The sequence below is a fragment of the Lissotriton helveticus genome, chromosome 7, assembly GCF_964261635.1.
Source record: "Lissotriton helveticus chromosome 7, aLisHel1.1, whole genome shotgun sequence".
Lineage (NCBI taxonomy): Eukaryota > Metazoa > Chordata > Amphibia > Caudata > Salamandridae > Lissotriton > Lissotriton helveticus.
Genome location: NC_136068.1, coordinates 634167692 through 634714182, shown reverse-complemented (window position 1 = coordinate 634714182; position 546491 = coordinate 634167692). Strand labels below are relative to the sequence as shown.

At 47.1% G+C, this 546491-nt stretch overlaps 1 protein-coding gene across 2 annotated transcripts; it reads right to left on the bottom strand.

The window, feature by feature from the left end:
• Positions 1–82386: 82386 nt before the first annotated feature.
• Positions 82387–442884, bottom strand: PKMYT1 (protein kinase, membrane associated tyrosine/threonine 1). 2 transcript variants are annotated; one of them, XM_078652880.1, is made up of 8 exons: positions 442659–442884; positions 396963–397453; positions 333368–333858; positions 287993–288099; positions 273294–273466; positions 193878–194143; positions 102017–102115; positions 82387–83316 (listed from the first exon to the last, which is right to left on the bottom strand). In XM_078652880.1, the coding sequence occupies exons 2-8, from the start codon at positions 397317–397319 to the stop codon at positions 83121–83123; spliced, it is 1689 nt and encodes a 562-aa protein (XP_078509006.1). In that variant the 5' UTR covers positions 397320–397453; positions 442659–442884; the 3' UTR covers positions 82387–83120. The 2 variants fall into 2 exon arrangements, with proteins under 2 accessions (XP_078509006.1, XP_078509005.1); XM_078652879.1 differs by having other exon boundaries at positions 442669–442884.
• Positions 442885–546491: the final 103607 nt, after the last annotated feature.

Below are 546491 nucleotides of genomic sequence, written 5' to 3'. Positions count from 1 at the left end.
TGTTTGCATATTGCTGAATAAACGGGCCCCATCGACTGCGGGGACTAAACCTGCGGACAGCCTGTTCCAGAGTCGCAGTTCTCAATGGAAATAGGAATAGGCTCTCCCTACAGTAAGCATTAGAACAGCAATTGGGCTTTGTTTTCATTACACCAAGAAGTTTTTGTTTGTGTCTTATGTCGTACTGGTGATGTTTTTTCTACATTACTGCTTTTTATGCTGGTGTGAACCAAACACTGGGAATATGTGTTCTGTGTGTTTTGTATCACTATTTACAACGGAAGGTGCTATAAGCTAAGCTTTAGATACAACACATTGGGTATGTTTGAAAGTAAGCTTCAAATGAACACATTTTCTTTTTATGGATGTGTTGAAGACACAAAGCTGGGGAGGCGGTCTACAGGGCAAGTTGCTGCCTACAGATCAAGACACCATTACTATGTTCTCATTTATTCCTCTTAGCTTTGTGTGACCATGGGCAACTCATATCATCTGGGGGAGGGGCAGGCAGTACTCTGTACACAAGGCAACGGAGCCATTGAGAGAGATAATTTGGACTAGCTACCTTTCACAATTATGCCTCTGCTGAATCTGCTGGAATGTCTTTCATGAACTTCCCTTTTGAGTATTAGATTTCAGTTGTGGTTTATGCTGCACCCGCGTTTGTGTTCAAATGTACAGCTCTGGATGCCACATAGCAAGGACCATGAGTCTCACACGTCTGGAAGGAAGGTTGCGAATGAATTGGCTTGTGTCTCATTTGCCCTCGATCCATTTCTTGTTACAACCTGTGCTTGCTTAAATTAAGATGTGTGGCAGTGAAATGCAGAGACATGGGGTACAGGGCTACAGGGTTGTTCCGGTTAGCCGTGAGCCCCGAGACCTGCTGCCGTGATTCGCCCCACCACTTTCAAATGTCACTAGCTGCCAGTGAGTGCAAAGCCCCAAATTCCACTCGTAATTCCTCATTTATATGAAGAAAACTCATAACTGGAAGTATTTGTCTCACTAGATAAATAACTCATTCACTCTCAGTATTGGTATTCACACGGTTTAGTAAAATCTCAACACACTTTACTCTATTTGTAGTCGATGCCAAAGTCATGAACTGCATTTCCAGCAAAAAGAACTGAAAACACTGGCCGTGATTAACTACAGCGCTTTCGAAATTACGTTTTCAACAACAAAGTGCAATGACGATGTTTGTATTAACTGACATACATTGTGAAGTTTATTTTTCCCCAAAACTATACTATATTATTGATGAAAAAGAAAATGAATGTGTCCGTCTGTAATGCAACTGGTGCTCATGTAAAGCGCTCTGATACCTTTAGGTCGAGTTTGCGCTATATAAAACTACAATTGAAAAAAAAAGCAAGCCTTGCAGATGTTGTAGAGCTCTTTCAGTGTTCGAGGCGCTTCTAGGTTCAAATGAGTATACCTCAATTGGCTAACATTTCATCTCTGGAACACCTTTCCTGCTAAAAATAATAAACACCTGGCTATTCTCTACATTCTGATTTCAAGTGATTTCTGCTACAAAGTGTACTGGTTTGTTTAAGCAAATTGGGGCCCCTCCTTTCACACTCCTTCACAGTTCACCTTATGCAATAATGTGCTGCCATACCCCTGCCTCATCACTGTTGGAGCATACCTCCAGATCGCACCTAAAAGACCAAAACTATTATTTATAGGCTGCACCGCAACCCACAGATGTAGTAGCTTAAACTAAATAATTTAAAGCAAGACAGAGTGGTCACAAAGTTGTCAGATTGGTTTTATTCACACCCAAAAACATTAGCGCCGCTTAACAGACTTTCCCAGTGAAGCACTACTTTAATTATTTCTTGTCGTTGAGTAGCATTTTTTTCCCTCAGGTGAGGAAGTTCACCTTTCCTGGAGGTACTGCGATATCAGGTTGATGCATGGTGTAGAAAATGTTTCATGTGATCCTATCAGCTGTTTTCCTTTTATTAGTTTATGAAATGTGTAGTTTACTGCAGCTTTATGTTCATGAATGTGGTCTTTTAAAACCATACTCCTTATGTTTTGTAAGGATTTAAGCAATGGACATTGAAAAGGGTCCCTTCCGGGCCCTGTAGTCATGTCCTTAACTTTTCAGGCAAAAACACTCATTGATTTCTGAATAACGAGTGCACAAGCATTAAGGTAAGCATGTTGTTCCTGCTTACATTTCACATACTTTACTTAGTCTTGCATTCCCTGTGAGTGTCTGCTTTTTCCAGAAGGGTGTTACTGTTTTTTCAGACTATTACTCTTGTCTAGTGTATAATTTGAATTGAGTTGGTTCCAGGCGTTTTTATTGCAGGACAATTGGATTGCATCTAAAGGCAGTGCGAGTTTCTTTTAGTGGAAGAGTATGGTGTTCAGAGGGGGGCGTGGCCAAGAGCCGATCATGGCGGACGTGTAGTGCAAGAGCTCCGTCCATAGCCCTTTGAAACTAGCTGTTAATCCTGTCTACCCTCAACGCAACCCACCTCAATCTTTCGCCCGGACCTGCACCAGACGAGCGGCGGGCAGTGGCGGCGAGCTGCCTTCTTCGGACACCGCCTGCCACCCTGGTGTGCTGCGGAGACTGCTGGGGCCTACTGCGCAGAGGGAAGCCGCGGCCTCAATTAACCTGGAGGCCTGATTGCTGATGATCTGCCGGCGAACTGCAGAGGGGGCGCCGGAAGTGCACTAGGGCGCGGAACTAAACGCGCGCCTACAGCCGGCGGCTAGCGCTTGATCCTGCCGGCGCCGGATCACCTCCCCGGTCGCTGGTGAGCCCCGGGGGCCCGTCCTGCCCGACTGCGGCCGGAGGAGCGCCGGACTGCCCTGTGCCCGCTGGGCTGTCGCGGAGGGGCCTGCGCCCGGCGGAAAGGGGCGCCGGGAGAGCTAGGGGGAAGACGCTGGTGCCCTGAGGACTGCTACGGCTACATGAGACACCCTGCGGCCGCCCGACAAGCATTGGCGCCGAGGCGGTGATACGGGCGCCATCTTGCCTCCACCCTGGACACCCGAGAACACGAGAGAGACGGCGCGAACGCTGGCGCCACCCGCAACTCCTGAAGATAGCGGGGGTGCCGCGGCCCTGGGGGCGCGACGCAGCGCCGGCACGACCCCTGCAGCCACACTGCCACTGCTGAACCTGAGCAACATCGTGGGGTCCGGCTGCACAGAGGCCCACGTGGCGGGCCACTGCCTACAAGACCGCCTTCACTGGAGCAGGTGAGAGGCACCGCACTGCTGTCCTGCCTCTGGCGGTCCCCTCCTCCAGCAGCCACTTGCCCATACCCACCACCTCACCGGGGCCAGCACGGCGGCTGCACAGAGGATCCTCCACGGGGCGCCACCACACCGACCAGAAGCGCCGCCACTGCTACAGCGCCATTGACCCTGCCCGGCGTCAGGGATTCACCACTTCCATTGCCTCCCCCGCTGTGACACCGGTGGCTGCGTGGAGATCCTAGACCCACAACGCGGTGCACTGAGGGCTATACCATCTGTGGACAGAAACGCGACTACCCCAACGCCGCTCTGCATACTAGATCGATGGGACGACACAGGGGCAGGACCCAGGATCCCGGTGCATCGACGGACATGCAGTCCACCGGCTCGGAGGACCCTCTAGCCTCCTCTAATATGGACGTTATCCCGCCGACTGGGAAAGGGATGCAGGACGCCAAACTAGACCTTATCCTCAACGAAATACGAGCCACACGGGAGGCGCTGGCAACACGTATCGATAGCATGGCGACGGGTCTCTCGTTGCTCAAAGCAGACCACAATAAACTTGCGGAGAGGGTCTCCGAACAGAAACTTGCGCTAAATGATCTCATACCTCAACAAACGGAACACTCGATGAAACTGGAAGGCATGGAGAAACAACTCAAGCAGCTGTGGGACAAGGTGGACGATGCGGAAGGACGAGCCCGCCGCAACAACGTCCGCATCTTAGGCATTCCGGAACGCAGCTAGGGAAGGAACCCTACCCAATTTGTGGAGGACTGGCTCAGGAAACTGGTGGGCCCAGAAGATCTTACGGCCCTATACAGCGTAGAGAGGGCGCATAGAATACCGTCCAGACCGCCGCAATCAGGGGCACCTCCACGCCCTTTGATTGCACGCCTCCTTCACTACAAGGACCGCGACACTGTGCTGCGCGTGGCCCGAGAGAAAGCGCAGATTCGCTATGAAGACAAGAATATCTCCGTGTATCCTGACTTCACACCCACGGTGCAGCGTGCCAGGTCCACCTTCCTGGGGGTAAAACGCAAGTTACGTGAGAGAGACTTGAAATATGCCCTTCTGTTCCCTGCCCACCTTAAGATACTACACAGTAACAAATCATACTTCTTTGACTCGCCGGAAGAGGCGGCAGAGTGGATGGAGGTAACGCTGACGCCGCCGGCCTCACAGGACCCTTTTACGGCCGCCAGGGGAGACGGACGTCGGGGTCGAACAGATCGGAGAAGCACCACTTCAGACACTGGACGAGCCCCATCGCAGAGGACAGCGCCTACGGATCAAGCCGCTACAGACCGTCTTGCAGACCACACACCGGTGGTACAATTGACGGAGGAGGCACTCGCCGCCCATGACGCGGGCACGGCCAGGGGCCTGCTTAGCAATTCTGACACGCACACCGAAGTGTCTGGATCAGCGGACAGCATACAACTCTTCCCCAAGATCACGGCGCAGATGGCAGAAGAATTTTAACATCAACAGCATGTCCGCACTCCGGGTGGTAATGTATTGACTGTATCATTCTCTGCACACAGGTGGGTTGCATGAGGGCTTGATTTACGAAGGGCCGCCATGCCACCGCAGGCCAGTACAAGTAAGGCACTAGTAGACTGCGCCCCCCACCGCAGGCACATGGAACTGTTTGACTTCTGCCCCTGTTGGGCATCATGGTTCGGACCCCGAGCCCGTTGGCCTGGGGATCTTAGTGTTCAGGGATTAACTGTTTGCTTGACACTCCTCTTCTGCAGTAAGATGTACCAGGCGCGTGCACCCACGTGCTCAGTTTTGCCGCGTTACACGATCAGACATGGGGCCACTTAATGTTTATACCTTGTGCACCTGGAATGTGCGGGGCATGGGTTCGATTCACAAAAGGCACAGGATCCTCGCTCAGCTCAACCGTAGGGGAATTATGATAGCTTGCCTCCAAGAGACACACCTGAACTGTGCTGAAAATCTAAAACTGCACAAGAAGTGGAAGGGTCAACTTTTCGCTACGTCCTACTCCGCATTCTCTAGGGGGGCCGCTATTTGGCTTCATAATTCTGTCCCCTTCAAGCCACCAGAACAGAGAATTGACAAGGAGGGTAGATATGTATTTGTGAGGGGCTTACTAGATGGGGCTACTGTTGTACTTGGATGTGTGTATTCACCAAACTCGGGCCAATCAGATTTTTTGGTAAATGTCAATGGGGTCCTTTCCGATTGGGCGGATCATCAATGGGTGGTTGGGGGGGACTTCAATGCTGTGTTGGATGTTGCACTGGACAGATCACACCCCCCACTACACGCCACAGAAAGCAGAAGACAGGCAGATGCGCTGGCACAATGGGCGGAGGGATGGGGTTTGACAGATGCATGGCGCAGTACACATCTACAGGACAGGGAATATACCTTTTTCTCCCCGCCACACCAACTTCACACCAGGATAGAGCGCATATTTTGCTCCCGTTCCTTACTAGGATCGGTTCTTCAGACCCAGCACATGGGGAAGACCCTCTCTGATCACAATTCTGTCGAGCTGACTTGGCAATGGGGCCGACAGACGACCCCAATCCTGACTTGGAGGTTACCCACGGAGCTGCTGGAAGATGCGGTCTTCAGGTCGACTGTGGCGGATGCCATTGAGAGTTATTTTGACGTGAACACTGACACTGCCAGCTCCCGACAGATAGAATGGGACGCCTTTAAAGTTTTCATCAGAGGGGCAGCGATGGCCACTAGAGTGGGCATGAGGAGGGCAGTGATTGAAGATCTGAAAGAAGTGGAGGGTGGACTGGCAACGCTGGAGTGTGAAGCTGCGGGCACGAACACACATTTCACGCCACTGCAGGATGCGCATGTAAAACACGCTGAACTGCTAGAAGACTTGAGATTGGTTAGACTACAGGGAATACACTACTAGACAGCACACACAGGCAGACAGGTCGGGCACTATGCTGGCCCGTATCATACGTGACTCCCCAGTGCACCATCCCATCTTAGAAATACTGGACCAAGAAGGCATACTAGTTTCGACTCAAGTAGGAATCAACACCGCTTTCGAGGACTATTACACCACGCTTTACAGCCCACACAGCTGCCTCTCACAGACCGCATTTGAGGGATTAATGAGGAATTTAGAGCTACCCCACCTCACTGACAGGCAAAGCGACGATTTGAAGCGTAGCATTTCTATTGCGGAGATTAGACAGGCAATACGCGCGCTTCCGAGAAACAAAACGCCTGGCACGGGCGGCCTGCCGGCCGAGTTCTACGCCACATTCATGGACCTGCTAGCCCCGCGCCTCCATGCCATTTACTTAGAAGCGCTGCGGACTGACCACTTGCCGCAGTCCTCCCTCCAAGCCTTGATAACCTCCCTCTTAAAACCGGGTAAGGATGGACTGCGCCTTGCTAGCTACAGACCCTTATCTCTCCTCAACACCGACTACAAGATACTGAGTAAGGTGCTAGCGACGAGACTGGCACAATACATCCCGCACCTGATCCACCCTGACCAGTGCGGATTTGTACCAAGCAGGAGCACGGCCATGAATCTTAGACGACTAGCCCAACTGATGCTACGAAACCCGACAGGCATGGGCTCTGAGGGATGCATCTCGTTGGACCTGAAGCAGGCCTTCGATTCCCTCAGATGGGATTTCATGTTCGCTGCGTTCACGAAGTTCGGGATACCTCCCGAGTATATCGCGTGGGTCAAGCTGCTATACACACACCCCACGGCTCGGGTACGCACATCCAGATACATCTCAGGTCCCATAGCCATAGCAAGAGGTACCAGGCAGGGTTGCCCACTCTCCCCGCTCCTCTTCATCCTGGCACTTGAACCACTGCTCTGTAAACTCCGGACTGTGGCCCCCCACTGTGGCATTCGGAGGGGCGAGACAACTCATATAGTGTCCGCCTATGCTGACGATATTATACTATACCTACGTGATCTGCGGGGCGACCTAGACCCTATCCCTTCTATATTTGAGGAATTTAGATCATTATCTGGCCTCACCATAAGCGAACCAAAGTCTTACGGGTTTACCTTTGCTACCGCTGACTCGACTACGCCACTGCCCTTCGCGCCACACACGTTTCAAATGGCAGATACTACCTTCCGATACCTCGGGATACAAGTTTACAGGGATGCCGAACTAATGCTTGACGGCAACCTCGGAAGGGCTATGAGGACACTTAAATCTCAGATACAATTCTGGTTGTCGCTCCCTATATCGGTGGCCGGCAGGATAGCCATTTCCAAGATGGTGATGCTTCCCCGTCTCATTTACTATTTCACAAACCTGCCGTTCCTGATCCCTGCCGCGACGTTCAAGACACTAGACACACTCCTCATGGAACTCATATGGGGACAAGGGCGAAGGCGCATAGGCCGTGCTAAGTTGCAGCTCACCTCTGGCGCAGGAGGTATGGGAGTACCAGACTTCAGGGCCTACAACTTTGCATGTCAACTGCAGTGGCTGGCCTATTGGCTTGCTGGTAGAAACCTACATGAGATTGACATGACGGAGGACGATCGCTCCAAAGGGAAGATTCATGCCCTGCTCCTACCCGGCTCGGAACTGCCGAGAGACACCTCACCGCTTCTCCGACTTGCGGTTCGCTACTGGCGGAAAGCGATGAAGTACACGGCCCCATGTCATCATATGCCCCCACAATTCCGCTACTGGGTATACCCCTGGGGTCGGGACCGCTCACAACTCACAAACTTGGGCCATGGCAAGACGCAGGTGTAACACACATAGGAGACCTTTTTGCTGAGGGGCAGATGCTGTCCTTTGCGGACTTCAGGGCCGCGCATGGCGTCCCCGGGGGATCGTTCCTTCTGCATGCTGGCCTCCGACGCTATGTACTGGGAAGGTGGGCGCCCGAGGGAGTAGAACCACCCACGAACCCCTTACTGACGATGCAGTATCTCATGGGAACGGGAAGTCATCTAACTAAATGGCTCACTGCTAGCATTAGAACAGGACGGGCGGTCTCACTGTCGCCTCTCAAGACCAAGTGGGAGGGTGATATAGGGAGGCCACTACGGGACAAGGAATGGGAGCGGATCCTTCAATTCCCCAAAAAAGTAGCTAGGAACCCCAAATTTAAGTTCATCCAGCTAATGGTCCTGCATAGAGCATATTTAACACCACACCGTATACACGCTATGTTCCCCAGCGCAGCTGACACCTGCCCTAGATGCGCTATAGATGATGCAGCCCTGACAGACATGATGTGGAGCTGCCCCAAACTGGGCTACTACTGGACTACTATTAATGACTCGCTCACGGAAGCAGGTGCTTTGATACAGACGCTCACCCTGGAATACACGCTCCTAGGGTTGGGCCAGGCAGCGCGTAAGAGGAGCGTGGCGACACGTTTTGCTGATGTAGCCATGTTGCTTGCGAAACGGGCCATCACGATGAGGTGGAAGTCTCCCAAGCCACCTGACCCCGAATTATGGAAAACGGAAGTGATACGCTGGGGCAGGGCTGAGGGCGAGGCGCTACAGCATGAAGAACGCAGAGGCCTCAGGAAAACACCGATCTCATTGGACTGGTTTACCATTCTGGGGAGGTTCGAGACAGGGGGTGATGATGAGTCTGGTATTTCAATACCGTAAACTGAACTGTGTCCTGCTGTCGGTGGGCTTCCATGTACCATGCACAAAAGTGGTGCACTAGACTATGATACGGGGTACCCCGTGATACTATTGCTTATGTCACTGACTGGTTGTGTAACAAACATATTTGATCAGATCTGTTCGCTGGGTGCAACCTGGTGTTAACTGCTGTATACGTACGTACTAAGGGAGTGTCTAGGGTGGGATTTCTCTTTGAGGGTGGCGGGAGGGAGTTCTTTCACTTCTTAAGGGGTTTGTTTACTTACTCGAAACTGCAACAAAAGTTAACCTGTATACTGTACCTACTGGTATTAGGCCCGGAGGAGCTTCCTTACTTCTGGTTATATCGTACGGTAACACTTCTGTACTGTTGCTCTGAACACTATGCTAATAAACAGATTTTCAACGAGTATGGTGTTCAGAGGGGGAGAAGATGTAGCAATATGACCATGACTCCCGAATTTGGAACTGGGGAACCAGGTTCAGCCTTCTTTCCTGAGGGAGCACATTCCCATGCTAGACCTTAGAAGGCCCCGCTAGACCTTAGAAGCCTTGGTGTCTTAGCACCAGCATGTCCCTAGTTGTGGCAAGAGTGGGTTAAACTTGAAGGCCTGTCCACCATAATCCATACCGAAGTTCACCTTCAGTCTTGCGGGGAGGCCGATGAAGCACCACACGATAGAGCAACAGTGACTCTGTCACTGAGGTCACAGGACCCTGAGGCTAGTCCGCCTCACCCATTGGTACCTCTGTTGGCCTTGTTTCTGCAGAAGTAGTGCAACTCACCAGGGATCGGCAATGCAGGATTTGAAAGCTTTAGGGTCTCTGCTTCATGCACAAGCACTTTTAACATGTGCTGTCTGCTTTGGGGCCACAGAATTATGCAGCAATGGAGGACAAAATTACTGTTGCAGTGTTAACTAAATTATGCAGCAAAAATAGGGCTGCAGCGTAATGAGATACATTTTCTGATGCCAACTGCTAGGAGGTGTGAATGATATCTACCAAAAGCCACAAAATAAAGAGATGGCTGCAGCACAATAACCGTATGGTGTATGAGATATATGCAGCCTGGTCCCTGCCCCCCATGGCTCCTCCTGCGCCCCAGTGTTTCTTGTGCCCCACCTGGCACACAACATGTCAGAGAATGGTTATGATGTTGACAGTTTGCGCCCCCCCCCCCCCACCCCCTGGAAAAATTTCTGCGGACACCCATGTTTTCAGCAAGCAGTCCACACCCACAAATTGATTCTGACTTTGCTAAAGTTAAAATTCTATGCATTTATTGCAATAAACTTTTGTGTTATGGGGAACAGTCTATAGACTTGATGAAACGCAGGATGCAGGATCATTGCTGTCCTCGACATTAGTTGTTCTTTTTTTCATTCTTTTGTTCCGCTTGGAATTTGTTGAGAAAACACAAAAAAAATACAAAAGAAAAAAAACAGTTCTTTTTAGAACTACCTTCACTGGTCAAAGAAAGAACTATATTTCTATGGTAGTGTGTAAAAGTTTGTTAGAATGAATGTGTAGTTCATAAATGAATGAATGAATATGTTACTAGTGTATGGAGAATGTGAAAGTGCAGAACTATAAGGAACTGCTACAGCATAAATCTATAAGGTGTTTATCTATAGTATACTGTAGTATGTCCGAAGCACTTGAATGTATCATATGTACATAAATATGTTACAAGTGTACGCTTCAATTTGCGCTGCTGGTGAAAGTGCCTGGGTGAATTTGTATGTGTTAAGGGCGGATTTACAATCCCCTTGTGCCTCTTTTATACATCCGTTGCGTCACTTTTGTGACACAGCAATGGTGCAAAAGATGTGCCATGGTGTGTGCTATTAACAATGTGATGCATCTGGAGGGTGTATTACATTGTAAAGTGCTGCGCCAGAAGAGGCTTTCTTGTGCAGAAGGGGGTGCAGCAAGGCCTCGTAAAAGTGACTGAGTGAAATGTATAACATTTTATTCAGTGAGTTTTGAGCTTTTGATGCGTCAAAACCTTGCACGTGCTTGAAGCAGGTGTAAGGATTGATACAGCATTGTAAGCATAGGGCCCCAAGAGAATTGCTGGAGCTGTGTTATACTTGCAACCGACGTCAAGCAATAATTCATCCAAAAATTACTTTGCAATTTAGTTTCATTATTTTATAATAAGAATATAAAATATAATCTAAACAAATAAAATAAATATAAATATTTATATTAAAAATATAAGAAATTAGCATAAAAAGAAAGACATAATTAATACATTTATAAATTATCATTTACAAAACCTTTGAAATTCACTGAAAAAAACCATAGGTTTCACACACGTTATAGTTAGGAATTAGCATTTAAAAAACCTTGCCAATTCATTGAAAAAACCATAGGTTTCACACGTTATAGTTAGCTGAACATTTCTCTCATACAAAACCTTTGAAATTCCTCCGTTATAGTTAGCTCAGCTAACTATAACTTGCGCGCCCGCAATGCACTGCTGATGACGTCACATATTACATCACTCATGACATGGTCAGTGACATCACTCATGACATCACTGATGACATCTCAAATGACATCTCTGATGACATCATGCTTGTGGCAGACCTCCTCTCACTGTTCTATAACCTTTGATACACACGATCAAAAATAGAAACTTAAGTTTAACCCCTTCGCTGCTAGGCCTTTTCCCCTCCTGTGCTGAGGCTTTTTTTGGCGTTTTGGAGTAGTGCGCGCTTAGGCCCTTGTAACTTTTTGACCACATAAGGTATCCACGCCAAATTTGCGTCCTTTTCTTCAAACATCATGTGGATTCTAAAGGCGCCCAGGGTTTGTGGATTCCCTTGGAGGGGTCCCAGAAATTAACCAAAATATAGTGATTTTTTTAGTTTTTTTCAGAAAAATGGGAAAAACGGGCTGCAAATGAAAGCCTCTGGGTTTTTCCCCGAAAATGGTATCAAAAAAGGGTTTGTGGGGCTGAAATCTCCATTTTCTCAGCTTTTAGGGAATGACAGTCTTTTGTCAGAGAACCGAAATTTTTCACTCAGTTTTGGCATTTTTCTGGGACATAGCCTATTTTTGCTATTTTTAGAGCTTTCCACCTCCTTCCAGTTAATGGTAGAAATGAGTTTGAAAGCAATAATGGATCCTGGAAAGCTTTACATTTTCGAAACGTAGACAAAATTCTGAATTCAGAAAGGGGTCATTTGTCTAAATCCATGAAGGTTTCGTTATAGAAACTAACAGTTAGATATTGGAATAATTGAAAATTTGTTGAAAAAAACAGCCTTTTGTCTCAACGTTTTCACCTATAACTTTTTCTAATTTTGACAGCTCTTGGAAGGCAATATACCGTTACATCCGTTAGACCTTCCTGGTTGTGGGGATATATAGGACTTGTAGTTTCACCAAGAACCCGACGAACCCAGATCCAAAAACTGAGCAGCAACTTGCAATGGTATTTTTTCATTTACTGGGTATAGTGCACTTTGTCTTGGAAAATGTATACATGGAATAATCTGTATGAAAGACACCTATGTATTTCTGAATTGGGTACAAATTATAGAGTTCAGAAACAGTATATAATTGCACATTTTCAAAATTGGGAATACTCATACTAGCATGAGAATTATTGGTCATTTTTCATAAAGATTTTTTTTTTACACAATGTCTTTCATTGAAAGGGAGAAATGCATGAAAGCTCAATTGGTAATAACAGTTGATTTACAAATCTGCATTACACCAAGTGTCCCGATAAAAACGGTACCTCACTTGTGTGGGTCGGCCTTGTGCCTGCGACAGGAAACGGCGCAAAATGCAACGTGGTCACACCTAAATTTTGCAGTTACAAATTGACCCTTTTTTGGCAAAGTGCCTACCTGTAGTTTTTGCACCCTAGCTCTGCCGGCACCTAGGGAAACCTAGCAAACCTATACATTTTTGAAAAGTAGACACCCAGGGGAATTCAGGATGGGGTGACTCGTCTGCCTACCACCAGGGTTTGTTACCCAGAATTCCTTGCAAAGCTAAGATTTTGACAAAAAAAACACATTTTCCTCACATTTCTGTGGTGGAAAGTTCTGGAATCTGCGTGGATCAACAAATTTCCACCCACCCAGCGTTCCCCCAGGTCTCCCGATAAAAACGGTACCTCACTTGTGTGGGTCGGCCTTGTGCCTACGACAGGAAACGGCACAAAATGCAACGTGGTCGCACCTCAGTTTCCCAGTGAAATCTTGTGCTCTTTGGACAAAGAGACTACCTTTTGTTTTTGCGCCGTAGCTCTGCCAGCACCTAGGGAAACCTAGCAAACCTATACATTTTTGAAAACTAGACACCCAGGGGAATTCAGGATGGGGTGACTCGTCTGCCTACCCCCAGGTTTTGTTACCCAGAATCCCTTGCAAACCTAAAAATGTGTCCCAAAAAAACACATTTTCCTCACATTTCTGCGGTGGAAAGTTCTGGAATCTGCGTGGATCAACAAATTTCCACCCACCCAGCGTGCCCCCAGGTCTCCCGAAAAACATGGTACCTCACTTGCGTGGGTAGGCATAGTGGCTGCGACATGAAACAGCGCAAAACGCAGCATGGTCGCAACACAATTTCCCAGTGAAATTTAGCACGTTTTGGACAAAAAGACTACCTTTTCTTTTTGCGCCGTAGCTCTGCCAGCACCTAGGGAAACCTAGCAAACCTGTACATTTTTGAAAACTAGACACCCAGGGGAATTCAGAATGGGGTGACTCGTCTGCCTACCCCCAGGTTTTGTTACCCAGAATTCCTTTGCAAACATAAAAATTTGACAAAAAAAACACATTTTCCTCACATTTCTGTGGTGGAAAGTTCTGGAATCTGCGTGGATCAACAAATTTCCACCCACCCAGCGTGTCCCCAGGTCTCCCGAAAAAAATGGTACCTCACTTGCGTGGATAGACATAGTGGCTGCAACAGGAAACGGTTCAAATCTTACGGTGGTGAATTTACATTACCTTATTGCAAAACTACCTTGATTTTGGGGGGGGGGGGGCATCTGAGTTTGTGGCCCGGGGCTCGGTGGTATTCTTTGCAAAGTAGCAAACCCAAACAGTTCTGAAAACTAGACACCCGGGGGAGTCCAGGGAGGTATGGCATGCGTGGGTCCCCCAATGTTTTCTTACCCAGAACTCCTTGCAAACCTTAAAATTAGGTAAAAATAGCACTTTTCCAAACTTTTTGGCGTGGGATCGCCGTGCGGGCAAACAAGTCCTACCTCCCTGCATTCCCCTTGTTCTCCCGAGTAAAAGGATACCTCACTTGTGTGGGTGCCCCAAAGCAGAACACGCCAAAAATGAATTTTGAAAAAATTAGTTTTTTGTCATATTTAAGTTTTACAAATTAAGCCCCCCAGCCTGAGTCACATGCCTTTGGCCCACCCACACAAGTGAGGTATCATTTTACTCGGGAGAACAAGGGAAACGCTGGGTGGTAGGACATTTGTGCCGGCAGCGAGATCCCACCCAAAAAAGTACGGAAAAGTGGGTTTTTTGACCAAAATTTAAGGTTTGCAGGGGTTTCTGGGTAGGAAAACATTGGGGGACCCACGCATGCCATACCTCCCTGGACTCCCCCGGGTGTCTAGTTCTCAGAACTGTTTGGGTTTGGTAGTTTCCAAAGATGCCCGCCAAGCCCCGGGCCAAAAGCTCAGGTGACCCCCTCAAAAAATAAGATTATTTGGCTAAAGGTAATTTTTTGGTCTCCACAGTATGAATTGGGCCTTTTCCTAAAGCAGCCACTATGCCTACCCACGCAAGTGAGGTACCATTTTTATCGGGAGACCTTGGGGAACGCTGGGTGGGAGGTAATTTGTGTGAGCCCAGTGATGCCACGCTTTCCCACACTAAAACGTGTGAAAAAACTGTTTTTTTCCAAGCAAAAAATGAGGTTTGCAAGGGATTCTGGGTAAAGGAACGTTGGAGGATCCACGCAAGCCATACCTCCTTGGAAGCCCCCGGGTGTCTACTTTTCAGTAATGTGTGGGTTTGGTAGGTTTCCCTAGATGGCTGTCTCGCACGGGGCCAAAAACCCAGGTAACCCCTCTTGCAAAAGCTGGTGGACTTGACATTGTCACCATTGTTAAATTCACCAGCTTTTGCAAGAGGGGTTACCTGGGTTTCTAGCCCCGTGCGAGACAGCCATCTATGGAAACCTACCAAACCCACACATTTCTGAAAAGTAGACACCCGGGGGCTTCCAAGGAGGTATGGCTTGCGTGGATCCTCCAACGTTCCTTTACCCAGAATCCCTTGCAAACCTCAATTTTAGCAGAAAAATACCTTGAAGCAATATAACTTTGATTTGGGGGGGGGCACCCTAGTTTTTGGCCCGGGGCTGGGTGGTATTCTTTGGAAAGTAGCAAACCCAAACAGTTCTGAAAACTAGACACCCGGGAGAGTCCAGGGGGGTATGGCATGCGTGGGTCCCCCAATGTTTTCCTACCCAGAACTCCTTGCAAACCTTAAAATTAGGTAAAATAGCACTTTTCCAAACTTTTTGGCGTGGGATCGCCGTGCTGGCAAAAATGTCCTACCACCCTGCGTTCCCCTTGTTCTCCCGAGTAACAGGATACCACACCTTAACAGAGTTACTCAAAAGTCAAACATTCAAGCACGGCTATCTACAGAAAGTAACTACTCACACACCGCCTGCCGAGCGCCAGTCCACCCACACCACCATCCAAGCACCAGACCATGCACACCGCCAGCCAAACACCACTCAGCGCACACCGACAGCCAAGTACCACTCCACACACACCACCAGCCAAGCGCCACTCCACAAACACAACACCAGCCAAGCACCACTCCACACACACCGCCAGCCAAGCACCACTCCACACACACCGCCAGCCAAGCACCACTCCACTCACACCGCCAGCCAAGCACCTAACCATGCACTCCGCCAGCCAAGCAAAAATCCACGCACCCCCCCAGCACAACTCCAATCCATGCACTATGCCAGCCAAGCACCAGACCACGCACACCACCAGCCAAGCGCCATCCACTCACACCACCAGCCAAGCACCTAACCATGCACTCTGCCAGCCAAGCAAAAATCCACTCACCCCCCCAGCACAACTCCAATCCATGCACTTTGCCAGCCAAGCACCAGACCACGCCCACCACCAGCCAAGCGCCAGTCCACGCACACCAACAATCCAAGCACAATCCTGCACACACCACCATCGAAATTAGAATTTTTTAAAGAAATACCACAAATCAAATGAAGAAACCTACAAATCTGCTAACACAAATTCAAAAACTAAATGCTTTGCACTAATGCAAACCTTAAAGCAGACTAAAAAATATTACAGAATACAGACCAGACAGTACGCTTACAAGCTCAATGAAACTCCCAAAACTTCTTTTGTGTGTGGTACGATTTAAAACAAGCTGGCACACACAATCCAGGATTTGAAGGACAGTCAGGACAGTACATACGAGACTCCCTCCGCACTTCTCTTCGCCAACAGACTCTACATCTTTTAGTGGGATGGTCTTTTGCAGTTGTGGGAGGAATATATTCTGGAAAGTGGCGATCTTTCAGTCTAGCCACTTCCTCCACCACTCCAAATCTTGGCACACTTGCCTGTTCCACTAGTACAAGGCTGCCTATTATAGTCTCCTGAAACTTAACAAAAGGCATCTTTGACTCAGGACAAGATTTCTGGAAAACAACAAAAGCATTAAAGGATGCCAAGTGGAAAAGATGGATAGCCAACTTCTTGTACCAAACGTAAGCCTTTCGTACAGCAGCATAAGGTTCCAACCTCTGATCTACTCTGTCAACACCACCCATGTACTTATTGTACTGTAAAATGCACACAGGTTTACGCACTTCAGCACTCTCACCCCGAACAGGCAGAGCTTCAGTGCTTTCGTCATGGATAGTAGTCAGCATGTACACATCTCTCCTGTCTGAAACCTTCACAGCTAGAAGCTTCCCACATCGCAATGCAGTAGACTGTCCCCGCACAAGCCTTTTGCAAACAAGTTCTATTGGGAAACCTTTCCGGTTACTGCGCATCGTGCCACAAGCAACAGTGCCCACTTTGGCCAATTCCTTGAACAAACGCACACTAGTGTAGAAGTTATCTACATATAAATGGTGGCCTTTGTTAAATAATCGTCTACCTAGTTCCCACACAATTTTCTCAGTCACTCCAAAAGTGGACGGACAAGCAGAAGTGTTAATGCTGGAATCCTTACCGGTGTACACCCTGAAATTATAAACATATCCAGTATCACTGTCACACAGCATATACAGTTTGATTCCATAGCGTGCCCTCTTACTAGGAATGTATTGCCTAAAAACCAAGCGGCCCTTGAACAATACCAAAGACTCGTCCACAGCTATTTCTTTTCCAGGTGCAAAGATCTCAGGAAAACGATCAACAAAGTGATCAAGGACAGGCCGAATCTTAAAAAGACGGTCACAATCAGGGTGATCGCGTGGCAACGCTAAATCATTATCAACAAAATGCATCATGCGAAGAAGAAGCATATATCGATCACGAGTCATAACTGCTGGAAATATAGATGTTGCCAACAAGGGACTAGTGGACCAATAAGAAGACATTGATGGCTTCCTTAGCAAGCCCATCAAAAAAGTTAATCCCAAAAACTTCTTCATCTCTTCAACATATGTGGGAGACCAATGGGTAGCTCTAGAATGGGGCTTAAGGCTGGCACTGTGGTCCCTCAAATACTGCTCTGCATACAAATTAGTTTGCTCCACAATCTCTTGCAAAAACTCATCGTCAAAAAACAACTGAAAAAATTGAATTGGCAAAAAACTGTCAGTATTCACTCTACACCCTGGAACACCAGTGAAGTCTGGCAATTCCGGCTGCACCATGCCAGGGGCAACCCAGACGTCATCACTAACATCGGGAGAAGAAGCCACCCTAGCCTGCAGCCCAGATGCCTCTTGCTGCACTACATCAACGGGAACACTAGCATCCCCAGATGCCTCTTGCATCACTACACCAACAGGAATACTAGCATCCCCAGATACATTTTGCATCTCTACACCAACAGGAGAACTCACATCCCCAGCTGCCTCTTGCATCTCAACATCAACAGAAGAACTCGCATCCCCAGATGCCACTTGCTGCTCAACAACAACAGAAAGACTAGCAGCACCAGATGCCTCATGCTGCTCTACAACAGGAAGACTAGCAGCACCAGATAACCCTTGGCGCACCACAGCAATGTGAAACCTTTTGGGCGCAGCCTTTACCACACTTGCCTCTTCCTGACGAGAAAAAAAGGGAAACCTTGAGGACCTAGGCTGCCGCTCAGATGGCTCTTGCCTCTCTACCGGCACATCAATGTCCCTCTCTAACACAGGCACTTCATCAGCACTAGAAGAAGAATCATCATCCGATGATACCATGCGAAGAGAAAACTCACTGCCTGAATCTTCTGCACCTACCTCACGCTCCGAATCGGAGTCAGTGTCTGGACCATGGTCAGAGGAAGACTCAAAAAGCAAACTAACAACCTGCTTAGCAGTCATCCTGCGAGCAGCCATTATCCTTACAAAGCAAGAAGACTACACACACAAGTGAACAACAACCTACACTGTGCAAAGTAAGAAGTAAACAAGGTAGAGTCTTCACACAAAAATCAATACACTCAAAAACAATTCAAATCTAACCAAATATAAGAACACTTACCAGCACCTACTCTGCTGAAACACAGCAAAAAGAAAGGAAATCCCACTAGAAAGAAAAAAAAAGTATAGATTAGACAAAGTACACATCAAGCAGCAATACAAAAAAAAGGTAACAATCAAGAAACACAAAGCCACACAAACAGCAATAACTACACTTTTCATAAAAACAAATTCATCTAGGGAAAGTAGTACAAAAAACATTTACTTACCAAGCACATGCAACTACACAAGCTGCAAAACCAGCATTAACTGAACCACAACCTACACCAAAACAAACAGCAAAAGCCTGGATCAAAAACAAAGAAGAAAAAAAAAAATGAATACTACATTTCACAAACAACATAACAAATGAATAAACAACACACAAATTTACCCCCAAAATCACATCCACACAGATGGGCCATCAAAAAGGGCACCGGGGGGGCAGAAAATCTAAATTTAAAATCCGACCCACCTGGAAGCGACCCTTGCCCAAGGGGTCACTTCCTACAATCTAAAATAAAATCCCTGGTGCTAGTGGGGGCATTTCCACCGCCCAATCGCAATGCTGTGCGCGACCGTGAGGTAGAAATGCCCTGCAAAGAGACATCAGGAGAGAGGAAATTCACTTGCTTCTCCCCTGATGCCTCTTTGCAGCCCCAAACCCCCCCAAATATCTCAAAACCAACCTAACACCTCCAGGCGCAGGAAGCAAATGGCTTCCCGACCGCCTGGGAATCCCTGAAGATGTTGGCGCGTGCTGTGCGGGCTGACGTCATCAGGGATTCTCATGGGGAGGGGGGCAGCAGAATTACTGTGGTTAACTGTGATGCTGGACAGAGGCACTTGCATCCTTGATTTTCACAAGCGCAATCCAAAAACAGTTCCTATGACCAGGAGATTCTTTCTCCCCATCTGCTGCTCTCATCAGTCTCTGACCATTTATACACATAAGAGGCATGTGAACTCACACAGAAGACCCCCGTTTGGCCACGCCCACCAACTAGCGGAGTGCACCATCTTTCCTAAATTTACCCACTATGATGGACAGCTCACTCAAGGGACCTGTGCACACATCGGTGCGATGGCATAGTAACACACACAGTCACTGGAGACAAAGCAAGCGCTCGAGTTGCAGCACAAATTCAGGAAAACATTCATCAGCCCAAAAACATTTGTGACCTTTCCACTATGATGGACAGCTCACACAAGGGACCCCTGCGCACATCTGTGCGATTGCATAGTAACGCACACATGGACACTGGAGACAAAGATGGCGCTCGAGTTGCAGCACAAATTCAGGAAAACAATCATCAGCCCAAAAACATTTGTGAGCTTCCCACTATGATGGACAGCTCACTCAAGGGACCCCTTTGCACATCGCTGCGATGGCATAGTAACACACACATGGTCACTGGAGACAAAGCATGTGTTCGAATTGCAGCACGAATACAAAAAAACATTCATCAGCCCAAAAACACTAGTGAGCTTTGCCTAGGCAGGACAGGTGTGTTGTTTAGCCACTTCAGATAAACACAAAGTAAAAGTAATGAAGGACAGAGGCACTTGCATCCTTGATTAAAATGAGCACTATAATTTCATTTTCAAAATGACCCCCATCAGCATTTTTTTTTTTTTTTTAAAACGGCCATTTACAAACCTAAGAGGCACGAAAACACTTCAAAGATACTGTTCCCCCAAAAAGGGGAGCGACCCTTCCCCAAGGGGCCGCTCCCCGAACAACAAAATTGAAAGAAAAAAAAAAAATTAAATCCCTAGCATTCCAGCTGCACGATCGCACGATTGTGCAGCAGGAATGCTCTAAAGTTGAATCGAGGGAAAGGAAAAGCCTTTCCTTTCCCTCGATGAAAGTTTCAAAGCAATCCCCCCCGCCCCAGCCGCAAAACGAACCTCTTTCTGCAACGACGCGCAGGAAGCAAATGGCTTCCCTGCGCGTCGGTAAACAAAGGGAACCTCCAGTGACGTCAGCGCGCGATGACGCGGGCAGGGCGGGGGGAGGCAGGGGAAGGTCTTCCCCTGCCATCCCCGCAGAAAAGAAGAAAATCGGGCAGACTCGGGGGGAGCGCTGGCGCTTCCCCCGAGGGTGGGGCTCATGACGAGCTGGGCCCGTCATCAGCGTGCGAGCGCCCTGCTCCATGACGAGCCCAGCTCGTCATCAGCCCCGAAGGGGTAAAAAAAAAAATGGAGATATCAATTCCAGTTAGAACAACCTATTGAGTAATCCCAAAATCTACATACACATCCACTCATTCATCAACAGTTCTATATAGTCACTCATAGATGTACTCACTCATCATATGTACTCATACACCTATATATCCTGTTATACACCGACACTCATCTATAGTTACTCACACACATACTCACACATGCAAATAAACTATCAAACATCCATTTACTTGCATATACAGGTATACACCAGGATGCAAATAAGGTGTGCTCAGATGGGGGGCCCTGGTTGCGGCGGTCGCCACACCCAGGGCTGTGGTGGAGTTACAGGATGATCCAGAGGCAGAGAGGTACTCAGGAGTACCCTATTCAGGAGCCTAAAGGGTGCTGAGGCCTAATATCCCCGGGAGATCTGTGCGGTGGACCCTGAGGTACGACGGCACCCCGTTATCCAACGGGCGGTTGGAAACCTGTACAACCTTGTTGGCATTGTGTATGCTAATAAACCTGCAACAACATTTTCCCATCAACAATTGTCTGGTCTGGTTATTTATGGGATATGCATGTTGCTGGGGGGCGGGCCGATATGGGCACTATGCGGGCTGACCGACTAGTCCCCGCAGGGGACCCTCATAGAGGGCGGCCCCCTTAGTGCCCCCCAAGATGGCACGCAGGACAGCCCAGGTCCGGGGTCACCCCTCCGGAAGGCGCGTCACGTCCGGGTGGAAGTATATAAGGCTCCCCCCCCCTTACTGGCTGTCTCTTTGGCCGCTTCTCCCTCGATGTTTCCCTCCCTACCGCTTACCCGGCATCCCAGGGTGGCGGGGGGGAGGTTTGTGTGTTAACAAACTGTTATTTGTGTTGCAGGTGAAGTTACAGGATGATCCAGAGGCAGAAATGTACTCAGGAGTACCCTATTCAAGAGCAAAAAGGGTGCTGAGGCCTAATATCCCCGGGAGATCTGTGCGGTGGACCCTGGGGTGCGACGGCGCCCAGCTATCCTATGGGCGGTTGGAAACCTGTACAACCGGGGTTCGCTTGAACGCTCCGCCCCTCGTAGGGGGGGGTGTGTGAGCAAGAGGGTGGACCAATGGTTCACCAGATATGGGAGGGGCTATCCTCTCACCACAACCGCTAAGCACAGTCTGGCCAAGGCTGTGGTGCTACTCGGCCCATCAGGTGGTAAGCTGCGAGGGGCGGCTTGCCTTTGGATCATCTGTAAGATAACCCACCTTGTTGGCATTGTGTATACTAATAAACCTGCAACAACATTTTCCCATCAACAATTGTCTGGTCTGGTTATTTATGGGATATGCATGTTGCTGGGGGGCTGGGGTGCGGGCCGATATGGGCACTATGCCCAACAGCCCGGATGCCCTAACAGCAATTAGGGACTCTAAAAGAGCTCTAACCGGCGAGTTTTTTCAGTGGGGGCGAAGTGAGAAGTGTGCTCACCCTCCTCCATACACATTACTGCGCCTTAAGTCTTTGTGCCCTAATAGCAAATCAAGAACCCTAAAAAAGTTTATAAACTATTAGCATGAAGGCTAGCACAATGATAAGTACTAAGCACCAAAGCCTCCAAAGTATTCAAGAGATCTAAACATCGAACATCATTGACATACTGATAGATAGTATGCCATGCACTTCCTGCTTGGTTGGATGAGGAGGAGAAAAGGTAAAGCACTGGACGAAGGATAGGGAGGAATTGATTGCTGGTTCTGAAGCCCTTTTTTTGCCAGTACCATCGTCTTTGACGGGGGAGAGCAGGACAGGACCGCAGGTCCTAGACTCCCCAGCTGCTGACTCCGCCCCCGACGCCCACGCATCATGCGTCCGTAGGTGCTTTAAATTTCAGCAGGGCTCACGCAGGGTGGGATGTGCATGGGTGTGCCCGGGCCAAGGGCGGGCCCTTCTGAGCCCATCAGATGCAGTAAGAGGCAGGGCTGGGCCATTCCCCCTAAGTTTTTCCTTTTTCCTTTTCTTTCTAATGGGGCCAATGTTGTATTTAGTGTAACTGCATTGCTAACTTCCTTTCCATCATTGTGGCTAGTGACCGCCTAACATGAGTAAACTAAAGTACACTAAAGGTTAAAATGTCACCGGGACACTAGATGCCTTTCTCCAAAGGGCAGAATCATGCCTGAGAAATGAAATTAAATTGACAGAACGTAGACTCCCAACCCTCCCTGCGTATACTTTCCACTACACCGGTACTCGCAGATCTAGCTCTGATAACTAACAAGACATTATCTTCACCGCCAAGCACTTCGGCCCAAGCAACAATAGACATAACATCGGACTCTGCCCCCATTTCGCCTCCTGATTGTGGATCAAACCCTGTCAACTCTAAAGTTACCACCAGAGGGCAAAAGGCCACTCGCAAGCTAAATTACGCCACTGAATCTGTTCGAAATAAAAAGAAGGGCAAAACCACCTTAAAACAGAGCAAACCCACACAGAGGACAAATGGGAATAAGGGGAAACCCGCTGTTGACACAGGCGAAACCAAGAAGGGTCCCTCGACTACCACTAAACAGAGTATGACTGATAAAGCAGTTGCTTATGTACTCGATGGGAACCTTTGGGGTAGACTTGAGACAATGTTGTCAACTTTCCTGGAACCCATTATGCTAAAGGTATCAACTGTAGAAGCCAGAGTAAAAAAAATAGAGGAGTTGGTTGGTAGTACATACCCAATTAGAACGATGGCTAATACTAACTTAAAAGAACACAATCGGTCCAATAGGGGGGTGGGCATGGCTGCTGCCCCAGCTACCAGCTCGAAAGCTACTGATCAAACATCAAATAGGAGTAATAACTCCCATATGACTTCCTCTAAAGTAGGGAATCCACCTGGCAATGCTGGCCACCACCTCAGTATAGAATGATAGACCCACAATTATACCTCCTAGTAGTCCCGTTGGCTCAGAAAGGGGAGCACAGCCTGAGGGGACCACAGGTGGAAACAAAGCAATTAGGAAGGGCAGAGAACTGCAAGAACAGAGTCCACCATTTGATTTACACTTGCCCCCAGAAGCGACTCCATATACGGTAGTTCTGGCAAATGTCCCTCCTTTAACTAACAATGCCTTTGAACACTGGTCGACCTTAAAGAATAAGTTCCTTCACTTCTTAACCAGAAGGATTGGTTTAACTGAACTCCTTTTCTCCGATTTTAAAATGGCACGCAGGATTGGGTGGGTCGGTCCCTCATTCAAATCCTACCTTGGGGACTGTATTGAACTAACCTTTAAATCACCCTTACGGGTGCATACAATCCTAGAAAGGAGTAAGTGGACCTCCCAATCCCAATGACAAACATAGTTCCACTAGGACATTTCTACCGCCCATCCCATTTGCCATCATATCAGAGACCTTATCATGAGAGAGATAATCACTCTAGACTAAGGCAGCTTATACATCCTGTCCCAGTTTGCAATCGCTTTGATCCCCTGAATTTCCTGAAACATAACGATTGACTGGATCCTAGGTCTCACGTATCATATAATCACGTAACCAGCAGGAGTCATCTTCGGTCGAATTTAACGAGTAATGACACTAGATGTGACTATCAAGTTAGTAACGATAGTGTACTGGTTCAAGGGCCCCTGAATTTGAATTTGGAGATACAGGGTGACTCAGATGATATCCCAAAAGTCTCTCTCCCAACTAGTGATCCAAAGGTATGTCTGGTTGTTAATAGTAGTCTGGATGCATATGGATCAATGAGCTTACAGAGTGAGGTTCAAACTAACCCCCAGGGCACTCTATCTCCTCTCCGTCCACACATGTAAATGGTGACTTATCCAGGTCAGTAACTCACCCTTGTAACCGCCCTTCTGAGGTTAAACCTCCCCTCTGTAACATAGCATCATGGAACATTGCTGGGGTTCGTTCCAAATTAAACATTCAATTGTGGTGGCAATTTATTTTACAATTCGAGGTCCTATGCTTTCAGGAGACCTGGTCCAAGGATGCGATCCACCTAAATGGATACAGGACCTACCACACCCCAGCAGTTAATGTTCAGAGCGGAAGGGACAAGAGTGGCTTATGCACGTATCTACCTAGCAGCTTGAATCTAAAAAACATTACGATGCTTGCTAGTGATGAGCATTATCATCTAGTTAGAATGGATTCTAACAAATCATCTTCTGTAGTTCTGGCCAACTTCTACAATATTATTCCTCCTGGGAAAGTGGGCACCGTCATTAGATACATGCTTGAAGAGTTGAGATTAGTAGGTAATACCATGAGTAAAGACACAACACTTATATTACCTGGGGATTTTAATTGTGAACTATGTGAGAATGCTGGAGATAACTTGTGTGGAGGTGTTGAAGGAGTGTGCTTATCTCATTTCAGGCATACTGCCGTGGGGGAGCAGCTAAATGAACTTATTTTTAGCCTTGATTTGGGATTTGCCAATGAAATATGCCCCAAACCAGCCCCAATGCCATGGACTTTCAACGGTAGGGGCCTCTGCTCCACCATAGATTATATTTTAGTATCAAACAACCATGCACAAAGTTTACACTCCTTTCGTGTCTCAGAGAACTCACTTAGTGACCATTTCCCCCTGTGTCTGACCATTATGTTACCATTGAGTAAAACCTCTAGATTCAATGTTAACAATGATCGGCTGTTAGAAAACATGTCCATTGGTTGTACCAATGGGTACTCTCTTCGATAAGCTGTGGTAGACCAAGCTGCCGTAATTAAGGCAGTGGTAGTTAAATGCAAACCACACAGATATGCTTGACTGAAACCGCTCCCCCTGACATAATGTTAAGCTCTTTTATGGCAATAGCCACTGCGATAAGAGAGTCCCTTACAAGGCGCAAAAAGAGGAATAGCTCTCAGAAAGGGTGGTTTGACATTAGATGCACGAAAGCTTACTCCCAACTAAAGAAGGTACTTCATGAAAACCCGAGAAACACATTGGAGATAAGGCTAGCGAGAAGGGAATATAATCAAGCAATAAGGGACAGGAACAACACATTAAAGAAGGAGGTATGGGAGGCTCTTCACATGGCCTCAACATCTAGAGACATGGCAGCCTTCTAGACGGTAATCCGGGCACCATTTCTACCACCGAGATTAGCCCGTCAATTGAGATAGCCATAACGGAAGAGCAGTAGATTGGGCATTTTGACTAAGTGTATAAGGGTGAGGGAAACCCTGAGGGAAAGGGTCCGCCTGACACAGCGGATATCCAAGATTATCGGGTGCAGGGCTCAAATCATCAGTAAAAAGACTACATGGAACTTATGTTTACTTTGAAGGAAGTGGAACGATCTCTAGATGCAAGCCAAGGCGGTAAGGCGCCTAGTCCGGACGGGGTTCCCGTGGATATGTTTAAATCAAACATTTCCTTGTGGGGGCTGCTGCTGGTCCAGGTGCTGAACGCCAGCTGTAGCACTGATTTTCTTCCCACTTTTGTGCCACTATTGTGCCCATCTTTAAGAAGGAGGACAGGAACGATCCTTGTTGTGAGACACCAATCTCCCTGGTGGATGCCAGAACAATGCTAGTGGGCAGAATTGTTCTGGAACGGCTTCAGGACAGGGTTTTTTTTACACACGGATGCAGACGAGAAACGGGACCGGGTGCCAGATGTAGGAGCAGCATACTCATCAAAATTCGTAATATCCAGGGACACATATCATAGTGATCGCCGGCGGTATTTCACTGAATTCTCTTACAAAGTCAGAACAACTATACCTACTGAAGGCTTTTTTTCTCTGAAGCCCCACTTCCGCGAAAGACTCACTTATTTTCTCAGCTTACACTGCTGTTCGTAGTGAGAGTGGGAATCTCTTGGATACCACATTTTGCAGACAGTTTGAAACTCTGAACCAGAGATCAACTTGCGCCTTCCAAAGAGTACCTTTCCTTCGTGCTTTCGGCGTTTATAAATAATCTGCCCTGAGGAAGCCTGATCTGGGCGAAACGCGTTGGCTGTATTGATTTCAAGATACTTTATGAAGATTGCAATAAAAATATCTGAAGAACATCAATGAAGTACTACTACTCTTTTGTGAACGCTTATGAAGATTTCTCTTGGAAAAAAAATCTCTTGATGTACCGTATTTGATTGTTTGTTGCCTCTCTGTTCTTTCTTTTTCTGACGAGATTTCTGTCCTGTCTGACCTTCAGTATGGTTTTCGGACTGGTGTGGGGACTGTTGAACAGGGCATAAACCTCTCCCTTATGGTGGGGAAGTACACCAGAGCAAAAAAAGGAAATCTCTTTCTAGCATTTGTTTATCTCACAGCCCCATTTGACTGTGTGCGCCACATTAAGCTTTGGTCAATATTAGAAGGCTTGGGAGTTGATATAAATATTATTTATTTTCTTAAACGTTTTAATAGCAACACCAAGGCCCGCATCTGCTGCGGATTGAAAGGCGAGCACTCGGCTACATTTCCAATTAGGAGCAGAGTTATACAGGGTTGTGTCCTAGCTCCGGTTCTTTTTAACTTATATATAAATGGATTGGGGGAAGCTCTTATTAAAGACAATCAGGACTTCCCCCAGGACGCCGGATGCCCCATCCCAGCCCTCCTCTGTGCTGATGTCCCGTTCACAAGTAGGCCTTCAGCGCGTTTTGGATCGTTTGTCCCTTTTTATGAAAGACTTAGGCCTACGGGTAAACTCCTCCAAAACGTTTATTATGACCTGCGTCTCTGGAATAAAGAAAGGCAAAGATATGTATGTGGCAGGACAAACGATTGGGGTTACAAAGACCTTTTCTTATCTGGGCATTCTTTTTTCCCCATAGTGATAGCTTGGTGCAGGCAGCTGCAGCAAAAAAACTGGCACTTTCACAAACTACCTCTGCTCTTACTGCCTTCGCGAAAAATTGAGGTAAAAAACCCCCAGGGGAGCTTATTAAAATCTATAAAGCCAAGTGTGTTTTAGCTGCAGTGTATGGGAGCGGGGTTTGGGGGCATGTTGACCCGCTACCAATCCTGAGAGTAGAGAACTCCTTCCTAAGATACATCTTATCGGTCCCGAGTAGTACCTCAGCTTGTTTCTGTCACGCCGAGCTAGGTCTACCTTTCATTTCAGATCTAATCAGGCTTGAGCCTGTTCTGTTATGGCGCAGACTCTGGACAAAAATTGAGGCCAAATTGAACAGGGACATCCTTATTGACATTTTGAAACTGGAAGGTGCAATGAGGATTCCATGGTTAAACTATGTTAAAAATTCCTTTGAAGGATCTTGGCCATCTAGACTCTTTTACTAATCCTACTACAATCGGGGCAATAACAAGGAAGGAATTAAAGCATGAGGGTATTCTCCATCTGGACACCCATCAGAATGTCATCTGAGATATTAAAACCCACAGTCCTGCGCAATCAGATGGTTTTAACTACTTTTAATATTCAACCCTACCTAACTTTTGTACCTAGTGCCTATGATAGATTTCTTTTAACTCGTTTTAGGCTGGGGGGTTTTCACAGACTGGTTACTTCCCCTACAAGGAACGACTGGTCTCAAAACTTCCAACCATGCCCTTGCGATAATACTTCCCCACAATCCACGATACAGGTTACTTTTTTCTGTAGGTTTTACTCTCCACCTAGGAGCTCATTTCTTGTTCCTATTTTGAAACACTGCGGGCTACACGTCAATACCGTCCTGCTTTTTTGGCTCTCCAACATTTGGAGAATGAGCACACTGTTTATAGATTAACAACTTGTTTTGAGTCTAAGGAAACAACAGTGTACCTAATTGCTTTTAATGAGTTATGGACTTCTATAAAAAAACTATTGTATGATGGCTTTGTAAATTTAATATCTTTTTAACTTTTATGATTGTAATTAATAATGAAATTATGTTTGTATGAATTGGAAGATTGTTTTTAACTTTGAGCTTTTATGATTGTTTATTCAATCGAATAAAGCCTTCTTTGACTGATTGATTGAGCCTAAAACTTCAGGATAAAATTCTAAATGTCCCACACCCTGTGACAGTGGAAAGGCCTTGAACACTACCATGTCCAGCATAGCCCTTTTAAAGGTAGACCTCTGTGAAGGCATCAGGTGGGACTTTGATTCACTGCTGGGAAACCACAGAGATGTCAAGAGGGTGACTGGCATCCGTAAGTGGTCAGCGACTGGTTGCAGTGAGCCCACATTGAGCAACCAGTAATCGGGGTAAGGGATAAAAGTGTCCCCAATCTCTTAAGACCGGCTGTGATCACTGCCATCACTTCTGTGAACATCCTAGGGTCTGTGGTAAGGTCGAAATATAGAACAGCAAATTGGAAATGTGCAGAACCCCACAGGTAGCATATGTGGGATTGCAGGACGGGAATATAAAAATATGCAGGCTGCAAGTTGAAATACATCATCCAGGCTTTTGGGACAAGAGCATAAAAAACTTGAGCCAGACTAAGGATTCTGAATTTTTCGTACCGCAAGAAAACATTCAGAATGCAAAGTTCTAGACTTGGCCCAAGGAAATGGCATGAGTGGCACTCCTAGCGTACCTCTGGCTCCAGAACCCTCGCAATGTCACTCTTGACCAGAACAAGGTCGACCTCCTGCATCAAAATCGTGACTTGGTCTTTTGGAATTTTTCCCGATAAGGAGTATAAGTAAGGTAGACAAAACAAGCGGAACAACTGGAACAGTTGCTGCGAGGGCTGCTGCTGTCTGTATGCAGGGTTTCTCTAGTTCTGAATTTCTTGTAATGTTTGGTGAAAATTGCAGGCTGGGGAGAACAACCTTAGAGAAAGGGCAGTGGTACAGCTATCTTTAAAATGTTATACTGCCGAGTCATCCTACGCCTTAAAGTGTTGAGCCATCAAAGGGCATGTACATCAGGGGAACCAGGATATCCCCAGAAAATCCAGCTGTGAGGATCCGAGTGTGTCATCTGAGTACTATGCTGGTTCGAAAGGACGACCCACACAGTTTGAGTTATCATGACCACCACGCAACGGGTATTTCGCTGCATTCCCCCCATCTTGAACGGTTTGAGCGAATGTCCACCTGAGGTTCTTTGGGATAGCTAGCATGATTTTGCTGGCCATGTTCCACAACAGGTGGATATAGCTACTAGTTCAAGCACCAGAGAGACACGATAACAGAGTTCAAGACAAACACTTCCTGTAGTAACAGCATGACTTGACTTCTGTTGTTTTGGAGGGAGACATTTCTTCCCTAGCACATTGTCTGAGAAATATTCTGAAGGTGCCATAAGTCAAATAAGTTGGGAGCAGAGCTACGGATGTGCCCTGAAAAGCACAGAAAGAAAGGAACTGATGTCAGTGCGCGAAGACAGCGCATATATGCAGCTCCACTCCAACGCTTCTGCGGGTGGTGTGAGGTTGCAGTGGAGACATATAATGCCACCTAGTGGCATGCCAGAGCTACCCGATTCTAAAGGTGAGTAATCTGCAGTTAAAAATAGTTATATGATATGATATGAATGTAATTTGTAAATCGCAAACTCATGCCAGAGGGCGTCTTGGCACTATAGGGGGCAGGAATGGATGCAGAGCTGTTGGAGAAAAGATTTCTTGCAGAAGGTCGGGTGCCTCCTAGTCTTGGGAAAAGAGCCAGGTCTTCAAGGCCTTTCTGAAGGAGAGTAAGGAGGAGGCAGCTTTAGTGTCAGTGGTAGACTATTCCAGAGCACTGCCGTGGTCTGAAAAAGATCTTTCCACCCCAGGTGGTCCTCCTAAATGGGGAGGCAGTTAGGTTCTTGGCTTAATCTTAAAAAGGAAGCATACAGCTGCATTCTGCAGAGTCTGAAGCCTCTTCAGGGGCCTACTGCCAGGTTGAGATAGAGACTATTGCAGTAGTCCATCCTTGAGAGTACCAGAGCAATATCACGGTTTTCAAAAGCTTAGGAGGTAGGAATTTTTCCAATCTTTCTTACTAACCTCAGGTAAGAAAATGAGGCGGAAGTAGTTTTGTTCACCTGATCTTTTAGCTTTAACTCATTAGCTAACAGAAAACTGATTTTTATTGCTTTGTGGGTTCAGGGAGTGGGCCCAGCTCGGGTAGCCACCAAGCGGTCGTCCAAAATGAGGGGTTGTTGCCAAAAATGATGACCTCAGTCTTTGTGGCTTTCAGTTTAAGACAATTATTGTACATCCAATTGCTCACATTGCTCATGCAGGTTCTACAGGCAGAGCTTGATTTGATTTCTGATTTTGTTAGTGACACCACAATTTGAGTGTCGTCAGCGTATGCTGTTAGGGAGAAGCCAGAATTGTGTGTCACCAGCGGTGTAACATAGATTGAATAGTGTTGGGCTCCGGGCCAAGCCATGAGGAATTCCGCAGGGCAGGGAGAAAAGCCTAGATGTGAAATTACCCAGCGCCACACTTTGTCTATTGGCCAGGAAGGATTGAAAAAGCTCTAATGCAGTAGCCTCGATCCCCAAGCTCCAGACGATCAACCAGAATATCATGGTTGACCAAATCAAATGCTGTGACGAGATCTAGCATTATAAGAGCCACTGTCTTCCCCCCCCCCCCCCCCCATTATCCAGCGTTTGTCGGAAATCTTCAGTGGCAGATTCTGTACTCCGGTTCTTTCTGAAACCATGCTGTGTGTCGTCCAGAAGAGAGTTTGCATCTAAGTACTTTGAGAGTTGTTCGTTCATCACTCTCAGTGCCAGCTTAGTGGTGAAGGGGAGTCTTGCTATGGGGCAATAGTTGTTCAGATCCAATGTATTCAGGTTATCCTTTTTTAGCACAGGCTGAAAAGAGGCACGTTTCTCAGCAAACATTTTGTTAAAGATTTGCCCCAGGTTTTGTGTCACTTGTGCGGGGGATCAAGTGCATTATTTTTGGGGGGCAATGGTCTTGCGGGGTGCCAGATTTAATTGATGGAATTAACTTTGCAAGTTGTTCTTCTGAAGCAGCCCTAAAGGTGGAGAATCTGGCGTTAACTGATGTAGTAATTGGGACTTGCCCTTCAAATTGGAAGGCAGTCCTGCCTGCAGTGAAATTGTTAAAGATGTTAGCAACCTTTTCTTTAACCCCTTCCATGCTGGTGACGGAACCACTCCGTCACCAGCCACTGGTGGGCTGTGCTAATGACGGAGTGGTTCCGTCACGGCCCGGCCGCCGCGGCATTAATTTTGCGCCTGCGTGGCGCGTTCTATTAGGCGGGCGGGGCCGTGACGGAACCACTCCGTCATTAGCACTGCACACCCGTGGCTGGTGACAGAGTGGTTCCATCACCAGCATGGCGACGCCGCGCGGCCCCCTCTACCCCCAGCGCCGCGGCGGAATTACCGCCACGGCCAAGGGGTTAAAAACGTTGGCCAAAGCATCACAAAAAGCTGGATTCATTACTGCAGTGTTGGGGCCGACTGGAGCCACCAATTTTTGTATAACTAGAAAAAGAGTTTTGTTAGCGTCACAGGCTAATTTGATCTGCTCAGAGTAGGTTTTTGCTGCTATGATACAGTTTTCATGTTCAGTTAGGTTGTTTTTGTAGATCATTTTCTCCTCCACCTCATATTTTTTCTCCATTTCTGTTCTTGACTGCGGTAGTCCTGCCTTGATGCCTAAGGGTTTCAATGGCTGAGAGGCTTTTTTTAGCTATGATTCGTGGTTTGACCGGTGCTACAGGGTCTAGCACCGAGTTTAGCCTGAGCAAAAAGTTTTCAATGCTCTGTTAAAGGTCGTCAGCGGATTGCCTGGGTACCGAGGTGAGGTCGTCTTTCAGTTCGACCGGCTGTATCTTATACCAGGCTCTAATGGTGGCTTGTTGAATTGTATCTTTGTACATGGCGATTCTATGACTCTCTATTCGCCAGTTGACTGCCCAGTGATCTGACCGGGTAAGAGGAAGCGATGGTAGTAAATTAAAATCTGGATGCTTTGAGAAAATCCCCTCTAGCATATGTCCAGCCTTGTGCATTTGACCTCTAGAGATTAAGGATAGTCCAAGCGCATTCATTGCATCAATCAACTTTTAGTCTGGGTTAGTTTTATTTTCCAAATGGAAATTAAAATCACCCAACACTGAGAAATTAGCATTAAGAATATGGGATTAAAGAGGCATTCTAAGCTCATCAGCGAAACCACTTCAGTCCTGGAGGGCAGTAGATTAACATTCCCTTAAATGGCTGCGAGTCCAGCAGCAAAATCGAGAAAGCTAGGGCCTCAAAGCCAAGGCTGGCTAGTGGCTCAAAGGTAGTTTGAAACTTTTGCCGCGAATCGGACCTTTGCTGCCAGTACTTGTTGCTGTCGGGGGACCTGCCAGCTGCACGCCCGGAGTGTTTCTGCCGCCCGCCGATGCACCACTTAGACCTTTGGTGTGGCCGCAGTGAGGCGCGCGGGGACAGCGGGACTTCAATCCCCAGAATTCCAGGCGGCCTGGAGCCGCGCATGCCTACATCGCGCTAGGAGGCGCATAAATCCAGCGACAACCCCTGTTGAGCGGGGAACTTTTGCCGCGAATCGGACCTTTGGTGCCAGTCCTTGTTGCTGTTGGGGGACCTGCCAGCTGCACGCCCGGAGTGTTTCTGCCGCCCGCCGCTGCACCACTTAGACCTTTGGTGTGGCCGCAGTGAGGCGCGCGGGGACAGCGGGACTTCAATCCCCAGAATTCCAGGCGGCCTGGAGCCGCGCATGCCTACATCGCGCTAGGAGGCGCATAAATCCAGCGACAACCCCTGTTGAGCGGGGAACTTTTGCCGTGAATCGGACCTTTATTGCCAGTCCTTGTTGCTGTTGGGGGACCTCCAGCTGCACGCCCGGAGTATTTCTGCTGCCCGCCGCTGCACCACTTATTACTTTGGTGTGGCCGCAGTGAGGCGCGCGGGGACAGCGGGATTTCAATCCCCAGAATTCCAGGCGGCCTGGAGCCGCGCATGCCTACATCGCGCTAGGAGGCGCATAAATCCAGCGACAACCCCTGTTGAGCGGGGAACTTTTGCCGCGAATCGGACCTTTGTTGCCAGTCCTTGTTGCTGTTGGGGGACCTGCCAGCTGCACGCCCGGAGTGTTTCTGCCGCCCGCCGCTGCACCACTTAGACCTTTGGTGTGGCCGCAGTGAGGCGCGCGGGACAGCGGGGCTTCAATCCCCAGAATTCCAGGCGGCCTGGAGCCGCGCATGCCTACATCGCGCTAGGAGTCGCATAAATCCAGCGTCAACCCCGTATCGCGGGACGCCGGGCGAAGCCCGGGCAAAGGGCGGGCCATCTGTGGCCCTCAGAGGCCTGAGGAGACTGGACTGGGCCTATACCCTAACGTGTTGCCTATCAATCAATCAGGAGTTTGTTAAAGCGCGACTACTCACCCGTAAGGGTCTCAAGGCGCTAGGGGTGGGGGGGGGGGGTTGGGGGGGTGCAGGTTCCATTCCATCAAGGAGGGGGTCTGTCGAAGAGCCAGGTTTTGAGGTTTCTTGCGAAGATGGGGAGCGATGTTGTCTGTCTGAGGTGGAGCGGAAGGGCGTTCCATGCTTTGGCCGCGAGGAAGGAGAAGGAGCGGCCTCCCGATCTGGTCTTTCTGGTGCGGGGGACCACAGCGTAGGAAAGCTGGGCTGATCGTAGGGTCCTTTGGGGTGCGTGGAATTTGAGTCGGCTGTTCAGGTATGCTGGTCCGGTGCCGTGGAGGGCCTTGTGTGCGTGGGTGAGCATCTTAAAGGTGATTCTCGCCTCGACGGGGAGCCAGTGGAGTGTGCGCAGGTGCTGGGAGATGTGGCAGTGTTTTGGTAGGTTGAGGACCAGTCTTGCGGCGGCGTTCTGGATGTTCTGTAGCTTGCGGATGAGGTTTTTGTTTATTCCGGCGTAGAGTGCGTTGCCGTAGTCGAGTCTGCTGGTGACCAGGGCGTGAGTGACTGTCTTTCGGTGTTCGAGGGGGATCCATTTGAAGGTCTTACGAAGGAGGCGGAGGGTGTGGCAGCAGGAAGATGAGACAGAGTTGATCTGGCGGTCCATTTTGAGCTCGGAGTCCAGGATGATTCCCAGGTTGCGTGCGTGGTCTGTGGGGGTTGGCGGGTTTCCGAGGGCGGTGGGCCACCAGGTGTCACTCCAGGCGTCGGGGTTTGGGCCCATGATGAGTACTTCTGTTTTGTTGGTGTTTAGTTGTAGGCAGCTGTTTTTCATACATTTGGCGACGGCTTCCATGCCTTCTCGAAAGTTGCGTCTGGCGGTGTTGGGCTCGTTGGATAGGGAGAGGATGAGCTGGGTGTCGTCTGCATATGACACGATGTTGAGTTCGTAGGTTCTGACGATGGGGGCAAGTGGAGCCATGTAGACGTTGAAGAGCGTCGGGCTGAGGGAGGAGCCCTGGGGGACTCCGCAGGTGATAGGTGTGGGGTCCGAGAGGAAAGGGGGGAGTCTGACCCGCTGCGTCCTGCTGGAGAGGAAGGAGCAGATCCAGTCGAGGGCCTTGTCCTGGATTCCTGCATCGTAGAGTCTGCGTATTAGGGTGCGGTGGGAGACTGTGTCGAACGCCGCTGATAGGTCAAGGAGGATGAGGGCTACTGTTTCTCCTTTGTCCAGTAAGGTGCGGATGTCGTCTGTTGCGGCGAGGAGGGCGGTTTCCGTACTGTGGTTTTTTCTGAAGCCGGATTGGGAGGAGTCGAGGATGTTGTGTTCTTCAATGAATGTGGCGAGTTGGCTGTTGATGGCTTTCTCGATGACTTTCGCTGGGAACGGGAGCAGGGAGATGGGTCTGTAGTTTTTGAGGTCGGTGGGGTCCGCTGAGGGTTTCTTTAGGAGGGGGTTGACCTCGGCGTGTTTCCAGTCGTCGGTGAATGAGGCGGTCGCCAGGGAGTGGTTGATGGTTTGGCGGAGCATGGGTGCGATGGTGTTGGCGGCTCTGTTGAAGATGTGGTGGGGGCAGGGGTCCGTGGGGGCCCCTGAGTGGATTGACTTCATTGTCTTCAGTGTGTCTTCGGTGGTGAGTGCTGTCCAGTCATCAATCGCTGGTTTCCGGGTGTCGGGGGTGGTTGGTGAGGGTTCAGTGTGTTGGTTGTCTTCGTCGAAGTTGTCGTAGATGCTCTTGATTTTGTGGTGGAAAAAGATGCTGAGTTTGTCGCAGAGGTCTTGTGAGGGAGGGATGTCGGTAGACTCGCTGGTGGGTTGGGCGAACTTCTTGATGATGCTGAAGAGTTCTTTGCTGTTGTGTGCGTGGGTGGAGATTCTGTCTTCAATCGCTTTTTTCCTCGTTTCTCTGATGAGTTGATGGTGGGCGTTGGTGGCGGCTCTGAAGTTGTTGTGGGCTTCTGTGGATTTGGTGTTTCTCCAGGCCTGTTCGAGGCGGCGGCATGTGCGCCTGGACTCTCGAAGTTCGGTGGTAAACCATCTGGCTTTCTTGGCACGGGTATTGTTGTTTTTCTTGAGGGGGGCTATGGTGTTGGTGCTGTCCGAGATCCATCTATGCAGGGTTCGGGCTGCGGTGTTGGGGTCGTCGTTTTCCGCGATGGTTGGGGTGGAGTTGTTGAGTGAGGAGGTGAGCTTGTCATCGGTGATTTTGGTCCAGTTTCTTTGTGGAAGCAGGTGCTGGTGTCTGTGGATGGTGGGTGTTCTGAAGGTGAAGTGGACGCAACGATGGTCGGTCCATGGGAGTTCGGTGGTGTGGCTGAAGGTGATGGAGTTTCCTGTAGTGAAGAGGGGGTCGAGGGTGTGTCCTGCTGAGTGCGTGGGCTCGGTCACGATCTGGCGGAGTCCAATGTTGTGGAGGTTGTCCAGGAGGGATGTGGTGTTGGGGTCCAGTTGATTGTCGAGGTGGAAGTTGAGGTCTCCCAGCAGGGTGTAGTTGGTGGATGCGATGGCCTGAAGGGAGATAATGTCCGTAATGGAGTTGGCAAAGGGTCCGCGGGGTCCAGGAGGTCGGTAGATGAGGGTTCCTCGGAGGGTGGCGGTGGGGCTGGCCAGTATCTTGAAGTGAAGGTGTTCCATCAGTTCTGTGGACTCGTCAGAGAGTGTGCTCAGGCGGAGGCTGGATTTGTGGATGATGGCGATTCCTCCTCCTGGGTGGATGGGGCGGTCCCTCCTGGAGATCTTGTATCCTTGGGGGATGGCGATGGCGATGTCCGGTCCCGAGGTGGTGTTGGTCCAGGTTTCAGTGAAGAATGCTACGTCTGGGGTTGTGCTGTCGAGGAGGTCCCAGATTTCTGTGGCGTGTTTGTGGAGGGATCGGACGTTGAGGAGGATGCATTGCAGGGTCTTCGGTTCGGTTGTGTTCTTGTGGGCGGGTTGTGCTGGATCCGTGTTCTTGGCGGTGCTGCAGGTGTGCCGGCAGCGGTGACAGCTGAAGGGTCCATGGGTGTCGGCTGGTGATGCTAGCTTGCAGTTGTTGTTGCAGCCTGGGTTGAGTGCGTGGAGTGCTGCTGGGTCGTAGCGTTGGCGGGGCGAAGGTCCAGGGTTCCTGGTGCTGGTCGCGGACGGGTCGCAGACGAGCGCAGACGTGCTTGCCTTTGACGCACCTTCGGTGCACCAGCGGCGCGCCCGTGCCCGCCATTAAGTAGGGGTCGGGGAGGGCTGGACAGCTGGGAGGCGGGAGCAGGGAGGGGAGCTGGATTGGGCCGGTAGTGCTGGGGGGGGGCCGCGGGGGCAGCAGCGGCGGGGAAAGATAAATGGAGGAAAGAAGGGATAAAGAAAAAAGGGAGAATAAGCAGAAATAAGGCACAAAAGAGCAGAGATGCAGAAAAGAGCAGAAAGGAGAAAGATAGAAAGGGTAAAAAAACGAGTGAAAACGGGTGAAGGAGCAGAGGGAGAGAAAGGGAAAATGGGCAAAAATAAGGCACAAAAGAGCAGAGGTGCAGAAAGGTGAAAGATAGAAAGGGAAAAAAAACGAGTGAAGGAGCAGAGGGAGAGAAAGGGAAAATGGGCAAAAATAAGGCACAAAAGAGCAGAGGTGCAGAAAGGTGAAAGATAGAAAGGGGAGAAAAAGGAGTGAAGGAGCAGAAAGAAAGAAAGGAGACAGAGGTCCACTGGACCACCAGGGATGAGGCGCAGGGAAACCTGCGGGTGGAGGAGGGCCTCGATCACCAACACTCAAGAGTGCAGGGGCAGGGGCACCTCACTTAATGGTGGAGCTGGGAGGGTGGGAGAGCAATTTCACTGACAAACTATCAGAGGCCTAGGATAGTTTGTGTACATTCTTCGGTCACCTATCTGTCATGGCTGCGACACTTGATAAACCCACACTTGGAAGTGTAGTTGGGATTACCAAGGGTACATTAGACAACTATTTCACCAAGGTTGTTACAGATCTAGAAAGGGAGAGTGTTTTGGCTGAGCCTAGGGCGGAGCGGCGCCGCTCCATTCAATGTTTGAAAAGTAGACCTCTTTTGGATAGTTTGCATCAAACTACCCTATCTGATGCAACTACCCATATTGAAAATGAGGACACTTTATCCACTGATAATGTCCCTATACTCTTGCGTGACACGCCCCCCTCACCCGATTCTCCCACTACCTCATATACGAACATTCTATCCCTTTCTATTAACTCTATCATAGGTACAGATGCGATAGTTGAGCCACCCGCACTTATAGCTGAGACAGTTAGGAAAAATAAGGCATGGAAACTAGCTATGCCCAAAGTCTATGGTCCCCCACCAAACAAGAGAAGGAAGAGGGGCGGTGAGCCGCAAAGAAGTAAGATTAGCCACTCTGACTTTGGTAAGACCATTAAGGCGAATGTAATAATTTCATCTACCTTAAAGGCCACTGCACCAAATGTCCAAACTCCAATGGCCCCTACGGACACAGTACCAATTTTTAACTCCCCCGTACTGACTGTAATAACCCCATCAGGTTTAGCCACCCCTTTACATTGTCCACCTAAGCAAGCAGTGTCTGCTATCCCTCTTGAAAGTTTCGAACATCTAATCAGGTCATTTGTTTTACCTATATTAGAGAGATTGAAGAGGGTGGAACAAAGGTTGGGGGATCTAGAATTGGCTATTAGTAACAATGCTGGATCACTTAAGGGTCCTGTGAAGCCAGTCCCACCCCCCGTAGTAGCATTGCCATCTCCCACTCCTGTTGTTGAGTTGGGTATAAAAAAAATTAGTAAGCCTTCCAATCCAAAAAAACAGAGGGCAATACCCTCCAAATCGGTTCAACAAGCACTTCCATATGCTGTTAGCGAAGCTCCGAAGGCAGGGAATAATTCTTTTGTGGGAGATAAGGAAAAGGAGAGGGGAACTGCTAGTCCGCCCAGGACAGAGAAGCGCAGGGGGCGACAAGTTGAATTACCCCCTGAAGCGGTTCCTTTTGTGGTTGTCCTCACGGGTGTTCCGGAACTAGAGGATGGTAGGAGGGAAGGGTTCTCCCAGTTAAAAAATAAAACTATGCATTGGCTTTGCCAAAATCGACCACTTCCCTTTTATATTAATGGAGAGATTCTGCATGTCCGGCGACTTCCGTGGCTGGGAAGTAGTGTGAAAAACATAAAGGGAGATCTAATTGTCCTCAACTTTAAGGATCCCGGGGCTGTTAGATACATACTAAATTGGACTCCAGGGAACGTTGGTAACTCCATCGTTCCTCGTGATCTGACTTATTTTTATCCGAGATCTCTAGTGAACCCTACACTCCATCCCAGGGTATTAACACGCCCACAGATTAAACCATCTATACCATTTAACAACCGGTATATGATGCAGGCACCTAATTTCATGACTGCTGAAAATGTATTTGGGTGGGAAACCGTACCTTTCAGGAGCCATAGAAATGGTACTAGGAGGGTGGACCATTTGCTAGGAAATGGGAGGATGGACCATCTGTTACCATTTACCCCGTTGGAAGTCACAAATAGGTTCGATGCCTTTTCAGGCTTTGACGAATGCGATTGACAAACGGGAGTCCCCACTAATATGCGATCCGCAAATGAGAACCTAGATGCAAATGCTAAATCTAGTCCTCTAGTGCAAGTCCTGGCACCAGAACAAACTACTCAACCCATTATTGTTAATTCTCCTGATGACTACCCACCACTGAACTGCGACCCTGAGTTGGGGACAGTTCTTACCACTTCCATTATTAATGACCTTTCTGGTACTTTGGACTGTGAACCACCTAAGCAAGATTTGTCGGCTGCCCATGTTAAAATTCTCTCTTGAAATGTGGCGGGTCTCAAGAATAAACTGCCCGTCCCAGAATGGGGTTCTTTTATGGCCTCACATGACATTTGTATGTTGCAGGAAACCTGGGCGCTAAAAGAGAGTAGGGTTCAGGGCTTTGCAACATAGGACATGGGGTAGACCCTCGGGTGGGCTGTCTATATGGGTCGGCACGCACTTAGGAGCTAAGGCTTCTCAAATTCCAACTAATTCAATGGATGTTCAGTGTGTGCTGCTGAGTATGTTAAATGGGCCGGACATTGCCTTGATCAATGTATACTCAAGGCCAGTTAGGCGGGGCCTTGAGTCAGAGGCTATTGAGACCTTGCCAACCTTCATCCAATCGATTGATTCAACCACCGTGCTAATCCTGGGTGGAGATTTCAATTGTCACTTTGAGCCACTCATGGATCCGAATTTGAGCAATCCGGATGAGGTTGACTTGTTGTGGGCTATTCCCGAGCCATTGACTACTTGGGTAAAGGCATGGACCCCCCTGGTTCTGCAATTGCAGTCATTCTCGTTAGCAACATCATTGCAAGCCTTTAATGGGAGGGTGGGCCCCGATAGACCAGGGAAAAACACGTTTAATCGATTAAAAATTAGCACCTCAGTAATCAATTACATTTTCATCGAGACCAGGCATTGGGATAGGCTGCATGAGTTCAGGGTTATTGAAAGATCTATGAAACAATCAGAGAGAGAGAGGGTGTAAGACACTCTTAATCCCCCAGGTTATGTATGCAAAACAAAAGAAGAGTGTCAAATGCACGGATATCTGTGTGAAGACACAGCGGCAAAGACTGTGAAAAGGACTGTGAAAGAACCCCTCTCATTAACACATTGGAAACCTTAGGAGGTTTTATAAGAAGCCCTCACTCACCAACCTGGTTGGTGACATGCTTCATCATCGGGCCCACCAGGAGAAGCCGAGTGCCTCCCTGGTGTGCTACAACGCCAGATTACTGCGGAGCTGGTTGTTGTGACAGTGGTGTGAAAAGTGATGTTAAAAATGTCTAATGCTGTACCAATCACAATGATTTATTTACTGGTCAGTTTAGACATGGTTAAAAAAGAGTATGTGTGGAAAAACTACCACAAATTATGATGGGAGTTTCCACTTATAGTGGGGTCAACATGTTTCTGCCCTTCCTAAGTGTAAGAATTACGTGGGCATTCATCAGGACCGTGTAGCATGTACCTTGGCGGTGTGGGCGCGCTAAGGCCCACCCTCACCAAAGGACGTGAAAGTTAAAAACTGTTCTATGTGTAAAAAAGTGCAAAACAGAACACAAATCACAAGTTGTGGGAATTACCTCCACTCAGAGGAACCTGTGTAGTTTGTGTGATAAAAGATCCACGCCCCATGGGTCTCGGGAGGGGGGTGGAGGCGAACATGGCACACCGCCCGCAAGGCCTGGCACCCTCGTGGCACCTAGCTGTTCCTGCTCCGGACCCCGTGGATGATCTGACAGTGATCATAATGCTTTGGTCCTGTCACTTAAACCGGGGAGCTTTGGGTTGAAATGCCAAACTTTGGCTGAACATTCCACCATTGTGCCTTTAATAATAACAAACTGTAGGCGCAGGGTCAAATGGCCAAACCTCCAGATGTCCACTAGTAAACTTGTCGAATTTTATGAGCTTGTTACTCCCTTCATTGAAGATATGGGGAAATTCGGCCACTTAGGCAGGGCATCTGAAATACATATTCAATTGGCTGCCGCACTCAAAGACATTCTGTACCCGGTGAGAAAGTTAAATCAGCCTCGAACTGCAACTTCTAGATGGTTCAACGCCTCCTGTCGGAAGGCCAAAAAGGCCCTCCTTACAGCAATAAAATCCAATAATAGGGAGGAAATCTGGGCCCATCGCATCATGTATAAAAAGGCACTTTGTGATGCCAAGAAGGAATGGGAGGCCTCTATGTGGGAGGAATTGGGATCCACGCTTAGTACCAATGACTTCAAATCATTTTGGTCCATAGTAGCAACTAGATTTAGTGGGCATATCCCCGCTTTTGCTCCGAATATTGCCCCTCTAATTTGGGAAAGCCACTTTTACGATCTTTATGGCATTTCTGAGCCTGATGAAAAGCCTGGTACTACCCTTGAACCTCAGCAATCTAAAAGCATTAGTGGGGCTGAGCGGGGACGGCTAACTACAGTTCCCTTATGCCCCGCCCCAGTCGAACTCTTTACTTTGGCTGAGGTAGAGACAGCTATAGGCAAGTTGATTCCTAATAAGGCCCCAGGTTTGGATAAACTGCCAGGGGATTTGTTTAGGATGCAACCGAAAATCTGGGCCCCCTATTTGGTTGTTTTGTTTGATGGCATTTTACAGGGAGATGATTTGCCCCCTACCTGGTTAGGAGCTGAAGTTGTCCCTATCTTAAAAAAGGGTTGCCCTTTAACCCCTTCTAATTATAGACCGATCAACCTAATTGATACATCTCAAAAGCTGATGGGGAGGGTCATCCTCGATAGGATTATAGGGTGGATTGAGGATAATGGGATACTGTCTATACTCCAGGCAGGCTTTAGGTCTGGCACCTCCACTCTAGATCAAATATTTCGCCTGCAGGTCCTGTACTGGAAGACAGCTAAGGTGGAGGGTGGCAGCCTCTACCTTGTGTTCGTGGACCTGCGGGCAGCTTTTGATCTAGTTCCGCGTGGAAAATTGTGGAGAGTACCAGCAGACCTGGGCCTCCCGCCCTACCTGCTAGCTATTCTTTCCAGGCTTCATGAAAATAACTTTGGCCAGGTGAGGTGTGGCACGCATGGCGAACTCACAGACCAATTCCCTGTTCAAAAAGGAGTTCGCCAAGTGTGCGTTTTGGCGCCAACGCTATTCAGTCTCTACATAAATGGCCTTGTGGAACATCTGAATGGTGTGGAAAATAACAATGCCCCTAAACTAGTTACAGGTAGAGTGCCCGCTCTGATGTTCGCAGACGACACTCTGTTGTTGTCTAGAACATCATCGGGCATTCAGAGAATACTTGATGGTTTTGTGGAGTTTTGCGACCTTCGGGGGTTGGAAATCAACCTAGGTAAAACTAAATGTATGATTTTTAACCCCCTAAGCGTGTACGCCCAAACCCCGTTCTACATGGTACTCCCCTCGAAAGGGTTAAAACATTTGTTTATTTGGGTGTCACGTTAACAGAGAATTTTGGTTGGAACACGCAGATTGCTAATTCCACACTCAAGTTATCCCAGCTAGCGGGGGGCATAAGTAAGGTTTTTAGGGCGTCTACTTTCAGGCCGGTGTCCCCAGCCCTAGAGATATATTGCCATCAGGCTAGGTTGGCAGCAATCTATGGGGCTGAACTTTGGGGGCACAAGCAGATACCGAAATTTAAAAAGGTGGAGCAGTCTTTCGTTAGAAATCTAGTTGGGTTACCATCTAGCACGCCATTGATCCCCCTTAGATTTGACCTTGGCATGTTGCCAATAGAGGAGATCACTAGTGCTAGACCAATTATGTACTGGAAGAGGTTGTGGTCAGTCCCTGAATTGGATGCTTATAGAGCGTAATTTTCTGAGATCTTGCCTCTTCTTAAAAACATAAAGATCCCTTGGCTCCAGCATATTAGTGCTGTTAGTACCCGTCTAGGTTTTCCTGAACTGTGGGAAACCCCTGAGATTTTCTGCATCGGGATATCTAAGAACGAACTTCTTTCTCAGATACGTATGTCAAACTATCAATCACTAATGAGCTCTGCATCACTGGGTAAGCTGACATCTGAGTTCCTCCTAGTCAAACCAGAATCTAAAGTTGAGGAATTCATGGACCTAATTGAACCCCGAGTTGCTCGAAAGTTGTATCTACAGCTAAGGCATGGCACTCTTCCAGTTAGGTCTTTTACATCTAAATGGTCAAACCCTAAGAATGAAGTTTGCCCAGCATGATTGATTGATAAAAATTTATAATGCGCAAAACAATAACCCGCAGGTATCAAGGCGCCTAACAATAACATCTAAAAAAGGAAACATGCATCCTTACACATAGGCTTGCAGGAAGAGGCGAGTTTTAAGGGCACTTCGGAATTTCTGTAGGGAGGGTAGGGACCTGAGATCAAGAGGGAGATCATTCCACCATTTAGGGGCCAGGGTGGAGAAGGCCCTGCCACCCCACTTGGCTCTTCGTATGCGGGGAACTGTCAGGAGCAGTTTCCTGGAGGAGCGCAAGTCCCTTCCAGGAGTGTAGTGGGAGATGATGGAACCAATTCCCGTGTCACTGTTCTTTGCAATGGCTCTATAGGTCATACATAGGACTTTAAACCGTACTCGGTGCTCTACCGGTAGCCAATGCAGCGCTTTCCTGGCCAACGTGGCCGAGGAGCGTCTGGGAACGTCCAGAACAAATCTGGCCGCGGCATTCTGGACTACCTGCAAGCGCTGCAGCAGGCTCCTGTTTAGTCCCACATACAGCGCATTACAGTAGTCCAGTCGTGAGCCGATAAGTGCGACAGCTATTTGCTTTCTGGATTGCTGAGAGAGATATTTCCTAATTCTTCGCAGGGTGTGGATTAAGCCCCAACAGGTGGTGATGGTTCTACTAACCTGTCTGCCCATATCCAGGGCAGGGTCTATCATCACCCCCAGATTCTTAGCAGATGTCGTGGGGGAAGGGCACTCTCCTAGCGAGTTAGGCCACCAGCTGGCTGACCAGATGTTCTCTTTCCCTCCAAACACCATCACCTCAGTCTTCTCCCCATTCAGTTTAAGTGAATTCTGGATCATCCACTGACCAACCGCCTCCATGCAAGATCTAAAGTTGGAGGCAGTTGGTACATCTGAATGGGAAAGAGAGACGAGGATTTGGGTGTCATCTGCATAGGAAACTACCTCCATCCCGAAAGTTCTAATTAGTCTGGCTAGTGGGGTCACGTAGATGTTAAATAGGGTCGACTAAGAGCCGACCCTTGCGGGACCCCACACAGCACCGGTCGGGATGGAGATAGGAACTCCCCCAGCTTGACTCTTTGTTCCCTTCCGTCAAGGAAGGAGGTCAGTAGATCTAGAGCTGCGTCCTTCACCCCCACTTCCCTCAGATGAGATGTAAGTACTGAGGGGGAGAGGGTATCAAAGGCCGCAGTTAGATCTAACGGTCTGGCCCCCATCTACTTTCGTGCGGATCTTATCAAGCACAATAGTGAGGGCCGACTCAGTGCTGTATTCCCTCCTGAATCCGTGCTGGGAGAAATCCAGACAGCCCGAGTCTTCCACGAAGGCAGCGAGATGCTTGTTTAGATGTGCCTCAAGCATCTTCGCAGGGGCTGGGAGCAGTGAGATCGGACAGAAGTTTTTTAGGACCTCCGGATCAAGGGAGGCCTTCTTTAGCAGGGGTTTCACTACTGCACTCTTCCACTCCGAGGGGAAGACACCGTCTCTCATAGCTAGATTCATGATTTCTAGCAGAGGCGGTAGGAAGGTTTCCCTACACTGCTTAATGATTTTCAGTGGGCAGGTATCTAGGGGGGAGCCAGATTTAGTCTTATTAAGCAAGGTCTCCAGATCTTGTAAGACCAGCGGGGGAAAGGAGTCCAGGGTGCTCCGAAGGGCGATATCTGTGGTAGTCATGTTCATCTCAACCCGAGCAGGAGGCCCACTGATAGATGCTCTTTGTTCCTCAAGAGCCAGGTAGATATCCTGTATTTTGGTGTGAAAGAAGGAAGCAATTTTATCACATAGATCTTGCGAGGGTACAACAGGGTCAGGAGTTTGTAGGTTGACTAAGGAGTCAACGATTCTGAAAAGCTCCTTCGGCGAGGAGAGCGAGGTTGTCATGGCCACAAAGTAATCTTGTTTGGCCTGCACAATCTCAGCCTTGTATTTCCTGACCAGGAATTTGTGAGCTTCCTTGTTCTTGAGGTCCCAGCCTGAGTGCCAGAGCCTCTCCATCCTCCTCACTTCTTGCCTGAGGAGTCTGAGGGATTCAGAAAACCATGGGGCAGATGGTCTTTTTCTGGCTCGGCGGCGGGTCTGTACTGGGGCCAGTTCATTCAGGGCCTCAGTAATAACCTGTTCAAAATGACCAACCGCGGTCTGAACACTATCCATGCCAGTGGTAGAAAGACTGACAGCCCATGGCGCAAAGGAGTCATTGCTGATATTCCTAAAATTTCTGCCAGTTTCCACTGAGTGTTTCCCTGTTTTACTTCCATCCATCTTATGGCATTCCAAAAGGAAAGGGACCGCAAGGTGATCGGACCAAGACAGATGCACCGGATCCTTGATGGTCAAACGATGGTCATTAGAGAAAATACCAACTAGTGTGTGGCCTGCACGATGGGTAACCCCGCTAACTCGCTGCGTGAGTCCACAGGACGCCAAGGCCTCAATAAGACATGAAGTATCAGATAAATCATGCCGTTCTAAATGGTAATTAAAATCACCTAAAATGGAGAGATTTTCTCGACCAAAGTAGGGTTCCAAGGACTGGAGGAAATTGTGCGTGAAGTCGGTCCTCGGGCCAGGAGGTCGGTACAGCAGAATTCCGTTGAAAAAAGGGCATTGCACTTCCTTTATGGTGAAATAGAAAGCTTGAAAATTATCCGGAAAGTCGGATATAGGTACTGTGTGGCATTGCAAGTGGTCTTTGAAGAGGATCGCTATACCCCCTCCCACTCGTCCCCGTCTGTCCAGTCTGGCCAGGCAGTACCCTTCCGGGACCGCTTCGATCAGATCAGGACCAGATGAGTCTTTAGCCCAAGTTTCAGTGATGAACACTAGGGCAGGCTTTCTGTCTAAGACCATCTCCCTAAACATTATCTTGTTTTTGACAAGGGAGCGGGCATTGATCAAAATGCCTTCTACTCCCACTGTCCTGGGTCTACAGACAGCGGGGTGGTCAGAGGAAAGGTGACGGGGAACAGGACTAACAGGCCCACGCGTGTAGCATGTAGCTACAAAATTGAGAACGTAACCCATGTGCTGTTTTTTTGCCCCGCCTATTCTGCAACTAGAAAACGTTGGCTAACACCGATCTGCAAGAACCTGGGACTTTTGCATTTTACGCAGGCTTGTAGGATATTGACATATGATACACACCCTCCCATTGTGTTCGCGGTCTCTCGTTATTTATTTAATATGTGGGGTAGGAGATATACCTTTTTAACTTGATTGTTGTATATACAGTTTTTAACGTCTTGTGCTGTGATAACTCTTAGTTTAATTCTCTTTTTAACATTTTATGACTATTTATTGTTTTATTGTCTGTGCTGATGTACTTTGTATGCACTTTTTATGGTCGTCCGAACGAAATAGAAGTTAACAAAAAAAAAGTTTGAAATTAGTACGAAAAAAAGACAGCCAACCCCCACCCTTCTTCTAGTTGCTGGTCTGATCGAAAGATGGCATATACTGGGGGGGGGGGTTAGTCGACGTAGCTGCAACAATCCAATCTGCCCATGTTTCAGTTACAAAAGCAACATCCACCTGTTTCCCTTGGACAAGGTCAGAGAACTCCAGAGGGTGTTTCACTTGGGACCTTGTGTTTAGTAGCATACACAAGATGTTTACAGGTGTTGGGTTGTAGCCTTTTCTATTCTGTTGGTCAGATGTCAAAGTATTGACTGAGCTGACGGCTAGATTGGGACCAGGGGACTTGGTTTGCTTAGGCCAGAAGAAATGGGGAAGGGTTGGGGGAGAGGTGTCAGGGTTGATGTCAAGGGGACATTGACCATGGGGTCCTAATGCCAATAGAGCCTCACGAGAGTACCTAATGATCTCTGTAGAATCTAGAGATATCTGGCAAAGGGGATGGGCACTGGGCTCGATCCAAGTGCAGACAAAGGTAGACGGGTTTGCCTTTGGCACGCCTGCAGCGATTTGGCGCAATCCTCCGTATATATGGGCAGAGGCAAAGAGCCCAGGAGGGAGACTAGACCGCCTCACTCCCAAGATGGCGTCAGAGAATGGCGCTGCGCAAGTGGATGCAAGCCTAACCAAACCTCCCTCCACTCAATCACCAAGAATTGCTGCGGTGGACCAGGGAGGAATGGAGGAAGGGTAGCGGTGCTGAGCGAACGATGAGTGTCAAAGAAAGATTAGCAGCAGGTATTTAGGAGCAAATACTTATAAAAACAAGAGCTAGGAAGCGCAATTAAGAGGAATAAAAGCGGGTGTTAAAAAGTAACTGTTACAAAATAAAATGAATCTCATGCAGTTGAAAGTACTTTAAGCAGACTATAAAGGCAATTATCATGCAAATAAAGGATCTTTTGGCAGACTAGCAAGCAAGTACTATCTGCAACCTATCCGCTGGGCGTCAGCGCCATCCTCCGTTTATATGGGCAGAGGCAAAGAGCTCAGGAGGGACACTAGACCGTCTCAATCCCAAGATGGCGTCCGAGAATGGCGCAGCAGTTATGAGAAACTCCTCATCAGATTTGCATTAGCTGTTCCTCCCACACACAAAATTCTCCAAATCGATTGACATGGGAGGCTTATCTTGAGATTTCGATTATTTTTAGGGTATAGTATTCAGACTGTTTAATTAGACATGTCTGAAAATCTTACTATTTATCTCTGCATTTCAGCATCTATTTGCCTAAATTGAGCAACATGAAGAAATAGGTTGCAGGTGTGCTTTGCTGGTATTCAAACTACTGAGTTCAGTTTAGGCTGACATTTTGGGGAGGATTATGCAGCTTTGTGGTTCTTTTAAGTCATTTCGGGTGTTGCAGTGGCCAACAAAGGATTATTCCTAATTAGGAATCCTTCTTGTACTTTCCACAGAATCTGGATTGTACTCTGTTTCAGTTTTACCATAATGTCATAAGAAAGATTAATTTGCCTTCTGGCTGATGAGTTATAAAATGGTTGACTGAAGATTAAATGATATATCTTTGAGTAACTGTAATAGCTTTGGTGAGTGATTGAATGTCTGCCTTTTGTTCAGTCTTGAATTGGGGCTTGAATGCCCATTCAAATTTATAGGTACTATATGTAAGGTGTTTTAGTCACTATTTGCACACTGGTGGATTCATTTTAACTCACTTAGCAGTGTTTTTAGGCACTTCTCTCTTCTTTCTATTTAGATTTACCAGTTCCAAATCCTGGTGAGACCCTGAAGTGGTTATAGGTTGAAACGCATCGACAATCTAACCCTCGGGAAGAAGCATGAAATCCTATTTAGGATGCCAACATTAATAGCCAATAAGAACTTCTTTGTTCTTGTTTTCTTAAAATCATTACTGTTTACTCCCCATTGGCAATTGCTGTGCACTTTATGAATGGTTAATGTGTGTTTGATCCAAGACTATTCCTGTACTGACATATTCCGTTTTGAAACTGCTGGAACTGGTCCCTTTCCTATTATCAATGGGTACTTCTGACACAATATTGTGCTTTTCTGCCTATTTGTTTTGGTCACAAAGTTGCACTAACGTCCGCTATTATCATTAATTTCCTGAATGTTCTCAGTGTATGTACCATGTTCTTCTACATGTATATATGTTGCTTAGTGAATTTTTGAACCTAATTAATTGAGAGAAATTGATGTGATGAACAAACTATTCTCTGGTCATTTTGATGTAAAGATATAATTGCATATGTTTCATGCAAGGTCTTTCTCCTGATAATATGATTGTAGTGGGCTAACCTCCCACGTGATATGGACCCACACCTTCCCGCCTGGGATTAAGCATATAGAATAAATGAGGCATATCTCGCCTGGAAGGGAATTCTAAATGAGCCACTCCAGAGAGAGTTTGTTTACTACATCAGAAGGTCATTCCTCTTGTACATTTGTCAGCCTACTATCCACTAGCACCTCTTCCTACTCGTCTATTGACACCTGTGAAGGGGTGACTTTCTTCTTAGGCATTTATGACTTTGGAAGCACCTGCAAATCTGTTTAAATAGAGGGTTAGAATGGTGCTTTAAGCTTGTGGTAACTAGGTTCTGCTGACAGTGAAAAGATTGATTCTGGTGATCTCTTTCTAAACTGTTTGACCATCCTCTGCAGCGAGGATACAAAGCTGTTGGTATAACTTGAAGTAAAGGGATAGCAGCCTTCTATGAGGCAGTTACAGGAGTCAATAATCTATAAGGAGGGAATCAGGATGTCATATACAGCATTATAATCTGCACCTTTAACCTGATAATCATACATGCTTATCTGAGAATTGCTAGGGAAAGAAATGCTCCTCAAAGAAGTGTTTCTCTCCCATGTTATCCTGATTATCCATCTTTCCGGAGAAGGAGGCTTGGTTTATCATCCATGAGAGAAGTAGGATTTCACATTTGTGGCTGATGTCAACCTGCTAAACCCCAAATGTTATTGTTCTTTTTCTCTTAGGCGTAGTCATCAAGGAGCTTGAACTGAATGGTGCCTTCGACAGTGGCCTCACAGACAAGAGTTTAGTCAAATGTAATTGTATTGCAAAGTATTGTGTCAACAAAATCATTGTTTATGATGAGCATGTTAAGGTTATAATAATTAGTTGTAACAAAGGATGTGATCTTACGGTAGATTGGATCAGGGCATAGTTTGGTCAGTAACTGGGGGTGGGGGGTAGGAAGGGAGCTTTAGAATTCCCAACAATCATGCTGGTTAAAATACATGAGAAGGGCAGTGGGGGGAGAAGAGTGCTGAATATGGAAGCTACTCCTCTGGGTGGGATGCCCGTTAAATGGGCTGTAGTGGACTATTCCATTATAGCCATGTTTTATGATAAACTGTGGACAGAAAAGGTGCAAACAATGGTTTAGGAGGTGGAGAGGACTCAATATCGCCCTCTAGGAAAGCCAAGTCAATTGGATACCTTACACTTATTAGGGTGCAGAGATATGATTTTGTTTGGATGACTAAGGACTAGGTGTCACAGAGTTCTGCATTCTAACACACTCGAAGTAATATTAACTGACACATTTCTGTCCTAAAAAGACGGACACCTCTTCTTTAAGGTAAAATACCAGCCTTAAAGGCTGATACTTGATATTTTGATGAAACTTCTAACCACTTCTGTACCTCAGAATATTCCCCAGGTACAAGACGAGGTGGAGAATTTTCATAACAGTGCTACCCCACGCCAGAAGGTGGCACCGTGCCCCTCTGTATTGGCTCCATACTGCCTCAAAAGTGACAGAACATATAAGTGTCACCCCTGTATGCAAACTTCCAAGCCTTTCCGTCCACACCCTTCAACGAGGATCCAGAGCTCCACTCTGGAATCCGTCTGTTTCTGATAACTTTCAATCTTTAAACAGTATGCTAAGGAACAATGAACCTACTGAAATCAACAGGATTAAAACTGTGCTTGCAGGAAGCAGATGTCCACAGATCCACACAAGGTGCATCTTTGGTGCCTTAGCTTGGGACACTACTAAGTCGTGTGATAAGTGCGCCCTCATGTATCAGGAGATTCGAGAACCAAAAGCAAAGCTGTTTGTCAGGAGTACAAGAAGAAATCACGGCCTTCACGTAGGTCCCACTCCAAGATCCGGGACCAAACCTGGCCCTGATCTCTCTGCCGTTGCCATGACTGTTCCCCTACCTGCTCAAAGTTTTTCAGTAAGTCCAAGAGCAATCGAAAAAAAGCAAAGGGGATCTCAACGCCATCCCGTCACTCCAAGGTGAAGGCGCAAGGACATCAAGATGCAAGTAGCACTCAGTCGAGGTCACCAAACATTGAGCCGATTCCTTTGCTGACCCCCACGTGCACTCATCAATCCCACACCAGATTAGGCCTTCAAATAATCGATGCTGTGGATATTCAGTGCACTTTAGTTTCCATTTGGCTCAACTTTGTACCCCTAGGAACCACAGGGGACTCAAGTCCGGATACTGGTGGTGGTTCCTCCCTCAATGGCACCTGTTCCTTTGGGATCCACTTCTGGGCTAGCACCAATTCCAGTGCAGGCTAACAGACATCCACACTGACCCACGATTCACACCGGTTCCCGCCAACTCCAGCATATGACTAGGTGGTGATGTCTATGTCAGATCCCAAACATCAGTCCAAGCATGAAAGATGTCATGCAACAAAATTACCAAAATATAACCGGTCATCATGCAGCCCAACTGTAATCCTATGCCTCCCCCACTTCACAGCTATCAACAAAGGCTTCATTATCTTTTTGGTTCTGACTTGGATCCTGTACCAGAGCAGGGTGCACTCCACGTCTGACAGATAGTTCTTGCAAAGAAATCAAATTGGATATGACCTACCCTTTGTCCCCTCCACCTAATATATTCCTTCCACCCCAAAACGGGTTTCAGAGGAGGAACTGTCTATCCTCCTACAGGAGGAGAGTCTGCCTCTCTCAAAGGTGCAATTGAGAAGGTAACAAATTTGGAGCAAGGTTTGTGTTCTTAGTCTCGCTACTTTCTCATTCTGAAAAAGGATGGGGTGTTAGTCCTATCTTGAACCCATGTCCTCTCAATGACTAGCTGCAGAAGAACAGATTCAATATGCGCACGTTGCCCAGATGCCCTCTGCTTTGGACCTCGGTGACTGGATAGGGTTGTTGGACTTGCAGGACATGTATTTTCATATACCCGTCCCACAGGCATTACCTGTGGTTCAAGGTGAGCCTGGAGCATTTTCAGTTTACACAATCTCCCCTCTGGTCTTAACAGCCCTCTTCAGGTGTTCACAGGGTTGTACGACATTAGAACGTGTTAAAACACAACACATGCCTTTGCCACAAAATTGATAATCTATTTAAGATATATATATATTTTTTTTGGGGGGGGACCCCCAAACACCCCTATTTTAACTACCCTTACAACCAAATACCGCTACCCACCCCGCTACCCACCCCTAAACCCTAAAAACACCCTTACTACCCAATACCCCTAAATCTTAAAAATACCCTTACCACCCGATGCCCTTACACACTCCCAAACCCTAGAAGCACCCTTACCCACCAGTAAACCCTAAAAACTCCTATACTACCTAATACCACTACCTATCCAAACCCTAAAACCTTAAGAGTGTGTGTGTGTGTGTGTGTACACATAGATATCTAGATCAAAAGAACTGAGAGCGTGCGTGTGCCACATTACTGAAACATCAAACATAACGCCCGTAGCAGGCTGGAAATCAAGTGTCTACCAAGATACCAGCATGATAGAAGGAATTCGTGGAGTGCTGTTCTCATTTTTACCAAAATGAACTCAACATTGAAATACTTACTTGCACGTTTTCAAAAATCCAGATTTTAAAAGGCATTTTTATTGTTGAAACGCGTCTCTCGTTGCAAAACAGAATTTTAATAAAAATAACGTTCTTGGCCCCACCCTCCCTTGAGTGACAAGACTCTTTTGGAGTGTGAAGGAGTTTTTTTGGTGTATATTATATATATATATATATATATATATATATATATATATATATATATATATTCACTGAAAAAACCATAGGTTATAGACCATATATAGTTAGGAATTAGCATTTACAAAACCTTGAAAATTCACTGAAAAAACCATAGGTTATAGACCATATATAGTTAGGAATTAGCATTTAAAAAACCTTATTTTACTCACACAAAACCATTGAAATTCCATATATAGTTAGTTGCACTAACTATATATCGCGCACCCGCAATCCACTGCTGATGATGTCACATATTACATCATTCATGACATGGTCAGTGACGTCACTGATGAAATCACTGATGACAACATCCAGTGATTATGTGTTTCTGTAAAGTTTAAATATGTTTTACATATTGAAGAATGAGTGGATGTATAAGTGTCTGAATGAAGGTTTTAGTAGGTGCGTGATTGACTGTATGAGTGAGTGATTAAATGCGTCTTACTGAATGCACGGGTTAGTGACTAAACTGTCTAAAAGTGTGCATCAGTATGTCTGTTGTTGTGCAAGCTGCTGCATGGGTTGATCAGTAGCTATATAAGTAGCTATATGGGTTATTGATTGGTTGCACAAGTATTTGTATGGGAGACTGAGTGTGTGTATGGCTGGCTGGGAGGTGTGTGACTCTGTGCAGATCAATGTGTACTTGTATCAGTGATTCTATAAGAGAGTAACTATGTGTTAGTATATGTTTAAAAAATGTAAGGTGTTCTGTGTTTAACTGTATAGATGAGAAAATGGAAGTGTGATTGATTCTTTTCAGGACTGACTAGGTGTGTGAGTAACTCCATGGATGAGTGGCAGAGTGTGAGTGTCTGTATAGGTGTATGAGTGCATATGATAGTGTTGTAAAGATGAGTGATTGTATGTATGAATGATTGTATGAGTGAATGTGTGTGTAGACATAGGAATCAGTGAGTGCGTATGTAGTAACTAGTATTGGTGTGTCAATGGTTTCAAAAATGTTACTCTCTATTTAACACTGGGTGTAACGGAGGTTATATTAGAGTGTGAGGAGATGCATTGTATTATCACATGAATGATATCATCAGTGATGTGATCATTGATGTCAAGTGAGATGTCATCAGTGATGTCATTTGAGATGTCATCAGTGATGTCATCAGTGATGTCACTGACCATGTCATGAATGATGTAATATGTGACATCATCAGCAGTGGATTGCGGGTGCGCGATATATAGTTAGTGCAACTAACTATATATGGAATTTCAATGGTTTTGTGTGAGTAAAATAAGGTTTTTTAAATGCTAATTCCTAACTATATATGGTCTATAACCTATGGTTTTTTCAGTGAATTTTCAAGGTTTTGTAAATGCTAATTCCTAACTATATATGGTCTATAACCTATGGTTTTTTCAGTGAATTTCATTGGTTTTTTAACAGCTAATATCTGTAGCTGTAAAATGTATTCTTCTTTAAATCCAAAAATATATTTTATATGTTTATTAATAACTTTTTTTAAAAAAAAAAAATTTTCTTCGTTCCCGCTTCGCGAATCGGGAAGCTTCCCGTTAGCTGACCTTGATGCCGCGAAATAGACCGCGAGCCGGTAAACGTTTCTTTACCGCAACTGCCGCGTTAGAAAACAACATCGTGACGCCTCCCGTCCGCATGACGTTTCGCGTTGTCGCGTGATACGTCATATGACGTGCTACGTTAGCGAACTCGTACGCTTACCAAGTCGCAAAGCACAGGTTTCTGGAAGCAAACCGGGAGGCCCTGCAAAGCGCGTAACGTAAACACAGCAGGTCATGTGACTTGGTAATAACACTTTTCATTGGTTCATTTCACTTTCGGTTTCCTAATGATGTAAGACTAGGTCATATGATCTAAAATGAACACTTTTCATTGGTTGAGAACTATTTTTTTTCCCAAATGGTGAAAATCCCTCCTTCTTTCCTCACTCTGACTTTCATCATTGTGAGAGAAAGACCCTTTGTTACCAGTGAGCAATGGCTTCTTTACTAGCTTAAGCTGGTACTTCCCCACCACCTCCACCACATCCAAGGAAGAGTGGACCACCTGCTAAAGTTATAATTCAGCAAGAAGAGGAAGAAGAGGAACAGGACGACCTAGATAATCTCCCTATTATGGCCAGAAGATCTGTTGTACCGGAAGTAACGGGACCAGAGGGCAGGGAGATGGTGCCAAATATACAAACGAGATTTCGTGAAGTAAAACAAGTCTGCGTACATTGCAGTGGATTCATTTGCTACGGAGAAAGTAGCATCACTCTGATCAACAGAGCTATTGACAATCATGCTCATGTTTGTCCGAAACTCCCCAAACAATAAATTCTTTTTTTTTGTTTTCTTGCTCCTGTTGAGCCCTTTACAATGAATCGTTTTCGTTGCCCCCTCCGAAAAAAAAACAAAAAAAATATAAAACTGTTCAGAAAAATTCAAAAAAAGTAAAAAAATGTTCAGAAAAATAATAAAAAAAATATAAAACAACAAAAACAATTTAAAAAAAAGTTCTTTTCAGAACCACCTCCCCGTTATTAAAAAATTGGTACAATATTTGCAACTGTGCCAACCTCTATTTCTCTTAGTTCGCTTCCCAGTTCGCTCCCCGGTACGCGAACCGGAAGCGAACCAAAAATTTTTTTTTTTTAAAAAGAACAGTAAGTATAAGGGAAGGAAACAGACAGTTATGTTAAAAGAAAGACAGCTATAGGGGAGTAAACTAGAGATACTATTACCAGTAATCCACTGCTGATGATGTCACATATTACATCATTCATGACATGCTCAGTGACATCATCAGCAGAGGATTGCAGGTAACAGTATCCCTAGTTTATTCCCTATAGCTGTGTTTCTTTTAACATAACTGTCTGTTTCCTTCCCTTATACTTACTGTTCTTTTTAAAAAAAAGAATTTTAGATCAGTCAGAAACAGTGAAAGTAATGAAATATAAAAGACTACGTAGAATATGAGCACTGTATGCAACAACTTTGACACTTACAGAAGCCTCACCTTCTCCATGCCTCCTACACAGTTCTACATGTACATCATAAATGCAAACAGAACAGAATTAATTATACATGTTAAATGGTTTATTTTTGCTGTTCTCAGAATGTATCAAATTTCACTAAAACAGTGACTTGAAGGTATTCATCATATAACAGCGGGGAAAAAAAAACACAATCAAAATGATTGTGTTTAAAAAACCCATACAACATTACAAATCAGAATTCAGAACTCCTTAAAGTTAACTTACTTTCCATGACGGCCAAGGATGTCCTATGAACAGCTTACACTCTGTTGTGCTGTTATTACTTTCAACCCGCCACTTTCTGAAAGAAAACCTCCATCGTTTTCAAAAACATGTTACATACAATAAATGACTTCTTGCTCTCTACCACAAGATTCCACAAGGCCAAATCTTGTCAGAGCCATGTATAACTCTTGGATTTCTTGTTAGCCAATCCCGTCTTTTCGCATTTCCGCAACTTTCAGAATTAAAATGTTGAAGATCATTTACACAATCCTGGACTACTAATATCTTCCCCTTCTTGCTCAATCATGTTCTACATTTCCTATAAAGCAATGTAAAACAGTAGACAGCATTGCAGACTTACATTCCCTCTACTCCATGTTTTGATTCGCTGCTTCAATTAGCTTATAAAAAGAAATAGTTTTTCTGAACTCATTCAAAGTGCACATATTTCTCAATAACGTCCAGTGTTATGGTAAAAAGTTATGTCTCTGTACTACACTTATCTTCAAGGCCAAATAGTGTAGGAGCCATGAGAACTTCTTGAAATTCCTCAGAGCACATCCCGAGATTCTTTCCCTAAAATTTTGGTTTTAAAAACACCAGGTAAGAGTTTAAGGTCATATGGCAATTTTTTTTTGAAAATTAAAACAGAATCATTGCAGAATGACCAGCCATTTCTACACTTTAAATAAGCTGTATAATGTCCTGATGTTATTGAAGAACCATCATGATATATAATTGCTACAGTTACAAAAGTCCTTCCTGATATTGACAACTGTGAAGCCACAAAATTTTTAATTAAAGTTGTCAATTTTGTACCATCAGGCCTACATCGTTGGAACATTAAAATGACATACTGGCCATATGTTCGTATAAATAATGTGGACATCATTTCAGATTTACATTGCCTACACTCCATATTGTGATCAGCTGCTTTTACTAGCTTATTAAAAGAGACTGATTTACTGTCTGGCAAAGTTAAATATATAAATCTTTCTGAGTCTACACTAGTACTACTTGATACCCTACAGTTCTCGCAGTCATGCTGCCATTGATAAGAAAGCCCAAACAGATGATCTACATCTACACCTTCAGCATACAATACATCAAGCATATACATTAAAAACTCCTGACAATCTTGCTGACTATTTTGAGAGAATTGTGTTTGGCCTGAACATCTGTCTAACAGATTTCGAATTTCAGACACACTTTCTATGTTTGTTCTATCAGTGCTACATTTCTCTAACACAGAATTTAACAAACTGCAAAATCTTTGATCAGAATTGACCACAATCTCTTCTTTTACATTTTGTAGAGAAAACAAAACATTAACCACTACATTAGCATAGCAGTTGACACCAGAACTGTTTTCAAATTGAAAACCAACAACATCTTCAACAGAATCCTTTTTGTTTCTGCTTATAATTTCAGGTTCATCGACTTTTCATCTTTTTGCTACAACCTCCCCAGTATTGGTCACATTTCTTCGTTTCCGGCCTACCACACGTTTCTCAAACAAAGGATACTGAGGCAAATGTGGCGCATACTCTCTTCTCAACCTATTGTATTCCTTAACACAATCTAGATCCGCACAAATGTTTGTGACATCACACTCAATCAAGTACAATCCCGATAAAGTCCTAACTCGTGACAATGCCACATATGCCATACCCTCCTTACAGAACTGCCAATATTCACCAATGCACAGTCTACACTTAAACCTTGCGATTTATGGATTGTCACCGCATATGCCAAGCAAACAGGAAACTGCTTACGACGAACATATAAGTCTTTTACAAGCAAAAATCTAGCAGAACAACGAGCAATTAGCTGTACTTCCTCAATGCCATCAAATTTAATTTTTAAAAATTCAATTCCATCTCTATTTCTGTATTTCACAAAATCAACAACATTACCCATTGATCCATTTACCAGACCTCTTTCAACATGTAAATTCCTTCTTAAAATTATACGGCAGTTCAAGCACACATTCAGAGTCTTTTCAAAACCCGCAGTTTTAGATATACTCTTCTCTAATGAATCCAATTTTGTTTTCAGATTCTCAGACAAAATAATTGTTGATCCCATATGCTCTACTCTGTCAATAGCTTCCAATTTCACAATCTCTTGCTTTTCTAAATGCAACATTTTGTTGTTGAATTTGGCACATTCTGCAAGAGTTGGCATCAAACATATTCCAGATTTTTTCTCAGTAACTTTCTGAAAAATATTCTCAGGCACAACATCTTCGTCTGGATATAAATTTGTCAGTAATCGTGCATGTAAAGCTTCTTTCCCATGCTCGGTCACTTTTCCAATTCTAACATCTTGTAGAATAGTCTTGTAAACTTCATCCTTTGCCTGACGCATATTTTCATGCAGTTCAGCATAATTGAAGTTTAACCATATATTGACGTTGCCAATACTCCCTAAGCACTTCCTGGTATCTTCATGCGTGAGCATTTTGAACACAGGTTGCCCTTTCACTGGTGTCAGCTGCAGAAGATCTCCGAAAACAATGATGTGTTTGCCACCAAATAACACATCATACTCTGTTTTGAGAACTTCTTGCATTCTCAAATGCACAAAGGCAAGCATGACATTGGAAACCATGCTTACTTCGTCAATGATAAGAAGTTTCATTTTCCTCAAGACTCTTGAAACTTCAAAACAAGCATCTCCAGATAGCTTGTGATATTCTAATTTGTTGTCATGCTCCACTGGCAGCATCAGTAAACGATGTAAAGTAATCCCTTTAATGTTATGTGCTGCCAGTCCAGTTGGAGCGGTGACAACACAAGACAGCGATGACTCTGTCCTTTCCTGCAAATAACATGAAATTGCTTTAATAAGGAAACTTTTTCCAGTTCCCGCTTCTCCACTCACGTACAGTCGGACAGGCTTCAACGACGTACATGAGCACTCTTTCTTGTCATGACTTAATCCATGATCAATTTGCATGGTAAGTTCGTCATATATTTTCCTCTGCTCAACGTTGAGTTGTCTTTCCAACTCTTCTAAGTTAACCGCATCCTCCTGAGCATGTGCCATGGCTCTTTCCACTTCATTCATAGCAGTGGCAGCTTCATTTTCGATAAGAGGTCCTCCTAGTGGATCCTGACTCAATGAAGCAGAACTCTGACTGTCCTGAGAACTGTCTCTGGCAATCTCGGCTGCAATCGTTGCTTCCTGCTCAATTTCCACATTCAACATTTCTACATATTTGGGAAAAGCAGGACATTCTATGGTCTCCTTGGCAGCATTGAATGAGTCTTCGTAACAAAGGAAATCTCCAAGCAGTTCCTCTTCTGCACGCCAAGGCTTAAAAAGTTGCAAAAGTGCTAAATAGAAAAACTCCTTTTTTTCAGGAGATTCGCCACTCAATTTTCGATGGTTTATCAAGTGGCATTTTCTTTGCTTGACCAGACATCCCTCACTTCCTATTACAGCATACACTCCTTTCTCAGTATCTTCTTTGATGTTCCTCTTGAATATGTAATTTTGCAGAACCTCATACAGACAAACATTCTCGAGGTGACTGCTTCGATTTGGATAATATGTATCCAACATGTTGCTCTTCAAAATGTCGGTACTGTTTGGCTCCTTTTCCGCCAAATACTCAATTTCCCGCACAGGTTTCAGAACTCGATTACGCGTTGCAGCAAGACCAACACTCGCCCAAACGATACTCCTGGACTTGGCATAGAGACTTGCTGAAGACAACCGGTCAGAACATTCGTAAGCTCCGATTTCTCGATGCGACAACATCTTCAGACTGAAACTGTACAACTTCTTGCTGAGGCTCTTTTCATGGGAAATGTCCTCCCACATATCCTTCAATTCTGTCTTCTCTTTTTTGGTGATGTAAGATGTCACATACCGAGCCACAGCCATACAGTTATCAGCCACAAACTGTATATCCATGTTAGCATTCCACATGGACAAAATCACCGGGTTGTAGTCGTTGATGTACTTAGACTCTTCGTTCCTCTTCAAATTGTATGTGTTTTTAGGTGATTTCTTCATCACATTATGTCGCAGCGAAGACATCAAACTGTTCACTCTTCCTTTAGAAATCACCGATCGTGGAAAGCCGAAACGACATTTGGTGTAGAACTTGTCTTTGTTCCGGAATTTACGACGACAGTACTTTCCACATCGATGGCTTTGGAAACGTAGAACTTTTTCTCTTAGGCTTTTTTTCTCCTTTGCGTTTGGAACAGCACACGTAGAATACTGTTCTATGAAACTCATCACTGAGTCGTCTGCATCCGTTCCAAATTTAGGTGCATCCTTGATCCACAGCAACATATGTATATGAGGAGCACCTCTTGCTTGGTACTCCTTCCTCCAGAAGAAATCCAACACCTCTCCAAGAGGTGGATTCTTCTTATTCATGATGAAAGACATCATACCTTCAAATCTATGATTGAAGTACCTACATACATTGACTGGATCCAAAGAGCACAGTTCTCCGGGTGTCTTGAATTCGATGTTTTCTACGTTAGCATTTGCCTCTCGTAGAAATTCAAGTAAGTCTTCCCAGCCATACTCAGCACAGCTCAAAGTGAGGAACCATGTGGGAGTTCCTAAGTTCCTCAGCATACATTTTAAATCACCATGACGACGGTACCAGTACTCATTAGTACCACGCTGACACGCCATGAGATTAATCAGGTGAGAATCCAAAATACTGTCTTGGACATTGACTTTATCCATAAAGTCACTTGCCGAGATGTTTTGCATGTGTATACCACTTTTCAAGATGTGGTTCACTGCATATGACAGTCCAGACAGATCGCTTTCAAACAGGAGATGAAACAAATAAGGAATGCATTGTCGAAACCTAGGATCTCCTGCATACAATCGCAAAGTCCGGTATTCAGAAGCAGGAATTTGATGAGGTCGCTCATCATATCTTCCTCCCTGACCTGTTGGAAAAAGCTGTGGGAAACACCGAGCTTCCAAACTTTCCTCCCAAACACTAATGGGACTCCCTTTCGCTTGTTTCATTTGAAACAACTCAATAGCATTCCCCATGACTTCCTTGGAATGCAAAGGATGAACACTATAATGTTCATATATTTCTTCACTAGTACAGGGTTCTACTTTCTCAATTTGACCAGCACACAAATCGCTATCCTCTTCCTCACTTACTTCCTCTTCTGCAACATATACATTTTTATAGTATTTATTATATTTTTTCAAATACAATGTTGCCCTTTTGACTTTCCTAACATCTACTAAATCTTGCCATATTTTCTTATTCTTTGTCGGAACCCCATTAACTAAGATAACAAGAGGTTCCTCTTCCACTTTTTCTACTCCAATTGTGTTAATGTTTTTCTTCAAATCTAGAGGCAAATAAACAACTCTTCCCTTTAATCCTCTCTGTAAATCTGATGGAGGCAATTTCCCTGTCTTTGGCTCCATTCTTACAATAGCCTGAAAGGGATGGATACTTTGAATCAAAATAGATTCATAAGTATTTAAATCCTTCAATTCAGAAGGAATCTCAACCAATTCCAGATTATTATGAACTGCTCTAGCAGGCATCTGGTTTTGATTTAATTTGTTACAACAATAAGTACACACACGTTGATCCAATCCCAAATCAAAATAATTTTCTACCATCAAGTATGTTGTAAAATCCTTCCATTCACTATTATTTTCCCTTTCACTTTTTCCATATAAATCCACTAACTTAGTCTGATTCTTATAATAAGTGCGTCGACAACACACACAAGTGAAATTTGGCCTCTCACTTGATTTCACCTCAAACGTCACAATTTCCCTCTGGAAATTATCTGTACTGGAAACCTGTACACTATCTTCCACATTACTCTCTTCTTCTTGGTCAATTTCAACATTCTCCTCTTTACTTCCAAAGTAACAAAACTCAATTTCTTCACATATATTCTTCACATCTATTTCAGAACCATGCAAAAGAGCAGCGCATAATTGTTTAAGCATAATTGCTGGACTCTTAGCATAATACAACATTCTAACTAATTTCCTCACTTTATTATGATGCACTGCTAGCATCCTGAAATGATGAAAAACACTCTGGCATACTCTCCTGGAAAGACAAGCCAGTGAATGACCATGCAAACCTATCACTTCTCTCACTCTGCAAGGATCTAATTCTTGCAACAACTTCATTTTCTGCTTCAAACTTTTCTTACTAAATGACCGTATAAAATCACAAAGCAAATTGATGGAATCCTGTCGTACACTGCAAATACTACTACACTTCCAGGTGTACACAGGACCCTTAGGACGTCTCCCTAAAACCTCATTACCTAACACCTCTTCTATCTCTGTTCTCACAAGTTTTTCTTTTTCAACTGGACAACCATCTTTCACTTCATAAGCTCGACCACTGGTGTCAACTGCATGCACCAAATCATTATCCTGGAAATAACTCTCCTCATTAAAAAATGCCTCAGAGCTTGAACTATGCATCCATTCTCCAGAAAAAACTTCACAAAAATTACTACGATTAACTATTCTCTTCCATCTACTATTTCTTTTGAAATCATAAATTACCTTGTTTAGCTTCCTAATTCTATTGATTGTCAAAATAAATAACTTACGTTTAATTTCAAATGCCTGATCAATAACTTTCTCAACTATTTTTTTTCTCTTATAAAAAACCACTTTCTGCTGACCTTTCTTAATATTTTTTAACAAATTCCCAATTATCCTGTTGCGGAACATTCGTTTACGAATATCCCTAAACTGTTGTTTCCTTCTACTTTCATGCATAGAGTTATCTCTTACTCTAGCAGTAACATTTCTCATTGGCCTTTCCTTACCATTTGAATTCTTTCTCCTTTTCTGGACTGAAACATTTTCTGTAGTAATATTTTTTTTACTACACATATTTCTTATGACTGTTTTTCGACTCTTACCCGGTGCTTTCTTGGTGACTTGACAAATCTTTTTGTTAGAGGACTGCTGCATTATTCCATGTTCCTGCTGTCTTTGACGGTTTGCAGCCTTTCTTACTCTTTCTTTGCTAGGCATCCTAAAATCTTGAATAAATCTGCAGTTGAATCTGTGGTAAAATATAATAAAAAATGTTATTAACCACTATTACCCAACAGTAAATTAATAACAGTCATCAAAAACTTAACACACTACTTAAGTATATAATATACTGAAGCCTATCTCCAATTTTTCACTGAACAGGACTCATCTCTTCTTAACCTTGGATAAACCTCACCTACTCTGTGTCCCCTGCACATAATTAAATGTAAAGGGGCAGATTTATATTAACTAGCACATCCCCAGGGATGCACCAGTTAACGTGCACCGCTGCTCTGCCACCCACGGTGTGCCGCATTTACAATCAGATAGGACAAAGCTACATCAAAACCCTGCGCCTGCTTGAAGCAGGCATAGATCTTGACGCAGGTAGGCTGAAAGCTAAAGCAACAACTAAGTGTCGTGTGCAGAAGTTACAAAAGAGGAAAAATTGCGTTTAAACCAGTAATGAGACCATGCTAACGTAATACAGAGTAAAAATATCCAGGATCTACATCAGTTTGGGGTTCACGAACCTGGCAGGTACAAGGCACTGAGGCTTTCCACCGTGCATGTCTCATCCCAAAACATATGTTGTTTGTGAATGAAACAATTTCCCAGACCAAATGCTTTGGATTGGCTACTTCTAAAAAATTAAACACCCCTACTATCCCGGAGTTAGAGGAATATGATGGTTGGAGTAATTTTACTCGTTGTCTATTAAAGATTTACAGGCCCTACTCCGTAATTCTTCCTTTAACATTTCCAGTATAAATCCAAAAGGTTGACTGCTTTGGCAACGTGCCTTATCCACGGTTTAATAACGCTGCCTTTTGCTTTATATAAGTTTTCAAATTGTATGAAATATATACCAATAGGTCGTTATTAACCTTTAGGTAGTGGTTTTCTTCATGAAGTCTGGTCGCTTCCATACACATACAGATTTTCAAAGATGATCAAGAACTTTATCTGAATGGAGAGGAATGCACTGAGACGCCAGATCATTCACTAATGTGTAGGCACATACAGTTACACGGTTCATGCAACAAACACCGACCAAATATGGCTTGCGTGTTGCAAGGCACACCAGTTCCTGCTATCATCCCCACGTTCAAGTTCTTGGAAAATGGTAGTTATTTGATGCTCAATAATGAAGATTGTTCTGGGTTAATTAAAAGTATTCATTTTATCGTAACAGTAAATGAACGGGTTATTTGCTGCAGAAATGTTCTATTTCCTCCCACACATGAACATAGGGAGTTTTCAATCTGGCCACAAATACCAACCTTGGCAGCACATTTCAACGGCATGGCAAGAATAAGAGCTATTTTGTCTCAGAGAGAGGTGGCCTTGAGTTCGGCCCGTGAAACTTTCGTGCTTCACACAGCGAACACCCGTACAGAGGTGCAGACCCTTTTAAATAGATTCGCCTTTCCATTTCAGCAAGATGGTTCGGACTATCTCTAACGCGTCCTCCACAAAGGGCCTGGCGCACTTTTTTAAAATTGTTACCAGTGGTCTCGTGACTTCATTTGAGAAAATCTTTGGAGTCATCCCTGCTTTCTTACATTCTATTTTTTCCACTCTGCTTCGTGGATTCCCATTTTTACTTGCATTACCAGCGGACGCTCTTGTGCTTTTTTACATTTTTAAATATGGATGTCCCTCCTGTGCAAGCTCCCGCCCTGCAGCTGCTGACACTGTTCCGCAATCGCATGCTAGAATATTATGGCACAATGCCGTTGGCGATATTAAGCACGGCATATGGATTATCTTTTCTATGCTGATGTGATTCCTTCAAATCTAAGACACTAAAGTATCGGCACGCCCTAAACCAACACAAAGAGACCTTCTTAGCAAATAATATATTATGTGTATTAGGGAGGGTGAGATATAAGCAGCCGCGGGTCGTGGAGGGAGTTACGGTGGGGCAGGGATGCGGGGAGGGGGAGGGGCAGGGTGGAGCCCTCTCCACCCTGCCCCTCCCCCTCCCCGCCTCCCTGCCCACCGTAACTCCCTCCACGGCCCGCGGCTGCTTATAAGTGTTGCTAACTCTTATTCATTTACAGCATGTTAACATACTGTCACCATTCGCTTTTTATGTACTATTGACTATGCTGGTAATTTTGCTACTGATAATATGTGTACTTGTATAATCTAAGATACTACGCCTGAGAAGACGGCATTAGTAAATAAACATTTCAAATACACATGTGTTCTTCTTAACTCCATGTTCTCGTTTCTAAGAAATATATAACGACCGACTGTTCATGAGTTCCACGTATCCTGAGGTACTATAAGTTCATATTCTGGATTGTCTAAACATTGAGAGTTTGTTATATCCAATGTGACACTGTACCTAGCTTGCTAAGGGGTTTTGATTACTAAGGTGAGTTTTGGGACACCCTAATTCGCCGAGGTTCCAATCCTCTGTCCACAGTTCTGTGTCAGAACAGAAACCCTGCGACAGGGGCACCCCTCAACCTTACTGGAGCTTCATCACACTTGCGATACAACTCCAGCAATGCGCCAACTTTACGGCACAAATACGTCACGCATCTGTGCTGTTTTTGCCCCATGATGCGCCGCATTGTAAATGCAGCACACCATAGGTGACGGAACAGCGGCACAGAATGACTAACACATCCCTGGTGATGCGCCAGTCATCATAAATCTATCCCTATGCTTCTTATCTTGTTAGAGATAAACCGCCATATGTACCATCAAAGTTTTTTGCATTTCCTAAATAGCGAACTTTAAGGAATAAATAGCGATTCTTTACCATTCCTAGTTTGCGATGACCTATTTGCTAATTACAAATTACCCATTCATTTCCATGCAGCAGGAGGCCCATAGGAATGAAGGTGCAATTTGCAATTAGCAATTACCTCATCGCAAATTACGAATTTTTCCGACGGTGCAGGGGTGTCTCAAGAACACCCTGCTGCACCCCTGAAAAAGAAATTTGGGGTCATATGGCGCACATAAATTTTGAAAACATTCCTTTACCTCAAAAACGATTTTCAACTCATAATTTGAAAACACTGCACATGGGGAAATGACTTAAAATGTCCTTAAGACACATAAAAGCATTTTTTGATTGCCTTTGCAGCATGTTTCAGTCACCTTTAACATGCCTATGTAACGGAAACATTCAAAATCTAAATTTGCCATGCACAGGTGGGAGCATATTTACAAGCAATTTGCTCCACAGACAAACTTCTTACATTGAAATGGGAAAAATAACATCAGAGACTCTCAATTACCTTATAAAGAAGCAGACACCATTATGTCCTTCTCATCAATATTAAAACCATTGCTTTTTCTCAAAAACGATTTACAAGTCATAATTTGAAAACACTCCACAGCTCCTATGCACATAAAAGCCCTGTCAGTACTAATACTTCACATTTTCTCCAATTACAATTTCTCAAAGAAACAAAATCTATTTGTGAAACACTTGAGACAAAGCAACATTTGAAAAACACAACTTTCTTCATAATTTTCTCCTTAAAGCACACTATTTTCTATCTAAATTAAAGAAATCTTTTCTCGCCTTAGCAAATACTTTGAGTTTCAAAACAGTCTCAGAAACACACCAATTTGTCTTCAGCAGAGCAAAAGGTATGCACTCCAGAGTCTGCAGCTATCAAAAGCACAGAAATGCTGTAATTCCTCACACATATCTCTCATGTCACCCAATCAAAACTCTTCCCTCACTTTTTTTCAAAGCAAAACCCTTCCCCCCTCTGCCCCCTCTCTGCTTTTTCTGCATAGCAACCACCTCTTGCAAGACCTCTCACACAAAAATGTTGCAATTGAACTCTGAACTCTCAGTGCACCTGCATATCCAGAGCATTCTTTCATTTAATGATTTTTTCTTCGCCACTCAAAATACATCTTTCAACGAACTCATCCATGCACACTAACTTTCTGTTTTCAGCAATCAAAATCCACCAATCACTCTTACTGTTTCATTAACACAGAAACTCCTCAGTTTTTTTCATTTTACACTCTCATTTTTTCAACTGCCATTTCATTGCCACACTTCATCTGACTGCAGCAGAACCTTCTCTCACCATGTTTTCTGTCTGGATTGTTGGACATAGTTACATCTATTGGGCTCAAACGTACGCTGAAAACAGGAATTTACCTAACCTCAATTTACATGATGTGGAAATTAAGTGGTTTGGCCACAGAGGATTAAAATGTCACCAATTGATACCATTGGTGAAAACCTTTATGCATTTGCCAAAACCTGACCTGTTAATTGTGCACTGTGGAGGTAATGATTTGGGCACTTTGACTGGGGTAGGTCTGGAAATGCTTTTAAAGGACACCTTTGAGCAATTGATGGCACTTTTTCCTCAGACTGCCTTGGTATATTCAAATATATGCCAAAGACAGAAATGGAGGTGGTCGAACCAATTTTGTCCACAAATTGAGAAATCGAGGAAGCATGTAAACAAATCTGTTTCAGCTTACATGAGAGACCATGGAATGGGCTCCCTGTACAACAATAACTTGCGTTACTACATGCAAGATATCTACAGAGGAGATGGAGTTCACTTCTCAGATGAGGGCAACAGAGTTTTCACTCTGAATTTAAGAATGTGCATTGGTGCCTACTTATAAGTACCTAAATGTACCATAAACCCAAAAGCTCTTCTCAGAGCTACCCTACATCTGATCACTCACAATTATTATTTTACTCTAACTTTTTTCACTAATTTTCAAGAAAGTACGCTCCCCAGAACGCTTCCCGGTTCGCGAACCGGGCGCACTCCACGCAAAAAAACTAAAAAAAACGGTATCTTTTTTTTTGCCCTGCGAGACCCTTTCAAAGCCTCCACATCAAACCTAGGGGGTCAGGGACGATCTACTATGCCCCCTTATGGTCATTTGCCCCTTCGCTTTGGCCTCCTCTTGTCTCTCGATCCTACCGAGAGACAAGATGGCGGCCGCTACGGACTGTTTGGAATGTTTACAGACGCCGAAAAACCAATCAGCTTCGCAAACCTCCGTAACGCGAAAAGTACGCGAAGCGGAGCGCTGTTACAGATATATATCTTTTTTTGAACGTTAATTTCTCAAAATCCACTGGAGCACATATATTGAGACCTAAGGCACATCGGGCTACCAGTCCCTACAATTTTGCCAAGTTTCGTGCAAATCCATTCAGCCGTTCGATTATTATTATTTTTTTTTTTTTTGCCCCGCGGGGCCCTTTTAAAACCTCCACATCAAACCTAGGGGGTCAGCGAGGATCTACTATTCCCCCTTATGGTCATTTGCCCCTTCGCTTTCGTCTCCTCTTGTCTCTCGATCCTACCGAGAGACAAGATGGCGGCCGCTACGGACTGTTTGGAATGTTGACAGACGCCGGAGAACCAATCAGCTTCGCTTCACAAAGCTCCGTTGCGCGAAAAGTACGCGTCCTGGGACGCTGCCCGGTCCGCTGTTACAGATATATATCTTTTTTTAAACGTTAATTTCTCAAAATCCACTGGAGCACATATATTGAGACCTACAAAAGGCACATCGGGCTACCAGTCCCTACAATTTTGCCAAGTTTCGTGCAAATCCATTCAGCCGTTCGGGCTAAAAGTGAGGCCAACCGCTCTATGGAAATTAACATGGGAAAAACGCGTTTTGGGACCCCCCTTTTTTCTCGGCCCCCCCTTGACGAACCCCCCCCCAAATTTTCAGGGGCTGCTCAGAAACAAAATGTGCCATTTTCCTGAAAATTTCAGCCAATTCCGTCCACAAACGCCAAAGTTATTAGACATAGAATTTTCAAAAATCCCATAGGGAAAAAATCCTAACTATATATACCTACTGGCGACCGCCAGTAGGTAATATTATACATATATATATATACACATACACATTTATACTTACCATATATGCGTGGTAAAGGCATATGCGTTGTAAAACATTTTATCGTAAGAAATGCATGGTAAAGGTACTGAGTGGGAAAAGTTATGGCACTGGCCACTGCCCATCTTTGGAGGTTGGGAATTGGTGGATCCCCATATAGCAACTGGCTGCTGAAGACAAACTTGCCGCAGTCTGTCATCGACCACTTCTGGATAACGGCAGCACTCTTGCCATCGTTGGGGTTCAACATCAACAAGCCAAAGTCCCACCTGATTCGATCTCAGAGGCTTCCATTGGGGGCAATCGTGAAAATGGTGGAGTTCAGGGATTTACTTTAGCAGCAATGAGTCTAGGACATTCGGGCTATGATAGGAGACTGATGTTTTAAGCTCGCTCTTGGATCCAGCTGAGGGAGGTTAAAGCTTCTTGACCTTTTAGCCTTGTGCATCCTTCTTGTCAACCACGCTAAGTGGCACATGTTAGCCCTACAGCAGAACTTGAAGTCCCATCACCAAGGCTGCCTTTCAAATATCATCCGGATCTCGTCTGAGGCTCCTTAAAATCTACAGTGCTGGTTGACTGACCGCAGTTTGCCCTGTTGCAGGACACTCTCCAAAGATGCATGACTGCTGGGTTGGGGGAGGTCATTTGAGGGAGGTTGAGATCAGTGGACTTTAGTCTCCATTGTAGACCTTTGGGAGCTGCAGGTCATTTGTCTTGCTCAGGAGGCTTTGCTGCCATTCATCAGTGAAGGCTGGTGCATGTTCTCAAGGACAACACCACTGCCATGATGTACTGGGGTCCTGTGTGGGGTCCTATGTCCTGTGCAAGGAGGCCTGACATCTCTGGAGATGGTAAAGTGCCAGAGTGTCTTACTGATTGCTTAATTGGTCTGCTACTCTGAGATGGGCAGACATCTGGCAGATCACGAGTGGCGGCTACATCCAGAGGGGAACCAGGTTGTCTTCCACCACTGGGGAGAACCCAGGGTTGATCTTTTCTCCACCATCAAGAATGCTCAGTGCCAGCAGTTTAGCACATTAGAGTATCCGTAACTGCACCTGTTAAAAGATGCAGTCTGGCTGTAACGGAACAGGAAACTCCAACACACCTTCCCACCACTTACTCTCCTGCCCAATTCTTCATCTTGAAGAGCTTAACAAAACTCTCAATGACTTTGAAATAACCTTGAAACAAAGCAAATACAAAAAACTAAAGAAAGACGTCACCCGTTTCAGCCATGAGAGGATTTATCCTTACCTCAAGAGAACCGCCATGAAATGACAACTGATGACGATTCATCTGACTTCATCCAGTGGATCAGATTCAGGAAAAGGGAAATACCAACCATATCGGGGCGGGAGGGGGCAACAGACGTCCTTGGTTCCACGGTCAAAGAGGATGAGGACCCTATCAAGGCCCACCCCAATACCCACAACACCCCCTAGGACCTCCAATGCATCCGCACCAACAAGGCACCTACCCACAATGGAACTACCTCCGCAAGACTATCCCTACTATGAGCAGTCCCATTTTTTAGGGCAATGCCAAGGGAGAAACAGAGGGAGGAACCGGAGAGGGAACAATGTCCACTGGGTTGCACAAAACGAAGAACAAATCCGAATGGCGACAAGGAGCATGACAGTGGCTTAAACCAGCAAGAAATGAATCTGGTGGTGAACCTCTCAGATCACACTCTAACACCGGCACAGATCAAAGTCCTGGAAAAGGGGATAGGCTTTGTACCCACAGCTAAATTGGATAAAATCCAATTATGCAAAGAGATGAAGGAATTTATGAGGAGACTCAAGTTACAAATCTTTTTCAAAGGCAAACAAAGAGATGATCAGCAAGATGGAGACACAAGATTAAAACCAAAAATCTACCTTCACCCCACCTGATGCCAACTTACCAGTGGAACTGATCGCCTTCGAAAAGGCTGTGATGAAAGACCTAGAAGAAATGGATTCAGAAACCAAAAAAGTCTTTCACAACATTACTAGAGAAGAAAATGAGGCACTCAGAGAATTAGCAAACAATGCAAAATTGGTAATAAAACCAGCCGATAAAGGAGGGGCAATTGTAATACAATCTGCCAAAAAATATGACCAAGAGTGCAAACGTCTCCTCCACGATGAAAGGAACTATGAAATCCTCAACCAAGACCCCACTGAGAAAATACGAGTAAAAATAGCAAACACGGTGGAAGAGGCACGATCACATGGGTGGATATCTAAAAAGGAAGGATATTTTCTAATCACAAGCTCACCAAAAACACCGTACCAAAAATTCACAAAAAACAGGTCTCACCGCCGGGCTGCCCAATAGTGACTGGGATTGGATCAATCCTGGAACCGGTCTCTAAATTTGCAGACGCATTCTTAAGGCCTTTAGTACAACAAAACATCCATGTACCTAAAAGATACTAAAGACGTCCTGCATCTGCTAGAAGGACAACCAATCAATCCAGAAAAAGAACTATTGATAAGTTGTGATATGGAGAGCTTATACACAAGCCTTCCCCACAACGAGACCCTAAATATCATAGAAGACGTCTTATTCAATACTGATTGGGATTATCAGACACCAAGAAACATGATCATGGAGTGCTGTCAATTGGCACTCAAAGATTTTTTTTTACCAGGATACAATTTATCTACAAAAACATGGGACCAGCATGGGGAGCACTTTTGCTCCCAATATAGCTGGTCTCTATGTACATCAACTGGAGAAACAACAAATTCAGAATCCCACAAACCCATTCCGTGACCATATACATATATGGAAACGATATATAGATGACATATTGATAATCTGGGAAGGAGATGAGACCACCGCAAGACGTTTCCTGACATTGCTGAACTGCCAAGATGAATTTTTGAAGTTCACAAGTACCATCTCAAATGAAAAACGAGTCTTCCTTGATCTAAACACTTATGCTAAAGAAGGAAAACTGACAACTATCACTCATACTGTATAACAGCTTCCGTCCCCGACATCTCCGCGACAACCTTCCTTATGGGCAATTCCAACGGTTGCAAAGGAATTGCACGGAAATTGCAGATTTCAGGAAACAATCAAAAGACTTGAAAAAGAAATTGGAGATATGTCAATACCCTAAAAAGGTGATTAATAATGCATAAAAAAGGGCACGCAACAATAGCAGAGAAGGCCTTTTGGAACCTAAAATCCACAAGGAAGAGGAGAACCGCCCAGTATGCATAACAACTTTCAACACTAACTCCAATGGGATCACAAAAATTGCAAACAAACATTGGTTAATCCTTACCAGTGGAGGCATCAACTTACCAAACCTATCTTCTTTCACAAAAGAGGTAAGGGTATCCAGGATTTGGTCGTGCACACCAGACCTAAAGAAAGTAAAGACAGACAGAGCACGCAAACCACCCTTATGCCACCAGTCTCTAGCCAACATCCCTGTGGCATGTGCATTGTATGTAAACCAAAAAAAGCAAAGAGCTATGGTTCCAAGATGGGACCAAAGGAGTTTCACGACATGTAACTCAAAGAATGTGGTTTATCTTATTTCCTGCCCGTGCCTTTTAGAGTAGGTAGGAATGACCACACGCCCGTCAAAATAAGGATAGGGGAACACAAAAGCAACATAAAATGCCAAAAAAGTACCACCAAAATGGCAGCCCATTTTTGGGAAAAAGGTCACAAGTGGGAAGATCTCTCATGGACGATAATCGAGCAAATCCAAAACGAGAGCTATTTATTTGAAAAGGAACAGGGGTGGGTGTTCCGCCTGAGAACTCATGAAAAAGGGCTAAATGATGAGATTCCTTGGAATCCGCTCTAAAACTGAAGATTCTATAAACAGATCCCTCAATACAACTGAGAAGCTGCCATGTTGTATAATCAGCAACAAATAGAGCACCTAAGAAGCCATCTTATGCTTTTGCAAGGACCCGTTTTTCAGCCTTTTGTTTCAACAAATGCTGTTTTAACGTGTAGCATAAGACGCAAAAACAAATCCACTACAAACATTTTGATAATGAAGGGTTTTTTGTCCGCCAAGAGCAGTTAAAACTCCTTTTTAATCAATAAATTAAAAGTTTTACAGTTCCCCCAATGCCAAAAACACTCCTCGTCAGGGAATAACTATTCTGTATTTCTCAACTTTCTGCACAACTGCCTTTCACCCTGCACTTTACCAGGATAATCAACTTGAGTAAAAGAAGCCTAATAGAACACCTATAGGTTACGTCATTACATTTTTCAAAAACCTATTATATATGTTTCAAAAACCTATTATATATTTTTCACCAACCTACTTTGGCGACCTCATGAACCTTACAGGGGCCTGGGCTTAATCTTAATCTTTTTCAGTCATTTTTTACCCCCAGAAAGAAATGATCACCGAAGTTTTCCACAAAACTTCCAACAGGAAGTGGACCAAAATAAAGCTCTTTTTGTGCAATTTACGGGCGGCCATTTTGGTTTTTCCCGGTCTAGTTGCTTTTGCTGAAGCTGTCTCCCATCGAGTGCACCTCCATGCAGGGCACTCCCTTTATAAACCGGGCTCATAAAAACCTCATTCAGTTCCCGGAGAGCCACAAGAAGGTAATCGAGCAGCTGGCAGCATGTAAGTAAGACAAGGGCATGTCTTTAAAAAGCCCAAGAGGCCGCATCTAGCACGGATAAAATAACCACACCGGTGTAAAAACTTGGCTTTTCTATCTATGTTCCCCATAACTACAGTGTCTGTGTGAAGGCGCCCTTACACCCTTCGTGGCATCTCATGGAGCAGATACGTTAATATACAAATGTATGTATTTATAACAATCTTTAACGGCAAGTCTCTCTGAGAGCATGAATATTAACCCCATTTTTAAACAGCACACCATGGGAGCACTTATTTTAAAGCGAGCGAAAGCACATACATGTTGAATAATTACCATCTTTCAATACGCCCAGCATGAAAAGAGCGAGTGCACATCTGATATTTCAAGAAGTCTGGACAACTTGAAACAATTTTGGTTTCACATGAGTATGAATGTTTAGCAACTAAGTATGTATTTAACCACCAAACTGGATGTGTGAAAGTTCTGGATGTATGAGAAACTGGGTACTAACACCACGAGGAGTGTTTTAAAAGCGGATATACGAGTAAAGGTCATTGTAAAACACCCACATTAGGTGGCTGCGGCTCCAACGCAGCCAAAACAACCTCAGCACGCCTGATCCTCGACATCCCTCGCCGCAGCCATATCACACCCCACCTGAGACCTGCACTGGCTCCCGGTCAACAAGAGGATAACCTTCAAGCTCCTCACCCACCCACACAAGGCACTCCACAACACCGGACCAATGTACCTCAACAGACGACTCTGCTTCTACATCTCCACCCGCCAGCTCCGCTCCGCCGACTTAGCCCTTGCCACAGTCCCACGCTTCCTAAGAGCGACCTCCGCCAGCAGATCGTTCACCCACCTCGCCGCCAAGACCTGGAACACCCTCCCTATCCACCTACGGCAGACCCAAGACCTGCTGACCTTCAGAAACCTCAAGACCTGGCTTTTCGAGCAGTAGCAGCATTCCCCACCCCAGCGCCTTGAGACCCTCACGGGTGAGTAGTGCGCTTTACAAATGATATGATTGATTGACAAGACAAAGATATATCACAGTGACAAATAGAATTTTCCTTTCTACATGATGGTGATGTGAATATATAAGGGGATAAATGATATAAGCCAATGTTTATCCACTATGTTATTCTTTTCAGGTTGATTTACAGGATATACTAGTGGTATACTTTTTCAACTGCCCTATTAGGGTACAGAGAAGAGTACTTGTGACCAGTAGGCATATGTACATTTACAATCTCACCCAGGGAGGTGAAACAGGGATCGTCCCGGTCCTGAGGAAGAAAGCCAAGGGGATGGCTTCTGAAACATGTCGACCTTGTAGAAAGTGACCCATTAAAGTACACCATCTACACCTCCCCATTATTACTATTCTCAGCTAGGGAAGTTAATAAAGTGTATTCTTTCCACTAGCCAGGGATTTTTTTGAAATCACACATATTTCACGATGCCATGCACTACACATATACACCAAATCACTAAATTAAGTGCTCCCGAGTCTACGTTGGTAGTAGCATGCCCCTTCCCGTAGAGGGGCGGGAAGACCTTAATGATGAAGCATGACACAATCAGGTTTCAGTGTGTGAGGTGTATTTTACAATTTTTTTTAACATTTCCCTTCCTACAAATAAGAGGTCTTTTGGTTTTTTTCAGACACCATCATTAAAAACACCCCAAGTAAGATTAAGCACACACTTTTACACATATATATATATATATATATATATATATATATATATATACACATATACATATACATATATATATATATATATATATATATATTCATATATTCAAACAAAGAGTTTAGCCCTCAGTGGAAGAAGCCACAAGAATGGTAAAATTTGGATCCATTTCTTTAAGGAGCAGCTGCAACAGGAGACGCAGAGAGAACAGTCACCATCTGTTCGTGTACAGCCAGACCGGTTTCGGGAGTCTATCCCTTCTTCAATGGCTCCTGCTTGGCAATGATGATGCAGTATGCACTCGTGATATTAAAGCCTGCCTTCAAGGGCGTGGTCAGATGAAATGGCCTTCTGGGTCCTGTAGTGCATACACCATGTACCTCGTGTGAGTTCATCATTGTGGCAGTTAATAAAATTACGATTAAAACCCATGTGGGCTGGTGAGCCTGTGGCTCGGGGTGTGTGTGTGTGTGTGTATATATATATATATATATATATATATATATATATATATATATATATATATATATATATATATATATATATATATATATATATATTGATGTAGATAGTGGTACAATCCCTTTGTTGAATTACGATACCAAGAGGAGGACTATTCTACCTTTTCCCTCTTCACTCCCCCTTTGATATTTTTGATCAATTCTCAAGAAGATCAGGAAAAACTGGGTCCAAGTAATTCTGGTGGTACCAGATTGGGCCAGGAGATTTTGTACCCACAACATCAGAGTATGAGCATCTGATTTCTGCTCAGGTTACTGCTTCAGGAGGACCTCTTGTCTCGCAACAGGGTAGGATCCTACACCCAAAACTAGGCAATCTACATTTCTATTAAGGAGATTGGGCGGCGCCAATAGAGTACATTTGATTTAGCACTTGAATTGGTAGAAGTAATCCTCGTCACCAGATGCCGCTCTATACAATCGATTTATGCCAGACCCTGGGACAAATTTATAGCCTAGTGCTGTGCCTGTACACGCAAAGCTGTTGAATGCCATTTCAATTTTTTTGCCTTTAGCCTACCAAGGACTTGCAGTGTGCCCTATACATTTTTATTGGTCATCTATTTTGGCCTTTACACGTTTCCCAGACTAACCGTCTTTTTTCAAATCAACTGTTGTGTGATGAGGTTCAGTCAAAGTTTGATTCACGTTTCCTCCCAAGCGGTTTGTGATGCCCACATTGAGACCTTAACTTGGTTTTGCAATTCCTTCTGTTTATGCCCTTGGTGCTGATGCATAACTGTCTATTGTGTCGCCAGACCTTAAAGACTGTCTTCCTTATAGCAATCACGTCAGCTGTTCGCATGAGTGAACTGCAAGTGCATTCAGTGCAACCACCCTACATCACATTTTTCCCAGGCAACTTGATTGTGAAGACTTGGGCAACATTAGCTAAGGTCATGACTCCCTTACACACTGGCCAATCCATCACTCTACTATCATTACTTGCTTCCCATCATCCCTTAACAGAGGAGAGTCTCCATTGATTAGACCCCAAAAGAGCTCCATACTATCACATATATCATACTAAGGATCAACTTTTTGTGGTGTTCTAAGGAGCAAAGAAAGGAAAGGCTGTGCAGAAGAGTAGCTTGTCGAAGTGGATAGACCTCTGCATTGAGATCTGCTACGCATTGGCCAAGAAACAGTCCCCCAGATGGTCTGCGAGCCAATACCGCCAGGTCTAAGGCTGCTACCATTGCGGTGATGTGTGTCCTTGATATCTGCCAAGCTGCAGTATTGGTATCCGTTCAGGAAGCACTACTCCTTAGACAGTCAGTTCCAGATTCCAGTGAGAAGAACACTTTGCCACTTGGTTTAGCAAGACCTTTTAGTCCAAGCCCACTCCACAGACTTTCCATCCTGGGGAGTTCTATTCTAAAGTGATGAGTCTGCTTTTAGAAGTATCCACCAGAAGAACAGCTTACTTATCTTCAAAAAGCTCATTCTAGTGAGTACTCTAACCGCAGATTCCACCTTACTGTCTGACAAGTGTCTTCTTTTTAATCTAAAAAGATTCTAAGTTAGAAATTAGCACAGTGTACCAATAGTTCAGACTTTGCAACTATGGGCACCAAAAGGTAAGATATTTACGTCGGTGCGGAGGGATCGCATTTAAACGCAGCGCTGCTCAGTCACTTTCAGGGTGGTACGAAGCCAAAGCAGAGGCATATGGCACCACCTAGCAGTGCTCTGGGAGCACTGCTATGAAACCTTTCAGGATCCAGTCTGGTACCTGGGGAATATTATAAGGTGAGAAATCTGCAGTTAGACAGTACCCACCAGAAATAATATTACAGAAGGTAGGTAACTTGTTGGCTTTGGAGAAATATCATTATATTTGGAGTGATCTGGGGTGAAGACAATACATATGTTTGCCAGATTGGTGAATAATCCCAGGTAGTATAGAAGCAAACCAGCTCCTTCGCCTACCCACATAAAATGGCTGTGCCCTTGTGAAGAGTACCAGAATTACGAAGCATTTCAAGAGCTACATAGTACTGCCTGATCTTGAACATTCAAGCCAACATCATTACTGTGCAAGGTCTGCTTTGCACTATATCTGCCAGGATGCATTGGGAAGGACTGGTGCAGGCTTGCCATTCAGCATACAACCCCACCCCCTAAGAGACATACACTTATATGGATGATTCAAAAAGATTTTCTTAGGCCCACATGCCTTCCACCATGTGAAAAATATTCCTTTGGATTTTCTTGCTCTGTTATCATGGTAAACACTTACAAATGAGGATATATATAATATTTGCATCTCATAGCCTCTCGTTATACCTCTCAGCAGCAGCCCCTTGGAGAAGGTCACTCTGCAGTAACCTGCAGGAGTGGATAACCTTCGGTAAATAGTATTACATGGAGTATACAGTACCTGGAAAATGAGGTAGTATAATGAGAAAGCTAGGAAGGGAGTGCCCTGAACCTATGGTGGAGACAGGGTTTCTCCCAATTCGGGAAGTGAAGCTCTCACACACCCAGGCTGGGTGTCATGCTCCAAAATAGGGCATGCTTCTCGTCAGGCCAGCGCTGCAATGCCTGACAGGCATCCTATGAGGAGCTCTTTATCGGAGATCTTTTGTCCCATGTCGCTTGGTGCAGTGTGGTTAAGGGGCCTAGAGGTGTAGATATGTGAGTGCAGATGTGCAGTGTAGGTGTGGGGGTGTTTAAGATTAAAAAGGGTGGCCAGTGGTACTCCAGAATAACAGTTTTAATCGGATGAGACCACTGGTCCCTGGTAAAACCAGATAGTGAGAGCCACTTCAGGAATAATGTCCAATAGTGGCTATGAGGTCGACATGTTTTTTGCCAGCTATGTCTGAATGATCAAGTGGCAATTCAAAACTGTGGTTAGATCACTGGTAGTATCGCATTGTTGATCCGACATTTTTTTTTAACCTAGCAGTGAGGTACCTTAATTTTTGTCGACCAACCTAGAAGAGAAAGAAATGCGATGTATACATTTATTAGAATGACATCGATAACTCTTATATCTCGTGGTAGCCTCCTCTTTACTACATGGTGATGTGCAGGACACATACCAGTGACTTGTTGTTAAGTGAATAATGCGGCGCAGTGGCACACGTGGAATGGAAACAACAATACTGATGCGGGCGGTGAATAAGAACCACCAAGATTCATATCTTGCTCATAACACTCACCCACTGTGGGCGAATGACTTGCTCCCTCGAGTCAATGGTGGAGGGATAACACTAAATTATTGCGTCCTACAAAAGTAGTATAATGAGAGGAATGATAAAAACAAAGAAGTTAAAATAATGTTAACCGTTATCGCGGTGTTCGTACTTTTGTTTACCATCATCAAACTGTCACATCACACAGCAAGTTAAACCAGGTCGTTGAAAAATCTTTAGTTTCAAGATATGATGCATTAGCTTTAACACCCATGCCACAACCTTTTAATAAGACTCCTGTATCGCAGACCATCAGGACTAGAGAGATTCCTGACTCCCCTAACATGGCGCCGGTATTCTCGTCAACTGTTGCCACGGCTAGTGGTGGAGCATGAGATTGTTTCAGATGTCTAATGACGCACACCGGTCTTCGTGCGCCAGAAGGCTCTGTATATACAGAGCTCCGCTCCAGCTACCCCCACTCCCGACTTGGTGGAGGATGGGGTAGGTGCCGGTCGTCTCAGCAACTGCTGAATTGTAAGTACAATTATCAGAATGGACTGCTCGACTACACGAGCCTGGGGTGCCGCACTCTCTTCCACAGCAAAAGTACGAATTGCGAGATAATCTCTAACATTATTTTTACTTGTTTTTACCATTACTCTCATTATACCACTTTTGTAGCACACAATAATTTAGCGTTATCCCTCCACCAATGACTTGAGGGAGCAAGTCATTCGCCCACAGTGGGTGAGTGTTATGAGCAAGATATTGACCTTGGTGGTTCGTACTCACCACCCGCATCATTATTGTTGTTTCCATTCCACGTGTGCCACTGCGCAGCATTATTCACTAAATAACCAGTCTCTAGTAGGTTTCTTGCACATCACCACAGAGTTAAGAGGAGGCTACCACGAGATATAAGAGTTGTCAATGCCGTTCTAATGAATTTATACATTGCTTTTCTTCTTCTAGGTTGGTCTACAAAAATTAAGATACATCGCTGCTAGGTTAAAATAAATTAGTTGGATCAACAATGTGCTGAGTGTAGATATAACACTCTTTATTGGTCCTGAAGAATTGCCAATTGATCAATCAGACACAACAGGCAATAGATATGTCGACCTCATAGCCACTATTGGACATTATTCCTGAAGTGGCTCTCACTATCTGGTTTTAACAGGTACCAGAGGACTCATCTGATAAAACCTGTTACTCTGGAGTACCACTGGCCACCCTTTTTAATAGTAAACCCCCCCCCCCCACCTACACTACACATCTGCACTCACATATCTACACCTCTAGGCCCCTTAACCACACTGTACCAAATGGCTTGGGACAAAAGATGTCTGATAAAGAGCCCCTCATAGGGTGCCCATCAGGTATTGCAGCGCCGGCCTGACGAGGAGCATGCCCTATGATGTAGCATGACACCCAGCCCTGGTGTGTGAGGGCCCCACTTGACAAACTGGGAGACAACCAGTCTCCACCATAGGATCAGGGTACTACCTTCCTAGCCTTCTCATTTGTTACCTCCTCATTCCAGGAACCGCATACTCCATTTAATACTATTGACTCACTGGGGGCACGTATGCTGGACCTCCAAAAACGCCCTCAGTCCCTTCCCCTTAGTTGATATCACCTTCAGGAAACCCTTTGTCAAGTAAAATAGGTGTAATGTTGCAAGTCGGATTAAACAAAGACATCCTACTCTTAGATTTCTAATTTGAAGCCTCAAAACGGCATGGCACCTTTCCCTTCACTGTCTAACGGCTATCACTTCTGATGAGAAGAATACCCTATGCACACACATGAACATCAATTAGCTCGTATATGAGTGAATATACAAAAGAGAAAGCAACAAAGCAACAGAAATCCTGGGATCTCCTGAACAGTATTAGTCCAATGGGATTCTTTAATTTTCTCTCAAAAAACAGCCAGCCGACACGTGTTTCATCGATATTGCGAATCCTCAGGGCTCTAAAACGGCTGTATCTAGCATTGAGGTCACTCCGCCGGTGATACTTCCAACCCGGCAGGGCCCGTAACCTGTTCAGTGATTGTCAAGGATGTAGATTCAGCACCCTATGTCAAGAAGTTGGCGATTATAGTGTGGTGATAAGAGAAACTGCATATAAAAATAACGAAGGACGGCGTGTGTGTGCCTCGCCGATCCCCAAATTGAAGTGCTATGAGCAGTAAGCCCAGGAGCAGCGTAGAAAGTACAATTGAAGAGCCAATAACCCTCAGTCTTTCTTATGTCAGATGCGAAAAAGTAGTTGCCGATCAGCGTACTCCCGGGTCGCCGTGTTCCTAGTGTGGACCACATTAGGAACACGGCGACCCGGGGATCGGCGAGGGACACACACGCCGTCCTTAGTAATTTTTCTATGCTGTTTCTCTTATCTCCACACTATGATCGCCAACTTCTTGACATAGGGTGCTGAATCTACATCCTTGACAATCACTGAACAGGTTACGGGCCCTGCCGGGTTGGAAGTATCACCGGCAGAGCGTCCTCAATGCTAGATACAGCAGTTTTAGAGCGCTGAGGATTCGCAATAGCGATGAAACACGTGTTGGCTGCCTGTTTTTTGAGAGAAAATTAAAGAATCCCTTTGGACTAATACTGTTCAGGAGATCCCAGGATTTCTGTTGCTTTGTTGCTTTCTCTTTTGTATATTCACTCATATATGAGCTAATTGATCTTCATGTGTGTGCATAGGGTATTCTTCTCATTTATAGTTGGTTAATCAGCTTGGCTGACTAAGTTTTGAGTGGTTACAAGGGTTTTTCCACTCACCCAGTTGCACCACCTACACACCGCGCACTATATCTCCTATGCGTCTACTCACGGCAGAGCACCCTTTGCCTATCTGACACTAAAAACCTTCCAGTGTTAGTTATCACTTCTGATGCACAAGACTGAAAAGGCTTAAGAACGTGAGAGTATTAGAGTGCTAAAGACTGTTGACCATCTCAAGACGCAGAATGATCAAGTGGAAGTCCACAGAAGTCAAAAGTTTAAGAACCGCTGCTTTATAAACATTTCACACCCCTGATGGCCATTTGTTTTTTAACTAAGCGTAGTCTCAGAAGCCAGAATGGCAGGCTCATTATAGATCAGACAGCAACCGCACATAAATATCATACTTTTAATATAACTGAATGATAATTAACATATCAGGAAAAGTGCTCAAAGGAATCTCTCTTGTGCTGTGACGCGAAAGTTTCAGCGAAATACTTTAACATAGGCATGTTAATGCACAAGTGTGAAAATCATAGTGATAAGGAAAACGGGCTATACTGAGCTCTCACACCATTCCTCCTTGAGCGAGCAGGAAGTCCCTCAACCACTTGGAAGGGAATGCTTCAGTGGTGCTTTCTCAACTAGAAATCTCTGAGTTACTGTTCAGTAAGGCATGAGGTTCTCATCACTTCTTTTATCCAGGCACATGAGGGAAGGATAATTCTGAATAGTGGGGCAGATGCAAAGTTTGTGGACTTCCCTGCAGAAATATATCAATGCTAGTTGGCTTCAGGCTAGTTTCGACTGGCAGAAGACTATTTTGTGAGGCCGCAAGATGAGACATTATAATTTCACCACCATCCTTGAAGTGGACAGTCAATGCAGGACTCCTGCTGTCCCTAAAACGTAACAGCTGCTTTGCCATTTCTTCCCCTATAGACTATGAGTTCTTATGGGCACAAGGCTGGCTGCTGTCAGTCCTACACATGCCGATCTCAATCATTAACATATCCATGCCACTCCTTAAGAGCTTCCATGTGGCTTCTCAGTCCTACTCATGTCTGGCTTTCCTCTTGGAGCCGATTCTTTCAGGAAGGCTCAGTCATTGACTCAAGTCTGCCGCTTCTCAATTCTTGTTCCCAGCATTGTCTTCGAACATACTGAGAAGGTTCCGGGGCTCAAAAGAAGAGTGCTGGGCTTGCTCTTGGAAGTCAGTAGCTAGAAGCCTGGAGGAGCTGGGGGTGCCGGAGCCGGTCGAACGATGACTGCAAGGTGACTCCTGACTGATGCGACTCATGTTGGGGCTGGAGCGTATGGTCGACCTATTTGAATGCAAAATTATAGATTCACTTTATTTTGTTCAAACCATTTACTAGTTAAACTCTAAAACAAATATTTTATAGACAACCAAATTACAATTATAGCGCTGACTAATAAAAAAAGCCTTTTTAAACATATCATGTGCCTTATTTTTTCACAAACACTACTAAACCTGGCAACAATCCCACTCTGACCAACTCTACAGTCACAAGAAAAACAATATTTCAAGAGAAAGGGCCTATGAATGCAGCACACAAAAAATTACATTGAATTACAGCTGCCTATACCTAAAGTTACAAGACTTGCCTGACATGGCCTGCCACGTCAATGAAATACTGTTCCCCCATTGTACTGAACTGCACTACAAAGGTAGGTTTTCCCTACATAGTGCCAGCATCCTGCTTATTATAATGATTTAGTCCAACAAATGTTTTCTTGCAGTTGACCTATAAACCATGAAGCATGCCTTGCATTCAGAATAAGAGTTCAACCCATAACCATTAGAGAACCTAGAGCGAGGTAATGGAACACAGATACTTATGTAGACCCACTGTACTAGGGGAGTATCAGGGCGAAGCTCTGTGGAAAAATATACCTGTACCACTTATATACTATGCTCTTAGAAGCTCAAATACTTACGGAAACAGGTTGGAATTTCAACTCCCTCCTCAACAGTGGGAACATAGGCATATGTTCCTGCTAGAGAAATGGTGCTTAAGTGGGTTGACAGACACTGCGAAGAAGAGGAGGGAAGTCGCAGATTTCTACCTCTGTGTCTCTCTCTGGTCTTCACTAGCATGTTCTGAACAGTGTACTGTGGTTTATCTCTCGTCATACCCCAATTATTCATTGCTGTCATCCCTCATCTGCCATCTTCAACCATCTTCTTACTCCTGTTCAATTTCTCCCTAGCTGCTCGCCATATTCAAAATGTGCTAATGCTACATCTGGTGATATGCCAGGTAAAGGGATTAGACCGTTCCCTCAAGAAGACTCCTTCAAGATTCTCCTCACCTTAGTTTCACCTGTTTGCGCTCTCTACCTTTAACTGCCTGATAATGCAACCAGAGCATGTCTTTTGGGGGTTAACAGCACCATTATGCACAGGCCCATTTTGCGGATCCAGAGCCTCTGATAGGCGTCAGAGGGGATCTCGCATATATGGGCTGGGAATGCTGAGCAGTCCATATTTACACAGCATCATACGTATAAACCCAATAACACTGAAAATAACCATTTACTATGTGTCCATGGGCCCCATTACTTGATGCAAACTCTGGCCAGTGAGGTGGCGAGAGACAGCACTCATCATGCCTTGCAATGAAGTTAACTCCACAGGAATTTGGCTCAAGGAGGGATATGCAGGCTAGCTGTATCTTGTGTTGTGTGGAGAAATGAGAATGGAGAATGAAAGCAACATGGATGTCCACGGAGTTTTATAATGCTGTTGGTACTCTTCGCCCTAGTACTTTTGAGAAGAAACAACTTTTAACTTTAGGCGCCGAGGCACAATTGCCCCCGATCATGTAGGGGATCACTGTTGAAAAAAACCTGTAGGCTCCTCTTTATCACCCTCTTCATCATCATACATATTAACATGCTTCTCATGCCGGACAGAGGAGGGTCTTTCAAAAGCAAGTCTGGTGGCTGAACTGTTCCACTCTTAGGAGGTACAAGCAGAGAAACTATATATGGCAGTGATGAATCAGTTAAGGCCGTTAATGCAGTTAGCACAACCATGGATGGAGAAAGAGAGCCAACAACCAATGGCATTGCAGCTGACAAAGCCACTGATGGCAGAAAAGCAGAGACTAAGAGACAACCAACTGTAGAGCAACAAATGTTGTAGAAGCCAACGCATTGGCTGCTCACAGTGAGACAACCAACGCTATAAGTGGTGTCGCTCACTGGTTAGAGGCGGCAGACCTGGAAGCAGAGAACGGCCCAGGACCAGGGTTTAATTCCTGACGCGGCAGGGTCGTGGACCAGGGTCAGCGGACTCGACAATTCTCGCCTCGGTGCCTACTCTAACCAGGGATCACACTCGGCAACTCTGGGCATTAAGCTTGCCTCATCTCTACAACGGCCCCCCCACAGACGCCGGAGATGGCTGATTTCACCTTGGAGATACCCAGAAGGGACCATCTCACAGGGAAAGCCAGGACGGGTTCCCCAGCGGTCTCCAGCGCCGGGATGCTTACGGGCAGATGTGCGCTTTACAAGTCCAACAAGTCCAACACATAAGCAGACAAAGGGTCAACAGATTAAGACTGAAGGCAACAGATCTGAATTGCCATCAACAATACAAACATTGGGGGATAATGGCCAAGCCGGTGACCATAATGGATGCGGAGGTGATGCTCCACCAGCATCCCGCAGATCCGAGCCCCTCCTGGGGCGTGTGGTATGGACAAAGGATCAAAAGCGCCATGTATGGGCCCTGCACCGGTAACTGGTTTATGCGGGATCAGGCCCGGCAGCTGTGGAGCACTGGAAACCCTCAGCGGAACACAGAGGGTGGAGTATAATGGCGGCCTGCGATGGACCTCAAGCCACGCCGTGTTGTGACTCACGCGGGGCGTGTGAGGTTCGGCAGAGAGCGGGGCGGGTGCTGCAGGGGAGGGGGCGGGTGACGACATTTGAGGTGTGCCAGAGGGAGTGGACTGTCGTTGGACTCCTGCGGCAGCCCGTGTAGAGTGAACTGGGCGGCGCTGGCAGGCTGCCTGAGGTTGGCGGGCCTGGGATGCTGTAGCGCTAGTTGCAGCGCACTGCTTTGGGCAGGTGCGGTTCAGCCCCTGTGTGCCGGGCGTGGCCACTAGGAGAGACGTGGCACTGCTGTGACGTGGGGTTTGACCCCCCTGGACTCTTGGGGCCTTGCTAACCGGTGCTGGTCATTTGTTTGGCTTCCCGCTGAGCCCCAGGAGGGGAGACGCGGCGGGGACAACCTGAGAAGTGCTGGGAGCAGTGAGCTGTGTGGGGGTCCCCTAAATAACCTGCCTCAGTGTAAAGGACATATCCTGAACGAGGGTGCTGAGCCCTGTGGGCACCTGGAGGGACCGGTTGGATCCTTTAACCATAACTTGGCAATGGAAGCCAAAGAGCAATTTTCCCTCACTAGAACTAGTACGGCCAAACGTGATCCCAAGCAACGCAAGCTGCAATTTGACACTGCTATAGACAGGGTGACCGCCTCCCACACAGAGGGCACCACAGAACCCAACATGGCGCCTAGGAGAAGACACGGAACGATCAAGCAAGGAAGCACTATTGAAGGAGCTGCGATCAGGTTTCAAGGCACTGGATTGTAGATGTGATGCGCTTGACAAGCGGCTTGATAAAATGCAGGAGAGCCTGTAGAATCATGACCGGAGGCTGGATGTGGCGCAAGGCAGAGTGTCGGATCTGGAAGATGGCGCTGCACAAATGTCCAAACAGGTGGAAAGGCTGGAATGGCAGGTAAAGACACTAGCCATGAAATCAGAGGACTTGGAAGCTAGAGGAAGGAGAAACAACCCGCGCATCCTTGGGATTCCGGAATCAATAAACAGTGGTAGGCTTGACCAATTTGTTGAAAGGCTGCTAACTAAGTAGTTCAGAGCCCAATTCTTTACTGCCACATGGGTGGTAGAACGAGCCCATAGGTCGCTGGGGCCATGCCCGAACATGGGTCTGCCTCCCCGCCCTATAATTGCAAGAATGTTGAACTTTACGGATCTAGACACAGCGCTCACACAGGCGAGGGAGAAAGGGCTGCTGACGTGGCAGGGGTCGGCTCTGTCGTTATTCCCCGATTTTACCATCATGGTACAGGAGGCTCGACGCAAGTACACCGGATCAAGGCCACGCTGCGCAATCTGGGCCGGCAGTATGGGATGCTCTACCCGGCTCAGCTGTGGGTTGACGTGCAAGGAAAAACGTGCATCTTAGACAGCCCCGCTGCCGTGCAGGAGTTCTGCAGGGCCTTCTCAGAGACACAGAAAGACAATCATCGTGGATCACCCAGTGGGTCGCAGCCAGAGATCCACTCAAGTGCCAGCATGGATTTATTCATCACGGGTAACATACTTGGCCGCCTGGCCGGACGCGTAGGTCCACAGATAAGTTGGGCATGCCTTTTTGATGCATATGTGATCCCTTTTTTTTCCGGTCCCATTAAGATGAGACTGTTGGACAGGATGGTATAGTTCCAACTAAAAACACTGCTCAGATCTCCATTTCATGAAGTGGGGCTGACGTAGCGTTGCCACACCCCCAGTGAAGTTCACACTTCTGAGAAATGTTTAGCCTAAGTAGGCTTTGGGAAGTTGAGTCATTGCTACGTTTACAAAGTTGGATTTCTGCTGGGAGGCTGATCACTTGACTTGGGTGGGGGCGAGGGGGTGGGGAAGCTGGGTCGGAACGTTACTTGTAATTAGGGCTCCCGGTTTTCCGTTTTTACACATATAAATACAGACGGATAACAAGTTTTCCTTTATCTGTATATATATATATAAAAACGGGAAAATACTAGTGGGTTAAGAGGTGTCAGCCCGGGCTGAGACAGCTTCCCGGGCATACACAGAGCTGCCAGACGCACCCTATTCACACCATTGTTTCGAGACTGAACAAACGCAGCTCGCTCTGGGGAGTGTCTTGGAAGGAGGGCTTGAGACCACTGCGGTGGGGGATAAAGACTACGTGATGTCAGGGGGGGGGATATACATTGTAATAATGTGTTAAAAATATTTTCTATTTAGTTACCATTTCCTTACACTCTCCCTGTGTCCTATTAGTTTTTTTCTGATCTCTCTCCTCTGGGGCTGCACAACGCAGTCTGTTAAAATGCTCTAGTCTGCACTTCCCTCCCGTGGCTGGCAGCAGAGGTGTGATTAAACGGGAGGGCAGCAGGTGTGATTATTAGCTCCCATCTCCTCCTCAGAGCCTTATCTCAGCACCGCCCGCCCCCCGCTCCCCTTCCATCTCTCAGCATCCTTCTCTGATCTCAGCAAGCCGAGGGACCACATAGAGAGGGGGAGAGTGGGGCGGAGGAGGGGGGGCTCTCTGGAATGAGAGCAGTCTCCTCCTACACGCTGTTAAGAAATGCCAGGCAGAGAAGAGCAACAGTCGCTCTGGACAGTAGACCTCACCATGAGGAGTCAGAGACAACAAGCTCACACCTGGCATGTGACCGGCTTCGCAACCCGTGGCAGTCTGGAAACAAGATCACACCTGGCGTGCCCAATTTAACGCAGCTGCGATTGGCAGAAGGCAGGACGATTGCAACGGGGCAAGCCCCGTTCAAGATGGCCACACATTTTATCCGGGGCACAAGGCAAACACTGGTGATGTAACCTCCAACCAGGCTACACATGGCAGTCAGACAACAAGATCACACATGGCATGTGCCATACTAAGCAGCACCTGATCCACAGGCAATAAGACCAATCTCCAGCAGGGGCAGCAGATAGCATAACATACAGGCATCTGCACTTTAATAGATGCTTTGTTGTTAAACTCAATGGCTCGTATCGACCTCACACGGATGAAAGGCTGAGTGGACCAGCCAGGATAGGAACCCGTAATAGCAGTGTGAACATAGATTTCAGCAGATTTCAGCAGCTGGCGCTTAACCGTATGAGCTATTTCAGCAGCAAGGACGTCAGGGAATCAGAGGGTATATGAAGAATGTATTATCCTTGGCCGCAGATATCTGCATGGCAGCCGAATAATGCAGCCGTTTTTCACCACGACGTTCTCAATCCCCAGAACGGGCTGGGCAGGATAGAAAGTGAACAAGATCACACCTGGCTAGGTCCTACTGACTGCACCTGTCACCCACAGTTCAAAACCACACCAGGCCAGACTACGATTCTGTCACTTCACTTGCAGTCCAGTTATTTACTGCAACATATAACGTCGAAGGAAATCAAGCACTGGCGAAGTCAATAGGTCTGACTCTGGCAAACTGGTGCAACAGATTTATTTTATTTTTTAATACAAATATATGCCACAAAACTAAAAAAAAAAAAAAACTTGCTCATACCTAAGGGTGATCATCATATGCTTGTTACTAGATTGGTGTTACTCAATTCTCTCCCTGTGTAGTTAGAGAAAGAAAATGTAAACATTTTCTCGGTTTTAAAGGAGTAGGCAGCAGTTTGTCAGAGGATTTTGTCTGACATTTGACCATTATAGTTGAGCACGAAGCAAATACTACAAAATAAAAACAGAATCAAAAGACCTTATTTTTTTTACAGCTCATCCTCTTTATAAATGCAGCTCGCTCCGGGAAGTGTCTTGGAGGGAGGGCGTTAACCCCTGGGGCACCATGCACACCCTGATGGTTGCAGCGTGGAAAACCTGAGACCACTGTTGTGGAGGATAAAGACTGCGTGATGTCCGGGCGGCCGTTGGGGGTTGGGGGGGTTGGGGGGGGTGGGGGGGGTGGGGGGGGATGAGGGGAATACAGTAACATGCCTGGACAGTGTCTGAAACTCGCATGACAAGAACATGGCAGGGAGCCCGATAACTCTATTAACCACCATATAACACCTGCAGCCTCTGATTTATATGTGCAGGAGGTACTCTCGGGTACTGAGAACCTACAGTTCTTTTACTTTCAAGGCGGAGTAACTGCACGCCTTTGCTTTGAAGCAATACTTTGTAAATGGGAGAGTAGTTTCTCTGCTCCGGTCAGGTACTCTGGAATGGGAGTATCTGTACTTTATTTCCAGTTCAAGCACTTTCTGTAGCCGAGGCCCCGTTTACAGTGTGAGTGAGTATGCCCTTGGTTTTCTACAGATTAGCTTCTACTACCCTTTTCACTGTTTTTTCTTTGTTGCGTCTTTTTCTGTCCTCCTACTTCAAGCACTCACAATGCAATAGGTCTCGCATTTACTGGAGTTTGAGCTATTGGCATTGTAAATGACAATGCCTTATATTTATGTTTTGGTTTTTAAAACAGATAAATAAAAGGCATTGTCATTTACAATGCCAATAGCTTAAACTAGCGTAAATTCGAGACCTATTGCATTGCAAATGCTTGTTCTCTTCTGCACACACAAAACATCAATCCTCATAGTGGCTTGAGATGTGTCTTTACGGTAAGAAAATGTCCACAAAGTGGCAAGGACAGAACAAAAATCAGGATGCATAGCCATCAAGAAGTTCAGAAAAGACACCAGGAATCCATGCCCAGCAGGTCTGAAGGGCCTGGAGAGGGTGCTATCTCTACAAGACTAAAAACATTGCAAAGCGTATTCTCCATCTCCGCACACTTCATCTGTGGCGAGTCTGTCATCAGATACAGCATCATGATAACGTTTAACAGTACCTGCTTCTCCTGTGCCAGCTGCAGCAGAACCAACATATCAAGTAGCTCCTAAACTGCTCCTTTCTTCACAAGTATCTCAGCCAGTGACTTAACCCTCGACGCATTTACAGACTTCCCCATGCCACCAGTCACTCTAGGGGATTTAGATGTCTTTAAGGAGGGAAGGAAATAAGGAGGGAAGGAAATAAGGAGGGAAGGAAATAAGGAGGGAAGGAAATAAGGAGGGAAGGAAATAAGGAGGGAAGGAAGGGAGGAGTGAAGGAAGGGAGGAGGGGAGGGAGGGAGGGAAGGAGTGAAGGAAGGAGTGAAGGAAGGAGGGAAGGAAATAAGGAGGGAAGGAAATAAGGAGGGAAGGAAGGAGGGAAGGAAGTAAGGAGGGAAGGAAATAAGGAGGGAAGGAAATAAGAAAGGAAGGAAATAAGGAGGGAAGGAAATAAGGAGGAAAGGAAATAAGGAGGGAAGGAAATAAGGAGGGAAGGAAATAAGGAGGGAAGGAAATAAGGAGGGAAGGAAATAAGGAGGGAGGGAGGGAGGGAAGGAGGGAGGGAGGGAAGGAGGGAGGGAGGGAAGGAGGGAGGGAGGGAAGGAGGGAAGGAGGGAGGGAAGGAAGGAGGGAAGGAAGGAGGGAAGGAAGGAAGGAGGGAAGGAAGGAAGGAAGGAGGGAAGGAAGGAAGGAGGGAAGGAGGGAAGGAAGGAGGGAAGGAGAAGGAAGGAAGGAAGGAAGGAAGGAAGGAAGGAAGGAAGGAAGGAAGGAAAGACATCTGAATGGCAGAGTCCGCAGGGGTGTGGAACAAAAGAGCGCCATCGAAAGGAAGGTCCACCAGCCGTTCTCTAACGTTCTCTGGGAACACACTGTCCCGAAGCCAGGCATGTCGACGAAGTACGACCGAAGAAGCCATGGCACGACCAAGCACCTCTGAAACGTCCAGAGAGGAGCGAAGAATAAACGTCACCAGCTCCCGGCCATCCAACACATGGTGCCGCAGATCAACACAGGCACCCTTCCTGAGAAGTAGCAGACATAAGGGACTCCGCCGAGTCCCACAAGCAAGAAGTGGTCCTAGCCAAAACACACAGTGTTAAGAGCCCACAGAGCCGCACTGGTGGAGGCGAACACATTACGCCCCCAGGAGTCAAACCAGCGGGTTTCCCGCGACTGGGGAGACCACAGCGGTGGCAGAGAGGGGAAGGCATTCTGCAAAAGAAGGCCCCTGAAAGAAGGATGGGGGGAAAGACACAGGATCACGCGGCGCTAGATGGTGGAGGCGCAGAAGGTGTTGGGGCACCAGGTCCCCCATGGCGGGGCGGCCCCAAGCCCCCAGAAAAGAAGAATGGAGCGAACTCTCGAAGGGAAACAGCAACTCCCTACCACCAGAACCCTGATGGAGGACCTCCAGAAGATGATCCGCAGGAAAATGGGCAGCTGGATCACCCATGCGCAAGATTACCACAGCTGTGGAAACAGTGTGAGCAAAGGCAGCACCTGCCTCTGTAGTGCCCCGCGGTGGAGAAAGCAGCTCCTCGGTAGGTGATGGCTGCAAGCTAAGGAGGCCGTCCCCCAAGCCAACCGGAGGAAGGAAGGGCCAGGTCCGGAAAGGAGGATGAGGGACCAAGAAGGGGGGACCTGCGGCGCCTCTGGGGAAGACCGCGGACGCAGTGACGGCGAGGAGCTGTCCTTAGACGACGTCGGGGAAAAAGCAATGACGCGGCGAGCAGTCTCCTGCGAGGATGAAACCCGCAAGCGCCGAACCTCTGGAGGAGAGGAGGCGTACGAAGACGAGTCGACGACTCGACGTCGGCCTGGTGCCATGGAGTCCGCAATCTGAGGCAGGACATCGTCATCCGGCTCCAGAGGAGACGCCGGAACGACCTCCGCCACAGCCCATGAAGCAGGAGACCTTGGCCGGAGCCGGGGCAGCGAGGGAACGGCACCGGAAAGGCACCGACCCAACCTCCGACGAGGCAGCCGCCTGCATGGAGGGGCGAGAGGGAACCAGGGCGGGACAAGAGGTCCCCAGCCAGCCGCGGCCCGTGACGAGAAGGGCCCTCCGCCAGCCCCTGTGGTGCCGCCAGGGCCAGCAGCTGCCAGCGCCTAAGAGACGTCGCCTCGGACGAGCCCACCGCCTGTCCGGAGGGCTGAGGGGGGCTCGGGGATGCGACCCGAGCCCCAGCGACACCACAGGGATTCCCGCTGGAGTTTGCGGTCAAGCAGAGGTGCCGTGGTCAGAAGGAGGGACCCCCCCGAAGGGCCGCACACCAACGGCACCACATCCTCCGATCCTGGATCCGAGCCAGTCGGGGCCGGAGCCAGCGGCGACACCGCACAGGGCCCCGCACACGGCAAGGGATCCACAGACGTCCCAGGAGGGGAAGGAGAAGGAGGAGAAGCCAGCAAGGCCTGCAAGGCCGCCGCATGTCTCCATCTGGGCTCTAGACGCCCCCACACCAGGAAATGGCGGATAGGGGGACGACACGCGGGGCCGGAGAGTCCAAAACCCCAACAGGCTGGGAACCATCCCTCGGGGACAAACTGCGACACTTACCGACAGGTGAGCGACTCTCTTGCGGCCTGGGAGAAGGCCGATGTCGAAGACGGAGGTGGCGACTCCTGAAACCCTCTGCAGGGGCCAGGCGTGGTGACGACGGGGACCTGGACATGCGGGCTGAAAGAAGTTTTAACCGGCGCTCCCCCCGGGACTTCGGTTTCATCTGCTGGCAGACCTCACAATCAGTGGAGTTGTGGTGTTCTCCCAAACACCACATGCAGATGGGGTGAGGATCAGTCGCCGACATCTGGCGCGCAGAAGACAAGCCCGTCTTAAAGCCCGAAGGCATTCGCACACTGTTCCCACACACATGCAACAAGCGAAAGGGAAAGTGCCGAAACAGGCCAGGAGCACGATCCGGATCCGCGTTGCTCGCATAAAAGGAAAAAAGTGACGTAGGAGCGCCGGGGTGGGACTTGTGACCTCGCTAACGTCACGTACGCGGACATCCGGCCGGAGGCGCGTGGTGCCATCCCCCCCGGCGTGCAGGGATGCTGTGCAAAAAAAACATTTTTCCGAGTCCAGTCTCATGCCTGGGGATAATTCTATGTTAAGGAATCTGCAGCTAGTAGTCATCTTAAACTCATTTGCAAGATAGGTTTACTCTGCAGGTACTATGAACAATTACTCCGCTAAGAAGCAAGGGTCAAAGGGAACATTTTTATAGACCTAAAACCAGATTTAATCCCCAAATTCTATATATCATAACAACCAAGAAATCTGGTGGTTTGAAGATCATGCACACAAATAGGAAGATAGAGAACATAGGAAACAAGCGTGGTCCTATCACGTGTGAACTATATATAAACAGGCTGAAAGACTAAAAATTCCAATTATAGGGAAGATGAAACAAGGAATTCCATCAACTGCCCTTCGTGGCCAGTGTCATCATTTGGAAATTCCAGCTTCCCTGTCACATCACCGTTCTTGAACCAGGGATGGAACCGGGAGTGTGAACCACATAGCTAGACAGCCATAGAATCAATATACAATGACTACCAGCCTCATGTCAGACGTACACAGACCTAGTCAGAAGTGCAGTGCAAAAACAAATATATTAGTGAAAATCTAAAAAGGAAATGATAGCAGACCCAACAATTGTATTATTGCCTGCTGCCATGCCTATTAAAAGAAACGCAAGCGCGGCTAACAACAAATATGCCGCAGATCTTCAGTCGACTAGTTTCTGCCAAATGGGTCAATGAACCCCGGCTTTCTTCAGGACCTTCTCATCGCTACTGCAAAAACGTGATATAACAAGCACAAAACAAAAAGCAAAGCGTGCAATACAATATGGCACAATTTGTCACCATTTACCAATACCTCTATACAGGACTCCTCCTTTGGATCATACTGCGCATGGGCATCGGCTCCATCCCCAGATTGTTTTTCGCCATTAGGGAAGGGATGGAGTTTTACAAGAAAAGTAAGGATGTACATGTCATTTGTATCTAATTAAGAGAAAACTGGAACAGATAAAGCTAGCCGGGTGGGCGTGTGCAACTCTGCAGCTCTACATGCCAAGAACAGATGCATACTATACTGGTAAGTAGCATTTTCCGATCGAAGCATATAAGCTGCAGATTACACACTGTGCATAGATTGTATAGCAGTACCCACCTTTAGCGGCGACCACCAGTATCTGTTGCAGTGGTTTGAAACAGGGTTTTTAGTACAGCTTGGCCCACAGTAGCTTGTTTAGTTTGCACATCTACACAATAGTGTTTTGTGAATGTGTGCGGTGTAGACCATGTTGTGGCTTTGCATGTGTCGTCTAGGGCATTGTTCCCTAAAAAATGCCATTGAAACCCATATTTTCCTAGTAGAATGGTCTTTAGGAGGAATAGATAACGTACATTTAGCTTTGTGGTAACAAATTTGTATGCATCTGACAATCCATCTAGCTATCCCAGATTTTGATATGGGGTTACCCTTATGTGGTGGTGAAAAAGACAAAAAGTTGTTTTGTTTTACGAAAAGTTTGTGTCCTTTCAATGTAGTAAAGCAATGCTCTTTTCACATCTAAGGTGTGAAGAGCTCTTTCTCCGACTATTTGTGGCTGCGAGTAAAATACGGGCAGCTCAATAGATTGGAAGGGTGAAATGACTTTTGGAAGGAATTTAGGATTAGTACGGAGAACCACTTTATTATGGTGCATTTGCAGAAAGGGTTCTTGAATGGTGAATGCTTGTAGTTCACTAACTCTTCTGAGAGAAGTAATAGCTACTAGGAAAGCTACTTTCCAAGTTAGGAATTGCAATTCACATTTATGTAACGGTTCAAAGGGATGTCCCATTAACCGTGTGAGAACAATGTTTAAGTTCCACACCGGTGAAGGTGGTGATCTGGGAGGGATTATTCTTTTGAGTCCTTCTATAAAAGCCTTTATGGCAGGCACTCTAAAAAGAGATATATGTTGTCTATTTTATAGGTATGCTGCAATGGCAGCAAGGTGCAGTCTGATAGACGTGTACGCTAAATTACATTTTTGAAGGTGTAATAGGTATCCTATGATGTGTTGAATAGACGCATCTAAATGATTGATGTGGTTGTTTTGACAGTATATTACAAACCGTTTCCACTTCGCTGCATAACATGCTCTAGTGGTGGGACGTCTAGCTTCTTTAATAACGTTCATACAGTCTAAAGGGAGGGTAAGGTAACCAAACTCTATGACTTCAGGAGCCAGATCGCTAGGTTGAGCTGAGTCCGGGTGTCTGATCTCTCCATGGTTCTGCGTTAATAAGCGTGGAGATAGGCCTAGTTTTTGGTGTGGTACCACAGAAAGTTGCAGCAGCTTGGTGTACCACAGTTGTTTGGCCCAAGTTGGAGCAACTTGAATGAGTCTTAGGGAATGTTGCTGTAGTTTGCGTACCACTAACGGAAGTAGTGGAAGAGGTGGAAAAGCGTACGCAAAATTTCCGGACCATTTCATCCATATCGCATTGCCTTTGGTCAGCAGGTGTGGATATCTGGCGGCGAAGCTTGGGCATTTTGCGTTTGTGGGTAGCGAAGAGGTCTATCCGAGGTTGTCCCCACAGCTGAAAGAATGGTTGAAGAACTTGTGGATGAAGTTCCCATTTGTGGATCTGCTGTGTCTGTCGACTTAGCAGATCTGCGATGGTGTTTTGTACTCCTGGAACATGTTGGGCTAAGAGAAAGATCTTTAGTGGTATAGGCCATCTCCATATCTGCGGTGCTGAGAGCTTTAGAGAGTGTGTTCCCCCTTGTTTGTTTATGTAGTACATGGCTGTCATATTGTCTGTGCGGACAGACAGCTTTGCCTGATACTTGCTTTTGGGATTCTTTTAGGGCTAGAAATACAGCTAGTAACTCCAGGTGGTTCATGTGGAGTGACTTTTGTTGTGGTGTCCACCTGCCTTGCATGGTGTGATGCAGTAGGTGAGCTCTCCAGCCGGAGAGCGATGCGTCCGCTGTTATGACTATTTGAGGAACTGGCTCTAGAAACGGTCGGCCTTTTGAAAGGTTTTTGGTGCTCCACCATTGCAGAGAGCGATGAGTCCGACTGTCTACCAACACTAGGTCTGTTAATTGACCGCGAGCCTGGTTCCATTGGCGTGTTAAGCACTCTTGAAGTGGACGCATTTGTAGTCTTGCATGAGGTACCATGAATATGCAAGATTCCATCATTCCTATGAGCTGCATGAACACTCGAGCTGGAAGAGATAGTTGCGGTTAGAATTTTGTTAGGAGAGTTTGTACACTTATTATCCTGGCTGGAGAGAGATAGGCTAGTGCTAATTCAGTGTGGCACCGAGATATTGTTGTACATGGGACGGTTGCAGATGGGACTTGGTGCGATTTACTGTGAATCCCAAGACGTGGAGTAGTTGAATTGTGGTGTGAGTGTGTTGAACACACTGGCTGTATGAGCGGGCTTTTATGAGCCAGTCGTCTAGATATGGGAAGATGTGAATATGCTGTCTTCTTAGGTGTGCTGCTACTACCGCTAGGCATTTGGTAAACACCCTTGGTGCTATTGTGACTCCGAATGGGAGTACTTTGAATTGGTAGTGCTGACCGTCTAGTACAAATCTGAGATATTTTCTGTGCTCTGTGTGGATAGGAATGTGGAAGTAGGCGTCCTTGAGATCTACAGTGGCAAGGAAGTCGTTTTGTAAAAGGAGTGGAAGGACCTGCTGGAGTGTGACCATATGAAAGTGGTCCCATTGTATGTACCGGTTTAGGGGTCTGAGGTCTAGAATAGGCCTCAGAGATCTGTCCTTCTTGGAATTAAAAAATACAGGGAGTATACTCCTTTGTTTTGCTGATGCAGTGGAACTATTTCTATTGCATTTTTCTGCAGGAGGGAAATTACCTCCTGTCTGAGCAGTATCAAATGTTCTTGTGACATTGGACGCTGTTTGGGTGGTATGTTTGGGGGGTAGATGTTAGTTTGAGACAGCAACCTGACTGAATTATTTGTTGCGCCCACCTGTCTGATGTGATGTATTTCCAGGCTGGCAGGTATTGTTGTAGCCTTCCCCCGACAGGAATGGAATGCGGCGGGGGAAGGGGAGGGCAGTCATTGGTCAGACGTGGAGGAAGAGCGGGAGTTGTTGTTTTTACCTCTGCCTTTATTGTTGTTACCTCTGCAACTGCCTCTTTAGTAGCCAATACTATAGGTGGATTGTGTGGGGGCTTTATAAGAAGTAGAGGGTGTGCCTGAAGAGTATCCCCTGCTGGCGACTCTGTAAGATGAGCGGCAAATTGAGCGTCTGGGAGCCTGCGACTGCAAGGCTCCCATAGATTTGGCTGTATCTGTATTTTCTTTTCAAGGGATACGTCCACATTCGGTCCGAATAAGTGTCGCTCAAAGGGCTAGTTAAGTATGGCACTTTGGACTTCAGGTTTGAACCCTGAAATGCGTAGCCATGCGCGTCTACGCAACAGAACACTGGTATTAACCCCTTCCATGCTGCCGTCGGACGCTACCTCGCTGGTGCTGCCCCGCCCGTTTTGCGTAAGTGCCGTACTTCCGCAAAATCGGCGGCGCAGCCAAGGTGTTAATTGCTCTGGAGCCAGTGTCTGCTGCATCTAGTGCACAACGAATAGAGGTGTTTGTGATATTTTTCAGGGGCAGCTTTATATTTTTTCTCTATTCGTGGGTTGTTGATCCGAGTTCTAACTGGGTCTTTGAAGACTTCTGGAGCATGCTTAACTCCCTTAGGCATGGGTAAAATTGACATGGACCTTTGTGCATTGTCAAAGGTATCCATTAGGAAGTCTTCTACAGGATCAGTATGTAGGTCAACCCCATGGTATCGTGCACCCCTATGTACTAGTTGAATAAATCCCACAGTGTCTTCTGGTGGGGGAAGTCCTAGAGGGATATATGTCGTCTTGAGGGACGTTAGGGACGTCTGGAGAGTTATAATCATTCCAAGGGTCAGGTGAGCCCGGAGGAATGGACTGATCTGGTGGCTCACTATCTGCACCACCCCCTGTGTCATCAGAGCTATCATCCCTGTTGTCATCATCTGCTGTGGGAGAAGGTGTAGGGCAGTGCTGTGGTAGGGGAGGAGGCGTGATGGTATATGTGGAGGAGGAGAAGGAATCCTTAGAGGAGAGGTAGCAATGTCCTTTGGATGAGGAGCAGGTGTAGGCGTGTCCAGTGGTCGTTTTTTTTTTTAACTAAGAGTTAGTCGACCAGTGTTTGGATCCTTAACCAGAGTCTTTTGTGCAGGGTCTGTATGAAATAAGTCCTCTGCGGGAGGCAGATCCTTTGGTGCGGAGGGCTTTTTTGGCACCGAGCTGTGAGCTTCTTTTGGCTTTGAAGCTTGTTGTTTGGCAGTGTCTTTAGCCGGGGAAGTATGTGCCTTTTTCAGCGCCAATGATTTTTTCGGTTCCGATGATTGTTTCGGCTCCGATGGGTTTTTCGGTTCCAATGATTTTTTGCTTGGGTCCGAGTGTGGTTTCGGTGCCGAGGAGTTAACATTAGGCTTCGGCGCCGATTGTTTCGATGCCGTCGTGGAGGCCGACGATGGTATCTTTTTCGGTGCGGGTAGATGTGCGCCGGCACCTTGGGCAGGCTGACTCTGGCCCGAGTCGCCTGAAGGCTTAGTGGGCTTCTTAGCCGAGCTCGAAGGCGGGGCATTGGAAACAGTGTCTCGGTGTGCACCCGAGCCCGAGGGCAACTGTGTGACCGAAGCCTTTTTTGAATGTGTCGAGGAAGGGTAGGGGTCGACGTTCTTACTTGCGACCCTCTGTGCCGGAGTGATGTCCTCAACTTCGGAATCTTCGGCCTCGGAGGTGCTGTCGATGCCATGTTGTTGTTCTGGGACGTCGACGCCCTCTTGGAAGATGTCGTCTGGAATCGGAGCTGATGAATGAGCCACTGTTCTACGCGCTCTTCGGTCCCGGATCGTCTTCTTGGAGCGGAAAGAGGCACAAGCGGAACAGTCTCTGGCCTCGTGCTCCGGTGAGAGGCAAAGGTTACACACCTCATGTAGATCGGTGTGGGGAAACTTCGACCCACATTGAGGACACTTCTTAAATGACGTCCTTTCCATGAGCTGGAAGTTGAGGCCTAGGTAGGCCCGAAGGCCTTCGTCGACGACCGGAATCAAAGATTTCGGAGTTGAAGAGTAGCGTCGACTGGAAAACACGTTTGAAACAATACCGTCGAAGCTGGTGAGGATTGCGTGCTGAAGGAAATCTGTTCTAACACGGAGCGCTGGAAACACATCCAAACCCGGTGGCGGAAAAAAAACAATCTGGGGATGGAGACGATGCCCATGCGCAGTATGATCAAAAGGAGGAGTCACCTATCCTGTGACTTCCAAAGACTTTTTAGAACAAAAACAATCTGCAAACATCCAGGCCCAACATTAGGTGGCCATCTATGCACAGTGTGTAATCTGCAGCTCATATGCCTCGAACACAATCTTTCTATGGGGCAGCAACATCAGTATTGAACTCGCTACCTCCCAACTTCAGAACACTGACCCCGCTATCAGCCTTTGGCAAGTAGCTCAAGGCTCATTTTCTTAGAAAATTCATGGAAATATAAGTTTTTTAATCTGATTAAATATAGGTGGTGTCAACATTTTGATTAATACCCTCCATCTTAAATTCTCAGTCTAATTCCTTCACGGTTTCTATGTACTGTAAGTTTTACCCTGATGAAATACGAGTTCTTTAATTTTCTGATTAATCCTTTACCCCATCTCGATGTAACACTTACATTGTAAACCTCTGTTGTAATGTAAATGGGCGAATATTCTCTACAACAGGTTAGGTTATTATGGTTATTATAAATCCTCACTAATACTCTATTATGTGTATATACTGATTTGGGAGGGGTATTCAAATGAGGTAAACTTCTCATAATCCCAGCATGTTCTCAGGCAGGTCGGCAGATCTCTAAAAGCCACTCCTACAAATAAGTATAGACCCCAGGGAGGGTGTGAGATACCAGTTTGTTTTTTCTTTTCCCACAAAGGAACAGATATCTAACTCTAGAGGCTATGGAAATCTAACCAGGTGAACCTCGGAAAAAGCAAGGGTACACAACAGATGGAGTTACAAATGCCAGGAAGAAACTCCTCATATCACAGAAGGACGTAGGCTCGAATGCTTTGTGCACTAATCAGGCTAGAACCAGGGTAAGAGCTTAAATCACTGGGAACTGCTCGAACTGAGAAAAGAGATACTAGGAGAATAGCCTTCAGGTTCAAAACATTTATTTGCAAGGACAGTTCTGGTCTGTGTTATCTGCATTTGAGTTTAGACCTTAAATCCATTCCTGTATCACCAAATGATAGGGCAAGAAGTGACCCAAAACGTTAGGCAACTAAAACAATTTTTCAGGGAAAAAAAGCAAAGTCACCTGCTCAAAAATACTACACAGATTAAAACTGTACATAGGTTTGCTCTGCAGGGCCGAGATTAAACATCTAAGGGATGGGAATGGGAGGGAATGGCCAGGATGAGGACTGGGAGTGAATGGAGCCAACCATTCTTATGCTTCCAAGCACAGGTCTGTTGCACAAGGTGCTAGGCACATGCTGCAGTAATGTCAGAGGACTGAACATCCCATGAGATGGCCTGAATGGGTTAGGATTTAAAGATATGGACAAAACCGGATGAAGGGAATTCTTTGAGCAAATAACCTAGGTTTTTTGCAGGTGAGCTCCCTTCCTAAAAATGTCATTTTGATTTTATATGTTATTTTTCAAGGCATATAGAAAGATGGTTACCTGTGTACCAAAATAACGTAAACAAACAAGAGGACAAATGGGCAATCTGAACCGTACACGTGTGTAGATACAATTACAGTCACCGAACAGGAATTCATTTTGAATGCAGCTCCTTTGAAACAAGGTTTTTCAGGTCAAAGGGATCTTAAAATCCAAGCATTCGCCAGATGACTCAAGACTACCGGTCTGTCTGCTGAATTCACTAGCATTCCTTGTAAGAAGAGGTGCTATTTGTAGTAACAGCAATGAATGATAGGGCAACAGAGAAGAGATTTCACTGAATAAAAGACCCATGTATTTTTTTGTATTACAGGAACTCACGCCAAACCCATCACCTTCACTTCATATTCACAGGTCAGACACCCTATATTAAAAGAGATCCAGTACTTGCTGGTGGGAGAGATCACTGCAGGATTGCCAATTTTCCAAGTAAGGGCCATGAACCTGATGTATGAATGGGTTTTAACCATTCGTGTCTATGTGGAAATACAATGATATAGAAATACCAGAGAAATTACAATGGTATATATGGGCAATGGACATTTGGTGGAGCACTGCACAGTATGACAAGTCTCAATTTCCCCCCATTGTTTCATTCTCCCAACTTGATGCATCCACTTACCTCCTCCTGCCTGCACTTGCTAATTCTGGTGAAATGTTCCGAGGGGTAGAGGTACTTCCCATGGAAGGACGTTTGTTGATATCTGGAGAGTGCGGATTGCTGAGGAGGAAAGGAGAAGAGAAGATAATGCAAATGTATATATTGGATAGCATTTGCTTGAAAAAAGCAATTCCTGTGAATACAACTCAAATTGAAAGGCCCACACATTCAAAAGCTGTTAACAGAAAAACTAAACCCAAGCAACAAACTTACCTGAGCAGAATACTCCAACAGTTCGAAAAGCAAGAAACATCACTTTAGTTTTGCATAAATTAAAACACGCAAGTACTTGTCAAGGCCAGGAGGCTGCTGCCTAGAAATCGATATTGGCTAACAAGCTAAGGATAAAAAGTTGAAGTCTGTTAATTTCTTTCCTTGCAGATTTTTCAGTTTCGTAGGTTTCATCCACCCAGGTGGAGGTCATCAACAACCACTCAAACAAGATCAATCTTGGTGTAGCGTCTGATGGAAATAGGATTAAGGCGTTCCGGTGCATGTGTCACTAGGGCGAGTAGTTTTACCTAGCCTGACCCAACTATTCCGGACACGTGGGTATCCACTTTTGAAAGAGGGGTGCCCCAGTGCTTAATTTGTACACAAATAAGTGCCAGGGCTCTCGTCAAGATCCCACTGCAACTTGCACCATGCATTGCCCCTGCCATGCTGTGAATGATAGTTAACAACACAACTACTAACCATCTCACACCTACAAGTGTGACAATTCCGACTATTCCAAGCCCCCAAAGCAATAAGAATGGCTTGATAGGCAGGTAATAGTCAGTTTAATGTATATTGAATTAATAATGGACTTGTAGTGGTCATCTCAGACAGCGCCACCATATGGCAGACTGTCACAGACACTGAGGGTATTTTCTTTTGATAAGTTAAGCAGCATTATATTAATTCTATTAATTCCTTTTACTAATTTCACTCAAGGTGACTCAATTCTTTCCTTCCAGCTGACTTTATTGGTTGAGTTGTAGTGGTGGAGGAGGTATACTTTGAGGAATACATTGTGAAATTTATTGATATTGTGTGTTTACTTTTCTGGGTTGCAGCCCTGATGAAGTCATGGATGCATGTAAATAATGCATGACGAAACACGTGTTGGCTGCTAAGAAAGTCTTTTCGAAGACAACTATTAAACTACTTCTGTATATACTTTCCAAGTTGGCTACCTGAGTTTTGTGTTCTACAATTGGATATTTACTACATGAACATTTAGCTTTGTTAAAGGAAGAGAAGAATATTTGGACTGCTTCTGCACTTATACAACTAGTTCACTGTTACAAGAATATATGTAATGTACATTTTATACTTTTGAAGATCTCAGGGAGAAGAGCAGTTGTAGTCTGAAAATCTGGTCAACGGTTGACGTATTTGTTCTGAAGCCGGCCTGATAGGGACTTAGAATCTCCTTCTCCTCTATCCAACCCTGTACGCGGTCCAGAAGGACCGGTCCCATCAGTTTTTGGGTGGTGTCAATTAAACGGATGGGTCTATAATTCGAGGGTAGGAGAGGGCAACCTTTTTTGTATATGGGAACTATTTCTGCCCCGCGCCAAGTGTCCGGTGGATCAATGCCCTTCAAGATAGCATTAAATAGGGCACATAGATAAGGGACCCAAATTTTGGGTTCCTTCCGGAAAAGATCCCCTGGTAGTTTATCTAAACCTAGCGCTTTATTACACTTAAGTAGGTTAATAGCACTCTCCACTTCAGCCATGGTAATCTCCCACATCCCCTCTTGTTGGGACTGCAAGGATGGGCTCGGAGAGCCAATGGTAGCACTTACACCATCCTTCCCCATCATACAGTGACCCGAAGAGCATCTCCCAGACTTCAGGCACTATATTAGGCTCTAAGGCGGGTGGTCCTTCCCTGTCCCCTGAGCTTACTATTGCCCAGAATGATTTCAGATCTTTGTCGTTCAGGACCGTCCTAAGGGCTTCCCACCTATCCAATTCCCAGTTTTTCTTTTCCTTTTGGATGGTCCCTTTGTACCTGTCCCTGAGCAGTTTAATTAGTGGCCTGTTCTTCGCCTTCACCGCATCCAATAGATCCTGTTTGGCTTTGTGACAGTTTGCGTTGAACCAGGAGCATTTGGGGCGTTTATTTTCCCTCAGTTGTGTCACTGGGTAAAATACATCAATCATTTTTGCCGGTAACTGCTCATGTATTTTGCATGCCCGATCTCAACCCCCGTATGAACCTCCGACTGTCCTACCTCTCACATTTCAGCTAATATAGGTAATGCTAGCTGGTAAACTAGAGCCAACTTTAATGGAGAATGCTGGATGTGACTCCATCTAACTCTCCTTCTGTTATCGGATAACGTTAGTGCGTTGGTCTCAGTAGTAGAAGGGGGTGACGGGTTGGACAAGCCCATGTTCCCTGTTTACAGAATCACTATCAGGGCGTTGTGGTCACTGTCCTGTCTCTGATGGACACAGAAGTCAAGGACCTTTTCCCAGGGTCTGGTTTCCACCAGGATGTAATAAAGCAACGGGGCCTGCACTTCTCTGTTGAACGTAAACTGGCCCGGCTGGTCGGATTTAGTCCTCCCATTACATGCCCTCAATGAAAGTGCCAAAGTAAGTGAGTGGAGTTGCATCGCCAGTGGTGATCAAACTTTAATCGGTGTAATCTGTGGGTCAGGTATCGACCAGTGCTGATCTTATTTTGTGGGCGCGCATAGATTTGGATTGGTAAGTGGCTCGAATTGACAATTAACCCCTTCGAAACCGATGACGAGCTGGGCTCGTCATGAGGTAGCCTCCTGCTACGCTGATGACGAGCCCAGCTCGTCACGTAACATGCGGTTTCGCATATCTCAGCGTACGAGCGGAATTCCGCCCGCACGCATGCGGTTAAAGTCGCCTCCTACAATCAACATAATCGCTGGATCCAAGGTTAGTATAAAGCGCCCCAAATGATCTATGACACCGGATTTCTGTCTGTTCACGGTATAGAGTTCACATTGATTAAGGCTATTTTTGTCTTTGTGGGGAGAGTCAGCAGGAAACATTGGATATCATTAGTGGGAGAGGTCAACTGCTCGGCTTTACAGCCGAGATGTGTTCCCACCCAGATGGTTAAACCACCGGAGGGTCTCCCCCTTCCCCTCGTAGTGGCCATAATGTTAAAAGATGAAAAACCCACCCTCTGGAACTCTTCCCTCACCCATGTCTCTTGGAATATACAGATGATATGGTTATCCACAAAACGTCCCCATTCTGGGCAGGGTAGTTTGTTTTTAAGTCCTGCCAGGTTCCAGGACAGGATCTGCAAGCTGCCACCCTGTTCTCTTGTCCCACACAGTGCCTCAAGGGCGGAGGGACGTGGGGATGAAAGATCACCAGCATGGGCTCCGGGTAGACTACCAGGTACCCCACCCAGTTCTCTTTCTCGGTTTATGCCCATCAGAGCAACTAAAGGTGAGGCATCAGAGACCCTACTTCGCTGTGTCCTGACTCTTGGCGGGCTGATCCACTGGGCGTTGACAGGGCTACTACCCCCTACTGGTCGGGACCCATTACGCTCTGCTTCTGCCCTTTGGACCTGCCGCAGGATTTTAGGGTTATCCCCTTTCTGGGCCCCTCCACCAGTCAGTCCACCTCCTCCAGACTTTCACATCTGTTATTCACTGAGATGTTAAATTGGGGGCGCCTATTGTACGTGTCCCATCTTCTCTCCAGTGAGGACCCAGGGTCCATCATTTGAACTACAGGTGTTACACTATTTCTTAAGGTTGTTTGGTGTTGAGAATAGAAAAAGTCTAAGGGGCGGAGACTGATTCCTGTTAGAACCTTATGGCAATTAGTGGTAGTGTGGAGTAGGTTTATAACAGTGTTGGGATTTTTGAAATTAATAACAGCACACTCTGTTTTCCTGCGATTTCCCAACCACTCTACTCTTCGGACCATTATGATCTCCCCTGCTCTAGCATGCTCAAAATGTTTGCATCTTGCAAGCCAGAACAGGCATTTATTTCTAAGCTCGAGTTAGGTCTCCTTTACATTGGGTGCGATTGGCGGGGTTTCTGTCAATATGTCTACATATGGGGCACATGCCGGGGAAAGATTTATGTAGGGCAAGTGGGTTTCATCAATCACAATCCTCTCTACATTCTGGCCTTGGTCTGGCTGCCTGCTCTTTTTACTACTGTAGTGTAGTTCCTATATTCCCAATAGGCTCTGCGCATTGGAATAACAAACTATAGTTTAGACGTAGGACTGAGGTCGACTAGGTCTCTATTGAATAGGTTAGACTTAATTAGGTATGCCAGCTAGCTCAGAGGTCACTAGAAACTTTTTCAAGTGAACAGGAAGGAGTTAACTTTCCAGCAATAGACAAGAAGGGATTAGTTTCTGACAACCGCATAAACATGACAACTTTGCTCCCCCCAGAATAAGGAGTATATCTCCAGAGTCGTGGAAAACAATAGACAGCTATTTCACTCAGTCAATCGTGCATGCTTAGTTTCACCAGACTGCAGAGAAATAGAGAGACGGGCGTTTTCAATAAAAGTTATTTATTGAGCAGTCCTTTTTCTCGTGCAAGAGAAGTGAATTGCCACAATTGCAATACTTGTAATAAAGTAAAGTGCGTACAGTAAAAGGAGTATTATGAAATACTGTAAAAGCATGGTACAGTTTCTAAGCCATACCGTGTTTAAAATAGATAAAATATATACACACATATAATCATTGACTAAACGTACTCAAATGGTGCTTCTAAGATTCGCCTACCCCGGTGTACCTAACCTAGGCCTAGTACGTGGGAAGGAGTAAGTGAGCTGTAGTTTAAGTTAAGTTAGTTTTTGCCAAGAATCTGAATCGAGAATTCTCTGAGGATCTAATCAGCTCCGTACCTTGGTTATAGAATGAAGGAGGTCTTGTATCTCGTTCTCAGGACTCGATCTCCCAGAAACCCGCAAGGGTGACTGGAAACACTGGGGCTGGATTTCTCGGCAGGAGAAAAGACAGCGTCTCTCTCAGTGCGTCAATGGGAGGGTCGGCTTCCTTCGGCTCTCGTTACAGCTGGGCTTCGGGTAAGTAGATAGCTGATCTGATCCAAACCACCGTGTGTTTGCTTAAGGCAAATGCTGGTATATTTATACCTGGAAGGTGCCGAGTTTGACGTAAGGTTGGACATAAGACGTCACTAAGAACTTACAGTTCTTTCAGGACTCCAGGAGTTCTTGGACAAATCAAAACAAAAGCAGGGGGGATTTCCCGGGCTGCTGGAGGCTTGGTTTCTGTAAAGAACGCGTTGTTCTTTCTAGGAGTCTATGGGAGTAGCCTTGCCGTATTTGGACTTCATTGGCTATGACTAAATATGGATATGATTCTTATGCCTTTATAAGGATAGGATTTGTTATAACCACATAAGGGCATAAATCGGGAATATTTAAATAGGGTCCTAGATACGATCACAACACCCACTCCACGTATTAATGTCCATCATTACTAAATACTAAGCAATACTAAACATAACGATGCATGTGTTTTCCAACCCACCCCAAAATACATAACTTGCATTTGAAATGGTATATACACCAAAAATTAGTATTTGTATTGTACGTTTTTCAAGCAGTGGAATCATTCAGATAATGCATACATAAATACTGGCTGAATGAATTGCGAAAATTACATTTATGAAATGGCTCTTAATACAGAAGAATGGGTCAAGACCATTCCATTACATATTTATACAAGACTGTACATGTGCTAGAGGCTGAATCAAAATATTGTCTCTATAGTTTCAAAATAGAAATCTTGTTCTCCAAGAATAGTTCTACTTTAAGCAGAGTACCATGTGCCAAAGAAAAAAGGTAAATATTTTGGAAATGGAAAAATAATTTCGCTTTCAGGGGGAAAAAAATAGTTCCAATTGTTCTCAGTAGTGTTTATCAAAACTGAAGGCCGAATTCAGAGAGCGCTGTGTGCTCGTTGTTTTAAAAGTTATTCTCGTTGTTAGGAGAGAACATCAAATCAGACAGGCGGGCGAAAAATTAGTCTACAACAGTAGGTGAAAGTTCGACCAAATCCGAAAAAGTAGAAATAGTGCATATGTGAGACTCATTGCCATCATCGATGTCTGCATCAGCAATGCTCACTGAAGGTTGTACCTGTGTGCCGCTTTCCTCTCGTACCTCACCGCCACTTAATCATAATGGTGAAGTCTCAACAAATGCAGTCATCAGAATAGGTAGCCGCTGGGGGACAACACGTTGCATGAGCCGTTAACGAATCAAGCAAAGTATCGATATCCATAGGTACTGCTGATGGTAGTGTAAGACAGACGTCCAACACGCATTCTTCTCCGCATAGCAGGCATCGAAGCACAGGTAAGATGCAATCTTGCCAGATTGGTCTGAATGAAAGAAACCATGTGGTATTCAGATCTCTTAGCCGAGCTAAGCCGAGTACTTTAGTTATTCTTTCTCGGTATCTCATCGCAAGGATCGTTTCTGCCATTGTAGCCTGAGTTTTGTCTGTGACTGGGCTTGCCATATCGGAGCAGAAGAAACAAAAATAAAATTCCTGCTACGAGTCCCAAAAGAAGAGGCAGGCCACTGAACACAGAGTGCACGAAATTCGGGAAGATTTTGTGTGCGATGCCACTGGTATCAGACATGTTTATGATTTGACCTAACATTTCTACGAAATGCACGGGGCAATTTGTCGATAATAGCGTATGTATCTCTGCCGCTGTCCTTGCAACTTGCATATCATACGTCTCTTTGGACGAGGTTAAAGGCACAGTTGTCTGTAAAAGAATAGACTTCATTCTGCTTAAAGTATCAATTCGAATAGAAGAGATATTCAGAGAAGGCCATATTGCTGCCTCCATGTCTGGTTTGCAGTTTGGATACAATACTTGCATACAGCAAATGACCCTGAAAGTAACGCTCACGAGATAGGCTATTCCTGGCACCATGGCACAATAGCTGTGGTCACTTATTAGAACGTAGCTGCCGTTGGAAAGCTGTCTGAAAAAAGGCTCTATCTGTGTTGCAGGGGTGCCGTGCAGATGACATGAAAGGTTGTTTGATGAATCTTCGCAGGCTCCATGCAAGTTAATACCTTGACACAGAAGTGTACCGCTTAGTGAATTTTTACAGTTGTTACCACTAAGAAATACCTCTTTTTTCCCTTCACTATAACATTTATGTGTATAAGATAATTTCCAGGTTGACTTGATGTATTCTTTACCCAACCTTTCATACAGGCCTGCTGGTATATACTTTTGGCAATATTGAAACTGAAAAGTCGTTATCGGAATTGTGATTGTACCGTGTATTATCCATTCAATGACAGGTCGTTCTGACATTGTCAATGGGAACTTTGAGTTTTTCAATGCTCAATATCGTATAGTCTGCTCCTTTTTGTGCCAAAGAGATTTGTTTATCTGTAAGGTTAAAGATAGAAAATAATGACGTTTTGTTGATTAGACGCCATGGCACGTAGCCTGAACGCAGATTTTGTAACGTCCAGCCTAGCTGTACAATAGAACGTAATTGGGACTGGCCATGTTGTAACATTAGCATATCCTGTTCTATTATATCAATAGCAGATGATACAATGCTGTCCAGTGAATAAATTCTGGAGGACAGAGTCGTTAATCCATTGTCCACTACAGACATTGATTTTTCCAAATTAATACGATCAATTTCTCGTATTTTTTCAGCAGTTTCAATTTGCATTACTTTCCAAGCCTCGTTGTAGGCCGCGTATATACCGGCGTATATGAAACGTTTTGACGCTGTTTGCGAGGTTCCAATATGAAATCGCGCAAGTCAGCACCTTCTTTAAGTAAAGTCAAGTGTTGCTTAATTTCCTGCAGTGTAGATTTCTGTAGCCATTGAGGCATAGTTTTCCTACACTGTATGTTGTAACTATCCCTGGATGTTGTCTCTGGGAATATCTTGGGTCTGGCCTGGTCTGTTTGAACCCCTGTGTTTTGCTCAGGAATCTATCTTGACAGTTATTAGTGTCTGTGGGCCAGATCAACCATTTTTTCCAATCAGGATTTGTTCTGTTTTGGTTAAAAATATGAGATATGTCTATCTCCACATCTGTAGTGCTATTACTATCAGGTATCGGTTTTGGAATAGACGGTTTGTTTAAGTCTTTTATCTTGGCTAAGCCAAGACAGGTTGTTTGTTGAATGGTGTCATTCAGGAACATTATCTGTTCTGGGATCATGCAGGCTCTGAATAATGATTCTATAATACCTTGTACCTGCCAGTCTTTTGTACCCCAGATGGTTTTTGTCTCAATGTTGTTTTTTCAAAATTCAAAACCAAATGTAGACATTTTTTCATAAAATTTTTCAGAATAAATCAATTTAGTATTTGTCAACATGTTTTCATTCCTGTCTTATTTAACATTTTGTAATAAAACGTTTCTGGATCAGTGTTGTTAAACCCTGAGAAGTATGGGAATTTCTCATACAATATTTTCGAGCTGCCTTTTGGCAGTGTTGGGCAATGTTCCCATTGATTATAAGTTAAAAAAAATCTAGGATTCGCAGATTTATGCAAATAGTGATGACCATAATGATTATAACAATACATTTCTTCATAATTTGATGAGTCTTCTAAATAATCATGCTCTGTGAATTTTGCTGACATTGCTAAATCTGCCATCATATTATTAATATTTTCAAAGTCCCAATCATCAGAGAAAGTACTCGGTGATACAAAGTCACTTAATGAAACCTTGAACTGATGTGGATATTTCAAGAGTTCAACCGGGCCATAGATTTCGTAATCAGTAGCGTCCCATGCTACACCATCAGGTATAGGAATGGCTGTGATATTCACGGATGATAGTTCTCTTTTTTCAATGTGAGAAGATATGTGAGGCTTTAGGACCAAGTTGATGTTCTGACTTGCTGTGTCCATTGTACTATCTTTTCCATCAATATATTTACCCAAACTTAAAATCAAGATGAGCCACAGAAGGAGGAAAAGTACACCTAACACAATCCATAATTCAATCCATGGTGAAATGAGATATGTTTCTTTGAGTTGATGAAAGAGTTCAGTCAATTTTTGTTTAAAGGTTTTTGTTGCTGGCGTTTCTTCATGTATACTTGGATCATCAGAAAAGTCATCGAAATTGATGAAGTAGCCAGATGCAGTTCTGTCAATTGTTGGAATTGCTTCCGGACTGTCATTAATCTTTGGATATGTATGTTCAGAGGCTACATCATTGTAGACTGGTGTTTCTTGACGAACTGTTGCAATTTGGGTTTCAAGAGGCACAAGTTCCATGGCTTTGTTGCATAGTCCTTTTTTATTCACAGCAGGTTTATCAAATGTGATTAGACTCTCAGTTTGAACCTCTTGGATTGTAGCAAGGTTTGGTCTTCTGCTACTTCTTGGGAGTCCACTGGGCCTACTACTTATTATTGGCCACATGATTGTGGTTTTACCAGGTCAATTGATACAACTCTGTTCTCCTTTTTACCAGCAAGGGGCGGTAGTACTACTGATCTTGTTCCGCTGACAGCTAAGACAGGTACTGCTTTTCTGTAAGAAGGCCCAAATTCCTTCTTCACCGCGATCTTTTCTCTGACCAGATCCCCAATCTTTGGAATCCAGACAGGTCTTGCTGGGACAGGTGGTTTTTCTTCAGTGGCCGTTGGCTTTAGCTTTATGTTACTTAGACTTCTTGTTTCATTCAAGTCCTGTAAAACAGCCAAACGATCTTTGATATCAAAGGTTTTTTGTTGTTTCACCACTGAAGTCTGACGAAGGTCATGAATGATCATTCTGGTACCAAACAAAAGTTCATATGGAATGATACCTCCTAGAGAATTTCTTGGCAGATTATTATGACTATGTTGGACACTTGTTAGATGTTTGACCCACCCGTCACCCGAACCTAATACCCTTGCTGTTATAGATTGCTTTATGTCACTTTTTTTCTCTCCACTACCGCATTTCCCTCGGGATGGAATGGACTAGAGTACCGCAATGCAATGCCCATGCTGCTCATGGCCTCCTTGTAAGCTCAAGAGCTAAACGCAGGACCCTGGTCAGAATTTAGCATGCCAATTGCGTATGTGTCGATAAAGACTCGCAAATCTTTTATAACAGTTCTGGCGTCAGCAGAGCGCTGGGGCCTCATCTAAGTGAATCTCGTCTTAATAATTATGGGATCGCCTTTTTCCATCTCGGATTTTTGCGTATAGATATCCTAATGCTTTCTAATAGAGGTGTCCGAGCTGGTGTCTGGTCCGGTTCACAACTGTGATCTCTATTGCAGTCCTGACAATTCATTGCAAAGTTGTAAATTTGCACGTTCATCCCCGACCACCAGTATTGTGATTGTAATTCTATTCGAGATTTCAAGATCTCTTGGTGCCTCAGACCCATTTCCATGTGTGCTTCTTGAACCAAGTAAGCTCTCTGGTTCGTATTTCGAAAGACTCTATCCCCTACTCCAGGGATTCGAGCAAACGGAACGGAGTTCGCATCAATTATGTATATATTTCGGAGTGGATAATTTAGAGGTAACGTCGCATAATTGCCTTCCATTGAGGCTTTTACTGCTAGTAGCGTTTCACCGTCTATATGTTTTTTAGAACGCTTTTTTGTGGCTACGGAAGTCGGTTTGACATCTTCCGCTGTGGCTCTGTTAGCCAATGTATTCCCTGAAACGTGAACGCTATCACGTTGATGACTCAGTGTATGTATCACGTGAGTCTTTTTTAGTTCTTTCTGCAAAAGAACTACTTGTTCCCAAAGTTTTTTATGCTTTATTGTGGCACCTGTCTCATCTTTGTAACCATTTTTGATCCAAGTCTGCATGTCATTATTTTAAGACTGGACGCAGTAATGCGAATCGCACACTATTAGTGTGGGGAATTCGCGATCGGCATTTTCAAGCGCCATCTTTAAAGATCTTATTTCAGCTCGCTGAGCTGTACAGTTTTTGAGTGATTCGGTTTTGGTGACCATAGGTCTGAATTTACCTAAGCGCCAGCGACCTTTAACAATCGCACATGCTGCATTGTAAACTTGTTTTTTCACAACGTAGTGTTGTGCAAATCTGTCCGTGTAGATTACACAGGAGTATTGTTCGAGAGGCAGAATTTCGATTGACAGACGGTATTCATGTTCGTATTCCAGATCTTCTAGTTTTTTCATTTTTGGATCAAATGCGTGTTTCACGTCTGTTGCAGCAAGAGAAGTTTTCCCATTGTATCCATTTTGGATCTAAAGCTTTAGCATTCGGAATGCTTGGGCTTGTTACTGCCTCAAGGGCTGATACTGCTGTTAAAACGGATATGCTCTTGCCTTGGGCTCTTTCTTTTGCTACAGCAGTTTGAACCGCAGTCAGAATTCTTTTAGTAGAACTGAATTTCATTTCAGCTTGTGTATACAAGTGTGATTTATAAGATATTGGTACCGTTTCTCCCTCATTAGAGGTCAGGTACGTGAATCTGCATCTTCCTGGGATGACTCGGATTACAAGGTTGCGTTCGTTTGCGCGTGTTTGCAGTTTTGTTTTAGTTAACATGTCTGTTTGTAATGTTCGTAAAATTTCTGTATGTTTCTGAGTCCAATTGATTGGTTTGAAATCAGGTTTTATTAATTCGTAGAGAGGTTTAACCCTCTCTGCATAGTTTAGAATGTATGTTCTTCCGAAATTCAGGAAACCTAGAATTGATTGTAAGTTCTTCAGCGTTTTTGGAGCTTGGAGTACTGCACACTTCTCTAAGAAGTTATCTGCTTGGCTTTTGCCTTCACTTGATAATTCATATCCTAAAAACAGGACAGTTAGGTGGGCGATTCGTGACTTTTTAAAGTTGAATTTGTACCCTTCAGCTGCAAACCCAAGTATTATGGTGTTCACTCTTTTCAAGTGTGTCTCCAGGTCATCATCTGTGAGATAGATGTCATCAACATAAGATAATGCCTCATCATCATATATTTGTAGTAACTCTGTTACCCTTGCTGAAAATAATCCTGGGCTATTCTTGAATCCCTGTGGGAGTCGACAGAATTGTTTTTGTGCCCCCATTATTGAGAAAGCGGTCAAATACCTACTTTCAGGTGCAATGTTTTGACAAAAGAAACCATTTGAGATATCGAATGTTGTTTTATATTTTTTCGCACAATGTTATTCATTAGTGCTGCACTGTGTGAGTTTTGTACTGCAAATGTTTTGCAGCATGAGTTTAGGTGTCTGTAGTCCAAAACTAGACGATATGAATCGTCTGGCTTGGAGACAGGAAACAAAGGATTGTTCATTTGTGAGGTGCATGTTTCAATCACCCCCTGGTATTCAAGTTGATCTAAGATCTCCCTGACTTGTTTTTTAGCTTCTTGCTTAACAGGATACTGCCTCTGTGCAGTTGGTTGATTTTTGAACTGAATTTTATGGTGAGGAGAATCCTCATCCCATCCTACATGGTTTTTATATAATGCATGGGCTTGGGCTGCTGCCCATTTCCTTGCAAATGTGTATTTTTTATGAATTGGAATTTGATTTGAGAAGGCAGGCATAATCATTTCTTCGCCATGTGGGAACTCCCTGACAAACTCTGGTGGCCAGTCTTTTTCTGCTAGAAGGATATCATAGCCTTTTGAAAGGTTATCCCAAAAGAGACCCTTTTTTTTCCTAGTTTTGTCCCCCTCTATACGTAATGTTATTTCATATAATTTATGGGGTATGCTAACCCTGGTGTCTGCAGTTTCCACTTGAATTTATTCATTCATGTCCACTGTCTCCAGAAGATTCATCAGGATCTTGCGAGCTATGGTCACTTCTGCTGCGCTGTCTAGCATTGTCTGGGCCCATTCTCCGTTTTTCAGTTGTGTCCTCAGATCCTCGGCCTGTTTTATTTTAATACTAGCTACCTTCTTCTTTGGAAATTTTAATTTTTTACTTTGATGAGCAGGTTTCCTGGTCTTTGGACTTGACGTGCTCTTCCTTGTGTTCTGACCGTCCTCTTCTTTCCGATTTCTGTGAGGAAGTCGGAAAAGATCGAGAGGGACGTGTATCATCTTGATATCGGTCAGGTTTTCTTATTTTATCCCTATCTCTAAGGTTGTATCTTTTCTCAGAGGGCTCCGTGTGGGGAGACTTATCTCCTCGTTCCGGAGATCTATCTCTCCGTTGAGGAGACCTTCCTCTGGACTGAAACGGTTTTTCTCAGGGAGTAGTTTGTTTGTTACCCTCCCACTTCTTTTTTGTAGTATTGAGATTATTCTTGATACATGTTTTTTCAGGATTTTCAGTTAGTTGGGGTTTTAGTGGTTTCCCACCCAAACTATCTCTACCTAATTCTTCATATGATTTTTCTATGATTCTGGCAAGTTCAAAAGGTTGTTCTGCTATATCTGTTTCTTTCAATTTCTGGCGGATCGCCACAGATGCTGCTTTTCCTTTTTTGTTGGCTAGTAATATAGCTGAGACCTGCTTAAAGTCTTTTAGTAATTTCATACCTAGAGTTAAAGCAGGTTCTGGACCGTATTCATTTAGAATCTGTCTTAGTACGTCTGGTATAACCGCCATGGACGGAACACCATGTGTTTTTGTGTAAATCGAAGCAAAGACCGTGCCCCAAGTGTCACAGTCCTCCACATGTGGTGCAATCCCCATTGGAAGACAGATAGTCAGAATTCTGTGTTTCTCATTAGGAGTAGTATCAGGAAATACTGCCTCTATTTGAGTGATTTTTTGAGCTAACCAGAATGGAATTTGTTCCCGTTTTGCGGGTATTTTGCCAATGACTGATTGTATAGTCTGTGGTGTGATTTTATTTGTATTCCCCAAGTGAGGGGTGTGTTGTGGAATTCTAATTGCTGGTTGGACTGTTGAAGTCCGCATGACATATTGAACCAATTGTCTATGTATTTTAATTAGTAGTTTTAGCTGAACTAAAAGTTCTAGATCTGACATTTTTTCAATGTCGGGATGTGGTGTGTAGCTGGCTAGAACCGGCCATGTGGCTCCTGGCCTACCTAGTGGACCGAGCCTGGTAATGTGATTATGATGTTTTAGGGTGCCATTAAACTAGAGCAGGTGCTCTTGGTATGTTAGTGGAATTTCACGTCCTCGAAAGGGGCGTATTCCGTTGGAGGTTCCTCTATTTTGTAATAGTGGAAATCTTGTGTCACAGCGTGTGCTGCTGGAAAATGTATCCAGGAATAGAATAACTGTCTCGATATTCATGGGCCTCTACCACAAATATGACTGTACCACCTCTTGATGATAGTCCATTTTCTATAAGTTTAAGAGTTATAGTTCTTCTTACGTTTACCGGAATGATTATAACATTCGGGTCTTCATTTTGGAGACTTGTGTCATCCGCTAAAAGTTGAGCTGCTATTCTAGCGCTCTCCCTTTCATCGTCACTTTCCACCATTTTACTGACAGAAAGTTTTTTGTTGCAGAGCAAGTTTCAAGGAAACAAAGATTAGGTGCACAATATTTTGGGACACTGTATCCTTCAACGTTGACTAAACAAAAAACTACTACATAGGAATCTCTTCCTACTAAGTTCTGGCGGATATTAACCTTTTACCCACTCCAGACATCTATTGGAGTTTTTAGGGGGAAAAAGGGGTCTGTGTGAAAAGCACGACTGAGTTACTCTAGTATGTAGCGTTAGATTATCGCCTTACCAAATGTTGGGCGCCATGTAGTGTAGTTCCAATATTCCCAATAGGCTCTGCGCATTGGAATAACAAACGATAGTTCAGACGTAGGACTGAGGTCGACTAGGTCTCTATTGAATATGTTAGACTTAATTAGGTATGCCAGCTAGCTCAGAGGTCACTAGAAACTTTCTCGAGTGAACAGGAAGGAGTTAACTTTCCTGAATAGACAAGAAGGGATTAGTTTCTGACAACCGCATAAACATGACAACTTTGCTCCCCCCAGAATAAGGAGTATATCTCCAGAGTCGTGCAAAACAATAGACAGCTATTTCACTCAGTCAATCGTGCATGCTTAGTTTCACCAGGAGTGCAGAGAAATAGAGAGACGGGCGTTTTCAATAAAAGTTGTTATTTATTGAGCAGTCCTCTTTCTCGTGCAAGAAAAGTGAATTGCCACAATTGCAATACTTGTAATAAAGTAAAGTGCGTACAGTAAAAGTAGTATTATGAAATAATACTGTAAAAGCATGGTACAGTTTCTAAGCCATACCGTGTTTAAAATAGATAAAATATATACATACATATAATCATTGACTAAACGTACTCAAATGGTGCTTCTAAGATACACCTACCCCGGTGTACCTAACCTAAGCCTAGTACGTGGGAAGGAGTAAGTGAGCTGTAGTTTAAGTTAAGTTAGTTTTTGCCAAGAATCTGAATCAAGAATTCTCCGAGGATCTAATCAGCTCCGTACCTTGGTAATAGAATGAAGGAGGTCTTGTATCTCGTTCTCAGTACTCGATCTCCCAGAAACCCACAAGGGTGACTGGAAACACTGGGCCTGGATTTCTCGGCAGGAGAAAAGACAGCATCTCTCTCAGTGCGTCAATGGGAGGGTCGGCTTCCTTCGGCTCTCGTTACAGCTGGGCTTCGGGTAAGTAGATAGCCGATCTGCTCCAAACCACCGTGTGTTTGCTTAAGGCAAACGCTGGTATATTTATACCTGGAAGGTGCCGAGTTTGACGTAAGGTTGGACATAAGACGTCACTAAGAACTTACAGTTCTTTCAGGACTCCAGGAGTTCTTGGACAAATCAAAACAAAAGCAGGGGGGATTTCCCGGGCTGCTGGAGGCTTGGTTTGTTTAAAGAACGCGTTGTACTTTCTAGGAGTCTATGGGAGTAGCCTTGCCGTATTTGGACTGCATTTGATATGACTAAATATGGATATGATTCTTATGCCTTTATAAGGATATGATTTGTTATAACCACATAAGGGCATGAATCGGGAATATTTAAATAGGGTCCTAGATACGTTCACAACACTACTAGCATCCAGAATTGTGGGGTGAGGTTTATTACTACTTCTGTCAGCAAGAGATGCAATTTCAACTCTAGGGTCGTGACTAATACTATTTCTCTTCTCCTTGCTGCCACTCGCTTCCCCCAGCTCTTGCCTAGTAGACAGTCCCTCCATTATATATTCCACCCCCAGTTGTATGTGTTGTAGTTGAAATGTCCACCTGGCAACCCATTTCAATCCCTCCTCACTTTGTTAGTAGAATAATCATGTCATGCTTATGGCCCTGCATCTCCTGCTACCAGTGCATTCTCCAATTTGTCTAGTCTACTAATTAGAGGGGCTAGTTCTTCTATGAGTGTGGCTCTCAATTTGTCATGAAGTGCCTCCATCAAGTTCCATGCCCACGGTGGGTGTGAAATATCTCCACTGACAGATTGGTGCCAATCCCGATTGAGATCTTGCTCAATGCCCCCCTCCTGGACAGCTGCGGTCTCCTCACAGTTTTATTTTTTCCTGGGACCAACTTCAGAGATTAGTTTGTGTTTGCAGTTCTAAGGGGTGTTTGTGCCTGTTCTACCCTTGCGCACAACTTTCTTTGGTAGAATATCCCGAGTGGGTGTCGAGCTGGGCTCAGTTAACTGTGATTGAGTGGTAGTTATCGGTGTGGAGGGATCCGACGCTTGTATAATTATGTCATGAGTGAGGGACAGCCTCCGCTCAGTTAGCTCAATTTCAGTGTTCACCACCCCAATTGCCCTCTGTAGCATTTTGTCTATTGATGTTGGGGGAAGTAGGGAAGCACTAGTGTTTTTATTTCTACTGAGTCCTAAACTCTTACCCCTTTTTTCCACCACCTGTCACTCGATGAATACACCCAGTTTAGCCTGAGGTTGGGCAAGAGGGACTCACCCAGCACCACAATTAAAGCATTAGTCAGTGTCCAAAACAGCCCCCTATTTGTTCGTAGCCCCACCAAGTTACGGGGATTTGGTAGCTTTGTGGACCTGACCCGCTGCAGTCTATACAATGGGTAGAACAGTGCTATAGTTGACTATCACCGTCACAGTCGCACAGCAGTGGGTCAGAACTGCTTATTAGTGTCTCAGCCTCTTTGCCGCAGGATCCATGGAAGAGGGTGCAATGTTGGAAGTCTTACCCACTATCTTCTGCGACAAGCTGGAAGCCAGTGGATTCCGCCAAGGGGGGTGGCCCTGCCCTGCCTCTTCCTGGCACAGGACGGGCCCGCCCTTGGCCCATGCGCGTCCCGCGGGGTCTCTCCAGCGCTGATAAGGGCTCAGTGGACTCCTCCCTCTCAGCTGACTGTGGGCGGGAGACGCGTTGCACTCTGGGACTACGAGTCCCACAAGAGTGTGTTTCCCAGCGGTTGTGCTCACACGCACCTGAAGAAAGTGCCCCTGAGATGGCAAGAGGACAGGAGGCTCAAGGAGGAACACAGCCCCCTAAAAGGACCAGAACGAACAGTCAAAAATCCCCACAAACTATTAGCGCGTCATTTTACTGGGAACCAAGTACCCCACTACAGCACTTAACTCTCTCAGGGTAGCAAAGCAGAGCACTCCAAGGTTTACTCACTGGAAGAGGTGTAGGCTCGCTAGTTCGCAATACCATACACAATACATTGTCCAGTCAATGCTTTTTCTTTTGAAAAGAAAGAACACTTTTATTACGCTACTGAATATTTGCCATTAAATTATACATTCAGGTAGCTGGAAATACTTCCATACTTCAGCCGCGATCCACATGGCAAGACCACAAACAATAGGGCCTTGGTTGTTCGGATGAGAAGGCAGGTTCTTAGTGCCAAGGATGTAACTCTTGAAATCTACCTCAAATTGCCATTCTTTTCTGAAGCACTGAGATGGAGACAGGCGTCTCCCTAGGCATTATGAAAGGCTGTATCGGATTTCCCGCATCAGTCTCTATAGAAACATGACTTATAGATTCCTCTTGCCCTGTGAGTAAGACTATTTCTGCACTTTGAAAGCAATAAGTAATTTTCAACAACATGCTTGCAGTGGAGACGGCATGAGAGTCGTTTTTTTATTATTTGTTTCCCCTATGAAAGACATCACTGAGAGGGTTAGCATAGTGCCACTGTAATGACCGAAAACTAAATCAAAATCCCAATTGTATTGATAAGGAAAACATTATAGCATGGGAATACACTAAAATAAATCACAGTAAATTTGATTCTGGCTGAGACAGCTCACAACACAATCAGAAATTAACAGAGCAAATCACAGATCCTACTCCACAGCAGAAACAAGAACTGTCTTATCTGTCACTGCACTACACTCTTGAAAAAGAGACCCGCCCATAGTGGCTTGAAGCGAGAGTACATGTTTATTCACATTCTTGAATAACTGCTCACTTTCTTTAGCTTTTAAAAGTAGAGAATTAAAAAGATTCAGAGACTGCAGATTCTCTGGAAAGTCTTTTCAAAACTTTATAGGGTTAAAAAAAAAGCGCCTTTAGTAATGAATGTATGACAATAATAAAAAATATTTATCTTCTAAACTGTTACTCGGTGATCAGCACACAGGTTTTACCAATCTGAGGACTGAGGTCTAGTCCTCAGATTGGTAATCTAAAAACAGTTTCTAGTTATAAAGTTGAACCTTGGAAACAAATATTTTAATTTATTTTTAATTATTGAAAAAATTTCTCCTCCAGGTTCCGCTTTATTAGATTTACAAAGGAAAAAAACTCATTTAAAGAACAAGTTACTTACCTTCGGTAACTATATATCTGTAAGAAACATTAGTAGTGATAGATTTCTTACCTTAGTATTAACCCCAGGCGTCCGACACCCTAAAACCTAAATCACTACACTACCATAAACACTACTACACTACCCTCCCTAATACACTTGGATAGCTGCCTCCGCCGCCGTCGTCATTACATCGCTTGCGTTGTAATAGCGCATGCGATGTAATGGTATTCGTGGTTTTACCACGCGTTGTAACATCACATGCGTTGTAACGCATGCGATGTAAAAGCAACGCGTGGTAAAATCCGCGTTGTAATGGCTGTGTCCCCCCCCCAGCAAAATCAACCCTGGTGGTGGGTCTGCGAACCAAGATCACACCAGAAATTCACAGTGAACAGAACAGCCAAAGAAGCAGTCTCTCCGGACTTGGATGTCCAGGCAATAATGCTTAGTAAATGTGTGCAGCGAGGCCCACGTAGCTGCCTGGCAGATGTCTTGCAGGAGGACATAACGTCCCAGGGCAGTAGTGGCTGCAGTAGCTCTTGTGGAATGAGCCTGCAGTCCCACCAGAGGTTCCTTTTTAGCCAAAGAGTAACAGGCTTTGATACATAAGACAACTCAGCGGGAGATAGTCCTCTTGTGTACCGCCCGACCTTTCTTGGTGCCAACGTAGCCAACAAAGAGTAGGTCATCCACCCGGAACTGTTGTGTGCGGTTGAGATAAAATGAGAGCACACGTTTCGGGTCCAGACGGTGGAGTCTCTCTTCCTCCCTGGAAGCATGCAGAGTTGGAAAGAAGATGGGTAGGGTAATAGTCTGCCCAAAGTGAAAGGCCGTAACAACTTTTGGTAAAAAGGAAGGGCGGGGCATGAGCACAACCTTGTCCGGATGGACCGATGGGAAAGGAGGCTTACAAGAAAGAGCCTGGTGCTCACACACTCGCCTAGCGGAGGCGATGGCCACCAGTAAGGTAGTTTTCAAAAGTCAAGAGACTAAGAGGACAGTTGTGAAGAGGCTCAAAGGGAGCGCACATCAAGTATGTAAGAACCAGGTTCAAGTCCCACGGAGGCATCACAAAAGGAATAGGAGGAAAAAGGTGTGTAATGCCTTTGAGAAATCTATTTACAATAGGAGACTTGAAAAGAGAGAGCTGATCAGGGAGCCTGAGAAAGGCCAAAATAGCAGAAATATAGCCCTTAATGGTGCACAGAGCAGAGCCCTGCTGGGCCAAAGAAAGAAGGAGCATTAATACTACAGAAAGAGGATCCACAGCCTTTGCTGTGCACCATGCCACAAATTAGTTCCATTTACAGGTGTATACCACTTTAGGGGAGAGACGCCTGGCTGCCAGAATGACATCACAAACTTCAGGAGGCAGGTCGAAAGGAATCAACTGCCGCCACTCAATCTCCACGCAAAGAGGTGGAGGCTGGACAGGTTCGGGTGGAGGAACGTCCTGTGCTGCCGCAACAGAAGATCCTTCTGAAGAGGGAGTCTGATTGGAGGATCAATGCTCATACTGAGTAGCTCAGAATACCATACTCTTCTAGCCCAGTCCGGGGCCACAGCGACGACTTGTGCCCGGTCGCCCTTGATCTTCTTCAGCACTGGTATAGTACAACAGACCGCAACTCCACTTGCGACGAATAGGGTTGCAGAGCGAGTGCCGCCTTGGAATTTCCAATGCGCAGAACTGATGAACCAAGGTTCTCCCCACTTCTGAAAGAGACCTTGCACCACCTCAGATTCATCATTCACCTGCGACTGAGTTCGTCCGCCCTGGCGTTCAGAGGACCCACCAGGTGTTGAACCACCTGGGAAACGCCCTGATGTCCCAGATATGTCCAGAGACGCAGAGCCTCCCGACATAGGGTCCATGACCCCACCTTGCCCTGTTTGTTGCAGTACCGCATGGCTGTGGTGTTGTCTGAACACCTGCACTACTCTCCCCTTGACAGAGGCAAGGAATGCTATCAGTGCAAGCCGAATAGCCCGAAGCTCCAGAAAGTTGATATGGAGCTTGGACTCCGCTGGAGTCCAGAGGCCTTTGATCTCCGCCTCTCCCATGTGGCCGCCCCATCCCAGGAGGGACTAATCTGTCACCACTGTAAGCTCCGTTTGGGGAAGGGAGAGGGATCTGCCGTCGACCCAATGCCGGTTCGTGAGCCACCACTGCAACTGTTGTGCAGTTTCCTCCGATATCTGGACGTGATCGGACAGGTTTCCCTGATACTGGGTCCACTAGAACTTCAGGTCCCACTGCAGAGCCCGCATATGCCATCTGGCATGATCGATCAGCAGGACACAGGAGGCCATGAGGCCCAGCAGCCTCAGAGTCACTCAGACCGAAACCCGGGACAAGGGCTGAAAGATCGGAATCAGAGCCGGAATATCCTGGACTCACGGTTCGAGAGGATAAACCTGAAACTGCGCCATGTCCAGAATGGCTCTGATAGAGGAGCTTCTGAGGGGGAACCAGGTGCGACTTCGGCATGTTGATGGAGAACCCCAGCGAATGCAGGAGGTCGGCCGTAGTCTGGTCGTCAGAGAAGACTGTTTGGGGCGAGCACGCCTTCAACAACCAGTTGTCAAGATAGCGGAAGACTGAAACCCCTGATCTGCGCAGATGAGCTATGAGCACCGCCATCACTTTCGTGAACACCCGAGGGGTGCTGGTAAGGCCAAAAGGGAGCCCGATGAACTGAAAAGGCTCATGGCCCACCGTGAACCGCAGGCAGCGCCGGTGGGCCCGCTGGACTGGGATGTGGAAAGAAGCATCCTGCAAGTCCAGCGCTACCATCCAGTCTTGTGGATCGAGAGCAGACAAGCATGAGCCAGAGTGAGCTTCTTGAACATCTCTTTGCGGAGGAAGCGATTGACGTTCCGGAGGTCTAAGATAGGATGCAGGCCCTTGTCCTTCTTGGGCACCAGAAAGTAGTGGAAATTGCAACCACAACCTACTTCTGGCGTCGGAACGTGCTCGATGGCACCCTTGGCCAAGAGGGCCGCAACTTCCTGCTGACGAAGCACCAAGTGATCCGCCGACAAGCAGTGGTACCGAGGTGGCATGGCTGGAGGGGTAGTCTCGAAGGGGAGGGACGAGCCTCTCCGGACTTTCTCTAAAACCCACCTGTCTGATGTGATGGTGCGCCAGTGGGGGAGGTGATGTCGAAGCATGCTACCCACTGGCGTTTGATGGGCCTAAAAGCTCGGACTAGGAAGGTTTGGAGGAAGAGGTGGCCGGGGTGGAGGTGGACTGACCCGCCCGCTGGCCCCTTGGTCTGCACGGCGGAACCCGCGTCCGTGCTGAGATTGTAGCTGCGCAGGCTTGTGGCTCTGTTGCAAACGCTGCATGCGCCCCTTCCGGTGCCATGAAAGGAAAGAAAAGCAGAAGGTGGAGGTGGGCGGACTGCAGACAGCCCCAAGGCTTTGCCCTAAGCCTGTGAGTCCTTAAACCGCTACAACGCGCTGTCTGCTTTGTCGCCGAAGAGGCGACGGCCATCAAAGGGCATGTCCATAAGTATGTTTTGGACGTGCCCGGAAAATCCAGTTATCCTCAACCAGGCGTGGCATTGAATCGCCAATATCGTTGCAATCGATCTGCCCAGTGAGTCGACTGTGTCTAGGCCACAACGAATCATGAACTTTGCTGCATCTCCCCCCCTGCAACAGCCTGGGAGAGAGCTGGCCGGGCCTCCTCCGGACACTGAGGCAGCACTTGTGCCACCGTATCCCACAGAGAGTGGGAATAATAGCCCAAGAGGCATGTGGTGTTCACGGACCGCATCGTAAAACTGGCGGTTGAGGAAATCTTTCCGAACTGATCCAGTTTCTTGGATTCCCTATCCGGTGGTGCGGAAGGGAAGGCATTTGGGGAAGCAGAGGCTTGGACAACCAAGCTCTCGGGGTGGGGTGTTGGGAGAGAAAAATGGGGTCACCTGGAGTCGGGCGATGGCGTCTGGCCACGTTCCTATCCACAGGAGCCCCTAAGGTGGGCCTGAACCAGGTGCCCAAAAGAACGTTGTAAAGTGCTTTGTTGAAGGGTAACAGCGGCTCAGCAGAAGTAGCTGCTGGCTGAAGCACTTCTGTCAGGAGGTTAGTCCTGACGGCCACAGTAGGAAGCATGAGGTGTAGTGCCTCGGCTGCCCTACGCAACACCACGATACAAAAGAGGATGATGGACGGAGCATTTGAACAAATCAAACACTCACCCCCAGTCAACTGATCTGGGTTTAATCCATCACCATTCTTTAGTTCACTCAGCCACCCCAGTTCAGACATGGCTATATGCAAATCAGTCTGACCCTGTGCCTTATGGGAACAGTCCAGCCCGAACCGCCAAGCCATGTCTTCCCTGGACCGGAAACAAGCATCCTGGGACCGGTTTCGGATTCATAATCCTCATCAGCCAGGCTATCTTGAATCCAGTGGCCAAGTGAACAAGGGACTCACGTCTGAGCATACCCTGCCACACTTAGGGCGAACAAAGCGATACAAAAGAGGATGATGGACGGAGCGTTTGAACAAATCAAACACTCACCCCCAGTCAACTGATCTGGGTTTAATCCATCACCATTCTTTAGTTCACTCAGCCACCCCAGTTCAGACATGGCTATATGCAACACCACAGCATAACTAGCGCCCTCCTCCGTAGCCACAGTAGGAGTTGACAGCATGCCAAGGTCTGGCGAGGTATCTACAACCACTGGCTTTCCCCAACTCCTCTGCCCAGTCCTGATCATCCTCGCAATCAGCTGCAAGAGGGTCCTCAGACCCCCCCCCAGTCCACCCCTTCCTCCTCAGGCTGTTCCACAGGCCTAAAATAAGGAGCAGGGACATGGGGATAGAAATCCCCGAGCAACGTAGAGAACGGCATTGACCGATGCCGCGTCCCCTTTGGCATTGGAACTGGGGGCAACGTCGTCACGAGGAACAGGCAACGTCGGAAGTGGTGCCGGTGGGGTTGACGTCGGTGGAGGTGTTATGAGGTCAACGGCGTCGACAGGGATCCAGGCCTGGATCCATGGGGTCCCACGGTGCTGGGGCCGGAGCCGCCGGTGATGGAACGAAAGTACCCCCAGCGGGACCGGGGAGCCCGAAGGCGCACCAGCGGGACCCGACGGCCCAAAGAGGCGAGCCATGGCTGAGAGGACCTCCTGTATCTGGGCCAGAGTCGCCGAGGGACCAGGAAAGGGCAGGTAGGCCGATGGCGACGCAACAGGCTCCGCCAGAGCCGCGGGGGAGGCACCACCCTCAGCCGCGTCATGCGACCACCCTCAGCCGCGTCATGCGACCGGCCGCAGCCGCGTCATGCGACCGGCGAGGGGAAGTCGGAGAACAATGACGCTACTTCGACTTCTTGGGCTTCACCTTACCTGACCCAGAGTGCAAAGACTTGGATCTAGAGGATCGATGATGACTCCGCGCACAGTCCCTCGACCTCCCACGGGACCGGGACCTCGAACGGCGTGGAGCCGACTGCCGGGCCTCCAGCAGCTTTCGGGAACGCTCCTGCAAAGACTTCGGTGCCATGGCCCGGCAGTCGGGCACGACTTAGGGTCGTGGTCGAGCCCCAGGCAAAAAAGACACACTTGGTGCGGATCCGTCACTGACATCATGCGATGACAGTCCTCGCAGGACTTAACACCGGGCATCCTAACTGCACCAGGAGTTGAAGACTCGATGAAAAAATAGAGACAAAAAGCCTCAAAAAGTTAGTTAAAAAATGACTGGGGGTACCTGCTCTTCCTGGATCTGCGCTTGCTGGCGCGGAAAAAGAAAGAACTGACATCAGCGTGAGTGGGCGGTGTCTAAGTAGGGCTCGCGACGTCATCTCGGCGACCACAACACCAACAACGGACGCGGAGCCGCACGACACCACCTACCAACGCGCAGGGGTACTGCTGACGAAAAACTTTCCGGATCCAGTCTGACGCCAGGGGGCAACTCTAAGGTAAGGAATCTATCACTGTGTTTCTTTCAGATTTGCAGCTTACCTAAAAAGATGAATGTTTCTCCAATTTTTGTTTGTTTCTTCAACAGAGCTTACTATAGCACAGAGTGTTGCTCTCCATTAGTCGTCGATCAGTAGCCCCCCTAGAATCTTTTCCTGCAAAAGTATTCAAACAATTTGTTCCACCTGAACTGGGAAGAGTTCTGATTAGATTCTATGAGAGGTCATTGCTATTCTCAGGACTTGAAGTAGTTTGTGTTTAGGTTCAGCTTGAATAGTCAGTTCTCAAGACACCTATAGATAAAAATCCTCTAACTGAAAAAGGTGATCAGTTCCCAGTGTCCGGCACCCCGTAAACCTCAAGGGTTTGGTTGCAGGCCAAAGGCAGTATCCTCCCCCCCCCCCACCCCACCAAAAGTAAATGGTCTGTGCAGTTAGGAATGTGGAAATATTACCAGCCAGTCCAGGAGCAATAGTTTTGCCTCCTTGGTAGAACGTAGAGTAAGGGAACCTTAGAAGCTGATTTTGTATTCATTCTGCAAAAAAGACCATACACATCAGTCACATATTTTACGTCAAACAGGGAGATGATTGATATGCTCTCACCCACTGGGAGTTGAAGGGTGAACAGAATGATTGAGTAAATATTTTGAAGTGCGGGGACTGTACCCAAAGAGGCTGATGGCTGTTGGTGGACTATGCCTTTATTAGACATTTGATAGCTGTATGTGAATCACTGCTGTTTTTCTAGCAGCTTTCTCTTTTTCTAGAAAGTCACTCATTTTCCCACACCTTCCAGAATCTAGTGGTTGTGTCCAGTGCTTTAAATGGGCTGGTACTCACCGGTACGGAGTACTCGCACTTCTCAGTCCCCCCACTCTCTCCCAGCCTTAGGAGTTGGTTTAGCCAGAAGTAAATATTAAAGGGCAGTCACAGTATTCAATAGTTGATAAACAGCGGTGTACTTAACAGCTGATGACAATCTTCGAAGGAATAATTTCCTTGCATTCCCGTATAGGTCAGAAGCATCTTAAGCCGAACTCCAAGCACTAACCTTTGCTTTGGCCGCTGCCATTACTAGTGAATCTGATAGAGGATTTTCTCTGAGGAATTTGGGAATTCTTCTCCAGTCTTCCTTTTACAGAACGTATGGACAGAGGACTAAGGATGTGTACCTCACAGGCTCCAAAGCGACCAAGGTTCTAGCAGAATTGTTTGCTGGTAGAAATTAAAAATAAAATTTAAGTTTGAAGCCCAGGCTTCAATGTTCAGTTTCCTTGGAACTCTACAGGGAACCACAAAAAAAGCCACATCGGTCGCAGGCAAGATCTATAAAGGAGGGCTATTACCCATTTAGCTCCACGATACTCACAATTTATGCTTTTAGGTGATTTTAATTTACACTTGGACCATTTGACTGATAGTGAGGCTATGGAGTTTAAAGAAAAGATTAATTCACTGGGCCTAAATCAATATGTTGCGAAGCCAACTCGTCAAGGCGGTCACGTACTCGATCAAGTTTGCTCCATTAATGCGATACAAATGGAGGATCCGCAGCCCCTGATTTGGTCAGACCATTATTTAATTCGATTTGCCTGGCAACTTCCATTAAAATTAGACCCAGCTCCTGGTGGGATGACCCGTAACGGGAAAGCTTTTAATAAGATAAAACCCAACAGCACATCTGGCATGCTTGAGGGAGATGTCACAAAATGTGATTATTGGATTTGAAATGTTACAGCGGAGCTTACACCGGCTCTTCCGAGCAGAGTTAAGAGAAGGAAGCCTTCAGCCCATGGTTCTCGGATACTCTTAAACCAAAAACAAAGCACTGTAAGGTGATAGAATGGAAATGGAGAAAGGAATATAATTTAATGGGTAAAGAGGCTCATAAACTAGCATTAGAAGAATATCATTCATTCATTCATTCTAAACTTTATTTCGGTTTGTTTATGAACCATAAAAGTACAGCAAGAAAAGAAAACACGTTTGAAGCGATAAAATAATACATATGTTACATCCTATTTCATCATATACACAGTCCATGACTTTCCATATGGTTGTGGAGTCCCGTTAAAATACTAAGACAATTTATGTATGAGCAGATTAAAAAGTTAAAATACAATAAAAGCCCAAAGTTTTCCTGGGACGGTTATCTAACAAAAGACCAGGGAGCTTTGTTGCTTCCGAAATATTCTCCGTCTTGTTAACCACATAGAAAACAGGAATTTAGCAATAGCTGTAACTATTAGTGCATTAGTATCAGATTTTAAAATTCTAAAAAACTCTTAATAATTCCTGACTCCCAGGTTCACACATAGCTGTACAATCCATTTCTTTCTACTGTTGGAGTAGGCGGGACAGAACAAGATCACATGCATTAAGGTCTCGTTAGGGTCCTCACAACCTGGGCAGGGGCGAGCTGGACCCTCTTTCCATTTATCTGTGTATGAGTGGAGAGGTAGTGTACCGTATCTGAACTGTAAATACAATTTCTTTGCTAGAACTGGTTCAATCATATCTACTTCCTTCTCAAAGCTGTAAACATTCTTAAGATCTAAAAAGCTATCGGTAAGACTGGAGGGCCTGGCTAATTGGAGAACTTCATGTAGGTTATAATGTTTTATGGTCTCAGCCACGGTTTGCCTCGAGGTAACTTGGCATGCGGCTTCCGGATTGGACCACAGGTTCTCCATGCCAATCCTGGACGCCTGCCCCCTTATGAATGATAACCACTGTATCCTGCCTGCACCCGGGCAGGCCATCACAATCTTCAGTTCTTCTCTATAGCTCTCGAGCTCCGGGACACTCCACAGTCTTCGCCAATAAAGAAGTGGACGAGAGGCAATTGCTTCTGCTATTGGCCTCAAGTTTAGATCCAGCCTTAGTGGAATTAACGGTGTATTTTTCGGTAGAGAAAGTAACTGTCTAATAAAGTTATTCTCAGTTACACTGATCTCGCTTGCTGGTCGGTACCCCCAGAGTTCCGCCCCGTAGAGAGTGGAAGATCTGGCTTGAACCTTATACATTTCTAGCGGTGCACTCACTAGTTTGTGAACACAGGATTTCTGGACTTTTAAAATTCCCCCGCGGACTGTAAAAGCCCTAAATTAGCCCTAGACATTTGGGTATCCCACCCCATTTTGTCATTCAGTGTCAGACCTAGGTAGACAAAATTATTTACCCTTTCCAGGGGTCGTCCATCCATTTTCGGGTGAGGGCAATTAATTGTGCTGGCATTAAACACCATGTACTTTGTTTCGTCTATGTTAATCACCAGATTCCTTTTCTTGCAGAATTCGGTGAATTGGTCTAACACCCGCTGCATCCCCATTGGTGTTTTTGAGAGCAGCAGGGTGTCGTCCGCAAACATTAGTGCAGGAAATTTACCGCCAGCTAAATTGGGAGCATCAATATTATTTACGCTAGTCAGATCATCTACAAGGCCATTTAAAAAGAGAGAAAATAGGGTAGGGGCAAGAACACACCCCTGCCTGACTCCCTTCTCGATTGGAAATGCTCTTGTCAGCTGACCAGATTTACCATAACGTACCTTCGCAAAGGTTCCTTCGTGGACTCTTTTAAATTGATGGCACAGGTAAGAAGGAATCCCCATATTAGTTAGTATACTCCACAGTTGGTTCCTATCCACCATATCAAAGGCGGATTTGAGGTCCACAAACGTACGGTACAGGCTGCCCCCTTCCAGGACCACATGCTTCCAGTAAAGTACCTGGAGCCGTAGTAGTTGATCAATAGTCGATATTTTGGCTCTAAACCCAGCTTGCAGGTGGGAGAGAATATTGTTCTCTGTGATCCAATCCTGTAGGCGTTGTAAAAGAAGTCTGGCATAGATTTTTTGGGTAACATCAATAAGGCTAATTGGCCTATAATTTGATGGTGCCAGCGGAGAGCCCTTTTTGTACACCGGGATGATTTCGGCCCCCAGCCAGGTGCTAGGGAGTTCTTGTCCGTCCAAGATGGCGTTAAATAGGACAGTCAAGTAAGGAACCCATATCTTCAACTCATCTCTCTAGAGATCTCCAGGGATCCTATCCAACCCCGGGGCCTTATTAAGTTTTAATGCTAGTACCGCTAGTGTCACTTCCGACAGGGTAAATAAGGGAGGGTGCCAACTTGGATCCATCCTCAAGGGAAAACTTGATAAATCATTGTTTATTGAAGCGGGACTAGAATAAAGATCTCTGAAGTAAGCACACCAGGCTTCCTCAGCGATATTGGAATCAATCTTGGACTTGCCCTCTACCTTCCCAGTATGGACCAAATTCCAAAAGGTTCGGGCATCTTTCGCAATTAATGCCTGTTTGATTGCATACCATCTCTCGGTTTCCCATTCAGATTTTGCATGGAACAGGAGATCCTTATAGGCCTTCCTTGCAGTCATAATGGAAGTCCTACTGCCTGTTGTCAGAGCAGATACTAGAGTAGTTTTCGCCCTCCTACATGACTGGTTATACCAGGGATTGGAGTCCCGTGGCTGCCGATGGCTCTGCTTGGAGGGTTTGTAAAAACTGCCAGCCAAGGCCGTCGTTAATTCTTTGTGGATTTCTAGAATTTTAGCGCCTTCAACATAATTTGGGACACTCTCGTACAGTGCTCACAGCCGCTCAAGCTGAGGAATTACACTTTTGTACATTAGAGCCAAGTTTTCTGGTGAAAACTTGATAGAGGCCCAACGGATTCTTTTACCACCTTGTATAATCCTAATATTGCTAGAAACCATGTCCGCCTCTTGATACACCCCCTCAGAATATGGCAGATCCAGGTCCACCACCAAAGGATTATGGTCACTTTCCGAGCGATCATGTACATGGAATTGTCGGATCAGTGGCCATAAAGACAAACTAGCCAAAAAATAATCAATTATTGATGAATGACCCATTCCATTATAAGTACTCTTTCCTGGGCTATCCCCCGGAAAGCGACCGTTACATGCTCTAAGTGAGAATGTGTACGTAAAAGATGTAAGCTGCATAACCATAGATGACCAGGATTTTGTTTGATAGGCATTGGGAAATGGAATCTGGCAGGCGTCATCCTCATCTGATGATATCTGGGTAACCCCCCCAAGTGGCTCGTAGTGGCAATTGAAGTCTCCCCCTATTAGCACCTTAGTCTCGCTAGGGAGGCTATTCAATAAATCAGTTAAAGACTGAAGAGTCTGTGATGTCCCTCCCCCCCGAACAGGGCGCAAATAGATATTAATGACTGCTATTTTGGGCGTGTTTGGGCGAGCCAAAAGAATGCATAGTATGTCACGGCTATTAGTATTAATCCTTTTAACCGAAAACCCAAGGTGAACACCCACCCATATGGTTAGGCCACCAGATGGTCTGCCTCTAGCACCCTTTGTTGCAAGTTCGGCGTAGGTAACAAAGCCCATTCTATGGTGGATCGTCGTGGTCCATGATTCTTGGAATATACAAATACCATAATTATCCACATAATCACACCAGTCAGTACTATCTAGTTTTGTGGCCAGACCCGCCACGTTCCATGATAGGAGCACTAGATATCTGCTTTTTTGAGTCGGTGGGTCAATTAACTGGTTAGAAAATGTAGCAAGTTCTACAGTTGGGTCACCTACTTCAGGGTTCATCTGTCCCTTAAAGGTATCGTGGCTAAGTATGGGGAGGTTGGCCTCGTGTGAAATAGGACGGGCAGTACTAGATTGGGAGAGTGTGAATGTCGACCTAATCCCACTCTGAGTGTCCTCCCGAACTAGCTCCCCTTTACCCACCCTTGTGCTAGTTAGAGGAGAAGTAATGGAGGCGGGAAGTCAATCACAGCCGTCAAAGCAGGAAAGAACACCATATCTGTTAGAGGTTTCCAGTGGGGTAAAAGGGATCAAATGCTCCATGCTCCTGTTCCCATACGAGTAATCCAACCCCCCGGGAGGCATACTGCGACCACTAGCAGGGACTATGTTCCACCCTGGAGTGTTTCCAGTAGGCATAGGCTTAGGGAAATGGCCCGTGTAGCTATTGTAGGAAGACATATACGCATTCTTGGTACGGTGAGGGTCTACTAGCCCCCCAGGGAAGAGAAGGGGAGTCGCATGCGATCATGGATAAAAATAGGTTAGATCGTATGGGACTATGGCGGTGTTCCGATTCTCGGAGGACCCTGCTAGTATACATCTAACTGCCTCTGGGTTCCTAAAATTAATTACAACAATGTCTCCCTTTAGGTCTTTTTCCCTGCTACCCAGCCAAGAAAGGCGCCTGACGTGGACTATCTCCCCATCGATGTAATATGGGAGTGGTCTGTTTTGTCCTAGCCAGTGCAGAATCTTATTTTTTAGCTGGGGGTGCCCCTCCCTTTTGCCTGCTTCTAGGGTGGGGACACCTGTGAGTACAACTACGAATGGTACGGCCTCGGGGGGTAGTTCAACATTATGGCCCTGTGCTTTATCATTGGTGGGCAAGCTTAACCTTCCCCTTCCCAGTTGCTGACTCGTAGTACTGGGGTTTACACCACCCCTCTGGGGCTCTCTTGCAGCCTGGGCTATAGATTTTGCCACTGTTACCACAGGAGCCTGGGCGTGTTGGGATACCAAATTTTTCCGCTGAATATTACTAGGAGGCTTGTTGATTATATTATTGTCCTTCCTGGAGTTCTTGGGAGAACCTACAGTTCTCGATATGTTGTTGCCAGAGGGATTGTTAGCTCCTGTATAACCTTTATTAGGGCCATTCGGGGCAACCAGGGTAGGAGCAGGGACAGTTGGAATCTGAGGTAGTGTTGTTGGCAAAGTGGAAGGCCTTAGAGTGGTCATAGTGGGGCCTGTTCCATCTTTATCAGCAAACAATGCCTCTAGATTGCCTAGTCGATGCTCCACCCTCTTTAGAATATCCAGTATAGGAAACATAAAGGACCTAAGTAGCTGCTCAGCGGAGTTCCGCGAGGTATCGGAGAGAGAAGAGACTTCTTGACATGAAGGAGAAACTACCCCAGTTTCCCTCACTACATCGGTAACAGACAGTATAGCATTTGAGTCTACGGTTGGTATTACTGTTGACACTATATCAGATGGTACAGGGGCCTTAGTTATGTTTACGCCAGTGGTCTTACTTCTCAGGGATTTGCCAAACTCGGAATGGCTAAGCTTACCCCTCTGGGGAACACCCAACCCCCTCCTCTTTTTAGTTGGAGGTGGGCCAAGAGCTTTGGTCATATGGGGTAACTTGCCCGTCCTTTTAGACAACTCCCTAGCTGGAGGACAAGGCACATTTTCTACATGTAGTCCTGTGGATGGAACACATGAAGGCAAAACATTAGGTGAAAAGTCAATGGATGCTGTGCCAGGGGGCGGTGGTGTGTCTCTGAGGAGTAAGGGAAATTTATCCAAGGACAGTGGATCTTCATTATTAGTGTCAATGATAGTATCCGGCAGGGTAGGTGTAGGCGCCAGATCAATCAATGGTCTATTTTTTAAAGACTCAATAGAGCGGCGACGTTCAATCCTACGCTCAGTTAGTGAATCGTCCTTGTCCAAATCCACAGAGGCCCTAGTGAAGTAGTTCTCAAGTGTTCCTTTACTGGCCCCCACAGTGCTAGATTTATCACAATTTGATGCCATAGTATTGTGTTCCTACCTTCCGACTTCAGTTGAAGGCGTAAAGGGGGTGGCCCGTCCCGTCCTCGGGCGTCCCCGGACGGCCACAGACGGCCCGCCCTTTGCCCGGGCTTCGCCCGGCGCTCTCGCGCTGCGAGTGACTGTCGCACTTATATTAGCGTCTGAAGGCGACCAGTGGGCGGGGCTAACAGGGTGCGCACTGACCGGCTGGCAAAGGTCCGGCAGGGACTCCTGGGAAAGCGAGTCCCTGCAGCGCTACACACCTGTGCTGGTGATTAAGCCTCTCCGCCCCAACGCTCACCAGGTCCCCAGGCAGTGATTCCAGGCGGTGATTCAGTCCGCGCAGCGGCACCCGCGAAGCGGGTGCTGCAAGTTGTAGGGGTTTGATGCAAAGCAGGAACGACGTCCCACGAAGGTCTCCTCAAGTAACCACAAGGCTCCCACTTGCAGCAGGGAAGGAAGCCGATTTTAAGGTTGTATGCCGGCCAGTGGGCGGGGCTAACAGGGTGCGCGCTGACCGGCTGGCAAAGGTCAGGCAGGGACTCCTGGGAAAGAGAGTCCCTGCAGCGCTACACACCTGTGCTGGTGATTAAGCCTCTCCGCCCCAACGCTCACCAGGTCCCCAGGCAGTGATTCCAGGCGGTGATTCAGTCCGCGCAGCGGCACCCGCGAAGCGGGTGCTGCAAGTTGTAGGGGTTTGATGCAAAGCAGGAACGACGTCCCACGAAGGTCTCCTCAAGTAACCACAAGGCTCCCCCTTATCATATCATGCATCAATACCCAAAGCTAAACAAGCCTACTATGAGGAGCAGGCTGAAATAGGAAGGAAATAGATAGAGATTTTCTCAATTGTCAAGAGTTTTATGTCCCCATCAGTGTGTGTGAATTCCCATTCAGTCTAGGCTGAATGGTGTGAAAAACTTTAAATAAAAAGTATTCATGCCAGTTTGCCATCAGGTTTAAGACCAGATGAAGACTCCTTGATAAAAGAGCAAGTCAGTATGGATTGCCTTTCTAAAGTAAAGTTGAGCACCTTTGAGCCCATTTCTCTGGATTGTTCTCTGCGGGCTTTGAAGGCCACTAAATCTTGATCTCCTGCAGATCAGTGTCACCCTATATTACTGGCATTAGGGGGTAGACATTATCAATCCTGTGGCTATTTTGATTTAAAATACATCACTAAGGACAGCTTCAGTCCAGAGTGTATGAAAGTAGGCAATGATTCTTCCACTGATTAAAAAAAAAAGCCTGCAGCAGATCCGGCCATTCTGGCTAACTCTAGGCCAATCTCCCTATTGAATGCCCTATCTAAAATTTTAGAGTAACAGGTGAATAAACAGCTGTCTAATTTTTTGGAAGCAAATAACTTTCTTCACCCTGGGGGGCGGAGCTAGCCGGCGTCTATGGCGGACGCGTAAGAGCAGAGCTCCGCGTCGGCGCCAACTATTATCCGACAAAGATCCTTGCTCAGCGAAGAAATCCCAGCGAAATCGGCAGGAATTGTCGACCCTACTCTTTCCGCAACTCCACCCGAAGTTTGGGGACGACCCGCGCTCGGACGCACCATTTTTCAGCGGCTGCGGGGTGGCGAGAAACCAGGCCGCGATCCCCGACCTCGCTTGAGAGCCGAGACCGAGTTACGTGACCCGACGTGCGGCTGCGCGGACGAGTTGACCTGGACCCCTCCGGGTCCCGGTGAAGGCGGACCCCCCGGACTCCACGCCACCTCATCGACACACAGAGTCACCGGCTGGCGGGGGTTCCCGGAGCCGTGGGATCCCGAAAACACCCCTGGGCTAACTGCGGAGGAGGCGGAGAGCTGCGTGGCGCTGGTCGTGTCCTGACGCGGCGCCATTACCCAGGCCCAGACTGGGCTGGAGGGCGGCCGGGAACCATCTCAGCCGGCACCCCGGTGGTGCCTAACACACTTCTCCGACCCAGCGGCATACCCACGCACTCCACGAGGGCTACGTGCTCACCCTCGGCACCCCCCACCGGGGTCTGGGAAACGCGACAATGGTGAAGGGGGACAGGACCCAGTCGAAGCTGTCGTTCGACCAGCGCCGCCAGAAGGGACCAGTCCCTCCGGCCTCCCAATCGCCAGGAGCGACCGGCGACCCGGGCTCCTCGCTCTGCGCGGAAATAAAAGGCATGCTCACGACCATGGAGAAGGGCCTGCAGGAAGGTATGTCGGCCATAGGTAACAAGATCGATGCCCTGGCGTATCGCATGGACCGCATGACGGAGAGGGTGGATAAACATGCGGAACGACTCGACATGGCCGAACGCAGACTAACTGAGGCTGAAGAGGCGCAAATGGAGTGGGGCGCTGATCGAAAGCAGTTTGGCCGCCTGCTGCAGGTGATACAGGAAAAGTCGGAGGACTTGGAGGCGCGCTCAAGGCGATCCAACATACGAATAACGGGTGTGGCCGAGACGACCCAGACGGGTAAGATGGAACTTTATGTTGAAAAACTACTTAAGACACTCTTGGGAGACGACATCTTTTCCCCCATGTTTATTGTTGAGCGCGCCCATCGCGCCCTTGGACCTAGGCCACCCCCGGGCGCTAACCCCAGGCCGATAATTGCGAAATTATTGAACTACAGGGACAGGGACACGGCGCTCCGTGCGGCCCGCGAGAAGGGGTCACTGCAGCACGAGGGGATGAACATATCGTTGTACCCTGATTTCACCTCCAAAGTGCAGGAAGAACGACGGCGATTTGTCCCGTACAAGCAACAATTGAGGGACCTTGGCCTGGACTACGCCTTGTTATACCCGGCGCGGCTGCGCATTAATCGTCAGGGGCATTCTCACTTCTTCACGGATCCCAAAGAACTACAAAAATCCCTGAAGGTGTGGATGAGGGAGAGCAGAGGGGGCCCAGACGCGCATGCAGCGGAACAATCGGGAGCGGAGGACCTGGAGGAACAGGACTGAGGAGCGATGGCGCTCTCATGGACACACCGGCAGGCCGCGGCTTCAGGGGCGCACGTGGCGCCACTCCACTTTGCACGTTATGCTCCCCCCGCTCAGTCTGAACTGTGAGATATTTGGACTCCCTGAGCGCCACAGAGCGGGGGAGACTCGAGTGATTCGGCTGGGTGCCCCTGAGCCCTCGCACTTGCGGCACACAGCCATCCTGGATGGGCTCAGCTCCCCTGGAACCGGACACGATACAGGTCAGAGGCGGCTGGAGGGGCGGGAGGGGGGGGGCTCGGACAGAGAGCCGAAACTTGTTATGCACTCCTTGCTTGCTGAGCTACGCCACTAGGGCGCTGGCGTGAGGGCTAAGTATGTACATTGCACGGAGATCCAGGTGGGACACTGGACGTCGGACAGTACGAGTAGGCTACCTCTGCCCCAGCGCTGCCAGCAGTGACGGCTCAGATTGAGCCAGTTTGTGGTGTTGTTGAATGGGATTGCTAGTGGGTGGGGGGGGGGACACAGGGGATTCGGTCACACCAGGTTGGGGTCGGTTGACTGTGGGAGGAGGGCGGGGGTTCTTGTTCTGGAGTTCGGAATGTTTGGGGGGGGGTCTCAACTGTGTTCTGCAATGTTCTATTCCCTGGAGGGGACCGATGGTGTGGGCGCAAGTGGGAGGGGGGGATGTTTACTGCTGGTGCTCATTATGTGTTGCCACTTTTCTAATGGCTGAAGAGATACTAGGGGACCCACTGCCTAACACTGTTACCCTAACTGCGTTGACATGGAATGTAAGGGGGTTGAACGACTACCGGAAACTCCGCAAGGTGCTGCACTACCTCCAAAGACACCGTGTGGACCTGGCTCTGTTACAGGAGACGCACCTACCCAACACCAGTAGAATGCTCACACATAGAGGTCTTCAGGGCAACTCCACTTATGCGGGCTTCACCTCACACGCTAGGGGAGTTCTCACGTGGGTAAATCCTAAATCTAAACTTTCACTCACGCTACTCAGAGCGGACCCGGAGGGCCGATTCGTGTTAAGCAAATGCACGGGTAAGGGACATAATCTCCTGATCATGAATGTGTATGGCCCGAATTATGACTCCCCAGAGTTTTATGCGGCGCTGGCGGGGCACTGTGCTGAATGGCCCACAGATAAACTGATTTGGGGGGGGGACTTTAATTTCACCTTTAGCCCTGAACTTGATAGATCGGGGGGGCCCCCCAGGCGCCCAGCAGCAGCTGCGCATCAAATGCAGGCCGAAATGGTGAGACTGGGGCTGGCGGATGTCTGGAGGGAGCGGCATAGCGCGAGGGGGGGTTACACACACTATTCAGCGTACCACAACCTCCACACTAGGATTGACTACTGGCTCTCCCCTATTACTCTACTGACGATGGTGAGGGACTGCAGAGTTCTCCCGCGGACGCTGTCTGACCACTCCCCCATACTACTGGTTCTGGACACACCGCTACCCAGAATCCCCCCGTTCACGTGGCGCTTCCCACCGTACTCTCTGTTAGACGAGGCCTTCAGGGCAGAACTAGGGGAGGACATAGACACGTTCTTTTCCAGTAACGTAGGCACGGTGGATAGCTTCGGCACGGTTTGGGAAACCTTTAAGGTCTATGTTAGGGGCGTCGTCATGGCCGAGCATTCCAGTGTCCTCAGGGCTATCAGGAGTAGACTGTCACTGCTCGAGGGGCGAATTGCGGATTGTGAACGCCAACGACTGACGGACCCGTCCCCGGCGGGGGATGAGACGTTGCGGGGGCTCCTGACAGAGTTCCACGAGGAGGCGGACAGAGAGGTCAGGCACCTGGGGAAATACGCAACGGCCCGCGCATACGGTGAGGGCGACCGGCCGGGTTCTCTGCTAGCCGGGATTATGAAGGGGGCCAGGCGACGCCAGGGTGTCACTGAATTGCGCTCCACGGACGGGGAAACACTGACATCGCAGGGAGATATTCTGGCGGAATTCAAAGGGTTCTACCAAGACCTGTACACCAGCAAGATCTCGGATGTGGAGAGCCACATAGACAATTACTTAGACCACATCAAAATGCCGTTCTTAGAGAACTGGCAGAGGGAATTCCTGATGTCCCCTATACTCCGAGAGGAGATTGCGGACGCTCTTGACGGCATGAGGCCAGGCAGTGCGCCCGGAATCGATGGATTGACCGTCGCCTTTTATAAGGCGTATAAGGACAAGCTGCTCCCCTATCTCTCCACCCTCTTTGATGAGATCTGCGAGTATGGTGCGATGCCCACTTCTATGAGAGAAGCACTCATAGTGACGATTTTGAAACCGGGCAAGCCGCCTGACCTCCCGGGGTCCTACCGCCCCTTGTCCCTTATCAACGTTGATGCGAAGCTGTACGCTAAGGTACTGGCAAACAGACTAGCGCTCGTCGCCCCAGAATTAGTAGCCCCAGAACAGGCGGGTTTCATCCCGACCAGAAACCTCACGTATAACATCAGAACGGTTATGGGAGCCATCCAACACACCAAACATGACACCAAGGCGATCGCTGTCTTCTTGGATATGGAGAAGGCGTTCGACTCCGTGGAGTGGACGTTCATGCGCAAAGTCCTCAGGAAACTGGGACTGGGGGATCTTTTCCTCCAACTCCTCGGCGCGCTTTATCACCAACCCACTGCGAGAGTTCGGCTGGGTGACGCCGTTTCGGAGGCGTTCACTGTGAGCCGTGGCACGAGACGGGGCTGCCCCCTCTCGCCGCTTCTGTACGCGCTGGTCGCGGAACCGCTGGCTTGCGCGATGCGGGAATACCACTCCTACGAAGCCATCAGCTACCCTACCTACAAGATCGGTATCTCCACATATGCGGATGACACGTTGTTGTACGTTAGGGATCCGGTGAACAACCTCTCATCGGTCCTGCGGGAGGTGGTGCGGTTTGGGGCCCTTTCGGGACTGAAGGTGAACTGGCCAAAGTCAGTGGCTTTCCCTCTGACCCCTGTTACCGAACCCTTCGAGATGGACTACCCACTACAATGGTCCACGGACCCGGTCCGATACCTGGGTATAATGATACACACGGACCCAGACATAGTGTTACGCGCAAACTACGGTGTTGCATATAGTAAACTGGCTGACGATGTAGAGCTCTGGATTAAGCTACCGCTGTCTCTAATGGGCCGCATTGCCCTGATGAAGATGGTGGTCCTCCCTCGATTTTTGTTCCTCTTCAATAACCTCCCGATTGTCCTCTCCAGGGCTTTCTTCACGACCTTAAACAAACTCCTTATTAGGCTCGCCTGGGCCGGGAAACAACCTAGAATCCAATGGAAGGTGCTTCAGCTCCCATACGAGCAAGGGGGGCTGGCCGCCCCAGATCTTGAACGCTACTACAGGATAGCGCAGGCCTCTCACCTCCATACCTGGATACACGGCGACCCGGATATCCCGCATGTGATTCTGGAGCGCCTTTTCGCGGCCCCTACTCCACTCCCGGCGACTATCTGTAGCCCTAGCAACCGCAGAGTGGGCGCACTGGATTCCATCCGTTCCACTAACCACGCTTGGAACTCCATAATACAGAGGCAAGATAAGATACTACTGTACGCTCCTAATATGCCGATACATTGGGCCCTTTGGCTCCCTACTTTGGCGGAACCTGGCGTACACAAAGCCCTAGCTGGTCTAGGGGCGCACACGCTGGGGGACCTTTTCCAACATGGCAAGGTTAAGACGTGGGATCAGCTGGTGCGGGGGCTTGACCGCCCCTCCCTGCTCCATCGCTTCCAGTATCACAGGGTGCGTAGCGCCCTACTGGACTTTTTAGGCCCCGATATGGAGGAACCCCCTGTGATACCAGAGCTAGAGTATGTCATTCGCACAGAGTCCCAGAAGAAGCTTACTTCTAAGCTTTACAATATGGGACACGCCCACACAGCACTGCAATACACGAGGGCGCGATTGGCCTGGCAGACCGATTTAGACATGCACATAGTCGATGGGATGTGGACGTACTGCTGCGCGGCCACCAGGCGGATCTCGCTGAATGGGAGACACCGCCTTCTTCATTTCAAATTCCTGCAACGAGTATATTATACACCTGAAAGATTGCATCGCTATGGGCTCCGCGACTCTCCCCGATGCGAGAGATGCCGCGCCCCAGTAGCGGACTTCATGCACGTGGCCTGGCTATGTCCGGGAATCAGTAAGTTCTGGACGTCTATTTTTTCGGAATTAAGCACAATAACGGGACAGGAGCTGGACGCTGACCCGGCACTCGCTCTGCTGGGCTATACGAGGGACGTGCCGGCGCCGGTGCGTAAACTGGTCAGCATGGGCATACTACTTGCCAAACGGGTCGTGGCCTCCTGTTGGATGAGGGGTCCGCTCCCGACACTCAAGCGGTGGGCTCACGACATGCTGTACTGTAACACGCAGGCGGAGACATATAGCGAATTGCTCCCTCCCCGTAGCCGCCCCAAAAACTTCTGGGAGCTCTATCGCACCTATCTCTACTCCAGGACGGACGACAACGACTTGGCCTCGGGAGGGGATGAGGGCCGGGAGGGCGCAGCGAACATAGATCCCCCCTGATTCCAACGGCAATGCCGCTTGCTAGACAGCGCTACACGGTTGGGTAGAAGTTCAGCCATTCCCAGTCAAGCGGGACCACACACGCACCTGGGCGCTCAGCAGGGGATGCACGCCACCACTCCACACACCTCTCCAACAGATTGCACCTTACACCACAGGGAACATGCAGACTAGGGACCGGTTACTAGAGGGCGGGGTTGGGGGTTGGGCTGTTAGTTGGGAGAAAATATAAAATTTTATAGATATGTCTACTATACACGGAGCACGATGCTATACCACTGGCATACCATCCTGGGACCTCACCGACCGGCTTGTACACTGGACAATTCCAAGCTGGGAGCTTCTTCTTGGTACCCTTGTTGTAAACACTACTGTCTCGTTGTTAAGAAGACCTGGCCTAACGCCGGCCCGAGAAGGGATGTAGGTGAAGGGCCCTGTTTGCAATGTAATGTGCTATTGTTTGATAAATAAATAAATAAAAAAAAAAAAACTTTCTTCACCCTAGTCAGTCTGGCTTTAGAGCCCAATATAGTACAGAAACAGGACTGGTGGAAGCATCAAAATATATCAGAGGAACCCTGGATGCCAGGGGAGAAGCTGTATTGATTATGCTCAACCTATCGGCAGCATTCGATACAGTTCCCCACTCAATGTTGCTGGATCGTCTTCAGGCCATTGGAGTAACAGGGCAGGCTCTGGACCGGTTAATGTCATTTTTAGCTAAGAAGAGCCAACAAGATTGGGTCCCTCCATGCTCCGCCAAGCCATGTGATATACTTATGGGAGTCCGTCAGGTCTCTGCCCTAAGCCCTACCCTTTTTAATCTATATATTGCCCCTCTGGCTCAACAAGCAAAACTTGGAGCTAAAGTGATCTCCTATGCGGATGATACACAATTACCTTTCTCTTGGGACAAGGGAGTTGAGTTGAAGGGTACATAGATTAAACCTTGCCAGACTGCTCTTTCATTGGTTAGTAACGGCTCAACTCAAATGCAATGAGGATCAAACAGTTATTCTCTTCTTTGGGAAGATCCCAACAGATTTCTGGCAAACCTTTTGGTCAGATGATGCCTCTCCCCTATGACCCTAGAAAGACTCAGTTAAAAATCTGGGTATTAAATTCGATAACAGGCTGTTTTTTAGCCCCCAAGTAAAAATGTTGGTAGGCACTACTTTTTGGATTGTAAGGTCCCCAAAGAAATGTCTGACTCTTTTCCTTTTCAGCAAAGTAAACGGTCATCCAGGCGTTGATAACATATAGAATCGACTATGGTAATGCTTTATACTTTGGCTTACCAGAGTACCTGACAGACAAACTCCAAGTAATCCAGAACGCGGCGGCCGGGCTCCTGTTTAATGTTCCTGTGAGAAGACAGATTGAGCGAAATGGGAAAGAGTCAAATTTAAGGCTATCGTATTGGTACACGACTTCCTATATCAATCCGGGCCCTCCTACCTCGGAACCGGATTTGGCTTTTATAATTCCACAAGACAGCTGAGATTTGCCAATAAATCTCTGCCAGAGATCCCCAGGATTCAGCGGGAAAGAGCAGGAGGAAGGTCTCAAGTGTACCTGGGTTCAACAGTGTGGAATCAGCTTCCTCTGGAGCTGGGAACTACGAATGGCATAGCAATGTTTAATAAAAAACTTAAATCATGCCTTTTTGTGCAGGCTTAAGTCTTTTTTTCATTTTCTGTCCTCGCTGCTTCACTCCTGGATGGATTCTCCATGGAGTAGCTGTGTGCTGAATAAATTATTATATCATCACCATGGTATCAGGTAAAAGGACAAAGAGCTAGCTCTTCAGTCAAATACAGAATAAATGTCAATAATGTCATGTCTAGGAGGTGAAACATACCTCACTTATTCACAGGTATGTGTGTCACACCGTATGGGCAGAAGACGCTTATTGGAGTCATCGTCTCTTGGTCTCTCATCTCTTGCCTTTTCTGGTGGGCATGAGGAGAAGAGCCAAATTAATGTATTTCTTATTGAAGTGCTTCTCAGTGGTTCTCCACTGAAACAGAGGGAGGAAGTAGTAGTACAGGCAGTGCAGTAAATGCGACATGCTCACCAGGTGGCACTTGCACTGCCAGTGGATACAACATCCACTGAGGCACTAACTCAATCACAGAGGGCTCACATGGCTTCTGAAAAGTCCACAGTCATGTTTTATGGCTCGACCTGGTCAACAGAGGTCTTGATGTTGAGGATGTAGGCAGAGATATCTTGATTGGTGGTTAAGTCCTTGGGTTCAAGTCAGAGACAGACAGAAAGGCATGCTAAAAAGGACAAATGCCTTCTAGAGGCTTCTTTTGGGTTACAAATTAATTCCAAAATGGAACTGCGTATATTTCAATTAGTCGTTCCTGGGTGTCACACTTGTGGAGATTTGTGAAACTGGAGAGAGAACAAAAGTAAAGAAGCGGTATTGATTACTATGAACATTTTGAAAAGGAGCAGCCTTCTCTTGGCATTGGGGTAAGGATTATTTTACTTACCCTGTAAGCATCTGCTCTTGGCATGTAGAGCTGTAAATTCACATGCTTTGCATACTCCTGCCATCTAGTGTTGGGTCCGGATGTTTGCAAGTTGTTTTTCTTCGAAGAAATGTTTTCCAGTCACAAGTTAACGCGACTCCTCCTGTGGATGACAGTGCGCATGGGCATCAACTCCATTGTTAGATTGTTTTACCGCAAGAGGGTGAGAATGGAGTTTGTAATGTAGTACAGAGATGTCCATGCATATGTAATGTGAATAGTAAGAACTGCAACAACCAAAGGTGTCCGGTGAGGAGGGAGGGCTTGTGTGAATCTACAGCTCTACATGTCAAGAACAGATGCTTACAAGGTAAGTAACATAATCCATTCAAGGCATGTGTGTTGTAGCTACACATGCTTTGCATAGATTGTATAGCAGTATCCTCCCAAAGCAGTGGCTAACCAGTGGGTGTTGCAGTTGTTTGTAAAAGTATTTTTAGCACAGCTCGTCCCACATTAGCTTGCTGATGTGCTAATACATCCACACAATAATGTTTGGTAAATGTGTGTGGTGAAGACTATGTAACTGCCTTACATATGTCAGCCAAGGGAATGTTACTTAATAAGGCCATAGATGCTCCTATTTTGCAAGTAGAATGTGCTCTAGGTTAAGTTAAGTTAGTTAAGTTAATTGGGCTCTTCTATAGCGCAACGGCTACTCACTATGGAGTGTCCCGGCGCTTTGGCGAAGAGGACCTTTATTGGAAAGGAAACATAACTGGGATTAAAAGACTTCACAATTCATAAGTAAAAAGCCAGGTTTTTAATGCCTTTCTGAAGGACATCAGACTAGGGGCCTGTCTAAGAGCGAGAGGCAGTTCATTCCAAGCGTGTGGGGCCAGGTAATGGAACGAGCGCCCCCCTTGTCGCGTGCGTTTGATGGATGGAACGAACATTTTGAACAAGGAGGCAGAGCGAAGAGCTCTGCTCGGTTTGTAAAGAACAAGACGCTTTCTAATATACCTGGGGCCCAAGTCATGAAGAGCCTTATAGGTTAAAGTCAAGCTCTTGAACAGCACCCTTTTGGCTATAGGGAGCCAGTGCAATTCCTTGAGCAGGTTAGAAGCACTCGCTCGTCTAGGAAGACCATAAATAGCCCGCGCAGCTGAATTTTGCACAACCTGGAGTCTCCTTACCAGATATTTAGGAAGGCCAAAATAAAGGGCATTTACATAGTCCATGCGTGACCCTACCAGTGCTTGGACGATAACCCTGCGATGGTTCACGGAAATCAAAGGAAGGAATTTCCTGAGCATCCTCAGGATACCGAAACATTTCCCTGCAAGACTGGCTATTTGGGGTCCAAAAGTCAACTCATTGTCTACAATGATGCCAAGATTTTTAGCCTTGGTACTAGCATTGGTAGGAGGAAAAAGATCCTGGGGCCACCAACTTTTCCAGTTTGGTTCAGAGACACACCCGAAAAAAAGCAGCTCCGATTTATCGGAGTTGCATTTCAGGCCGTGTCTCTTGAACCAATCAAAGACTGCTTCTAAACAGCCTCTGATACGTGTCCCATCAAACATCCCATTCTTGTTCTGGGTGAACAAGAGCTGGGTGTCATCAGCGTAAGACACGATCTGAGCGCCAAACGACTCCGCAACCTCTGCAAGGGGGGCCATAAAGATGTTAAAAAGCAGGGGACTAAGAATAGACCCCTGAGGGACCCCCACTTCCAGGGCTGACATAGCTGCGGAGTGAGGTGGCGCCCAGATCGTTTGCCGGCGGCTGGCTAGAAATGACTTAAGCCAGTTCCACACCGTCCCCCTAAGACCACAATCCCAGAGTCGAATTAGGAGAGTGTCGTGGGGAACGGTGTCAAATGCCGCCGACAAGTCTAACATGACCAACATGGCCTTACCTCCCGAGTCTAAGACCTCTCTAATGGCGGTGGTGACTTCCAGTAATGCGGTCTCTGTGCTGTAATTCGCACGAAACCCAGATTGAGTACTGTGCAACATGTTGTTATTCTCGATGAAATCTGAGATAGATCGGTGCACATGCCTTTCCGCCACCTTTGCCAGAGCGGGGAGGAGAGAAATAGGCCTATAGTTGGCGTGTATGATGGGATCCAGAGTTGGTTTTTTGATTAGTGGAAGAATAAGAGCACTCTTCCAAGCCTGTGGAACAATGCCAGAAGACAGTGAGGAATTTAGAATGGAGTTAATGGGACTATTTAGCGCAAAGGCTATTTTGTTAAGACAAGAGACCGGGCAGGGATCTAGAGGGGAGCCCGATTTCAAGCCTGTCAAGTAGTCTAATGAAACGGCAAGGCTTAACTGCGGAAATTCCCAAAGAGTGGGGTTAACAGAAGAAAAAGCATCAGGATCAACAACCCGAGACTGTTTAGAATAAGTTGCAAGGTCGGCTTGAATGGTAATTATTTTATCAACAAAATAATGTGCTAGTTCATTCAGCCAAGATTTGGAATGACCCTGAACAGAAATGGCCAAAGAAGGAGAGGTGAAGTCTCTAACAATTTTAAAAATCTCCTTACAGGAATTATCCGAATCATCTATCCGACGTTCAAAGTAGGATTTTTTTTCGCTCCAAATCATCTTATGGTAAGATCTAGTCAAATCTTTAAATTTTTCTCTCTCACGAGGGTTATAGTCTTTTCTCCAGATTCTTTCTGCTCTCTTGCAATTTTGACGGACTTCTTTAAGCTTAGATGAAAACCAAGGAGCAGAAGCACGTTTATTTCCAGGTTTGACAACTTTCTCAGGCACAAGATCCGCCAGTATAGTTGTGAGCCACTCCGTATAAAGGGGTAGGTCAGTTTCTACACTACCGGACAAAGTGCAAGGTGAACGTGCCAAAGCTTGAAGTAACGCATCACTAGATAACAGATGAAAAGGCCTGGACACTCGTTTAGAAGATGTCGCAGGGTTCAATCTGACAGGAGAAATACTAGAAAGACTAAAAGTGATTAGAAAATGGTCCGACCATAGTACAGGCTGAGGGACAAGTGAATTAATTGGAACTGTGGAGAAAACTTGGTCCAGAATATGGCCCTTATTGTGTGTGGCATCCTGAATGAATGGAGTGAATCCTAATGTTCCAGTAACCTCCATAAGTTTTATCGTGTCGGGATTAGCAACCTCGTCCATGTGTATATTTAAATCGCCCAAAAGTAGACAATGTTTAGATTTAAGACATGGAACCGATAGAGCAGCCTGTAACTCGTCCACAAAAGAACCTAAAGGACCAGGGGCACGATATGCCAGAATGCCAGTACAAGCATACTGAGGAGACAAATGCAGAGTGAAGCCCAGTGCCTCGGTATTCTGAATATTATCTACCGGAAAGGTAGTGCAGTGCAACTGGTTGTTGACTATAATAGCTACACCGCCCCCACGCCCAGATATTCTGTCTCTCCTAATGATGGTATAATTAGGTGGGATGGCGTTTGCTAAGTCTGGAGCAGAGGAATCACTCAGCCATGTCTCGGTAAGATAAAGGCAAGATATATCAGAGTTCTCAAGCAAATTCCATATGTCTAAGGCGTGGCAGCCTAGAGAGCGCGTGTTGAGAAGTAAACAAGTAATAGTAGTCTCTGAATGAGGATGAATTGGTCTATTATATACAGGGGCTCGCCAGCCACATACCTGACATCCTTTTCTGAAAGCCTGGTGGCCCGGAAAAACCGAGTGGCAGCGCCCTATCGGAGGACGAAGATCGGAAAGGGTCTCAGAAGAGTAAGAATAGCACATTATTAAAACCAATAGTACAGTACCTGCCAACAAAGCAAGCCTGCCAGCCGTCCTGCCCCGTCTGCTGCCGGAACGCTGACGGGCGCAGACGGGCAGGACTCTGGCACGACTCAGGCGCAGGGAAGGCGCCACCTTGCGCGTCACCGCTGCGCGTTGAAAAAGTGGAGCTTTAAGTAGGCCGGCGGAAGTACAGAAAACCAGGCGCCACGACCCGCACCAATATGGCGGCGTCAGGCTTCGCTGGTTACACCAATATGGCGCTCCCTCACCACCCCAGAACCGGGCCCGCCAAACAGCGGTGCAAGGGTAATATTTTAACGTGCAAGTGAGGGGCCAGGATAAGCGCTAAGGCACACAAAAGAAATTTGTTTTAAAATCACAAATATGAAAGAAAAAAATGCTACGCTATGCTAGCAGTATTAAAATCACCGCGTTAGCGCAGAATCGCGCAGTCCTTAAGCGCAGCGTCTACCGCCTAACCTTACAGGCACCTATTTGCCAAGGGAAGATCGTCAGGCAAGTTCCGCCTTAAGTAGGCCGGCGGAAGTACAGAAAACCAGGCGCCACGACCCGCACCAATATGGCGGCGTCAGGCTTCGCTGGTTACACCAATATGGCGCTCCCTCACCACCCCAGAACCGGGCCCGCCAAACAGCGGTGCAAGGGTAATATTTTAACGTGCAAGTGAGGGGCCAGGATAAGCGCTAAGGCACACAAAAGAAATTTGTTTTAAAATCACAAATATGAAAGAAAAAAATGCTACGCTATGCTAGCAGTATTAAAATCACCGCGTTAGCGCAGAATCGCGCAGTCCTTAAGCGCAGCGTCTACCGCCTAACCTTACAGGCACCTATTTGCCAAGGGAAGATCGTCAGGCAAGTTCCGCCTTAAGTAGGCCGGCGGAAGTACAGAAAACCAGGCGCCACGACCCGCACCAATATGGCGGCGTCAGGCTTCGCTGGTTACACCAATATGGCGCTCCCTCACCACCCCAGAACCGGGCCCGCCAAACAGCGGTGCAAGGGTAATATTTTAACGTGCAAGTGAGGGGCCAGGATAAGCGCTAAGGCACACAAAAGAAATTTGTTTTAAAATCACAAATATGAAAGAAAAAAATGCTACGCTATGCTAGCAGTATTAAAATCACCGCGTTAGCGCAGAATCGCGCAGTCCTTAAGCGCAGCGTCTACCGCCTAACCTTACAGGCACCTATTTGCCAAGGTGGCATTAAGTTATTTTAGCTTTCACATAGCAAGTTGGAATACATGTAACAACGCATCTAGAAATAACAGATTTAGAGATAGGATTTTCTTTACAAGGAGGAGCAATTGCAACAAAAAGTTGTTTTAATTTACAAAAATCTTTTGCTCTATCAATATAGTATAATAGTGCTCTTTTGACATCACGTGTGTGTAAATCCCTTTCTGCTACTGAATCAAGTTGAGGGAAGAACAAGGGTAACAACTGATTGGTTAAAATGAAAAGAAGAAACTAATTTTGGAAGGAATTTTGGGTGTGTATGAACAACCACTTTATCTTCATGAAGTTGAAAGAAAGCCTCTAAGGTTAACACCTGTAGCTCACCAACACGTCTTAAGAAGTGATAGCAATTAGAAAGGCAACCTTCCACAAAACAAATTGCAATGCACAATTGTGTAATGGCTCAAAAGGTGGACCCATAAGCCTTGTGAGAACATTGTTATGGTTCCAGACAGCTGCAGGTGGTACCCTGGGTGGTATTCTTTTAAGGCCTTCCATAAAAGCTTTGATTATGGAACTTTGGATAAGGATAAATGTGGTCCGTTTGGCAGATATGCAGCTTCTGCTGCAAGATGTAGTTGAATGGATTGAATGGATGTGTAGGCTCAGCAAACTTGCTGTAGATGCAAAAGAGAACACATATTTTGTATAGATTCATTTAGCGGATCAATTGTGTTATTATTACAATATATAACAAACCTTTTCCACTTGCTGCATAACCTGCTCTAGTGGTAGGTTTCATTGCTTCTTTAAGAATTGTCATACAATCTGATGGTAGATTTAGGTCTCCAAACTCTAGGACTTCAGGAGCCAGAAAGCTAGGTGGCGCTCCTTGGCGTTTGGATATCTGATTTCTCCACGGTTCTGTTTGAGAAGGTTGGAAGTGAGGGCAGTGTTTGGTGTGGAACAACTGACAGTTCTAGTAGTGTGGTGAACTATGGTTGACAAGCCCATGTGGGAGCCACTAGAATCAGTGTGAGTGATGTCTGCCTGAGTTTACAAACCAGAAATGGAAGGAGAGGCGGAAGAGTGTAAGCAAATATCCCTAACCAGTTTATCCATAGGGCACTGCCTTTCGATAGATGGTGTAGGAATCTGGAAGCGAAGTTCGGTCATTTGGAGTTCTCTACTGTGGCAAAGAGGTCAATCTGTGGGAATACCCATTTTCAGAAGTATGAAAGGAGTACCTGGGGATACAGTTCCCATTCATGTACTTGTTGCTGCATCCTGCTGAGGAGGTTGGCAAATTGGTTGTACATGCCTGGAAGGGGCTCTGCCATAAGATGAATTTTGTGATGTATTGCCCAACGCCAAATGGTCTGAGAGGCGTGACAGCTGTAGAGAGTGTTTCCCTCCCTGTTTTTGTACATAGTACATAGCAGTCATATTGTCCGTCCAGACTAGGACAACTTTCCCTATGAGGCAAGGCTGAAAAGCTTTTAGTGCTAGATGAACAGCTAGAAGCTCCAAGCAATTGATGAGGAGACTTTTGTGTTTGGTGTCCTATAGGCCCTGAATTGTTAGATGCTGGAGAGGGGCAGCCCAACCTGTGAGAGATGCATCTGCTGTTACTACGGCTTGTGGGATCGGGTCAATGAAGGGCTGCCCTTTTCATATGTTTTGTGTGTTTCACCACTGCAGAGAGCGAGGAGTGCGGCTCTGTTAATTGACCCAGTGATTGATTTCACTCACGTGCTCAGCATTCCTGCAGAGGACGCATGTGTAATCTTGTGCAAGGTACTATTGTAATGCATGATGCCATCATCCCTAAAAGTCGCATGAAAGTTTTTACTGTTAGGTATTGGTTGATTTTTTAAACTGTAGTAATAACGTTTGAAACTTTTGAATTCTGGCTGCATTGGGAGAGGCTAGAGCTGTGCGACTTTTTAGCGTTGCTCCCAGATATGTTTGCAGTTGTGAGGGTTGAAGATGGGACTTTAGTGCATTGACTGTTAATCCTAATTGATAGAGGAGGTTTATTTTAGCTTGAGTGTGTTGTAAACACTTTTTCTGTGTGTTGGCTTCAATGAGCAAATCGTCCAGATATGGGAAGACATGAATTTGCTGTCTTCTCAGGTGAGCTGCCACTACTGCTAGACATTTTGTGAATACTCTAGGTGCAGTAGTCTCTCCAAATGGGAGTACTTTGAATTGATAGTGATTTCCTGCTATCACAATCTGAGATATTTGAGATGAGCTGGGTGGATTGGAATATGGAAGTCTAGTGTGGACATAAAGTCGCCTTGTTGTAGACGTGGAAGCACTTCTTGAAGGGTAACCATATGAAAGTGTTCCGACAGTATGTATGGGTTTAACAGTCTGAGATCTAAGATTGGTCATAGAGACCAGTCTTTCTTGGGGATTAGGAAGTAAAGTGAGTAAACACTTGATCCTTGATGTTGAGAGGGAACTGGTTCTATAGCTCCTTTGGTAACAAGAGCTTGTACTTCTTCTGTTGGTGTTGTATAGAGAGTTTGTGAATGCCAGGCAGAATATTGGGAGGATTGCTGGTAAACTCCAGGTAATACCCATGTTGGATAATATCCAAAACCCATTTGCTTGATGTTATGGATTGCCAAACGGGAAGAAACTGTTGTGATCTTCCCCCGATAGGTGATGAATGGTCGGGGGGGGGGTGATAACAAGTCACTGCTAATTAGTGGACTTGGAGGTACATGTTGGTGAACCTCTACCTCTCCCTCTCCATTTAAAATTGTTCCCTCTATATCCACCCTTGTAGAATCAGAAACCACCTTTACAACGCAGTCATTACATTGCACTACATTTACAACGCAGTCATTACATCGCACCATCCTTTACAACTCATGTCACTACAAAGCAGCCATTACATTGCATGTCACTACAAGGCATGTCATTACATTGCATGTAACTACAACGCAGACATTACATCGCATGTCATTACAACGCATACCATTACAACGCATAGTACCCCTACACTATCCAACACTTACCCTACTGTTGCACCCACTGGAGTTAGAATAGTAATTTTTACCCCTTCCATATCCAACACTTACCTTAAATGCAATGTAATGGTATGCACTGTAATGGTATAATGCGATGTAATGGAATGCGTTGTAAGTGTAGTTTTAAAAATTGCGTTGTAATGGCATGCAAAGTAAAATGATGCGTTGTAAAGGAAGTTGCGATGTAAAAACTGAGTTGTAAAGGCATGCGTTGTAAATGTATGCGTTGTAACGTCATACATTCTTGTAGAATCCTCTAGAAGGGGATGATAGTGTTTGTGTCTTGTATGAAGATGTGGCCGCATCTGTGGTGTCAGTTTTGGAGCCTGTTCTGTAAAAGAAGCGACTAAAGGAACCTCTGGTAGACAGAGATTGAAGGGCTCCCAAAGACTTTGCTACTTTGGTATCCTTTTTCAACTTTTCAAGGGACTGGTCTATTTGAGGCCCAAAGAGGTGTTCTTTATTAAAGGGTGCATTAAGAACGGTTTGCTGGGCGTGGTCAGGCCGCGCGATAAGAAGGCCTCTTGAATAAGGAGCTCTGTGTTGTGAGGAGCCCCGGCGAGTGAGTTTCGTGGAACCAACAAATGAAAGTCAGCCGATTGAGCAGCGGAGAACCCAGGGGTCGGGATGTGACGTCTCTCCAGCCAGAGGGCGACCCCAGTCAAAAGTTATCGCCAAGTGTTGAGGGAGCTCGCATGACGGCGGTGGGCCTCTCCGTGAAGCGCGGGAACAGCGCTCATGAGGTAACTCGAAAAAACAAGTTCAAGTGATTCTGGTCAGTCTTGCAACACTGGCTGTCCTAAAGTGAATTCCTTCTGCTAGCAGTGAGATGTTGTGCTGTTATGGCTCACATTCTTTACTTCTGACAGGTGTGTCTTGATTTATGATCCTGTCAGCTCGGAGGAGAATATTTGAATTACTGGCTACACTGTTGCAAATGGTTTAGACTGCTCTGGAGTGGTGCCTCTGCCTGTCCTTTTGCTACATTCTCAAGACAATAGTGTGTGGATTTCTGAATCCCGGCTTGACAGGACGTGCTGAACCCACACTATAATATTGAATTACTGAACAATTACCAGTAAATTACATCTATTGGTTTACCACTCTGGGCAACAGGAGGTGACCTACCCAATATAGAAAACTGTGCATTGTTTCATTAGGATATTTTTGCTTAACTACTGTGTAATAAAAACCATATGCAGTAGTGATTTGACACTGTTAAGCACAAACATTGAAGGAGACCCCTCTGACCCATAAAGATCAATCTTGTTCCACTGCAGATTACTATTGGCCTTACACTTCGCTGATCCTGGCTCAAGGTAGTTGCTGAGATTAATAACTACTAATTATCCTTTATGTGTGTCACCAACTAGAATCTCTGACAAGTGAGATCTGCTGCGATCTGGACTGAGATTGTCTCATTACTACATTAGCCGTTTACATACTACTTTGTATCTTGCACGTCTACCGCCTAACTAATGCTTTTATATTTGGCTTGACCTTAAGTGATCAGCATATTAGATGAACAAGAAGGTCTCATTAGAGCTCCCTAAAATATAAAGCTGACATAGAAGTATACACTTGAACTTATTTCCTAAAGCATAAAATAAATTATCTGCTGTTCTTCACTAGTCCTCTTTGGCATACGAACTAACTTTTTAGCCTAAGGGAAATATTTTTGAAGGGGAAAAAAACAGCACTTACAATTCTATATCAGAGGATTGACACTAAGAAGTCGTAGTTGCCTTCTTGTAAGACTAATGGAAAACCCGTAAAACCGCTCCTTTTCTTAAAGCTCTAAAAAAAAGGTCGTTCTGCATCTGATGTAAGGAGTGCTACTACCTCGACATTAAACCATCCTAATCCTGCGATGTCATCATCAGACGCATTCTCCAAGACATTTCTGCTGTAGGAAGATGATTGGAGGGTATGGAAACTTCCATATCTACTCTTACGACTGAAACCAAATCTATTTGCACGGATATTGTTGGATTCTAAAGTCGGATGAATGACCGCATTGGAGAACCGACTTGATGCAATACCAGACCACGACCAAGAGCTTCTCTCTCTCAGGAGCAAAGTAGAGTAGTGGATTTGGAAGACCGGAATCATCATGACAATATTCGCTTTTTTTGGCTTCCCGAAAAAAAAAAAAAAAGAAGGGTTGAATGGCAATTCCTTTCTCAGAGAAGCCCTCCCAAAACTCAAAGGTTTCACTTTCGAACCACCATTAGAGATACAGAGAGCCCATCGTATTGGACCGCCCAAGATCAGCAAAAATATATGACCACGTAAACTCATCGCCTGTTCCGATAACTTGTGAATGTCATATCCTGGAAGCTGCTCGCTCTGATCATTCTTCCATTCTCCTTACTCTTGAAGTAGGCTTAGTTTCACCAGGCCGTAAACAATAGCGAATGAATATTCAGACATACCGTTCACCCCAGGGCAAGCTCCAACTACGATCTCATCTCAGACTACTTACTTAATAATAAAGCATCCGTTTCTTCTTGTAGAACCATATGGAAGGCTGCGAAAGCAAATTTTCGCGGGCAGATGATGAGATGCAGCAGAGGATAATAAGATGGCATCCCTTCATCGTACTGAACTTGAGGATCAAATTATTTCTCTCACACGTCAATATATCTTCTCATCTCCCCACTGTGCCCAATCGTTGACAAATAGCCAAAATAGCACTCAACAATTTGTATACCCCTAAGGCTGAATACGCACTTGAACGTCTAAAAGGTAAGCATTACTAACAAGGGGAGAAAGCAGGTCGATTACTTGCAGCACAGTTGAAGCAACATGAGGCTGCTACGGCAATCCCTGCCATTCGAACGGATACGGGTGCAATCCTTAAAAAAAACCAGAATTGAATTGAATTGAAAATAAATTTATAAACGCGCAACTTTGCCCAAAGGCATCAAGGCGCCTACAAAGAAAATCAGAAAAGAGACAAAGGCTAAAACCCAAGGCTAAGGATATGCTCTGCCAAAGAGCCAAGTTTTTAAAGCCCTTCTGAAAGAAGGCATTGAAGGTAGGCTCCTGATCTCCAGGGGAACCATATTCCACCATCTTGGGGCCAGGTTAGAAAAAGCTCTGCCTCCCCATTTGGCTCTGCGCACCCGAGGTACAGTGAGGAGCAGTTTCGACGAGGAGCGGAGGTTCCTTTCAGGTGAGTACAAGGAGAGGAGGTTTTTTATGTCTCCGGTCTCCTCCTTGTTTAACGCACCGTATGCCAGGCATAGCACTTTAAATGAGATCCTAGCCTCAATTGCGAGCCAGTGTAGGGATTTCCTGGCAGCGGTCGCAGACGACCTTTTTGGGAGATCCAGGACAAACTTCGCCGCAGCGTTTTGCACCGATTGGAGACCTCGCAGCAGACCTTTATTGGCCCCGGCATACAAGGCATTGCAATAGTCGAGCCTAGATGTTATCAAGGCCACGACCGTCTGTTTTCGAGCTTGCACAGATAGATAGTATTTGATTTTGCGCAAGATTGCAATCTAGTAAACGCTTTTGAATCGTTTTATGAGAAGCTTTACACCCCTGAATCCCCGGCAACTGACGATCAACTGTCTGCCTATCTCGTAGTTATTGACCTTCCATACCTTACAGATGAAGGTAGAAATGTACTTAATGGTGACATCAGCAAGGGGTAAGTCACTGCGGCCATTGCCAAATTCCCATACCATAAATCCCCAGAAGATGGATTCCCTGCAGAATAATATAAATGGTCTGGGGAAGAGACAATTGATACTCTACACGCTGCATTTCAAGAAGCTGTTCAGGCAGCCTCATTAGGCCCCATTTCTAACAGAGCATTAATTGCGGTTATTCATAAGGTGGGCAGAGACCTGCTTGCTTGTGGTAGCTATCGTCCTATTTCTCTTATAAATTGAGACGTTAAACTTTTGGCAAGTATTCTGGTGGCACGACTTCGTAAAATCATACCATCTGTTATATACCATACACACGGCCTGCCCCAGTTTTAAAATAGCAACTAAGGGTGGAAGAGCCTTTTCCATACAGACTCCACTGTTGTGGAATAAGCTGCCAGACTATCTTCGGAAAGAGACTAGCCTCTTATGCTTTAGGAAACAGCTAAAAACTCTTTTGTTTAGAGAAGCCTTTGGATCTATATAATCTATTGCTCTTTCCCTTCTTTCTGCGTGAGATTTCCTGGCTGCTCCTTTGGTCATAAGCGCCTTGAGACCTGTAGGTGAGATGGCGCTATATAAGCTAAAGTAACGATAACAATAACAATAACAAGTTGGTTTTGTCCCAGGCCACTCTTCCAGGAATCATCTCTGAACGCTAGCTCACACTTTATGGACTGCAAAAGAGATAGGAGAGGACGCCGTTGCCCTTTCTTTAGATGCAGAAAAGGCATTTTAGCTCATTGACTGGGGTTACCTCTTTGCGGTCATGAAGCAACTTGGTCTAGGAGGCCAGTCTATTTCCAAAGTCCGCCAACTTCATGAAAACCCTATAGCCCAGGTCAATTGTGGTGGATCATTTAAGACCCCTTTCCAATCCGTAGAGGTACCCATCAAGGATGCCCCCTCTCTCCCCTTGTGTTCTTATTAGCGATGGAACCGCTTGCTTCCCTTATCCGCTGTTCCCCACGGATTCAGGGTATACCTATTGCTGGAGGTATATCCAAGATATATTTATAGGCCGATGACATTCTTCTTACTCTAACAGATCTTCCTCATTCTTTACCAGCCTTACTTGAGATTATAGACAGGTTTGCTACCCTTTCCGGTTATAAAGTAAATTGGGATAAAAGTGAAGCTTTACCACTATCTTTGGGTACCACAAAAGTAGCTATTGAAGGATACCCCTTTTGCTGGAAATCGAAAACTCAAATATTTAGAAATTCTGGTTAATCGCGGCTTGGATGGAATGGTCTCAGACAATCTTTCACCCCTTATAACACAAAACGACGTTCACTTTGCCTCGCTTCACTGATGTTCTTGGAATGCTTCAGATTGCAGCCCCCCCCCTGTCCACGCTACGTCGCATAGATGCTCGCACACAGGCTTTCATCTGGGGATCCATGAGCCCTCACCTTGCTGCTGCCAAATTAATGGCTCACTGCTCCCACGCTGATTTGGGATTACCATCTTTAGAACATTATTCCTTAGCCTTGCACCTTTCACAACTGACAAATTTACTTCGACACGAATGATCCTCCACAGTGGGTTTTAACGGAATACTTAAACGCCCCTTTTCCGAGGCCACGCCCACCGCCCAATGCTACTTAAGCGCCGCTGAATACGAGCGACATTTAAGATACTGTGTCTCCTGAGGCGGAACCGGGAGCTTGTTTGCCGCATTTTAAGATTTGAGTGTCACTATTATTGTGTGTAATTTTAAAACCAAAGACTTCTCTTACCCGCATTTCACGCTCCTCTCATCACCCGCGCAGCGGACTTAGCGCTGCCGCGGGAACGAAAACAACAAAACCCATTCCCGCCATTACCGGCGAAAACCACGGCCATGCCCCTTTTCCGAGGCCACGCCCTCCCTAGGCGTTATCCTATCCCCATAAATATGTGCCTTTTCCGGACGCGCAGCGGGCGAGCGCGCCGAAGGCACGCCTAAGGCAAGCCAGTCTGTGCCCGTCCGTGTCGCGGCCGGGACTAGGGCTAGCCACGCTGCTCAACCCTCGTCCACCATAGCGAACATCTCGACCCTTACCAGGGAAGAGATTCTCTCCTTAAACTTCCAGTCCGAATACTGCCACAAATCCATTAACGTTGAAAACTGGCTAGGGCCAATCTGCTGTTGCAAGTGTAGAACTTATCTTACCCCAGAACCATGGCCACCCAACACGGGACAAAAAATCCTCCTTCAAGGAGGACTGATCAATGCTAGATCTATGTGCAAAAATGGGGCGCATATGCATGATTTAATTACGAAGACTGAGCTCGACATGCTTTTCGTGACAGAAACATGGCTCAAAGCTTGGTGTAACCCGGTAATAGCCCTAACAGTTCCTCACGACTATCTCATTCAAAAAGGTGGACAGACAGGAACAGAGAGGGGGTGGTCTTGCCATCATTCACAGCGACTCCATTAATTGCACCATGTTTGAACTCTCGGATATTAAGGGGGCAGAAAGCATGGGCTTCTGCATCCAGATAAACGAGGAGACTACCTTCTTAGGAGCTTTAATCTATCGTCCACCGGGATCACATAATGACTTCTTGGAAAGTCTTGGAGAAGCACTCAGCAACCTCACTCTCAAATTTGCTAACTTTACCTTACTAGGTGACTTAAATCTCCATCTTGATGAGGCGGAGGACCCCAACGCAGCATGGCTGAGAGATCTAACTAGTGTCCTGGGACTCACAATACTGACTAAAGAACCCACACACAAAGCGGGGCACATCGTAGACTGCATCTGCACCAATACTAAATGCTTGAAAGTTGACTCCCCCCGTATCCAGACCTGGACTGACCATTTGCTGGTCCCCTTTTAAACTGACTGTAGAAAGGAAAGGGATCAAAACGGACCATATGAAAATCGAAGTCCACACAAAGAAAGACTGGAAAAAGATTAGGGACACTCCCGACCTGTACATAATTGCCGAGGATAGTAAACGCCCTCTGACGGAAAATACGGAGACAGATTATAATAGCTTCTGTAAATGGGTCACAGATTTCTGCGGGCCTAAGGATTCCGGTAAAGTGAACAAAAAGCGGAATAAAAGGTCCGCCCCCTGGTTCTCCCTCCCCTTAAAGGAAAAACAAAAAGAGGTCAGAACCCTGGAAAGGAAATGGCGTCGTGCATATGAAAAGGATGAACTCAATCTATAAAACAGCTAGAAGACAGTACCATGCAATGATTAAAAGTGCTAAAAAAAACTACTTTTTTGATGCCAATAACTCCTCCAATAACAAACAAAAAGAAATCTTTAAAATAGTCGATGACTTCATGAATCCTAGGATTCTTAGACAAGAGATCCCCCCTTCGCTTCCATTATGTAACTCAATCGCTAACTACTTCGAACAGAAAATATCCGATCTTACCAAAGACTTCCCAGACCCACCAGCACTCCCCATTGTAGAAGCCATAAGGCCCAACAATGAGAAGATCCAGCTTAACAAATTCACCCATGTTAGTCTGGAAGAAACCCGTCAGGCTATTCTATCCAGCAAATCCGGTTCCCCATTTGATCCCTGCCCTCCCTTGCTGCTACATGCGCTTGTGGACACAGTAAACCCGAGCATGAATGCCATCATTAATGCATCCCTGGCTACTGCCGCCATTCCACCCGAATGGAAATTAGCCGCTGTCAAACCTCTGCAAAAGAAACCCCTAGTAGACCCCACTATACTTTCAAACCTCCGTCCTATTTCGCAGCTCCCAATTCTTTTTAAACTTACGGAAGCAGCAGTGAATAAGCAACTAACTAGGTACTTGGAGGAAAACAACATCTTGCATTCCAACCAAGCAGGTTTCAGGGCTAAACACTCCACGGAGTCAGCACTACTACACACGGTGGAGACCCTGAAGACTGCTATGGACCAAGGAAAAAAGGCTGTCCTGGTGCTGCTCGATCTATCGGCGGCCTTTGATACGGTCTCACACTCTGTATTAATTGGCCGCCTAGCTGAATCAGGAATAGTAGGAGTTGCTCTTGAATGGCTAAAAAACTTCCTCAGCCACAGGAAGCAAGTTACGGTCCTAGGGAAATACTGCTCAGAGGAGAAAGCATTAAAAACAGGGGTACCACAGGGCTCTAGTTTAAGCCCAGTACTATTTAAACTGTACATGACCCCCCTGATAGAGCTTATTACTTCTTTTAACATCAGCACTATATCTTATGCTGATGATACTCAGCTCATCTTCGTATTAGACAGCAATACAACAAAGGCAGAGGAAAATCAGAGATTGTCTTACCGCCACATTCGACTGGATGAGAAAACACCATCTCAAATGTAATTCGGGTAAGACCGAAATTTTACCATTCGGACAACAAAACCTTTTTTCCCCTAAATCATGGTGGCCACAAGATGCAGAAGTCCCCCCTAACACCATTACTACGGCCCGCAACCTTGGGATTAGGTTTGACGAGGCCCTGTCATTTAGGCAACAAGCAGGTGCTGTGGCAGGGTCCTGTTTCACCATAATCAAAAGCCTTAGAAGATTCTTCGACCTTCTCCCACTGACAGCCAGAAAGACGGTGGCGGTGGCCCTCATTACATCTCGCCTGGACTACTGCAACAGTCTATATGCAGGCTCCAGTAAAGCAGTACTGCATAGACTGCAGATGGTCCAGAATGCCACCGCCCGCCTCGTGCTGAGATGGCCCAGGAAGTCGTCTGCATCAGCAGCACTTAAGATCCTGCACTGGTTGCCCATCCACAAAAGGGTACTATTCAAAATCTTAGTAATCACCTTCAGGTCTTACCACCAGCTGGGTCCCACCTACCTGTCAAAAAGGTTTGGAAGATATATGCCTTCTCGCTCACTCAGATCTTCCAACCTGAACCCACTGGTGACTCCCAAATTTAGACTAGCTACGAAAGGAGGAAAATCCCTTGGAGTACTGGGTGCCAGGGCCTGGAATAAACTACCACTCCAACTACGCCAGATCCCGTCAGAGAACCTTTTCCGAAAGGCTCTAAAGACATGGATTTTTAAACTCACAGACACAGCCTGTCTAGCTCTAGTCTAAACCCAATCCCCAGAGACACCAGATACCTTCTTACCGGTGCCTCACTAGCTCCCCGCCCAAACTCCTCTTAGACATGAGTGGTCAGCGCCAAGATGCTCCGTGGAGTGTAAGTCGCGCTTTACAAAAATAAAATTACATTACATTACTTAACCGTGATGATGGCCTTGATTTTGTATACGGAACCTACGAGTATTCCCTTCGCATCCCATGACATAGGCTACAAATCAAACATGGTATAGAGCACACTGTCTTCTTGGGATTTCCCATTGTTTACACTCCAAAGCTCCACTCTGGGGTAATTAGAGCATCCGAATAGATGGCCATGCATTTCACTGGTCTAGTTGGAGATCAAGAGGAATGTTAACTTTAGCTCAAGTCACATTAAATGGGGAGTTGAAATCTTTTGATCTACTCCATGACGAATTTGATCTCCCATTACAACAGGCTCTGCAACACCTGCAATTACAGCATTGCCTAAGACGATGTCTGAGCTCATATCCATGGACATTAGAATCCTCGCAAAACTTGATTATATCCTTATTTGGGCCATTACAAGGGAGTGATGTCTGGATTATATGCAACATTAACCAATTATTTATATTCGCAGCCACTTCTTAAAGCTCTCGCGAGAAATGGCAGGAGCGTCTTCACATTACCATAGAAGAACAGGTCTGGCCAGATATATTAGAAGCTCTTGATAAGGGTACTCATGAAGCATGCTTGAAATTCTGTCTTTTCAAAACCTTGCATGAATGGTATTGGACACCTCAAACTACAAAGAGCAGGGTTACTGTCGAATTCCAAGTGTTGGAGGGGTTCAGGTGTCAATTGTGACCTCCATATAATTTGCGGATGCCCTACCATACAGTGTTTTTGGGCTTATGTAGGAGATACTTTGAAAAAAACAATTCCCATTCCACTCCACCATTATTTTGTTGCATGATCTTGGGATTTCACCAGACATTACATGTCTACAACGTAGTCTTCTGCACACTGCGCTTTCTACTGCCTAAACTTTATCTTAAGACGGTGGCGATTACCCAGTCCCCCTTCTCAGGAGGATTGGATGGTTGCGATGATCCAGATAGCATCCCATTAACGTGTAATATTCCGCCTGCAAGATCAGGAGGAAATATTCCAGCAAGTATGGACTCCTTTTCTTACTGATCCTTGAATCCCCTCCTTTTTTCCTTTTCTTATATCTCACTACGCAGAAGGCCTTTCTCTCCTATCCATTTCTCTTCTTCCCCCTTGTTTTCTCTCCTCATTGCCCCCTTCTCTCTCCTCCTCTTCCTTCTTTCATTTCTCCTTTTTCTTTCATTCTCTAGTTCTTTCTTTATCTGGGTAAAGAGACAGTATCTTCCTCACTCATGACTATCCAGCATTATTAATACCCATTTTCGCTTATATATCCTATATTTAATAGGTCTAATCATCCTCCTTCTAGTTATGATTCAACATATTTAATTCATTTTATGACTTTGAAAGATGGAGATTGTAGGTTACTCTTCATTCAATACGCAATATATTTTTTCTCCGTCATTTAATCCTTATTCCCTATTTTACCCTTCCCTTTTCCTCCCTTCCTCCACTCCCTATTCTGTGTAATTTTTTATCTTTAAAAAACACATTAAATATTTGTACTGGCAATTCACCTTTATTAGTTTATTATTGTGTGCAGTACTTAAATGCATATATATACCTTTAACTTTCAATAAAAAATTAACAAACAAAAAAAGATTGGTTTGTTGCACCTTTGGTTTGAAACCAGAAATGCTGATGCCTCCGCATACCTTTTAGCATAGGCAACATTTGTGTTGTGTGTGTTTCCTAAGGTTTCGAATAGGAAATAGTTTTCCAGTGCTTCTTTGTGTAAAGGCACTCCGTGGTAATTAGCTGCCCTATCAATTAATGCCTCATATGTGGTATTATCATCAGGAGGGGAAGGTTTTGCTTGATATAGATCAGGGTCTGTATCTTGAGGTGGATCTATGGTATAGAACTATCTATGATAGAGACCTGCAGGTGATTACGCGCTATATAATCTATAATTAACATAACATAACAGTCATCTCATGTATCTGATGGTGGCTGATTATAATTGTTAACTGAGTTGCACTCCCTTCATGGGATGTGTCCCCCTGGGGCACTACTAATGTCCTATTTTCCTAGGCTCTTGGGTTTATGAATAAAGATAAACACTTTTCTTCGATGTCTGCTGAATGTATTTTATTCTTCATACATTGTTACTCTGTTTTTCTATTGGTTTAAGCATTTTTAACGTGCGGACTATTTCATCCAATGCATTTCGGGTTGTAAGTCACCCTTCATCAGGGATTAGTCCTAGGACAAACGTAAACAACATAAGTAGTAGTACTCTTGTCTCGGTTTTAAATTGTACATGCTACATGGGCAAAGCTATAGTGGAGGTGATGATACTGGTGTTCAATGTTACTGTGATGTTAATCCGTGTCATGCGACCATCGCATTGTTCATACCATGCTAAATAAAGTTTTTGTTCATTTAAGAAAACAAGACAGTTTCGGAAATGGTGTTGTACATACATGCGCAAGTGACTCGTGCATTGGCCAACTCGAAAAAGACGTTGTACGTGCTAATCAAATTTTTGTAAACGTTGTGCATGTGCTAAACGTGCTCAATATTTGATTAAAAAGGTGCTCATTGCTGTGTGATTAGATTGGTGCTCAATTTAAAAAAATAATGCACTATTTGCGTGTTTAAGATGCGGCATGCGGATTGTTCAAAAACGATGCCGAATTGAAAAACAGTGCTTTCTTTAAAAAACGCTTACGCCAATGCCGGAATCTTTCACGCGCTGTGTGCGCATTCGTAGCTAAAGTGAAGGGATTTGTTATACAGTGCCAAACGTTAGATTAAGTGTACATACCTCACTATTGTGCTGGTAACACGCGCCTCTTTACAGGTGTGGATTAGTTGTATCGAGCTCTCTAGGTGTATTTTGAATTGGCTACAAGTGATAACGATAAACGAAGGACTAAGCGTGTGTATGGGAAATTGTGGTGAAAGAGAAAGGACTAAATATAACGTGCTGTAGCAGCCATCTTAACAAGCATTGGCATAGCCAATAGGTCTCGCCTTTGGGACCTTATAAGTGTTGAGAGAGCTATTGGCTTTGGCAATGTGTTTAAGCGATTATGTAGAGCAGTTTGGCTGCTGTACAGTAAGCTATAAATTAATAATAAGTGATATAAACATTGTTGTTACCTTAGATATAATTAAGATATGTATAACTGAGCAACTGCAAAAAAAAAAAAATTACATAAAAAAATACCATCATGCATTCCAGGGGATTAGTGTGTTACGCAGCGATGCTTTCTAGGCTCGGCACGTACTGTAGCTATTGGGATCAAGTTAGCTCTCCTACATGTACAACAATCATGTCATTGTGTTGTGCTTTTAAAGTGGGGTAGGTAAACATTGCACATACGATGGTCTTGGATACTTACATATTTAGTTATAAGTTCTAGTAAGAACTTCCAAACATGTTAATTGTCTAACCAAAACAGGTATTTGACTAAAGAAATTAATAAACGCATAGCCAAGCTTTGCCGATGTTTATTTTCTTCTTATGACATGGTGGTTGGGGAGTTGAGAGGTCAGCAAACAACTATAGGAGGGTGGGGGGAAATTGAAAAGGACAGGATAGTGGGAGTGATTGAAAACAACAATGGGAGGGTGGGGTTTATTGAAAACAACAATGGGAGGGCCCAGTGAGAGTTCGTGACAAGGGAGGTGTTAGGCGAGTATTAACAGCTATAATGCTCAAAATTCAAATCATTCAAAAAACAATTATCTCAACATGAGTTTTTGTAAACTGGTTGCTGTGCTCCCACTTGTGTCTTTTCAACTCAAGTGTGTATCTCGTAAAGTTAAATCATACCTGGAGCAGAGATTCTCCTATTCAAAAGATCTTTTCTGAACTTGGGCATTTAAAGTGTAGACTGATGCCTGTATTAGCATGCACATCATGAAAATTGTGAGTGCTCTTGCAAATGAAAGTGAATGGTGGTTGAACTTTTCCACATGCTATCCATGCCCGTATTTGAAATCATTATTGTCGTTTTTCCAATGAGATTTTATAATTCCCACTTTAACAGAGCCAAATGCTTTCCCCATTTTAATCGCCATCCCGCGAAGGTGCTCACGTTGACTGTAATTACAGTGTTTGCATTCCCATACTAAAGAATGCGGAGTGCTCTCCGAAGTAAAAGTGAATGTTAACCGAGCTTTTAGTTTTTGTGAGTCAGCCATCCCGTGAAGTTTTTCACGATGACTGTTACTGCCATATTTGCGTGCGCATAATAAAGAGTGCTGAGTGCTCTCAGAAATGAAAGTGAATCCTAACCGAGAATGCTACACTTCTTATTTAGTATATCCTTGCCTGTGTTCAAGTAATTCAAGAGCCACTTACCGACTGGATGTTTTTATTGCCGATTCAAACATCACCGCAATTATCCGCCATACTATTTGCAGTCCAGCGAAGTTGTTTATCCACGTGATTAGGTTGGTATTTATCCAATAGAAATAAACACACATTGAGCGGGGCAGGGAGGAGCATAGAACAGGCAGTAAAACCAAATGAGCAGGAAAGTATAAGACCAGTTTGTCACTGTGTCAAGCGCACTGACAGCATAAGAGGGAAGTACCCACGACAATGAGCATCGAACAAAATAAATGTGCATTAATTTAGAACACGTAGCTTAGGTAAAGATATGGGAAACATGAACAGGGCCACAAATATTCACAAAACAAACGCATGAGGTAAAGATATGGGAAACGTGAACATGGCCACAAATATTCACAAAACAAACGCATGAAAGAAAACACGAAATGCAAACAAGTTTAAAAAAAAACAATACACTGGGAGGGGGGGGAGGAGAAACACGAGAGACGGCCTGCGGCCGTCAAAGTGAAAGTACGGCCGGCATTGCTGTGGGGAGGGGGGAGGAGAAATGCGGGGGCCTTTGAAGTGAAGCTTCACTTCAAAGGTGTGGGAGGAGTGCGGCTCGGCTGAGCCAGAGCGCACGCTGGGGGAAGCTTGTGGGGCGGAGCGGGAAGAGCTGCTGGGCAACAGATGGCTGGCGATTTGATGCTGTGCACGCGCATTTTAGGTCAATGCGCTTGCGCATTGACCTAAACGCGCACGGGCACAGCATCAAATCGCCAGTTAGTTAAAGTCTGTTTAAAGCCCTATATATCTCGCTCCCGCTCAATGCGCATGCGCATTGAGATAGGTCGCTCGACCTAAAAAGGTGTCTCATATTAAGCAAATATATACAACTTTTATGAGCATGATATTGAAGAAAATTTCAATAATATTAAAGATAACATGCATATTCAGTACGTTCATTCATTCCAAAGGGATATATACTGTCCAGTCTTTTTATCCAGTAATTTTCACGTCGAAGGAGATGTTTTCTATTATCTCGGTCTTCTTTTTTGGGTACCGCTTCTAGGATCAAGAGTTTTAGTTGACTTACGTTATGTTTGTTTTGAAAAAAGTGATGGGCCACAACTGACTTAGGATTATTTGTTTGTATATTGGATTTTTGTTCGTTAATTCTAATTTTAATTTTCTTTCAGTTTTTCCAACATACACAATGCCACATGGGCATTTTAAAAGGTAAACTACATTCATTGTGTCGCATGTGGCCGTGGCCTTGAGTTTGATGTTTTGACCTTCCCTTGGGTGGGTTAATATTGCTCCTGTGATATTATTGCAGTTGCTGCAATTATGGCAGGGAATGGATCCTTTGAATGTTAGTTTGTCATCCGTCATTTTGTATTTTAGCATTTCACCCATGTGTTTGTTCCTAGTGTAGGCAAAAGTTGGTAATTCTTTAAATGCATCTACGGTTAACATGGGCCAATAGCGTTTGATGATGCGCTTCATTTTCAGGCTAGCTGTTGAGAATTTTTATGCCATAACTATGCGATCCTTTTAAATGACTGTTGATCTTAGTAATAGGTCTTTTCTGTTACGCTGTTGGCATCTTTGTTCAGCATCCTGTAACACTTTTTTGGGATAACCTCTTTGTTCAAAACGTTCCATCATTCCTTGTAATCGAATTACCCTGGTCTGTGGATTGGAAACTATACGTTTGACTCGTAACATTTGTGAATAGGGCAAATGTTGCTTTAGAGAATCCAGGTGAAAGCTAGCAAAATGCAATGTCTTGTTCCGGTCGGTAGGTTTCCTGTATATGTCTGTCTCTAATTTGTTGTTTGTGGTGGTTATTTGAACATCCAAGAATGTGATTTGTTTATCTTGTACATCATATGTGAATTGTATTCTTTCATTTATTTTGTTCAATTCACTCAGTGCTTCAATCAAAATGGGTTCTGGACCACTCCATACGACAAATATGTTGTCAATGTATTGCAGAAATATTTTGCTGTGTTTATTCCAAGGGCTTTTAGCTCAAATGTGATCTTGTTCGAATTTGTTCATGAACAAACTAGCATACGCCGGTGCAGCGCAATTGCCCATTGATGTACCTGTGGATTGTAAGAACCATTGGTTTTTCCAAGCAAAGTAACTTTGAAACAACGTAAATTGTAGTAGTTTCATTAAAAAGCCTTGCGTATCAAAATTAATGTCAGAATGCAACAGTGCGTGTTCTGCTGCTTCCATCCCTAGTTCATGTGGTATTGGGGTATACAATGACTTTACGTCTATAGTACTCATGAAAATGGTTTCATTTGCATCAATTTTAATGCTCTGTAATTTATTCAAAAAGTCGGTAGTTTCCTTCACAAGAGTTTGCATCTTAAACACCAAGGGTTGTAGATATCGATCAATGAATTGACCAATAGGCTCATGTAGACTTCCTTTTGTTGATACTATTGGTCTGAACGGTGGGCGTATGGGGTCCTTATGTATCTTAGGAACCATGTAGATGGTTGGACTCTTGGGTATTCCTTGATAAGAAATGTTTTGCTTCTATCATTAATTACTCCTTTATCAAAGGCCTGTTGAATGAGTTCTTTCAAAATGTTGTGGAAAGCTTCTGTGGGATTCACATTCATTTCGATGTATGTTTCATCCGAGAGATGTTTAATGACTTCTGTTTCATATACAGCCGTATTCAAGATAACTAACACTCCTCCCTCATCTGCCTTTTGGCACATTATATTTGGGTTGCTGGCTATTTTTTTTATGATGCCAAGTTCTTTTTGTGTTCGGTTAGTCTGTGTTTTTCTGTTCAGGTTTAATTTTAACAGGTCTTGTTTCACTAAACTCTCGAACGTGTCCAATGTCTTATGGCTGATAGGTGCCATATATGAGCCTGGGGGTGACAATCCTCTTAGTTGATCTGGTTCTGTGTTGGTCTGTGGTGTCAGTATGTTATCAACATAGTTGCGTAATCGTAATTTTCTCATGAGCTGAAAAAAACTCACTTCAAGTTCCAGATGGTTGGTGTTAGTTGTATGTACATATGATGTTCCTTTTTGTAATGTTTGTATCTCAATATCGCTGAGATGTTGATCCGATAAGTTTATAACCAGATTCATGTTATGGTTTATTTCTTGCCTTTGTCTTTCTTGCCACCCGTAGTGCTTCTCGTGTTTGGTGTATTCTTTTTCTCTTCGTTGACTCCTCCCGAGTTGCCTTTTTGTGAAGGACCTTCCTCTAAAAAAGGCTGTCCTGATTTCTGTGCTTGGGCTGTACTTTGTGCGTGTTCAGATGTTAATGGTACATCCGATCTAGTTGGTCTTTGGGTGGTATCACTGTCCAATGATGACTTATTATAATTGTTGAGGTAGATCGGCATCAAAAAGTGTTTGATGTAATCTAGAAAGGAAAAATTTCCTTTTTTGAGTCCCCTCACTCACCAGGGTTTCCCCACGGTGACATGCTTCATCATAGGGGCCATCCCAACACGCTGCGGGTTGAGGCATGCTGCGACTTGCGAAAATACGTAGGAGCACTTTAGTGAGGATCTATGTGTAGTGTAGTGCTGTGTGGGGAGTGATCTAAAAATATCTAACTAGTGGGCGGAATTATTTTTATTCTTGCTCCTAGTTGATATATTAAAAGGTGGGGTGGGTCTCTATGTTGTAATTTGGCAGCGATTAGGTTCGCATTAGCGGAAGCCATCCTGTATATAGAGACTATCTTGACCCTTGACCCGGTCGCTCCACTACCGCACGGCCCCGTGTGCCCGGATTCTGCTGCCGCTGCCTGCTTGGCCCTCTTGCTGCCGCCTCTCCTTAGGGCCCCTGCTTTCCAGGCTTGCCCTCGCTCTCCAGGCTTGCCCTCGCTCTCCCCCGCTCTTTCCAACCCCCCCTCTGCTCTCCGCCGCTGCTCTCCTGCGGCCCCGCCCCCTTCTCCTCTCTCCCGCTCCCCATTCGCCGTCCCGCTCCCGCCTCCCAGCTGCTCCTCCCTCCCACTTCGCAATAAATGGCGTGGACCAAGCGTACGCGCAGCAGCCACGCGCAGCGGGCGCGCCAAAGGCAAGCCCGTCTGCGACCGCGCCCAGCGCCAGAACCCCTGGACCCCGCCGGAGCCAGCCCACCCGACTGAGCTAAGACGACGCCACCCTCCACGCACTCAACTCCGTCTGACATCCAGCCTGCTACCAAGCCACCCCGAAACGCACCCACGGAGCCTTCCCCTGTCACGCCTGTTACTTCACCTGCACTCGGTCCTGCACCGCGCCAGCCAAAACAGCCGCCAACAACAACCACCTCAAGTGCATCCTGCTCAACACCCGCTTCATCCACAGGCACGCCGTCGAACTATGGGACCTCCTGGACAAAACGGCACCAGACGTCGCCTTCTTCTCGGAAACCTGGATGAACGCCTCCTCAGCACCTGCCATTGCCATCCCGGACGGCTACAAGATCATCCGGAGGGACCGCGTCAACCAGACCAGAGGAAGCATCGCCATAGCCCACAGAAACACTATCCGCATCACGACCAACACTGACGACACCCTCGCCACCGCAGAGCACCTGCACTTCCAGATTCACACTGACCCCAAGACCACCCTCAGAGGAACCCTCATCTACAGACCCCCGGGACCACGCTCACACTTCAGCAAGGCCATCGCAGACTTCATCAGCCCTCTCGCCCTCGCCTCCGACTACATCCTCCTAGGAGACCTCAACTTCCACCTGGAGAACGACCAGGACAACACCACCGCCCTACTAGACAACCTCGCCAACAGCGGATTCAAGCAACTGGTCAACACCCCCACCCATTACGCCGGCCACACGCTCGACCCCGTCTTCTCCTCCAGCAACCACATCTCCTTCAGCCACACCACCGAGCTCCACTGGACCGACCACAGCTGCGTACACTTCAACTTCAGGAAAACGACCCACCACTGCCCTCAACAAACCCCCCGAAGATGCTGGAGCAAAATCACCACCGACCGACTCACCACCTCCTTGAGCCTAAACCCTCCCACCAACACCACAGACCCCAACAAAGGAGCCCGCAACCTCACACAGTGGATCACCGACTGCGCAGACACCCTTGCTCCACTGAAAACCCCTCCCAGCAACCTCAACAGCAAGAAAGCCGCGTGGTTCACCAATGATCTCAAAGACTCCAAGAAATCCTGCCGTGACCTCGAGTAAGCCTGGCGCCACAACCAGTCAACGGATAACATGACAGCCCTCAAGAACGCCACCCGCAAACACCACCAGCTGATCCGCACCACCAAAAGGTCATCCTTCAGAGAACGACTGGACAACAACACCCACAACAGCAAGGAACTCTTCAACGTCGTGAAAGAGCTCTCCAACCCCAACGCCAGCAACCACGACATCACGCCTTCTCAAGACCTCTGCAACTCTCTGGCCACCTTTTCTCATCTTAAGATCGGACATACACGACAGCTTCGGCGCTCAGAACTCGTACCCCACCACCGAACCTACACCCCCCACCACCACCCTGTGCGCCTGGACTCAGGTCAGCACGGAAGATACCACCCACACGATGAACACCATCCACTCGGGCTCGTCAGCCGATCCCTGCCAACACCACATCTTCAACAAAGCCGACTCCATCATCGCACCCAAACTTTGGGACATCATCAACAACTCCTTCATATCCGCCACCTTCCCGGAGAGCTGGAAGCACGCAGAGATCAGCGCCCTCCTGAAGAAACCCACTGCAGACCCCTCAGACCTCAAGAACTTCCGCCCCATCTCGCTCCTCCCCTTCCCTGCAAAAGTCATCGAGAAAACCGTCAACAAACAGCTGACAGCCTTCCTGGAGACTAACGGCTCCCTCGACCCATCGCAGTCCGGATTCCGAGCGAACCACAGCACCGAGGCCGCCCTCATCGGGCCACCGACGACATCCGGACCCTGCTGGACAACGGAGAAACCGCCGCCCTCATCCTGCTCGACCTTTCAGCTGTATTCGACACGGTCTGCCACCGCACCCTGACAACCCGCCTCCGCCACGCCGGGATCCAAGGAAAGGCCCTGGAATGGATCACCTCCTTCCTCTCCGACAGAACCCAAAGAGTCCGTCTCCCGCCCTTCCTCGCAGAAGCCACTAAGATCATCTGCGGCGTACCTCAAGGCTCCTCGCTCAGCCCCACCCTCTTCAACATCTACATGAGCCCCCTCGCAGCCATCGCACGCAAGCACAACCTCAACATCATCTCCTACGCCGACGATACCCAACTGATCCTCTCCCTCACCAACAACCCCACCTGCGCCAGAGCCAGCTTCCAGGACAGAATGAAAGACATCACAGACTGGATGAAGCTCAGCCGCCTGAAACTGAACTCAGACAAGACGGAAGTCCTCATCCTCGCCCCATCCATCTCCGCCTGGGACGACTCCTGGTGGCCCCCTGCTCTGGGCCCCCCACCCAAGCCCACGGACCACGCACGCAACCTGAGCTTCATCCTTGACTCCTCCCTCACGATGGCCAGGCAAGTTAATGCCGTTACCTCCTCCTGCTTCAACACACTCCGCATGCTCCGTAAGATCTTCCGCTGGATCCCCACTGAAACCAGGAAAACGGTCACCCAGGCCTGTGCATTTTCTGTATGACCTTATATGTACCTAAAACCAGCATTTTGTACTTGTACCGCCTTCATTTGAGCCCCTGTGTGGGTATAAAAGGACCAAGCACCTTCCATTCAGTGTGCTACGTCATACATTACCGAAGGGTGCTGTGTGAATGTAGTTCCACCTCATGAGGTTTAATAAACTCTGTATTTTCTATTCCAGTTTCTGTGCCAACTTCTTCCTATTGGTCTGAGGACTCTGTGCAGAGAAGTGCGAATCCCTTGCACTGGTAAGCCTTACTGAGGCTCACCACCACATCTAGGTCAATCTGGTTTGCAATGAGTCAGGAGTCCTAGTAGAGTGCCAACATGTTTCGAGCTTACCCCTAAACTCTTCCTCAGGACACCACATGGACCAGCCCTGTGAGTACCACTCCATAAAGTGCAATATATACAGTGAGTATAAATGCTGGTTAATAAGCATTCGCTGAAAAATACGACATTTAATAATGTTCCGTAGTAATATATAATATATAAAAAGAAAAAAGATTAAAAACCACACCCTGCCTGTAGCAGGTCCCTTTGGAAAGACATATTATTTCTCCTTGTGGTGCCTCTGGCAGACGTGTCATGCGTTCAGAAACATAGATCGTGAAAGTGCCTGTAAACAGATGTCATGCGCCCGAGAAACTAAATAGGAAAAAACAGTGTGGTGCGCAGTGTCCCCGTTGTAGTTTTTAAGCGGGGACTTTAAGGAATATTTATAGTTTGTGAAAATCAACACTTAGAAACTTTTCTGGTGAAAACCAGACAATGGATTCCTATGGAAGGAAATACAAGCTACTGGTAAGTACGGTTAGAATTACTTTTCAGGTTCAGTGCTGGGCTAAAAGATGCAGCACTGGGTTCTCTCCTGATAACAGGTAAGTAAATCGGAATTCGTTGTTCGGAGGATTTTAGGTGAATATTTTAAAGTTCGAAAACTCCACACAGAAGAATTTCCAAGTGAAACCAGTCAATGTTAGCCTATGGAAGGAAATTCAAGTTATTGGTAGGTATGGTTAGAATTACTTTTCAGGATCAGTACTGGGCTCAAAGATGCAGCACCAAGGTCTCTCCTGATAACAGGTAAGTAAATCGGAATTCGTAGTACATCCAGTAAGCGCCACAGAGCTGCGTAGCAGAGATGTAAAAAGGGGCTCGGCCTGCACCACCTCTATGCAACGCAGCGTAGTGGCACTTCCTGGAAGCACCTGGTGGGCTGCTTGGCCCCCACGGTCCCTCAGTTTGAAGTGAAATTTTTTCCCCAACTTAATATGCACCACAGGGCGTGTTTGCACACATCACGTCAGGCCCCGTCCCCTCCCTTCACCATTGGTAAACACACCCCGTCACCGTTCTAAGTTGAGAGATTAAGTCCCCTTCAATCCTAAGGGTCCCTAGGGTCAAACTAGCCCACTAGGTACCTTCAGTAAGCAACAGAGCTGCGTTGCAGAGAGGTGTATAAAGGGGCGTGGCCTCTGAACACCTGTCTGCAACACAGCTCCCTGGCGCATACTGGAGATACCTGTTCAGCTAATTGGCCCTCAGGGACCCTCGGTATTGAAAGAGAATTAATTCCCCAACTTAAAACGCGCCACAGGGCACGTTTGCACGTGGTGAATGAAGGGGGTGTAGCCTGACGTGATATGTCTGCTAACACGCCCTGTGGCGCTTTTTAAGTTGGAGAATTAATTCCCACCAGGTACCTCCAGTATGCACCAGGAGGCTGCGTTGCAGAGAGGTGTTCAGAGGCCACGCCCCTTTTTACAACACTCTGCAACGGAGCTCCGTGGCGCTTACTGGAGGTACCTGGTGGGCTAGTTGGCCCCTAGGGACCCTGAGAATTGACAAGGAATTAATTCCCCAACTTAAACCGCACCACAGGGTGTGTTTGCACGCATGTGGACTCAGGCCCCGCCCCCTCCCTTCACCACTGTGCAAACGCGCCCCGTGGCACGTTTTAAGTTGGGTGATTAACTCCCCTTGAATACTGAGGGTCCCCGGGGTGCAACTAGCCCACCAGCCACCTCCAGTAAGCTCCAGAGAGGTGTAAAAAGGGGTGTGGCACACACTGGAGGTACCTGGTGGGCTAGTTGGCCCCAGTGACCCTCAAGATTGAAGAGGAATTAATTCCTCAACTTAAAACGCACCACAGGGCAGTGGTGTTTGGGTAGTGTAGGGGATCGTGCTGGGGTAGAGTTTTAGGGCTTAGGTTAGCGCAGTGGTGTTTGGGTAGTGTAAGGGGTCGTGCCTGGGGTAGTGTTTTAGGGTTTAGGTTAGCGCAGTGGTGTTTGGGTAGTGTAGGGGGTCGTGCCGGGGGTAGTGTTTTAGGGTTTAGGTTAGCGCAGTGGTGTTTGGGTAGTGTAGGGGGTTGTGCCGGGGGTAGTGTTTAAGGGTTTAGGGTATCGCAGTGGTGTTTGGGTAGTGTAGCGGTCGTGCCGGGTGGTAGTGTTTTAGGGTTTAGGGAGGCGCAGTGGTGTTTGGGTAGTGTAGGGGGTCGTGCCGGGGGTAGTGTTTTAGTGTTTAGGGTAGTGCAGTGGTGAATGGGTAGTGTATGGGGTCGTGCTGGGGGTAGTGGTTTAGGGTAGCGCAGTGGTGTTTGTGTAATGTAGGGGTCATGCTAGGGGTTGTGGTTTAGGGTAGTGCAGTGGTGTTTGTGTAGTGGGTCATGCTGGGGGTAGATTTAGTGTTTAGGGTAGTGCAGTGGTTTTTATGCAGTGTAGGGGTCGTGCTGGGGGTAGATTTAGAGTTTAGGGTAGTGCAGTGGTGGTTGTGTAGTGTAAGGGGTCATGCTGAGGTAGTCTTAAGGTAGTACAGTGGTGTTTGGGTAGTGTAAGGGGTCATGCTGGGGTAGTGGTTTAGGGTAGTGCAGTGGAGTTTGTGTAGTGGGTTGTGCTGGGGTAGTGTTTTAGGGTAGTGCAGTGGTGTTTGGGTAGTAGAGGGGGTCGTGCGGGGGTAGATGTAAGGTTTGGGGTAGTGTAATGGTGTTTGGTTAGTGTAGGGGATCTAGCGGGGTAGTGCAGTTGTGAATGGATAGTGTAGGGGGTCGTGCTGGGGGTAGGTTTAGAGTAGCGCAGAGGTGATTGGGTAGTGTAGGGGGTCGTGCTGGGGGTAGTCTTTTAGGGTTGAGGGTAGTGCAGCGGTGTTTGCGTAGTGTAGGGGGTCGTGCTGGGGTTAGATTTTGAGTTTAGGATGGTGCAGTGGTATTTGTGTAGTGTAGGGGGTCGTGCAGGGGTAGTGTTTTAGGGTTTAGGGTAGTGAAGTGGTGTTTGGGTAGTGTAAGGGTCGTGCTGTGGTAGATTTCGTTTTTAGGGTAGTGCAGTGGTGTTTGGGTAGTGTAGGGGGTCGTGCTGGGGGTAGATTTAGGGTTTAGGGTAGTGCAGTGATGTTGGAGTAGTTTAGGGGGTAGTGCTCACCAGGGAGGTAACTGGAAGTCTACTGCTGGTATTGAAAGTGATTGCTCAGTCTGCAGGTCAGAATTTCCGAATTAAATAGAGGATTTGAGATCTCTTAAAACATGCCCTAATTTTTCTTTCTACAGCGCTAACCATAATTTCTAGGACAAAATGAATCGCCTTATTTTATTCCTTTTTAAATTAAATGTTTAAGTGTTACCAGTTTATTCCAATCAAGATGGCTTCAGGTGTGCCATAATTTTGTCATAAGTAAGACTGTTAGTGCACTAGTTGTTCTTTAGAACACTCTGGGTAGCTGCAGTAGAACACAAACCAATCAACTGCCACGCTGCTTCTGTTGAAATATAACAGGAAGTAATTTGAGATCTCACTTAAAACATGTCCTAATTTTTCTTCCTACAGCACTAACCATAATTTCTAGGACAAAATGAACCCCCTCATTTTATTCCTTTTTAAATTAAATGTTTTAAGTGTTACCAGTTTATTCCAATCAAGATGGCTTCAGGTGGGCCCTAATTTTGTCAATATTAAGCCTGTTAGCGCTCTAGTTGTTCTTTAGAACCCTCTGGGAAGCTGCAGTAGAACACAAAGGAATCAACTGACACTCTGCCTTTGTTGGATGTACATGATTTACTGAGAATGTCAGACTTCATTCTCAAATGACTGAGAAAGATAATGCGAATTTACAGAAAATATGCTCTCATTTTAGCTTCTGGAGCACCTTCCAAACCTCTAGGGGACAAGCATGAGAAAATAGTTCTCACACACGATTCATGATATCCCAGCAGAAGGCTTTTTCACATGGTAAAATCACCTTAGAACACACCACAATTCCTAAAATGAGTATGGTACCATCAACAAATGATTTATAATGTAACTAAAGTCTTAAAACCTTCTATTAACTACAAAGCTTTTTAATGAGGTGCTATCATGTATATTGGTCCCAAGATGGCTGCCAATACTTCTTGGATGTAGTGCTGACAGCCAATCAGATCTCACAATGAGATGTGTTAGGCTCTGCCCAGATATATATGTACTTTTTTCCATTAATATCTAAAAATCTACTGAACAGATTGACACCATTTAAGCAAAAGGCACGAGTCTGAACTAAGGACTACCTCTTTGCCAAATTTGGTGTAATTCCGTTCAGCAGTTCGGGCTGTAGCTGCGGCAAAAGGTTCCTATGGAAAATTGCATGGGGAAAACACGTTTGGGACCCCCTTTTTTTCCTCGGCCCCCGCTTCATGAATTACCCCGAGACTTTCAGGATTGGAGCGGAGCGAAACTGGCCATTAGTTTTGAACATTTTGCGACCGCCAGTAGGATATATATATATCTCCAGTCAAAAAGAGTTACCCCTACGGAAGAGCCCACGATCACGTAAGTGTTGCTTGAATAATTTAATGAAGGCTGCAACGTGCGAAGTCTAGTATTCCATGCATAATCTTTCAAAGTCTTTAAAGCCTGACGCGTTTCGTGATCCAATCACTTCTTCAGAGGCTTCATATATATATATATATGTCTTGCACGTCCGTCCTGGGTGTAGTTATTCTGAATGCTAAATTGCCTCTCGAGTGCCCATCCTTTCTGAGTTTTAGCCACCTTGTTCACTTGTGCAGCCTTCCCCCTTTGAATTCCTTTTCTCCTCTGACTTGCTGTGTGATCTTGGGCAGCGCTGTGCTCCTCTTTCTGATTACGTATTCTACTCAGTCGCCAATCCTTGCCAGAGTCCCAGACTTTGTTCCAGACATAATCCTAGACAGTCCCCGACAATCAGAATGAGTAGAAAGGGTTTTAAGAGAGTTGGTATAAATGACAGAATGAATGTCAGTGAGCAAACGTGAGTGAGAATGTGAAGTTATGTGATGCTTGCAAGTTTGTTGTTGGCGCTGACACCCTGAAGGTAATTATTCTCAGAGACATCCAGGGCAAAATACTGGGACTGGCATACTTGCAGCAATTCCCAACATGAAACACCTGTAAAAACTTTTGACACTTGCACACTGGGGTTAATCTTTGGCATAACGGGCATCACTAGTTCTGGCACACTAGACAGACTCTCCAGGATATCGCGATTTGCCGCGAAATCGGCACTTTTCTAAAAATGCCGCGATTTTTACAAAGGTGCCCGCGAAATCGGCACTTTTTGTAGAAATCGCTGCTTTTTACAAAAGCCGCGGCTGACTCGGGCATACGTTGACCTTCCGCATTAACCTTCTTCTTTCCATTCCGCGCCTAATCCTTGATGCTGAAATTTCCTGTCACGGCGCATAGGTCGTGGCCTTAACTGAGCATCTATAAGAAGTGACTTAAATTGAAAGACGCTTCTTTTCCGTCGGAGATGCAAGCCTCCCCCTGGTAATTGCCCGTACTTTAATGAAGCCCTGGACTTCTTAATGACAGCTGAAATGGGACCCAGCAGGTGGTACTGTGAAGCATGGCATTAAATCAGCATGGCTCACCAGAGAGCCCACCGGGAGCCAAGGACCGCGGACCGCCCCAAGAAGCGGCTGTAAATCAGCCTTTCGCATGACTGCATATAACACGGGGAGGCTAACGCTTTCCCTAAACTGCTCACATTAACACATACGTACCACTCTGCACGAAGCCAGGGTGCTGGCCTATCATAAGAAACATACCTCTGGCTGCACCGTAGACATGAGGTCACCGCCCGAAGTGTGGCAAGCACCTCTGTGCATTTCCTGCTATGCAAATGTGCTGGATTCTTGTCATGCAAGACGAGGCCATCAATTAGACATTACAAGAGGTGATAATTGCTGCCTAGACGCTTCGACGCCTCGTTGAGGTAGTAAGCGCTATATTTATCCAATTACAATACACTACCATGCACCTATGTTGCTGCTTGCAACTACTGTGATTTTATCAGCCTGGCTGTTGGTGATTTAAAAGTCTGTATACTTTTGGCTTTTGTTCGATTCGGTAGCTGGTTATCTGTATTTGTTATGTTATGTTATGTTATTGTTTTTTGTTGTGCGCACAGCTACTCCAGCTAAGGAGCGTCCTGGCGCATTTGACAAGGAGGAACATAACACAACAGATGGAAGCGGGCTACTAAGAGGGGACCACACTAAATGAAAAGCTCATCAAAAATAAGCTGGGGACTGAAAAGAGGCAACTAAAACAGGAAAGTTTAAGGCTTTCCGGAAAACCAAAGGATCCTCCAGCAGACGGATTTCCATCGGAAGAGAGTTCCACGCTAGTGCCGCCTTTACACAGAAGGAGCGTCCCCCCATACGGCAAAGCCTGTATCTGGGGACTACCACAAAGGCCTGGCCTTGAGAGCGGAGGGTGCGGGTGGGGACATAGAAGGAAAGGAAGCGAGACATGATCTCAGGGCCTATGCCTCTCAGAGTCTTAAAAGTCAAACATAGGACCTTAAAAAGAATACGCTTCCTCACTGGGAGCCAGTGTAAGGAGCGAAGAACACTCGCCACCGAACAAAATCTGGGCAGGCCGACAATCGCTCTGGCCGCAGCGTTTTGCACCCTTTGCAGGCGAGTGAGCTCAGCCTGATTGGCCCCAGCCAGAAGAGAGCTAGCATAATCCAGGCGAGAGATAACAGTGGCCTGGATCACTAGCTGTCTGGTTGGGGCATCAAAGTATTTGAGGACAGGTCTTAAGCCTCTCAGCAGACCAAAACAGCAGGCAGCTGTTCTTTTAGTGTGTCCTACAAAGGTGAGACCAGCATCCAACCAGACTCCCAAGTTTTTCAACTCCGACACCGGAGTCGGGGTTGGTCCCAGCTCTGATGGCCACCAATGGTCACCCCAAAGTTCCACTCCCCTTCCGACAATCATAACCTCTGTCTTGGTGGCATTCAGCTGGAGACAGTTCCCCGTCAACCAGCTAGCCACCGCCTTCAGTCCATCCTGAAACCTGGGGGCATCTAGTTCCGCATCCCCGCTGAGAGTAACCGCTAGCTGAGTGTCGTCGGCATATGAGACCAAAGTTAGGCCCCACTGCCTGGTGACATCAGCCAGCGGTCTCACGTACAGGTTAAACAACGTGGGGCTCAGCGAGGATCCCTGCGGAACCCCCATGGCCAGTGGCTGGAAATTGGACTTGAAGGGAGGGATTTATTTATTTATTTATTTAGGCAATTTTTAGAGCGCGCAAATACCCTTGGGTGTCTCGGCGCTGTAGATGCAGAACTCTCATGGGGAGGGGGTAGGGAGGTTTAGGCAGGGAACAGCCAGGTTTTTAGTTTCTTTCTGAATTTAAGAAGGGTCGGAGCACACTTGATGTGTAGAGGGAGTGTGTTCCACAAAATGGCTGTTGCCACTGAGAAGCGTTTGTCGCCCCAGTTGGCCCTTCTTGTACGGGGGACCATAAGTAAATGTGCTGAGGATGACCGCAAGGTTCTTGTGTGTTCAAGCGGTCGAAAGGCTCTTCTTAAGAATAGGGGTCCGTGATCATGGATAGCCTTATATGCTATGCATAATGCTTTAAATTTGATACGGCTCCTCACCGGCAGCCAGTGCAGCTGTCGGATGTAGGGGGAGACCGATGCAAACTTAGGGATGGATAGCAGTGTCCTGGCTGCTGCATTCTGCACTGTTTGCAGTTTATTGAGGACCTTTTGTTGTGCATTGAGAAACAGTGCGTTGCAGTAGTCAGTTTTGGAGAATACCAGAGTACTGACCAGGGTTTTGCCTGCATGAGGAGGAAGGTATGGGATTAATTTTTTTATCCTTTTTAGTGTGTAAAAGGAAGAAGAAACCACTGCATTAGCATGTTGCTGAAATGACAGCTTGTTATCGAAGATAACGCCCAGGTTGCGTACCTTCGTTACAGGTTCTGGTGGTTGTCCCATCTGGTGAGGCCACCATTGTGGGGACCAGGTGGGTTGAAGCCTCCCGAATGTCATCACTTCTGTCTTATCAGAATTGAGTTTAAGACAGTTGGATGACATCCAGGAGCTTATTGCCATCATTCCCATTTGGAAGTTGGCTGCCACCGAGATTCCATCATTATGTATTGACAACACCAATTGGGTGTCGTCGGCATAAGTAGTCAGGGAGATTCCGCAGGATTTTATGACCCTCGCCAGGTCCGACACATAGATGTTGAATAGTGTCGGACTTAGCGAGGATCCCTGCGGTACTCCACATGGCAGGGAGAAGGTCTGGGATGTAAAATTGCCTAGCTTTACAGTTTGCGGACGGTTTGCCAGAAATGAGGCCAGGAGGTTTTTGGCTTTGTCTGTGATTCCTATGGCCTCGACACGGTCGATCAAGGTGGCATGGTCGACCGTGTCAAAGGCCGCGGATAGATCGAGGAGTATCAGTACTGCGGCTCCTCCGTTATCCATCGTAACCCTAATCTCATCTGCAGCTTTTAGTAAAGCCGTCTCCGTTCCGTGGCCTTGTCGAAACCCAAATTGGGTGTCATCTAGTAGATTGTTATGGTGAATATAGTGTGACAGCTGAGTGTTCATAATCTTTTCAAAGATTTTTGCAGGGAATGGGAGGCAGGCAATGGGCCTGTAGCTGGCAGGCAGGAGAGGGTCTAAGCTGGGTTTTTTGAGTAGGGGTTTGATTATTTGCTTTTTTCCATATTGAGGGGTAGACACCTGATGCAAACATTGCATTGCATATGATGGTTAGAGGTGGAGCAATGACTTCCGGGATGAGGTTAAGGATACTTGGAGGGCAAGGGTCCAGAGGTGAACCAGATTTGGTTCGAGCGATCAGGGGAAGGGTGATTTCGCAGGTGGTAGGTTCAAAAGCTGCGAATATGGGGCCAGTATCGGCGATCGATTGAGGGGGAGAGCGCACTACATCAGGTGTAAACGTATTAAAAATGGCTCTGACCTTGTCCTCAAAGAATTTTGCCAATGAATCAGAGAGGGCTTGGGATCCCTCTGACTGGGGGGCAGGTGGGCTAGACAGGTAAGTTACTACTTGGAATAATTTCCCTGAGGAATTTTTTGCCTGATTAATTTGGTTTGTGTAATACGTGGTTTTCTCTGTTTTAATGATTTTTTTATAGTTAGAGAGAGCGCTTTTGTAAGTGATCTTATCAGACGTATTAAAGTTACGGCGCCACTGCCGTTCGAGGTTTCTGCAGTGCTGGCGCTGGAGTCTGAGTGATTCAGAGAACCAAGGGGCTGAAGGAAGTTTTCTACTCCGATGGGATGATTTGAAAGGTGCTAATTTATCGCAGGCTTCAATCAGATTGTCCATGTAAGTATCTGATGCTGCTATGGGATCATGCTCATTAGATAATGGGCTGTCCTGTATCATCTGAGTGAGACGTTCAAGATTTAAATTTTTCCAGTCTCTGAATTTGGTGGGAGGGGGAAGAGGCAAGCACGGGGAAGTGGGTTTAGTGGGAATAGAGAAGCATATTGCTGAGTGGTCTGTCCAAATTAAAGGGAAGACCTCGGTGATGGAGATTTCAGGGTGGTTGGTGAATAATCCATCCAACGTATGTCCTGCTTTGTGCGTGGGTTTATTAACAATTTGTGTGAGTCCGGCTGTCTCTAAATCTCCCAGGAGCGTTATGGTGTCTGGGTCATCTAAAACTTCGAGATGAAAGTTTAGATCACCTAAGATGGTAAACTGTGGTGATCCAATTGATATCTCGATTATATGATCCAAGCGTGCTAGAAATTTGGCTCTGGATCCTGGGGGGCGGTAGATCAACATACCTTTGAAAGTGGCTTTACTGGATAAGCCTATTGAAAAGAGAAGGGCCTCGCATTCAGGGTATGTTGTGTCTGCTGTAGTTATCGTAAGGTGATTTTTGTAAATTATTGCGACTCCTCCACCCTTCCTTATCGGTCTGTCTAACTTACACACGCAATAATTGTTAGGCGTGGCGTCTCTGAAGTCCGGGCCAGAGGCTTCGTCTCCCCACGTCTCGGTGATGAATAAAATATCTAGATGTTGCGATTCTATGAAATCTGCGATTTCAAATTTGTGTTTCGGCAGTGATCTTACATTTATAAGTGCTGCTGACACTAGTGGCGAAGGTGTAGGGTGAGGGGTAGATGGCGTCTCAGTACAGGTAGGACACTTAAGAGGTCCGATCCTGGGATTGTTGTAGTAGAATTTAGGTAAGGAGTGGGACAACCTACTTGTTTGCTTGATGCTGAGCAGTTGGTCCGAAGTATACATTATTGATGAAGAACTGATGCCGGGGTAGGAGAGTGATGGATCAGGGGGGGTGGCCCTGTGCCCGGTCTCGGCGCGGACGAGCGCAGACGAGCTTGCCTTATGCGCGCCTTCGGCGCGCAATCGTCGCGCCCGCTGCGCTCGTCCGCTGCGCTTCCTGGGGAAGCACATGATATATACACATGTAAGTCAGGGCGGGGGGCGTGGCCTCCAAGGGGGCGTGGCCTGCGGGCCGAGCACGGCGCCGATCAGGAGCTGATAACGAGAAAGCAACTGGCGTTACCCCGCTTTCTGCAGTTTCTTAAAGGTAGGTGTGAGTTAAAAACACAGTATCAACAATATTTAAAAGATAGCCTAACTCCCGGCTTCCGCCTCAGGAGTGCTGCATCAGAAAAATGGATGGCAACACAGAAGGAACGATTGCCGAGGTAGGAGCGGAACCACTGTAAGGCCTGGCCGCCGACACCAATCTCCTCGAGCCGATGCAGGAGGATACTGTGGATACTGTTATAGACACCTGTTTATTAAGACGCTGCAGCCTCGAGGTTTCAAAAAATCAATTGTGGCCTATCACTAAGGTCATTCAGTGCCCCTTTCTGAGATGGCATCAAGGTCAAGGAGCATGTCCCTAACTATAATCAAGAGTGTTTCTATGGAGGAATGCTTACATTAGTATACATACATAGCTTCATGTTGTTAAATAACTAAAAAAAGGAAGATATCTGTGTTTGTTGTAGGAAAAATGGCCAAATAAAATGCAGCAAAATTGCCGCTAAATTTCCATATTTGTGCCGCTAAATTTCCATTTTTGTGCCGCTAAATTTGCTACTCCATGCCGCTATATCCTGGGGGGTCTGACTAGAGAATTCATAACATAGGGCACACATTGAAAATACGGACAAACCGGAGGAAATTCTTGGCATGTGGACCACAGTGGCAAAATACAGGTGCTAGCACATTGGAGGACATTGTTGGCACAAAGGTAGACAACCTGGCAAATGGGAGTGTGGCAACCATGAAAAAATGCAGGCGGGGACATACTGCGTTAATTTTTTACATAAAGGGCACCTATGGCATATAAACAGCATAAATTAGAAAATTATGTCACTGGCACCCTTTGTCGCTTTTTTCCCTTTTTTTTTTTTTTTAATAGAAAGGGGTATCCGGTGGCACCTCATGACAAAATGCTGGCCCAGGCACAATGAAGGTAACTTTTGATATAAGGGGGCATCAATACCCATTTTAATAAAATAGGGTAAACTCCTGGGTAACACCAGATTTTATTGGCTTCGTACACCATGACAGAATTTAAATATTTAAGAAAGGCGACAGGGATAGTCCACAGTTATCGCCCCATATCCTTAATAGATGTCTCAGCGAAGGTCTTGGGGCGGGTGATTTTAAACAGGGTGATGGAGTGGGCAGAGGATAAACACATTTTTACGGATGCCCAATATGGGTTCCGCCCAGGGAAATCCACCATAGACCAATGCCTTAACTTGTATCTCATTACAGCAAAATAAATAGTAGCCAAGTCAGGGGTGTTATACCTAGCCTTTAAGGACCTCACTGCGGCCTTTGACCGTGTGACCCGTAGCAAACTGTGGGTAATCATGGGCGAACTTGGGGTGGACCCGGCAATAAAAAACATTCTTCAAACACTACACTCCAAACCTAGAGCTGCTATTACATACACGCAGGAAGGGAAGGTAACAGACTTTTTATATGCTCAACTGGGGTCAGACAAGGATGCATACTAGCACCATTTCAGTTTACTATAAACATTAACAGCTTGGATTCCACTTTGACAGTCATTAAAGCAGACCCGCATAGAATAGGTGCTAGAGCGGTACAGGTCCTGCTCTACGCAGATGACGCAGTGCTCCTTGCCCGCACCCCAAACGGCTTGCAGCTTTTAATTATTGGTTTTGTGAAGTTTATGGGAAACCCGGACATGTCCCCCAATCTTTCAAAATCATATGTTATGGAAATGGGGAAGAAGCCAATTAAATCTTATAATAACACCATAGGCTCTCACACTCTAGGCAAAGTTCCAGCTTTCGCATATTTGGGCATGTTTTTTGACGGCCATTTGAATTTTAAACATTTACTGGAGGAGAAGTGCTTGGCCTTGACTAGATCCACAGGTTTCATTGCAAATTTTGCACAAAGGTTAGGATGTTGGACACCGGGCATGAGTTTAAAGTTATACAATTTAATCTGTTGCTCAAAGGTTTTATACGGGAGCAAGGTGTGGGGATTCGCCAAGGTGAATAACTTGCAAAGGGAAGAGAATAAATATCTGAGGTGTCTATTGAAGGTCCCTCATAGTACCCCGGCATTTGGTGTTCACGAAGAACTGGGGACAATTATATTTCTGACCTGGTTGCAGTTAAGCCCCTTCTATGTTGGCTGAAGGATTGGACAAATGCAGGGGCGGGTCTGACAAGGCTGGTAATCCAGGATTCTCTTTCCCTAGACCATGCGTTGAAATTTCCCTGGATAAAATCTATATCAGGGATAATTTTCCAATTTAGGGCGTGCAGACTTATTCACTAAACCGGACAAAATAATAACTCGCCATAAGGCTGTCAAAGATTTGTTTATGAAGTTTACTATGGCACAACGCGAAGCCACTGAACTCGCTAAACACACGGTGAGAGACCACATTTTAGTTAAAACAACCCAGGGTATAGAACCATATTTAACACTATTGACAAGTGCACGGGATAGACTTTTAATTACGTCTTTTAGATTACATTTTTTTCATCATTTATTGGCGGTACTGGCAGGTTTCAATATGAACCCAGAAGAGAGAGGGCCCTGTGGCTGTGATAATAGGTCTCCACAGGATACCCTGCATCTAGTTCTTCTGTGCCTGTATTACGCCTACCCTAGAAAAATGTTTTTGAAGGGCCTGTTAAGAAAAGCTAGATTTAGGCAGGCATACATAGCTTTGTTTTTAAAATTGTCGTCGGATGTTTTTACACTTTTTTGTGTGTCCAATTTTTAAGAGCTGCTTTAAAGCTAAGAACCACGAGGGGGGACTGAAGTCCAGAGGCATTTTTGCCACTCCCTCGTACAATTTAGGGGTAATGGTTATAGTAGATCATTCACGCCTCTAGCTTTAACCTTTTCTCTAATGTGCCTATATGGCGAAGGATTGGTATTTATAGGCAGTGATCCAGGAGGGAAATAGATTGTACATAAAAATAGTTAATCGTGCATGTGGCAACCCTCTCATAGTTTGTTTAAGCGGTGAGTAACTGTTCTGTTGTAATGCACCTCTTATAGTTATTTCTTGTATGCTGAGTAAGAAAAATAATCATGTATTTTTGTGATTTTTTTATTGAATGAATTGTTATTTATATGCTTTTATGATTGGTTTTCAAATCGAATAAAGTTTATGAATGAAAAAAAAAAAAATACAGAATAATGAGTGCCTATGGTTTTTGACCATATTTATGTGAAAATTGAGCTATAAAATTCTCTATTTCGGGGGTGTGGCCAAGATGGCGGCGGCGTAGGACGTGTCTTCGGTCCCTCCGGCGCCACAAACTTCTTAGCTTTGTTTAGCCCCTTCTAATGCGCCCATCCACGCTTGAAATTGTACCTGGGAGGCCCCAGGTGCTGTGTGGCGGCGTCCGGCACCTTTATTCTATCGTGTGGCCGGAGTGAGGAGGAGCAGCGATGGTAGGCCTAAGCGGGAGACGAGCCGGGGTCGCCGTCGGATGCCAGTGCTGAGTGACGGAGGAGAGGTGCGGCCTGCCCCGGGACGCTGAAGCGGCAACAGCGGAGGTGCTGGAGACTGTAACCGGGCGCCTCGCAGCAAGGGGCCGCAATCGACCTGGCGCGGCCCCAAGGCCGGAGTATTCTGAAGGTGCCTGGGCCTGGCGACATCCCGCAGCAGGCTGGGGGCTTTGCTGCCGCCCACCGCGGCCTGCAACATTTGAGGGCAGAGAGTGCGTGGAGGCCATTGGGAGGCCCGCGCTGGCCGGTGTTCTCCGGCGCGAATTTGCAGTCTGCCTGGAGCCGCTGAGAACGTGAGGAGGGAGGAGCGGCCCGGGAGCGAGAGGCCGTGCCCCGGCCCTAGCGGTCCCCTGGAGTGCGGTGGAGCTGTTCAGATCAACGGGGCCTAGACGGAGGTGCTGAGAGTGGCGGGCTGCCAACGCAGGGCGGCTGCGGTGGTTGAGATCCCTGCTTTGCGGGTGAGTGCGGTTTCGCTCTCCTGCCTGCACCGGTGAAGGTGAGAAGCGCGTGGGTGGCCCCTGAGGGGTAGCAGTCTCTCGGTCCGCGTTTCGGCGGATGGGGAAGCTTGGAGGAGAGTGCGACTGAGTGGAGGTCGGAGTCTGTGGCGTGAAGCTTTCCTGGACTCGGGTGGGGTTGGCCATTAGCAGGGCCGGAGATTCTACTTGCTGAAGGTGCCGCTTGGTGTCCCCAACACCCACTACTGTCTGAGCGCGAGTTTCTACTCGGCCCGCGTTTCGGCGGGAACCGCGCACCTGACTGTTGTAAGTCCTGCTGCTTCCACCTCGCGGTGGCGATCTACGGGGCATATCTGCTAACCGAAGGGCCTAGATCTGCTCCCTAATATTGGGGACCGGCTGGACTTGGAAGTGGTGCTGTACAGGCGCTTGGCTACCATTGTGCAGGCTGGTCTGCTTGGTGATACCGCGGAGGGTCCTGAACGGGAGGCGGCAAGGCCGTTGCTTGGCTCTTCGCGGTTGTAGCCCCTTTGGCGAGGCGTGGGGCGGCGGGCTGCTGCGGAGAGGCAGGGTGCGGAGCAATCTGCTGGGTTGGAGCCGGATGTTGACGCTGTTCGGCACCCTAAAGCGTACAGGTGTAAAGTACGAGACACGTCAGTGCCCCCGTTGTGAGCCACCGGCGGAGTTAGAATGGCGACGGCCAGGCCCAAAAAAGATAAGCCTGCAAAGGACAACACTCAGAAACCCTCTCTGCAATCTACTTCGCCGGCCCCTACAAAATCCCCACGTCAGGATGATAATGATGCGCCAGCGACCAAAGCATTCATGCTAGAGTTGTTTGCGGCCATTAAGGAAGACATAACGGAACTACATTCCCAACTGGCCTCGAATATGAGAGAACTGCGACGGGATGTGGACAATGTAGGGGAGCGAGTCGCAACTTTAGAGGAACACGATCTGGGAACAGCAGAGGATATTCACAGGCTGCAACAGGATGTGCTCCGTCTCACGGAACAGAACTTAGACCTCCAGTCCCATGCCGAGGACCTGGAGAACAGGTCTCGGCGCAATAACATTCTGATCAGAGCGGTCCCGTGGAAGGTGCGGACCTGAGAGAGTATGTGGAGGCCCTCTTTAAGCACGTTTTGAATGATGAGGATTTGCAGGAGATCAAAATGGAACCTGTACACCGAGTGGGCTTACCGAGGGGACCCAAGTCCTCTCCTCTGGACATCTTTGTCTGTGTGCATGACTTTCAACTTAAGGAGAGAATCCTGAGACGGGCTCGCGACCTCGTTCCCCTCCAATTCCGGGATCACCACCCAATGTTGTTCCAGGACTTAGCAGCCTCCACATTGCTCAAGCGGAGGGACTTCTGAAGGAGAGAGGTGACGCAGTGGCCTCGGTGACGGACGCTCCCGGAGACGCCTGAGGCTTCCATCCTTTAACTGGGCCTTTTAGGGACTCTGCTTGGCGCCAGAGGGGTCCGGATGAGGACCATCTAAGTCACCTGTGAGTGTCTTTGCCGAAGGGAATGTCCTGTATCAGGAACCGGGTTGGTGGGTTCAGTTTCCCCTTGCCTTTGGGGCCTGTTTGACGGACTATCGTTTATCTCTAATCCTAGTGTTACGTTCTGAGTCTTTTTGATTTTCCTTTTGTTGGGGGGTGGAGGGGAGGGGGGCTAGGGGGTGGGGGGTGGGTAGGGGGGGCTCCGCATCAGCTACAAGGGGGCTTATGGAGACCGGAGAGGTTTGGTCTTCTCCCACAGGAGCGGATGAAGTGTGACTAGACTGATGACTAGAGACCTGAAAGTGGTGAGCCTGAATGTGCGTGGGTTAAATAGTCCGGTGAAGCGAGCTGCGATCCTGTCCCTTCTAGAAAATGCAGATATCGACGTGTGTCTGTTACAAGAAACCCACCTCCTCGCTAAAGATGTCCGACGCATGCAGGACAAGCGTTATCCTTTGCAGCTATGGTCCTCAGGTCCTAACAAGAAGAATGGAGTATTGTTTAATAGTTGTATGCGTTGTAAGGTGCTATCTCAGGTAGCGGACATTAGGGGGAGATTCTTGGCAGTGCGGGTTCAATGGGGTGCGACGACCTCCACGATAGGATCCATGTATGCGCCAAATGCCCAGCAAGAGCCCTTCCTGCGTGCTGCTCTAGCGCAGGTCTTGGTGTCTCCAGATGCGATGATTATGGGGGGAGGGGGGGGGGGGGACTTTAACCTTGTGATGGAGGGGGGGATAGATAGGTCAGAGCAGCGTTCACACCAAACTGGCGCCTGGTCGCAGGAAGGGAGACGGTGGTTAGCTGAGGGAGGGTTGCACGATGTGTGGCGAATTCAGCACCCTCAGGAACGTGATTTTACGTACTACTCCGCAGCGCACAAGACATACGCGCGTCTTGACCACTTTTTAGCTACATCGGCCTTCCTGCCTCTCTTATCTGATGCGACATCACTCCACGCTCTCTTTCCGACCACGCACTTATATCGGTAAAGGTATCGTTCTTGGGTGATAGACCGCCGTCAGCCGGCTGGCGGCTTAGGGACTCCATGCTACACTCGGATGCCGTGGTGACGAAGATTCGGGACACTATTACCCACTACCTTGCAGAAAATTGTGTGGGGGACACAGCACTGGAGTCAATATGGGAGGCCCTGAAGTTAGTGGTCAGAGGGGACTTCATTGCGCTTGCGGCCACATATGCTAAGCTGCGTAGGGAGAAACGCGAGGAGTTGGAGGGGGGAGGTTCGCGGTTTGGAGGCGATTCACAAGAGGACAGGGGCCCCAAGAGTGTGGAGGGAATTAGATACTAAGAGGCGCATGCTTAAACACCTGGACCTAGATAGAGCGGCATATGCCTTGCTGCGTCTGCGGCACAAATTCTATCTCGGTGGTGATAAAGGGGGCAAGATGCTCGCACACAGGCTTCGGGCATGGGTGCAGACCTACGCGATCACTGAAATCAAAGATAGCCAGGCGAACCTCCACACCACTGACTCTGCCATTATTGATACCTTTCGTCACTTTTATCAATCGCTATACACAAGGGAGGGCACCACGCATTAAAACATAGCACAATACCCTCGCCACGTCGCGCATCATTCCCTTCCACCCTGACTCGGTAGCAGCGTTGGACACGGAGATCCGCATAGATGAGGTTATATCGGCCATTTCCAGGCTCAAATTGGCTAAGTCGCCAGGTCCGGACGGGTTCTCCGCTATATTCTACAAAACATTTTGTAGAGAGCAGGCTCCCTTTTTGACCTGTCTCTTCAATTCCTTTCTTGACACAGGGGTGGTTGCTCCGTCCATGACTGAAGCGGCCATAACGGTTATTCTCGAGCCTGGGAAGGAACCAACGGACTGCGGCTCTTATAGACCGATTTCACTTCTTAACATTGATGCTAAATTATTTGCGGGAGTTTTGGCGGCGAGGCTTAGTCCTTTAATGGACTGAGTGATTGAACCTGACCAGACTGGGTTTATGCCAACTAGGCAAGGGGCTGATAACACCAAGAGGCTGCTCCATCTGATGGACCTAGTTCACCGATCTAAGGCCCAGGCTTTTCTCCTGTCTATAGATGCAGAGAAAGCCTTCGACCGTGTGGACTGGGACTACATGTTTGAGGTGCTGAAGGCCTTTGGCATTGGCGGCAACTTTTTACGCTGGGTGCGGTGTCTATATGCGGCGCCCAAAGCGGTGGTGAGGGTGAATGGTTGTAGTCTGCCCCTTTTCCCATTGCTCGAGGTACGCGGCAGGGGTGTTCCCTCTCCCCGCTGCTCTTCGCGCTCTATACGGAGCCTTTTGCCCAGCGCGTTCGTGCCCACGCCACTCTCTCTGTTATCCGCTTTGGGGCTGATGTCCATAAAATAAGTATGTATGCGGATGATGTCATCTTAGCGCTGACTGACCCCCACATTTCCCTACGGTGCTTATCCACTGAGCTCCTTGCCTTTCGCGATGCGGCGGGGTTTAAGGTTAACTTTGCCAAGTCACAAATCCTTAACATCTCGGTGCCAGCCTCCGACGTCGTAGACCTACAGAAAGATTTTGCCTTTCAGTGGGTGCATTTGGATATTACCTATTTGGGAGTGCGTTTGGACCCGACTCTCGCCAAAACCCTTTCTCTAAACAACTCTGCGCTGGTTGAGCAAGTTGCTAAGTCCCTCTCCGACTGGTCTCGTCTTAAATTGGCATGGTTTGGCCGACTAGCTGCTATTAAAAGGACTGTGCTTCCCTGTATACTCTATCTCTTTCAGATGTTGCCCCTGACACCACCGCCGGGCATGTTGAGACGACTGCAGGGTTGCCTTAATAAATTCTTATGGGACAATAAGAGACCTCGCTTTGCGTTCACGGTAACCACCTCTCCAAAAGCAATGGGCGGACTCGGCTTCCCCCTCCTGTCTGCGTATTTCGAGGCGTCCTGTCTTAGATACGTGGTGGAATGGAATAGGCCTATGTCCAGTAAACATTGGCTGTTTATGGATCAGACGGTGGCCGGCTGCAACATTTGGAGGGAGCTTTGGCTGCCGCGCAAATGCAGAGCGTGGGGGTTGTACTCCTCCCCGGTGACGTTCCCGACGCTACGAGCATGGGATGAGCTGGCGCTCCGCAAGGGTTGGACCTCCTTCCCCTCCCCAATGACGCCAATAGTAGATAACCCTGACTTCCCCCCGGGCTGTTCATCCTCCGTCTTTCATCGCTGGCGGGAGAAGGGTTGTAAACGGGTGGGCATGCTTTTTGATTTAGAAGGACTGATTCCGTTCTCGACACTACGAATGGAGTACTTTCCGCTGGGTCCAGAAGATGAGTTCTCTCATGCGCAAGTAGCGCATTGGGTAACCCGGCCGGCTAATGTGGCCTTCATGTCGAGACCGCTGACGGCCTTTGAGCGTTGGCTGGTCTGTAAGAAGGACATTCGCAGCCTTATTTCGGAGCTCTATGCCATGATTCTGCGCAGTCCCTGAACGCAGCGTACAAAGGCACAGGTGCGGTGGGAGACGGAATTGGGGCGCCCCTTATCGGCCAAGGAATGGGAACATGTGTTCTACCGGGCTCATCACATGACCTCTAACACTACAGGAACTGAATCAGCCTATAAAACAGCGACCTATTGGTACTACACCCCAGCGCGCGTTAAAGCTTGGGACAAAGCGAAGTCGGGCCTCTGCTGGAGAGGCTGTGGGATGTCCGGGAACCTACTGCATCTTCTATGGCGGTGCCCGAAGTTGGAACGCTATTGGGCAACAGTCCTTGACGAGCTTGATGCTGCTTTTCAGATCACACTGCCCCGCCTGCCCGAACATACACTGCTGGGGCTTCCCCATCCTAAGTTTTTTCCCTTGCGCTCCCTCAGGGGCAAACAAATAGCGTTGGCTCTATTGGCGGCGCGGCAAGTCCTTTTAGCACAATGGCGTTCCCCGGCACTACCTGATGTGAGGGACTGGTTTCAGCGATTGTGGCACACCCTAGCTATGGAGCACCTTTCCTTGAGTATTGATGGGAAAGGCTCTGAATATGCTACCCTCTGGGTGCCGTTCTTGCAATTGTTATCTAAAGAATTGGGGAAGTGACATGGCCTAAATACCTGCAGATACTACAACTTATTCCCTTGGAACCTGCTGGGGCCTTCCCGCGCACCTGAAGGCCTCCTAGTTGTAACGAACGGAGGGAGTCTGACACATGGGGGACACATGTCGCCTGGCTGAGCTGATGCGGAGGGGGGTGGGGGTGGGGAAGGGTGGACCCAGGAGGGGTGGGGGTATGGGTGGGGGGGGTCTGTTCTTTTTTGCCTTTTTATTTTCTCCCTTAAAAGCGGTTTCTATGCTTCCGGCGAGATGGTGGTGATTCTTCACATACGCGGGGTCGGCCTCCGGGATGTAGACCCAGAAGCTGTGTTATATTATAATGTGCATCCGCCCTGCCGGCGAGTTGATGTAGGCAGCTGGGCTGTGTTATAAGATACTCTAACCGCATAATAATAATAAAAATGTTTGATTCTAAAATTCTCTATTTCACCTCATTCTTTTCAATTTTCTATCCGTAGGTGAGAAACTCCCTAGAAGAAGTCTGGCTTACTTGCTTTACTCACTCATTACAATTCGGGCCAAGTATTTATTATGTCACAGAACTTTTAAAGATAAAGTCAGGAATACATTTAGGTGGTATATAAATAGACAGTTGTGTTATGCTGTTATACTAATCATGCAATTATTATGAAACTTCTGCAATGTCAATTATTGAGATGTTAGGGTCACATGACGCCTTCTTGGAAAAAATCAAGGTCAAAAGTCATGCGATGTCGCTTCTGCTACCCCTGTCATTTAGGTGAATCTATGCCCATGAGTAAAGGGTAAAAAGATTTATTGTTAAGAGTACAAAATGTTTTTTTAATTTGGGATAAATCAGATGAAAGTGAACAAAAAGGTTAGCGGTACTTACTCACATAGCCAAATAAAAAAACTGATGTGCCAAATACCACTGTGTTGCATACCGACACCATGGTGGCCCACTGGCTGCCCTTAAGTGAACTGCTTCTGCCAGCGTGGAAACTATGTGCTTTGATTTTGTTTCGCCTTTTTTAAAAAGGGGTAAAATTAAGATGGTTAACCTGGCTGCTAAATGTGCTTTAAACATATTTTTTGTTTTATAATAAGTTTCTTAGGTTTGTTATACCCCTCATTAAATTACAATTTTAGAAATATAATGTTGCTTTTACATAGGCATAGTATTTTGCATCCAATTCGAAATATTCTTTCAATCTCTTTAAAGGTGTTCCAAGATCCCTCAGGTAGACCGAGATATTCAGTGATCAATAAAGACTAACAGAAACTACAAACACTTAGATCTCCTTTCCTCAGTACTGTGGCACAAACACTTGCCCTGTCCATTCCATCATTAATGGAAGGGTGACTGCTTGTTAAACTGAACCTCATAATTGACACACAAAAAAACGCCATTATAGTACATTACATCGCATGAAAACAACTTAAAGCGGGTTTACAGGGGAAATCTTGCATGTGGGGTGGGAATGGAATGCCAGAAAAAAGGAATGGGTAAATCCAAATACTTGTTATTGATGATGAAGTCCTGGTCGTCCATTTCTCCAGGGTAAGTCAAGCTGCAACGCAGTAAGCTCGCAGATCCAGATATTAGTGGCAGCTCAAATACATCTTCAATAAGGCTGTCATCCTCTAAGTCACTAGAAATGCTGCAGTCCCCTGGGGGAGTGGGGACAGGGGAAGAAGGTCGGCTGGTGCTTTCTTTTCGACCCAGGATCCTGAGTAGTGGGCTTCTTATGTAGTTCAACAATAGACAGAAAAAGAATAGCAGGAACTGTAAAGGCAAGGTAAAGAGACTATGATTATTGGCCGAAGAGGCCCAGACACAAAATATACAGTGAGTACATTGAGCAAACGTTAAGTTATCAAGAATACCCTCTTCTTGTATCCATGTACTTCCCTCAAAGCTAGTTTGGATTGAGTGCTGATACAGATGACCTTTAGAAATTACATGCAGCTGAATGAGAATTAATAAGGACTAGAAATTGTAGCTTGCAAATGTTGTTCAGACACTGTGCCATAAGGAACACTTACCTTTTCCAAGAGGCTATCCACCCTGGATTCAGATACTTTGTTATGGGGGGGGGGGGGGGGGAGAGATATAAAGTGTGTTATCATATTGTCCCACGCTCAGTTTTTTAATTCTGGCAATGTCATCTGAAGCACCATTCAACAGACTTTGCTGATGAGCATAAATCTGGGAAGAGGAGGAACCACCTGCCTTTCTCAAAATGGGGCCTGTGAAGGTACTGGTTAATAACCATAGTAATGGTCCTGTCTCACTATCAGCTTGCCATCATGCAGTTTAGGTGGCTCAATCTACTTAAAACCCCACACCCCCCCCCCCCCATAAAACAACAAAAAAACACACCTCTATTTACTTTGTGATCTGTGATCGACACCTCTGGTTATCCTGGCTGATGACGGCTGATCGCCAGAAACCGGTCCTAGGATGCTTGATTCCGGTTCAGGGAAGACGTGGCTTGGCAGTTCGTGCTGGACTGTTCCCATGAGGCATAGGGTCAAGACTGATTTGCATATGGCCATGTCTGAACTGGTGTGGCGTGGTGAGCAAAATAACGATGGATTAAACCCAGATCTGTGACTGGGGGTGAATGTTTTGCCAATGTGCAACATTCCGTCCATCACCTTGTGTGTTTTGCTGTTCGCCCTATGTGGGAAGGGTATGCCTAGACGTGGGTCCCGTGCTCACTACGCCACTGGAGTCAAGCTATCCTGGCTAATGACGGCTGATAGCCAGAAACCGGTCCTAGGATGCTTGATTCCGGTCCAGGGAAGACATGGCTTGGAAGTTCGGGCTGGACTGTTCCCATGAGGCACAGGGTCAAGACTGATTTGCATATGGCCATGTCTTAACTTGGGTGGCATGGTGAGCAAAATAACGATGTATTAAACCCAGATCTGTGACTGGGGGTGAATGTTTTGCCAATGTGCAACATTCCGTCCATCACCTTGTGTGTTTTGCACCTCTGGGATTACAGCACGATATACCAAGACCTATGTTGTGAGCACTCTCCCTCCACAGTCTCTAACATTCTCCAGCACCAATACTGCCCCAGACACTCTCCCACTGAAATAGGTCTGACCGCTCTACTCCTCTATACAACTAACAAGGTTCTTCAGAATCTGCACTTTTGAGCCCACCTCTGTCATGGCAGAATCTAAGCCAGAGTCTTTGTTTTCCAGACTTTAAAGTCTAGGTTCTGCAGACACCAACACTTTTCAAACGATATCCACCTACCCAAGAATGGTATATGTGTCACCATTATGCAGATTTGTCTACCAGAAAGATCTCAGACTTTCTTCTCATTGAATCTTTTTTTCAATTGCAACTTTCTTTTTACGCAATTGCGGCTGGAAAGGAAAACAATACTTATCTAGTAGGCTTCTGTTCATGGCATAAGGTGCTGGAGATTCACATGATGTGCATTATCCTGCCATCAAGTGTTGGGCTTGGATGTGTGCAAGTTGTTTTTCTTCCAAGGAAGCCTTCCGAGTCACGAGCTATTGTGACCCTTCCTCTTGCTGGTAATGCGCATGATCATCGACTCCTAGATTGTTTTTCTGCATGGCACGTGAGGATGAAGTATAAAGCGGAGTGTAGTATAGAGATGTCTATGCAAAGACGAAGTAAGAAATATTAAATTGACTGCAACTAACACAGGCCTCGGGAAGGAGGGTGGGTGCATGTGAATCTACAGCACTACATGCCACGAACAGATACTTACTGGGCAACAATTTACCTAGCTGTAGATACACATGCTGTGCAAAGACTGTAAAGCAGTCCTACCTAAATAGCGGCGGCTAGCCTGTAGGAGTACCATGGGTTTGGAAAAGTGTACGCACAACTGCCTGTCCAACATTGGCTTGTTGGCGAGCCAGTACATCCACACAATAATGTTTTGTAAAAGTATGTGGTGTGGACCAAGAAGGTGCCTTACAAATATCAGCAACAGGGATATTTCTAAGAATGGCCAAAGAGGTTCAATTTTTCCTGGTGGACTGAGATCTAGGAGGGATAGTTAAGGTCCTTTTAGCTTTAGCATAGCATGTCTGGATGCATTTAACAATCCATTTAGCAATGCCAGATTTAAAAATGGCTTCCCTGTATGGGGTATGGAGGAAGCAATGAAAAGCTGTTGTAATTTCTAAAAGATTTAGTTCTGTCAATATAGTAAATGAGGACTCGTTTAACAATGTATGGAGAGCTTGTTCCTCAACCAAGTCAGGTTGAGGGAAAAACACAGGAAGTTCAATAGATTAATTAAGGTGAAAATGTGAAATCCCCTTAGGGAGAAACTTTAGGTTGGTGTGGAATTCAACCCTATCTCCATTTATTTGGAAGAAGGGTTCTTCCAAGTTTAGTAACTGAAGCTCACTGAGGCGTGTAAGAGAAGTGATTTCGACCACAATGGTTACCTTCTAGGATAGAAACTGGAGGGAGCAGGAGTGGAGGGGCTCAAATGGAGGGCCCATTAATCTTGTTAATACAATGTTAAGGTTCCATGTCGGGGATGGCAGGACCTGAGGAGGAATGACTCTTAAGACTTTCCATGAAGTCTTCAATGATAGGAATTCGGAATAGGGAAAAGTGTTTTCTGTTCTGAAGATAAGCAGCTACAGCCACTAGGCGTAGTCTTATGGATGTGAAAGTTAGTTGATCAATATGTTTGAAATGACAATAATGAACAAATATTTTCCATTTAGCAGCATGACAGGCACGAGTAGTACGCCTGCTCACCTCTTTGAGAAGATCCATGCACTCTGGCTGGCGATTAAGGCATCCAAATTCTAGGACCTCCTGAGCCAGATTGCAAGGTTGAGAGATCTGAAATCTGGGTGACTGATTTCTCCATGGTTCTGTGTGAGCAGGTCCTGCCTGTTGGGGAGTGTCTGGTGTGGACCACTGAGACCTCGAGCAAGGTGGTGAAACATGGCAGTTGTGCCCATGTGAGTGCCACCAGTATATGGGTGAGCGATCTCTAATGAAGGTTTTGAACCACAAACAGAAGTAGAGGAAGAGGAGGAAAAGTGTAAGCAAATATTCCTGACCAACTCATTCATAGTTCATTGCCCTTGAACTGTGGAAAACTGGAAGCAAAGTTTGAGCATTTTGCGTTTTCTGCTGTGGCGAAGAGGTCCATGTCTGGTAGTCCCCACCGCTGAAAGTAGTGGTGGAGAACTTACAGGTTGAGTTTTCACTCATGGACTTGTTGCTGAAACCTGCTGAGGAGAGTGGGCAAACCTGTTCACTCCTGGCAAGTTTTCCTGCCAAGAGACAGATCTTGTGATGGAGAGCCAATTTCCAAATGTTCTGGGCCAGGTGAAAGAGCAGAGGGGATCTGGTACCCCCTTGTTTCTGAAAGTAATACATAGCTGTCATCTGTCATGTCGTCCGTCTTGATGAAGACTACCTTGCCAATCAGGTGGGGAAGGAAAGCTTTCAACACAAGGTGAACAGCTAGTAGTTGTAGGTGATTTATGTTAAGAAGTAGTTGACTGTGGATCTACTGACCTTGGACTGTTAAATTTGTAAATGAGGTACCCATCCCTTATGGGAGGCGTCCGTTGTTATGGTGCTCTACGTAATGGCGTCTTGGAATGACCATCCTTTTAAACAAGTGTTTTGGTGTACCACCATTGAAGAGAGTGGCATGTTTGACGGCCGACCAACACTAGATCTTACTGTTGACCCTCCACTTGAGACCATTGGAGAGCTAAGACTCCTGTAATAGACGCATGTTTAACCTGGCATGAGGTACTATCACGAAGCATAAGGCCATCTTGCCTAGGAGACACACACAACTGTCCCGACTGTAACTTGTTGATTGGGTTGAAATGGAGAAATGAGTGCTTGAAAGGATTGTATCCTGGCGGCATATGGGCAGGGTCATCTCTGAATTGAGAATTAGAAACGGTGGATATGAAGGGTTGGAGATGGGATTTTATAGCGTTGAAGATAACGCCTAGTTGTTGAAGTAGATTGATGAGTTTAATGTGTTGTTGACATTGTAAACGAGTGGTACTTTTGACAAGCCAATCATCTAGACAGGGAAACATGTGAATGCCCTGTCCGCGTAGGTAAGCGGTCACCACCGCGAGGCACTTGGTGAAGACCTTGGGTGCGGTAGGGACTCCAAAAGGGAGCACCTTGAATAGATAAAGCTGTCCGCTTACTACAAATCTGAGGTACCTGCTATGTGCCGGATGGATTGAAATGTGAAAATAGGCGTCCTTGAGGTTCAGTGAGGCCATGAAGTCACCTTGTTATACTAGCAGGATAACATCCTGAAGAGTGACAATGTGAAAGTGCTCTGAGAGAATGTATTCACTTAGTGGCCTGAGATTCAAAACTGGTCTGAGGGACCTGTCCTTTTTAGGTATAAGGAAGTATAGCGAGTATACTCCCATAGCCAGGAGAAAGGTGGGTTCAATGGCACCTTTTTGGAGAGCGATTGGACTTCTTCCCTGAGTAACTTCTGATGCTGTGGGGAGAGTTCGTGCTTGCGAGGTGGAATGCTGGGAGGTGTGGAAGTGAGCTCGAAACAATAACCATGTTGGATAATATTCAACAACCACTGTTCGGGGGAGATGTTCCGCCAAGCGGGAAGGAATCTTTGGAGATTACCCGCGACTGATGTTATATGATTAGGAGAAATGAGAGGTAAGTCAAGGCTTATTGGTGGTGGCAGATCCTTTGGGGGATCCATCTTTACTTCTGCCCTTTGAATTGTTTCCTCTGTAGCAGCCTTGAAATTAACCCCTGGGAGAGGTGTTTTGGGCTTGTGGCCACCAATATTATGTGGAGGTTTCGGGAGAAGTGGTTCTGGAACCTCCACAGTATGCTGAGAGGTGAAAGGACATGCAACGGGAAGGGGTTTGAAGGACACCTATTGCTTTAGTTTTTTTCTAATAAAGTATCCAACTGTGGGCCAAAATGATGTTTTCCATCGAAAGGAAGATTAAGAAGGCTCTGCTGGACTCCAGTTCTAAAACCGGAGACACTGAGCCATGCATGCCTACGTAAAAGGACACTAGAGTTAACCGCTCTTGTGGCAGTATCGGCAGCATCTAGGGCACAGCATATGGAGGTGTTTGAGATTTGCTTCCCTTTTGAAACTATCTCATAGTCTCTCTTTTTGTGTTCATCCGGGAGATATTGGAGGAGTACCTCAATTTCATCCCAATATGCTCAGTCATTTTAGGAATGTAGCCCCATTGAATTGGCAATCCTCCAATGACTGGCTAACTGCAGAGCTACTCTTTTGAGTTTGAGTTTTAAATTATTTATACAGCGCGCGTACACCTGACGGTTCCATGGTGTGCAGCATCTATGTTTTTACTCTCATTATCTGGTAGAGGGGCATCACCATTGGGTTGAGAGTTGGCCCTTTTTGGTGCAGTAGCTACCACTAGAGAGTCAGGCGGAAGCTAGTCCCGGATGTAAAGTGGGTCTGTCAGGGATTACGAAATAGAAGGTGGTTCCCGGGTGGGGCTTCAGGATACTGGCAGGAAATGGGGAAAATAACAGCTGAATAGAAAAGGAGGAAACCCTGCCAGGGTCAATTTTAAGGTCCCACTAGGGGATCCTCACATTCAAATGAAGGGTGACAGAAATTTACGTATCAGAGCTGACATAGATTTACACAGGATCCATACAATTTTCTTGAAAAAATAAATATATTTTATTTATGATAGATCAAGATAAATTTAGAATATACAAAGGGTCATAAGAGTTTATAAATCATACATTTCTTCAAATCCCACTTACTCCCACAGTCATCCAAGGCATATATTCTCACTCATAACCACAAGCAATGCAACATTAACACATTCGTACAAGAACCATTGGAGGGATACATAGCAGTCTGGGGAAAAGATTTTACAATGGCCACTAGGACTGGAACAGTAACATGGGGGCAAGGTACAGTAAATAAGATGGAGAAGCTTGCGCTACATTGGGTCTGTCAGGGATGCCTTGTATTTCTTGTCCACCTTTTGAGTAATGACCCTAGTTTGAAAGGGTTGTGGAAAATGTCTGGGGTGTGACGAAGCATGCCTAAAAGCATGGTGAGGTACTGAGCAGACCGCTGAGTAGAAGAAGAGTTCTCAAAAAGGAAATCACCCTCTAATGGCTCAGTATGCAGATTCACTTTAAGGAAGCTGGCAGCCCTAACAATGAGGTTGTGGTAGGAAGTGGTGCCATCGGGAGGGGAGGGCGCTTTGCAGGGTATAGGTCAGGATCTGTAACCACTGGGGGATCAGTATAGTATTTATTTGATATATTTAATGCATTTTGATATAGCGTGGACTTTACCCAAAGGTGTAATGGCGCTTCACAATACAACCAAGTACTTTACATGAGGAGAGTCTTACAAAATGTACATGTTACAGCAACAAACGAGAAACAAGAGGTAAAATAAAGCAATAGATGGCAGTCACTCAATTAACACACAAAAACACACTAGGATGACGATTGTACAGGCATAGATTACAAATTTACAATAAAGAAAGAAATTCCTTGAGGGGGTGTATTAGTTCTGGAAGTGTCTTTGGAAGGGAAGAGATTTGAGGTCAGTTTTGAAGGTCCGAGTAGAGATGGTGGTACAGAGTAATGGAGGAAGTGAGTTCCAGATTCTCACCGCATTGCCAGAGAAGGATTGAGTCATCGAGCTTTCCCTCTTGAAGGTGGGGAGCTCCAGCAGTAACTTTTCCGCATTATGAGATGGTCTAGATCCTCCAAAAATGTTCAGTTTATTCGCCAAATATCGAGGGGAGGAAGTGTGCAAGGCTTTGTGGGTCATACAGGCAGTCTTGTAGATTGCTCTTGCCTCGATGGGAAGCTATCAAAGAGAGAACAAAATGGGTGTGATGTGGTTACTTCGTTTGTCCCCAAATATAAAGCGAGCCGCTGAATGGAGAACGGATTTAAGAGGGGAAAGGTGGGATTTGGAGAGTCCTGCAAGAAAATTGCAATAATCCAATCTAGAGAGAACCAGAGATTGGACCAGGGTTTTTAGGTTTTGTTCCGGAAAGAAAAGTAGAATCCCCCCAGAGAAGGTGCAGTTTGTATCGGGCCTTCTTTGCAATGGAGTTGATATGGGGGGGGAGGGGGGGGAGTAGATTTAGCCTTTTGTCAAGTATGACACCAAGGGATTTTGCGCTGTCGACACCGATAGGTTTATTGTTGAGTAACTTCAGCTGATCCAACCAAGATTGAACAGGGGGAGGAGGAGTAGAGAGAGAGGTAGAGAGGAGGAGGAATTCAGTTTTGGAAGGATTCAGAATAAGTTGATGAGCGGACATCCAGATTTGAATAGTTGAGAGAAGAGTTTAGGATTGAGATATCGTGTGCGGAGGACACCTTAAGGTAGATTTGAGTGTCATCAGCACAGAGGATTCCAGATTTACATAGGAGATTTCCCAATGGTTCCAAATAGAGATTGAACAAAGTGGGTGCTAGGATAGTACCTTGAGGGACGCCTTGACCTACCGCCAATGGAGACTAAAGACTGGTCACTATCTTGATCATTTGGGATCTGTCCACTAGGAATGAGGCAAACTATTTAAGCACTGTGCCTTCCAAGCCCATTCTCTGGTGAAGAGTGTTAAGTAAATGTTGTGATTAACAGTGTCAAAGGTTGCAGAGAGGTCTAGAAGAATCAGAAGACAAAACTCTCCATAATAGAGTACAAGCAGCACATCGTTGATCACTTGCAGCAGGGCTGTTTCGGTGCTGCAATTGAATGAACCCAGACTGGAAATTGACAAGAAGATTATTATCCATAATGTTTGGAAAGTTGTTTCGCTACACATTTTTCTGTGAATTTCGCAAGACAGGGGAGGTTGGTGATGGGGCGGTAGTTATTGAGGTCATCGCATCAGCTGAGGGTTTTTTAAGGAGTGGAGTAACCTGTCCTGTTTTAAGGGCAACAGAAAGGGAGCCTTGGCTGAGGAAGAGGTTATCCCAGCAGGTCCAGTAGGAAAGAGTATGGGTGTAGAAATCAATGGCAATGTCACTAGGGATGGGGTCATAGGAATGGTTAGAGGGTTTAGTTTCGAGGATGCATTTAAGGAGGGCATCTTCAGAGATGAAGTCAACATTTTGTCAAATGACCAAGGATTTGTGCTCCTTCGGGAGGGTAGGATGAATGACCTGATCCACCAGTGTTTTTACTTTTTCATCAAAGAACGAAGCGAATTCTGCTGCTTTCTTTGTAGAATCGTCAGGCTTGATGGTTGGGGGGAGAGAAGTTTGGATTTTTGACGAGGTAAAATAGTTTTTGGGAACTGTTTTTGGCTGACTCAAGGAGGGTTCTGAAGTGTGATGCTTTTTCATGGAAGATGTGTTTGTGGTATTTTAATCTTGCAAAACGTAGAATAGAAAGATTAGTGGTGGACGGAGATTGTCTCCAATGTTTCTCCAGGATTCTTCATAAAGGGATTTATTGAACCATGGTGCTGAAGGAGTAGGCCTTCTCCTTTTGCTTTGAAGTGGAGTGACATTATCAATTTCATCTGCAAGGACTGCGAGACATTGGGACGTGATATTGTTGACATCCAAGTTCGGGTCTAGTTTTGGAAGTGAAAGCATATCAGAATTACACAGAGTGTCAAGGTCAATGTTTTTAGTGTTACAGAACCAGGTAAGTAGTCCTTTTAGGTAGGCCAAGAGAGAAGGGGATGAGGAAGTGGTCAGACCAGTCTCACTGAAGAGGGATATAAATAGTAAGCATGTCTGCTTTAGAAATAACAAGGTCAAGAATTGAGCCCTTAGAGCAGAGCTTTCCAAACTCTGTGTCGGGACACAATACTGTGTTGCCTGCCATGTGTAGGCGTGTCACGCGATGATGCATAGCTGCCGAGGTTTCAGATTGCCATCATGGTTCCCTCTACAATCAGCACGCGCTACAACGGATTCCACTGCATTCAGTAAATACTTCACAGTAGCCTCTGAAGTGCAGCTGAGGATGTTGCTGCTGCGCTTCCCAATGCATTTCTAAAGACGTGGTTCTCAGCTTTAGAATTGCTAATGGTGGACGTTTCAATATCTACAGGTCTGTCATTAAACAGCAGGAGACAATTCCCAGAGCTTTCTCTGCAGCCCGAGTCCCGTTTGCCAAGTCCACAGACCTCTGGCTCCTCCACCTTTTGTTTTCTCCTTCTCTGTCTGACTGTGGCGTCACACGTGCTTGTCTGAGGCCTAATCAGTTGGTATGCTGGTTGGTCTCATTTCAGCAGCCTCTGCTATTTTTGCTGTCCATTTACCTCTGCAGTACTTGTTAAACTTTTCTCTACTAGATTTGTGGTTCTCTTTTATAAAATGCAAATAAATTATTTGGAAACAAAAAAGAAGTACGTCACAGCTAGAAGTCTGTGCTGATCTTGGAGGCTGGTGCTTTTTACCTGAAATGTTAGCTTTAGAAAAAAAGACTAAAAGGGTAACCTGATTTAGTCCTTACTAGACTGTACCTCACCTGTAACATCTGTACTTTGAGACCACCTCCCGCCCGAACCCCCTTAGGTGGTTCAGGCTCGCTCGCTATACTGCTTTACCATGTCGAAAATGTCTAGAAAGGGTGTCACCAACATGAAGTTTGGAAAGCTGTGCCTTAGAGTGTGTATTTTCAGTGCAGTGTTGGATGAGATCATTTGCTGAGAGAAAAGTGGCAAGCCTATTGGCAGCAGAGTCTTCCAAAGAGCACCAGTGAAGATTGAAGTCTCCCAGGAAGATCTGTCTGTCACTTTGAGAGTATTGGTCGCTGACAAAGTCGGTGAGTAACTCCAAAATGGAAGAGCAGACACGAGGCGGGTGATAAATGTATTAGGTATCCCAGGGTTCATCCTTTAGTGGGATGTCAAAGGTATCCCCATGGCCCAGTCTCCTTTATATAAATGAGGTGACCCTTGATACAGGGTCAGCTGGAGAAGCAGGGGGTGAGGGTAAGTGTTGTGGATGAGGTAGGGGTGGTGAAGTAGCAAAAGGCACAGGGGCTATAGCCTTGTCCATTTTCTTTCGCTGCTTTGATGGAGGCAGCTTGTCCAGGGCTTGTTCAATGGATAATTGCCGTGTAGATGGGTGAGAAGCAGTTCCAGGACGGCTGGTGATTAGCTGGCTTGTATGTGGATGGATCATCAGGTGTTTCTGGCGGGTGTCATTTCTTCATGTAGTCTATGAAGAACAGGTTCGTCAGACCCCAATTCATGGCTGACCTTGCTGCTGGGCGCCGATGGTCTTGGCTCTGATTGTTTCCGTGCAGATGTCTATGTTCTGGACTTCGACTGATACTTTTATTTTGACGCCAACGTTTTAAGCTCCGAATGTCATTCAGCTTGGCTCCGAGGCGGAAGCTGCCCGTGTCGAAGTAGTGAGCCTCAATGGTTTCTCCGGGGTTGGCCATTATGTCTGAAGTTGTGAGTGGTGCAGATCATGGCTCAAAGGCAGTTGCGACCCAGCAGTCTGTCTCTGATGCTCTAGAATAACTGTTCGGCCCTTAGAGGATGGTTGGTCTATGTGGGGTGTGTGGAGCAAGGGGGCGGGGGCGGGGTGGTACAGTACTCCCAGCAGGCCGTTGTGGTAAAAAAATGTGGATTTCCATGTTGGAAGCATAGTTGTCGTCTGGAAGAAGGCCCCTTGGTCCGAAGCAGACGCTTGCGAGTGGTGATCCCTCCTGGATGCGCTTGGTGTCAAAATGGTCCGGGGTGTCGTCTCAGCTCCTTCATGAGATTTCAAATCAAAAAGCCAGACGGTTGCGAAGAGTTATCTTAAAACAGAAGGTGTGCAAAGCACCACAATCGGCCTTGCCGTGCTCAGGGGGAGAGTCACAGATTGCGAACCTGGTGGAGATTGGTCTGAGAGTATTTTGGGGGCCACCAAGGACAGTACCGGAAAAGCATAAACTCCATCACAGTGTGAACATGGTGGGGGAGGGACACCTAAGAACCAAAGGAGGTCTCGAAGGGAAAATACCCACAAGGGTTGGAGGTGGATGGATTTGTGATTCATTGAGCCAAACAGAAAAGAAATAGGAAAGCAATTGATAAATGTCGGAGGGATGGTCGGAAGCAGAAGTGAGGAGGCCGCATGGGGTGAATAGTGAGAGGTTTATTTGGGTTAAAGGCAAAGTATTGCGGGACAAATAACAGTCTTGTGAGTCCAAAACAGAAAACAATGGGTTGGTTCCAGGAGAGATGCAGCAAGTTCCTCTAGGTCTGGAGGGCACCTTGGTTGGCTTGTCTACTTCGTGGTTGTGAAACCTGTTACGGGTTTCTGATGGGTTCAGGCTCCCGGAGCGGCTCAAAACAAAGAAAGTAGCGGTTAGAACCCAACTCTGTACTCAAGGGGTTACCGTCACCAAATCACGTGAGGGTTAAAATAAAAAAAAAATAAAGTAAAATGCGAGTTGTGTTGAGGGATAGAGGGGTGGCGTGAGGGTACTCGGGAGGTTAGAGTTGGCGGGGTATTTAGCTAAGTGCACAGCTGGACAGAGGTGCGGAAATGACTTCAGGCTGCCCGTTTCCCCCCCAGGCAATAAGGGAGACAAAGGTGTACTAAGGCAGGCAGAGATGTACGAAGCGGTTTCCAGCCTCCCGTTCTGCCCGCTTACAACCCACCGCCCGTAATACTCTCCCACCCCCTACCTAAGACCGTTTCCCGACACGTACCGATGGGAGTCACAACTCTCCTGAGTTGTGGCGGTTCATGCGTCATCCGGGATCCACCAGTCTTTAGACCACGTCTCGGATCCGTCGTCTTCCAGCTCGTCCGCTCCTTCGACATCGTTCACCCTCGGAAGGTCTTCAGCTTCGGTTGATGTGGCGTCCGCGTTGCTCCTCGGAGAGTCCTCGATGATACGGCAATCCTCTTCCGGAATCAGCCTGGCTGACGAGCCATCCAGTGTGTCCTCTTCCTTTTTCTGCCATCCTGACTTTTCCCTCTGGTTCCTGATTGGTTGATGAGGAATCCCGCTCCGCCTCCCAAGTGATGGAGTTCTTCCGGGTGACTTCCTGGATTCTGCGGGAGGGAACAGTCACCCGTTACCTGGGTTAGTCCATAGGCGTCTTCCTCCTCATACTGGTAAGGAGTCCAAACCATACTCTGGGGGTTACTACAGGTTCTACCGTGAGTGCACCCAGGGTCCCTCGCACAATAACAATACCAAAAGAGGTAGGAACCATGTAAACTGAGAACAGTGCACCATGACATTGAAACTGGTGCACAGGAGCACACGTCCAAACCAGACGGGGGAAGAAAACAATTTAACAACAGAGTTGCCAGTTTAGAGTGTACTCAGATTCAGATTCAAATACTTTATTCGGTTAAAAAAAGAAGAATAACCATAAAAGTAGCATGAAAAGGTACAATTTACAAGGGGTTAAGTAATTATTATTTAAAATCACAAATGAGAAACATCAGAATTAAATACATATATACAACATAGAAAATTAATTCATTTGAATTGTTTTACGACACTTAAAAACTGATTTTAAAAATTCGGCAAGTGAGGCTACCATAAAAACAGTTTCCATTTTCTGACACTCTAAAAACGCTAAGCGACATCTATATACATTTAGATCTTTGAGAATAGGGATGATAAGTTTCCTACGGAAAAAAGTATAAAATTTACAAAAAAATAGTATATGTATATCAGATTGTGGGGACACATCATCACATGGGCAAAAACATAGATCTTTCAACCAACAATTCATCACAGGAAATGATAATGTCCTGAAAACAATATTAAGTCTAAACCGGGTTAAAAGGAAGCGTTCATGATTGGACATATACAATGATAAATATGGCTGTAATTTTACTCCACATAAAATATCTTGATGGACAGAAACAGTCTTTTTTCTCGCCTCCTCTAGAAGTCTTTTATCCCTGAGATAGGACATACACAAATTTTTCAAGTCTCTTCTAGATATGTATGCCATTGATAGTGGATCCTCAAAGTATTGGGGGCAGCTTAATTCTTCAAGAAAGTTTCTGACATAGCATATCCATTTGTAATCTTTAATATTGTCCAATGCTAAAATATCCCTTAAAATAGCCCGGTTAACCACACATTCATCATTTGTCCAAACCCTATGCCAAAGGAGGATTGGCTGAATCTTGATTGTTTCAGTAACATAAGGTACTCCCAATTCAGCGTGGCATATCATGGTCGCAGTACTTTCGGGCACGGACAAGATGTAGCGTAAAAACTTATTTTCCATAGTTTGAATTGAACTAATATTTGAGTAAGCCCACAAACCTGATCCATAGGTAGCTGCTGCTTAACAAGTTGCATTGTAAATAGTTAAAATTTCCTTTATGGGTTTTTTTCCTAATTTTTTCATGAAACATTTTAAGGCCATAATAGTTTTGGAAAATAACAGATCTAGCATGAATTGCAGCAGTCCATGAGCCACATTCATGAAACAATAACCCCAAATATGGGAAGGTAGGGGTCCTTTCTAAGGGATTGGAATTTATAAAAATTGGCTTCAGATGCTTGCTTGTTCTTGACCCACAATACATAGACAAGGTTTTGGAGCAATTGATTTTCAAGTCTAAGCCAAGCATGAAACTGTTAAAAGAAGTCACCAGAGTTTGTAAAGCCATTGGGGTGCGTGCCATCAAAACGGCATCGTCAGCGTACATCAGGGCAGGGACAGGCCTCCCACCCACCATAGTCATGTCCCTACCCTCCTGCACGAGGCACTTCTCCAGGCCATTTATATATAACAAAAATAAAGAGGGGGCTAAAACGCACCCTTGGCGTACACCCCGACCAATCCCAAATTGTCTACTGCATTCGCCATCTTTCCCATATCGGACACTTGCAGTGGCCCCGGAATATAGATCTCTCAGAAAGCATATAATGGCATTGTCTACCCCCAATTCAGCCATGATTGCCCACAATTTATTGTGTGACACACAGTCAAAAGCTGATGATAAATCAACGAAAGTGAGGTATAGACGTTGTTTTTTAACCTTTATATACTTCTGTTGCAAGGTAAACAGATGTAATCCTTGCTCTATAGTCCCTAAACCCCTTTGGAACCCAAATTGAAAATCACTTAACACCCCATTGTCTTCAGCCCAGCTTTGCAACTTAACTAAAACCACTCTCCCCAAAATTTTTATAGAAGAGTCCAATAAAGAAATTGGCCTATAGCACGTGCAATTTTGCCTGTCCCCTTTCTTGTAGATTGGGACTATGACTGATGTAAACCAAGTAGAAATTAGATTTTTTGCCAAAGCAACGTTAAAAATCTGGACTAGTAATGGCCCCCATAATTCGATGTTAGCCTTATAGAGGTCTGCTGGTATACCGTCTGGTCCAGCCGCCTTACCCCCCTTAGTTGCCTTCAAGCTCGCAAGAACTTCAGGAAGGGTTACAACCAGGACTTTAGATGCATCTAAATTTAACAGCGTGGGGTCCTGGCCTGTATCAAGGACTGGTTCCACAGCCCTATAAAGGGAGGAAAAGTGAGCCACCCACTCATCTTCTGAAACGGCGATATCCATGCGTGCCTTTTGCTCGTATAGGAGGGGGGTGTTAATAACCCTCCAAAAAGCAGCCGGATCCTTTGATTGTGACGCCGCACATAACTCATCCCACGCCTCCCTTTTTATCGAGGCCTTCCTGTCCTTCAATACTATATTGTAATCCCTCCTCAAATTTCTAATTAGGTTTACATCCCGCGGTCTTTTATGAATCGCATATCTAAGCTTTGTTAAGGCTTTAGTGCACTTTTTGTCAAACCATTTCCTATTGGACTTAAGGGAGTTTTTCCTTGCAACCCACAACGCCTCCTTAATTGCGGTGGAGATGATATTAAAATGGGTTAATATTTCACTACTCTCGGCATATTCATTCAGACAGATCATAAAGCTACTCCTACACTTATTCAGTAGTTTGGACAAAAAATCAACCAGGACCACTCTGCTCCATTTAAGGTTATAACCATTTTGGGTACCCAACTTCACGTCTTGCACCGTTTGGTTGGAACATACTCTATTATCAGGTGCAGCAAATAGGTTCTCCATTTTTATTACCTGTGGAAAGTGGTCACTCAATGGTAAGTCCATAATACTCGAGCTAATCAATCTACCTGCAGAGCTATGTGTACATAAACTAAAATCAATAATAGATGAAGCCCCCCGCCCAACGAAAGTTGGAGCAAATGACATTGTGTGGTGGGCTAACTCGTTTGTAAACCCAAAATCAAAATTAAAAATCATCTCATTGAGATGTGTACTGAGAGTGTACTCTGTGAGCCCTCCAAGCCCAAAAACCCAGCCAGCATGGGACAGAGGTCTTGACCCATAAGCAGAACTGTTGAAGCTCAGTTTGTTCCAACTGTGACACAACATAATACTCCATAAACATAAAAAACTGATTATTCTGATTAACAGAGGGTACTGCCATGAAGACTGCCACGATGAAGAATTAAGCTCACGCATCAATGGTCACAGGTCAATGACTCATTTTAATTTATAACTGGATGAGCTCAGTGTCAGGAGAAAGTTACTACTCCAAAGCTCCCTGCCATGGTGAAGCTGGGTTACCAGTGCTTAGCAGCTGTGGCACAGACGTCCGTGTGCAAGGGTCACACTGGCAGACCTCCTCCTGGGGGACATTTAGGATAGTCGGTGAAGCATTACAGACTCCCAGCAACGTTAGCCTGTTGTAAGGCTTGGCATTGACAGTGCGAGTTACTTCTGTGTATCCTCCACCCCATTTGTGTTCTCCCTGGGGGACCGTTTTGAGGTTCGCTAAGGATTTAGGACTAAGTTTCATGCTGCGTTGGATCGGTTTACCCCTCTGGCTTTCCTTGTTCATTGTAGATAGTTTTGCTGTTCCCAATGATTGGTCGAAGGCTTTTTGGTTCTCAATACTCTTCATTGCCTTCATAACTGAGAAACAAGCATGCTTCTACTCTTTCTACCTAAATCCTTGATGACACTGACCACCTTGTAGCGATTGAAACCGCCATTCCACATTCTTCAGAGACTCTATAGTTCTTACCCTATTGTTGCTTTCCCCCCTCAAATTCATATAAAAGGGCTTTAGATGTCTCTACAAGGTGACAGAGCAGCTCCATTTAGAAATTAGAGACTGGCATCCCAGACCTATCAACATATCCTTTAATAGTATCTGACAGTTTTGTAGACCCCTGTTATGGATTCAGGTGTCAGTCTCTTACAGACTAGGATAAATGCTATAGGCAAGAACAAGATTTAGCGGTAGCTAGCCTGGGATCTAGCTTTTTTTTGTCTGGAAAGCCAATTAGGGGAGGTCAGTACAGTGCCACTTTCAACTAGTAATACAACTATAGGCAGTACCTCCGCCCCTGAATCACAATTCTGGCGGCCACAACACCTACTTACTCTGCATTATCGCCTCTTTGTAAGTTTGGAGGAGGATCCAAATGTATTTAGAACCTTTTTTGCTCAATGCTGGTTATGCTTATTTCTATACCAATACAATTTGAGAGATCAGGCAAAGGTTGCTTTTGATTTATTCTATATTGTTAAAGAGGCGATGAAATGGGCTACGTCATTAATGAAAGACAACAGTACTTAAGTAGACAAATAGGATGCATTCATGATTCAATTTTGAGTGGTTCTTGGGAGAAGTCATGCGGCGCAATCAGCTTATACATGGCATTTGAAACTGAAACAAGGGTCCAGTGATTTAGTAATGTATATTACTCACTTTCAACAGATTATGGCGGAAGCAGCTCGGATGGCTAAAGAGGCTGAAGCCGCCTTCTATCTTGGCTTGAGAAAATAACTTAAAGATGCTTTGATTATGGTTGTTAATTCACCACCCACTACTGTAGAACTTCTAGATTTAACCTTAAGCATTGAAGGTCAATTAAGAAATCGCCGTTAAGACACAAGGTGAGGTGCTCTCAGAATTTATTCTGTCCTTTCTAGTGACAAGGAAAAAAGTAATAATGATACTTCAGAGCTGATGCAACTGAGAATATTTAGAAGCCTTAAACAAGGGAAGAGATTGAGCCTAGATACTAAGCATATATCGTAGGGAAAGGGACCATTTTTGTACGAGTATGTCCCCACGAAAACAGTAATGAGAATGCCCATCCTCAAGTGGCCAGTTGAGGTTGGGCTTCCCCAAGAATTTACATTTTGCCAGAAACAGACACAATCTTTACCTTTCCATTACTTTAAAAACTTTTCAAGAACCCTTATACATTTTAAAATTTACTGAAACCGGGACATGGGGTGCTTTATGGACAATAAATTTCAAAGAAAGAATGAAATTGCAGTCAGACAAAAGGAGCAGTGTAAACATTTTAGCAACTGATGGTGCATCCTTAACTCAGTTAACATCATTCATAAGACTCAGTCATTATTTAGTGGTTGTCTTGGAAAAAAGTCATGTACAGACTATAGTGCTGGATTTGATTGACGCTCAGTCTTTATGATTTTGTGACTTTGACTTAATATCCCTCACAGAGAACGGGAAAAGGGGGCTATTCAATTTGGCTCAGAACACTGCAATAATCAATGTATTTCAAAATATGATCAACAACTCCATGAAACAGGTCCAACAAAAAAAGGACAGGAAAAACGTATAGTGATTCCAGAGGTGTATACAGAACTTGTAGACTTCTTCAGTAAGAAAGAGGCGGACACATTGCCTCTCCATAGTAACTATGATTGTCAGACTGATTTGGTCCTGGACACTGCTATTCCGTATAGAAATATATATCCTTATACAATAAAGGAGGAAGTCCTCTGAAAAAAATTAGGATAATTTACCTGAGGTTCCAATTTAGGGCCCACGTGTGGTACATACAGTATGGGACAAGGAGGATGCAGAACGGCCAAAGAAGCATTAAAACTATATTTATTGAGACACAGCCCAAAACATTAGGGTCATACCCTTAATGTGCGGAACTCACGGCGGCAGTGGAGAGGCTTTGAATGCCACTATTCGAACACAGCTCTGTATGGAAGGAATCCTCTACGTATGGCTCAGGTGATACTTTGGCTCGCTAATGGAAAACCCCATGGAGGTCAAAAGGGCATCAACTGTCCAGAAGTGGTCCATGATTGACAGCCAGTCTTTGAGGTATGGTAATTCATGTATTTTCAACCTTCAAAGAAGAGCTGCGACTGCGGTCATCACTTTTGTGACCACTCGAGGGTCCAAGGTGAAGCTGAAGGGAAGCACAGCAAATTGGGAATGTTTCAATCCCACTGCAAACCACCGGTAGTATCTTTGGTGGTGCAGAACAGGTGCATGAAAATACACATCCTGTAAGTCCACAGACCCTATCTGCTCTCCAGGATCCAGAGCAGAAAAAAATGGTTCCTGTGTTGGCATTCTCAATTAGTCCTTCTTTAAGAAGGCATCAAACAGCCAGAGGTCTATTATAGGACCTTGTCCTTCTTTGCTAAGAGGAAGTAGTGAGAATAGCATTTCCCACCTCCCTCCGAGTCTGAAACTCACTTGATGGCATCCCTGGCCAAAAGGAGGTTGACCTCCTGCATCTAAATAGATGCATGGTCAGCAGAAATGTATCGAGCTGTGGAAGTGATGTGAGGTGGGGACAAAACGAAAGGCCGGATGTAGGCCCTTTGAACAATCTGCAAAAGCCATTGGTCTGACATCATGGATATCCAAGCTGGGGACGAAATGTCAGGTCATGACCCTGACTGGATGGTTGAAGGTCTGAGAATCAAATCAAAGTGGCACGGGAGCCGCTGCAGTCGGAAAAGGATGTAGATGATTGCATCCCCAGCTGGTGTGATCAGGTTCAACCACCCTCGCTTCCTCTGCCTCAAAAAGTCTGGGTGGGTGCCGCACCTGCTGAGTAGGTTGGTGTTGGCAATATGCAAAACTTTTACCATAGCCCCTAAACTTCCTACACTGTTGGTAGAATTGGCGGTCTAGCAGCAGTATTCCCAGGGATTGCCCTGTTGACAACAATCTTTAAATCATTCCAACACAGAATTCGCCTTTTCCCCATAAAGCATGAAGCCATCAAAAGGCATGTCCATAAGGGGTGTCTCGATGTCCCCTGCAGAATCCAGTTGTCCACATTCAAGCATGCCATCTAATCACTATGCTGGTACCAACAGCGTGGCCTATGTAGTCGGTGCTGTTCAGGCCACCTTTTAGTACATATTTATCTGTGTCCTGTCCATCCTGAATCTTATGGGCAAGTTATGCCCTGAGGTCCTTAAGGATGGCCGGGAAGATCTCACTGGCTATGTTCCACAAACTAGAATGCACAACGCGTTGATGCAAAATCAGGCCAGACTGACTGAAGAAAGGATAATGTTACTTACCCAGTAAGCATCTTTTTTTGCCATGAAGAGCTGTAGATTCACATGCTTTGCATACTCCTGCCATCTAGTGTTGGGTCAGGGTGTTTGCAAATTGTTTTTCTTCGAAGAAGCCTTTCCTAGTCACGAGGTAAGGTGACTCCTCCTTTCGGTGATGGTGCGCATGGGCATCGATTCCATTGTTAAACTGTTTTCCCGCAAGAGAGTGAGAATGGAGTAAGTAAAAGTAGTATAGAGATGTCCATGCTTATAAATGTATAATGAAGAACTGCAACAACTACAGGTATCCAGGGAGGCGGATGGGCGCATGTGAATCTACAGCTCTACATGCCAAGAACAGATTCTTACTGGGTTTAGTAACACAGGGATGTGGAATTCCTATAGCCCGAAGCCCAGGAAATATTGTTTGGGTTCAAGGGCAACATTTTCATATGTATTTTGTCCCTGGGATAAGTAGGTTCAACTCCCTGCAGCACATACACTTTGGCTGCTAGTTTGCAGTACCACATTATGGATCAGGAAAGGGCACTGTCTGCAGTTAAGGTAATATGCTTGTCCATATGTTAATATTTTTCAACCTTGTATATATGGTTGATTAATTCAAAGGCTTTACTGTTAGGGTCAGCGCTCTAAGTTAATGTTGTAAGCTCTGACTGCACTACTGATAGTGGTTCCAGTATTAAAATGTTCACACACATTTTCAAGGTTTAGCAATATGAGGCTATGTGTGGACGTAGCTAGCCGAGCCGCGGAATGGCCGCTTTGTAAGCGAGCTCCGCCGGCTGGGAACAAATCCTGCTAAAATCCTGCACACGGAGGGCTGAAGCCGAACAGCAATAAACCCCTCGGGCTGGAGGGACGCCAACTCGCATATCAAAACCTTTTTTGTGAGCGGGGCACATAATCTGTTGAGACTGCAGGAGATCGCTCTGAGCGGCTGGAAGCCGTTCGGAGCTCGACCTCTACGGCATCCGGGCTGAATTGATAATCGAGCCCACGGCTGCGGAGGCCCACGGTGCCGGGGGCGGCTCGAGGAACGGCAGACAGCGGAGCAGAGAGCTGAGGGCAGCGGCCGTCCTAACAACGATCCCCGCATGCACAGGAGACAAGGTGACACCCGTACGTGAAAGCTGCCCACAAGTGCAACCCGGAGGATCGAACACTTGAAGGCCGCAACCGCCATTTTGCGAATTGGAGTAGGAGCCCGGCGTGGATGAGGACAGAGGCGGTTGATGTGCTCGAGTGCCCGCACATCGCAGCAAGAGCTCGGGAGCTGGGGCTAGGTGCAGCGGCCGCCAAAACCACGACCCTCACAGGTATGAAGGGCGAAGCGGCACCACTGGGCGGTAGCGGCTCATCAGAGTGACTCAGAGAGACGTGACTCTCAAGGCCCGACCGCCATTTTATAGACTGGAGCTGATGCCCGGCGTGGAGGAGCGTGGAGGCGGCCGGTGAGCTAGAGGGACCTGCATGGCAAAAAACAGCTAGGGAGCGGGGAGAACAAACCGGGAGCGACATAGGAAGAACAGCTCTGCCTCGGCAGATTGGGCCACATTGTCTGCATTGCCACTGGGAGTCTGTGTAGTGCATTGCAGTGCGCTGGGAGGCATGTGCACACGCTGGTGCCTAATAATGGACGATTAGGCCGCTGTATTGGTGTCTGCATGGAACACACAGCAGGGAAAGTTTGCTGTACCACATTGCACCCTGACTTCAAATGGGAAGGTGCCCGGGCGGTGGAAGGTATGTGCTGGAGGGGAGCCCGGACCCGTTATATGCCCGACCTGCCCTGTTGCCCATGTTAAAGGCGGAGTACACCATGTGGTGTGCTGGTGCTACTAAGGTTGAGGCCCTGCCTGTGGTGTCCATACAAGTTGACCTGCTGCAATTTGTTCATTGATAGTGCACGATTGGGCACTGTGCAGTGCGCTGCTGGAGCGGAGGTGCCTGGAACACTGAGGCTAGGCTTGACCTGCTGATCTTCAGCTGCTTGTGGGGTGGGTGGGCATACAAGAGTAGATCTGTGGGCCCTGAGTTACCTACTGGTTGCCAACGACATGGGTAAACTTGATACCAAGCAGCCCAAGCTGAACTTTGAGAAATGTTCTACGAGAAACACGGACCCTGATCCGGACACACAGAGCGACTCTCACCACGGCTCCCAGGCAGAGAATCGAGCGGAAGATCTGCGAACACTTATGCTGGAAATGCGATCCAGCTTGCGAAACATTGTCACAAAGCTGGATACCCTGACCAAACAGACTACGTGAAGAAACAGGTGACCACCCACGAGACCAGATTAGACAGTCTGGAGAATAGACACACAGAATTCCATGAATTCCAGGTGGAAACCAGAGAATAATTGTTAAATATGGATAAGCTGCTGGGTGTTATTAGGGCCAAGAACGATGATTTGGAGGCGAGGTCTAGAAGGAATAACCTCCAAATTACTGGAATTCCAGAGACCACCGCTATTTTCAAAATGAAGGTATTTGTATCGACATCTTGCATGAGCTGTTTGATCCTCACTTGTCTACAGTATTTGTGAATGAAAGGGCTTACAGGTCCCTGGGGCCGGAACCTCCTGTTGGTGGGACGCCGAGGCCAATCCTGGCTAAACTACTGAACTACCAAGACAGGGACCTTATTTTGCACCTGGCGAGGGAGAAGGGTCAAATAATTCGTAAAGGCAATACTATCTCCATCTATCCTGACTTTACTCCAGCGGTGCAGGCGGCACGCAGAGAATTCCTCCCAGCCAAGCGCATCCTCATGCAGGCGCAGATCCCCTATTCCCTGCTCTACCCAGCCAAACTAAAGGTCTCGCACGGCCCATTACTTTACGGATGCAAAATCTTCACCTTAAGTTTGCCAAGCATGTCGGCGGGAAGAGGTCCAAACCACCGGAGCCACTGAGGGGCACTCGGGAGGCCGGCTCAGTGACAATGATTGAATTAGTATTTGCTTTCGGTTTTATTTCACTTGCAACAAAGGGGGGAGTATGATGTGCAGATATTATGTTTTGCTGGACAAAGAATGACTTGTTATGCTCTGCGCCCTATTGGCTTTATGTAACTAGAAGTTGAAGTCTGCCAGCCCTGGGGCGCATGTATGCCTGTTTTTGTTTTCCTTTCATGTATGTTGGTTGCCGCGGAAGGCCTGTCCGCATTACTCCCTGCCACCCTGTGCAGACAGGGTAGCTCGCCGGCTTTACCTCGCCCTCATGGGAAATCTCCCTTTCTTAGATTTGATGTTTTCGAAGGTTAGAACTGGGAAGGGTATGCTACAACCTGATTGGGAGGGTTGGAGTGGGTGGAGGGTGGGGGTTGGGGCTTGGTTATTTGGTTTTATGCCAGCATGCCGTTACAAGAACATCTGGAGTGCTACAATGGGTTAGGAGATGGCTGCACGGTTTAGGAGCAATGGTTGAGAGCTCGTGCTTCCGGATTGACCACACGCAAATACATTGAATGTCCTCACATGGAACATTAGGGGGTTGAACGATGGTAGGAAGGCCAGACTTGTGCATGCATATCTAGCTAGACACAACATTGACATATGCTTTATGCAGGAAACACATCTAAATGTGAAGCCATCACACAGATTGCACCATAGTAGATAGGGTGCTACACACATCTATTTATTCCAACTACGCACGGGGGTGGCGGTGTTGATTCGTAAAGGGGTGAACTGTCGAGAAGATACTGTATATATTGATCCAGAGGGAAGGTGCATAATATTACGGGGGAGGTTGGGTGGCATATCAGTGGTGCTGGTGGCCGGGTAGGGTCCGAATGTGGATTCTCCGGAATTCTTCCGTGATCTCTGGTAGCGAATTAGGGCAACTGGCTGCTATACGGTAATTTGGGGAGGCAACTTTAATGCCATACTGAATGACTACATCGATAGACAGGGCTCGGCTCATGCCATACATCCACAAGCTAGCACTGCACTGCAAGATATCATGTTGAATGGTGATTTGTTGGATATTTGGCGGACTAGACATCCGGGGTGCTGGGAGGGGACATGCATCTCTAACCATCATAATGCCTGGTCCCGCTTGGACTACTGGCTGGTCTCGAGAGACGTGGCTACTTCAACGCTGGAAGCGGTCCACCTGGCACGCTCGTTGTAAGACCATGCGTCTTGCTTGGTCAAGCTGCGCCTGCCTGGTGCACCCCCGCACGCTTTCACTTGGCGACTACCCCCCCACGCACTTTTAGACGAGGCATTCAAGGAGGAAATGCGATCCGACATTATGGAGTACTTTACTCTCAACTCTGGGTCGGAAGACACCGAAGCCTCGCTCTGGGAGGCTTTCAAGGTCGTCAGAGGTCAATGCATTGCAAGGCAACCCGGGATGCTGACGGCCATCAGGGGTACTATTGCTGCCTTGGAGGGACAGATAAGGTAATTGGAGGAACAATTCTAAGCGTTAAATGACTCCAATACAGCTGCACTTCCAAAGGCAAAACTACTGGGAGTTTGCAGAGGAATCGCATCGTGAGGTTAAATTCTTGGGCAGATATGATGAGGCAAGAAGGTACGGCGAGGGCGACAGACTGGGCCGCACGCTGGCAGGCATGATCCGTCCATCAAGGTCCACAACCTTTGTACATGAGATAAACACCGCTAGTAAGGGCATTGTAATGGGCCAAGCAGAGATTCTTAATGAGTTCTCCAATTTTTACTCTTCCCTATACACTGCCACTCAGGTTTCCAGCCCAGAAGGCCTGCAGGATTTTCTAGACTCCATTGCCTTAGTATGGTTTAATACACACAGAGTATACACGGACCTCCCCATTACGATGGAAGACGTGGCCCAGGTCATTAAAAGTCTACCGCTTGATAAGGCCCCTGGGCCAGACAACCTGACCACCGCTTTTTTCCAAGACCTATGTGGAGGAACTGGCCCCCAGATTGCTTGCAGTACATGAGGAGGCATTGGAGGCGGGTGCTTTACCGGCAACAATGAGAGAAGCCATAATGATAACGCTGCTGAAGCCTGAGAAGGCCGAAACGGAGTTGGACTCCTACAGGCCACTATCCTTGATTAACGTAGAAGTAAAAATCTATGCTATACTGCTGGCAAACAGACTGCAACCGCTCCTTCAAATGATTGCACTCCCGGATCACTCGGGATTTATTCCAGGGCGGTCGACGTCCCACAACTTGCGTACATTGTTCTCGGTACTACATTACCTCCACCCGGACGTACAGGTTGCTGCCGTTTTTTTTAGACGCTACGAAAGAGTTTGATACGCTGGAGTATCTGTTCACAATACTAACGCGTATGGGATTAAGCCCTCAGTTTATAAATCGCATAAGGTTATTGTACACTATGCCGTTAGCATGGATCAGGGTAAATGGCTTGCTATCTTAACCAGTCCATATCACACGTGGCACGAGACAGGGGTGCCCACTCTCACCCCTGCTGTTTGCCTTTGCCATGGAACCCCTGGCTGCCAGAATCCGGCAACACCATACAGCACGGGGTATTGGTTTCAGTACGCGGAGCCTCCTCATTTCGCTATACGTGGATGATGTGACCCTGTACATTCTTAACCAGAAGAAAACCTGGACCCGGTCCTTAGAGAACTTATCAGATTTGGAGGGCTGGCGGGTGTCTCCATTAACTGGTAGAAATCAGTAATTTTCCCACTGACTGAGGGTACTCCCATAGTGACATCTGAATTCCACAGAGATGGGAGGCTGAGGCAGTCAAGTATCTAGGGGTGTGGATAAGCAGAAGCCTGCAGAAAATCTGGAACTTGAATTTTGGCAGGGCATACACATGGCTCGGGGGCAAAGTTTAACTCTGGTCTAAATTGCCCCTGTACATTACTGGGAAGATAGCGCTGACAAAAATGGTCATATTACCAAAGTTTCTATACCGGTTTGTTAACGTGCCAATTCCCTTTACACAACACTTTTTCTCACGCTTAAGATCGCAACTACTGTCCCTGGTTTGGGCTGGAGGGCAGGCCAGGGTTTCATGGGACCTACTGACTCTCCCGTTCAGACAGGGTGGCATTGGTGCCCCGGATATACAGTTATATGCTCTATGCGCCCAGGCACAATTTCTCCATTTCTGGGTGCACCAGACGCCATATCAGCCCCATGTAGCAGTAGAAATTGATGCGGTTGCCCCTGTGCCGCTCGGGGTGGCATTGTACCAGAAGTCACAACGCCCCAGGGGAGATGTGGATACGGCAGACACCCTGAGATGGGTCTGTGCCGTTGGCGCGAAACCCCATGTTGCCCTGCATTGAAGACTGGGTGAGTAAAACCCTGGTCAAGGAAATGAACGTGTACACGTTTGCTGGCCTATATCCGAACGGGGAGTTTAGGCCCCCCCTGCTGGAACTGAAGATTTTGCTGCGTCCTTCACAGAATTGTTTTTATATCGCAAACTGAAAACTACATGTCATGCACTTTGGGCGGGATTTCCCGAGGCTCCCCCAACACTGCCAGCTCTAGAGCAAATCCTGAAATCATCTTCCCCACGTAGGCTAGTCACGCACGTGTACGCCCGTATGCAAGATACAGCTCCGGTGGTCCAGCCAAAGTCCCTACTTCAGTGGAATAGCGACATTGACCCCCAATTGACAGAAGAACAATGGTAATTCTGCTGTAGGCAGCCGACTGAACTTTCCCCAAACTATAGGCTTCGCCTGATACATTTTAAATTTCTGCACAGGTATTACAGGACACCAATCAGCCTATATCGCATGAAGTTTAGGGAAGATGATAGATGTTGGCGTTGTGGGTATACCTCGGCATCCTTTTTGCATATTGCTTGGGATTGCCCAATGCTTATTGAATTCTGGCAGGAGATCTTCACTGCGATTAACCAGATTGTTGGCAGAACGGACACTTCCCTCCCCTGCATTAGGCCTTTTGGGCTAAGTGAAAGACACCACCAAAACAGCGCAAATTACATGCACTCCTATTACTATATGCAAGAAGGCAGGTTGCTATCAGGTGGGGGTGGAAAAAGATACCTGGTTTCAGGGATTGGCTGACGGATGTGACGTATGGTCACACTCAACTTGGTGTATTCTGGGAACAAATGCCCCCTACTTCGAGATATCGGGACACGTGGGAGCCATTCCTAAATTGGGCGCGAAATAGATCTGACTCCCCTGTTCCCAGCCCCAGTGTGACTGCTTAGTGCTAACGTTGCCTCTCGCTACTGGGTCAGGGTGACTTGTGTTTGCAGAATCTCCCTCCATGTGCGATTCTGGTATGACGGGTTTGGCTGTACCCTGTATTCGGTCACCACCAATAATGCATATGATATTCAGTTCTGTGATGGACTATATTAAAGATTGTGGTGTATGTATGGACATATTGCTACCTCGATTGTGCAAGCTTCTCATATGATGCATCCTTCTATATGTGACATTCCGATGTATGGTGCTGTGATGCTTCTTGTACCAATGTGAGGACATGCTGGCCTGTTTTGGTTGGAACCCAGGTTCCTATTGTTTGCACCTGCAATTTGAATAAAATCTCAATAAAAAAATATGAGGCCATGTGTAATGCTCCCAAAATGCTCTGATTTTATGCAAATATTTGCAGAAGTTTGAAAGCAAGATTGAGGAGTCTTTGCTTTAAGAAAACAACTTGATGCATGCTCGTATTTCCCAAAAATATTCACAGTGGAAAATCAGTGTAACCAGATTCAATAAGATTATGGAAAACAAAAATAAACATGCATTGGCAAAGCCAGTAGGTCTGAAATTGGTGGTCAGATTTTTAGTTTTGTCCAAGTCACTTATTTTGGCATGGTTTTTGTAAAACCTTGTTGGTGTGGGAGCTGCCTGGCCCTCACCAGTATAAAAAAAAATTGGCAAAAGCAAAAAAAAAAAAAAGATATATTTGGTCTCAAAAAGCCCACACTACCACAGTAGCTACTGGCACTGAACAAAACTACTTTGTGTGCAGATATGCTCCTTGTGAAAGAGCAAAATGCTGTCACTCACAGTGAAGCTAGCTGATACAGAGAGAGGGAGTCAGAATTTGAATAAAGGCAAAAGGTCATGATCCACGCCAAACCAAATTAGGGGCCCAATTATTAAAGAAAGACTCATTTGTGCACTGATAGTACATGCCCGTGCATTATGTGCAACTATTCGGCTTTCGTGAATTCCCAAGAATTTACAGAAGTAGGGCAAGAAATAGTACTCCTAGTAAATTTTTGTGAACTGCATTTTAGCATGAGCAAATATGTATGTGTAGATTTGCTCATGGGAAAATCTGAGTGCAGCCAAGTTCACCTTCCCTCCAACCACTTTTTTCCTCCAACTCTGGAAGAAGGTTTACGTCTGCCATTGTCAGGAGTAAATTTTCAACATTTCTCAGCTTGGGAAATATTAGAGAAGAGTTGTTGAAAATCCTTAAAACATGCACGTTAGTCGGTTTGCAAAGACTCAGAAGGGCATTCTAACTCTGGAACTATTGCTTACCTATACCTTCAGCACCAGTATATAGATTTATTTATTTTATTTATTTGCAAAGTTTTATATTGTGCTGGCTAGACCCGGAGGTATCAGAGCGCTTTACATGAGGATCAGCAAGTTACAGGATACATAGTTATACCAATTGAATCCATGAGTAATCGGTTACATAGTTACATCAGTTTGAATCAAAGAAACACAGAGGGAGAAGGAGGGGGAGGGAGACGAGGAAAACAATGTCAGATGACCGGCTGGGTAGGTGACGGCCAAGGGGCCAGACTCCTCTATAGCTGCAATGGACAGCCCCACCGGGCATCGGCCAAGGTTGCTCTGGCTCCGCTGTAGGTATCTACATCAGTTGAATCAGCGAGTTATAGGATACATAATTACATCAGTTAGAATCAAAAGAATCACCGAGGAGGGAGGAAGGAGACACAAACTGGGGAAGACGAGGAAAACAACGTCAGATGACTGGCTGGGTAGGTGACGGCCAAGGGGTCAGACTCCTCTATAGCTGCAATGGACAGCTCCACCAGGCATCGGCCAAGGTTGCTCGGGCTCCGCGGTAGGTACAAACAGTTTTGGTATCCGCCCAGGGGTCGTCATAGTTCCATCGAGCCCACAGATCACACAGAGAGCCCAGAGGAGCTAAGGCTATGGCCAGTTCACAAAGGGCTTCAACAGTAGTAGGGTTTCATTAGAGGGACGACTATTCAGCAGGGGTTGGTGCAGCCAGCAAGCTCTACATAGTCCTGATAAGGGTGGGTAGAAGTCTCACCTCAGGAACACTTGGAGGTATCCTCAGTGGGAAGGGCACAGCAGAGGGTCAGAGGTCCAGAGATGGGCTGGAGGCTGCGTTGAGGCACAGTGTGATTAGTTAGATCCCAAGATTGTGCAGCCGCAACACAGTGGGTGCCTCCAGAACGGCCAGGCGCACGGAGGTTGAAGGCATGACTGGGAAGATCTGGTCACCGCCATATTAATTTAATCTGATTCATTTTAATTTAAACTTACTGAGCTCTGATCGATTGCAGCAGCTGAGCATCATATTGGCCCACTCTGCAAACTTCGTAGATTGTGCAGCCGGAGTGTAGAAAAACAAGCGGTAGCAAACACTGCGGGGGTACTCAGACGGCCAGGTGCACGGAGGTTAGGCAAGTCTCGGGACACCTCCATCTTGTACAGCCCTGATCGTCGGCAGTGATTTGGCTCAACTCCTCGTCACTCCGCAGAATAGGTGGCAGACTGCGCTGGAGATACATCCAGCGCTGCTCAGCGAGGCACCCGCTGTGGCAATTTACTTCTCCTCCCCGTGTGGTATCAGCGCAGCTGCATCTGAGCACACAGAGACAAGGGCAGCATCGGCGCGGCGCCCGCTCCACCCCCCACAGGCCACGCTCTGAAGATCCGGCGTGACTCGCCTGTGGTTTAAATTGCCGGTACGGCAGCCTGTGGAAGCCTGGTGGGGCAGCAGGCACACAGCGCAAGAGGGAGGCCGCTGCGGGCAAAGTCTTGCTCCGGGCAAAGTCTGCTACTCGTGGAGGAAACAAGGGCTGGAAGGCGGACCAGCGATGGACGGGCCGCACCGCAGGGTTTCACTTTGACGCTGCAGCTGTTTCCATGCAACTAGCGGTCCTGCTCCAGCACCGGAGGTTACAGCGGAGGTTCAATGGGCAGGTGCATCTGAGGAAACGTTGGGGATTGCAAGTATTCAAACACTACAATGGTATAAGCCCTGGCATAATCAGAGAGGCTATATCAGAGCTCTTATATGATGTGAATGCTGCTATAATTTGTCACCGCATTACATGGCACCAAAGGAACACGCGGATTTTGTTACAGGACAAGTAGGTTTATGAAGCAACCTGCCCCATGGACAAGTAGATATTTTATTAAACTCCACACCCCTGGTAACATTATTCGTTCGAGGCATGTGTGCTATAGATACACATGCTTTGCATAGACTAATAAGCAGTAAACTCCCAAAGCGGTGGCTAACCTGTAGATGTTGCAGTTGTCTGGAACAGTGTTTTAACTACTGCTTGGCCTACATTAGCCTGTTGTCGTGCTAAAACATCTACACAAGAGTGTTTGGTAAATGTGTGTGGTGTAAACCATATAGCTGCTTTACATATGTCAGCTCGAGGGATGTAACCTAAAAAGGCCACAGAAGCCCCTATTTTACGAGTGAAATGCGCTCTAGGGGGTATCGTCAAAGTCCTTTTGGCTTTAGCATTGCATGTTTGAATGCATTTAACAATCCATCTCGTAATACCAGATTTAGAGATAGGATTGCTTATATGAGGTGGAGGAAATGCTACAAACAGTTGTTTTGTGGAAGTCCTTTGTCCCATCTATGTAGTACAATAAAGCTCTCTTAAAGTCAAGCGCGTGAAGAGCGCGTTCTGCTACGGACTCAGGTTGAGGAAAGAAAACTGGTAACTCAACCAATTGGTTTACATGAAAATCAGAAACTACTTTGTGAAGGAATTTGGAGTTGGTACGGAGAACTAGCCTTTTTGTAGCAGAAAGAAAGTTTCTTCTAGTGTTAATAACTGTAGCTCACCAACTCTCCTCAGTGATGTGATAGCAATGAGGAAAGCTACTTTCCATGAGAGGAAATGTAAAGGGCATTTGTGTAATGGTTCAAAAGGTGTACCCATGAGCCTTGTGAGGACAATGTTGATATTCCACAGGGGAGCAGGAGGAATCCTTGGTGGAATTACCCTTTTTAAACCTTCCATGAAGGCCTTGATTACTGGAACTCTGAATAGTGACATATGTTGCCTATTTTGTAAGTATGCAGCTGCAAGGTGCAAACGAATAGACCTGTAAGCCAGTCCTGTTTGGTGTAAATGTAACAAATAACAAAAGTTTTGTATAGAAGCATCTTTAGGATTGATTTTGCTGTTATTGCAATATAAAGCAAATCTTTTCCATTTTGTAGCATAGCAAGCTCTGGTGGTAGGCTTTCTTGCTTCTTTTAGAATATTCACACAGTCTGGTGGTAAATTTAAGTAAGTAATCAAAGGTAGAATGGATCCCTTGTAGCTGTATTACCATGGTCAGGTGTGTTGACCAGCTTAAAAACCCTCATTCACGTACAGGAGTGGTAAAGCAGTATATCTGGATTCCCTACTTCTCTTAGGACGCGAAAGCATCATCATTGAGTCTTTTTAACAATGTGCTTTCCTCCACCTGGAAGTAGACCAATTGGTGATAGCAGTTTTGATCAGTGATAGTGGACAAATAGTGAGGTAAAATTGCTTCCCGTTCCTTACCAAAGAACCTTTGTTAAGTAGGAGAGGAGAAAAGGTTAAAAATGTGGGCGGTGCGCTTATAGAAATGTTACTGTTCTATAGCACCTCTCCGTCCAAGGTCGACATGTTTCAGCCTAGTGCTTGCCCAAAAGGGTTGGGGGACTTTCTTCAGGACCTATGTAGATTAGAGATGGCTCATTTTAAGCACTCTATAGGGGCAGGTAAGTAACTCACCCTTCTTATTCGTAACAGGTCAATAGTACCTATAACTTATTACTCCAGAACTCGGGCTTCCTCAGCTGACTGGCGGGCTCTTGAACCTGAAGCTGCAGGTTACTTGGCTTGTGCTCGCTCCCGTGACGGAGCGCGGTAAATTTAAGTAACCAAACTCTATCACTTCAGGAGCCAGATCGCTAAATTCAGTTCTTTGGGATTTGGATGTCTGATTTCTCCATGGTTCTGTGTGAGGAGACAGGAGTTCAGGTGCAGTTTTTGATGTGGAACTAGTGACAGCTCCAACAGGGTGATGTACCATGGTTGACGAGCCCATGTGGGAGCTACCAGAATTAGTGTGAATGATGTTTGCCTGAGCTTCAGAACCACCCATGGAATGAGCGGGGGAAGCGGAAAAGCATAGGGAAATATCCCGGACCAGTTCATCCGTAGGGCATTGCCCTTTGATTGCAAGTGTGGGTACCTGTAGCAGAGGTGTGGGCATTTCGCTTTTCGGCTGTGGTGAATAGGTCCATTAGTGGAAATCCCCACTGTTGGAAGTACGGAAGGAGAACTTGGGCGTGAAGTTCCCACTCTTGAATTTGTTGCCTTCCTCTGCTGAAAAGAACAGCAATTTGATGGTTTACTCCTGGGAGACGTTCTGCCAGAAGATAAATCCTGTGATGGACCTTCCAATTCCAAATGGCTTGAGAGAGGCGTGACAGTTGGAGTGTGTGCGTACCCCCCTGTTTTTCTACATAGTACCTTGCTGTCATGTTGTCCATCCGAACTAGGACAGTTTAGGAAATGAGAAGAGTATGAAAAGCTTTTAGTGCTAGGAAGGCAGCTAAGAGATCGATATGGTTGATGTGGAGAGTTTATGCTTGTTGCTCCACATGCCTTGTATTGTTTTATTTTTTAGGTGAGCCCCCCAACCTATTAGAGATGCGTCTGCTGTGAACACGATCTGTGAAACGGGGTCGATGAAAGGCCGTCCTGCTGATAGGTTTTGTGGGCTCCACCACTGCAGAGAGCGATGTGTATAGCCGTCTACCAACACTAGATCGGTTAACAGACCCTGTGATTGATTCCACTGACATACTAAGCACTATTGTAGGGGGCGCATGTGAAGCCTTGTATGGGGTACAATTGCTATGCAAGACGCCATCATTCCCAGTAGTTGCATGAACACACTGGCTGGTAATGGTTGGTTGAGCTGAAACTGTTGAATGGCAGCCTGAATATTGTGTATTCTGGCTACATTGAGAGAGGCTAGAGCCTTGACTGTCTAGAGTGGCTCCTAGATAAAACTGCATCTGTGAGGGATGCAGGTGAGAATTTTGTGCATTAATGGTGAAGCCTAGTTGATGAAGTAGATCTATTGTGATCTGTGTGTGCTGCAAACAGTTTTGGTGAGTGCTGGCTTTGATGAGCCAGTCGTCTAGGTAGGGGAAGAAGTGAATTTGTCGTCTTCTGAGATGAGCAGCCACTACTGCCAGGCATTTGGTAAAAACTCTGGCCGCTGTAGTTACTCCGAAGGGAAGTACCTTGAACTGGCAATGCTTGCCTGCTACCACAAATCTCAGGTATTTGCGATGAGCTGGATGAATTGGAACATGAAAATATGCGTCTTTTAAATCTAAAGTAGACAAAGTCTGGTGTTTGTAACAGTGTGAGTACTTGTTGAAGTGTCACCCTGTGAAAATGCTCAGACAGTATGTTTTGGGGATGAGAGTACAGAGAGAAAAACCCTGATACTGTTTTAGAACTGGCTATATTGCTCCTTTTAGTAAAAGGGACTGGACCTATTGTTTTAACAAGTGTATGTGTTCTGGAGATAACTTGTGAGAGCGAGGTGGAATGTTTGGGGGATTGCTGGTAAGCTTCAGGCAATTCATTGTACAAAGAATGGGTTCCCCTGTTACTAGATAAGTTCCTAGGTCAGGGCATGAGCAACAATTTTAATTAAGGAATACTAAGGCAACTAATAAGAAATTGGGCAAACAAACATTATAACAATGACAGAAACCCAGGTCAGAATCTAATATGAACATGATTAATTAGTATAAAAACAAATCAAAGAATTTATAAATAGACAGTTGAAGATGGAATGATAATTAAAGGTCTGTGTCTTTAATATGCAACAAGTCACAAGTGTGGTAACATGAATCAGAATTTTTCTTCCTTTGATACTAGGCTTTCTATAATAAGATAAGTTGATTAGAGGCTGGATTTTCATCTGTGGCTTTGGCTTGTCAAAACTGAACATTTACATGTACACCATGGCTTAGGGTGTAGAATCTTCAACTGTCTATTTAGCCCTGGAGGAATGTATACGAAAGCAGTTATTTTTTATAAGCTTTGTTTTTCTGATCACATTTTTGAATAATCATGTATGCACAATAGAAGGTATGATTGGTCAATTAGGCTGGTTTCATTTACACCTTTGATGGTAGAATGAACTGTTTTTATATAAATATTTATATAAATGAAAATAACCTGTTTTTTAATCATGTATTTATCTAATGATGGATATATATATATATAAAAATGACTATCTTGAGGGGCGCATTTATACATTTGCGCGCAAGTACGACGCCAGAAAATTGTCACAGCCACCGTTTGTGCGCAATGTCCCAGTCAGTAATGAAGGACAAACATCAGTCTTATCAGCCAGCTCCTCCAATGCAGATCTCAGCTCCAGCATTGATAGTGGGTCAGATTATGAGGCAAGTAGAACACGGTCTGGGTTGGGGTTTACCCGGTTCACCCTGGCACAGGAATTGCAATGTGTGAGCCAGGACAGACGAGACACACTACGACCCAGGGCGGATCGCCAAACTGCCAAAAAAGCCCAAATACAAAACGCAGAGAGCGCCGCAAATCCAATGCCAGGCGCCGTACCAAAACGCAAGGCCTACAAAAAACAATGGAACAAAAAGAAACAACAATAGGGGTTCAGGCCGAAGAAAATTTCTCTGTGATTAATCTCACTTCTATGACATTAACGCCTACGGAATTAAAGACTCTTTCGTTGGGACTGTCTTTTTGCCCTCCCAGGAATTTCAACTATGCTGATACACGAATTGACTTGTACAAATTCACGCGGAAGCTCAAATTGAAAAAACATTTTATCAGCAACAAATCCCGTAAGGCAGAAGTGAGATCTGATATAAATAATCCTAGCAGGGTAGCACTAACAGCTAATGACATGCCATTATTACAAGACTTGGAGGGATTACGTTTAGAGCAATCTTTGTCACAGAGCCCAAGTACCAACCCCAGTGATCCCGTTGCTGGTCTGACGAACTTTAGACCAAGATCAACATACACACCACAAATGGTGCATGATAACATTGAAATTTTTCAAGAGGCGGTGGTCAAGGATATCAAGGGCCTCTTCGAACGAACATTGAAGGGCAACAAGCACAAACACAGACGCAACCATAAATACACTGATTTGGTGACGAAAATACAGGGTTGTGGCAATATCATCGTACGTCAATCTGACAAGGGGGGCAATATTGTGTTATGGGCAAGAGATCTTTACATGGAGGAAGCATTATTACAGCTGAATGACGCCTCCTGCTACAGACATTGTGATGTGGCGGTAGTAAAGAAGTCCCAAACAACTTTTTATTCTATGTTGATGGGGTGGAGGTCATCGGGCCTCATCAGCATGGATGAATTGAAATATCTTAAGAATGATCATCCCATCATGCCCGTCTTATACCTGATCCCGAAAGTCCACAAAAACCCAGAAAAAACCCCTGGCAGGCCCATCATCTCTGCGTGTGGGGGTTTGTTGGAGAAAACTACTATTTATGTAGATGCATTTCTACAGGACTTTGTGTATAAGTTACCCTCGTACATCCAGGATTCCAGTGATTTTTTAAGGAAAATCAATGAACTACAATGGGATCCAGAATACTTGTTAATTACACTTGACGTTACGGCGTTATATACAAGTATTCTACATGTAGATGGTTTGAGGGCTGTTGCTTATTACCTGGGTCAACGTGCGATTGAATTGGTAGAACATAATAAGATGTTACTGTCTATGATTAGTTTTTGCCTGAACAATAACTTTTTTATGTTTAACCAACAACATTTTCAACAGATCAGGGGGGTCGCCATGGGGGCCTGTTTCTCTCCCAGTTATGCCTGTATTCATAAGGGATACTGGGAGAGACAGGTCCTCCATGGTGAGCACTCAGCTACTTGTAAAGATCACATCGTGCGCTGGTATAGATATATCGACGATGTTTTTATGATCTGGAAAGGCACACGTACAGAGGCAGAACATTTTATTACTCAGCTGAACATTAACAACTACAACCTCGCTTTCACCTCAAATATCAGTGCACAACATGCAACTTTCTTAGATGTATCTATTGAAGTTAACAATGGGCACTTGGAAACAGCGTTGTTTAGAAAGCCCACGGCGGGGAACACGGTACTGCATGCCCACAGTCATCACCCTCCACATTTAATCAGGAGCATCCCGTACGGGGAGATGCTCAGGATTAGAAGGGTTTGCAGTACTGAGGTACAATGCACTGCAGCACAACAGGCCAGTAAACTCAGGTTTCTGGCACGAGGATATAATGAAAGAATTGTTGAAGCTGCAGTCCGTAAGGCCAATGCTTTCCCCCGTGAGGTTGCCTTACTTCACAAAAAATCACAAGCTCCAACTGTTTTGCCCATGCAGCAACCTGTCAGATTAATTTGGTCTTTCAATAATCAGCACGGGGCATTAAGAAAGATTGTCAATAAATACTGGGACCTAGTGAAGTGTGACCCAGTTATTGGCGGAGTCATGCCGAGAAAACCAGCTATCACTTACAGAAGGGCCTACTCCTTACAAGATGCCCTGGTTAAATCCAGTCCAGAACTACTAACTAATAAAGACTGGCTGGGGGGCAGTAGAGGTTTTAGGAAATGCTCTGTCTGCAAGGCATGTACTCATGGGGTAAATAGAACAGAATATCTTACCCCGTTTTCTGAAGTCCCGTACAAGATCAACAAAAAGCTTACCTGCAAAAGTGAGTTTGCGGTGTACGTGTTGGAGTGCCCGTGTGGTTTGAGATACGTGGGCAGCTCGAAGCTGCAAGTCCACAAACGGGTCCTCCAACACTTAAGGGCTATTAACACCAATGACCCTGCTTACCCGGTGGCTAGACACTTCAAGGAGTACCATAACAGCAACAATACTCTGTTGAGGTACTATGCCATTGACTCAATAGCTCCTATGAGAAGGGGAGGCGACAGGAATGCTACATTAAGGAAGTTGGAAACCAGATACATTCTGACGTTAGATAGTAAGGCTCCACAGGGGCTTAATGCCTCAGAAGATTTTTTCACCTGTCTCTGAGGCAGCTATTTGGTTTAAAATCTGTGCCAAACTGCGTCAATACCATCAGTTACAATAGTACATATTTGCACATACAATGATAATAACCTAGTGTGATACCATCTGGTTGTTGTAGATATGATATGTACTTTTTGCTGGTATTTGAAACTTTTGTTTTAGTTTATGCAGAACCTGCTACCATATGTGTCCGGTTGTCAGACTGGGACCAGTCTGTCTAATATTACATCTACTTGACATATAGAAACGGCAATCACACACACAATAATATTGAGCACTTTTTTCATTTGTATGGTTGAGTTGTCCAGTAGAGAGTTTTTATCACATAGGATAAATATTTGCGAATTTTCATGTGATTGTATTATACATGTATTAGCGAATCAATTGAGTGGGTGACATTTGGCAGTGATTTATGTTTTTTGTGCATGTAATCTTGTATCATAGGCTATATGTACATACATGCTTAAGTACTTTTACAGGTTGTTTGTATATAATGTAGATTTTGTAGTTTTGTATATATGTATATTATTGTTGATAGACAAATAATTATTTCAGGGCATATGGTGGCCAGGGATTTATCCAAATAATATGCAGATCCATGATACGTATGCCATACAAAATCTATCAGCATTTGTACAAGCCATCATAGCATGCCATCTTAGGATCATCCTGTGCAATGTCATGTTTAAAGGGATTAATCCCAATATTGTGATTTTATGCTTTAAGGGTACTCAGTAATGCAAACTTTAAATTTGTAGTATTTTTACTACGCTTATTGTACCGCTAGCATATCTCTACTGTGATTGGACAATTTTAATGCACTAGCACTTTAAATTTCTGCCACCGCCCTCAGTGGCGCTATGTGACCAAGGCCTTTGGAAGGCCGAAACGTTATGCTGTCCGTTGCAGAGATTAAATAATTACTCACGGAATCTTTGGGTCTTTTGTTTCTTGGCGGTGCCGCGGCGGAATCGAGTCTGCTGCATCCGGCGCTTGAAACTGTTGTGGAGATATATATATATCTTTTTTGATACTAAAATCATTTTTATATTAGATTCGGACCTAGGTTTCTGTCATTGTTATGTTTGTTTGCCCAATTTCTTATTAGTTGCCTAAGTATTCCTTAATTACAATTGAAGCTACAGGCAATAACCATGTTGGATAATTCCAAGAACAGATTTGTCTGATGCTATAGACTGCCAAATGGGGAGGAATTGCTGTAGCCTTCCCCCTACACGTGTGGTAGAATCGGGGAGAGCGTGGGCAAGTCACTGTTTGTTGGGGGAAGGAGTGTTACGGGGTTTGTTACCTTTACCACTACCCTTGAAGTTGTTGCCTCTATAACCTCCTCGGATAAAACCTCTGGAGGGAGAGGACTGGCTGTTACCTTTGTAAGACAAGGTTTTTTGATCTGGGGATGGGGTCTTTGACCCTCCTCTGTAGAAGGAGCAACAAAAGGAACCTCTGTTGGATACATTCTGAAGTGCTCCCATTGATTTAGCGACTTCAGTGTACTTTTTCATCTTTTTTAACGCCTGGGCAACTTTAGGGACAAATAGGTGTTCTTTATCAAATGATGTAGTAAGGATGGCTTGTTGGACCTCAAGATTAAAACCTGAAATCATTAACCAAGTGTATCTCCTGAGCAGGATACTGGTGTTAATTTCTCTAGCTGAAGGTGTCTTCAGCATATAGAGCACAACAAATAGAGGAATTAGAAATTAGCTTCCCCTCATCCACTAAGTCCTGTGCTTTAGCCTTATTGGAGAATTTGAAGCAATTGTTCCATTTCGTCCCTGTGTGCTTTGTCATATCTGGCTAAAAGGCCTTGGGTATTCGCAATGCGCCATTGATTTGCTGCCTGAGCAGCTACGCGTTTGCCAGATCATTCGTTTCTCAGGTTTTCTACTGAAATCCATAGCAATCAGTCACCTGGAAAGAATGGTCCAACCACAGTCAGCTACATAGACTGGAGCAAAATAAACTCTGCTACTCTGGAACAGTCGTTAGCTGAACACTACCTTGCCCCTCCTGGCAAGGCCGAATTAGCGGCCGTATCCTATACAAATTGGTTGTCTGACACCTTCAGGGAGCTTGTTCATACTAAAAATCAGCACCCCTTTACGAAGGAGCATTTGGCTCCCGGGTTCTCAGAAGCCCTGAGGCTTGAAAAACAAGCCTGCAGAAGGCAAGAAAGGATCTGGAGAAAAAACTATAATAAACATATGTAACTAATATACCAGAAGGCCTTACCTTCATACAAAGATCTCATAAAAAAGGAAAAGAGTGGGTACTTTTCCCAGGCAATTGACAAGGCATCTAACTCATCGAAAGAACTTTTTCAAGTTGTTCAGAGGCTTACGACCATCTCAAATAAAACTAACCCATCTGATAATTTTTTGTGATGCTCTTGCTACCGCCTTCAAAGAGAAAGTAAATGTTATTTTCCAGGACTTTGACACGGGGGACCCTCATCCTATCGGAACCCCTATTGGGAATACATTAGGTGACTGTTCTTTTACACACTTCTCTCTCACTTCACCTCAAGAAGTTGGTTTCCTTAACTTGCAAGCCAAATAGGCTCCCCCCTCGACCCCTGCCCAGTAATGATCTTGAATCTGGTCCCTGATATTATTGTCAGGAATCTATCTCAAATCTTTAACACCATGTTCGCTACCGGGACATTCCGTTCAGCCTGGAAAAAAACCTTCAGCCTTCCTCTCTTAAAAAAGTCAACCCTAAAAGTAAACGACACGGCCAACTATCGTCCTATTGCTCGATTACCTTTCCCTAACATTTGTGAAAAAATAATGAATCTGGAACTGTCTAAATACATCTTCGACAATCAGCTCCTTGTACCCTCCCAGTACAGCTTCCGACCAGGGCACAGCACAGAATCCGCCCTGGTCAAGGTAACGGGGGAAGTAAGAAAGGCAGTCGATGGCAGAATCTCAGCAGTTATGATTTTACTAGATTTATCGGCTGCCTTCAATACTGTTGATCATACCACTCAGGGGTTGCCTAAAGGAAATAGGATTTAAGGGGGTCACCCTGGAGCTTCTTTCTTCCTTTCTCAGTGACCGATCTCAAGCGGTAGCATTAGGGAATTTTAACTCCCTACCCTACACACTGCCTTGTGGAGTTCCACAAGGGTCGTCACTTAGCCCCAAGCTTTTTAATATTTAAGTAGCAAAATCTGGCACCGCTCAGAAGAAGTTTCAATTTGGAGGTAACTTCTTATGCAGACGATACCCAGCTAATAATTGCTGCAGCTCACAAGGACTCATCAGGCCCCTTAAAACGATGTAACTGCATCAAGGCAATCAGTGGCTGGATGAGCGGGCACTGCCTGAAGCTTAATGCAGGGAAAAAAGAGATTATGGTGTTTGGCAATCCCTCCCCAGTCTGGTCCACCAATTGGTGGCCTGATAATTTGCCACAACCACCTCGTCCTGTGACTAAAGTTAAGAATTTGGGAATCATCATTGATGACAACCTGAACAAGAGTGCGCAAATATCATCAGTCACTCTTGCAGCCTATTTTCTCATTAAAATGATAAGAAAGATCCTTCCTTTTATCCCAGACAGACACAGAAAACTTTCATAACCCTCCTTGCTCTCCCTAGGCTGGACTACTGTAATATTCTTTATCTAACTGATTTAGAAAAGCATAGAAGTCGACTACAACTAGTCCAGAATGCTGCAGCAAGACTGGTTCTTAAGCTTCCTAAATACCATTCCATTAGTCCGGGACTCCGCAAGCTGCACTGGCTTCCTATGCGCAGCAGGGCTAAATAGGGCCTTATGCCTGGCCCACAAAGGACTGTATAACTCAGGCCCTGATTTCCTCAGGTCGGTTTTCAAGAGATACAAGCCTAGCAGAGAACTCAGGTAGACCAAGGCCAACCATCTAGCAGTTCCGACATTTAAAAAGATGCATTGGGGTGGCAGAGGTATAGTCCTCAACACCATCAAACTCTAGAACAGCCTCCCACCCCACCTCAGAGCTATCCCTTCATTGGCATCTTTCAGGAAGGAGATAAAAACCTGGCTATTTAACATCTAAGTCTCCACTCTCTGACCTCTTCTGATAGCGCCAAGACACCTCTGGTAATCGCACGCTATAAAAATGTCTTAACCTAACAGAAGCGGCAATTAGTTTGGACTCTTTATCTGGCGGAGGAGCATCCCCTGATGTTTGAGAATTTGCTCTCTTACGAGCATTCGATACAACTAGGGAATCTAATGGCACTTGTCAGATAAAAATGGGGTCTGTAGGAGAGGCCTTTTATGTTTTGCCCACTCTAGGTGTTAAGATGCGGGCTCTGACTGGATCTTGAGAAATCTCATCGGCATGTCGCATCATGCCCTTAAGCATTGGTAGTGATTGTGATTGACCTGTGTGTAGTTGCCAATGTCTCAAACAAAAAATCTTCTACTAGTGATTCTTTGTGGAGCTCTACCCCCCATGGTAATATGCAGCCCTAGCAAGGAGTTCCTGGTGTGATGCATTGTCATCTGGAGAAGATGGTTTGGCTGGGTAAAGTTCTAAATCATAGAAAACATTTTACAGGCCTGGACCGCCTAGTCATAGCCCAATAGAGCCTCCAGCCTCTGGAAATACTGGTATCATGCAAGAGAGGGACAGCCTGGTTAAATTAGTACTGGTTGTGGAATGGTAACTTCACAGCACAACATAGGCTTTGCTCGTGTCAACATCAGTTTGGGGCTGGAGGCCGACATTCAGAACCTGATCTGGCACAGTTGCAGGTGGTGTCGGTATGGAAGGGGCATGGCTACAAGAGTGTGGAACTTGGAGCTCATGTCAAACCTGGACTGGTGGGGCACATGGGGTAGTCTGCACCAAGAAAGAACCCAATGGCGGAAGTTGGACTGAAGGCTCCTGCAGCTCCATGGGGCCCAAAGATGCTCCAGAAGGAGCTAGCAGCATCATAAATATCTGCAGCAAAGTCTGTTTAAATGACCAGAGCAAGTGTGGGGTCACCGACGACCCAGGGAACTTGGGGAATGTTTGAACCACCGGCGGGACCGAACCGGGGTTGGAAAATACTGTCAGCAAAGGGCCCTTAGAATATCAGCATGTATGAGATGCTGCTCTGTGTCTTTAAATACCCATCCTAATGAACACAAGACCCAAACTGGCAAAGGGAACACAGTCCAAAAAGGTGGTGTTGAGAGCTAGGAAAATGGGAGTGGTGAATGAGGAGTCGAATTAGAAAGTGGTCAGCAACCTGAATGTGCTGACTCCGAGAAGTTGGAGGACACCCATCACTCATATGAATGGTGGAAAACTGGTATTACAAGTTGGCAAGTTCAAGGGGACAAGGACATTCATTGACAGACACAGCAACAACAACAGCTGGCACCCATATGTGCTAGGTAACAGAATCCGGTAAAGGTTATGATGTTCAGTACTGCAGGCATCCAGAAAATAGGGTGGCACCCATTGCAAGCAGGGAGACCCTAGCTTAGGTTGGGCTAGCTTTGGATTAGTCTATGATAACTCAGCAACCACACATCTCCTCTCGATTAAGGGCACACAATGGATTTTACCAGAACGTCAACACAGCTGCATAATGTTTATGGATCAATTCAGTTTATTCTTAGCCAGGGCAAGGCGTGTACAAACAGCTATTCGCCTACAACCGAGAGGGACCGGCAGCATAAAGTTAAAAATGGTGAGAACGTAGATACACAGATGTCCACCTACAACTTTGGGGCCGGCAGTGTTAACAAGGCATTTATCAAAGTAATATAAAACCAGCTCCTCAAACAAGCAACCCTGCCGACCCCCCCCCCCCCACCCCCACCCCCACCCCCAAATCCTTCAGAAGATGTAGGTAAGGTGGTCTACGTGATGATGTAGCGGAATAAATGGTGGGTGTTCACGAGTGTGTGGAAACCAGGGAAATTAGGTGGGTGCTGAGTTATCAGCGGACTCAGTCACTAGAAGTAAGCGGAGCAGTTTAAATTAGGTCGGGCAGGTCAATTCATTAAATTCGGAGGAGAGTATTTGAATAAACGGTGCCCACATTTAGGGATAGGAATTGCTTTTCTGGTCAGCAGCTAGGGAGAGTTTTCCCATTCCCAGTATGAACCATAGTTTGTGGAGCCAAGTCGTGCAGTCAGGAGTACTGTCAGTGACCAACAGACAGAATCACTTGGTGGGCGGCTCCTAGTGCTAGAGTCATGTGCTTTAATATATGCTCCCAATAATGGCTTAGTTTTGGGCAGTGCCACAGAAGGTGAAGCAAGGTGCCCATACCCCCGCTCCACTTCCAACACTCTGAGAGTTCTGGGTTCCATACCTGTAGTTAGGCTGGTACCAGTAGGATAGTATCTTGTATGCGGTTTCTATGCTTGCTACGTTGTGAGCAGAGTGCCTTGATCTGTAGTAGATGTCCTCCCGATCTTTGGCAGGGAGAGCCCTGTCAAGTTCAGTCTCCCATCTAGTCTTGCCTGTAGTTTTGGACTTTGATGTCCCTTTGCTCAGCAGGACAAAGAACTCTGTGATGAAACACTTGCCTTTTTTGAGAATGACCCACTTCTCAAACGGCGTGAGTGGTCTCCCTGTGTGTGGTCTAATGGAGGTCTGCATTACCGAGTGTCGTCCATGGAGGTATTGTATACGGTCTGTCTCATCCTGGGCGTAGTCCAACTTTAGGTTTTCAAATGGGATGATCACCTGAGCTTCAAACATACAGCCAAAGCGTTTGCACCCACTTTCTATTCCACGAGAAGCTGTAGCAGGAAGGCCTGATAGTAACCCATTAGCATAAGCACTGCCTGTCTGCATCAAATGTTAGAGTAGGTGTTTTTATAGGCAGTGGTCCTTTCCATCCCAGACACATTTATTAAGTTCTACTTCCAAGGAGCGCAGTGTGTGTTTCAGTGGGGCTAATGGAAGGGCTTGAAAGAGGTAGAGAGCACGTGACAGGATGGTCATTTTAAATACCGCTATTCGGCCTGTAGAGAAAACAAACAATATCCCAACAGGTACTACTCTGGAGACAATTAGGCATGTATGCAGAAAGCATTACTGGTACAGAAATAAGGAGACTTGAATCAAATTAAGGTATTGATTGTTATTCATCATATACATTACAAGAGAACAAAGGAAAAAATATATAAATATACAGTTAAAGCAGCACTGTATGAACTAACTGCAGGGTACTGACAGCGCCTCTGGTGTCGCATTTCCTCGAAAAAAAACATCTTGACACAGACATAAGGTGGCAAGTAATCGAGAAACCAATTCTGCCCACGAGAGGCGGCGACATCAAAAACCTCTTGAATAGGGCTGAATGCAAATGGATGACACTAACTGTCAACGAGGGCTTGAACACCATCGATGAATGGAACAGTACTATCTCAGTCTAGGTGACTTCACCCATGAGAGGCTCTATACACAACTATTACCTCTTTCTACTCTGTAGCCATCATACCTGTCCTTCCTTTGCCCACTCTAGACCTCTGAACCCCCAGTGCCAACTCTGGACCATATTGAGATTATGACTAGAATTGCGATGTCTAGTGTTTACATGACTCTCGCCAATAGTCTCGTGTGCATGGTGTTCAATTGTTATAATTGTATCAGCACTATTGTGACACGATGTTTTCATTGTTATACACGAATTTATACCTTCACCACTCGATGTACCCTGGTTATGTAAAAAGGCGTGCCAAACACTAATTATGGTCACATCACCCTATTAGATCTGTTATCTGATTAATACACACATGCCCCCATATCTGTGTATTCCACAACGTTGACTGACATGACAACCGCTGACAGATGCAGTGTCACTTTCATCTCCCTGTCCGTATGCTTCCTTCACAAAGTTTCACAAGTCTTGTTAATACAGCTTGGCTCCTTTAACCCACCACCCTCATCCTGTGTTCAGCCCGCTTAATGCGATTGGATTGTCAGCCCGCTCGTCACACCCATGTGGCGCGCTACTTCCTGGTTTGAATCAGGGTTGACCGGCACCACAATAATCTTGCCGATTCACACACGGCCCGTCGGATTGATTCCCAGACAGTCCTCGCGCTGATTCATTCAGGTAACCACCCGTTTTTAATACCTCCCTTTGGCCGACCTCACCCAGGCCTTTTTCCTCAACTTCGCTTCGTTCCCCCAGGCTTCCTACTCCAATCCATCGGACCACAGTAATCTTGCCGATTCACACACGGCCCGTCGGATTGATTCCCAGACAGTCTTCGCGCTGATTCATTCAGGTTACCACCCGTTTTAATGCCTCCTTTTGGCCGCCCTTACCCAGGCTGATTCCTCAACCTCGCTTTGTTCCCCCAGACTTCCTACCCCAATCCATCGGACGCCGCACTGTGAAGCACCAGACTTCCAGACGGTACTCTGATCGCCCGCTAAGTGCTCTCCCTTTGACTCAGGTAATATGCGCCCTCCTTCCCACCCTCCAGCCGCCTAGTCTTTACTCTGTTCACTTCCCCCCCCCTCCCTCATCCCACGCCTTTTAATCACCCCCGCAGATCGCGTCCTTTTCAAACCAGAAGGCAACGGTCTCTGAACCATCGACTTGTCTGCTTTCCAGCAATTCCATCTAGGTAATCCTTCCGCGATTGCACTCCATTTCGCTACCCCGCGCACAAACTGTTCACATTCGAATCCATATTCAAATCCCCGTCCAGCGCTGTTGCCGCGCTTGCCTCTCTAGCCGGCCACCCGAATTTCCTAACTCGGACCTTGTTCCTTACTCCGGGTTCACACACGGTAATTCTGCTTCCATTACCGCATTTCCTCCTATCCCACCACAGAGCTTGTACGATTTTGGGCTACAATACCCAGATGCCACAGGGCCTTCCCCATACCGGATATGCGGACAATCCACTATACGCAAACAGGTCTGCCATGTGGACTACACATCCCGAATCTTTGTTTTCCAACCCCTCGCGCCCTTTCCCCCTTCCTCCCTTCCCCTCTTCCACCCCTTACACTCTTCTCCACACCGATGCACTGACCTAGTACATGCTCCTCGCTTGCCCAGACCGATTGTTTCACTCTGCCCCTGGCTCCTATTCAGTAGCCTTGCTCTCTGCCCTGGTTTCCTATCCAGTAGTTTCTAAACTTTCTACAGATTTGTGTCAGTCTCCACCCTTCCCTCCCTGACTCTTCCTTTCCATCCCACAGCACCCTCTAAACACAACCCTGTCCTGAAGACGATCCCAATTAACGAGGATCGAAACGTCGTTGACAACACAGCGCAAGACATGGCGCAGCCTCTATGATGGCTCATTTTGAATTACTAACTGCCTAATTCTTTCATTATTGTAATGGACCCTGAGCCACATGTTCCTACTCACTGTATATATTTGCACAATCACTCACCTTGTGCCGCTCATGCAGTCCATTATTGTCACTTGCGTCACCACCTATGTCACCGGCACATAACTGAGCACCAAGTACAATCGGGTTATCGATTAGTTCATACAGTGCTGCTTTAACTGTATATTTATATATTTTTTCCTTTGTTCTCTTGTAATGTATATGATGAATAACAATCAATACCTTAATTTGATTCAAGTCTCCTTATTTCTGTATCAGTAATGCTTTCAGCATACATGCCTATTTATCTCCAGAGTAGAACCTGTTGGGCTATTGTTTGTTTTCTCTACCTTCCAACCCCGTTCCCGACTAGGTTTACGGGTAATACTCCTGTAGTATTTCACAGCTATTCGGCCTGGCCATGAGAGGCTAAGGTGGCACCAAGTGTTGAGGCCAGCGATTATTTGTGAGGTAAAGGCCCCATAGTTGAGAGTTATGATTTTAGGAAAAGAATAGGCCAGTTTGATGCAGAGGTATGGTATAGGATCTTTAGCCATTTCGAAAGGGAACAGTGAACACAGGTGAGCTTCCCAGTGTGGGGCTACTGAGAGGTTTAGAATGTGGGGAATTTGCATATTTACTTTAAACCCTGAGGCGTTCCCAAAAGCCTGGCGTTCTGCCACTAGGGCAGGAAGAGAGGGCACTGGGTCAGTTACAGCTAGTATCACATCATCAGCATAAAGGTTGATAAGGTGGCCGACACCACCAAAAGGTATCCCAGATATTGCTGGGTTGGTTCTTGTTCTCTGCGCTAGGGGCTTCATATATAGAGCAAAGAGAAGGGGGGACACAGAGACATCCCTGTCTTTTTCCTCGTTGGATAGGGAAGGGCTGGGACATCACTCCATTGACTGACTGACACCCAAGGGGGACTGTAGAAACAGCACACCCATCTGCAGAATACATTGCACAGCGTTTCAAGGTTTCAAACAGGTAGGGCCAGTGGACTCTATCAAAAGCTTTTTCGGTGTTGATCGAGAAAAGGAGAGCCTCTTTCTGAGATCCGTGTATCTTGTCCATTAGTTGCACAATGCTTTTGGTGTTGTCCAGCATTGAGTCTAAGTGTCAGTGAACTTGGCTCCTCGTGCAGTCACGAGCCAATTCAGGCAGCATCCATAGCGTTGTCAGGAGCGGAGGTGGGCAGGAGTGAATCAGATACCTCGGGCACAGAAATACAAGCTGAAACAGCTGATGCCAGCATTCCTCCTGCAGCTTGACAGAGCGGGGCCTCTTGCACGCCACTGGCTGGCGTGTGAAAATTAATGAGCAAATCCTCTCCAGTAAAGAAAACATAAGAGGCCACATAGGGGAAACCACGGGAACCTTTATTGGAAAACAGCATAGGCACGGTGCATCTCAGCGTTGTAGACTTCTTCAGACGCCGCCGTCACCTGAATTCTAGCCAGTCCCCACCTTTAAGGTGTCCTTCTGTGCCCTCATAGGAGGGAATGTTCCGCCCCCAAGTCACGTGACCGTACTGCCACTGCGGTTATATATATGTATATATGATTTTCCCCCTGCCTCCTGGCAGGTTGCTTCACGCACCGCGCAGCTCCACCTGCTCGACACCAGTGCTCCCAGCCAGCTCCTGCCAGGGTTCGAAGCCCGCTCAGGCTCTGCCCATCGTTTGTTCTTCGATTCTTTTTTCTGGTTCTCTTCCTGATTGTTATAGCTCACTGTGTATATTTTGAGCCACTTCTTTCTGTATTATCGTTTTTTGCTCACTGTGTATATTCTGTGCCACTTTACTGTATTATCGTTTTTTGCCCCCACTGTCCCCCTGTCCTCTGCTCTCCCTCGCCACCCCCTCCCATCCCCGGTTCCCGCCGCTGCGTACCCTTTGGCTCCGCCCCCTTGTCCCCCATTGGCCACCCCGCTCCCGCCTCCCAGCTGCACCTCCCTCCCACCTCTCCTTTTATGGCGGCCCGGCTGCGGCTCGGCGCCAGTGCTCCCAGCCAGGTCCTGCCAGGTTTCGAAGCCCGCTCCGCCTCTGCCGATCGTTGGGTATTTCGGATTTTTTTTCTGGGTCCCTTCCTGATTGTTATAGCTCACTGTGTATATTTTGAGCGACTTCATTCTGTATTATCGTTTTTTGCTCACTGTGTATATTCCGTGCCATTTCTTTCTGTATTATCGTTTTTTGCTCACTGTGTATATTCTTTGCCACTTTTCTGTATTATCGTTTTTTGCTCACTGTGTATATTCTGTGCCACTTTTCTGTAATATCGTTTTTTGCCCCCACTGTCCCCCTGTCTTCTGCTCTCCCTCGCCACCCCCTTCCATCCCCAGGTCCCGCTGCTGCACCCCGCCCCCTTGTCCCCCGTTGGCCACCCCGCTCCTGCCTCCCAGCTGCATCTCCCTCTTACCTCTCCTTTTATGGCTGGCGCGCCTAAGGCAAGCCCATCTGTGCCAGTCCGCGCCTGGACCGCGCCAGAACCCCTGGCCTCCGTGAACGCCACGACGCCCGACTCTGCTACGATGCCAGCACCCTCCACGCACTCAACCCCGGACGAAAACACACCTGCTTCGGGGCCTCCCCGAAGCACACCCACGGACCCTTCTCCTGCCGGAACTGCAGCTTCACCACTATCTGGCCAACCAAACCTCCAACAAAAGAACCCAACTACCTCAGATGCATCCTTCTCAACACCCGCTCCGCCCGCAAACACGCATCGAACTCTGGGACCTTCTCGACTACCTCCCCAGACGTCGCCTTCCTGACAGAAACCTGGCTGAACCCCACCTCAACCCCAGACATCGCCATAGCCATCCCGGAAGACTACAAGATCACCCGCAGGGACCATACCAACGGCATCGGAGGAGGAATTGCCATAGTCCACAGAAACACCCTTAGAGTCTCGACCAACACCGATGACACCCTCAGCACCGCCGAACACATGCACTTCCAGATCCACACCGACCCCAACACCACCCTCAGAGGAACCCTCGTCTACAGACCCCCCGGACCCCGACCACAGTTCAGCGACTCCATCGCCGACTTCATCAGCATACACGCCCTCGCCTCCACAGACTACATCCTCCTCGGGGACCTGAACTTCCACCTAGAGAACAACGACGACGACACATACTCCACCACCCTGATCGCCAACCTCGGACTTAGACTGCTCGTGACAACACAAACCTACACCGCCGGCCACACGCTGGACCCCATCTTCACCGCAAGCCTCCACGTCTCCTTCAGCCACACCACCGAACCCCACTGGACTGACCACCACTGCATCCACTGCACTCAACAAATGCCCAGACACTGCTGGAGCAAGATCACAGAAGACCTGCTAACCAACACCCTTGCCCAGAACCCACCTGCCGACTCCGCCGATCCCAACACCGCCACCCGCAACCTTAGACAGTGGATGGACGACTGCGCCAACTCCCTCATCCCGCTCAAGACACCCTCCAACAACCACACCAGCAAGAAACCCACCTGGTTCACCGAAGACCTCCAGCCTCCAAACGAACCCCCCCGAAAACTGGAGAAGAACTGGCTCCGTGAACGAACACTGGACAACTACGTAGCCCAGAAGTATGCCACCCGCATACACCATCAACTCATCAAAACCGCCAAGAGGGCCTCCTTCAAAAACCGCCTGGATAACAACACACACAACAGCAACATCGTGAAGGAACTCTCCAACCCCAGCTCCAGCACCGACATTCCGCCTTCGCAAGACCTGTCCGATTCACAGGCCACCTTCTTTTACCGCAAGATCACCGACATCCACGACAGCTTCAACGCCTCGAGCACCCTGAAAACCACTGCCCCCATGACCACCACCTGCACCAACCGCCTTCTCTCCTGGACCAACATCAATGACGAGGAAACCAGCGAGACCATGAACACCATCCACTCCGTATCACCACTGGACCCATGCCCCCACCACATCTTCAACAAAGCCAGCACAGCAATCGCACCCCATCTTCGGAAAACAATCAACACCTCCTTCGAGACAGGCAGTTGGTTTCCTCAAGCTACTCCCCACCTTGTATAACACAGGGGAGGGAAAACGACCAGTGTCTAAGTTATTTCTTTAGGGGCTCCAGCGCCACTTTCTCCCTTTAGATTACCTCCTTACTTGTGGAAAAACTGTCAGTTGAAGTCTTGATACGCCAGAGGGTGGGGGAAATTACTCGGCAAGACAAAGGAGCCAGGCGCTGGCAAGATTAACCAGCCTCTAGGGCCCCTCAGCTCTCCCCACCCCACTCGAGCCAACTCCTCTGTGTGGCGCTCGAACGGAGAAGGCAATTACCGCAGTATTCCCCAAGCCGCGATTGGGCTCCACAACTCTCCCCTCCCGCTCACGCCAGCTTCTCCATGTAGCGCTCGAGCAGGGGAGAGAAGTTACCACTCGCCACAGCCGCCGTAGGATTCCCGGCGTTTCCTCTCACTTCTCCCTCGCTCTGATCGGGGAAACACTACTCCTCTCGACTGGCTCCGCCCCACCGAGCCGAGCGCTCAACCGGGCATGCGTGAAGAGGGAGTGTCTCACCAACGGAGGCCGCGCTTCTCGGTCGGCACTTCCTTTCTACTCCGCCCGCTAGGACATCCACAAGGGCTCCTCCCGGTCCGCTCCTCACCTCAGGACTTGCACCCACCGCTCCAATTCGGCGCCGATCGTCACGCTACCAATTCAGGAGCAGAACAGTTCGTCGTCTCTCCTCCTCCGCTCCCTCAGCACACGTCACAACTGGTAGGAAGCGGGACACTGTGGGGTTTGGAACCAGAGGGGGAGTCTCTAGCAATCGGGCAAAATGCAATTAAAGTGCGGAGTGAGGGGGTACCACAAAGATTAACTCCTCTCCGTTTGAGACCCTCTCAGCACAGTCTCACTAAAGTCTTTTCACTGGGCAGAGGACTGCACTCCACAGTGCTGCAGTCTCCTTCTCCTTTTCACATCCCCATTCTTCCAGTCTAGGGATTGGTCAGGCGCCCAGGGTCTCCAGTAACCCTAAACAGCGGGGACAAGACAAGTAACCCAGTGGGGATGAAGAGGTGGGTCAATAGGGCAGCATCCCAGTCCAGGAGATCAACCCTCTGACTAGCCTTCCCCCCAGCTTCTGCTACAGCCTGTCCTCCAGCTGACTCTCTCTGGTAAGACAAAATGGCTGTCCAGCATTCCGCCTTTTATAGGCTGACCCTCAGGAGTCCAGAAGGGACCAGAAGGTTCTGGAACGCCCTATTCTACTCTATGGGACAGGTTCTGGGTTTGGCAGTTAGGACAGTTGGTAGCCACCATTTTGTGACCAACTATTCCTGTCAGAAAAAGGCCTCTAGGCCTGAGGTGAAACACTATGAGGGTGAAAGAACACCTATCCCCTTTACCAACACCTTGAAAAAGCTAGTGGACACAAAAATTAATAAAGGTATGAGGGGCAAAAAGGGGACAAAATAAATAATAAATTGGAGGGACTACGCAAAAAGTCAGACAGGTCTAACAGTGCTCAACTGAAATCTACAGGCCAAAGTCACCCCCGGACTTCAGCTACCTTAGAGAGGACTTCACCCCTAAGGCCCTTTGACCGATTCATAAGGCTTGAGGTCCAGAGCTGACGTGGGAACAATGGGGATTGCATTCTAGGTACATCTTTGGACAACAAGTGAGTCTCTTGTAGAAGGCAAATGTTGCTACCAGGGCGTTCTAGAAGAGAGATAATACAGCAGTTTGCTTGGTTAGGTTATTATGGACTCATACACTGAGGCCCATCACTTTAAGATCCAGGGAGGCTGGCAAGAGTAAAGTGCATCTGGGGGCTATCTCAGTTGCGATCATGGGGCATGGGGCTGGGGCCGATACTATGCGGACCCACACAGTATGCATCTTGGCATCAGAAGTAGACCAGGAAGAGTGAAGGAGTAAACCCCATTTAAAACAAATCCCCAGAAAAAAACTGTAACAAAGCTTTAACCAGAAGAAGTCCATCATCCATGGTAGGATGTGGTGTGGGCACAGTAAGGCTTTCCAAAAGTGTGTGCTGTTGGGTGGTCTTCCACCACCATAGGCCTTAAAGGAAGGGAGATGAACCTGCTTGTGTGAGCTCCGTGGGCACAGGAAGTGTATGGGGCCAGGTATCACAAAGTGGCCCTGCCAGTCCCCGAGGTCAAGCTGTCCAGCACCGCTTGGCGCTTCTGAGCCCGCTCCACCAGACCAGGAGGGGTATGCTTTTTGTTCCTGCCAGCCCTCTGCCAGAGCAGCGCCTGGGTCGGATACCCAAGGGGGGAGCCAAGCGTGGAGTGGGAAGATAGGTTATCTAGCAAATCAAGCACATGGCAGGCATCGGAGTGTTTTAAGTTGGTGAAGTTGACCCTCCCAGCAGAAGGCCAGCCTGGAGGGGTGACCCCAGCAGTAGGACAGTTCCTTGGAGCACAAAAAGTCAGTGGCTCCCTGCGGCCCTGAAGGGTGCGGAGTGAGATATCCTGGAAGAGTTGGATGATGTGGCCTTGGAAGTGGATGGGTTGTTTAGTTTTGCTTCCTCGAAATATCGTTCGTTTGAAATTCATGTACACAGGACAAGATGTCTTGCAGTTTGGCATTGGGGCTCCAAGGACTGCTGGCCCTATGAACCCTGTCCAGACTAAGCTCCACGTCCTCCCCACCCCCATTACAGGATGGAGCGGAATAACACCTGGAATTATCTTCGACTATCTGAGCTGTCAGACCACACGGGGACCCCTCGAAGGTGGTTGTTGTTGCATCAGGATCAGTTCTCAAGGTCCTCCACCTGGGCTCTAAGGTCTTCGTGTTTTCGTGCAGGCGAATGATTTCTTGGTGCAGTATTTCCACTTCCTCACCTCTCGCGATTTTGCTGTTTTCCAGGGTGGAAACTCGCTCTCCAACTGAATACAAGTCTTGCTGTAGCTCCTGCATGTCCTGGGAGAGGTCCTTTTTGAGGTCCTGGATGTCTGACTTCAGTGAATCAAAAAGGGAGGCCAGAAAGGTCCAGGTCACAGAGCCCTGGTCTGACAGATTGAGAAGGGGGCTGCGAGGTAGGAGCGGAGTCCTTGGTGGGTGTCGGGATGGAGTAGGTGAACGTTTCCTTCACTGATTGGTCACATTTATTTTTGTTTGCTGCCATAGTTGGAGGGGCCGCTACATACGCCAGGATCCTGTGTGTCTGAATTGGCATGGCGTGCTTTTGGAGAAGTCCCCTTAACCTCACCACAACTCAGTAAGAGCCGAGGGGTGGTGGTCAGATGGTGCTCAAGGAGCAGGAGGGTGCATGACCGGTCTGGGCAGTGACACCGCAAGGGCCTCCAGGATCCTGCAGTGGTGGAATGGGCTGTCTGTATAAGGACCTCCAAAAGGTAAGTGCTCCGTCAGCAGCCTTCGCACGATCCTCACTTGTTCACACCAATGCCATTCACCAAAGTCTATAGAGTGGTATAGGGTGGTGGGCCTCCACCTGCACCAGGCCCACAGCGCATTTAAGCCTCGCACTCATCAGTTACTCTTTTACTGCTGTACCGGTCCAGGGAGCCGTCCCCTTCAGTTCTCGCCCAGAGGTCCCCTGCTCAGAGACAGTGGGGGCAGCCTTAATAGTGGCAGCCTGAGGGGCCCTCTGCGGCCTGCACTGCAACGGCCTGCGGGTGGTGGTGTCCTCAGGGACCAGAGGGGCCCTCCCTAAGACAAGACCAATCTTGAGTGGAGCCAGGCCTCAAAATATAACTGCCAGGGAGCAGGGTCCAGCCTCCCAATGCAATGCGATGAAAGTCTTGTGATCAAGATTGCGGGCCGCAGAGTGGTGTCTGCAGGGCTGTTGCTGGTTGCTCCAGATGCAACAGCGCTACTGGGCAAAGCGGCTTGGGCAAACAGGCTGGTTGGGCTTAGGGCGTTGTCATCTGCCCACTTGCTTGTTCCTCCAAGGGATAGAGGTAGCTCAAACTGCTGCTCAGCCGGGGCCATGATGTCTAGTCAGCTGCCATTTCAGTATTAGGTGGCACGTTGATCTAGATACCGTGGCTGCTGCAAAATGTCTCCGCTGGCTGGTACGCCCCCGTCGCTCCTGTGCTGTTGCTGCTGCCTCCACTGTTGTAGCCGCAGCAAATAAAGACATAGGGAGCGGAGGAAAGAGAAGAGCAACCTACTCCGCCGCCATCCTGGCCCCACCCCCAGCTGCATAATTTTAAAACCTATTTTTACAACAGCCTAATGTCAGACATTCTGCCATAAGTTGCGTTATTTGAGAGGTGGAGACACTTTCAAGGGGTGGGGAGAGAAAAGTAATTGTTTGGTACTAGCTGGCAGGTTTCAAGCGAAGGTGAAGGGCTGCTGTACTTCGCTCCCCTTCAGTTGCCTGTTGTGGTATTAGGGGTGTTGTTGTTATTGAAGTCAGAAAGGCAGTTTCGTCATTTGGTAAAAGAAACGAGTTTCCAATCAATTTTTGTATAGTTTGTGAAACTATTATTCTCTTAAATATGGCTACCTTTGGAGTATCCAAGTTTGCTCATTATACATGGATTTTCTTCACTGATGTGGACACGAAACAAAGAATTATCAGAGAAACGAACGTCTATGACAATTTTTATGCACCAAGCCTTAACTGGAAGAAAGGCTGCGTGAAGAGAAAGAGACACAAAAGCTATGTGATGATATGTCAGAGACATCAGCCTCTGTGCTGCTAATTTAATAGGAGACCAGCTTGACTTTATTCTGGGCGACCTGAAAGCATTGGGTTTTTTTATCCTTCGAAACAGGCAGCTAATCAAACACTGAACAGGAGGACTATATATCAAAAAGATAGGTCTTCAGAAGTTTTCGAAAAACTGATTCTGTGACCTCAAAGAGTGAAAGGGAAAGAGTTCCAAAGTTTGGCGGTCAAGAAGGAAAAGTAGCGACCACCTCTTGCATTGCGGACCCTAGTAACAAGTGGTAGCTTTTGTCCATTGGAGCACAATGATCTCTTGTTGGTAGGGATGCAATCTTCTTAAGTAGGAGGAGTCTTTTTGCTCGCAAGCACTGAAAGCAAATGTTAGTTTTAAATTTGATGTAGCCAACAATGAGCAGCCAATGTAGACTACACATGGAAGCTGCAACAGATAAGCAAGCTACATTCTTCAGATTTAGCCAAGCTGCAGTGTTCTGAATAATCTGCAGGCCAAGTTTGAGGTTTCCAAGGCATGAATGCCACATTTACATTTTTTCTCAGGAATCAAAGCACTATCGGTTTTCATTGCAGCTACCACAACATTTCTGGTAAACAGAAAATGTCCCCGATTTGCATTTCTCATGGCATATTAAAACAAACATGGTACGTGTACATTCTGGAGAACAAAGGCCTATATATTTTCCAGAGGATGATCTTAAGAAGGTTGTCGCATCAGACCAGGAACAAAAGAAAGTTGGCTTTTTACATCTACCAACATAATTTCACAAATGTTACAGAAAAGCATTGTTAGGAGATATCACAGGGGAACAGGACACCCTAATCTTCAGCAATAAATTCACATGACCCTTAACAAGTGACTGCTTTCAATACACTTCAACTCCACAACTGGGGAGAATCCACTTAACAAATATTAGCTGATAAGAATCATGCTGGCAGTGTGCACAGTAGAATGTCCAAGGTCAGTTTTACACATGTGCAGAGGGACCCCCCTGATCTAGTCAAATTTGCCTATCTTGTAGAGGATATCCGTAGCACATTTCAGATAAACAGATAAATGTTCTAGACTTTAGATCTGGCATGTTTGTGCCATAGTTTGCAGGGCACTAAAGTAACTGTGTGGGAGAGGAGAGGGAGGGGGGGGGTTGTCATGGGGCTTCAACTTCCTTTGGCTTTGCGAACTGGGCGAAGTAACCCCCTTCTGCACAAAAATTTCCAGACATATAGGGTGAGCAGTAAAAAGCTTCTCATGGAAGTACTGTGGGGGTCAGACTCAACTTAACAGTCAATTAACAGAGATAATGTACTACTAAACAGAGAAGTGTTTTATAAACAGCAAAATGAAACAATACAAACAGTAATGTGGGTTAGGCTACAAGGTTCCATGAACACACTACAGGGCCTTAACCAAGTTCCATAGTTCCCACGCCAACCACCGTGTCCATGCAAAATTGCTCTTGTGACCCCCACTAAAGTGTTCTAGCAAATCGGTTGTAGTTCCCACACCACTACAGTGACCCAACAATAAAGAAAAACCCATGGGTGAAATTTGACACAGGTGCCAGATTACTATTTGGGTTATGCGAGCAACTGCTAAATACGTGGAATCATAGGCTAGTTCAGTTTGCATTTTGAATACGTTTTAATACTGGCAACCATTATTCTATGGCAGGACCGGAGGCTCAGATTATGCTAATCTTTCTCCGCTCTTTATTAACATTATTAGCACAGCAGCCTTAGAAAAACAATTTCAACAAAATATGCACCAACACGTAGTAAAGCATTTTTATAAACACAAAGTCTTTGAACTACGACTCCCATCACACCATCGTGGACAGTCCCAATGTTAGTCATTCCATTATGTCCATAGGCCTTAGATAGTCAGTCCCATCTCTCTGTTCCTCCTCTTTCTTCGCTGCTCTCGCAGCCAGTTAAGTGTGTTTTTATCGCTCTCTGAGTTGGGGGTTTCTCTGCTTAGGGGGCATTCATGGTGCATTGTTTGGGGGCTGAGGGGGGGCTCTGATGTTGTTTTACTTCCCTACAGAGCCCTGTTAGAGCCGCGGAAGCGCTCTCGCTTCTCTCGCGTCGGTTTTTCCCCCCGATAGGTTGCGGTGCGCAGCCACCCGCTAGAGGGCACTGCTACGTCTCGTTGGTCCCCAGCGCGGTTTCTGTCACAGAGGAGCCGCGCTGAGGAGACCTCTCGTAGCGGAGCTTTGCCCTGTGCCACCTCAGTGGACGCCCGGTTCCCCGGGTCTGTAGCCCCCGATTTCCATGATTGAACGCCCCTGCGGGGGTCAGTATTGCGGTGTACGCCTGGGGGCAAGTTTAGCACTCTTGTATTTTTCTAGTGTGGTAGCGCGTTCTGAGGTGAGCAGGCCCGGTCCCTTGAGGAGGGTTGGCGCGCTGTGGGGTCGAGTGCACCAGATATTGACCAGTCCCTGGCTCCCACATACTTGCAGTCCTTGGGTCTGTCCATACGTATATACGATTCCCAGTCCTATTCCTATATAAATGACGAGGAATTCTACCAGGCGGTGGACAGCTCCATTTATCGCTGTGTCACCGAGGTGGTAGGGCCTATGGAGGAGCGCCTGTCGGCGTGCATAGTGCAGGAATGTAATAGGTTGGCCCAGGCACAGGGAGGTACCCTGGAGCCCGTCCCAGATCCCTCTGGGGAGGGTCCCCCAGACCCGAAGAAACCATGCAGGGAGGGATTGCAGGAAGGGGCCCCAGGGGTGGATAGGGGAGACTGAGCGTCTATGCGACGCCTTCTTGGCAAAGGCGACAGCCCTCCCCCTGAGCGTCCCTCAGCCCCTGCACCTCAGTAGGTTTCGGAGATGGCGCCTCCTTCCACGGGTGTGGATTCCCCTGATTCAGACGAGGATGAGGAATCTGTGCGCTCTTGGCGACCCTCGAGCTCGGCCGCCGAGTTACCACGGGACGACTCCGGCATGCTGGATCCGGATGAGATCGCTCATCCGCGATCCGCGGCCTGGACCCTCGGGGACAAAGTGGCGAAGTTTGTGGCGAGCCGATTGCGTAAGCCCTTGGAGAAGGAGGCTATGGGGTGCCTGCGTGGGGAGTGTCCTAGACCCACGTTGGAAGATAATGTGACCATGACACCGGAATTAGATGCCAAAATGGCGACCTTCCTGGCGAAATTCATGAAGGATCCGCGCAAGGGCATTGACCGCTCCTGGCGTTCATGCCAGGATAAATTGTTGGACGCGGTTGGCCCTATTACGAAGATTTTGGACATGGCAGAGGAGGCGAAGGTGACAGGGTCCGTCATCTCCCCCGACGTCCTTTCGAATTGGGCGCAAAGGGTAATTATTTTTTGGGGAAATGCAAATTGCGCCCTGTCGACCGAACACCGGAGGTCCCTTCTAATTAAGCTTGGCCCGAAGCTGGGGGACCTAGCCTCTTAAGAGGCCGGGGCAGTGGCCCAAGGGGGCCTTTTCGGGGAACCGTTCATTAAGGAGCTGGGGAAATTTGTCTCCACGTTCACTTCCTTAGACAAGGCCCAATCAAGTATCAAACGGGTGTTCCACCAACGTTTCTCCCAAGGGGCCGGTCGCGACCGGCCGTGGCGGGCAGAATGCCAGCAATAGAGGGCAAGGCTCCGGGCGAGGGCAGTATAACACCTCAGCCAACTTCAACAACTTTTACCCCACAAGAGGGCAACGCTTCGGAGGCAGAGGATACAGGAAGAACTCTGGATCTGCAAATCCCAATGGTGAGTGTTATCCCTGCGACACAGGTTCAGATTGGGGGTCGGCTGGCGGCCTTTCAGGAACAATGGGCGGAGCTTACGGCGGACGCATGGGTGTTACAAACCGTCCAGGGGTTCCATATAGAGTTTTACGATCAGCCCCACCAGGTGGGTACCCCAAGGCCCATGGTTTTCTCGGTGTCAGACACGCAGTTGATAGACGACGAGGTTTCCCAGCTTCTTCAATCAACGCGTCATCCCTCTGGTTTTCTCAGCAATCTGTTTTTGGTGGACAAAGCCGATGGGGGCAGGCGACCGGTAATCAACCTCAAGGAATTCAACGGGTGGTTGGTTTATCGACATTTCAAAAAGGAGGGGATTCACCTCCTCCGGGATGTCCTCCTTACGCGGGATTGGATGGTACGGTTGGACCTCAAGGACACCTACCTTGTGGTCCGCATTACTCCCCCTCATCGCAGTTTCCTGCAGTTCATCTGGCGGGACAGAGTTTTCGAGTTCACCGCCCTACCGTTCGGGCTTTCATCGGCCCCGTGGTGCTTCGCAAAAGTGTTACACCCCGTGGTGGAGCGTCTGCGCGAACAAGGCATTCAGATGATCGTCTGTTTGGACGACACTGTTGATGACGTAATGTCCCAAAACGTTGGTTTCTCAGCTTCATCAGACGGTTACTCTGCTTCAGGGACTGGGTTTTGTCATCAACGGAGACAAATCCGTCCTCGTACCTTCCCAGAAAATAGTTTTCTTGGGTTTTGTCATAGACTCAGTCAAGGCTTCTCTCAGCCACCCATCGCGGAAGATGTCCAAAATCAGACACGTTTTGCGACAGACAATATCACGGTCCCGGACATCCTTACGGCAGATTGATAGGGTGGTGGGGCTTCTGTCGTCCTCTATCCAGGCGAACTTTCCGGGGCCCCTCCATTACAGGGAGCTTCAGCGCCTCAAAGCGCAACATCTTCGACGGGGTATGTCCTACGACCAGTTGGTTCTCCTATTGGAAGAGGCGAAGGAAGAAATGTCATGGTGGCTCACCCACATGGAGGCCTGGAATGGTCGGGCGATCTTCGGGTCGGCCCCGGACCTAGTTATCGAGTCCGATGCCAGCAGGTCCGGTTGGGGGGCACGCTGCGGGACTTTTTCCACAGGCGGCACATGGTCGTCAGAAGAACAGACGTTGCATATCAACTGTTTGGAGCTTCTGGCGGGGTCCTTCGCGGTTCGCTGCTGGACCAAGGACTCAGCGAAGTCATGTGTACTGTTAAAGATGGACAATGTCTCCGCAGTAAGATACATGAATCATCTGGGAGGTACACGGTCCCGGGCTCTGGCAAATTTGGCGAAAGAGTTCTGGGATTATTGCCCGACCCATCACGTCTTGGTAACGGCAGAGTACTTACTGGGTCAGGCCAATAAAGTGGCGGACTGGCACTGCAGACACTTGCGAGATTCCAGTCAGTGGAAGTTGGATGTTTGAGTTTTTCAGTGGCTGAACGAACGCTGGGGCCTGTTCTCGGTAGACCTGTTTGCGTCTCGCTTGGGCCATCAGCTACCGAGGTTCTTCAGTTGGAGGCCAGACCCTCTAGCGGAGGCCACGGACGCATTTCTCCAAGATTGGAGCCAGGAGAGCCCTTTTGCGTTTCCACACTTCTCGATGGTGATAAGGACGGCAGCCCAGGTGCGCCGGCAGAATGCGGAGCTAGTGCTGGTGACGCCGGTGTGGAGATATCAAGTTTGGTTTCCAGTTCTTCTGGAACTTTCTTGTGATTCTCCAATCCTACTCCCCCAGTTTCCTCACCTGTTGCTCAATCCGGATCAGGAGCCGCATCATCTCGTCATTCAGGGTTCTCTCCGCCTCATGGCATGGAGGCTTTCAGGCGACGCTGGTCGCTCCCAGGCCTTTCGCGATCGGCTGAAGGACTCTTGTCCAAGGCCTGGGCGGTCAGTACAGCGAAGCGCTACAAATCTGCTTGGTCTAAGTGGGTGCGTTGGAGTCTTCGGCGGGACTTGGATCCCGTGGTCGCAGGAGTTGTTCCCATCTTGAATTTCTTGGCGGAGTTGGCCATAGACGGTTTTGCCTACCGAACAATTAACGCTATGCGTTCAGCGATCTCGGCAGCACACCATCCGGTTGATGGTTCGCCGGTTGGGGAGCACCCTTTTGTGTGCAGACTCTTACATGGGATCCGGTTGTCTTTACCTCCGGAGCCTAGGTATTCTGTCCTTTGGGACGTTAATGTGGTTCTGAACCTTTTTCGATCTTGGCAGCCTAATAGGTACCTGTCCTTGAAGGAACTTTCAGCCAAACTGGCTATGCTTTTATGTCTAGTCTCTTGTCGCAGAGTGTCCGATGTGCGTGCGTTAGACATCTCAGCACAGGTTTTTTCCGCTGACGGGGTTTCTTTTACGGTTGGGCGACGCACAAAATCTGCTTCTCGAACGATTTCTTACCCGACCTTTGCGGACACTCTGAAATTGTGTGTTGTCCAGTGCCGGAAGGCTTATGAGGACATGACCTTGGATATTCGCGCTCCGGGTGAACAGCAATTGTTGATTGCCTTAAGAAAACCACACCATGCAGTCTCTTCCCCCACTATAGCCAGGTGGGTGCGCTGGGTCATGCAGGAGGCAGGTATAGATACCAAGCGTTTTGGAGCCCACTCAGCCAGGGGGGCAATGGCCTCGTAGGCGTTCTCTGTAGGGGCTCGTTTGGAGGATTTGATGTGGGCCGCAGACTGGTCCTCGGACTCCACCTTTAAGAGGTTTTACTTCAAACCTGTGGTGGATATTGCTCATTTGTTGGTGAGTAAGCTTTGAACTAGCATAATCTGAGCCTCCGGTCCTGCCATAGAATCGAAATTTGCCTAGCTTACGTAACGGTAAGTTTAAATTCTATTAAGGACACGGAGGCGAGGATTATCCCGCCCAGGACGTCTTCGAGTGACTCCCGCCCGTATGTCAGTAAGTAACCAGGTTTTGCGGGTTTTTGAGACAAATGTACTGTATTGATCAATGTTGTCATGGTTCATGGCGATAAGCGTGTTCTGTGGTTTCTTTTTCATCGCTTACACTGTCGTATTTTTCCCGCCAGGAAATGACGGTGGCAAGCAGGAACAGTAGGATGGAAGCGTAATTCGCGCGAAGAAAGAGGAGGAACAGAGAGATGGGACTGACTATCTAAGGCCTATGGACATAATGGAAGGACTATCATTGGGACTGTCCACGATGGTGTGATAGGAGTCGTAGTTCAAAGACTTTGTGTTTATAAAAAAGCTTTACTACGTGTTGGTGCATAAGCATTTTGTTGAATTTTTTTTTCTAAGGCTGCTGTGCTAATAATGTTAGTAAAGAGCGGAGAAAGATTAGCATAATCCTCGCCTCCGTGTCCTTAATAGAATTGAAACCTACCGTTACGTAAGCTAGGCAAATTTCGATTATTTTTAACATGCAGCTCCATCTCTTTTGCACAAGTCACAGTATTTGAAGATGGCCTCATGTTTACTTGTCCGTGAAAACAAGTTTCAGCACTTCGGTTACTGCAGTGCACCATTCACAATCATAAGGCCACCTTCTGTGGGTGCAGGGTTGCAGCATCAGCCCCACATCTCCGATTTCACTGCTGAAGTCAGCAGCAGGACAGGCCTTGTAAGAGGTAGCCCATCTTCAGCAGTCACAGCCTTCAATAAATTAAGAGACTAGGGCATTTGCCACTATGGTGGTGCTGAGATCTTTATCAAAAGCACATTAAGGCAGTTTTAGAACAGGCTCCTTGAGTCACTGAAGGGCTGCCAGATGACAGTGTCACTCAGGGGGTTAGTGTCACTTAATGCAGTTTGCTACGAGAATAAAGAGGCAAGACCGGGTGACACCTCACAGCACAGGTCAGCATCAGTCACACTCTTGATCATAATTCTGCTGTGCCAGGTACTCCTCATACCATGAACACGGCCGGGCTTCTCCTCCTGGAGATTCTCATCTCCTGCAGGACCAAGAACTCTCCTTTCCTCTCTCAAAGAGTCAGGCAGGCTTACAGATGATACATAAGCTCTCCAACATGTGTGCAGACTTCAGGTGATGTCTCCTCTGCTCTAGGACACTGGCTGTCAAACTGTCACTAACCCTGGATCACAGCAGCTCTTCAACATCTCTCTGTGAAGCACCCTATCCACTGGTCAAGACAAACATGTTATTTAATATCAGTAATGATCTTTCTGACTAATACTCTCTCTGTCCACAGATTACTCACTTTTTGAACTCCGAGGTGCCAGACTGGATCCAGAACTTTGTGTTTAGCAACTGCTCCAACTGGTCCATATGTGGCACCACTGGAGTCAGCAGTGGCATTGCAACGTCTCTAGAGGCAACTGCACAGAGCCATATACTAGCAACACCATGCATTCAGATGTGAGATTTCTTTTTCAACTCGTACTTGCCCTCAGACAGTAAATAGATTTGGTGACAGGCGACGGGCGTGAGCTGCCAGGACAACTTCTACAACTTCCACAAGCAGATTAAACTCAATCAGTTGATTATGCTCAACCTTCACCCATGAAGATGCAGACTGCGAAGGTTTGGGTGCACCAACGTACTGAGACAGAAGGTCCTCTTAAAGAGGTAAATGAAGCAGAGGGCAAATAGATTTAATGGGTCTGACTACACACTCTTAGCCCTACTCAGGGCTTTTCGGATGACATTGGCCAATCATGATCTGCTTCAGAACATGGGAAGAATTTGCACTGTTAGAAAGGCATACAGGAGGCGCAGTCCCACAGCAGTTGGAATGCATCTCCCAGAGAGACTTGATGCAGAAACTCTTCTGCGCTGTAAGGGCGACACGGTTTGTTCTCTGCAGCAGCAAAACGATCTATCAAAGATAGGCCCCACATGGCAAAAACGCCTTCAACCACCTTTGGGTGCAGATGCCATTAGTGGTCTGCCAGATTTCAGGGAAGACAAGCTCAGTATATGCCATTTAGAGAACCTGCTAGACGACGGTCATTAAGAGAGATCCTGTGAAGGTTAAGCAGCCACTAGAGTCTGAAGTCTTGCTGGTACGACTCCAACAGTTCCACACCACCCTGCTTGTTGAAGTACAAGATGGCTGTTGTGTTGTTCATTAGGATGATCGGAATTGGCTTCCCCTCGATAGATGGGAGACAGGCCACCAAGGCTAAACAGAAGGCATGCATGCTTTCAAGCACCAGTGATATACATTCAATCTGAGTCCATCATCCTTCATAGGCCCCAAAAGAAGTGGCATCTTGTGCTCTCTCTATGGCCCGTTTAGCAAATTATGACTGAACTTTTTGAGCGAGGATTGAGGCATGACGAGCTAAAGTCGGAGTAGGTTTAGGACGAAAAAAAGGAGTGAAATATAGGAACAGTAAGTGTGTACCCATGTTGAACAACCTGCAGAATCAACTGGCCCAAGGTTATTGGAAACAAATCAGGTAATAAAAGCACTCCCTCCCCCTACCAGCCACAAATGTTCATAGAAAGGGGAATCAGAGCACTGTGGATGTTGTTTCGGCAGCAAACAAGGAAGATAAGGATTATGTTACTTACCCTGTAAGCATCTGTTCTTGGCATGCAGTGCTGTAGATTCACATGCTTTGCACACTCCTGCCATCTAGTGTTGGGTCCAGATGTGTGAAAGTTGTATTTCTTCGAAGAAGTCTTTCGAGTCAAAAGGTAAGGTGACTTGTCCTCTTGGCAATAGTGCACATGGGCATCAACTCCATTGTTAAGATTGTTTTCCCGCAAGAGGGTGAGAAAGGAGTATAAGTAAGTATCAGTAAAGAGATGTCCATGCATATGAAAGTATTGATAAGAACTGCAACGACCATAGGTGTTTGGGGAGAAGGGTGGGCGCATGTGAATCTACAGCACCACATGCCAAAAACAGATACTTACAGGGTAAGTAACAATCTGTTTGAGGCATGTGTGGCTGCAGATACACATGTGTTGTATAGACTGTACAGCAGTGTCCACCAACAGCGGTGTGTAACCAGTAGACGTTGCAGTTGTTTGGAAAAGTGTACGTAGCACCGCCTGTCCTGCATTAGGTTGTTGGCGTGCTAGAACATCCACATGATAGTGCTTAGTAAAAGTGTATAGGTTAAATCATATAGCTTCTTTACAAATGTCAGCGATAGGGATGCTGCCCAATAAAGCCATGTATGCCTCTATTTTACTAGCAGTGTGCGCGCTAGGGGGTATAGACAAAGTTTGTTTGGCTTTAATATAGCAAGTTTGAATACATTGAACAGTCCATCTGGAAACGCCCGATTTTTAAATTCGTAGTCTTTTGTCCTGTCAATAGAATACTTTAATGCTCTTTTGAGATCTAGTGCATAAAGAGCTCTTTCTACTACAGAATCTGGTTGAGGGAAGAAAACAGGTCATTCAACCGATTGGTTAATGTGGAAAGGGGACACCACCTTTGGAAGGAATTTAGGGTTGGTATGGAGAACTACCCGATCCCTATGTAATAGGAAAAATGTTCCTTCTATAGTTAGTGCCTGGAGCTTACCGACAAGAAAGCAACCTTCCAAGATAGAAATTGGAGGAAGCAATTATGTAATGGTTCAAAGGGTGGACACATAAGCCTCACAAAAACAATATTGAGATGCCGAGCGGGTGGGACTGTGGTGGTATTACTCTTTTAAAGTCTTCCACGAAAGCCTTAATAACTGTCACTTTGAATAAGGGTAAGTGCTGCCTGTTTTGTAGATAGGCAGCCACTGCCGCAAGATGTAGACAAATGGAAGTATAAGCAAGACCAAAGCGCTGTAAATGCAAAAGGTAATAAATAATGTTTTGTACAGATGCACTGAGTGGATCAATTTGTGGCTACTACAGTAATATTATACTTTTCCACTTGGCTGCATAACAAGCCGTAGTGGTAGGCTTACGTGCTTCCTTAAGAATGGTCCTATATTCTGGTACAAATTTAGGTACCCAAATTCTACAATTTCAGGAGCCAAATTGCCAGGTTTAGCTCCTTTAGGTTTGGATGTCAGATTTTGCCATGGTTCTGAGTAACACAGTCCGGGTTTAGGAGACGGTCTTGTGTGGAACTACTGAACGTTCAAGTAGTTTGGCGAGCCATGGTTGACAAGCCCATGTGGGAGCTACTAGAATGAACATGAGAGACATCTGAATTAGCCTCCGAACCAGAAATGGAAGACGAGGGACAGGCGGAAAACTAAAGGCAAATATCCCTGACCAACTAATCCATAGTGCCATGACTTTGGATAGGGGGTCTGGGAACCTGGAGGCAAAGTTTGGTCATTTGGCGTTCTCTGCGGTGGCATAGACGTCCATTTGTGGAAACTCCCATTTGTGGAAGTTAGGGAGGAGGACTTGAGTGTGGAGGTCCCACTCGTGGACTCGTTGCCGCATCTTGCTGAGGAGGTCAGAATAATTGTAGTCCATACCCGGAAGATGCTCCGCTAACAGATTGATCTTGTGATGTGTTGCCCAACGCCAAATGGTCTGAGAGAGGCATGATAAAAGTAAAGAGTGCCCCCCCCCTCTTTTTGTACATAGTACATGGCTGTCACATTGTCCATCCTGATTAAGGCAACCTTGCCAATAAGGTGAGGTAGAAATGCTTTCAGCACTAGGTGAACAGCCTGAAGATCTATGTAGTTGATATGGAGATTCTTGTGTTTACAGTCCCAGAGACCCTTAACGGTTAGATCTTATAGGCGAGCGCCCCACCCTGTGAGGGATGAGTCTGTTAGCATGACCCGTGGAACAGAGTTGATGAAGGCCTGCCCCATTACCAAGTCTTGTGTGTTCCACCACTGCAAAGAGTGAGGAGTGTGGCTGTCTACCAACACCAGATCATCCAATCGACCCTGTAACTGCGTCCACTGTCATGTCAAAAATTCTTGTAGAGGATGCGTGTTCAGTCTGGCATGAGGCACTATGGCAATGCGATGCATGATGCCATCATTCTCAAAAGACGCATGAAAGTTTGGACTGTAAAGTATTGATTGGCTTGAAATTGTGGTGGAAGTGATTGAAAATTTTGAATTCTGGCTGCCTTTGGATAGGCTAAATCGGATTGTTGAGCATAGCCCCTATATGTGGTCGCAGCTGTGAAGGTTGAAAATGGGACTTTTGAAGAACCCTAGCTGATGTAGGAGGTTTATGGTAATCTGAGTGGGTGACGACACATGTGTACAAGCTTTTATAAACCAGTCATCTAGATAAGGGAAGACATGAATGTTCTTTCTGCATAAATGCGCTGCTACCACAGCAAAACCATTTGGTGAACACTCTGGGTGCAGTGGTGATTCTGAACAGAAGGACCTCGAATTGGTAATGTTTTCCTGTTATTACAAACAGGAGGTACTTGCAATGTGATAGGTGAATAGGGATGTGAAAGGAAGTGTCATTTAAGTCTAGTGCTGACCTGAAGTCGCTTTGCTGTAGAAGTGGAAGCACTTGTTGAAGTGTGACCACATGGAGGTGCTCTGATGTAGTGAATCAGAGGTTGTAGATCTAAAACGGGCCATAGGGAGCTGTTCTTTTTGGGAATAAGCAGTACAGGAAATAAACCCCTGACCCTTGATGTTGTATAGGAACCTGCTCTATAGCTCCTTTGAGCACACCCACCTGTCCAATGTTATGGACTGCCAGGTGGGAAGAAACTGCTGCAATTGACCCCAACAGGTGTAGAATTATCAGGGGAAGGATATAGCGAGTCACCGTTTGTTACCGGATGGGGCATTACAGGTCGGTGTACCTTTGTCACTTCCTTAGAAATGGTTACTCCCGTAGTTTACTCTAGATGGAGAGGAGTGGGTATGTGACATGTAGGAGGATGCAGAGGCATCTGTAGATGTAGCTTTGGAAACTGCTCTATAAGAGGGGAGACACAAGGAGCCAGAGGAGTGGGTGTTTGAAGTGACCCATTGATTTGGCATCCTCAGTGTCTTTTTTCATCTTCTCCAAGGCCTCACCTACTTGTGGGCCGAAAAGATGCTCCTTATCTAACGAGACGTTGAGTAATTTTTCTGGACTCCTGGTTTAAATCCAGAGATACCCAGCTAGGCATACCTCCTTAGGAGGACGCTTGTATTGATGCCTCTGGCGGCAGTATTCGCAGAGTACACACCTATTGGAGGAATTAAAATTTACTTTCCTTTCTGAACCACTACTTGCCCCTTCTTTTTATGTTCCTCTGGGAGATAGTGGAGAAGCTCCTCCATCTTATCCCAGTGAGCTCTGTCATATCTGGCAAATAATCCCAGTGTGTCTGCAATTATCCAATGATTGGCAGACTGTGCAGCAACCCATTTGCCTGGCGCATCGGTAAGCTCAGACTCCTTGGTGGTGGGCCAGCTGTAGTGTGTGAGTTAGCACGTTTACGTGCATTTAAAACAACTAGGGAGTCTGGTGGAAGTAGGCCTTGAATAAAAATTGGGTCAGATGGTGCAGCCTTACATTTCTTATCTACTCTAGGGGTGATAGTGCGAGTGTATGCAGGATCTTAAAAATATCATCTGCATGGCGCATTATACCTTCTCTCAAATAAAAAGTATTCTTCCATGGATTTTTTATGCAGTGTAACTCCACGGTATGCTGCAGCCATACCAATAAGCTTTTGATATGATGTAATATCATCGTGAGGTGAGGGAGGGTTTGGCAGGGTATAGGTCTGAATCTGTATCCCCGGGGGGGGGGGGGGGGGGGGTCAAATGTCCTAATCCTGCCTGGGGTCTAGTGGTGGTGGTGTGCCATCATCTCCCATATCTACATCTGGGTCTGTATGTGGAGATGCTGGAGGTGTAATATTTAAGGGATTTTGTGTTGCATGAGGTACAGAAGGTACAGGTGATAGAGGTGGTGATATGTGAGATGGAGGAGGAGAAGGAACAGGGTGCTGAGGACTTTTAGCCTTGTCCTTTTTTCTTCTTCAGAAAAGAGCAAACCAATTGCTTCTTGGAAAAAGGTTTTCCGCTTGGTAGAAGGCACGGACGCATCTTTGCAATAAAATGGTCAGTCTCTGGATAGAAATGGATTAGTTTTTGTTTTAGAAGGAGCCTCTCCTGCATGGTCTCCAAAAAAGAATTAACACAGGGTTTGGCTTATGCGCAGCAAGGCCACGCCACTATAGCAATTAACAATTCAAGAATGCCAGTACTGCACCTTTCCTATGCTTTTGACTAGCAATGAATCAAACAACTGCCCTTATCAACCACTTTTTCAGTTTGATTGAATCAAAAACTTTATTTATATCAGTTTACATCAATTTCTTTCTCGAAATCTTCCAAGTTAAAAATACTTCATTGTATTACAAAACCACCTTCAACCCCTCTAAATTGCCCTTGGACACCCATTTGAAAAAATACACTTTACACTCTCTCACTCAACAGACTCTCACATGTCACACATACTGTGTCTGATTCACATTTCAATTACACTAATTGCCACATTCATACACCACTCCTACCGCTCATCCTAAAACAAAAAGATAAAAAAGACAACCCGCCCTGGGGAACCTCAACAGATTACTTTCTCTGACAAGGTTAACACATTTTTTTTTTTTTTTACAACAACAACAACAACGACGACGACTAGAAAAACAAGGCCATCAGCTATTTTAGAAACAAGTTCAAATCCTAAACAGAGTCCAATTTTTTAATTGGCTTAACATGATATGGTGGTCTACGCGTTTCGAATCCCGCTTTTGTGGGGATTCTCCTCAGGACCAAACAATTTCTGAAAGACATAAAAGAATAGTCCTATCTTACTATAAACACTCTCAAAAGCGTCTCCATTGTCTCACACACACACTCTGCAGCACTTCACATCTTACCTTCGGTCAATGAAAGGCGTCGGTGTCTCTCTATGAAACAGTCTGTGGAGAAAATGAATGTATTGAATGCACCTAAAGGATCCTGAAAAATTTCTTGAACCAGAGCGCTGTTATACAAGTTTGAACCCGATGACAGAGAAAACAATCCAACAATGGAGTTGATGCCAGTGCGCACTATTACCAAGAAGAGGAGACACCTTATCTCACAGCTTGAAAGACTACTTTGAAGAAAAACAACTTGCATATATCCGGACCGAACACTACATGGCAGGAGTACGCAAAGCATGTGTATCTACAGCCACACATGAACAATAGTTACTTACCTGTAATCTGTGATTCTCCAGTATTGGTGTCTTTCATAGATTCACATGCCTGAATCATTCCCAGTCGTCTGAGTGAGAGTCCCATGGGACATAAAAAAAGCAATAATATGCACATAATAACCAATAAACCTTGGTAATAACCAACCAGGAAGTAAAGAAGTCCTAAGCTACAAGAGCAAAAACTTCCACTCATGACCATCCTAGTCATTTTGTATAGACCAAACTACAGCCAATCTGGTGGGTGCGGTCGCCTGAATGTTCTCCCCAGAGGCTCACTCAGGCTCTCAGAATTTTTCGCACAGGAGTGAAGCCAACATAATCGCCTGAGGAGCCTCTGAGGGGAGGTGGACAGGTGCATGTGAATCTATGAAAGACACCAATACTGGAGAACCACAGATTACAGGTAAGTAACTATTTTTCTTCTCCAGTATTGGGGTGTCTTTCATAGATTCACATGCCTGAATCAGAGTAGATAGCTGTACAAATCATAATGCTCGTTAGACGCTCTTTGTATCACAGTATATATGCAAACATGCATTTCAATGTAGCATGAGCAGAATCTTAAACGTATATAAATACAATAATGGTGACAAATGCATACTTGGCAAAAGAGAATAACATGTAAGAATAAGCATCTAAAAAGAGCATAGTGGAGGAGGGAGAACAGAGGCTCACCTTATTTGAAAAGATTGCGGAGAACTGCTCGTCCCACTGAAGTATCTGCATCACTTGCAGCGTCCAAACAGTAATGTTTGGTGAACGTGTGCCTGCAGGACCAAGTTGCTGCTCTGCAGATCTATTGAAGTGGCACACCAGCAAAGAGAGCGGTGGAAGAGGCGACCGCTCTTCTAGAATGTGCTCTTGCAATAGAGCGTAGAGGCCTTGCCGCCTGTTGATGACACAGACTAATCGTTGAGGACATCCAACAGGCTATAGTCTGTTTGGATACAGAGTAACCTTGACGTAGCCTTCCATATGCTACGAATGCTGATCTGTTTTCCGCATTGTTGCAGTTCGTTGGAGATCGAATTTGAGATCTCCTGTGAGTCGAGGGAATGCAAAGCTCTTTCTGCCGTGGTTTGCGGATTTGGAACAAATTTCTCTAGAGTTACTGGTTCATTAAGATGAAACTCTGAGGGAACCTTAGGCATGAAGCTTGGATTGGTACGAAGCACCACTGAATTTGAAGTGAACTGTAAGAAAGGAGACTTGATCGTGAACGCCTGAATGTCGCTGACCCTTCTTGCTGACGTCAGCGCTAAAAGTAGAGAAACCTTCCATGAAAGGAACTTGAGATCCACTTTATGAATAGGTTCAAAGGGGTGACGCATGAGCTGAGCGAGCACCACATTTAAATACCAGGATGGAAGTGGACATCGAACAGGAGGAAACATTCAGAATAGCCCTTTAAAAAATTGCTGAATTATTCTAGTAGAATAAAGAGAGTTAGAGCCATCCTGACAGAACCTTGATATGGCTGCCAAAAATACTTTCAGCATGGAATGAGATAAACCCGATGTAGCCAAATGAAGAAAGAACGGCAAGATCTCTTCTGGCTTGGCATGAATTGGATGTACATTGGCAGAGTGACACCAGGCACAGAGTCTTTTCCATTTGAGTTTGTATGTCGTAATCGTGGCAGGTGCTCCAGCATGGACTAAAACCTCTTGACAATACACAGGGATATCTAAATGTGCGAACTCAATGTGTTGAGGAGCCAAGCTGCTAATTTCAAGGAGGCCGGGTCCGGGTGAGAAATTTGACCCCCTTAAATGGTTAGAAGGTTCGGTATTGGAGGAAACTGAATGGGATCGCACTCCGAAAGGAGCAGAAGTACGGTGAAGCAGTATTGGCGAGGCCATCTGAGAACAATGAGAATGAGACAACACAGCGGTCTCTTCATTTTGCGGATGACTCTGGGAACCAACGGATTCGGAGCAAAGTCGTATGCATATATCTGAGACCAGTTCATCGAAAGCGCATCCCCGCATGAGTCCTTGTGGGGAAGCCAGCTAACAAAGTGTGGGCATTTGCAGTTCTGAACTGTTACAAACAGGTCCAGATCAGGGTGACCACTCCTGAAAGACTCGGTCCAGTGTCGGTTGATGGATCTCCCATTCGTGATTGGTTATTGCAGATCTGCTAAGAGAACCCACTAGTACATTGAATATCCCTGGAACATGAACCGCTGAAAGATTGATTTTGTGATCCAGAGCCCAATCCCAAATCTCCTGGGCTTGCTGGGAGAGAAGGGACGATTTTGTACCGCCCGGTTTTTTTAAGTAATGCATACTTGTTGTATTGTCTGTCCGAATTAGAACCGACGACCCTTGGATGACTGTTCGAAAGTACTTCAAGGCCAAGAAAATGGCTCGCAGCTCTAGGAGATAGATGTGTCACTTCCTTTGTTTCACATTCCACTTTCCGTTGACAGTCATTCCCTGAAGGTGTGCACCCCATCCTTCGATGGAAGCATCCGTGGTGATGGTAAAATGTTGTACTTCCGCCAGGAATGCACATCCCTCCTGCAAATTTTTCCTTTGAGTCCACCAGTGAAAGACTTCTCTCATACGAGGAGTTATGCGGATAAGGTCGTCGAACGACCCCAAAACCTGCAACTATTGGAGTTTGAGTTCTTCTTGGAAAGGTCTCATTCAGAGACGACAGTTGGGAATCAGAGGGATGCATGATGAGATCATCCCTAGGACAGATTTGAACATCCGAACTGAAACGTACTCTTTGTTGCAATAGGAGAGCCATCTTGCAGATCTTGTGATGTCTTTCTTTTGAGACGAAAGCCTGAGCGAGATGGGTGTCCAGTGTGGCTCCCAAGAAAGACTTTCTTTGAGATGGAATTTTTCGAAGTTTATGGAGAGACCCAGAGACTGGAATAGAGACATGCACCTTTGAACATGTGCGCTTGCTGCTGTGAAAGAACTGGCCTTGATAAGGCAATCGTCTAAGTATGAGAAGATTTGAATGCCCTCTAAGCGAAGATGTGCTGCCCCTGGAGCTATAACCTTTGTGAAAACACGGGGCGCTGAACAAAGTCCAAAGGGTAGAACTTTGAACTGAAAATCCCTGCCAGCCACTCTGAATCATAAGAATTTTCTGTGCTTGGGGAGGATCAGCACATGAAAATAAGCGTCTTGAAGGTCTAGGGTGGCCATGTGATTCCCCCATAGAAAGAAGTTGGAGTATTTCTTGAAGTGTTAACATTCGTACGGTCAACTTCTTTAAGTATTTGTTGAGGGCGCGCAAGTTGAGGATGGGACGCCATTCCCCCAATTTTGTCTTTATGAGGAAAAATCTTGAGTAAAAACCTGTTCCCCTTTGCAAGTAAGGAACTTTTTCGATCGCTCCCTTCTGTATCATTGGTTGTATTTGGGTGAACAACTCCTTGATATGAGCCGTTGGCGGGCCCTTGGGAGGAGAATTTGGGGGGACTTTCACAAATTCTAAATTGTGTCCTCTGGCCACTATATCCAGGACCCACTTGTCTGTAGTAATTGCGGACCAGTTCGAGAAGAATCTGGATATTTTTCATCCAACTTTTGACTGGGGGGGGAAAGGCAGAGATGGTGGCAGGTGGCATGTCTCACTGTTTTTTATTGGAATCTCTTCTGCGGTAGAAGGACTTCCTTCTGGACTGCGTGCAAGTTACCCCGCTGTCCGTACGATTGTTTGTAGGGCTGGTACCTCTTGTTCGATTGAGAGGTGTGATATGACCTCTGTTGATTGTAATTTCCTCTGTTGGTAGAGGATGCACGCCCTTTAGCCCCTCAAAAGGACGACTTGCAAAACTGCAGACGGCCCAAAGATCTTGCCGTTTCAGTGTCCTTTTTAATAACCTGTAGGTCTTCGTCAACATGCTTGCCAAAAAGAAACTCGCCATCAAAAGGCATGTCGACTATCTTCGTCTGGACCTCCTGGCGAAACGATGTGGACTTTAGCCATCCCCGTCTCCTCAAAACAGCCACACCCGCTAGCTGTCTAAAACCAGAAGGCGCTACGTCTACTGCTGCGATCAGCTCTGCTGAAGCCAGTTCACCTTCTCTCAATATTTACTTTGCTTCAGCTTTCGCCGGTTCTGGTAGCATGTCGACGTAGGGGGAGATGCCGGACCACATTTGCCTGTCGTATCTCCCTATTATCGCTAGAGAGTTCGCAGCTCTTACAGTGGTTGCTGCCATCGTGGAGACCTTCTTCCGATGAAGTCCAAACGCCTGCCATCTCTTATCAGGTGGAGCCGAAATAGGTGAAGAGGGGTTCCTGGCCCGTCTTTGCGCAGCTTGAGCAACAACCGAATCAGCCTTAGGTTGCCTTATTAGGCATGCAAGAGAATTGTCCGGTGCCTTGTACTTTTTGTCTAAGCGGGGCAATAGAGCCGAATGGGAATTGGGTGTAGCCATCATTTTTAAACCCTCGTTCCATATGAAGTCAATGATGGGAATAGTTTTGACTTGCCTTTGCCGCTGATCTTTAAAATCATAAAGAAAGCACTTGTCTTTCGTTGTTTCCATCGGGATTAGGAATCTTTTAGTTGCTCTTTCCATGAGGAGATGGAAACCTCCGATGTCTACAGGAGGAGAATTAGCCGCAGCAGGAGCCGAAGGTGACGGTGTCTGGATTTGGCAGTCATCCCACTCCGACAGACTAGATTTGTCATCCACCTCTCCTTCCTCTATCCTCATCCGTGGTATTAGCTTCTTGAGAATGAGGAGATGGTGCTGGAGAAGGTGGTCTTGGAGATCTGAACGTGGATGTAAAGGCCTGAGGCATCAGAGTGGATGGGAGAGATGCCGCTGACTCTGATGGAGGAAAACGACGATAGTAATTGTCTAACATGTATTGTAAATTATTAAGAAGGGCCAAAGGCATGTGTGCTTAGGGCACCGTGGTAGGAGCTTAACATACAGAGAACTATTCCTCCTCTTGATATTTATTAAGTAATTCAGATGGAATAGTAGCGTTGCGGAATCTGTCATCTACATCTGATTGCTCTTCATCTGAATCCAACAATTGGTCAGGCAACTTAAGTGGGGATAGAGTTTGTAATGATGAATCACGTCTCTCGATGATGAAATCGGTTGGGCAAAAGAAGTTGCAGATGGTGTGGAAGACAATACTTGTAGTGCTATACACATCGATAAACGTGGCATTGACGGTTTTGTCATAGTCGACGGGGACAGTTAACTTAAGTGCTGGTGTAATTTTAGTCGACTATGTTTGACGACAAGGTAGCCTTCATCGACGATGTCTTCGTCGACGATAAAGCTGTCGACGGCGAGACAGTCTTCGTCGACGGTGGGGTCGTCGAGCCAGATTTTGTCGACGGAGCGCTTGTCGACGGGGTAGTCTTCGTCAACGGTGGGGTTGTCGACGGTGGGCCAGTCTTAGTCGCCGGAGCACTCGTCGACGGAATCTTACTTCCTTTAGTAATCAACGACGGAGCGTCGACGATGGAGGGCATTACCTTCGTCGACGAGATAGGTCTTACCACCACAGAAACAAGCGTCGACGGCGAAGAGGCTGACGACATTATCATCTTAGGCTTAGAAGATGAAAAGGTGACTGTCGACATTGAAGTGCTGTCGATGATAATCGACGACGATGGAACAGAAGACGGCTCAGTCGACGGCGTAGACTTTTTCTTCTGAGGAAAATTCTTCTCAGGAAGCCTCTTAGATGCCAAAGTCTTTCCAGTCCTTTTAGGTGGCGATACCGATAAAAGTTTTAGAAGGTGGCGAAGCCTTTTTCCCAGAAGGCAAGCTAGAGCCCTTGGAAGGCTGAGTTTTTCTCAACACCTTAGCCCCAGTGGAAGATAGATCTTCCTCAGCCATCCTCTTTCTTGAGGATACAGATGACCCTGAAGCCACACTTCCCACTTCAGAAAGGGGGCTGTCCTGGTCTTTAATGTTCTGTAGCCACAGAGGAAGGGAGGGTCTTTTGAGGGAAGGTCCTGCAGATTAAACACTCTCTCACCTCATCATCAGGATAAAGGCAGTAGATGCACTTTGTGGGGATCTTCTTTAAAAAGCCAAAGCTTTCCACAGGATTCACAAGGCCTGAAGAGAGATTTTTTAGTAGAAGACATCTTGGATGAAGAAATCCAGTCAGAAAAGTGAAGTACTGAGCAGAGCTCAGGGAGACTCCCTTCACGCGACGTGCGAGCCTGAGCCTCTGGGGAGAACATTCTGGTGGGTGCTTTCGCCTGATTGGCTGCAGTTTGGTCTATACAAAATGACTAGGATGGTCATGAGTGTGGAAGTTTTTGCTCTAGTGGCGTAGGGCTACTTTACTTCCTGGTTGGTTATTACCAAGATTTTTTGGTTATTATGTGCATATTATTGCTTTTTTATGTACCGTGGGACTCCCACTCGGACGACGGGGAATGATTCAGGCATGGGAATCTATGAAAGACACCCCAATACTGGAGAATCCTCGAACATACAGTTCCTGCTGCTGGCTACAGCCACTACTGCCACCATGTCCTCTGGAGCCATGAAAGAACTGTGTGGGGTGTAATAGGCTTAAAGGGATGCCTTCTGTGATAAGTACTGCCTAGCAAGCACTCTTGAATTTCAGATATTGTTGGTAGAATGGAAGGGCTGGTGACAACGTTTATTGACTTTTCCTTCAAAAAAGCATGGAAACATCAAATGGCATAACTTCAGGGATGACGGGATATTCGCAGAAAATCCTGTGGCAGGCATCCATGCATGACGTCCGAACACTATTCTAGTGCCTATGGTGAGACCCCACACAATCTGTCGAGGCAGACTGTCATCATAGATTCTCTGCACAAATGCATTTACGAACTCTTTAGAAATGACTTGCCAGACCTCACTGGCTACATCCTAGAGGGATGATGTGTAGCACCTTAACATACACACTGCGTTTAGGGTCCTCAATGTCAAAATGGTAGAGGAGAAAACCCTCTTAACAAACACGTCAATATGATTTGAATGCTTTGCCCGATGGAGAAACACATAATGGCTGACCCTGCTGTTGGAAGCCTTAACCATCAAGCTTTCCAGGGTTGGCCGTGGGTTCGAAATGCTAGGTCCTGGGAGGAGGCCTATGGCGCTTCAGTGTATAAACACTCACTGGCAGAGCAAGGCACGGTTTAGGCCCGGTCATTATCAAAGCAATAGTTTCATCTTTAGGCAACTGATGGTCTTAAACGTCTGGAGCACTATAGACTACCACCTCAAAAGAAACAATATCCTTTGTAGTGGGCAACCGTGGGGAGTCCAAATGTGTTTTAGGGGAATTACCCAGGACACTAGCATTTCATAAATCTATAAATATGATATCGATATGAGGGGGGATTAAATTGTCCACCTCTGCATCATCATCATGTGGAATGTGTTTTGAAGGCCCCATACTTTGGTAGAACTGGTGCTAAAGTAGTGGCACTGCTGAAGGGAATCTGACTGGGGCCGCAGCAGATCCATGGAGCCCGAAAGGTGATGAGGTGGCACGTGGAACCATCCAAATTTGTTGCTACATGGCCTCTTTGATGGCTTACCGTTGCTGCATTCTCACCAATGGCCCAGCAAACTTGGAAGTCCTGCCTAGAAATGGGCTCTTAGTCAATTCCTTGTAGTGAAGACTGCGCAAATTCACTTGCGAGGCATGAAGGAAATAAATGCCACTTGGACTTTCTGCATTTTTCATGGAACTTAGTTTTTACTTCGTCTTTAACTACCCGAGGGCATTGTCAGAGCATGGCTTGGAGTGGAAACGGGACCATAACTTGGACAAGCAGCAGACTTGAGAGTGTGATCAGCTTGGTTTCTGATGCCTGGTGTTCTACAGATTTGCCTTACGCTACCTGGTGGCATTTTGATGCATTTCTCACAGGAATTAGTTCCATCATGCTGGAACCTGAAACACCGTTGTGTGGATCAGTGATAGACAACTGCTTCCTTCAGAAAAGGCAAAGTTTAAAGTCTGCAGTGATTGGGGAAGACATTTCGCTAGCAGACTCATCAATAAAGCAAATCTTATGGTCATTAAGACATCTACAAAAAGTTTGAGAGCAGAGTTCTGGATCCACGTTGAAAGGTGCAGAAAGAAATTAACTTGCGTCAGTGCGCAGGGTGTGTCACCTACATACTGCTTCGTGCAGTCACTTCCGGAGAGGGTGTGATGGTAACCATGGAGGCCAATGGCACCACATATCAGCTCTGGGGAAAAAAACTTTATGGATCCAATCTGAAGCCTGTGAGAACTCAAAAAGGTGAGGAATATGTGGTTAGAAGCATCCATCGGACAAAACTGGACCAAAGAGGGATGGTCTGGGTCTCACCTTAATACTGGTTTTACAGATAAGGAATACCGTTTCCTCAAGTCCAGGAAACAGTTTGGGGTAGCTCCTTTTCATATTTTATTTTCTTGATGCACTGCAGAGACATCCTTTGTGCAATGCGATTACTCTTACAGCAGGTAGTAATGATGAGCCAAGATAGTGCGCTTTACAAATACACATAACATGATACTGGCTCCAAGCAGGAGTACCCTAAAACATGAGCCCAATGAAGTATAAAGACTGTGCACCTGACTGTCATCAGCCTCTTTGAAGACGCACTCAGGAAAAGACAAAAAAAGAGCACACTCTGCCTAGGAACCTCTTTAGTGTTAACAGAATTGCTGACTTATCCCTACTCCCTACTACGCACCAAATGGTAGTGCCCAGGAAGGACCAATCAGCAATCCCTTGTTGAAAGGTCCTTGTAGAGTTTGAGGGTAGTCATGTATCCATCCTTACAACTTCAGTCTCTGAGGCTCCTCCTTAAACCTCCAGGAATATAGGCAATACATTTACAGTCTGAGGATGCTGTATCCCATCCTTCATCTTATGCTATGTCAAACTAGGGACATAATAGATCCAGCTGGTCTGTTGAAATGCTTTTCCCACAACACAGAGTTATGACATCATCCATACTGTACACACCTCGAAGTACACACAGAATGTCAGTGCAATGGTCTGGGTGTTATATCCAAGTGGAACTTTAAACAAGTGGGGCTGGAAGACACTTCACTCCACCTGAACCAGACAAAAGGCCTATTCAGTATTATCAATCCACAGAAATCAGTATGTAGTTATCTTCACTTGATGTCAACCGACCAGGAAATAGACAGTAGCCCCTTGTAATTAAAGAGGAAACGGCTGATCACAGAACAGGTTGTGGGTCTTGGAACAACCATGGACAGGCTGAATTATCAGAGCATACATTTGAAAAGCAGGTCGGCTGAGCCAACAAAGAGTCAGGATCTGGCTTTCACATGTAGTCAGTTCACTCAGGGCAGGGTGTACACACACATTCCTGTCCCAACACAGGTTAGTTAATTATTTATTATTTTACAAAAACCATCAGCTGCACCAACCTGGAAGACAGAAGCAACTCTGTGGATTCCAGCTTTAGCAGTTTGCCGTAGTCCCCTCCAAGTCTCCACTTTGCGCATGATGGGGGATGCCAACAGGCTCTCCACTGTTGCCCGCTTCTTGTGATCTGGCTCCAGCATGGCAGTCAGGATAGTCAGGAGCTCTGAAGAAAGGTCTGGAATTGAAGAAAAATTAACTGGTGAGCAGAGAAGTTGACAATGGATACTAACCTCAGGTTGTTCAAGCAGGGCCGTTTCTCTCTCAGAATCTGACAGATTCCAGAGCTACTATTAATTTTAATGGAAAGCCCACCTGCCTCATTCAATTATATTTTAAGGGAATGAATCAAGGAATATTATATGGCTGCCCACCACGTGGGTGTTACATGGGTAAAAATGTTTTGTTTTCAAGGTGGTGACTTGGATCAAATACTGCTGGATCATCAAGGAATTTTAACCATTGCCGCAAAATTCAGAAGCTCATCTAAATAACACAGATGCACCTGCAATAAGGACAAGAAGACATACAATGCTCAGCTAAGATATGTCCATGAATAACTATACTGCTGACCCAAGGAGAGGCAGCGAGCACAGCTGTGGGGAAGAACAGCCGAGTTGTTCAGCATGGACCTTAAACGAAGACCAAGAGCCAACGATGTACAGGAGTAGCAAATGTGCAGAGTAATCTTTCTCCCTTTCATGGTTTCATGACAATCTGACAGTCCTTTCAGAGGTTAAAAGCATCGGGGAGGGGGGAGAGGGAGGAAGAGAGGGAGGAAGAGAGGGAGGAAGAGAGGGAGGAAGAGAGGGAGGAAGAGAGGGAGGAAGAGAGGGAGGAAGAGAGGGAGGAAGAGAGGGAGGAAGAGAGGGAGGAAGAGAGGGAGGAAGAGAAGGGGAGGGAGAGAGAGAGAGAGAGAGAGAGAATGAATCAACTCTTTCTGGGGATCTGTACCGGACTTAAGGGCATGACTGAAATACTAGGTGTTGCTTCCCTATGATCATGGACTATTGGTGTACTGTCCTGCACAACCTGTTTTCAGAACTATTAACATTTGTCCAATATGCCCATTTGATACTTGGGTTCACCCGGACCATAAACTAAGGCTTCTTAAGTTGGGCGAGTATCACCCGAGAAGTTTACAAAGGTAAATGGTCCAACATGAAATTTGTTTAGCATAGGCCTTACAGAAAAATAACAAATGTTTAAAATGCTCTGGTACTTGACAACCCATCGGGCACAGATTCAATATGCCTCCCCTTTTCTTCCAAGAATGGGTAAACGTAGCCAACGGTAATATGCACAATCTAAATTTTACATAAAGAGCATGTGCAGGAGGGTTGCTAACCATATTTAAGTATTGCTTTTACTCAGGTACACATTTAAATGTCAAGAGGGAACCTACCAGGGGATGCAGCAGAGTTGTGTGCATAGTACAAAATTCAATACGAATTTTTCGGCTTATCCAGAGCACCATGGGGTAATGCAGAGGGTTGCAGCCAAAAACCTTTCAGACCCAACTTGAACAGACAATTTTTAATATGAAAAAGCTAAGGGAACTTCCCAACATGGTGGTCATCTAGTATAGTGTCCAGTGTCACCCAGATTGCTACATAGCAATCTGGGCGAGTTAAGTCTCTGCGGCAGTCATGTGTGACCAACTGCCAAAGTGCTTATTGTCTCCCATATGCCAGCTCCCACTGCGCAGGAAGGGAGGAATGCTCTAGACACCCTGATGTCGATAGAGGGGATTTTGTTAGCTATTGACCAATTGGCGACAGACAAGACACTTAAGATGGATGGGCTACCACACAATTTCTATATGACCTTTAAAAGGACACTCGCTTCCAAGATTTTAGCACACTTCCAACATGCATTCTAAGCAGGATCTCTCCCAGACTCAACATGTGAATATAAAATTCTGGGTAAAGTAACAGTGAACAGATTGCAGTGCTACGTGGGGGGCCTGGTGCACAAGGACCAGAATGGGTTTATCCCCAACCGGAGAACCCATATGAACTTACCAAGGCTCTTCATGGTGAGGGAAAAGGGCTCCTGCAGCAGCCCTGAAGATGGCGATTGCCTCCCTCGATATATAAAAGGTGTTCGATACTCTGGGGTGGCCTTACTTATTTGTGGTACGGGACAAACAGGGACATCAGGCCAGGATCTTGCAGTGGATAAGACTACTTTATAAACGCCCGGTGGTGTTGGACTAAAAACAAAATGCTTTTGCCGAATGAATTCTCTATGCACTGTAGGACATAAGTTAGCATTTGCTGCGCCATTTTGTATTTAGTCGCCATTTTGAGCAATGATCGAAACGAACTTCGGTCTCATTTTGTGTCCGCCTCAGCGAACAGCAGCTGCCAATGTATTCCCCGTGCGTGTATTTCTCCAAGATTGAGTTTTGCTGTGCTAATGAATAGACCGTTCTTAATATTGCATACCTTTCTGACTAGATAGGCCTGCTCCCACCCCTCAGAGCGGTGAGAGCAGGCTGAGTAACCTAGACTGCAAGATAATGTGTGCCCGGTCCCAAGACTGCAACCCATCCTTTGTTATCTCCTTTGATCACCAGCTACTAACTGGAAAATTCCAGTCTGGGCATGTCTTTAGGAGTATTGTAAATGTACTTTATGCATGGCCATGTTGACTGAAGTCAGTCACTCAGCAGCAATCTAAGGAGGCTGGTCAGACCGGACTCCACTCGAGTGTACTTTCAATAAATGTCTTTGGTTTGTATTCTCTACTGTTGGACCGACTCTTGATTTGTATGGAAGGCTGAGAGGTGTTCGCGAGTGACCCTAAACGGGCCACTTCCTTCAGCTGGCGCCCGAACAGGGACTCCATCGGGTGACCCATCCTTGCCTGTGGACGGGTGAGGAGGACGGGGCCACGTCGGGTCGGACGGGGCCCTTCACAAGACAGTCTTGTACTCGCAGCTGCCCCGTCTGTCTGATAGGGCGGTGCCTTGTCCAGTGATCATCCCGACTGGGTCCTGAACAGCAAATCTCTTGGATATGACAGTTTGGTCCGAAGAGTTGGCAGTGGAGAATAACTATGTTTGACCTGTGTGCACCAGGTGAGTTTGCTTTGGTTCTTTGTGGATATGGCGCAATATTTTTATTTTTATTTGGCATGGTCTATGGACAAGCGCTTGAACTTGTTTGAGTTCTTTATGAACATGGTACCATTTTTATTTGATAAATTTGAGAACGGACTTTGATAAAGGTATTTGCAAATATCTGCTTGGCATAAATAGCGAGTTTGTTTTCTTCTGAAAATGCAGTTTTTTAGCCGGTTTCTGTGCTTAGGCTGTTGTCGTTGTTCTGCTGATGCTCGTTTGGAAGAAAGTCAGCTAGCTCCAGATGGCACCCCAAATTTCGACATGTACGTAAAACATGGCATTGGCCCGATTAGGTTTAGTACATTATGGCACAAATATATGAGGGACAGAGTTGCAGTGGCTGTTGACAGGCACCTTTGATGAACAGAAAATTAATATGTTACAGGAGAAGTTGTTTGCAAGAAGGAGCAGGCAGTCGATGTTCGATTCTCTGAGAACATGGCAAAAGGAGGCTAAACAGACGAATGAAAGCAGAAAACGAGGCTCGGGAGGGGAGAATGCAGACAGTGACTCAGAAAGCTGTAGCGCATGATAGAGAAAAGATAGAAAAAGGAATAGAGTACGCTGATAGGAGGTTTCAATTACAATGTGAAAATTATGTTGCTCGAGAAGAAAAAGACACGTTTGTGGAGGAATTAGATGCTAGACCACCTCCATATGCCCTGCAGAGAATATACCCTGACGTGCTGCAGCTACAGCCACCTGTTTCTTCTGCCTCTGCTGCTCTTGTTTCTTCTGCACTGACCAAGCGGTCTTGGCCTCTGCGCCTCCTGTCCTTTCTTTGTCCTCGCCTTCTGCGACGACACAGACTGCTAGTCTCCCCACTACACCTATTGTTTCAGCATCCCTCTCTCAAACCCCTATACTTGGGCCGCACCCGGTGGCGACGTTGGTGCCAGTTACCCCTGTTGCTACTCCTTCCCTGCTCACAGGGATTACTAAGCAGCAGAACACCAGTACGTGGACAGGGGGACGGGGACTGGGCGACTTCTAGGGACCGATTGGGAAGGATATTGATACGATCGGATGTGGGAGATGAAGAGAAAAGTGTGGTGGCTAATCAGGCCGCGCAGTGGGCTCGTAACCCCATTTATAGTGTGGAAGGTGTGTGGAGTGTGCTGAAAGATTAGGAGCCATTTGTGCAGCAGCATGCCCACAACCTCGTCAGTGACTATGATTGGACTGTGGACACAGTGTTTCAATCATGTAGCACCCCAGATTATTTATGATATTAGGTACTACCTTTATCTATGTGGCTGGTATGGCACCACGTGAGGTTTTCAGTAATGTGGCAACGCTGGTCATTTATAGTAGTAGGCTGCTTTGTTAAAGCCTGAAGTCAGTATTCCAGTTTCCAATGAAGGAAGTCCATCCCATATACCACCCTGAAATACCAGAGCTACGGAACCAGCAAAATGTTATTAGACCACGGGTAGAGGCCCGGTTCCAAGAACAGTGGGTTCACACTCCATAGAAATGGAGTGAAGTTTTATCGCTTAAGACACAGTTGCCTGACCCTAGGAAAAATCAGATGTCAAATTATAAACAATTGACTGAGGCTGCCACTTTGACTGTCATGACTCTTGTGGATATTGAAATGTTCTTGGACTTGTTGGCCCCCGTAGATATTTGGAGGGAAGTGCACACACAGGATCATGTTGCAGAATTTGGGGGTACCTGGGATCAAATACAAACATGGGATCAGGAGAAGTAGCCCGGTGAAAAGCCTAGAGCGAAGATACTTGTTTTGCCAGGCCATATTACTACCTATATGCATTCTCTCATCCCACCTAGAATGGTGGATTGGGACAAGCTCTCAGCTTGTCGTCAGAAGAAAGACGAGAATGTATCAGACTTTTTTACTCGATTCGAAAGTGTATTTTTAGACTACAGTGGGCAGGATTTGTCTGTTGATGGAGGTGTCAGATTGTTTGTTAATAGGTTTGTGTCAAATTTGCTCCCAGAGATCACAACTTGGTAGCAGGCTGCTGAAAGTACTTGGTCCAAGTCCTCTCCCCCTGTTATTTTGAACATGGCACAGTATTATGAGCATAGGAAAGACAAGGAGAAGACTGAGAAAAAGCATAAAGACTGGAAGACAAAGGTGTTGTTGCAGTACGCTTCTAGGGGGAATGGTAGGGGAAGCGGTGGTTCAGACAGACGGCTTCCTCGTACCAGCCGGAATACTATGCCTGTAGGCCCAAATCAGTGTGCGTATTGTTAAGTAGGAAGGACACTGGCGTAGCGAGTGTCCAGTGTTGTTGCAGAAAGTTGCGCCCCCTAGAGCACGAGGTTCTTGTGGCCGGGACGTGGAGCTAGTGGACAGGACAGATCCCAGCATGGTGCAGCCTCACAGGATCATCCATAATAGTAACCACTTAGACGACAGCAAGGGCAGGCAGTACTATCACGACGACTATGATATGGACGACTTGACAGGGATGTTCCACAGCTATGACAGCCAGGGACGGAGTGAGGGACCAGTTCAGATACCTGTAGATCAGCGAAGTCCTTGTGTTACAGCAGATTTGTTGGCTCAGCTAAGGAATTTCTGGTGGATACAGGTGCAATGAATAGCACTATTTCCCGCTCACTGGTCCCCGGCTCTTCCTGGCCATAATAAAGTTTCGGTAGGATTTTCAGGTGTACCGGTTGTAAGCCCCATCTCCAAGCCTCTTACGCTGACTATAAGTCCTTTCACTGTGGATTCACCATTTTTGTTGACATCTAATTGTGGAGAAAATTTGAAGAGCTTGGATTTATTGAATAAGTTGCATGCTACCATTTATTATTCTCTGGAAGGTGTTTATATGGTAATGGGCCCCAATGTAACAAGCACTAAACAGTGCCTGTCCAAAGATGCGCCCCTTCCCGTTGAATTTAAGGATGTGCCACACTCGTTTTGGGCAACAGGTGACACAGACGTAGGACTATATCAGATACCCCCTGTCTCGATCAAAGTTAAAGACAATGCTATTTTGCCTTGTATTCCCCAGTATAAAAATACCGCAAGCAGGGGAGCGAGCCTTGTTGCAAATAATACAGGATTTGATTAAGTCAGGAGTGGTTGAAGAGACAACAGCAAATGTGTGTAATATTCCTATTCTTAAAATGGCACCTTCAGGTTCCTCTGATGATAATGTTGATGTGTATCCATTTGTGATTGACTTGCGCGAGGTTAACAAGATAGTAGTTCCCCAATTTTCGGTTGTTCCTGACATTAATGTACTCTCTTACCGATGATTCTTGGGACCTGATATGAGCTTTAGATTCTGTCGAGCTCCTCAGGGCTATACTGAGAGCCCTAGTATGTATAGTCAAGCTTTAAAAGCCCAATTGGACTCCCTTACGCTTCCCTCAGCTAATGTATTACTCCAATATGTAGACGACCTTCTCATAGCTTCTGACACTGAAAAGGATTGCAAAGACAGTACGGTTAAATGATTGCTGCATTTGGCTCGACACGCACATAAAGTATCCCTTTCCAAATTTCAATATTGTCAACAGGCGGTCACCTACTTAGGTCACATACTGTCGAAGGAGGGCAGGTGATTAACCCCCGAACGCATCAGTGTCATTGTTAAAATGCCCATCCCCAAAACTCAGAGAGAGGAGCGCTTTCATTGGGATTACTTCCTATTATCGTCAATGGCTCCCAACCTGCTTGTTATTACTAAAGCCCCTGCTAGCACTAACCGCTAAAGATGTGCATGTACCCTTGTCCTGGACGCATGAATGTTAGCAGTCTTTTGAGCAATTTAAAGTTGCGCCTTGCTCTGCTCCTGTGCATGGTACGCCGGATTATATGAAGCAGTTTGTGCTATACGTACACGAAATAGCTGGCAGTGCGCTTTCTGTCTTAAGACAGGTCTTTGGAGGTAACCAACAGCTGTGTGCTTATTTTTCTGCTATCTTGGACCCTGTCTCAAGAGCCCTCCCGAGCTGTCTGACAGCGGTCGCGGCTGTAGCTCTCTAAGACAATCGGCTGGGCTCGTACTTGATATGGACCTCACAGTTATGGTTCCCAATGCTGTGGCTACTCTTTTGAATAAGACCGAGACGCAGCACCTCACCAGTGCGCGTCTGACCGGGTTTGAGTGAACTCTTTTTGCACATGTTACGATCAAAAGGTGTGCCACTCTGAACACAGCCATGTTACTACCCCTCCCTGCTGAGTGAGGAAATTGACATACATGATTGTATTGTTCGAACAGAGAAAGGGATGGGTACACCTGACTGATGTTCCCTTATCTGACCCCCAAGCGGAACTATATGTTGATGGCTCTTGTTTCAAGTTACCAGATGGCACTACAACTGCTGCATATGTGAATCCAACACTGTACACAGTAGTTGAGACGTCACAAGTTCCCTTTCAGTCTGCACAAGCAGCAGAACTCGTTGCCCTTATATGAGCCGGTGAGTGAGTGAGGGCTAGGCTGTCAATATCTATACTGACAGTCAACACGCATTGGGAGTTGCCCATAATTTTGGACGTATCGGGGCAGAGAGGGGATTTCTCACTTCCCATGGGGTGAAGACACATCATGGCCCACTTATACATAGGCTTTTGTCGGCTTTGACACTCCCCAAGAAATTAGCGATGGTAAAGTGCAGCGCCCACAAGGCAATTACTGACAATGTGGGAAAAGGGAATGCAGTCGCAGATCAGACAGCTAAGGAGGCAGCCCGAAAGAAGATGAAAAATATGATTGTAGGAGGTCTTGCTAGGTCGGTGCCAGAGGTTACCATGTTTGAGGATACACTGGAAAGTGTCAAGGAGATACTGAGTGGGGCAACTATTGAGGAGTTAGCTATATGGCAGGAAAGCACAGCACATTTGGATGAAGATGGGTGTTGGACTGATAAGTCAGGAAAACAGAGATGGGTGCTGCCAGATGCATATGTTCTCCCCATAGTCACCATGGTGCTCGAGCCAGCTCATATCAGTGCTTAAGATATTTGTAAGTGGTTAGATTCTGTATGGCAAAATGATAACATCCAGAAGACAGCCGCCCATTTGGTCAAATATTGTATGGTGTGTATGATGCACAATCCTGGAAAGGGTACCCCTACGCCACCTGGCAATTCCGCACCCCCTCCTTTCCCTTTTGAGGTCCTCCAATTAGATTACATAGAGATGGATAGAGTCAACAATTTGAAATATGTGTTAGTGGTTGTTTGTGCGTTCAGTACATGGGTTGAGGCTTACCCCACGAAAGAAAACACAGCCATAGCCACTGCAAAAGTACTCCTGAAGGAGTTTTTTCCTCGTTTCGACTTGCCCCGTTTGATTTGGAGTGACAATGGAAGTTACTTCAATGCTAAAGTGATCCAGTTGGTATGGCAGGGGTTCAATATCAATCAGAAATTTCAATGCTGCAAATCACCCCCAGTCAGCAGGTTTGGTTGAGAAGTACAATGGTACTCTCAAAATGAAATTGGCAAAGATTCAGGGGAGCACAGGGTTGCAGGGTTGCAGTGGCCAAATGCTTTACCTTTAGCCCTTTTGTCTACAAGAACGACAGCCCATTCTAGGATAGGATTTTCACCCCACGAGGTCGTGTTTGGGCACCCAGCGAACGTTTGGGACGTCCCGCGACGGACGATTTTCTGAAATTGAATATCCTCTGTGGGTGGACTATTTGTATGAGTTAACTAAAAGTCTGCATTCTATTCACCAACAGATCCAGGAATGCCTCCCACCAGTACCGGAAGGGCCAGGCCACGACATCCGGCCTGGCAACTTTGTCTTGGTGCGCAATTTCCAGAGGAAGAGGAGTCTGGAGCTGAGGTGGAAGGGGCCAGTCCAGGTACTCCTCTCCACCCACAGCGCAGTGAAGTTCGCTGGCCGAAAGAACTGGATTCATTTCCAGCATTGCGGCAAAGTGCCTCTACCCTTACCCTACGATCAGTGGGTCTGTGAGGGCATCAGGGACTCAGAGTGTGAGAGAGTCCCGCGGTTCATTCATTTTTGGATGCCCAACTCACGTGGACCCAAACAGAGGCAGAGAATGACTGGGTCCTAAATGCAGCAGTGCACACTGAGCTTAAGGCAATTCCAGAGTCATCTACCACTAGCCCCTCTGTGTCAGACTCCCTTTTTCCTGACCCCTCTGTGCCTGCAGCAGTTGGGTACAATTTGCACCCCCGATGGAGGAACAGTGCACCAAAGGAAAAGTCAGATTAGCAGGGATGGACTCGACAAGTAAGGTAACAGTAGCGTAGGGAGAGGAGAGATTGGTGCATTGTTCGGACACTGGACAGGACTGCTTGAACGTGCTCCCCTGGAGGGGATACTTTATCCTGTTTCACCAATAGCTAGTATCGAATAGCTCCACTGCTGGTGCTTAACAGCGCCAAAGTTGATGAACAATAGGAGGCTCAGACGGACACTGAAAATATTTGCCACCCCCTTTTTTTTTGTCATCAGCTCCATTGCATTTCCTTTCCATTGATTGATTATAATGTATACGTTTGGCCAACCCATTACTCAGGAGGAGCAGCCATGTGCAGCACCGCATTTAGAGCGGGATGAGTCTAGTTGGTCCGGTTGGTCCATGAAGAGTAAAATAGTTTTTGTAGTGATTGTTGTGATTTTCTTAATAACAGCACTTGGAGTAGCATGGTTCCTGGAGGAGAAATACCCAGTACATTCCCTGGTCGGTATTACGCCTGTACCCACCCCCAAATACGTTTGTTAATTTGGCCCCTCACAAAGGGGACTATCGCAAAACATATGCAGACAATGTTTTGTTTTTTTTTTTTTTACAAATGTTGCATCAGGCCTATGAAACTTCTAATGCTACTAATTGCTGGATCTGTGGCTTACTCCCCTCAGTTACACATAAGAGTGATATTCTGTTATCGATGCCATTGTCCTATCTGGGAAGTTGTGAAGGGTGGTTTGAACTGTTTACCATGGTGCATTATCACTTTTATTCTTCCGTTATGAATATGACATCTGCTGATTCTCGCACAGTGGTAGAATATATACCTTTCCACAAAGGGTTTAATTCTACAGGGTCCGGAGGACAAGGAACCCCGGGTACATTGTCCTCATCAGCTTGTATGACTATATACGAGACGGTAAAGAACTAAACATGGCTTCGAAATGAAATGTTGGACTTTCAAGGCTTCAATGCAACTGAATATTTACGATCATTTCAAATAAGTCATATTAATAAGGAAGAGGCAATCCCGGTGCCAGTAGTCAACTCAACAGCTGGTTTCTGTGTGCAGGAAATAGAGAAGGTAAAATTAGGAGAGAGCAATTGCAATTACATCTATATATGGGGTACGACTAGTAGCCCGCCTTTGCTCCCATCACATAATGTTGATTTTGTTTGTGGGTCTCAAGCTTATATTTGGCTTCCTAGGGGATGGCAAGGTACATGCTACCTCTTTCCTCCTTCCCCCAGTATCTATAGCACCGTCCGATTACCAGAAGGACCATCGATTGCAGCGTAAGAGTACATACCTGTCCCGAATCAGAAGGGCTATTAATACAGAAGATATAGATCAGACAGACACCACTTTGCAGCAGTTTACAGATGCCATGATGGGTATTATAACACTTTTGGGGCCTATGTCCAATAGCCTTAACATTTGTCAGTTCACAAGAGTTGTAGAAGGGGTCATTAATACAACAGCTGGAATTTTGACAAATATTACAGCTGAGCTCCAGGCTACAAGGCTTGTTGCCTTACAAAACAGGATGGTATTAGACGTCCTCCTTGCTGATCGGGGAGGGGCCGGTCGCGTCATTGGCAGTAGATGTTGTGTATACATCCCAGACCACGCCCCTAATGTATACTCTGCCATCCAGAAGTTGCACAGGCTCACATCCGACATCCACCAAGAGAATGGAACTTGGATTCTCTCTGGATGGTTCAGGGGCCTGTTCGCGTCCTGAGGTTGGAAGTTTCTCATTTTCCTACCAGTAGTTGCTGGTATAATTTTCCCCTGTTGCCTGTGCATACATTGTCTCCCTGCTTGCTGTGCTCATTGTGTAAAGACTAACTACCAAACCGACGGTTCCAGTACTTGATACTAAGACAACAGCCATGCTGATGCAGGATATACAAGATCTCATGTCAATAGATTAAGGCATTTTTTAATATTGATAACGCACCTATTGGCTTGTAATTGGTGGCCTTTTTGTTAGGTAGGGAGTTATTTGCTCTTAGATAGTAGCAAAATGTGTTAGCAAATGCTAAAAGGCTGGTCTGTTGTACTAAAAACAAAATGCTTTTGCCGAATTCTCTATGCACTGTACGATTTAAGTTAGCATTTGCTGAGCCATTTTGTATTTAACACCCATTTTGAGCAATGACCGAAACTAACTTGTCTCATTTTGGGTCTGCCTCAGTGAAAAGCAGCTACCAATGTATTCGCTGTGCGTTTATTTCTCCAAGGTTGAGTTTTGCTGTGCTAATGAATAGACGTTGTTATTGCATACCTTTCTGACTAGATAGGCCTCCTTCCACCGCTCAGAGCAGCGAGAGCAGGCAGAGTAACCTGACTGCAAGATAATGTGTGCCCGGTCCCAGGAATGCAACCCATCCTTCAGTATCTCCTTCGTTCACCAGCTACTAACTGGAAAATTCCAGTCTGGGCGTGTCTTTAGGGGTATTGAAAATTTACTTTATGCATTACCATGTTGACAGAAGTCAGTCCCTCTGCAGCAATCTAAGGAGGCTGGTCAGACCGGACTCCACTCGAGTGTACTTTCAATAAATGTCTCTGGTTTGTATTCTCTACTGTCTGACCGGCTCTTCATTTGTACGGAAGGCTGAGAGGTGGTCGTGAGTGACCAGAGTGACCCTAAACAGGCCACTTCCTTCAGTGGTCAGGGTATGCAGTGGCACACAATTTCTGAACCCTGGGAAATACAGAGAGGTACCCGGCAGGGATACCCATTTCCAAAAGCTTTGTTCGTACTGGCCATACAGCCCTTAGCGTGTAAACTGAGGTAAAAGGCTTGAGAATGGGGTATTATGTTAGCCACGGAGATCCATATGGTCTCACTATAAGCAGATGATACACTGCTCTATTTGCATGACCTCCAAAATAACCTGTGAAAGATCACGTGTGCTTTGGCTCTGGGTGAATTGAGGGAAGTCATGTTTGTTCCTGGTCTCCCCGGTAGGGGACGAATGGACCCAAAAAGGGACTAACCCCCAGCTGGGTTGGGATTGGGATAGCTTTCGCTAACTCAGAGTGGCGGTGTATCTCAGTAAAGAACAATTGATTGCCGGAAACATGGGGAAAGCGGCCTACAGAATCAGATCCGTACTACTTTCCTGGACCAGACTCCCCCTTTCACCTATGGGGCGAGTGTCCATTATCAATATGACAATATTGTCACGCCCCGAATATCCAATTGTCGCATTAACCGTCATTTAAAAAAAATCCTTCTTCAAAGAGATGGCGAGCCTCCTAGTCAATCTGATATGCAAACAAAAGAAAAAGCTGGGCATTTGCTAAGATGACGTGCTGCCTAATAACTAAGGAACGGGCACACCTAACTTTGAAGCAATTATTACGCTTCCCATCTGATATGGAACAGGCAATTGCTACAGGAGGCAACTCCCTACGAGGCATTTGATATAGACATTACCCCAAGGTCATGAGGGATAACAGGACTGCTGCTAGGCACACGTAGGGATGCACATAGCGATCTTAGAGTGGTAAATGTAGCTCAACACTGCTGGCAAAACTTTAAGATGAAGATGGGCGGAGGTACATTATACTCCACGAATCCGCAGTGAGGATCCACGGACGGCCATGGAAAGAGGCGCGGATATCTACGATGAGAGACATTTAGGCTGACAGATGGCGACGTTGAAGGATGAGAATGGGCTTGCTAAAGGCGAGTTCATGGCACATGCGGCGTTGAGAGCAGTTCAGAGCACAAGGAATAATAAAGATGTTCAGCTAGACAGGTCAATGCTGTTAGATAAAATACTAACAAAAGGGGGTTGCAGTCACACAACTATCATATTGCACCGGACTCTGGTGCCAATCTTCTACACAGATACCTTCTAGGTAAAGATCAAATAGGAAGGAGAACTGGAAAGGGACATGTTCAAGAATGAATGGACAGACGCCAGACAATACCCCAAAATAGTTACCAGAAACCAAAAGTTTAAGTTCACACAGATAACTATATACACCAAACATGTCTCTCTCAACACAGAGTAGCTCAGATATTTCTGGGAGCATTACACACCTACACCTTAGGTGCAGACAGCCCCAGGCGGACTTCTATCATATGGTCTGGAACGGAGGGGAGTTCACTCAAGCTGGGAGATGGTGGTCAAGATGATGGGGGAAATAAGGGTGGAGGCTATTTGAAAGGTTATATTGACTCAGCTACTATCAATGATAAGTAATGAATTTTAAATGATGCTGTGTTCGAGTGACTACCGATGAAAGCAATAAAGAGCAATTGGAAATTGGGAAAAAAACATGCAAGCCCCTACATTACAAGACGGCATGACATCATGTATTTATCTAAAGTGCATACAATGAGGGCGGGGGGATGGAGGAGGAAGTGTGCATGAGTACCTACATGAGTGGTTGAATGATTTAACAAATGCAGAGTGTGTATGTGTGTTAGCGCACAACTAAGTGTGTGTTTAAGGAACAATGGGCCAGATGTATGAAGCCATTAAGCATTTCGTAATGGGCCGACTCGCTATCTCGGCCCGTTAAAAAATGCTAAATGCCCTTTTCCTATGTACAAAGGCCAAATTGAGGTCATGATTTACGATTTCTACCCGTGGAAATTGCAAATTGCGACCGGGATTTAGGAAATCGCAAACAGGGATGACCTATTTGTGATTTCCAAAGCACATGTATAAAGCACTTCCTAAATGCGAATTGGGCATTTGGGAAATGCAATTACCATCGACTCAAAGTCGATGGTAACCTTGTGTTAATTAAAAAAAAAAAAATGCATTTAAAATGCATTTTTCTAATGTGACATGAAGCGCACATATGCCCCTAGGGCATATGTCCACTTTCACATACACAAGGAAATTTGGGGTGCCTCCAGGGGGGCCTTAGCCCAGAGACACCCTTGTCTTTGCGTTCCTTAATTTGCAATTTCCTATTAGTAAATCGCAATTTAGGAAAAGCAAACAATTTCCTATTTTTGCCCATAGGCGGTAATGTAATGGCATTTCCAATTTGTGGTCCCCTAAAAACAACTCCTACTTTGTAGGAAAAGCTTATAGGGAATCCTAAATTAGGTACATATCATTTCGCATTTCCGAAATAGCGATTCCTATGGAGTCGCTTTTTAGGAAAGGCAAAATTAGAATTTCGTACTTCTGACCCCCATGTGCGTTTTGTCTGCATGAGCACACTTGCATATGGAATATTTACAGATTTTAATCAGCTGCAACTTGTTCATTACATTGGTACCATTTTGTTATGTCTTAGGTATGTATCATACATCAGAGAAAGGACAATAAACTCATTAAATAACTTCAGGAAAATCTTTCAGATACTCCTCAAGACATTACAAACAGGACATATGACAGCACTGAGACATTCAGCTATCCTCACCAGCAGTAAACTCCGAGGGCAAGTATCCATGGCGAAGCTGCTGCCAACCGTCACCCCCTTTGGGGAGATCCATATTGCAGGCAATTTCTAGAATGGTCATTCCAAGGCTGCAGGAGAAGAATGGACAAGTAACCAAATTAGGAAAGCCAATACAACCTTTGTATCAATGATTGCTTGTACAAGTTAGGGTAGACAATGAAAGGCTAATAATAGTTGCCTAGCATGAGCCCCTTTATCATGCATCACCAATGGACTATTCCCATGGGCTGAGCACAGGAACACATTTAAAAACAAAATATTTTATTAAAATGGGTTTTAAAAATGAAAAACGAAATAAGATAACTATCTTTATTAATTAAGAGTACACATGTGGATGCTGCATATGGATGAGAGTGCTTCTGGACTAGATGTCCATTAACAATACCATAGATATTGGTTTTAAATTATGAAGAATGCCAACTGAGAACCACAAATACAAAGGAGAAACCTCATGATCTCAGAATAGATTCTTCAGGCCAATCTGCTCTCCTCTAGAATCTGCCATAACATCAGAATTTATGCTGTATTGTCCCGAGTGCACCAACCTTCAGGCAGAAGCACATTTTTTTCTGTGACTGGATGGCTTATTGGAAAAGCTTTACAAGAAGCTTTCATCGAGAAGAGTGAGCTATAGGTGTACTAGAAAGAGGTAGCATTCAGACAGCAGGAACACCTGGCTAGAAATGATCCAGCTGTTAAAGACACCCTAGTCCTGCGAGGAATGCTCGGCTAGCACTAAGGAAGTGCAAAGGGCAATGCGGTCTCTAGAAAATTAAACCAAACAAACATATATGGTTTATAAACACAAAAGGTCTTAATGTCCAAGAACTCAGTGAGCTGAAGTTAAAACCATCAAAAAGCTAACCTCAGATATGTATATAGGCATGAAAGTAGAACAACTTAATGCTTACCACGTTAAGCTCCAGTGCAGGAGCTAGTGTTTTATGTATAGAAAAGGCAACTGAAGATCTTCTCAATATTATTTGTCAGGTACAACTGAAGAAAAATAAAAGGATTCTTTCTAATAGGAACGATGGAAGACAATCTTATGAAGAAATGGGAAACTTTGAGCCATCATGGTCCAAGAAGGAACTTCCTTTGTGTGCTACTTTTAAGACTAGAGTAAAAGAATCAATGACCTGTCAGGGGTTCTGTGCCGCAAAATACTAAATATGCCTAAGAATCTGATTACAGGGACCTCAAACTGAGCATTCAATTGTATGGCTTCAAAGGCACGCATCTTCTGAAAGCTAATGATACCATGCACTGGCAAGGTTTTGTATGGTTTCTGACAGACAAGCGTTTGAGTATCACCTTCATGATGACGCACAGAATACGTCCGTTCGAAGAATGTGAATTCTCCTAGGATTAATCAAAGGTATCCAACTCTTAAGTGGGACATTTGTCAGATGAGGCACAGGGTTAAGACGGATTTTCATATGGCTGGGTCCAAACTGAGGTAGCATGGTGAGCAAAAGAACGATCGGTTGGGATGCTACCCCGAGCAATTACCAGTGGTTATACAAATTGCAAGCATCTTCCCATCAGTTTTTGCGTATTTCATATACCACCTTAAGCGGTATGGGTATGACCAGACGTGGGTTCCATGCTCATTGTGTCACTGGAACCAAGTTGTATCCGGCTGATGAGCCCATAACTAGGGCAAAACCAGTCCTGGGTTGCTTGTGTTCCGGTTCAGGGAAGACCTGGCCTGGCCGTTCTAGCTGGACTGTTCGCATGAGAAGCAGGGTCAAGACTTATTTGCATATGCTGGGTCCCAACTGAGGTGGCAAGGTGAGCAAAAGAATGATGGGTGAAGATGCTATCCCAGCGATTGCCAGTGGTTAGACAAATTACAGGCATTCCTCCCATCACTTGTGTTTTTCATGTGGCAGCTGGTAGGTAAACTGCCATACTTGCTTAACAGAGCGCAAATAAAATTTTATGTTCTGTGAAGCGGTGTTGCCTCGCTGCTCACATTCTTTTATTTCTAAAAAAGGACAGTAAAAGAGTTTAATAAACCGTTGCTTAATGGAAAAATATCTCCTGCAAGTAACAAGGCAGGGGGCATCGTTTCCTCAACCAGGAGAGCGGCCAAGGACTCCTACACTAAACATGTATTAAAAGAGCATAAGTATCCTACTCTGGCATTTGACAGCTAAGCATTCATTTACGGAGATTAAAAGCGCTCAAATAAAGTGGATCAGCTACTATTTTAATGTTATTATTAAACAGTTATAAAATCAACATGGTGTGAGGTCAAAGTGGGACAAAAACTGCCACTTAAAAGCCTGCGAATCTATGAGACGCAAAGAACCAGACAAAAAAATATTAGAACAGAGACACAGAAGGACTAAATAAAAATTACTCTAACTATATAGACATTGCCTTAAGTAAACACACCTACTGGACCCCTTTTTTCCCTCTTGGCCGAGAGAAGGCAAATCATCCCAGGAACAAGTAAGGTGTAAAGAAATGAAGATTCCAACGAACCACCTTCCTCCAGTCTATCACAATAATTGTCCAGGAAATACCCCTACATACTGGACAGCTCAGTGGACATTGGGCAGGAGAAGGAGTTGTGACCAGTTTTGACGGGTTGAGGGGGTGGGACAGTGAAGTCTGCTCCCCTCTCTCCCGGTCTTGCGTCTCTCGGACTTGGCTGCAGTCTGTCAATTGGGCCAGAACGGAAAGGCAGTAGAAGACAAACATTGGGCTTTGGTGGCACACAGAAGCACTATGCCAGACTCCATCCTCCTTTTCATTTGATAGTTTGGCCCAATCATCCTCCATATGAACCCAATAACAGCCTGTCGGACAAGGAAAGAAAGACAAGAGCATGATACAATCAAGGAACTTGAAGAGAAGCTGGATCAACACAAATTCGCCCAGACCATTGCTAAACTGCCCAGCCCCGAACGGCTGATGTCTTTGATAGGGTTTGGGCAAAAAAAAATAAAGTATGCCATGATTCCCCAGTAAAGAAACAAATAGTTTCTAATGGAAAAAACAAGAGAGTCAACTACGGTACAATGTTTGCAAAATATATCACTCCCGGTCACTACAGACAAAGTACTTCACAGGCATATTCTGGGAAATTTTAAATCAGAAAAGAGCAAGTCACTTACCTGCAGCTGCAGTTCTCCAAGATGGTATCTTTCAAAGTCACATGCATGAATGACCATGTCTTCAGGTTGGGAATCCTCAGAGAAACGTTTTAATATAGTACTTTCTACAGCCCAGCAACCTTGGTGTGGCATCCCTACTCTATGACTGAACAGTGCTGCAAGTGGATCTCTTGGTCCTAGTCTCTGGCTAACTACCAGCGAGGCACCCTTGTCGGGTTAACCTGCAGTTATCAGAGATGACCTGGGCAGATCTGAGTGCAACCGCTTTGGTTAAGCAACTCATGGAGATCCCCTAAGCAACTCATGGAGATCCCCTATCAGAGCCGGAAGGAAGGTACCAGCCAAACTAGACCAACAACCTCCACAGGCTTTCACATTCCTATTTCGTATGGCAGGCATCCAGATCTGGAGTCAGATTTTCAACAGCCTCATCAAAATCACTAAAAAAACACCCAAGGGGAATAATATGGCAATCCCGAGGAAGTAACACCTTCAAGGGGGACTTTGTCATCTCTTCATCTCTGGCTCCTACTACCACCACTTGAAAACACATTAAGCACAAGTGGAGATTTCACCAAACCCCACAATTCAGGTCACCAGTTTCTAGATCCAAACACAGATTATAGCAGCGAACAATTGCTATGTCTACGACTCACTTATCCAGCCACAATCTCCATAACATACATACTACCATACACATCATGATCCCATAGACCTAAAGAACAGACGCATCCTTCACATTTTAAATTGTCAGACAAAGTAGCAAGTCCAAATACAGCAAAGAGACCAGCAAGCAACCTTTTGACGTACCCCTGTTCTGGACTCATCTGACACTAAACAACTTAGCACCCCGATTTCAGGGGCAGACTATTTAAAGTTGGGCTCATAAATTCCCCTTCCGTATCCAAAGACTTACTAGAAGGAAAATGCTACTTACCAGTATGCATCTGTTCTTGGTATGTAGGGCTGCTGACATTCATATCTTAGATCGCCGCCTAGTGTTGGGTCCGGATGTTTGCAACTTGTTGTCTTGGAAGAGTCTTCGAAGTATCACGAGATAGGTGACTCCTTCCCTGGACTACAGTGCGCATGGGCATCTTCTCCATCTTCAGATTGTTTTTCGCCATTGTGGCAAAGATGGAGAATAGAAAAGTAAGAGATGGCCATGTAAATGTATGTTAAAAAGGTAACCCTGCAGCTGTGACAGGCACTGGGGAGGAGGGTGGGCGATATGAATGTCAGCAGCCCTACATGCCAAGAACAGATGCATACTGGTAAGTAGCATTTTCCGTTCGAGGCATGTGAGCTGCTGAATTCATACCTTAGCATAGACTGTATAGCAGTTTCTCCTCTAGCGGTGGTTACCTGTACCAGCTGCAGTGGTTTGAAAAAGAGTTTTAAGGACAGCCTGGCCTACAGCAGCTTGTTGCTTAGCTTGCACGTCAACACAGTAGTGTTTAGTGAAATTGTGTTTGGTAGACCATGTAGCTGCCTTACATATGTCTTCTAAGGGAATATTTCCTAGGAAAGCCATGGATGCCCCCATTTTACGCTTTGAGTGTGCTTTTGGGGGGACTGTTAAAGTGCGCTTTGCTTTTTGATAGCATATTTGAATGCATTTAACGATCCATCTGGCTATTCCGGTCTTGGAAATGGGATTACCCTTATGTTGTGGTGAAAAGGCAACAAATAGTTGCTTTGTCTTTCTGAATGATTTTGATCTGTCAACATAATATAGCAGAGCTCTTTTAACGTCTAGTGTGTGTAGAGCTCTTTCAGCTACTGATTGCGGGTTTGGAAAGAAAACTGGCAATTCTATGGACTGATTGATGTGAAAAGTAGAGATAACTTTTGGCATAAATTTAGGGTTTGTACAGAGTACTGCCTTATTGTGGTGTATTTGCATGAAAGGTTCCTGAATGGTTAGTGCCTGTAGCTCACTTACTCGCCTAAGGGAGGCAATGGCAATTAAAAAAGCCACCTTCCATGTTAAGAATTGCAGTTCACATGAATGAAGTGGTTCGAAGGGAGGTCCCATGAGTCTGGTAAGTACTATGTTTAGGTTCCAGACTGGAGAAGGTGGATGCTTTGGAGGGATAATTCTTTTAAGTCCTTCCATAAAAGCTTTGATAGGTGTATTCTAAACAGGGAGACATGTTGTCTGTTTTAAAGATATGCTGCTATAGCAGCAAGGTGTAGCCTTATTGATGGGTATGCTAGGTTACATCTTTGAAGATGTAGCAGGTAATAAATTAAGTTTTGGATGGAGGCATCCAATGGATTGATTTGATTATTATTACAATAGATTACAAATCTTTTCCATTTAGCTGCGTAGCATGCTCTGATAGTGGGATGTCTTGCTTCCTTGATAATGTTCAAGCAGCCGGGAGGCAAGTTAAGATATCCAAACTCTAAGCCCTCAGGAGCCAGATCGCTAGGTTCATCTGATTGGGATCTGGGTGCCCGATTTCTCCATGGTTCTGTGTTAACAATTGTGGCGAAAGGCACAGCCTTTGGTGGGGAACTACAGAGAGTTCCAGGAGTGTCGTGTACCATGGCTGTCTTGCCTATGTGGGAGCAACTAGGATCATTGTGAGTGACTGTTGCCATAGTTTGCGTGCCACTAATGGAAATCAGTGGGGTTGGTGGAAAAGCATACGCAAATCTGCCTGACCAGTTCATCCATATCGCATTGCCTTGTGACAACGGGTGTGGGAACCTGGCGGCAAAGGACGGGCATTTTGAGTTTTCATTTGTGGCAAACAGATCTATTTCTGGATGTCCCCACTTTTGGAAGAATGGTTGAAGAACTTGAGGGTGAATCTCCCATTCGTGTACTTGTTGACTGTGTCGGCTGAGTAGATCTGCTATCTGATTGTCTATTCCTGGAAGATGTTCTGCCAGGAGATAAATGTTTTGTGGAATTGCCCACTTCAATATGCGTTGTGCTAGGTGAGACAGCTGCAGAGAGTGTGTCCCTCCCTGTTTTTGGATGTAGTACATGGCTGTCATGTTGTCCGTCAGATTAACACAGCCTTGTTGTACAAGTATTTTGAAAGGCTTTCATCGCTAGAAATACTGCTAGTAACTCTAAGTGGTTTATATGTAGTGTCTTCTGTTTGACTGTCCAGAGACCTTGGACTGTGTATTGAAGGAGATAGGCTCCCCAACCTGTCAGTGATGCGTCCGCTGTTAATACTACTTGTGGAACTGGCTCTGAACAGTTGCCCCTTGGAAAGGTTTTGTGGGTTCCACCATTGCAGAGAGTTGTAAGTGCGACTGTCTACCAACACTAGGTCTTTCAATTGTCCTTGATGCCTGGTTCCACTGCCGTGCTAGGCATTCTTGTAAGGGACGCATGCGAAGGCGAGAATGAGGGACGATGAATATGCAGGAGGCCATCATGCCTATAAGCTGCATGAACACTCGAGCTGGTAGAGAGTGTTGTATCTGAAATTTTGGAATGAGAGATTGTATGTTGGCTATCCTGGATGGATTTCGATATGCTTTCCCCACTGAGGTATTTACTGAAGCTCCCAGATATTGTTGTATGTGGGAGGGTTGCAGATGTAATTTTGGGTAATTTATGGAAAACCCTAGACTGTGCAGTAGCTGGATTGTCTATGAGGTATGGCTGGCACACTGAGCGTATGAGTTGGCTTTTATGAGCCAATCGTCGAGGTAGTGGGAACACATGGATGTGTTGCCTTCTGAGGTGTGCTACTACTACTGCTAGGCATTTTGTAAAAACCCTTGGTGCTGTAGTTACCCCGAAGGGGGAGAACTGTGAATTGGTAGTGGTGACCTTAGATTGTGAACCTGAGGTATCTACTGTGAGCTAGATGTATAGGATGTGAAAGTATGCATCCTTGAGGTCTAATGTAGCGAGGAAGTCGCCTTGCTGGAGCAGTGGGAGCACTTGTAAAGTGATCATATGGAAATGGTCTGATAGTATGTATTGGTTCAGAGGTCTACGGTCCAATATTGGTCTGAGGGATCCATCATTTTTGGGGATGAGGAAGTATAGAGAATATACTCCTGTCCCTTGATGTTGAAATGGGACTGGCTCTATGGCACCTTTTTGTAGCATGGAGAGCACCTCTTGTTGTAACAGCGTGATGTGTTCTTTGGACATTGGACGGTGTTTGGGCGGTGTGTTGGGTGGAGTAGAAATGAGTTCCAGGCAGTAACCATACTGGATAATTTGTCTCACCCACCTGTCTGTAGTGATGGCGTTCCAGACTGGTAGGAATTGTGCTATTCGCCCTCCGACTGGTGTTAAATGGCCTGGGGGAGTGTGAACAAGCCACAGTTTGGTGGTGGTGGAGGCTCTGGTGTTGTTAGCACCACATCCTCTGCCTTTGTTATTCTTCCCTCTATAACCTCCTCTATTGGAGCCTCTATTAAAGGTACTTTGTGTAGTACTTTTAAATGAGGAAGATGCCTGGAATGTGTTGCCTCTGCCTGAGCCTCGAAAAAGAGGAGCAACGAAAGGAGCTTCGAGACTGTTGAAATTGAAGTGCACCCATGGACTTGGCGGTGTCGGTAACTTTTTTCATCTTTTCTAAGATGGTATCCACTGCAGGGCCAAACAAGAAATCCTGGTTAATGGGTTGATTGAGCATGGTAGACTGCACTTCATTATAAATCCAGAAATGCGGAGCCAGGCATGCCGGCATAGTAACACACTAGTGTTGACAGACCTAGCGGATGTATCCGCTACATCAAGGGGGCATTTTATGGATGCATTTGTGATTAATTTCTCTTCCTGTATTAGTGCATTTGCATTTCCCTTATAGGGTTCTGGTAGGTGTTGTAATAACCCTTCCAGTTCATCATAGTGTGCTCTGTCACAGCGTGCTAGGAGAGCTTGTGTATTAGCAATTCTCCATGTATTAGCCACTTGAGAAGCTACTCTTTTGCCTGAGGCTTCTAAAATCTTTGACTCCTTGTCTGGAGGGGGGAGCAGCACCTGTTTGCGAATTCGCTCTTTTCCTAGCGTTAGAAACAACTAGAGAGTCTAGTGGTAGCTGAGCTTTTATATAAGAGGGGTCTGTAGGGGCTGATTTATATTTCTGTTAAATTCATGGATTGAGTACACGCGCTGTAGCTGGGTCTTTAAAGATGTCTGATGCATGCTTTAGTACTCCCTTTAACATAGTATACGTACAGTCTTCTCTGATGTTGGGAAAGTGTTGTAATGTAATGTAATGTAAAAAAAATGTATAAAGCGCAACTTACACCCAGCGGTTTCTTGGCGCTAAAGCAAAAGGAAGACAGACAGTCCGTGGGGCGAGAAGCATTAGTTGTAGGCATTACAAAACAAGTGGGTTTTAAGAAGGGACCTAAAATGGGTGTAGGGGGAGGCTAGTCTTAGACCTAACGGGAGAGCATTCCAGAAAGCCGGGGCAAGGAATGAGAACCTAAGTCCTCCCAGTTTTTTGCGTTTAAAGGTCGGGGTCCTGTGATGCGGTGCCCTCCCATGCCGTCCTTGCTCCGCGTCCCTTCAGACCCTCGTACAATTCGGAAACCGCTTCCAGAGCGTCCATAGCAACAACCCGGCCCACCAAACGTACAACCCTCTGTCCTCTGTTCCAGGAACCAATCCGAAACGGCGGACACCCGGAAACACACCCTCCTGACCCCGGATGTACCTCCCCTTCGCGAGGCCCGGACACTGGAAAAGCAGGAACCAGGAAGCAGTCAGGCGTCGGAGTGAGCTTGTGGCAGGAGACCCCGACCGGAGTGGCGAAGGAGAAGGCGACCGAAGAGGAGGAAGAGTGGTCCGAAGATTGGTGGTGTCCACAGGAGGTTGCTGGGGAGCGGCCGCAACTCAACTTGGAGAGTTGCGGCGGAGCGGGTGAGTGAATCGGAATCACCCCTGTAGCACATTAGGTGCAGTGTAAATAACTCCCTTGTGTCTAGACCTGTCCGTAGGATCACGCCGTCACCCGTAGCACTGTGTATATATTGTAAAGCACCATACCACTTTGTAGATAAAACCCCTTTGTCCCCTTCACGTCCCTCCACTCAGCACGTCTACCACCTCTCGATACCCGTCTTGTGTCCCATACCTACCCCGACCCTACCATCCCCTCCTCACTGTCGGTTTCTTCCCCTCACGGATACCCTGGTGTTGGTAAAAGGGTCCGACCTACGAAGTCCGGCAAGACTAACGGCTCCTTTGTTTTGTTTCTTTGTTTCCCCTCCCGGAACCTCCGAGGACGACCCTGATCGGTACTCCGGAAGACCCAGCTTTCCACGCGTCCCGGACCAGACACATCCTTCTACCCGAGGAGCTGATTTGTGTTGTGTTTACAAGACTTTTACCTACTCTGTTTCTCAAAGGCATAAAATAAAACAAACATTGCCCACTACATACGGCCTCCGCGCTTGGTATTCCGGTCCGCCACACCCCCACGTCCACATCTGGTGTCAGAAGTGGGATCCGGAAGCATGGAGGCCGTCGTACAGAAAATGGCAGAGTCCCAGGAGATGTTGGGCAAGTTGATGGAGCGCTTCTTGAAAACCGCCGAGGAAGATAGGGGACAACTACACGACGTCCTAAAGGGCCAAGGGGATGCCCATGACCAGGCCATGGGTAAACTGACGGATGTCATTGGACAACAACAACAACGACCCATAACCTCCCTACCATCAGTGGTGCTACAAAAGTATGTTCCGGGGGACGATCCGGACTACTTTTTTACAAACTTTGAAAGGCTAGCTCAGGCCGCCTCATGGCCAGTAGACCGATGGGGACAATATTTGGGACCGCTACTGACCGGAGATCTCCAAGCCGCGTATCAGCAAGCCAATATACAGGGCAACACGCCATACGCAGATATCAAGAAATGTATACTAGAGAGGCTGGGCATAGACGATGAGACCTACAGGGTGAAACTACGCCAAGCCAAGGAAGGGCCACAGGAAACCCCCAGGGCCCTGTCCTTCCGCATTAAGGACCTTGCAAATCGTTGGCTACGCCCGGATACCTCCACAAAAGAGGACATCCTAGCTAAAGTCTATTTGGAACAATTCCTGGCCTCCCTACATCCGGCCACCCAACGATGGGTACGGCAACATGCACACCTCACCCTGGACACCGCGGTGGAGATCGCGAGTGCATATAGTCGTGCACAAGAAACACCAAGAGGCAGGGATGAACACCCCCATAGATCGAATATCAACACTGTCCGGCCCCACCGACCTCCTGTTCCCCGGAAAGCGGATCCTCCTCCCCTACTGCCAGCTCCCCTCTTGTATAGACCTCCAAACCCGGGTCCACAGTGTTACAACTGCGGGGGATATGGCCACATAGCACGTGTCTGTCCACGAAAGGACGAGCCCTTGGAGGTAGGCCTGGTACAGAACTATGTTTGTGCAACACCTGGAAAGACGCCCCCTCCATTCCGTTGTCCGGTATATGTGGACGGTCATCCAGTCCTGGCTTTGGCTGACACGGGCTGTCGCCAGAGTGTTTTACGTCCCCAGGACATGCCAGCAACCCCGGGACCACCCACCGGCATGGTGGCCATCCAATGCATACACGGGGACACCAAGAGATACCCAACCACCCAGATACGGGTACGACATCCGGCTGATCCCGGAACCGATCTCACAGTGGGACTGATACCGGGTCTTCCTGAGCAAGTGATCTTAGGGAGCGACTATGCAGGCCTTCCCAAACTGTTGCAAGACACTACTGACTCTCTGAACCAATGGTGGGAAGAAGCACCTTTTTCCAGGGAGCAGCCTGACGCTGAAGAAACACTCAGAACGCGGAAATCCCGCAATCGGAAAAGAAAAGAGAAACGAAACCACACCACCGCCTACCCCGTGGTCCCTGATGACCATCCTTGGCAAACGGACAGAGAATTCAGGGCCTCGCAACAGGAAGATCCTGTCCTACAAGAGGCCTGGGGAAAGGCCTTGGAACAAGAAGATCCTCTTCAAGTAGGTCCCTATTTTCACAAAAAGAATGGACTACTATATAGAAAAGGGGGCCCTAGACAACCGTCCCAATTACTGATCCCCGAACCCTTCCGGGATAAGGTACTCTTCCTTGCGCAGAGCCATCTCCTAGGGGGTCACTTCAGTGATGAAAAAACCAGCTCATCCATCCTGGAGAAGTTTTACTGGCCAGGAGTACATCAACAGGTCAAGCAATATTGTAGAGAATGCCCTGTGTGTCAGAGGAACAGCAGATACCGTCCTCCCAGAGCTCCCTTACAACCCCTACCACTCATTGACATCCCCTTCACCCGGGTAGGGATGGACATAATAGGCCCCTTACTCCCCTCCCGCAGTGGCTGTCGGTACGCACTGGTTCTTGTGGACTACGCCACCCGCTTCCCTGAAGCTGTGCCCTTACGCCAACCCACGACACAGACCATAGCCAAAGCCCTCATTTCCATATTCTCCAGAGTAGGGTTCCCCAGGGAGATCCTTACGGATCAGGGCACCCCATTCGTTTCTGCCTTAATGAAACAAGTGTGCTCAAACTTGGGGATAAAGCAGATTCGCACCTCTGCCTACCACCCCCAAACGGATGGACTGGTAGAGCGTTACAATGCTACCCTTAAGATGACGCTAAAGAAAATGTTGGCCTTAGAAGCAAGGAGGTGGGAGGAAATGCTGCCGTTGGCCTTGTTTGCCATACGCTGCAAAACCCAAAGCAGCACGGGATATTCCCCCTACGAATTACTTTATGGCCGACCTCCCCGCACTCTTCTTGACATGGCCCAAGAAGCGTGGGAGGCCGAACCCGACCGAACCCGATCCCTGCCAGAATACGTTGAAAACCTAAAAACCCATCTCTCGCAAATACGCGACATAGTCCGACAGAATATGGAAGACGCCCAAGCCATACAGAAACGGCAATATGATAAAGGTACCAAACCCCGTGCTTTTAGCGCTGGGGACCTAGTCCTCCTAATGAGACCGACATCCGACCATAAATTACTGGGACAGTGGCAAGGACCCTATACGATCCTTCGCCAAGTAACCCCTGTTACATATGAGCTGGAGCTTGACCCCACTCGGGGAACTACCCAGGTGTATCATATCAATCACCTAAAAAAATGGGAAGGGCCCCGACCTGTCTTATCCACCACTGTCCTACAACCCTCTTTTTCCTTTGAACCATGTTTTGATCCTGAGATGACCAGGGGGCAGAGACAGAGCCTACGGGAGGCGCTACAGCCCTTACAGAGAGTGTTTTCCTCCTCACCAGGTCACACGACGATTACAGAACACGTCATACAGACAGAACCAGGAAAGATAGTACGGCTACGACCCTACAGGGTCCCCGAAGCCCGTAGGAATGTGATAAGGCAGGAAACCGAACAGATGCTGGGTATGGGGATTATTGAGCCTTCTGTCAGTGAGTGGAACTCCCCAATAGTGTTAGTGCCAAAACCTGACGGGTCCGTCAGGTTTTGCACTGATTTTCGGGAGGTAAACAAGATATCATCCTTCGACACATACCCCCTTCCGCGTGTCGATGAAATGGTCGAGCGTATAGGGAAAGCCCGATATATATCCACCTTAGACCTCTGCAAAGGTTACTGGCAGATCCCCTTAAGAGAACAAGACCGAAAGAAAACTGCCTTTTCCACCCCGGACGGCTTATTCCAGTTCACTGTGTTACCGTTTGGGCTACACGGTGCACCAGCCACCTTCCAAAGGGCTATGAACCATGTGTTAAGACCTCATTCCGGGTATGCCGGGGCCTACCTCGATGATATCGTTATCTATAGCAACAGCTGGGAGGAACACCTTGATCATCTAGGCAAAGTTGTCACATCATTAGGCGCATTCGGATTCACCATAAATCCCGCAAAAACCACTCTGGCAGCACAATCGGTAAAATATCTTGGGTACCTCTTAGGCGAAGGAATGATTCGTCCACAGGAAAAGAAAGTCGAGGCCATTCAATCCATCCCATTTCCCCAGTCCCGAAAGGACCTCCGGGCATTCCTAGGTCTGCTAGGCTATTACCGTAGGTTCATTCCCAACTTCTCCCAAACTGCAGCTCCCCTCACTGACTTGTTAAAGAAATCGGCCAAAACAGAAGCCATCTTAAAGCATCCCACTCCCATTCTACAACTTGCCTTCTCTCGACTCAAGACTGCCTTAACATCCAAACCTGTGTTGGTAAGCCCGGATTATTCACGGCCCTTTCTCCTACAGACAGACGCCTCAGAACAGGGTCTAGGGGCAGTTCTTTCACAGACAGACGGAAGAGGGAACGAGAACCCTATATTGTACTTGAGCCGTAAACTATATCCCCGAGAAACCAGTTATGCAGTCGTGGAGAAGGAAGCACTAGCCATTAAATGGGCTGTTGAGAGCCTAAGGTATTACCTGGAAGGGAGGGAGTTTATCATCTACACTGACCATGCCCCTCTGGAGTGGATGGCCCGGAACAAAGGACATAATGATCGGGTCCTCCGCTGGTTCCTAGCCCTACAACCTTACAGGTTTCGGACAATACACCGAAAGGGAACAGAACAAGGCAACGCCGATTACCTCTCCCGATACCCCATGCCCCAAACCCGTACAAGAAGGACAGCTAGGGGAAGGGGATGTGATGCGGTGCCCTCCCATGCCGTCCTTGCTCCGCGTCCCTTCAGACCCTCGTACAATTCGGAAACCGCTTCCAGAGCGTCCATAGCAACAACCCGGCCCACCAAACGTACAACCCTCTGTCCTCTGTTCCAGGAACCAATCCGGAACGGCGGACACCCGGAAACACACCCTCCTGACCCCGGATGTACCTCCCCTTCGCGAGGCCCGGACACTGGAAAAGCAGGAACCAGGAAGCAGTCAGGCGTCGGATTGAGCTTGTGGCAGGAGACCCCGACCGGAGTGGCGAAGGAGAAGGCGACCGAAGAGGAGGAAGAGTGGTCCGAAGATTGGTGGTGTCCACAGGAGGTTGCTGGGGAGCGGCCGCAACTCAACTTGGAGAGTTGCGGCGGAGCGGGTGAGTGAATCGGAATCACCCCTGTAGCACATTAGGTGCAGTGTAAATAACTCCCTTGTGTCTAGACCTGTCCGTAGGATCACGCCGTCACCCGTAGCACTGTGTATATATTGTAAAGCACCATACCACTTTGTAGATAAAACCCCTTTGTCCCCTTCACGTCCCTCCACTCAGCACGTCTACCACCTCTCGATACCCGTCTCGTGTCCCATACCTACCCCGACCCTACCATCCCCTCCTCACTGTCGGTTTCTTCCCCTCACGGATACCCCGGTGTTGGTAAAAGGGTCCGACCTACGAAGTCCGGCAAGACTAACGGCTCCTTTGTTTTGTTTCTTTGTTTCCCCTCCCGGAACCTCCGAGGACGACCCTGATCGGTACTCCGGAAGACCCAGCTTTCCACGCGTCCCGGACCAGACACATCCTTCTACCCGAGGAGCTGATTTGTGTTGTGTTTACAAGACTTTTACCTACTCTGTTTCTCAAGGGCATAAAATAAAACAAACATTGCCCACTACATACGGCCTCCGCGCTTGGTATTCCGGTCCGCCACACCCCCACGTCCACAGGCCCGAAGTAAGGCCAGATGGGAGGAACAGAGATTGCGGGAGGGAACATATGAGTGCAGTAGTGATGAAATGAAAGAGGGGCCTGTACCTGCAAGGGACTTAAAAATAATGCAGCCCAGTTTGAACTTGCAGCGCTCAGAGACAGGGAGCCAGTGGAGGGATTTTAACAGAGGACGGACATGTTGGTGTCTGGGCTGATTGTGGATAAGCCGTGCAGCCTGATTTTGTACAAGTTGTAACCTCTTCAATTGGTATGCCGGTATACCGACATAAAGGGAGTTGGCATAGTCTATCTTAGAGATGACTAATGCCAACAGGACCAGGGTGAGAGCCTCGGTGGTCAAGAAACGGGCAATCTTTCGGATCTTTCTTAACTGGGAAAAACTGGAAGAGACTACCGCGTTAATCTGGGGTTTCATCGTGAGGTCATTACTGATAATGATCCCAAGGCTTTTTACAGAGTTGACAGGATTGGGGGGGAAGACCCAACCTCGTGGGCCAAAAGATGGATTTCCAAGGGTTGGCAGCCCCCCGACAAGCACCAACTCGGTCTTGTCGGGGTTGAGTTTCAGGTGATTCACCCCCATCCAGTCACTAATGTGACTGGAGAGTGGATTGAAAGTTATCAATGGATTGGTCCGAAGAGTTAATATCGAAGACCAGCTGAATGTCATCCGCGTAATTAAACGCGGTGACACAGCTGCCTCGTAAGGACCCAATGAGGGGAGTCGGGTATAAATTAAAAAGAAGAGGGGATAAGGAGGAGCCCTGCGGGACGCCGCAGGTTAGCCCGACCTCATCAGCAGAAAACTGGGCGCGCCGAACCGCCTGACGGCGGTTACTCAGAAAGGAGCAGACCCAGTCAAGGGCGGTGCCCCGGATGCCAGCCTCCCTGACACGGCCGACCAGGATATCATGGTCGACCGTGTTAAAGGCGGCCGACAAATCCAGGAGCACCAAAACCTGACTGGTGTTGGAGTCAGCCCCTCTCCGCAACTCCTCCATAACTGAAAGAATAACGGATTCCGTGGAATGATTGGGTCTGAATCCGGCCTGTTGGGAGTCAAGGAAGTGAGAGTCTTCAATAAAAGTGCTCAGGATGTTAGTAACGTGAGACTCCAGAACCTTGCTGAGATAGGGGAGAAGGGAGATGGGGCGGAAATTACTCATGACCGTGGGATCTGCTGTAGGTTTTTTCCGGATGGGCACAACCTCTGCTCTTTTAAATGACCCCGGAACTAGGCCGGAGGAGAGAGAGTTGTTCAACAGTGCCAGAGGGGGGGGGGGGGGAAGGACAGGCTGTAAAAGCTTCACGGAGAATCAAGGGGGGGCAGCAGTCCGTAGGGGATCCAGAAGCAACCTTCTTTAAGAGAGCAAGAAGCTCCATCTCCGAGATTGGAGGAATCTGAGTCAGCTGCATAGGGTTGGGAGAGAACCAGGAGGGGTCGGCCCTGAGGGGGTGGAGAGGGGCCGAGGACAAAATGCTGTTTTTAATATTGGCAATTTTCTCCACGAAGAAAAGATTTAAGGAGTCAGAGTGCATGGGAAGGGAGAGGTTTAAAGGTAACCCTATCTGGGTTCGACAGTTCCTCCACAATAGAAAAAAATATCCTTGGTTCTAGTGGCGGAGTCAACAATCTTTTTAGAGAAATAGGTGGTCTTAGCTTGCAGGACCGCTGTTTTATATTCTTTAAGCAGGTTTAAAAAACGCAGTTTCATGTCGAGGGCATAGCCGCGTCGCCACTGGCGCTCAGCCTGCCTAAGACCCAGCTTCTGGATTTTAAGGTCCTCAGTGAACCACCTTTGAGCGTCATGCAGGCGCTTAAGCTTAATCTGTCTAAGCGGAGCCACAATATCGCTTGCTGACTCCAGCCAGTGTGTAAGGGCAGAAGCTTGGGTGTCAATGGAGCCAAAATTAGAAGGGGAGGAGGTTCTCAGTATGGAAACAAATTCGCTAAGGTCGACCCGATTCCAATTCCGGGCCGAAAGGTTACCATCCAGGGCTCTGCTAGGGCAGGGGGCGGCCATGAGAGAAAAGGAAATTATAAAATGGTCTGACCATAGACAGGGTGAGATGGAAAGGGCGGATATGTCCAGGTTGGAAGTCCAAATCTGGTCCAAAACGTGACCCTTAATGTGAGTTGTTGATTTTATATGAGAAAGACAATTTATACTAGATAAAAGATCAGAAAATGTAGCAGAGCAAGCACTCTTTTACATCAAAGGGCCAATAATTAAAGTCACCTAGGACTAATATTCTAGAATTATTAATAGCGAGTTGGGAGAGCATGTCCCCAAACATCGTAGGGAAATAGTTAGTAGCAATATATCCGGTTTCTCAGAATCTAACAGGGCAAAGATTTCCAACTGGTGTTTTACCAGTGAGCGTGTATTGAGATAGGTCACTGTGAGATTGGAGCATGAAGACCTATTGATAGGAGGAGAATTGATGGCTGAAAGAGGGACTGGAGGGACTGGAGACAGAGGGGCCCCAGTGACTCACAGCTCGACAGAGACACGGGGGGGGGGGGGGGACAATGGGAGTGCAATCGGATCAGGTCAGCAGAAGAGCATTTGATAAAACCGGCAGAGGGACATGCCCCGTGCCCCGGCCGGCAGCAGACTGGCTCAGACGGGCTTGCCTTAGGCGCGCTGACGGCGCGCCCGCTGCGCGTCCGAAATATACACATTTTTATATGGTGCTGATGGGGGCGTGGCCTCTGGTTTAGTGGGCGTGGCCTGTGGGCAGCTCGAGTGATGGCGCCGAAGAATGAATTTACCCACACGCGGCAGCGCTAGCCTCCGCTGCGCGTGGTTGGCCAGGTGGAACAGAAAGTGCAAGTGCCCAGAGTGTTTTAAGCATACAAAGAAAGGTAAAACAATGTATTCACATTACAATGTTTAAAATAATCACAAGAGTCTCTAACACAAGAGTGTTAAATAGGAAATCCTCCTCTATAGGGTCAGTGTGCAGGTCTACGCCAGGATACTGAGCTGCCCTGTCTACTAGCTGGTTAAAAGCGAGTGTCGTCAGTAGGAGATGGCTTTGTGGGGTATGTGGAGGGATCGGGTATGGGTTGTGTATCATATGGGTCATCAGGGTCGTTTTGATCGTCCCATGTGCTATCTTGGTTCCCTTTATCGTCAGGGTCCATAAAATCCTGTTGAGGATCTTCACCTATGTCTTCTCCCTCATCATAATGTGGTGGTGTAGGAGAATATGGAACATAAGGCTTGTTAGGAGTGAAAGGAGGTGTAAAAGGTCTTGAAGGGGATGTCCCAAAGTCATTTTTCTTAGGTGAACAGGAGAAGGAGCTTCAGTGTCCAGTCTTCTCTTGTTTTTACTGTAAACTGCTATATGGCCTGTTTCAGGTTCTATATACAGTCTATTTTGGCCTGGGCTCACTGGATCAGGATGAAAAAGTTCTTCTACTGTCCGTGGCTCCGGCGCCGGGATTTTTGGATCGGTCGCTTTCTTGTCCTTATGTTTCCGTGGAGCTGTATCCGGCTCAACGTCTTTTGTGGGCTCGACAGCTGTTTTCGGGTCGTCGTTCTTGTTCGAGTCGACGGTGTTTTTCGGTTCTACTGTCTTTTTAGGCTCGATGTGCCTTTTCGGTTTGAAGACTTTTTTTGGGTCGACCGCTTTTTTCTGTTAGACGGCCTTCTTCGGCTCAGTGGTATTCTTCGGCTCGACGCCTTTCTTCGGGTGGTCGATGCCCTTTTTCGGGTCGATGCTCTTTTGGATCGACAACCTTTTTCGGGTCGACAGTCTTCTTAGGATCGACGACTGTTTGAGTCGATTGACTTTTTCGGGTCGATTGACTTTTTCGGGTCGACTACCTTTTTCGTGTTGACGCTCTTTTTCGGGTCGACGAGTCTTTTGGTGTCGGTGCCCGTTCTCGGCTCTGTGGCCTTTTTTGAATCGACAGTCTTTTTGGGAAGTATTTTACTTGGTACCGGTGTACCGGAAGGCTTAGGTGTAGTCTTCGTAGCCGAGCCGGAAGGCGGGGCTTCTGAAGCTATGTTTCGGTCTCAGTTAAGGCTTTTGGGCGATGCTTTGACTGGAGCCTTGGATGGAGGTGGAGGCAGGGTAGGGGCTTTGGTACTCACGGTTTGCCCCGGTGTGATCTCGTCATCAGAGTCCGACTGGTCTTCTACGGTGACTAGCTCTAAGTCGGAGTCCGCTGCCTCTGGAAGTTCATGTTCGTCCTCGAAAATGTTTTCTGGTCCAGGTGCCTGCCGCTGCATCTCTAGTCAAGCAGCTCTTCGGTTCCGGATAGTCTTCTTAGACCGGAACTGAGCACAAGCTGGGCAGTTTTCTTCGTTGTGCTCCGGAGATAGGCACCCGTTGCATACTGTAGGCTTGTCGCTATGTGGAAACTTGGATCGACATTGTGGGCATCTTTTGAACGGGGTCCTTTCCATCGGCAGGAGGCCCACGTGGCATCAAAAAGGACCAATGGCCCTCGTCGATGACAAGATATAGATAGAAAGAGTTGTCGAGTCGAGGGTTACCGAGCGGAAACAATACCGTCGAAAGTTGAAGGTTTTCGACCTTTGAATCTTGGAAAACTTCGGTACCAAAGTTGGAGTTGTCGAAGTGCATCCGAACCCAATGGCGGAGAAAAACAATCTGAAGATGGAGAAGATGCCCATGCGCACTGTAGTCCAGGGGAGGAGTCACCTACCTCATGATACTTCGAAGACTCTTCCAAGACAACAAGGTGCAAATATCCGGACCCAACACTAGGCGGCGATCTATGCTAAGATATGAATTCAGCAGTCCACATGCCTCGAACATACAAAAACGAACTGAAGAAAAGAATTGCACCATCCTAGGAATTATAAAAAACATGGCTCACTATGACGCTTCGTTCCTGTCAAATAACCTAATTCCAGACGATTAGAAGATCTTAGTCAAAAACAGAACTAGTGTTAGATTAGGAGGCCCGGCCATCATTTACCACAAATCACTAATTTGACAGAAGATCACAAAGGCCAACTCTCCTCCTTCAAACAGTTAACAGAACACTTTTCCACCTGCCCAAACTCACCCTTTACCCTAACCCTGATATATACTGAAAAACAGGCTACTTCTCAACGATGTTTTATATCTGAGCCAAGCTACATCTCAAAAAACATCCGATACTATGAGGTCTAAATCTATTGCCATACAGCCCAACCGATAACCAAGCATCAAAGTCATGGAAAGCCCCGACTTGGAGAAATTCACTCAATTAATTGCAGGTCATACTTAAAGACCACAATAAACCCTTGACCTAATCTTTTCACAAAACCTAGCCATGAAGAACCAACAGTTAAACCCACATGAGGCTCAGTCCGTTTCTTAGTCATATACATGTGGAAAAGCGACTGCACACACCAAAGGAACAATTCTCAAGCAATACACAAGCCATCACTCTGAACATTCTGGAGAAAGGCTTCCCCACTCAAATTCCTAAAGGTCTTCAATGAGATATGTTCTAAGTCATCAGATGGCACTGGCCGAGGTTCCCTCCACTTCAGGATTACCAACTCTCAACACTGTCGCCTTGTAAACTAAAAAAATCCAAACCTCATTACAAATCATCCAATAAGTGGTTTGACATAAATCTGTCTAGCCCAAAAAGTCAGTCAAAAAAGGGAACAACTGAGAAAAAAATTAACTTGCATACTGTGAGGTATGTAGAAAGCCCCACAGAAATTACCACAATGCAACTCAGAAAGCATAAAAGTGATACTTTGTAAACAGATTTAACCAAGTTCAAAAGCAACAAACGGTTTAAAATCTGCCATAAAATATCTGATCCTGCAAATAGGAAGAACCCCCCCCCCCAAACCTCACCATCAAATCTGACAAATTCTACGAAGATCTACCGATCTTCTTTGAGACAAAAATCTCAATGATTCGAACCAACACCCAGAGAATCAGGAACCCTCCCCTTTCCATCTCACCTCGATTCCTAGTTCTCGATCGCATTTTAAAACCTTTTCTATCCAGAGTCTATAAAAGATGCAAATGCTGGTGAAGTGTGGCTTCAGGCAAGTAACTTTTTTTCTTCCCAAGCAGTGGCTCTTTTATAGACTTGCGTATAGATGCACAAGTTAAAGGCATAAATGAGGCGCAGCTTAATGAAAGATTTTGGAGCAACATCTGTCCTACTACGATGTCTGCTCTAAGCTTAATAATCAGCACTACTAACCTGCCGCTCTGTGACTTGATTTCAATGGGGCCACTTTGCAGATGTCAGCCAGAGTAATGCCACACAGAGACTGTAGACAAGAAAGCCACTATTGTTACCATCTCTCTGGTAGATTGCATAATTACCTAGAGCATTTTTTCTACTCTCTTGTGAGAGAGTTTTATACAAAATAAAATCTAAGTGCCTTTTGATAGTGGTTGCTCTGTGCTATTCTTCAAAGTCAACAAACAGCTAATTTGATTTTAAGGAGAATTTGATTAGATCCAGGTACATTTTTAGACATCTCTAAGTCTAATGCAATTACTTTATGGCTGGTGTTGGGTGGTTCAGAAAGAAGGTCGGTAGCCCTGTGCTTGCTTAAGCTGCTGTGAATATTGCTTAATCCTTCTGGTGAAAAACTCACAATAGCAATTTTCCAGAGGAAGCATGCAAGTCTTATCGGGGTTAAAATAAATCAGCAAAGATCCTATGATGGAGAAGAAACGGTTCTTTTGTTTATAATTCTGGAACTCTGCCATCGACATTTTTCAGAATTGATGAACATCCCTTCCTCCAGCCAGAGCATCAGGAGAATGGCTAGACGGACAGCATTGGCTATAAACAAACTAATTCTGCTGTAGACATCTCACCTTCCTGTGCCTCCGGGATACCTAGGTCAATTTAGAGTCCTAAAGACAAGAGTTCTGTTTTTACTTTATGTTTAGCAGGGAGGCTATGCAAGCCTAACTAGGCACCATCTTTCATTTTCCCTGTGTTTACAATCCAAATAGGAGGTTAAGGCACTGCCTCTCCTCAGTACTGCAATACTTATGCCGGCTGCCTTTTCTTTTTAAAGCTTAACACCAATCCTTGATCAATTAGATAAGCATGGTTAAGGTTTCGTTTTAAAAGGGTTTTTTCTAAAGAGATACTTCAGTTAGAAAAAAAATGCCATGGAATCCTCTGTGAAAGCAGAGATATTCAATGTTCGTGAATATCAGTAAAGACGCTATCACATGGAGCAGCCAGGGATATGACCATCGATATAACCAAAAAGGGTCATAACACAAGTCCTTCCTCCTCTTATCGATTCTCAAAATATACAATTTTCTTGGATCTATGGAATTAAATTAACATTCAGTTGTTCAGGCACTGCATTGCCATTATCCTTATGTTACTCTACACTGTGAATGATTTTAACCTCCTGGCCAGCTAGAGGTTGTGGGGTGATCTTTATGGGTGATACTTGTGTAACTGCTAGAGTAGAACATGTTGATCCTGCCTGTAAAGCCTGTGATTGCTTAGATGGCACATGAAATTATGACTGCACTAGCAATTAAGTATTTCTTGAAATTGACAAGCAGTGGCTCATTGACATGAGTGAGGCAATCAATGAAGACCTTGCGGTCTTTTAATGATGTGGGTCAGAACAGCAAATCCTTTGTTGATGATGTGCGGGTCACAGATAATATTGCAGACTGCTTCTTTGCATCAAACTTGAAAGGCATCACCAACGAAGTTTATGAGGAAGTTGCTAATGCAGAAGACTTTGTGGATGGCAGTTTGAAGAGAGGCCCGTTGATGATCAAGTAGTTGCCTTCAACCTTGTGTTTAGAGGTTTGCAAATAAACTATGTGGCAAGCTGTTTTTTATCAACCTATTCGGGGCTACTGTGGGTTTTGCACTGAGGGAGAGCGTTACCTCAATGGGAGTTGCGCATCATCTCTAAAACCATCACCCAGGGGCATGGCTAACAAGATGGCTGAACACTAGCATTTACTATGTACGCGAATGATACGTACAACACCCTGATGACATTTTGAATTCTGCACAGCAAACAATCCCTCTAATTAGCAGTACCTTGCAGCTGAGACTATCAGCACTGTCCTCCGGGTGGCAGATGGCAGCTCTCGGACACACCCAATGTGTTGGAATATCCAGAGCCCCATAAGCACTTGCTTATACCAAAGGCCAGTCACAATGGAGCTTGCGTGATCCAAGACTTGAAATGACTACCTATGGGGATAACACAAAGAGATGGGCCTAGTGAGCTTCCCCAATCACCCACAAAGGCTGGAGGGTTTCGTTGGGCCTAGTGTGCACAGAACCCAGATGGGATAACGCTTTGGAGTAAGTGACATAGTCTAGCCTTTTCAGCTGCCTGGCCTGCCAACCTGATCACTGCCAAAATGGAGGACCCAAGATGAGGAGAGAGTGGCGTGACCCAACCACTTGCAGATATCTAAAATCATCAATGCAGCTATGGGACAAAGGCATGGACAGTTGAGCAAGCCCCATGGGGCATGGCCCCGAGCCACCCTGAAACCAACAGTGTTGGGACACCATTTCAGTCAGCAAGGAGTAAAGAGGTGACAAACAACTTGATACGCAGTCCCTAGTGACAGTGGTGAGCAGAAACTGAGGGCTGCCAAGCAAAAATGGGAAGATTCCAATGTAGAGGGCACTATTGTAAAGCATCAGCTTAAGTCCAGAGGGCTAGTGGAAGGTGGGCCGAACGTCTTGCACCCCATAAAAAAAAATATACGAAGGAGTTCAAGACCATGCAACAGTCAACTATAACATGCCACCTAGATAACAACCCTATTTCTGGCTCTGAGGCACCTTGCTCACACCCCCTCTCTTTCCCTGTCCTACCCTAACACCCAGATAAACTCTAATGCCTTTCAAACAAAATGCTCAACAATGTTGGAGTACTGACCTGTGGTGGATGTTTAGGCTGCAATTTGTTTACGAACAGATGGCTAAGTCGGCAATTAGATGTTAACCTACTTCTAAAACCACAGACCACTGATCTGGTAGAAAGGGCTGCTTAAAAGCTGTGAAACAAACAATCCCAACCTTGAAGATGCAAGCAATCTCTCTACAGGAAGGGGCATTCAGAGGTGACCTACAAAAGGCCATGATTGTAAAATAGTTAATGTCAGATCGACAGAAAATACATTGACAGAATGGGAGGCATTAAATGTAGATATCTGGGGTATAGTATAGGTCTAAAAACAAAACCTAGGTAGGAGCATTCTTAAACATGGAAACTAAATCACTAAGAGATGATTGGTAACAGTTAGATTCAGAATGCAGGCATGAGCGAATACACAGAGTAAATAAAGGCTTGTAAACTGCATTTAGTTAAAGATGGATTGCCTTTGTTTCACTACAAAGAACGAGAAGCTAAAAAAAACACCGGCACTTTGCCAGCACTTGCCTCAAAACATATGGAAAAAGCTTTCAAACGAATGGATTAGTATACTTGCCCATTATCCTGAGGGATATGAAGTTGGGGGTCAGACTTTATAGTCGATTATACTCCAGTACAGTCACTATTGTTAAGGTGAGGATGGGTAAGATCATATCACACTCTAGGCCAGCACATAGTGGATCTCGACAGGTATGTCCTCAGTAGTATTTGCTATTCGCACTGGCAATGGACCCACTGGCTGAACTATTGAGTCAAAAATGTCTTACTTGCAACATAAGACTACATAAAAATACATACACTCTACCTCTATAATTTGGGGATTATGTGCTGGTTTACCGAAGGGATGTCATTGCTCAAAGCTGACCTGAGCTGGTTATACAGGAGTTGGACCAATTCAGTGACCTGTCTGGCCTGCAACTGAATAAAAATATCGTGCTTATTACTAATCAATCTTTCCTCTCAGAATAGTCAGGAACTTCCAATGCTGTACTTCTCTCAGGAACAGACTACCTTTACGTTACTAGCAGTACAGGTTTAACCCGCAGCACATACAAAGTTTTACAAGGGAGCATAACCAAGACGATCTAGGAACCTGCCCTTTTTCTGGTAGATTTCTCCTATATACGCTATTTAAGTCCCTTAATTGTATACTACTCGATCTAATATGAAGATGAAAGACCATTGAAGAAACTACAGATAATGACTGCAGAGTGTAGGTTAAATGCCTCAGACTATGAGTTATACTACTTTTTGGCACAGTCGCAATTGGTAAAGGGATGGGTAGGAGAATTGACTGCTGAGCAAAGTTCAAACAACCTTCCACAGATGAATCTACCCAAGAGGCACAGATCAATAATAATTTTAACCACCCTCACTGTAACAGATGAACGGACACAGCTAGGTATTGTTGGCAACGTGGACTTTTACAAACCAAAACAGCATATGCCTCCAGCTAATCTAGGTCCAGGTAGATAAAGTCGAAAGTAAAGAGGCAGGAAGGAGCATTACATTTCGTGAAGTATTTGATGGTGCTGCGCTCGCCACATTTCAGGAAATCACTCTTGTATTATGTATACAAGTGAGAATTCCTGGCATTTCATTCTATATTAAGTGCAATTAGGCATACATTAAAGTCTGGTTTGAATGAACCACAAAACCCATTTAGTACACAATAAGCCAATCGCAATTGGAAAAGCAACCAATGCTATGAAATCACTATCATAAAATGCAAACAATGACGGACCAAATGGATAGCTCATAAAAGGATAAAGGACAAGGACCTGGAAAGGGTGCTCACCAACCACGAATGGAATAAGGTCTGGGAATTTGCGGGTAACGTTTCCAGAAACTCCAGACTTAAATTAAACTACTGTAATATCATACATCAGAATTAGTTAATGCAAGCTAGGCTACATGGACACCACCCCTACACAGATACACCCTGAGGTACCAGACATGTGTCTGAGACGCAGAGCGCTGGTGCAATCATCATGTATATGCTATGGTCTTGATCACAGATATGAAGTTATTAGAACACAATTACTAAAAGCATCACAAATCAACAATCATGCAGTGTACTTTGTTTTACAAGCCTAAAGCTTGCCTCTAAATGCGCAGGTCTAGTACACTTCTTTGCTAAAAATGAGTGTAGCAATGTACTGGAGAGCATCTTCCTCACCGCAGATCCTCAAATGGTGATCCAAATTTCTAAAATAACAGAAGAGCACTGTGATGCATAATTTTCAAAACCGAGCAGAGGGTGGTGCAACAATGGCTAACTGGAACATGATCCTATTGGACCTGATGGCATAAGAACCTCAGGAAGTATGCCAGGGACCACGGACAGGAATTGTGGATTGGAGCACAACACATATTTGGATCACTAACCTTTACAGTAAACCAGTGCCTTCTGGTCGGTCCCCTCAGATCACCAAGTATTGATAACATTAACATGCGTCTATGTGGTTGTCATACAGCCCCATACAGCAACAACTGTAAGACCTTATCCTAAAGGCCCCATCAGAAATAAGCAGTTTCCAAAACATGCCATCTGACAAGAAACTATTTTGAGATGCAATACTACTGCACTACATATGAAAATAGTCCTGTATTTATTACATGCCTCAAACAGATTGTTTTGATTTTGTTACTGACCTTGATTGTTGTTAATTACAATTGATAGGTACAGTTACATAACCGATGAATGTAATGCAATGGCAATTATAGTATGATGAAAATTAACTTTAAACAAGCATTGGCAAAGCCAATAGGTCTCGCCTATACAAGAGCTATCTAATTTGGTAACGTGATTTTGCCATGTTGTACACAAGTGTAGCAGCTGTTCAGCATGGCTAAAAGTTAGTGGTGTGGAATGTCTTAGAGTGAAGCTGGGGAGGGGAGTAAAGTGTCCAAGACTGGATTTGTTGGAGTAGAGTGTCGTTGAGGGGAGTAGGGGGATTAGAGTGTCATAGAGTTGAGGGGAGTAAAGTTCAGTTTTTCAGTGGTAGACCATGTCGCAGAGAGGGATGGATTGTAATGGAGTGTGGTGGATGGCTGGATGGATTTGACTTAGTGGAGTCGACTGAAACTGGAGTGGGGTGGATTGGATTACAGTGAGGTGGAATGGAGTAGAGTGAGACGATTGGAGTAGAGTGGGTGGATTGGACTCGAGTGGTGTGGATTTGAGTGGGTCTGACTGAATGGGGTGGATTGGAGTTTGGTGGAATGAAATGGGGTGAATTGGTGTTGGGCGAATTGGATTGTGTGAGGTGGATTGGTGTGTACTAGAGTATAATGGAATGGAGTGAGGTGATTTGGAGTGGATTAGATTGCAGGGGGTGGAGTGAGGTAGGTTGGGGTGGATTTCAGTGAGGTAGATTAGATTTGGCTGGATTGGGGTAAACTGTATTGTGTGGGGTGGATTGGATTGGATTGGAGAGGAGAACGTTGGATTGGAGATGTGTGGATTGGAGACGGGCAGATGGTTTTGGATTGGAGTGGAGTGGGCCAACTGGAGTGAGGCACATTGTTCTGGATTGAAGTGGGGCAGATTGTTTTGGATTGGAGTGGAGTGGGCCAACTGGAGTGAGGCACATTGTTCTGGATTGAAGTGGGGCAGATTGTTTTGGATAGGAGTGGAGTGGGCCAACTGGAGTGAGGCACATTGTTCTCGATTGAAGTGGGGCAGATTGTTTTGGATAGGAGTGGGGTGGATTGTATTTGAGTGAGGGGGTAGACTGGATTGGGCTGGATTGGAGTAGGGTGAATTGAAATGTATTTATTAATGACATTTGATTAAGCGCGAACAAATGCCCGTGGGCGTCTCGGCGCTGAACATCTGCACTGATTCTCCAACTACTTGCCTATTCATGGTGATATTACTGATTGAACAGCCAAGTTTTTAGGTGTTTACAGAAAGCCCAGAAAGATGGACTGATTCTGATGAACTGAGGCAAGGTGTTCAGAGTTTTGGAGCTGTAACCAAGAACCGGCGGTCTCCCCAAGAAACGGTCCTGGTGCGAGGCACCACTAGCTCATTGAGAGTAGAGGATCGCAGTAATCTTTGGGGACAGTAAGGAATTAACTGTTCTCTGAGGAAGTGGGGTCCCTGTTTATGCAGTGCCTTGTATACAATACACAGTATTTTAAACTTAATCCGGCTTCTAATTGGAAGCCATTGATAGTGCCTAATTGTGTCAGTTGCAGATCTATATTTAGGAATTTTGGCAAGAAGTCTAACTGCTGCGTTTTGTATGGTCTGCATTTTGTTAATTACCCGGACCTGGGCATTGGCAAACAAACCATTGCAGTAGTCCAAAGTGGACACCACTAGGGAAGTAACCAAGGTTTTACCAGCACTGTCAGGGAGGAAAGGAATGATTTTCCTTATTAGGCGTAGTTTGTGAAAGGATGATGAGGCTATTTGATTAGCGTGAGAGACGAAGTTAAGATGGTCGTCGAAAACTACTCCCAGGTTCCTTACCTTAGTGGTGGGTCTCGGTGGAGTTCCAAAGGACAGGGGCCACCAAACAGGGGACCAGCTAGGGGTAAGTTGTCCAAATATGACTACCTCCGTCATCCCAGAGTTGAGTTTTAGACAATTGGAGGCCATCCATTCTCCAATTGCCAACATGCCCTTTCTGAAACTCTCAGCAACTTTATTGCCGTTATTCTTAATAGCCAGAACTAACTGCGTGTCATCTGCATAGGAGGTTAGGCTCATCCCATGTGCTCGAATGATATTGGCTAGGTCCGACACATAGATATTAAAAAGTGTTGGACTCGGGGATGAGCCTTGGGGAACTCCGCATGGCAGAGACAGATTAGTTGATTGAAAAGCACCCAGGGTGACCGCCTGAGTTCTTCCTGACAGGAAGGATGCCAGTAGATCTTTAGCGGTTTGTTGAATGCCCATTTTTTCGACACGGTCGACCAAAATCGAATGGTCGACCGTGTCAAAAGCTGCAGATAAGTACAATAGCACTAATACAGCTGTTCCTCCTTGATCCCGAATGACTTTAATATCATCCGCAGCTTTAATCAAGGCGGTTTCAGTGCCATGAAACTTACGAAACCCAAATTGGGTACTATCGAGTAAGTGGTGTTCTTCTATGAATTCTGATAACTGTGAATTCATTGCCTTTTCTGCAACTTTTGCCAAAAATGGGAGACTAGCTATCGGTCGATAGTTTTTCAAACCGTCCTTATCAAGTTGTGCTTTTTTTAATAGCGGTTTCATAAGGGTTTTTTTTAAGAGAAGTCGGGTAAGTCCCTGATCTAAAAATGGCATTACAAATATGAGTGATGGCATTTTGTTGAGTGAGGCAGATTAGAGTGGGGCTCACTGGAGTGAGGCAGATTGGAGTGGGGCGGATTGTGGTGAGCAGACTGTTTTGGATTAGAGCGAGGCAGAATTGTGTGGCAAATTATTCTGGACTGGGACAGAAGGATTGGAGCGGGGCAGATTTTAGACTGGAGAGGGGCAGACTGTTTTGGACAGGATCAGATTATTTTCAATTGGAGTGGGGTAGATTGTTTTAGATTGGGATAGGGTGGGCACTCTGGAGTGGATTGGTTTGCGGTGAGTTGTTTAGATTGGAGTGGGGTGGATTGGAGTGGAATGGATTTGATTAGTCTGGGGTGGAATGGATTGAGTGGGACGAATTGGTGTGGGGTGAGGTAGACAGGCATGGATTGGAGTGGGGTGGATTGGGGTGTGTTGCACGATTTTGCGCTAAAGCATCATTTCAGAAATTGCACATAAGAAGGAACAATGTTGCTTTGCAATAACAATACTCATCTTTTGAGAACAGAGTCCAAGATTAAAAACTAAAGAAAATAGGAGTGCAAAGTGAGAAAAAAGCTGTGGCAAAATAAAAGAAAGTTACCTATAAAAAATAAATCTTTCCAATTTTGTTTGTCCTGCTGGGTACTTTTTACCAGTCACACCCCTTCTGTTTGCAGGGCACTAAAAGTTAAAAACAACAAAATAGTACCTCAAACACGTTGGGAGCAGCGGTAAGGGCACTGATTAAGTTGCATTAATCAGTGCTTATTTCCTGCTCCACAGAAAGGAAAGGATATGTTAGGCTTGCCTTGATGAATTACGAGGCTGTAAAGAAGAGTGCCACACAAGCCAACAAATGGTAAACAATGGGTGGGCTCCAAGACCTTTTCTGTATACAAGAGTACCTCGCCAACAAGACGCATGCACTAGAGCGGACTTGACCCTAAAAACACCTAAGGCCATCTTCCATAAATCCTCATTAAATTTCCAATGCTATGGACAACTATACCAACACTGAAGAATAGATCTATAGATACTTCCAGAAATATTACTAGTAATACTTGCATACTTGTTTGTGAACCTCATGGGAACCGCAACGCGCTCATGTTAAAGGATTATGTTCCGAAGACTGATTAGTGGTATATGCTGCAAGTTGTTTTTATTGCAATAAATCAATAAAAAGTTCCTAAAAATGTTCAATTTCATGATGGTGCGTGAGATGGTAAACATGACCCTTTGGGGGAATGCCAACCATCGGTTTGTGTCTGTGGGTTTTAGCTTAAGAAAATGTTTCCTACCTTTAATAATACGATCTTTCTGGTTAACACACCAGCTACATGCAGATATCGAACCTTTTGAGTATCCCAGGTGCCAGTCGGCATTAGGATGCTTTCGATATAACCCTCCTGTGCAAGTAGGGGAATTTGCTCCATCTCAACACCAGAAACAACGTCATGGTGATGTCACTCGACCCATATACCACCCACCCCGGCACCCTCACATCAACTTCCGGTCTAATTTTTCCATGAACTTAAAGGCAGAGAGGTGAGGGAAAGATATCATCTGAAGCAGTACAGTTCAGGAGGGTTAGTTGGAACCTTATTAAAAAGGCATACAACCTTCATTCAAAAAGGGTTGGTGGGTCGAATCGGTGAAGAATCTGCATGTAGATCGCGTATTCAGCAGAATAATTGAAGAGAAGTAACTTTTTCCTTAGATTGGCCCTTCTACTTGCAGATTGCTCCCCTTTCTATGGGTATGAAGGACTGGGAGAAGAAGAAATCCTGGCGGACAGGTCGGCCAAATACACATCGTTACTCATTTAGAAGTCCATTCAACAAGACTTCGCAATGGTGTGAAGAGAAGTGTTTGTGGCCTTCCAGCTGCGACAGAGCAAAGCCAGGCATTTCAAAACAGTGCTATAGAGGAAGGAAATGAAATGCCAGGCAAAACAGTAAAAAGGGCGGGGAAGGCGCAGGGGCCACTCTATTCTCATAAAGAAACAAAAACCAGGGTTATAGAAAGAACTCTGGTATATCATGACAAAACGAAAGGAAATACAAATAAGAAAGAGAAGGGTTGCCGAGGCAGAAATATCTGGGTGGTGGCCTGCCCCATCCCACAATGCTGTACTACTAAACAAACCTCTCTAGCTGTAAAAAGAGAAGATGTAGCACTGAAAGAAAAAAAAAGTAAAAACAAACGTTAGGTGGGAACCTCACCGCACGGCAAACAGTAGCATAATACATGCAATGGTGAATGTTGCAAGGGGAGATATCCCAGAACAAAATGGAAGCCCATGTCATGGCCCTACATAGACAAAACATGGGAACCCATGGCTAAAGCAAAGGTTGAACATTTTGCATTGCTGGAATGGGCCTGGATTCCCTCTGGCTGTTCCCTCTTTGTAAGAGCTTAGAACATTTTGATACACATACCGGACCTTCATACCTTTTCTTGCTAACTGCGTTTTGAACAAAGAGCAAGTTGTTTGACCTAATCTCTTTGGGGCCGCCTAGGTTGTAACGGACCACCTACCTGCGATTCAACCGATGTAAAAACTCTTCATCTTTGGCTGGATGGGATGGAGGGTAAAAGATGGAAAGTGTAATAGATTGCCCTAGATGGAAAGGGGGGGGTCACCACCGTGGGGAGGAAAGACTATTTATTTCTAAAGGACAAGTTTGTCCTGTGAAGAAGCATGTAAACAGCATGCAGACCGCAAGTGCTCACAGCGCAGTGACACAGCTTGCCAAGGTAACAAAAAGAAAAACAGTCTTGAGGATCAACAATTGTAAATAACATAGAAGGGGATCAAAGGTGTAGACCTTGGAGATTGTGGTGCAGAACTGGAGCCTCCAACTGGGAGAGACCTTCTGACCTGAGAAAAACAGAGAGAGCGAGTGCCAAAGAAAGCAGCTCAGGTCTGCATATCACACTCTTCTCGGAAAAATCCAGGGTGATGAAGAAAACTTGGTCCCTGTCTAGGCGCATCCTCCTCAGACCCTCAAGATTTTGAGAGGAAATGTGTAGTGAAGTGGAAATCTCCACTTTAATAAATACATCCACAATGGATACAAGATGGCGCAGAGATAGAGGTAATGGGCACTGCTTGGTGCGGCAAAAAGATACAACAGGTGGTGCTCCAATGAGCAAAGATATCCCGAACCACCTATGGATGGAGATGCCAGTTGTAGTCTGCAAGATGATACAAACTGAGGCTGTCGGCTCAGGTGTTCAGGGAGCCGGCCAGACAGACTGTGACAAGCCGAATTCCATGCCATTGTGCCCAAGTCAATAGTCTCAGTTTCCTGACAGGGAAGTTAAGATCCCACTTCTCCCAGTTTGTTGGCATGCCACACTGCAGTCATACTGTCCATAAACTGTGGATGGACTGGCCATGAGAAGGGAGGAATGCCTTCAGCACCAGCACCGTTGCCATCAGTTTGAGCTCACTGATGTGAAGTATGGATTAGTTACTTACCTGTAATCCTAGTTCTCTTCCAGGGGTATCCTCATCAAAGTCATAAGCATTAGAATATTCCCGCCCATGCGCGGGACCCCGGAAACAATATATTATATGTGCCCCACATATATATATATATATATATATATATATATATATATATATATATATATATATATATATATAAATAAAAATAAGCAATTGCAGCCAAATAAAACAATAGAGCTGGAATATGCCGTGAAGAATTTCCACCATACAGTGTATTTTGCATTAGAAACATGAGAAACAACACCAATGCTTGTTTAGAAACTGTTTTAATGCTTAGAAAACAGTAGAAATTCTCATAACACACTGTAAGCATATACAGCTCCCAGGCTGCATTGCAAATCCCCAGTCTAAAAAGACTGAAAAGCTAACCTGTAGCTGAATGTACTAAAACTGACGCCGTGCCTTTAAGGCACCTCTGCCCCTAGCTTCCCATGATGCCTCAGGGGTTACAGTTAGGTCAGTTCTTTTCGGAGACTGAAAACCAAACCATGGTAATAACAGGTTAAAAAACATCTCCTATGTAATAAACAAAGTCCTTTGCCCGGGGAGGCGGGAGGGTTGCTTATGACTGATGAGGATACCCCTGGAAGAGAACTAGGATTACAGGTAAGTAACTAATCCTTCTCTTCCAGGGGATCCTCATCAATAGTCATAAGCATTAGAATAGAGTAGCGAGCCTCACCTCATCCCTGCGGGCAAAGGAATCAACAGATAACATTCATATCCGTAGGCCCAAAAATAGGCCTTATTCTACCCAAATAGGTTTCTCAAGGAGGCTGGCCCTACTTGAGAATCCGCTCTGGAATCAGACTCTAGGCAATAATGCCTTGTAAAGGTATGGACTGATTTCCATGTCGCAGCCTTGCATATTTCTGACATAGGAATGTCATGCAAAGAAGCTATTGTGGCTGCTTTCCCTCTAGTGGAATGAGCTTTGGGTGATTGCAACAAAGGTTTGCCCGCCAGCTGGTATGCTAGTTTGATACAAGAGACAATCCATCTGGAGATGGATCTTTTGGCTGCTGCAAACCCGGTCCTCATCGCACCATAATTGACAAAGAGTTGGTCTGTCTTTCTGGTGTCCTTCGTTCTTTCTAGGTAAAACTTTAGCACCCGTTTAAGATCTAACGAGTGCAACGACCTCTCAGCTGGGGTCGATGGGTTAGGAAAGAACGAAGGAAGGGTAATCGTTTGATTTATATGAAAATCCGATACCACCTTTGGAAGAAAAGATGGGTGAGCCCTCATTACTACTCTGTTGTGGTGAAACACAGTGTAAGGTTCCTTGGTGCAGAGTGCTTGTATCTCGCTAACCCTGCGCGCAGAGGTTATTGCCACCAAGAAGGCCGCCTTCCAAGTGAGATGCTGCAAGGAGGCCTTGTGTATAGGCTCAAACGGTGTAGACATCAGTCTGGAGAGAACCAGGTTCAACTCCCAGGGAGGAGAAGGATTTCTCACAGGGGGATAGACCTTTTTTAATCCCTGAAGGAAATCTTTCACCACTGGGACTTGAAAAAACGATGTTTGTGTAGGTGATTTTCTGTACGCTACTATGGCGGATAGATGAACCCTAATAGAAGCGTATTTCAACCCTGATGTCGCTAAGTATAGGAGGTATGGAAGGACTACCTCTTCTTGTCCTTTGGTGGGATCAAAGCCATGGTCCTTACACCAAATGAAAAATCTTTTCCACTTGAACGCATAAGACGCCCTTGTGGAAGGTCTCTTTGCCTCTCTTAAAATATTCATACATTCCGGAGGCAGATTTAAGTGTCCATATTGCAAGACCTCAGGAGCCATGCAGTCAGGTTCAGCGACGGGAGGTTGGGATGCAGGATCCTCCCGTTCATCTTGCTCAGCAGGTCTGGCCTGCACGGCAGACGTCTGTGTGGACACAGCGACAGATGTAACAGGTCTGGATACCACCATTGTCGCGGCCAATCCGGAGCAATTAGGATCATGTCCATGCTCGATCTGATGAGCTTGGCCACCACCTTCGGAATCAGTGCCAGAGGGGGAAAAGCATAAGCGAACATTCCTGTCCACTCCAGCAGGAGAGCGTTCCCTTGCGTCCCTGGCCGGTGGAACCTGGACGCGAAGGCGTGGCATTTGGCGTTTTCGTCGTCCGCGAATAAGTCTATGTCTGGACGACCCCAGCAACGGAAGAGTTCTTCGACTACTTCGTCGTTTAGCACCCAGTCTGGCTGATCTTCGAAGTGCCTGCTGAGTGCGTCCGCTTTTGTGTTTAGCTCGCCTGGAAGGTGTACTGCCACCACCGACAGTCCCCGAGCCAGAAGCCAGTGCCAGATTGTCTGGGCCTCCAGAGACAGAGGGCGAGATCGAGTTCCTCCCTGCTTGTTCAGATAGAACAAAGTTGTAGTGTTGTCCGTCTGAACCAGGATTTTGTCCGTTGTTATTGCTGGAAAGAACGCTTTGAGCGCCAGATGAACTGCTCGAAGCTCCAGCATGTTGATGTGGCATGTCTGAAGGTTGGTCGACCAGCGACCCTGAATCTGAAGATGACCCATGTGAGCACCCCAGCCTTCTAGAGATGCGTCCGTTACCACAGACAGCGAAGGAAGAGGTTGCTGAAAAGGGACTCCCTGCAGGACATTCCGAGGGCGAGTCCACCACTGTATTGAGGTCAGTGCTGCTTGAGACAGGACGATTCGATCCTCCCAATCTCCAGACGCTTGGTCCCACTGATCCTCCACAGACTCTTGTAGAGGCCGCATCCTCAACCTGGCATTCGGTATTAGGAAGATGCAGGACGCCATGGAGCCCAATAGAGACGCTACTTCTCGCACCTTTGGACGAGGAAACTGAAGTAACTTTTTGTATTTTTGCCCCATGGAAGACAGTCTCTCCTGCGAAGGAAACGCTCTTCCTAACTTTGTGTCTAGAACTGCTCCCAGATAGTGGATAGTTTGCGTGGGCTGCAGGACCGATTTTTCTGTGTTCACGTGGAGGCCGAGCCTGTGTAGTTGTTGGAGACACAGGTGACAGTCTTTGGTGGCTTGACGAGGGGACGGACTCTTCAGGAGCCAGTCGTCTAGATATGGGTACACAAAGAGACCTTTTTTGTGTAGACACGCCGCTACCACTGCCATGCACTTGGTGAAGACCCTTGGTGCGGATTGAGTCCGAAAGGAAGCACTTTGAACTGGTAATGCTTGGTCCCTACCAGGAACCTCAAGTACTTTCGATGACCTGGTGTAATAGGAATGTGGAAGTACGCGTCTTGTAAATCCACCGAACACATCCAATCTCCGATTTGTAGATGAGGACATATTTGGTGGAGTGCCAACATGCGAAACTTCTCTTTGACCACCACTTTGTTGAGGAGTCGAAGATCCAAAATCGGTCTGAATTTCCCTTTTTGATCTTTTTTGCGGACAAGGAAATATCTTGAGTACACTCCTTTCCCCCTTTGGGATAGGGGTACCTCTTCGATTGCGTTTTTCTTTAAGAGGACGCTCACTTCCTTTTTGAGGAGCTCTAGTTGGTACGAGTGAGACTTTTTTGGAGGAATCGGTTGTGGTTTCTTCCGGAAACGTAGCGCATATCCATTGCGCAGTATATTCAGCACCCACCGATCTTTTGTGATGCTGACCCACTCTGCCAGGTGTTGTGCAGCACTTCCTCCCACTGGAGTGGGTAACGGCGCCAGAGGAAGCCACTGCTCAGGCCTTGCCTCCTCTAGGCGTGGTAGAGGACTGATGATGTCCGCCTCTGCCTCTGCTCGACCTTCCTCCTCTGTATTGCGGCTTTCCTTGTGGCTTGTTTTGAGACCATTGAGGGGTTTGAACCCTCTGTTGGCCTCCCCGGTTCTTGTTGGTCTTGAAGCGTCGTTTGAACGGCCCTTTCTGTTTTTCCAGACCAACTGCCTTCACTGTATCTAACTCAGTCTTCATACGGGTCATTTCCTGATCGGCATGCTCCCCGAAGAGTGAAGATCCGGTAAAAGGTAGATTGAGGATGCGCTGCTGGGCATCTGGTTTGAGTCCAGTTAAACGTAGCCAAGAGGATCTCCTCGCACATATCCCGTGTGAGTAGGCATGTCCTGCTAGAAGGGCGTTATCTGCTGATGAACTAATCATTTGGTTTGCCACCAAACAGCCCTCCGTCACTGTCTCCTCAAAGTCCTTCTGGTCCTCCTTGGGCAATTTCCCTTTGAATCGTTCCATGGAGTCCCATAGGGCTCTATCGTACCTTCCCAGAAGGGCTGATGCACTAGAGACTTTCAGGGATGAAGCTGCTGTGCTGCATACCTTGCGTCCCCAAGAATCTTGCGTCTTGCTGTCTTTGTCAGGAGGAACTGACGAAGAAGGAGCGACTGTGATTCTTCTTAGCTGAGGCTACTATAACTGAGTCCGCCGCAGGCTCTCCTTTAACAAAGATAGGATCTGAGTCGGCCGGCCTATATTTCTTCTGGATACGTGCCGGTACTGCCCTGATCGTTGCTGGCGTGAGGAAAACCTCTTTGATTGGATCCATTATCCCTGGAACCAATGGGAGCAAAGGCCGTGTATATGATTTGTGATGAAGGGTCTCAAAAATCACAGTAGTGGACACCTCTGGAATAGCCATCGCTATATTAAGTTTGTGAGCACCCCTTTGCAAGACGTCCAGATACGTGTTGACGTCGTCAAGCGGGGAAGCTCTTGAGCGAGGGCTGTCTGCCAGCGTTGGAGAGTAATCCCCTTTAGAAGATATAGATGAAGATGAAGAGGAGGATGATGGAGTTCTTCTTCTCCTGTGGTGAGAATTCTCCTTCCTCACTGGTGATCTCCTAGGTCGTTCCTCCCTTCGAGGAGAACGTGATTCCCTCTGATGCACTGGAGATCTCGATCTCTCAGTCCGTACCTCCTTTCTCGGTGTTCGAGATCTGGGTTGTTCCCTCCTTGGTGATCGGGAGACCCTGGGGGTATGCGACCTGTCCGCTCTTCTCTCTCGTGAGCGTGATCGGTGAATGGTAGGACTCTGTCCATCTGCCTCTTCTGCCAGCTGCTGAAGAGGGGACCTGTGGACTGGACTCAAGTACCTTTGTAGTCTCTCTGTTGCTTCAGAATCCTTCCATTTACTCAACGGACCATACCATCTTGGCGAGAGTCTTGCCTGTGTGATGTACCGCCGCTGGGGACTCTTTTGCACAGGACTCCTACTCCTAGAAGAGGACCTCGATGAACCAGAGGCACTTAAGGAGGAATGGTGCGAAGCAGATTGTGTCACTAGGACTGTTGAAGGCACTGAAGGAGATCTCCGTCTCACCGGTGTTGGAGGACGTCTCAAAAGCCTTTCCCTCGACGTCGAACGCCTCTGCGGAGTCGACGGAGTAATAACCTTAGACGTTGAATGCTTCGACGTTGACCTGTGGTCCCTCGACGTCGATCGGCGATGATGAGCCGACGACGGAGTCTTCTCCCTTGACGTCGAACGGCGTCGTTCTGCCTTCGACGGAGGTCTCGACGTCGAACGGCGTTGCCCTGCCGTCGACGGAGGTCTCGACGTCGAACGGCGTTGCCCTGCCGTCGACGGAGGTCTCGACGTCGACCGACCTTGGTCTGTCGGCGACGGAGAAGTCAATCGACGTTGTCCTGTCGTCGACGATGCCCTCGACGTTGACCTGACATGCGACGTCGAGCGCCGACGTGCCGTCGATGACGATCCCTTCCTCGACGGCGAGCGTCCGAGGGGGCTCCTACTCCTCGACGCCGAGCGCCTCCGTGGAGACGTCGGCGGAGGTGTCACACTCTTAGAAGCCTGTCGACGTTGAGACGACGGCGGGTGTGATCTGTGCCTCGACGCCGATCGTCGCCTGGTTGACGACGGCGGAGGTGATTTAAATCTTGACGTCGATCTTCTCGTCGACGGCGATCTCGTGGCTTCTCTCGACGCCGATCGTCGCCTAGTTGACGACGGCGGAGCTTTCTTCGTCGTCGAACTTTGACGACTCCCCCCTCATCGACGCCGGTCCCGACGTCGACGGAGCTTTTTCTCTCGAACTGTCGATCAGATGCCGTTTTTTCAGCGCCGAGCCCGGTGCTGAGGTTGATGGACGCTCTGACTTGCCTTTGGAGGGAGTTCTGGGTCTCTTTGAACTCTTCCTCTCTGTAGATCTTCCTCTCATGGATCTCTGGGCCAGACCAAAGAGCCTGTTCCTCTCTCTGTCTTTAAGAGTCCTGTCAGACAGATTTTTACAATGTGAACAGTCTTTAGGATCATGATCCTCTGGCAAACATAAAATACAGACCTCATGAGAGTCTGTTCTTGCCTTCTTGTGGCCACAAGAAGGGCAATCATCAAATAATGATGGCATCCTGACAGGAAAACCTCACAAAAAATCGACTGCTAAGCAGCTATTTACTTGACCCTGATGCTAAAAGTCAAAGTAAATCAAAAAATTGTTCTATAGAAGATTTTCTGACTGAAAAAGGCAGAAAAGTGTGGAGCTGTGTATCCAGGGTCCTTCCTGAAGGAGCCGGAAAGAACAACTGACCTAAGTGTAACCCCTGAGGCATGATGGGAAGCTAGGGGCAGAGGTGCCTTAAAGGCACGGCGTCAGTTTTAGTACATTCAGCTACAGGTTAGCTTTTCAGTCTTTTTAGACTGGGGATTTGCAATGCAGCCTGGGAGCTGTATATGCTTACTGTGTGTTATGAGAATTTCTACTGTTTTCTAAGCATTAAAACAGTTTCTAAACAAGCATTGGTGTTGTTTCTCATGTTTCTAATGCAAAATACACTGTATGGTGGAAATTCTTCACGGCATATTCCAGCTCTATTTTATTTGGCTGCAATTGCTTATTTTATATATATATATATATATATATATATATATATATATATATATATATATATATATATATATACACATATATATATATATATACATATACATACATATATATATATATACATATACATATACATATACATATATATATGTCTATATTTATGTGGGGCACATATAATATATTGTTTCCGGGGTCCCGCGCATGGGCGGGAATATTCTAATGCTTATGACTATTGATGAGGATCCCCTGGAAGAGAACTGCTCTTCTAATGACCAAAGGCCTCTGACATGTTCTTCCAGATGAGCACCCCACCCAAGTGAGGATGCATCCCTAAATACAAAGGAAACGCTTTGTGGGGGACAGAAGGGCATAACTTGAATCAGGTTCTCTTCTGCCAACTACCAGGCCAGGTCCACTGCAGCATCCTGAGAGATTACAATGGTGTCTGCCAGATCTCCACTATATTGGAACCATTGTCTGCAGACGCCATTCTAAAGTCCTCAAGTGCTAGAGTGAATGCATGACCAGGAGGGTACAGGATGTTAGCAGACCTAACAGGAGTAGAATCTTCAAGACTGGAATCTGAGCATCCGCCAAAACCTTGGAATAATATCCTTAATGTCCCAGTTCCTCTGCAGGGAGGGGGAAGGCTCATAATTACGTTGAATCCAGTACTGCCCCTATCAACAGAAAGCACTGGGGAGGCTCTTGGTTTGGGCAAGTTGAGAGAGAAACCCAGTTCAACTGCAGGGACGCGGTTGCCTGCAGGTGGTGCAACATCATCTGAGACAAGCCATCTTTTAGCAGCCAGTCATCCAGATACAGGAGTATGGCAATCCCCTACATCTTGAGATAGGCAGTGAGCATTGCCATTTCGAAAATTCAAGATATGGAAGTCAATCCGAACAGGAGAACCACAAGCTGGTAGTGAGTGGTACTTACCATGAAACAGTACTTTATGTGCTATTGGAGAATAGGTATGTGAAAATATGAATCCTGAATGTAGAGGGTCAACACCCAGTCTTCCCCCTTTCATCGCCAGAAGCCCCGGAGCCAGGGACAGCAACTTGAACTTCCACTTGCGTATGTAAAACTTCAAGAGCCTGAGGTCTAGGATAGGACTAAGACTTCCGACCTTCTTGAGAACCCAGAAGTACTGGGAATGGCAGCCCAATTCAATGTCCTACTCTGACACCAACTGAACTGCTCAGTTCTGCAATAAGGCAGCCATCTCCTCCTGCAATACTTGTAGATGATCTTCAGACTTCATGGAGTGTTAGGGCAAGGTGCCGAAGGAGTCTGCTGGAAAGCTGGGGTATAGCCCCTTTCTACAATGTGAAGAACCACTGGTCTGAAATAATGACTTTCCAGGTGTGCAGATAGGAGGATGCCTCTTCTCCATAGATTATTACATGCTCCTTCAAAGGTAAACTGAAGCAGCTTTATCAATGGTGCAGGAAGCGGGAGGGAGAGGAGGAGGAGGGCTGCAGGGCATGAGAAATTCTTCCCTTGCCTGTGCCCCTGCATTGTCTGACATACTGCTTCTGCTGCAAGGGAGGCTGTTGGGACTGATGTTGCAAGTCGCAGCCTTTGGAGAATCCATCTGAAATCAAAGGTAATCCTACACAAGGGACTGCAAGTCCAAACATCAGGCTGTAGTCCTGCTAACTTTAAAATGCTCCAAAGCGGAGTCTGCCTTATCCCCAAAGAGCTGTGTTCCTTCTCACGGTATATCGATTAACATGTTGTGATCATGCCAAGAAAAGCCAGTTGACCAAAATCAAACCGGTCATCTCAGGGCCATTTAAGAACCCATCGTGGAGAAGTGTGGCTCAGTGGTTAGAGGCGGCAGACCCGGAAGCTGAGATCGGCCGTGGACCAGGGTTCGATTCCCCGCCTCGGCGGGTCTCGGGCTCAAAAATTCCACGGACTCGACAATTCTCGCTCCGGTGCCTACTCGACTCACGGGGTCACACTCTGCGACTCTGGGCAATAGCTTGCTTAATCTCCACTACGGCCCCTCGCGGCGGGATGCCTGGCTTTCACCTTGTGGATACCCTGCCGGGGTATCTCACAGGGGAATACCAGGACGGGTTCCCTAAGCAAGCGCCTTGATACCTTCGGGTGATACGTGCGCTATATAAGTCGCAATACATACATCGTCCTGGCTACAAAATCTGCTGTATGCAGACCAGCTCTTATCTGGAGGCCTCCTGTCTGCCCCGAACCAAGCAAAGTGGCCCCCAAGGTGCTTGGGCAATTGAGTACTACAGTCAGGGCCATATCCCAGAGGACTTGTGTAAGATAATCTTGGACGAGGAGGGTGGATTGTCTGGGAAGATCCAGATTGGAAATGGCTTGAGGCAGGGGTGCGTCCTCGCCCCACTGCTTTTTTCTCTGTTTTTGGCCGACCTACCAGCAAAACTAAGTGAGGTTAAAGGGGCAAGTCCAAAATTGGGAGGTAATCATGTTTCCTGCCTATTATACGCGGATGATTTAGTGATCATGGACCTGACACAGATAGGCCTCCAGAGGAAATTAAACATGTTCAATGAATACTGTCGGAATAAAAAGTTAACAGTGAACATGGATAAGACCAAAATGTTATGCTTCGGTAGGAGTAAAACTAGCTTCCTGTGGTGTCTGGGTACAAAGCCACTCGAGAGGGTGAACGAATACAGATACCTAGGAATCTGGTTTATGAGCAACCTTAAATGGTATACCCATCTGGAGGCTCTCAAAATGTGGGCATCTGCCTCTGTGAAGGGGCTAAAAAGATTGAATAGTGTGTACGGAGAAAACTCAGATAGGCAGGTCATAAAAGCCTACCTAGCAATGGTCCCCCCTCCAATTCCTGTACGGAGCAGAAGTGCTTTATTTAAGTGGGAAAAAAGGGTGGGATAAAGAGGAGGGAAATATTTTTTTAAACCTGTTCTCTTTGCCTAAATCCTCTATGGTACAGGCTGCAAGACTGGAGCTGGGAATTACCTCCTGGGCAGTAACTGCCTGTATGGCACTAATCCGCTTTTGGCAGCGCCTAGGGTCTGGAGAGCACCTAAAAATTTCACAGTGGTGTAAAAGCGAAATTGTCGCTAGCGAACTGACCTGGGCGAAAGAAACAAGAGCCGCACTAAGTGAAGCCTATGGTGTGTTGGGTTTAAAACTATGCCCGCAACTGGGTTATCCAGGTATAGCTAAGAAGGAACTGAGGACACTTGGAGCGGAGACGTCCCGCATATGTGACAGAGTATCTCTCGCGGAAAGTTTCAGTGTCGCATATGACCCTGGCCTGGGAACTTAACCAACAGTACCCCTACTTAGACAGATTGCCAAGCTACCACCTAAGACGTGAGGTCCTAAAAGTGCGAATGGGGATAAACCCCTGCTATGGGAATAAGGAAGCCAAAAATGTTATGTTGAATAATAATGGAACCTGTACTGCGCGTTGGGTACCCATTGCGATATTGTACATATTTTACTAGACTGTATGATGTTTTTAGATTTACGTAAAGAGATTTTAATGCCCGATATTTAAAAAAATACAGGATCAGAAATAGGATGCAAGCTGCTAGCTTTATAGCTGAAATGAGGTATCTAGATATTGCTTGTGCTATGGGGAAATTTTTGTGTAAAGTCAAGGTGTTCCTAAAGTGTACAGAGTAAATATCTTATGCGGCGCTCCTGGGGGAGTATGAGACTGTACATGTAAAGGTTAACGTTATGATTTGAAACCTTTTGGAATCGATTTGATGCTGATGGAAATTACCTGACTTAATCGCCCCCAGGGGGACTCTTGTATCTAGTATGAAGGAATGTACTATTTCTTGGGAAGTACATATGCCATGTTTTAATATGATCTTGGAATTGATTTGATGTTGATGGAAATTAATTGACTCAATTACCCCTAGGGGTACTTTTGTATCTAGTACGAAGGAATGTACTATTTTATGGGAAGTACAAATGCCATGTTTTTAATATGATCTTGTTTAAGTTTTAACAGTAATTTTATGTATAGGGTATACTTTTAAGGTTGTAATTAACCAAATAAAGTTTTCTTACTGACTGACTGACTTGTGCATACCTGCCAAATAAGAAGACTGTGTTAAGAGAGTGGAGAGCCACGCTGCCATTCAAGGCTATTATTTCCAAGTGCCTCCAACTTTTTAGACTCCCTACACAGAGCTGCTGTTGGTCAGGATCCAGGGTTCTGTTTCGTACAGGAAGAAACCTGTAAGACTAAACCCTCTGGGGAAGGGCTAGTGGATAGAAAGTGTGGGTCGCTGGGCACTGGTCTATAGCACCTGGCAGAGCCAGTTTACTGCAGGTGCAGATGTGGGTTTCACCCAAGCCGCCGTCACCGGGTCCATGAGCACCTCATTGAAAGGCAGTAAAAGGCTATCACAGATTTTAGGACCAGTGTAAAAAGTTGGCGCTGCAGGCTTAGGAACAGTAATGAGTTCCGGAGCCTGCACTGGTGGCGCCGCTGTCAGACACTCCTCAGCCGGAGTTAACTCTACCAGGTCCGGCTCCAAAGAAGAGTCCATTGGATTCAGAGAACATCAAGGGGACCTACCTTTCGTTGGAGACAGTCTCTCAGGTGAGGAGTCTCCAAGCCGTTCTTTTTGTTCTGGTGACATTTTCCTCATCAACAAATTTAATTAAAGTTAAGATGTGGAAGGGGACCTTTATCCAGGAACACCGGAGACAGAGTTCGGAATTGCGTACCTCTTGGTCGCAGGCCACAAAGAGCTTGATCGTGCAATCCTTAATTGTCTAGGGGTGTATGAAACCACACTTGAGTCATGATACGAACTTAAGCACCAAAGACACATCTCCTGGGGTTACGTAGAAGGATCTGTGAGAAAACTCACTAAAAATCTGAGGAGAGGGTGCTCCAGATTTTATTGAAGGGCACAAAAGAAAGGAAGCTATATGGGCTGCAGTCACATCAACACAGGAGCTATGTCAGTTTCCAGTCTGGCACCTGGGAAATGTGAAAGGTGAGTGTGACGGGGTGAATCGGTCCCAGTCAGAGGACGACATGAGTTCAACCCTCTCCTATCTCTCTACACAGCAAGCTGAGACCTGGGGTAGAGAGAAGCAGACTGTCTTCGTGCCAGAAGACGAAAGCGAACACTGTTACTTTAACTGGGCAGAGTTTAGACACAACCCCGCCCCCTTTCGTGACGTGGACCTCAAGGAAGAAGAAATTCCCGGAAACAACGAGACGCCAGTGTGTTCTACACCTGGAGGCGAAGGAGTATCGAGAGAGGAGGAGGAAGCGGAGAAGGTTCAAGGAGTAAGCGGAGGACGAGAGCGAGGGGGCGCCGCAGAGGGACCCGCAAAGCCAGGAGGCCAACGACAAGGCGAATCCCCGAGCCACGCTTCAAGGGAAGCGTGGCTTAGTCAGGTACGGTCACGTATCACGGCGTGGGCTGGAAGGAAGGGGACAAACCCACCTTGATTCACCCGTCCGACGTTCCCGTCACTCTCTACCGTGAGCACTGGCGACACCTCACAATACCGCTCTTAACTAATAACTGAGGACCGTGTGACTCCCCACACACCTACCCTTGCACCTTGTACATAGAGCACTTGACAAACTGGGCTGTTCTCTTTTTCCTTCTTTGGCGTTCCCAAGCCAGTCAATCTGGAGTGGAGAATAACGAGCCCTGAGAGACGCAAAAGTCGCACTTCCCCGGAGCAGAAGGAACTCAAGACTACTCTCCCTTACTATTGAAGCACACTTCGTAAAAGATGGGTGCTAAAATCAATAAAACCCAGTCTCAAACCTATACGTGTTCCCGTGAGTTTATCTAGCCTGCCACAGTGAGGAATCTCCAATTAGACGTATCCATCAGAAAAGTTCTTATAGCTGTAGTTTGTACTGCACTGGGGGTGGGGGAGGAGGGGTGTCATGAAACAAGTCTTGAAGGGGGAGATTTACCTTAATTCAATTCAAGCATGTGACTAACAAATATACCATGCTGGAGAACATAACTTGCATAACTACACCATCATAGTCTTCTTTCTCAGTCTGTACTAAATCATAACCAGTATGGGGTAAGATACCTTGCATTACCACAGACAATTCACAGCACTTAGTGCAATCTCTGTAGGATAAACAAACGGTCATCAGCATGGGCTGCAGGATCACCTGAAGATATCAGCAGCCTTGGTGTATTCCCCATTAAGGAGCTCAGGAGCCATATAGCGGGGGTCACCTTCCTGTGCCTCACTCAGATTCCCCCGATCTAGCTCCAGCATGAGACCAAAGTCACCCAGCTTGCATGTCTCTTTGGAACAAATGAAGATGTTGGCTGGCTTGATGTCCATGTGCACAAGGTTACGGTCATGCAGATGCTTCAGCCCCCGCAACAGGTCGCAGAAGAAGGCCCAGACCTGACGCTCGTGCAATGGGCCCCGCTCCTCGCAATAGTGCTGTAGATTAGTCTTACACAGCTCAGTCTGGATGTAAAGGTGTCGCTTCTCCTCCCAGGCTCGCACAAATTGTACACAGTTAGGGTGCTTGCCCACCCGCTCATGCTTCTGCACCTCCTCCAGCTTGCGCTGACGGTCCAACTCTCCCCTAAATTGCTGAAGGGAACGCTTCACCGCATAAAGGTTTCCATCTTCTCGGCTCTTCACCTGTCATAACAGACAAAATGGCAGTGGAATAGGTGTTACATTTATAGTTTGTACTTTATCTAGAGAAAGGTTTCAACCTACCACAACACTACATAAACACAGTTTTTCGGTCTTAACCTTTCAAGAGTACCATAATCTGGCTACTTATTTCTTTATGACCCACAGCAGACACACAACAAAGCTATCATATTGCGAAGAGGTAGACTTTAGGCGACCAAGAGAGCCCCAGCAACTGTTCATCTCAGAGCATCCCTGCAGTCTAGATGCCAGTACGCTACCTCTTTAGTCTTAGTAAGAGATCTGGGTATGATAAAACATCAATCACAGACTATGGGGACACAACCCACTCCACAGGACCTTAGGGACCTTGTAGCTTTTTGGCTTCATATTGAGGCTTTTAATCATACAAACCAAGAATGGGGCGTCATCAACCTCTCGCCGATTCTAAAGGGTTCTAGTAACCGGACTAATAAACTTGTGGCATTGACAAGTTGATGGGGGCCGGTATCGGGAATATTCCTCTTAAGACCCTCATTGGCCAGTCCTGCATTCAGGGTATCCCATAGCCCCTGAAAAATATTTAGGGCCTAGATGAACACTAGGTTTAAGGCAGCACCACTCGCCAAACCAAGATGTGGAGCCCCATCTAACCAGTTTTCAGCAACTTTGGATCGCAACTCTCAAGTGGTGACTTGCTGTATGAGTCTGTAAAGTCAAAACTATCAGGGTTTTTGTCTATTACGAGCCAAGACTGGAACCACAGAAACAAAAATGGACCACAATTACTAAAGAGGATATGCCTGCCAGTTGCTCAAGTCAGTTTACTGCTGGTATGCCCAGCTCTTAAGTCCCTTGAGAGACCTCTTGAGGCTTTTGGTAGAATTCTTTCTGTATTGAGATCAGAAGAGTTAATTCTGCTTCTAACCCAAACCTTCCTAGAAGTGCGGGAAGGAGCCCAGCACCACAGGTCACACCTGTTCTTTAACTTCCCAAAGCCTCAAATACCACAAGCACCTCCTCGCCTACATATTCTCAGCCACTCCTCTGCAGGCATTTACAGAATCAATCTTTGCCAGCACCATCAATCATATCAGATCCTTGTTGTGGGAATGCATCTACTCACACGTCTGGCTTCCCTACCTCCTTGAGCTGACCAGCTAAATACTGGCAGAACATGTGGCATCAAAACATATTCAGAAGAAGACACAACACATGCAAACAATCAGCAATTAAATGTGTAAATTGGCCTTGAAGATAGCCATTGTGCACATCCTAAAACCTGACAGAATTTTACTTTATTCTAACTCAAAGAACCCAGCCTTAATTCTCTCACTGAGAAATAGAGCTTAGTGGGTGGAGCATCTTCTAAGAGACCAACAAGTCACAGAATAAAATCGGAGTATAGATCACTCCGCCTTTAATCTTTTTCAAGTCAATGTAGTACAAGAATCTGGTTGAAGAAATCGCTCACTATTCATGTGTCTCAAACTACTTGGTCCTACTGAGAGGATGTCCAGCCATTGGAAAGTACTTGATCAACTGCCCTCCACTGTAAGATCTTACATACCTAATCTTCAGAAACCTGTGAGAATGAAGTTTGCCCACTTCCCGGCTCCTTCCATTCACCTCTATTTATCGCCTTTCTCTATCTTCTCAGGCTGTGAATAGGTAATGTTTGGCCTTCTTGGAAGGCATCTTAAGAGGCTCCATAACTAGTAGTAGAAATCATTTGAATTTCAACAGTTTATTTAATTCTTTGTCAAGATTGTTTATCAAGTAATTGATCCTTCTACCTTTATGAACCGTAACAGAAGAGGTTCACTAGAGGCTGGAAATTTCAAGAAAAGACTTATAGTTCAAAAGAACAAACAAAAGGAGTATCACGCTCCTCTCTTGCACTCCAGTCCTAGGAATTTTTTACCACCTAGTTGATGCATTATTTTTCAATAAAATTAGAAGAATGCCTGGAGGGAGAAAAAGCAGTGGTTTCACACCTGAAGTATTTGGCAAGTTTAAAACCTGTTGAAACCATGTGAATAGTATTATAGCAAACATCAAGACCTTGAACTACAGAAAGTTTGACAGGAATATGTGTATGGTTAGCATATATTATCAATGCACAGCTTGGGTACCACCGCCCCCGCTTTGTGTAAGGCCGAAGTGACCCATTTACAATGACCAGACACTGTTTTGTTTAAGTAGTGCACCAGTGGATGAAACTGGGCGCCTTGATTGCAGAACAGTTTAAACCAGAGTAGCATGTATAGTTCTGGAGATCTTGTAGTAATAAAGGACTTTTTCTAATCTTAAATTACATTTCCTCTGTTTCAACTGTTGAATAAGTCTGTGCAGTGGTTGCCCCTCCCAAACAAAATTTACGACTGGTCAGTTTTGAGACACAACAACCTATATTTTGGTATGAAATCATCCCCCTCTTTGCCTCCCTGTGTTGGAAGTCCTGTTCGGGGCTAGCCCAACTCAGCATTCACGTACTTTTGAGACGGCTGGAACAGTAATCAGTCGCCTCAAAACTGCACTCGCTGTCCTGGACACAAATTCCAGTACTCCAGTGATCCCGGTTATGTTTTGGTTTCTCAATATGGCTTTCAATGCCTCTCAGCTATGTAAGCTTGTGTATGTCACATAGAATTATATTCAGAGCCTTCTGGTTATTTTATTTTTCACTTTTGAATTCTGCCCAGTTGCCTCATTTACACTGGAGCGACAGGTTTTGTGGAGTCATACAAATGATTTTTGCGACAAGAGTTCTCTGGGTGGGGGCAGTCAACACCCAACTACCCTTGATGATGTTTTTGCTGGTCAACAATCAAACTACTGCTTGAAAAACACTGAATAATTATTTTGATTGAAGTATGCTAAACTATTATCGAGTTGAGAACAAAAAATAAATTATAGCAAGAAGACTCGGGTGGGGTAAGAGGGGAGCCGTTACTAAGCATAGTGCAAGGTTATTGCTCGGTGGACACAGGTGCAGCAGAGGATACATGTTCATAGAACAATTGAGTGCGAGTAGCTAGGACAAGGATGCACACTTTATCTACATTCTGCGAGGCTTGCTTCTTTCTCCCCGCAGGCAAGCAACATGTCAGTGCCAAAGACCATCAGGCATCATTGGATGGCATGTGTTAACTCTCACAGTGCATGGCAGCCATACTGGTTTGGGCTATCAACTTGGCGTGTCCATCTGGGAACTGAAAAACCACAGACCTTGCCAAAACTGGAGCTGTACCTGAAGGAAATGTTCATGCAGTTATATTGGGGGATGAGATCGCATGGCGAAAGGGGACTTGGAACTCCACCAAAGAAACCATTAATATATATCCTTACACTTGAAAATAACATTCAACTTAGGTTTGGAATTATTATCTTAGTTTGTTTGGTTTCTTTTGCCTTTCACCACAGAAGCATCAGGCATGGCACAACCACCAATATTTTTCACAGAAACTGGTCCATTTCTCCTGCAGTGGAAGGGAATATCAGACTAATGCCTACAGCAATTGGCGGTGAGAAGTGTTAACCATTAAGAAAACCTAATGTACTTCTACATCATCTGCGTATTGAGAGAGACAACATAGACCACAGCATTGCAGAATTGGCAACAGATGGTGATGTGGAGGTGAGAGAAATGTGATGGTAGGTTTTATTAAATTAGCACAGATCATTAAAACCATTGCAATAGAGTCATCATAGCGCAGTTACCACGTTAATAGCAAAAACTAAGAAAACCATCAAGCTTAAGTTTATATACATATAACTAACAAGGCAGTCTTGTAGTTACCATTATAATAATGTAACAGGTTTCCAGAGCCACGGATCAAATAAATTAGTACAGGAATACTAGGACAGGGGGCAAAAAAAGTCAGTGATAAGTTTTTTGGGGGGGAGGGGGGGGGGGACTGGAAGGGCAGAAGCAAGAGAGGGTAAAAAGAAATTGTCCAGGAGTCTCACATATTTTCCAGACCTTGCAAGCACCTGAATGTCTAAGGAAGTAAAGCAAAGGGCTGATGCCTCCCATTATGTTCTGATGCCCCATTTTAAATGTAAGGGTTTTAAAAGAAGTCTTCTGGGAGCGTCAAGGTCGGGACAACAACACAGAAGATGCAACCATGATTCAGACCTGTAGTTGCACAGTCTGCAGGCCCCCTCCTCACTTGTTGGAGTCCATCGGTTGAAGGCAGTGGAGCACAGAACTAAGAGACGCATGAATATTATAATCTTCCGGGCCACTGCGCTCAGACTTTCCAGGAGGTAAGATTGAGGTACCCAAGGGAGGTATGAGTTATTCAAGTGAAGCAGGATAGTTATTAGAACCTGGATGTCCATCTGGTAGGAAATTTGTCTGACCTGCTTATTGATAACCCTTTTCCAGACTGTGTATGGAATAGTGTCTGCGGTTAGTAATGACGTGTCGATGTCTAGCGTTCTTATGGCCTTTATAATTTGATGATTACACGGATTCCCAGAGCTGGCAAGAGTTTTTTAACCGGGCTTATAGGGTGTTGTCTGCAGCTTTGTGTCATTATGAAGTATTTCAGGGTATCAGCCTCACAGAAAATAGATTGTTTTGAAGGTCCAGCTTCAGTCGTAGTCTTGCCCTGTGGATGAAATTCGGAAGATGAAAACTTGGGCGCGGTCGAGACTGGCCGAACATGTGCCAGGAAAGGCCTGATGCCCATAGTTTAAGGTGGGGAGAAGAGTGGCTTTAATCACCTTCAGAATGGGTTCGGCAGAAGGACTACTCAGGGTCTGGTTGAGTCGGTCAGGGAGTATGTTATTGATCCAGCTCTCTTTTTCAAGGCTGCTAGGTGGACTGATGGTCTGGAAGACTCGCTAAACCAGACCCCCAGGTAATTGTACTTTGATGTTGTTTTGATCTTTGCGGGCCCAATGTTCCACGTTAAACTTTTCTTGGTCTTGCAACAGCCGAATATCAAAACCTTGGTCTTATCCTGGTTGATTTTCAGAGCGTTAGCAGTATTATATTTGTGGAGCGTTCTCAAGGCTCTTTGGGGGTCAGATTTTGCTTGGTCCATTATAACAATATCGTCGGCATATTGCAAAATGTGCAGGTTCGTTTTTGAGAGGCCCAGTTTTGGCTGGAGGAGATTGCTCTTCTACAGGAATCTTCCCAGGTCGGCGGTGTAAAGGTTGAAGAAGAGGGGGGCGAGAATGCAACCTTGCTTTACGCCGTCTGAGGTTGGAATTTTTGCAGAGACTGTCGTTGGGCCAGTTCTGACTCATACCCATGTGTTCTTATGCAAGGAGATAAGGGTTCCTAGCAGACTGAGGGATCCCCCACGTGTCTAATTTCCTCCATAAGGTGTTGCGAGACACTTACAGCGCTGTAGTCTATAAAGCAGCAATATAGGGGGAGATTATTTTTTGCGCGGCTTGTTGACTCAGGATGGCTAGAGTGGTGATGTTGTCTATTGTGGAGGCCGAGGATCGAAATCCAGTTTGAAAGTATGGTAGAATGTTGTTTTCCGATACCCATTTGCTAGCGACCTGAGAAGACACCGGGCAAATACCTTGGCCTCAAGATCTAATAGGGCAGTGAGTCAATAATTAGCTGGGAGAGAGGGACCTCCTTTCTTAAATACTGAGCATAAGATCGAGCCTTTCCATGAATCTGGTAGCCGATAGGTAGTAAACGCGTTGTTGTATAAGGGGACTAATAGCTTATCCCAATCTTCCAGCGCACATTTAAATACCGCCGATGGAAGGCTGTTGGGCCGGGGAGCGCCATCGTTTTTCATGGCTTTCAAATACTTGGAGACCTTGTCCGGAGTAGTCAGCTCATGGGTTTCTATCTGCGTAGTATCGGCACGATCTCTAATTTCGCCCTACACCGGGTCCAGGGTGTCACAGCAGTATTGTTGAATAACATGCTGGGACCAGTCTTCTTCACGGTCCGCGTTCCCCCTGCTCTTATTGGAGGAACAAAGTTTGTTTATATGGTTCCGGCTTTTTCCCTTTAACAGGGCAAATATTTTTAACCAGCCATTCGGCTCTTTTTGTTTCTTGGCTTCCCATGTTGATTTTTTGTAGGCTTTGCACAGTAAGGCCATATTATTAGCAGAGTGCTCTGTGCCTTTTGATTTGTGCAGGCGCACAGCCCTCCTTAGGGCTCTTCTTTGGATGGCTAACACCGGGTCAAAAATCTGCTTCGGGCAAGGTCTGGGGGGTCTGTGGTGAGCTTCAGGGCCTGTTAAGAGGTCTCGTAATTTGACAATGGCGTTGTCCGACCAACGATGGAAGTCTGTAGAAGCATTGTGCATGAAATTTGGAGTGGTTCCCATGAGCCAAGTGCCCACCTTATCAGAACCCGAAGCTTCCCATTTAATTCGTCTGACTGGAGTGTGGAATTCAAACTGCATTGAATGCCCACTTCAGTTATTTCGGCAGCAGCAGGCACTTGCAGGTCCATTGTTACAGTCAAAGGGTTATGGTCGCTCTCTGGGATTTCCATAAGGATTCATTTGTTTGCCAGAGATGGTGATAAAAAAATGTAGTCTATAGTCGAAATATTCTTAAATGTTGGAGGCAGATGGGCACCAGGATCCTGTTCCAATGCGATTTGCTTCACAGAACGTAAATTGTAATTGGTTAGAAAAGTGGTCATGACTTCTTGCTCTTTAGTTTTGGGGACTGAAAGGGCGTTGGAAACCAGGTCTCTGATGTTGAAATCGCCTAATAACAGTACTTCTCCAGAGGCGAATTCCATTAAAAGTTCTTCCAGATGTTTGACCCATAGGACTGTTGCCATGGATTTTGATGTTTTAGCTATGTTGTGGTAACAGTTAATTAAAAGCAAGGGAAATAATGCTCTGCTTGAAGTTGAAAGACCGGTAATTAGTACAGTTTGCCCTGCCGTTAAATTCCGATAGATGGGAGTAGCTGCGATCTTGCACTTATGTTTGATGAAAATGGAGAGGCCCCCAGAAGGTCTTCCATAGGAATTGGGCTGGGAGGCTGATGAGTTCATAATAGCCGTAGGGAGCCGTTGAAGATAGAGACCAAGTCTCTTGAAAACAAATGAGGTCACTTTTATTCAGATATTCCACTGCTGATTTGGATGAGAGGGTTGACTTTAATCCAGCCGCAATCCAAAAAGAAATGGTCAGTTTGGAGTCTGACCGTTTGACTTTCCAGTTAAGAAGAAACATATATAAGAGTTCTGTAAGAATGATAGAGACAATTTAGAATTAATGTTCTTCTACAGTGCCACAAATTATTTTCAAGGGTTCAAGAGAGACAGGGGTGAGTGAGCAACAATGTTGAAGCTCTCGGAAACCTAGCATGTGCAGAGGAATTTGGAGATTTTCAGTAGGTGAGATGTCCCAAAGGTTTCAAGGTTCATGAGAAGATCCAAGTGAAAAATCAAGATTTATATGAGGCCCCTGCTACAGTTCAGGGTTTGGAATATACTGCTGTGTGAGTATACAAAGGATATTTGCAGTAAAGGGAACCTTGAAATGTGAAAGCTGTGAATGTTCTGAGAGAGAATAAGAAAGGGGGCGCATAAGACCTTAGTCTAGTTAAAACACATAGAAAATAAAACATACGGGGTCACCACGTCCCTACTGTACACAGGTGCGGACCTGCTTGGCACAGCAGGTGTCCGCACAGCAGCCCCTCCTGGCATATGGGGTTGCAGATCCTTAGCTGCACATGGGTTCTAGGCCAATCGGCACAACATTCGCCCTGGCTCACTTCACGGTGGCCTTTCCCTGGCAACCGGGGCACGCCCACTTTGTCCTCCACACTGGTAACAACCTGATCAGTGAAGAAGCAGTTTCCTTACACCTAGTACTGGGAGTCCAATTGGTAATATTCCTCACTGGACCACTCTCGCTCCAACGCTCTCCTCTTCCTCAAAGAGCACACTGGCAGAAGATGGTGCTCCAAGGAATTTGGTTTTGAATTTTCTGGGTGATGTAGCAAACTGAGAGACTAGCAGGCCTTGGTCACCAGTCCGGGCATAGGCAGAAGTCTTGCAGAGCTCCCCATCCTCACAAAGCCCATCTGGCAGGGTCTCTAACTCCCCATCTTATAGTCCATTTCCAGGCACCAAATGTGATTTAGGGTCTGAGTCTTTGAAGCTTATCCTTGGGGTCTGCTGCTTTTGAAGTACCCACTGCTCTGCTCTGTCTTCCTCTTGAAAGCAGTCTATCTCAGCAGGACTGACTCCAAAACTGACTGCCCCACAATGCATGCCATTGGAGTGACTAGAGTTCACAACTGGATGTCACCCACAGTGATCTGTGCAACTAAAGGTTTGCTTTACTCTTTATGATTCTCTTATCAGGCCCATCTTCTTCCTGAGATGTGCCCATAACGCTTACATGTGACCTATCACTGATTCAAAGAGCACCCTCTGAAGTGCATGGGGAAGCCTGGCTCTCCAATTCACAGTGCGTGTCCCATCCAGCTTACAGGAATGCAGCTATGCACAAATCTGTCTGGGTGGGAAATTGCTCTACCTCTTCATCATGTTTCACCATGCAAGCCTGGGTCTCCAAATGGAACCCAGGGTTCTCCGTGCACTGTACCATTCACAGGAACACATACATGCAACTGGTGCATGTATACAGCATACACACACTGCAGAGCATCGTATCCTCCATGTACGGTACCACTCAGGCACACATACAACCAGCAAATACATTTAACATGAAGGCACTGTACAGCACTGTATCCTTCATGTTTTGTACCTAATACACATTAAACATGCACACACTGCCCAGCACTATATCCTTCAGAATGAGAGAGCCTGTAGGCCTCACTCCACTGACAAAGGTTAACAAGCATTAGCATAGCCAATAGGTCCCGCCTTTGGGACCTTATAAGTGTTTAGTTATCCAGCACAATATCCTTGGTGCAACAACATCAAGTGTTGCATGGCTAAACACGTATAAGTTCCCAAAGGCAAGACCTATTGGCTATGCCAATGCTGGTTTTGAGTGAGTGGCTCGTGCAGGTATGCTACTGTGAGGTAGAGATGCTGCGAGTGCTTTTACAGGGGCCCCTGTGACATTGCACCTCTTCAAAATGTATCTTGGTTCTGGTGTAATACTTCTAGCCCCTATTCCCGTCTTCTCGCACCCAATGCATCCTTAAATGTCCCATGTACAGCCGAGGTTGACACTCCCATTACCTCTGCCCTCCAGTGACACCTTACTCGTCACGGGTTGTGGTGGACGTGGTGATGGATGTGGTGGACGTGGTGGTGGACGTGGTGGTGGTAGTGGTGGACGTGGTGGTGGTAGTGGTGGACGTGGTGGTGGTAGTGGTGGACGTGGTGGTGGTAGTGGTGGACGTGGTGGTGGACGTGGTGGTGGACGTGGTGGTTGGAGGTGGTGGACGTGGTGGTTGGAGGTGGTGGACGTGGTGGTGGTGGTGGACGTGGTGGTGGTGGTGGTGGTGAACATGGTGGTGGTGGTGGTGAACATGGTGGTGGTGGTGGTGAACATGGTGGTGGTGGTGGTGAACATGGTGGTGGTGGTGGTGAACATGGTGGTGGTGGTGGTGAACATGGTGGTGGTGGTGGTGAACATGGTGGTGGTGGTGGTGAACATGGTGGTGGTGGTGGTGAACATGGTGGTGGTGGACGTGGTGGTGGACGTGGTGGTGGTGGACGTGGTGGTGGTGGACGTGGTGGTGGTGGACGTGGTGGTGGTGGACGTGGTGGTGGTGGACGTGGTGGTGGTGGACGTGGTGGTGGTGGACGTGGTGGTGGTGGACGTGGTGGTGGTGGACGTGGTGGTGGTGGACGTGGTGGTGGTGGACGTGGTGGTGGTGGACGTGGTGGTGGTGGACGTGGTGGTGGTGGACGTGGTGGTGGTGGACGTGGTGGTGGTGGACGTGGTGGACGTGGTGGTGGACGTGGTGGTGGTGGACGTGGTGGTGGTGGACGTGGTGGTGGTGGTAGACGTGGTGGTGGACGTGGTGGTGGTGGACGTGGTGGTGGTGGACGTGGTGGTGGTGGACGTGGTGGTGGTGGACGTGGTGGTGGTGGACGTGGTGGTGGTGGACGTGGTGGTGGTGGACGTGGTGGTGGTGGACGTGGTGGTGGTGGACGTGGTGGTGGTGGACGTGGTGGTGGTGGACGTGGTGGTGGTGGACGTGGTGGTGGTGGACGTGGTGGTGGTGGACGTGGTGGTGGTGGACGTGGTGGTGGTGGACGTGGTGGTGGTGGACGTGGTGGTGGTGGACGTGGTGGTGGTGGACGTGGTGGTGGTGGACGTGGTGGTGGTGGACGTGGTGGTGGTGGACGTGGTGGTGGTGGACGTGGTGGTGATGGTGGTGGACGTGGTGGTGGTGGAGGTGGACGTGGTGGTGGTGGAGGTGGACGTGGTGGTGGTGGAGGTGGACGTGGTGGTGGTGGAGGTGGACGTGGTGGTGGTGGAGGTGGACGTGGTGGTGGTGGAGGTGGACGTGGACGTGGTGGAGGTGGACGTGGACGTGGTGGTGGACGTGGACGTGGTTGTGGTGGACGTGGTGGACGTGGTGGTGGTGGACGATGTGGTGGTGGTGGAGGACATGGTGGTGGTGGAGGTGGTGGACATGGTGGTGGTGGTGGACATGGTGGAGGTGGTGGACATGGTGGAGGTGGTGGACATGGTGGAGGTGGTGGACATGGTGGAGGTGGTGGACGTGGTGGACGTGGTGGAGGTGGTGGACATGGTGGAGGTGGTGGAGGTGGTGGACATGGTGGTGGACATGGTGGTGGACATGGTGGAGGTGGTGGACATGGTGGAGGTGGTGGACATGGTGGAGGTGGTGGTGGACACGGTGGTGGTTTACGAAATGGACTCTCTTTGGATTTCGCCGCCGCTACAGGCGACCCAGCCGCCACTGAGCCGCCCGCATTCCTCCTCCCGCTCTCCCGCCGCTGCCTCCCTGCGGCCCCGCCCCCGCCAGCCGATAGGTCAGCCCGCTCGCGCCACCCAGCGGACCCTCCCTCCCGGCTCCCTTCTTAAGGGGACTCCTCTCCTCACTTGGGAGCGACCACTGTGCCTTACCTAGGCCGGGTCGCCCCCACGCTCCTCCTGCTGCTCTACTGCCGCCTTCTTCCTTGTGGATTTCGCCGCCGCTACAGGCGACCCAGCCGCCGCTGAGCCGCCCGCATTCCTCCTCCCCCTTTCCCGCCGCTGCCTCCCTGCGCCCCCGCCAGCCGATAGGTCAGCCCGCTCCCGCCACCCAGCGGACCCTCCCTCCTGGCTCCCTTCTTATGACGCCACCACGCACGCGCAGCGGGCGCCCCAAAGGTAAGCCCGTCTGCGCCCGTCCGCGCCTGGACCTCGCCCAGCGCCAGGACGCCTGGCCCCCGAGGCTGCCAACCCATCCGCCGGTCCTACGACGCCGCTACACTCAACGCACTCAACACCGGCCGAACCTCCGGATGCTACAGAGCCACCCCGAGACGCTCCCACGGACCCTTCTGCTGCCGAGCCTGCAAGTTCTCCTGTATCCGGACCTGCACCGCACCCGCCAAGACGAGCACCAGCAGTAACCACCTCATGTGCATCCTGCTCAACATCCGCTCCGTCCACAGACACGCCGTGGAACTCTGGAACCTCCTCGACACCACATCTCTAGACGTCGCCTTCCTGACAGAAACCTGGATGAACGCCTCCTCAGCGCCCGACATCGCCATCGCCATTCCGGACGGATACAAGATCACCCGGAAGGACCGCGTCAACCAGACTGGAGGAGGCATCGCCATCGTCCACAAGAACACCATCCGCATCATGACCAACTCCGACGACACCTTCTCGGCGGCCGAACACCTTCACTTCCAGATCCACACCGACCCCAAGACCACCCTCCGAGGCACCCTCATCTACAGACCCCCAGGACCCCGCACACAATTCAGCGAAGACATCGCCGACTTCATCAGCCCTCACGCCCTCCCCTCCGCCGACTACATCCTCCTCGGGGACCTCAACTTCCACCTGGAGAACAACAACGACCGCAACACCACCACCCTGCTGGACAACCTCGCCAACCTCGGACTCAAGCAACTGGTCAACACCCCCACCCACTACGCCGGCCACACACTTGATCCAGTCTTCTCATCCAGCAAGCACATCACCTTCAGCCACTCCACAGGACTTCACTGGACCGACCACAGCTGCGTCCACTTCAGCTTCAGAAGAACCACAACCCACCACCACCCACCTCAGGTTCCCCACAGGAGCTGGAGCAAGATCACCGCCGAACAGCTCACCACCTCCCTCAGTCAGAACCCACCCGCCAGCACAACGGACCCCACCGAAGCAGCACGCAACCTCACGAAGTGGCTGTCCGACTGCGCTGACGACCTCGCGCCACTTAAGAACCCTACCAGCAGACCCAAAAGCAAGACAGCCTCCTGGTTCACCGACGAACTCAAGAACTCCAAGAAGAACTGTCGCACCCTCGAGAAAGCCTGGCTCCTAGACCAGACCACAGACAACATGGCCGCCCTCAAACACGCCACCCGCAAGCACCACCAGCTTATCCGCACTACCAAGAAGAAATCACTAAAGGAACGACTGGACAACAACACCCACGATAGCAAGGAACTCTTCAACATCGTCAAGGAGTTCTCCAACCCCAGCACCGGCAACAACGACATCACTCCTTCACAAGACCTCTGCGACTCTCTCGCCTCGTTCTTCCACCGCAAGATCGCCGACATCCACAACAGCGTCGGCGCACCATCAACGCACCCAACCGTCGAACCGACGCCCTCCATCACCAACCTCCGCACCTCGACCACGGTGACCACCGAAGACACAACCCGCACGATGAACACCATCCACTCCGGATTTCCGACCGACCCCTGTCCCCACCACGTCTTCAACAAGGCCGACTCCATCATCGCACCCCAACTGCGGGACATCATCAACGCCTCCTTCAACACTGCCACCTTCCCGGAGAGCTGGAAGCACGCCAAGCTCAGCGCCCTACTGAAGAAACCAACAGCGGACCCCACCGACCTCAAGAACTTTCGCCCCATCTCGCTCCTCCCTTTCCCTGCCAAAGTCATCGAGAAGACCGTCAACAGACAGCTTGCAGCCTTCCTCGAGACGAACGGATCCTCGACCCCTCGCAATCTGGTTTTCGAGCCAACAACAGCACCGAGACCGCCCTCATCGCAGCCACCGACGACATCAGAACCCTGCTCGACAACGGGGAAACAGCGGCCCTCATCCTCCTGGACCTCTCGGCAGCGTTCGACACCGTCTGCCACCGCACCCTAGTTCAACGCCTCAGCAACATCGGTATCCAAGAGAAGGCACTGGAGTGGATCATCTCATTCCTCACCGGCAGACCTCAGAGAGTGCACCTCCCCCGTTCCGATCCGAGGCCACCGAAGTCATCTGCGGCGTACCCCAAGGATCATCACTCAGCCCCACCCTCTTCAACATCTACATGAGACCTCTCGCAGCCATCGCACGCCAGCACAACCTCAACATCATCTCCTACGCCGACGACACCCAGCTGATCCTCTCCCTCACCAACGACCCTGCCACCGCCAGAACCAACCTACACGAAGGGATGAAAGAAGTAGCCGAGTGGATGAAGAACAGCCGCCTGAAACTGAACTCAGACAAGACGGAAGTCCTCATCCTTGGATCATCACCCTCTGCCTGGGACGACTCCTGGTGGGCCCCGGCCCTGGGCAGCGCACCCAAACCAACGGACCACGCACGCAACCTGGGCTTCATCCTGGACTCCTCCCTCTCGATGACCAGACAAGTCAACGCCGTCTCCTCATCGTGCTTCAACATGCTCCGCAAGATCTTCCGATGGATCCCGACCGAGACCAGGAAGACGGTCACCCAGGCACTCGTCACCAGCCGACTGGACTACGGAAACACCCTCTACGCCGGAACCACAGCCAAGACACAGAAAAGACTCCAACGCATCCAGAACGCCTCCGCCCGTCTCATCCTGAACATCCCCCGACACAGCCACATCTGAAGGACCTGCACTGGCTCCCCGTCAGCAAGAGGATCACGTTCAGGCTCCTCACCCACGCACACAAATCTCTCCACAACCTGGGACCCAAGTACCTCAACGACCGCCTGACCTTCTACACGCCCACCCGCCAGCTACGTTCGACAAGCCTCGCCCTTGCCGCCGTACCACGCATCCGAAGAGCCACCGCTGGTGGCAGATCCTTCTCCTACCTGGCGGCCAAGACATGGAACTCCCTCCCCATCCATCTCCGGCTGACCGGGGACCATCTCGCCAGGAGACAACTCAAGACCTGGCTGTTCGAGCAATAGCAGACCCCTTCCCCCAAGCGCCTTGAGACCCTGCCGGGTGAGTAGCGCGCTATACAAGTGCTATGATTGATTGATTGATTGATTTGCAGGCAGTGTGCAGGGGGTGGGCATGGACTTCATTATTTTGTCAGGGGGTTTATCTAAGGGCCTGTCTTTCAAAATAAAGAATCAATAAAAACAAACTATTAGACAAGGAAACGCTGGTGCTCCTCTCCAACGCCCCAATGCAGCTTTATTTTTCAAAAGATGGAGCACAGTTGATCAGTCTCTTCCCAAATTTTACTTTGGGAGATAGTAGTATTTTCATGCACCGTTTTTTCTATTAATCAATGGAAATCAAGTGGGCTTCATTCTCCCGAGGGAAAAAGGTGCTACAGACATCGCTGTTAGAACAGAAAATGAGCCGCGGAAGAACACACTGGTACAAGCATAAATTCGGAGGAAAGGAGTACATCAGAGATGGAAACAATGCCCATGGCCCAAAAGAGCGGCGTTCAATGGTGTTTGATCGCACAACTAATTAACCAAGTGACCAAGCAAGGTAATCTGTAGTAGCACCCTGAAGGGAAAATACATACAAGAACATAACGCTTTTGTTACCTTGTAAAACAAAATGACAGGATAAGTTTAATTTCAGAAGCCACATGCTAGACTAGAGCAGTTGAGATACGACGCCAAGCATGCCCAGACGTTTATTGGTGCACAGAGGCCTAAAAGCCGCTACAGCCAGGGCTTTAAGTGGGCCGGGTCTCACCGGTGATGAGCACCAGCAGTTTTTAGATCTCGCGCAGCACGAGACTTTTTGTAGGGGGTTTGAAAAGAACCCTAGGAATCGCACATGCACCCTTTGCGTGTGTCTTTTTATAAAAGACAGCACGCAATTGGCCAAAGGCGGGCGCATTGCTCCGCCCATTGCCTATTGGGGTCTATTACACGCACCGCCGGTCATGTGGTTGCAATTATCTGCCTAGACACGGGCGCAATAATTGAAACCACATGACTCGATGTGGGGCGCGCGCGCGCACCACTCGCGGGCTTATGTGTTTTACAAGCGATCGCGAAAGTGAAAGCGATCGCTTTCCCTGCCGCTTGTTGCTTTCGCCATTGAAGCAACAAGCATAGTGCAAGACGCGGTCCGCATTCTCGGTAAGTAAATATATCACGGATGGTCTAATTTCCTAGTTGCAAATTTAGCTACAGCAGGTAGTCGGAGGCAGTCAAGCTACAACCTCTCATCGGGTGACCCTCTGGGTAATATTGGTGAGAACAATCTAGTATTATATAGGCGCTGCATGTGTGTGTAACCACCCTGGCCTCTGCCCAGCCGAGCGGCACCTGTCACGCTTTGTAGGTAAAACACAATTGCTCCGCCTGTAAATCGGTTCAGTGCAGGCAGTGTATATTTTCTCTGGTGTGCAGGCAAAGCGAAGGGGCAGTTACTGTAATCTCACGCCTGCTTTTCCTGCACGAGCCAGCCTGTTCTTTTTATGTCGACCCCTTGAAAGCTCAGTGTGTTGTGCTCATTTGGTGCATTTCTTGAGGGTACTGCAGCCTGCGCACAGCTGCCATTCGCCTACCGCACCGCACAGTCACGTGTGTCACACTAAATCACCAGCACGCCATTATGTTTTATGGGCTGCGAGTCCTTAGGGTTACTAAATGAAGGAGTTTGTGAGGTTGGGTGGGGGTGGGGCCTGCCTAGACCAGGGGCTTGCGGTGCTGTGTGTAACCCCATCTCACTGGCTTCCACTTGCAGGTACCGGCATTACATAAACAGCCCTGATTCTATCGCCTTCATAGGGCTAAACAGCAGTGCAAAGTTACTTAAGATTCCAACTTGTAGACTTCATACAAATAATGAGCACTTGCACATAACTCACTGTGTTATCTTTGCAGACTTGCAGTTCTAAATTCTGAGAAAATGCAAAGCAAAGGGCTGGACATACTGGTTTTAGGTATGCAAGCGTCAGGGTGCGCAAAGCCCTTCCTTCCCCTCCTGAATCTCATAAAATTTTTTTACCTTTCCCTCTCAGCACCCGCTCCTTCCCTGCTTCATTACCCAGGCTCCCACCCTCTCTTTCTTCCATGTATGCACGTATGCTTCTCCTCCTTCACATCGTTCCTCCAGCCTTCCTCTCTTTCTCTAGCTGTCAATCAGAAACCACCATTTGAACTGGGAGAAACAAGCATTTGCAATGCAATAGGTCTTGCATTACTGAAAGTGTGAGCTATTGGCCTTGCATTATTATTAGCAATGCCAGTAGCTCAAACTTTCAGTAATGCGAGACCTATTGCATTGCAAATGCTTGTTTTGAAGGGGGCCTCGAAACGGGTCCCTATCGGGGTCTGTTTTGTGCCCTGGCACAGGCGGTCCGTTTTTTCCCCGGACTGCAGTGACAGCAGGCACATCCTGTGCGCGTGCTCATACTACTCAATCCTGGAGAAATTACAGCATGACGTCATGCCAAGTGAGTGTTGTAGGGGTGAGAGAAATCCTTCAAAGAGTAATTTTCTCTCTGGATTTCCCTTCTCTTTTTTAAACTCAGGAGCAGCAACATTGTCACCAGTGCTTTAAGTCGAAGCTTTTTCAATATCATATACAAGCCATAGTTGCTGCTTATTTTTCTTATGCAACTAACAACCATTGACAAAGTCAATAGTCCTGACTTGTTGTAGGTATGATGTTAATTGTTGTATCATATCTGGATGCAATGACAGAAACCGCAAAATACAAGTGGGGCGACACTATGCTAAACACAGATTTTTAACTTACGTGTTTGCAAGCCACGCCCTAATTACATCAGCCACGCCCAGTTTGTCCTCCCACTTAAAGCCTTGCCTACAGCAGTTTCTTCTTGACATACCTACATATGGGGGGAGGGGGGGTGGGGGGCTCCTCTCCAACAATGTGCTACACCGCCAGCTTCTGGCTTTAGAGTACTTGGTTTGTTCAAGCACAGTTCCCTCGTCTGTCAACGGACGCATTCCTGGGATGGCCTCTCCCCACAAGCACACATCGAAGACAATGGCCCTTCCTGGCGCGGTTGGAGCTGGGTGTAGAACTAGAAGGTGCCACCCAGAGGGCAAGAGGAAGCCCTGAGTCTACGGAGCAGGCGTGGCACAGGCACTGGTGGAGCACAGCCGGCTACCAAACCTCTGTTAAACGTGAGGAGTGTGAACATGTGGGCCGTCACTATATTTCTGCAGACACTCACAGGCTAGCCTGTATTGTACAAATGTGTGCAGAGAATGCGAGCTGCAGCACAGCCCCCGCAAGTGACGTCACCCTGCTTCCAGAAATACTGGGCCATCAATCCTGCCTTAGCACTCTCGTGCATCTACCGACAGCACCTCTCAACCCTTAGTAGCGTGTTGCCACCCCCCCCCCCCATTTAAAACCAACTACAAAATGAATTAGCCTGTCAACTGTATATTTGAATAAGTAGACTCAGCGTACACTAGATACGCACTCATTTAAATGCATGCCGTCTTTAGAAAATTTGTGTACATGGGACCGGTCATGCTTCACTCGAAGGGGGGCTTGGGGGAGGGAGCCGACCGCCGGGAGGTCTCCTCCCCCGGGCGGTTTGGGAGAGCTGCGAGGGGTGTCCCCTTTAAGAGGGACAGAAGTTTCTAGAATTGGGCTGGTCCAGTAGGACCAGAATAGCCCAATTATAAACCCCCTGCCCACTGCCTACCAGCCACCATTTTAGGTTTGGTGACCTGGTGGCTAGGTGGGCTCATAGCTTTTTTGTCTGTTAGTGTTTTATAGAGAATATTGTCAGGTATTTCGGTAATTTTAGCTATCCTGGTATAGTTTACTTTGGCGCTTTAATTCCGAGATGGAAGACTACCGCGTTTTGGAGGCCATGCGACTGCTGTCGGAAGCAGGTCGCATGGACTTGTTGGTGGGAGGGGGGCCGGCGCGCCCCCAGCGCCAGGCCTCCGCCGGCGTGTCCGCTGCAGTTATGGCTTGTTCTTCGCCTAAAAAGAGGCGTTCTGTCCAGGTAAGTGAAAGGGGCCGGTCCCGTTCGAGGAAACCGGCCCCTTCTTTACAGGCGCGTGTGGCGGCGGGGGAGGGGGGAGCGCCGGTAATGTTGGGCGCTCCCGTAGTCATGGGTGCTGGCGCGGGACCGGCCCCTTTTTCGGTTATGGAGTCCCGGGGTGGGGCGGGAGGCGCTCCGGCGGCAGGGCAGACGGCTCGCATGCAGCCGGGTCAGGCGTCTGGAGCGCAATTGATTGCTTCGGCGGGGCGGGCGGGGAAAGGTTTGGAGGCAGAAGCGCTCGCTCCCGCTCCGATTGTCCCGGCCAAGCGGGGGAGGGGGGGGCGGAGAGGGAGTAAGAAGCGCTCCGCTTCTGACCCCATAGGGGAGCGCCGTATGGAGCCTGCGCTTGTCAGGTCTGCGCGAGGTGCGCGTAGGGGCTCGTTTCAATTGAACGATTGGCAAGGGGCAGAGCAGCAGCACGATATGCCGGAATTGAATATTGCACAGCATTTTGTAACAGAGACACAGATGATTGTTGACCCACGCGCTGGTATGTTGTTAACCCCTTCACACCTTGCTGTAGCAGGGATGGATGTGACTGATGGTAGGGCTTCTAGCCAGCTTGTTACAGGTGGATTGGACAGACAGGTTGGTATGGAGCCTCATGCTGGCCAGGTTGTTTTTGCACAGGATGTTGGTACTGACCATGGGGATGGGGACAGTAATGTGGGCAGCCCGTTATTATTCTCCACCCCTGGTTCTTATGTGGGTTCTGCTATGTCTGTTGGAGGGGGGTCCAGAGGAGAGGGTGAGTGGGCCCAGATGGGCGAAAGTAGTTCCATGTATGGTGAGGTTTTGGGCCAGGACACGGTAAGGTCAAGGGCTGTTGTGTTTCCTGGTTTTCAGGAGGGGAGTGTCCGTTTGCGGAGGGATGACAGGAGATTGTCACAGGGGGGTCAGGGAGCTTTTTATGATGAGAGTCGGGGGTCTGCACCTGCGCATGGCCCAGGTTTGGGGGGATTGGGTAGGGCTGTAGGGGATGATTTTGTGGGGTTGGTTCACCCTGGTGTGAGGTTTACAGGGGCTGTGGGTTTCTCAAATACGTTGTTGGAGCGTGAGGGGTTTTCCAGGCAGGTGAGTGGAGGGTCTGTACATGGGGATGCTAGAGGTCCTTATCTTATGTTCGGTTCTCCTGGATGGGAGCATTTTGGTACAGCAGGTTTGGCGCAGCGTGGTTTTCACAAGGATATTGGGGGCCATGCGAGGGGTGTGGGGGTCCCTTTGCAGACCTCTTCTTCAGTGGCAGCGGGCGCTAACTTGGATGACAGTGATGAGGAGGAGATGATAGGCGACTCTCCGGTCAGGGGAGTGCCTTTGAAGGGTTGCATTAGGGGACGTTCTTTAGAGAGGTGTCAGGGGTCGCTTGTTGATGCTAATTTACGGAGGTCAAGGTCTGTTTCGAGTGTTGCTTTTAGGGACCCTAGCACACCAGTCCAAACTTTTTCTTTTCAGGATAGGAATAGGTGCGGAGGTCCAGACTTGGCAGGGCGCGGTCCAGTCCCATCACGCCAAGGGGAAGTGAGGAGAGTGCCTAGCGCGGCCCTCTCTGTTCCACCGAGGGATCCCGCCGCGGCCAGCACACGAGGGTCTGGCGTGACCCCGCTGGCCCCAACGAGTAGCAGGTATAGGTGGCAGGCCTTGCCGGCGGCTAAGGAGCTACAGAGTCAACGCACAGGGAGGTACGGGCGCGTACAGCCTGCTCCCCCTCCTGGAGTTTCACAATCATTTAAATGTACGGTGGTTGATACCGGGTTGGGTAAGACCCGTGGTGATTTGTTGCACACTAGTGTCGATTCAGTAGTGTTGGACTACGACGAAGAGAGTCCTGAAGAAGGTGAAGTGCGGGATCCGGAAAGGGGGGTGCCCTCTCATGTTTCTTCTAGTGTGTTACAGGCTCCAGTGGTCCAAAGTCATTTGCAAGGGAGAAGAGTGCACGGCCCATCGAGTAGGGCGCCTCGCAGACCGGATGCATTGACCTCGGAGACACGGGCGGAGCCATCGAGAGTGGTCTCTCTGTTGCCAGGTGAGAAATCAGCCACACAGGCCAAACCTACGATGGTGTCTGTGGGTACAGGTGGTGGAACCGAAGTGGTTAGTAGTGATGGCCGTCTGGTCAAAGGTCGATATGTAAAAGACACAGCAGTTGGTACAGATGATGTGGTAGACGTTACGAACAAAGTGGTAGGTGATGTTATGGCTGGTGCTTCCAGCAAGGTTAAAGAGCCGGTGGCCAGTAAAGAACTAAAAATCAAGAAACTGCCTTACATGGGGGTTACGAAACCGTTAGGTGCTCATCTCATGTTAAGTACCAAGGAACGAATTTGGAATGGTGAGTATGTGGAACTATTGAAGCTACTCCACAGAGAAGTCCGGTCCAAAGAAGGGTCTAAGGAGGAGGAGTTTGAGCTGGCAAAACGCCCCAGAGTGCCTTTAACTATTGAAAACTGGACAGCTGCATTTTTGATTTATGCCAGTGTATATTGCGAAAAGTTCCCTGAGCGCAGCGTGTCCCTTTTTAAATACATGGACGTCATTCGCAAGGCCCAGATCACCGGGGGTGGTTTTGCTTGGTCTCAATATGATGAGGAATTTAGGGCCAGGATGGCTTGGGACCCGGAAGCTAAGTGGGGGGAGATAGATAATGACTTGTGGCAACACACAATGGGGTCAGCGTCAGGGGGGAAAACCATTTTCACGGCAAGTGGTTTGCCGTTAGTTTATCGGCCCTTTCAGGGGAAGCCCACCCGGGGAGGGGTGGGGGCCACTGCAACCTTGTACTCAGGGTCTGGTTTCTGTTGGGAATTTAATAGAGGCTCCTGTACCAGGGAGTATTGTAAATTTAAACATGAATGCTCAGGCTGTGGTAAGAAACACCCGTTGTCCAAGTGTTGGAACAATCAGTCATCGGAGGGTACACAGGGAAAGCAAACAGTTTCAGGAACATCAAATACGACTTCACAGTTTTCAGGAGGAAGGGGATACAGAGGTGCTAAGGGTGCTGGGTCCAAGGGCTCGTACGCCAGTTAATTTAGAAAGGCTGCGCATTGCCCTCCATGGTTTCGAAGATCAGGCAGCAAAAGTTACACTGTTGGAAGGTTTTCAGTTTGGGTTCCGACTCGGTTACTTAGGTGCTAGGGACCGGAGGTGGTCTGCCAATTTAAAATCAGCTTCTGAACATGCCACAGTGGTACAAGACAAACTTAAAAAGGAGGTACATGAAGGGAGGATGGCTGGCCCGTTTCACGATTGGCCGATCCATAACTTGATTGTTTCACCGGTTGGAGTTGTCCCGAAGAAAGAACCGGGACAGTTTCGCCTGATTCAACATTTGTCATGGCCTGAAGGGTCGTCTGTTAATGATTTCATTGACCCAGAGGCAGTGTCTGTCTCTTACTCTTCGGTTGACGTGGCCATGTCACTTGTTGTGACAGCGGGCGCAGCCGCTGAGATGGCTAAGTGTGACATCAAGTCTGCTTTTCGGCTATTGCCTGTCCACCCGGACGATTGGAGCCTTTTAGGTATTCAGTTCAATGGTAAATGGTACGTGGACAAGGCGCTGCCGATGGGCTGCTCTATATCATGTGCTTTGTTTGAGTGTTTTAGTACTTTTCTGCAATGGTATTTTTCCCATCAGTCAGGTCATACCCTGGTAACACACTATCTCGATGATTTTTTCTTTGTCGGATCCCCGGGCTCCGCGGAGTGCCAGAAGGCTCTGGACACATTCCAAGGGCTCATGGAGGATTTGGGAGTTCCTTTGGCTCCCGAGAAAACAATGGGCCCTGCCACTGTCCTCTCCTTTTTGGGTATTGAAATAGACTCTGTGGGTATGTCTGCTCGACTGCCGGAGGACAAAAGGGTCAACATGATTGAATTACTGGATGTGATGTTGTCAAAGAGAAAAGTGTTGGTGAAAGAGATTCAAGTGCTTTTGGGTCATTTGAATTTTGCCTGCAGAGTGGTGAGAGCGGGCAGGACCTTTTGTAGGAGACTGGGCAGGGCTTTGGCAGGTCATCATTTGCCCCACCATCGTGTTCGTCTGTCTGCTGGTGTCAAGGAGGATTTGAGAATGTGGAAGTTTTTCCTGAACTCCTTCAATGGTGTCCCCTTGGTCAGAGAGGTTGACTTTCAGTGGGATGTACAAATGTTTTCGGATGCTGCTGGCAGTGATGGTTTTGGGCTCTTTTGGAATGGCAAATGGTGTGCAGAACGTTGGCCCGATGAATGGTTGAATGGAGGTCGCAGCATCACTTTCCTAGAACTGTTCCCCTTATTGGTCGCCTTGACACTGTGGGGGGAGGAATTGGCGCACAAGAAAGTGCTGTTTCGTGTGGATAACATGGCGGTGGTGGAGATAGTGAATCGCCAATCGGCCAGGGACGGACAGGTTTTGAAACTTATGAGAGTTTTTGTTCTTGGTTGTTTGAAACACGATATTCATTTTCGTGCGTTGCACATTCCTGGCGTGGACAATGACATTGCGGATGCTCTGTCTCGTTCACAGTGGGGGAGATTCCGTGGACTGGCGAGGGATGCAGACAGATCCCAGACTCCGATGCCGAGTCATCTGTGGCACGTCGGCGAGGTCGGGTCGTTCAATTGGTGGTAGGTTCTCTGTCTGTGTCCACGCGTTCTGCGTATTCCCTTGGGTGGAAGGAATTTCTGGAATCTGGTGCTGTCAGAAGGGAGGATCTGTCGAGTCGGTCGGATGATGTGGTCAACTTTATACTGGACCTCATGGATAAGGGTTTGACCAAAGTAACCATTGCTGGGAAACTGGCGGGGATTGCTTTCATGGGGAAGTTGTGGTGGGGCTATCCTCCATCTGCGGGGGAAATTGGTAGAAGGATGCTTGAGGGCTGGGCCAGGGAGCAAGGGCACATTGGTAGATCCAGAGCCCCTATATCTTGGCAAGTTCTTGCCAGGTTAGTTACGGTTTTGCCTTTAGTTTGTTCAGATGATTTTGAGGCATGTCTTTTCTCAATGTTGATGGCTTTCATGTTTTTTGGTGCTTTCAGGGTATCTGAGTTGTTGGGTTCAAAGTATAAGTGTGGATTGTTTTGGAAGGACGTTTTTTGTTATGATGAGGGAGTTCATGTATGGTTGGCCAGTTCTAAAACGGATCAGACGGGGAAGGGGAATGGTGTATGGTTACAAGCATGTGCTCCGAAGCTTACTTGCCCTCTACTGCTGGCGCGGCGCTGGCGTTCCTTGTGTGGGGGTGGCGATGAAGTCCTGGTTTTCCAACATATCAATGGCACCCCTGTAACACCTTATCAATTACGTATGGTTTTGCGCAAAGCGCTACAGCACATAGGTCTCGATGGCAATGTTTATGGTACTCACTCTTTCAGAATAGGTGCTGCCACTGAAGCTTTTCACAGAAATTGGTCTGAAAGGGATATTAAGCGATTGGGGCGCTGGTCTTCTAACTGTTTCCAGCGTTACGTGAGGAGCTCGGCGGAGGAGGCGCATGCGTCATCCTCCTTCACAGGATTCTAACTCTCTTTTCTTTTTCAGGATCCGTTGCTGGGCCTCGCTCCTCGGTGATAACGGTCTGGATAGTGGGGCATTCATTTGTCAAGTGGGCCAGAGTCCAGGCGGCGAGGAGTTACTTTGGAGATCTACTTGGTTTCAATGATCGAATGTTTAACGTTCTTTGGAAGGGTAAAGGTGGGATGCTCTGGAGAGAGTTGATCCCTTGTTTGAACAACAACATGGTGGGCGGTGTTTGCCCGGATATTTTAGTCATTCATTTGGGAGAAAATGACCTATGTGCAACGAAAGGTGTAGTCTTGCTGCGAGCTATGAAACGAGATTTAGGCCTCATTAAGGAACAATGGGCTGGGTGTCATGTTTTTTGGACCGAGTTAATTCCTCGCAGGATATGGAGGGGAGCGGTGAATCCCAGGGCTGTCGATCGGGCTAGGAAGAAAGTGAATTCGGAGGTGTCTCGTTGCTGTAGGAGCCTTGGTTTCAGTAGGATTTCACACAGGGACATTAAGTTTGAGTCTGTTGAGTTCTTTAGGGATGATGGAGTTCATTTGTCCCGTGTGGGCATGGAACTTTACTTGTTGGAGATTCGTGAGGTTTTAGCCCGGGCATTGGCCATGCAGCGCTGATTTTCTGGTTTATCTTTCGCTTCGCGGTTGGGGGGCAGAAAGGGAGGCGTTTCTTCCCCGCCTACCTTTCTGGGTGGCGGTGTTTTTGGGTATCATTACGGTTTTTAGGCAGATTGCTGGTTGAGTATTAGTTCGAGTATTTCTTTGACAAGTGCTGGGGTATGTTGGTCATGGTTTGACCGTTCAGTTTTGTGAGGGGGGGTATCTGCAGGAGTGCAGGGTCAGGCAGGGTTTATGGTTATGGAGGACCTGACCGTTGTTATTGCAATTGTGGTTGGACGAATAAAGTTTTAACGATGACGTATGTTTGTTTAATGACGAAATGTTTTATTGATGATGTAATTTTATTGATGACGTAATGTTATAATGCTGTTATATTGTTATTGATGTATTGTTGGGAGCGGGAGGGCTCAAATGTTTTAGGGGTGGGGGAGGGTCCGGGGGGCTGAGTTTGTAGTTATTTATTTATTTAGTGAGGTTTAGTTTTGTAAGGCGTTGCCAAGGTTTGTGTTTGTAATGTGCACCTGTGTCTTAATAAAGCGGCCTTTTACACACACAAACAACTTTTGGTCTACTTTTCTCCCACCCCTCGCCCTCTCTCCCAAACGATGACCACGTTAATGGCTAGTGTGGAGCGGCAGCTCACGAGTACGAATCCGGCAAAGTGGAGTAACAGGAACATCGTTTATGTACAGCTGCGACAGATGAGCAGTTATTCATTCAGAGCCGCTGCTGCACGGAACTGACGCGGATCTTAATCTCTATGCAATAAGAAAGCTACCTCGTTTTGGCTGCATAGGGCGTGAAGAAAAGAGGACTGCATGTGTAACACCCCCAGGGTAAAGTGCCAACATGCCGCTACGAGAATGAAGAGGCCTCACACCAAATTTCGTCCTTTAAGGCCTGGCCCGATGCCTCCTTAACTTAAGCCGTAGTCTCAAGGGAGCAAAGGTGTGCAGCATTCAATCGTTTTCTAATGCTTCGTTTTTCTGAGTGTGCCGGGGTTACATTAACAAAGGAAGTAAGAGGGGAAGATGAAAGTCGATGCTAATTGAATTCTTCTAGCGATCACCACGCCCATAGCATCGCCGCCCCCCCCCCCCCCCAACACGACGTGTGTGTCAGCCCGGTCAGAGACAGCTTCCCGGGCACACACAGTGTTTGAGCTGCTGTTGGCCGGCAGGTGTGGCGTCGGTCTTTTCGCAGCCGCACCCTAGTACTCCACAGGTCTTTAAAAGACCATTTACTTGATAATGTGGTTTTGTTGTTTTTTCACCCCTTCTTAGAGCCCCTGCATCTCCACTCTGGCTATTGCTGGCAGAATTACACTGGGACCAGAGAAGCAGCTGCAGCACTGTCTAAAGGATTTAGAATGAGGAATTACCAATGAGACCAGAGAAGCAGGTAGCAGCACAGTGCGAGGACTTAGAATGCGGAATTACCGAGGAGACCACAGAAGCAGCTAGCAGCACTGTCTAGAGAACTAAGAATGAGGAATTACCAACAGGACAAGAGAAGCAGCTAGCAGCACTGCCTAGGGCACTAAGTATGAGGAATTACCACTGGGAACAGACAACTGCAGCACTGCATAAAGGATTTAGAATGTGTAATTACCGATGGGACCAGAGTAGCAGCTGCAGCTCTGCCTAGAGGACTTTGAATGAGGAATTACCACTGTGACCAGAGACAAAGCTGCAACACAGCATAGAGGACTTGGAGGAATTCCGAAGGGACCAGAGAAGCAGCTAGCAGCATTGTCTAGAAGACAGAGAATGAGTTACCACTGGGAACAGAGGCATCTGCAGCACTGCCTAGAGTACTACAAAGGGGGAATTGTCACAGGGAACTGAGACAGCTGCAGCGCTGCCTAAAGGACTTAGAATGGAGGAGTTACCGACAGGATCAGAGAAGCAACTCGTAGCACTGTCTGAAGGACTTTGACTAAGGGAATCACCAAGGAGACAAGAGAAGCAGTACTGTCGTGAGAACTGACAATGGAGGAATTACCACTGGGACCAGAGACACAGCTGCAGCACTGCCTAGAGGACTTAGAATAAGGAATTACCAATAAGAACAGACAAGCAGGTAGCAGCACTGTCTAGAGCAGGGGTGTCCAACCTTTTCTGTAATTAGAGCAACTTGTGTTCAATGCAACTCAGAGCTACTAATATTATGAGCATTGTAATAGTGACCACATCAGACAAGATTACATTAGTGACCAACATATGCAAGATTAATACCATCGATCACTTGAGTGCATTAGGCATGGTTGCAAGTAGTAATGCATAAAACCTTTGTCAATAGGGAATACCTTTGCACGGGTAACACAACAGCCATAGCTGCAATTCCTCTGGCACCAAGGTAATAACATTTGTAAAACGTTTTCCCAATGCCACATGATTGCTCTCTCAAATATCAGCCTTAAATATATTTTGGAAACTCAGCCATTTTTCTCCATATATCAGATTATGAGTTCTGACAATAAACACAATTCGATTTGCAGGAAGAATTTTTTGGGGATGTGTGAAATAAAAAAAAATGGCTGAAATGGGGCGTGGCTTGCAGCCAAGCATGGCGGCGGCTTAGAGGATTAGCTCCGTGACCAGAGCGGCCTCTCCGACCATCCGTCTTCTCATCCGACACACTACCCGTCTCTGTTGGGGAGTGCCTGAAGCCCGAGACCGGGCGGAATCGACTGCTGCAACTCCGGCGAAGATCCGACACCGGGAAGACCGACTGAGCACTGGTGACCGGCGCGGCCTGATCGGTGATCCGAAGCCGCGGGAGCAGGTACTGGGCCACCCCGACCGGAAGTGCGAGGCCTAGCCGGACCGGAAGTGCCCGATCGGAGAACTGCGGAGCAGAGACGGACCAAGGCAAGCCGAAAGGGACGGCCGGGCCGCCGCTGGGGCTCCGCCTGCTGTGCCCGACACCCGCTGGGTCCTACAATAATTGCCGAAGGGAAAGTGCGGAACGGGGTGAAGGGCGCTGGCGAGCCGGCGTGGCCTGGGACCTGAGGCCCTGAAGAGTGAGGAACATCCCGCGAAGAGCGGACGGGCGAAGGGCCCACGTCTGGGGTAAGAGCCCCCCCCCCCCACCCCATCGAAACACTTGGCTGACCTCCCCCGACGTGTCCGTCGAGGGAGGCGAGAGTGGCGGCTGGGTCCCGGAGGCTCGCGGGACTAACAGGGCAGATCTGCCCATCCGTGTGGGGACGAAGTGCGAGAGGGGACCACAGGAGTGGGCGCCTGGAGGCCGGGCGCGGTGGACACCTAACAGACGGCGTTTACCCCCTGATTGAAACGGTGAGACGCATCGGACACCGCGGGGAAGTAAGTTAACTGCAATCCCCGACCCGGTGTGCTTGCGCGGGGCACCTTGGCCTGCTCCACACATTATCTCCCCCTTGGGCACCGGAGCAAGGTAGGGCCAAAAGTCGTAAGACTGCAACAGGTGGCACAAGACTGCACAATCTCTGAGATTGCGTCACCAGCCACGGACATAACACACACGCGTGATCCTCTCCGGAGTGATGGCTGGGAAGGGGTCCAGAGGGAATGCGACGCAGACCCGCCTCGAGAAATATGCCTACAACAAGGGAGCGTCCTCACCAACTGAGTGCAGGCCACCCGGCAAGCACATGGGGGAAGGAGCCAGCGGAGGTTCGAAGGCGACGTTGGACGATGTGATGCGCACTTTGCAACAGGTGCAGACTACGGTGGGCTCCATCTCCACAGAGATCACCTTACTGAGGGCGGATCTTCACAAAGTTTCCGAAAAGGTGGGCTCGCTGGAGATAGTTACCAAATCGCTGGGGGAGGATGTGTCGGAGCTACAGACGGCGATGGAACGTGTCAAGGCAGAGAACAGAGCGCTGAAAGACAAGCTGGACGACCAGGAAGGGAGGTCACGACGCAACAACATTAGAATTTTGGGAGTTCCGGAATCGGAAGGCACAGAAGCGACGGACTTATTTGTTGAGGAACTGATCAAAACCGAGCTGAAGCCCAAGGGTCTACCGAAGTTCTTCTCGGTGGAAAGAGCGCACAGAGTACCAGGGGGCAGACCGCGGCTGGGAGCCCCTCCAAGACCCATTTTGGCGCGCATGTTCAACTTCCGCGACAGGGACGCCATATTGCAGGCGGCACGGAGATCCCCTCCGATCAAGATCCAGAATGCGACGCTTGCCTTCTTTCCGGACTACACCGCGGAGGTCGCGCGTCGAAGGAAAACATTCCTGGATATTAAAAGGGAACTGAGAGCCAGAGAGATTCCGTACTCGATGATATTTCCGGCCAGACTGCGAGTCATAGCGGAAAACAAGACTTGGTTCTTTGACAATCCTGAGGCGGCGAGAGAATGGCTTGATGGATGGAGGCCGACCGCCCACAACCGCAGGGGGAACAGGAAAAAGGGTGAACAGGCAGAGAAGGGCCGCGCTGGCTCGCCGGCCCCTGACCGCATGGACGGAGAACGGTCAGATGAGTCGGGCAGACTGGACGATGCTTCGGCGCTAGAATAATGATCACCCGGTGGATACAAGATGGTGAATATGAGTAACTGCGGCATGAGAGACTGCCCTTGGACATTGGGTGCAGGGCCCCCCGCAGAGAGTACGAGGGGCCGCAGGTCGTGGGGCACTCCTCCCCTCAACGAGCAAGTATCATGTTTTCTTTAGGGGCTAAGCACTCTGCTAGGTTGGGGAAGCGGGCAGTTTTGGGTCCGTTTGGCACGAGGGCAGTGAGGGGGGGTATTCAAGAGGGGATGAGTTACATAGTTTGTACCTCAGTGCAGGTGATGTTATTTGTTGTTAAGTTACTACAGAATGTACGAGCTTCGATACAGGGGATGGATGCATGTTTACCACAGGCTGAAAGAACACAATGTGAGATAGCTCTGCGCAAGGACACTGACATTTCCCGCTTTATGTTTAAGATTTACATAGTGGCGGTCAGGTCGACTGCACCTCGAATTGCACCATGGCAAACAACGCACAGGCAGATAATACAGGGATAGACCCCCATCAGCTGACACGGGTGGCTCCGCTGCAGATTATGACTTGGAATGTAAGAGGTCTGGGGGACAAAATCAAGAGGGGCTTAGTGCTGCAGAGCATCAAGAGGGCTGCACCAGCATTGGTGCTACTGCAGGAGACACACTTGGTGAGTACAGCTAGTCAGGCACTGAACAGGAAGGGATATCACATGGTGGTACATTCTGACTTTACCTCGGGTTCGAGGGGGACGGGGATTCTGATGCATAGATCGTCACCGTTCTTACTCACCTCCACAAAAACGGACGCTCAGGGCAGATTTGCGGCAGCCTGGGGCCAGTGGGAGGGTAAACCACTAACCATAGTATCGGTCTACATCCCCCCCAGCACTACACAACATAACGCTTCCTGCATTGGGGAAGTTCCTACTGGAGCTCCCGGAGGGTGACATGATTGTGGGGGGTGACTTTAATGCGGTGATGCACAACGCTCAGGACAGATTCCCGGTGCGACAGAATGCCCCGGTCGCCTCCCGATTCAGAGAGTTTGTGGACTCACAGGGATTGATAGACTTGTGGCGCGCGATGCACCCCAGTGAGCAACAATACACATACTACTCGGCGACACAATAGCCTTTCGCGCATTGACTACTTTTTTGCTTTAGGGGAGGGTCGCCTTGGCATAGATGCAGTTCAAATCAAACCAAGGGGTATATCTGACCACTCCCCCCTCACCCTCACACTATCGTGTCAGGAACGGGTGTATAGACGATTGTATCAGTTACGACCGGGATACTTAGCAGTCCCAGCGATAAAAAAGGAACTAAAAAAGGCAACTCATAGCTATTTTGCTGAAAACATGGATTCAGTGGACTCCCCCACTACCCTTTGGGAAGCATATAAAGCGGTCCTCAGGGGCCAAGCAATATCGACTATCGGTGGGTACAGGCGCACACAGGAACTAGAAACCGCACACTTGGAGCTCCGCCTGGCCGAGGCGCACACAGCACACACGAAGGATCCGTCCCCCGACACTCCCTCCGGCTAAGTGAACAACTCCACACTGCCCACCTGAAGAAGGCCCTAGAACACATAACCGCTTCAACACAGACAGTTTATGATGTGGGGGACAAGGCAAGTAAACTACTGGCATGGCTGGAAAAGAAGGGGGGAGGAGCCAGGAGTATATTGCAACTGGCGGACAGGAATGGAGAGCTGCATACGCGACCAGCGGTGATAGTGGACCTGCTGGCGGACCACTTTCAGGAGGTGTATACCCCTGAAGATAGGGTCACAACGGAGATGGCGGAGGCAGCGTTGCGCGATGTGCCCACGCCGACCTTGTCACAGGATGCTGTGGAAGACCTCGAATCCGACCTCACAGTGGAGGAAGTTCAGGGAGCCATAAATATGATAAACTCAGGGAAAGCTATGGGCCCTAACGGTATCCCGGTTGAGTGGTGTAAGGTGATGTCGGACACGCTCAGCCCACACCTGTTAGCCATGTACACGGACAGTCTGGCCAGGGGGGTATTGCCCCATGATCAACGACAGGCCATCATCGTGGCGATCCCAAAACCTGGCAAGCCGCCGGAGGAATGTGGCTCCTATCGCCCGATTTCACTCCTCAATATAGAGGCTAAAATACTAGCGAAACTCCTAGCCACCAGGTTGATGCCGCACCTTGCCCAACTCATTCACCCGGATCAATCAGGCTTTATGCCACATAGAAGCACGGCTCTGAACCTCCGGCGAGTTCACGGAGCAATGGCCCGTGCTTCGCTATTGACTGCACCGACGGTCATCCTATCCCTGGATGCTAGGATGGCATTTGATATGGTGGAATGGGGATACCTTCTTGCAGTACTGGCTCATATGGGCTTTGGCCCCAAATATATAGCCTGGGTGAGACTTCTGTATACAGCTCCAGTGGCACGAGTGACGGCAAATGGACATATCTCCCGTGAGATACCTCTGAGCAGGGGGACGAGGCAGGGATGCCCGCTCTCGCCATTACTCTTTGCGTTGGCTCTTGAACCGCTCGCGGTGATGCTTAGGGCCACGACACTGTTGCGGGGGATCGTATGGGGAGGCGGATGGGAAGACAGGGTATCCCTATACGCTGACGATATGTTACTCTACCTCACGGACCCCGACCACGGGATCCCTGCGTTGCTGGCAATTTGTGAGGAACACGGGCGTACATCGGGATATCGGATAAACTGGACCAAGTCTGTCATGTATGTGTTGCGGGGTTCCCCCCCCCACGCTGCCGAATGGATGCCCCCTACTAACGGCGGGCTCATCCTTTAAGTACCTGGGTATCTACGTCACGCGTGACACCACAGTTTTCTACGCGAAAAACTTGCTGCCGCCATTGACTAGACTGAAGGGAGATGTCAGACACTGGAAGACCCTTCCGCTGACGTTATTAGGTAGAGCAGCGCTGTTCAAAATGCTGGCGCTGCCCCGCTTCCTATATGTGTTAGAGAATGCCCCTAGTCTGATACCTGCGGATTATACCCGACAAGTGACAGCGGTGGTGAATAGCCTGCTGTGGGACGAGCACCCGCCCCGAATAGCGCATGTTAAACTCACGAGAGGCTGGTACGATGGAGGGATAGCTCTGCCCCACATGCAACTCTATTATTGGGCGGCACAATTAAAAGTTGTTAATCAATGGCTTCATGCCCCGCAGGATGACCCTGCTTACATGGCAGACAGACATCAATTGGGAATGCCAGGTCTACTTGCGCCGCTGTATCAGAGGGAAAGCGACCAAGCTCATAGGGCCGACAAAACACACAGTGTCACTGTGGCACAGCGCACAGGCGAAGCTTAAATGGAAGGGAGTCATAACGAACATGACGCCCTTGTGGGACACCAGGGCGCTTGGCAGCCTGAGGCAATCCAAAGGATTTGACGCATGGGACACCATAGGGATCTCAACAGTCGGTGACATGTGGGCGGCGGGTGGGGTGATCCCATTCACGCAACTGCAACAGACGTATCAACTAGGCCCCACTGAAACATATCGCTATATCCAAATCCGGCACGCACTCATGGCAGTAATACCAGCGGGGACTGTAATACCGGAATCTTCGCCGCTGGAAGATAGACTGCTGACAGATTTTATGCACACGGGCGCCACCTCACTCACATACCGCTACAGGAACTTCACTGGCTGCCGGTCCATTTACGCGTGCATTACAAAGCAGCTTGTATCGTGTTCAGGGGTATTCATGGCCTTGGCCCGGTCTCTTTGCGGAAGATGTTCGCTTGGTACATTCCACCTCGAGCCTTACGCTCCTCCTCATCCAGGTCACTCATAGTTCCGCGCTTCCAGAGAGTGAGGATGGGCGGCCGATCCTTTAGAGTAGCGGCGGCTAAACTCTGGAACTCCTTCCCGATATCTCTAAGGAGTCTTGAGGATCTCTCAGCCTTTATGAAGGCGCTAAAAACCTATCTCTTCCCCAGGATAGGCTAAGCTGCTGCATATTTGTTGGTTCATGGTTCGAAGCGCCAGGATGCCCTTGGGGTGACAGGTCTGCGCTCTACAAATATACCACAAATACAAAAATACAAATACAAATATTGCATAACCTGCCGGACCCCTTACTTAAATTGCGAGAAAAGTGGGTGGGTGAGTTGGGGGACATGGATGACACTGAATGGAATGAGGCACTGGCCTCCCCCAGAGAGGCGGGCATCTCGGCGAGATTCCGTCTGGTCCAACTAAAGGTCCTCCACCGCATATACTTCACTAGGACAACCCTATACAAACTACACCGAACTGATAGCCCGAACTGTCTGAGGGGATGTGGTGGGGAGGGTACCTTCTTACACACACTCTGGGAGTGCCCGCAAATTGCAGACTACTGGAGGCGCATAGTGCGCACCATCGCGCAGACGCTTGCCACGACACTGGTGCCGGACCCCCGTATGGCCCTGCTGCACATATGGGGCCCGACGGACGTCACACGCCAGGGGAGGGTGTGGACGACGGTGGGTTGCATGGTGGCGAAGCGGGATGTAGCACAAAAATGGGGGGGGGGCGGGGACACCTACACTAGATCAATGGTGCAAGAACATGGATATGATTATGGTAACTGAAAGGGCGATATACAAAAAGAGGGCTAACCCACGCAAATGGAATTCGGTATGGACACCCTGGAATAAATACCGGGGAGACATTTGTGACCCTCTAACAGACGATGAAGGGGATAGCTCAGATGGGGAGGACTCGGATGACTGAAGGTGGTGAATGTGCGTAGTGAGGGGCTCTTTGGCACCCTGAAAGGCAGGGCAGTCTACTGACCGACAGCACTTACACTCGGAACACACACGAACGATAGAGCGGAAATGCAGGTGAACAGGTTGTATGTATGGGACAGACTGATGGGTTGTATCCCACTATATTGTATCGTAAGTTTTAAGTTGTTTTATAAAATACAAAAGTGAGAGTTATTAATTCGGGCTACTGATACTTCTTTGGCTGTATAGAATGATCCCATACAATTGCTGCCGGACCGCTGGTTGTCGGCTGAATAGCTGTGTGTCATAATGTACGAATATGAATAGAAGTGGAGCCGGCCTCCGGGTTGTAGGCGAAGTGCTTGTAATGATGTCAAAGGTTAATAAAACTCTTACGAACCAAAAAAAATAAATAAAAAATAAAAAAAAATGGCTGAAATATCGGAATAGAAAATGCTTAGAGTAGTTTAGTCTGACAAATGAAGATTAGAGGAGAGCAAAACAGCTAGCAGCGATTGTTGATTACCACGTAGAGATAATGTGGACTAAAGAACAGACAGTACACGTCAAGATAGTGACTGAATATGATGCACACAATTAAAAATAACATACCCAGGCAGTGTGGAACATTGGCAATGTAAGGCAAGGAGTTCACAAAAAGGTTATATTAAAAAACATGAGATTCTAATGATTACGACAATTATTAAAAACAAAATCAATAGCTTTCAATGGTACATTTGAAAATCATATGTTGAACAATAAAAGAATGTGAAAGATGGTAGCTGAATATGATGCACAAACAGAGCAGGCTGAGCTGGCAGATGAGGAGATCAGAGACAGCGTGTTCACATTGTGCCTGAACAGAGAGCACGCCGAGATAGAGGATGAATAAACAAGACGGGGCGGGGGCTACTCCCCAGTGAGACATTACCTATATTACCTATACAGCACAAGAAAAGGCATTTGGCAGTAACAGAAGGACATTTTTACACATCGTTCGGCTTCTGACTGTCAGAATATCGAGGTTTACTGGCAGTCTAGAGACTTCATGACCCACATACGAACACAACAAAGGGATTCAAACCGAGGAATGCAGACAATTACAACGGATTTTAACTGCAATTATTACTTCTGCTGGTTCTTGTTGAATAGCTACCGGAAAGGAAGGAACCTAAGACGCGGGGGCATAGGTCATATTGATAGAGCAAGATTTCGCATCGCGACTTGCTCGAGTCAAGAACCTCGAAAATCTATTATAATCTCGTAACTTCAATTGTTTGTTTTACTAATTTTATGTATTTTGAATGTGCGTGGGTATCAGAGATGCTTGCTTATGTGTTTTACTAATACGATTAATTCGTGTCCCTAAAATGGCCGCTGCTTGACTTTCCTCTTCTGCGCATGCGTCAGTCACACTCACGTGACTACACGTAGAGATAGTTTTGGAGGGAAAGGGTGCGCATGCGTAATAGCCACAAGATGGCATTTCCCTATATTAACGTGGTGAAGCTTGTGCTGTTGCTCTCGTGTCGTTATATATTGCACTAATATTAAATTGCATAGTATATTTTTATGATGATAAAACGTGAAGTACGAAAATATGACATATAATGCCTTCGTTTATTTCCATGTATTAATTTGTTTTCGCTTACTTTTCATGTATCCTCGGCACTGAGGGGTGATGGGGCTGGGGAGTCCATCTTGGAGGGCACTACTGCGCCAAATCAGTCGATGGTGCGGTGGCATTGAAACCAAGCCAAAGAAGGTTGATGCCAGAGCCTGCATGGGAAGATGCACCTTCACCCAGCGAGAAAGCCTAACTTGTACCCTATTTGAATACATTGTATATCTTTCCATTGTATTCCCTGCGACTTCTCGTGGGAACCCAAAATCTTGCTAGGCGGCACCTTAGGATGCAAAGTAGGCCTTAGAATAGTCTGTTCTGATTGGTGTGTTAACCAAATCCTACCTTAGGACCAATCGAAATTGGGGATTCTGACACTTTGCAACATTGGGGGGGTGGTACCCTGTCCCAAAACAGTATATCTAGCCTAGGTTTAGCTAGAGAAATTGTCTGACTTGTCTGAATAGCTGACCTGTCACTGACCCAACGCACTCAATAGGTGACTTGATACAGAGGTGCTGCGGAGCTCTCTGTCCGAAATTTGACCATAGACTCTGAAGGTTTTACTGAACCTTAAGTGCTGGCGGAGCACTTTGCTTGGGAATTCGCTGACCCAATCGGGGTCCTGACTGATAGCTGCAGAGAGGGTGGAGCGCAGGCGTTGCTTCCGAACTGCGGGTGCTGGTCCTGTCCTGGTGGTCCTGTCCTGATCCGAATCTGGGTTTCCTGTCCGGTCCTGGGGTGTCCATTCTGCACCTGCTGTCCCACTGAGGGTTATCGTTCCTTGAGAGTTTTTTCCTGTCCTTAACTGACCCGTGGCCAGGGTTGGTTTTCACACCAGTCTAGGTAAATATCGCTCTGAGTTCTTAAACTGCACCTTCCTATTTTTCTGTCTTTGCTTCAATAAAGACATACCCTTTGCATATGTTAATTTTCCATGTTTTTCTCTGCAAATCATTGCATCTCATTAAAGTCATTTACAGTTTGCATTTCATAGCATGTTCCTATGTTCCCCTGTCTTTTTAGTATAAATCTTTCCATACTGTTTATGAATTAAATATGTTTTACAAATTTCTCTTAAATACTGAATCAAAGTAATAACGTTAGAATTATAGCGTGTTGCAATTTTTACCCTTCCATAGAGGTATAGGTTTCCCTAGTGTCTTTTCTCTCGAAATATGACCTAATGATAAAATCCTAAAACGTGCATAAAATTCCTAGCATTTAGTACCCTCCCTCGAATTTCCTTTCCGTTATTTCGGGATTTTCCCTCATTATAGGGTTAGATGGTTACCTGTATACTCTTCCTATATGGTTATGTGCTCTTCGTTATTTTGATTATCGATTGCCTCATTACTATAAACTGTATGATTGCAGAATCTGAAATCTAAGATAAACTTTTAAAACTTCTCTGTTGTCTGTGGTCATTTCATGAAATAAAGTACAATAAAGTTGGGGTTTGTATTTTGCTGCCTTTCCTTTTACAGCTAGCTCCCTGACCCATCGTGGTCATAGGTACCCATAACGGTGGATGGTAAGTTGGGTACACTGGAAATAAATAAGAAAGGGAACTCACAATTATTGGTAGTAGATTGTGTGGTCATCTGATCAATGTATATGATAAAGTAAAGTATATGGGCCCGAAGCCAGAAGTGGCGAAATTATTGGTCGGGTGACCCGCGATCTCTAGCAGTAATTTTCTGGTAGCATCGAGGATGGTTAGGGAATAGCTAAAGGTTAGGTAGGACTAGTTAGTCTGGCTAAGTCGGATGCTGCTATAAGAGTAGGCGCTTCAAGAGAATTGATCACTCACTTGAAAATTGTTTACTTTGAAAAATTATGAAATGTTTTAAAATTGTTATTCTTGTTATTATACTGGTATATGTATTAATCCATTCGTACGTAAAACATCTTGCATGTTGTTAAGGAATCCCCGGGGAATTGAATAGCGAGTGGTGAATAGAATCCACTTGGTTTGAGGTCATTTGCTCTAAGGAAAGTTGGTGCAGGTTAGGCAGAACTGGAAACACTAACTAGGGTTTTTCTGAATGTATGATTGAATAAATGTTAGTAACGAGGTTCATTGGCAAAATTCCTACTGTGGCATAACCTAGTGAGGGTCACACCGGAAGAGTAGCAGGTTTATCGGAGCTTGAGTGAAAGCAAAAGGGCTCGCTGGTGAAACTTTAGGCTCGGATATATCCCAGAAAGGTGGATGAGTCTAAGGAAGTAGCAGGTGCCCCAATGCTAGTGTGAAGGGTAGGCAGAAGAGATCTACTCGTAGTGAGTGAAAAGTAAATGGAAGTAGTTTACTTGCAGTGAAAATTTCTTTCCTGTCTAGACACTTGAGCACAGTGGCGAATGTGTATTCGTTGTTAAATAACCAAGCACTAAGCACTTTTAGAAAGAAAGTTTCCGTTACCTTGTGAAGGAGGGAGTCAGTCACGAAGCTGCTCTGACGTCACTCCGTGCCGCGCTGGGATTGGTAGGCGTAGCGAGCTGGTAGCAGAGCTGAAAATTGTAAAGGAGGGGCGAGCGCCGGAGCGTGGGAACTGTCTCGCGCACCCATCGGTCGAATTATTTGAACTCGTGCATTTCATTGGTCGCACGAAAATAATAGACGCACTCGGATTGGAAGTGATTTTGTAAACAAATCACTCGTAAAAAATTTGTATGTGGCATTCGTATAGACCGCATACCAGACCTGATCCACGGCATATGGGATTTGAGAACGATCAGTGGAAAGGCGTTAAAAACGACATTATGTACGGAACTAAGAGAAAAGTGTCTCTTGTAAACAAAGTGAAGAATTATTTCAAAAAGGACAAGCCGATTAAAACTAGAGAAGGTGTTGTCATACCACAACCCAACACTCCCGCATCTTTCATGATGTTCGATAAAGGGTACAACACGTGTATGGTTGGGAAATTGGGTGGAATACACGAAAGATGACGGAGTATTGGCTTTTCCGTTAGATGGAACATTTAACAGCAGAATTCTATTCAATTTGAGAACCCAAATGAATGATTTACATCCCAGACCTAGATTAACGCAGTATGAAGCGCTAGAGGAATGGGAAATCGAGGCTTTCGAAAGGGATAAGCCACGGATGGATAAAGGGTTAACTACATTTTATCCAAAATTGAAGCAGGAAGCACGAGCTAAAAAGATGAAACAGTGGAGGCAGAACATGATAGTGGAGGGATTGTTCCCCATGATGCCAGCAGATGATCCTTCTGGGGGAAAGAAACGGTTGGAAAAATCTAAACATTGGGTACCCATCGGAGAGTCGGATGATGAATTATTAGATGACATGTGTATGAGAAGTCCGCCTCCTTATAATGAAAGACATCGACCTTCCAGTGCAGGAGATATTTCCCGAAGACTTCCTCCCCAGGAAGAAGTTAGGTCCGCAAGTGTAGGAGGGGGTTACCAAATACCTCCCTATACCGAAAGTCTAGGACCAGTAGATACCAGAAACATTTACCCCAGAATGTCAGCTAGTGGGGAGACAGGATATTCCCGTGAAGGAGATTTTTGTTCTCGACCTCCCTACGGAGGCGAGATAAGACCCTCAAGTTCAGGAATGCCGTTATTACAGCCACAGTATGAGGAAGAACAAAGATCCCTAGGAACAGGAAGTTTGTTCCCAAGACCAAATTATGGTGAAGGACCTAGTGAGACTCATCCCACTGCCCCAAGTTATGCTCCCACACTGACCCCGCAGGTGTTACATGACAAATCCATAGAGAGATTACTGGAAGAAAAGGAGCGGGAGGTTCTAGCAAAACAGAGAGCTGAGATCATTCAGAAAATGTCCCAGTTAAATACCAGTCCTGAAGCATTGACAATCCCAGTAACAATCGGACCCGTGGTTTCATTGTACGGGGATCGGCATGAAAGTCCAAAACCTCCAGTCATTATTCCCGTCATAGCACAGCCCAGATCAGAACCCTTAATTGTAGATGAACAGACGAGTGAGTGTGAATCTGAGGTCTCACTGATGGATCTGCCCATTAGAAATACAGGGAAAAGGATGCAGAAAAGACAATCCTTTCAATGCGAGGGAGATTCAAATGGAATCGACTTCGGGTACTAGAAGTGTCACTTTGGTCACACCAGAGGAAATCGAAAGATGGAGTCAAGAATTAGAGAAACAAACTTTGCAAACGAAACCTTTAGACCTCTACAAACTGAGAGTAGAAATCGAAGAATTAATGGCAGGAAACGTAGGATTAGACAGATTAAATACCTACTCTGAAGAAGAGCTGTTGTTTATGTGCAAAAGTCTTACCCGCAATGTCCGAGTACTTCATGAAAAATTGACAGATACTGCTGCTAGTATGGGAATAGACATTTCAAAATCGAAATTCTTGCAGAAACCATACCGAGCAGAATTTTCAGACAAAGATTTGGAAAACCTGAATATATCAGGGAAAAAGGCGCAGGTCAAGGAACTATTGACAGTGTTGCAGAAATGGGGAGAAGTAGAAAAATGGAAAGCCAGATGGGCTAGAAAAAAGGATGAGGCCAGGTCTAAGCAGGTAACCCCAGAATTCGTTTTGAAAGAAGCAGACAAACCAGAACAGTTATGCCCTATGCGCGAAGTGCCAGGGGGAAAATATGTACACGTTCCATGGTCCCGACAGGATATTGTGTCCTTTACCAATGACTTCCCGAAATTGCGAGAAAAGCCAGTCGATTGGTACCGGCAGGTAGAAAGATTTGTAAAAGTGCTTGTGGAAGGACCTGGATGGATTCTTCGACATAGTGGTCCCTGTAGATCTGTGGACTGAGTGTAAGATAGCCATAGCCTGGCCTAGTGAGGAATACCCGAGAGATGACAAAACAGGGGAACCATCGAAGGAAGTGATGAGGAAGTATGAACAAGTAATTCAACATTTGAAAATAAAAGTACCTGCAAAGGAAACTGATTGGACCAAGATAGATAGAACCACGCAGGAAAGGGACGAGACTGTGCATTCCTTTTATGAAAGGCTGTTGCAGGTATTTAAAACATACAGTGGTATAGATAACATCGAGATGAAGGACATGACCCACTTCATTTACAGGTTTGTAAACGGTTTAAGACCAGAAATTTGTCAGTGGATAAAGGATAATAAAATCTGTTGGCATACCAAAAAGATGGATGAGGTCCTACGGTACGCAAAGTACTGTGAGGACGAAATGGCAGAAAAGAAAAAGGCCCTGAAGGAGAAGGTGATGTGGGCCCAAGTAAAGCTCGCAGAACAGCAGGAAAAGCAATTGAGTAAGTTAAACAAAACTACTCAGAACCAAGGCCCTGGGGGTGGGGGTGGAGGAAAACCCCGAGCTAAAATGAGTAGAGAGGAAGCTAAAAAGAAATTTCCCTGCCACCAGTGCGGAGAAATTGGACATTGGAGAGACGAGTGTCCCTATTTACAGTCTGATAATGCCCAAACACCTGATTTAATTCCACATACGCAGAATGAAAAACAAAGAAAGACCCAGCAGCAGGTAAAAACGATTCAAGTGCCCCGAGCGCCAAAACCTATTTTTAAAGGGAAGTCACCACAGGGTGATGATGTAGAAATCTGGGGAGGCAATGAGGATAGAAATACAGCAACTTCGCAGTATTTGTTGAACGACACCTTTTTCTGTGATGACCAGTACTGACGGGGCCTGAGAGGGGAGGACGAGGAGTGCGTACTTAGCGCCTCTTTGCCGGTAGACCAGTCAGGGCCATACATTGAAGGAAAGGTTGATGGAAATGATGTCACCTTTCTATTGGACACTGGTGCTACCCGTTCTACTGTGAGAACAGTGGACGTTCCAAACCTACCCCTCTCGGGAGAAGCAATCCAAGTAGTAGGAGTATCTAATCAATTGATTAGTACACCTGTTACCGAACCCATGGAGCTCTCAATTGGAAATTTTAAACAAATGCACAGATTTGTTGTCTGCGATACCAGTCCGGTAAATTTACTGGGACGTGATTTGCTGTGCAAAATGAATTGTACCATCTTTTGCACACCAAAGGGCGTCGAAATTCAAACCCCAGATGAGGATGGTATTTATAAGCTAATGTTAATTAGACCTGACTCAGAAATAAAACGAATGACTATACAGGACTTACCTGAAGAACTCCAGCAGACAGTGAAACAAGAAGTGTGGGACTTTACAGGAAAGGATGTGGGATTAATGAAAAACATAGACCCCATACAAATAGCCATGAGGGAAAATGCAGTATACCCCAATACCAAGCCTTACAGAATGAGTGCAGAAGTGAGAGCAGGTGTTGCCATTGAAATACAGAAATTGCTAGAAGCAAACATCATACAGGAAGTAATGAGTAGCCCGTGCAACTCACCCATTATGGGCATCAAAAAGCCTAATGGCAAGTACAGAGTAGTGCAGGACCTGAGAAAGGTAAACAAGATAGTGGTCCCTTGCTGCCCTATTGTCCCGAACCCAGCAGTGATTCTGTATCAGATCCCCTGGGATGCTGAATGGTTCACTGTGATAGACCTATGTCATGCTTTCTTTTCGATCCCATTGCATCCAGATAGCAAATTTCTTTTCTCATTTGCTTTCAACAGTAACGTGTATTTTGAAACAGGGTCCCCCAGGGGTACACAGAAAGCCCCTCTATCTTTAATCAGATCTTGAAAAAATGCCTTGAAACTTTAGTCTTACCTGGAAAATCTGTTTTGGTACAGTACATTGACGACCTATTGGTGGCGTCTAAAAGCCATAGGGATTGCGTGGTTGACACCATTGCCCTACTGAATCACCTGAGTGAAAAGGGACATAAAGTGGCCCCTGAGAAATTACAGTTCTGTTCGAAATCAGTGAAATATCTGGGACACCAGATAGAAAAAGGTATCAGAAAAGTCACATCAGAGAGAGTCAGAATAATTCAAAATATGCAGTTACCCCGTACTCAGAAAGAAATCAGAATGTTCCTCAGAGTTGTAGGTTACTGCAGGCAATGGATTGTGGGATTCGCAGTCCTTGCAAAGCCTTTGATACAAATGACAAAGAAAGGAGCAAAGGACCCAGTTGAATGGAATGACGAGAGCTTAACAGCTTTCACACAGTTGCGAAATTGCCTGTGTACAGCCCCTGCTCTGGGAATGCCTGACTACTCCAAGGAGTTTGGCTTATTCTGTGACACTCGTGACAATTGTGCATTGTCAGTCCTGACTCAGGAGCATGGTTTGACCAGAAGGCCTGTGGCATATTTTTCTGCCACTTTGGATCCAGTGGCTGCTGGACTACCTGGATGTCTAAAAGCAGTAGCTGCAACTTGCACCAATTTAGAACAAAGTGAGTCTATTATTATGGGACATCCTGTAACTGTATATGTTCCACATGCAGTTGTGATCCTATTGACTCGTACAAAAACTCAGTATCTCACCCCTAGTCGGCTGACTAAATATGAGAGGATTCTCATGGGTGCCGCAAATATAGTCATTACCCGATGTAACATTTTAAACCCTGCCACTCTACTCCGACTCAATGGTAATGGAAGATAAGGGAGATCATGAGCATGACTGCATTGACCTGACAGAGTTTAGTACTAAACCCCGCCCAGACATTAAAGAAACTCCTTTGCCTGTACATGATGAGGAATGGTTCGTGGATGGTTCATGCCTAAGTCATGAACTCGGAGGCCTAAGTGCTGTCTATGCTGTGGTCACGTTAAACAAAATTGAAGAAGCATCTTATCTATTTGGAGTAAAGTCTGCACAAGTAGCCGAATTGATTGCCCTGATAAGAGCTTGCAAATTGGGAAAAGACAAAAAAGTAACAGTGTATACTGATAGTCAGTACTGTTACGGGGTTGTGCATGACTTTGGCCAATTATGGCTACAAAGAGAATTCCTGACTTCCTCAGGTACCCCCATTCGGAATGGAAAAGTTGTCCAAGACCTTTTAGAGGCAATCCAATTACCAAAAGAATTGGCAGTGGTCAAATGTGTTGCTCATAAGAAGGGCCTTGACCCTGTATCTTTGGGAAATGATTTTGCTGATCGGGTGGCAAAAAATGTGCTATGGAACAAATGAGAATAAATCCCAGGCGGGGTGGGGTTGGAAACAGCTGCCAACTTAGAATGTTTGAAGAAGTGCCTACATGGGATGAAGTGAGAGAATGGCAGCATGTGACGCCCTGGGAAGAGAAAGAGAAATGGAAAGAACAAGGTTGTAAACCGAGACGTGAGGATGGTGTCATTGTGGGCCCAAATGGTATGCCTGTGTTACCCAGACACCTGCTTGCCCCAATGGCTCGATTGATACATGAGGGATCACACATTGGGAGGGACGCCATGGTTCTGGTATTTCAACAGACTTGGTACAACAAGAAATTCAGGAAAGTAGCAGAATCTCTCTGCCAGAGGTGCTTGACCTGTCAGCAGTTCAACGCTGGCAAAAGAACAGTAGTTGAACTGATGAAAATTGGGAGATCAGGGTGTCCCTTTGTGAGAATACAAATTGATTTCATTACCATGCCTCGTTGTGAGGGAAAAAGGTATGTCCTTGTCATTGTCTGCCTATTTTCAAAGTGGGTGGAAGCTTACCCTGCCACACAGAATGACGCCATAACAGTAGCTAAGCTCCTACTAAAAGAATTGATACCTAGATTCGGGGTTCCAGTCTTTATTGACTCAGATAGAGGCGGACATTTTCAGAATGAAATTTTGGCCCAGCTTTGCAAAGCATTCGGGATCACACAAAAGCTGCACTGTGCATATCATCCAGAGGCTTCTGGGGTGGTAGAACAAATAAATGGCACTATAAAAAAATAGATTGGCAAAAATGTGTGATTCTAATGGCTTGAACTGGATAAATGCCTTGCCTCTTGTTCTGATGGGACTCAGAAGCATTCCAGATCGAAGAACAGGCCTGAGCCCCCATGAGATATTGATGGGAAGAGTGATGAGACAAGCGTGGGTACCAGGATACAAACTGTTAAGCATTTCTGATGATTTGGTACTTGAATACTGCAAGCAACTGGGTGACCAAGTGCGTTCTATCTCTCGTCAGATTGGGGCAGACGCCGTCGCCAACCCGACAACCCCAGTTCACAAAAGCCAAGGTGGGAAAAAAAGCGCCAAGTAATCCTGGTAACAACGACCGCTGTGAAGTGTGCAGGCGTGCCCAAGTGGATCCATGCCAGCCATACCCAGAAGGTGATACCCGACGAGGAACCTGGAGCCGAAGGTTGTCCAGCTGAGGGGTCTACAGACGTTGGTCCTGAAGTAGATGATATCAGACGGCCGAGCACCAGTCCCGTTGAGGGTCCTGTAAGCGTTGGTCCAGAGGTAGCCGATGACGTATGGCCAAGCACTAGTACTGCTGAGGATCGCACAGATGTTGGTCCGAAAGTAGCTGATGACGAGCTGCAGAGGATTTGGCCAGAAGATTGGATACCCATAATCGACCTTCCTGGAGACCCACTCAGAACAAGAGAGCGAATAAGAGAAGACAGAGTGGAATAGAGAGGTCGAGCAAGGCACAGGCGAAGACCCTCAGATCATTGAGATTCACATCAAATCTGAGGACGAAGAAGAAGGTCAGACAGGGACAGAACAAGTGATCGATACTCCTCCACTGACTCCTGATATCGAAAAGGGACAGACTAGACATAGTGTAATAGTTCGAGCAGAAGAAAATCAAGGGATCGAAGTGCTCGAGCAGGATCAGGCAGAACTAGGAGAACATGTTCAGGACATAGAAACAGAGACATTTGAAAGCGAAACGCAAAATATACCTGAACAAGGCCAGCTTAGTAACCAGGCAGAAGAAATAGATACAAGACCTGGGACTAGTCAGACAGAAAGGGAGAAGGCAGAAATCGAAGTGCCACAAACAAGTGAAAATAAAAGGACATTAGAAAAAAAGACAAATAACAGTGCCAGCTAAAAGACTCAAGAAAAAGAAGCACATTGAGCCAAGGTATATTAAGAGACTAAAATTAAGAATAAAAACAGTCCAAGAGAAGCTTGCAGACATAAGAAGAAGTCCCCGAATTGCAGAAATACCTGAAGATAGCTCCAAGAGAAGGAGTGAAAGAATAAAAAGACAAAACGAAAAATACAAGGATCCGGAGTGGACCTACTTAATCTTGGAAAACTTTGAGGATCTTGATATTACTGACGAAAGCGACGGAGAACAGATTACTGATTACTCTGCAGAGGAAGAGGAAGAACCGCCGTGAAATTGCTCAGCAATAAAAATACCTGGGAAAAGCTACAAAGAGGGGTTAAAATTTTCTTCTGAGCCAAAATGTCTAATACAAACGTGAGTGGTAGACCTAGCCGCAGTTGTTGCAAAACCTGCTGCAAGGTGTGTATATGTAGTATAGTTATAGTTATATTAGTTTGGATAGGATTAACAGTTTTCATTCCGTTTATGGTTAGCAAAAATACTAATATTGACCCTACTCAGATTACCGACACTGAAGAACTGACAACACGAAGTGTAGAAAGACGTGAAAAAGCACTCAGACAGACAAAACGAGACTTAGAAGCATCAGATGAGGAAGGACTACATTACCACGGAGTTAGAAACCAGACACTTAAATGTTTTCGCAAACCTGTTAGTGCATTATGTAGAAACTATGGAAATAGAAGATTGCTATGTCTGCATGAAACTACCTACTTCTGTGGCTGAAGGCGTGACATATCATCATCTACCTCTGACCTATGGAATCTCCTGTAGTATTTTAGCAAGCTTATTTTACAAAAGAGGACCGTTACAGTACTATTACTCTAACAATGACGTGATCTTTTCTGAACTTCCCATACGTGGAAATCTGAATCCTGTACATACCAAAAGTGACGTTACACGTTATATGGGAGAATATTTTCTGACTATAGGTACAATAGATTTAAATGAAGCACACAGAGACAACTTGACCTGTTCATTACATGAACAAGAAAAGATATTTTTGAACATGGCAGAGAAGAGAAGGGAGAGTTTCCAAAGGAAGGCAAATGACAAAAGGCAGAAAACACCTAAATGGGCTGAGAACATGGAAAGCATCTCAAATGGCGGGGCAGGGCCTGCTTTGTTGCTGGATTTCGAGAAGAAAGGGAAACTCTGTCTTCATCGTGAGAAGACTGATTATTATAATAACATTTTCATTGGTTCCAGTCAATGTGAGCACAATTACAAGGTAATTGGAGGTTGGGGATTCAAAAATGGGTCAGAGCCTGTGTTTCCTGGAATTTATTATATATGTGGAGACAAGGCTTATTTCAAATTGCCGGATCACTGGTATGGAAGCTGCTACTTTGGCATTGTTTTCCCGAGAATATACCATGTGAATGAAATTGCTGGAAGCAGTGAAAACACTAATGGCTTAGTGCGTAGCAAAAGAGAAAGCGTAGGTGAAATAATGGGTAGTATTTTTAGTGCACTGATACCTGGAGTGGGAGTGGTTCTGAACACTCACAGAATTTGCAAATTGTCCACAATAGTGGATGTGTTGTCTACTGACACGGCTCATGGATTTCTGCTGGTCAATACCGAAATGGTTGCGATCAGATCAATGGTTTTGCAGAACAGACTTGCTCTTGACACCTTATTAGCAAAAGAGGGCGGAGTCTGCCGGATGTTGAAGGCGCAACATTGTTGCACTTACATTCCGGACAAAAGCGTACAGCTCAAAAGATATGTGAAAAACATTACTAATTTGGAAAGGGAACTCAAACCACTCGAGGTTGACAGTGCCTGGAAGAGACTGGTTGATGGTCTCTCCAATGTAGGTCATTGGTTTGCTAGTTTAGGTAAAGGCTTACTACTTAAGGTACTGATGCCAATTGGAGTGATAGGTCTTATCCTATTTCTCATATTCGTCTGTTGCAAATGTCGCAAACACACAAAGAAATACCAAGTGAATGCGAGAGGAGTGAAACGGAGTGCGGATGAACTTGAATTGGAAGAAATTAATAATCAGATTTATAAAAAGGTGAAAAATTCTCACCCTACCAAAACTGAGAAAGAAAAACTGAACCGACTGTTGGAAGAGATAGAAATGTACAAGATGTGAAAGAAAGTTGGCATCTGGTTCCATTTTTTTGTGATGATAGTAAATATCATCAAAGAGGGGATTAATAGAGCAAGATTTCGCATCGCGACTTGCTCGAGTCAAGAACCTCGAAAATCTATTATAATCTCGTAACTTCAAGTGTTTGTTTTACTAATTTTATGTATTTTGAATGTGCGTGGGTATCATAGAGATGCTTGCTTATGTGTTTTACTAATACGATTAATTCTTGTCCCTAAAATGGCCGCTGCTTGACTTTCCTCTTCTGCGCATGCGTCAGTCACACTCACGTGACTACACGTAGAGATAGTTTTGGAGGGAAAGGGTGCGCATGCGTAATAGCCACAAGATGGTATTTCCCTATATTAACGTGGTGAAGCTTGTGCTGTTGCTCTCGTGTCGTTATATATTGCACTAATATTAAATTGCATAGTATATTTTTATGATGATAAAACGTGAAGTACGAAAATATGACATATAATGCCTTCGTTTATTTCCATGTATTAATTTGTTTTCGCTTACTTTTCATGTATCCTCGGCACTGAGGGGTGATGGGGCTGGGGAGTCCATCTTGGAGGGCACTACTGCGCCGAATCAGTCGATGGTGCGGTGGCATTGAAACCAAGCCAAAGAAGGTTGATGCCAGAGCCTGCATGGGAAGATGCACCTTCACCCAGCGAGAAAGCCTAACTTGTACCCTATTTGAATACATTGTATATCTTTCCATTGTATTCCCTGCGACTTCTCGTGGGAACCCAAAATCTTGCTAGGCGGCACCTTAGGATGCAAAGTAGGCCTTAGAATAGTCTGTTCTGATTGGTGTGTTAACCAAATCCTACCTTAGGACCAATCGAAATTGGGGATTCTGACACTTTGCAACATTTGGGGGGTGGTACCCTGTCCCAAAACAGTATATCTAGCCTAGGTTTAGCTAGAGAAATTGTCCGACTTGTCTGAATAGCTGACCTGTCACTGACCCAACGCACTCAATAGGTGACTTGATACAGAGGTGCTGCGGAGCTCTCTGTCCGAAATTTGACCATAGACTCTGAAGGTTTTACTGAACCTTAAGTGCTGGCGGAGCACTTTGCTGGGGAATTCGCTGACCCAATCGGGGTCCTGACTGATAGCTGCAGAGAGGGTGGAGCGCAGGCGTTGCTTCCGAACTGCGGGTGCTGGTCGTGTCCTGGTGGTCCTGTCCTGATCCGAATCTGGGTTTCCTGTCCGGTCCTGGGGTGTCCATTCTGCACCTGCTGTCCCACTGAGGGTTATCGTTCCTTGAGGGGTTTTCCTGTCCTTAACTGACCCGTGGCCAGGGTTGGTTTTCACACCAGTCTAGGTAAATATCGCTCTGAGTTCTTAAACTGCACCTTCCTATTTTTCTGTCTTTGCTTCAATAAAGACATACCCTTTGCATATGTTAATTTTCCATGTTTTTCTCTGCAAATCATTGCATCTCATTAAAGTCATTTACAGTTTGCATTTCATAGCATGTTCCTATGTTCCCCTGTCTTTTTAGTATAAATCTTTCCATACTGTTTATGAATTAAATATGTTTTACAAATTTCTCTTAAATACTGAATCAAAGTAATAACGTTAGAATTATAGCGTGTTGCAATTTTTACCCTTCCATAGAGGTATAGGTTTCCCTAGTGTCTTTTCTCTCGAAATATGACCTAATGATAAAATCCTAAAACGTGCATAAAATTCCTAGCATTTAGTACCCTCCCTCGAATTTCCTTTCCGTTATTTCGGGATTTTCCCTCATTATAGGGTTAGATGGTTACCTGTATACTCTTCCTATATGGTTATGTGCTCTTCGTTATTTTGATTATCGATTGACTCATTACTATAAACTGTATGATTGCATAATCTGAAATCTAAGATAAACTTTTAAAACTTCTCAGTTGTCCGTGGTCATTTCATGAAATAAAGTACAATAAAGTTGGGGTTTGTATTTTGCTGGCTTTCCTTTTACAGCTAGCTCCCTGACCCATCGTGGTCATAGGTACCCATAACGGTGGATGGTAACTTGGGTACACTGGAAATAAATAAGAAAGGGAACTCACAATTATTGGTAGTAGATTGTGTGGTCATCTGATCAATGTATATGATAAAGTAAAGTATATGGGCCCGAAGCCAGAAGTGGCGAAATTATTGGTCGGGTGACCCGCGATCTCTAGCAATATATCCAGACAGGGAGCACTATTCGGAGCAGTTGAAATTGATAAAGGACGTGCTTAAATAATCGTCACAACATAAGCCTAAAGCATCAAAATAATTAGCGCCAACCCCGGAGGATATTCTGGTACATTTCGGGGTACTACTAAAATATATTTTATTTGTGTGATAAGTCAGAGCCTATTAAATATCTTAAATGACCATTTTATTTTTGTTGTTGTGTCATTTGCGGCATGTCCCACTTTATCTTCATATGTTTGAAGCTAAAGCGCGCTGTGCTGCGACTGCTAGAAAAGTAAACAAATAGAAAAGAAAGGCAGTGGCCACCATGTTTAAAGGTAAAGCAGACGTAAAAGCTGCATAGCTTGCAACGATGTAATGGCAGCCTCCCCATTGTTTCTATTTATTTACTTTTGTAGCATTCGCGGTACGCCGTGCTTTAGCTTTAAACGTGCGAGGCTAAAGCGCTGCGTTCCACCTCTGCAAAAAAAAGTAAATAAATAGAAAAGAAAGACCAGTGAAGGAAATCCAAAATAACAACAAGCAGGAGCGAGGAGTACAAGGCAGCTGCAACCCAAAGAGAGGTCTGTCGGGGATTGCGTAGCTGTGGTGTCAAACTCCAGTTACGACAAAAAAGTAATTACGGTGAAAATAAAACCTAACAAGTAGGGCCAGTCCTTAGGGGAGGTTTCAACAGTAGAAAAGGAGGGACTAAGGATGGACTACTAAATATATGAATCACATAAAAATATGCATTTCCAAAAGAGTCAAAGGAGCCAATTAACAAGCATTAAAAATGCAATAGGTCTCGCCTTTGATTAAGTTAAAGACATTTGCTTTCCTATACAATACCATTAGCAAAGCAAATGGCTTTAACTAAATCAAAGGCGAGACCTATTGCATTTTCAATGTTTTTTTGTATGGTCACTGTTTATTATAACATTTAATAAACTATTTTTAACTAGGAAGCAATGTCATAACTATCACCAAAGGTTCTGTTATGACATCCTCAAGGAATGCAAGCTGGTTAGCAAATTTTAAGTTGTTCATTTTCATGGTAGAGTTGTTTGCTGGTAGCAGTAACGGATTTGCCAATGCGATGTTGAGGGTTAAGTTAATGGACATACGGAGCCTTGAAACTTGCATGGAAGTCGAAGATCAGCGATGGGTTTAAACTATGGGATACATAGACATGGAAACCTTAAGGGGGAAATCGTGGAAACAAGCAGTAAAAGATGATAAGGAGTTGTCAAACATTAGCATATGGATCAGAGAAGAGTGGCCCAAACGTTGTGATGTTTGAAGTACAGCTATTTTAAAGACAAACAGTGAAGGCAAGTGGGGAATAAGAAGTTGAGCAAAATGAATGCCACCACGTTGCTTGAAGGACAAGATTGTCCAATCTGCTCATCAAGGTCAGGTGGGACAAAGCCAAAAATAGGATCAGGGAGTAATTTTGATGGGCGCTGATGGATAAAGAAATAGAGAGGGTGGTAAAAGAATGTCACTTGTTTGATAACAATGACAAGAGACATAAAACTACTGCGCTGCCTCCTTAGCTAGTAATATTTTGCAGGAGGCAGTGCGCCAAATTAGCGAAAGATATAATGTGTCCCGTAGCCACCATTGGAGTAATGCACCCTTTTACTCTGGATGGTATCAAATATTTTATTCCATCTTACATTTTAATCTCCTCAACTGCCTCCTATGCGCTGCTGAGAGCCCAAGGGAATGGCAAGAACATGGTCTTGCCGATAGGAAACATACCTATGAGAGATGTGTTTACTTTCTGTTTCAACTCCTGCCTTTATGAATCCCGAGGCTAGACACAGCAGTACCAGGGATGCTAAAGGACAGTGCAGCAGTCATATAGGCCTGAATGTCTGAGCTCACAACACCTAAGGCCCAGGCTACAGAATATGTGGTTTAGTGGCTACAGCTACTGATTTTGGAACCTGAGTACCTTGGTTGGAATTCAAGCTTATGAAAAAAACTACACCTGGTCCACAGTAATAGGCAACAATTTGATCATCAGCTGTGATAGTCACTAGTACAGACTCAAACGTAGTCTATTAGCAATCAAAAAATTCTATCAACAACGTGTGCCTCTTTCATATCTTCTATACATCAGCTCTACATGTCTATGTGCGATTGCTTATGTGTCAAGCAAGCACTCTACTGAATATGTAGAAAGAGAAAGAAAGGAAAAAATGTATGAAGGGAAGGAAGGGACCTCACGGGAGCAACCACCAGGGAACTGCTGACTGGTACTCGTCAGTATGTTCCTTTTATCATCGGCTCCTTCCAACCCAAAAGAAACAAAGTTGCAAAGAATGATGTAGAAAGGAAAATAATAAACAACTCAAAAAGTGGTGATCCCTATACTACATGTTATGTGCACTACAACCCCCCAGGAAGTGAGAGCCGCTATCCGACGCTCAACAAATTAAAAATGGGTCAGGTATCCCTAGCTCTCTGACACTTTATTCTGTGCTGGGTACCTGCACCTATTAAAACCTACACTTCACAGTTGTGCTTCGGTTTAATAAATAAGAAGCCAACATGTTTCGTTGCCTGTCACTCTTGGTCGGCAACTTCTTCAGGGCTGGGGGTTGTCTTCGCCACACACTTCTGGAACATTCCAGTATTCAACTCTTGATGGGGGTATGTTGTAACATTCCTATGTCTTACTCCTGCACACGCATTTCGCTGTGTCGGCCCCCTATTAATAGAGGCGGTCGCCTTGTGTCAACCGTCACTCGGTGGTCAAAGCGCTCTATCACGGGCTCCCGTTCACTGCCTCCTATGCGCTGCTGAGAGCCCAAGGGAATGGCAAGAACATGGTCTTGCCGATAGGAAACATACCTATGAGAGATGGGTTTACTTTCCGTTTCAACTCCTGCCTTTATGAATCCCGAGGCTAGGCACAGCAGTACCAGGGATGCTAAAGGACAGTGCAGCAGCCATATAGGCCTGAATGTCTGAGCTCACACCACCTAAGGCCCAGGCTACAGGATATGTGGCTTAGTGGCTACAGCTACTAACTTTGGAACCTGAGTACCTTGGTTGGAATTCAAGCTTGCCTCAACATTGTGCGAATCTGGACAAATCATTGGTTCTGACAAGGCTTGAATTACCAGTTGGGCAATCTAACAAGTTTATGGCAGAGCTTGTAGAACCCAGTCTACAAGCTGACAAAGCAAATATTTAAAAACTGTGCTATGCAAACTCCACAACAAACTGGTAAGACTAGACATTGAACATGCGCCCTCATGGAAGCTGAAAACAATGCGACTCCTTGGGGCAATACTAGATTACAAACGTTTATTCACTCTGCAAGTCCTAGCGGCAGCAAAGGTGTCTGTCCCACTTCCATGTGTTGAACCAATCTGCGATGTATCCATTGCTTGGACCACCCATCGGTCCAAGCCATCAATGTGTCCTGACTTCTTTATTTCCCATGCCTAATTGAAGACTTTACAATACCTAATGACCTCACTGACGAAAGGTGCTGAGTTTCTAACGTGGGGCTATCGGTTTGAATCCTGGCTTTACCCAATATTGTGTGATTTTGGACATATCACTGAATCTCTCTGTGCCAATAAAATATGTAACGTAATTCTCATAGTGGCTGTTTAAGAGTTACATGGTGTGGTGGAAAATTACTGTTACAGTGCAGTCAAACAGAGCTCATAATGAGTAATTAAGAGTTGAACCCCATAGAATGTGGAATTATTATGTGGGACAGAATTTACTGGTCATAAAGCCAGACAGAATTCTCAGTTCTAAGAGTTATATTGCATACATTTATCACCTGCTCTGAGCAAGTGATAAATTAACGCTAGGGCCTCTGAGCGAGGTGGAGAGAGGAGTGTTAGAGTAGGGCCAGATATGGTCCTGTAGGCAGGAGCGTGGAACGCTTTCCCTACAATACAAAAATAGGAAGCTTGGCTGCTGCAGTCAAAGCCTCATGCAATTTTACTGGGTGGGTGCTGAAAAATCAAGCAGGTAGTTGCAGTGTTTCAACACCCAATGTGGGAACACTGACCGATTCTGAATCAAGCAGAGCAGAATCCCATACGATAATTTCCCTCCGCCTGACTCATTGTACATGGTATTGATAGTCTTTCAACACCCCACATAATGTAGTGTTCTGTTGCTCCCTAGTTAGGTTCACATTATAAAAAAACAATAAATACGTACATATAATCCATGAAATTGTGTTGAATAAAATAAATTTGGCCAAAGAAAACACTGCCTGACTTAAGGCTGGATGAATCACAGTGGAATCCCAGTTTAAGATAACGGGGCTCAGTGTTATTTGAAAGTTCATTCCTGGCCATGCTCCTTGCACCTTTACAAACCATTTCGAGACTTTAGCTTTCTAATTTACCACTAACAACCTGGAAGCATCAGGGGCTGCTCTCTGGAATCGGCTGCCTTGCTGCGCCAATGTTGGAAGCTCTAGTCAGTAGACCACATTTCTTTCCTCATTTGCTGTGCAACAAACACATACAATACAAACATACATGCATGCATACATAAATTCATGCATGCATGCATTTATACCTGCATTGATACATACACACTCAGATACGTAGACATCCATACACACATACATGCATCCATACATGCATTCATACATATACATGCACAAACGTACATACAACCATGCATTCATAAATGCATTGATACACAGATATACATATACACATACAGACACGTACATACAGACATACATGCACACATACAGACATACATACACGTACATACATACATACATGCACACACACATACATGTTTTGATACACACACACTGACATGCACACCGTTACCGCAGCACCCACTGCCCAGGCTTTCTGGGCTCTGGCACCCTCTCCGTGACGTCTGCAGGAGCCGCTGACTGGAGCTGCTCTTGCCCTTTCAGTGTCTCTTGATTTCTCGCTGAAGGATTACATTTCAGAACGTTTCTGCCTGCAGACCCTGCCTGGACCTGCCAACCTGTGGAGCTGCAGCCAGAGGGCTTTCCACTCGAGCACACAGCTCACTGCTGAGGGATGAGTCGCCTCGGCTGTCACTGCGGCATTCCGTGCAAGTGTCAGACAGACCTCGGCTGACACGGACGTGGGAGCAGGGCGAGGGCAGCAGGGGCAAACGGCAGGGGCCACCCTCACTCAGAGGCCGGTAGATGACTGACAGGCCCGTGCCCAGCCGCGCAGCAAGGATGCCATGGTGTGCACACAATGAAAGTGAACCCCTCCACCGCTGTGTAGGTAGTAAAATGCGGCACTGTCCTGGTTTAATGGGCCCCTGGGACGAGGCGCCACTGCACCTGCTGCAACGCACCTCTGAAAAGGCCGGCAAGCGGGGGCAATGCTAATCACAGGGTTGCACGAGGTGGGGTTAGCTCCTGGGAATGTAATGATTGGCCAGTCCAAGTCCAGCGCTTGTTTCGAATCAACAGTCTAATACTAAGGTCCTCCGGCCACTACCACACCCCTAGCAAAAATTGTGTTTTTACCCCATTTGTTGTAGCCTAGTGCCCTCTTGTGGCCATCTGCGTTACTGCTGTCGGGCTACCGCCTTCAAAATAATTAGTGCATCAACATTGGCTTCAAAATGGTGTGTTATTTTCGCGGTGCTATGCAGTTATTCAACTCAGGGTAGACTGTGCGAACATTTTTGCAACCTTCAACGAAGTAAATTTCCAACACCCCGTATAAACAGCATGGTGCAATCTTTCCTATTTGTAAGAAAAGTCTGCTCACAAACAGCAATGCTACCTAATGCACCACCTGCTGGTAGCAGCCTAATCTTCCTGACTTCATTCACAGCAGTATCAGGGACAGGGGAATATCAAAAGGCAACCAAACAACCAACCACCAGCCGCAGGGTGACAGATTGCTGCTCCATGGTAAACAAGTGCTCGCCAGGCAGCTGCGGTTTATTTTTGCATCTCGCTTTTACTTTAAAGTGAAAGAGAGATGCAAAAATAAACATGCGGCCTGCTTTCCTTCTGCCGTGACGTTTTCTTGTCTTTATGGGGCCATGTGATTAAACACATGGCCCCATAAAGAGAAGAAACCTTTTACTTCAGAAGGAAAGCAGGCGAGCACGTCCACGTGGGACGGCAGAAAAAGAGAAGTGTATACGTCATACAAACCTCTTTTCCAATGGCTACGCCAGCCAATGGGAAAGAGGGTTGGGGCTTGAAGCCAGATACTGAAGCTCCTTATAAACATAAAATCTCGCCAAGCGAGCTGCGCATGTGCGCAGCCACGACAGCCGAGACCTAAAAACATGGGCAGAGCTTATAGCCCATATTCAGAACACAACATGTCTCATAGAGACAGCGCAAGCGATGCCTAGGCGAGACCTAAAAAGTTACATATGTTTGCAAATTGGGGCAGTTTGGAACTTTTTAAAGGCGGACTGCTGTATAAGTGTTTTGAAAGGGATGGAAGACTGCATTGACTTCAGCTTGCTGCAGACAATATTTGTTTTAGTATCACGAAAATCTACAGTAACAAGCCCTTGCAATGCAATAGGTCTCACCTTTACGAGAGTTTGAGCTATTGACATTGTAAAGGACAATGCTTTTTATTTAAGTGTTTTAAAAACAGATAAATAAAAGGCATTGTCAGTTACAATGCCAATAGCTTAAACTCTTGCAAATTCGAGACCTATTGCATTGCAAATACCAGCACTCGTGCTATCATTTAAAAAAAAAAAAAAATGTGCAAGGAGAGACTGTCCAGCCTGCAAGCTATTTGAGAAAATAGTGCTCGGAGGCTGTAATTAAAGCTTATCGAGTAACAACACACGTAACAGGGTGTGTCGCCATGGGACGTTACAAAATTAGACAAGGCAGTACTAAGGAGTGACTACTAAGCCTTTTGACCAATGAACAGCCACAGTTTACAGTAGACAATGACACAAGCCAATGAAAAATATGGACGGAGTGTGAGCGGAGCTTCAAATCCCTCCCCGAATACAGCATGCCTCACAGAGCAGAGCTTGTGCTACCCAGGACCTAAAAACTGGTCCAGCACACCATAAAAGAGGCCCATAAACATTCAAAAAAACAGTCCACTCACGGATATATCTAACCAGCACTTCTCTTTGTGCTTATCACCTATACAGTTAGGAAGATAGTTATTTTTTCTCTAAACGCAATCCCTGACCCCTATAAAGGGCCTATTTCTTAGGGATGAGAAATGATCTGAAATTAAGCTCATTCATTCTGGGCCTCTAGGTGGACGGAAAATCTCTATGACAAGAGAAGTTTTATTCTGCTCAAGGTGCAGCCCTTCGATTTAGACTGCCACAGCGAATGGGTTAACAAGGGGACGAGAGGAGAACATGGTCCCATACCCTTGGACTGTTAATCTAGCAGCAACATCTGAGGATGAGTTGACATCACTGTAGTCTATTGCTGGTGGTTCAAATACTTGTACGTTCCTCAAATTGGGTGCTTTCTGAGGACTCAAATACCGGATTCTTCTCAAAAGGCTTCGCTACATGATGGAGACGTGTGAATAGAACACAGACAATTGGGCAGTTAATGATTGAATGGCATTAAGAAATGGCTTTTCATATTGAGATGTTTTGAGGGTAAAATAACTTGAGCACTCACTCTCCATCCAGCAGGGATGCTCGTAGAAGGCTGAACAGCAGTTCCCAAATGGCAGCTTTGAGTAGTTCAGCTTAAAGCATAGAACCTTAAAGTACATCAGTCTAACCTTTTTGTGAATAGCCATTCGACACTCCGGACAAGCTGGATGGCCTTTTGCTAATGAAGCACAATTCAAAGGAAAATCAACTTGGAGAGGTCTTGGATTGAAACAGCTTCTCCTTTGGTTCATTGCTCATAATAAGGAAAGTTATCTTTTCTTTCTAAAGCATTAACCCTGCCTACATAGTCGTACAAAGGACTTATTCAAAGATATGCTAATTAAAGTGAACGTGAAATTTTTGAATGAAAAATTGGAAGGCAAAATAATTGAATAGCATGTAAAACATGAGAGAAAGTAAAGTGGTCTACTGACAAACGTTAGCTGTAGAAACAAATAATTGCAATCTTTGTCTCTGCACTAGGCTAGACTGTGATCTGGGCCAAAGAGAGACCCTCATTTGATTTCTTTACATGTAACATAGGGTGCAGCTTTCACCATGCTAAACCCCAATTTTAAGGAATGTATATAATAAAAAACATTGACAGCCAAAGAGCATGTTTAATTAATTTATCAAATAGATTTAATAGCAATTATGAGAGCTACTGTTGGATACATTTTGTGGATCTCATTTGTGCATGGGTACAGGGGAAGACTGTGGGTTTACCCGGAACAACCTCAGGTTCCAAAGTAGGCCAGAACACCCTAAGCAATTTCCACCCATGCTCAGCTAGCTCTAACTCAGGAGTGTGTTAGGGGAACGACTGGTGGTACATGTTCAAACTCACTTTGTAAAGGGGGAGGCAGAAGAAAAGTGAGAAAAAGAGTGATGCACAACGATCCCTCAACAGAGATAGCTAACTAACAACTGAGGACCTAAACCTATACCACTACATTCATCAGGCTAACACTCCATTTGTCCCTCAAAAGATGGCAGTATTTGGAATGGAAAACCGTATTTGCTAAAGATGGAAAATGGATACCGAAAAACAGAAATTAAGGCATTAAAAAAAAAAGAAAAAAAAAAGGACATTTAAAATTTTCCCCGCGGTCTGTGGCGACGCTTTATATATACACATCACAAGTCATAGAAACAATTGGAGAAGGGCCCCGCAATCTGCTTCACTCACACCTGATTGCTCGGACTTCGTTTTATTCCCTGTTATTACTTGTCTGCCCATATTGCTCTATCCGATTGTTGTTTATTTCTTGTCATTTCCCCTGCCGCTCACTAGATTCCTGCAGTTTTTTCCCACCTGCTTCGACTTTTTTTTTTATACCCGTCTGCCCATATTGCTATATTTGTTTTGCTGAGATTGCTAGATTGTTTTTTTTGTTGTTTTCCCCCGCTTGATTCTCACCATTTTTTCTACATCTCACCGGCCCCGTCCAGCAGCTACCCTCCCACTTAATGGAAGTCGCAGCACAACCGCATGTGCTGAAGGCAAACCTGTCTATGCGCGCCTGGACTGCACCCAACACCAAGAACCCTGGACCTCCACCAAGCACAGATATTCCGCTGCACTGCTCCGAGCCTTGGACTCCAGACACCACAACAACTGCTGCATTGCACCCTCCCAATTAATAGTAGGACCTTTCACCTGCCACTGCAACTCGGGGCCTCCCGTCTGCACAGAAACTCTGACCATGCCCACCCAGAACTACTCCACTGCCTCCTGCTCACTCTGCAAACACACCACCGAAATCTGGGACATCATCACCACCCTCACCCTCACCCTCGATATATCTTCTTTACAAAGACCTGGTTCAACCCCTCCTTCACCTCCTACATCGCCACAGCAATGCCCAACAGCTACAAGATGATACACCGGGACCACATCAACCAATACAAAAGAGGAATTGCCATCTCCCACAAAGAAACCATCTGCTGCACCACCACTGAAGAAAATGCCACACTGATTATGGAACACCTAAACTTCCAACTGCAAACTGACTGCAAAACTACCATCAGTGGGCACCCTCACCGGCTCCTGCAACGCCATCCCCGAATTCATTGCTCCACTTGCCATGGACTCCAAGCACTACGTCTTCCTCAGTGACCTCAACTTCTAGCTCGCAGACCCCATTGACGTAAACAGTAATTAACAGAAGGGGGGAGGGAGAGGGAATAGTGGATTCTGTCTCCCCTGGCAATATTCATAAACAAAATGGAATCCACTCAGTGGGGTACGGTTGTTACCACAATGGTGGGGAGCAACCAGTGTTGTTAAAATACCCCTCACACACCAACAGGCCCCTTGGTGTCATGCTTCATCATCGGGGTCTTCGCAAACCTCTACGGGATGCGGCGTGCTACGACTCACGGCTACGTAGGAGCACTTATCTGTGAACTATGTGTTCGGTGTGTGTGAGTAAATAATGTGAGTGGTGAGGTGAAAGTGAAAAATTAAAAGATACCTGGCACGTGAGTACTGAAAAAAAAATGTATTTCGTCTCCGGCTGGTATCGTTAAAAGAGTGCTAGAGTGGTTGTTGTCTACTAATTAGGGTAAACCAACCATGTTAGTGCGTCGACATGTTTCGGAGTTAAAAAACTCCTTCAGGACGAGGATGTGCACTACTTATCCCCACCTTACTCACATGTATGTAGATATAAAAGTGTGCTCTACAAAAATAAGATTAGGTGATAATGTACCTATCTGTGTTTAATATAATAAGGTCTGTTGCGCCCAATTGGCGATTAAAGACACTTATAGAAAGAGGTCAAATGGCCTCATGAGCCAAAACGTGATGAGGGGGTCTGTTCTACCCGTTATGGCAACACTCACGGTTACTTCTAGGGCTGACTGGCTTCCTACCCCTCCACGCGGCTCCGACGAGTGAAAGCGTCAGAGCCGCGTGGAGGGGTAGGAAGCCAGTAGGAGTTTTTTAACTCCGAAACATGTCGACGCACTAACATGGTTGGTTTACCCTAATTAGTAGACAACAACCACTCTAGCACTCTTTTAACGATACCAGCCGGAGACTAAAGAAATTTTTTTTTCAGTACTCACGTGCCAGGTATCTTAATTTTTCACTTTCACCTCACCACTCACATTATTTACTCCCACACACCGAACACATAGTTCACAGATAAGTGCTCCTACGTAGCCGTGAGTCGTAGCACGCCGCATCCCGTAGAGGTTTGCGAAGACCCCGATGGTGAAGCATGACACCAAGGGGCCTGTTGGTGTGTGAGGGGTATTTTAACAACACTGGTTGCTCCCCACCATTGTGGTAACAACCGTACCCCACTGAGTGGATCCCATTGACGTAAACTCCACTAGCCTTCTGAAAAGCATAACCAACATTGGCCTCACTCACCAAGCCGGTCACCAACCTCGCACACAGTGCAGGACACCTGCTTGACACGATTTTCACTGCCAGTGACAGTTATGTCACCGAACAAGCCATCGTCCACTTCATCATTGCAGGATCACCATGCACCATCACCAGCCCCTCCAGCACCTCCCACCGCAGTTGGAACTAAGTGACAGAGACCCAATGGACGGACGGCCTCAACACCCAGCCCGACCCATCCACCAACCTCAAACAGGCCATCCAGAATTTCTGCGCCTGGATCACCAACTGCACCGACTGTCGCCCCCATCAGGCAAGTCAAGACCAGCAGATCCTCCAAACAAGCCAGTTGGTATACACCAGAAATCAGGACTATGAAACAACTGCAAAGGGCTAGAAAGAAAGAAGATGGCACACCAGCAGAGGTCCCACAGACGGAGCCACCTTCAAGTAAGACCTCAACAAATTTCACTAACAAACACCACCAACGTCAAACGGATACGAAAATAGGCACCCTGGCGTACAACATCGAAGCAAGGTCCAACCAGAACAAGGAACTCTCAGCATCGTCAGAGTTCTCAAGCCTGTCAGCCACCGAGAACACAATCTCCCCTTCCCAGGAACTCTGCGACACCCTGGAGGACTACTTCCACAACAAGATATCTACCATCTACAGTAATTTCGAACCCTGAACACACTGATCTTTACAACCTCATCACACCGACTGACGCCACCCACAACCACCGCTCACTTCATGGAAACAACTCACAAATCAGAGCAACACAGCCGACATGAACTTCATCCACTCTGGTACACCCATGGACCCCTGCCTCCACTACTTCTTCAACCACAGGAGCAAGGAAATCCAGGGCAAACTCACCTCCATCGTCAATGTATCCATAACCACATCCACCTTCCTCCGACTGTTGGAAACATGCATAGGTCAGACCCCTCGTCAAGAAACCCTCCGCCGACCTAAACGAACTCAAGAACTACCACCCAATCTCTCTGTTCCCCTTCTCTGAAAAAGTCCTCGAGATGGTCATCAACCTCCAACCCACCAAACACCTGGAAATAAACTACCTGCTAGACACCTCCCAATCCAGCTTCCACACCAACCACAGCACCAAGACCACCCTGATCGCTGCCACTGACTACATCAGGACCCTCCTTGGCAAGGGGTAAACCGCGGCCCTTATCCTCCTTGATCGCTCAGCAGCATTTAATACCATATCCCACCACACACTCCTCAAGAGACACCACCACATCAGGATCCAGTGAGATGTCCTCAAGTGGATCGCATACTTACTAACAGGATGAACCCAGAGAATCAACCTACCGCCCTTCACTTCGGAACCTAAGAGCACCATCTGCGGCATCCCTGGAGGTTCATCCTTCAGCCCCACTCTGTTCAACACTTACAATCCGCCCCTGGGCAACAAAGTCAGAATCCATGGCCTCAGTATCATATCCTATGCAGAAGACACCCAGCTCATCCTCTCATTCTCAGAAGACCCTCTCCACCTTTGAGTGTGGTTGATTGGATGAAGACCAACTGCCTGAAGCTCATCACAGACAAGACGGACGTGCTGATTTTTGGGAGCACCAACTTGTGGAACTACACTTGGTGGCCCTCCAAACTCGCGCCCACACTGACATGCCCGCAACCATGGCATCATACTGGACAGCAAAGTGTTCATGAAATGCCAGATCAATGCAGTCTCCTCGGCCTGCTTTAACATCCTCTGCATACTCCAAAAGATCTTCAGATGGCTCCCCATCAGCACCAGAAAAATGTCAATCAAGGCCTAGTCAACAGCTGGCTGGACTATGATAACATGCTCTATGCAGGAATCACCACCCAACTCCTGAAGAGACTCCAGACAATTCAAAACTCAGCTGCCAGACTAATCCTCGATCTCCGCAAACAGACCAACATCATCACCCACCTCAGGAACCTCCACTGGCTCCTAGTCCAGAAAAGATGACAATTCAAGATGCAGATACACGCCTACAAGACCATGCACAATCAAGGGCCAGTATGCATAAACCACTGCCTAAACTCCCATCAACCCTCCAAACACCTGCACTCCACCTCCCTCGCACACACTCGCCACATTAGTCGGAGCTACATTGGAGGACGGTCCTTCTCCTACCTTGCCTTGAAGTCCTGGAACGACCTTCCCCTTCACCTCCAAACATCATCCTCTCTCCCAGAATTCAGAAAGTGACTCAAGCCCGAGCTCTTCGACTGCTCCCAGCAAGAACCTAGCGCCTGGAAACTCTCACGGGTGAATAGCTGAGATTTATGAATCAAAGTTGATTGAATTCAATATTTCTAAAGTATGGATTCTACAATAATCAGTATTACCTGTGTGGGTTGTACCCCATGTGCAGCATGAATTATCAAGGTTCACTACCACAGAAGTACCCATGCAACATAGGAAAGCAAAACACAGTGGTTCTAACCACCTAGGTATTCAGAGGTTGAAGAACCCTCACCCCCTCTTCCCTCCCTCCAAGAGTTAAAGGTAGCCAATGAAGATTTCTGAGGGTGCTCCTGCAGTAAGCCTTACCTTATAGACCTCACCAAATGAGCCTCTGCCCAGCTTGCAAATCCTCTGGAAGCACTGATCAAAGAATAGCTCTTGCTTGCCTTCATCATAGAGAAGGCTACAAAGGGACTTCTTTTCTGGACTCCGGAAGGACACGCTTTGAGGTCGAGGCTGGCTCCACGATTGATGTTTGTTGGGGAAGAAGCGACTGATGGGTGCTGGGCTCTTGGCAGGTGGCCGAGGCGGTACAGTGAAGCAGAGGGAGCGCCCCCGTTTCTTCAACGAAAAACCATGCTCTGCTTCCTTGAAGAAGGCCGGGATGGGAATGGGAGTGCGGCTGAGCTGGGAATCCACCAGAGAGTCTGTGGGCACAGGCATGGCTCCGTCCAGAGAAGGCTCTTTCAGCACGCACAGTCACAGATTCTCCATATCACATCTGTGGCAAGTGTTGAGTTACAAGTTCTCCATATCACATTTTGAGCAGCAGCTCTCCAGGCTTAGATAAAAAGCATCTATAATAATGAGGGAAAAAAACAAGTCAATCATTGAATGCTCAATAGTATCTACATTAGAAGTTGCTCGACTTCAGGAAATAGGTCCGTCTTATTCCAGCAACAACCTCGCCCACGACCCTCCACAATTGACAAAGGCTCCAAAATTTTTATGCCTCTTTCACTAGAACTTCCTAACTATCAGGCACAATACTGCTAACTACCACACTCAAACAATTGCTTTGGGGAAGTTCTTGAAAGCGACACAGGACTTTGTAAAGAGGAAATTAAAAGAGGTGCTGATTTTAAAAACTTTTTAGAAGTTCTCCCATTAACGAGAATTTTATGGATTTATATTTTTTGTAAATCGTGTTAAAAAAAGAAAGGGGTTGAACTATGCTCTCACTATGAGGATCCAAAAAGTTTATGTATGGTTTTAAAGACTATGGTCTAAATAAACATTGTTTATCTCTCTCTCTCACACTCAAACTCGAATTGCAAGCGACACCTGAACCACGCTACCTGAATAAGGCCCACTCCACTCCTGGTTCCCTGTAGGCATTGTCCCAATGACGAACAAAGGACTGTGGACAACTTTATATGTATACATAGCTAATGAATTAACTAACGTAAATATACATAAAACATTTGAAAAATTAAAACATTATGTTGATGCGAGTTACCTGCATTCCTGCCTGACCATTCATCCACTGTAAATATTGTACTGCCCACCATGCCTATATTCATCCCAGGGTCTTTAGCCCATTATAAAAAGATACAATTAAACCACAGAGCATGGCATTCCATTATACTTTTCAATACTTCATAAAAAGCAAAGAAAAAGTGCTTCAATCATTTGGGGGGGACATTTTTTTACCTTCTTACATTTATTTTCTAAAGCTGCAATGTTTGCTCAGCAAAACAAATGTGCCCATGCCTGGATTAAATCTTCCACTGGGCTGCTCTTCTGCAAAAATACTTTTGTTAACTTATTTGCTCAACAAATCCCTTAAAACGGTTTTTATACTGTATTCTGCATCCATCCCTAGGTTGTTAATGTCATCAAGGTCACAGTTTTCCAGTTCCGGCCTCTCAAAGAACAACCTAATGCATTATGTGAGTTCTAGTCCTGATTCCCCACAATGCAACTAATTGGACTATATTTCCAGATTACAATGGTTTGCATAAAACTTTATAAATAAATAAATAAATAAATAAATAAAGAGACACTGAATAAGGTCTCCCTGATAGCATGCAGCCAGCAGTTATCGATGTCCCTTCTAGGTTTCAGGGGTGCTATCCACGAGAAGGGCCGGGAAGGTGAGCACAGTCAGGGCTCAAAGGGATTAAGGGACCACATCCTGACTAATTTCCTTTCTCGCGTGATGGGACCTGAAGCTGCGTCAACAGCTGTCCAGTAAAAACTGCATGTGTCTGGTACCATGCACTCAGGCGTGCATCATAAGCATGCATGCATGCACCCTTCCTTTGCACAGGTGTACACCTTTGACAATTCCTTTTTCTTTGTCATCAATTTAGATTGGAACATGGTCTTGTTGATTCTCAGAATTTTTTGTTTTTACCCCTGCCTTTTGCTTTCTTTTTTGCTCTGCCCGGGTAGTTATGCCGCGACACCTCAGTTTTAAACCATGCACAAGGTGTCACTATCTATTAAACCCAGCTGGCTCTCAAAACCTATGTTTGGGGGGAAAAGCAATCAGCAAGCACACACACTGTACGCTATCACTGGTAGGAAGTATTTTTAAACTATTCAGCATGCATGTAGATAATTCCCAAATCCCACAGAGAAAACAAATATCGTAATCAAGATAAGTTATGAGGTGGGTAAAGGGGCTCAGAAACAGGTCAAGTATCAATATCCGTTATAACTACAGGGAAGCTATACATGCAAAGAACACAATCAATCACTATGCAAATAGTATGAAAAACCAATTGGACGGGGGAAATGCCATGCCATTAACCTGCCTTGCTTTCCTCACCTCCAAGCACAGGGCTCACCAGCTAGTCAGTGTTTTTAGGTCGAGACTGGCATAGGCTGCGCACATGCGCAGTCTCGCCAGCGAGACTTAATGACGGAGTAGCGAGGGTAAACCCCGCCCCTCTTCTCCATTGGCTGGCCTCCTAAACGGCAGGCAACCATTGGAGAAGAGGGCTCAGTGATGTCATTTTGTTGCTCTAAGCCCCGCCTTTTTCTGATTGAGGGGGTGTTTTTTTTCGTTTTTTTCTCTCCTCTTTCCATTGGCTGGAATGTAAACAACAAGTCAAAAACACGCCCGTTTTTTACATTCCAACCAATGGAGAAGAGGGGAAAAAGAAAAACACGCCCCCCAATCGCAAAAGGATGGGGCTTACAGACATGGCGAGCGCTTGTTAGGAGGGCGGGCGGCAACTAAAATCAGGTAAATTGGAGCTTGAATTGATAGAGATGAAAAACAGACCCGTTTCAAAGCCATGTACTCAGCAGAAGTCCCCGCTAATCCAAGTAAAGCCCCCGCGCTCGCACAGCGCGCCAAGCCCGAGAGCCTGGCTGCAAGTCCCAGCATGCCTCCTGTCTCCCAGTCTGCTCCTGTGCCAAGGAGTCTCTCCACAGTCCCCTTTACACCTGTGGGGGGCCTAAGGCGCCCCCCAGACTCACAGGAGAGACGGCTTAGGCCTACTAAAATGTCAACTTTTGGCTTTTCCATTAATCTCATATCTTAGTTCAAAAAGTTTATACTGTTTTAAAATAAACACTGCACATCCACCTCTCTGCAAGGTATTCCACCCACCCACCTTACAGCTCACTTTTTGGTCCATCCACCGTTACAGCCCACCCATTGGTCCGCCGGTCCATCCATCATCGCCATTTCACATATTCTATATGGAAGTTCACGAGCCCGTCCTGTGAAAACATACAATTGACGCTGGCGGAGGGAGTTTGACGTTGCTTCATAAACAGACGATAAGAGGCCCAGGCCAGGGGCCGCCCAAAGAAGCCCCCTCATCCACTCTCCTCCGTCTCCCCCTAGCCCCGCGCACAGTACCAGACAGACCCCTGCACCTTCCCAGGGTACCGACGGGCGGTACAGGGTCCGACAGGTAACACTTTCAAAGAGCCTAAATATATCAACAGCCCTTCTGCACCATTTCAAAGAGGGCTAACTGTCTGCAGAAAGTGTTCGCTGTCTCTCCTTCTGCGCATGGTAATATCCGAATTATTTTTGTTTATGCTGCAGCTCGTCACCGGTTTTCACAAGCAACGTATTTATTTATTTTGGGGAGGGGGTGGGGCAGTGTCAAGTAAATCAGAGCTTGCTTTGGCATGTCTGGGGGGGGGGGAATAAATAAATAAATCAGACTTTTGAAAAATGGAGACAAAAAAAAAACCCAATACATTGTTTAAATCGTGCTTGTATTCTCAGCTTTCCAGACACTACAGCGCCAGACGACTGTGTTCACCAACTCAGTGGCACACAGCTCATCCTTCCCTCGTCTCTCCCTGAACCCCTTCACTGTCTGCCTTCTTTCACTGCCACGTGCCAACACCCCGCCCCCGTCTTCACCCTTCTCGTTCTACCTATCTCTATATCATCCTGTTCTGTCGCTCATTTTCTAGTTCACCCACTTTCTCTCTTCTGACCCGTTTCTCCACATCACCATCTCGAGTCCCCCCCTTCCACCCACGCCTCTCTCAGTCCCTTTTGCCCTGCATCGCCCCCTGAACGTTTCTTAACAGCCCACTGAGTTGTTCTCTCTGGCAACATTCTCAGCCGATACAGATTGGATGATAACTGGCGCCCCCTGGTGATGGCGGGCATGTAGCGCGCTGCTGTTTGATTGTACGTACCCCGTCGTTTATTTTTATGGGATTGTGCAGAGTGGAATTTGGATCTCCGTATGATACTTGAGGTGGACTGGGTGTGGTAAAACATTGGGAAGCCGCTGACGCCATGGGGGCCCCATGCAGTGTGGAGGTGACAGATGCCATGGGGGGCCTCTGGAGCCTGCACACGCAGCTGTGGGGCCGAGAGCTGGGGCAGAGCCACGGAACCAGTCTCCCAAGCTTGGTGGGTGAGGTGTCTGTGTGTGGCTCTGTGTGTGTGGCTCTGTGTGTGTGGCTGTGTCTCTGTGTCTCTGTGTCTCTGTGTCTCTGTGTCTCTGTGTCTCTGTGTCTCTGTGTCTCTGTGTCTCTGTGTGTGTGGCTCTGTGTGTGTGTGGCTCTGTGTGTGTGTGGCTCTGTGTGTGTGTGGCTCTGTGTGTGTGTGGCTCTGTGTGTGTGTGGCTCTGTGTGTGTGTGGCTGTGTGTGTGTGGCTGTGTGTGTGTGGCTCTGTGTGTGTGTGTGGCTCTGTGTGTGTGTGTGTGGCTCTGTGTGTGTGTGTGGCTCTGTGTGTGTGTGTGGCTCTGTGTGTGTGTGGCTCTGTGTGTGTGTGTGGCTCTGTGTGTGTGGCTCTGTGTGTGTGTGTGGCTCTGTGTGTGTGTGTGGCTCTGTGTGTGTGTGTGGCTCTGTGTGTGTGTGTGGCTCTGTGTGTGTGTGTGGCTCTGTGTGTGTGTGTGGCTCTGTGTGTGTGTGTGTGGCTCTGTGTGTGTGTGTGGCTCTGTGTGTGTGTGTGTGGCTCTGTGTGTGTGTGTGGCTCTGTGTGTGTGTGTGGCTCTGTATGTGTGTGTGGCTCTGTGTGTGCGTGGCTCTGTGTGTGCGTGGCTCTGTGTGTGCGTGGCTCTGTGTGTGCGTGGCTCTGTGTGTGTGCGTGGCTCTGTGTGTGTGCGTGGCTCTGTGTGTGTGCGTGGCTCTGTGTGTGTGCGTGGCTCTGTGTGTGTGCGTGGCTCTGTGTGTGTGCGTGGCTCTGTGTGTGTGCGTGGCTCTGTGTGTGTGCGTGGCTCTGTGTGTGTGCGTGGCTCTGTGTGTGTGTGCGTGGCTCTGTGTGTGTGTGCGTGGCTCTGTGTGTGTGTGCGTGGCTCTGTGTGTGTGCGTGGCTCTGTGTGTGTGCGTGGCTCTGTGTGTGTGCGTGGCTCTGTGTGTGTGCGTGGCTCTGTGTGTGTGCGTGGCTCTGTGTGTGTGCGTGGCTCTGTGTGTGTGCGTGGCTCTGTGTGTGTGCGTGGCTCTGTGTGTGTGCGTGGCTCTGTGTGTGTGCGTGGCTCTGTGTGTGTGGCTCTGTGTGTGTGGCTCTGTGTGTGTTTGTGTGGCTCTGTGTGTGTGCAAATGCAATAGGTCTTGCATTTGTGAGAGATTAAGCTATTGGCATTGTAAATGACAATGCCATTTATTTATCTGTTTTCAAAACCAACACATACATAAAAAGTTTGTAATTTACAATGCCAATAGCTCAAACTTTTGCAAAGGCGAGACCGTTGCATTGTAAATGCTTGTTCAATTTAGACACCATTACAGGTGGCTTCCTTGCTGTGCTGATAGCCAAGAAGACTGATTTGGCTCTTCAGGGCTGAGTGCTTACCAGATTAGTCCTACCAGTACAGAACCCAAACACTGAAGTCCCAGTTTCATGAGACAATGCCCATTTATCCTTAACTTCCATCTACCTCATCTTTGCAGGACAGTTGTTGCCAATTTTGTTGCCCATTTGCTCCAGCCTTCAGATATCTCGCAAGGCGCTAAAGAGCAGGCCAGACTCCAGTCAATCAATTGCCCAGCTGCCACTCCCACAAAAGGGCATGCTTGATGGAATCAGGCACCGACCGCAACACGTACATATTCTCATGAGGTTCACAACACTCAAGTGAAGGGAGATCTTGCTTTTCTTTAAAGATTCTCTGTGGCTGCATAAGGTTCAAAACTAACTTATATGATAACCGGCCTGACCAGGGGTTTATCAGGATAGGCAGCAGAGACCTATCTAGCTCTGGCCATACGGAAACGACTCAATCTTGACCATTAAGTGATCCACCCAAAATTTTCACTGATGTCTGCAAAGAGGCGCAAGTTCACTTGGGTCATTTCGAACTCCACAATTTCACAAAACTTTCATGGAGCATGTAATACGACAACGCCAGAAGGCATCAAAACCTGAAAAGCCCACACCAAGCCTCTTCAACAAGCACCAAGTCCCTTTAATTGGATATGAGCCAGACTCTCTTCTATCAACTTAAAATACAGACTTCTGAATTCTCTGATCACCGTATCAACAGGTGAACCAATACCACGCTATACACCACCAACTCATGCCAACCATTCCTTTTAGTAACTGGATATAAGCATTACTGTCAACCCTCACAAAAGCCAAACAGACTATTACAAAAACGAGTCCATGAGATTTACAATAATGTTAACAGGTGAAAGTGGACCTCGCCTGCCACGAATTCCCCTTCACCCCCCACTGTCTGTACTTTGTGTAAATGCACAGACCGTTCTAGTTGCCTATGCCTTATTTACAGCTTCTAGTTAATCTCTCCTCAAACAAACCTGGACATCTATAGTCCAGGAAGCAGTGCATGGCTCAAATGGCTAACCAACCCTACCTCTATGATCACAAGTTATGCCTCGTGTAGAAAGCCCGCAAGCCATTATCTGCAATGCAGCCTGCCCAGTGTTATTCCTCAGTGGCCCATCCCCTCCATTCAGGCCTCTTGATGCTCTACAGAGGTAATACTGTTTTCTTAAAAAAACATGATACACAAGCATACTTCTGTACTCCCTTAGCTTTTACAATACATTTTCTGGGGTAAAACTAAGTCAATACAAAATCTTAATATTAAACCTACCCATGTGACAGCATATTCTCACTTGTGATTACTTCCATCATGCTACAAATATTTTCAAATTATTGATTTCATGCATGGCTCATCTTGCCCACCGTGCTGTGACAAAGGGTAAGTTCCTCTGCATCATTATCCCAATCAACCTAATGCCACTCTGTTAGACTTGGTATCTTTTGGCATGTTTCCCCAGACTTTTTGCTTTATGACCTCCCAGTCTGGACTCTGTTTTTGCTGGTTTAGTGTCTCTACGCTCTCTCACTGCTGTTCAGTGCCAAAGTGCAAGTGCTCCTGTTGTAAACTGTTATTATGGATTGGTGTTTCCATGATTGGCATATCTGATTTACTGGTGAGGCCCTAGTAAAGTGCACTGAGAGTGCCAGGGCTGGTAAATCAAATGCTACTGGTGGGATCACTATTCACGAGTGAGGCATCGGAAGAGGATTCCACCCCTATCACGACGGTTCGCGGTTAAAGTACACCCGCGTGAGCTCACGGATTAGTCTCCTGGGTCAGCCGTCCTCCTGCCTGAGTTTTCTATGCAGCCTCCGCCATATGATAATGAGTATGTGAGCCGCCCTTGGCATTGAGTGCGCACCGCTTCGCGGGCTCTGTGACATTGACCCACATTTTATCCAGCACAGAACTTCACCTTGACCTGCGGTTGACCTACACTCCTGGAGCCCTTGTGCTCGTGGTGCAGATAAGTCCTTACCCAGTCCCCGTCCTGAGGAGAACCAACAATATCTACGGTTCGAAGCGCGTTGACACCCAGCCTGTGGCAAGATAAAAGGGTGCAGCTAGGGAGTAAATAATACCATTTCTGTGGGCCCTTGCTGCTAACCCCTAAAAAACATTCTATCACAGGTGCTGTGAGACAGGCAGGCAACTTTATTCCATCCTAGCTCCGCCTGTCTACTGGATTCTAGTTTATAGGACTGGTTGTTTTCCAAACGCATAAATAATGTGCTTTGTGTAAAGGTCTCCTTACTTTGCAATTGGTTTGAAATGTGATCTATTGTAGCAAAGTATTATTTTGGTGTTATGAAATTGTTTATGTTGATCTTTCACCTTCAGTGTTTGTATATTTGTATATTTTGTATATACTGTACACACAATTGCTCGTTTTTGAACTGACTGTGCTGACAGAGTCTTTTCCTTTATGCCACATGTGAATTCAATGAGACGTTATTATAAATGAAAATAAATTCTTTTGGAATATAAAACTGTTGGCCACGCAGTACATTTGGGCTGCGCGTGCCAAGATTTTTTCCTGAAAAGTATCCTGATCAGCCATCTTGTTCTGTTATATCAATTGTTGAGATCCGGGCTGGTCAGTTGTAGGATCCATTGCCTCCACTTGGTTACAGACTGGTGGGATTGCAGCACTGGTTGTGCCATTTACAGAAGTAGCCCTGAAAAGGTAACTTAGACCTGCCACCGCAGAGTCTGTGCGCAGTTTGTAACTGACATGCTGACCTGTCAAGTGTACCCACTTGCCAGACCCAAACCATCCCTTTTTAGGTCTCGTAGAGGCGTGGCTTAAGCAGCTGAAAGCTGCTAGCCACGCCCTACGAGAGATTTTGTAGTAATGCGTCAGCATTTAGGGTAAACGCTGGCTATCCATTGAAAAGAAGGCTTTTTCGTTGACGCCCTGTCCGCTTTTTACAACGCCCCTCCGGACAGGAGATGTGCACGCGCACTGCACATCTCCTGTCCCCGGAGGCTGGCAGCGTGTTACACTCGAGGCAATTTCTTCCCGCTCCCCTCTCCTCAGTCCAGTGCCTTCTCGCTCCCAGTCCCTCCCTCCCCCCACCCTGCACTCTGGTTGCCTTCTTGCCCGCCCCCCCCGTCCTCCGCCTTCAAATGCTTGTTATTTGAAGCCCACGGGGCAGCGAGCGCCTTAAAGAGGGGGAGAGACGCCGAGTTAAGCAGGAAAGGCTGCTGCGAGAAATCGCGGTTTCCTTCCGGTTCTTCTGCGTTAATGTTTTGTGCATTTCACCCCTGCTCTACAGGTGAGCTGCTCGCCTCAAGTTTCCCCGGTTGTTCATTCTCTCGCATCTCCCGGTGTGGCGTGCTTCTCACGGGCTGCGGTCCCAGTGTGCTGAACGTGGAGCGGGGCTCACGTGCAGCTCCTCCTCAGGAGAGGTGCACGCTTCACCTGTTTGAGTGGCTACGGTGACTCGCCTCCTAGAAAGGGCAAATTAAGTCTTTGGATTTTTAAATACTGAGGAGTCGTGAATTTTCCGTTGCGGTTTATCAGACTGGATGAGTGTTTTGGAGAGGTGTGTTTTTTTAATCAAACTCATGAGATTAGGTTTGATTCCCCAAATGAGGATGCATAAAGAGTCTGTAGCCCCGACATTAATTTACTGTCAGCATTTCAAATTCTCACAGTGGTTAATTTGATGTTGAAAAATTGTGTTTTCCTTCGCCAGCTCACTGACTTTCATTGAAGTCAGTCAGGACATTGGATGAGAGAAGGATGCAAAACGTAACAGTTGTTGCAGAGCGTGTTTGGTTTCGTCCTCCTAGCTGAAGTGTTCCTCTCAAATAGGGCGAGTTAGCATGTGTGCCTCACAGTGTTCTTTGCAGTCCCACGTGTGTCGCGCTCCATCATGACATCCTTCTCGTTTCTATATTTCTAAGTACCATAGGCTTGTCTTGAACCCTTCCCGCAACTCCTGTTTCAGCCATTTAACCCTGAACTGAGGCAGAGCCTGTATGCGTGTCCGCTGTTTTCCATTCTGAAGCTTCTTGGATTAAAACGGCAATTTCAATCGGTGCTAGTTTAAGTATTATTTTGCAAAGTAGACTGACATGGCTCAACGATGTTCATCAATCACAGACACGATTTTGCCAAGTTCGCCCAGATCCGTATGCATACCATCAGCCATTCGAGCCCATCACACTCAACCTTTTTGGTTTATTGGGCCACTTGGGTTTTATCCTCCTCCCAAGGAATAATGATGACACAACCTTGGGTTCTGCAGAAATTCGTATGAACAGCGTTTCTTATAGGAATACTTGTGTAAGCACAACCTATTTTGTGAACAGTAGGTGTCAGGACTGTCCATTCTCCCCGTGTCAGTTCATCCTTAATGACAGTCTCATTCTTGCCCAACAGACACCAATGCTATAAACTGCAAACAATCTGTACGTGTATCCTATGTATACAAATTCATAACTTTTTTACATTACTTTTATATAACACCATACTTACCTACTTTGTCAAAATGCCAATGCATATATTAAAAATACTTTTATTATCGCCGCTCCCCTTTGTGTTGGCGTTAGAGCCTCTGGCAACTTGGATTAGAGGTGCACCATTGCTGAAAGGCATACGATGGACAGATGGATGGGAGGACCGCCTCTCTCTCTACGCGGATTATGTCTTGTTATACCTTACAGACACTGAGAACTCCATACCGGTGCTACTGGAGGCATGTGAAACGTTCGGGAAAATATCAGGATACACTATCAACTGGTCTAAATCTGTCTTATATGTATTAAAGGGCCCCGCACCACCACTCCCTGATGATTGCCCACTGGTGGTCACGCAGGACTCCTTCAAATATTTAGGCATACACGTTACGGCAGACAGCTGTTTTTTTCGGCAAAAATCTGGTACCCCCCCTGGAACGATTGAAACGAGATGTGAAACACTGGGCATCCCTTCCTTTGACGCTGCTGGGAACGGCTGCCTTATTCAAAGTGATGGCCCTACCCCGATTTCTGTACGTCCTTGAAAACACTTCATATCCAGTAGCGCAAGCATACTTCAAACAGATAGCAGCACAGGTATCAACACTCCTCTGGGGTAATAGACCGGCACGAATTGCACAAACAAAATTGCACCGTAGCTGGTATGACGGAGGGATAGCGCTCCCCAACATCCAGTTGTACTACTGGGCAGCACACCTCAAGATAGTAAATCAATGGATACATGCACCACAGGCAGACCCCACATATAGGGCTGATAGGGCTCAACTAGGCACAGGGAATAGGTTTGCAGCCTTATACAATAAAGGACAAGTTACTACACTACTGGGACCCACAAAACACACAGCCATGGTGTGGCACACAGCCCAGACTCCGATGGGATGGAAGGGTGTCATTACTAAACTCACCCCTCTCTGGGATACTAAGCAGCTAGGACAACTTAGAAAATGTAAAGGGTTTGACCAATGGGATAATATAGGTATTTCAACAGTGGGAGACCTTTGGGACAAGGGGGGTGTGCTACCGTTTGATCAGCTCTGACAACAATATGACCTGGGCCCGACGGAGACTTTCCGCTACGCACAAATACGTCATGCGCTGCTGGCGGCAATACCACAAGACACTGACGTATCCGAGGCGTCCCCCCTAGAAGACCGCTTACTGACAGATCACATGCCCAGAAGCGCAACGTCTTTCACATATCGCAAAATAATTCATAATTTACCAGACCCGACAATCCCCCTAAGAGATAGGTGGGTGGAGAGTGTAGGGGACATGGACGAAACCGAATGGCAAGAGGCACTGTCATCACCTAGGGAAGTAGGAATATCGGCAAGGCTCCGATTGGTGCAATTAAAGATCCTACACCACACATACCACACTAGAACTACGCTGCACAAGATGGGGAGAGCACAGCATCCATTTTGCCTCCGAGGGTGTGGGGAGGAGAGCTCCTTTTTTCACACAATATGGGACTGCCCAGCACTTGCAGAATATTGGCGGGCAGTTCTTCGAACAATGTCCCAGGCACTGAATGTATCACTTCTGCAAGAACCGCACAGGTGCCTCCTAAACGTGTGGGAACCGAACGATTTGTCACGTCCTGGGCAGGCTTGGGCCACGCTAGGACTCATAGTAGCAAAACGTAATATAGCACAGAAATGGGGGATGGTGGAGCTACCTTTGCTGAATACTTTGTTTAGAGACATGGACCTCTATATGTTGACGGAGAGGACAGTCTACATAAATCGTAAGTGGCCCCGGAAATGGACCAAAATATGGGCAGCATGGAATACATACCGGGGAAATATCTGTGATCCAATACCAGACTCTGATGGGGACAGTTCGGAATATGAACCCGGGGTGGGGTAGAGCGACAGTTTTGAGCAGCTTGCCCGGGGTTATGCTCGTTGATATCCTATTGCATGAGGGGTCGAAAGTTGATAAAGGTCAATAGTCATGTATCCTAATTGTACCATATACTTGTGAGCATACTGTGATTTGTGCCGATGTTTTGAATGAAAATAATAAAAACAGTTTAAAAAAAAATACTTTTACAACGCAAGCCACTTTCTATTGCAATATTATTGACTACACCACCACTCAAACTTACATACTGCGAGACCTATTGCATTGCAAATGCTTGTTCTACGTATCAGTCACCCCTGAGGTATACCCAAGGTACCCCTGTGGGCAGGGTGCTGTGTATGTTAAATTAGGACATGTACTGATGTGTGTGACATGTCCTGGTGGAGAATTACAGTGTATTTCGTTGTTCATTATTGCAAGGCTGCCTGTTCCCATAGGACAGAATGGGGAGTTTGTTTATACCATCTTATAAACCTAACTATCCCTGGGAACAGGGTAGAAAAATAAAGTTTACTATGACTGGACTCAAAATGTTAAAATACATCTTTTAGTGAAGATGATTTTTACATTCTGTGTTTGAAAATACCACTTTTAGAAAGTAGGTATTTTCTTGCTTAGCCATCCTGTGTGCCCCTGCTGGGGTTGTGGATTGACTGTCTGGTTTTGGGATGACAGAGGCTGGAGAGGGGCAGTGGCTCCAGAGAGCCTGATGGGTCAGGGCTCGGCTGAATAGACCTGGGCTGCATTTAGAGTAGTGGGACGAGATATCCTTGCACCTGAATAGGCCTTGTCTGCCTTGCACAATGCCGTATCCGCCCCCTGCCAGGAAGCTGCACCAGTGAGGACAGTACTGGTTTGAGCTAGGTACAGACACTCTCTGCCTTCAAAGAACAAAGGATTTGGTGGTATAAATATTCGGGCTCAGACCCCAGAACTTTAAACTCTTTTGGATCACGAACACTGCCAAGAAGAAACGCTGGAGAAGCTGTGAGGAGGAACTAGTGCTTTGTTGTGTGCTTTGCTGTGTTGGCCTGCAGTGGCTGCTTCGGTCTTGGGCAGCGAAAGGACTGGACTTGAACTTTCTGCAATCTCTTTTTGTGAGTTTCTCCAAGGGCTTGAGGTAGAGCTTGCCCCCTGTTCAAGAAGTCTCAGGAACAGCAAAGACGTTAAGTTCTTCTGCCCTCAGCGCTGGGGACTGTGTGTTCAGTGCTGCAACAGAAGAAAAAGCAAACCGATGCCATCTACGCCACCGCAGCCGACACCGTGTCCTGAAGGCACCACAGATGCCACCGCCGCAACGCACTGCAACCCTGGTGTCACAGACACAGTCTGCTGACGCTGCCACTGAGTTGTTGTTTGCATCGCGACCTGTGGGCACAGCACTGCCTCGCTTCACATCGTTGCTCTGGTATCCCCAACTACCGACTTCACTCAGACATGGAGGCCGCTGCTTGCACCCTGGTTCGAATGCACCGCTTGTAAGTTACACAACGCATCACCCTCATCCTGCACCACAGCCTTGGCCTACCGACGCCATTGACTCCAGTTCGTCAGCCGTCGACATCGCTTCAGCAATGACGACGCCGCTGTCACCATGACCTGCCAGCACCGCGACGAGCACTGCATCACTTCGCACTGCAGCCCTGGTCTCACGGACTCCGCTGGATGACCGTGACTGAGCCGCTGCCTGCACCACGACCTGAGAGCACCTCACGCCGCACCGCTGCACTTCACACCACAGCCCCAACGCCGGTTCTCCCGACTTCAACCACGAGGAGTTCGATCTGCAACATGTGTGACTTCAAGGGCCAGACGACTCCAGCACCGACTTCCAGAACGGATGCCGTGCTTTCGGAGCTCAACGAGAGGTCGCCGACACCCTGCATTTCTAAAGGTACTTTTTTGCGGGTCTTCCCGAAACCGTAGTTGGCCCGCGACTCCACGGTCAGCCAGAACTGTTTGGATTTGTGGTTCATAGACGGAGCTATCGACTTCAAGGAACTGTTTTTCAAGTTTATTTTGATAACTGAAGATTTCCAAGTACAGTATTGTGGATTTTTTTTAAATAGTTTTTGGTCTTGTCTTAAGTATATAAAAATATTAGATATTTTTCTACACTGGTGTGGTGTCCTTTTGTAGTGTAATAAGACTGACTGCACGTGCCAAGCTACTAAGGGGGTGAGCAGGGGTTATTTTAGGAGTGTAAATCCCTTATCCTGACTAGAAGGAAGGGTCCCTACTTGGACAAGGTACCTACACCTCTGCTAACTAGAGACCCCCATTTGTAACACACTAACAAAGCACCGGACATCACTCCTACAGGGCTCGACAAATCCGCTCGCATTTACAATGTAAATTTTATGAGGTCGAGCTATTTTTAGGTCCTACTCGCCCTTTCTGTAGAGTAGGACCTAAGGTAGGAAAACATACTAACTTTTGTCCTCCATCTTTGAAAACAGAGCAAATGTGACAAGATAACAAGATTTAAAGGTCTTTTATTGCTCGCAAAGCAAATGAGCAATAAAGATGCCTTTAAATCTTGTTATCTTGTCACATTTGCTCCACTTTCAGAGACGGAGGTCAAGTAAGTTACTGTTAGGTCGAGGAGTTTTTTTTAAAGTACTAGACCTGCAGGACTAGTACCATTTTTCAGATTTCTCGAGCCCTGAATGGGGGCAATCAGTGACAAGAGAGTGCAGATGGCGCATGCAACACTGATGAGGAAGGTAGGGTGACGTTTGATGCAAGCAACACTTATGAGGGATTGCATGCAACATTGATGAGGGCGGGGGAAAACAACATTGACGCGGCTGGGGCAGGCAACATTTTACGAGGGCAGGTAGGTGGGTGGGGGCAGGCAACATTGACGAGGGCAGGTAGGTGGATGGAGGCAACCAACGTTGACGAGAGCAGTCCGGGTCAAGCAACAATGACGAGGGCGGCCAGGATCAAGCAACAATGACGAGGGCGGCCAGGATCAAGCAACAATGACTAGGGCGGTCGAGGTCAAGCAATGTTGACACGTGCAGGTGGGGGCCCAGCAACACTGACGAGGGCGGGCAGGGCCCAGCAACACTGACGAGGGCAGGCAGGGCCCAGCAACACTGACGAGGGCAGGCAGGGCCCAGCAACACTGACGAGGGCAGGCAGGGCCCAGCAACACTGACGAGGGCAGGCAGGGCCCAGCAACACTGACGAGGGCAGGCAGGGCCCAGCAACACTGACGAGGGCAGGCAGGGCCCAGCAACACTGACGAGGGCAGGCAGGGCCCAGCAACACTGACGAGGGCAGGCAGGGCCCAGCAACACTGACGAGGGCAGGCAGGGCCCAGCAACACTGACGAGGGCAGGCAGGGCCCAGCAACACTGACGAGGGCAGGCAGGGCCCAGCAACACTGACGAGGGCAGGCAGGGCCCAGCAACACTGACGAGGGCAGGCAGGGCCCAGCAACACTGACGAGGGCAGGCAGGGCCCAGCAACACTGACGAGGGCAGGCAGGGCCCAGCAACACTGACGAGGGCAGGCAGGGCCCAGCAACACTGACGAGGGCAGGCAGGGCCCAGCAACACTGACGAGGGCAGGCAGGGCCCAGCAACACTGACGAGGGCAGGCAGGGCCCAGCAACACTGACGGGGGCAGGCAGGGCCCAGCAACACTGACGGGGGCAGGCAGGGCCCAGCAACACTGACGGGGGCAGGCAGGGCCCAGCAACACTGACGGGGGCAGGCAGGGCCCAGCAACACTGACGGGGGCAGGCAGGGCCCAGCAACACTGACGGGGGCAGGCAGGGCCCAGCAACACTGACGGGGGCAGGCAGGGCCCAGCAACACTGACGGGGGCAGGCAGGGCCCAGCAACACTGACGGGGGCAGGCAGGGCCCAGCAACACTGACGGGGGCAGGCAGGGCCCAGCAACACCGACGAGGGAGGGTGGGCTTATGGGCAAGCAACATCGACGATAGAACACTGACAATTACAGGGCAAGTAACACCGACGAGAGAGCGCGGGTGTGGGCAAGCAACAATGAAGAGGGCGATCAGGTGGGGAAAGCAACATGGACAAGTGAGATTCTGTGGGCGCAAGCACGACATACAAGGGAGATTGGGAGGGTGAGGGCAAGCACCACATAAGGGAGATCGGGTGAGGGCAAGCAACACAGACACTGGAGATCTGGCAGATGGGGGCAAGTAACAGACAAGGGAGGGTACTTGGGTGGGGGCAAGCAACACAGATGAGGAAGGGAGGAACACAGAGCAGAAAGAGGTACACGAAGGAGCCAGCTGAAAAAAGCGCTTTCTGGTAGAATGCTTAAACACAGATAAACAAGCATTGGAAATGCAATAGGTCTCGCAATTGCTTGAGTTAGAGCTATTGGCATTGTAAATGGCGATGTCTTTTTCCTATGTGTTATGGAGTATATGTGTGCGGTGTGTAGTCAAATTTTGTGGGTTGAATTAGAATTGTTATTTGTGTAATTGCGTGGCGTGTAATTAAGTGGTATTGAGGGTATTGGAATCATGTGGATTGTGATTGCGTACTATGGAGTTTAATTATATGGACTGGTTGAGTGGTCTGGATTGGAGTGGGGTGGATTGTATTGTTCTCGGTTGGACTGGGGCGGATTGGTGTTGGGTGAGGTGAAGTGGATGGATTTGGATTGGAGTACACTGTTATAAAGATCACGCATGCGCTGTTACAATTGTACTGCGTTGACTCGTGCTTGAAACATTGATGGAGTCTTACAGGACAAAGAAGAAAAGAAAAAAATTAGCATTGAACAAGCTATTTATTTAAAAGTTTATCCTGCGCTATAAGCAATAAAACCCTCAAGAAGGTACATTTAAAAGTGAGAATTGATAATTTGAAATAGTGCATCAGGCCTTATGACACCAGTAGTAAACAACATTATCCACTGTGATGCTTCGACATCATGTACCAAAGGGGATTTCTAGAGGTATTGTGTTGCACCTCTTGCGGGTTCCGTTTATTTTTCTTCACCCAACAGAGGACAGAAACAGAGGACCCCATAAGTTGCCTAAGTTGTGGTCTATTTCAGAGGTGAACAGGACAGCACTGATAACTGGGTAACCCAATCGTCATGAAGCCAACTTTATCTTGCAGTGCTGTCTCTTTCCCCATCTGACCCTGCAGTTAGATTCCCTAACAAATGTGAACGAATAATGGACAAGGGTGGTTTGGGAATTTTATTGCTAAGAAATAGGCAAACAAATTGCGCAGAACTTGCTGGTCATATATTGCACCACTCCAGAACACTGAGGAGTGTAGTGTTGCAGAATGTGTGTGGGGGTAGGAGGCACACTAATCGAGTATTTGTCCATGACAGCTTAACAACACATGGACACGCAGCACTTTTACTCACAGGAACGGCCACGGTGTGAAATACAGAAAAGATCATTTATCTCGAGGAACGACTGCGACACTCCGTCGAAACCCCTTAGCTGAACTGTAATTCGTTTCATTAGCTTTTTTTTCGTTATTGTGACCAGCTGTGGATTCGAAACCATCATGGCAGTGTGCGCTCCAGACACAAGAGGCCCACAGAACACTGGCGCGAGTCCCGTGAACGCCGCTGGGAGTGAGCACGCAGGTGTCGGGCTGTTAACAGCTCGCCGCACGCCGCTTCCGGTGATTGTATGGGCTGCCGTCTAAGAGTCACTTTTGGAAAACAATATCTGGTGAGCAGCAAGTTTCACTCAGGAGTGCATTTCAAACCAAGCGAGGAACCTGATAATGCCTCGCAAAGCGAAGCAGCTAGCTTTGCAGCGCTAGACGAGACCTAATAAAGGCAGCCTCTAGTTTATATCTGCATCGAGCACGATGCAAAAATAAACACACACCACTATTACCCAAGCCCTTAATGGGGAAAAAAGTGCTTACACAAGTAAAATAAAAGGAGACAGTATCACGCCGCCAGTACACAATCCAGTCTGGGTGGGTGGGGCCAAAAGGGGACAGGGCGGTAACCAGGAGGGACTAAGAAGCCTCCTTTACAATGAGAAGCCACCGTTCAACATGCCCTATGACGGAAGCCAATAGGAATCATGGGCGGGGCTTCAGGTCCCCTTCTGAAAGTGTATTGATCACACTAAGCCTCGCGTGCGCACTCCAGCGCTAGATCTGCGATACCTAAAAAGGAGTGCATAAAAATATGAGGAGCGGAAAGACAAGTAATGTGCCTATGCTCCAGGGGAGGGACGAAGCCTACAGCAGCTAACCAATAAGAAGCAAGCAAATGAGAGGGGCAATGACGTCAACACATTGTAACCAATGGGCGGCCTTCTAAGCCCACTATTAGAAAACAAAAGATATTGAAGAGCAAGCGCATGAGCTGTCTTGGCAAGACCTAAACACAGTACAAACTGCAGAAAAAAGCATCAATCTTATCACAATAAAATGGTGGAAATGGCTGACAGTAGTCTCCTAGGCAACCTTCACTTTCACTGGGGCACTAAAACAGATCTGTCGGTTTTCACCTTTCGGTCATTACTGCTAGTGAACTACTCTAGACAATGTTCAACAAAAACCTACAAATGGCAAGCATTTGCAATGCAATAGGTCTCACATTTACGAGAGTATAAGCTATAGTGATTTATAATGGCATTAGCTTAAACTCTTGTAAATGAGAGACCTATTTCACTTCAAAGAAGCGGCCGCCAATGTCTGGGGCTGCATGAAAGAGAAAGCGTGCATGGTGAGGAAAGCACATCGCGCCTGCAGTAGAAGAAATACATGAAAGAAAAGAGTGCTTACAGACTGAATAAGACATACTGTGTCGCAACAGAAGTAAAAGGGCCTGTCACCATGGGAAGTTACAAATGCAGACATGGCTGTACCAAGGAGGGACTAACATGCCTAATAACGACTCGCAAGCCAGCGTTTACGAAGGACAAGGACACAAGCAAATGACAAATATGGGTGAAGGGTGGGCGGGGCTTCTAAGCCATACTCCAATACTGCATGCCTCACATCAGCGCATGCGCTGCAAAGACTCAACCAAAACAGAGATGGAGGGAATGCTTGAATTAATATGAGCCACTCGCAATTGCTGTGGCTCCATTCCAGTCCACCCTTTTATGCCGATTATGCTTTTCTAGGCAAAGATCAGGTATATGGGAATCAGGCTTAACCCTCCTCCAATAGGAATAGTTCAACCTGAACTGTTGGGTCACTTCTCTCTCCGAAAGGAAACTCAAGCAAACTCAAAGCCATTTTGGGGTTTGTGTGCCTCCTTATAGAAGGTGACCTTTGGGTCCGAGACACAGTAACCATGGGGCTCACATCTGGGCGTACCCGTCACACTTTCAGCTTCTCACAGAGAAAAGAGAAAAAAAAAAATGGCCTCCATTTTAGCAATGCGGAATTACTCAAACAAAATGACGCACATTTCTTTTACTCCGTAATATTAACCAGAAGTTCACAGCGTTTTACGAAATCAAAATTGAAATTTTATAGCGCTTACGACCTCTGAAGAGGCACTGAAACGCTTTCTGCAACAAGTAGGACGCTACTCCGGATCCAAGATTAGTAATTAGTAGGTTAGTACAATTACTTTTTGGTTATCATTTCTTGCGCATTAGTTGTTTTAGGATTGTGCTCTTGATTTCTTGTGTGTTAGGTAGTTTGGGATAGGGAAGGAAAATGAATCGTACACAAATACAACCATACCTCACTGTCAGTTATCACCAGCACATAGCTGCATTACACACAACGTGACATATCTGGGTCCCAGCAAAGTTATCTAAAATGTGAACATCTTCAGTGTTACCTATCCCGCGTGCAAATCTGCTTAGTTCTGGTATTTAAAAGCATTTTGATGCTATACCCAGCTCAGGTGTCAGGGCACTGCGCAGCATGAAAGGGAATAATGGGTGCAACAATATAATTTCATTACAAGACCGGAGGCTACATTATGCATTATCCTTTAATAGCAACTCACAGCAGCCGCACTACATCATAAAGGATAAAGTTCTAGAGTAAACAACACTGAACAAAGGATGTATCCAGGAGATGATCTGCCTCTTTTAAAAGCGGCTCGCCAGCAGATAAGTCACTACTTCATATCTCTCCCTACTTTTGTCAATTTTGGGTTATATTTCATGTATAATGATAATTTCTAAGTGTTTTATCGCCAATATGATGCTTTACTATGCCCTCTTGCTTCGTCCTTTGAGGATTTAACTCTGCCCTTTTAGCGTTTTTCAGACTACCTTGAGTTACTATCCCTGGCCTGTGCCTCATTGGCTTGATTCCCTACTGGTGGGTGGTGCTGGTATCTCGATCCCACTCCAACCCCCCTCCCATGGACTTCCAATTTTCGGTTGTCCCTCACCTTCGTAACGACCTTCCCTTTCCCCCAGCGCGATCGCGCAACAACCTGGCCGATTTCCGCCGCGTTTCTGCCCTTGTTCCCCGCTCGTATTTCATTTTCTAACGCATTGCCCTGAAATGCGCTTCGCTTTAAAGGAAAGAACATTAGCAACACCCGCGTTGCGTGCCTCCTTTCCGAAGCGACTTTCCTCTTCTCCGGCGGCTGAGCTCGAGCACTCCTCGGTACTTTGTCAGTTGCTCTGCTTCAGCCGCCGGAGACACTCTGCCCATTGCGTTTTTCACGGATACTTTTCTAATAACAATACAAAGGCATTTATTACAATCAAAATACGCTATTTAGCCGATAATATTAACAAGGATTTATCCAATAATATTAATAAGGATTTTAATAAGTATATTAGTTCCCTAATAGATGCTATAATAATACCCCAACTTCCCTTACCCATTTATGCTAATAAGAATTTTATAACCTACCCACCCTTTCCTTACATTAAAAAAAAAAGGGGGTAGTTTTCAGATTCTGAACAAAAAAAAAAAGAGGAGAAAGAGAGAAGTCTTTATTACCTTACCTTTATTAATATCTTTCTTTCATTCCCTCTGAGTTCTTGCTACACCATGTCTGACATGGAGTCTGATGACGCCACTGCAAGTTCACCTGCCCCTATTGGCAATTCACTTAAAAAATTCCTTCAACAGGAAATTAAGTCCTGTATGATGTCCTCTCTCAGCGAAGTCATGCTCTCTAAAAGACTGTGTGATTCCCAAGATCTCCCCTTACACGGTAAGAGACCCAAAAAGACTAAACATTGTGAAAGCACTACAGGCCCTAGCGCCTTTCATAGTACGGGAGGTCCTAGCACCTCACTTTGGATGGGAGGCCACTGCGCCCCACTTGAACCTGATGTCCCTCGGGACACTCCCTTGACCGGTGCCCATGGCGGCACAAATATGTACGGTGTCCCTCGCGGCACACTTTGGAATAGTGCTAACCAAAAAAAGAATATTGGTTTTGACTCCTCTCCCTCCTCCTCTGATGACAACTCCTCCAAAGACCCCTCAGACGAATTAGTCTTTGACCTAGATGAGGTCCAACATGACCTTAATTCTCAACCTGATCCAGAACCGACCTCCAAAAATACTATTTTGAACCCTATCGGAGAAGAGATGTTTTCTCCCCTAAACATCTCTCACCCTAATAGTTCGAAGTGGTTCCCACAGGATCATGTTTCCCAGTTTGTCACACGTTGGTTAAGAAACCTTTTAGATAGAAATACTAGAAACACAATGAGATCTGAATCCCCCAGACCTACCATTGATGAGAGGGTCTGTCAAACTCCAAACCTGGATCCAGACCTTATCAAATTCCTATTTAAGTTAGGGCGAGACCTTAGAAAAGGATTGGAGAGAGCTCTTAAAGGATGCCAAGACCGCCTTTTAGACGTCTTAGGACCCCTTGTTAGAATCCTGGACATGGCCGAACAATCCCACCTCTCCTCTACCTCCATGAATGTTGATCTCATTCGAGGGTGGAGCCAAAGAGCCGTCGTTCTCCTTGGCAACGCTAATTCAAGTTTAAACGTTGAAAGGAGGAGGTCCATTCTAAACAAAATTAATCCAAAATTAGGAGACATGGCGGAAAAGGAACCCTCCCAGAACCCCAAAGGCCTTCTTTTCGGGGAGGATATAATCAAGGAGATTGGTAAATATGTGTCCACCTTCACTGCTCTTGATAGGGCTCAAAATAACCTAAGACGGGTATTCAACACCAACCTTTTTGGTCAGGCCGGTAGAAGGGGTCGCTCTTCCGGCCGAGGCAACCAACAACCCTATTCGTCCTTCAGAGGAACAGGAAGGGGCTTCTTCCCCCCCCCTAGACAACCCTTCTTCCCCCAAAGAGGAAGGGGTCCAAGAAACCGTGGTTCGAGAGGTCGTGGTACTCCCAACACCTCCAATTCTACAAGTAAGTACTACTCCTTCTTTCCCTCCCATAGTAGGGGGCAAACTAAAACAGTTTTATCATGTTTGGGATTCAATCACCCAAGATCCATGGGTTCTAGAAACCGTCATGGGCTTCAAGATAGACTTTTTACAGATCCCCCTCCAATCACGCTTACCCAACCCTTTGTCCTTTCAGAAGATCAAGAAAAGATCGTGGAGGAAGAAATTATTTCTATGCTCAAAAAAAGTGCAATAGTGGAGGTTCCCTGGTCCGATGCAAGATTCATAAGCACACTGTTTCTTGTTCAGAAAAAGGACATGGGGTGGAGACCCGTAATAAACCTTAGAGAAGTCAACAAGTTTCTGGTTCATCGTCACTTCAAAATGGAGGGTATCCACCTCCTGAGGGATCTCCTTCTCGAAGGAGATTGGATGGTCAAGTTAGACCTGAAGGACGCCTACTTCACCATCCCTATGTACAAGGAACAATAGTTTCAACTCGCGTTCAAAGACTGAAGTCGCCTAGCAGAGCGGACGCCTATTTGGAATTCTAACTCCATCGTGATGATCGCGTAATTCATCAGATTATGCACGGATAGCCCCACAAGAGGATACGAGGCACCGTAGCCCAAACTAAGTTAACGGAGACATTGTTAGAGCCTAATATTGGATATTGGAATACAATACAAAGGGATCCTGATAATTAATAACAGTTGCCATTGAATAGGATTATACAAGGACTAATGCCACAGATTAATTTCAAATAGATATTCATCAGATACAAAAGAAGACCCCCTGACTGAATAGAACATCAGGATGTCTGACTCTTGAAGATCTGGCGCAACTACTCCTTACCTGCCCCCGTCCTGAAGAAGACCCGCTAGAGACCCATAAATAAGGAGTCCCAGGGTCGAAACGTCGACAGACTCTCACAAAGGACCAGCCAACCATGTCCAACATACCACATCTATTGAATATAGTTTGTTGGTTTTGAGTGTCAGCAAAATAAGAATTGGCCTTTCTAAATCCTTCTTTTCCCTTTAAACATTTTCTCACGCACGTGTATATAGATCACTTGATGTCACTGTGTCACATTTATTTCACACTATGTCACTTTGCTCACTAAACTGAATTGTTGCGCCGTATTTTGTAAATTTTAATGCATATTTGAAGGTGTCAGTTGAGAAGAACAAACAAAATAATGTATGAAATGATAATTCAGTGATTAAAATGTTTGACTGACTCTCCCCATTGTTTGGTTTTGCACTTCTATGGCCTAATAGAGGCAGCATAATAGGTAGAAATGTTATGCCCATACCTGAGTCAAAGATAAATACATGATCCAAAGCAATTGTGTTCATACCCGACGGAGCCATTGTTGAAACTATTATTGTATTACCCAGGTTCTGAGGGATATTGGGTTACCCCATAAGAAATTTCTCTTATGTACAAGGAACATCAAGCTTTCCTTCAATTTGCTTGGAAAGAACGTCTTTACCAGTTCCAAGCTCTTCCCTTCGGCCTCTCTCCTGCCCCTTGGTGTTTTAGCAAGATCATGAAGTGTGTCGTTACAATTCTAAGAGAGAGAGGTATCCGCCTCATCATTTACCTGGACGATATCCTTATCATGTCCCAATCCCATTTAGATCTCCTAAGGGATCTAGAAACTTCCATGAACTTAATAGAGAGCCTAGGATTCATCATCAACAGAGAGAAGTCCATTCTCTCTCCCTGCAGAATTATAGAATTCCTTGGTTTCACCCTTGACACCTTGAAATGCCTTCTCCTTCCTGCCAAGAAGATTGCCAAGATCCGGAAGGAGATCAGGTCCGTCTTGAAACAAGAGTCTTTAACTCTCCGCAAACTAGCCAGACTTCTTGGGCTTCTTTCTTCTTCCATCCAGGCTATTTTCCCCGGCCCTCTGAACTACCGCGCGCTTCAGAGAATAAAGAGAAAAGCCCTCAATTCAGGTCTATGGTATGGGGATCTTGTCTCTCTAGACCCAGATGCCAGAGCAGAGCTCTTTTGGTGGCTGGAGAACTTAGACGCCTGGAACGGCAAAGCTATCTTCGGCTCATCCCTGGATTTTGTCCTAGAATCAGATGCCAGTCTCCATGGCTGGGGTGTACGTTTGGAAGACCAGAACACCGGTGGGGTTTGGACCCTGTCGGATCTTCTCAACACATAAATTTTCTGGAATTGACAGCTGGTTTATACGCTCTTATGAGCTTCAAACACTCCATTCAAGGGAGGTCTGTTCTGAAAATGGACAACATTTCCGCTGTGGCCTATATCAATCGCCTTGGAGGGACGAGATCTGCAGACCTCTCCAATCTTGCCAGGAAACTTTGGATGTTCTGTCTGGAACACAAAATTTCCCTCAGGGCGGAATATCTTCCCGGGAAATCGAACATTTCTGCAGATTGGAATTCAAGATTCCTTCTAGACTTCTCAGACTGGAAACTCGATGTGAACGTCTTCAATACCCTCTTCCACTTTTTGTGGTCCCATAGACGTGGACTTGTTTGCCAGCAGGCTTACCTTCCAACTTCCCAACTACTTCAGTTGGATGCCAGACCCGGGCGCTCTTGCTGTGAACGCCTTTCTCCAACCATGGTCTCACTATCTGGGTTATGCCTTGCCTCCTTTCGCCATGATTCAGAGGGTCCTTCAGAAAGTCAGATCGCAACAATGCCTTCTGATTCTAATAACTCCTTTTTGGCTGTCCCAAGCTTGATTCCCGACAGCCTTGGAACTTGCATGCGACATCCCCTTTCTGATCCCAGCGTCTCCAGGCCTGGTCTCAAACGCAGATGGGGAAGATCATCATCTTATTCTCCAGGGGAATTTGAACCTTCTTGCCTGGAAAGTGTCAGGCAATCTAACGAGTTGTCTGTACTTTCGTCGACAGCTTTCTCTCTTCTCGGAGAATCTTGGGCACCCGGAACACACCTTAGGTATAACAATATTTGGAGAAAATGGTTTCATTGGTGCCTGGAAAGGAGTCTGGATCCCGTGGAGGCTCCGGTCTTCAATATCGTAAATGTTCTGGTCGAACAGTTTGACAGAGGCCTATCCTATTGTTCTATTAATTGCTTTAGATCGGCAATCTCCGCGGGCCATTCCCCTATCAACGGTAAATCGGTTGGTAAGAATCCTATCATTTGTCGAATCCTTAAGAGTATAAGACTAAGAAGACCCCTAGACCTAAGTATCAGACCCTTTGGGATGTCAAATGTATTTTAGACCTTTTTTGTTCTTGGCCGGATAATTCTTCCCTTAATAAGAAGTTACTCTCCTTCAAACTCGCCACTCTCTTGTGTTTAGTCTCCTGTAGGAGAGTTTCTGACATCAGAAGCTTAGACATTTCAAATAGATGTTATGATATTTTTAGTGTCAAGTTTGAATTACTAGGGGGGAGGAGCCAAGGTGGCGATCGGAACAGTCGCATAAACGCCTCGCTCCGAGATCCCTTCCTCCCCGCCGTCTATCCTGTCTTTAATCCTGTTCGGGGTGTTCTGAATTCGGTTACCAGGGAAGAGCCTTCACTTACCGTCTTTTTCCGGGGCTCTGGCGTGCAGTGGTTTCTGCTTTCTGCCCTTGTCGCCTTGCTGGCCTTCCCGGCCCTGACGCCGGGGCCTCGAGTGCTGTGTCTGCCCGGAGGTGTTCGGAGTGCCGGCGGTCCGGAACCGCTGAAGAGACCCGATGGTGGGAGCCTGAGAGCCGCGAGCCGGAAGCGCCGGAGCGGACCCACCCCCGATGGTGGGCCACCCCGCATGCCTGATTGCCTGCCGGCCCGAAGAAGAGAAGCCGCGTTGTCCGGCAACCCTCGGGTGAGAAGCCCGCTCCTGTTGATTGTCCCGCCTGGGATCCGGTGCAGGGCTCCCCCGGGTGTTGTGGGGAGCACGCCGGTTCTTCTGGTGACTCTCCTTTCTCCGCCGAGCGCCATCCGCCGCGGATCGGCTGTGTGTCCTGGGGCCTCCGGCACTCCTGGTGGATTTGGAGGCGGATGCGACAATGGCGGCGGGCGATGTGCTCAAGATGGCGGATGGCCCCTCGGAGTGTCTTCCTCCTGGTGACAGGGACGTTGCTGCATTTGCTCTCCCCAGACCTCGTTTGATTCGGGCGGCCCCTGCACGGAGTGCTGTCTTGTTCGCCCTGGGTGCTCTGCGGATCGACCTGTCCTTGAAATGCCGGGACTTGGAGTTGCGGATCGCCGCCATGGTTGCTCAGCCATTTTGTGACGCGGTGTCGTCTCCCCGAGTTGGTATTGTCGAGACTTCTCCAGCTGCTCTGCTGGGATATCCGGCTGGGTGTTCGATTCCATGGGATCAAGTGAACCCGGTGCCGATGCTGCAGTGTCTCCTACATCCTGATTTCTTTGCTTTGTGCTGGACAGCCCGGATTTTGTGCTTGGCCACGTGGATCTTTGGGTTACTATTGCATTCTGACTGCTGCCGAGTTTTCCTGACTGCTTCTTGTTCGCCGGGACGGTGTTCCGCGAGGATCCCACTTGCTTTCCCTGACTGGTATGGACCCACTGTATCATGCTGTTTCCTGGCCGTGGCGGGGTCTGGCAGCTCTGCTTTTCATAGAAGTGGACAGGGGTGATCGTGCCTGGGAGCCTGCGGGACTTTTGTTTTGTTAAATGGCATCTCCGTGCCTCATCATTTGGACAGTTCCTGTTTTCATCCTTTATGTAGGCTTTTCTCAGTATCCTTTTTGACCTCGATTAGTGATCCGTTATTGCGGGTGGGGTGGTGTTCTGTATCTCGATCGCTGGCTCCCCTCCTCTCTTCTCTCCTCTTCTCTTCCCTCTTTTTCCTCTCCTTTTATCCCTTTCTCTTTTCTCCCTTTCGTTATTATTCCCTTTCTCTTTCTTCTATATTTCGGGTGACTCTGGGCGACAGGCACGCTGTTTAGTGGGGTAGGCCATAGCCATTACAGTGATGTAGGGTGGGGGGGGTGTTTGTTATTTTAGTTTGTTTTCTTCTATGGTCCCTTCTTTGCTTTCTTTCTAGGGGGTGGGCTATGTCCCTTTGTGCTTTCTCCTTCGTTTCGTAAGTGTCTACACTTTCTCCTTTTTCGGGGCGGGAGGGCGGTCTATGTGGTGACCCATTTATTTGTTCGCTACGGTTTGTCCTTTATTTTTGAACCTTTGACGGGCATCGGAGGTCTCTGGGCTTCGCCCTACTGTGGTTATTTGATTGCGTAGGGGGCTGCATCCCTCTCGTCCCCCCCCTCTTTTTCTGTGTATGTTGCATGACACTTTGGTAGATATGGCTTCTGCCTCCTCTATACATCATAAAATGAACCTCTCTTATCCTGGCGCTTACTGTGCAACGATTTCATTACACGTCTATCCTGTATTCATCCTACCGTACACATTGATGTTGTTCCTTTTTGACTCTCCTGATTTTGCGGCCGGCCCCTGTGGTTGTAGGCCTGCGCTTGTACTGATACCTGTCTCTCAATAAAGGTTTTTTAAAAAAAAAAATAAAAAAAAAAAAAAAAAAGTTTGAATTACTAACAAGAACTAAAACCATGTCAGATTTTATCTTTTATCCTCGTTTTGACAGTTTCCCTAAACTTTGTGTGGTTGCTTGTATGAAAGAGTATGACGCTAGGATGACTCTCCTACGCCCTAATGATGCAAATCAACTTTTAGTTTCTTTTGTGAAACCTTTTAAACCTGTTTCATCCACCTCTATAGCTAGATGGGTTAAGTCTACCATGAACCTTGCTGGTATCGACCTCTCTAAGTTTCAAGCACATTCTATTAGAGGAGCTATGGCCAGTAAATCGTTCTGGTCAGGTGGTAAGTTGGATGATATCCTGAAAGCTGCTGACTGGTCAAATGCTAACACCTTTGCTCGTCATTATTGCAAACCTATCGAGCATATGTCTGATGTTGTCCTTCGGGGCTACGAACATGCATAATGTAGCCTCCGGTCTTGTAATGAAATTGCGATTCTCCTATTAACATGACCAGAGAATCTGGATTTCATTAAAGACACGGATGCTGACATTATCCCTCCCTCCTCCCTTTTACAACTTTGATAGGTCTTTTATGAACTTATTACATCTTTTGATATGTTTCTTATGAACTTATCGATTGCTTCAATTGTTTTTTAATCTATGATTTATGCCTATTCTAATTGTGATGAGATCTTTAGCTCTTCCGGCTCTTGGTTCTTAAACTTTTCTTTCTTTCAGGCAATTCCGTTTAACCGTCTGGCCTTTGACTTGCTGAAGTTTCTTCCATGATGTTTTCAAGATCTACATGGATCTCTCAGTTTATGAAGTTCTTTCCTGCTACCTGGATCTCTCAGTTTATGAAGTTCTTCCCTGCTGCGATTCTTTTAAAAGAGGCAGATCATCTCCTGGATACATCCTTTGTTCAGTGTTTACTCTAGAACTTCATCCTTTATGATGTAGTGCGGCTGCTGTGAGTTGCTATTAAAGGATAATGCATAATGTCAGCCTCCGTGACTTTAATGAAATCCAGATTCTCTGGTCATGTTAATAGGAGAATCGCAATTTACATATGCTAGCATACATTGGAAGGAGTCCAGTGTGGATATAATGAAAGGCAAAAAAAGAGTGTGGTTAACGCAGAGATGGCTTACCATCTACAGCTTTGATCTACAAGCAGATTAATCCTTGCGTTCAATGTGACCGTACTTTTGGTGCTGCCGTACTTTAGGCCCTGCGTGACTTCGGACCCTGCCTGTGGCTTACCCTGTAGAGTTGAAGAGCTACGAATTGAATCATTCATTCATGCATTCAGTGTGCGACATTATATTAAGTTCTGGGGTTCTTTGGGTCCCATTTGACTTTGGAATCATGCCCGTTTCCTAGCTGAGCTATAATTTTGTTCATTTATTTATTCAGTGCCACCTTACTGTTAACACTGGAGTTCCTGGGACCCTCTGTGGATGCTCTGTGTCACCGCTCGTGACAGACGACCAGGGGGACTCTAGCCGCGCGGATGAGGGGCTGCTGCTCACAGAAACCTCGCGTGAGGTGTACAGCCACTGCCAGCTCATGGTCAAGGCCTGGCGCCGGGGTCTTAAGGGTGAAAGAAATGGTGCCCACGTTTGTCGCATTAAAAGGGCAAGGCAAGCCCACTGCTCCAGTGTTCCCCAGAGGACGCCAGCACTCACCCAAACTAATGGCGCGTCCACTCCACAAAACTTCACGAGCCGCTCAGGCAATAGGAAGATGATCCTAGACAACAACGCGACTAACAGGTTCACCGTGTTTATTCCAGTTCCCATCAGGAGATAAAAGGACCAGAAGATAAGCCTAAATGACAGGTCTTATTGAGCACCGACCTGCAGTCCATGGTTTAAAGCTTTACATCCTTCCTCCGAGTGGTTAAAATTGGACCCTTGAACTGAGAAGTAAGAAGGTGGGGTGTACCAACGTTTCGTTAAAAAAGCGTTGGCATAGCCAATAGGTCTCGCCTTTGGGACTGCATAACTAAATACTTATAAGGTCCCAAATGCGAGACCTATTGGCTATGCCAATGCTTGTTTTAATGGTTGGCATCCATGGCCAGCATTCCTGAATGGAACAAAAACAAGTCAGTAATGCCCCTGCTGGGCGTGGGGCGGCGCGAGGGCACTCTTGGCATCTCGCTGCTATCAACACCGGCACATGTTGAACGGCCGCCATGACGCAGAGGACGGTGGCAGCCAGAACCTGAGGGCTGTCTGCGACGCACAAAGCTTTTTACGGTCAAATGGCATGCGCGCACAGTACGCTTCACACGCCCATTGAAGTCCCACAGACCATGTCCACGAGCCCGCCAAAACAGCACTTGCGACGGGTTGGCTTTCATTTTCATTTGCATGAAACAGCTGCTCATTTTATTCATGGCATATGAAATTCCTCGCTGGCAGCTTCTAAGCGGTACTTATTTCTCCGCAAAGCTTTGCCTTGTTTAGTAAAAGCGAGAAATAATGGCAGTGGGCACGGCAATGTGCTGCACAGCCACCGTACCACAGGCCGCCGGTGCTTGGCATTCTTCAAAAACTTTGTGTAAAGATGTCAAAAATAACACGAGAAACGAAAAGTGTTTCTTTGCCTCAATGTCTGTATTAACCAATGAGTATATTTTTTGTGGATCACGGTAATTGTTTCTTAAACAATAACTACTCAAAGATGTCACTCCACAATTTAAACAAGCCCGCGAGTGGTGCGCGTGCGCCACTGCGAGCCATGGTCTATTGGTGGCTGTGGCTTCACTAGTGGTGACAGTAGCTCCACCCGTGGCACTATCTGCAGAACTAGGGTGTAGACAGTGACCTTGGCAGTGATTACATCAGTGGCGTGAGCTTGGGACCTGGGACTTGGACTGTGAGAGCAGTGGCAGGTGCTACGTAGCTGGAATAAGACCCCGAAGAGCTATATCCGTGGTCGGTGCTACAAAATCTGAACTGGGCGCTCAGCAGCGACAATGGCTTCGGCTGTGGCGTTGCTGGAGTTTTTGATGTTTATGTGTAACCACAGCAGCTGGACAGCGGCCATTTATTCATACATGGGAGTTCAATAGCGGCAGTCTGTTACCTCGCGCAAGATTCTTCTGGAAGCTGCTCCCAGAAGTCACACTATGGACGCGAGTCCGACACAGCTGTGCACACAGGCGCAACTGTGGCGTGCAGGGTGTGGCATGCCACGAGTAACGGCACGTCCATAACTACTGAACACAGAGGTGCCGGTGCCACCATGCACGGACAAGTGTAAGGGCGGCTGGCAAAGCACGAAAGTTTGTGCCATGCAAGAACTCTAGCTCTCATCCGTAGTGCACGGACACCTGGCAATCGCACGAGAACGTGCACTTGCCGTCTTATCGGTGTAACCTCCTGGGATCGGGTTCGAATGTAGGTGGCGCTACAACGTCTTTGTTGCTTTAAGGCACACTGTAAATAAGCACACATGACGGGCGTGCACAAGTGTACCGAAAAGCGGACACCTTACATGGAACACGTGATGGGACAAGTAGCACGGGGTACAGAGACGACCCCAGAGTGGGAGCTTCCGGCATCAGGACAGTGCCCCGGGAAAGCCCAAAGGAGACTCCAAACTGACTCGAAGGAAATCAAAGCCAGACACCCCACTGCCACCGAGCCGGACCAGTGCCACCTGCATCGCTTTGGCGCGGAATGCCCGGGACCTGGCACCATTGCTGGGCACCGGAATCTGGAATGAGCGCAGGTGTGTTCGCGGTGTGTGTGGTCAGTGCTCCGTGATAACAGGGGGTACCTATCTGGTGTACATCAACTGTTTGCATAACTCGTACCACCAAACAGTCTTGGTACTTGTCCCAGAAGCCGAGTGCCTGCTGGCAGCAAAACCCATGGTCTGCCCACTGCCCTCCATGGGGCAGGCTCAGGTGCGGCGCTTCAACCGAATACCAAACTGACCCCAATTGGAGTCCCTCCATCCCCACAGTCCGGACACATCGCTAACCTGCAATTAGACCGCACTGAAGCAACCCCCTGGTTCAAACTGCGCTTTAAAACGCATTGCATCATCAACGCATTAATTCATGGGAACCGTGACTCTGCATACTATAACAAACAAGAACCTGTTGGTCTAAAGAACAACAAATCAAACGGCAACAGACTAAAAAGTTTTGGTCAGAGAGATCCCTAAAGGACTTAATCCCATCAGCCCACTGTGGTGGTGAAACTCATCAAATGGGATCTTCTCTTGACTACAATTACCTGTGCAGCAAAAGAGCCACACCCTTTTGCAAATCGAAAGGGAGCTTGCGACTCTGACCCACCAGAATTGGAAGTTGTGATTCGCAGAGTGCACGAAGGCTCGGCTGTGGCTGTCGTACCCAGCTCGGGAGCAGCAGGAAAGAAGAGGGCTCCGCTGGGTGCCCAATGGACGAGAACCGGCGTTGGAAAATGTGGGCGCCAAGTTTAACATCCCCCGGGGCGACCGAGCGAAGTAGGTACAGTGCACACTACGGCAGCCATGGAAAGTTCTCTTACGATCACTGCCGAGCGCTGGGCTTCTTGGATGGCAACGGATTCCTAGCGATGCAGCCTTGTGGAAACCCAGCTAGCTGCTCGACGGATAGCGCCGAAGTGTGACCGTCTCCACACCCGCTGACACCAACCTGGAGGTAAGTCTGCTTGCGGCAAATAAAATGCCAAAAATATGCCGTTCTGAAAGCTTTGTACAACGCACATTCCCACCTCCCGCTCACAGTGGGCTCCAATATTCATCTCTTTATAGGGCTTACATTCGAATGTGATTGACCAGTTTCGGCCATGTCAGGAAAACGTGGTATTCAAGCTGACCTAGGAATCGCACACGCTCATGCGTGTGCGATTCCTTTTGTGTTTCATAATTGGCCAAAGGCGGGCGCATTGCTCCACCCATGGCCTATTGATGTCTATTACGCGCACCAAGCGGAGCAATGCAACCGCCTTTGGCCAATAGCGCGCAGTCTTTTATAAAAATACGCACGCGAAGGCCAATCGCGTACCACAAAACGAATCGCACACACACAAGCGTATGCGATTCCTAGGTCAGCTTGATACCCAGTTATTCACCTACTAAATGTCTCGCGCTGCACGAGCAATGCTGCGCAGTGCAACGCTAGGCGCAAGACCTAACAAGTATCAATGCTAGACCAAGTCTGGTCTATAATGGCAGACTCCTAACCAGGATCCTGTTCAAATTAACTAATTTTATTATCACCACATCCCATTTTCTCTTATAACACATGCAGGCCAACGTAAAACCCAGACAGTAGTCAGACCTATTAAAAAGCGTGCAACACTGCAGATTCAAAATCCCTTGATGGATTACCTTACTCAGGATGGAAATATTTGGGAAATTAATTAACATACCATCTTTTACCAAACTTGAAAGATTATCAATGAACTGCCGCACTCACCTGGAAGAAAAGAAAAGGCAAAACTGTCCGCCATTTGGTTCGAGGTTAAACTAAAAGGAAATCTCTCAAGATATTTATAGTAAAACAGCAAACAGCCTACCAAAGTCGGCATCTAAAACTACATGCTGCAAGAAACCACTACAACAGCACAATTATATGCTCATGTCCTTCTAAGACCGAGTGGGATGCCAAAAGAGTAGGCCCAAAAAAGAAATGTCAAGCTCCTGGGGCATGCTTCACACTCAGCAACTTGCACAATTAGATTATGTATATTAAAAATGTCTACAAAATGCTAGATTTATTTGTTGACAAAACATACAACGTAAGCCTAGCAGATATACTCTCTTCTCCCCAAACCCAAAAAAAAAAAACGAGGTCCAAGCCAACAAACGTATTACAACAATAACCTGGTACAATCTCTCCTAACCATTGTTGGTGGATCTACAAAAAAATGCCTCATGTCTGAAACAAAGTTTCACTGGAGCCCCAATAAATGCACCATTGGTCAAACAAGCCTTGAAATGAAGCGGTCAACACTGGCTGAGTATTCATTTCTCAAAGGGTATTCCCAAAGAGCCTAAGATCAAGACAGGGTAATGCTCTCTTGAAAAAACCCGGTGCCAACAAAATAGATCTCAACAAGTCCTCTCATAACTGGACTCTAGCTTCTGGGAATAACCACAAAGAACTGTACCTCTTCCCCAACTAAACAACGTAACCTTAGAAAACAGCTTGCTTGGAGACAACGAATCTGACTTTAGACTGGACTGTGGTACAGAAATAGCCACTCTTCAGTTTACTGATAATGTACTAGGCATAATAAATAATAGAGGCCTGCATTTGATTCTGAAACACCATTTAGCATCATTAAACTGTAGTACACGTGACATTTTTCATCATCTTGGAGAATCAAGTAGGCACTAGGTGTCATGACCTGCAGTGGTTTGGTTCTGTGAAGTAGTTCAACATTAATGTACAGCAGAGCTCTTCAAACTGTGGGGCGCGCCTTCCTGGGAGTCCGTTGCTGTATTACCAGGGGTAGCATATTCACATGCATTTACCTGTAAATGAAGATAGTCTAGAAATGCGCCAGTGGCACTTCAGGCTGTCTTCATTTGCATGCAGCAGTTTAAGTGTAAAAAAAAAAAAGTGTGGGGATTGTAATATTTGATGCCCTAGGGACAGTGAGGGTAGAGAAAGGGTCAAATACGTGGCTATAAAGAACAAAATATTCTGCAGTTTGTTGTTGCTTTCACCTTCAGTTTACCACATATGAAGTACCAGGCACACACCTTAAATTAAAAAGTAAATGCAAGTTCAAATAATGGATGGGAAATGTACACTTTTAAGTTCTGAAACTCTGCTGGTTAATATGATCACTACAGATGTCTGTGTATGCGTGACAAGAGTCAGAATTGAATCCCGATTCGTGCAGTGACTTTTTAAAATTTAGAATGCTATGAGGTCTGAGCCTGTGACACAAAGCACTGTGAATGTCATCATTTTAAAATTGTGTTACATAGGCTTCTGCAAAATGTATTTAATATAAAACATGCTTTTTAAAAATATACAATGTTGTAATAAATTATCAGACTGTATCTAATGCACACATGTAAGTGTCATTTAAAAGGACACACTACAAATCTCTGCTGATACTGCCTTTATATTACGTCTCAAAATGAATACATATTTCTCACTATGAAGCTTCAAGTGTCTCCATCAATTAAAGTCTATACTGACTACAAGGCAGCCTTTATATTTGGTGATGAACCAATTGTACAAATGTGCATATATTTAGGATATCAGGCACACTGGTGTGGGAAGGCATGTTTCTTCTTGAACTCTTGCTGCAAACAGAACGGGCTTTGGGTATCAGGTCTAGAAGTGATGGCCTGGGGGAAAGGGCAGGGTAGACAGCCTGTGTTCTAGAGGTATAGGTATCATTGGTGCTGCAGGATTGTAGCTATTTTAATACCCTTACTTTCTTGCATTAAGAGACCAGTGCACACTTGCTGTGCCAGTGTTGCTCTGCTCAGTGCAAAAAAGTTTGAAGACCTCTGCCCCATAGCAATAAACAGACTACACATCTGTATGTCAAAGTCACAATTGTAAACAAGCATTAGTAAAGTCAATAGGTCTTGCCTATGCGAGAGCTATTGGCTTTTGACAATGTCGTTAAGCCATGTTGTAGAGCAGCGGGTCTGCTGTGCAGCAGGACTAAGCATTATAACAAAACAAACTATAATTAAGTGATTTAAAAAACAAATCTGCTATGATGCAGGAAGCTAAAAATAAGTTTGTATATTTTTTTGTTATAACTTTTAGCCATGCTGATCTTCAACATGGCTAAAAATACATTGGCAAAGCTAATAGCCTTCACATAGGCAAGACATATTGCTTTTCCAAAGCTAGTTTTCAGTTGGAAACTCGTTATGGCTCACCTGGATACCTATGTTCCAACGGATAACATAAAATAAAATAAAATATAGATTTTTTTTTATTGTCCTGGCCGCCTGATAAATTAGTGAAGAATCTCCACTATTTCTTCAACAGCCAGTTAAACGGAGGACGTGACAAGGTATCCATTGTAGTCTAATACATAACACAAGGGTTCTGCTATTAATCTCACTATCAAACAAAATAGTAAACTTTTTTAGAAAAAAATATTTGAAGTTTCTGTAAAGTCAAAAAAGGCAGCGACAGGACAGCAGACATGCTTCTGAATTTCTGTGTTCCTTTTATAAATGCACGTATTGGACATGGTCAGAATAAATGCTTGAAATTAATCTCACCCAGTACTGCAGCAAAAAGCTAGTAAAACTGCAACCTCGGGGCGTGGCTTGCCAAGCCAAGATGGTGGACACACTCTAAGAGTGCTCCGGGACCCCTCCACCATCCGCCCAGAATCCTAGCCCACAGCGAGCCATCAGAATCCAAATCCTGCTTCTTACCAGACACAGTGACCCGCCGGAGGGCCTGGGATTATAAATCTCTGCAGCGGGACCCCCTGATGCTGTGAGCCGGCCTGCCGAGTAGCTTGGACAACATGGCGGCCCCCAATCTGTGACCTTTGTTCTCCCTTGGCCCCAGGAGCTGCGGGGCTCCTCGACGCGGTGGTTGGAGACCCGGACGGGTGCAGGACTGCGCTTCCTGTTTCCATCGCTGGCTCACATACCGCCGCTGGCGCGGCCGCTACTCTGTGTGCGGTGCCCAGCGGCCTCGGGAGAAGGAGTAGGGCATTGTTTCCTTCCAGGCGCAACATCATGCTCCCTGCAGCGCAGGCTGTTGGGACCCCCCTGCGGATTTCATGGCTGCTGAACTGCTGCTGTTGGACTCTGCCCCTTGCGCTCACGTGCGGCTGCCAGCGCCCGGCCGCCTCACTGCATGTAGCGCTGGGCGGCCTGGGCCCCACTTGCGGAGTGTTCACGGAGACGGCCGCCATATCGGGGGTGGCTACAAGCCTGCCGCTGGACTTTGTCCCTTGTCTCCCTCACTGACTGGCAGCTAACACCCGGCCCCCCAGTGACGCACCCGCTTTGTTGCATGCGGTGCTGGCTGCCCGGGGAGAGAGAAACGGACGTCTTCGCCTCTGTGGGTAGCAGCTGCGAGCCCGCTGGCGGGGTACCCGCGCCGGCCTGAGACGTCGTCACGACGGGCCCCCTGCAGAGTGAGGCCCCGGCTCCCGGCCTGGGAGGCCTCTGGAGACGGCCCGCGCCCCTGGCGGCGACCCGGTGAGTGGGGCCCTTAATTATTGAGGCGGTGTGCTGGTGGCAGTGTGAGGGGGCTCCCCCCCCCAACCCACCCTGGGTTTGTCTGCGTGGAGACAGCCGGTGTGGATGAGGGGACGACTGCGGGGATAAAGAACTGGACTCCCGTATGGTGCTGCGACGTCGGCCCCTCTGCTTGGGGGATAGTGGACGGCCTGGCTCCCTGATCTGACCTGCGGCCTTGTAGATCCCACGCCTTCCCCGAGTGGCTGTTTTTGTCCTGCCCCCTGAGATTGGAGGTCCTGCATGGACTGGGGTGCAGCCTGCGCGCCTCACTCCCGCATTTGTGTGGACCCCCTGCTGAGTGCCCTCTTGCCTACTGTGTGCCTTGGAGCACGTGGGGCTGGAGGTGTGCGGAGCTGCTGCCTCCACTGGGCTAGGCGGGGCAGCTGGCCCGTGGCTGTATTGCTGTTCCTGGAGCGAGTTGCGGGCCCCGGCGCAGTGTGGCCCCCTCATCGCCTACGTGGTTACCTGAGCCGTGGGGCGCGCTGACTCCCATAGCCGCAGGAGCTCCTCGCCCTGCCCCGAGCTTGCTGCTGTGTCGGTCTGCACTTCCCTGCTGCCTGGGAATCGGGGGCTATGCTGTGGTTGGTGTGGGGGCATATGGCCACCGTGTCGGGTGGTGTACGCGTGCTGGTCCCCCCTCTCTTCTTCGGAGCCATGGGTAGGAATCGCAACACGCAGACCCCCGATTCAAACGAAGATGGACCAATTCACCATGTCTGGCCGAGATCCTGGGGCTGGGCTTCCGCCTGTCCCTGGGGCCACCGAGGGAGACCTCCCCAATATCCTACAGGCGATAAGCGCCTCCCAGGCCTCGGTGGAAAGTAAGATCGGGGAAGTAGGGTGGACGTGGCCCTGATTCGGAAAGACTTCCGGAATGCCACAGTGCGCATTGCGAAAACGGAATCCCGTATCTCCATGGTGGAGGATGACGTGGGCGTCCAAGTCCCAGGTGGCCCGCCTACAGACACAGACTTCGGATTTGCACCGCAGGGCCAAGGACGCCGATAACAGGGCCCGAAGAAACAACCTGCGCCTCCTGGGATTTCCGGAGGGGGTGGAGAAGGGCCACACCAACACCTTCATTGAGGCCTGGGTCCGCTCATGGATGCCCAAAGAGAAAAACTCTCCCCCTGGTTCGCGGCGGGACGGGCTCACCGCTCTCACGCTCCTAAACCCCCTCCTGGAGCCCCGGCTCGTCCCATCATCCTTCGAATCTTCAATTTCCAGGACAGAGACGCAATTCTGGGGATGGCCAGTGAGCTGGGTCCTTTGCTCTTCCAGAACTCTAAAATCATGGTCTTACCGGATTACTCCAGAGAGGTACAGACTCAGCGCCGGTCCTACGATGAGGTCAAGCAAAAACTCAAGGCTATGGGACTTCGCTACGGCCTCCTCTTCCCAGCGCGTCTCAAGGTGTTCTTCCAGGGCAATACATTTTTCTTTGACACCCCACAAGCGGCATGGACCTGGCTCACGGAGGAACGTCCACTCCTGCCTGGTGCGGCCCCCTCCCCTGCCCGGAAACCGTCGGTGCAGCCGGCACACGAGGCGCCCAAGGCTCAGAGGCGTCAAACCAGATCTCGCAGACGGGGTAGCCGCCGGGGAGGAGGTTCCCGCTCGCCGGGGGGCAGTCCCGACGGGCCCAGACTCAACCCACGAATCAGAGAGCCTCTTCCTCCACCACAGCCCCCTCTCTGATTGAGATGGGAAGTATCCCTGGGTCGAGTGTGAATCTGCGGATGGCCTTGTCATACTCAGACTAGTCTGGGAGCCAGTTATCCGTGGTTCTGGGGGTGAGGAGGAAGTGTAACTGACGCTGCAGACTGGTCGATTTGCATTTCACTTGTCTCGCCTGTCCACAACGGTCTGCTCTTGACCTTATGAGCGAGGTCCTGCCCGGCTCCACTGGATGGCCCAATCAGATGTCCACCTTTCCCAAGCAGTGCCGGGTTGCTTCATCATGTTCATCTTATGTTAACGCTTTGTGCATTTTGTTTTTTCAGCTGTGGGCATTCATCCGTAGACATGGAGGGGGTCCTCTTTAGCCACGCTCCTGTTGGTTTGGTTTTTCTTGCTAACCGTTTTAGATTAGTGATTAGCCTCTTAGAGGGGTAGTTAGCGGTTGGGGCTTTACGGGGCGACAGATGCTTCCGCTTCAGAAGTGTAGGGTGGGGGGAGTTGGGGGGGGGGCCGTTGTCTCCCAACAGTTTGTTATTTTTAGCTGCCTACGAGCCGCTGTTTGCGTCGCTGGTTGCAGTTCTCCTTAGTAGCCCTTTCTCACGGACAGGTCCACAGCTGACACGCAGCTCATTGCCTCCACGACTTTGTTATTTTTGGCCGCCTTCAGGAACGGCTGCGGGCAGTCTTTCCCCCTCTTCTCCCTGGGCCTTCACCATTGCCGAACAGATCATCATTTCCACTGCCCCATCTCTGGGCCTACATTTGGGTGGATACCCTCCTCCGGCTGGGTGTGGTCCCCTGTGGTTACCCGTCCCTCCCCATCCTATCCCTTCTGATGACATACACTCACTAGGCCAATCCACATCCTCTCCTGGAATGTCAATGGCCTCTTGGACCGCATTAAACACACGGCTGTCCTCCGAGCTGCCCACCGCCACACGCACATCCTCTTCCTTCAAGAGACACACCGGCTTCACACGGGGCTCCCAGGGTGTGGCTATCTTACTTAAGAAGGGCCTTCCCTGTACCCTGGCTGCCGCCGAGACAGATGTACAGGGCCGCTATGTGGCGGCCTCTGGTTCTATGGAGGGGTGTCCCCTAAACCTCTTGAGCCTTTACATTCCCCCTAAACCTCTTGAGCCTTCACGTTCCCCCTGCCCTCAACACTCCGCCATATCACACAAGTGATTTCCTCCCTCCCGCAGGGTCTTACGGTGGTTGGGGGAAATTTTAATGCAGTTATGCAGACCCTGTGTGATACGACGGGGACCCCGTCCGAGGCCCGAGTTATCTCGGCCAAATCCCTGTCCAGCTGGACCTCAGCCTTGGGACTCCTTGACGTGTGGCGGTTTTGGAACCCCCGTGCGGATCAGTACACGTCAGCTGATCAGTACACGTCAGCTGATCAGTACACGTCAGCGTCCCACCATACTCACTCCCGCATGGAACTCCTCCTGATGCCGGCTGGTCTCCAGCGCCGAGATCCTGCCCAGGGGGATATCAGATCATTCTCCTTTCTCCATCCGGCTGGGGTTTTCTTCGTAGGGTCCACGAGCGGTCTGGCAGTTGAACGCCTGGTTCTTGCAGGACTTGGAGTTAGTGGAATTGCTTGGCCAAGAACTCAATCACTATTTCTCCACAATGCGGGCTCGGTTCCCTCTGTGGGGATGCTGTGGGAGGCGGGCAATGATGTCGTCCGAGGAGTGGCCAGAGGATTGGTCCACGCGAAACGATCGGAACAGACGGCCCAACTCGCATAGTTGGAATCCCGGGCGACACGGCTGGAAGCTGCCCAACTCTCTGGCGGGCTGGAGGATTCTTCACGGCAGTTAGCAGCGGTTCGCGAAGAGATCATCCAAATCTCTCTTGAATCGGCCAAAATGCTCTGGCGCTAGTCGGTGGCTCGCATTTATGGGTGGGGGGATAAGAACGGCAAGCTCCTCCACAACCTTGTGTCTTATCCCAAGGTCAATCGTATTATTCCTGAGGTACGCTCAGGAGATTGAACTGTAGTGTCTGCACAGGTCATATCCGACCCTTTTAGTTAAAGTGGAGGAGGCACAGGCGACAGATTCTTTGCTCCGAAACTGTGCAACTGTTTCGCCAATATCACGTAAAAATGGTTACATGCTGTGTCTAACCCTGGCCACCACCACTGCAGGGATCACACACCCTCATGGATAAGTACGATAGAGTAGTGTCCCCAGGTCAAGAGCCAATTACGTAGATTATCAGGTGATTTTGTGCCATCAGCGGCACCACATTAAAGTACAGCTTCTGTAGCATCTTTCCAATATGTTTCAATAACCCAGGACTACAACTTCTAGAACACATTGTGTTTATTAAAGACAAGCAGAGGACTAGAAAATGGTGTCCCGAAGATCCTGAGTAATCTAGTAACCTCATTACTTTTGAAGTGTACACATAAACTACAGAACAAGAGAGTGCAAAAGAATGGTCCTCTGCAAGCTACGCCCAATCAGCTAATGTGTAACATTTTAATAATTACACTATAATTATGATTGATATTCAGCAACATAGAGCGACACTTTCTAGCAAGCGAAATCAAGCAATGAAGAAATGAGAAACATAAATATCAGAAATTACACCCATTTGAGCAACCAGAAACTCTTAGAAGTTCTTAAAACGGCTGCAAAGCACCAGAAATGGGAGGGCATTAGGATGAGAGAGGCCCCAACGCGGAGCCCGAGCCAGTCTCAATAACGCTGAACTAAACTTTGCGCAGACTGTGACTGCAATGTAGAGCTCAGCTCAGGCGCTGTTACTTTACTTACAGGGGGCCTGCACATTTACATAAACCGAGGGCCGAACAGGGCCATGCCCATGAACCAGAATCCAATAACTGTAGCCGCCTCCACTTAAAAATATTTCTATTCACATACTTTTGCAAATAATAACCCCGCCATTAAGGAGCATGTACAATCTGGACTGCCTTCATGCATGAATGATACATGCTTTTACCAACTCAATTACACTCAGACCTCCAACTCTGAACCGGAAGCATACACAGCTCACGGATCTCTAGGTCACGTGTTAGTCCATTAGCTACACAAGCTATCTTGGACTCCATAGTTTTAATACCTATTGTTTTAAGAGGAACTGGGTCAATTAATAGACAAGGCGTGAATCTGATTTTATATCATATCTCTTTGACCCAGACCATGAGGGAATAGGCAGCAAAGAGGAAACAGAGGATGAGAAAGCAAGGAGAACTGTTAGGGTGGAAGAAAACATTGACGAAAAAGTACCTGCATGATTGAGATAAAGAGCCAGAAAGTGCCAAGAGGTTGAAGAAAAGAGTATGCAAGGGGAATCAAGACTATACTAGACTGATAGGCTGCTATGAAGAAAAAAATTGGGGCCCTGCACTTACCTTATTCACAAATTAAAAGCTAGTTATTAACATTTACTAGTTGCTTTGTTACCCCACTACACCACTTTGGTACTCTTACAGAACTCTGTATTGCAAGAATTAAATAAAGTGCTTGCTCTTATACTTTTAAATATGGCAGGTTTTCTCTCTGTCAGCCGTGGCACAGAAAATGTGCTGCTGAAGTCGTTTAAAAACACAGTTCACATTTAGAAATGCTAGTAAGGAGCAGTATCCTGAAATAGATCCTAAACCAGAAGGGCAGCAATTTTAAGCCATCAGGTAAAGGCCCCAGAGCAATATTAGCCAGTGTGTTTTTTTGCTTAGTCTCTTCTGATTCAGTCTGCCTATATCCCCCCGCCTCTCTCTCCCCCGCACCCCAGTTTACCCTTGTTTTTGCCCACTGCAATCTCACCCTGCCCTCTTCCCCCAAACAACCCTTTCTCCACCTCCCAGGTATTCGCACTTCCCCTCAGTCTGCTCAATTTAACCTTAGCCTGCCCCTTCTTTGTAGCCGTACAAAAGGGGATGATGGACGGAGCGTTTGAGCAAATCAAACACTCACCCCCAGTCAACTGATCTGGGTTTAATCCATCACCATTCTTTAGCTCACTCGGCCACCCCAGTTCAGACATTGCTATATGCAAATCAGTCTGACCCTGTGCCTCATGGGAACAGTCCAGCCCGAACTGCCAAGCCATGTCTTCCCTGGACCGGAAACAAGCATCCTGGGACCGGTTTCGGATTCATAATCCTCATCAGCCAGGCTATCTTGAATCCAGTGGCCAAGTGAGCAAGGGACTCACGTCTGAGCATACCCTGCCACACTTAGGGCGAACAAAGCGATACAAAAGGGGATGATGGACGGAGCGTTTGAGCAAATCAAACGCTCACCCCCAGTCAACTGATCTGGGTTTAATCCATCACCATTCTTTAGCTCACTCGGCCACCCCAGTTCAGACATGGCTATATGCAAATCAGTCTGACCCTGTGCCTCATGGGAACAGTCCAGCCCGAACTGCCAAGCCATGTCCTCCCTGGACCGGAAACAAGCATCCTGGGACCGGTTTCGGATTCATAATCCTCATCAGCCAGGCTATCTTGAATCCAGTGGCCAAGTGAGCAAGGGACTCACGTCTGAGCATACTCTGCCACACTTAGGGCGAACAAAGCGATACAAAAGGGGATGATGGACGGAGCGTTTGAGCAAATCAAACACTCACCCCCAGTCAACTGATCTGGGTTTAATCCATCACCATTCTTTAGCTCACTCGGCCACCCCAGTTCAGACATGGCTATATGCAAATCAGTCTGACCCTGTGCCTCATGGGAACAGTCCAGCCCGAACTGCCAAGCCATGTCTTCCCTGGACCGGAAACAAGCACCCTTTTGTACCGCTTTTGGCCGCCATAAGTGTGGCAGGGTATGCTCAGACGTGAGTCCCTTGCTCACTTTGCCACTGGATTCAAGCAAGCCGGGCTGAAGACGGCTGCAATGCCAGAAACCGGTCCTCGGAAGTTTGTTTCCGGTCCAGGGAAGGCATGGCTTGGCAGTTCAAGCTGGGCTGTTCCCATGAGGCACAGGGTCAGACTGATTTGCATATAGCCATGTCTGAACTGGGGTGGCATAGTGGGCTAAAGAACGGTGATGAATTAAATCCAGATCTTTTGACTGGGTGTGAGTGTTTGATTGGTTCAGATGCTCCGTCCATTACCACCCCCTTTTGTACCGCTTTTGGCCGCCATAAGTGTGGCAGGGTATGCTCAGACGTGAGTCCCTTGCTCACTTTGCCACTGGATTCAAGCAAGCCGGGCTGAAGACGGCTGCAATGCCAGAAACCGGTCCTCGGAAGCTTGTTTCCGGTCCAGGGAAGGCATGGCTTGGCAGTTCGGGCTGGGCTGTTCCCATGAGGCACAGGGTCAGACTGATTTGCATATAGCCATGTCTGAAATGGGGTGGCATAGTGGGCTAAAGAACGGTGATGGATTAAACCCAGATCTTTTGACTGGGTGTGAGTGTTTGATTGGTTCAGATGCTCCGTCCATTACCACCCCCTTTTGTACCTGCTTTTGGCCGCCATAAGTGTGGCAGGGTATGCTCAGACGTGAGTCCCTTGCTCACTTTGCCACTGGATTCAAGCAAGCCGGCTGAAGACGGCTGCAATGCCAGAAACCGGTCCTCAGAAGCTTGTTTCCAGTCCAGGGAAGGCATGGCTTGACAGTTCGGGCTGGGCTGTTCCCATGAGGCACAGGGTCAGACTGATTTGCATATAGCCATGTCTGAACTGGGGTGGCATAGTGGGCTAAAGAACGGTGATGGATTAAACCCAGATCTTTTGACTGGGTGTGAGAGTGTTTGATTGGTTCAGATGCTCCGTCCATTACCACCCCCTTTTGTACCCCTTCTTTGTAGCCAGCACCTTCAAGTCTGTGTGTTACCACTTTCTTCTCAGCCTGCCACCTTTCAACCAGACAGCAAGTCCTCCATTGAGTTGTCTGCTTTCAGTATGCCCATATTCCAGTCTGCCCACTTACATCTCAGCTTGAATATATCTGCGTTTCTCTCACCCTACCCATTATCCCCAGTTTGCCCATTCCCCTCGATTTTGACCACTACTATAACCTAACATTGCCCTCATATGACGGGAGGGTTACGTAACAGTCACCCGTTTAACAATGTGAACACGTGTTATAGGCTGGCAGTAGCCAGGGTGAATAGACACTTGGCTTGTGTTGTGCATGGAAGGGTGGGTACCACACCAGTGACGGTCCTGGGCTCATGGTAAATGCTGATGTGTGCAGACAGGGCACCCCTTGACACGCCTGTGGTTTGTTACCTGCAACAATCTCACATCCATGCACCTTCTATACCTGACATCGCACAGCGTCTCTTAACACGTTCAAAAGTGACCCAATGTGCAAACATGGGCCACTTGTTTAGCCATCAGATTCACTAATGGGACCCGGGTCCACTTTTAATTTGGTGCCCGGGCCTGTTTTCTACCCCAGTCGGACCCTGGGACCTTTGCTCTCACCAGGACCCCTCCGATAGGGCAGGGCTGGTACACACCTCCCGTGCTATGGAACATGTGCGGACTTAGCATTCACCCCACCGAGCTCAGGGGCTGGAGAGGCAGCTGTTCCGTACTCTCCTCCGGCGCCAACACAAGCAGAGCTGGGGCTCACTTCCCTCAGAGGGAGGGGCGCAGGCTACACGAGAGACAGTTCGTACGCAGAGAACACATAAAAATGGAATCGTTAAACGTGACCCGTGTGGCAAAAGGAAACGTATCGGCTGGTGGATGATTATTAAAAATGTGATTAAATAATAATACAGAAAACCAATGGAAGAAAGTGTGATGAAAGAAACGACCGTATTCTACCGGTTGGCTGCTGCCTCGGGGGTCTCAGTGACGGTGCTGGAGGCTGCGGTTCTGCTAGCGGGTTCGCCCAAGTCGAGGACTCACACGAGTGGCACTGGCACAGCAGCACCAGCTGGCGCCTTCAGCTCAAGTTACACAGCAACAAGTCGCGCATGCCCAATACTTCACTTCCTATGTGCACACATGCGCAGTGCAGCGCTTCCTGACTCGAGCACGCACGACATCAGACCTCGCGTAAACAGAGACCATCAATTCTTACGTTGACGCCATGACGCAACCAGAGGGCCCCTCCCAATGAACCCGCCTACAGGCTACAGCACCTTCTACCCTGTACAGGAATTCGACCCAGCCCTGCAGGCTCGGCAGCTGCTGGCGCTTCATGGGAAATTATAAATACCACTGAAAAATAAAATCAGGCGTGAGACTACCGATTTGAAGGCTAGTCTCCCGCCTCCCGATTTGTACAAGCAAAAACCCGATTCCTCGGGGGTTTCAGCTGACAGGGTTTGGTATTGTGTAAAGTGCTAATTCTTCCAGCAAAGAGTGGCGATGCAGGGGCTCTCGAAGGGGAGGGGGAAACCAACAAAGCGTCATTGACAAGGGAATCGTCTTTTAAAGACCTGCAAAGTACTTTGGGGGGGGGGGGCTGTTTCAGCCCGGGCTGCCACAGGGGGGTGGGGGTGCATGCAATGCCAACAACCTGCTAGGCCAGTGCCCAACACTTGCATCACCCTCTCTGCCTGCCATTATGCTCCATGTACTTCTGAAAGGTAAGAAAAAAATGTGCATTTGCGTTTCAAATGTCCGATCCTACAGCAGCACACTTCCAAAGCCCATACATGACAGTAACCCTATTCTAAGCCCCATTCTCCCGATTTTTTTTTAATCTCCCACTTTGCTCTCCTGAAATGTTGGCATGTATGTAATACTTCTCGAAGAGGAAAGGGGATGCGTTAAGAAGCATGGGGTGGCGGGGGTCTCTACTTGCACGGCTGGCAAAATCATGTGTGATATGTCCATGCATTTTTGCAGCACGACCGTGCATTCTCTCAGTCGAAGGTCCGCTTTAACTCCTAGCATGCCTAGTGGTGTTGGCGCGACTTTGGAGCTGCAGTACCAGGTTCGAGTCTTGGCGTCGGCACACCAGCCCGTGATTCAGGGCAAATCATTGAATCTCCCCGTGTCTAGTCTACCAAATATGAATGTGTCCTTGTGTAATGTAATTAGTGCTTATGAAAAGCGCTCCAGTCAGTACTTTAGGGTCGAGTTCGTGCTATATATAAATAAAAATCAGCAAAAAAAAAGGGTCACGACACGTATGACGAGGCCAGAAGGCAGTAGGAATTTGCGTTTGTCAGCATTGTGGGCCTAGGCAAACTATGTTTTCTTCCATTTCTATCCGTAAGAATGAATTGCCATGTCATAGAAGTCAGATTTCACCACAGTTTTGGTGCGACAGAACTTTTTTTGCCTTTTAACTTTCATGATCTGAAAAACAATGTTGGTCTGTGAGGCGGGTAATATGTCCAGACTTCAGAAAAATAGTTGGATACAATATCTAAACAAGTGGCACCCTTAATAGTTTAATAGTTTATAAAGCGCTCACCTCACCCTGGGGCATCGCGGCGCTCCAACTCATTCTCGAAGTTAAACACAGCCAATAGGTACGAGATAGGCTCCCAGGTGGCAGAAACGACTGTACCACATGTACGTAACCAATCAGTGGATTCTTAAAACACTTTCTCTTTTCATGGTGCCAGAACAAAGGTTAAACAACTTTTTGACACCCGTGAACGATGGCACTATAATGCCGAACTAAACAGAGAGCGTTTAGCCCTGCAGGCTAAGTGCATGAGAAAAAGTCGACCACTATTAAGGTTGCTATCCCTGTTTCTAGGGTCATCTTCAAAAGACGTGCCCTTTCGACATGGAAAAGGTACTGCAAGATATAGCCAAGTCACATTTGGAGAGAATGGTAAAATCAGTTATCACATTGATTCTTGCAAGGGGGCCCTGGTGTTCCCAAGGGGGCAATTCATGATGGAAAACCCCCTTCTAACCACAAGAGTGATCTTCTCCTCACCCTGCAGATTACCACTAGTATGCCTGAACTCGGACAGCTTCACAATCTTCACGTGTTCAGAAGCACGCCATCCAGCTGTGTCGCAGGACAGGACAAGGTGGGTAGGAGAATGTATTCAAGCTGGTTTCAGTTGCTGCTCGGCCTGGACAAGGTCTGGAGGTTCAGGAAGACAGTGCAGGCATTCAAAGATATATAGACTAGGCTCCATTGCAGCTCCAATGACCATCCGTGAAGGCTGTCATATAGTTGCCCATCAGGGCTATCTGGACAGCTGCCCAAGATCTTGGTTCGTGAGTGGATCAAAAATCATGCTAGGTCTCACAAGAAGAACTATAGACCTGGAAATAAGACAGAAATAAACAATTTCGGATCCCTGAGGTGTGGATGGCTCCTAACACCAGCAGCATTCTCCAGAACAATCCACCAATAGGGAAGGTGACCTCTTTTGCAAACTCAAGAGTATATCAAGAGAATCCTTTTGATTCACATCAGGGTTAACCTCACACTAACTCTCTTCCAGTAATGTTACAACGATGTACATGTAGCTCAACTCATTCTAACCACTCACTGTAGGTTTTCCTCATTTTCTAGTTCAGACGCAAGTACATTTTTGTGTACCTTCCCAACATCTCCTAATGTAAATTGAGACCTTAGCTTTACAGGATCTGTACCAACTGTGGCAGCCCAAGACCTCTCTTCGACCATCTACAGTGCCCCCCCCTTTTTTTTTTTAGGTCTCGCCTATTTGATCCCGCAGGGATAAAATAGGCGAGATTATAGTAAGCGGAAAAGAAAAGTCTACCAATACGGCTGCGGATCGCATACAGTTCATGTGAGCTATGCGCGTGCACACCATCGCCAGCCACATCACACACCACCATTTGTCTGTGCCTCGGCATCAGACTTCAAAGGCTGCCGCTCCCCCGCCCCTCCGCGTGCACATCGCACACCACCATTTGTCTGTGCCTTGGCATCAGACTTCAAAGGCTTCCGCTCCCCCCCGCCCCCAAGCAATGCCGAAAGCTTGTTTTTTTTGGCATCCATTTCACAGGGAAGCCGTGTTTTCTTCGGCATTCTCTGCACCTTTCTCGTTTTTTTTTCTGGATGAAAGTGAAAGCCTACCGCGCTTGTTTACAGTAGCCGTGCTCCTCAAATGTTGTTGCTGTGTTGCCATCTCTCTAGGGACACTCAGCTTGAAAACACTCGACTTGCTATATGCAATGCTACATCCGCTATGCTTTGCCTCTAGACAAGTTGATCCCTCGCAGACAGTGCTGACTCTGCCCCTCCTGATTCTGAAACTGACCAACGCAGTCACCACGCAGTCTCTTCTCTCTGTCTTATGATGTCTGCCCTGCCACCATTTACTTCAGACCCTCACCCTCACACCCCCACACCCCCTCACACACCCTCACCCTCCCTCACCCTCACCCTCACCCTCACACACCCTCACTCACCCCCTCACAACCCTCTCACCCTCACTCACCCCCTCAAACACCCTCACACACCCTCACCCCCTCACCCTCACACACCTCCTCACCCTCACACCACCTCACTCTCACACCCCACAACCCTTCACCCTCACACACTCACACTCACCCTCACACACTCTCACCCTCACACCCCTCACCCTCACCCTCACATCCCCTCACACACCCTCACAACCCCTCACCCTCACTCAGCCTCTCACCCACTCTCTCACCCTCACACACCCTCTCACCCACCTTCACCCTCACACACCCTCACCCTCACACACCCTCACACAACCCCTCACACTCCCTCACCCTCACAACCCCTCACCCTCATACCCCCTCACACCCTAACCGCCACACACACCCTCACCCTAACCCTCACACACCCTCACCCTCACACACCCTCACCCTCACACTCCCTCACTCACCCTCACACACCCTCACCCTCACACCCCCTCACCCTCACACCCCCTCTCACCCTCACACACCCCTCACATACCCTCTCACACACACTCACCCTCACATCCCTCACACCCCCTCACTCTCACACACCCTCACCCTGTCACCCTCATACCCCTCACCCTCACACCCCCTCACACTCACACCCCCCACCCTCACACTCCCTCACCCTCACACACCCTCACACACACCCTCACCCTCACACACCCTCTCACCCTCACATACCCTCTCACCCACCCTCACCCCCACACCCCCTCATCCTCACCCTCACACACCCTCACCCTCACACACCCTCTCACCCTCACACACCCTCATCCTCACATCCCCTCATACCCCCTCACCCTCACAACCCCTCACACCCCTCACTCAGCCTCTCGCCCACTCTCACCCTCACCCTCCCTCTCACCCTCACACACCCTCTCACACACCCTCACACAACCCCTCACACCCCCTCACCCTCACAACCCCTCACCCTCACACACCCCCTCACCCTCACACCCTAACCCCCACACACCCCCTAACCCTAACCCTCACACACCCTCTCACCCTCACACACCCTCACACCCCCTCACCCTCACACACCCTCACCCTCACACCCCCTCTCACCCTCACACACCCTCACACACCCTCTCACCCTCACACACACTCACCCTCACACCCCCTCACCCTCACCACCGTCACCCTCACACCCCTCACCCTCGCACCCCCTCACCCTCATACCCCCCTCACCCTCACACACCCTCATCCCCCCTCACCCTCACACCCCCTCTCACCCTCACACACCCTCTCACCCACCCTCACACCCCCTCACCCTCACAATCCCTCACACACACCCTCAACCCCTCACACCCCCACACCTCCTTACACCCCCTCACCCCCTCACACACCCTCACTCTCACACACCCACTCACCCTCACACCCCCTCACCCTCACTCACCCTCACACACTCCCTCACCCTCACACACCCTCACCCTCTCACCCTCACACACCCTCTCACACACCCACACACCCTTCAACCCCCTCACCCTCACACACCCTCACGTCACACACCCTCACACACCCCCTCACCCTCACACCCTAACCCCCACACACCCCGTCACCCTAACCCTCACACACCCTCACCCACCCCCTCACACACCCTCTCACCCTCACACACACTCACCCTCACACCCCCTCACCACCGTCACCCTCACACCCCTCACCCTCGCACCCCCTCACCCTCACACCCCCCAACCCTCACACACCCTCACCCTCACACACCCTCATCCCCGCTCACCCTCACACCCCCTCTCACCCTCACACACCCTTACCCTCACACACACCCTCAACCCCTCACACCCCCACACCTCCTTACACCCCCTCACACCCTCACACACCCTCACTCTCACACACCCACTCACCCTCACACCCCCTCACACACTTTCACCCTCACACATCCTCACACACCCTCACTCACACTCACACCCTCTCACCCTCACACACCCTCACTCACCCTCACACCCCCACCCCCTCACCCTCACACCCCCTCTCACCCTCACACACCCTCACTCACCCTCACACCCTCACCCTCACACACCCTCACACACCCTCACCCTCACACCCCCTCACCCTCACCAGCATAGCATAACAAAACATAGCACAGCATAACAAAACACAGCATAGCATAACAAAAAAGCATAGGATAGCAAAACATAGCATAGCATAACAAACAAAGCATAGGATAGCAAAACAAAACATAGCATAACAAAACATAGCATAGCAAAACACAACAAAGCATAGCATAGCATAACAAAACACAACAAAACATAGCGTAGTATAACAAAACATAGCATAACAAAACAAAGCATAGCATAACATACAAAGCATAGCAAAAAAACCATAGCATAGTATAACAAAACATAGCAGAACAAAGCACAACAAAACATAGCAGAACAAAACATAGCTAGGGCTCCCGGTTTTATGGTATTTATTTTTTTGCCATTTCCATCTGTATTTATCCATTTTTTTGGGGGGGTATTTTTTGTGTATTTATCCTCATTTATTTTTGCCACAAGTAAAAGACGATGCTACAGCTAGTATTTTTCCACATTTATTTAAATTGACAATGCACAAATGCGCTCACAGTGTGAACCACTCACCCCCAGTACAGCGATATGGGCCTAAATCCATTGTTTTATTGCTCACTATTCCCATTCCATTCTAGATTGGACCAAGCTATATGCAAAAATGTCTAGACTCATGGGAGCAGTCCAGCCCGAATTGCCAGGTCTTCCAGCCCGAACTGCCAGGTCATGTCTTCCCCGAACCGGAAACAAACATCCTGTGACTGGTTTTGGGGTATCAACTCTCAGCAGCCAGGATAGCTTGAGACTGGTGGCATGGTGAGCACGGAACCCACGTCTTGGCAAGACGGATATGGCTGGGTCTAATCTGAGTTGGTACGCTGAACAAAAGAATGATGGGTTGGGATGCTACCCGGAGCGAATGCTACTGGGTACACAAATTCCAAGCATTCTTCCCACCACTTTTTGCATGTTTCTTGTTAAAATGAACAAACAGCAAAATAATATTGCCAGAACATTTTACTTTGTGGCATCGTTCACATCTTCTTGTGAAGTAATTCAGTAAACCTTGCTGTATAATTTGGTGCTCAACTGCTGCATAATTCTAAAACCCTGTGCACACTAACCCCAGCCATACTTCTATTTCTCACACAGTGCACACAAGGCTAGAACTTCGCCATGAGGATTAGTGGAAATGCAACTGGCCTTCACCCTTCCTTCTACATTGTCTGGGCAGGGTCAATAGAGGGCTCGATTAGCAGAACCCTTCAAGTCCTTGAAACCCATTAGTTTGTTTACGATCGCAGACAGCAGCAGCCACCAGTGATAAAGCAAAATCACAGATATCATCTTTGCTTTCAACAACATAGCAGATGCAGCACAAGAGTGGGGGTTGTACACAGAACAAACACTGGTAAATCAAAAGGTCTGATCTGCATTAGGAGTCCTCACCAAATTTGAAAAGTGTCTGCTGCAGCGATAAAACAAAAGCACACTGTTTTCTGTATACAATGCAACTCTGAGCTAAAGACTGTAATGTGTGAAGATGCAGTGTACTTTTGAGATAAAAACACCCCTTCATGTATTCATGTCCTGGGACAGGAGGAGTCAGGGGCATTGGGGGAGGCTACGCCATGGGGTGAAACAATAAAACCTTGTTAACAAGTAAATGGTCTTTCAAAAGACCTGTGAAGTACTCGGGTGCGGCTGTGTGCGCGTCCGGGAAGGAATTTCCAGAAGCAGGAAGGGGGCTTAGCTGGATTTGAGCAGGGCAGTGTAGCAACATTTTCTAGTATTTTTCCATTTCTACATATAAATACAGACAAAGGAAATATAGATTTCCGTCTGTATTTATATGTAAAAATCCGTAAAAACGGAAAACCGGGAGCCCTAAACATAGCATAACATAACAAAACATAGCATAACATAACATAAAACAAAGCATAGCATAACAAAACATAGCAAAACACAACAAAACATAGCATAGCATAACAAAACACAACAAAACATAGCATACATAACAAAACATAGCATTGCAAAGCATAGCAAAACACAGCATAGCATAACAAAACACAACAAAATAGCATAGCATAACAAAACAACATAGCATAGCATAACAAAACAAAGCTTAGAATAGTATAACAAAACAACATAACAAAGCATAGCATAGCATAACTGTCAGGTGGCGGTTTTCCGTCTTGTTTCGGGCGCCACAACATACATGCGGGAATACTCACTTCCGGCCGGAAGTGGTGTCCCGGTCTAGTCCTCCAGCCAATGGTATCACTTCCGGGGGACTAAGCTTTAAGGCGTGAAGCACCTCCGGCTCGGTGCTTCTGATTCCATTTTCCGAGTGTGCACGGAGCCCAGCAGACGGCAACAGATAGGATCTGCCCTACTTGATCCCTGGAGGTTCCTCGGCACGACGAGTCACGGTAACGCCTTCCCCGAGCCTACTTGCGTTACGTGACTCATTCCTGGCAGCTTGTTTCTAATGGGCGTGTGTTGTGCTGGCCTGTGCTTCCCGGAGCCCCCAGAGCACAGACGCTTGCACCGGTTGCTGAGCGCTAGAAGCGCTGTGTTCCATTGAGACCAGGATTAACCCTTCCCGGGCAGTTGCGCAGGAGCGCTGCTGCTTTCAATGTTAGTAAGCGCAGGAGCGCTGTAACAGACATTGCTTGTTTTTTCCCTTGCTTTGGGCAGTTGCGCAGGAGCGCTGCTGCATTCTCTGTTGGTAAGCGCAGGAGCGCTGTAACAGACATTGCTTGTTTTTTCCCTTGCTTTTGGCAGTTGCGCAGGAGCGCTACTACCAGTGACCTGACGCGAGAAGCGTAGGAACACTGCTGATCTATGACGTGCCTACATGCCCTGGGCCGCGCTATAGCGCTTACCCTGGAGTTCTAGTATTGGTCACTTATGCGCAGGAGCGCTTTCTTTTGTTTGTTTGTACTTGGTGGTTCTTGCGCAGGAGCGCTTTCATTCATTTCATCTGCAAGGCATCAAGGCACCTGGACGCTACGTTACTGACCTCTTCCTTGGTTCGGCACGATTGTGTCTTGGTGAGTACCGGAGCCAGGGGTTCCTTCCTGCAGGTGTGTTGTGGGGTGTTCTATATTTCGGTAATAGTACCACGTCCTGACTCTGGTCTTCTCTTATTTCCTCAGCCGTGCCAAGACCCTACCCTACGTCCCATCCACCAAGGCCACTCCTCTTGCTTTATTGGCCCCCATCCCTGGACCCATCCAATCCGTGACGGGTGTTATTCCCCGCGGGAGTTGTTTGGGAACAGGGGCGGTGGTCCCTGTCGTCTCTGCAGAAACGCTTCACAAGCCCAGGTGAGTCTTTTGGGGCACCTGACAGAATCAGAAGCCCACGTTGACACAATCTGCCCAGACGACATGGGAGAACCAGAGGTAACCCTGCAAGACATAGCAGCCTTGCTGGCTGCCATTCAGGCAGAGAACCTCAGTTTACGCCATGATATGATGGCCCTACAGGGCCAAGTGGCGGCTGCTGTCACCAATCCTTGGGGAACCACTCCTAGTCCCAGAGCCAGATAACAGGGGTTACTTAGACCGCCTACATTCACCTTTGGGGGTCCTCCTCTGCCACCGGTCAGGACACGGCTATCCAAATTGTCACGCCCCACCCGGTGCAGCTGGCTCCACCCGAGCGCTTCTATGGCGACAGCACCAAGTATGGCGTCTTTATCCATCAATGCCATCTGCATTTCATGGCCAGGACATCTGCATTCCCTGAAGATGCATCAAAGGTGGCATTCATACTGTCATACATGGGCGGGGACGCCGCGCAGTGGTCCATATCGCTAGTAGAAAACGATGACCCCATGCTAAACCACTTGCCAACGTTCAAGGAGACCATGCGACGGATTTTCGCCCGTCACACGTTTGTACAAGCCGCAGACAACCAGTTGCTTGGATTGAGGCAAGGTAACAGTGACCTTCTCCACTATATCACGACTTTCAGCCGACTAGTCATCGAGGCGCATTGGCCGGAGGACAAAAAGGTGTCAGTGTTTTACCGAGGGTTGCGGGATGACTTAAAGGACCTCATAGCCCAACACCCCGACCCTCCAGACATGATAGGGCCATTTATCGACATGGTGGTCAAGATGAACTTACGGTTGCAAGAAAGGAAAACAGAAAAAGGGAAAAACAGCGACAACCGTTTCCTTCCTTTCGCGGAGAAGACCTCCAAAAAAGGCAAAGAAGAAGCTTCCCCGCCCAGCGACACCCCGGAACCCATGCATATAGGAGGCATCAGAGGGGCCCCAACCAGCCAAGAGAGAGAAAAAAGGAGGAAGCAAAACCAGTGCCTATATTGCGGGAAGAGCGGTCACTTTGTCAGGGAGTGCCCGGTTAAACCAAACCGCACACGGAACAAACGGCCCTTCGTCTTGCCCATTGACAAAGGAAACAAGACGGGAAACGAGACAACCCAGTAGACACGGGGGTCCGTCCTCTGGGTTTTTCTTCCTGTACTACAGCGATCCCTGCAGTCTTCGATGGCAACCACCACATAGGTATGGAAGTGACCTTGCGGAACCAGACGGGCGACGTTTGGGTGGTAATCGCTATGCTTGATCCCGGAGCCACCGGCAATTTCATTGACACAGCCTATTCACAAACCCTGGGAATGAGCACGGTGTCCAAAAAACAACCAGAAACGACGGTAAAGGCGGTTGATGGAACAGACCTGACATCCGGTCTCATCAGACATCAGACCGAAGCCATGACCATGTGCTTCACTAACAACCATGCCGAATCCATCAGCTTTGAAGTCATAGACGCACCACAGTTCAAAGTCATTCTGGGCCTTCCATGGCTGGTAAACCACAATCCCCGAGTCGACTGGGTTTCACGGGTTATCTGCCTGGATTCCGAACACTGCTGTAGCACCTGCTACGAGGAGGACAATCCGCACGGTATCCGTTCCATACAAGCGCAATCGCTACCAGTACAAGGCATGGGAGTGGTATCCCAAGCCGAAGTCCCTGAGGACTATCAGGATCTGGCAGAAGTGTTTGATAAAAAGGGAGCCAATACCTTACCACCGCATCGTTCTTTCGATTGTCGGATCGATCTCATACCCGGCTCTACGTTACCCTGTAGCAGTATCTATTCTCTTACCGAAAAGGAGAACGTCCACCTACGTTCCTATCTAGACGAGCACTTGGACAATGGGTTCATCCGCCATTCCAGGTCCCCGGTGTCATCTCCCCTTTTCTTCGTGTCGAAGAAGGAAGGGGACCTGAGGACTTGCATTGACTTCAGGGCAATGAACACCATTACGGTCAAAAACCGATACCCGCTCGCGCTCATCTCCAACCTCCTGGACCAAGTCAAGAACGCCTCCATTTATACCAAACTGGATCTGCTGGGTGCCTACCACCTGGTCAGGGTCCGGAAGGGTGACGAATGGAAGACCGCCTTCCGGACCAAATTCGGCCTGTTTGAGTACCAGGTCATGCCTTTCGGACTCTGCAACGCCCCTGCGGCATTCCAGTACTTCATCGATGAGGTATTGAGGGAGTTCCTCGACGTCTTCTGTATCGTGTATATAGACGATATCCTGATTTTCTCACAGACCATCACCAAACACGTACAGCACGTGCGTTCGGTTCTGCGACAACTGGGAAAACATCGACTATACGTAAAACTGGAGAAAAGCGTTTTCCACGTGACCGCCGTGGAGTTCCTGGGACATATCATCACCCCAGCCGGTATACAGATGGACAGCAAGAAAGTTGAGGCCATGCTTCGTTGGCCCACTCCTGACTCCGTGAAAGGGGTGCAGCAGTTCTTGGGGTTTGCCAACTACTACTGCCGTTTCATCTCTGGATTCTCCGGAATGGTGGCTCCTGTCTCACGCTTGTTGCACAAAGGACAGCGCTTTTGTTGGGACCAGACAGCAGACGATGCGTTCCAGGAACTAAAGAGGCGGTTTACCACAGCCCCGGTGCTTATACATCCAGACGCCGATCAGCCTTTCGTGGTAGAGGCAGACGCCTCAAAGGACGCCCTGGGAGGCGTGTTATCACAGAGAGATGCCAACATCGGACGGCTACATCCGGTGGCCTTTTACTCTAAGAAGCTACAGCCTGCAGAAAGGAACTACATGGTGTCGGATAGGGAGCTGCTGGCAATCAAGACGGCGTTCGAAGAATGGCGCCATTACCTGAAGGACGCAAAACACATGGTCACCATATACACAGATCACAGGAACTTGCAGTTCTTACGCTCAGCACGCGCCCTTACCGCCCGACAGTTACGGTGGACCCTGTTCTTCAACGAATACAATTTCACCATCACATACCCACCCGGTAAGGACAACGCCAAGGCAGATGCTCTCTCACGGTTGGATGAGTCAGAGGATGCCGCCGAAAACACCGAACCTGTTCCCGTCATCCCGGACCACCACTTCCAGGGCGTAGTGGCCTCCTCGGACTTCATGACCCAGCTACGTAAGGACACGGACGGTATAGATCCAGCGGCCCTAGAGAAGGGACACGTAGGCGTGGTTCGCGAGAACGGGTTCCTGGTCAAAGGAAACAAGTTGTACCTACCTGGGGAGCCCTTTCAGCAACGAGTGATCCGTATGTGTCATGACCATGTCCTCTCCGGTCATCCGGGATACCACAAGACACTCGATCTAGTACAAAGACAGTTCTGGTGGCCAACAGTAGAATCCGACACAAAAAACCACATCTCCCGTTGTGCCGTATGCCTACAAGGCAAGAACAGGTCAGAAACCCCTGTGGGCCATCTACGTCCCATTCCGGTACCACCGTATCCTTGGCACACCATTTCCATGGATTTCGTGGTAGAGCTACCACTGACCAAAACCGGCCATACCACAGTGCTCACCGTGGTGGACCACCTCACCAAGATGGCTCATTTCGTGCCCCTGCCCAAGATTCCCACCGCGGCAGAGCTGGCATTGGTGTTCGTGAACAACGTGGTTCGCCTCCATGGCGTTCCAGAGGTGGTAATAACGGACCGGGGGTCGCAATTCGTGTCCCGTTTCTGGAGAGCGGTGTGCGGAATCATGGAGATGGACGTCTGTCTCTCTTCCGCCTACCACCCCCAGACGGACGGGCAAGCGGAAAGGACCAACCACACCATGGAGCAATACCTGCGCTGTTTATTGATCATGGTTGAGAAGGAATGGTCCGATGTGCTGTGGATGGCGGAGTACGCTTACAACAACAGCAAGCATTCGGCCATTGGGATGTCCCCCTTTTTTTGCCTACAAGGAAAACACCCCCGCACCTCGGTGTGGGACGTTCCAGCGGATAGCCTTTTGCCTACAGTACGGGCTTATCACGAGACACTGTGTCGACTCTGGCAACAAGCCCGGTTCGAGCTGGCCAAAGCAAAGGACTCCTACAAAGAACACGCGGACGCTCACAGGCAAAAGGAACCCGTGTATCGCATCGGCGACAGGGTATGGCTCTCCATCCGACACCTCAACGTGCATGGTCCCAAGAAATTGCTGCCTCGGTTCGTGCGTGGGTCCTTTCGCCATTGAGAAGGTGATCAACCCCGTGGCCATGAGACTGTCACTCCGGCTCATATGAAGATACACCCGGTTTTCCATGTCTCTCTTCTACGTGCGGTCCATCCTGACTGCGCCATTCCCTCTCCTCCTTCTCCGGTGGTAGTGGAGGACCACGTGGAGTATGAGGTCCGAGCCATTTTGGGTTCACGCCGTACCAGGGGGCGGTTGTTTTACCTGATAGACTGGAAAGGGTACGGTCCTGAGGAACGGTCCTGGGAACCCCTGTCCCATGTTCGTCATGCCCCTGTTCTGGTCCGGGCTTTCCATCTGAGTCACCCCCTGAGCCCGCGCCCTGCTTCCCCTTTCTGACTTCCGGGTGGGGGTTCTGTTTTGTGGGGGGTACTGTCAGGTGGCGGTTTTCCGTCTTGTTTCGGGCGCCACAACATACATGCGGGAATACTCACTTCTGGCCGGAAGTGGTGTCCCGGTCTAGTCCTCCGGCCAATGGTATCACTTCCGGGGGACTAAGCTTTAAGGAGTGAAGCACCTCCGGCTCGGTGCTTCTGATTCCATTTTCCGAGTTTGCACGGAGCCCAGCAGACGGCAGCAGATAGGATCTGCCCTACTTGATCCCTGGAGGTTCCTCGGCACGACAAGTCACGGTAACGCCTTCTCCGAGCCTACTTGCGTTACGTGACTCATTCCTGGCAGCTTGTTTCTAAGGGGCATGTGTTGCGCTGGCCTGTGCTTCCCGGAGCCCCCACAGCACAGCCGCTTGCACCGGTTGCTGAGCGCTAGAAGCGCTGTGTTCCATTGAGACCAGGATTAACCCTTCCCGGGCAGTTGCGCAGGAGCGCTGCTGCTTTCACTGTTAGTAAGCGCAGGAGCGCTGTAACAGACATTGCTTGTTTTTTCCCTTGCTTTGGGCAGTTGCGCAGGAGCGCTGCTGCATTCTCTGTTGGTAAGCGCAGGAGCGCTGTAACAGACATTGCTTGTTTTTTCCCTTGCTTTTGGCAGTTGCGCAGGAGCGCTACTACCAGTGACCTGACGCGAGAAGCGTAGGAACACTGCTGATCTATGGCAAGTGCCTACATGCCCTGGGCTGCGCTATAGCGCTTACCCTGGAGTTCTAGTATTGGTCACTTATGCGCAGGAGCGCTTTCTTTTGTTTGGTTGTACTTGGTGGTTCTTGCGCAGGAGCGCTTTAATTCATTTCATCTCCAAGGCATCAAGGCACCTGGACGCTACGTTACTGACCTCTTCCTTGGTTCGGCACGATTGTGTCTTGGTGAGTACCGGAGCCAGGGGTTCCTTCCTGCATGTGTGTTGTGGGGTGTTCTATATTTCGGTAATAGTACCACGTCCTGACTCTGGTCTTCTCTTATTTCCTCAGCCGTGCCAAGACCCTACCCTACGTCCCATCCACCAAGGCCACTCCTCTTGCTTTATTGGCCCCCATCCCTGGACCCATCCAATCCGTGACGGGTGTTATTCCCCGCGGGGGTTGTTTGGGAACTGGGGCGGTGGTCCCTGTCGTCTCTGCAAAAACGCTCACAAGCCCAGGTGAGCCTGGTTCGAAACAAACGGTTTTGGAGACACGGACCTACGGACATTACGACCTTTTTCCGTGGGGCGATTATTACTGGTGGATTAGGTTTATATATGCCCTTTTCCACGGCGAGTGCTTAAATTTACAGCATTTTCACCCCCAACCACTGTCAGTTTTGTATGGCCTTTTCTTAAACGGATGAGGGATGGTCATCGATTCCAACTAGTGTTGGCAACCACTCGGTCTTACAATAGACACTACATTGGAACTTGGCTTATTCTTCTATTTATATTGATACTCTATTACTGTGTGGTTTTTCCTTGTCCGGATTGCAACGACTACAGCCCGGTGAAGCTCATTGGCGAAAGTAACTCTCCTTAAAACGTCTCATTTATATACTTGGAGATCTTGATGTACTGACGACGGGAAGGTCTGTTGTCGTAGGAACTACGCTTGGTCGCCTCATTTGGCACCCAGTTTTCTTTTTAGCCCTGACAAAGTTCGTATGTGAACGAAACGCGTTGGCTGAGGCCTTTTTAAAGATTGAAAATAATAAAGGACTTTTTTTCAAAATTACTACAACTTCTTTGGACTGCTAATTTTGGTGCACCATCCTTCTCCATAAAACTTTATTGGCCCCCATTGCTGGACCTATCCAATCCGTGACGGGTGTTATTCCCCGCGGGGGTTGTTTGGGAACAGGGGCGGTGGTCCCTGTCGTCTCTGCAGAAACGCTTCACAAGCCCAGGTGAGTCTTGTGGGGCACCTGACAATAACAAAACATAGCATAACAAAGCATAGCATAGCATAAAAAAACATAGCATAGCAAAACAAAGCATAGCATAATAAAACACAACAATAATAATAATAATAATCCACATTTGTAAAGCGCACAATCACCCGTAAGGGTCTCTAGAAGCTGGGGACCGTCGGGAAGATTAAGCGAGCTATTGCCCAGAGTCACATGGTGCTGGGCTAACCTGCCGCCGGAGCCGGGGATCGAACCCTGATCCCCAGATTCCAGCGTCAGTCGCCCTGGCCGCGGCGCCACACCTCTCCCTAGCATAGCATAACAAAACCTAGCATAGCATAACAAAGCATAGCATAGCAAGACCACAAAACATAGCATAGCATAACAAAACAAAGCATAGGATAGCAACACTAAACATCGCATAGCATAACAAAACATAGCATAACATAACAAAACATAGCATAACAAAACACAACAACACATAGCATAACAAAACATAGCAAAAACAACAAAACATAGCATAACCTAACAAAACACAACAAAACATAGCACAGCAAAACAAAACGTATAATAGCATAGCAAAACATAGCATACCAAACACAACAAAACATAGCATAGCATAACAGAACGTAGCATTGCACAACAAAGCATAGCATAATAAAACACAACAAAACATACCATAGCATAACAAAACATAGCTTAGCATAAAAAGCATAGCATAGCAAAACATAGCACAGCATAACAAAACATAGCATAGCATAGCATAACAAAACACAGCATAGCATAACAAATCAAAGCATAGGATAGCAAAACATAGCATAGCATAACAAAACAAAACGTAGGATAGCAAAACAAAACATAGCATAGCATACAGCATCACTTCGCACCACCACAGCATCACTCAGGGGCACCACAACATCACTATGCGCTACCACAGCATCACTGAACGCCACAGCATTACTCGTCTGCCATCACAACATCACTCAGCGCCACCACAGCATCAATCTGTGCAACCATTCAACAACACCTGGTTCAAATATGTTCTCTCAATGTTTCGAGCTTTATTACACATGTAACAAAAACGATGTTAATATTTCACTTCTGTTCTTGGATTTTCGTCACCCTGAACATAATCTTCACAAAAGTTATTTACAAAACTTTAAGCTATTGCCATTATAAATTACAATAACTTTTATTTAAGTATTAATTATTGAAAAAAAAATAAAAGCCATTGTTATTTGTAATATCAATACATGTAAGTCACGTAAATACAACACATATTGCATTACAAATGCTATAGGTGTCACATTTGCGAACATTATAACTATTGGCATTCTAAATGACAAAGCTATTAATTTCGCTATTTTCAAAAACAAAACATAAATGTGTCATTTACAATACCAATAGCTCAAACTTTCCTAATGCGAGACCTATTGCATTGCAAATGCTTGTTTTTTTTGCATATTTTATATAGCGCGAACTCGACCCGAAGGTATTGGAGAGCTTTACATGAGCACCGTATTTACATTACACATTCAGGCACGGGGAGATTAAGTGATTTGCCCAGAATCACAGGATGTGGACGCGACTTTGAGGCTCGAACCATGGTTTCCGGCACCAGCGTTGGGCGTCGGAGCCCGACAGCGGTTACTGAACTAATATGGGAAGAAGCACAATGAAAAGTGCGGCACAGGTAGTAGATGTGAAAAGGCAGCGCAAAGAGAACAAGAAACGTAAGGTGAAATCAAGGTACTTCTAAAAGGTGTAGCCAGCAATACATTCCATTAAACCAGTCAGGGTTTCAACTACGTTCGGATTCGTTGGCAGCAGTTGGGTGTTGCCAGGAAGTAGGTGGGCGGAGCCGTGAGTGCGAGACGTTCGTTGCAACTGGCGTGAAGTGGACACACTCGGTGCTTGCTGCTCGGTGTCGGAAGTTTGCCACCGGCCGCATCTGCATCCGCACCCAACACCCGTATTTACATCCTGCGAACCCCTTATCTGTACCGCACCACACAACTCCTCTCGTTTGTTGCCGTATGCCGCTCCCTCCGCGTTTTCATAGCAGAGCGGCGTTGAGTGGGGTATATAGTGGAGGAGCGGCCCAGTGGGTTCTTAAACAGCCCTTAATCAGGAAAGGACTCCTTTTAAGCATAGTTAGCCTGATTGTCTATGCCAAAGATAAAAAATGTTTTTAATCCTATGCACTTAGCGAAGGCAACCCCCCACCTGGTTGCCCCACCGGGTGACCTTTCACTTCTGGTACCACCATGCCTTTCCTTCCGGGTAAGCGTCTGCTTCCAACCCGACCGGGTGACCTAACACTTCCGTTGCCGTCACACCTCCAAACTTCTTCCAGGCCACAGGCTCTGTCCTTGACTATTTTCTTCCGGTTCAACCCTCAAGGCCATTGCGGTAGCCTGCCAGTACCCCCTGGGTCTTGACTGTCACCTGTCTGTGGCCTGTTCCCCTTCAGCAAATGCTATGTTTACGTAGGATCACCATCCTCTGCTATTAACACACCTTCCTGTAAATCTCCTCTGCCCCTGCAACTGATTTTCCCCAGTGTTGCCCACTCTCACATTTTTATTTTAGAGGGTGGGTGGGTCTCCTCTGTAATATTCCATGGAGAAAGAGGGTGTTGTGACCCGTGCTTGTGTTTAAATACCCACCACCCCAGCCAAATTCCTTTGCTTAAATTTATGGCTGGGCTGAACCCAGTGTCCTAATCTGCTGCCCAGTAACTTCCCTGCCTACGGTCCCCTTACCTCCTCCCTTTCCAGCCCAGGTTCTGCTCCCGAGGGATGGCCTCCAATAAGGCCCCCGGTCCAGCCACATCCCCCTCGCATTGGGGAGGGGGGCTGAACCAAGGGGCATTACAGTCATGTGAAAGTGTTGAACAGTTACTAACTCTGACCATGTGTTGGATGTGCTGTCCCCCATTTTTATAGGAGTGCATCATCTTCCCTCCTTTGGCCTTTGTTCAATGAAGGAAGAAATAGGTTCAGAAGTAAAGTCTAAGGTCTCCCTAACCAACATTGTGGAGGAAAGTGGGGTGGCAGAAATTGGAACTCAGGTGGGCGAGCCTTGTGGAGTTGGGGCCACAATTTCTGAGCATTTTAACAGTAAAATTGAGCTACTCAGGAGGGTGACAATGTGCCATCTCCCTCTTGTATACATTCATTGGAGGGGCGGTGTCAAATTGTCCAAAGTCCCGATGTAACTGAATTTGAGAATCCCGCACCCATTTTTCAGATTTTTAAAAAGGGGGCTTCACCCCGCCTACCCTCCCCTTCCTGGTATTGTTTTACCCTCAGATGATCATGCTAGTGTTGATTTGCCGGGGGCTCTTATGAACCATGTTTTTCCTGTGAAGGGGGTGTTTCCTCAGGAGGTACTAGAGTAAAACATTTGAAGGGTAAAAAGAAAAAAACTCCGCATATTGTGAGATGTAAGTCTAAAAAACTTTGGTTTCCAAATGTTTTGGAAGAGCTGAAGTACCAGAGAATGTCCCCTCGCATATAGGCTAGTATGCATCACATCCACATTACATCTGAGCTATCAATTTTAAACTGTCATCTGCAGAAGGGCTTATTTCCTATATCGGGTAACTGTTCTTAAAAATCAAAGTGGCACGAAAGTGGATCATGGGAGAAAGATATTGGGGGCGGGGTTGTGAATGTTGAGACTGAGGAAAAAGGGCGCATAGTCTCTCAAGAGGGTGGGAGGGTACCTGATGGGATTTTACCTATTGCACACTGTGAGGAACTGTCTTCAAGTGCTGCCCTAAGCTAACCAGTATCTTTAATTGTGGGCCCCCCGTTTTTTACCATCTGTACAATTCCCTTATTTGGGTGCCAGATCAAATCACGTGGGAGGGTTATTCATTTTAGAAAATGTTCTAATATTTTGAATTTTGTCATCCCTGCTTGATAGTGAACTGGGCCTGCTGAATAGAAGCTTTATTTTGTAGCTTTTACTGGAAATCGAGGCCCTGAATATAATAACAAGTAGAGATACTGATTGTGTGTATTTGGATCTCTTTGCTCCCCTCCCAAGCTCAAGGGTTACATTTAGCTCTAGGAGAGTTTCAATGTTGATCCTGGGCAATGTGGATAATTTTCGGAAAAGACGTATCAGCGTTTTTCCGGTAAAGATGATCTAAATTTAATAGACTAGGTTTGGACTCTCAGGAGGTCACTCAGGAATTAGATAGCAGAAGGAGGGCTGTCAATTTGAAGGGTATCACAATCTCCATTGGCAAGGACACCAAGAGAAGAGTGATAAATATTGTGGGATATGAGAATACGATTGCTAGGGAGTCTGGGCTGGGAGAAGAGCTAGCATCCTGGGGTTGGGTAGCAGGTGTGTTGAATGCTGCAAAAAGTATTACAAAATGTGCTAAGTCATCCTTGTGCCCTGGACACCACCATTTTGTTTGCTGACTGGTACTGGTAGTGACTGACTCTGGCTGTCCATGGACTCTGCCTAACCAGGCCCAAGGCCAGAGCTATGCTGAAAGCGCACTTAGAATACAGTGAAAACACCTACATACACTTGTGTTCACTATGGGTTAGGGTACCTGTTAGAAATGGGATTTTTGGTAGGCTAGGGTATGTACCAAAGCCAGGCAGAAACCACCACTCTAGTCAGGATAAGGGAGTTATACTCCTAAAATAACCCGTGCTCACCCTCTTGGTAGCTTGGCATGAGCAGTCAGGCTTATCTTAGAGGCAGTGTGTAAAGCATTTGCACATAACCAACATTAATACAGCGTAAGCACTACAAAAAGACACCACACCAGTTTAGAAAAGTATCCAATATTTTTATATACTTAAGACAAGATCAAAAACAATAAAAATCCACGATACAGTACTTAAAAATATGCTTGAAAAACAGTTCCTTGATGTCAATAGCTCAGTCTGGGGCTATCACAGCGTCGTGAACAAACAAATCCAAACAGTTCTGGCTGACTGCGGCATCGCAGGCCAGCTACGGTTTGGCGAAGACCCGCAAACAGTACCTTTTAGAAATACAGGACGTCGGCGACCTTTTGTTGAGTTTCCAAAAGCACGGCCATCGGGGCCCTTGAAGTCACACGCTTTGCAGATCGAACTCCTCTCTGTTGAAGTCAGGAGCGCTGGGGTTGGCAGACGTTGGGTGCTGCGGTGCGAAGTGCTCCGATGCGGCAGGCTGTGCCCTCAGGTCGCAGTGCAAGCAGCAGCTCGGTGGTGGCATCAGATGGCATAGTTGGTGAAGTGAATGCGGTGCTGGCAGGTCGCGGTGCAAGCAGCGTCATCATTGTTGCTGAAGTGCTGTCGTCGGCTGACGAGCTGGAGTCGAAAGCGCCGGAGTCGGAAGGCCAAGGCTGCGGTGTGGCATAAGAGCGGTGCATCGTGTAACTTTATGAGCAGTACCCTCGAACCACGGTGCAGGCAGCGGCGTTGATTTTGGCGTGGAGTGGTGGCGTCGGGGATACCAAGGCGACGTCGTAGGCGGGGCGAGTGCGGAGCTCACAGGTCATGGTGCGAGCAGCGGCTCGGTGGCAGTGTCAGCAGGCATCGTCGGTGAGACCAGGGTCGCAGTGCGGCATTGCAGCGGTTCCCTCTGCGGTGCCCTCATGACGGTGAACAAACTTTACAACGAAACTTTTACAACACACTACCATTACAACGCGGTCATTACAACGCAAACCATTACAACGCATTGCGCTGGGGGGCGCTCTAGGATAGGGAATACGTTTAATTTTCTATCCAACACCTTCCCTAGTGTCCACGGGGACTGGAGTTGGAATAGAAAATTAAACTTATCACTATCCAGCACCTCTAAGCTCTATGCGTTGTAAAGGTTTGCGATGTAAAAACCGCGTTGTAAAGGCAGGCGTTGTAATAGCCTGCGTTGTAACGTCATACATCCCCTCATAACACAGAGTCGGCAGCGGCGTCGTAGACAGCGCCGGGTTGCTCTTTCTTCTGTTGCAGCACAAAATACACAGTCCCCAATGCTGAGGGCAGAAGAGCTTGAAGTCTTTCCTATTCCTGAGACTTCTTGAAAAGGGGGCAAGCTCTACCTCAAGCTCTTGGGGAAACTCACAAAAGTTGATTGCAGAATGTTCAATCCAGTCCTTTCACTGCCCAAGACAGAAGCAGCCACTGCAGGCCAACACAGCAAAGCACACAGCAATGTGGCAGTTCCTCCTCACAGCTTCTCCAGATTTTCTTCTTGGCAGTCTTCTTGGTCCATAAGAGTTCTAAAGTTCAGGGGTCTGGGCCCCAATATTTATATCTGTGCCCAGCCAGAACCAGTTCTGCCTTCTCTGGTGTGGCTTCCTGGCAGGAAGCGGAGACGGCATGGTCAGAGGCAGACCAGGCCCTTTGAGGTGCAAGGAAATCTCCTCCCCCTTACCCAATTGCAGCCCAGGTCTATTCAGCCCTTTCCTGACCCACCTAGACTATCTGGTACCACTCTTGCTCCACAGCCTTCTGTCATCCAAAACTCAGACAGGCAATCCACATTCAGCAGAGGCACACAGGATGACTGAGCAAGAAAACACCTACTTTCTAAAAGTGATATTTTCAAACACAGAATGTAAAAATCACCTTCACTAAAAGATGCATCTTTAGATTCTGAGTTCAGGCATACTAAACTTTATTCCTACCTAATTCCCCGGACCAGTTATGTTTATAAGATGTTATAAATAAACTCCCCATTCTGTCCTATGGGTAATAGGTAGCCTTGCAATAGCGAAAAACAAAATTGGCCGTAATTCGCGATCAGGACATGCCACACACACCAGTGCATGTCCTACCTTTCACATACACTGCACCCGGCCCACAGGGGTACCTCGGGCCTACCTTAGGAGTGGCTGACATGTAAGAAAAGGGAAGGTGAGGGACTTGCAAGTGTGTGCACTGGCCAAGTCGACATGGCAGTTACAAACTGCGTGCAGACTCCGCAATGGCGGGTCTGAGTTACCTTTTCAGGGCTACTCACGTTGGTGGCACAATCAGTGATGCATGACCTCTAGTAGCATTCGATTCACAGGCCCAGGCACACTCAGTGCACTTTACGAGGGACTAACAAGTAAATCAAATATCCAATCATGGAAACACCAATCCATAACACAATTTACCACAGGAGCACTTGCACTTTACCACTGATCAGCAGTGAGAAAAGTGCGCAGAAACACTACGCCAGCAAAAACCGGGAGGTCTGAAAGCAAAATCTCAGGGGAAACATGCCAAAAGATGCGAAGTCTAACAGTACCCTTATGATTGGCATGACCTTCCGTGTAAGGCCCTAGTACATAATAGGGCAGGGGAATAAAAACCAACTTTAAGCCTATAGTATATAATAGGGCATGGCAGTATAGAGGCCAGCAACCCTTTCTGCACTTGCATGTGTGTGCTGCTGAGGCCTGAGGTCAGTTTAAAAGCGGCCCTGTTTTGCAGGACTGCTTTTAACATGTAAATTGTGCCCAAACTCAACTTTGGTGATTGGGGCACACAAAGTAATAAACTGCAATATGTTGACATATTTGCTACCCCCAGGGACTGGGGGGTGGGGTAGATATTTCTAAGGTGGGCCTTTATAAAATCGATTTTATATGCCTTGGGGATAGTGAAATTGCACATTTCACTTCCCTCATTGTAGTAAAATGGTTCCCAAAATCGACGTTGTGCTACGAGTACTGTGGAGTTTTGCTGACCATCTTTTAGTTACTGATGCCACTGGCAATATACCCAATTGCAATTTGAAATAAAGAGTTCTCTTTTCTGCTGGAAAGATTTCATTTAGGAAAGTTTCAAAGCTGCAGTCTTGTTTAAATGACATGTAGCATTTAACCAAGGACCTGCCCGACTTATGATCACTTGATTAATATGTTCCCAGTATGCCTTTGCAACCAAATCAAGGCTAGCTTTTGTGATAGTTTCCGGGTAAAGCCAGTGATCTTCTAGGTCGATATTGTGAAGGACATTTGATTTCTGGGCAAACCATGGTATTGAATGATAATTTTGGTTTGTCATGATATCTGATATTGTGGATCTGTAGGAGGCAAGCTCCCCCTTTGACCATGTGCAGAAATAATACTTTATTGGTGCTAGTGCAATGTAATCCTCAATCTGTTTGATACCAAAGTCTGCTCTCAAGGCGTCCATTGGCTTTCTGCACCCAAGTGTAGTAATTGTCGTAGAAAGTTGTTTTCGGTGATTTGGATGAATGGGGTTTTTCTATACCCCTAGATCTCTGAGCCATATGTGCTTGCAGCCCTAGCTTTCAATTTTACGCCAGCAAAGCTGAGCCTACAAAGCGATTTCCGCACGATTTTGCACATTTCAGCACCACTTCAGCTTGCTGAGTCAGAGTTGTGTTACTCTTGAACAGCTGCGGGCCCACAAAAGTTTGCTGTCCAGACGAATTCCCAGATAGTCATAGTGATCTAGAGGCTTGTTGTAGACCCTGAAGGTCACTCTCAGATTATTATTTTGGTGAAGGATCATAAACTTTGTTTTTCCAACATTGATGGTTAGACTTTTGGTATAGCACAACGACTCAAATCCTGCAAGAAGACGGTGCATTGATAGCTGTTCTGGCCATTAACACTGCATCATCTGCGAAGAGTAGTATTGGAATCGGTTCTTTGCTCAATTTAAGCACATCTAGATTGAGATTTGTTTGTGATTTCACAACTTCATTTATGAAGCAATTAAATAAAGTTGACGCTAGTACGCAGGCTTCCTTGACGCCTGGCTCTAATGGAATCTCAGCGGTGTAATCCCTTCTGGTATTGTACTTCACCCGAGTGGTGTTACCAGTGTGCAGTGATATAACAGACAAGTGTGCAGTTCCTAAGTGTGGGTGGGAGGGTTCAGGTCTGTGATAAAGTGCCCTGTCATGCTTCATCATTGGGCCTGCTCCTCGTTCGGCCAGCGCTGCAATGCCCGACGGGCACCCACGAAGAAGCTCTTTAGTGGAGATCTTTTGTTGATGAAGCCGTAAGGTGCATGTGGGTGTGTGGACTAGGTAGTGCAGTGAGTGCGAGGTGGTGTTTAAATAAGGTGTTGGGCAGCCCTGTAGTCTAAATTGTATTCCAGAGGTGCACTACCCTAACTAAAAGCAGGCAGCCTTATCTGGATGCAATGGTCCTAAAGGACATGTGTGGTGTGGAAGGTAGACATGTTTCTTGCCTAAGGTAGCCTCTAACCGTGTCTAGTGACAATTCATCAGGACCAAGAGTAAATAGAGAATTTTTCTCAACTCTGAAACTACCGCAATGCTGGTTCTGGTAGTGATGCAATGGTAGTAACCAGATTTGCATGGGAACACGAGGTTCAATTGACCTAGGGTTGTGCGACCTGAAACAAGAGATGAGAAATGTGGACACACCGGCGGCATAGGGAGGGGGGAATGTGTTTGATTCAGTTGGCTTATTGTTAAGTATATGGATCACATTATTACGTATTGGAATTAAATAATTGACAATATGTTCAAGATGATGCACGAATGAGAGCATTAGGATATATGCAGTGAAGTGAATAATACTGGATAATCGATAAATAGGACTGATGGGTCTCACTAAGAGAGCTATGGGGGTAATAAGAACAATAGTTTGATGTAATGTATCGATGTTAAATGTAGATGTTTGATTGCCATATGTTGTTTTGCAAAATAATAAAAACAGATTAAAAAAAGAGGTTGCTTTACTAAACTAAAATCTTCACTCGTATTTACCTTCGGGTCAGCTTTCCCACTGTTCTGTTTTGGTCGTAATAATTCTTAAGGGGTAATATTGCCTCCTGACACAACCTGAATCTACAAGTCTAAGCCATTTGTTCTACACAGTATATTATCTCCTTCATTCTGATAAAGGGTTGTAAAGTGATTTAACCAGAGTGGTGGACTTATATTCAGTTCCAAATTCTTCGGAGGGTCTTCACAGCCCCATCTTACTAGCTCCCATAATGTCTTCAATTTTTTTATTAGAGTTATTGCATCCAGTAAAGCTTGCCAAAGCTTTTGAGAGTGGTGTTTCTTTTTATGCTTTATCAGATGTTTATACTGCTTTCTGATGTCATAGAAAAGTTGTTCATTTTTGTTAGACAGGTGTGGGTTTTCCAGGGTTGAAGACAATAGCCTTTTTAATTTTAAACATTACACATCATACCAATCCAGGCAGTCTGTAGAAGAGTATCCGGATGCAAAATGCTTTTTTTTCCTAGCCTCAGCTGTCTGTACCAGAAGCTCTTCAATTTTTTTCAGTTGCAACCTTCCGCCTCCACTTTTATATCTGTAGTTAGGATCGAGGTTTGTAGGGCCATCCATTTGTTGCTGGAAGTAAAAATCTTTGGGTCGCATTTGTCGTTGGTATCAACAATGTTCTTCTTGTTTGGTTTCAGGGCAAAGTTAAAGCCACCGGCAAGTTGATTTAATGTAGATGCAGAAGAACTCAGGTTTGGGTACTCTAAATCCATGAGTAGAGGGTCGTGATCACTTTTGATCCTGTTGTGAAATCTCATATCAACAAGATGCCATTCTTCAATATTATTCGCCATGTAGTTGATGGTTCTTTGCTGTCTGACATAGTTCAACTATTCAGTGGGCACATGCCTCCCTCGACTAGAGCTTTCCAAGACAAATCTGCCTTTCTTTGTAATCGGGCACTATCTTAATCAATTATGGTGTGATCCAGCATTAAATAATGCATTTTTTAATTAAGTCACCACATACCAATATGCTATAGTTTTTTAAATAATGTTAGACCCTTCTTACATGCTTTCTGTTGGCGTCTTCATCACCTCTGCAAGTCTTTTCACCATGAGCTGGTGTTTGAATACAAGTCCAAAACTTGGTATCGACTGTAGTGAAGTGCACCTCCATTTAAAGAAAAGTCAAATTTTGTGACAAACAAATGTAAGAAAAAGGCCTTTTAATTGGGGAGGATGCAAGTCCTTCCCAAGTAATAAGTCCAAAATCCTGTCAGTTAAAACATACAGCTTCCATAAATACACCTGGGCCCAACCCTTGGTAGCTATGGCTCAAAGCAGACAGATTTAACTTTTGTGAAATGTGTTAAGTATTTTTCAATACTCAATCAATTAAAAAATCAAAACACATCACAATAAAATCACATTCTAAAAATAAAGAAACAAAATAAAAAATAAATAAAGAAAATATAAATAAAGAAAAATGTAAAAAGAAAAATGACAGAAAATTATTAGAATCTAACAGGGGAACCGGCTATATAAATTTTTAAGTTAAAAAGTTGCAAGAAACAGCACAACGCCTATGTTACATTTATTTTATATTTTTTTTACGCACAACTTATCCATGAGGGTATCCTAGTGACAAAAATCTCCAAGCGCGACAAACCAGATTTTATTGCCCACTGAAGTTGTGCCTTGGGCGGATAGCCGTGGGTGATTAGAATTGGTCCTCTGGAGGTCAAACATAAGTCTCAACTTTTTTTAATTTTATTTTTGGAGCAGTTCCTCTTGGTCACTGCTGAGGCTCTGGGGATCCCAGGAACTCCACTCAATGAGTCCAGAATGAACTCCATCAGAGGCTACCAGCCCAGTCTAAACTGTGTCCACTTGCCATGAGTCAATATGCTACTCCAGGAATAGAACTCCTGCAGCTTTTGGGGTTTCTGCAGCCACACAGCAGGCCAGCCATCTGACAACTCAAGTCCACTTCTTAGACCTGGGTCCATCTGTGATCAGGTTCAGCCATTTAGGTTTCCACACAGGTCATATACATACATGTTCTTCCTCTTCTGTTTTTCACAGGTCCAGATCTGTTCTAAGGTGTGCAGGGTGAGGTGCTACTTTTGTACAGTGCACTAGTCAGTGGGTGCAAGTAACTCTTGGACACACCCTAACTAATGGGTAAAAAGTTCCCAAGAGCAAACCTTCCCCCTTCTTCATGTTTGATGTACTGTGAACTATCCCAGAGTGCACTATTCTCAGGTATAAAGCAATATGACAAAACCTTTCTCCACTTAGCAGCAACGTGTGATCCACTGAGTGTGAGACCATGGAAATGAGGAGCCCACCTACGTATCCACACCAAACGGGTTCTGCAACCTCCAACTGTGATTGGAGTCAGGGTAGCTTGAGAGTGCCCTGGAATCAAAAGGCCTCTCTTTCCAAGGTCTCACTTTACACTAAACTACCTGGGACTTATATTATATTTAAAAGTCGATTTCTATCCTGTCAAATAGTTATTTTGAGAGGTCTGCCTGCTGGAGTTAAACCTGCAGTAGTCAGGCTGCACATAAGGGCCTTAAGCCATGTTCTACTGGTCAGCCTGGTGGATTGCTTACACATGGTACAGTCCACAGGTGTCATTTAACTTCCCTGTCATTGGTATATTTTCTGCATCATAGACTATGGCCTTACCAGTAAGTTAAATATTCCAATTAGGAATTAGCAACTTTTACCAAATAGTGGAGATACTTTATGCATACGTTTGTGATATATAGGGTGTGCCATTTGTACTCCTGAGATCTAATCTTATCAATGGGCCATTAGGGTGCGTACCTCTTTTCACACTCCGTAAAGAGCATGGGTTAGAACTACTCTATATTATTACTAACATCAAAATGCTGTCAGTGTATCATGGGTGGCCACTGTTGTCAAACGCTAGCCAGGGTACCTTAAATTGCTCTCTGTGGTCCGCTCTACACCCGACCATGTTCACTTTTCAAAGAAGGCAGAGTGGAAATTAGCAAAAGAGGTTTTCAAACATATATCAGCGGTAAACAAGAATAGTATTGATACATCAGATACTGGTAAACCCAAAGAGTTAACGAAGAAGTTCATTAAAACGGTGGAACTTAGGAAAGCAGAACTCTCCAAATGGTGGGTTGCTACAACTTTACACAAATATTTCAAATGTGTGCGGACCTCAGGGAATGACAGGTAGTTCTTTGCCCATTTTAGTATTATGTTGACGAGAATCATGTAATGGAATAATCACATAACCTAAACACAACATTGCGTAATGAATAAAATTGTGATCACACCTACCAGAAGAAGAATGAAAAAGTTACAGGATCAGATACCGGCCTTAGAAGAAGCAATCAAATTGATGGACAAAACAGTACCCACTGGGAACAACTGTAACATGGTACTGGGTGCAATAGAGGCTATTAAAGTAAAGAAACAAAGAACGTTCAAACGCAATAAAGGAGACTACACTTCTGGTGGAATCATTTTGTTTGCCAGAAGATTTGATGAAGTGGCTCAATGTGACAAGTTTGGGCCAAGTAGAGATCTTGCCACAAGGCTCTAGCACTAGTTCAGATATATCCAGTACAGGGAACAAAGAGGATGGTGTCAGAGTAAGAAGCATAACCCAGACCATCACCCATCGTCTACAGGTCCCCATTCAGTATAAAGCCTTTGGATGTCTGTGAAATATAGCAGTCTTTGGGGCCCCTTTGCACATTCTGCATGACTCCAGTTATTTTGTGTTACGCCACTGGTCAAAGTTACGGATAAACAAATCCCAACAACTTCATTTCCTTCTTTTTCAGATGAAGACAAAATAATCTGTAACAGCCTAAAAATCGCGCTTCAGAATGAAGAAGGAAAATCTTCTAAGACGATAAGAAGGAGCCAGAATAAATGGAGAAAAAAAGAAGGCATGAAATCGGATCCAAACAAACAGTGTCCAGAAGCAGGGAGAGACAGAACACATGATTTTAGATGTCACAGGTTGTACCTTTAACAGTGAGGAAACTACGATGTTACTATGGGGAAATAGGGAATATGATAATATTGTGGTAGTAACCATGTGTGACAAACAACTCACAAAGGCTTAGATAAAATCACTGAACAAAAGTGTGTGTTTCTGTCCTGGGTACTTCTTGTGACTTTTAACATTATGTATCTATGTATAAATGTGTACGCAAACTGAAAATGCATAGCCTTTTTGTCAATAAAAGAATATAAGGAATATAGGTATGGAATATCTGGTATGCTCTCTAGACTTATAGTACAGGACGGCAAATATGTGAATGTCCTGTTATCAATTAGGGAGAAGGAACAGGATCTGTAAGAGATTTTGGATCTTCTGAACAATTTAGACAGTACCAGTGATCAAACCTTTAATAATGGTCTTAAAGTGAAGTCTAAATTGAATCCGCCCTGTACTCCACACAACAGTATAGGAATATTTCACAGTGTCAGGTACCTATACAGAGAGGAAAAAAGGCAGGGGTACAGGATGGGGTGTAATATACAGATAATTTAACCAAGAGTGAAATGAAAGCCACGAGAGAGCTTCAGAATGATAAACCTTTTGACATTTGTGAGGCCAATACGAGCAGCAATATTGTCAGTATTAATATGGTTGACTATGACATAAGGATTGAAAGACAAGTGAGGGACACCATATGCAACAAACTACTTATGGAAAACCCAACCACAGATACAGTTTTAATTGAGAAAAACAGCATTGGGGCTTGATCAATTATGACGAATACAGATATAGGTTTAACCCAAAGACCAAGTATTTATGTATGTATGTACTATCCAGTGGCTGTCGCCACTGGCAAGTTATAGCTTGGTCAGCGTTTCCATAGGAAGTGTGTTTTTTGTATTGCTAATAACTTTGGCACCGTTTGACAAATCTTCACAAAACGTTCCCAAAAAGTGCTCTTTTTTGCCTAGTTTGTATGGAAATGTTTGGGGCAATCCGTCAGCAAAAAAGCAAAAACAGCTGAATGTAATTACACCAAATTTTGCATGAAGCTAGATCTTGGCCACAGATTGTGCTTTTTGTGACATGGTGTGATTGTATTCAGTGGTTTTAGAAAAATGAAGGTCCGCAAGAGGTACGCAAGAGTCTATATGGTATTGTCAACATTGACATAATATGCCGACTGAGGCGGAATTGAGTGATTTATAAACATGGCCATGAGTGCCAACTGGGGCTTAATAGTCTAGCACAAATTGGGTTGTCAGGAATGACACAATAAGCCCACTGTGGGGGAATTGTGTTGATAAAGTTTGAAAGATTGTATATGCACATTTTAATAGGATGAAGTGACAATGCTGTTTACTGGTTGCACAGATAAATATAATAATGAATTGATTCAAAGATTCAACACTTGCAGTGCCGAATGTTAGAATTGACATGCTGATAAAGTTGCATGTATTGAATCTTGTGACCAGAGCAATAGTATACGTGGTCTTATTCAATTAAAATTTGTCTGCACCGACGATGATTCACTTTATCAATACGAAGCTTTATTAAACACGAACACGTATTTGTTGTTACATGGACAACATTTGACAACCAAAATAAAACAATACGCGGTCTTGCTTTTTAAAAAAAATTCCATGCACTTGCAATATTATCTAGTATTATTGTGAACTTTAATTTACCATGAATATGCATTTGTCGTGAAGGGGATAAAGTTTAATGACAAAATATTTGTTCAAAATATTGGTTTAAATTGAGTATATCAATCAGATTTAAATTTCTTTTGCGAATGTAATTGAAATACATCATGAAATATGGCATTGGATACCTTATTGTTAAGACCAGTACACGTCTGTTTTCATTGTTTAATCACGTGGTGTATTTTAATGCAATGAAAGAGTGGTCACATTACTCGTGAGCAAGGAGCCGGGAGCTCGGAAACGCATAGAATCTGTGAACTGTTGCAATAAATCATGCTTGCTCAAGCAGATAAGCCACAGAGTGTTTTGTTTTCATTTACTTGACACGTTGTTTGGATGTATTGGGGTTTGCTACCCCTCTGTTGGCTTACCGTGGAAAGTGGATCGGGCAGTAAGCGCTAAGTGGTGGAAATATATATATATATATATATATATATATATATATATATATATATATATATATATATATATATTTATTTATATATATATATATTTATATATATAAATATATTTATATATATATATATATATATATATAAAGAATGGTTCCACACACAAAATGTGATTGAGCTAAATACAGAAACAGAGCGCAGTCTTAATATGTGCACAGAAGGATTTCGGATTCCACATCGTATCTTTATCCTAGAAAGATTCTTTATTGTGTTTGTACAAAGATAAAATCCAGTAGCCGACGCGTTTCGTCCAGAAAGGGACTTCTTCTGGGCTACAGAGAAACATATGAATACATTTTAAAATATGTACATGTACATAAGCAAATGCACATAAATATCTATTAATATAATATGAAATTTAAAACAGAGGCGGATTCAGCTGTATCTCTCCAATTAAGTGGATTACAGCTGTTCATCCTATCTTCTCTCGTATTAGTTGTATTTACACTCTTGTTTTTATATTTATATTTCGGTGTAGCGCTAAAGTATCTACAGAGCGCAGGGGTAAGAGAATTGACATAACATACCTCCATTATATTAAAACATCTTATTCCATTTCAGATTTCATTAAAAATGATTTTGTTCCAATGGATACAGAGATATGATGTATATCTGTCCTATGATAGTAAAATATACATATGTTTTTTCCTTTTCGTATTGTAATGCTTCCAATATTACTTTATCAAAAATATACATTTAATTGACTGTTTATACAGATTTAATGATAAAGTACTAACTAGAAATGAGTTTGTACAAATCCAACACAAATATATTGTTCATCAAATATTGTGCATACAATCATCTTTAGAAATATTATCAGTCAGATGAGGATAGGATAAAAGCATCTAAGGAAGACTTTACAACACATAAGTATCATCTACTCTTTAGATTCAACATTTTTTAGCATAACTTTTTTACCATTGTTTCTTATTGATTTTGTTATAAATGGAAATGTAGTTTTTAAAATTAGAGAATCTCTGTGCATCTTCCTGTATTCAAAACAACACCACATGGTTTTACATTGCTAGTATTGAGTTATATTACAAGACATGGCAATACATATCAGATTAACCAATGAAAAAAGGTCATATTCTAATGCCAACATTACAATATTATTGTTTTCTGTTCTGAAGTCAAAACCATTACGATTCTATTATCATTTGTATCGCTATCATTTTTCTATCTCTTTGATCTATGTTGTCACAAATAATTATTCAGTCTGAACGGATAAATAAAGGGAGGTACTGCACATTATGTATGTATATGAAGCACAATTAATGCAGTACAGACTCTCGTCACATAAAAAAACAAAGGCTACAAGGGCGTTATAGTTAGGCTCAGATTTCACATGTACAAACCATAAAAATTCAGCACTAATAGTTACCTTACGCCCCCACAATGCACTGCTTATGACCTCATGTATTACATCAATCATGACATGGTCAGTGACGTCACTGATGACATCTCAAAAGACATCACTAATTATATCACTGATTACATCATCCAGTGATTGTGAGTGTGTTCTAAATGTTTTTGAGTGATAAAGTTATATATTAACATACTGCAGAGGTTAAATGAGTATAGTTTGTGTACTACTAAAGAGTGATACTATTTGTAATGCATATTATGTAAGAGGCTGCGTGACTGTGTACACATCTGTGAGTAGGAGTCTGAGTGACTCTGAGTCTGTAAGTGTTTGTATGGATGAGTGTGTGACTGCCTGTATTAGTGAGTGAGTGACTGTGTGGATGAGTGAGTGACTGTGTCAGTGGTGTATGGGTGAGTCAAGCCAAGTCAAATATCTTTATTCGATCTTAGGCATTAAGATCATAAAAGTGCAAAGAAAATACATCGATCATCTATTGAAAGTGTGATACATTGATCATCTATTAATATTTTGATACATCACCAATACATTTTGTTAAAAGAAAACACAGTAAAACAGATAGGAACCATATAAAATATTGTCCAAGTCATTGTTTAAGACATATACAACTCACTCAGTGTCTCCTAAAGTGCTTAGTGCAATACTTGCAATGGCTCATTTACAGTCAATGGTCACCAAACAACATGCCATATTAAAGTGCTAAACAGTGCCACGTTCATTTAAAGTGCCTTCTGTCACCAGTACATTTTGTTAAGGACCACATGATAGGAAGTGAGTTAGAATCATATAAAAGAGTTTTCGAAAGCATTAGTTAGATATATAAAATTCAATCAATATCTTACAAAGTGCTTAGTGCAATACCAAAAATTAACTTATTTACAAGCAATGATAGCCCAAAAATATGCCATACAAAGTGCTAAATAGTGCCACCTTCACATAAGATACAATCGGTCATCTCATTTGTCTCCTTTTCGATAAAGCCATACATAAGTATGATGCCACACAGAAGTTTACATAAGGATTTGGGAGCATTTGGAGAAAGAACAAGGCTGGGCGACAATGTGCAAATGTATATTTTAGGTTTAAAGTATTTTATTCAGCACATCATACAAGGACCAACTTAGATCAACATAAGACATTCTGTTCATGCGGATAGAGCCCCAGCTCCAACTGGAACTGTTAGATGCAGTATATTGTACCAGTCCCCCATTGCTATACCTGGAATGTAGTGTCACAGTATGAGAAAACATTTCCATTTCCAACTCCCCCCCAGGACCCCAACAACCCAACTCCCGGATCCCAAACCCCCCCCCCCTCCCCATTCTATGTCCAGTGCACCAACACTATCCAAGGTGGACACCAAAGCTACCTCCTGCAGGGACAGTGGGTCTCCCCTCAAGTCACGGGGCTTGTGCTGCTGGGCTCGAGGGCCGCATGAGGCAGAGGTACTTGGGACAGGTAATTTCCTTGAATTCTGTTAGCAGCAAAGAATGAAATGGCTGCCAAAGCTCAGAAAATTGTGTTGTATCCCCCGCCACTGTTAGCGACAACTTCTCCATGCCCAACACATGCCACAATCTATGGAGCCAACCCGTGACAGTGGGTATCGTGGCAGTGCGCCAATGTATCAGGATATTTTGAACTGCTGAGCCCAGCGCAATGGCAATCTGTCTACCCCTACGGGATTTAAGGGGGTACATCAGCCCATTTGGGAGCCCTAGCAAGGTGTAAGCGGGGAAGCGCGGCAGTTCAATGCCAAAATGCGTATCAATGTCGTCCAGCACATCCTTCCAGTACGTTTCCAGGAGTGGGCAGTCCCATAGAATGTGTGTAAGTGTACCTCGGTGTCCACACCCTCTCCAACATGTGGCCTCCTTGCTACGGTCAAATTCGTGAACCCGTTCTGGTGTATAGTACCAATAGGTGGAAACCTTAGGCAATGTGTCAGTGAGACCCATATGGTACGCCGAATGCCTTGCTCTATAGGATATGTTCTCCCATTCCTTAGGGCTCAGTGTCCTCCCCAACTCCATTTCCCATCGTGCTCTCCCCGGGTTATAGAAATGTGTGGACGGAGGTTGTAGTAACTTATAAAGATCTGTAATCAATTTTGAGTCCGAGGTACGCGTAAGCAGCCACACTTCATAAGGTAAAAAGCGCCCATCCGCTGTCTCCCTCACCTGCGGCTGAAGAGCCCAGTGACGGGCCTGCATACAGCGGTGCCTTTCAGTCTCAGGAAGTGAAAACTCCTGGCGAAACTGCGTGAAGGGGATCACCCCTTCCTGATCGTACAGATGACACAGGGCTTTACATCCTGCCTGTCTCCAGCATGCTAATGCTCCCCTTTCCATACCTGGGGTGAAGTCTGGATTGTCCACCAGTGGCGTGAGCGGCGACGGGAAGGAGGTGAGGCCGCATGTGGTGGCAGTGGCATCCCAGACCCGCAGTGGCACTCTCGTAACAAAGGAGGCGTACAAATTCTTGGGCCGGTGAATCCGGCGTAAAAACGGGACCTCCTGCAAAGGCTGCCCCGCCACCGCCTGATCCTGGAAGAGCCAGTGCTTGTCGGACTCCCACCTGCTCCATTCCACGAGGTAAAGTAACTGCGCCGCCCGGAAATACCTACGAAAGCCAGGTATCCCCAGCCCTCCCGCCTCAGGGGCCAATAATGAGAGGGTTCTACGCATTCTGGGTTTCTTCCCCTGCCAGATAAAGCGCGAAATGTCCGCTTGTAGCTGCGGGATCCACCCAACCGGCGGCTGGAGCGGTAGGGCCCGAAACAGATAAAGCACCTGCGGCAGAACCGTCATTTTAACAGCGGCTATCCTGCCCAACCAGGAGAGGGTGCCACGATTCCAGCGGCCCAGTTCCTCCTTGATTTTAGCACCCAGTGCCGTGTAGTTGGCCGACACCATGGCCGGTAAGGTGAGGGCTATCTGGATCCCCAGATAGGGTATTGCCGCCGACGACCAAATCATGGGGAATCGGCCCTGTAGGTAGGTCCTAGTGGCTGGTTCAAGGGAGACATCTAGAGCCACCGACTTCCCCATATTCAGTTTAAACCCCGCGACCGCACCAAAGGAGGCCAGCTCCTCGATGCAGGCCGGTAGGGCCGTCCGGGGCTCGTCAAGCGACAGGATGACATCGTCAGTGTAGAGGCTTATAGCGTGTGTAAAACCTCCCATCCGCACCCCCGCCACCGCCGGGTTGTCCCGCACCCGTTGGGCGAACGGCTCCATATAAAGAGCAGGGGCGAGAGTGGACATCCCTGCCTAGTGCTCCTTTCGATGTTAAAGTCACGAGAGGCGTACCCATTCACGCGAACCACTGCAGTTGGCCGTCTGTAGCAGTTGAAGATCATGGAGCGGAATTTGTCCCCTATGCCCGCCTTCACCAGCACTTGTTCCAAGTAAGGCCAGTGCACTCGGTCGAACGCCTTCTCCGCATCCACCGCTAAAATCATTCGTTCCCCCGGAATCCAGGAAGCTTTCTCAAGCAGGTGGACGATCCGTTTTGTGTTGTCAACCGTCTGTCTCCCCGGAACAAAACCGGCCTGATCAGGATCAATAAGACCGGATAAGTGAGGGGCCAGGCGAGCGGCTAGGATCCCCGTGTACAATTTTAGATCAACATTCAGAAGAGATATCGGTCTGTAAGATCCACAGTGCTTCGGGTCTTTTTCGGGTTTGGGAATTACCGTGACGGAAGCCCGTAAAAGATCAGGCGGGATGGCCCCCGGTGCAGCAAACGAGTTGAAAAGACGAGTAAGGATAGGGGCCAGAGCGTGGTATACCCATCCGGGCCTGGCGCTTTGCCATGTTTAAGCCTGGCGATGGCAGAGATCACCTCTTCTATCCTGATATCCCAGTCTAGGTGTTCCACCTGCAGGGGGTCCAGGGAGGGCAAGGTGACCGAATCTAAATATGCGGTTACAGCCGGTTCATCCAGCGGCTCCCCAGTGTAGAGATCTTCGTAAAACCCGCGGAAAACGGCCGCGATGTGGGCATCCTCCGTCTCCACCGTCCCCGTAGGGCTAGAGATCTCCTTCACTAGCTGATTCTGGCGCGCCACTCGGAGTCTGTTGGCTAGCAACTTGCCACAACGGTCTCCCCCTGTGTAAAAGGCGTGGCGCAGCCGGAGTGCGGCGTACTCCGCTCGGTCCAAGTCCAGAGCCGCTAGGGCCTTTCTTGCCCCTTTGAGCTGCCGCCATATTCTAGGTGCCCCCGTTCTGCGATGGATCTGTTCAAGCTTGCGGACCTTATCGGTGAGTTCTTCCCTCTTAGCCTGCCTATCTTTATTTTCGGCCGAGGAGATTGCTAAGAATTCCCCCCTAAGGACCGCCTTTAGGTCCGCCCACTGGGTAGCCCGGGTGGTGTCAGAGTTGTCATTGTGCGTCAGGAATTCCCGGATTGCGCCCTCAATACGATCCACCACCACCTTCCTGTGCAGCAGGGTGTCACGTAGGCGCCACGTCCGGGGGGGAGAGCCGCCGGAGGCAAACTCAACGTGGCCTCGACCGGAGCATGATCCGATAGGGACAATACTCCCATGTCCGATCCCGAGACTAGCACCTGCACCGGAGACGTGACCAGCAGGTGGTCCAGCCTCGTGTACGTCTTGTGCGCGTGGGAGTAGTACGAATAGTCTCTGTCTGCGGGGTGCAGATGACGCCAGAGGTCAAGGAGACCCACCTCCGCTAGCCACTCCTTACAATCTGCCGAGAACTCCCCGACCTGCGGATAGCGCTGTGCCGACCTGTCCGTAGCAGAATCAAAGACCAAATTAAAGTCTCCTCCGATAATAACATGCCTATCTTGCGAGGCAGTGATATCCTCAACTGCCGATCGTAGGAAACGTTCCTGTCGTTCATTAGGGCTGTACAGGGATCCAATTGTAAAAATAAGACCCCCGATCCTAAACCGATACGCTAACAGTCTACCCTTCTGTTCGGTGAGCTTGTGGAGGACCTCCCCTTTAAAGTGACTGGCCACCAGTATTGCCACCCCCGCCGTCCTAGTGGTGCTGGATGAGAAGAACTGTGATGGGAACTTACGGGAACGCAGCCTATGTGTGTCTTGCGGCAGCAGGTGCGTCTCTTGAAGGAGACATATGTCCGCATGTGTATTCTCAAGGAGAGAGAGCACCGCTCGCCGTTTGATAGGGTTGTTCAGACCCCTGACGTTCAGGGTAACCACCTTAAAAGTGTTAGGGGGCATAAAGAAAATTAAGGTAGAAGGCATGTGGAACCCGCCCGTAGAAGGCGGGGCGCATAGGCGCCCAGAACGGTACCAAAGGCAGCAAGGCCAAGAAGGAAATGTATGTGTGTGCGTGCAGCTTCCTGGCTCATGCAAACTAAGGTGTGTGACCGTAGCAGAAGAGCAGCGACTGGGTAAAGTGTGTGTGATTAGTACACTGGATGGTCCCTCCCCCTCCCCCCCAACATCCCTTGAACAACCCCCAACTCGTGTCCCCAAACATCTGAAACGAAACCCCCCCTTCCCAACAATCCCCACCTCCCTCCCCCCATGCCCCGCAAGGAGTCCCAAGGTCTCATAGTCCCAGTCCGGTCCTTCAAGGACAAGACCGTGGTCGAATAAAGTAGTGGACGTCCAGCCACCGCATTCCCGCCCGCCCCTCCCCCCCCCCCAGAACCCCCAAACCTGCATCATGGTAAGGCTGTATCCATCTCCCCCCAGAGACAACTCAAGCCGTCAGCGCGGCAGTGTTGGTGTTCGTGTCCCTGGCTGCCTCCTGTACCGCTCTGGCCATGCCGGACCGGATGGTGGGTGAGTCTGGGCGGGTGGAGGAGACAGGGGGGCGGCGGTCTGGAATTCATTCGTGACGCGGCGTCGATGGAGGTTCGTCGGATGCGGTGATGCCCAATACCTCGCAGGTGTCCTGGAGGGAGCGGAGCTGATGTAATGTGCCATTCCAGCGAAAGATAAGTCGGAAAGGGTGCCCCCAAGCGTATTGCGTATCATGGCTCCTCAGAAAGTCAGTCGCAATTTTAAATGCTTTACGCTTCTGAAGCGTAATCGTCGATAAGTCTTGGAAGAGTGCGATCGGGTGCCCCCGGAAGTGCAGTGATTGGTGCTTCCTCGCTTCTCGGAGAATTCGCTCCTTAAGCGGGTAGTCCGGCAGGAAGGCTAGGATGTCCGGCGGTGGCGCCGAACCTCGGCGCGCCAGACCTACCCTGTGTGCCCTGTCTATTCTGACGGGAAAGTCCTCCGCTTCTCCCAGTATTTCCCTGAACATGCACTGGAGGTACGCAGCGACGTCTTCCCCTTCCTCTTTGGATGGCACTCCTCGGACTCTGATATTATTTTCGCGGGAACGGTTCTCCAGGTCCTCATTGTGTGCCTGCAAGTCCAATTGTTGATCACGCAGGCGGAGGACTTCCTGCTGCAGATGTTCGATCTCCACGTCTCTGGAGTGACCAGTCTCCTCCATCGTAGCTACTCTTTCACCTAGGGTGTCCACCTCCCTCCGCACCTCTCTGACCTCTCCGGCCACCTCTTGCTTCAGCGTTTGAAAGTCATCTCGTAGGGAGCTGAAGAGCGACTCCAAGAAGGATCTGGTGACCGGTGGTTCTCTGTCCTCAGCCTCCTGCGGTGTCCTTGAAGGGCCCGGGCAATGTTGCCCCTTGTCGGGTTTCGACGACCCTCTACTCAGCATCTCAGGCAACGTTCGGTCGCCCTTCTTGGGTCCTCTGTTGCCAGCCATCTTCGAGGGAACTGACGCGTGAGCGGTATCGTCCTGCCTGCTGGGCCGCGTCTGAGGGCAGACGTGAAGCAAGTAGAGTCCGAGCGGAGTGGGCACGCCCGTAATCGGTGAGGTTCAGAGCGACTCCCTTTTTGTGCCAGGTATAGACCCTCCTTCCGGTAGGCCGTTGGTGGTAAGAGCACCGTGGTTCCCCTCCTCCGCTGCACGGACCCTTCAGGCGATGCCCTGTGGTTTCACCACACTCCCGTGGCCGCACGCGCTGGGCCCTGCGCAGTGCGTCTGCACCAAGTTACCGATTCTCTCCACTTGCCCCCTCCAAGGTAGTCCGTGGCGTCGCAGGCCCTGTCGATTGCCAATGGTGATCCACGAAGCACACGTGGAGACGGCCTCTCCACTGTGATGCGGGTTGGCGCGACAGCTGGCGAAATTTGGCGTGAACCAGTGCCAAATCGTACCTGGTGGTCAGCGGTTCAGGTCCTCCGCTCTGCCACACGATTCCCGCCTGTCCTCTCTTGGGGGCGAAAGTCGGTGCCTCACTGCTCTGGGCCAGGGGAACGGCGGCTCCCGTTCTAGGACGTCCCCCGGTCACCCGGGAGAGTTGCACTTCCGGAGCGGTTAGTCACGCTCCCCCGATTCATCCGGGACAGTTTCTTGCGTCACCCCCATTAATGGGCTCAGGGCAGAGGCACAGAGTCTATAGGAGGTGCTGTTGCGGGTCCTCCGCCGTCAGGGCGTCTGCCAGATAGTGTGGAGCGGGGGGTAGTCTCCCCCGACCGCAGGCCGCGGCCCCGGAGGCGCCGGGAGGCACACCCGGGAAGCGCCCGGTTCACCCCAGTCGCCCACCGACTCCGTTGCCCACCGCCGCCCAGGGGCCCGAAGCGGGATTGCAAGGGTCCGCTGGGTGGAGCGTCCGGATAGAGCAGCGCCTCGGCCCAGCTCTTCAGGCCTCCGGGCTCCGCACCGGCCCGGCCTCCGGCGCCTCCCCTCGCTGCTGTGGACACCGGAATTCAAACGCGGCGTCCCCACCGCTCGGGCTTCTTTGTGCCCCTCACCACCAGGAGTGCGACGATGATAAGCTGGTGCCGCTGTCTAGTCCGCAGCAGAGGTCCGGAGCGCCACGCCAGCAGGCCGTGTCCCCGGCCTCGCGTGACGCCTTCCGGTCCAGCAGGATCACGGGCTGGTGTCGCCTTCCACCGCTGGCGACGGTCTCCCAGCCTTCCAGCGCTTGGGTAGGGCAGTCGCTGCGGGCAATTGGCGGTCCGCTGCTCGGCGACCTCAGCCCCGGTCCGCTCCGGGCTCGGATCGGGTCGCCTCACCGGTTGGCCATCCACGAGGCACACGTAATGGCTGCCGTCTGGGAGTCGCCGCTCCCAGGGGTCCTTCAGGTGTCGTGTGGGAGTCGGGAGGACGCCCCCCAGTGAGCCACCGGAGGTCGTGGGGGTCCGTAAGTGCTCAGGTGCGATCCAGGGGGGAGATCAGTGCTTATTCATGAGTTAGGGGCCTGAGGGTGGAGGAGCTCGCAGTGAACGCGTCCGTTCAGCTCGCCATATTGGCCACGCTTCCAAATTTAGATTTTAAAAGCAATGGACGAATATACTTTTTCCATAGACAAGAGTAAAATTTACAAAAGAATATAAAATGTAAATTGGATTGAATAGATGTGCCAACGCAGGGGCAAACTGAGAGTTCATTGACTGAGTACATCCCTGCTGGGAAGGCCAGCATGCAAGGAATAAAGTTTAGTCTAAATCTCAGGATTACAAATCTATGTTGCGCATTCGTCACAGCTGTAAAATATGAATTTGATTCCCCAAAATAGGTGGAAGTGCCAAATATAATGCCACCATAGTTTTTACACATTGTAGCATATGTTTCTTTTTCCCTATATTCTTTAGCACGTGTTTTAATTTCTACCTTTGACGTACCCATACATGAAGTGGATCTGTATATAAGGTCGCTAAATCCAACTTCAACAATGTATCCTTTACATAACGCAACCATGGGTCCTGAGGCATCTTATCAAGAGATAAACAGTCATGGATAATATTTTGCGTGAGTCCCACTGTATCTCTGGTCCAAATTGAATGCCAAAGTAGGACCTGAGCTATAAAAATCAGGTCAGATATAAATGGGACATTCAACTCTTGGTGCATAATATAATTTGAACAGCCTTTCGGGAGGGAGAGTAGCTTTTTAAAGAAGCTGTCTTCTTTCTTTGTAATATGTCTGTTTTAGCTAATCCCCAAATCCCTGCTCCATATGTGGCTGAAGCAAAAGCTTTGGCGCCATACATTTTTTATATTGGTTCCAATGGTTTTATACCAATTTTTTTTTATAAATGACTAGATAGCTATGGTATTCTTTTCCAATGCAATACATCTGTTTTCAACCACCTTTGTCCAAGTCCCTTCACTATTAAAAAGTACCCCCAAATATAAAAATGATTTTGTTACTTTGATTTTCCGTTTGTCAATAAAAAAAGCTGGTAATTTTTTCGGCTGCTTCCCTACGATTAAGACAAATGTTTTTGCTTCATTTACTTGTAAATATAGTGCCGCCATAAATGACACATAATTATTTATTCATTTTTGCAGAGCTATACCTGTCCTAGCAACCAATACGGCGTAGTCAGCGTATAGAAGTATGGGTAGCTTCATCTTATTTACCTTGGGTACATCAGGCACCTCCGAGCTCACTGCTGATTCCACACTGTTAGTATATAATGAAAATAAAGGAGGGGCTTAGACACAACCTTGCCTAACCCATCGGAGGATTGTGAAAGACCTTGTGCATTCACCCTGGGTTCCATACCTAAAGCATGCCCTGGACTGGGAGTATAACTGTCTAATAAAAAGTATAATATTTTCCTTCACTCCCATCTCTTAAAATGTTCCGAAACAGAATCAAACGCAGCAGAAAGATCCATGAACGACACAAAAACTGTTCCATCTTTAGCTTGGGTATACTTTGCTGCGATTAGATTTAAATTTAGGCACTGATCTAATGTCCCCATTCCTTTTTAAAACTGTATTGGACAGGAATTAAAATATTTTTATCAGCAGCCCATTCCTCAAGTTATTTAACAGCAAGCGGCCCATTAATTTACACATTCCATCTGTAAGAGAGATAGGCCTATAATTCTTAGGCAGCGCCTTATCCCCTTTTTAGGTCGAGCCTGTAACAGAGCGCATGCGCTGTTCTGGCGGAGACTTCATGTAGGGTTTTTTTAAAACTAACCTAAGAATCGTACACGCTTGTGCATGTGCTTTTTGTTTTGGCCCATGCTATTACCCTTTGCGTGCGTCTTTTTAACAAAGACAGCATGCAATTGGCCAAAGGCGGGCGCATTGCTCCGCCCATGGCCTATTGGTGTCGGTTACCTGCACGGCCGGCATGTGGTATCAATTATTGTGCCCAGACACGGGCGCGATAATTGAAACCACATGTCTCTCTGTGGCGGGCTTGTTTGCTTGCTGTTGTGCTGTGATGTTCATATACTTTGTCGGGTATGCTGGTGTGTTCGTGGGCTTCTAGATGCATTGGATGCCTACAACCTGAAAAACCCTGTTAACATAGGATTCTTTGTTGTTTGCAGAAATAGAGAGGGCTTTCATTTCAGGCTTTCGAGACGGTGAAGGTGTTACCCGGTGATTCTTTGAGCTCTTTACCTTCCTTTTTTGTGAACACATTCCACTGCAGAGAGTCATCTGGCCTACGCTTGCGTCATGTTCGTGTTACCTCTACGCCCGTCCCTCAGAGCCTCTCTCCTGTTGCCCCGGAGTACTGCTGCTTCCCTTCCTGTGCTGCCGCAGACTGCCCCTTGTTGATGGAATCTATCCCAGCTACATATATCGCCTTTCTAACATGACCTGCTGGTCCCCTAGTCTGTGTTTCCATTTGTTCAGGGGCTTTAGTTTCAGTTTGCCACTGAGGTGCCCTGTCCTGTACTGTGGTCCTCGCTGTCTTTCCAGCTGCATTACATCACCTCTGCTGACCTCTTGTGGCCATCACTGTGAATGTTGCCTTAAAATTATAATGCATAGAAGCGAGAGGCCAGCACTAGAAGGATCTATAAGCCAGACTGGGTGGTGTGCGTGTCACACCGCGTGAGTATGTGGTGGACGGAAGGAGCCCGAACTGTACGTCTTAACGTACATCTGTTTAAATTTTGTTTTCTCTTCTCGACACTGGCTGATAACAGACCTGCAGAACCTTCGTTGAACTGAGGAGGCCGGGCACAGTACTGCAAGTGGTCATGTGTGTTTCCTTCAGCAGGTACAATCTTGCATGTGACTGAAGGAGAAAAAGCAGGCTGTCTAAGCTGCTCTTAAAACAAGCATTTGCAATGCAATAGGTCTCACATTTACACGAGTTTGAGCTATTGACATTGCAAATAACAATGCCTTTTATTTTTGTTTTCTTTTTAAAAACATAAATAAAAGGCATTGTCATTTACAATGCCAATAGCTTAAACTTGTGTAACTGCGAGACCTATTGCATTGCAAATGCTTGTTTAAATATTGGGACAATTGCTGTTGTTTTCCATGAGGCCGGTGGGTCACCTTTAGCTATAGCGTTAAAAACATTAGTCAGGAATGGAATCCAGAGACCTGAGTGCTCAAAGAAAAAAAATCAATAGGGACACCGTCAGGGCCTGGAGCCTTTGCAGTACTACATTGTTTAAGGCCATTTTCTACTTCCTTCATTGAGAAAGTAATGGGGGTACTTATTTCACAATTTGGGAGGTAATCATTCAGGTTTACCCTATCCGCGGCTAAATCGAATATACCGGTATAATGGTCCACCCAAGCATCTTCCCCCACATTTATACTTAGGGTGAGTCAGTGGGTATGTGAGAGGCTGTATAGTTGAGTGATGGTGTGTGTGTGTGTGGCTGTATGGGTGGGTGAGTGGATGCATAAGTGGTGTAGGGGTGAGTGCGTGGGTGTGTGAGTGGCTATATGGGTGAGTGAGTGAGTGTGAGAGTGGCTGTATTGGGTGAGTGTGTACTTGTGTCAGTAACTAATGGTGAATGAGTACATGTGTTACTATCTGTGTGAGGGATTGTGTGAGTAACTATGGGTGGGTGAGTGGCTGTATGAGTGACTGGGTGAATGAGTAGGTGTATGGGTAACTGACAATGTGTGAGTGGCTGTATGAGTGGGTGTGTGAATGACTGTATCGGTGAGTGAGTGGGTGCATGAGTGGCTGTCTGGGTGAGTTAGGGGTTGTGTGAGTGGCTGTATGAGTGAGTGGATGTGTTAGTGCTTCTACGAATCAGTGAGTGGGTTTGTGAGTTCTTGTATGGGTTTGTGAGTGGTTAAGTGGGAATGGGTATATATCAGATTGTATAGTAGTTAGTGGGTTTTATGAGTGGTTCTGTGGATGATATCAACAGTGATGTCATCATTGATATCATCAGTGTTGTCACTGACCATGTTATGCGTGATGTAATATGTGAGGTCAAAAGCAGTGCATTTGCGGGGGCTTAAGTTATAGTTAGCACAGGTAACTATAGCTGCTGAATTTATATGGTTTTGTACGAGTGAAATCTAAGACTAAGGTTTTTTAAATTATATCTAATAACATACCTGTAAGCTTTGTTTTTTTCATTGAAATTCTAGGGTTTTATCATTTTAATTTCTAACTGTTACCTGTAACGTTTGAGAGTGTGTGTTAGTGTGTGCATGAATGTCTGAATGGGTGTGTGAGTGGATGTTTGAGTGTCTGAGTGGGCTTGGGAGTGGCTGTATAAGTGTATCACTTGGTGTGTGAGTGGGTGTGTGAGAGTCTGAGTGGGTCTGTGAATGTTTGAGTGGGGGCATGAGTGCCTGGGTGGGTCTGTGTGTGGGTTTGAGAGTGTGAGTGGCTGTCTGAGTGGGTGTGTGAGTACATGAGTCTGAGTGGGTCTGAGAGTGCATATGTCACTTTCTGAGTGGGTTTCTGACTGGGGGCATGGATCTTGAAGTGTGTCTTTAAATGGGCGCATGAGTCTTTGTGTGACTATGTCTGAATGTAGGTGTGTAAGTCTTAGTAGGTATGTGAGTGGGTGCATGAGTCTGAGTGCATCTGTGAGTGGGTATACGAGTAAATGGGTGTGTGAGTATCTGAGTGCGTCTGTGAGTGTCTAAGTGGGTTTGTGAGTGGGTATATTAGTGTCTCTGGGATCTGTGAGTGGGTGCATGACTCAGTGGGTGTGAGTGGATGTATGAGTCCCTGAGTAGGTCTGAGAGTAGGTATGTGCGTGGGTGTATGAGTCTCTGAATAGATGTGTGAGTCTGTTTGGGTTTATAGTGAATGCAGGAGTGTCTGGGTCTGTGAATGGGTGCGTCAGTCTCTGAGTGGACCTGTGAGTGAGTGCAGGAATCTCTGAATGCGTCTCTGAGTGGGTCTGTGAGTGGGTGGGTGTTTGAGTGGCTGAGTGGGTCTTTGAATGGGTGCATGAGTATCTAAGTGAGTGTGTGAGTGGGTGTGTGAATATCTAAGTGGTTCTGTGAGTGGGTCTGTCAGTGGGTGCATTAGTTTCTGAGTGGGTCTATGAGTGGGTGCGTGAGTGTCTGAGTGGGTCTGTGAGTAGATGCGTGACTGGGTGTGAGTTGATTGGTGAGTGGGTGGGTGTGTGAGTGGGTTCATGAGTCTCTGAGTAGGTATCTGAGTGGGTGCATGAGTCTCTGAGTGGGTTCCTGAGTCAGTAAGTGAGTGCAGGAATGTCTGAGTGGGTCTGTGAGCGAGTGCGTGAGTCTGAGTGGGTCTGTGGATGGGTACATCAGTCTATGAGTGGGTCTGTGAGTGGGTGCATGAATCTGTGAGTGATTGAGTGAGTGGATGCATGAGTCTCAGTGGGTCTATAAGAGGGTGTGTGAGTGTCTGAGACTAAGGGGTCCATTATGATTGCGGGCGGATCGCCACCGCCCGTATAGCGGTGGAAATCTGCCCACAGAAAACCTCCGCCCGCTCTGAATTCTCCCCCCGCCACATTACCATGGCGGGGGGAGCCCGGCAGACGGAAAGACCGTCCGCCAGTTTTCCACCCAGTCCAAAAGTGGACAGGGCAGAAAAGGTACTAACATGGTGGCGGTGTCTGGGAAACACCGTCATCCATATGAGCATTATGGCGGGAACATGCCTTTCCGTAGCGGAGGCAGGCAGGAATCACTTGTGGGGCACGTTGCGTGCCCCCCGGGATTTTGGGGGCTGGGGGTGCACATGGGGCATTTCAGTATACAACGTGGTAGGCACCGTTGTGCATTGGACTGCATGATGTGCATTTTTAGCATTGTGGTGGGAGGAGCACCGCCTGCCGCAATGTTAAAAATTTGGGATGCGCCCGCCAGTGTGGCGGGCAGATCCTAATGGCCCCCAAGGGACCCCCGCCCTTATGGCAGGCGGTCCCTTTTTGCGTAAGGATGGCGGGCGGACTTTCCTAATGTGCCCCTAAGGGTGGGAGTATAAACGCATTTACATTTTTTAAGTGTTATTTTTGAAGTCATCACGACGTTACATGGGACACGCATTGACGGTTGCGGCAAATTCACAGATATCGCTAGTGGAAAAAAACCTTTCTTTTGACATATTATAGGGGTTTCTCAAACACCCCTATATTCCTCTCATGGGGTCTGGGCTCATCCAACCTGACCCCTTATGTCACTTTCTGCATGATGGCGTATTATGCCGAGAAGATTGACCAGTGGGCTGATTATGATGATTATGCAGAGTTTGAGAAACTGCTTTACGAGCACCGGCGGGAGGAACAATTAGTGGAAGCCCTGGATACCCACGTCCAGTGTTCCTTGAACAGGGCGCTAATCAAGGCGTTACAGCCATTTACAAAGCCCCTGCAGAGTTATGGAAAACGCAAATTTAGGGCATCCCTGGGTGAGTCATCACAACTAACCTCAGCGGAGAGCCTTTCACAAGTAGCGTCCAGTGTCATTAAAGACCATGGGTATATGTGAGATTCCTCTTAACTCCAGGGGAGGCAGAGGAATCTTCCCCAGCTGCCCCAGATACTTCGGATTCGGAGCAGGACGCAGAAGAGCCTAAGAAGACAACAAACAGAAAGCGTAAAGCGCATCATGTGAGCAGTGTCTCAATAAATAAGAACCTGCTCTTTGCCACCAGAAATATCGCACACCCGAGGTCTACTGAATGGGTCCCCTGTGTGGAGGTTGCATACTATGTACAAGAGAACAACCGACACGGCTTTGAGAGGGAAGTACGCGTCACGTTGAGATCGGAATGTCCTAGACCAGCCTTACTGGGCAAAGTGGCTGTACACTGGAGTTGGACCCTAATATGGCCACTTTTCTGAAAACGTTTTCCAAAGACCCAAAGAAGGCTTTGGACAAGGCATGGAGAGGGTGCCAGGATAAGCTACAGGATGTCTCTGACCCACTCACGAAAATCCTCGATGCAGCTGTGCAGGCCAAAGATTCCAACACCTCCTTAGACGCGACAGAGATATTGGAATGGGCGCAGAGGGCTCTCTGTTTCCTGTGTAATGCAAATTGTGCATTATTAACCAAGAGGAGACAATCTTTCCTAATGAGGATTGTTCACCAGCTTGCGGACATGGCCACGACCAAGCTGGAACCCTGGCGAACGGGTTACTCTTCGTTGACAAATTCGTAAAGGAGTTGGGGAAATATGTAGCGACATTCTCTGCACTGGACAAAGACCAAAGCAATATCAAAAAGGTTTTCCACATGGGCCTTTTTTCCATGGCCGGACGCTTCAGGGGTCGAGAGACCGGCCATGGATTTAATCAGACCTCCAGAGGCTTTGATCAGAGAGGACGTGGGGGAGCCCAGCGGTCCAATTTCTACCCCATCAGAAATCGCAGTGGCAGAGGCTGACATCAGAAGGGAGGCTATCAAGGACAGAGTAACGACAGAGATACCTCCTATTCAGGTAGAACTGATTCAGTGTGGGGATGTCAAAATAGGGGGTCGGATTGCTTGGTTTATACATAAGTGGGAGTATCTGACACGTGACCCTTGGGTACTTCAGATTGTATGCGGTTTTCAGATATATTTTTACGCTACTCCAAAACAGATTCTCCGACCACAACTACTACATTTTCCCATGTAGAGAGGTCTTTTATAGATAAAACAAAGTGGCATCACTGGTGCAAAAAGGAGCTATTGTAGGGACAGAAACTCACAATCACGGATTCATAAGCACAGTGTTTCGAGTTCCAAAGAAGGATCTGGGCTTCCGGCTGGTATTAAGCCTCAGGGAGTTCAACTCTTGAGTAGTGTATCGCCACGTCAAGATGGAGGGCATACATTTACTTCAAGATTTGCGCTTAAAAGGGGATTGGATGGTGCGTCTCGATTTAAAAGACGCGTATCTAGCGGTTCCAATTTTTCATCCTCACCGGAGGCTCCTTTAGTCCCAATCGGGGACTAAATGGTATGAATTCTCCGCAATGCCGTTCAGACTCTCGTCTGCCCCTTAGTGTTTCTCCAAGCTCCTCAAGCCTGTAGCTCAGTACTTGCGAGAGAGAGGGGTCAATCTCATCATTTATTTGGACGACATCCTTATCATGGCTCAGACTATGAATACAGTCCTTCGACATCTAGCGTGGAGGACCCAACTCCTACAGGAGTTGGGGTTTGTCATCAACTCAGACAAATCTATACTGACTCTGGCACAGTCAATGGAGTTTTTGGGGTTCCAGGTGAACTCGGTAACGGCACAGTTTTTGCTCCCATTGAAGATAAAATTGCGATCAAGAAGGAATTGAGGAGAGCAGACTATATTCTTACGGACGCTGGCCATATTAGTATGCCTGTTAGCGTTGTCGATTCAAGCCATCTTCCCGGGACCCCTCCATCACAGGGCACTCCAGAGGTTATAAATTATGCATTTACGCAAGGGCCTAACCTACACGGAACAGATCTTATTAAATGCGGAAGCCGGGCAGAAATGTCTTGGTGGTTGGAACACATGGATGCATGGAATGGAAAGGCCATTTTTGCGTCAGTCCCAGAGGTCGTGATCGAATCAGATTCCAGCAGATGGGGCTGGGGAGCCCGTTGCGGATCCGTGGAGACAGGGGGCAGATGGTCCCCGGAGGAGCTGAAACTCCACATAAATTGTCTGGAGCTTTTGGCGGGCTCATATGCGATCAGGACGCATTCCCCTCAGAAGGCGAGTTGTTGTATACTCCTGTGGATGGACAATGTCTCGGCAGTGAGATATATCAACCGTCTGGGTGGCATGAGATCCCGGCTGTTGGTGAAAATAGCCAAGGATTTCTGGCATTTTTACCTCCTTCACCACATATCGGTGATGGTGGAGTACATCCTGGGCAGCGCCAATTTGGTGGCGGCCTGGAACTCACGTTTCTTTCGAGATTCCAGCAATTGGCAGCTTCACCCCAGAATATTCCAACAACTGAACGACAAGTGGGGCCCCTGTTCGATAGGTCTGTTCACGTCCAGGCTGAATATACAACTGCCTCGGTTTTACAGTTGGCGACCAGATCCTCTGGCGAGCAACTCGGATGCATTTCTTCAATCATGGATGACTAGTATGCTATATGCATTTCCTCCGTTTGTCATGATTCTGAGAGTTTTGGCGCAGATCCGCATGCATCGAGCGGAGGTGATATTGATATCCTCGTGTTGGAGAGCACAAGTGTGGTTCCCAGCAGCGTGGCCTTGTCATGTGTGACTCCAATACATCTGCTATCGTTCCCAGAGATTTTGAAAGACCCTCTGGGTCAACCTCATCCGTTAGTACTTCAGGAGCAGTTGTCTCTCATGGCATGGAGACTTTCAGGAGAAGCTTGCAAATGCCAGGCGTTTCTGAGAATGCATTGTTTTTCTTGTCTCAATCCTGGGCCCCCGCTACGCATAACCGATATGAGTCAGCCTGGCATAAGTGGGTTAGTTGGTGTGCTGAACGACAAGGGGATCCCGTGGGATACGGAATCCATACAGTAGTTAATTTCCTGTTGGATATGGCAAGAACAGGCTTAGCTTATAGGACGGTTAACAATTTTTGATCTGCTATTTCGGCAGGTCATCCTCACTTGGATGGTAAACCAGTAGGGGAACATCCTTTGGTATGTAAAGGGGTGAGCGGCATCAGGTTGGTGAATCCTCCAAAATTATGATACTCACAATTGTGGGATGTGGATATAGTTCTACGTTTTCTCAGGAATTGGCCAGCAAATGAGGGTCTATCTTGTAAACAGTTATCTGCAAAATTGACCCTTTTGTTATGTTTAATTTCATGTAGATGAGTGACTGATGTGCGCGCACTGGACTTAGCAGATAGGGTATTCACCCCGTCGGGGTTTCATTTAATATCTCGAAAAGAACTAAAACAAATTCCAAATGTGTCTCTTATCCTGCGTTTCCGCATCATAGCAAATTGTGTGTTGTGCAATGTTTGAAATGTTATGAGGATTGTACTCGAGAATTTAGAAATGATGTTGCAGGACAACTGTTGATTTCCTTACTTAGACCTTTTCACCCAGTCACTGCCGCAACTCTGGCCAGGTGGGTCACTTGGTTGTTAAATCTGGCAGGTATTGATACGCCGGCCTTTGGAGTCCATTCTGTAAGAGAAGCTATGGCTTCTAAAGCTTTTGATACTGGTTCCCGATTGGAAGATATTATGACTGCGGTGGATTGGTCTTATGATTCTACTTTCAAGACGTTTTATCATAAACCAATTGTAGATGTAGCAACCACGGTGGTGGATCAACTTTAAACTAACCTAATCTGAAGCCTCTGTGGATTGACATAGAATAAAAAAAGTTCTAGCTAGCGCGTAAAGAATTTTCAATTCTTTTAACGACACGTAGGCAAGGATTATCCCACCCTAGAAACTGTGATATACAATATGAGGTTTGATTTGTTCATATTGACAAACGTGGTTTTATACAACGTTATGTAGTATGATGTTGGGTTTTCTTCCTGTCCGTATTCTTGTTGGAAATACATTCAGTGAATGGTATATTACGGTGTATATTCTCTTTTCAGGAGAGCAGAATAAACTAGCTTAAGGAGTCAATAGGAAATCCAATTCGGATCAGGAGAAGACGTTCCTGTGGTTAAGTTCGGGTTCAGGTCAATGAAGGAATCGGCGAAGTTCAAGGTTCTACAGCTGAGTCAATGCCAGGTTGCGCCTGTGTAAGGCGCAGGACCTGTAGGTAGGTCAGACAGGAGAGTTCTCTGAATTCCTCAGATAGGAATCGTATACAAGGTCCCCATATTTTGTCAAACAGTGGCAGTTTGCGTTCCACTACTGCTGTCAAACTCTCCATGCCAAGAAGACCCCAGAGTTCAGGCTGCCAGTCCAATTTTGTTGGGATGCAATCAGTTTCCTGTTTAGACAGTGTACCACCGCGCATTGGGCAAGGGTAATATTGCAGCCCCTTGCAGAGTGCACTGTGTAGGTTAATGCATTGGGTAGACCCAATAGGATCTAACTAGGGAATCTGTGTGTGTCTGTGTCATACATCTCATTAATGTCCGCTAAGATGTCTGTCCAGTATTGTTGAAGTTTGGGGCAGTGTCAGAGAATGTGTCAGTGTACTCAAGTGTCCGCACTGCCGCCAACAGCAATCCTCCCTGCCCGTCTTCCATTTAAATGTTATAGCAGGTATATAATACTAGTAGTGTGCAATTTTGAGTAAGGTCTCTTTGCCAGAGGCACTACAGGCAGATGTGTGTGCTCGATTTAGAATGTCTGCCCATTCCTTAGGAGTGTAGGCGCTCTCAGATCCTAATTCCCAGCATCGCTGTACCATAGATTTGATGCTGGGTGTCGAGGCATTAAGGAAAGAATATATGTCAGAGAGGAGTATTTTATCTGTGTCACAGGTTAGAATCCACTTCTCAAAAGAAGTGAGGGGTCCGCTTGCATGGGTGGCTGTGCAACCCAGTGCCTAATTGCGACATATTGCCAATGGGAGGTGGAAGGAATGTCATAATGAGCCTGAACTTGAGCAAAGTAAGTTAGGCTATTCAGGTCAAATAGATCCCCTACTCTCTTACAGTTGGTGTCCTGCCAGTGCTGTCCCTGAAAAAGCCGGGGGGAAATCAGGATTCCCCATAATCAGCGTCTGTGGTGAAATGCGGGTAGAGAGTTTCTGCTTCATTTGTAACCTGTCCCATGTGCCCACTTTTGCCCTAACTATGGGGGAGATGTAGACCCCTGGTAGTCGGTGTGATTTGAGCAGCTACAGTATTTTCCAAATGTAAATTCCTGCAATTGCCTGATGTATAAAACACCAGTGCTTTTCCGTGCCGGGTCGGGACCACCCTACTAGGTAACGGGGTTCAACTGCTTGATAGTAACTTATCAAATGGGGAACTCCCACGCCCCTGCCTGCCATAGCTAAGTATGCCTGCTTGTAGGCCAGGCAAACTTTTTCACTCGCCCAGATGTAGTCTTTGATTAGGTGTTGCAGCTTGTACATGACCTGGAGCAGAGGTTGTAGTGGCAGTGTCTGTATGACATATAATATCTTAGGCAGTAAGGTCATTTTGACAGCGGCCAGTCTTCATTGCCAAGAGAGAAAGTTTCCTTGCCAAGCGTGCTAATCTGATCTAGCTGTGAAGAGCAGTGTTGCGTAATTGCGTTTCACTGTGCGTTCTAAGGAACAGTGTATTTGTAAGCCCAAATAAATGACCCCTTGAGAGGCCCAAGTGAAGGGAAAGAGTAAGTCCTGCTGGGATTGGTCAGCCTGAGAGAGAGTGAGGCTAAGAGCCTGTGATTTTTTAAGGTTAACTTTAAAGCCTGAGGCTTTCCCAAAGGGCCCCCAGTTCTTGAATCAGTGGGGGAGGGGACTTGGAGGGTTGCGTAATCGCTATCATAAAATCATCCGCATATACGGCTAATTTATGCTCCCTTCCTCCCAGAGGAATTCCCGCTATATGGGGGTGTCTATGCACTCTCCCTGAAAATGGCTCCATGTACAGAGCAAAGAGGAGCAGCGACAAAGGGGCAGCCCTGTCGGGTGCCGCTCTCTACATTAAAGGATTGCGACAGCCGTCTTTCCCCCCTGACTTTAGCTGTTGGATTCATGTAGCTGCACCATACCCAGCACCTCAGTCTGGTGCTAACTGGATATATGGCCCATGCACTTGGTCAAATGCCTTCTCGGCATCAACTGATAGTAGAAGCGTGGTGGTGTGAGAGCAATGGATTTTATCTATAGCGACAGAGGCGTTTGGTGTTGTCACCACAGCCTCTTTTAGGAATAAAACAGAAAAAAGCAGGGTTTCAGGTGTGAGGCACTAGAAGGGCGCACTGCTAGGATGGCGCACAGTTGGATGTTTGAAGGCAAAAAGGTGCATGCAGAAGAGAGGAAAAGCCCTGTAACCCCTCACGATGTGTTTTTGGGACACACCAAGTACACGAAAAACAAATTCTGCAGCACACTTAAAGGAAAAATAAAGTTAAGGCGATGTCTCAATGGACATAAGATGCAAAGTTCAAGGGCGAAGAAGTTGTCCACCAAATTAAAGAATCTTCTTTTATTGTTCGTACATGAGCCAGCCGACACGTGTTTCGTCGCAAGAAACCACACTGTTTCTGCGACTCCTCAGGGCTGTAGGAGAGAGGTGTAAGAACAGCAGGTCGCGGTGTCGGTGATAATTCCGACCCGGCTCCGCTCGAGACCGGGTAATGAATATATTCTGAAGACACGGAGGTCCGGCTCAGCCTCAATACGCACACTTCGAGAAACCAGGTCTTCTAACTAAGGACCATCACAGCACTGCGCGAGAGACATCTCTCCATTTTACGAAACCCGTGTTTTCAACATTACCCGGTCTCGAGCGGAGCCGGGTCGGAATTATCACCGGCACCGCGACCTGCTGTTCTTACACCTCTCTCCTACAGCCCTGAGGAGTCGCAGAAACAGTGTGGTTTCTTGCGACGAAACACGTGTCGGCTGGCTCATGTACGAACAATAAAAGAAGATTCTTTAATTTGGTGGACAACTTCTTCGCCCTTGAACTTTGCATCTTATGTCCATTGAGACATCGCCATAACTTTATTTTTCCTTTAAGTGTGCTGCAGAATCTCTTTTAGGAATAAACCTGGCCTGGTCAGGATCTACTAAGTCTTGTATGTAAGGAGTGAGACGGGCAGCCAATATGCTGGTGAAATATTTTGTGTCTACGCTCAGTAGTGAAATGGGATGATAGGACAAGCTGGATCCTTCTGGGGTTTAGGGAGAACCGTGATAACGGCTTCTCTCATGATGTCTGTAAGAGTTATAAAGGCGGGCCAGTCTGGGAGCCAAGATAGCCACAAATGTTTAATTGAAACCAGACATGTAGCCATCTTGGCATGGTGCTTTGCCCGCTTGCAGGTGTGTTATCGCCTTGATTACTTTGTCTGGATGGATGTCCCTATCTAACTGGGAAGCATCTGGGTGCGCCAACATGTGTCCCACCGTATTTTCCCCAGCATAGTATTTTTGTTTGGTACACAGGAGAGCATACTTGGCTTTGTCAATGTCTAGAGCTTTGGGCTCTTTACTGGTAACGTGAGTTGGTGCCGCACCTCATAGGAACCTTATGGTTTTTGGGCCTCGTCTAAGTATTTTACCTGTCCTTCCAGTCGGTGTGGTTTGTCCTTCCTATCTATATTCAGTTTAGCAGCAACGGCTATGAGTGTACCTCGCACTATGACATTCAGTGTGTCCCACAGTAGGTCAATAGGGACGTCTGGTGAGTCGTTGGACTCAGGGAAGGGGCAGATGGTGTAAGTAATTTCAGTGATGGTTGATTTGTATGCCGATAACCTATGATTGAGGTGCCAGTTGCGAGCTGGGGGCTCATTTTCTGGCACCCAAAGTGTGATGGAGAGCGGTGCGTTGTCAGAAAGAGCAGCAATGCCTATATTTGTGTGATCCTTCGCTGTCTGGTGACCCAGGCTTCAAATGCCTACTATCCCCATGTCCTTCAGGCCCACAGCTGTGAATGCCCCCTGTCTGTCTGGTTCTATGTGTGGATCTGTCTAGGAGTGTGTCCAGAACCAGGGTAAAGTCCCCCCCCCCCCCCAGGAGAGTGTCAGGGGTGGTCATCACCTGGCCCGTAGTATCCAGGAGGAAGGCCGCTTGATGATCATTTTGGGAATAGATATTAGCTATTGTAAATTTATAAGTGTTGATTGCAATATGTGGAGCTAGTAGCCTACCCGGTATCTCTGTGTGTGTCTGGAAGTTGTGGCCTGGGTAATGTGTGGCTAGTAGAACCGCCACTCCCGCCTTTTTTCCCATCTCGAGGAGAAATATTAGTAATCAAACCACCGGTACCATAGACGTTTCCAATCTGCCTTAAGGAGGTGGTTTTCCTGGATAAGGCTAACACCACATTTAGAATCTTTTTTTTTTTTTCTCAACTGAACAATTGACAAAATACAGTAATTGCAGGATATGTCCACAAGAATGAAACGTCTTTGACAAGAAACAATCTCTTTTATAACATAGCCACTCTCCCTACAACACATTTAGAATCTTTAAGCAGGGATAGAAGCGCCAGACGCTTCACCGAGGAGTTAAGGCTTTGTACATTTAAGCTAATTACTTTAATCATGAGTGAGAGGAGTTCTTAAGCCCATGGCCTGGGGGCTAGGCAAATAGTCGTACCAACCTGCTAGCATGTCCATATAAACAGGATCAACAGAATTGTGTGTCTCTGCGTAGAATTCATTGAGCAAAATAAACTGGGGTAAAAAATGAAGAGCTACAAATAGAATGTTCCTTCTGGTGGGAACACAAGAACCGTGTGAAAGCGGTCCATGTTGTCGACGTTGAGTCATCCTCATAAGGCAGGTTTGTAGCTACGCCGCTACAGGGATGTATGACATTACAACGCAAAATTTTACAACGCAACTTCCATTACAATGCATGCTATTACAATGCAAGCCATTACAACGCATGCGCCATTACAACGTAATTTACTATTCTAATACCGCCGGGTGCTTACCTCAGGGAAGGTGCTGGTCTGCGTTGTAATAGCATGCGTTGTAATAGCATGCGTTGTAATGGAACCTGCATTGTATTGCCTGTGTTGTAAAAGCATTGCATTGTAATGCCTGCATTGTAATGGATGTTTCCCCAAGTACATACTCTAACTAGGAAGTGGTAATGCCCCCAGACTTGCAAGAATTGGGTCGGGGATGCCAGTGCCGTTAGAGGCCTAGTAGGTGATGTGTAGACAGTGCAACTTAGTACTAGTCATTATCTGGCTTCGATGTGCTGTCTTGACCCTTTAATTGGTGCAGTAAAGCTGATTGCTCTGATTCTGTCGGCCTGACAAAGTGTTGTTCCACTGCTCGTGGTGGTCGCTGTGATTTGGTGGAGGCACGGGATGGACTATGCGGTTTGGGTTGCCCGGTCTCTTCTCCATGGGGGGGTTTCAAAGCCCACAGGGGAATGCACTACCCCCGAATGTGGACAAAGTGAGTTTCTTTGATGAGCCAGAAGGGGTGCCCCACTTATTGAGAATTCCCTTCTCCTGTAGAAATGCTGTGGCGGGTCGAAGGGCCCTGTGATGCTGCAGCGTTGTGGGGACAAATCATGGACAGCCACACCTTCGCGCCTTCAATAGTGATGGCATTCTGATCTCGCAAAGCTGCCATGGTCATTTCTTTCTACCAGTAGTAATGTAAGTAGGTCAGGATATCTTGCGGCAGGGCTGATGACTAAGCGTGTCAACACGCCCTGTGGTTTCAATCCAGCACGATGTCTTGTTCTTCAGTTCCGGAGCACCTGTCTGAACAGGCGGGTGACGTTGTCCTCCAGTCGCCCAGAGTCTGCCATGCCTGCAGCGGAGCACCTTTAATTCTAATGTTGGAGCGTTGTGATCTATTTTCAAGGTCCTCTAGCTGGTATCACAGTTCCTCATTTTTATCCCGCAGTTCCAGTAGTTCTTGTTGATCTTCATCGAGTTCCTCTTCCCATGAATCATTGGTTTGTTTCAGCGTAACTATCCTTTGGCCCAAGACTCCCAGCTCTCTCTTAATATATTTGACATCTGCTGCCATGTCCTGTTTGAGTGCCGCAATGTTGTTTCTCAGATCGCCAAATAACTTCTCCAGGAAAGCGCGGGTGACTAGCTCTCCCTCGTCAGATGGATCTGCAGTGGTCACTACCACGTGCAGAGTGGTTACTGGTGAGACATCCCAAGAATAATGAGTTTTTTGTGGGAGGTTTAATAAGCATGTCCTTCAATGTTGTTGTTTTTTATTGCAGTGGGTGGCCATGCCTGCAACCTGAGAGAGTCCTATGACAGAAAGAGTCATTGCTCTGGCTGTGGATGCGAACGCCTTCTCTCTATTATTGGGGATGGCCCCTGTGTGCCTCCCAATAGAACTCCTACTCAACAGTGTGTGCCACTAACCACTACGCAGTCTATTATGTCTGTGGGGATCGGAAGGCTACCTAGGTCCCCAATGAAGTAGGCACTCCTTTTGAGGCTGGTATTGGAGGGCGCTGCCGATACCGCTGCACCAGGGCCTTAGATGTGCGTGCCAAAGTTCCTCTGGGCGTGGCGTGGCTTCTTTGCATTGGCTTGGCCTCATTACATTGGCTTCAGTCGGCTCGCGTAAATATTCTTTGGCGCGCTCATGTCTTGGATCTACTAGGCCTGGCTACACCCTGGGCATGCAGCAGATTGTGAGGGATCAACCCGAGGGTCTCGCTTAACCATGCCTCCTACGCCTCAGACCCACACATCCCCCAGAAGAGGCTCGTGGCCCTCAGTCTGATCGCTTCGGGTCTACGTGGACCTGGCAGTGCTAGGTGTGGAGGAAGTGGAAGAGTCCGCGGCCGAGCCCCTCTGTTCCTCCAATTCTGTCTTCGCTCGCCAGGCCTAGGTTGAGCCTCTGGAGAGTGCCTGCATTCCCCGTCGCCCTCTTGTAACTCAGCACTTGTAATTATGACCAGCTTTGTCCTAAGGGCCCACGACCATAGTGACAAAGGCGGGTTCCATTCAGTTTGGCCCACAGGGGCCATTACATGCAGGGCCCAATGTGGTTGCCAATTTGGGAACAGCGTTGCGAGTCCCCCACATGCCAGGGATCTCTCCAATGGGCGCCGAAACAGCTTGCAAATGCCCAGGGATGCTGCTCCCCGTTTGTCACTCCTCTCCCCTAGGTAATGGGATCCCATGATGGCCCGGAGCACGCTGCAACTGCTATTTTATCAAAACGGGCGGTGGAGCTCCATGAAGGAGCGTCTATTCAGGCACCATCTTGGACACGCCCACCCTCAAGAGTGCCTTAAAAGTGTCCCACACTATATTCAACGCGGCTGAACCTACATTTATTTGGAATAATTCTTCTGTCTCTAAGCGAAGCTCCTTGACAGCTTCCTTATCTAGCAGTATAGTCTAATCTAGAGTCCCCCTCCTTAATTCCGCCCTTGAAGCTGGTTTAAACTCAAGTAGACCTGCAGAATAGTATTGACATATGAGCCCCCACATGCTTAGTGTTTTGAATCTGTTCCCTTAGACTCTGATCTATTAGAAAAAAACGATACTGAATTGGTGGCCATACTTTTTATTGTTAAAAGTATAGCCCCTCTAAGCCCAGCCCTCTCCCTCCAAATATCACAAAGCCCCATCTGCCTCTTCATGCTTTTGATTAACGACAACATCTTTGGGGAAGCCATCAATCTATTTTTTGATGTCCTAGCCAGTATATTATTCAAGGCTACATTAATGTCTTCCTCCGTTATAACGGGGGACGTAAAGTTCAGCAAATTTGAGAACATTTGCCTAAGGGCTATGTTTTATCCATTTTGGGCCATAGTATCCCACTAAGGTGTAATTTTGTTCATAATTTGTCAAGTTAGCAATGGCCCATCTGCCCATCTTATCAGTGATGCTTTCTTTAATAAAAACGTTCAAATGTTTATTTTTTTATTAGAATTGCCATTCCCTTAGTCTAATATTCTGGTTAGTACAAACCACCTGCTGAATCCATTTTCTGGAGTGGAACAAGTCCATGCACTCTTCCCTTCTGAGGTGGGTCTCTTGCAAGATAATGATATGTGCAGGGTATTCTCTCAAATACTGAAGCGGTCTTGCTTGTCTCCTTTTTACTCGAAGGCCATTTATATTTCAAGACAGTATTTTTATAGGGGCTACTATACCTTTGCCTTCCGTCCCCAGATTAGCTATAGAAGACACAAGCATCAATGGGGGATGAAATGAAATATTTAGGCCTAAAATCACACATGACATTAAGAAGCTCCCAGAAGTCAATTTTAGAAAAGTAATTACGGAGGCGTGTAAAATGAAGAAGGGTTGGGCCCACTGACTGCTTAACATTTATGGAAGAGATAACTTGGTTAAGACGAGTATCCTGCCCAAATTCACATTCCTGTTTAGCACAATCCATCTGAGTTTTAAGAAGGAGTGGTTTGATAAGTCACAGGGAAAGATCAATAGTTTTATTTGGGCCTCAAAAGGTGCACGTGTAGCTCGAAAGAAGCTTCAGAGAAGAGGGGATAAGGGGTTTTGACGCTTCCAGACGTCCAAATGTATGCATGTGCTTTCCAACTAAAGAATGGGATAATGCTGCTAAATAGCCCAGATAGTTCAGAGATAGGAATCTTATGCTAAAAGATGTTAGGAGTGGGGAAGTCCACTTTCTTTACAAATTCGGTGACTCTAAGTTTTACAAGAAGGTGATACAAAAGGGGGTGGTGATGGACGGAGCATCTGAACCAATCAAACACTCACACCCAGTCAAAAGATCTGGGTTTAATCCATCAGTGTTCTTTAGCCCACTCTGCCACCCCAGTTCAGACATGGCCATAAGCAAATCAGTCTGACCCTGTGCCTCATGGGAACAGTCCAGCCCGAACTGCCAAGCCATGCCTTCCCTGGACCGGAAACAAGCTTCCTAGGACCGGTTTCTGGCATTCCAACCGTCTTCAGCCAGGCTTGCTTGAATCCAGTGTCAAAGTGAGCAAGGGAATCACGTCTGAGCATACCCTGCCAACTTATGGTGAACAAAGCGGTACAAAAGGGGGTGGTGATGGACGGAGCATCTGAAGGTGAGACATAAGATACTAGAAGCGATGGCTGAACTATGGTATCATATTAGGAAGGTAACCAGACTCACCTACTATAGCAACTTTGCTCCTATCTGGGACTCTCCGGGCTCTCCAGAATGTGTCATGGATAAATTGTCACTTGCCAGAAAAAGGCCGGGTATCCAGAAGTGGGGTCAACTGATTCAGGGCGGCAAGATTTTATCTTGGGGTGAGCCATGTGCGATGGCCGATGAGGATATATCCAAATGTACGTATTTACAACTCAAAGTTTGGTCTCAGAGCTCAGTGGTAGAGATAGGTGGCTCCAATGAGCTGGAAGAAACTTTAATCCACAGAAGGCTAAAGAGGAAGGAAGTTTCTCGATGGTACTGGTTATTGTTGTATCTGGCGGATGGAGAGTATACACTGCTGGAGGAACCTTGGGTAGGATGCTTGCCGCAGACGCAATTAAAAGATTTATGGCAAGTATCTATGAACTTACTCTACAGTACTGCCAATCCCGCTAGTTTAAGAAGGAACCATCTCTTTTCCCTCCACAGAGCATACTTGACCCCATATAGAATATCGAAGATGGGAAAAAGAGACGCGACAAATTGCACAAAATGTGGGCTAAACAAGGCAAACAATGTTCATGTGTTTGTGTAATGCCCCAGGATTCACAGCTTCTCGGAGAGTGTGGGTGAAGCCTTGAGTAGCATTCTCTGCATTAACATTAAGATTTGCCTCCCTTTGGTTATTTTTGGAACCTTGGAAGGCGAGGTGAAGCTGAGTAAAGATGGAATTAAATTGCTATTTTATTTGATCCTTCCGGACCAAAGGGAAATCTGTAGAAAGTGGGTGAGTGTTTTCCCTCCAACATATGTTGAATGGCTTAGCTCAATTTATATATAACTTACAAATGGATGCTACTGACTTGTCTGTCAGAAGGTATACAATTTAGCTACTACTAGTGAGCTGGTTGGAGGGTAATGCCATGTACAAAAGTATGAAGCTATGGGTGAAACAAGTTCTGACATGAAGACTGTCCTATGATTACACCCAAATTTGCTTTAATACATAGTTCTCTGGTGTAAAAACCAGGCATACTGGAGAACAAGGAACGTTTTCTGCCCTGGTGTGGTAACCCTACAAAATGAGGACGGTAAAAAGACTGCATTTTGGGGGCATAAGCCTGAGGTGAATGAGGACCAAACAAAGAAACGAAAAGTCTCAAATTGCAAAGTACTGTTGGATTAAAAAGTTGGACTGGTACACTTTAGGCTGGCATGTGCCAGTGCACACACCCTTGCATGATATTGCAAAGGTGTGTGCATTCTTTCAAGCATAGGTTTTGTACTGGAAATGGACTTTTCCAGTATAAGAACTATGCTTTAATACTTTTCCCACTTTGTATGTGTGCAATACACATGCATAGTTGTAAAAATGTGGAGAGGCTTATAATTCCTGACTCGGGGAGGTGTTATTTTTTGGTGCAAATCTTTGTCTACTAATGTTATTAGATAGGCATTCACGTCAATGCCCATGAGTGGTTGAATGGGATGCCATGCACATATCATTGCTTTGCGTTACTTTAAGGAACTTTCCAATGCAAATCATGATTTGTGTTGGAATGTAAATCCCACCACACCACTTTGCGCTGGGTTTGCGTTGCTTTGTAATGCAAACACAGACCAAAGTGTTTGTAAATCTGGCCCATTGCATGGGGTCCACTGGCAGCTTTGTGTGTGCACACGCAAGTCTGAAGTATGTGATCAACCAGCTTGATAGCTAAGACATTAAATACAGCATATAACACACCTACTGTTACACGAACTGCAGTTGGGATTATGATCTTTAAAATGCAGACGCGGACGGTACAGGTAAAAGCGGTGGGGCGGGGTGGACTCGACAGGCAACGGGATAGGAAAAATGTAAAAAATTAATAAATAAAACCACTTACCTTGAGCTCGCCGCATCTCAGAGTCGGCGAGGCAGCGTGTGCAAGTTAAGTGGTTTTATTTTTTTTCAACTACATTTTCCCTACTCTGACGTCTGTCGACTCCCACCACCCCCACCACGCCCTGCCCCATTGCCCCACCGTTCTTACCTGAACTTGCCGCGCCCGTTAAAATGCACTGAGCCCTAGCAGCAGAGCTTAACTTTAACATACATTCTTCTTGACATTTACAGGATTAAATCATTGCATTCAAAATATTACCTTTATAATATTTATCATAAGTCAACCAACTAAGGCAGGTTAAGTAATTAAACTTTGAAAGTTACATGTACCAGTAGGAGTACATGGCAGGGTAGGTTCACTGGCACTGCCTGCCAGCCCTGCCAGCCCTGTTTCCCAAGTCCAAGACAGGTAGTGGAGATGCATGCAGAGACCTGCCAAGGCCCAGATATACTAAAAGGTCACGCTACTAAGGGCAGCAAGCAAAGTTGCTGCCCTGGGTTGCATGAACTGGAGAGAGCAGAACTGCACCATATCCACAATGAACTGGCACAGGTATGGTTTCACCATGCGCTGGCGATCTGTGCAGTCATGTGCCAACGTAAGCACTCATGCACCACAGTGAAAAGGTGTCTGCATTGTAGCCTGCGTATTTTGTGTGCTGGAAGGAGTACCTTCATGCACAAAAGCTATGCTTCAGGGCTATTTCATCTATTCACTTGTGCTGCAGAAATCAGCACACATGCATAGAGGAAACTATGAGGAGAAATAAAGATTTCTTCTTGTTACGCCAGCCTCATGTAAGCGCAGCCATTTTTGTATAAATCCATGTCTACAAGTTTTTGTAGATATGGATTTGCAAACAAACCCCATGGGTGGATGCACAGGAATTCCAATGCACCACCCGTGGAACTCCTCCATAATGCAAAATAACGCTAGGCAAAGCCTGGCACTGCCCACCCAGCCCAGCCTCTTTCAGCAGGCTCTGCTGTTAGCCTTGCGCTGCTTTTATCATATATATACGTTTGCAGCAAGCGAATTTGCAATGTTTTTTAAATTCAACATTACAGATAGCAAACAGGGCTCGTTAGGGCACTGTTTATTTATTGTACATACCGGTCTGCGGCCAGGGGTCACAAGGGGCAATCCCTAAATAACGTCCACGGGACGAACATTTCTAAGCTGGCATTTCTAAGATGTTGCCCTTCCCTTGAATTTAAGCTGCCATTTTTTATATTTTGCTCTTCTGTTGCATTTAGCGTGCACTCAACCCACATTTAAAGACTCTGCCACAAAACGAAAGTTAAAAATAGACAGACAGCACCTACCAACCACAAGGTTAACAAATTAACCAAAATGAGACGGGGCTTTCACTTGCTTCTGAAAGTTATGATAGACTTACTGCAGATACAGCAGTGTTGGACTTGGCCCTGCTTGCAGGGTCATCCCGGAACATTTTGCCTTTCCGCCTAGCCTTTTTGCTGTTGTGGAGTTAGTGGTGTCAGGTTTTTGGACACTTTAGCGTTTCTTAGCAGTGCAAAGTGTGTGTGCTGCTGCCTCCCATGGGCTTACATTAGGAACACCCCCCATGGGAGAGAAAAGGTATGCCATGTCTGGTATATGGATGAACTGCAAATAGTAAATGCTGTGCAATGGAGCATGCAGGTTTATTTTCACCATTGTAAGAAATGTCACTTTTAAAATGTCACCCTGTCTGTGTGCTTTGGGCCTGCTGCCTCAAGTGGGTTGCAGGTCTAGTGTTCGGAGTGATCAAGGCTGACTCTGCCCCCTGGGGTGGGTCTGTCGCCCACACCCCCAGCTTTTGGAGGGAAATCTGGCATACAGGGTGCTCTACACCTCCCCAAAACCGATTGGGACCGGTTTCCCCAGAAAGCCTTCTAGAAGGTTCTAGCCCTTTCTGGTAGGTGGGGTGATGAGGGTCTATAAAGGGGGGCTGTGCCTCCATGTGACAGACTGTGCGTGGACTTGAGTGAGAGGGAACACTCTGCCAGGAGGTACCGCCGCAAGGGCCGGTGTGCTGGCCCTTGTGCACATCTGTACCCCTCCGCTGTCCACAGTGCCAGTGAGAACCCTTTACTGGAGTGAAGACTGCTGTGCAAGGAGGAGTGCCACGTTACAGGATTGACTATTCCTAGGAACTGCTGTCCTGTCTTGATGAGTGCCCACTGCCTCAGGATCTTGCCCAGTATTGCCTGCCTGCTCTCCTGCCTTCCTAAACCGAGCACCTGGTGAGCGATATACCTTACTTCCAGCTGCCTGCTCTCTAGCACCCTGTGAGCACGTGGTCTGTCCAGGAGAAGAGAGGAGCTGAGGCCTGCAGCGCTGTGCTGCTAAAGCACTATAAATGCGCCACAGGGGGAAGAGAAAGGAGTTGGTGTCCAACAGCACGCTGTTGTTGAAGTGCTACGAGGGAATCCCGGTGTATGGGAACCCCCCTTGCCTGCTTGCGTGACAGCGGAGGGTCCACCCTGCATTTGCCGTTATTTGGGAAGTGCTATGAGCTGGGAGCCGGTAATCACCGTCGCCGCCCGGGACAGGAAAGCGCTGTGGCAAGGAAGCGTGTCACCGCCAGGAATCACGCCGCTGGCTGGGACCTGCGCGTGCTGTGTAGCGCTTAGAAGTGGAGCGCTGTTTGCAGTGAATCCCCGCGTGCTGCCGGGTGGAGCTGCCTACTTAGAAATATACCGGGAGCCTACCCCGTGGGTTGCTGACCTTCGCGGGTGCCCACCCCGCATTTGTGCAGTTAGGCGGGTGCCTACCCCGCAATTGTTTTTATTTGAAGGCGGGAGCCCACCCGCATTTCTAAACTGCCCAGGAATCACCGCCACAACCTGGATTGCGCAGAAGAGGAGGGCCGCCTCGCTGCCTGCGGCGAGCTGGAAGGAGAAGAGACCCCGCCCGAAGCCGGCCGGAAGGAGAGTCCAGGAGGGAGCCCACCCCGCACTGGACGGCGGCTGGAAGAAGTCTGGACTCCAGTGGGGCTCCAATTCATTGGGGAGAGCCCCGCGTTATCAACAGAGGAGAAGAGGAAGCCGTCTGCCGAACTGAGCCTCTCTAGGGAGATCGCCGCGCCAAGACCGGAACCCTGGGCCAGCACAAGAGGACTGCTGGTGAGTGGGGAGCTGGGAGGAGAGCGGTATTGAGGCCAAGGCGGCATCCAAAGTGCCCGTGTGCGGGTGAAGTCATAGCTGCCCCGCCTGGTAGTGGGCAGGTGTAACGGGGGCATTATTGAAGTCTAGAGCCCAAGAGGGGGCTCCAACCTGCCAGTGTCCTGGTGACTGCACAGCTGCGGCGCCTCTGCGGGCCACTGCACTGTTTTGGGGCTCAGTCTTCCCATTTTTGGGGGGGGTGTCGGGGCTCATTGCCGGTGCCCACCCCGGGTGCCTGTGCTGATTTTACAGCTGCCCCGTCTGACAGCGGGCAACTGCAACGTTGGGCACTTTGAATAATCTGGAGCCCCAGAGAGGGGCCCCCACATGGGTAGTGGTGCCAGTACTCTGTTGGGGACACACAGCGGCGTCACAGTAGCGGCTGCTGCAACATGGTCAAAGTTGTTAATTTGAAAGCCCCAGGAGAGGGGCTCCCCCTCTCCCACGTGCCAGTGACTGTGTCTTGTCATCACAGCTGCACTGCAGAAGCGGGCAGCTGCAACGTTGGTGGTCCATGTACTTATGTTGGTGTAATGCTTTTATGCCAGATGAGAAACATCAGGTGTTTACACCCTATGTGACGCATGCTGATGAAATGCATAAGGTGTTTCAGAGCCTAAGGGTTTTCAGGCCTACTGTTTCAGGCCTACTGTTTCATGCCTACTGTTTTCATGTCACTGAGAGGCTGCATGCCCATGCTTTTCCCCTAATGCAGAATGTGATTCCTGCCTATTGGGTGTATGCCTCATGTGTTTAGGTCCAGGGTGACGTATGCTGATATAATGTCTTAATGTGTTTCTATGCCTAAGAGTTCTGTCTAGGTGTTTGCCTGAGCCAAGTTGGGTACGCCTAATGTTTTCATAATGATAATGCCTCTGCGCTCACATGCGTTTGCCCTATGCTAATGTTTATATGTTTAATGTTTTACCCTTAAGGCTACATTGCTGGTTTACTACATAATGTGCTTATACCTGATAAGGGGGGTTAGGCACGAGGATGTTTTCTGAATAAGGCACCCATGTTAATGGGGATGCTCCGATATTCACAGATTATGCCTACCTTGTTTTATGCTAAAGGGACTTTGCTACACTCAGGATCTTGGCAGTTCCACATTTATTGCTGGTCTTGCATTTATCCCCTGTGCTCTATGATGGTTCTGGCAGAGGCCCGATTGGCCCTGCCCTGTAAATAATTCCCCTGTAAAAGTGCTACCTGGTGCAAGTTGGCACAGTGTTATCTGTGACTGTGATTACAAGTCTAATCAGTTTTCTTAATACAAAAAGCTACTTTTACACAACCTGGCGTGGAGTCTCTTTTGTAGTGTGCCCAGTGTGTCGCCTGTGAGTGTGGACTGAGCAGATGCTTTACACAGTGCTTTCGAGTTTAGCCTACCCGCTCCGCACCACGCTACCCCGTTTCTAACAGGCAGTATATGTTATTTTGAAAGTGAAAATGCTACTGAAAGTGTTCATACTTTCTGCACCACATTTATTTGTGAAAACACATGAAAAAGATGCATAATATAATGTTTACTCTATTTATTCCTTCTTATTTTAAGTACATTGTCTTGCTGTTGTATTTTACATTCTGTTACTTCTAATTTTGCATTTTTAATGGCAGAAGCAAAAATAATCATCAAAATGCACAGCAAAACGAGCATGGGTATAGCTAATAGGTCTCGCCTTTGTTAAAGCGAGTGTTGAGCTGCTGGTGTTACCTATGATTGTCTGTAAAATATTGCTTAAAAAAACTAAAAGAAAAAGAAAGTAAAACACTGGTGAAAAAGCAAACATATATCTTACGATATCTCAAAATTGTACTTTGATTTTCAATCTTTATAAATGGCATGGTTTATTTTTCAAATACTTGTCACTACGGAAAATGAACAGAATTAAAAAAAGAAAAAAAAGACGCTTATGAATGTAAAGGAAAACGTTTGCCATGATCTGATTTACTATTCTCAGGATTCAGCCATTAAGTTCTCTGTAGCAGATTTAAGGACCTACAGGAGAAGTGTTGTGCTAAGTGTATCTTCTGTCTTAAATGTCAACTGAAAAAGTGCAGCAGGTGACCCTTCAACAAGCCCCATAAAAGCTTTTGGGTGCTAAAAGTTTTGCTTTCATGCAATATGTGGAATATAGGAGATAAAACAAAAACTACAGTTAGTCTGCTCTCCAGCCACACACCAGCAAAAATATCCTGTTTCTGTACTTTTACAGACAAGCTGGGCGGGGCAACACAGCGAGGGGTCGAGTATTTGAAGATGTGGAGCACACAAAGGAGAGAGAAAGAAAACACATTCGCTCTTATGGAGTGCTGGATGAAAAGGAAAAAGTAGCTCCCTACATGTGAGAAGTGGAAGGATATAAGTCAGTCAATTGAAAGTATCATAAAGAAGCTGTGCTTTAGGGGAGGAAAAAGCACAAGAAGAAGGAAGTCAAGCCATCGACTAAGGAACAAGCGAATGAGAGTGACAGTAAAGCCAACTCATGGTGCATGGGTCCCACCATAACCCTCTCTAAGATCATAAATGTTCCTTCACAACATTCCTGTGCTGTCTGAAAGGCAAGACCTGAACACAGGACTTAATGAGCTACTCACACCTGACATGGAGCAATATATATGTGCTACAAAAATATATGGATGCCCTTTTGAATGAATCACAGATATTTTACGCAGTTCATAAGAAGTAGTTGTATTCAACACAAAGAAGGATACAGATTGGGCACAGCGGTATAACTAACTGAAGGCCTCACTGTGACTGGTCCATGTGTTCCATGTGAGATGTGAGCAGTCCCTCCAGTCATTTCTTTTTCCATTGCATTCTTGCATTTTTTATTTGTATTTTTTCATTATAGACACAACACTATATGTCTCAGACTACAATTATTGGAAGACTGGTGATAACAGCATTAGATCATTTTTCTCCTTGCAATAAAGTGTCACCCATAAGTCATAAAAAATCTCATGCACAGTCCCTCTGCTATCATAGAAATGTCACACTGATTTTTTTTAAACTTGCCAACTCCATCTGTTTAGGGGTAAGCTACTGCTTTTGTGGCATCCCTTCCACCCATGGATTTAAGCCAGATATACTAATGATTTGTTAAGGTTTGGCCAGAACAAGGCAACTCCTGCTGACGTGCTGTGAAAAATTGAAGGCCCGAATTAGACTTTTACCAGAGGTCACTCCGCACCACTGCTTTTAGGCAGTGCGAAGAAGAAGCATAAAATGATAACAATTTTAAGTTATTATCATGTTATGCTTCGTGCAGCTTTGAGGGCGGGCAAGTGGGTGGGCGGGGCTGCTCTGCTCTCGGAGCAGGACAGGAGCGGAGTGGTTTGCCCACTCCTAAATATGCAATGTCTGTGTGGCCAGCCCTCTCGGGCCACCCAAACCAGTCATGTGCACTTTACCCGCTCTCCATGCAGGCTGCATTACAGCCTGCATGGAGAACAAGCCCAGGCTCCCATTCCCTGGTTGAGCATTGAACCAGAGTGCTCAAAACCAATTGCAACGCTGTGCAGCATTGTGATTGGTATGGGTAGCCTGGGTGCCTACCAATCACAACGCTGCATTGCAGCATTGTGATTGGTCAGTGGGGCCTGACTGTGCTTCCATCCGAGAGGAAGGAGAGCAGGAGCAGAGATGCGGGACACGGTGCAAAGGTATGTTTATTTATTTTTTTTTTTTAAATATGCACAACGACCCCCCACCCTCACGCGACTGCCACCCACGAGCAATGCCGGCCACCACTGACTTTGACGGACAGGGTACTCAGTTGGAAATGCACAGGAGTACCCTGACCGCCAAACCCTTGGTCTGCCTGCCTCATTTAGAGTTTGGCAGACCATAAGTTTCCTGTCGATGGAGTCCCAGTTTGCTGCATCAACAGAAATCTTCCTCAGATGGCGCAACCGAGTAGGGGCCATTATCAGAAGGACTTTACGCCATCCGCCCTAATTTGGGTGCATGGTGTAATATATATTTTTTCCTGTCCATTACTGTCAGGAAAAATCTGGTGGCGAGAGATAGAGAAAACCAAATAATCACAACCACACCCTGGGAGAAAGCCCTCTATTTGGGAGTTAGTTTCTGAAAAACAAAAAAAAATCAAAGTTGGTGGATGGCAGTCAAAACCGGCTTCCGCCAACCACCAGAATATTTGTTTTTTAATTGAAAGGAACCACCATGATGGCAGTTCCTTTCAATGTATGGAAAGATCTTTACATTTGTCAGATGGTCCATCAAACTATAAATCAAGCCCTAAGTCCAATTGTTGCCTAATGGATGCTGCTTGAGACTGAATATTGGAAACAGCCAATCAACTGCTGGAGGTTGGCTCACAGCCAATGAAGGGCCATGGGGCGGGGCTAAATATTTCCGTTTGATATTGCTTTCTAGTACCTATGATGCGAGTAGAGCCATTAATGCAATTGGTGTGTAGATTAGTACAGCTATGCCTCATAAAGCAAATGACTTGTACCAGTGTCTCCAGTTCAATATGTTCTTGGCAGAAATTGGCTTTGGATATTAGGGTACCTTTTAATATACTACCTACACATATGAAATGTGCTTTGATATTAATGGATTATCCTTCCAATAGCTAGAGATGAATTTGTTGAACAGAGTATCACTCAAACTGTACTGGATTTTCTCCTGGAGGTTTTATTCAAAGAAAGATTACCGTAATCCATTGTTGCGGACACTTCAGAACAATTGATGTCATCAGACATAAAGCATTTTCTCAAATAATCATATTTGAAACACATCACCATAGCCTTATTTGATCCTCATTGTAATGGCCCACTTGAAAGCTTTTACCATCAAACGGCTAAAACTGCCATACTTTGGAAATGGGGAACCAGGCTCGCATCCCGACCTCAGCTCAACAATCTGTGATTGTAGAAAAATCACTTAACCTCCCTGTGCTTAACAAAAAAGCTTGCCTTGTAATGCACTCTGATGTCCTGTAGCCAAGCTCACGCTATATAAAAGAGCAAAAAATTTTTGTTTGAAAGACAATGGTAAATTAGCAGTACTTACAAATGCTTGTTGGATCAGCACTATTAGAGAAAACCTGAAGCCATATAAGTCCACAAGCTGAAACGGATTTCAGTCTACTTTTTCCTATTGAAGCACAAGAATCCTGCATCTCTACTTTGCGCTTGGTGGTGAATGAATCAACTAGCAACCAAAACATATTTTCGGCTGATGCCTTCCTCAATGCTCGTACATATAGAAAACGAGCCCCATACGATAGTCATTTTAAAAGGTTAAAAGTATAGCTCATTAGTGGAAGCATTCTGTGGAAAAAAGACAAAGGACTGTCATTATGGTGTAAATACTCATTCCAACTTGACTGCCATATTGCAGATAATTCATACTTAAAAAAAAAATGCAGTACTGTCTTGGACTAAAACATTTCATTGTTCGTACACACAATTAGCCCATAATTGGGAACCATGCAAAAATATCACATTACTTTTTATTTCCATTCTGCAAAGAAAGTTGTTTCTTGAAATGGTAGGTTCGTTGGTCAGGGAGAGAATCAGCTGGGTGTCATCGACGTAGGAAACAATGTTGAGTCCGAGGCTCTTGACGATGGCTGTGATCGGGGCCATGTATATGTTGAAAAGCATGGGGCTCAAGGAGGAACCGTGAGGCTGCGCAGCTGACCTCTCTGGGTTCTGAGAGGAACGGGGGAATTCTCACATGCTGTGTTCTACCAGCGAGAAAGGAACGGATCCAGTCCATGGCTTTGCCGTGAATGCCGGCATCGTGGAGTCTCGTGATTAGGGTGCGATGAGAGATGGTGTCAAAGGTGGCCAAGAGGTCGAGGAAGATGAGGGCTGCTGTTTCTCCCTGATTGAGGAGGAAGCAAATGTCTTCGGTGGCGGAGAGGAGGGCGGTTTCTGTGTTGTGGTTGCTTCAGAAGCCAGATTGAGAGGAGTCCAGTACTTGGTTAGCTTCGATGAAATCGGAGAGTTGGGCGTTGATGGCCTTCTTGATGACCTTGACTGGGAAGGGGAGCAGGGTGATGGGTCTGAAGTGCTTGAGGACTGACGATTTCTTCAGCAGGGGGTTGATCTCGGCATGTTTCCAGTCATCAGAAAAGGTGGCGTTCTCGATGGAGCAGTTGATGGTGCGGCAGTGGGGGCGATGATGATGGCAACTCTGTGGAAGATGTGGTGCGGGCAGGGGTCCAAGAGGGCTCCGGAGTGAATTCTGTGGTGTCATCTGTGGTGAGCAGGGCCCAGTTGAGCAGGATCTGTTGAGGGGCGGTGTCATCTTGTGAGGTGGTAGCGGGAGTGATGGGTGGGTCTTGGGTATCGAAGCTGTCATAGATCTGCTTGATCTTGTGGTGGAAGTAGGTGCAGAGTTTGTTGCAGAGGTCTTGGGAGGGTGGGACTTCTGTGGTCTTGCTGTGGAGTTAGGCAAACTCCTTGATGATGGCAAAGAGCTCCTTGCTGTTGTGTGCGTTGGTGTTGATTCTGACTTGAAGGGCCATTTTCTTTGCCGTTTTGAGAAGAATGTGGTGTGTGGAGGTGGTGGCTTTGAAGGCTGTGTGGGTTTCCAGGGTATTGTTGTTCCTCTGCAATATATGTCTTTACTACGCATGCTTTACATCGCATGTCATTACAACAACTGCGTTGTTACATCACGAACCATTACATCGCAAGTCATTACAACGACTTGCTGTAGGGAGCGCGATGGATTTAGGAATAGTATAATTTACTATTCCTACTCCAGTTTGTGCAATAGCAGGGAAGGTGTTGGATTGTAAATACAACACCTTCTGACCACTACAGCAAGTTGTTGCAATGACTTGCGATGTAATGGTTCACGATGTAACAACGCAATTGTTGTAATGACCACATTGTTAATGCATGCAAAGTAAAGCATGCGAGGTAAATGCTGTTTCCCGTTCCTCTGTCTCTACTCAAGCCATGTACAAGTGCGTCTGGACTCGTGGAGGGCGGAAGTGAACCAGCTGACTTTCTTGGAGTGTTTCTTGCCGGGTGCAATCTTGACGGGCACCAGTGCATCTGAGCAGTTGGATATCCATACGTGGAGGTAGCGTGCTGAGGTGTTGGTGTCTATGGATATCGACGATGTGGTTGCGCTGAGGGAGGCGGTGAGATGTTCTTCAGTGACCTTGTTCCAGTTGTGGCGAGGGCCTGTGGGGGCAGTGGTGTACGATGGGTTTGGTGAAGGCGAAGCGAACGCACTAGTGGTCTGGCCAGAGGAATTCGGAGGTGTGGCTGTAGGTGATGTTTTCGCTGGCAGAGAAGACAGGGTCGAGCGTGTGTCCTGCTGCGTGGGTTGGAGAAGTGACTAGCTGCATGAGTCCGATGCTGGCAAGATTCTCCAGAAGGGATGCGTTGTTCTGGTCGTTGAAGCTGTCCAGATGGAAGTTGAGGTTGCGGAGTAGAATTTAATCAGTGGATGCGAGAGCCTGGGGTGCGATGAAGTTTATGATTGTGTTGGTGAAGGGCGGGCGGGGGCCAGGAGGTCTGTAGATGAGGGTCCCATGGTGGGTGGTGTTGGGGTTGGTCTGGAAGTGGAGATGTTCCATGGTTGCTGTAGGGTCATCCGAGTGGGTGGTCAGGTGGAGGGAGTACTTGCGGATGATGGTGATGCCTCCTCCGTTTTGGTCAATGTGATCCTTGCGGGTGATCTTGTAGCCGTCGGGAACGGCGATGGAGATGTCCCGGCCCGAGACAGGGTTCGACCAGGTTTCCAGGAGGAAGGCGATGTTGGTGAAGATGGCGTCAAGAAGTCCTAGATTTCTGTGCCGTGTCTGTGGAGGGGGCGGTACAAAAGGGGGTGGTGATGGACGGAGCATCTGAACCAATCAAACACTCACACCCAGTCAACAGATCTGGGTTTAATCCATCACCGTTCTTTAGCCCACTCTGCCACCCCAGTTCAGACATGGCCATTTGCAAATCAGTCTGACCCTGTGCCTCATGGGAACAGTCCAGCCCGAACTGCCAAGCCATGACTTCCCTGGACCGGAAGCAAGCTTCCTAGGACCGGTTTCTGGCATTTCACCCGTCTTCAGCCAGGCTTCCTTGAATCCAGTGGCAAAGTGAGCGAGGGACTGACGTCTGAGCATACCTTGCCAACTTATGGCGAACAAAGCAGTACAAAAGGGGGTGGTGATGGACGGAGCATCTGAACCAATCAAACACTCACACCCAGTCAACAGATCTGGGTTTAATCCATCAGCGTTCTTTAGCCCACTCTGCCACCCCAGTTCAGACATGGCCATATGCAAATCAGTCTGACCCTGTGCCTCATGGGAACAGTCCAGCCCGAACTGCCAAGCCATGCCTTCCCTGGACCGGAAGCAAGCTTCCTAGGACCGGTTTCTGGCATTTCAGCCGTCTTCAGCCAGGCTTGCTTGAATCCAGTGGCAAAGTGAGCGAGGGACTCATGTCTGAGCATATCCTGCCAACTTATGGCAAACAAAGCGGTACAAAAGGGGGTGGTGATGGACGGAGCATCTGAACCAATCAAACACTCACACACAGTCAACAGATCTGGGTTTAATCCATCCCCGTTCCTTAGCCCACTCTGCCACCCGAGTTCAGACATGGCCATATGCAAATCAGTCTGACCCTGTGCCTCATGGGAACAGTCCAGCCCGAACTGCCAAGCCATGCCTTCCCTGCACCGGAAGCAAGTTCCTAGGACCGGTTTCTGGCATTTCAGCCGTCTTCAGCCAGGCTTGCTTGAATCCAGTGGCAAAGTGAACGAGGGACTCACGTCTGAGCATACCCTGCCATGCTTGTTGAGGAGGATGCAGCTGTGCTGGTCAGGTGTGCTGTGGGTCGGCCGGGCAGCGGACGGAGCTGGAGTGCGGAGGTGGGTGAGAGTGCAGCTGCAGTTTCAGCAGGAGAAAGGTCCTTGGGTGTCCGTCGGCGACCCAAGGTGGCAGGCGGTCTGGCGTCCTGTGTTGTGGCAAGGAGGGTGCTGGCATCATTTCGGTGGAAGGTCCGAGAACCAGGGTCTGTGGCGCTGGGTGTGGACCAGGTGCAGACAGGCGCAGAAGGGCTTGTCTGTGTTGCAGCCGCGCAGTGGTCGCCATTAAGTAGTGTGAGGGGGAGGACTGGACAGCTGGGATGCGGGTAGAGGAAAATGTGGCGCTAGAAGGGGGCTGGGCCACAGGGGTCGAGCAGCGGCAGGGGTACAGCGCAAAGAGAGAGAAAAAAGTGAAAAACAGCAAAAAAGGGTCAAGAGAGAAAAATGCAAAAGAGTGCAAAGAGGCAGAAAGCAAAAGGACAGAAGGCAGACCAGGAGCAGAGCAAAGATGCTTCCTCTAGACCACCAGTGAAAAGGCGTAGGTGGGACTCTGCGGTTGGAGGGCCTCGAACCACCAACCAGCGAGGGACAGTGAGCCTGCAAGGGGAAGCAGCTACCAGGCAGAGCTGCGCAGAAAGGGAACAGATCACTGACAAGGACAAAGACAAAAGTAATGTGCAGAATGTTAATAAATTCAAGGCTCTTTGTCTGAGTCTGCTGTAAGCAGTTGTACTCTCTATTATTTTTATTTGTTGCACAAATATCATGTTATTTCCTTTATTTCCTATGTACACATTACTATAAATATGCATGAAAGTAGGTGTTCCTAACTTTTTCTTATTTGCTGTATCATATTATCTTGAAAAACGATTGTTATGTGTAAGAAACTTTTCAATACAGCCCTACGATGTCAGGTCTCACCATGTTGAGAGTGTGGTATTAATTGCCTGAAACCTTTAAAATGTGCCCTTTTTGAAAGATGTGCCAAATGTTTAGTTGATTTCTATGAAGGCAGACTCCGTGTTAGTCTGTTATTACTTAGACTGTTCTTGTCTTTCAAACTGAGCATTCGCTATGTACTTTTGCTTGTTGATTCATTCTTACATGTCTCTCTCCCTTTTGAATTATGCACATTCTGCTCTGGTCTGTTTATTGATTTAAACTTACACTTTCCTTGCCTTTTAAACTGAGCAGATTTATGTTAGTCCTTTTGATGAACTATACTTTGGTTCTGGCTATTTACTTCCTTTGAAGAGTGACCTTATGTTGACTCCTCTCTATGCTAATTTGAATTTGACTGACAAACTATTTTCACTTCTGTAATGACTCTTAAATTTGAATAAACTTGTATTGTTTTGACTTTGAATTTTGTAATTTTATTTTCACAGGGCCATCATTTTATGAGACTCATATGGCCCTAATCATGGGTCTCAACCCTTTAAATTTATTAATAGTGTTGACAGTAATAACATGGGTGTGTGCCTGTCTCTCAACGACAGCAATACTTCGGAAAGGGCACAGCTATCTTGTATTCAATTCTTGTAAAATCATTGTTCTTGATAATGCTATGCGGGTGATTCAAAGCAGTCAATGACTGACTTTGATTCATTTTCTGATATATTTCATAAATATCTGTGTTTGTGGCAATACTTTTTATTCAGTAGTAGAGATAATAAACCTTGACAGTCTTAGTAAAATATTTACAAAATGGGGCAGCAGAAGACTACTTGCTTCAACATATTACAATCAGTTGTATTTTGTATCACCAACAGAGCAACCATCTGGGTTCCAGTGGCTGTGTCAAAGGCTTAAGGTCATGTGATGTAACTTCCTTTGATGTTACTTCCTGAGATGTTATGGGATCAAAGATCAGGTGTTGTCACCAAGGCCACTGAGACTTGACTTTCCCCATGCAAACTGCTCTGAAAGGTATGCCTTAACACTACAGGGACCTCGAGTTTCACTCACTGCTACTGAGACTTGTGCATTTTGAACTGTAGTTGAGCTCTTGCTCCCATAAGGGTAAATGTCTATGTGAATCCAATCTGAGCTCTAAGTGAGACTCCATTCAGAGTTCTGCTTCATGTGAGACAGTTTTTGGGAGCTATGGAGGCTTTGGGAAGCCATCCCATCGCAAGGGTGGTCCCTTCTTCAGGGTCCTTTAGCTGATAAGAAGAGCCATTTTGGACCCACTAGAACATTGCTCTAGTACTTTTTCAGACGTCTCAAGTTTTTTAAATCCCTAGGCATGAGGACTATTTTGCATATTAATGAAATCACGGAAATGATGTCACACACCCTTCACCCCAGGCCTCCCCTGGAATTCCCAGTACCTAAAGTGCACGCCAGAGCACAGAAACATGGCCCGCAGCCCAGGGCCATGTTTCCAGACCTCTGTTCTGGAAGCCCCTGTGGTTCAGTAGTGCCATTCCTTCAAGCTCTTGGTCTCTGGATGAGGCCAAAGGGCACAGCCTGTGCATCACAACAGGAAAGGTGCAGCAGGCACTGGCAGGGCAGGGCAGGGATGGGCTGCCGCCAGCCAGGTCAAGGCATGGCAAAGGGATGATGAGTCAGAACCTACCTGGCAGGGGCACACCCTTCCAGCTCCCGTTATAGCCAGCCAAGTTAGAGGTGTGGTGCCAGAGAAGTAAGGATGTGGTGGACAGAAAGGGAATACTTCCCTCCAAGTCCCTGCACTGACTTCATCCAAGTCTCTGAGTTATCCATTACTTTTGGAGGCTTTTGTCTGGCTATGGGTGGGCTCTGGCTTGTGGAATAGCAATTGTTGGGCCAACATCAGGTCTCTGAGGCCCTTTAGTAACCAAGGATGTGTATCACTCAGACACAATGCTGATTGTGCATATAAATCAGATGTCGTCCTGTGATAGCTGATCCTCTTACAAATCTGCGTCAGTCTCACGCTCGATTCATGACATTTGATGTATCTGATTAGGCCCTCTGAGTATATTTCAGTGAATTTGTGTCATTTTATTCATTTAACATTTCGTTGTTTTTTTCATTTCGCGAATGTATTTTCTTGTGTTGTGATACATCACAAAGGTTCTATGACATCACTTTCAGTGATCTCATCAAATATGTTGTATACTTCTAAAGTCATCAACATTCTTGATGCTACACTTGTACAATCAGACGTTCATCTGCAAAGGCACTAAGCAGCAGGCAGACCTGACTCTCATTATGAATTTGGAATTGGTCTGTTCTGTTGTCATGAGGATTATTTCTTCTTATGTTGGGGTAAGAGCAATGCCTTAATGGGGACAGACTTTTAAATATAGTGAGAAGCCAGTGTCCTGTGGAGTATGAGGTCCTGTTCCCTGCTAAAGGAGAGTTGAGATGGGCCTTCATAGGTGTGTTGCCTGCTTGCACTGAGCAGAACAAACTGTTCAATGCTCGCATGAAGGGGGTCAGCGCCAGGCTGATGATAGTCAATGCATGAAGGAGAGCAGAGCCAGGCTGATGATGGTCAATGCATGAAGAGGAGCAGAGCCAGGCTGATGATGGTCAATGCATGAATAGGAGCAGAGCCAGGCCGATGATGGTCAATGCATGAAGGGGAGCAGAGCCAGGCCGATGATGGTCAATGCATGAAGGGGGTCAGCGCCAGGCTGATGATAGTCAATGCATGAAGAGGAGCAGAGCCAGGCTGATGATGGTCAATGCATGAAGGGGGTCAGCGCCAGGCTGATGATAGTCAATGCATGAAGAGGAGCAGAGCCAGGCTGATGATGGTCAATGCATGAAGAGGAGCAGAGCCAGGCTGATGATAGTCAATGCATGAAGGAGAGCAGAGCCAGGCTGATGATGGTCAATGCATGAAGAGGAGCAGAGCCAGGCCGATGATGTTCAATGCATGAAGGAGAGCAGAGCCAGGCGATGATGTTCAATGCATGAAGGGGAGCAGAGCCAGGCTGATGATAGTCAATGCATGAAGAGGAGCAGAGCCAGGCTGATGATAGTCAATGCATGAAGAGGAGCAGAGCCAGGCTGATGATGGTCAATGCATGAAGAGGAGCAGAGCCAGGCTGATGATAGTCAATGCATGAAGGAGAGCAGAGCCAGGCTGATGATAGTCAATGCATGAAGAGGAGCAGAGCCAGGCTGATGATGGTCAATGCATGAAGAGGAGCAGAGCCAGGCTGATGATGGTCAATGCATGAAGGAGAGCAGAGCCAGGCTGATGATGGTCAATGCATGAAGAGGAGCAGAGCCAGGCTGATGATGTTCAATGCATGAAGGAGAGCAGAGCCAGGCGATGATGTTCAATGCATGAAGGGGAGCAGAGCCAGGCTGATGATGGTCAATGCATGAAGAGGAGCAGAGCCAGGCTGATGATAGTCAATGCATGAAGAGGAGCAGAGCCAGGCTGATGATGGTCAATGCATGAAGAGGAGCAGAGCCAGGCTGATGATGTTCAATGCATGAAGGAGAGCAGAGCCAGGCGATGATGTTCAATGCATGAAGGGGAGCAGAGCCAGGCTGATGATGTTCAATGCATGAATAGGAGCAGAGCCAGGCTGATGATGTTCAATGCATGAAGGGGAGCAGAGCCAGGCTGATGATGTTCAATGCATGAAGGGGAGCAGAGCCAGGCTGATGATGTTCAATGCATGAAGGGGGTCAGCGCCAGGCTGATGATAGTCAATGCATGAAGAGGAGCAGAGCCAGGCTGATGATAGTCAATGCATGAAGAGGAGCAGAGCCAGGCTGATGATAGTCAATGCATGAAGAGGAGCAGAGCCAGGCTGATGATGGTCAATGCATGAAGAGGAGCAGAGCCAGGCTGATGATAGTCAATGCATGAAGAGGAGCAGAGCCAGGCTGATGATGGTCAATGCATGAAGAGGAGCAGAGCCAGGCTGATGATGTTCAATGCATGAAGGAGAGCAGAGCCAGGCGATGATGTTCAATGCATGAAGGGGAGCAGAGCCAGGCTGATGATGTTCAATGCATGAATAGGAGCAGAGCCAGGCTGATGATGTTCAATGCATGAAGGGGAGCAGAGCCAGGCTGATGATGTTCAATGCATGAAGGGGAGCAGAGCCAGGCTGATGATGTTCAATGCATGAAGGGGGTCAGCGCCAGGCTGATGATAGTCAATGCATGAAGAGGAGCAGAGCCAGGCCGATGATGGTCAATGCATGAAGGGGGTCAGAGCCAGGCTGATGATGTTCAATGCATGAAGGGGAGCAGAGCCAGGCCGATGATGTTCAATGCATGAAGGGGAGCAGAGCCAGGCTGATGATGTTCAATGCATGAAGGGGAGCAGAGCCAGGCCGAAGATGTTCAATGCATGAAGAGGAGCAGAGCCAGGCTGATGATGTTCAATGCATGAAGGGGAGCAGAGCCAGGCCGATGATGGTCAATGCATGAAGGGGGTCAGAGCCAGGCTGATGATGTTCAATGCATGAAGGGGAGCAGAGCCAGGCCGATGATGTTCAATGCATGAAGGGGAGCAGAGCCAGGCTGATGATGTTCAATGCATGAAGGGGAGCAGAGCCAGGCCGAAGATGTTCAATGCATGAAGAGGAGCAGAGCCAGGCTGATGATGTTCAATGCATGAAGGGGAGCAGAGCCAGGCCGAAGATGTTCAATGCATGAAGAGGAGCAGAGCCAGGCTGATGATGTTCAATGCATGAAGGGGAGCAGAGCCAGGCTGATGATGTTCAATGCATGAAGGAGAGCAGAGCCAGGCGATGATGGTCAATGCATGAATAGGAGCAGAGCCAGGCCGATGATGGTCAATGCATGAAGGGGAGCAGAGCCAGGCCGATGATGGTCAATGCATGAATAGGAGCAGAGCCAGGCTGATAATAGTCAATGCATGAAGGGGAGCAGAGCCAGGCTGATGATGGTCAATGCTTGAAGGGGAGCAGAGCCAGGCCGATGATGATCAATGCATGAATAGGAGCAGAGCCAGGCCGATGATGGTCAATGCATGAAGGGGGTCAGAGCCAGGCTGATGATGTTCAATGCATGAAGGGGAGCAGAGCCAGGCCGATGATGACCAATGCATGAAGGGGAGCAGAGCCAGGCCGATGATGACCAATGCATGAAGGGGAGCAGAGCCAGGCCGATGATGTTCAATGCATGAAGGGGAGCAGAGCCAGGCCGATGATGGTCAATGCATGAATAGGATCAGAGCAAGGCCGATGATGGTCAATGCATGAAGAGGAGCAGAGCCAGGCTGATGATGGTCAATGCATGAAGGGGAGCAGAGCCAGGCCGATGATGTTCAATGCATGAATAGGAGCAGAGCCAGGCCGATGATGGTCAATGCATGAAGGGGAGCAGAGCCAGGCCGATGATGTTCAATGCATGAAGGGGAGCAGAGCCAGGCCGATGATGGTCAATGCATGAATAGGATCAGAGCAAGGCCGATGATGGTCAATGCATGAAGAGGAGCAGAGCCAGGCTGATGATGGTCAATGCATGAAGGGGAGCAGAGCCAGGCCGATGATGTTCAATGCATGAATAGGAGCAGAGCCAGGCCGATGATGGTCAATGCATGAAGGGGAGCAGAGCCAGGCCGATGATGTTCAATGCATGAAGGGGAGCAGAGCCAGGCTGATGATGTTCAATGCATGAAGGGGAGCAGAGCCAGGCTGATGATGTTCAATGCATGAAGGGGAGCGGAGCCAGGCCGATGATGACCAATGCATGAAGGGGAGCAGAGCCAGGCCGATGATGACCAATGCATGAAGGGGAGCAGAGCCAGGCCGATGATGTTCAATGCATGAAGGGGAGCAGAGCCAGGCTGATGATGTTCAATGCATGAAGGAGAGCAGACCCAGGCTGATGATGTTCAATGCATGAAGGAGAGTAGAGCCAGGCTGATGATGGTCAATGCATGAAGGGGAGCAGAGCCAGGCTGATGATGGTCAATGCATGAAGAGGAGCAGAGCCAGGCTGATGATGGTCAATGCATGAATAGGAGCAGAGCCAGGCCGATGATGGTCAATGCATGAAGGGGGTCAGAGCCAGGCTGATGATGTTCAATGCATGAAGGGGAGCAGAGCCAGGCCGATGATGACCAATGCATGAAGGGGAGCAGAGCCAGGCCGATGATGACCAATGCATGAAGGGGAGCAGAGCCAGGCCGATGATGTTCAATGCATGAAGGGGAGCAGAGCCAGGCCGATGATGGTCAATGCATGAATAGGATCAGAGCAAGGCCGATGATGGTCAATGCATGAAGAGGAGCAGAGCCAGGCTGATGATGGTCAATGCATGAAGGGGAGCAGAGCCAGGCCGATGATGTTCAATGCATGAATAGGAGCAGAGCCAGGCCGATGATGGTCAATGCATGAAGGGGAGCAGAGCCAGGCCGATGATGTTCAATGCATGAAGGGGAGCAGAGCCAGGCTGATGATGTTCAATGCATGAAGGGGAGCAGAGCCAGGCTGATGATGTTCAATGCATGAAGGGGAGCGGAGCCAGGCCGATGATGACCAATGCATGAAGGGGAGCAGAGCCAGGCCGATGATGACCAATGCATGAAGGGGAGCAGAGCCAGGCCGATGATGTTCAATGCATGAAGGGGAGCAGAGCCAGGCTGATGATGTTCAATGCATGAAGGGGAGCAGAGCCAGGCCGATGATGTTCAATGCATGAAGAGGAGCAGAGCCAGGCTGATGATGTTCAATGCATGAAGGGGAGCAGAGCCAGGCTGATGATGTTCAATGCATGAAGGAGAGCAGAGCCAGGCGATGATGGTCAATGCATGAATAGGAGCAGAGCCAGGCCGATGATGGTCAATGCATGAAGGAGAGCAGAGCCAGGCGATGATGGTCAATGCATGAATAGGAGCAGAGCCAGGCCGATGATGGTCAATGCATGAAGGGGAGCAGAGCCAGGCCGATGATGGTCAATGCATGAAGGGGAACAGAGCCAGGCTGATGATGGTCAATGCCTGAAGGGGAGCAGAGCCAGGCCGATGATGGTCAATGCATGAAGAGGAGCGGAGCCAGGCTGATGATGTTCAATGCATGAAGGGGAGCAGAGCCAGGCTGATGATGGTCAATGCATGAAGGGGAGCAGAGCCAGGCCGATGATGTTCAATGCATGAAGGGGAGCAGAGCCAGGCTGATGATGGTCAATGCATGAAGGAGAGCAGAGCCAGGCGATGATGGTCAATGCATGAATAGGAGCAGAGCCAGGCCGATGATGGTCAATGCATGAAGGGGAGCAGAGCCAGGCCGATGATGTTCAATGCATGAAGGGGAGCAGAGCCAGGCTGATGATGGTCAATGCATGAAGGGGAGCAGAGCCAGGCGATGATGGTCAATGCATGAATAGGAGCAGAGCCAGGCCGATGATGGTCAATGCATGAAGGGGAGCAGAGCCAGGCTGATGATGTTCAATGCATGAAGGGGAGCAGAGCCAGGCTGATGATGGTCAATGCATGAAGGGGAGCAGAGCCAGGCTGATGATGTTCAATGCATGAAGGGGAGCAGAGCCAGGCTGATGATGTTCAATGCATGAAGGGGAGCAGAGCCAGGCTGATGATGTTCAATGCATGAAGGGGAGCAGAGCCAGGCCGATGATGACCAATGCATGAAGGGGAGCAGAGCCAGGCCGATGATGTTCAATGCATGAAGGGGAGCAGAGCCAGGCTGATGATGTTCAATGCATGAAGGGGAGCAGAGCCAGGCCGATGATGTTCAATGCATGAAGAGGAGCAGAGCCAGGCTGATGATGTTCAATGCATGAAGGGGAGCAGAGCCAGGCTGATGATGTTCAATGCATGAAGGGGAGCAGAGCCAGGCGATGATGGTCAATGCATGAATAGGAGCAGAGCCAGGCCGATGATGGTCAATGCATGAATAGGAGCAGAGCCAGGCCGATGATGGTCAATGCATGAAGGGGAGCAGAGCCAGGCCGATGATGTTCAATGCATGAATAGGAGCAGAGCCAGGCCGATGATGGTCAATGCATGAAGGGGAGCAGAGCCAGGCTGATGATGTTCAATGCATGAAGGGGAGCAGAGCCAGGCTGATGATGTTCAATGCATGAAGGGGAGCGGAGCCAGGCCGATGATGACCAATGCATGAAGGGGAGCAGAGCCAGGCCGATGATGACCAATGCATGAAGGGGAGCAGAGCCAGGCCGATGATGTTCAATGCATGAAGGGGAGCAGAGCCAGGCTGATGATGTTCAATGCATGAAGGGGAGCAGAGCCAGGCCGATGATGTTCAATGCATGAAGAGGAGCAGAGCCAGGCTGATGATGTTCAATGCATGAAGGGGGTCAGAGCCAGGCTGATGATGTTCAATGCATGAAGGGGAGCAGAGCCAGGCCGATGATGTTCAATGCATGAAGGAGAGCAGAGCCAGGCGATGATGGTCAAAGCTTGAATAGTAGCAGAGCCAGGCCGATGATGGTCAATGCATGAAGGAGAGCAGAGCCAGGCGATGATGGTCAATGCATGAATAGGAGCAGAGCCAGGCCGATGATGGTCAATGCATGAAGGAGAGCAGAGCCAGGCGATGATGGTCAATGCATGAATAGGAGCAGAGCCAGGCCGATGATGGTCAATGCATGAAGGGGAGCAGAGCCAGGCCGATGATGGTCAATGCATGAAGGGGAGCAGAGCCAGGCTGATGATGGTCAATGCATGAATAGGAGCAGAGCCAGGCTGATGATGGTCAATGCATGAAGAGGAGCGGAGCCAGGCTGATGATGTTCAATGCATGACGGGGAGCAGAGCCAGGCTGATGATAGTCAATGCATGAAGGGGAGCAGAGCCAGGCCGATGATGTTCAATGCATGAAGGGGAGCAGAGCCAGGCGATGATGGTCAATGCATGAAGAGGAGCGGAGCCAGGCTGATGATGTTCAATGCATGACGGGGAGCAGAGCCAGGCTGATGATAGTCAATGCATGAAGGGGAGCAGAGCCAGGCCGATGATGTTCAATGCATGAAGGGGAGCAGAGCCAGGCCGATGATGGTCAATGCATGAAGGGGAGCAGAGCCAGGCTGATGATGGTCTATGCATGAAGGGGAGCAGAGCCAGGCCGATGATAGTCAATGCATGAAGGGGAGCAGAGCCAGGCTGATGATAGTCAATGCATGAAGGGGAGCAGAGCCAGGCCGATGATGTTCAATGCATGAAGGGGAGCAGAGCCAGGCTGATGATAGTCAATGCATGAAGGGGAGCAGAGCCAGGCCGATGATGTTCAATGCATGAAGGGGAGCAGAGCCAGGCTGATGATAGTCAATGCATGAAGGGGAGCAGAGCCAGGCCGATGATGGTCAATGCATGAAGGGGAGCAGAGCCAGGCTGATGATGGTCTATGCATGAAGGAGAGCAGAGCCAGGCGATGATGGTCAATGCATGAATAGGAGCAGAGCCAGGCCGATGATGGTCAATGCATGAAGGGGAGCAGAGCCAGGCCGATGATGTTCAATGCATGAAGGGGAGCAGAGCCAGGCTGATGATGGTCAATGCATGAAGGGGAGCAGAGCCAGGCGATGATGGTCAATGCATGAATAGGAGCAGAGCCAGGCCGATGATGGTCAATGCATGAAGGGGAGCAGAGCCAGGCCGATGATGGTCAATGCATGAAGGGGAGCAGAGCCAGGCCGATGATGACCAATGCATGAAGGGGAGCAGAGCCAGGCCGATGATGGTCAATGCATGAAGGAGAGCAGAGCCAGGCGATGATGGTCAATGCATGAATAGGAGCAGAGCCAGGCCGATGATGACCAATGCATGAAGGGGAGCAGAGCCAGGCCGATGATGGTCAATGCATGAAGGAGAGCAGAGCCAGGCGATGATGGTCAATGCATGAATAGGAGCAGAGCCAGGCCGATGATGGTCAATGCATGAAGGGGAGCAGAGCCAGGCGATGATGGTCAATGCATGAATAGGAGCAGAGCCAGGCCGATGATGACCAATGCATGAAGGGGAGCAGAGCCAGGCCGATGATGGTCAATGCATGAAGGAGAGCAGAGCCAGGCGATGATGGTCAATGCATGAATAGGAGCAGAGCCAGGCCGATGATGGTCAATGCATGAAGGGGAGCAGAGCCAGGCCGATGATGTTCAATGCGTGTAGGGGAGCAGAGCCAGGCTGATGATGGTCAATGCATGAAGGGGAGCAGAGCCAGGCTGATGATGGTCAATGCATGAAGGAGAGCAGAGCCAGGCGATGATGGTCAATGCATGAATAGGAGCAGAGCCAGGCCGATGATGGTCAATGCTTGAAGGGGAGCAGAGCCTGGCCGATGATGTCCAAGCAGTTGCTGTGGAAGCAGCTTGTGATGATCCAAGTGAGAACCGCAAGTTTATGGGGAAGGGAGAATAAACCATGTTAGTTGGGTAGAAAAACACTTCCTCCAGCACGACAATGACATTTCTAGTGGTATTGAGATAAAATAAGTAATTTAGGGAGAACCACACAAGGGAGAGGAAAACAAATGGGTCTCAAATAATTCACAGGAAGCAAGTGACACATTACCAGGTCCGGTCCTTGGATGCCTGTTTCCATTCCAGGGAGGACCTAGCTTGGCAGTTCGGGCTAGATTGTTCCAATGAGGCACAGGGTCAAGACTGATTTGCATATGGCTGGGTTCAAACTGGAATGGCATGGTGAGCAAAAAAACGATGGATTTAGGCCCAGATCTCTGTACTGGGGTGAATGTATGACATTGTTCTGCATTCTGTCCATCAACTGTTGTTTTTACATTACCAGCCCCCAGCAGCACCTTGCAGAGGTGGTTACAATTCTTTTATTGAGAATTAAAGCACTTTCATTTGTACAATTTTTTTAAACCATACAAAATTAGTTTAAAATGCCCAGTACTATCCGTACTCTGTAGAGAATATAATCATCATCACTGCATAAAATGTATACTTATTGTGATACATTGACGTGTTAGTATTTATTTAAGGAAATGTTGCTTACAAGGCCTAAAATATTCTTGTGAAACATCAGAATGTTACGATTTAAGCTTCAGGGGAGTTGGAGCAAGAGGCTGCATGGATGAGGTGCACAAATAAAGAGTTCCTGGCATAGATCTTAGTTTGGAGTTATTTACAACATCACAACTTTACAATTTGACAGTGATTACTGGGACTGAACAGGAAAAGCACGGCAACATACAGTAGCTTCCCGAAGTGGATAAAAAGGAAACACAGTTTGAAAAGGAAGACTGTGTCCCACATGTGAAGAGAAATGTATTATGGTGAAGCATAACTAGGAAAGAGGTTTGAAGTAGGGCTTGGTAATGTAGTGTTGTGTGCTCTAGGCCCACATGCTACTAAAATAATGCACACAGACATAGGCAGTATGCTGGTTAACTGGCCATGAGCACGTGCAACTGGGCACTTTTATTTTGCAGGGTCACGTCACTTGGGATGCCTGTGGTGGATGGGTGTGTGGTACAAGTGTGTCCAGACCTCGAGGGAGTGGCTGGCAAACTAAGTGCCTGCTGAGACACTAAAACGTGTCCATCACAATACTACATCCCTCCGAAACTTTGTTAAAAACAAAACAAAGTCCAACCTATGGAAATAAACTATGCACAAGGGACACCACATAGTCTCTGAGTCTTGAGAGGCAGTCAGTGGGACAAGGGTGAAAAGGTGCAGCTGTGAGCACCCGGGCACCTCTGCACATGTCCATAATTTAACAAGCTACTACTCTGCACGATGGAGTCCGGATTCTTTGGCAGTCTGTTCGTCGGATCAATGTCCACTTACACACTGTTGGATGGACCTGTGTGCTATTGCGGTGATGCTGTTGGACAACTCAAACGTGGTGCATCAGGAGCTTTGGTGAAGTCCTGCTACAGAGTCTTCTCTTGAGGCATGTGGGCACTGCCATGACCAATCTGCCAGGACTGGAATGGCATTGATGATGCTAAGGACATTATCCTCTGAAGCCCTGGTGCCTCCCTGTACCCTGTCGGTGGAGCCGCTTCCTGACCATCTCTCGTGTCAGGACCCCTGGGTGCAGGAATGTCCTTGAGGCCCTTATGTGTGGCTGCCATGATACTGCATGGACTGTGGAGGGCTGCTTGTGGATCACCTTGGGGCGGCTGCAGTATCACTGACTGGATCCAACGACATTGCTCGTGCAATCGCCAGGGTAGGTAATGTAATGGTTGGTGGGCTTGCCAACAGGACACAAGAGCACATGGGCTGTCAGATAGCCCCTGGACACTTGGGGCCAGATGTAGGTGGCCCAATACCGGTCCGTAACGGCCGAAATTACCGAATTTCGTCCGTTACCGACCGGTATTGGTAATTTGGGATGTAGGGGACAGAAAATCGTCCGATTCGGTAAATTTACCGATTCGGTAAAAATACCGACTCAGTAAAGTTTCCGAATCGGTAAATTTACCGAATCGGTAATTTTACCGAATCGCAACGGTTTGCGATTCGGTAAATTTACCGAATCGGTAAATATACCGAATTGGTAAAGTTACCGAATCGGTAAAATACCGAATCGGAAAATAAGAAGTGGTAAAATTGTATATTCAGATGTAGGTAAGCCCTTAAATACCGAATTTGCTTGAAATTCGGTATTTAAGAGTCGGTATTTACCATGGATTGAACTCAGGTGGTAACCAGGTGCAGCCTATAAAAAAGGACCCAAAATACAATTCTTTTTTCACAATGGCGGCATTCTATGTCATTGCGAGACGGCTACGGGAGGAAGGAGAGAGGGAATGGCAGAGACAGGAGCAGGTCTACAGACAGAGGATCACCTTGTTCATGCTCACAGAGGCAGAGATACTCCAGAGGTACAGGTTGGACCCAGACACCATCTTGGACCTCATCAGGGACCTCCAACCACTGTTGGAGCACACTATCCCAAGGGCACAGGCTATTCCACCCCACGTGCAGGTGCTGTGCAGCCTACACCTGCTTGCGTCTGGGAGCTACCAGAGTGTGGTTGCTGCGGTAGGTGGTGTGACCCAGAGCAGCCTGTCACGCTTTCTCCACAAATTCCTTGACGCCATGTTACAGAGGATGGACCATTATATAACTTTCCCTACAACCCATGCAGAACTGCTCCAAACAAAAACTGACTTTTATCTGATGGCGCATTTCCCCAATATCATTGGCTGCATTGATGGCACCCACATTCCCATTTGTCTCCCTGCTGGCACCAAATACGTATATAGGAATAGAAAGTCCACCCACACCATCAATGTGCAGGTGATCTGCAATGCCAAGTGCGCCATCACTGACCTTGTTGCAAAATTTCCTGGGAGTACCCACGACTCCTTCATATTTCAAAACAGCGGTATCTATGCACGGCTGACAGCAGGGGAATTTGGTGAAGGATACCTCCTAGGTAAGACACAGTGTGCGACCCCATTAACACCTATTGCAGTAAGAAGTACAGGTATGCATGTGAGTAATGTATTCCCATTTCCTTTTAGGAGACAGTGCGTATGCCCTCCGCTCCTTCATACTCACCCCCTACCTCAACCCCTCAACACCCAGCCAAAGGAGATATAACAGGGCCCACAAGAGCACAAGAAATATTGTGGAGCGTACCTTTGGTATTTGGAAGAGCAGGTTCAGGTGCCTGCACAAGAGTGGAGGTGAACAGCAGTATACCCCCATCACCTGCTGTAAAATCATTGCTGCCTGTGCTATGTTGCACAACCTTGCTGTGAAGAAGGGCACTGAGGTGGAGTTGTCAGACTATGAGGATCATGATGACGAGATTGCTGTGCCTGAAACACAACCTGCTGGAGTGGCAACACCAGTGATGGCAGATACAGACGTGAGGAGATTACACGCAACTATTTCTGAGTAAGTAATGAGACACAGACAGGTTGTGTATGGGACCAATGTATTTTAATGGTGCCACAATGTTCAAGCACTTAAGTGCAACAGAATAAACATTATACACGTGGGGACTGTCTGTCCCGGGTTACATCACCCATGACCGGTATTTTCACTTGCGCCCGCGCTTCCCTGAGCCACTAGGATGTTGTTCGCTTTATTCAGCGTGCCCTGCAGCCTCAGCTTGGCGCCTGGTACTCCTCCGTATCTCCACAATAGCGCTTGCTATGCTGCTCCGGCTACTGTTGTCATCAGCCTCTGCCACGTCCAGGGCAGGATTCTGTGCTGTCTGCGAAATCAGCATTGCCTCTAGTGCAGTCGTTATTCTGGCCATGCTCCTGGTGACCTCAGCTGTATTCTGGGTCAAAGCCTCCTGCATATTTACACCCCTCCTGCATGGCAGGGATGTGGCGGTGGCCAAACGATTGATGGCCGCATTGTGGGCACGGGCATCCCTGCGCCTTGTGTGTGACAGACTATCAAGTTTGGAGCATAGCTGCGTAATTGAAAATCATCTGCTGCATCCCTGCTGCCATGTCCGTATTTGTTTTTGCAACCTCTTTATTTGCCTCCACAATGTCTCTCATGCCCTTCCCCATGTCTCCCATTTGCACATTCAGGGTGCAGAGTTGGCGTTGGCAGGCTTGGATGGATTTGCCCTGCATCCTTTGAATGCGCACCATGCGCCCCTCCAACCCACAGAACACAGTGCCCTCACCACGTCCACCTGCACTGCTGGGTCTGCGTTGTCTTCTGCGAGCAGTGACTGTCTCACCTGTGGACTGTCGTGCTGCTGAACTCACATCTACTGTGACTTGAGCCTCCCCCTCACCCTCTGCTGCCTCCATTAATGGTAGTGAGGTCACGACACGCCTCCTGGCTGGTGGGGTTGCAGGAGTGGACTGGAGCAGTGATGGTGAAGTTTCTGGTGAGAATACCAAGGGAGGGGATTGGGAAAGTTGTGGGGAGTGCAGCAACTCTGGGGTCTGTACAGTGTCATCTTCATGTGAGATGCCAGTCGTGTCACCTTCCTCCTGCTAGGCTTGCACTTGGCTTGGACCTGCTTCCTCCCTCTCCTCCCTCACTGGTGCAGTCCCTTCTGTGTCAGTGGGTCCACTGCCTGTTTTGGCCCCTAGGTATAAATAAACGTATGTCAACTGAGTGCTACTGTGTCACAGTCACTACAATAAATGCTTTACACATTTCACTTTCATTTATCTGCATTCATTTCACTAACTTGCTGATGCCTGCGCTGTTACACATGGTCTGACATTTGCTGACTACATTTCCCATAATGCATTGCTCCTGGATAGTGATAGCAGTACTGGACTGGGGTTTGCTTGTCTACAAAGGGTAAAGGGAAGCAGGTTGGTATGGGGTGTAATGCAGCGCATGCGTCTTACCTTTTTTTGTTGCAGCTCTGGCTGAGCTGTCCACATCTCCCAGTCCGCAGACGCTGTCTGCCTCAATGGTTGAGGCCACCATCTCCTCCAGGTCAGTCAGGGGGGGCGCTGGGTTCCTGCCTCCACCGGTTAGGCCTGCCTGCTTGTGGATTTCAGCCATCTTTTTTTGGTGAGGCTCCTGAGGTCATAGAATCTTTTCTTGAGATCCTCAGTATTCCTGGTCGTGACTCCCACAGCATTCACTTTTTCTAATATTGCCTGCCAGATTTTCCTTTTGGCAGACTCGGGAACAGTGAGGGAGTGCCTGCCAAAAAGTTTGTTGTGCACTCTCACTACCTCCTCCACAAGTACCTGCAGCTCCATGCTGCTGAACTTTATTTTCCTCTTTCTTTCAGCCTTCTGGCATTCACTGCTGCTTGCCATTTTTCAGTTGGTAATGTTTCAAAAAGAACTCTCCCTGCTGCTCTGTGGCTCTGCTCAGCTCTGACTGCCTCTCCAGAACCTTCTAATTAGTTGCAGCTCCCTGGGTAGCCACTTCCTGGTAGGGAGGGGAGGGTGGTAGCACCTGATTGGCTGTTTTCTTAAGCTTCACTTTTGCTTGCTTTCCGATTCGGAATTTACCGATTCTGTATTTACCGATTCGGTATTTACCGAATCGGTATTTCCCATTCATTCCTATGGGCCTTTTGGCCCATAGGAATGAATGGGAAATACCGATTCGGTATATACCGAATCGGTAAATACCGATTCGGTAAATTCCGAAAGTCAGATACCGATTTTTACCGATTCGGTAAAAAATACCGATTTTTTCCCTACATCTCATTTACCGATCCTTGAATACCGAATCGGTAAAATTCGGTATTTAAGAATCGGTAAATTACATTTACCTACATCTGGCCCTTGGTTTCTCAATTTGCTAGGGGTGCCTCGGTCTCTTGGTGCTTTGCAGGTGCAAGGCTCCACCCTGGTGACATATTGCTCCTTCGCTGGATGCAGTGATGCACATGGTAATGATGTTGTGGTTGCAATTAAACTTGGAGGACAGATGGCAGTGATTCACCTGCAGTGAGGCTGTCTGGTGGGAGTTAGCAGCCACATAGATCTGTGTCTTTGCTGAAGCTGTTCTTCACACGTGGCATCTGCGGTCACGAGCAGGGATGCCATCCGACTTAGACTACTGATGCTCTGGAATTGATGGTCGCACTGGGAAGCACTGAGGCGAGACACAGTTTACACTTGGTGCGGCTTACGTCTGGTTCTCCCATTAAGCTGTCTCCAGGGACGTCACTTCACCTTGGTGGCTGTCTTGTGTCTGTGGGAGCACTCTTGTCTTGTAGTGGTATGATGTCACGCCTGCCAGCTTTTCGGAGAGCACACAGACAACGCGAGGCCAATCCAAGATAGCCTCTCGACACTGCGCATGTGCGAGAGGATCGGGCAGGAAACTAAAGCCTGACCTCCCCGCTACTCTGAGCTTCGCGCTCTAGTTTCTCGTTGCACTTGCGGCGTGTCACTTCCGCCTCGCCAATCTTCGTCTCGCTCACTTTGTTTCCTGTAGTGGACCTCGATTCAGGATCCACATCGTAGCGTTTTTCTACTTCATTCTTCGTTGCTTAGCTTTCTATTTTCGCTAAGCCTGAAGCGCAGTTGTTCTTCCTAGAGCTTCGTTGTCAGAGGCTTTCTCTCGGTGTTCCGCCTGTTCCTCTTTGTGGAAGTTTCCGAGATTTGCCCTTTTTTATTTCACTTATTGTCTCCCCCAGTGCCGGCTGTCTTATCTCCGATTCCTTGGGGGGCACTTTACCTACACTCTTGCGGATCCGCCTTTCGGCCGGACTACGGTCCCGTCGAACGGCCGGCCTTGCGGGGCGTGGGTTTTGGTGCCTACTGGTGGATTGTGGGAGTTGTGGTCCGCCTGGCGGTGCATTCCCCCCTTTTCTTTTACCATATTGTGTTTGCTGGATTTCCTGGATGCTGGCATTCGTTACAGTGCAAGGGAAAGAAGACCTGGTAATGCGCTTGTAGCGCACTATTATCATTTAACATTTCCTCAGTAAGGATTCTGTTGGTTCTCATGCATATGCTTACCGTTCTTTCAGACACACTATATCTGTGACCTTTTAAATTCTACTATTCTGTCACGCAGATCAGCCCGTTGCTCTTTCAGGGGTAAGACAGGTGCAGATCTCTATCATTATTCATTGGTGATTACAATACCCCGTAGATACATGCTTTTATTCACAACAGGCATTCCGTGGTACCTAGACACATTGAACGTTTAGGAATGCAGATTGACCCATAGCATCCCAGGTCACACCTTGTATTTACCAGGTAATAGACAGTCTATGTAGACAATATAATGAATGCTTGTTGATTGTTGTTGTACTAATTAAGGATGTACGACATTACAACGCATGCTTTTACCACGCATGCCTTTACAACGCAGTATTTACAACGCTTGCCTTTACAACGCATAGCGCTTTGGGGTGCTGGATAGTGAATAGTTTAATTTACTATTCCAACTCCAGTCCCCGTGGATAGTAGGGAAGGTTAAATCTATTCCCTATCCTAGAGCGCCCCCCAGAGCAATGCGTTGTAATGGTTTGCGTTGTAAATACCGTGTTGTAAAGGCACTACGTTGTAAAAGTTGCGTTGTAAAGGTTGTTCACCAGTAATTAACCATTCCTTTTAGCGCCAGCTTCCACAGAGAGGGAGATCCATCCAAGAAGTCCAGTGTCTCTTCCCCTTTTTTCCTTGTTTTGTTCCCTCCTTTCCCTCCATATCACCATTGCGTTCTAGTGTTTGATAGACGCAATAGGTGCAGGGGGGACGGGTTGGGCTAGACTTCGGTTCCTGGCACTCCTGCGGAAACTGCTCTCGGATCCTTACATATGAGTCCTTGTTCTTCTCCCATTGTTGATGTCTCCAGTGCACCTGTATTCATCTGGTTCTTCAGGGTGACAGGATTGTCGCACTTTTCTTCCTTCATGATGTGGCGCCGTGCCACATTCTCTTCTCCGTGTTGTGGCGGTGGCAGCTTGCCACTTGGGGACATGTGACTCTCATCCTGGCTGTAATGGGCCAATGTACGATGCAGACTTAGGGCAGTATTTGGGGCACTCCCTTGATTGTATCTGGTCCACTGCAGGGCTTTGCTGGTGCAGTGGAGATGTAGAGGCTCTTGCTCCTGCATACGTGCCATGCTAGGCCTTTCCTCCTCTCTCTTCTCTGGGGAAATGCTGGGTTCCTGGCAGGCAACCATGCCCTCTCTGTACATGACAGTCTCTCCAAGGGTGCTCTCACTCCTCTCAATTGTGGTGATGGTGGCCCTTTGCTACTAGGGACGTACAATGCTTTCTTTCGCCTTTTAGGAGAAAGTCAGCCAGTTTGTCTTCTCTGCCCTGGTATCTTACAGGGGCAGCAAGAGACCACTAGACGTGTGCAGTGCTGAGTGTGTTGCCAGCTGACAAGTTGGTCCTTGCGGTGCTCTAACAGTAGCTGTTTTGGCTGACTGAGGTGAGGTCACAGGACCATGAAGGCTCTTAGTGATCAGGGCAGCAGGGCATCCTTGTACAGATCACTATTGTTCTGCTGGGGCTGTTTATCTGCAGAATGCTGTGTTCTAATGCAGAAGCTCGGTTTGCCCCTAGGTGACACTACATGCACTTTTGCTGCTCCAGCAGCTTTCTTCAATTCCGGATCAGCAGTGATGGAGCCGCGGGCCTCCTTACACTCTTCTTAGCATGCGCAGTTTCAGTTGAGGCCGCAGGGGCATTTCAGGCTTTATATATGTGATGACTATGACTGAGACAGATGCCGGACACTAGGACCCTGTGGGTCACAGGGCGGTGACCAGGTCACCAGACCACTTCCTGTGGACGGACAGGAAAAGGACAGTATCTAGCAGGACGAGGACGAGGACGGACGTGCCCAGACGGACGGACGAGATACCAAAATAAAGAAGTACCTCTGCAGCCAATCTGTGTCCTGTGTGGTTCCTGCGCGTGGCGCCCTGCACAACACGACATCTGGCGACGAAGGTTCGACGAACTGCATGCTGTGCCCATCGGAACATCGTGAGTTAAACCAGGAGCCCACCCTGGGTTGCGTCGTGGTCAAAAAGGAAGAGGGAAGAGTGCAGCGCCATCAAGAAGAAAGCAGCGACGTGGGAGCCCACCCCGACCGCCGCGAACGAAGAAGAAACGAGCCCGGTAAGCGCCAGCCAAAGAGCGCGAGTTTCAAAGAACAAAAGAAAAGCCAGCGCGAGCTCTCGTGAGAGTCTCGGCGGCCATATTGGGGCCAGGCGCGAGGGCCAATAGGGACGAAGAACAAGCGCGGCGGCCATTTTGAAGTCAGGCTGCATCGCGATTGGCCGCGAAGTCTCGCGAGAAGACGGCGGCCATCTTAAAATCAGGCTGTACAAGCCAATAGGAACAGAGAACGAGCGCGGCGGCCATCTTAAAGTCAGGCAAAGGGCGAAAATACTAAAGAATACTAATTAAAGAGTGGAAAGTGCTGATAGAAGAGAAGAAAAGGCACAAAGAAGGAGAAATAAGGACAGCAAGTGGGCATAAGAGAAAAACAAGAAGAAAAGGGGCAAATAAAAGGACAAAAGAAAGAAAAGGAAGGAAAGTAAGAAAAAGGCACAAACAAGCATAAGCAAAGGCAAAAGAGACAAAATAAGAAAATAAGGTGTGAACAAGCAGCAATAGAGCAGAGAACAGAAAGGAACAAGAGAAATGTCAGAAACCAAGCAAAGTGCACAATTCCGCAGACCAGTGCCTTTCACTGTATCGGAACCACAAGTGGGCATCCGGTGGGAGAAATGGATCATCAAATTCGAACGATACATGAAGGCGACTGACGTGGTGGACGATAAAAAACTGGATCTATTCCTAAACTATGTGGGGGTGAGGTGGATGACCTCCTCATAACACTGCCACAGAGTGAATTAGAGACCTACGAGAAGTTAAAAAAATGTCTAACGGCCAAGTTTGACCCCCAAAGAAATGTCGACTTTGAGAGATATTCCTTTCACATGGCATACCAGCAACCAGAAGAGTCAATGGATGATTTCGCAACAAGGCTGAGAAAGCTAGTAGCACATTGCGACTTTGGAAAATACGACAATGAACAGGCACTTCGCCTTAAACTGATAGAAGGCTGCCGGGACACGGAATTTCGCACAAGACTACTGAAGGAACCGATCACCCTAGAAAAGATTTTAGATCTAGCAAGGGCCGAAGCAAGAGCAATGGTACAAGCGAAACAGATGGACCGAAAGGGAGAGCAAATACATAGGATGTCAGACGCAGGCAAGAAAGGGAACTGGAAGGGAGGACACAAGGAACAAGCGGCGAAGAAACAAAGTTCCCAGTGCTACAGGTGCGGTCTGGAATTCCCTCACAGACGACCATGCGCAGCATTCGGTCAAACATGCAAGAAATGCAACAGAAGCAACCATTTCGCTACCATGTGCCAAGGTGGGCAGTTTAAAAGTGAACGTGGCAAGCCCGGAAGGCCAAGAGCAGCAACAACAAGACATGTGCGGCACATGGACGCGACGGAGAGGAGCTCGTCTGGAGAGTCAGGAGGAGAAGAGGAAGAGGAAGAAACAACAAGAAAAGTAGAACGCCTATACCTCATGACCACAGATGGAGGGCATGAAGAGGAACACATCAGGCTAATAGACAGGAAGTCAATAAAGAAGACGGACTGGGTGACCATTGAAGTAGGGCCCCACCAAACTGAATTTGTACTGGACAGCGGAGCCACGTGCAACATCATGTGTGCCACAGAATATGACAAGATGAAGAGGAAGCCACCGCTACAACCATCAAGCGTAAGAGTATTTACGTGGGGTGCACAAAATTCTGTCACGAACATGGGAAAATTCACGGACACCATGACGCACAAGGGCAAGACTGTCACAGAAGAAATACACGTGCTACGAGGGGACATCCCCGCACCGTGTCTACTGAGCAATGTAACAGCAAAACTAATGGGCCTACTGAAAATGACGTACCACATGTCGGAAAAGGAGAGCATACTACAGGAATTCCCAAACTTGACGGAAGGACTAGGAAAGCTGAAAGGAAGACAAATAACGCTGCACATAAATGAAGCTGTCAGGCCAGTTGCACAACACCACCGAAGGGTACCAATCCATCTACAACCTCAGGTGGAGGAAGAAATAAAGGCCCTACTAGCACAGGACATCATTGAGCCAGCAGAAGGGCCAACGCCATGGGTGTCCCCAATAGTGGCTGTACCAAAAAAGGACACCACACAGATAAGAATTTGTGTGGATATGAGAATACCAAACACAGCCATAGAAAGAGAACGGCATCCAGGGCCACATCTGGACGACATGATAAGTTGCCTGACAGGAATGAGGAAATTCTCCAAACTAGACCTGTGCAAGGGATACCATCAATTGGAGCTGGACGAACAGTCCAGATACATAACGACATTCTCAACGCACCTAGGATTGTTTCGCTACAAAAGGCTGAGCTTTGGAATATCTTCAGCAGCAGAAATATTTCAAGAAACGATCAGGCAGATAATAAGACCGATAAGGAACAGTCTCAACTACAGCGATGACATTCTGGTCTTTGGGAAGTCAGACGGAGAACACGACACGGCACTAAGGGAAGTGTGCTCACGGCTAGTAGAGGTGGGCCTGACAGTAAATGAGAAGAAATGTGAACTGGGAAAGGAAGAATTAGTCTTTTTCGGACACATATTCTCACGGAAAGGAATGAGGCCGGACCGGAGCAAGATAGACACGCTTGCGAAAACGAGTGAACCAAAAGACGTCGCTGAAGTGCGATCCTTTCTGGGCCTTGCCAGCTACTGCGCGAAGTATATAAAAGACTTCGCAACGGTGAGCACACCATTGAGAGAACTGACAAAACAAGGACACGCATTTGAATGGACCACAGAGTGCAAAAAGGCGTTTGAAGAAATAAGAGCGTCCGTAACGGCAGTAGACCATTTGGCATATTTCGACCCGAACTTATGCACTGAACTAACAGTAGACGCCAGCCCGGTAGGTCTGGGCGCAATACTAGCACAACACAAACCTGGAAAGGATTCACCTCGACAGATAGTAGCCTACGGAAGCAAGAGTCTGTCAGATGTCGAGAGAGCATACTCTCAGCCAGAGAAGGAGAGCTTGGCAGTAGTATGGGCATGCGAACACTACCACATGTTCATATATGGAAAACCCTTCACAATAGTGACGGACCACCAAGCACTAGTGACCATATATGGCAACCCAAATGCGAAAATACCACCAAGAATAGAAAGGTGGGGAATAAGGCTGAAGGACTATAATTTCAAAATAGTGCACAAACCAGGCAAAGACCAAAACCCAGCTGACTATATGTCGCGGCACCCGCTCCCGCACCAAAAGGGTGGTACCACAATGGCAGAAGACTATCTGAACTTCATTGTGAAGCAAAACACTCCAGCGTCAATAACAAGTGAAGAATTGGAGCGAGAGACAAAAAGAGACCCAACAATGAAGGCAATAGGGGCGATAGTGAGGCTACAAAGATGGAGACATATCAATAGCAACACTGTCACAGAAGACGGGGTCGACAAAGAAGAACTGCTGGCGTTCAAAAAGATTGGCGAAGAGCTGTCTGAGACGGAGAACGGAGTCATGATGAGAGGTCCAAGGATTGTAATACCACATCGGCTGAGGAAGAGGACCGTTAAGATAGCTCATGAGTCACACAGAGGAATGGTAGCGACAAAGAAGATGTTGAGAGAAAGAGTGTGGTTCCCAGGACTGGACAGAATGGTGGAGGATGAAGTGTCACAATGCCACACCTGTCAAGTAACAGGGTCGTCTAGTAAGCCCACACCGTTGAAGATGTCGGAACTGCCCTTGGCAGTATGGACAGAACTAGCAGCAGACTTCTATGGGCCACTAGAGACTGGAAAGTACCTGCTGGTAGTGATTGACGAATTTTCAAGATTTCCAATAGTGAGGGAAGTGTCGTCGACATCGGCAGGTGCAACCCTACCTGTGTTAGACGACATATTTGCTGCCTGGGGCTCACCACAAACACTGAAAACAGACAATGGGCCTCCATTTTCAGGAGAAGAATTCCGCAGGTTCATGGACTACCTGGGAATCAAACACAGGAAAATAACTCCTCTGTGGCCACAAGCCAACGGAATGGCAGAACGGTTTATGGGGACCATCAAAAGAGCAATTCAGAGAGCAAAGTTGACACAGATCTCAATTGGGCAAGCGCTTTGTCAAGTGCTACGAGACTACAGGAACACCCCTCACAGCACCACGGGCAGATGTCCAGCAGAACTGGTGTTAGGAAGAGCAAGCAGGACAAGGCTACCACAAACAGAGGCCACAACAGACAGCAACAGAAGAGAGATTGCCGAAAGAGACAGTCAAGAGAAAAAGAAAATGAAAGAATATGCTGACAAAAAGAGAAATGCAGCTGAACACAAGCTAAAAGAAGATTTAGTAATAGTGAAACAAACACAGCAAAGGAAATCTGACAGCCCTTTTTCAAAAGATCCTCTAGTAGTGACTGGAGTAAAAGGGTCAATGGTGACTGCGATCTCAGATCATCGGAAAATAACAAGAAACAGCTCACACTTCAAGGAGCTCAAGATGGAGGAAAGGGAAAGAGCAATAACAACACCGGAAGGGGAAGAAAGAGAGCAAGGAACAAACGGAGAGGTGAAAACACACAAAGAAGAAGGCGGAGAACATGAACAGAGCGGAGAACAAAGACCAAGAAGAGAGTGCAAAAAGACAAAGAGACTGATAGAAGAAATGTAGAGACTCTCTCTCTCTCTCTCTCTCTCTCTCTCTCTCTCTCTCTCTCTCTCTCTCTTTCTCCCTCTCTCTCTCTCTCCCTCGCTCTCTCTCTTCCATAGTGTGGACAGCATACCAGGAATTTGTGCATGCAGAAAAGACTTTGTTGCGACAGGGGGGGAGATGTGATGACTATGACTGAGACAGATGCCGGACACTAGGACCCTGTGGGTCACAGGGCGGTGACCAGGTCACCAGACCACTTCCTGTGGACGGACAGGAAAAGGACAGTATCTAGCAGGACGAGGACGAGGACGGACGTGCCCAGACGGACGGACGAGATACCAAAATAAAGAAGTACCTCTGCAGCCAATCTGTGTCCTGTGTGGTTCCTGCGCGTGGCGCCCTGCCCAACACGACAATATACATGCCGGACAACAACTACCTTTAAGCAGGCTTAGCCACGGGATGCTCAAGGTTTTTTTTCCTGGTGCAGGGTGATGAAGTGGCAGCTAGGTGGCGCTGCCAGTGCTTCTCATACCATTCCCCTCAGCTGCAGTCTTCTCTGGAACCGCAGGCCGCAATGCAGGTTGAAAATGCAGGCTGGGGATCGGTTTGCAGGTGCGGCGAATTTTTATTGGTGAACCCTGTCAGGGCTTACGCTGCTCTGTGGACTGGTTTCCCCTCCCTGTTAGCAGTGTTAGCCTGGATGCCTCAGAGGGGCATGCTCTACTCCTGCTATGCTGCAACATGGTCAGGCAGCTTTCTCCATGTTTGGCTGTCACGGTAGCCTTCTATCACTCTGTGGGCCTGCTTGTCTTTCTCGGGCACAGGAGCAGGGCCGGACTGGGAACCAAAACCAGCCCTGGCAAAGTGCTCGGCTGCTTTGCCAGGGCCCCTTTTCGGCCGATTTTGTTACAGGGCCGATTTTGCAGCTATGCTGCAAAAACGGCTCTGTAACAAAAACGGCCCCCAGGGCCCAAAACCGGCCCCCACCCTTGCGGCCGACCGGGGGATTGCCCGGTGCACACAACGGCCAGTCCGGGCCTGCACAGGAGGCACAGCAGAGGCACCCCCCACATGGTCGCACCACCCGAATCCCAATAAATTCAGACACACACATTTCTGTTTTATGGAAGAATTCAGGCCGCAGTTTATTAGGCAGTTCCAACTTACAAGCGATCCTTTTACACACCATTATTTTTTGTCCGGCGAGCCTCTGTCCTTAACCCATCAGCTCTGCACTGTACCGTACATTCAGTGCAGCTCTCTTTGTCAAGGTGACCTATCTGGGGATGCAACCATTCCCTTTCACTCCAAGCAAGATTTTTGCTTCCAACCCGACCTGGTAACCTTTTACTTCTGGTTGTCACACACTCCTTGGGTAAGCGTCTGCTTCAACCCAACCGGAGGACCCTTTCGCATCCGGTGCTCACACACTCCCAGGTAACCAGCCGGTTCCCACCCGGCCGGGTGACCTTTCACTTCCGGTGCCCACACATTTCCTTCCGGGTAAGCGTTTGTTCCCACCCCCGCAAGGTGCCCACTGTCTCCCCACCCATCTCTGCGAAGGTGACCCGGTAACCGTTACCCAACTTCCTCCATGCCACAGGCTCCGCTCTCAGTTGCGTCATTAATTGTTTACTTCCGGTTTACCTGAACAAAGGGCCTTGGGGAGCTAGCCAGTGACCCCCTGGGTCCTGACTGCTCCATTTGCGGTCTGTGCCCGCTTCGCAACCTACTTTTTTGTATTCCTCTTGGATCCCTTAGTATTTTTTGGACATGTGGCTGCCCCTTTTTCCGACCCAAAGGACCTCTTGCAAGTCCGTTATGCCTCTGCGACAAATGTCCCCCCGCCCCTTTGTCCCGCTCCCCCCCTCAAAACCTTGTTCCTAAGCGGGTGGGTGGGCGGGTCTTCTCCTGACAACATTCCACGGAGAAAGAGGGCCTTGTGCCCGGTGCCCACCTTCAAATACCCCTGCCTCCCTACCACAGTCCTAACCCTAGATTTACAACTGAGTTGGCCCATCCCTATTATCTGGGGGTCCCGCTCTTTCCTAGTCACCCTTTCCTTATCTCTAACCAATCCTGTACATTGGTGTTCGGGCTCTGCTCCCCCCGGGGTGGCCTCCACTAAGACCCCCGGTCCAGCCACTATCCCCCTACCCCTGGGTAGTGGGGGGCCGAACCAAGGGGCATTATTGAGGCCGCAACAGTTTTCCATCATGCTTCGGGCCTTTTGGCTCAGGCAGGCATGGTACAGGAAGGTGCTGGAGAGGCAGGGGGACACTGGTGTAAATTCCCAGTGGGTGCGGCTTCAGTCTAGTACACCGGACCATCCTCATATGGCCAATGAGACGGCAGGCAGAGGATTGCTTGCAGACGGGGCAAGGGTTGCACTGCTGAGGCACTGCAGCTCTGCTGTCCCATTACAGGCTGTGGAAAGGCCTTCTCAAAGCTTCTGGCCTTGCCTTGACTGCGCTGCGGGCTTCTCTGCAGTCTGCGACACACACTGCTTCAGCAGGGTCACGGGGGCCTTACTGGATGTCGGTGACCCAGAGCAGTCATCTTTGTCGCTGCAGGCTCGGTGCAGGTGATCCCGCTGTAGGCTCAGTGCATGCCACCTAGGTGCAGCACTGATGTTTTCCTCCCCACATTACCCCGAACAGGACCGCCACATTAGCGGTGCTTACTATGCATGTAGCTGGGCTTGTCTTACTTGCGGGCGGGACGCCGTCCTTATCTGCAGCTATATCAGCGAGGAGACTGAGGAGAAGCAGTCTCTTTCCTCTCCTACTTTCATGGCACAGAAAGGGTTCCCCTGATCTTGGGGCGACGGGCCCGCTTCACGCGCGCAAACAGCGGTGGAAGTGGGGAATTCTATCTCCTCCTTAATTAAAGGGGTCACCTACAAGGCAGCATGGCATTGAGTCAATCGCCATGGTAGTGTTGTGGGCCCTAGGCCCATATGCTACTAAAATAATGCACACAGGGAGTATGCTAGTGAACTGGCCACGAGCACGTGCACCCAGGTCCTTTTATTTGCAGGGTCACGTCACTTGTAACACCTGTGGTGGATGGGAGTGGGGTGCACGTTGTCCTGCTTTCGAGGGAGTGTCTGGCAAACTAAGTGCCTGCTGAGACACTAGAACGTGTCCAGCACGGCACTACAGGTGAGTCAATGCAAAACATGCGTATTGGAACTTTTTTTATTCTGTAAAAAGAGATTGCCTGCAAATTGTGAGAGCTGCATCCTTGAAATGCATTGTACGTTTCAGCACTACGCATACGTAAGGAAGAAAAGCCCAATCATATGTAGAAAAGACGCTACTATGGTGTCATTTTGACAAGCTCAATTGACTGTAAAAAAAATACTCAAAATCGGCATTGAGGCGGGCATCATGACAAATTGAGAGGCGCTTAAGAAAAAACAATTGGCCATAGAAAATGATGTAATAGTAGCATCAAGGAGGCTATCTTGGAAGATGGAAAGAAGTCACAAGGGAATAGGATAACGAGATGACAACACATGTATGCTTTGTTGCAAGACTGGATTTGTAAAATATAAAGTAGCATAGCCTAGCCAAGGAATTGATGACACAGTTAACATACAAATCTAAGGTGAAAAGAAGTTCCTTGCTTGAAAATAATAATAAAAATATTAGCTTATGACTTGTAGAATAAATCGGTGATAGACACACCAGCTATTTGCTAAAGTGGGGAAACATAAGCATTTGTGTGGAGCCTATCAAAAGATCGGAGACAGGCACATTTACTTGAGGAACCTTCCATAAATCTTTGGCTGAACTATGCAGAATGTGACACCGCCACTTTTATTTTTGCCTAAGCCAAGGGAACTAGTGCCAAGATGGGAAAAGTGGAAATCGTTTTTTGTTAATTATGCCAGGGTTTGTGAGACAAACCTGAGTGCTGAAAGGAAATGGTCATTGTTGTCGTGCTGTTTAAGGACTAAGGGATACAAAGGGGATGATGGATGGAGCGTTTGAACAAATCAAACACTCACCCCCAGTCAACTGATCTGGGTTTAATCCATCACCATTCTTTAGTTCACTCAGCCACCCCAGTTCAGACATGGTTATATGCAAATCAGTCTGACCCTGTGCCTTGTGGGAACAGTCCAGCCCGAACTGCCAAGCCATGTCTTCCCTGGACCGGTAACAAGCATCCTGGGACCGGTTTCGGAATGCCAGAAACCGGTCCTCGGCTGGAATGCCAGAAACCGGTCCTCGGAAGCTTGTTTCCGGTCCAGGGAAGGCATGGCTTGGCAGTTCGGGCTGGACTGTTCCCATGAGGCACAGTGTGGTATTGGGTTCAATCAGGCCTACATACTTTGCTAAACTCTCGAACACCTTAGTATAGAAGTTGGCACGGACACTGGAAATGCAAAAGACAGGTTTATTAAGACCCCATGGGGTGGTGGTACATTCCTACAGCACCCTTCGGCAATGCAAG

Bases quoted from the DNA above. Each gene is read 5' to 3' on its own strand.
- PKMYT1 (XM_078652880.1), bottom strand. From the start codon at position 397,319: ATGCCTGTGCCCACAGACTCTCTGGTGGATTCCCAGCTCAGCCGCACT. The intron at 194,144-273,293 runs GTTGGTGCAGCT...TTGCCTTTACAG, and splicing joins GAGTTGCTTCTGTCTTCCAG to TTCCTGCTATTCTTTTTCTG. The intron at 102,116-193,877 runs GTATTTGGATTT...TTTCCTCCTCAG, and splicing joins GACTTCATCATCAATAACAA to CAATCCGCACTCTCCAGATA.